The 532,925-nt window shown below is 42.2% G+C and overlaps 10 protein-coding genes, 1 non-coding gene and 5 pseudogenes across 30 annotated transcripts; 8 read left to right on the top strand and 8 right to left on the bottom strand.

Annotated features, from left to right (window-relative positions):
• Positions 1–28,078: 28,078 nt before the first annotated feature.
• Positions 28,079–56,295, top strand: CLSPN (claspin). Its single transcript, XM_070404719.1, has 25 exons — positions 28,079–28,197; positions 31,912–32,020; positions 32,545–32,999; positions 34,994–35,155; positions 35,766–35,843; positions 36,165–36,237; positions 37,144–37,252; positions 37,407–37,981; positions 40,979–41,170; positions 43,388–43,614; positions 44,546–44,724; positions 44,823–44,887; positions 45,653–45,852; positions 46,178–46,332; positions 47,201–47,427; positions 47,978–48,089; positions 49,681–49,756; positions 49,972–50,075; positions 52,324–52,488; positions 52,596–52,717; positions 53,177–53,304; positions 53,639–53,741; positions 54,301–54,383; positions 54,626–54,787; positions 55,113–56,295. The coding sequence occupies exons 1-25, from the start codon at positions 28,174–28,176 to the stop codon at positions 55,221–55,223; spliced, it is 3,996 nt and encodes a 1,331-aa protein (XP_070260820.1). The 5' UTR covers positions 28,079–28,173; the 3' UTR covers positions 55,224–56,295.
• A 12,516-nt stretch (positions 56,296–68,811) lies between these two features.
• CUNH1orf216 (chromosome unknown C1orf216 homolog) lies at positions 68,812–73,748 on the top strand. Its single transcript, XM_070403239.1, has 2 exons — positions 68,812–68,939; positions 71,269–73,748. Exon 2 carries the CDS (start codon positions 71,274–71,276, stop codon positions 71,949–71,951), a length of 678 nt encoding a protein of 225 aa, XP_070259340.1. The 5' UTR covers positions 68,812–68,939; positions 71,269–71,273; the 3' UTR covers positions 71,952–73,748.
• Positions 73,749–122,504: 48,756 nt separating this feature from the next.
• PSMB2 (proteasome 20S subunit beta 2) lies at positions 122,505–159,521 on the top strand. Its single transcript, XM_070404717.1, has 6 exons — positions 122,505–122,712; positions 127,740–127,862; positions 130,178–130,248; positions 155,554–155,716; positions 157,237–157,286; positions 159,288–159,521. Exons 1-6 carry the CDS (start codon positions 122,622–122,624, stop codon positions 159,393–159,395), a joined length of 606 nt encoding a protein of 201 aa, XP_070260818.1. The 5' UTR covers positions 122,505–122,621; the 3' UTR covers positions 159,396–159,521.
• A 2,283-nt stretch (positions 159,522–161,804) lies between these two features.
• TFAP2E (transcription factor AP-2 epsilon) lies at positions 161,805–178,131 on the bottom strand. Its single transcript, XM_070403238.1, has 7 exons — positions 178,105–178,131; positions 177,337–177,819; positions 176,715–176,766; positions 165,999–166,221; positions 164,628–164,746; positions 163,919–164,060; positions 161,805–162,087 (listed from the first exon to the last, which is right to left on the bottom strand). Exons 1-7 carry the CDS (start codon positions 178,129–178,131, stop codon positions 161,805–161,807), a joined length of 1,329 nt encoding a protein of 442 aa, XP_070259339.1.
• Positions 178,132–184,420: 6,289 nt separating this feature from the next.
• On the bottom strand, positions 184,421–192,942 carry NCDN (neurochondrin). Of its 4 annotated transcripts, none has more exons than XM_070404714.1 (7): positions 192,816–192,942; positions 191,452–191,592; positions 189,388–190,356; positions 188,425–188,666; positions 187,688–187,912; positions 187,174–187,316; positions 184,421–185,927 (listed from the first exon to the last, which is right to left on the bottom strand). In XM_070404714.1, exons 2-7 carry the CDS (start codon positions 191,572–191,574, stop codon positions 185,491–185,493), a joined length of 2,139 nt encoding a protein of 712 aa, XP_070260815.1. In that variant the 5' UTR covers positions 191,575–191,592; positions 192,816–192,942; the 3' UTR covers positions 184,421–185,490. The 4 variants fall into 4 exon arrangements, with proteins under 4 accessions (XP_070260815.1, XP_070260814.1, XP_070260816.1 ...); XM_070404713.1 differs by lacking the exon at positions 192,816–192,942 and adding an exon at positions 192,476–192,809; XM_070404715.1 differs by lacking the exon at positions 192,816–192,942 and adding an exon at positions 192,009–192,162.
• A 151-nt stretch (positions 192,943–193,093) lies between these two features.
• Positions 193,094–306,778, top strand: KIAA0319L (KIAA0319 like). Of its 5 annotated transcripts, none has more exons than XM_070404709.1 (22): positions 193,094–193,157; positions 196,403–196,572; positions 229,481–230,001; positions 261,590–261,836; positions 264,918–265,019; positions 267,912–268,009; positions 276,587–276,674; positions 277,881–277,973; positions 279,720–279,852; positions 283,426–283,654; positions 285,592–285,715; positions 286,318–286,450; positions 288,435–288,583; positions 289,882–290,033; positions 290,393–290,531; positions 292,186–292,345; positions 296,791–296,933; positions 297,984–298,106; positions 298,622–298,712; positions 299,748–299,839; positions 304,278–304,382; positions 305,649–306,778. In XM_070404709.1, the coding sequence occupies exons 2-22, from the start codon at positions 196,431–196,433 to the stop codon at positions 305,834–305,836; spliced, it is 3,252 nt and encodes a 1,083-aa protein (XP_070260810.1). In that variant the 5' UTR covers positions 193,094–193,157; positions 196,403–196,430; the 3' UTR covers positions 305,837–306,778. The 5 variants fall into 5 exon arrangements, with proteins under 5 accessions (XP_070260810.1, XP_070260809.1, XP_070260812.1 ...); XM_070404708.1 differs by lacking the exon at positions 193,094–193,157 and adding an exon at positions 193,313–193,495; XM_070404710.1 differs by lacking the exon at positions 193,094–193,157 and adding an exon at positions 193,870–194,060.
• S100G (S100 calcium binding protein G) lies at positions 221,672–222,139 on the bottom strand. The gene is given in 3 exon segments (XM_070407321.1): positions 221,672–221,761; positions 221,763–221,914; positions 222,112–222,139. Coding segments are annotated over 3 exon segments (270 nt in total).
• On the top strand, positions 246,461–248,453 carry LOC139004363 (ubiquilin-1 pseudogene; annotated as a pseudogene).
• On the bottom strand, positions 251,340–252,069 carry LOC139001719 (phosphoglycerate mutase 1-like; annotated as a pseudogene).
• Positions 252,985–255,392, top strand: LOC139004362 (acyl-CoA 6-desaturase-like; annotated as a pseudogene).
• A 6,617-nt stretch (positions 306,779–313,395) lies between the features above and the next one.
• Positions 313,396–433,889, bottom strand: ZMYM4 (zinc finger MYM-type containing 4). Of its 7 annotated transcripts, none has more exons than XM_070404702.1 (31): positions 433,518–433,889; positions 404,001–404,046; positions 367,932–368,453; positions 366,274–366,335; positions 365,761–365,931; positions 358,027–358,111; positions 357,535–357,790; positions 350,537–350,711; positions 350,214–350,426; positions 346,461–346,611; positions 345,837–345,952; positions 345,125–345,400; positions 344,804–344,954; positions 343,163–343,335; positions 342,477–342,627; positions 341,773–341,913; positions 340,903–340,940; positions 339,858–340,002; positions 336,107–336,225; positions 334,936–335,104; positions 331,550–331,810; positions 329,901–329,954; positions 329,304–329,483; positions 328,807–328,901; positions 324,753–324,924; positions 324,477–324,572; positions 323,519–323,670; positions 321,439–321,550; positions 319,043–319,291; positions 316,930–317,059; positions 313,396–316,035 (listed from the first exon to the last, which is right to left on the bottom strand). In XM_070404702.1, exons 1-31 carry the CDS (start codon positions 433,563–433,565, stop codon positions 315,828–315,830), a joined length of 4,917 nt encoding a protein of 1,638 aa, XP_070260803.1. In that variant the 5' UTR covers positions 433,566–433,889; the 3' UTR covers positions 313,396–315,827. The 7 variants fall into 7 exon arrangements, 6 of the variants coding, with proteins under 6 accessions (XP_070260803.1, XP_070260804.1, XP_070260806.1 ...); XM_070404703.1 differs by having other exon boundaries at positions 433,527–433,889; XM_070404705.1 differs by having other exon boundaries at positions 433,523–433,537.
• LOC139004361 (small ribosomal subunit protein eS12-like) lies at positions 418,517–421,188 on the top strand (annotated as a pseudogene).
• Positions 433,890–435,991: 2,102 nt separating the features above from the next.
• On the bottom strand, positions 435,992–438,877 carry LOC139003159 (large ribosomal subunit protein uL11-like; annotated as a pseudogene).
• Positions 438,878–478,241: 39,364 nt separating this feature from the next.
• Positions 478,242–478,432, bottom strand: LOC139004667 (U2 spliceosomal RNA). Its single transcript, XR_011470517.1, has one exon. It is a non-coding gene; the product is annotated as a U2 spliceosomal RNA (small nuclear RNA).
• A 523-nt stretch (positions 478,433–478,955) lies between these two features.
• Positions 478,956–494,189, top strand: SFPQ (splicing factor proline and glutamine rich). Of its 2 annotated transcripts, XM_070404700.1 has the most exons (13): positions 478,956–479,890; positions 480,663–480,851; positions 481,398–481,699; positions 481,799–481,894; positions 482,248–482,444; positions 482,547–482,631; positions 483,071–483,188; positions 483,505–483,553; positions 483,635–483,756; positions 486,435–489,613; positions 492,731–492,778; positions 493,381–493,462; positions 494,101–494,189. In XM_070404700.1, exons 1-10 carry the CDS (start codon positions 479,060–479,062, stop codon positions 486,570–486,572), a joined length of 2,127 nt encoding a protein of 708 aa, XP_070260801.1. In that variant the 5' UTR covers positions 478,956–479,059; the 3' UTR covers positions 486,573–489,613; positions 492,731–492,778; positions 493,381–493,462; positions 494,101–494,189. The 2 variants fall into 2 exon arrangements, with proteins under 2 accessions (XP_070260801.1, XP_070260802.1); XM_070404701.1 differs by lacking the exon at positions 486,435–489,613.
• Positions 494,190–502,746: 8,557 nt separating this feature from the next.
• Positions 502,747–525,815, bottom strand: ZMYM1 (zinc finger MYM-type containing 1). Of its 6 annotated transcripts, none has more exons than XM_070404694.1 (10): positions 525,729–525,815; positions 522,300–522,455; positions 519,811–519,883; positions 519,363–519,612; positions 512,472–512,628; positions 512,172–512,384; positions 508,304–508,457; positions 506,526–506,681; positions 506,325–506,362; positions 502,747–505,530 (listed from the first exon to the last, which is right to left on the bottom strand). In XM_070404694.1, the coding sequence occupies exons 2-10, from the start codon at positions 522,390–522,392 to the stop codon at positions 503,224–503,226; spliced, it is 3,441 nt and encodes a 1,146-aa protein (XP_070260795.1). In that variant the 5' UTR covers positions 522,393–522,455; positions 525,729–525,815; the 3' UTR covers positions 502,747–503,223. The 6 variants fall into 6 exon arrangements, with proteins under 6 accessions (XP_070260795.1, XP_070260799.1, XP_070260797.1 ...); XM_070404698.1 differs by having other exon boundaries at positions 512,172–512,228; XM_070404696.1 differs by having other exon boundaries at positions 525,739–525,800.
• Between the last annotated feature and the right edge of the window lie 7,110 nt (positions 525,816–532,925).

Genomic DNA, 532,925 nt, shown 5'->3' with positions numbered 1-532,925 from the left:
GCGCCCGCCCGCACTGCCCCGCCTGCCCAGGACGGCCATCCCGGGCGCACGGCGTTGAGGGACTAGGTGCGATCCTCCCAGAGCCTGCTGCCACAGTGTCCTCGAAAGATCAGGGTTCCAGACCCCGCTGATGCACAGACACGGCCTCCGCTCTGTCCGTGAAAGTGTCCTGAGATTCACACCGGGCACCTCTCCTTCCTTCCCACCCCAGACCACTTCTTTTTCCTCCCTCAGTCTCCCCCTTCTCCACTGTCCTGGGACAGAGAACACCAGCCACCACAGATGCAGCACCTTCCCGCCATTTCTTCATCCAACACCGCATGCCCAGTTGCCCTTCCCTCCCAGGGCAGCCAGAAAGCACCAGGGAATGGACCATGATGAACGATGCATTCTCTCGTTGGTCCCATGACAAGCGCCCTGGTCAGCAAGTCACTCAAAAGAGAAAAGTCTTGCTTTCGCTGATGACTTCACCTTAGCAGCCAAGAGCTAAAGGAGCAGCGTCCTTGGAGTCATTGTCAGCCATGCAGGCCCAGCCTCTTTGGGGTTTTTAGTTGGAACTTTGAGTTGGAGAACACAGGACTACAGGTCAACAAGCAGTTTCCAGTCAGCAGAATGGGGGAGCTCTCTGTCCACTAGTTTAAAAAATGCAGTGTGCCCAACCCGTGTAGCTCCGTGGTTGAACATCCACCTATGAACCAAGAGTTCAGGGTTCTATTCCCCCAGAGGGGTGAGGCTGGATCCCCAGTAGGGGGCGTGCAGAAGGCAGCCGACCAATGATTCTCCCTCATCATTGATATTTCTATCTCCCTCTCCCTTCCTCTCTGAACTCTATCTATCTATCTATCTATCTATCTATCATCTATCTATCATCTATCAAAGATACAACATGTGTTATATTAGTTTGCTAGGGCTGCCATTATAAAGTACCACAGACTGGGAGGGAGGTGCTTAAACAACAGAAATTTATTTTCTCACAGTTCTGGAGGCTGGAATTTCAAGATCAAGGAGTGGTTTCTTCTGAGATCTCTTCCCCCTGTATGTGTCTGTGTCCACATTTCCTCTTCTTGTGAGGACACAGGTCATAATGGATTAGGGTCTACCTTAACGGAATTGCCTCTTTGTTTTAACTGAATTGCCTCTTTAAAGACCTTATCTCCAAATACAGTCACATTCTGAGGTGCCGAGGGTTAAGATTTCAACCTGTGGATTTTGGGGTTTGTGGGGAGCACACTTCAGTCCATAACGTGTGTAGTGAGATATTCATTTGAGCACCCACATGTGTAGCCATAGAGGCGAATAATATTTGTATGTAATGATAAAAAACGTTAGGGGCACACCATGGTCAGGAACAGTATTATGGGCTTCATAGGTCATTGAATCTTTGTAGTCACCTATAAGGCAGATATTATTAAGGAAAGTGAGGGAACAAGCTCAGGGGAGTTAAGGATGTCAGGCTCTGCATTATATGATATGGCAGTGAAGCATGGAAAAATTGGGAGTTCTATAACCTGCATTCTAATCCTGCTGATTCCACCCCTGCCTGGGTATAGTATTGGGACTTTTAACCCAGTGACTAGATCCTACTCCCAAGTTCTTTCTATAGCATCATGCCACTTCTCTGTGAAACCAGATATTAACTGGAAACAATAAATAGGGGACAGAAAATTTGAAGGGGAGGAACTATGCACTAAACAAGCAAACCAGTTTAGAGCTAAGAGGATAAAAAAACAAAAACAGGTAGAGGTCAAGTTCTGAGTTGAACCTAGTAGCCACCTCCCTTCTTCTGCACTTCAGGCTAAATCCCCCCCCCCCCCCCCCCCGCCCCCACACACACAGTCGAAACAGTGCTGGTTGCTTCCAGCCTGGTTTGAGGCTGCCGTTCCAACTCCCACTTCCTAACAGAGTTTCTCCATATTCTGTCTGGTACCATGAGCAGAGACCGTAGCTTGTTTCCTGTACTGAAAATAGCCTCAGGCCGGGTATGAAATGTACTTACTCCAGTTTTAGTTGGTCTGCAATGCCTCAGTCCCTCACCCTGTCATTCTTGAGCACTCTGATCACCCACATTCTCACTCCAAAACTCACTCCCACTCAGGCACCCACTCCCCACTTCCTGAAGACCCTTCTGACTGAGCCTCCTAAATCGAAGTTCTATGGTCAATAAACCCCCCTAAACCTCAGCCTATTCAGCAAGCCCTCCCTCCACTTCCTGCTGTGGCTGAGAAGAAGCAGTGCCCCAGAATACCACTTCCCCCTCAGCTCCCTCTGATGGTGGCTGCTGGTTGTCTCACACCACACATCTACAGGACAGGGTGGGGGTGGGTGGGTAGAGAATTAGCAACATATTTGGCCCATTGCATCAAACCTTGAGTTCTCAGTCTCCTACAGAAACCACCTGTCTGTCTCTGGATCTGTTTTTGTTCATCAGTTTATGTTGTTCATTATATTCCACAAGTGAGTGAGATCAAGTGATATTTATCTTTCTCTGACTGGCTTATTTCCCTTAGCATAATGCTCTCCAGTTCCATCCAGGCTGTTGCAAATGGAAAGAATTGATCAGATCGTCAAACCTCACAAGGAAGGGAGGGGAGGGTGGGGGTAAGGGGGAGAGATCAACCAAAGGACTTGTATGCATGCATATAAGCCTAACCAATGGACACAGACACCAGGGGAGTGAGGGCAAGAGTGGGGGTGGGGTGGGGGGGCAAGGGGGGAATAAGGGCGCATATGTAATACCTTAAGCAATAAAGAAAAAAAAATCCAGATTAATAAATAAATAAATAAATACAAATAAATAAAAACCACTTGTCATCTGGCTGAACCACCACAGGACCTCGCTTGGTGGAGTAATTAACTCAGCCCCTGGTCTTATGTCTTCATCCAGGCCTGGCTCCTATTACATTATAAATCCTTGAGAGCAGGGCTTATGCCTTGTTCAGGTGTTCAGGCTTGTGTCTCTGTTGCCTACCATATTTCCTGGCACCAAATACCTACCCAGGGAAACTAATTGAATGAATAATGAATGAATGAGCAAGTTGTTTAAACAGTGGGAACTAGAACTGGTCCAGGAGAGGTGAACTTCCAGCTTCTCCAGAGCACAGATTTTATTTTATTTATTTTTTAAATATATTTTTATTGACTTCAGAGAGGAAGGGAGAGGGAGAGAGAGCTAGAAACACTGATGAGAGAGAATCATTGATTGGCTACCTCCTGCACACTCCACACTGGGGATTAAGCCCACAACCCTGACCAGAAATCAAACCGTGGCCTCCTTGTTCATAGGTCAATGCTTAACCACTGAGCCATGATTTTAGAATCAGATGGTCTGGAGTTCAAATCCCAGTTTCACAATATACTAGCTTTAAGTACCTGGGACAAGTCCCTTCACCTACTGCTCAAGAATGTCTTGAGGAGGAAGTTAAATCATATATGTGCATATTCCTTTGTCTCTGACACAAAATAAGTGCGAAATAGTTACTAATCCTCTTCCCTTCCCTCCTTTCCCATAGCTAAAAGCTGCCCACTCTGCTCTTGCTGTCCCTTGAGAAACAGTGAGCTCAAGATCTCAGCTCGGTACAAGAGTAGACCCCAACCCTGACCCTGGTCAGGGTGCGTGCAGGAAGCAATCAATTGATGGGTTTCTCTCACATTGATGTTTCTCATTGTCTTTCCCTCTCTTCTACTTTTCCTAAAAATCAATGGAAAAATATCCTTGGGTGAGGATTAACAAAAAAAGAGAGGGGGAGGGGGACTAGAGCTGTCAAGGACTGAGAATGTTTATACATCCTGTGCCGAAGCCACCTGGGGACAAGGACTTGGCTCACCCCTTAGGGAGTGAGAGCCAGGACATGCTCCTGAAGGCTTATGAATGGAACTGAACTTTTCGAATGCTCCCCAGATGGAGCCAAAAGGAGCCTCGCTAGTGGACACTGTGCCAGAAGGCAGGGCTCCAGCCACCCACACTGCTTGTGACACTCCAATGCTTGTCTGGACTGCTGGTCTATCGATGTTCTGACTCAAGAGTCTCTCCTGATACTAACTTTCCATAAGTCTGGAGCCTGGAAGTTGAGGATGAGCTTCTTTGCAGCTGATCTATCAGGCCAGGGCTTTCTTCTTCGTTAGATGGGGACCCCCTTATTGAAAAGAAATCTTCAGTGGGAGCTGAAGAGGAGCCACTCTGGCTGAGGAGGACAGGGACTTGCATTAAACACGAGTGAACTAAACCAACTTGCCAAGAGACACCACCTGGCATCCAAATGAAATTTCTGTCCACCTGCTCCTACGCAATCACCAGCCTTGCCCTTGTGATTAAGGATATATACCATATTTTGCATACCCATTCATCAGTTCCTGGACATTTGGTTGTTACCACTTTTTGGCTATAGTACTAATGTTATGAACATTCATGTTCAAGTTTTTGTGTGGGTATGTTTTCAATTCTTTTGGGTTTATACCTAGGAGTAGATTTTCTGGGTTATATGGTAACTCTATGTTTAACTTTTTTAGGGAATTTTTTTTCACAGTAGTTACACTATTTTATATTCCCATCAGCAATGTATGAGGGTTCTAATGTCTCCACACTCTTGCCAACACTTGTTATTTTTAGATTTATTATAGCTAACTTCATGGGTATGAAGTGGTATCTCACTGTGAATTTGGTTTACATTTCCCTAAGGACTAATGATGTTGAGCATCTATTTATGTGCCTATTGGCCATCTGTATATCTTTGAAGAAATGTCAATTCAAATTCTCTTTTAAAATTGGATAATCAATATTTTTTATTATTGAGTTGTAGGAGTCTGAGTCCTTTATATCTTTTAGATATTAAGTTCTTTATCAAATATATAATTTGCAAAACCTCTCTCCCATATTGTGGGCTGTCATTTTACTTTTTTTATGGTGTTCTTTGAAGCACAAAAAAATTTAATTTAGAAGTCCAATTTTTCTTTGGTTATTTGTGCCTTTTTTTTGGTTATACTAAGAAACCTAATTCAAAGTCATAAAGATTTATTTCTATGCTGTCTTCTAAGAGTTTTATAGTATTAGCTCTTACATTTAGGTTTTTGATCTACGTTGAGTTAGCTTTTGTAGAAGATGTGAGGGAGAGGTTCAAATTCAGTTTTTTGTGTATAGATACCCAGTTGTCCAAGCACCATTTGTTGAAGACTATTCTCTTCCCCAACAAATGGTCTAGAACCCTTGTCAAAAATCAATCAGCTGTAAATGTAAGGGTTTATTTCTGGACACTCAATTCTATTCTGTCACTCATATCTATTGTTATGTTAGTATCACACTCTTTTTAAAAAAAAATATTTTTATTGATTTCAGAGAGGAAGGGAGAGGGAGAGAGAGTTAGAAACATCAATGATGAAAGAGCGTCATTGGTTGGCCACCTCCTACATGCCCCTTACTGGGAATTGAGCCCACAACCTGGGCATGTGCCCTTGACCAGAATCGAACCTGGGACCCTTCAGTCCATAGGCCAATGCTCTATCCACTGAGTCAAACCGGCCAGGGCAGTATCACACTGTCTTGATTGCTGTAGCTTTGTATTAAGTTTGAAATTAGGAAGTATATTGCCCAGCCAGTGTCGCTCAATGGTTATGAACCAGAAGGTCATGGTTCTATTCCCCGTCAGGGCACATGCCCAGTTGCGGGCTCCATCCCCAATGTGGGGCATGCAGGAGGCAGCTGATCAATGATTCTCTCTCACCATTGATGTTTCTATCTCTCTCTCCTCCCTTCATCTCTGAAATCAATAAAAATACTTTTTTTTTAAAAGAAAAGGAAGTGGGGACACTTTCCTTCTTAAAAAAAGAAATCAGGAAGTATAAGTCCTCCAACTTTGTTCTTCTTTTTTGATATTGTTTTGGTTATTCTGGGTCTCTTGTATTTGCATATGAATGTTAGGATCAGCTTGTCTATTTCTGCCCTCTTACCCCCAAAAGGCAGTTGAATTTTGATAAGCATTGTATTGAATCTACAGATCAGTTTGGGGAGTAGTGCCATCTTAACAATATTAAGTATTCCAATCCATGAACACAGGATATATTCTATTTAGTTAGGTTTTCTTTAATTTTTTTCAACAATGTTTTGTAGTTTTCAGAGAACAAATCTTATACTTTTTTGGTTAAATTTACTCCTAAGTATTTTATTCTTCTTGGTGCTATGTAATTAGAATTGATTTTTAAAAAATATATATATATATTTTTACTTATTTCAGAGAAGAAGGGAGAGGGAGAGATAGAAACAATTATGATGAGAGAGAATCACTGATTGGCTGCCTCCTGCACGCCCCCTACTGGGGATTCAGCCCACAACCCGGGCATGTGCCCTTGGCCGACGCTCTATCCACTGAGCCAAACTGGCTAGGGCGAGACCCTACCTTTTCATGACAGGGATGTCAAAGAATTTATGGCCATACTTTAAAACCACTACAGTTGCTATGGTTAAGAAGCTTGGGAGGAGAGGAAGAAACCTTAAAACTGAAAGCTAGGAGATTTGGAGACGTTCGGTGACTAGCTTCTCTTCTGGACAGCCTGTCTGGTGGAGGAAGATACTCTACTGAAGTGAGAGGGGAACATCAAAAGTTCTGTTGTGACCTGTTTAGTTTTAAATGCCTATTAGCTATCTGAGAATGGCTGTCAAAGAGACAGTAGTATATATAAGTCTGGAGCTGAGAGGGCTTGCCTGGGCTGGACATAGAAAGTTGGAGGCCAAGTTAAAGAGTATTATTCACTGAATATTTGTTAAAGATGCCAGGAAAGACTTTATTCAAGAGTATTGAAACAGCCCTGGCCGGTATGGATTGGTGGTTGGAGTGTCCCCCTGTGCACCAAAAGGTCCGAGATTCGAATCCAGGTCAAGGCACATACCTAGGTTTCGGGTTTGATCCCCGGTCAGGCAACCAATCGATGTTTCCCTCTCACATCCATGTTTTTCTCTCTCTCCCTCTCCCTTCCTCTCTCTCTCTAGAATAAAAAATTTTTTAAAAAAATGTTTTTTTTTACAAAAGATTATTGCAACAGGGGAGAGAGACTAAGCTCCACTCTGACTATAGCAAAGACAGCTGGGGATTTATAGCCAATGAGCAGAGTGAGGGGGTCAATGAATGGACAGTTACTAAGAAGAGACATCAAGGATAGGGAATTCTTGCTAATCTGGCATAAGAGGATTCTTGCTAAAGACAAACCAAGGACTTAGACAACAAAGATAGGAGACAAGAAACTTGATCAGATATCAAGGGTGGAAGGACTCCTGCTAAACTGACTTAGTAGGATTCTTGGTAAAACTGACTAGGCAGGCGGAGGACATGGCCCAGGATGGACCCTGGTCAAAAGAGGGCTCAAAGGAGTCTGTCTAAACTTTGGTCAAGGAGACAGTCTTTGTCAGCCTTCAGGTGTTCAAAACAACTGGAAATAGATGAGATCGCCAAAGGAGTGAGAAGACAAGAGGGTAGAAAATGGAGTCCTGAGTCACTCCAACATTTGGAGGTTGGCTTGACAAGAAGCCAGCAAAGGAGGCTGAGAAGCATCAGCCAGTGAGAGTGGTATATTACTGAAGCAAACAAAAGAAAATATTTCTGCCAGTGTTATATCCGATAAGGGTTTAATCTCCAAAATTTATAGGGAACTCATACAACTTAACAAAAGGAAGATAAACAATCCAATCAAAAAATGGGCAAAGGATCTAAATAGACACTTTTCAAATATGGATATACAAAAGGTCAAGAGACATATGAAAAAAATGCTCGAAGTCACTAATCATCCAAGAGATGCAAATCAATACGACAATGAAGTACCATCTCACACCTGTCAGAATGGCTATAATCAACAAATCAACAAATGACAAGTGCTGGCAAGGACGTGGAGAAAAAGGAACCGTCCTGCACTGCTGGTGGGAATGCAGATTGGTGCAGCCATTGTGGAAAACAGTATGGAATTCCCTCAAAAAATTAAAAATGGAACTCCCATTGACCCAGTAATCCCATTTCTAGGAATATATCCTGAGAAATCAGAAGCACCAATCAGAAAGAATACATGCACCCCTATGTTCATAGCAGCACAATTTACAATAGCTAAGATTTGGAAACAGCCTAAGTGCAGATCAGCAGATGAGTGGATTAAAAAACAGTGGTGCATCTACACAATGGAATACTATGCTGTGGTAAAAAAGAAAGAACTTGTACCATTTGCAACAGCATGGGTGGACCATCATGCTAAGTGAAATAAGCCCATCAGAGAAAGTTAATATCACATGATCTCACTCATCCGTGGAATATAATGAACAACATAAATTGATGAAGTAAAATAGATCCAAAGACATAGAAGCATCTAACAGACAGTCAAGCCTCAGAGGGAAGGCAAGGGAGGGTGTGGGGCAGGGGTAAGAGATCAACCAAAGGACTTGTATGCATGTATGTAAGCATAACCCATGGACACAGACAGTAGGGAGGCGGGGACATGTGCTGGGGTGGGGGTGGGGAGGGAGTGGCCGGGGAGAGGTCAATGGGAGAAAAAGGAGACATATGTAATACTTTCAACAATAAAGAATTTAAATTAAAAAAAAAAAAGAGAGAAAATATTTGAAGAAGGAAGTGGTTAACCATGTTGAAAGCTTCCTAGAGGCCAAATAAGGTGAGAATAGAGAAGTGGCAAGTTAGAGGTCAATGATAGCTTTGACAAGAGCAGTTTCAGTGGAATGAGGAGGTTAAAAGGCTGATTGGAGCATGCTGAGAGGATGGAAGGTTAAGAAGCAGCAAAAGCAAATATAGAAAACCTTTCCATAAGTTTTGCTATGAGTAGGAGTAAGTGGAATGGTAGTCAAAGAGAAATATGGTGTCAAGGGAAGGTTTGCTTGTGTGTATACTAGTATGTGTGTTTTAAGATGAGAGATACTAAGGCATGTGTGTTTGATGGTGGAAATGATCCAGTAGAATAGGAGAAATTGGTGATGCAGCAGAGAGAAGCAATTTGATCCTTGGGAAGGCAGATGGAAATGGGCTATAGTGCAGACCTATGTGAAAAAGCAGAGAATATGGATCCTGAAGCAGATCAGAAAAGTTGGTAGATTAGGTGGGAAGAAGGTGAATCTGAATGCCTCTATTTTCTCAATGAATTATATATTGAGGTCTTATGAAAATGAAGTGGGGGGAGTATGCTGGAGGTTTGAAAGAAGAAGAAAGGGTTATATTGAGTAGTGGAAAACCAAAACTACTAGGAGAGCATAGTAGAATTGCTGGGCAGTATTAAGTGCTCATTTAAAGTTTATAGTCAGAAATTTCATTTAAGAGAGCAGACTCGTGGGCTTCTTCCAGCCATATCCAGCTGCTTAGGTGCAGACATGGACTATTCAGTTCATTGGGTATGACAGGATTTGGAATTTTGTCAGTGAGCATAATGAAGAGAAAATAACAAGAGAATCTATGTATATAAAGAGCCAGGGGCGTCACATCTGAAACAACCGAACAGACATCCGAACAGGCTGCGTGGGGTGACCAGGCCAGCACGGGGGTTAGTGAGGGACGACCAAACGACTGAGCAGCAGGCTGCATGGGGCATTCAGGCCAGCAGGGGGGTTAGTGAGGGACGACCAAATAACTGAGCAGCAGGCTGCGTGGGGTGACTAGGCCGGCAGGGCGGGCAGTGAGGGGCGACCAGGCTGGCAGAGGGGGGCAGTGAGGGGCAACCAGGCTGGCAGAGGGGGGCAGTGAGGGGCAACCAGGCAGGCAGGGGGGGCAGTTGGGGCAACCAGGTTGGCAGGCAGAGGCGGTTAGGGGTGATCAGGCTGGCAGGGGGGCCAGTTAAGGGTGATCAGGCAGGCAGGCAGGTGAGCAGTTAGGAGCCAGCAGTCCTGGATTGTGAGAGGGATGTCCAAGGGGTCCCGGATTGGAGAGGGTGCAGGCTGGGCTGAGGGACCCCCCCCCCCCCCGCATGAATTTCGTGCACTGGGCCTCTAGTCCTATATAATAAAAGAGAAACATGTAAACTGACCATCCCTCTGCTATGCTCACCAGCCAATCAGGAGTGACTATGCAAATTAACCCGACAAAGATAGCGGGTTAATTTGCATACACAGGTGTGAGGGGCCTGGGTCCCCAGAACATCCTCAGGACCCAGGCCGCTCCTAGCCTGTAGGCCTGAGCATAGGCCCTGAGTGGCCGGGATCCCAGAACGCCCCCCGCCACTCTGGGCCTACGGCCGCAGGCGCCAAGTGGATGTTCCCGCCCCGTGGCCACTTGCATGTGTGCCGGCGCCAAGTGGTGGCCTGGGTCCACGCCCCCCAGCCTGGTGCCCACAATGTGGGGCTGGCTGCCGGCCTCAGAGGCGTGTGGAGACCCGGTGGCCGCCATGAACACAGCCCGGGGTCTCTGCATGCCCACAAGCCCGGTGCCCACAATGCGCGGGGCTGGCTGCCGGCCTCGGGGGTGTGCCCCCCCGGCTGCAGGGACACGCCCCTAGCCCAGTGGACACAACGCAGGGGGTCCTCTGCGCATGAGCTGCAGAGAAAACACTTTTTCTTTTCTTTTAAAAAAAATATATTTTATTGATTTTTTACAGAGAAGAGGGGAGAGGGATAGACAGTCGGAAACATTGATGAGAGAGAAACATCGATCAGCTGCCTCCTGCACACTCCCCATTGGGGATGTGCCCTCAACCAAGGTACATGCCCTTAACAGGAATCAAACCTGGGACCCTTCAGTCTGTAGGCCAACGCTCTATCCACTGAGCCAAACCAGTTCGAGCATAAACACCTTTTGTGACCGCTCATTGGCTAAGTTCCATGTATGCCACCACTTGCAGTGTTCTTGGTAACTTGGGTTATAAGAATCCAAGAAAGTAATCTAGGGTTTTTCCACCACACTCCGGGAGGAAAAAATGAAGGTCCGCTGTTAGAGGGGCTAAGAAATGTCATATCGTGCCCTAGCCAGTTTGGCTCAGTGGATAGAGCCTCAGCCTGCCAACCACAGGGTTTGGGTTCGATTATGATCAAGGGCATGTACCTAGGTTGCAGGCTCCTCCCTGGCCGGGGCCCAGGTCAGGGCTCATGCAGGAGGCAACCAATCAAAGTGTCCCTCTCACATTGATGTTTCTCTCTGTCTCTCCCTCTCTCTTCCACACTCTCTAAAAATCAATGGAAACATATCCTCAGGTGAGAATAAAAAAAAAAAGAAAGAAAGAAATGTCATATCCTATGAAAGACACATCTTGAAAATGCCTAAAGAAAGTTGTCATTTTTTCACGGTGAAGGGACTGGAGTCTGTGTTGATGAAAACACCTTGGTTGCTGTGGTGGCTAGCAGTGGCTGCAGCAGTGGGGTGATGGGGCTGGCGCCTTCCCCTGATCAGCCTGGTTGTCTCCCACAGAGGCAGGCCAGACTGCAGCTTAGGCCTGCTTCCCATGGGCCTAAGCCATAGTAGGACATCCCCTGAGGGCTCCCAGTCTGTGAGATGGGGCAGGCTGGGCTGAGGGAACGCCCCCCGCCCCAGTCCACGAATTTCATGCACCGGACCCCTAGTCTATATATATAAAAAGCTAAGTTACTGGCCAACTGGCCGGTAGGTATGATGTGTACTAACCACCAGGGTGCAGACGCTCAACACAGGAGCTGCGGAGCTGCGGTGACTTGGCAGCGAGCGGTTCTCTGATGATGTACCTCGAAACCAGAGAGAAGGGAACCCGATTCCAGGGTGCATCACCCAAGAACCACCCTCTCACAATCTGGGACCCCTCGGGGGATGTCGGAGAGCTGGTTTCTGCCCAATCCCCACAGGCCAGGCCTAGGGACACCACCTGCCAGAGGGACCTCACTCCCTCCACAGATGCCCTTCGAGCCAAGGCACTGCCCCAGGTGCAGCTGGCTGGGGACGGACTGCGGGAGGTTGGCTCCAGGGTGTGTCCGGCCTGTCTTGCCCAGTCCCGCCTTGCTGGCCACCTTCTAATTAATTTCCTTTCAATTTGCATGAATCTGTGCACCCAGGCACTAGTTAAGAATATTTACAATATGGTGATTTTGATGTACAGTGGACTCTAGACTGGGAAAGAAAAAATGAGAACGTGAGGAGCATGAGATAATTGGTGAAAAGTAATGACACTGATGGATTAGAGGACTCCATGAGGCTCTGATTCAACAGTAGGAGATCTATTCATATCGTTCCCTACAGTACCAGAATAAAGGAGAAAAATCATGCAATTATCCTAATAGGTTCTGGAAAAGCATTCAGTAAAATCCCACACTCTTGTTAACACACGCGCACACACACAAACACAACTATTAGTAAACTGCGAAAAGAAGGAAATTTTCTAAATGAGTTATATATAAAGTACTTTTAACAGGAACTAGCACAAAGTAAACATATAACTTTTGCTAACATATAACTTTTGCTAGCATCATCATCATCATCATCATCATCACCGTAAAGTGATAAAAAGCATCCACCAGAAAAAAAAAACAAAAACAGCACACACTGCACATAGTAGAGATTACCTATCAAGGATGCCTATACTATGACTCCCATAAAGGCAATTATCCAGAGCTAAATGAGTACATAAATGTTATATATAGATGTGTTCTATTAAATTAAATGTTTTATGTTAAAATATAGATGTATCCTGTTACATGGAACATGCTACTCTAATATGTACAAGCTGTGCTATCCATGCAAGGAAGGAATATAGAGAGTTACTGAGAAAGTGTTTGGGTGGCTACTTAGTTTCCATGAAACTCACCTTATATAAACTGTTAACATCTTGGTCCCCTGGTCAGGACATATTTATGGGACCAAGGGAGTTCAGCAGCAGCAGATCTTTTTCAGATGTCTTGATGCCTGTTGACCGAAGCAACTCTAAGTAAACAGTTTGTTTAGATAATACATTAATGCTTCTGGTAATTGAGAGTCACTCCATCAAATTACTTGCTACAATAAAAATGGCAAACTGCAAACCCCACTAAAATAAAAAACAAGAAAAGCATGCCAATTATTATTTCTACTGGTCAATGTCATATTGGAGTATTTATTGCTGAGAGACAAGAAAAAGAAGTGATTATAACTATAGGGAAAAAGACACAATACAAGCATTACCTGAAGATGAAAGATATTTCCTAGAAAATCTAAGTGAACCAACTGAAAAATTATAAGAATGAATAAGACAGTTAATAAATTGGTTATATACAAAGTTACCATATAGAAATCAATAGTTTCCATACAGACCAGTGATAACTTACTTAGACTATGTCATGGAAAAGAATCAATTCACAATTGCTACAAAATCTATGAAGAAGCAAGAAATAAACAACAAGAAACATGAAAGTCCTATATGAAGTTTTACTCTAAGATATAAAAGAAAATAAAGACATATGGGAGACCATTTATTTTAAAGATGTCATTTCTAATCCAAATAATTATTTTTTAAATGAAATTTGGCAGGTTGACCAAATAATGTAAGAATAGCCAAGACTACTGATCAAGTAGGAGGAAGGACTTACCCTAGCAGATATCAAAATGTGCTATGAAGCTACAATTCATTCAAATAAAATATTACTGACCAAAATATATGAGCATTTAAAAAAACATAAACAAAATAGAGGTCCAAGACCAGATTCTCTCTTCTCTCTTCTCTTCTCTTCTCTCTCTCTCTCTCTCTCTCTCTCTCTCTCTCTCTCTCTCTCTCTTCTCTCTCTCTCTCCCCCTATATATATATGAATTTAGTTCATTAAAAATATGGCATTTTAAATTAGAGAGGAGAATAATGGCTATAACAAATGTTGTTGAGACTATTGGCTATCCATTTGGGAAAAATAATATATCCCAACCCCACAGTATTTGTCTTTCTCTGTCTGACTTATTTCACTTAGCATAATACTCTCAATGTATTATGAGGTATTAGCATAATACCCTCAACATCCATGTTGTTGCAAATGGCAAAATTTCAGTCTTTTTATGATGAATAGTATTCCATTCTGTATATACATATATTTTTGAATTAGTATTTTCATTTTCTTCAGATAAATAACCAGAAGTAGAATTTCTGGATCATATTTTGAATTTTTGAGGAACCTTCATACTGTTTTCCATAGTGGCTATATCAATTTACAATCCCACCAACAGTGCCCAAGCGTTCCCTTTTCTCTACATCCTTGCCAACACATATTATCTCTTGTCTTTTTTATAATAGCCATTCTAGCAGGTGTGAGGTGGTATCTCATTGTGGTTTTGAGTCTATAGGCTTTTCTCTTGGCATGTTCTGTTTTCCTAGGGAAGATCTTCCAATCTTCAAACTGGGAGAATCTGGCCTTAGTTATCAAATACATACCCTTATGTTGGGAACTCACATCTAACAGCCTCCTAAAAACTTGGCATTTCTAACAGAGCTGATATCTTTTAATAAGATAACAAGGTCACACATCTTTAAATACAAACAAACAAAACCCACAAAAAAACAGAAAACACCCTGGAACAGTAGAAAGAGCACTGGGTGTGGAGTTACAGAGACTAGATTTCAATCCTAGTTCAACTATTATTTAGCTGTGTGATCCTAAATAATAAACACTTTTTCCTTCTCTGGGTCTTAGTTCCCATCTATAAAAATGGGGATAATAATAGTATTGACCTTGTAGGTTTGTTGTGTTATATACTAAATAATATATAAGAAAGGCCTAATCTACTGCCTGGAATATCAGTTCCTTCTAAAAAATAATAGTTGAATCTGATGTCATGAGTTGGGAAAGCTAGAGGTAGCTCAGAGGGGAGAAACGAAAGTATTTTTTTATTCTCTTTTTTTTAAAAATTCTTACAAACCCTTGTGTCAAGGGCTGACTTTCAATGGATCGTAGCGAGGGAGCTGCTCTGCTACGTATGAAATCCCAACCCAGAAGGAGGTCATCTACGAATGGTTTAGCACCAGGTTCCCCATGTGCATTGCGTGAAGGGCGAGGGGACAGCCCCCTTGAAATTAAAGTGTTAAGGTAGAAAAAGAATATTAAGACTGGGAGCTCCTTGACATCTTTATTTATTTTTTTTATCTTCCTCTGTTTTTTGTATAGAACTAAGTGCTCTACTTAGCAAAAGTTTGTTGATTTGAAATGATCTTGCCAGGCAAGAAGAGCAATAAAATTATAGCAATTTGTAGTCCAAATGTTGCTTCTAATGTTTGGTGACAGGAAGAGCTTAAGCCCTTGCTTAGGCTTAGACTAGTCTTTCTGCATTCACTCCGTTATTCCATTTTATGGTTTGAGGGTGATGAAAGGAATTAGCACTTACTTAGTGCCTACTGCATGCCACACAATGAGTTGCCATCTCATTTAATCATTATTTCGATTGGGGGACATGTAATCTTCCCCACAGTTATATGACTGATACATCGATCTCTCTGATGTCGGTGCCCAGACTTGTTCTATGGCACCATGTTGCACCTCTGACTCTGGTCTCACCTGGGCTATAGCAACAATCTGCTCACTGGTGTTCCTGTCTCCAGTGTTTCTCTTCCCAACCCATTCTCCAGACTCCAGTAAGCTAACTTCCTAAAATATTGCATTGTCTACTTTGACTCAACATGGGCTGGCTTCTCTTTTTATTAATGTGGGTGCAAACGATTTGTTTTGCATTTTATGGTGGCAAGAGTCAATTGTTATGTGACCTTAGGAAATTATCTTCTGTTGCAAACTGACCCACGCCAACTTGCTTATTTATTAATTATATTAATAAACATATACTTGCAAATTATTGAGTGGGTTTTTGTTTGGTTGTTATTGCAGGGGTGAGGGGCAGATATCAGCAACCTCCAACAGTGAGAGATGGGTCATATATTCCTTCCCTAAACCTTACTACCAAGTAGTGTGCTACAATGAAAGCAAGTCCCACAATTAAATGTCACATGGTCAAATATTTATGAACAAGCAGGCAAAACCAGTCATACAACTTGCAAGCTCAATAAAGTTCCAGCTCTTGATCTTTTTAGACACTTTGCCAAAAACTTTGCATGAAAGGTTTACTTTAGGTAAATAAGATAATATTCTAGTAACAGGATTCTAGTCAGAATATCTGTACTAGTAATTCACTTGCTAGTTGGAATCAGGTAACAGGATCTTCCACTAAATGGGGAGAAAAAGATTGATTAAATCCTAAGCCCATAACATCACTCACTAGATTCTCATCTCGTGGTCAGGAGTGGAGATGCCTGTACAATACTTCTAGCCAAATTACATATCTTGACACCACTCATTTCATGCATGAAAAATCATATCTAACATTTAGCCATATTTAACAGTCTTGTAGTATTGATTGGAGATAAAGATAGCTGAAGTTCTTGTAGCTGCTACTGGAATATGATCTATTGATTACAATTTCTCAGATACTAACAAACTACCCCTAGAGTGTATAATTCTTTTTTTTGGGGGGCACCCCAGATGGGACACGAACCCACAATCCCTGGCTTAGGATGCCAGGAGTGTATAATTCTTATTAGAGTACCTAAAACATTAACTAATAGCCTCCAAGGTTTACACTAAAATTAATTAACACAGATATATAAAACTTTCTAGCCTGAAATATTTTAATATATATGGTTAACATATATAATGTTATATATTATAATATTTAATATAAGTAAATTACAGATAGCATAACACATTCTCTGTGGATCAGTTTATTTTATGAGGAGATAGGATGAGCTAACTTCTAAAGTTTCTTCCATGATCTTATAAATGGATTTTAATGCCATTATAAAGATATGGGTTAGGATCATGAAAAAATGTACTGATAGTTGCTAGAGCAGCGGTTCTCAACCTGTGGTTCGCGACCCTTTGGGGATCCAACGACCCTTTCACAGGGGTTGCCTAAGACCATCGGAAAACACATATATAATTACATCTTGTTTTTGTGATTAATCACTATGCTTTAATTATGTTCAATTTGTAACAATGAAATTGGGGGTCACCACAACATGAGGAACTGTATTAAAGGGTCGCAGCATTAGGAAGGTTGAGAACCACTGTGCTAGAGGGTCATCTAGCATAAAAACCACCTTTATAAAAAAAACAACAACCCACAAACTAATATTTTCTTCAAAGGATTTATTTTTCTAAAATAGCAGTTCTTCTCCTTAGCTTCTAGTCATTAACTGTTATCTTCTAATCCCTCTTTTTAAATAAATATTTTTAAAATTATTAAGGTATAATGGACATATCCTATCTAATAAAGAGGTGATATGCAAATTGACCATCACCCCAACACACAAGATGGCCACCACAAGACGGCCTGCAGGAGAGGGCAGCTGTGAGCAATCAGGCCAGCAGGGGAGGGCAGTTAGGGGTTACCAGGCTGACAAGGGGGGGGCAGTTTTGGGGGACCAGGCTGGCAGGCCGAAGCAGTTAGGGGCAATCAGGCAGGCAGGCAGGCGAGCAGTTGGGATCCAGCAGTCCTGGATTGTGTGAGGGATGTCCAACTGCCCGTTTAGGCCCGATTCCTAAATGGGCAGTCGGACATCCCTCAAAGGGTCCCAGATTGGAGAGGGTGCAGGCTGGGCTGAGGGACACCCCCCACCTGTGCATGAATTTCATGCACGGGGACTCTGGTAACATTATATTAGTTTCAGGTATACAACAAAATGACTCAATATTTGTAAATATCATGAAATGATCACCACAAGTCTATGTAACATCTGTCACCATACATAGTTACAGAATTTTTTTTCTTGTGATGAGAATTTTTTTAAATCTATTGATTTCAGAGAGGAAGGGAGAGGGAAAGAGAGATAGAAACATCGATGATGAGAATCATTGATAGGCTGACTCCTGCATGCCCCACACTGGGGATCGAGTCCACAACCCAGGCATATGTCCTGACCGGGAATTGAACTGTGACCTCCTGGTTCATAGGTCAATGATCAACCCCTGAGCCACGCCAGCCAGGCATTGTGATGAGAACTTTTAAGATCTACTCTCTTAGCAACTTTTAAATATGCAACACTGTATTATTAATTACAGTCGTCACATTGTATAGTGCTTTCTAATGACTTATTTTATAACTGCAAGTTTATAAAATAAACTTTTTGACCCCCTTCACTCATTTAGCCCATCTTCCACCCTCTGCCTCTGGCAACCACCAATCTGTTGTCTGTGTCTATGAGCTCAGTTTGTTTTTTAGATTTCACATATAAATAAAATCATGCGGTATTTGTCTTTATCTGTCTGACTTATTTCACTTAGCACAGTGCCCTCAAGGTCCATCCCTGTTGTTGCAAATTGCAAGAGTTTATTCTTTTCTATGGCTGAAAAAAACTAAAATTATTTATACACCACAACTTCTTTATTCATTCATCAATTGATGGGTAATTAGATTGTTTTCATATCTTGGCTATTGTAAATAGTGCTGCAGTGATTATGGGTTGCCTATATCTTTTCAAGTTAGTGTTTTCATTTCCTTCTAATAAACACACAGAGGTGAAATTGCTGAATCATACGGTAGTTCTAGTTTTAATTTTTTTAGAAATTTCCATACTGTTTTCCATAGTGGCTGCACCAATTTACAATCCCACCAATGGTACACTAAGGTCACCTTTTCTCCACATCCTCACCAACACTTGTTACTTCTTGTCATTTGATGATAGCCATTCTAACAGGTATGAGGTGATATATCATTGTGGTTTTGATTTGCATTTTCCAGATGATTAGTGAATTTGAGCATCTTTCCAAATTGGCCATCTGTATGTTTTCTTTGGAAAGACTTCTATTCAATTCTTCTGCCCATTTTTTGATTTTATTTTGATATTGAATTGTCTGAGTTCTTTATATATTTTGTTTTTAAAAAAAATATATTTTATTGATTTTAACAGAGAGGAAGGGAGAGGGATAGAGAGTTAGAAACATTGATGAGAGAGAAACATCAATCAGGTGCCTCCTGCACACCTCCCACTGGGGATGTGCCCACAACCAAGGTACATGCCCTTGACCAGAATCGAACCTGGGACCCTTCAGTCCGTAGGCTAACGCTCTATCCACTGAGCCAAACCAGTTAGGGCTATATATTTTGGATATTAACCCCTCATCAGATATATTATTTGAAAATATTTTTCCCTTTAAGTAGCTTGGCTTTTCATTTTGTTGATGGTTTCCTTTGCTATGCAGAAGCTTTTTAGTTTGATATAGACCCACTTATTTATTTTTTCTTTTGTTTCCTTTGCTTTAAATGTCAGATCCAAAAAAGCATCACCAAGACTGATGTCAAGGAACTTACTGCCTGTTTTCTTCTGGGAATTTTATGGTTTCAGGTCTTATGTTCAAGTCTTCAATCCATATCTAGTTAAAAATTTTTTTGTTGATCCTCACTCCAGCATATATTTTTCCATTGATTTTTAGAGAGAGTGGAAAGGAGGAAAGGAAGGAGATAGAGAGACATCAAAGTGAGAGAAACATCGACGTGAGAGAGACACATCAAGTGGTTGCCTTCTGCACATGCCCTCCGTGGGTCAGAATAGAATCTGCAACCCAGGTACATGCCCTTGACCGGAAATCGAACCCGTGACCATTTGGTATGCGGGCTGACACTCTAACCACTGGGAAACACAGGTTGGGGCTATTTGGAGTTAATTTTTTGGTATAGTGCAGTGGTTGGCAAAACGCGGCTCATGAGCCACATGCAGCTCTTTGGCCCCTTGAGTGTGGCTCTTCCACAAAATACCACGCGCGGGCGCACACGTACAGTGCGAAGTTGATTTAAAACTTTAAGTAAAGTTTATTAAGTTAATTTTAGGGAACGTTGTGGAGTGAAAGAAGATGTAGTATCGAGGATTGAGAAAGGTATGTTGAGATGGTCTGGACATATAGAGAGGATGAACGAAAGGAGATAGACGAAACAAGTATACAAGACGAGTGTGGATGGGAGGGTTGGAAGGGGTCGACCTCAGCGAACGTACCTCAATCAGATTGAGGACGTTTTTAGCAAAGGCCAGCTTAGGAGTACCCTAATTAAGTTAATAACAATGTACCTACCTATATAGTTTAAGGTTAAAAAATTTGGCTCTCAAAAGCAATTTCAATCGTTGTACTGTTGATATTTGGCTCTGTTGACTAATGAGTTTGCCAACTACGGGTATAGTGTATAGTGTACACTTCCATTCCTATGCATGTAGCTGTCCAGTTTTCCCAACACCATTTATTGAAGACACTGTTCTTTCCCCATTGTATATTCCTAGCTTTTTTGTTGTAAGTTAAAGGACCCTATGTATATGAGTTTATTTCTGGGCTTTCTATTCTATTCCATTTATCTATGTGTCTGTTTTTATGCTAACATCATACTGGTTTGATTACTATAGCTTTGTAATATGGTTCGAAATCAGGGAGCATGATGCTTCCAGCTTTGTTCTTTCTCAAGATTGCTTTGGCTATTTGAGGTGTACCCTCTAACCCCTTAACATTCTTTATTTTTCTTCAAAACACTATCAATACTTGACATTACATATTTATTTTCTTGCTTATTGTCTATCTTCTGCTACAAGAATATACGAGTAGAAACTTTGTTTGAAACTGTATCTTCACAGACAATAGGGTGGTGAGGCCTTGGTTGGGGTGGGATTCGGGTGGAGGGAGCAATGGGGGGAATATAGAGGGGACATCTGTAATTCAATAATAAAGATTAAAAAATATAAAATAAAATAAAATAAAACTGTATCCTCTATGCCTGATCCATAGTAGGAGCTTGTTTCAGTGGTCTACTGCTGCATAACAAACCATACTAAAATGTAGTGGCTCGTGCATTTGCCCACAATTCTGTAGTTTAGCTAGGCTTAGTTGGACAGTTCTCTGGGGGGGTCTCACCTTTGGTCACTCACATGGCTGCATTCACCTGGAGGCTCAGTGTGGCCGAATAGTCCAAGATGGCACTTAGCTGTTGGCTAAAGTGCCTCGAATCTCCTCTATGTGACCCATCCAACAAGATTCCTTGGGTTTCTTTTTTTTTTTTTTTTTTAAATATATTTTATTGATTTTTTACAGAGAGGAAGGGAGAGAGATAGAGAGTTAGAAACATCAATGAGAGAGAAACATCGACCAGCTGCCTCCTGCACATCTCCCACTGGGGATGTGCCCGCAACCCAGGTACATGCCCTTGACCGGAATCAAACCTGGGACCTTTCAGTCCGCAGGCCGACGCTCTATCCACTGAGCCAAACCGGTTTCGGCTCCTTGGGTTTCTTAAATGGTGGCACCAGTGTTCTCAAAGAATGAAGGTAAAAGCGGCAAAGCTCCTTAAAGCTTAGCTTTGAAGCTATATATACAATGTTACTTCCACTATATTCTGTTGACCAGTGCAAGTAACAAGGACAGCCCACATTTAAGAGATTGAGAATTAGATGGAAAGTGTAGCAAAATCACATTGAAAAAGCAAGAGGAGCCCTAGCCAGTTTGGCTCAGTGGATAGAACGTTGGCCTGCGAACCTAAGGGTCCCAGGTTCAATTCTGGTCAAGGGCACATACCTGGTTGCAGGCTCCTCCTTGGCCTGGGCCCTGGTTGGGGCTTCTGAAGGAGGCAACTAATCGATGTGCTTCTCTCACATCGATATTTCTCACTGTCTTGCCCTCTCTCTTCCACTCTCTCTAAAGAATCAATGGAAAAGTATCCTTGGGTGAGAATCTAAAAAAAAAAAAAAGAGGGGGGGGAGAGGGCACATAATTCTAACAGTCTAACAGAATGCTCAATAAAGGTTTGTAGAGTGAATGAATGATATTACATCGTGTTTAAAAGTCTGATATAGTCTTGCTTCCAGAGCATAGATCTCTTATATTTCCTCTAGCACTCATCAAAATCGGCTTTGTAATTTATTTGTGCACATGTTTTATCCTCAAAGGAGTGTACCTTGCTTTTTCTCTATCTACCTCATTATCTAGCAGTTACTCAGGCTCCAAAAAAACATTCTGTAGATATTTACTGAGTTCAATTTAATTGAACAACTTTGACACTTTACCCCCTACCTCCCATTCCATCATCATAAAGCTATTAGTTGAGCAAGTCCCTGGAAATCTTACCATCACTCATGTCCCCATGCCTTTACCCATTCCAATTCCCCTGCCTAAAATACTCTTCCTCTTCCTTTTTGCTTATTTCAGTGTTTCTCAGATATTTAGCAACCTTGGCCCTACCCACTAAATTCTAGGAGAGGCAGGGTCATTATGACAACCCTGATCTATCCCCTGCATGAATACCACTAGTATAGCCATCTTTTGGGCCTACAGTGGGAACAATATTGTTTTGTCTGCCTACCACCTCCTATCTTAGGAAGTGTTCTTTCCCCTACTCTAACTATATTGTGCTTGGAGGAGTTACTCCTATAAGACTCTGCCCTTCTAGGTACAGTTGAATTATCTGGCATGTCTTGAAGGGGGTCAGGCATTAACATTCAATTAAAAATGTAATACAAAGCAGGTGTGGAACAGAAACCATCTGTCCTATGATAGAATTCCCTGCCCCCCAAATCACATATATGGGCAGAGTCTCCCTAGACTGGTTGAGGCATATGTATGTGATTGAGACGTAATTGACCAGATCCTGAGTATGCAAATGTCCACATAAACACCACTGGCACCACCAAGCCACTCAGTTTCTATAGGGCTTTAGGCAAAGGTTGGTCGTGAAAACACTTGGGTTTTTAGAAAAACTGAATTTAAAAAGCCTGAGGCAAAAAAAATTGAATAAAGCAGGGTAGAGGAATTCCTCTTATACATTTTTCCTGGTAGGTGTCCAGAAAGGAAAAGAGAATTAAAGAGAAAATATATGAATGGAATTAACGTTTTGAGTGCTGCAATGGAATGGAGAGATAAGCCTGTGCCTGGGAAACACCTCTTCAGTCTCCAGAAAAGCTGGGGATGGGGGGAGGGGGAAGGAGGGAGGGTCAGGGGAAAGAGAACTCGAGCTCCAATTTGGACAATTGGTGGACAGGGGTGAGCTAGAAAGGGAAAACCTTTTGTTCCACGTATTAACTTGTACCAAGCTAAAGGAGTCTGAATTTGGAATTCGTGACATATATTCTCAATTTTGATGAATGGCACCATAATCTGTCACTCAACCAATCCAGAAACCTGAGAGTCGCGCAGTCACACTGACTCCACTGTCCCTTGCCCCTCAAGGTTAGTTGTCCAACAAGCCCTGTCAATTTTGCCTCTATTTCCCAATCTGTCTCCTCCTCTCCATTGTTACTATCATTGACCTAGTTCAGGTCCTTATAATCTCCCACCTAGACAACTGGTCTTCCTGCCTCCAATCTAATCGCCTTCCAAATCCATCCTTCAGACGCTACCAGAATAATCTTTCTCAGACATAGATCTAACCATGTTGCTCTCCTTCGTAACAACCCTCCTACCCGCCCCAGCTGCCCAGTTCATAGAGTCTGAAAGCTAAATTCTAAGCACAGCATTCTAGACTTTTTCTCCCCCGTTTTAACTTTCAGCCTTTGTACTGCCATCCTCACCCCTACCACACACACACACCCTGTGCTCCAGTCATACTGACCTACTTTCAGTTCCCCAAACACAACATGCTTTATCAAGCCCCTACACATACCTGGAATGCCTTTTCCTCCTTGTGCCAGCCTGGAGAACTCCAGTCCATTTTGAAACTCAGTTCGGGAGTCGTCACCTACTGACTTACCCCAGGCAAAGTCAGTTGCCCCTCTCTTGGGGCCCCAGAGCTATTGTACATACTTCCACTATTACACAAGCTGGTTTGCTTGCCTGTCTCCAGCCAGCAATGGAAACCTGTCTGAGAATAAGACTGTATTTTATTTATCTTTATATTTTCCGTGTCTAGCGTAGGCTTAAAATGGGTGCTTAAGGTTTGTTGAATGTTGAATGAGTGGATGAATATTTTATAGGTACTTTAGGTTGCCAAAAGTTATACAAGAAGCTGATGGTGTGTGTGTGTGTGTGTGTGTGTGTGTGTGTGCTGTCATGCCTTGGCAAAAGGCCCCGGTGTTGCTTGGTTTTGTTTTTCAGGCCATGGTATTTTAATCATTTATTCCACAATTATCCATTAAACACCCACTATGTGTCAGGTCCTGTAACATTTTTAAAGGTCAGTGGGTACTACATTAAGCAAGGAAAACAGTCCAGGCCTTCAAGCAGCACACTCTCCAAAATAAGCTTCATAATTGTATGGGATTACAGTACGAATTTTTAAAAGCAGATTCTGAGAGATGCGATTATTTCACTGCACCAAAGGAAAGTTTAAACAACTCTTTGAATACCTTTTAAATTTAAAAAAAGGTATTAGGATAGGCGAACTGACATGACAAAATCCTGCCACGAGGTGGCAGTGCTTATCTAAAAATGAAGAAGGAATCTAAAAACTAGACTTTTGAAGACCTACTGACATAGGACTTTAGAAAAGCAAGTGGTTCTCACACCTTATTCCAGAAGAATGCTAGTACTAAAACTTTAATATGGTAGCTGTTCTCCATAAGCTGTTCTCTTTTTTCAGAAAAAATCAACTAAAAGATAAGATTTAATTAATGTTTCCCCTTCAAGCTTTCACAAGATATGATTTAATCAATGTTTTCCCTTCAAACTTTCACAAATCTTTGGAATCTGCTTTTGTTTGCCTTCCAGCAAGCAAATATAAATTTAGAATGGGCTGAGTATGTTAAATTACATGGCTTATTATTTCATAGACATACTAGAGGCCTGGTGCACAAAATTCTTGCACAGGTGGGGTTCCTAGGCCTGGCCAGCAATCAGGGCTGCTCTGTGGGGCAACTGGCGGGGCAATCGGCCTCCCTCCCCCCGCCCCCCGCTCACACCCGCCTTGGCCTGGCACCACCTGCTCACCAGCTCCACTATCCTGCCATGGTCCCATTCTCATCTGGGCCCATTGCCGCCCCCTGGTGGTCAGTGAATGTATAACACCTGGTCGGTTGAACTCCCACCAGTGGGGACAATTTGCATATTAGCATTTTATTCTATAGGATAATTTCAGAATTGATTTTTTATATTAATTTTCGATGATATACTAATAGATCCTACTAGTGAAAATGTTTCCTGACTTATATGACCAGATTAAATGTGTCAGTACTATGAAGCATTTCCTACAGAGGACCTTACTTCTAGGTACTCTACCAATTAAACCCATTTGAGAATCATGATCTCAAATCCAAAGTTTTCTAATTTCAAATGGATAAAACAAGGTTCTGAGAAAGGAAATGTCTTTCCCAAGGTCACAAAGTCATTTGTGGGACAAGTTCAGACTTATCCCTGCAGAGTGAACATTGAGATCTTTCCCTTGTTGCCATCTATCAACTTCAAAAGCAGAGCTTTTGGATAATTAACCTTGAGAGCCAAGACATAGAGAGGAGTCAAGATGACTTTCAGGTTTCTGAATTGGTGAGTGATGGGTTATGGTGCCATTCACCAAAATTGAGAATACAGACTGCTCATTCCAATTACAGACTCCCTTAAGCTTGACACAAGTTAATATATAGAATAAAAGGTTTCCCTTCCTAGCTCACCCCTTTCACCCATTGTCCAAATCAGAGCTCTTTTTCTTAGCTTTTTTGGTGACTGAAGAGGTGCTCTATAAAGAGAGAAAAATGCTAATTTGTTCTGAAAAATGCTAATATCAGTAGTATTACTTCATATATTTACTTCCAGAGGGAGTTCAATCTATAATAATAAAAGCATAATATGCTAATTAGACCAGACATCCTTCTGGATTTCATTCCAGATGAAGCCGGGGCTGCAGCAACCACGCCTGTGAGGGAGGGATCCAGGCAGCCACCTGCGGCTTCGAGGGATCAAGGCTACGGCTGCGAAGACCTACTCTTGCACGAATTTCATGCATCGGGCCTCTAGTAATAATATAACAGTTGGCAAGTGACTGAATTAATTAGCTCAACAAGTATGGATTGACTTTCCTACCATGAGCCAGGTAGGTTCTAAAGCAGTGGTTCTCAACCTTCCTAATGCTGCGACCTGTTAATACAGTTCCTCATGTTGTGGTGACCCCCCAACCATAAAATTATTTTCGTTGCTACTTCATAACTGTAATTTTGCTACTGTTATGAATCGTAATGTAAATATCTGATATGCAGGATGTATTTTCATTGTTACAAATTGAACATAATTAAAGCATAGTGATTAATCACAAAAACAATATGTAATCATATATGTGTTTTCCGATGGTCTTAGGCGACCCCTGTGAAAGGGTCGGTCGACCCCCAAAGGGGTCTCGACCCACAGGTTGAGAACCGCTGTTCTAAAGTGTGGTTCTCAAAGTGTGGTCTTCATATCAGCTGCATTAGCATCACCTGACAACTTGTTAGAAATGCAAATTCTTAGGCCCCACATGAGACATACTGAATCAGAAACTCTGGGAGTGGGGGTCAAACAGTCTGTTTTTACCAGCCCTTCACATCATTCTGACGCATGAGAAGGATTATTCTAGATAGTGAGGATAGGGTGTTCAAGGAAACAAAGTGCTTGTCTTCTTGGAGCCACACTATACAAATAGAAAATTTTAGGCAAAGGTGCGTATTACCAGGGAAACCAAAACAGGGGACAGAGGGAGAATGCAGAGGGCACTCAGGCAAGGTCTTTCTGAGGAGTATGAACCCTGGAGTCAGAATGAACAGGCTGTGCATACTGGCTCCACCAGTTACTAGCATTTTAAAGGTTTAGTTTCCTCATCTACTAAAATGGAGATAGTAACATTACTTACCTTACAAAGTTACTCTGAAGATTAAGTAAAATAACGTTTGCAAAATTCTTGCAAGTGTTTCTGTCACAGGGCAACTCCCCAATAAATGTTAGCCCTCCAAACATGAGGGAGGAGTGCTACAGAGGTACATGTGGGAATCATCAACGTAGGACTTAATAACAGAGTGGGTGAGAAGGTGGGTAGCCTGAGATGTGAGAGAAGAGAATGGGTGATAGGCTCTTGTTGTGGGGGGGGGGGGGGTGGCAGAAGCGGGTGGAGAAGTGGTGAGGAGGTGAAGGAATGAAGATGAGACCTTTTATCTGAACTCAGCTAACGATGGGGACGGGGAAGAGCAGGCCAGTGGGTAGGGTGACCAGCTATCCTGGTTTGCCTGGGATGGAGGAGATTCCTGAGAGGTGAGTCTTTCAGTGCTAAAACCGAGAAAGTCCTGGGAAAATTGGGATGAGCTGGTCAACCGACCAGTGGTTAGGATCCTGGGGGGGTGAAGTGGAAGCGGGAACTGCTGTGAACTTTCCTTTTGGTGCCCGCGGATCGCCTCCTGACAGTAATCTTGTAAAATACCTTCCAGTAGCTTGCCTCCACCTGAAGTCAGAGGGCCAGGGCACTCAGGAATGCAGTGGGGGCGAAGCCAGGCTCGCCTGGATGCAGCAGGATAAGGATCGACAGGGAATGGCTAAAAGATAGTAACCAGCACAGCAACAAGGGGTTAGAATTGTCTGGGATTAGTCTGATTCCACACTTTTTATTTTTCCTGCCTTATCCAAAGAGCCTAGGGGTGGGATGAATGGGTCTTTTCTGCATCCTTGAATTAATCTTAAGTAGAATTATAAAGGTAACCCAAGGATATTCCTTAGTATCTGAGCAGCCGCCCCCCCACCCCCGAAATTTTTCTCTTTTGGTGTTCATTAGTATGCGTGCCGTATACAGGAAGGAGTAGGTAGGATGACCCTGGAGAAAACACTCATGGGCGCTGGACTCCAGTACAGGTTAGGGATGCCCTCTGGTGTCCACAGATCTTCTCCCCACTTCTTACCTGGAGCAGGAACTTACTCCTCAAATCGCTGCCTGATGGAAACTATCGCGCAGTGGCAAGACCAAGGGTCAAAGTCCACCACGCGAACGGTACCATCTTGCAAGGCCAGAGGGCCCGACACCCCGACACCCCCGCAGCCGGACCCCTTCGGCCTCCTCCAGGTTCACTTGACCTGAGGAGCCGCGACCCGCCAACCCAACCCACATTACACTTGTGGGATTGGCCGAAGGCGCTTCGTGATTGGTAGAACGGAATGGGGGCGTGGCCTCAAGTAGAAAGCCGCCTCAGGATTGGTGCAAATCGTCACGGGCGGTACCTCCACGCCGGGTAGGCGCGAAAGTCCCAAGTCGCTGCCGGGTTGAATACGGCGGGAGCAGCTTCGCCGCGGCTGAGGGAGCCGGGGAGCTGTTTCGTCCCGAGTAAAGCGCTGGAGAGGCCGAAGTCATGACGGGCGAAGTGCCTTCCGAGGTGAGTTCATGCAAATGTCTCCTTCCCGGTTGCGGAGGTCGGCGCTGAAGGGGGGCGGGGGGCAGGGGTCGAGTGCGGTGGAATGGGTCGCGGAGGCTGGGAGAACTACAGTTCCCGGCGTGCACCGGGCGGCTCGGCCTCGCAGTCCCAGAGGGAAAACACCCCCACCCCCGGCCCCACCGTCTCCCGGTCCAGTCCCCCCCGTCGGGGTTTCCGCGCCTCCGTCCAGTAGACCGTGTTGCTCCGGGTCTTCGTGGCGCGCGCAGCCGGCCGCCCAGCGCCTCCTCAGTCTGTCCCGCCTTCCCTCCCCTTTGGCGCGTTTCCTGCCGTGGGTGCTTTTCCTCTTGCCGCGTCCGGAAAGAGGAAGGCCCGAGCCGAACCGGGCCGCGGGAATTCGGGGCAGAACTCTGTAAATGGACTGCGGGAGTTCGTAATTGCGTCTGGAAGGGGCCTTTGCGGTCATCGGGAAGGGGCTGTACTCGCTGGTCGCTGGCGGAACTGGACACAGGAACTGCTGTTCACAGTCCTATGTTCTCTGGGGCGGGACTAGGATGAGATGCTCCCCTTCGGAGCAAAATGTAAGGAGACGCCAAAAAACTCAGTAATCAAGATGATATTTTAAAGCAACACTAAAAAAATAAAAATGAATACCAAAAAATCCCATTACTTGATATTGAATAAAATAACAGACTTTTAAAATATATATATATTATTGATTTTTTACAGAGAGGAAGGGAGAGGGATAGAGAGTTGGAAACATCCATGAGAGACATTGATCAGCTGCCTCCTGCACACCCCCCACTGAGGATATGCCCTTGACCAGAATCGAACCTGGGACCCTTGAGTCCGCAGGCCCACGCTCTATCCACTGAGCCAAACCGGTCAGGGCCAGACTTTTAAATAAAGACAATATTTGACCCTGAACTTGCACTGCCCTTGCCGATCCTGCTGCAAACTGCCTAGAATAAAATGGTTACCTAACAGTATCTTGTATTGAGTTGTGTGGTTACCCTTATGCAGTTTTCGGATCCACAAACAGAGCGAATAGACTTAACTGTTTTGTATTGTTGGAAGGACCATCAGCAAATACATGATTCTCCTCGGTGGTTATTCAGTGCATGTTCTCTTTAGCTATTTAATAATTGTACCAACATTGAAATCAATTTAAGAGTTGTTGGAGAAGCATTAACGTGAGGCCTCGTGCCCTATTACATGACAGATGTTAATATCGTCCCCCTTATTAAGTTGGTTCAGAGCCCTAACAATGCCAAGGAGGTTGGAGACCTGGCGTCTAGGGCGACTTGGTCACTAACTGTCCAAATCACCTAAGAGACACCTCTCCTTAGGTTTTTTTTTTTTTTTTTTTTTTACTTGTAACTTTTAAAATAGTTTTGTTTAGAAATTTTCAAACATAAAAATCATGCCAATCTTATTTATATCCCCACCCATTTCCTCCTTACTGGATTATTTAGAAGCAAATTCTAGACATTATTTCATCCACAAATATTTCATTATACATCTCTAAGTGGTAAAGCCTTTCCAAAAAATAACCACAATATTATTACAACACCTAAAACATTTAGAATTTTTGCCTGACTATCTTGTCTGTTCAGATTTCCTTCACACACACACATATGCTCTCTGAATTAGGATCCAAAGAAAGTCTGCACTTGGAATTGTTGATCTGTAAGTGTATGTATATACCTTAACTCTTTATAGGTCTCCCTCCTTCTCTTGTTTTCTTCAAATTATTGTTAAAGAAACAACATAGAGTGGGGGCTGGTAAAAGAGGGCAAAGTGGGGATAAATGGTGAGGGAAGCAGGCTTGACTTTGGGTAGTGAACATGTAATACAATATACAGATGATATTTTATAGAATTGTATACTTGAAATCTATATGATTTTATTAACTAACTAGAGGCCTGGTGCACAAAATTCGTGCATGGGGGAGGGGGGTCCCCTCAGCCCGGCCTGCACCCTCTCGCAATCCAGGACCACTGGCTCCTAAACGCTCGCCTGCCTGCCTCATCGCCCCAACTGCCTCTGCCTGCATGCCTGATCTCCCCTAACCACTCTGCCTGCCTGCCTCATTGCCCCTAACCACCTCTGCCTCAGCTCCCGCTGCCTCGGCTTTGTCCAGAAGGACGTCTGGAATGACGTCTGGAAGGTCGTTCGGCTGTCCAGTCTTATTAGCATATTATGCTTTTATTATAGATGCCACGCCAATAAATTCAATGAAAATAAAAAAGAAACCACACAGTTTGCCTTATAACGAGTCCCATACCTGGATTGCATCTCTCTTTTTTAAAAATATATTTTTATTGATTTCAGAGAAAAAGGGAGAATCATTGATCGGCTGCCTCCTGCACTCCCCCTTAAAGAAAGCACTTTATGGCTCCTCTTTGGCCTATCTGAATTGCCAGCATCAGTACTCCGGTGCTATTATTAAGTAAATAAGGGTTATTTGAACACAAGTACTGTGGTACTGTGACAGTAGATCTGATAACTGAGGTGGCTACTAAGTGTCTAAAAGGTGGATTGTATATACAGCATGAATACATTGGATAAAGGGATGATTCATGTTCTGAGTGGGACAAAATGGGATGTTGTGAGATTCCATCATGCTACTCAGAATGGTATGCAATTTAAAACTTATGAATTGTTTATTTCTGGAATTTCCCATTTAATATTTTCTGACCTCGATTGACCATGGGTAACTAAAATTATGGAAAAGTGAAACTGTTGATAAGGAGGATCTACTGTATTCAATATAAAGAGTTGGTTTTGCCCTGGGTGGTGTGGTTCAGTTGTTTGGAGTATTGTCCCATACACTGAAAGGTTGTGGGTTCAGTTCCCGGTCAGAGCATATACCTAGTTGAGGCGCGTATGAGAGGCAACCAATTGATGTTTTTCACATCAGTGTTTCTCTTCTTCTCTTCTTTTCTAAAATAAAAAGCACACAAACATATCCTTAGATGAGGATTAAAAAAAAGATTTGGTTCTATAGATTGCTTTAAAGGTGAACAATGATTTTTCTTTTGGTTTTTGGTCCAGTAATTCTTTTTTAAAAAATATATTTTTATTGATTTCAGAGAGGAAGAGAGAGGGAGAGAGAGATAGAAACATCAATGATGAGAGAGAATCATTGATTGGCTGCCTCCTGCACGCCCTATACTGGGGATTCAAGCCTGCAACCTGGGCATGTGCCCTTGACCAGAATTGAACCCAGGACCCTTCAAGTCCACAGGCCGACACTCAACCCACTGTGCCAAACCAGCTAGGGCATGTCCGGTAATTCTTAATGTTCTCTCTCTCTCTCTCTTTTTGTTAATCCTTACCCAAAGATATTTTTACCATTGATTTTTAGAGAGAGTGGAAGGGAGAGGAGAGACACAGAGAGAGAAACATCGATGGGAGAGAGATACCCATTGGTTGCCTCCTGCACATGTCCGACCAGGGCTGGGATCAAGCCTTCAACCCAGGTGCGTGCCCTTGACCAGAATTGAACCTGAGGCCCTTCAATCCACACACCTACAATCTGTCCACTTTGCTAAACTGGCTTGGGTTGTCATCTCTTCATTGAACCCCTGAATTGTTTATTTGTTTTTTCCCCTTATTTCAGCCTGATGACCCCATAATGCTTTGTGTATCATAATGTACTTAGAGTTTTTTGTAACCTGTTGGTTAATGCAAAATGTATTCTCATTGATGTAGGTTCACCTAGAAATCAATGATTTAAAACTCATTTCACAAGAAGAAGCAGATAGTCCTTTCGACAGTGGACTGGGCAGCTATGAAACAATTGGACCCTTGAGTGAAGGAGGTTTGTAATAGTACCTTTATATTTAGAAATAGAATGTAGGGGCTTGGATTGGATTAATTTTATTATTCTCTTGACTTATTAAGTTATTAATGCCCAACTTTATCATTTTTTATTATAAAAGCAAAATAGTTGTGTTGTACCCTTTTGAGAATAATAATTTCTGTTATATTACTGAATATATAAAATGTCAAGAAGCTACCACATTGCCTGGTTGAATGCATTTATCCCACAATAAAAGAATTTTTAACACCTTCCAGAATGATTAGAACAACTTTTCCTGTTGTAAAGATATATAGAGTAATTACATTTTTCAGTGAGACATTTTTTTAATGAAAATGTTTTCCAAATGTAACTTTTAGATTTGCTTTGCTACAGTCAGTTCTTAGTGATAGTTACATAATTTTACAAGGTGATATATCACTTGGATAATTGGATATGTTTTTGGATGATTGGATAGGTTTAGTGGAACTAGGAGAAAGCCCAAATGACAGCAGAATGCTAAAAAAAATTTGTGTTTCCTTCAGATTCTGATGAAGAGATATTTGTGAGTAAGAAATTGAAAAGCAGGAAGGTGCTACCAGACAGTGATTCTGAAAGAGAAGAACCAAATGCCTCTCCAGAGAAAGCTACCTATGACATTGTCGAAGAGGAAAATAAAGAGAACTTATATGCTGGAAAAAATGGGAAAGCCAGAAGGAAGTACAAAACTCTGGCGGACAGTGATGAAAGTGACATGGAGGAGGAAGAGTCTTTGTACCAGGAAAATCTTGAAACCCAAGTGACATCTTCCTTAGAGCTGGCCTGTCAATCTGAAAACTCCGTGGACTTTACAGCTAGTAGAAAGATTTCCAAAAAACCCATACGTGATAAAGAAGGAACTGAAGGGAAAGCAAAAGTAAAGTCAAAGAGAAGACTGGAGAAAGAGGAGAGAAAGATGGAAAAAATTAGGCAGCTAAAAAAGAAGGAAACAAAAAATGAGGTACATTTTAAAATATATATTTTTTTATTGCCCTAGCTCAGTGGTCGGCAAACCACGGCTCGAGAGCCACATGTGGCTCTTTGGCCCCTTGAGTGTGGCTCTTCCACAAAATACCACGTGCGGGCACGCATGTACACAGTGTGATTGAAACTTCGTGGCCCATGCGCAGAAGTCTGTTTTCGGCCGGGGCGAGTCTATTTTGAAGAAGTGGCGTTAGAAGAAGTGGGGGGTGTCGGTCCGTTGGGCGACAGGAGACTCCACGCAGGCGGGCTGCGGGATACGCAGCGCGGGGGAGGTGCGCGTGATTCATGTAGGATTTGAGTGAGCCAGTCAGTCAGCAGTCTCATTGCGCAGTGGTTAGTGCTAGTCGTGACCCCAAATCTCGCGGGGGTGACAAAAGTACCTACTCGAAGCATAAAGTTACCTGTATTTTTCCAACCAGCTGCAAATCCTACAGGTATTTTTGTCATCAATTTAAGACTTGTAATTATTTTGTAATGGTGGCTTTATTATTATAAAATGAAACATTTTTTTAGGTATGTTGAGATGGTTTGGACATATAGAGAGGATGAACGAAAGGAGATAGACGAAACAAGTATACAAGACGAGTGTGGATGGGAGGGTTGGAAGGGGTCGACCTCAGCGAACGTACCTCAATCAGATTGAGGACGTTTTTAGCAAAGGCCAGCTTAGGAGTTCCCTAATTAAGTTAATAACAATGTACCTACCTATATAGTTAAGTTTAAAAAATTTGGCTCTCAAAAGAAATTTCAGTCGTTGTACAGTTGATATTTGGCTCTGTTGACTAATTAGTTTGCCGACCACTGCCCTAGCTAGTTTGGCTCAGTGGATAGAGCATTGGCCTATGGACTGAAGGGTCCCAGGTTCGATTCCAGTCAAGGGCACATGCCTGGGTTGTGGGCTTGATCCCCAGTCGGGGGTGTGCAGGAGGCACACCCCCGACTGGGGATAAAAATATATTCAAAAGATATATAAAGATATTTTTTATTGATTTCAGAGAGGAAGAGAGAGAAACATAAATGATGAGAGAGAATCATTGATTGCCTGCCTCCCGCACACCCCCCACCGAGGATCTAGCCTGCAACCCCAGTATGTACCCTGACTGGGAATCGAACCGTGACCCCCTGGTTCATGGGTCGATGCTCAACCACTGAGCCACACCAGCCAGGCAAATTAGGTACCTTTTAAAGAACAATTTGATATTCCTAATGCAGATTAACATTTTGGAAAGGGTTGTTTTTAGTTCTTGAGGTTTTTCTGCATTTAGAATACAGTTTTGAGTTGATTGTTTTTGCATTGTGAATAATGAGGTATGTGATTTAAAACTTGGTGTCATTTTCCATTTCATATGCATGAAGGACACTTCCAAATATATGGATTTGTGATCTCTTAAAGTTAACTTCTTTTTTAAAAAAGTATATTTTATTGATTTTTTACAGAGAGGAAGGGAGAGGGATAGAGAGTTAGAAACATCCATGATAGAGAAACATCAATCAGCTGCATCCTGCACGCCCCCTACTGGGGATGTGCCCGCAACCAAGGTACATGCCCTTGACCAGAATTGAACCTGGGACCCTTCAGTCCGCAGGCCGATGCTCTAGCCACTGAGCCAAACCAGTTAGGGCTGAAAGTTAATTTCAAAAAAGTATTTTTCACGCGTTTGTCAGAAATCTTGCTTGCTAACTAGAAAACACCATCCTCAAGTTTTATAGACTAGTTGCTTAGTAAGTTTTTAATTGACTTTTCAAAAATACTTACTGTTTTGTAAGTTAGTTTTGGACAGTTTGCATAAAATCACAGCCTGGACTTCAAGGGATGACTATGTGTTAGGAACCAGTGAGGATGTTCTAGAACGCCATGTATTTGTCTGTTGGTGAAACATGGGCTTTTTCTGGCTTGATCCAGATTGCCTTGTGTTGTGAAATTGGATTTTGAAATGATTGGATTTTGCTTTTTCTTTATGCATTATCCAGGAAGACGATGTGAAACAGCCATTTACTGATAGTGGCTGTCTTCTTGTGGATGAAGATCTTTTTGAAACTGGGTTGGAGGAGGAAAATAACTCTTCATTGGAAGATGAAGAATCGCTAGAATCCATAAGGGCAGCTGTGAAAAATAAAGTAAAAAAACACAAGGCAAGTAAAAGATTATTGCAGTAAGAGCTACCCTCTTGCTTCTAAGTTTTGCGTTATTTTCTGACTTACTTTTGGAACCTTAGTTTTTTTAAAGTGATAGACATGCTAACTTGTTGGGAAACTAGTATTTTTGATTGCCCTCATAGAAATGTTGAGGGGAGGGCGAATAAGATACTTTATGTTGTGTAAGAGGCAGAGAGATAAGGGGGCAGAGATGTAAATTTCATAACTGTGTGGCCTCTAAGAAATGAACCAATAGAGTTTCAGGAAGGGTATAAAAGAGACGTATCAGTCAAAAACATTGTTATCCTGAGTGATTGGGAGCATGATTGTTTTTCCTAAGGTTATCTCTCGGTGCCTGGGAGTCATTGTCTCTCCTTAGGGAAAGATGTAACACAGAGGTATAAGAAATGAGAGCCCAAACTCCATTTGAGACATCTAATTTGTTTTCTAGGCATTATAGTGTGCTATGTTTAAAATTTTCTATTTGATAATTATTGACATATTACTAATGTAGCATGATGTAATGTTGGAGCATAAAAGCAATCTTTGAGTAAGCTTATTTCAGTTTCATTTTTGTCCATATTATTTAACTTGTCATCTCTTTTAGAAGAAGCAACTATCTTTGGAGAGTGGCATTTCTTCATATGAAGAAGAAAGTGAGTTATCAAAAGGCACCATGAGGAAGGTGAGGTGGTGCCCTGTACTATATAGTTGTCATGTGGTCTCTTTCCCCAGGAGATTGTGAATTTCTCAGGGATAATATTTTATCATGTTTATCATATTTTCCTGGTACCCAAGATAATGCTTTGAACATAGGAGGGACACAAATATGGATTGAATTGAATTCTTTGTGACTTTTGCAAATGAATGAACTCCTTGGTTAATGTTGTATTGAGCTTATTTGTGCTTACCTTTACCTCTCTGTCCTCTTTTCTTGAAAAGAGCGAACTCTTTCTGAATGTCTATGTGTAGCATTAATGTACTCTCACTTTTTGTTTTCTTTAAGGAAAGGAAGGCAGCCAAGTTAAGTAAGGAAGCATTAAAAAAACTACACAGTGAGACTCAGCGCCTTATTCGAGGTAATCCAAATCAGTACAGTCAACTTTGAGGCAAATCACAATATTTCTTTGTAAGCTCAATTTAGAGGGGGATTTTTGCTTGTTTAACACTCCCCCTAATATGAATTGGTTTGTAATATCAAGTTTAGAATGGATCTTGGTGGGCGGCTATTGTTCTGAAGCCCCTGGCTCATTACTACAAACAGAAAATTTTCAGAACTATAGTCGCGGTAAGGAGGAAAGTCTTTTTTGTTTTTGTTCTTTTTTTAGAAGTTTTATGAGTTTATTTCAGTTCATTTGAGCCAAATTGATGACATGCTGGAAAGGAAGATCTTAAATGCTCCTGGGAAGTTTTTTGTTTTTCATGGTTTTCTACGGACCAGCTGCATCAGGATCCCTTTGGGAACTTTACAAATATGTAAATTCTTAGCCTCCACAGAAAGTCTGACTCAATAGGCTTGAAATGGGGTCCAAGAATCTGTATTTTTTAAGAATTTCCTGGACCAGTTTGATTTCACAACTAGGTTAAAAGCCACTGGTCTATCTCGGCGGGCGGGAGGGGGTAGGAGAGGGGAGATGGGAAGAGGTTAACCAAAGAACTTACATGCATATATGCATAACCAATGGACACAGACAATAGTGTGGTGAAGGCCTGGGGTGGGGCAGGGCCTAGGAAGAGGGAAGCTAAGGAAGGGGTTGTTGGGGGACATCTGTAATACTGTCAACAATTAAAAAAAAAAAAAAGAATTTTTTAAAAAGCCACTAGTCTTCAGGGATTTCTATTGTTCTTAGATCCTGTCTTTATTAAAGCCAGGATTGTTTTCTATTTCTGGTGATGGCTTTGGCTTACTGTTTAGTTAACTGAATATAAAGTGACATTTCAGAATATACAGTATATAGATTTACTTGTTTTGTTCCATTTTGTAGAGTCTGCACTTAATCTTCCGTATCATATGCCTGAGAATAAAACCATTCATGATTTCTACAAACGTAAACCCCGGCCCACTTGGCAGGGAAATGCCATGGCCCTACTAAAGTAAGAACCCTCTTTCCTGTGATTATAATTTTCATAAATAGTTCAGATTCCTTATACCCTCCGTACCAGTTTAACTGGTTCATTCTGTGCTAAATGATGAGAATGTTTCACATTTAGGATAATTTTCAACTCCAGCTTATTTTCCCTTCGCTAGGTCATCTAAGTATCAGTCAAGCCATCACAAAGAAATCACAGACACTGCCAACACAACTGAGATGAGCAGTGACCATCATAGCAAAGGTCCTGAGCCAACAGCAGGTGCAGGATATGAAATGGAAGCTAATGCACTCCCTGCAGTTTCCAAGGAACTCCAGATGACTACTGGACCAGATGAGTATTGCAGTAAAGATCTGATAAGTGAAGAGCCAGAAATTCAGGAGAAACAGGAGCAGAGGGATGCTAGACCTTCTCCTGGGGACAGCTCAGTGGCACAGCAGGAATCCAGCTTCCTTGGGAACAAGGTCAATGACGGGTCTGAGACTGCAGGGCATGTGGCCCCTGAACCTGATGCCCTGGAGGGAGAAGGCCTGCAAAAAACAGAAGAAGCAGATGAGAAGGTGGAAGAGCCCAGGCAGCAAACCAAATCAGCGGCAGTCGTGCCGCCTGAGAAAGTGAGGAGGTTCACACTGGATAGACTTAAGCAACTGGGAGTAGATGTTTTCGTTAAACCTCGGCTGGGTGCTGATGAAGATTCCTTTGTGGTACTTGAAGAACCTGAACCCAATAGAGGTAATCCTTTGAATTGTGGGGAGTCTCCCCAGAGTGATTTATTCGGGCAGCATTCAATTACATGCCACTTTGGAGGACAGGGATCCCAGGAGAAGCCAACAACCACACATGATCTTATCCTACAGATGTACAGGCATCCTGTTTTATTGTGCTTCACCTATTGCACTTCACAGATGTTGCATTTTTTTTTACAAATTGAAGGCAGGTCCCTCCACCAGCAAAATGATTATGACTTGCTTTATTGTAATGCTTGCTTTATTGTGGTGGTCTGGAACTGAACCCGCAATATCTCTGAGGTATGCCTGTACCAGATAGGGTAGAATCCCATTTAGATAAATTTGGCAGTGTATCAGAATATTCTAAACCTTGTTTAAAATTGAAGCCTGTTCATAGCTTAATATATAAAAGAGGTACATTGCTATTGTGTTCTGATATGACATTCATAAAAGCATTACTATTCAGTTTTTCACAAAGAAAAATATTTTGGTTCAGGAAATTGCAAAACTGAATTTCTTCTTATTTTTTTTTTTTTTACTCTATTCAGCAAATATTAAACTATCCACTACATGTAAGATGCTATAGGGCATACCAAGGGAAATCTGACATTTATTCTACACTTAAGCTACTTACACTGTAGTAGGGAAGATAAGTATGCAGAAGAGAAAGTGGTGACATCTTTTAAAACGTGTCACTGATTATGAAAAAAAATTAAATAATGTGGAAAAAAGGGAAAAAAAGTTAAAATTTCTTTCTTTGCTGAAAGAAACTTTTAGATTAAAGTGCTTTGGGCCCTGGCTGGGTAACTCAGTTGGTTGGAGCGTCATCCAGCCAAGGTTTCGAGCTCATTTCTCAGGGCACATACCTAGCTAGGTTTGATCCCCAGTTGTGGTGTATACAGGAGGCCAGCTCTCTCACATCAGTGTTTTCTTCTCTCTCTAAAAATCAATAAAAGCATATAATAACAATAAATTAAAAATAAAGTGCTTTTGGAATTCAGAGGAGAATAAGTTTTTTCCAATAGGTGGTTAAAGAAAGGCTTAAAGAATAGGTGGATGTAATTTCTTGTTCACTGCCTTCCCCTACTCTGAGTAGGGTCTTCTGGCTTGTTCCCTACTCTATACGCAGTGCTTCCACAGTGGATGACACATAGTAGGCATTCATATTTATTGAATGAATGAATGATCTTTCAAATAGAACTCAGATATTATTCCCACTTTAGGTAAACTTCCTGACTCAGATAGAATTGGGTGTTGCCTCTGCATTAAAGCAGTATAGCATGACAATTAAGAGCAGGGGTCCTCAAACTTTTTAAACAGGGGGCCAGTTCACTGTCCCTCAGACCGTTGGAGGGCCGGACTATAGTTTAAAAAAAAACTATGAACAAATTCCTATGCACACAGCGGCGGCAAAAACACCCGGCGGGCCGGATAAATGTTTTCGGCGGGCCGCAGTTTGAGGACCTCTGATTAAGAGCTTAGGCTTTATAGCAAGACCAGAGTTTGCATCTTTAACCTTGAGTATGCTCTTTGGCCTCTCTAAGCCATCTTTTAAAAACAAAAATTGAAAAAATAGCACTCTGTTTCACAAGTCTACCGGGAGGATTTGTTAAAATCATGAATACAATTAGATAGCATAAAGAAGCATTCAAATAGTGGCTGCTACTTTTACTAGTGTTATTAGTGAAATTAATACATCAGGGTTCACTAAACAGTTTATGGTTGGCAGGTACTATGTTATCCACAGTATTTGATGTGTAAAATATGCTCAATGAGTCTTTGTTAATTGAATAAATGGGCTTTGTGGAAGTGGAGAGGACATTTTTGGAAGGAACAGAAAGAATGGTACATATTGGGAGGTTCATGTAAGTCAGTTTGACCAGAACAGAAGGTGGAGGGGGAAGAGTTGTATAACAGCCTAGCCGGTGTGGTTCAGTGGTTGAGGGTCAACCTATGAACCAGGATGTCACGGTGAAAGTTTTGTTCTGTTCAACTGGAAATTATCTAAACAGTTCCAGACTAAGAGATAGAGAATAAACATTTTTGGTATTTTTTAATCTTCATTGGAAGTTATTTTTTCCATTGATTTCTAGAGAGAGTGGAAGGGAGGGAGAGTGGAGAGGGAGAGAGAAACATCTATGTGAGAGATACATTGATTGGTTGCCTCCTGCACGCGCCCCTACTGGAGCTATGGAACCAGCAATTGAGGTACTTGCCCTTGACTGGGAATCGAACCTGAGACCCTTCCGTTCTCATGCTGACGCTCTAACCAATGAGAAAACTGGCCAGGGCGAAAACAAACATTTTTTGAGTACTTAGTATACTAGACACTGCTACATTTTGTTGTATGGAACCAGAAGTTACCTAAGCAGTCCTGGACTGAGAGACAGGAAAGGGAAGAAACTTAATTTTGAGTACCTATTCTTTATTAATTGTCTTGTATACAAGTTGGGTGTGGTTCAGCTGCAGCCTTAAGGAGAATTTTCTTTCTGATTTGTACTGACTAAGCTAGCATAACAGTTTCACCAAAAAACTTTTTCAGTTCTGCTGCTGAGTTACATCACTGACTGGATTGTCATTTTCTTTTTTCTGTTTTTGAATTGACCTTGCCCATATTTAGTAAGATTTCCAATAAATAGTGAAATGTTCCAAATAGGGAATTTTTTAAAAGGAGCCCTTAAATAATCAAGAATGATGGCATTTTTCCGATCAGTTTGTACTTTAAAAAAAAGAATTGCACATATTTAGAAACTTCATTTGCAAATTTATACCCTAAATGATTTTTAAGTATGTTGAAGAATTGCAGCAGTTCATTAGTTTGGGTTAAGTTATATGAATTCACAGAGGTGTTAGTAGCAAAGGAGTGTTTGGTGTTCTGCATGTGTTTTTTTCTTACAACGCTAAGTTTCTTAAAAAACTTAGCGTATAATTCCTAACTGGAATTATAAAGGAAAGAGATTGAGCATGGCAAACTGACATACTGGTTGGCACTTGGGTTTAGAACTGGAAGCCTTGAAGCAGCGTTTCTGGAAGCATGCTAATCCAGCAGCCACGCCCAGGGCTGCTCAGAAGGTAAATGTGAACATCGTCGTGAAAGAGGTGGGCACTGACGGTAAGGAAGAGCTCAAGGCCGATGTGGTACCTGTGACGTTGGCAGCTGAGAAGCTGGATGGAGTAAGCCACACAAAACCAGGTATTTGCGTTTACTACTTTTTTTTTCTTTGCGCTTTGTACTCTGACCAGTCTTTATGCCACTGAAGAAACGATAGTGAAAAGTTACAGGCCCTGGCCGAGTAGCTCTGTTGGTTCATTCCCATACTCCAAGGTTGTGGGTCCGATCCCCTGTTAGGGCACATACAAGAATCAGTCAAACAACAAATCGATATTTCTCTTTCTGTCTCTCTGTCTCTGTCTCTGTCTCTGTGTCTGTTGAAAATCAATAAATTAAAAAAAGTTATAGAATCTTTTTTCTTGGAGACTTTGGAGAGTGGACAGCAGTACCTCTAGCATGATTCATGTGTAGCATTGCCTAGAGGTGTGGGGTGGGTAAGATGACTTTATTCCTTAAAATAGCCTTTGTCTTATTTTATTTATTTTTTAATATATTTTATTGATTTTTTACAGAGAGGAAGGGAGAGGGATAGAGAGCCAGAAACACCGATGAGAGAGAAACATCGATCAGCTGCCTCCGGCACGCCCCCCACTGGGGATGTGCCTACATGCCCTTGACCGGAATCGAACCCGGGACCCTCGAGTCCGCAGGCCGACACTCTATCCACTGAGCCAAACCGGTTCTAGATGTCTTATTTTAAAAAACTAAATTATCTATTGTAGAAAATGCATGAAAATAATAAACAAAACTTCTACAGTCCTCTGTGTATCTATCCTTTTAAACTTTCTTTACATGTTTGTTTTAAAAAAACAATGTGATAACACCATTCATTCTGCTTTGTAATCCGCTTTTTTGTTTTCAGTGTGTTAGGGACAGGTCTGTTGTTCCCACTCCCACTTTGAAAATATGAGTAATAGAACAAATTTAGCCCTAACTGGTTTGGCTCAGTGGATAGAGCGTCAGCCTCTGGACTGAAAGGTCCCAGGTTCGATTCCGGTCAAGGGCATGTACCTGGGTTGCGGGCACATCCCCAGTAGGAGGTGTGCAGGAGGCAGCTGATTGATGTTTCTCTCTCATCGATGTTTCTAACTCTCTATCCCTCTCCCTTCCTCTCTGTAAAACATCAATAAAAAAAAGAAAAGAAAAAATTTAAAACACCGAGGAAAAAGTATAAATGAAAAATTAGTCTTCCCAAAGGCAACTGTTAACAATTTTTTGTTCTAGGAAAATTCATATGTATATACCATTGTTTTGTGTGTGTGTGTGTGTGTGTGTGTGTGTGTGTGAGAGAGAGAGACAGAGACAGAGATTGACAGAAACTGAATATTCTGTGCCAGGCATTGCTCTAGGTGCTTTACACAAAATAGCATTAGTATCCTTATTTTATATATGAGGAAATGATATACGAAGCATTTACACAACCTTCTCAAGTGCTAGAACCAGCAGCCTAATCCAGACCCCCTAACTCCAGAGTTCAGATACATATTTTGTTGCTTTTGAGGGTTTTTTTTAACAGCTGCATAAAATTTTATTGTATGAGTATAAGATGATTTGTTTAACCATACTCTTATTAATGGACATATTGTTTGTTCCAGTTTTTGGTATTTCCTATAATGTACTTCCTAGTATGAGATATACGTTGATATATTTGGATGCAAAATTTCTTACAGTGAAAACAAATTTTGATGTATATCATTTCATTGTTTTTCAAAATAGTTGTCCCAATTTATACTCTGAATAATATACAAGTTTCTGTTTCCTCCTGTTAATTCATATTATCAAACCTAAGTTTTGCTAAATATATAAAAAATGGTACCTCTTTATTTTGATTTGTAGCTCTTCAATTAGAAGTGAGGTTAAACATTATTTTTAACTTATTTATTAACAATATATTCATTTTTTGTGAACTCCCAGTCCATATCCTATGCCCATTTTACTCTTGAATTGTTCTCTTTTTCTTCAAAATAGATCAATTTATCAATGTTTTCTTTCATGGCTTCTGAGCCAGAGACTATTTAAATCCCACTCCTCTTCCCTATTTTTGCCTTTTTAATAATAAGTTTATAATCTTTGCATAGTATATTATCCCAGGATGTAGAACATAATTCTGGAAGTTCTCTTTCACACTTGACGTCATAATAATCCCCATTTGTTAAAGTAACAAAAGCCTACCGTACTAAGATCTCTGCCCTTTTGGGATGTGACGAGAACACTTGGGGAGTTGCCTAAAATGCACACTTCCATTATTGTAGTGTGGAGTCAGTCATGTCTAACGCATGCCTTCATATTTCTGTTCAGGTGAAAAGCTTCAGGTGCTGAAAGCTAAACTGCAAGAAGCAATGAAACTCCGAAGGTTAGAGGAGCGCCAAAAGCGCCAGGCATTGTTTAAATTAGATAATGAAGATGGATTTGAAGAAGAGGAGGAGGAGGAGGAGGAGGAAGAAATGACGGATGAGTCTGAGGAAGATGGAGAAGGGGAGGAAGAGGAAAAGTTAGAGGACGAGGAGGAAGAAGGCAGTCACGAGGTTTCTGGCAATTATGTAATTTTGTTACTTGGTCATGATGAATAAGGAAAAGATAAGAGTCCGATTTGAATGAGTATAATAAGCATGTTCAATTGTATAAGAGATTTTAGGGGCAGACACGAATGCAGCTAGCTCAGGTGTACCTCATTCTTAGTGCATTCAGTTTAATTAGCACCATTGAATACCTACAGTTCACAGAGCCATGGTTTGTGTTAGTTTATATTATGTAACACAATGCTAGTATGAAATGGGTTTGAGTGAATAAGCACTTTTGTCTTTGTTGTTTATTTAGATTTCTTTGTTCAGAATAAAAAGCAGTTTTAACCTTGGCCAAGTTGAAGCCTGGAATCAGTTCTCAGGCAGGCCGAGACCTTCCTGTAATAATTGCATTCTCGGTTGAGGAGGGTATTTGTAGAAGGGTCTCTTACCCTTGTTCCATGGTTTTCTGCTGAGGGAACATAGGTGATGACACGATTTTTTTGTATTAGAAATATGAAAGGCTTCCTTGTTTGAACACTGGAGTCACTTGTAAGAGTTGGTTAACAGTTAGCCTGGGGAGAGAAAGAAGAAAGCAATGGCTGAACTGGGTAGCATGTCACAGTCTGTGACTGGTTTGAGGTCAGTAGTTGTCCTACAATCTCAGGCTAATCATTTAACCTCTCATTGCCTCAATTAAATATTAATTCCAGTTTTCTTTCATAATTTTAAAGTAATTTTGGGAGGGTAAAAGGTAAAATAATAAGTATGAAAGAACTCTAAAAGTGTAAGGGAGAATTATATTCTTGATACTGGTGGGACCAGATTTCCTTCAGGTTTACCTTTTCAGATGTAAGATGTGACCAGGCAGTCATATTTCAGGCCAACAGTGTGTTTGCTTTAAACATTTTTTTGACATGTATTATTTTGTTTTGGGGTGGTGTGATTGATAAAGACGGCAGAATTCCTTCTCGGCAATGAAGAAGTAGAAACCAAAGATGAGAAAGAAATGGACAAAGAAAACAATGATGACAGTAGTGAAATTGGCAAGTCAGTTGGCCTTCCGTCTGTTCTGAAGCCTCTCTCATCAGATTCTACCGTTCTCCTATTTAAAGACAACTCTTCCAAGATGGAGTAAGTAATTCTCTCTAAGGAAAGATAAGATTCCCTTGGATTTGCCCCTCTAGTGAGAAGCAGAAACAGATACTCAAACAGTTTATTTTCTTTTGTAGTTACTTTCCTAGTGAAGAAAAATCAGAAACAGATGAAAACTCAAGCAAAAGGCCTAACAAACTGGGTAAGTAGTGACTCTTTCACAGCACTTGACTTCTATTTGATCTTTCAGTTTTGATACTTAAGGACTATGATTCCATAAGGTTCCATTTTTTGAGCCCTAGTGGCATTTTCCCCTTCTTACATGTGGCAATGAAAGCAGTTTATGAATTAGAATATTTTTTTTTTTGGTCCGGTTTTTTAAAACTTATATGCAGTTTCTTTTTTTTTTTTTAATATATTTTATTGATTTTTTACAGAGAGGAAGGGAGAGGGATAGAGAGTTAGAAACATCGATGAGAGAGAAACATCGATCAGCTGCCTCCCGCACATCTCCCGCTGGGGATGTGCCTGCAACCCAGGTACATGCCCTTGACCGGAATCGAACCCAGGACCTTTCAGTCCACAGGCCGATGCTCCATCTACTGAGCCAAACCGGCTTTGGCTATATGCAGTTTCTTTATAGTTGACCGTGGGCATCTAATAGGTCTGTAGTAAGTGTATGGATTGTGTGAACCATGAAACATTTCCATGTAGATCAGAGGGAGATGTGTAAGTGATTGGATAATGGAGAGAGTGATCATAGGCATTAGGTAGGGTGACAGATGGATCTTTCAGGTGTTACTTAGCTCAGAGTGATAAGCCTTGATTAACTTAATGATTTGGAACATATTATTTGAGAAACTTGCCTGTGAATGTTACCTGACAGTTTCATCCTCAATTCTTTTTCCTAAACAAACCCACTTTATTTCTGGAATCACACACCTAAAAGTGACTTCTCTTTCTTTAGATGAAGAGGATTCATGCTCTTTGCTAACAAAGGAGAGCAGCCACAATAGCAGCTTTGAGTTGATTGGCTCCACAATTCCATCCTATCAGCCTTGCAACAGACAAACAGGCCTTGGGACTAGTTTTACCCCTTTAGCAGCAGGATTTAGATCGCCTTCCCCGGGGCTGTTTCGAGCCAGTTTGGTCAGCTCAGCTTCTAAGGTAAGATGGTAATGGTTTTCCGATCTCCTCCCCCTTTTGCTTCCCATGATGCTAAGTAAAATGTGTCCCAGCCAACCAACTCCTACCCCATTATGTATGTTCAGTTTAAAAATCCACCCTGTGTATTAAAAACAAGCTTCATCCAGTGTTCTTACTTTCTTGGAGATATTTTTCTTTATGCTTCTCTTGGCTATTCATTGTCCTCCTCAATTGCAGTTGCCTGAGAGCGAATTAAATATTGCAAATAGCAGCTTCTGTTGTTGTCATGACAGTGAATGATATTTGTAAAATGTTATGTTTTTGTTTGGTTTTATTTTGGTGCCAGAGTTCAGAAAAGCTGTCTGAGCCTTCACTTCCCATAGAGGATTCCCAGGATCTATATAACGCCTCCCCAGAGCCTAAGACACTTTTCCTAGGAGCAGGAGATTTCCAGTTCTCTTTAGAAGATGACACGCAGAGCCAACTGTTGGATGCAGATGGGTTGGTAGTTTTATGTTTTTGTGGGTGGGAAGGTGCTGGGCACTGCTTAAATTTGTTTAAAAATAAAGTGAGCTTCTGTCACTCCATCTGTGCTTTCTCATCTGAGAAAGAGAAGATGTACAGACCATTAGTATTACATTCTGCAAGCTTGAACAAAGTCTCTCCAGAATGTGAAATGTAAATAGCCCTTGCTGGCATCCTTCAATCTCCGCCTCATTTGAAATGCATAGCTCTTGTTTTTTTTTTGTTTGTTTTTTTAAGAAAGCTACCCAAGGGCAAGATTTTTTTTATATAAATTATTTTTAATATATTTTTATTGATTTTTTACAGAGAGGAAGGGAGAGGAATAGAGAGTTAGAAACATCGATGAGAGAGAAACATCCATCAGCTGCCTCCTGCACACTTCCCACTGGGGATGTGCCCGCAACCGAGGTACATGCCCTTGACCGGAATCGAACCTGGGACCCTTCAGTCTGCAGGCTGACGCTCTATCCACTGAGCCAAACCAGTTAAAGCGAAATGCATAGCTCTTGTAAAGGCATCAGAGTTTCATGTATCCATCCTACTATGTTATGATCGTTGGGTGGGATTGAAAATTGACAGGCCTGTGGCGCATTACATGGCCATAACACCAAGCCCTTCTCTAACATCATCTGAAGCCAAAATTATCCCTTTACCCTTTACCTTCTGAATAGCATTTATTCTTTCGTAAAACTTTCCCCTCTTTAGATTATCACAAGGCTGAAGGTTGAATCTTTTGTCTTCTGGTTTGGGATTCAGCTTCTAACTTTGGTAATGGAAATGAGTTGAGTTTTTCTCCCACTACTTTGTTTTTCCCCCTAGAGCATTTCTTACATTGTGCTTGTAGGTTCTTAAATGTTAGAAACCACAGGAATCAGTACCAAGCTTTGAAACCTCGATTGCCATTGGCCAATATGGATGAGAATGCCATGGACGCTAACATGGATGAGCTGCTGGATTTGTGCACTGGAAAATTCACTTCTCAGGTGGAGAAGGCTCTGCCCGGGAAGAGTGACAAGAAAGAGAACATGGAGGAACTTCTGAATCTTTGTTCAGGAAAATTCTCCTCCCAGGGTAAATATCCAACAAAGTGCATCAGGCTTGCGACAGCCGACTACCTTAAGCCAGTATCCTTGAAAAGAAGCCCCTTACTCTTGGGTGAAAGGTTTGCAGAAAAGAGTGTGATGGATTCTTGTATGTAGGTTGAATTCACAGCTTAGCTCCCTGACATTCACCAGAGCCCTTTCCTTAGGGCGGTAAAGAGTCGACTTAAGATTGCTCTTAATATTTGTGCAAAGCTTAGAAAAGTGTCTGGTGTGAGGTAAATTTAATATAAATGTTAATTTGTTGTTCCTACCTGCACACCTTCTCTTCTCCCCGACACTCCTGCTAAAATGTAAGCTCTGTGGAAGTTGGGATCTTTGTTTTGTTCACTATTGTATCCCTGGTGCCTGGCACATGGTAAGCACTAAATAAGGATTTGTTGAATGAATGAATAGCTGGTGAGGTCTTTTTGGCAAGCGTACTTTAGAACTGTATTGAGCTGGCATGTCTCAGATGGCTGGGAAAGGAGGATAAAGCTGTCATTCCTTGGTGACAGATCTTTTTCTTTGTTGTGATGTAGATGACTCCGCTCTGGCTCCATCAGAGTTAAATAAACAGGAGAAGGAGAGCAGCATGGATGATCCGATGGAAGAAGCACTTGCTCTTTGTTCAGGCTCTTTCCCAACAGACAGGTGAGTCTCAGTGATTGGTGGGAACTTGGGAAGGCCTGGTCTTCTGATAAAATTCTGGGGTCAGGTTCTCTGGATTTAGCAACAACCGGCCATCACGAGGGCTTCTTAACTTGTTTGAGAGCATTACAGTGGGTCTGAGTCTCATATTTGTATCTAAGGAAACTATAATGCTTTTATTTAGTTGGTGGAGAATAGAGCAAAAACAAAAAAGGGGGAGGCAAAAATAAGCACATGAAAGTGCTCAAAATCACTAATAATTAGGGAAATGCAAGTCAAAATCACAATAAGATACTACCTCACACCCATTAAAATGGCTACTATTAAAAAACACACACACAAAAACAACAACAACACACACACACACACACACACACACACACACACACAAAAACTGTCCAGAAAATAACAACTATTGGTGGGGATATGGAGAAATTGGAATCCTTGTGCTCTGTTGGTAGGAATGTAAACATAAGCTGCTATGGAAAACAGAATGGCAGTTCCTAAAAAAATATTCAAAATAGAATATGATTCAGCATTTCCACTTTTGGGTTAATGTACAAAAGAAGTGAAAACAGGGACTCAAATATTTGTACCCCCATGTTTATAGCAGCATTATTTTCAATAGTCAAAAGGTGAAATAACCCAAATGGATACAAAATGTGTTGTGTGTATGTTATATACATATACAATGGAATATTATTCAGCCTTAAAAAGGAAAGAAATTCTGATTAATGCTATATCATGGATGAACTGTGAGGATGTTATGCTAACTGAGATAAGCCAATCACAAAAATACAAATACTGTGTGATTCCACTTATTTGAGGCACTTAGAATAGTCAAATTCATTGAGACAGAAAGTAGAAGATGGTTGCTAGGGACTGGGAGGAGGAAAGAATGAGGAGTTGTTTAAAGGGTATAGAGCAGGGGTCCTCAAACTACGGCCCGCGGGCCACATGCAAATACAAATATTATATTTGTTTCCGTTTTGTTTTTTTACTTCAAAATAAGATATGTGCAGTGTGCATAGGAATTTGTTCATAGTTTTTTTTTTTTTAAACTATAGTCCGGCCCTCCAACGGTCTGAGGGACAGTGAACTGGCCCCCTGTTTAAAACGTTTGAGGACCCCTGGTATAGAGTTTTAGTTTTGCAAGATGAAAAGCGTTCTGAAAGTTAATTCACAACATTGTGAATGCACTTAACACTAGTGAACTGTACACTTAAAAATGGGCCCGGCTGGTGTGGCTCAGAGGTATCTGTTCAATTCCTGATCAGGGCACATGCCTGGGTTGCAGGCTCAGTCTCCAGGAGGCATCTGATTGATGATTTTCTCTCATCATTGATGTTTCTATCTCTTTTTCCCTCTTCCTTCCTCTCTCAAATCAATTTAAATAAAAACATAAAAAATGTTGAAAAAAATGGTTAAGGTGGTAAATTTGTTATGTGTTATATCACAATTTTTTAAAAATTAAAGGCAAAATTTCTTGTATCCAGTTTCTTGAAGATATTTTGTCTTAAAATATTTTTAATTCTTAAATTCTTCTAGTTTGCTTTCAACAACTTACTTATTGATTTGTGGATTTGCATTTTAGAGAAGAAGAAGGTGAAGAGGAGGAATTTGGAGACTTTCGGCTTGTCCCAAATGATAATGAGTTCGATAGTGATGAGGTGAGTTTGAAGGGAGCAAAGGAATCATAACTGAACTTCGTGTAGAGCTGCTATATGGGTTTCTTTCCTAGTCTGAGTTCTTGAAAATTCTAGTTTGGCATCTGTCAGGAGCAATTTTGTAGAAGAAGTTTGGGCAGAAGTTTGTAAATCCTATTTTAGTTGAGGACACATTTTTCTCTGCCTGGCCGTGTGTGTGATCCCATATGATTTTGCAGGATGAACACAGTGACTCTGGTAATGAACATGAGGCCCTGGATGACCACGAGGATGACGATGAAGAAGAGCTCCTGAGGCAATCTGAGAAGTTGAAAAGGCAAATGTAGGTGTTATATTCATTCCTTCAGTTGCTAGAAAGTTCTGACGGTTGAGTTGTAGCTTGCCACCTTTTTATCTAAATTTGCTGGTTCTGTTTTTTGTGGTTAGCATAAAATCCATTCACATGTTATCTCTTGAGTATTCAAAGATGGTCATATCTTCCTTAAGTGATTTCTATGCTTAAGGAACTATACTAGGCCCTTCAGCTGTTTCCCACATGACATTGTTTCCATACTCCTCACATACTGGATATTCTCTTTACCTTCAAGTGTGTCTGACCATATTCCTTGTTCTGGATGCATAGCATACTCTTTAGAATGTAACCAAAGGTCATAAGAGCTGAGTCACAGTAGACCCTGAGGATCCAGTAGTCAACTAGATTCCCTGGATCTTTTTCCCTATGAATTACTCTCATTCCAGGTTTTCTTCCTCTTAGTTTGTTGTTGTACTGATCATGAAAGTAAGCCATTTATTTTAAAAGAATATAGAAAGATTAAATAAAAGTCATCTGTGTTCACCATCCAGAATGTTGATGATGGTGGCTATTAACTTTTATTATGCATATATTTTTATATAGTTGGGATCTGTATAATTTTTTATATGTACAATTTTGCTTTCTTTCCCACTTAGTGTATTCATAAGCAATTTCCCATGATGTTACAAGCTTTATTAAGAACATTTTAATAGGCATTGAGTATTATACTTTACTAGAGGCCCGGTACATGAAATTTGTGCACGGGGGTTGTCAGGGGAGGGGTCCCTCAGCCTGGCCTGTGCTCTCTTGCAGTCCAGAATCCCTCGGGGGATGTCTGCCTGCTGGCTTAGGCCCCCTCCATGCAGAAAGCGGGCCTAAGCGGCAGTCAGACATCCTTAGCGCTGTCACAGAGGCGAGAGAGGCTCCCACCACTGCCACTGCGCTCACCAGCTGTGAGCCTGGCTTCTGGCTGAGCGGCACTCCCCCTGTGGGAGTGCACTGATCACCAGAGGGCAGCTCCTGTGTTGAGTGTCTGCCCCCTGGTGGTCAGTGCACATCATAGCGACCAATTGTTCCGCTACTCGGTCGATTTGCATATTAGCCTTTTATTATATAGGATGTGAATTACTTTTGGGATTCACATATAGGATCATATAGATTCCTATTAGATTTATATTATTGTTTTTAGCCTATCATTCCATTCTATTAAAATCAGTTTTGGGTTCTAATTTATCACCTGTTGAATTAACTGTTTTATACAGCTGTGGATCATCTATAGATTTTTCTAAAGCAGTGGATCTTAAACCATATTTAACTGCAGAATCCGAATGAAATCTTATAAAGAATGACAGCTAAAAGTTGAACTCCTCAAAGAATTCTGCAGAAATGCTAGGATTTAGAGAAACTCAACTTTAAAAAAACAAACAAGGCCCTGGCCAGGTAGCTCAGTTGGTTAGAGCATTGTCCCCATGCCAAGGTTGCGGGTTCAATCCCCGGTCAGGGCACATATAAGAGTAAACCAATGAATGCATAAATAAACGAAACAACAAATTGATGCCCCCCTCTCTCTTTCTATCTCTTTCTCCTGCTCCTCCTCTCTCTCTCTCTCAAATCAATTTAAAAACAAGTCTTTGATAAAAATCAGCTTTCAGAAAGCCATCAAACTTCTGCCAGGCATGGGCATGGATAACAGGACTTTGAACTCAGAGTGGCAGCAGATTTGTTCTCAGTGGGAACTGAAGAACTAACTAGCAGTGGTTTTGATCATCAGTAACTCTGAGCCTCAATCATGCCTATAACTTGGGTCTTGGTGGATTGTAAGAGATCCAAGTCTATTTCCTTTCTGTACCATTGTGTCTCCTGGTGAGCTTAAATACAAAACAAGATAGTTTGAACCTCTTAGCAGGTATGTCTCAAATATATAGAGGAGATGGAGAGTTCTGGCTTTAAAGTCACCAACCTGATTAAATCTAGGCTCTGCTACGTCCTAGCTGTGTGACCTTGGATAAGTAGTTTATTCTCTGAGTCTCAGTTCCTTCAACTGTAAATTGAAGGGAATAATAGTACCTCCTAAGATAAGGCAACGGTGTCTGTAAAGCACAGTTACTGGCACACAGTATTATGAAATGATAGACTTTTAAGTGTTATCAAAATGTATTACTATAAAGTTAAATGTAATATTATTTGAGGTGGCTCTATATTCTACTTTTCTCATTGCTTCCATATTCTGTGTGTGTATTCATTGTTGCATTCTCTATTCTTCAAAATTATTTTCCAGGAGATTGAAGAGATACCTGGAGGATGAGGCCGAGGTGTCAGGGAGTGATGTGGGAAGTGAAGACGAGTATGATGGCGAAGAGATTGATGAATATGAAGAGGATGTAATTGATGAAGTACTTCCTTCTGATGAGGAACTACAGAGTCAAATCAAGAAAATACACATGTCAGTATCCCGACAAGCCCTTCCGAGTAATGGGATATGTCTTAAGGCAGCCCTATAGTCAGCCAGAGTGGTGCGCGATTTGAACACCATTACTTCTCCTGTTGTAGGAAAACAATGTTGGATGATGATAAGCGACAGCTCCGTTTATACCAAGAGAGGTACCTTGCTGATGGGGATTTGCACAGTGATGGTCCTGGACGAATGAGGAAATTTCGATGGAAAAACATAGGTATCTTGGTGGTTGTTTTGTTTTGTTTTGTTTTTAATTGATTTTAGAGAGGAAGGGTGAGGGAGAGAGAGAGACAGAAACATCAATGACGACAGAGAATCATTGATTGGCTGCCTCCTGTACTCTCCCCACTGGGATTGAGCCACAACCCGGGCATGTGCCCTGACTGGGAATCAAGCCATCACCTCCTGGTTCATAGATGCTCAACCACTGAGCCACGCTGGCTGGGCTTGGTTGTTGTCTTTAGAAAGCAAATGGTGTAATGTGCATGTTTGTTCAGTTTAAGATGACAACCGTAGCTGGCTGTTGTGGAGGACCTGGTTGTAACCATTATTTTCTATTAGTGGATGGGTAGAGTTTGTGCCAGTATAGTAAATGCTAAGAGTTCATTTGTGTCTGTCTAGGTGTCCTCTCCTATGGGAATTACAGAGTGCTGATAGCCTTACCTCTTTGCTTTAGATGATGCCTCCCAGATGGACTTGTTCCACAGAGACTCTGACGATGAACAGATCGAGGAACAGCTTGATGAGACAGAAGCCAGATGGAGGAAGGAGCGAATTCAACGAGAGCAGTGGCTTCGGGACCAGGTAGGAAGTTTGCAAGAAACTCACCTCTTTTGACCCTAGGGTATGAGAAGAAGACCTAGTCACCTAGCTTGTCACAATAGTTTCAAAGTCTTGGGCAGCATATTGCTGTTCCTTTTAATCCTTGAATTTCCTTTTGTGCTTAGAGGAGGTTCACCATAGGCATTTGTTCATGTTTGTTGGTCCAAAATCTCTTTTTTGGGGGGTCTAAAGTAAGAAAAGGTTGCAAAAAAAAGGAAAACAAATGATATCCCAGGTATCTTAGCTTCACAATCCAGGCTATGCCAATTATTTGGGGGAGTTGTGGATTTCTGTTAATGCTGATTTTTATCTAAAGGCAGAGCAGGGGAAAATTGCACCTGAAGAGGAAGAAATTGGAGAAGACAGTCAGTTTATGATGCTGGCCAAGAAAGTTACAGCCAAAGCATTGCAGAAAAATGGTGAGCTTCTGGTCCTCCTCAGGGTCTGGTCCCCTGGAGCTGACTCCAACCTTTAGCGGCTGCTGTAGCCTAGTCATGGGCCTGTGTCTCATATTGTCTTAAAGCGGGGAGAGACAGTGTTCTTGGATCCTTGTCTGTTGGGCTGTGCATATTGTACTTATGAGTGTAGGTAGCTGGTTTTGCTTTATGTTCTAAGATAGTTCATAGGAATGAATTCTGGAGTTTTTATTTAGTTGCCCAGCATTAAATACCTAAGTGTTTGAGCTGGAATTTGAAGCCAGCTATATCTAACTCCAGAGCTGAAGCTCTTAAACATACTCCACACTTAACCATTCTTGTTTTTTCTTATTACTGTTAGTGATTAGTCAGTAAGTTCAGCTTGGTTGACTGTCTTCTTATAGCCACTTGCTATGGTTTCAAGTCACCATTATAAAGTAATCAGAGTTCCTGTGGCTTTAGTTTATTGGTTTAGTTAAAGGCCTCTTAGCTTGTTTAGATTTAAAAGTAATTCTCCCTAATTTTGCCCAGAACAAGCCTCTCTGTCTTTTTTTCTTTTCAGCCAATCGCGCTGTGGTTATACAAGAATCAACACCTTTACTCAGAAATCCTTTTGAAGCCATCAGACCGGGAAGTGCCCACCAGGTTGGTTGGGGACATTGTTAGCCTGACGTCATGATCTACAGTGTTATAAAGGCCCAGGTCAAGCTAGGGGAATACTCTCATTGTGGGAGGGAGGTGGCTGCAGGAAATAGAAGTCCATGGCAAAGGACCCTGCTATTTCTCTTCTACCGAGTGGGGTAGGAATATGTCCTCAGGGAGACAGCGACTTCTCATTCTTTCTTTGGCACTTGGATTTTGATACCAAATGACTCTTCTTTCCTCAGCCAAAGACAGGCTCATTGCTAAACCAGCCCAAAGCTGTACTTCAGAAACTGGCTGCCCTCTCTGACCTCAACCCCAGTGCTCCCCGAAATTCAAGAAACTTTGTCTTCCATACACTTTCTCCTGTCAAGGCTGAGGCAGCAAAGGAATCATCCAAGCCTCAGGTAGGGAATTTGAGAACTGATTTGATGGCTTCGCAAAGCAGAATTTATTTATTTGTTAATTTAAAAAAATACGTATTTCCGGCATAAAGGCTTATGCTGCGGTGTTAATCTTGCACTCCTCAGTAAGGTACAAGGGGATTGCTACCCTCAATGGGTAATCAGTTTTCAGATTTACATTTCTGGAAAGTTTGTTTGTTTCTTTCTTTTTTCTGTCATTAATCGTTTATGATTTAACTCTGAGTTAAATTAGCTAAAGAGCTGGTTGAAGGTAAGCACCGCCATGAGGGTTTTGAGCTGGCCGTGACTCTCTCTCTCTGCTCTCCAGGTGAGGCGAAAGGGCCCATCCGTAATGAGAACGCCTTCACCTAAGCGCCTCAAAACAGGTGATAGCACTTCAGGATCGAAGCAGAGCATCTTCACATACTTGGAAAGCTAACACCATGGGGGTGCCAGTGCCTACTTTGAGACTGCTTTGAGAAGTTCTGTCATTGAAAGTTGGAATCGATCCTCATGTGGATGGGTCTTCCCTTCCTTCAGAATCGATGCATTAAGATTGCCGACAGAGACTTCAGTTCTTTCCACTGCTTGGCTCTGGACAACTCTTTCCTGTCCCAGTATTATTTCCTGGGTTGGCCACTAATCTTAATTCTGCAAGGTTTACAACATTGACTCATGGGATACTTGGGTGAAGACTTAGTTCCTTCATTAAATATTTGCCATTTTATCCTAGCAGCTTCCTGGGTTGATACCTTTGTGAAAGGAGGGCTTGAGGAAGAGGAGGAGGAGGGAAAAGTGGCATTACAGAAATGTACAGAAAGCAGTGACTGTCAGTACCAGCATGACTCCTTCATGCCCCTCAGATCTGTACCAGGGTAACCAGGACCCAGTGAAAGAGCTACTTCTTAGAGGACCTACGCACCTCTGGGCTGTCCATTAGTCTTGCCCTTTTTCATTTTCCTGTTTCCTCTTCCCAAGACAGCCCCAAGTGTCCATCAAACCTTTGCTTCTTTTATGATGTGGACTCACACTGGTACTCAAGTCAGAAAGATGTTGGCCCCAATTTTCTGATATATGAGGATGAAGATGCAACATGAGATATCCCATGGGACAGAGAGCTCTCTCCTGGGACTAAATTCTCAATTGGAAACACTTGTTCAAGGACATCCCTTCTCATCCTGACAAAAAGAAATATAACCAGAGGCAATTTAATACTTCATTACCTATTTTGAGAGAAGGCCATCATGGAGTTTAATCAAAATATTGTTAAGAGAGTCCTGGCTTGTGTGGCTCAGTTGTGGAGCGTCATCCTGTGCACCAAAAGGCTGGGGGTTTGATTACCGGTCAGAGCACATACCTGGGTTTCAGGTTCAATCTCTGCTCAGGGTGCATGTGGGAGGCAACCAATCAATGTCTCTCTCTTCTCCCCCTTCCTCTCTCTCTAAAATCAATAAGCATGTTGTTGGTTGAGGATTTTATACATACACACACACACACACACACACACACACACACACTAGAGGCCTGGTGCACGGATTCGTGCACTGGTGGGGTCCCTCAGCCTGGCTTGCGCCCTCTTGCGCCCTCTTGCAATCTGTGACCCCTCAGGGGATGTCGGACTGCCCGGTTCAGCCCGATCCCCTGCTGGCCAGGCTGAGGGACCCCATCGGTGCATGAATCCATGCACCAGGCCTCTAGTATGCATATAAGATCTTTGGTTAATCTCTTTCCACCCTCCCCGCTTCCCTGTGAGATTCATCAGTCTGTTCCATGTTTCTATGCCTGTGCATTGAGCGTCTGCCCCCTGGTGATCATTGTGTGTCATAGCTACCAGTTGGGCAGTCACTTAGGCTTTTATATATATTACTAGAGGCCCGTTGCAGGAAGATTCCTGCAAGAATAGGGCTTGCTGTGGCCGGAGTGAAGCAGAGAAGGGAGCGAAACCCGCTGAGGCGGGCTTCACTCCCGCCTTCGCTGCTCCGCTTGCTTCCCTCTTGTCTCCGCTGCCCTGCTTGCTTCCCTCCCGTCTCTGCTGCCCCACTTGCTTCTCCACGGCTTCACTCCCTTCTGCAGCACTTGGCTTCCTTCTACGTTGTCTTCAGTGTTCGCTCCGCGTGCCTGTGTATGCAAATTAACTGCCATCTTTGTTGGGTTAATTTGCATACCCATCTGATTGGCTGGTGGGCGTAGCGGAGTGACACCAACTTGCATGTTTCTCTTTTATTAGTGTAGATATAAGAATTGCCATCACTCTCCTGAGTTTCCCTAAACTACCATGAGGCACTCAGATTTTACGCATTTTTCCCCCCTCAGAACTGACTATCACTGCTGCTTTAGGAAAAACATTCCCTGTGAATAATGTGGTTTCACAATCAGGAGTTGAACTTGGGAAGTTGGATGAATTGTGCCAATTTTTTATTGACAGGTGGGGAACACCAATTTAATTGATGAAATTAGGGAATAGGTTTTCTCCAGTTGTTTCTAATGCACAAGATGTTGACTTTGACAGATTTCATGTTTGTATATTTGTAATCTTGTAATGAGGAAGATGTATGTAAAGAGGTTTTAATATGTATGTAGTTTTTCAATAAATCTCAATGCCTGGAGGGCAGAATTTCCTTCCTGTCCAGATTGAATGCTCCTTCTTAGGTCAGTGCCTGTCTAATGTTGAGAGCACGTTGTTCTCAGGCTGTCTCTGACGGAAGCCCTCTGGGTCTGGAGTGAGAGGCTGCTGCACTTGTCCCCTCACTGGCTTCTCAACTCCAGTGAATGGATCAAATTTACTTGCCAAGTGGTTTGGATTCATTGTGCAGGTCAGGAGAGTTTACATAAATGATAACTATCTTGCCCTAGCCTGTTTGGCTCAGTGGATAGAGCGCTGGCCTGCAGATCAAAGGGTCGGGGGTTCAATTCTGGTACTACATCAGTTGCAGGCTCCTCCCCCATCCCGGCTCTGGTCAGGGCGCGCGCAGGAGGCAACCAGTCGATGTGTTTCTCTCACATTGGTGTTTCTGTCTTTCCCTTTCTCTTCTACTCTCTAAACCAGTGATGGCGAACCTTTTGAGCTCGGCGTGTCAGCATTTTGAAAAACCCTAACTTAACTCTGGTGCTATGTCACATATAGAAATTTTTTGATATTTGCAACCATAGTAAAACAAAGGTTTATATTTTTGATATTTATTTTATATATTTAAATGCCATTTAACAAAGAAAACTCAACCAAAAAAATGAGTTCGCGTGTCACCTCTGACACACATGTCATAGGTTCGCCATCACGGCTCCAAACAATGGGAAAATATCCTCTGGTAAGGATTAAAAACAAAACAAAAATGGTAACTGTCTTTACAGCCCTTTGATTGGCAGCCACAGGTCCAAGCTGAGAGTTATTGCCCCACCCTTTGAGAGCCTCCATTTATACCTATGAAGGGAGGATAGTAATGCATGCTCGTCTCGGAATTACCGTGAAGCTTATGTTGGAAAATGTATGTGACGGCATTGCGTTAAGGGTTACTCTGCAAGCACAAGAAATGGCCCGTGTCACAACGGCAGCATGTGTTGCGGACCAGTTCTTAAAGGCCCGTTGTCTCAAGAGTCTCAGACTTAACATCTTTTAAAATGTTACAGTTTTCCTACAAACCTGCGCTTCCTCCTGTTTCCCATTTCAGTAAAAGCCACCTCCACACACCCCATCACTCAGGCTGAAAATCTGAAGGCCATTCTTTTTTTAAGTTATAAAATTTTTATTTCATTTTATTCCTTCAAATCTGAGTTGGAAGAATTTTCTTTTGTTGGTGGTGGTGTATAATATTAAGTTAGTTTCAGGTGTATACTAGTATTTGATATTTGTATATATTGTGGACTGATTGCCACAAGTCTAGTTAACATCTATAACCATACATAGTTACCAAATACTTTTTCTTGTGATGAGAACTTTGAAGATCTATCCCACGCCCTAGCTGGTTTGGCTCAGTGGATAGAGCGTCAGCCTGTGAACTGAAGGATCCCGGGTTCAATTCCAGTCAAGAGCACATGCCCACGTTGTGGGCTTGATCCCCAGTAGGGGGTGTGCAGGAGGCAGCCAATCAGTAATTCTCTCTCGTCATTGATGTTTCTATCTCTCCTCTGAAATCAATAAAAGTATATTTTTAAAAAATAAAAAAGATCTATCCCTTAGTAACTTTGAAATATGCCGTATAGTAGTAGTAACAATAATCACTATGCTGTGCATTATATCCCCATCACTTTATTTTATAACTGAAAGGGATTCTTGACACCTCCTTCCTTATTCCCATAATCAAACAATCTCTAAGTCCTATTATTTCTACTTTCAAATTACATCCTAAATCAGCTCACTTCTCCCAGCACTATAGCCAATGCCTTTTTCCAAGATTCGATAACTTCTTGCCAGTGTACTACAGTGTGGTCTCCTGATCTCCCCATTCCTATTTGTTTCCCTCTGTCCAGTCTGTGCACAGCAGCAAGAGGGTCATCCTTGTATAAACATAAATTAGAGGATGCCACTTCTCCACTAAAGCCTTCCAATGTCTTCCATTATACTCAAGTTCAAACTCATGACCTACAAGGCCCTCTGTGGTGCAGCTCTGCCTTTCAACCTCCTGTCCACTCTTGCCATTCACATTACACTTGGTTCAGAGCCTTCCACAGTGTCCTTCGTTTCCCCGGAATGTCCTTCCCTCCACCGACCTTTGTCTGGCTAATGTATAATTCTCCAGTTGTTAGCTTAGATCTAAAGATGACTTCTATTACCACCCTTTTCTTAATTAGGCTACCTATGTTAGTTTCTTTTTTTTTTTCTTTTTTTAATTTACTTTTATTTTTTTGGTGGCAGTGGTGGGATACCCATGTTAGTTTCCCATCCCTTTTATTAAAATCACCATTTGCCACCTTAAGGTATGTTTAGGTCTGTCTTCCCCAGACTTAATTCTGTGAAAGCAGAGACCATATCTGCTTTGTTGGAAATGTATGCTTTGGGTAGTGTCATGCCTGGCACATACCCAAGCAAGTATTTATTCAGCATTGGGTGATCTGAAGCCCGGAAGAGCTACTGGTGAAAAGCTTGGAGCTGAATGGCTTACAAAGCTGTCTAATGTGGGATAGAATCAAGGTGGTTGCTATGTGAGACCTTAAGTCTTTGCTCTGTAACTTACAAGTGACATGACCTTGCATAAGTCATTCTCTCTACTTTTCCCCTCAACTGGAAAATGAAGCTACCGTGAAATGGCTTGGTTTAGCTCCCAGGGTTATAGTTAGGATCAAAGGGACAAATTAATGTGAAATGATTGAGGCTGAGCTAATGCTGGCTAGCCCACTGCTTAGGAAGGCTTGGTGCTGATGGCCTCTTATGGTCTGGCTCATTGGGAAAGAGAGGCCAAGCTTTACCAGTCTCCACAACTGCCAGCCCATGGGCCTATCTCAGGACCAGTGATGGCTAGCTGTGTCAGGGTGGAGGTCACCTGTGTGCCTGGACTCTCATAGTGAGCTAGGGAAGTAGCATGGCTTTGTGTATGGCCAATGTCTCCTTGGATTTTACCTTTTGATGCCCAGGTGCCAGATCTCTGTCCCTAGTAGTTGTATTATCTTGGTCTGTATTATCCACGTCCTTTCCATTCCCTTTCTGTCCTCTCTTCTTTCACCTTAAAGGTTTTTCATTTTCAGTTTATTGATCTAGGTTTTCCCTGTGGTGGGATACCTAATGGGAAAGGTGGGGGTTGAAGTAGCTACAGCCTAAGGGTGATTGGCGGAAACTATGGGACTGGATGCCTAGGTTCTTTCCCTTTATTTTAGAAGGAACCACAGTCTCGTATTCTTGATGGCTGGTGGGCTGGAGGTGGGGGTGAAGAGGCAGCTCCCAGCTCTGGGCTGGAGAATCACTAAGGGGTGGGAAGTGCTGGGGCAGGGTTGATTGGGAGTGAGTCGTGATGTAGGCTTCTTATCCCCTGTCTCTTTCTCAGAGGCTGAGGGAAGGGAAAAAGCTGACTGCCCACCCCTCTCTTTGTTTGTCTTGTCTAATTTAACTTATGTTATTTATCAAATAGACAGGTTATTTGGAAAACCAGATGGACCCAGGCAAAAATCATCTGGGTTTTCCAAATGTGAAAAATTAGGTTCTGGGGGCCCAGGAGGAAAGGCGTGTGTGTGTTGTGTGTGTGTGTGTGGTATTGAGGGTACTTTATGTCTCTGTAGTCAGACTTAGAAAGAAATTGCTCCATGACCTCCAAGCTTTCCCCCTCCTTCTTTTTCCTTCAAGTTCTTTATGACTGGAATCTAAATGAGAAAACTACAATCTTTATGTTGGTGGCTGGGAGTGCTGAAAGGTTTAATTGGCCAAGGATGGGAATATGTCAGGGCTATAATAGAGCAGCAGCTGACAGCTTTCTCTCTCTCTCCAGCTCTCGCCTCCGGCAGAACCAGTGAGTTAGCAAAAGGCACAGAAACCTCCACCTCTTGTTCCTTCAGTGTCATCCCCAAATGATCACAGCAGTTGTGGAAGTTAGACATTAGGGGAAGAACTTACCATTTCATAACTTTCTGATGATCAGATGGCCAAGGAACACTGAGGAATAAGGTTGTCTCTCCCTTAAATATCCAGGGAAGGAGCTAGCTGTGTATTACAACAAGGAATGGTTTTGTTTGTTTGTTTTAATCCTCACCTGAGGATATTTTTCCATTGATTTTTAGAGAGTTGGAAGAGAGAGGGAAAGACAAAGAAATATCGATGTGAGAGAAACACATCAATTGGTTGCCTCCTGCACACGCCCTGGCTGGGGAGGAACCTGCAACTGAGGTATGTGCCCTCTACCAGAATTGAACCTGGGACCCGTCGGTCTGCAGGCCGACACTCTGCACTGAGCCAAACCGGCTAGAGCACAACCAGGAATGTTTAAAGACTGGGGTTCTGTTTCCTGTGGGTAGCAACATTAGTAAGAAATTGAAGCAGGAGGCCATGGAGTCACGACTCTTGGCAGCAATAGAAGAAGTGTTCTGGCTGAGAGAGAGAGAGCGCCATCTCTCTGCATACACACATGCACACACAGAACAGAGCCAAGACCCTTTCTGGCCCGAGGAATCTGGCAGTGGCAACAGCACTTGTCCCATTGTGAGTGACATTTTTTTTAAGTGTCATTGGACTGTGAAAGCCACTTAACTTGATCTCATCTGAATAATCTGAGTTAATACTAGCTCCACAGTGGTGAGGATTAAGTAAAAAAGAATTGTAAAGTGTCTGCCTCCCGGCCTCGCATATAGTAAACCTCAATGAGTGCTTGTTGAATGAATGAATCCATGAATCTCAGCATTAGGGCTCCTGTGACCATTTCCAAAGGTCAGTGTGTAACAGCTTGAATAACTGAGACTTATGTGCTGTCCCATTGAGCCTGGAGCCTGAGACATGATCCTACCCTGCCATTCATTTAGCACATGTTGAGTGAGTGTCTGTGGTGTGTGGGGTAGACCCCGAGATGTGCCACCCCACCCCACTTCGATGAAGGCCTTGTTGGCCCAGCTACTGGGAACACTGCCTTCAGCAGTCAGCCCCTTTGGGGATTGCCTCAACTGCAGAGAAAGCCTTGTCCAAGATCATGCCCCTTTACAGCACAGCCTACATCCAATGACAACAGGGGTATTAATGCCTGGCCATCTCAGCTCATTTCCAGATAATTCTGATGGGACATTCTATTTTCAGAGCTCCCCTAGAAATAGGCTGAGGCATGGCAGTTCAGCTTCTGTTCCCTCCCACAGGGGTTGATCCAAAGGCCACTTCTTTAAAAAAAAAAAACACACCAAAAAAACCTTTTTTTTAAATTGATTTCAGAGAAGTAAGGAGAGGGGAAGAGATATAGAAACATCAATGATGAGAGAGAATCATTGATTGGCTGCCTCCTGCACACCCCACATGGGATGGAGCCTGCAACCTGGGCATGTGCCCTGACTGGGAATTGAACCATGACCTCTTGGTTCATAGGTCGATGCTCAACCATGCTGACAGGGCCAAAGGCTACTTCTTCTTTTTCTTTTTTTAATATATTTTTATTGATTTTTTACAGAGAGGAAGGGAGAGGGATAGAGAGTCAGAAACATCGATGAGAGAGAAGCATCGATAAGCTGCCTCCTGCATACCCCTTACTGGGGATGTGCCTGCAACTAAGGTACATGCCCTTGACCGGAATCCAACCTGGGACCCTTCAGTCCCCAGGCCGACGCTCTATCCAAAGGCTACTTCTTAACAAACATTCTTCATGCTAAACTGTCTGAGTCTGCTTCCTGAATCCAGCCTGCGAATGTGCTAGTCCTGGTGGCGGAGGCTTTAGGACAGGAAAGGACAGAGACCCCTCTGCAGTTTCCAGTGTTTCCAGCTTAGGCAGTGTTGGTGCTGTCTTTTTCTGTCCACCAGAGGGCAGCAGCATCAAAGCAACCTGCCCTCCGAGTGTGGGCTGGGCCTTTTCCTGTCCCCTCTGATTTCCTACCACCAGTATCAGTATTAGGCAGGCTCACCTCCCTTAGTGTGTCCACCTTCCTGTCTAAGGGAAGAAAACTTTCTGAAACTGTCTCTAGGCCTTAGTTTTGTCAGTCTCAACCTCCCTCCCCTCCTCCCCCAGCACCGAAGGCCAATCTGTCTTCCTCCTGCAACCCCTCCCCCCTCCTCAGCTGGGCAAACTCCTTGCCCAGAATCCCCAGCCCACCACACTTACCACCCACAGTAGATTTGTTTTCTGTGTGACAAGGTAATTATGAGCTTGGGGCCAGAAGGCCCAGGGGCCAGTCTGAAGATGGTCACTTCAATCTGGTTCTCCCTGTTCTACTAACATTATTGATTTTTAGTTTTATTTATTATGGTGATTTTTTTGTGTGTGATCTGGCCCTGGTGACATGAGGTATGGAGGCGAGAGAGCAAAACACATTTATTCTTGTCACAATTTAGCTTCTTGAAACCACCTACCCACCCAACATTTTTTCCCCCAATCTACAGATTTTAGTACCATTGTTTACCTGTCTTCATTCTCTCCCCTAGTCCCAAAGTTCTCCCAAAGATTCTCCCAGGAAATGGAGCCAGGTGTGGCTGGAGGATGGCAGCTGGGGAGACGTGTGGGGACAGCAAACTTGGCACCTTTGTTAGTGTCCATTAACTCATCCAGCATTCCTGGTACCTGTCAGTTATTTCTAGGCTAAACTCCCCAACTCTCTGCTTCTTTCTCATTCCTTCCCCCTATCCTGAGACAGGCCAAGCTCTGTGCTTTTTTTTTTTTTTTTTTTCTATATCAGTTTCTCTTGCTATGAAATGGGTGAGAGAAAAACCGATCAGGAAGCTTTCAGAGAGTGGGATTGTGACTGGATGGACCCAATTCAAAGTTTGCCTGCCTGACCTTCAGGCTACTAAAGGCCTCCCATAATGTACTCTACTTCCTTATGGGAACCGCAGGCTTTAGGCAACAAATTACAAGTATGAGGGTGCGCTCTCAGACAGAATGATTGCCATGGGAATCAGCAGAGGCCGAAGGCGATTTGTGGGGCCACATTCCCCGGCCTGTGTTCTCTGTGTGTGCCAGGAGAATGAATAAATCATTGTTCAGGGGCGGGATGCAGCTGCCGGGCTCCTCCCCTCGGCACATGCCCCGACTCCTGCTCCTCCATTGAGGGCTGCTGGAGCAGAGCGGTTTATACACCCAGCTCCCCAAATCCTATTGAGGCCTCCCCCTCTGCACGAGCCACCGGCTCCAAGCCCATTCAGGCTAGCCCTTTGTGCTAGAGGTTAAGTGGTTACATGTGGGGGGCACCCAGAAAGGACCTGTCAGGCCCTGAAAGGCTGTGCTGATACTGAGCCCTCCTACTGATGAATGGGGTGGGTGGAGGAGAGGTGGGCGGCCTGAGGATGGGGTGGGGGAGAGGGCATGGGGATTATGGAGCCCACAGAGGCAGCTGCTAGGAAGCGGGTGGAACAGGCACCCCTTCTCTCATTCTTCCTTCAGATCAGATTTTCTATCTAGCTCACTCCCATTGCTGTGGGCTCTGGGGTGTTCAAACAGCCTTAAGACTTTGGATTTGACTTTTCTGGACTCCTGGTGGAAGAGAGGTTTGGGAGAGAACATTTACCACTTAGGTGCCTTGGGGAAAAGGGTCTATTTCATTCGTCCAACAGCTCCAAAACACCCCTCAGTTTGCCCCTTTCCCTCCAGGAGTGGAGGGGAAGGTTGGGGCGGGATTCATCTCCCAAGTTCATGTGGTGCAGTGGACTTGAAACTGTGCCACTGAACTTTAAAAGCTTCCTGGGACATCCCCCACTCAGGAGCTGTTTAGGGTGGGGTTGTTCAGGGGAGAAAGGAGACCTCAAATTGGGTGTATTGCAAATATTTTGCATGAAAATAAAAGATCCCAAGCCTTCAAAAAAAATTTTTTAGCTTCAGATTTGATGTACGTCCCCCCTCATTTTATAGCTGAGAAAACAGCCATATGGGGGGGTGGGAAATTTCTTGATAGACTAGAGTGGCACTTTACCTTTAAGAGGCTGAGGAGAAAACGGATGAACAAAACAACTAGGTCACCAGCTTTGTAGGCCTTTCTTTCCCGAGATGAGCTAATTCTGGGGAATGATTTTCCTTCTAATATGCCTTCAGGGCTCTCTGATACATCAAAGGTTCTCCAAGGCTGTGTGCCTGGTCTTGGGATCCCAACTAACAATGTTCGTATTATAACATTATTTAATAACGTTCAAGGCATATTATCTTTATTTAACCTAAAAAGGTTAAAATGGTTTGATTTGCCTAAGTTCCCAAAGCCATGTGAGGAGGTTGACAGATGATATGAGCTCAGGAAGAAAATAAAGCAGGTGGCTGGTACCCCAGCACTGGGAGCCTGGGCTTTGTTCTGATGAGGAACCTCTGGGGGCTCCCTGTTACTTCCCTGTTGCCCCCAGGAAGAAGCCCCAGCTCCAAGGGATAGCGGTCAAGACCTTTCATCTCTTAGCCTACTTTTATCCTCCAGCTTCATCTCCTACCTCTATTGCCCGACATGTACCAGTCACACTGGCCTTCCCTGTGTTCTCTCAACACACTCAACACACATACCACAGATGGTCTCCTTGGCCTTTTCCTGCTTTCTCTCGGTGAGCTTCTATTCATCCTTCAAAGCCTGGCTCTGCCACATGCAATATAGACTCTAACTCAACAGTCAATCCAGAATTTGTTGTCTTTTGTAGCCAGAACACATATGAAGGGGTAGAAGTAGGTGTGGTTCCTTAGGTGATTGTACCTAATGACTTACTCAAAGGGTTAACTTCCTGTCTCTGACATTGTAGGTTCTGCATGGTCAGGAGGCTTTAGCATCTTGGGAGGAATGTTTCTAACCAGGGAACACAAAGGTTTCATTCCAAGCTCCTCATAATACTAGAGAAATAGAAGAAAGGAGGTCACCATGTAGGTTGGACTGATGATGGCCACCATGGGAAATAGAGTTGCTACTATTTAATGAGGACGGAGAGGTGCATGAGTGGGACCCAGAGATGTTCTAGTAATCATGGTTGTTTTGATTGCGAGCGAAAGAAATCCCACTCAAGTTAGGTTTGGTGAAATAAGGGTCTTATTCAGCTGTGGGCAAACTATGGCCTGCGGGCCGGATCCGGCCCGTTTGAAATGAATAAAACTAAAAAAACAAAAAAGACCGTACCCTTTTATGTAATGATGTTTACTTTGAATTTATATTAGTTCACACAAACACTCCATCCATGCTTTTGTTCCGGCCCTCCGGTCCAGTTTAAGAACCCATTGTGGCCCTTGAGTCAAAAAGTTTGCCCACCCCTGGACTCTTATTGGAAGGTATACAAAGGCCTCAGGAAACAGACTGGATCATCACTAGGACAGTCTTTTGTCTCTGCTTCTGTGTGTCAGCATCATTTTCTCCTATTACACACTGACTTCTACTTGCCAGGAAATGTGATTGCTGCAGCCCTAAGCTCACATCTTCCCTGCTTTGTCCCCCTTTCATTTTATGTCAGCAAGTCCCAGAGAAAGACTGACTGGAGGGGGCAGTCCTATCCTGGGACTCATCAGGCTGCTGTTTAACCCACGTGGTTAGGGCTGGGAGAGACAGAGCTGAAGGAGAAGTGGGGAGGAGCTGTTCTGGGCCCACCAAACAATCAGGTGACTATGGCTGTATGGCATGGGGAGAGCTGCATAATCCCGGCCAACGAAGCCCAGAGCCTTTAGGAGTGAAGATTTGGGTCACCTCACAAGGAAGAAAACTCTGTGGCTGAAGGCAAGGGGAACTTGCAGTGGGTGAAGGAAAAGGGAAACTCAGTTCAGACCTGAGGTCTCCACCTGCATATTCTAAGCTGGGGGAGTATCCAAAGTTTGAGTTACTTTTGCCTCCTCCCTTTTATTTCCTTTTTCCTCTTAAAAATAGGAAATGTCATAATCTAAAATGGTTTTTCTTCCCTCTTCCGTCTCCCTTATTTTTGTATATAGGATTGGTTGGAGTGATTTAATTTGCATTTAATCTTGAGGTAGCAGAATGGTGAGTTGGAATCAAGTTGAAACTGGAAGAGGATGTCCCAGCAGAGATCACAGAGTTGAATTCTTTCTCATAAAAAAAAAAAAAAGCAATAGAAAGGGATGAAGGAAAGACAAGGTATTTTATTTATTTGTTAAATTATATTTTTATTGATTTCAGAGAGGAAGGGAGAGGGAGTGAGAGATAGGAACATCAATGATGAGAGAGAATCATTGATTGGCTGCCTCCTGCATGCCCACACTGGGGATGGAGCCGGCAACCTGGGCAGGTGCTCTGACAGGTAATCAAACCGTGACCTCCTGGTTCATAGGTCGACACTCAACCATTGAGCCACTCAGGCCAGGCAAGACAAAGTATTTTACTTATTTATTTATTTATTTGTTATATTTTTAATAGCCTTGTTGAAACAGGGCCACTAAGAATTTTGGTTACCTCCCAAAAAATTAGGAGAGAGAGAGAGAGATGGGACAAAATATTTTAACTATATTATTCAACAATGAATCCATATTAGTTTAGTTTTGAAATGGGGTGAATGGGGTTGGGGGTGCATGAGGAAAGTGTAGCCAATTGCATAGCTTGTTCAATAAAATGGGGGTGTGGAAGGGACCCCCCCGGAAGCTCATGTGCCCTGAAGGCTAAATTTGTCCCAGTCTTCTTTCCGGAGAACTTATTTTAAGAAGCCTTAACTTACTTCACACCAGCCAGTGCTTTCTGGTTTTACGATTGAAGCCAGAAATTCCTCTGTTCTCTTTGATTGCAAACTGAACCACCAAACCCTACCCGTTTCCCCCAAGGAGGAAGGGAGTGAGGGGGTCAGGCTCCAGTAAATAGAAACAGGAGAGCTCACTGCACTGGCACCCGGCCGGGCAGCAGCCCCATGCCTTTCCCAGAGCAGGTTTTCTTTCTGCTCTTAAAAACGTACCTTTCGTTAAATAAGCACAGAATGAACACATCATTTCCAACGGTGATAGCTGCTGTGAAGAAAAGGAACAAAGTGCTCAAGGACTGTATCAGAGAAGGCTGATCTGAGAAGAGGTCTAAAATATGAGAGGGGGAAGGGGATGTTCAGCAGAAGGAACAGTGTGTGCAACAGCCGCATGGTAGGCAGGACGGAGCCTCAGGCCCGATTGCAGAGATGGAGCTCAAAGGCTGACGCGGGAGAGACGGGTCGGATGCTCAGAGCCCAGAGGATGCTGCCTGAAGGATTTACCCCGCAATGGGGAAGCGATCAGGAGTTTTAGGCAGGAGGGTGTTGGCATGCCCAGATTTTCATTTTTTGAGACTGTCACTCTCTCTGCAGAGAAGGGCCCAGTGAGGGCAGTTAGGAACTAACACCGGACCTGCCAGGCCTCGGTCAAGGCTGCGGAAGGCGCAGGCGGGGAGGCGGTCCAGGGGCTGCGCTTCTCCGCGGGAAACCGAACCGGCCCACGTGGGCCAGGCCGCCCCGCCCCACGCGCTGACGCCGCCGGGCTCCGCAGTCCACGCCTGGAGCTGGGAGCGCAGCCCAGGAGCCCTGCACCCCACGCCCGACCCGCGTGGACGCCCAGGCCAAGGGACCCCGAGCCCGGAGGGGCGATTCCCGCCGCGGGGCCAGTGGAACCAGAGCTGTCCGTGCCGGGGCGGGCGCCTCCAGGCCGTGAGTCGGGGGCCCCAGGGGGAGGGTTGGGGCTCAGCCGCAGGGGTTGGGGGGCCAGGAGGGAAGTCGCAGCGTACGCTCAGCTGCCTCCTATGGGGCAATTAAGGGAAGGATGGTACCTACTCTCTGTCTTGGGGAGTCTCCCTTTCCCGCAAGGCTAGGCAGGGAGGGAGGCTGATCGCCCCCATCCTCACAGAGCGACCTCCCCACCACCCACCCAAACCCCGGCAAATTGCGGATTAGAGAGAGAAACCCGATCCTGGGGTGTCTGGGTTCCCGTTTTACCGTCTCTGAGACCCCCGCGATTCGTAACACCACCAACCAACACATCCCAGCTTCCTTCACGGCCCCGCCCAAGTTTAGGGAAAAAGAAACGTTTGGGTGGGGAAGATCTACAGGCGCCTCGCTCAGCGGGGAGTTTGAAGGTTAGAAAGGATCTGTCCCTACACCATCCCCCCACCCCCACCCCAAGACTTCTCCCCACTACTGGATGTGGGGAGGGTCCCTGTCACTTACCTTATGTCTCACTCTTACTGATACCCGAATTTTCTAATTCTAGTGATAGTGGGCAGTAGAAACCTCTTGTCCATTGAAACCCTAATTTTGGTAGAAGGGGGTTATTGAGGAGGAAAGAATAGTATTGTATGTCCTCCCTCCAGGGCATCAAGATGGAGCAAGTTAGGGGCAGGGACACAGGATAGTAGGTATGGAGGGACGAGGCAAAATCCAAGAGGCTTGTCCACAGGGAGGTGGGGTCCTCCTTGGGCAGAGGAAGGAACTGGACCCAGCGGGGCCAGCCCTGGGCAGCCGGCAGGAGCCTCTTGCTGCTCTTCCTGAGCATAGATATCCCACTGCAGCCCACCCCTCCCCCATTCACTCACCCAGCAAGTATGGACTGACACCTGCTAGTGCCAAGCTCCATGCTGGCTCCTGGGAATATGATGGAGGATATATAGAGGAGTTCCCCATCTAGTCTGGGAGCTGGATTTGTAAGCTGCTTTTACAAGAGAGTTTTTTAAAAAGTGAATAGACATTTACTGATCATCCATTATGTGTTGGGGACAAGAAACAAACATAAATTAGACAGTGTGTACCCAGGGCAGTGGGACCCAGAGAAAGGCAGTTAACTGTGTGTTTGTGTATGTTGGGGCAGTGGGGAGAACATCACGATGGCTTCAGAGACCGGGGGTGGGGTGGGGGGGATATTAGAACTGAGTTTTGTTTTTTTAAAATATATTTTATTGATTTTTTACAGAGAGAAAGGGAGAGGGATTGAGAGTTAGAAACATCGATGAGAGAGAAACATCGATCAGCTGCCTCCTGCACACCTCCTACTGGGGATGTGCCCACAACCGGAATCGAACCTGGGTCCCTTCAGTCCGCAGGCCGACGCTCTATCCACTGAGCCAAACTGGTTAGGGCAGAGCTGAGTTTTGAAGTATAAAAAGCAATTTGTGGGTGGAGAAGGAAGGACCTTAGAGGGGAGGGAAGAGGAAGGGTACCGTGTAGGCCACGGGGATTGCGGGAGGAGAATAATGGGGCATTTCTGAGATCTCTGAGCAGTTTGGTGTGGCAGGAGGGGCAGAGTGGCAAGAGGCAAGTCTGGAGGGATGAGCAGGAGCCAGATGAAGCACAGCCTTGTAGGCCATGCAGAGGTTTAGCAGGAGTTTAGGGAGCTGTGATGAATCAAATTTACATTTGTAACTGGAGGCAGAGAGATCAGAGAAAAGGCTGTGGCAGTCAGTAGTCGAGGTAAGAAATGGCCTAAACCAAGTGAAAGTGAGGAGAGATGCATGTACATACACACACAGAGGGTTTGGTGTTTTTCTCAGAATTTCTTGGCCAATGAGATGGGGAAGGAAGCAGAGTGAGGGGTCCAGGATGCTCTCAAGTGTCTGACTAGAGAGCCGGATGGAGAGTGGGGCCAGTTTGCCGAGGTCACTGAAGAGGAAGAGCTGTTTGGACACGTAGAATTTGAGGAGCCTGTGGTTGGTTGCAGGGTTGGAAAACAGTTGGATCTGAGCTGGAGAGAGATCTGAGTCACCAACACATGATGCTCCTTGAAGCTACAGCAGAGGATGAGGTCATCTGGGGAGAAGTGCATAGAATGAGAAGACACCCTGCCTCAGAGGGCTGAGGGTAAAGCTGTGCAGGAGACTGAGAAGCAGCAGACAGAAAGGGAGGAGGAAAACCAGGAAGGGAGGTGTTACCAGAGTACAGGGAAAGGGACTGGAGGAGGAGCAGCCAGGCTCGCTTGCTGATTGCCTCCACTCTGTCAGGACACCCACCCTGTCCTGCTCTGACTCATTCTTCTGCTTCCCCTCTACAGACCAGATGTTCGCCATCCAGCCAGGGGTAGCTGAGGGGGGCCAGTTGCTGGGGGGCCCACCTCCTGGAGTATGTCAGCCTGAGTTTCATCCAGACAGCAACTCCAACTTCATGGCGAGTGCCAAGGACGCCAATGAGAATTGGCATGGGATGCCAGACCAAGTGGAGCCCATCCTGATGAGGAACTCCTCCGAGTTGCCCTCTGACAACCAGGCCTTCCAGGACCCTGGACTCCCTGAGGGGGAGCTCCGCAGCCCACCAGAGGGAGCAGAGATCCCCAGAGCTGAGCCTGAGAAGATGAGTGGTACCGGCACAATTTGCTCCCCTCTGGAGGACAATGGCTATGCCAGCAGCTCCCTAAGCATTGACAGCCTTAGTAGCAGCCCTGAGCCTTCCTGTGGGACTCCTCACGGCCCTGGGCCTTCAGATCCCCTTCTGCCCTCAGTGGCCCAGGCTGTGCAGAAGCTGCAGGCTCAAGAGCGCTACAAAGAGCAGGAGAAGGAGAAGCACCACATGCACTTGGTGATGTACCGCCGCCTGGCCCTGCTCCAGTGGATCCGAGGCCTGCAGCATCAGTTGGTTGACCAGCAGGCCCGCCTTCAGGAGAGCTTTGACACCATCCTAGACAACCGAAAGGAGCTTATCCGCTGTCTCCAACATAAGGCAGCACCGTCCAGGCCCTAGGACCAGGATTAAGAGTGTGCCTCTCTGGGTATATGTATATATTTGCAGGCATGTGTGAGATTGTGTACAAGTATATGATTAGCTGGTATGAGTGCAGGTAAGCATAAGTGAGTATGTATGTGCTAACATGTGCCAGGCATCAGCTTATGTGTGCTGTATATATACACAGCCTAAATTATGTGCAGGCCTGTGTGAGTGTGTCCATCTATGTATGTATGGTATGTATGTAAGAGAGTAATAACATTTTGGTTAGTTTACTTTATTGTAAGAATACAGTGCATAACTCATATAACATATAAAATAGGTGTTAATCGACTATGTTATCCATAAAGCTTCCGGTCAGCAGCAGACTATTAGTAGTTAAGTTTTTGGAGAGTCAAAAGTTCTACATGGATTTTCGACTGTTTCAGGGATCAACACACTCCTAAAACCTTCGTTGCTCATGGGTCAACTGTACATACAAAAGAAGTGTGTGCCAATGAGTAAGTTTGAATGTTGAGGCTTGTGGTGGGTGTATATGAGTGAGCTCTTGTCTGTGTAGGCCTATATATAGGGGTGCATGTGTGCTGGTGAGGCCTGGGAAGTGTATATTAGGAACATGTATTTGCAGGCAGACTCCTGAGCAAGGGTGTGCAAATATATATTCAATTGCACATGTGGGGCATCCATCCACACCCTATGTTACCCATGACCTGCTGTAGCTTTTTTTCTCCACAGGGCCCCACTGCTCCCTGGAAAGAGGGTCTCTTGGGGTTTCCCAGGCCACCCCTCCTTCACCTTCCCCTCACTCTTCCTAGATTTTGCTCTGCTAAGGCTGTTGTCCCTGACCATAGATTTGCTGTAGATGGTAGCCGCTTTGGCCTATCAAGGCTTTTTGGCTGCAATTTTGCCAGAGCAGTTGGTAGAGAATTAGTATCAGGCAGGGGAGCTGGGGGTGGTGATTGACACCATGGCAGGAATGGGGGTGGCATCAGAGAAGAAGATAGGGACTGTCTCTCTTGAACTCTGCCTCCCAGCATGTGGGAGATGGGGATGTGGAGATGATCATGGTAGAACCCTGTGAAAAATAGGAGTTGGGGAATTCTTAAGTGCCAGTTCCAAACAAACCACAAACCAGCTCCTCTCCACTGCAAAGGAGCTGTTACAGACCATATTGATTTAAGATTCTGATGAAAAGAAATGTGTGCTAATAAGCTTGCAAGGAATGGACAAGGTGTTCCCAGGCTGTTGGGTAAAACCTCGCTTCTGTCTCTGTGCCTCTACTTGCTGTGCCGCTCTGGATTTAGCAGCACTGGATGTTGAATTAGTTTGGTTCTTTTCCCTGAAATCAGACTGCCTGTGCCAGGAGGAGCCACAGTTCTTTCAAGAGTGGGCAGGGGGCAGGGTCAGCCCTACCCCTGTAACCTCTTAGGATGCTGAATCATACCCCCTTTCATCACTGAATGCCCTCTAAATGGGAGTTGACAGGCTCCAGCAGAAGCTCTGTGAGGTGGAGAGCTGGTGAATTCTGGAGAGAGCCAAAGACTAAGGTAGCCAAGCTCTCGGTTTTGCTCCTGGGAGCCAAGAGGTTGCAAGATCCTAATGGGTGAGCAGTGGCATGGAGGTCACTGATCCTACCGCTGGCTCTCAGTCTTCCTATCTGTAAAATGTGGGGGCTCTTTCTATCTCTAGGTGGGTGGGTGGGTGGGTGGTGAAAGCAATGGGAAGTGAGGCTGAGACAGTGACCCTGGGGACTTGTGTCTAGCTCTTGCATGTTGAGTCTGAATCAAGATGAATAAACTGGAGCAGAGAAATGCATTTCTTGAGTTTGTGTTTCTATTCTATTCTTGAGTTTGTGTCGTCTGGTGGCCTCTTTTTCACATCATCTGAGCCCCTTTGTGAGCAGGGTTCTGAGCTGGGGGGTAAGGGTGGGGGAAGACACGGGAGGAGGAATCCAGCCTGCGACAGTTGACAGTCTGATGGTGGGACAGAGAGGTCTCCCCTAAGGGGTTTCTCAGGTTGACAGGGGGGACTTGGCCTATTTGGGTTGTCCTTATCCTAAAGCACCTTTGGGCCTGAAAATGGGGGTGTTGATTGTGAAAGACACCCCCCGCACAAAACACACAAACACTCATATTCTCAACCCTGCTCTAGAGCCACTGCTTCCCTGAAAGGCAGCCTGACTGCAAACGACTGAGGGTCCTTAGATGGTTCTGACGCAGATGTGGTTACAATCCATGTGCATGACTTCAGATATTTGTTGATGCCAATCATATTGGATCTTCTATTTTATGTTAACTTGTATGATGATTTATTGATGTCTCAAAAATCCAATACTTTTATAAAGAAAGTATATTAGTTACCTATTGCTGCATAACAAATTACCCTAAAACTTAGTGGCTTAAAGCAATACACATTTGTCATCTCACCACTCTGTAGGTCAGGAATCTCTCTCAAGGCTGCAGTCAAGGCCGAGTCAGTCCAGGGTGCATGGAGCATTCAGTTCTTTAAGGACTGTTGGCTGAAGGTCACCTTCAGTTCCTTGCCATGTGGGCCCTTCTAACATGGCAGCTTAATTCATCAAAGCATGCAAGTTACTAGTAAGAAAGTCAGAGTACTAGCAAGACAGCAGTCAATTTTCTGCAACGGAATCATAGAAATTCATCCCCTCCATGTTGCCATATCCTGTTGGTTAGAGGTAAGTTTCTCAAAGGGAGGATATTACACAATGGTCTAAGAACCAGGAAGGGGGAGAATCAGAGGGCATCTTAGAGGATGCCTACCATAGAAGGCATATTTTATTGATTAAATCAATCAAATACTGTATTGATTATTTTTAAATTACAAAATAAAAATTATATTCTACTTACAATAATTGAAACATTTTTTTTAAAAATATATTTCTTTATTGATTTCAGAGAGGAAGGGAGAAGGAGAGATGGAAACATCAATGATGAGAGAGAATCATTGATCGGCTGCCTCCTGCACGCCCCCTACTAGGGACAAAGCCCGCAACCCAGACATGTGCCCTTGGCCAGAATCGAACCTGGGACCCCCCAGTCCGCAGGCTGATGCTCTATCCACCTAGCCAAGTCGGCTAGGGCAATAATTGAAACATTTTAGAGAAAGATATATATATTTTAAATCCCAGAAAGTATACTTCTCAGAAATAGTGACCCAAGATATTAATAATTCTTACTATCTCTACATTTGATATTTATACAGAAACAGTATTGAACCAGTTTTGACAAATTCCACTTATTAAGAGATCTTGTTCTAGCAAAGAGCTATAGCTAAATTTGAATAACTTTAACCATGGAGGTTTCTAACAATGAGACATGAAGCCCTCAGAGCACAAGAGGGGGAATTTTCAGGAAGGACCCGCTTTCCCAAACGTGTGAAGCCTCTTCTGAGCACAACCAATGGTGAAGAGCACAGACTGTGAGGCCAGACCCCTGGTTTTGGAAGTTAGCACCATTGTTCTCTGTCTCTATGACCTTGGGCAAGTCAATTAACCCTTTGTGGTCGTATTAAATTTGGACATGGGTGTCATACTGGTCGGAATTAATTTCCATTGAAAGAGCAGTGATACATAACATGCAAGATTATGAAGGATAAACAAGATTTATTAATTCTTTTTTGGAACTACATCACTACTAGTAGAATCACTACAAACGTTATCACTTTCTACGTCAGAGTCAGTATTCAAGGTGCCAAAATAAAACTCTTCATCGTTACTTTCAGATTCGCAGTACACTTCTTTCGGTAACTTTCTTTTTGCCATTTTGGAGTATTATTTTGAAATATCTTAACAAGCGAGAATGCCTAATTACACTTAAATGTAATTTGTAAAGCTTTATTTGAAATTCTGCGAAGTATCTCCGAAGCTTGTCGATTTCTTCACTCTCAAAAGGCGACTGACTCGCCACGGTGGAACAACCGCGTTTGTTTATATTGAGTTTCGATATCTCCGATTTGTCGGGGCAATGTTTTGGTTCGTGACAAGGTCGCTTAGACACTTAAGAGCTTCCAGAGAAATTATGAACTGATACATGAATGAATAGAGTTAAGATTCGTACAGTTCCTTGCTGTGGTGGCTGAGAGCAGACAAACGACCGCAAAGGGTTAACTTCTCTGTACTGTATCTCAATTTCCTCATTTTAAAATGAAAATATAGGGTTGTAACTACTTCATAGGGTTCTCTCAAGGATTAAATTAATATATAGTATGCAAAAATACTGATAGCTGTACATGGCACATAGTAAACTACCTTAATGAGAGTCATGAATATACTGTAATTATAAATAATGCTTTTGGGATGCATATTTCACTTTTCCACAGGAAAAAAAAAATCAAAATTTTCCTTAAGAAATTTGAATCTAGCCCTGACCGGTTTGACTCGGTGGATAGAGCGTCAGCCTGCAGACTGAGGGGTCCCAGGTTCGATTCCGGTCAAGGGCATGTACCTTGGTTGCGGGCACATCCCCAGTAGGGGGTGTGCAGGAGGCAGCTGATCGATGTTTCTCTCTCATCGATGTTTCTAACTCTCTATCCCTCTCCCTTCCTCTCTGTAAAAAATCAATAAAATATATTTTTTTAAAAAAGAAATTTGAATCTAAAATGAAAGGCATCTTTTAAAAAAACTTTTAAAAAATAAAGCTGCCTATTATTTTCCTTTCCATAAAAGAGCTTTCTGAGCTGAGGAAAAGATAAAGGCCAGACAAGGAACCAGTGTGGTGAATTGTAGGTATATAGGACCCCTGCCGATCATCAAGAGTCTAAGGACAGGCCCAGCCCCTGGTGTAATGGTGGGTGAGGGGAGGAGCTGAGCAAGAGCAGGGAGTCAGAGCCACAGCCAGGTCAGCAGAGACCCCAGTGGATGAACCAACCCAGCCAAGAATTGTTGTTTCCCATCAGGTACGCAGGCCATTGGGCCTGATTGTGGGAAGGGCCGAGGTACTGCTATGCTTTTTGTCACGGGCAGACCTGGTCCAGGACTCTATAGACTGTCTCCACCTGTGACAACTGTATGGCTTGAATGAGGAAATGGACCTGAAAATGCTTTGTATGCATTAAAACCGATTGAGCACCTCCATACAAAGTCCTGCAGAGCCCACTCCTGCCCTTGAGCAGGTCTTGCCTGCACTAATAGATGAGACTTTCATCCAAAACATTAGTGCACAGGCCATTCTGAGCTCTGAAGAGGGGAAGCTGGTAAGCTGCTCCCAGCCCTCTGTGCAGATCTTTGCCTGAGACTTGATATATTTAGGAGTTTATTTTAAAGTCATTGGGTGGGGATTTCTTAGTCCCCCAGACAGGGAGCGGGAGTAGGGAAGATTTATTTAGTAGGAGGGGTTAGCCAGGTAGCCACCTTTTCCTTCCCACCAGAATGAAATCTCATGACCAGAAGCAGGGACGTCTAACTCAGGGTTCTAGTGCTACCTGAGGAGTCTCATTTAGTAGGAGGATTGAGGGAGGAGATTGAAGCTGAGACCTAGAGACCCACAGGGGCAAGGGCACACAGCAGGGGCCTGAACACCCCCCAGGGACAGGACCAACGGGGAAGGGATTGGCGGGGAAGTTGTGCAGGGCTGGGTCCTCTTGAGAGAGAAGGGGCTGGGTCCATGGGAAACTCTCTTCAGGGGACTCCAAATAGTTCAGTCCCATCAAGCATGGTCAGAGCCTGGGGTGCGGGGAGTGAACTGGCAACTGGAGAAGGAAGTAAAGAGGGGGATGAGGAAGCCTCAGACTGTGGTGAGTGGGCTCCCCTGGAATATCAGCATTCTGTGTAGATTGAATGATTCCTGGTGGCAGCCCATGACTTGTCTTCCAGCCTGTTTCCTACAAGCTTCATCCAAAATCTAGTGTTAGTGTCTCCTAACCACAGCAGGAACAGGTGACAGGAACAGGAGAGCGAGATCGCCTGATGAAGGAAGGCTTCTTGGAGGAAGAGGAGCCTGGAGAATGGGTAGAAGTTGAGGCAACAGAGAATGGTGATTTCTAGTGCCGACTGAACCCAGAAGTCGTGGATCCTCCATTTAGTAGTAGCGGTGCCTCACTTTTCTCAACTGTGAAATGGGTTATGCGAGAGTTTACATGTGTAAAGGGCTCAGACCTGAGCCTGGCACAGAGGAAATAGTCCATACATGTTATTATTTGATTAAGCGAGGAGTGGGAGGTCATCAGAGGTAGGAGATGCCCCTGGCAATTGTGCTGTATATTAAAAAGTGTTGCTAAAGCACCTAGAGTCCCAGACCCATGAGTTTAATGGATGCTGGTGGTGAGAAGAGGAGCATAACATGGGGATGCTCTGGGGGCTGAACCAGGCCTCAAAGCCACACCCACCAGGCACCCACAAACACAAGGCCACTGGACACCACTCCTACGCATGCACAAGCAAGCTCTCACACTCACAGATGCACGCTCCCGGACACACCTGCATGCCTGCTCCCTGCTCGCCCCGCCCCCCCTCCCGAAATAAGACTGCACCAGCCTGGGGCGGTTTTCACACCCGGCAAACCCCTGAGACTCTCCCAGGCCCCGCATGGCACAGCCATCAGTGTGTCTGCTTCTCTCCAGGCCTGAAGGCTGCTCCAGCCAAACGTTATCCTCGTCCCGCTCCTCCCCTCAGACCCCTCCGCTCAGAGCTCAGAACCGGTGGATCCCCTGGTCGCTCCACTCATTTATCACCAGTAGGTTCCAGGAGAGAGGTGTCTGGTTGTGGGACTGGCGGGAGCGGGGAGGGAGGGGGCACGGGGTCAGAGCCGGGTGGGGCTAGGTCCCCGAGGGCCTGCATCCCCCCCCTACCCGCCGAGAAAGAGGTCTCGGGCCATGAGAGGGGGGCAGTCCGAGGGGCTCGGGCTGCGGGCCGTGACCTTGCCCCGTAAGGGGGTGCAAGGCGGAGCTCCCGTGCTCCGCGCCGGGGAAGGAGAGGGCTGGAGGCGGGCGTTCAGCTGGTGTTCTGTGGTCTCCGGGTCGGGCCCATCCCCCTACCCCCAAAGGCGCAGACAACGGGGCGGTCTCTTCGGAGCCTAGCGGGCCGGGGGTCCCCTCACAAAGCGTGGGTCGGGCGGGACCGAGCCCGCCCCACGCGCCGACGCGCCCCCAACCGCTGATCCGCACGGCTGCCAGCGAGGTTTCCTGCGCTTAATCCCAACAAGCATGAAAACGGCTCAGGGCGGCCGCCAGCAGGCCCTTTGTCCCGGGCCCTCGCGGGACAGCTGCAGCCGGGATCCCTCCCCGCTTCTGTGTCTCCTCCCCCGCGCCCCTGCCGCCCTCCCCACCTCAGCTGCTTGCAAGGCCGGCAGCCTTCCAGGGCTTTCGCCTCAGGCCCCGGGACTCACAAAGGGGGGCGGCGCCCCTAATCTGGGGGAGGGGGAGGGAGAGGGGGAGGATTAACTCTAGGGTCTGTTGGGAGGAGTGAGGCCAAAGAGGGAAGAGCAAGAGAGGACTGTGGGGTGCGCCCTCCGTTGCCAGTGTCCGGTCGAGGTGGGCAGGGGTGTGCAGGGGATGTGAGCCTGCAGGGGAGCGCATAGACGTGGGACTGGACCTGTGGGTGTGCAGGTCTGAGTGTGTGCGAGCTAGTGGGCTGGAGGGGACGGTTCCTGGACTCCTCTAGGAGGCCCCCACTATCCAGTGTTCAGGCAGCTCTCCCTAGACTTGATGCTTCCCTGCACTGGCCTGGACCTCCTCTCTCCCCTTCCTCCTGGGGTCTCCTTTCTGTGCCTTCAGTCCCCACTCATACCCCGGACTTCCAAACCTCTGTCTCCAGCAGGGTCTCTGCCCCCACCCCCACTGCATATCCAACTGCCCCCGTGGGCAGCTCCGCCCGGGTGACTCAATTCAAATTTCCCATGTCCCAGTCTGAGCTCATCTTCTCCTCACCCACAAACTGTATCATTCCACTCGTCCTTTGGGGGGCGAGGTTAGCCCTCCTAGTCGCTCCTCATGGCACCCAATCACCAAGTCCAGTTCCTCCCAACTTCCAAGAACTTCTGCAGCCCGTGCCTTCCTCTCTACTCCAACTTCCCCCACCTTGGCTCAGGCCACCATCATCTCTCACCTGGACATCTAGAAGGGGTCCTGGTCTGGCTCCCTCCCTTCCACTCACCACACTGCTCTAGAGTGGCTCCTATAAGACTCCTCCAACTTAAGATCTTTCCAAGGCTCTCCAGTGGTTCACCTTGCGTAGTTTGGCCTGCAAGGTCTTCTCTGGCTGGTTCCTGCATCCCCGCTGGCCTGATCTTTCCCCAGGGTCCAGTGTTCCACAAGTTTCTCTTTGGTCTGCAAAGAACCTTCCTCAAGATGTCTCATGGAGACTTTTCTGTCTCTAGAAAGGGAATGAAATCAATGGCTACACTTGTTCCTCATAGAACCATCCTTCAGAGCCCCAAGGTCCAGGGAACTACAGGGCAGTGGATGATTCAGGGAAGCCAGACCCACCAAAGATGGTATGTAGTGGCCCAGTCTTGCCCACACTAAGTCTGCCACATGCAGGACAGCTGAGTTCCTCCCAAACTGATGAGGTCCTGCCCTTCCTTCAACTCCCTCAGGCCATTGTGCTTATAGGACCCCCAGGAATGCTGGGTACCCTTGTCTCTGTCCCAAATCCCTCAGGATGGGCCACATCCCCAGAGGGCCCAGAATCACACAGTCTGCAAGCATGTGTGTGGCACTCCCTTGCTGTCACCACTGTCACCAGACACCTCCTCCTAGGCACTGCCAGGAACCTGTCACCAAGATGCTCTTCATATTGTCATCTTAGTCACAGACAGGACTAAGACAGGACTATTTGTTCTTGCATTCAACAAATATTTATTACTAGAGGCATGGTGCATGAAATTCGTGCGGGGGGGGGGGGGGAGTTCCTCAGCCAGGCCTGTGCCCTCTCAAAGTCCTGGAGCCCTCAGGGGATGTCCTTAGCATTGCCAGGGGAGCCTCCCTGCCACCGCCACTGTGCTGACAGCCATGAGCCCGGCTTCTGACTGAGCAGTGCTCCCCCTGTGGTAGCACACTGACCACCAGGGGATCAGCTCCTGCATTGAGCGTCTGCCTCCTGGTGGTCAGTGCATGTCATAGCAACTGGTCGTTCTGTTGTTTGGACGATTTGCATATTAGCCTTTTATTATATAGGATTGTCTACCATGTGCCAGACCCTCTGCTAGGCACTGAGGACACAGCTGGATCAAACACAGTTCCAGCCATGGGGACTTCTCAGTCTATCCATGAAGACAGATCCAGTCCTGGATAATGAGAGTGTGATAAGTGCTAAGAGAAGTACACAGAAGCACGTTTCAATAGGTGGGAAATAAAAGATTTTCGTGATCAAAGGGGCTTGGGAAACATTGGGTTAAATGATATTAATTGGACTTCTTTACTGCAGGACTCCTCAGGGCCTTTACTGTGCAAGTATGTGTTGTGAATTTCTAAGACAGCGGTTCTCTACCAGGGCTTCATTATGGGAGCCAACAAAACTCCCTCAAAAGACCTTTCTTATTTTGTGTCAGCTGAATTTGGTTCTCCAGGAGCTATCAATATAGGCTCAGCCCAGAACATGCAGATGTATACAGGTGTATAAATGTGTCCAGACCCTGTGAAGAAGTCCAAAGCTGCTTTTATTCTGGTGGATCTGGTGGGTTTCAATGCCATGCTCACCCCCATGTGTTAATCCTAACCCTGTAGCCAGCCATCCTCTTCCCATTCTCAACTCCATTTTTTCCAACTCACATATCCATTGTAGCCCACACCATCTCCCTAACAGCCATAGCAACAGATGAGAAGGGAAAAGAAAAGCAGGAGAAGGGAGAAGGAAAGTGGGAGGAGAAGAGTATGACCACAGAGTGCTTGCTTTGTGCCTGGGTGGGCACTGCTCTTGGTGCTCAACACGTGTTAACCCACGAAGGGCAGGTGCTACCTATTCTGCTTCCTACGCCTAGAGTGCCTGAAATCCTCATACAGTCTCCTAGGACTCGCAAACCACCTTATCCCTGAATTCTTTCCTACCCCTCAAACTCACCCAGATAGAAGCAGACCCTTCTAAGTGATTGCCTGACTTCCTTATCCCCCAATTTGTCTCAGTACAATTACCATCTTGGTCTCCCTAATGAAACTTGTTTTATATGACCCACTTAGATACTCCCCTAATTCTAATGAGGTCTTCTAATATGTGTGTGAGCGTGTGTGTACACGTGTACACACCTGCATGCATGGGCACATGAGTTTTGGGGGATGGGGAGTCAGAATGTCTTTGCACTCATCTAACAGAAAGACTGAGGCAGGGAGAGGAGAAGGGAGATCTTTCTGGCTCATCTGGAAATGGCAAATTACCTTATAGTCCTCTAGTGTCTTGCCTCTTCATGATACGTAACATTTTTCAAATCACTTCCAGTTCTGTTATTTGCCTCTATAGTAGGTACAATCAGCCTCATTTTTCAGTGGAAGTTAAGCAGCATTAACGGTGGAAGTTGATTTTGTGCCTCTGAGCCCCTCATCCAGTGAGGCAGGAATGGTCAGGGTCTCCATGGCCTTATAAACCGCACATAAAGAAGGATAACTTTAGAAGTCCCTTACTAAATTAGCAGTCTATGTTCTGTTTCCCATAATAATAATAAAGTGTGTGCTCACCCTTTTTCCCTCTTTTTACCATTGCTTTCTCTGATTACACTGGGAGGTAGACTCTGGTGTGCCTCTTTTTTTTAAATATATATTTTATTGATTTTTTACAGAGAGGAAGGGAGAGGGATAGAAAGTTAGAAACATCGATGAGAGAGAAACATCGATCAGCTGCCTCCTGCACACCTCCTACTGGGGATGTTCCCACAACCCAGGTACATGCCCTTGACTGGAATAGAACCCAGGACCCCTCAGTCCGCAGGCCCGATGCTCTTATGCTCTATCCACTGAGCCAAACTGGATTCGGCTGGTGTGCCTCTTTATGGAAGAGGAAATGGGGCTAAGAGAGGTTAAGCGATTTGTGCTTGGGATGGAGCAAGAACCCGCGCTCTTCAACTAACTACCTAGCAACCACGCAGGTCTCTCCCAAGTCGCTGTTCAATCCCGTGACAGCAGTGTGGCAGGACAGGGCGTAAAGGGAAGGCTTACACCCACATGCAGGGAGGGTTGCTAGCTCAATGGGAGAGCCTTTGGCATTTGGGTAATTCTCTGAGTAGGACTTTCCTAGGCAATGCAGAGTTCCAATTTAGCATCCCTGTCCGCTAGACATGAAATACCAATAGCCCTTTCTACCCAATTACTGAGACAACCAAAAGATCTCTCTCACATTTTAAAAAGCCCACTATAGAGGTGATATCTCCTCAAACTCCCCTCTCCCCCCTGCCACTTAGAACCCCAGGACTAGGGCCTTGCTATGGATTTGGTCCCTTTTCTATTATCCCAGTTTCAGGACCTTTCCCTCTTGGGCTCTCTTAGCAAGAAAGTGTCAGGAGTTATTGAGGCTTGAGCCCCAACCTGCCTCTGAGGCCTGACGAGGCTGTTCCTTTAAGGAGGCTGGTTCCCAGGACTGAGGAAGGGTGATTGGGGGTGGGGGTTGGAAAAAGTGGTAGAAGGAAAGGAGGGAGAGGACCCTCATCCCTGTCCCCTGCAGGCCTCACCTAATCGGCCACACTCTGCATTATTACCCACCTAACGTGGCGTGGGGTGCTTTTAAATAAAATATGCAAAGATTTCCCTCTCAAATTATCTCCCCAGGCAAGCTAGCTCAACTCCAAGCTTGTTAATAGAAAAAATGCAAATAGGGCCTCCCACCTCTCTCCCCCAGCCCCTAGGCTCTGGACTGCTAATGTGATTTCCTTCTTTTGGGGAATTTATCTGTTTTGATTGAAACCATCTTTTTAGGGGGACAGAGGTGGGTGTGTTTCCCAGGTGCCATCCAAAGGGAGAGTTTTGGGAGGGTGGAACTGATAGATCCTCCCTTCCAAGCTCAGGTAGAAGTTTGAAAACGTCATTCTGCTATGGAGCCTGCCCCTTTCTGAGCCTCCTTTCCTTCATCTGAGGTCTCAGTGAGCCCCTCCCAGGACTGTTGTGAGCGAGGCTGAATGGTGGGCCAGGCATGGCGCCAGGCACCAGCAGGTACATCTTTTCAGTTTACACCTGCTACGCTTGGCTTCTGCCGTCATGAAGCTCACAGTCCAGCAGGAAACAAATAAACAAACACAAAACACTCAGATAATTAAAAAATCTTAAAGCAATTATAGGACACCTTAATCCCGCAGTGAAAAGCCACATCATCGTAGTGAGACAAATGGACACCCACTTCCTGATGTGAAGCCCTGAGAACACATCATCCTGCCAAACAGGCAGAGCCTGAGGAATGCAGAACCAGAGGCAGCCACCAGACAAACCTAAACTCAGGGCCAGGCTAGAAAACAGTGGCAGGGGCTCTTTAGAAATATCAAGGTCACTGCCCTGACTGGTTTGGCTCAGTGGATAGAGCATCGGCCTGCGGGCTCAAGGGTCCCAGGTTTGTTTCTGATCAAGGGCATGTGCCTTGGTTGCGGGCACATACACAGTAGGGAGTGTGCAGGAGGCAGCTGATCGATGTTTCTCTCTCATGTTTCTCTCTTATCGATGTTTCTAACTGTCTGTCCTTCTCCCTTCCTCTCTGTAAAAAAATCAATAAAATATATTCTTAAAAAAATACCAAGGTCACAAAAGAAGAGCTTTTCTTCCAGATTAAAGGGGCTAAAGAGGCAAGACAACAAAACGCAGTGTCTGATTCTGAATCAGATACTGGACGGAAACAAATTTCTGTGAAGGACAGCATTGGGACATTTGGCAATGTGACTATGGGCTGTATTACAGATATTTTATTGTATCTATCTTAAATTTCCTGAACATGAGTATCATACCATGGCTAAAAGAATCTCCTTGTTTGAGGGAAATATGTGGAAGTGTTTGGGGGTAAAAGATCATGATATTTGCAATTTATCCTCAGATGGTTCAGAGAACAAAGGTGGCAAATGTGAACAACTGGTAAATTAGGTGAGAAATTTAGGGTGGTTCATTGAATTATTTTTGCAATTTTTCCATAGGTTTAAACATTTTCAAAATAAAAAGTTGAAAAAAAAGAAAATTTTGATTGGCTTTTTAAAGCATGATAATACTATTGTAATTATGATTTTTTTAAAAATATACTTTATTGATTTCTTACAGAGAAGAAGGGAGAGGGATAGAGAGTTAGAAACATCGATGAGAGAGAAACATCGATCAGCTGCCTCCTGCACACCTCCTACTGGGGATGTGCTCACAACCACGGTACATGCCCTTGACCAGAATCGAACCTGGGACCTTTCAGTCCGCAGGCCGATGCTCTATCCACTGAGCCAAACCGGTTACAGCTGTAATTATGATTTTTAAATGTTTTATTAATTTACTTATTTAACTTGGTGCACAATATTATATTAGTTTCAGGTGTACAATTTAGTGATTCAACATTTTTATATTGTTCAATATAACTATTATTTTTTAAAGTCCTTATTTTTTTAGAGACACTTGCTAAATAAAACATTTAAGATGAAATAAAATGATCTGTATTATTTACTTAAAAATAATACAGAAGGAGGGGAGTAGTTGGGAGGTTAGATGAAACCAGATTGGCCGTGAGTTGATAATTGAAATTGTGTGATAAGAATATTCTCTTGTTTTTTCTTATATGTAATTTTTCTATAAGAAAAAAAATTTTTTTCATAAAAGCAGTTACAAGAAATGTAATGAGTGTCAGGAGAGAAGTGCAGGTCTAGCAGGGAACACAACCCAGGTGAAGGGCTTGGAGTGTGTAAGCAGAGGCTTAGAGCGGGGCCAAACTGGGGTGAGGTGGCAAGAGCTCTCCAGGCCAGTGGTCCAACAGGTACCGGAGTGAGAGAGCCTGGTGGGGTTTGTAAGGTCGCATGTAAAGTGGAGAGGAGAGGTCTGGTGCAGAATGGAGAGAGATTGAGCTAGAGAGGTATGGACCTGGGGATTTTGTCCTGAGGGCAACAGAAAGCTGGGAAGTGACAGGATCGGATTTGCATTAGAGAAAGACCACACGGGTGCTGCTTTGGGGCTAACTGGAAGGTGCAGGGCTGGGGACAGTTAGAAGCTTCTGTCCTGTGAGCTGGATCTGAATTGCTTCCTTCCACCCAGGCTTCCCGACTTTCACTCCAAACTAAGAGATGAAGCTTGAGGGATTTCAAACATATGATCAACCCACCCCCAAAGCCCTAATAGCTGTCCTCCCGCCTCCAATTCCCTTTGCCTCCATCATCACAGGGAAGCGATGTGGCTGGTGGTTAAGACTTTCAGGCTCTGGAGCCAGGTTGTCTGGGTTTACTTTCTACCTCTGCCCCGTACTAGCTGATGACCCTGCACAAATTTCTTTTTATTTTATTTTACAGTTTACATTCAATATCATTTTGTATTAGTTTCAGGGTTACAGCATGGTGGTTAGACAATCATATACTTTACAAAGTGTCTCCCCTGTATTTCCAGTAACCACTTGGCACCATGACTATTTTGTAACTACCAATTTGTACTTCTTAATCCTTTTGCCTCTTTCAACTAGTCCTCCACACCCTCTTCTCTTTGGGAACCACCAGTTTAACAAATTTCTTTACTTCAACTTCCTCATCTATGAAATAGGGATAATAATATTACATCACAGGGGAGTTGTGAGGATTAAATTCATTGATAAGCACCATGTGGTCAGAATAGTGCCTGGCCCATCATAAGGACTTAATAAGTCTACTCTGTACCAAGTACTGTCCAGATGGATGGGGAGGGAAGAGAAGGCAGGTCTCCACCCTCAAAGATGTCAGTCTTACTGGATCGATGGAACACAGAGTAAAAAAGAGCAATATCAAAGCACTGTATTACTGCATTACTTACAATATTAAATACAGCTGGAAACAGCCAAGTGTCCACCAAGAGGGGAATGGCTAAGGAAATGGTTACATCCAGCAATGTTTAGAAAGAGGATGGGAAAATTCCCATTTTTTCATATTAGGTGAAAAGGCCAGAAGCAAAATTGCAAGTGTCATACAACTTCAATCATATTTTTGAAAGAATAAAAAGAAAAAAAATTCAAAGGAAACACACTGAAAATTTTAGAGTAGTTACCTCTAGATGGTGCTATTTAGGTGTGGTTTAAAGTATTTTTTTTTTTTAACCTGTTTCTAAAATATCTAATAAACATGAATTACTCTTATAATGGGGACATTTCAACCTTACTTTGTTTACTTTGGGTTACAAACAAATAATAGTGAATATCATTAGCCAGCCATCAGGAAAATACAAATCTAGTCACAATGCAATGCCACTTCAAACCTGCAAGGATGGCTATAACCACAACAGATAATGTGTCAGTGAGGATATGGAGAAATTGGAACCCTTGTGACCTGCTGGTGGGAATGTAAATAATGCAGCTGCTTGGGAAAACAATCTGGCAGTACCTCAAAGGTTAAACGTAGAGCTACCATAATTCCACAAACCAGCAATTTCAATCCTAATGCATATATACCCACGAGAATTGAAAACATATATTCACACAAAAGCTTGTGTGTAAGTGTTCATAGTAGCCAAAAGTGGAAACAACTCAAACATCTATCAAATGATGGATGAATAAACAAAATGTGATATATCCATATAATGAAATATTACTTAAAAATAAATAGCAATGAAGTACTGATGCATTTTAATTTATTTTATTATAATTACTAGTATGCTACGTATCATATATCATATCATATCATATCGTATCATATCATCATCCTATAAAAGTAGCAAGGCTACCAACTACAACTTTGAAAAATACGGTTGTGCGATTATAGAGGCTGGTGGTGACTCCATAATTATTGTGTATGAGGGACTTGAGATAGCAATCTGATGAAGCAGATCTTGAAGTTGCATTTCCATAGCACTTTACATACTAAGGAAAATCAAAGAATGAGGGGGAGGTTATGGTGGAGAGTGAGGGGCTAAAGAGACCTAGGATGACTTTGCTTTTCTCTAATATAAGAACTCTGAGCATGCTGGTGTATTTTCTTTCAGATTGTTTTCCCTAATCAAACTTTTTACTTAGTTGCAATTGTAATGCATAAGCATGATGAATCTGAATGTTTGACTTAATAATCAGTTTCCATGCTGTTACATAGACTTTCTGACTACTTTAAACATTATTTCCTGTTACATAGAACTAACTAAAATTTACTTAACTCTTATTGTTAAATATTTAAGTTACTTCCAATTTTTTACTATAATGAATAATAATATAATTAACATCTTTGTTCATATTTTTCCTCATATTTCAAACTATTGTTTGGGGTAAATTCTGAGTTAGAATCCCTGCATCAAAGGATCTATATGGCTCTTAAGAAATATTGTAGTCATTTTTAAAAGACATCCTTGAAAATTTAATACATACCAAATTAATTGTTAGATATAATTGAATATATAACAATTAACAAAGTATAATATATATTGTTATAGATAATATTACAATTAACTATATATTATTAAATCTGTTATTTTAATTTCCTTCCTTTTTCCCTTCCTTCCTTCCTTCCTTCCTTCCTTCCTTCCTTCCTTCCTTCCTTCCTTCCTTCCTTCCTGATTTCTAGTAAGGCTACATATTTCTCTCTTTCCTTTTTGTATCAGTACCCCAATAGACCTTTATGTAGCACTTATTTTGTGCTAAGTGGCTCTTTCTACTGAACCTGTTGCAAGGTAATTGAAGGACAAGGTTGTGAGGGTCTGAGCCTGGTCAGTGGTGGTGGGAAGGAGGAGATGGGGATGCATTCAAGAGACTTTAGGCAAAGCCTTATATCCTATGGGATGAGGGGTCAGTTGGATGTAGGGTAAAGTAGAGGGAAGATAACTGACTCAGACTTGACAAACCTGGGAGTTTGGTCATAACACTACTGAACCCAGAAAAGGAGCAGTGCAGTCTGAGGCATGTTGAGTTTGAGATACCCAAGGACATCCAAGTGGTGCCTGATGTAGTGGATGCTGTGGCATATCACCCAGATTCCTCTTTCAGGGCCAAACACTCATTCCCCCATTTCTGGAAGAGTTTGTGGCTGAGACCTCTCAGGTGAGCCCTTTCTTGCCCTTAGCTGAAGAGTGGCCCTCGGTCACGCTGCCTTCCTAGGCAGCCAACATCCAAGACCCACCCAAGTGGGCACCTTTGCTCGAGGCAGGACAAATCTGAAGGCCATCCAGATGCCAGAGCTGATTGTGGGATTGGTTGTGGCTTTGGTTTTGACCATTCAGTTTCTTCATCTGCCCAATTCTAGCTCCTTCCCTTCCTCACTGATGTTGACCCCAAGAGCACTCCCCAATAAACTTCCTGCCCACTGATCTCCATTTCAGAGTCTGACTTTAAGGAACCAACTTTAGACCATTGGAAATACATGTCTGGGCTTGGGAGGACAGTGTTTGTGGACAGGGATTCAGGGACCATTTGTTATACAAGGGTGGTACATGGGGTGATATGATGGGATCTGAGGGGCCAGAGAGCAGACACTACATCTTAGGGAAGGAAGGCCTACACTGAGGGGGTGGAAAGAGGAAGAATAGCCAGAGAAGGCAGCTGAGGTTTGACAATGCAGGATTGAGGAGGATGGTTTCAGGAGGGACAGCCAGCCAGTCAAGGCCTCTCAGAGGTAGACAGAGTCCAGGCCACTTTTGTTTATTTGAGGGTCAAGGGTACATTAAAAAAATATCTGATACCATTGCACTGTGCTTTTGAGTGTGGTATAATTTAAACCCTTCCATTAATAAATTATTTTAATCGTGATATAAAAATACCCGCCCCTCCGCCCCCAATCTCATTGGAAATAAAAGTACAAAATTGAGGCTCTTCATGGATAGGAAGCCTGGGCTGAAAGTCTCTCTAGGCCACTGATTGTCCCACCTTCCTCTGCACCAGTCACTGCACCCAGCAGAGGCTGACCTGCTCCAAACGTGGGAAACAAAAACAGAAAATAACAGATGTTGGCAAGGATGTGGAGAAACTGGGACCTGTGTGCGTTGCTGGCAGGAAAGTACAATGGTGCGGCTGCTGTGGAAAACAGCGCGGAGCGGTGGGCAGTGAGTTAGAGGAACATGCGAACACCTCCCAAATCCTCAGAGACACATGGGAGAGGGGTGCACTCGTGGCCACCCAAGGTGACTGTTATTTGAAGATGGCCTCGAGGACACATGGGGGAGTCTCCAGCTTCTGTGTGGGCAGATGCGTGTGTACTGGACACAAAGGCCTCCCCATCGTAAGCAGGTGAGAGCAGAGGGAAGGGCTTTCTTCCTAGTGCCAGGAGCTGGGGGTGATGCCCTTGCCTGTGAACACAGTATTAGTGTAACGCCCACAGATGTGGCACTCTTCTAGAACAGATGGGAATTACTGTGGGCTGTGGGGGCTGAAATTGGGTCCTGAGGTACTGACCTTAGAGGCAACCCAGCCCTTCCTGGCCCAGTGGTTCAGCTCAGCCCTGCTCCTATTGTCCCAATTCTAGGGTCAGGGAAGAAGACCCAGCACAGGAGTTAAGGGCTGTGGGCTTAGTGAGTGGCCTGTGACCCTAGTGTGTTGGGGTCGGGGAGGGGGCACTCAGGAGCCTTCTCAGACGGCAGTTAGGCCTCTTCTGAGGGGCTGAGCTGGGGCTCTGGAGGTTTGGGGTTCTGGCCACATGCCTGCTCCAGTGCTGGGCACCAATTCAGCCTCCTAGCCTTGTCCTTGGTTCTCCAATTCCACTCACCCCTCCCTAGCTCAGCAAAGACTTGGTGGGCTGGGTCTCCCCCAGGCAGGTGTGTGGATAGTGGCAAAGCCCAAGGGAGGTTAACTGGAAGGTGCAGGGCTTCCCCAGGACCCTCTTTACCCCTCTTTACAACCCCTCTCCTAGGGTTCCTTTGTGGAATGGAGTGAGAGCCAGAACAGAGTAACCCTCTGGCTTTTATTAAAGATGTGTGTGTGTGTGTGTGTGTGTAGAGAGAGGGAAAGCTGAAAAATGAACGTGTCCCTTTTCCAATTTCCCCACAGCTCCCAGCTCCCAGCCCCGCTCATCTGTGCAGGTGGACCCCAGGCTTGTCATTAAGTCTCTGTCTCTGACACCTCTGCAGCTTCCATGCCTGGGGCACCGCTGCCTCTCCCTCTCCATCGCCCGCCCCCTCTCAGCTTCAGCTCATACTGCCACCCAGCCTCCCTGAAGCTGCTGCCTCCCACCCCAGCGCCCCACGCACCTGCCATAGATGCAGCAACTAGACAGCTAGAGAAGGAGACAGAGGAAAGAAAAGGAAGAGGAACACAGAGGCCATAACCAAGTCTAGGAAGATCAATTTTAGGGCGGAGTCAGTCAGTCCAGCTATTTTATGCTCTTCTCTTCACTTAGCCACCTGCCTACTGCCTGTTTCTCTCCCCCATTTCTCTCTCTGTTTTCATTTGATCTATTTATCATTCATTCATTCATTCATTCACTCGTTCTCTATTTACTGATCAAGTCCCAGTCAAAGAGAACTACAAAGTAATTTACATATAAGAAAAACTATCCAATCTCCGCTTTTGGAAAAGTTTACTTTTACCCAATACTCCTTGCTTCTACTCTCTGCCCAAGGATGGCTTGTACCTATTGCCCTCCCCACTCCCTATCCCCCACCAAGTCCTTAATCTACCCAGGTGCACTTGTGCCAGCTCTACCTTCTTACTATCACCCATTTTCCCTCATCCTCGGCCTCCTGCAACACTTATCTGGCTGACACCCACTTCAGGGTGGCCCACTGAGGGTTGTGGGAGGTTGGCTTCCCCCCGGCCCCAGAGCTCACTCAGTGATGCCCCGTCTCCTATGCTCATATTATCCTCCTCCTCTCCTACCCCAACCCTCTACCTGTTCTGCTCCTTCTTATCCCCTCAATCAGGGCCAAGCTACCTGACTCCGACCCCAACTCAAATGACCTCTGTGTTCTCTCTATCCTTTTCCCCCCCTCTGGAGTCTGAATTCTCCTTCTGGGTAAGTCCAACAACTTTGGTTTTTCTTTTTTTTTGAATTGAGATATAGTTAACATATTAATTTCAGGTGTACAGAATAATGATTTGATATATGTATACACTGTGAAATGATCGCCACAATAAATCTAGTTATACTCCATCACCATACATAGTTACAATTTTTTTCTTCTGATGAGCACTTTTAATCTTTACTCTCTTCGTAACTTTCAAATAAGCAATACAGTATTATTAACTATAGTCACCACGCTGTACATTACATACCCATGACTTATTCATTTTGTAAGTGGAAGTTTGAACCTTTTGTTCCCCTTCATCCATTTCACCCATACGCCATCCTCCCTCCCCTCTGGCAACCAGCAATCTGTTCTCGGTATCTGTGAGTTTGGCTTTTGTTTGTTTTGGTTTTTAGATTCCACACATAAAGGAGATCATGTGATATTTGTCTTTCTCTGTTTGATTTATTTTACTTAGCATAATGCACTTTGAGGTCCATTCCTGTTGTTGCAAATGGCAAGATTCCACTCTTTTTTATGGCTAAGTAGTATTCCATTGCGTTGTCTGTGTATCACATCTTCTTTATTTATTTTCAATCTAAAATTTTTTTCAATTACAGGTTATGTTCAATATTATTTTGTATTAGTTTCAGGTGTAACACTGCATCTTCTTCATATATTCAGCCACTGATGGACACTTAAGTAGTTTCCATATCTTGATTATCTATACTAATAAAAGGGTAATTTGCTAATTAGATCTGGAGACCTTCTGGGAGACCTTCTGGACATCCTTCCGGACAAAACCATGGTGGCAAGACCAAGGCAGAGGTAGGTTAGGGGTGATCAGGCCGGCAGGGGGCGGGGCAGTTGGGGGTGAGCAGGCTGGCAGGGGGGGCAGTTGGGGGATATCAGGCCGACAGGCAGGGCAGGTGGGGGCGATGAGGCCGGCAGGGGGGGCAGTTAGGGGTGATCAGGCCAGAAGGGGTGGCAGTTGGGGGCAATCAGGCCAGCAGACAGAGTGGTTAGGGGCAATCAGGCAGCAGGCAGGTGAGTGGTTAGGAGCCAGCGGTCCCGGATTGCGAGAGGGATGTCCAACTGCTGGTTTAGGGTGATCCATGTGGGATTGGGCCTAAACTGGAAGTCAGACAACCCCCAAGGGGTCTCAGATTGTAGAGGGTGCAGGCTGGGCTGAGGGACACCCCCCTGCATGAATTTTGTGCACTGGGCCACTAGTCTATATCCTATCTAATAAAAGAGAAACATGGTAATTAGCCGTAACTTCGCTACCCTTCCCATTGGCTAATCAGGGCAATATGCAAATTAACTGCCAGCCAAGATGGTGGCCGACAGCCAGGCAACTGACAAGAACAGGAGGCTTGCTTGCTCCAGTGACAGAGGAAGCCAACGTTCCCCTCCTGCCGCTGCTGGGCTCTGAGCTGCTCTCTAAGAAACAATGTTACAAATATAGAAGCTAAACAAAACCCCAGAAACCTGCTTTCAGTCAGCCGGGATCTCAGAGCTGGAGTCGCAACAAAGTTTCAAAAAAGAAGGTAAACAAAGAGCAGAAACCTGCTTTCAGCAGCCGAGGTCTCACAGCTAAAGCGGGCTCTCAGCTCCAGTAACAGCCATAGAAGGTAAATAAATCCCAGAATTTAAAAAAAAAGGAAAAAAGGAGAGGTTGGGAGGAGCTTCAGTCACCCACCAGCCTGAAAACGGCCCTCAGCCCCTCACCCAGACTGGCCAGGCACCCCAGTGGGTACCCCCACCCTGAAGGGGGTGTGACCAGCTGCAAACAGCCATCATCCCCTCACCCAGGCTGGCCAGGCACCCAAGCGGGACCCCCACCCTGATCCAGGACACCCTCCAGGGCAAACCAGCCGGCCCCCACCCATGCACCAGGCCTCTATCCTATATAGTAAAAGGGTAATATGCCTCCCAGCACCAGGATCAGTGGAGCCACGAGGCCTCCCAGCACCGGGATCAGCATAGCAGCAAGGCCTCCCGGCCTGGGATAGGCGGAGCCACAAGGCCTCCCAGCACTGGGATCAGTGGAGCCATGAAGCCCCCCAGCCTGGGATCAGTGGAGCCACAAGGCCTCCAGAACCTGGGATCAGCAGAGCTGCGAGGCCTCCTGGCACTGGGATCAGCGGAGCCGCAAGGCCTCCTAGCACTGGGATCAGTGGAGCCATGAGGCCTCCTGGCCCCTGGAGCAGCATGACAGGGAGCAGCGCCCAAACCCCCTGATCGCCCTGCGGCTCTGTGTGTGACAGGGGGCGGGGCCACAACCTCCCTATCCACCCTGCTCTGTTCGTGAAAGGGGAAGGTGCCCCAACCCCCTGATCGACCCTGCTCTGTGCATGACAGGGGGTGGCGCCACAACCTCCCCATCAACCCTGCCTTGAGTGTGACAGGGGGCAGCGCCCCAACTCCCCAATTGGCCCTGCTCTGAGCCCGACCAGGAGCTGCGGGGCAGGCACCTAGGGATTGGGCCTCCCCTCTGCCACCCAGGAGTGGGCCTAAGCCAGCAGGTCGTTATCTCCCGAGGGGTCCCAGACTGTGAGAGGGCACAAGTGGGGCTGAGGGACACACCCTCCCCCGCCAGTGCACAAATTTTTGTGCACTGGGCCTCAAGTATATATATAAAAGGCTAATATGCTAAGTGTCTGACCATCTGACCCATCGCTATGATACGCACTGACCACCAGGGGGCAGACGCTCAGCACAGGAGCTGCTGAACTGCAGTGACTTGGCAGCAGCGTTCTCGGGTGATGCACCCTGAAACCAGAGAGGAGGAAGCCCAATTCCTCGTGGAGCCGTGTGATTCCACCTTTGGCTGTGGGTTATGTTGTTGCTGGGGCACTGTCGGCCCCAAATCTGGTTTACTGCACACTTGCATTTGCATGCCACACTCTCTACAACAGCAACTTTGCAGAGTGCCCTCTCGCACTCTGGGACCCCTCGGGGGATGTCAGAGAGTCAGTTTTGGCCCAATCCCAAGGGACCCCACCTGCCGGAGGGACTCCCCTCACTCCACAGACGCTGAGGAGGAACCGCGGGAGGTTGGCTCCAGGGCGTGTTGGGCTAGTCTTGCTCAGTCCCGCCCCGTCAGCCACCTTCTAACTAATTTCCTTTCAATGTGCATGAATCTGTGCACCGGGTCACTAGTTGTAAATAATGCTACAACGAACATGGCAATTCTATTTAATTTTTGATGAATCTCCACATTGTTATCCATAGTGGCTGCACCAATATACATGCCCACCAACAGAGCATGAAGGTTCCCTTTTCTCCATATCCTTGCCAATACTTGTTATTTCTGTGTTGTTGTGTTTTTTGTTGTTGTTGTTGTTTTTAATAATAGCCATCCTAACAGATGTGAGGTAATAGCTCATTGTGGACACTTTTGGGTTTGACCCCTGCCTTCTCTAGCCTTTGTGGGGCACCTTTTCTTCCCTGCATCTTCTGTCTCTTTGCCTCCACTGTTTCCTTCCTTCAGTTCACAGACACCTTTCTCCCACCCTTTCCCCCACTACCACAAGCTGTTTCCTCTCTTGCAAAGTCCTGTTTCAGAAGGAGGACCTCCTATCTTCCTCTCTCCATTGACTCCCTTTCATCTTTAGTTCACTACAATTAGGATTCCCCCACTACTCCATAAAATACCTGGGTAATCAATGACCTCCCTGTCTTCAAATTTAATGGTCCATTCATTCTTATTTCACTTGTCCACAATGCAATCTTTTTTTAAAAAAATATATTTCTTTATTGATTTCAGAGAGGAAGGGAGAAGGAGAGATGGAAACATCAATGATGAGAGGGAATCATTGATCGGCTGCCTCCTGCACTCCCCCTACTGGGGACCAAGCCCACAACCCAGGCATGTGCCCTTGGACGGAATTGAACCTGGGACCCCCCAGTCCGCAGGCTGACGCTCTATCCACTGAGCCAAGTCGGCTAGGGCCACAATGCAATCTTTTATATGAAGCACTTGATCCCTTTCCTTGACATATTTTCCTCTATTTTTTTATATTAGCTTTGTTATCCATTCCAGGACTATATTATTATTTTTATTGATTTTCAGAGAGGAAGGGAAAGGAATAGAGAGATAGAAACATCAATGAAAATAATCAAAATAGGCTCCCTCTTGCCCACCCCACTACTGGGGTTCTTGACCCCAACCAAAGCATGTGACCTGACTGGGGAATTGAACTGGTGACCTCTTGGTTCCTGGGCCAATGCTCAACCACTGAGCCACACTGGCAGGGCCATTTTTCTCTATTGTCTTATGGGACATCATTGTCTCAATGTCAGTATTATACCTTTGTGATTTCTTCCTAGCGTCTCTGCTTAAGATATCAGACTGAGACCCTGGCTCATACGCCAAGGTTGGGGGTTTGATCTCCAATTAGAGCACATACAAGAAGCAACCAATGAATGCATAAATAAGTGGAACAACAAACCAATGTTCCTTTCTCTCTCTCTCTCTCTCCCTCCCTTTCTCTCTTTCTCTCAAATCAATTTTAAAAAAATATATCAGACCAAGCTGACATTTTGATCCAAACACATAGAAATGTGGCATAGGAGGTTTTAGGTTTTTCCCTTCCAGTAAAACAAACAAAAAAAAGTGAAATTGACCTTGAAGCGACAAAGGTAAAATTTCCAATGCCAAAATATACTATGAATTACTTCTGCGGTGAGTGGGAATCAAAGACATGAAGCCCATGAAGGTGTTGAGATCTAAGCCTTGATTCAGGCCACCATCATCCCTAACCTTGACTGTACAGGCAAGTAAGTTGTCACTTGTAAGCCTTGACTTAAGCAAGGCAAGACAACTGGCACAGTGTCTGACAGTAACTACTTAATAAATGATGGATATTGAGTTTTTTAAAAATTAGATGATCATAAAAACATTGTGAAGTAGGTTATTTTAGAGTTGAGAAAACTGATGCTCATGGAAACTAATGTCACTTACCCAAGGTCATGTAGCTTTCTGGTTGAAGACCTTAAGCTCTTAACCATTGTGCAACACTGCTTCACTTGCCACATGCTGTATTAATTATAAACAGAGGTGTCTATTTTCCCCAAAAGATCAGGAACTGCTCAAGGTCAGAGACTAGATTGGATTTGTTTCTGTCTTATTTATAAACTAGAGGCCTGATGCACGAAATTTGTGCAAGGGGCTTGGCCTTCCCAGCCGCAGCACCTGCCTCAGCCCTCGCAGCCCTGGCTTCATCCAGAAGGTTGTCCGGCTGTCCGGTCTAATTAGCATATTATGCTTTTATTATTATAGATATTTGCTGAGTTGAATCTGATTGAGATCTTTAAGGATGAAGTTGATGTTGAGTGGGTGCCCACAGGATTAATGGTAGAGTTGGTGAAGAGGTTAACAGGTGGGGGAGGCGGTGATTGTGAGCAACAGGTACTTTCAGGGGCTTATGGAAAGAGGGGCTTGATAAGTGAAGGACACTACCTGGGAATTTGAGCTCTGGGCCTATCACTATTTCTCCTTGATGGTTCTTCTGGCTTTATCTGGGGGGTTGGGCAAGGTAGGAATGCAGGAGGGCTGTGCTGGTGATGAAGGGGTTACATTGCAAGCATCCAAAGCCTTCATTCATCCTCTGGATGAAGAAGAAAGAAACTTAGGGCTCATCTCCCAGGGAGAAACAAGTGCCTGACTTAAATCCAGGTACAGAATGTTAGTTTTGGCAAATAGGAAATGTTAACAATGGGGAAATTGAGTGAGGGGTATACAGGAACTCTGTACTATCTTGTAACTTTTCTGTAAATCTAAAGTTATTCCAAAATAAAAACTTTATTAGAAACAGAAAAGCAAGTTATAGCTGAACCCATGGCTGGAATCCCAGAAGAGCACAGTCTCTGAACAGAGAAAGGAAGACTTCCGTTGTCCTTAGACAAGCTACTTTGCTGCTGTGAACTTCAGTTTGTTCATCTGTGTCATGGAGGAATATCCTCTTGCAGGAACCTGCTGGGGATATGGTGATAATGAAATGAGCAAAGGGACAGGAAAGAGGTCAGGATCCCAGTGGAGGAGTGAGATTCAGGACCAGGCTGTACCAGTAGGTCCAGCAGGAAAGCAATCCCTAGCCCTGGGCAGAGGCAATGGTGGGGTTGGGTTCAGATCATTCCAATACAGTAGATACTTAGGTCAGCTTATGCAAGACTCCTCTGGCCCTGGTCAGGTAGCTCAACTGGTTGGAGCATTGTCCAGATATGCCTTTTGGTCAGGGCACAAATAAGAATCAACCAATCAATGCATAAATAAGTGGAACAACAAAACTCTCTCTCTCTTTTTTCCTCTCTCTCTCTCTCCCTACCTCTCTTTCTAAAATCAATGAATAGTAATAATAATAAAGATCCCTGCCCTGGGAGATAAAGCAGGGCTCTGCTTGATGGAGCAGGGGCATGCAGAGACTAACACTTCCTCAGAGATAACGTCTCAAAGCCCTGGGTCCTGGATAGCTTATCTCTGGCTCCTCCTGTCCTCCTGAATCTCCTGGGAGAGAGGGACAGCTCAGAGGAGATTGAGGAGGACAGAACCCAGTAAGAGTAGTAGCCCAGGTTCTGGCCCCAGAGGACAGGTCCTGCATCTCCCATCCATGGAGGTAGGCAGGCAGGTAGAAGCTCATGGCCAGAGGGACAGAGTGGCAACTTTGGGGGCAGTGAATGAAGCTGAGCTCTGGCAGGTAGAAGCTGAGCATTCTTGCATGCCCTCCTTTGCATTAATTACCTGCTGACATGGTTTGTGTGCTGTTCTCCCTTCGTGCTATTTTAATTAACAGAGATCTCCTCCGAGCAAACCAGCTGCTGTGTAAATTGTCAAACTGTCAGCACACAGAGGATGGGTGCCATGGGGACTGTAAGTGTGGGGACTACCGATGGGCTCCCCAATCCTTGATGCATTTGAACCTCTCTTTAAACCCACCCCAGTAGTAATAATGGGCAGAAGAATGTCAAGATCAAGAACTTGGCTTGGGGTTCAGATAGACTTAGGTTTGAACTTTGACTCTGTCACTAATTTGCTGTGAGAATTTGGGCAGATCACTTAACCTTTCTGAATTTTATTTTCCTCATCTGCAAAATGGGAATAACACTCACCTTGTCACAAGGATTGTGGTAGATAATATGTATTACATACTTCGCCTAGTATCTGTAGTGCCCAATAAACATGGCTTGTTAAGTTCATTTCTAAAGCTAATATAGAGTTTCCTACAGACCCTTTATAAATTCATAATGGCCAGAGAGAAACTTTTAACTAAAACATACATGAAAGAAATCCCATAGTTCTCATTGTTAACTATTTTACTATGTACTTTCATTCTATGCTCAGAGAAGCCTTGCTTTCCCCGTAGCTTTGCCTTCTAACAAACCATTAGGACCTTGTAATCCTCTTTGCCCAGTTTTCTCCCTTCCCTAGCAGGTCCATGAGTGGACTGAGCATTCTCCTTGAGGCTCTTAAATCTTACATGAGCTACCCTCACTGAATAACTGGACAAATAAATTAATAGATGGATGGGGGTGGGGTCTTTAAGGAGGAGCCATTGTCCAATTTGAGCCCTGAAGGGCAAATTATTTAGGTAAGAGGAGGGATTGAGGGGAGTGGGGGTGTTCTAAGCAGAGATAATACTGTATATTCAAATATCCAAAGGCAAGAGAGAGCATGCTTTGAGGAGGTGAAAAGGGTTTGGCTGAACTGAAAAGGCATGTAGAAGGCAAGGGGGTAGGTGTGAGAGATGAGGCTACAGAGGAAGGTGGGGTCTGAACACAGAGGGCCTTGTTAAGTCCTTCAGAGTTTGGGTTTTATCCCATCGGCAGTGAGAGACCAATGAGGAATTTTGTGCAGCAAAAGGATATAGTCAGATTTGTATTTTAAAAGGATCACTTAGATGAGGTGTAGAGAATAAGTTAGAAAAGACCAAGCAGGAGTGGATTCAGGGACCTAGTTAAGTCGGTGTCATTTGAATTCAGGTTAAAGCTGAGAGTTTCTTTTTTGTTTCAAATATATTTTATTAATTTTTTACAGAGAGGAAGGGAGAGAGATAGAGAGTTAGAAACATCGATGAGAGAGAAACATCGATCAGCTGACTCCCGCACATCTCCCACTGGGGATGTGCCCGCAACCCAGGTACATGCCCCTGACCGGAATCGAACCTGGGACCCTTCAGTCCGCAGGCCGATGCTCTATCCACTGAGCCAAACCGGTTTCGGCTAAGCTGAGAGTTTCTTAGTCAAGCCTAGCACAGTTGAGGGCATGAGAGGTGTATGAGGGTGGACTCAGGTATGAACTACATGTTAGAAAGTGCAATGCCATGTGCGGGGACACACCCAAGTCCAGAGAAGGAGAGGGGAGTTCCAAGCCATATCAGCCAGTGGGCAAGGACTCTGTGTCTGCTCCCACCCGCATCCTGGGCCCCGTGGAAGGAAGGCATCGAGAGGACAGATCACATCACGTCGGAACTCGGGCTGACCTGGTTTGTGGCATCTTTCGGCTTGTCTTGTCCCGGTGTAGGTTGTCACAGAAGCCCCCTGGATGTTGCCTGGTGCCTCATGAATGGCATTGCTGAGCACATTAAACTCATCTTTCTCCTCTCCTCAGTCTCCCAGCTCTGAGCTGTCGCCTCAGTCACCCCCAGCCTGGGGCTGACTTACCCCTTGGTGGCTCCAGCACAGAGAATTCTGCAGAGGTTGGGTTGCAGTTGGTCCCGTGACACAGATTCAGAAAGACTGACCAGCATTCCCTTTGGGGGTAGATGAGGTTGCTAGGGCTACGGTAACAAAGTACCACAAGCTAAGTGGCTTCAACAACGGAATATTCTCTCACGGATCTAGAGGTCAGAAGCCTGAGATCATGGTGTCAGCAGGGTTGGTTCCTTCTGAGGCCTGAGGAGAGAATCTGTCCATGCCTCTCCCTAGCTTCTGGTGAGTTGCTGGCTCTCTTTGGCATTCCCTAATTTATAGGCATTCCCTCTCTCTTCTCCCTTTAGAAAAAGTGTTTTTATTGATTTCAGAGAGAGGAAGGGAGAGGGAAATAGAAACATCAATGATGAGAATCATTGATGGGCTGCCTCCTGCATGCCCCCTACTGGGGATCGAGCCCACAACCCCAGGCTTGTGCCCTGACTGGGAATCGAACAAGTGACCTCCTGGTTCATAGATGCTCAACCACTGAGCCACGCCAGCCAGGCCTAATTTCCCCCCTTTATAAGGAATTAGTCATATTGGATTAGGACTGACCCTAATGACTTCATTCTAACTTGGTTACCTCTGTAAAGACCCTACCTTGAGATAGGTCACATTCTGAGATAATGGTGGCTGGGACTCCAACATATCTTTTATGGAGGACAGAATTCAACCCATAACAGGGGACAGTTTTTTGCCTTCAGTACACCTCTCTGAACACCATAAGCCTTTGCATCCAGAATGGCATAAACTGAAGCTCAGAAATACTAGTAACTTCCTAATATGACATGGCGATAGGGGGAAGAGAAGGCAGAGGAAGAGGAGGAGGCAGAGAAGCAGAGGAATGGAGAAGAAAAGTTACATCCAAACTCGTTTCCAGGACAATGCTATTAAGAAAGGAAATCTTGTCCTAGCTGGTTTGGCTCAGTAAATAGAGCATCAGCCTGTGGACTGAAAAGTTCCAGATTCTGATCAAGGGCACATGCCCAGGTTGCGGCTCGATCTCCAGTGGGGGGCGTGCAGGAGGCAGCCAATCAATGATTCTCTCTCATCATTGATGTTTCCCTCTCTCCCTCTTCCTTCTTCTCTGAAATCAATAAACTTTTTTTTTTTTAAAAGGAAATCTTTCTAAAGACTGGGGTCGAATCTCTCAACTGGACCCCAACCAAAGTCTTGGCCAGGGAATATGATTTATATTAAAGAAACTTTCCTCTCACAGACAAAGTGTTGACCAAAAGAAGTCACACATGAAAGAGGACATGTCACTTACATGAAAGTGAAGACTAGACAAGACAAATCTATGGTGCAGAAATGGTCATCTTTAGCAGGTAATGGTGGGGAGGGGGCACAAGGGAGTCCCTAGGGTACCTTGTTCTGGGTGGGTAACACCACTGAGCTTTATACTTAAGGTGATCTCACATGACTATAAATTACACTATAGACAAATAAGTAAACGAACCCATTCCTTACTTTTCTACTTACTACTGATCACCCCCAGGCCACTCTGTCAGCTCTCAGGCTGTTCCCATATGCTTTGTGCTCACAAATGTGAACTGATGGAAACATCCAGCATGATATCCAGCGCACAATAGGTACTCACAAAATGCAAGTTCAGCCCAGCTGTCATGGCTCAGTGGTTGAGCATCGACCTATGAACCTGGAGGTCATGGTTCGATTCCTGGTCAGGACACATGCCTAGGTTTTGGGCTCAATTCCCAGTGTGCTGCGTGCAGGAGGCAGCCAATCAATGATTCTCTCTCATCATTGATGTTTCTATCTCTCTCTCCCTCTACCATCCTCTCTGGAATCAATAAAAAAATATATATTTTTAAATGCAAGTTCACATCATGCACCCGTGCACATTATGCTCTGGGGATACAGAAGGGACGGTACCCAGAGAAGATCGGGGTGCCTCCTCACTTCCCATCCATGGATCATGGCGCTAGGCCCTGGAGTCGAAGGTGTTCAGGCCTTGGTGGCAGACTAGTAAAAAATCATGTCCGCTGTCCCCAGAAACAGAACACAGCCCAGCAGAAACCCCAAATCATAATTAAAAGATGCCCCGCAACTCTCTTGGCAGCATAAATTTTGAAGATGGAAGTAAATGATTAAAATAATTAAACACTTCAAGCTGACAAGCTGGAGCAGAATCTTGCCAGCGGACGTTTGTCAGTAATTAGCTAATTAATCCTGGCGCAGATTATAAGCCATAACAAACCAGTCAGGCTGAACGGAGCCGGCTGCTCTGAATTAGACTTTTAAAAAAGAGGGGAAGGGTGGGGGAGGATTGGGTGGATAAGAAGGAAGGGGGAAAAATAAGAAAAAGATGTGCATTTGTGGCCACCTGTCCTTACCTTAACAGTGGTGTGGGCCCAGCCTCCAGGGGGCTTCCTGGAAAGTTCTGGGCCTGCATCTAGGCCAGAGACCAGCCTCTGCTGGGACTTCCAGCAGAATGGATATTGGGGAGGAAAGGGAGCGCTCTGGCCTCCAAATTAGAAGGAACAGTGGGAAGAAGTACAGACAGGAGGTGATGTCCACCTCAGGTGGGTACAGCATTATTTCATTCACCAGGGGTCCATTTCTGTGAGGGAAAAAAAAATTACAAGATCCAATTGGGGGATCAGGGTCCAGCCAAGCAGTCTGGGATCAGGATAGGCTGCAGACTAAAAATATAAGGGGAACCACAAATTTAATTAAATAAAATTTTAAAAAGCAGATGGAATTAATTTTAATAATGTATTTTATTTAACCCAGTACATCCAAAGGCTATAATTTCAGCATATATCAGTAAACATCTTTTCAGGAGATATTTTACTTTTTTGGGTACTAAATCTGTAAATTCCGCGATGTATTTTACACTTGCAGCTCATCGCTATTCAGACTAGCCATATTTCAAGCTCTCAATAGCTGCACATGGCTTGTGCTACTGTATTGGATGAAAGTTCTAGACATAAAAAGAAGTTGGGAAGTAGGATCCTAAGACCTGGGACAATCTGAAGCAGGATAGAGGCAGACCAGGTTGACATGACCGTCTCATTGTCTGTCGTTCTCTCTTTAGCTGTTCTCCTCCGTAACTTCTCCTGCTGGCTACTTCCAGCCAAATCAGCCTCAGCTTCCAGGGTCTCCAAGATGAAGGGTCTGGAAAGTACAGAGGAGAATCCAGAGGGACTGGATTTCTGCCCTGGTGCACACACGTGGGACAGGGCCGTGCTACCCCTGCACATGGAGCTGTGCCCTGCAGCCCCGGAGTGTGAGTGTGTCTATTCACCTGTGTGTTCAGAGGCACTCCAGTACATGAGCACTGACCTTCTGAGAGCTCCCTGCAGCCTCAGCCATGGGTTAAAGCTCAGTTTCCTTCATAATAATCACATCAGTCAAGGGACAAGAGGTGACACATTTCTCTCCAGTAGAATGTTCTGTAAAGACTGTCAGATAGAATCTGTCTCTTGAATAATTAACCAGGATCTTTTTTTCCTAACTTTTTTTCTTATTATTTTGGTAAAATGCTCATAACATAAAATTTCCATATTAACCATTATTCTTTTAAAAATGTTTACATTGATTTAAGAGGGAGAGGGGAGGAGAGGGAGGGAGAAACATGGATGTGAGAGAGAAACACCAATCATTTGCCTCCCGCATGCACCCCGACTTGGGACTGAACCCACAACCTGGGCATATGCCATGACCTAGAATTGAACTGGCGACCTTTTGGTGGAGATCTGCTTCTAGCCAGAGACCAGTCCACTTTTCCCACCACCACCTTGGCTGAAGCTCTGTGCAAGTATGAACTGAATCTCTTAAAACCCACATCAGAGCTCTGGTGAGAGTGAGGGAGTAAAAGGACACAGCCTCTGGACCAGTGACACAGACCTGTGGGTACAGCCACGCCACTGCCCCCACCGCCCGGAGGAAAGGTCTGGAGAGGGGAGAGGACGCAGGAGGGAGAAGCTCAGAATGCAGGACAACAGAAGCCCCTTTAACCCCTAAACCTATCACCAAGGAAGCACAACACTCTTTCCCCTCAAACCCCATTCTTGTTTAGACAAATCGGGGTCTCCTGCCTGTAGGAAGGAGGAAAGCTCCGGTATACTGAAAGATCTACATTTGACTATGCATATTAGCCAAGCTCTGTCCTTACAATACAATAAAGCAGCATTGCTTAGGGCCAAGGGAGATAATGCGCAGAGAGTCCTGTGGTGGCTCAGAGCTCAGGAACATCCGAGTTAGTGCGGTTGACCAGGAAAGGCTCCCAGGAGGAGATGAGCTTGAGTTGTACCTTGGAGATGGGGAGGAGTCAGAGAGCAGCGAGGAGGAAGGAGGGCACTCTGGTGGGGAATTTAACTCAGACCCTCTCGTTCACACAGCTCTTTAGAGTTCACAAAGTATGTTCACATGTGTAATCTCATTTCATCCTCATTGGGCTGTAGGACCCCAGAGGTACTGTCTCATTTGAGAGTCAATACAGTATAGTAATTAAGAGTGCAGTCTTCGGATTTCTGCTTTAAAACGGCAGATGGGATGCATGAATTTGTATCGGCTTCCTCAACTAACATCGCTAAAATAAAAGTAAAGGAATATAAAAGAGGCAATGGTGGACCACAGATGTCAACATATTTTTAGATGTCAAGTGAATGGAGGAGTTGGCAAAGCTGGGATCGCTGCCTACCGAGTGCTACAGCAAAGGGTGCCAAAGGGGAGTCAGCCAATTGGAGACTCAGGACCAGGAAAAGAACAGATATTGGAAGCAACAGTGACCGCAGAAGGTGGGAGCAAAGCATGGGGACAGAGCAAGGTGGAAAGTCTGCATAAGAAGCAGGTCCCTTCTCTGTCACACACAGACAGCTGACTCCATCTTCATTAGCCTGGCAAGGACTGAAGGTTTTGTTCCATTGAAAAAGTGAACCAGGAAAAGGCTCCAGCCAGGAATACTGCACACAGTGGAAATCAGAAAGGAGTGGCATTAGGGGCAAGTTTGAACAGTGAGATTCTAGGGCCCATGAGACATGGTTTCTAGATTGCAGGCCCACCTGGCAGACAGACAGACAGAGAGGAGACCTGTGGATCCTTCACCGGAGAAACGGAGCAGAAAAAAGATTTTTAGATATTGAAAGAGATAGCTGATAAACTAGAGAGAAGAGATTCACAGAAATAATAGAATAAAATTACGTTCCCAGAGTGAAAAGGCCTACAAAAGATGTGATGGGTGTAATAAATGAAAATAGGCCCACACCAAATCCCATTAAATTAAGTTTTAGAGGGTCAAGGATACACATAAAACTCTTTTTCCATGTAGCAAGGGCAGGATACATGCAAAGGATAGCACAGAATCAGGAATAGCAAAGGACTCTCAAGAGCCATACTGAAGCAAATACCTTTAACCTTCTAAAGATTCCTATGCTATACATCCCAAGCTATACATTAGCTGGGTAGAATACAAAATTTTCTGAAATTCAAGATTTAAAAATTTTTACTGCTCATATATTCTTTTTTTTTTTTTTTTTTTTTTTAATATATTTTATTGATTTCTCACAGAGAGGAAGGGAGAGGGACAGAGAGCCAGAAACATCGACGAGAGAGAAACATCGACCAGCCGCCCCCTGCACATCCCCCACTGGGGACGCGCCCGCAACCCAGGCACATGCCCCCGACCGGAATCGAACCCGGGACCTCTCAGTCCGCAGGCTGACGCTCTATCCACTGAGCCAAACCGGCTTCGGCATATATATTCTTTCTCAGGAAGTTACTGAAGGATGTGTGCCATCAAAATGAAGCATGAAATCAAGGAAGATAAAGATGTGGGGCCAGGAAAAGAAGATCCACCCAGAAAAATTACACAAGGAATCCCCTGAACAGCTGCTGTGCAGAAGGCCCAGAGGGTCAGCACACACCGAGCAGGGAAATGGGAGCCTAATATGTTTCACCAGGTGGAAATTACTATTCAGAAGATTTTTGCACTGTTAAAGAGTTTGGGGAGAATTCATGATAAGAGTATGGAATACTAAGAAAACAGGAGAAAGAAAAAAAACAAGCAAAGGCAAAAATATCTGTACAAGAAAGGCAATGCAATATTAGTTTCAGCAGCAATCCATGTGTGTAAAATCAATAAAGGAAAACTCTGAATATTGATTTAGTTAAAAAATTGTGATATAATTACAATGGAAGAATGTAAGGGGGAGATATGTGGGGATGGAGTGCCACAGAATATTAAATTATCTTCTTTTATAATAGATTACAAGCAAGTATCCTATATAATAAAAGGCTAATATGCAAATTGTCCCCTCGACTGGGAGTTCTACCAGGGGGTGGGACAGGCCAGCCAACCACCCACTGCCCTTCCCCCCTGGCCGGCCCCACCCCTGATCAGCTTTGATCGGGGCAGGCCAGCCGGACCCCACCCTTGCATGAATTCATGCAGCAGGCCTCTAGTTAAAGTATATTATTCAGAGGTAAATACCAGTAAAATCATTCAGCTAAAATGATTTTAAGTGGTTGCCTTGAGGACTGAGACTTGGGGATGGGGGATGGACTACTGTTTTTTGTGATAAGACTTATAGCAGTAGTTGACTTTTTTAAACCATGTACATGTATTAATTTGCTTATTAAAGGTAAATATGCAATGGAATATTATTCAGTCTTTAAAAAGAAGAAAATTCAGACAATGCGACAAAATGGATGAACCTTGAGGGCCTTATCCTAAGTAAAATGAACCAGTTACAAAATAAACAAACACCATATAATTCCACTTATATGAGGTAATCAAATTTAGAGAGACAGAAAGAAGAATGGTGGTTGCCAGGGGCTGGAGGGAGGGAGAATGGGGAGATGTCATTGAAAGTTCGAAGAGTTTTAGTTTTGCAAGATGAAAAGAGTTCTAGAGATGGATGGTACTGATAGTTACATACCAATGTGAATGTACTTAAGCCACTGAATGCACAGTTAAAAGTGACTAAGATTAATGATTATATTTCATGTTGTGTTTATTTTACTACAATTTTAAAAAATAAATAATTTAAACACTGGTTAATATGGTATATATTTTTTTAAAATATATTTTATTGATTTTTTACAGAGAGGAAGGGAGAGAGATAGAGAGTTAGAAACATCGATGAGAGAGAAACATCGATCAGCTGCCTCCCGCACATCTCCTACTGGGGATGTGCCCACAACCCAGGTACATGCCCTTGACCGGAATCGAACCTGGGACCTTTCAGTCCGCAGGCCGATGCTCTATCCACTGAGCCAAACCGGTTTCGGCAATATGGTATATTTTATGTTATATGTATTTTACCAAAATTTAAACTTTTTAAATTAAAAAAAGGATTCTACCTATGATTCAGATTTCCAGAAGAATAAATATCAAAGTAGAATGTAGAGATTAAATGTAAACTCCAAGAGGGTGAAGAGTTTTGCTATCTGCTCACTGTTATATCCATGAAGCCTTGTATAGTAGTCACTCAATAAATAAGTTTAGTGAGCACTTAGTAAATGTTATCTATTATTATTCTTTGTGTATATCTTCAGGGTACGTTCATTTATGCTTTGGCAGCAGCATGGCTTCTGCCATGCATGTGCACACATGTACACACATGCATGTGCACACATGTACACACATGCACACAAGGATACAGGAAAGCCACAGGGCATATTCCTTCAAGTACATGCTGAATGAATTAAGAATGACTCTGAAAGGTAAGCATTATTACCCCATTTTTCAGATAAAGAAAGTGAGGCCCTATAACCCATAAATGGGATGATAAGCATTTCCAATCTTGGCCTTCGACTGCAAGTCTGGTGTTCTTCTCTCAGTAGCTGACAGCTGAAGGATTGTAGCAGCACAGAGCTGAGAAATCACCTAGATTTAATAGGAATTAGAAATGGACTTGCTTGGCTGGAAAAGAAGATTCGTGCAGGGGAAGAGTGGGCAATGATTCGGAAATGTGCATGCTTGTCAGATGGTGGGGGAGGGTTTGAATGTCAGGTGAATGGGCCTGGAAATTATATGTAGAGCCATTGAAAGTCTCCATATAAAACAGGCCTTTTAGGAAGCTTTATTTGGCAGCAGAATACAGAGTGTACTGGAGTGGGAGGCTGGGGCATACTCTCAGAGGCGGCCACAATGAAATGATCATTTTCTAAATGGGCACAATGGAGGCAGTGGCAGGAATACTGAAAAATCAATGAAATATATAAACCTCTAGTCAGACTAATCAGGAAAAAATGGAGAGAGAAGATACACATTACCAATATCAATATCAGGAACCAGAGAGGGATTATGACTACAGATCCTAGAAAAATTAAAAGAATATTAAGGGAATACCATGAAGAACTTTACACCAATAAACTTGATAATTTTGATAAAAAAGTAAAACTCCCTTGAACTACTCAAGAAGAAATAGATGACTTGAATAGCCTTACATTTGTTAAGGTAAAGTGGGATGCACCTATAATTTCCCATTGCTCATTTCACCAAGTCTTGGTGTTCAGTGACACCAAAGGTCCAATCTCACTCATCTGGTTCATTTAAAGACTAGCTTAGGCTAGTTTGAAATAGGTTTTCATTTCTTGTAGTCAGAAGAATCTTAACTAATCCAGAGTCTTAAAGACTGAATTTCAAGGATAACACAGCCTGTGGTGTCTGTCCGTGGTGCTGACTCTGTGGCCCCATTCTCTGCTTCTGCATGGAGTCAGAGCCGCTGAACGCAGCCTCAACCCTAAGCATCTGGCACCCGGTGAATTCTGTCCATGGTCCTGAACACAATTCTTTTTGTCATTACAACCCTAGGCACCAGAGCTTTGGGACTCAAGTAGAATCTCCCTTCTGGCTATAAAATCAGAGAACTTGAATGGTTCTTCAGTGCCCAGCTCAGGAGAGAACTAACTGAGAAAGCCTGCCATGTAGACGAGGTATAACTGGGGTATTGGAAGAGGTTACAGCCTCACAGGCATAAGAATGTCTAGGGCATCCTTAGAAACCATGTGACAAGCTTAGGATAAAAACTCTAAGTCTAGCCCTAGCCAGTTTGGCTCAGTGGATAGAGCGTGGACCTGTGGACTGAAGGGTCCCAGGTTTGATTCCGGTCAAGGGCACATGCCTGGGTTGCGGGCTTGAACCCCAGTGGGGGGCATGCAGGAGGCAGCCAATCAATGATTCTCTCATCGTTGATGTTTCTATCTCTCTCTCTCCCTCTTCCTTCCTCGATGAAATCAATTAAGAAACAACAACTCTAAGTCTAGATAGACCTTGGGGATCTGATGAATTTGAGCCCGTCTGGTTCCCTTGTTGGAAATTGACAGTTCACTCTCCCAAAGGCAACCCAATACTATGGGCTGAGCTTCCTTGGAGGCAGAACTTCTCCGGATCAGAGGAAACACACGAGGCTCTTGCTATCACTTGTACATGACACTCAAACGATGAAAAGAGATATAGAAACGAGATCGATCTAGAAGAGAGGGCCCCAGAGTTGGGCGCCTCGTGAGGAGAGTGGAGAGTCAATTTTCAATTAACATTTTCAGTTCTTACTGTGTGCCAGGGACTGCAAAAATACTTTTACACACACTTCCTTATTTAATACAAACAATCCAGGGAGAAAGCTATTTTTAATCCCATGTGTATTAATCAGGGTTCTCCAGAGAACAGAACCAATAGGATATATATAGGCATACATAAGAGGAGACTTATTATAGTAATTGGCTCACATGGTTATGGAGGCTGAGAAGTACCACAACACGCCATCTGCAAACTAGAGAACCAGGAAACTGGTGGTACAATTCAGCCTGAGTTCAAAGACCTGAGAACAAGAAGCTATGATGTCCTAAGGTAGGAGAAAATGGATGTCGAAGCTCAAGGAGAGAGAGAGAGAGAGAGAGAGAGAGAGAGAGAGAGAGAGAGGAGACTCATCCTTTCTTTTTTCTTTTTGTTCTATTTGGAGCCATCAACAGATTGAATGACGCCCACCCACACTGGTGAAGGTGGGTCTTCCTTACACAGTTTACTGAGATTCATGTGCCAATCTCTTCCAGAAACACCCTCACAGACACACTCAGCTGTTTTACCAGATATCTGGGTATCCCGTAGCCAAGTCAAGTTGACACATAAAATTAACCATCACACATTCGCCTAGCGAAACTGGAGCCCAGAGGACAAATGATTTGCCCAATGTCACATAGTCAGTATGGGGCAGAATTCTTACGTTTTTCATTGCATGCTATAAACTCCAAGCTAAACCTGCACCCACTCAGTCACCCTGGACCCTACAAGCAGGCAGTGCTTTTCGGAAAAGCCATCTTTCCTTCTACCAGCTGCACCTAGCAGGGCCAAATAAGGATACTCACTATGCCCTCCTCTTTTTTTAAAAAAAATATTTTATTGATTTATTTCTAATTTTTTTTTTACAGAGAGGAAGGGAGAGGGATAGAGAGTTAGAAACATTGTGAGAGAGAAACATCAATCAGCTGCCTCCTGCACACTCCCTACTGGGGATGTGCCCGCTACCAAGGTACATGCCCTTGACTGCAATCAAACCTGGGACCCTTCAGTTCGCAGGCCGACGCTCTATCCACTGAGCCAAACTGGTTAGGGCTGCCCTCCTCTTTGACCCAGGGGCAGCTGGAGGAGTTTTGAGCACCCATTCGGCCTGGAAGTCGGGGGAGGTTTGAAGACTTAAGCTGGCAAGGAGGGGGAGAAAACCTCTGTGGATGGAGGTGGGAGAGGACTGGCTCCCCGCTGCTCCCAGAATGATTCGCACCTGCCAATCGATGGCTGGACACTCACGCAAGTGCTAATCAGCTCCGTTGGCGCACGCAGGCTGGGGCTACAATCCATTTTCACATTGAATGGCAGATCGATTCCTCATTCTCTACAGTCCCCAACCGGCCTCATCTTTGAGGGGCTGAGAAGCTGGTTAACTCTGCACCTCCAGCCACCTGCAAGCTTTGTCCTTCTCTAGATTCTTCCCAGATACAATCTTGCGCCCCAAACCATTGTCAGACAGGGCAGTACGGTAGAACTCTGGGTTGGTAGTCCAATAGGCCTGGGTTCCAGTCTCAGATCAGCAGCTAACTTTGTGAACTTGGAGAAGTCACTTCATCCTTCTAACTTCAATTTTCTCATGTATGTAATGGGGATAAAAATTCTTAGCTGTACAGGGTCTCTGTGAGAATCCCAATTATATCCAGTGAATGTAAAATTGGGAAATGCTGCAAAATGTAACTAATGTAAAGAGCAGGCTGCTGCTTCTAGAAGAATAGGTTCTTTCCCCAAATCTGGTCCTTCCCTTTCACCTTAAGTCCTGTCCTTGAGGTCTGACAATGCTGGGAGGGAAGTTCTGTTGACATAGACCCAGGAGAGGTTTTCTCCTCTCTCTAGTTATGTTAAGTAGCCAAAACAACTCTTGAGTCCTTGTTCTCCTGACATGATCACACTTTTTGGTGAGGGCTTCTGGGTTCTGGAAACTGAGCTTAGAAGCAGCAGAAACTGGACAGACAGAACTGGACTCAGCCAAGCCAGGTGGAGTGCCTGGGAAAAGGGTGTGTCTAGGGCTCTGAGTAAATTTCTAGGCTTATTTCCTATTCTCAAAAATGAAATATCACCCATATTGGTAAATACTTTTACTCATCAGTTTTGTTTAATTTGTTTAGAGATACCCTTCATATTCTACCTATGATTGTCCTCTTTTAAAAGGAGGAGTTCTCGCCTGGCCGGTGTGGCTCAGTGGTTGAGAATCAACCTATAAACATGGAGGTCACGGTTTGATTCCTGATCAGGGCACATGCCTGGGTTGCAGGCTCAATCCTTGCTGGGAGGCATGTAGGAAGCAGCCAATCAATGATTCTCTGTCATCATTGATGTTTCTATCTCTCTCTTCCTCTCCCTTCCTCTCTGAAATCAATCAATATATATTTTAAAAGGAGGAGTCCTCTGTATCCTTCAGTCATGGCCCTTGATCATAGATTATTAGACAGATGTAGGGAATGTTTGTCTTAAGCTGGGCCAATCAGGTATTTCCTTTCCTTTCCTCCCCTTCCCTTCCCTTCCCTTCCCTTCCCATCCTTTCCCTTCCCTTCCCTTCCCTTCCCTCTCCTTTCCTTTTTTATTGGTTTCAGAGAGGAAGGGTGAGAGAGAGAAAAACATCAAAAATGAGAGTGAATCATTGATCGGCTGCCTCCTGGCTGCCTCCCACACACCCCCACACTGGGGATCGAGCCCACAACCCAGGCATGTGCCCTTGACTGCAACGGAACCTGAGACCCTTCAGTCCACAGGCCGATGCTCTATCCACTGAGCCAAACCAGCTAGGGCCAATCAGGTGTTTTCTAACTTCATGTGCACTGGGGAAGCCATAATATGTGGGAACAGAGGAAGCCAGTTTGATGAGAGAAAAATGGACCAGTCATGTAGAAGAATGTAGAAGAATGTAGAGGCAAGAAATAGTGGGTCCCTAAGAAACAACAATGGGGGAAGTTGCTGCAACTGATTTTCTAGTCCCAGAACCTATTGACTGTACTTGTCAAGTGAGGTTCAGTGAGTTTCTCCTGTGTCATTTCAGTATAAATAACTCTTTATTAATTTGGCTTGGGTGCATTACTGTTCCTTGCTGCCAAATAGCCCTCTTCCTAGAACAGATCTCTAGTGCACAACTGCTACTTTAACTTTTAAAAAAAAAACAAAATGCCTAATGTTAAGATTGACACGTTAAGTGGAATAATTACTAAAAACTAAGTTAGAAACTGTTTGGCCATGGAATAGGTCTTTCAAAGTGTTTCCAAATTAGTATCTGCACACTGCACATATCCTTGAGTACAGCACCATTCATTCATTAAAAATATTCAATAAATAACAAGTAACACTATGTCCCAGGTATCATACTCCATACAGGGTTACAAAGAAGCAATATAAACAAAGTCTCTGCTTATAGGAGCTTGTATTCTGTTGAACTCACTTTTTGTATATATACTAGGGGCCTGGTGCATGAAATTCGTGCATGGGGGGGGGGGGCGGTGTGTGTGTCCCTCAGCCTGACCTGCACCCTCTTCAATCTGGGAGCTCTCAGGGGATGTCCTACTGACAGCTTAGGCCCACTCCTTGTGGTTCTCTGCTCTCTGCAGGGTCTGCCTGCTGCACACTGCAGTGGCTGCCAAGCAGACCGTGCTGGGTGCTGCCTGCAGGCCACACTTGCCTGTTCCCCGGTCATCACAGCGATGGCCAAGCAGGCCGTGCTGGGAGCTGCCTCCTACCTACTGTCAGTCTCCACAGAGGCTATGAGGTTAATTTGCATACTCACTCTGATTGGCTGGTGAGTGTAGTGGAGGGATGGTTAATTTACATGTTTCTATTTTATTATATAGGATAAGGTGAACATAATAGTAGTATTAAAGAATTGAAACACATTTGATTTAAACACATTAACCAAACAATTTAAATTTATAAATAAGACCTAATATGTCTTAGGAACTGTTATACACGCTCTTTATCAATCAATTAACTCATTTAATTACTACATCATCCTTCTGAGGCAAACTATTATTATCTCTCTTTTACAAATTAGAAAATTGAGGCACAGAGAAGTTAAGTAACCTGCCTAAGGTCACACAGTTATTAAGTGGTAGAGCTGGAATTTGAAACCAGTCTGCCTGGTGCCATGAATAAAATCCTAAGTCAGGGATGAATCTGCATCAGTTGTCCAGGTCTCATGTGAGCCCATTTCCCCAAATGAAGGCCAGGAAGCTAAGCAGATCTAAACAGTCGCTAAGAATAAAAAGCCTCATCAGACATCTCTGGAGCTAGAGCAGGGCACAGAATGAGGACCCAGGGTACTGGAAAGTAGCCCTGGCCACTGCCTGTCCCATCTCAGGTTCTGCACAGCCATCTGAACACCCCAGACCTGCCAGCCTGCTGAGCTCTGTAGGGAGATTCCTGCCAGGTCACTCACATGGACAGCTGCTTGTCAAATGCCTCAAACAGAGGGCCAGCCAGCCCAGGACCTGCATCTCCTGACTCTCTCTCGGTTCTTTCTTTTCCAGAGCATTCATAGCCAGCTACTCTGGTACAAGGGTGTTCTCACATCCATGCCTTCCTTATCAGCCCCTGACCTGACTGCACCATTCCCCACTGGATGATGTTAACCACCACCCCCCCATCTCCCTAATTCTCCCACCTCACAATGGCTGCAACAACTTTGCTAAAACACATGTCTGATTATGCCATGCTCTTGCCTTAAAAGCAATGGCTCCCTGGAAGGTGTTACCATTAGGGGAAATTGAGTGAAGGATATCTTAAAAGTCTTAGCACTACTTTGCAACTTTTCTGTACATCTGAAATTATTTCAAAAAGTAATGGCTCGTCACACTCCTTATGCTGCTATCCAAGAGCCCCTGGCAAACCCCTGCTTCCCACTGCCTTCCCACCATTCCTTGAGGATGCCATTGTGTTGGAAATCTCAATACCATGCATTACATTGAAGAATGCTCTTCTTCACACCCTTGACTTTCCATCCTGCCAGCCTGGTGAGCTCTTCGCCAATTGTTTTCATTTATCAAACATTTAGGTAGTACTATGTGTTACTATGTATGTAGTGCTAGTGCTATGTTCTAAACATTTTACAGATATTAACTCACGTAATCTTTACAGCAACCTCATAAGAGAAGTACTATTAATAGCTTATTTTATAGATGGGGAACTGAGGCACCGAGAAATTAAGTAACATGCCCCAAATCACACGGAGTTTGTATTTTAACCCAGGCACTCTGGATCCAGACTGCATGCTCTTAGCCAGTACACTCTGCTGCCTTTTCAGCTCTCGGAATTCAGCTCAAATGTCACCTCCTATGGAAGCCTTCCTTGACTCCTTTCCCACAGTTACTCTTTCCCCCACTGTCAGATCCCATAGCTTTTTGTTCATTCATTCATCAAAACATTTATTGAGCACTCACTATAGGTTATCATTTTATAGGCATTGGGAATCTATCCATCTACAACAGTCTGTAGGATCCTATTTTGGAAACTTTCTCTCTCTCTCTCTCTCTCTCTCTCTCTCTCTCTCTTTCTCTCTTTCTCTCTTTCTCTTCCTGTGGAATACTCCTTGAAGGTGTTAAACTTTCTAACTCCTTTACAATCTTGCACAGAATCTGGCATGTACTTTGTCTTCAGTAAATGTGTTTTGCAGAAATAAATGAATCCTTATCAAGAATGGTGATGACAGTAATGATAATGTTCACCATTCAGATGAGTCTGCTGTGTGACTGAGACAGTGTGGGCCAGGGGCCAGGTACATCGTCACAGTCGAGCCCCAGGCCAGGAGGCTCCTCGGGAGATGACAAGTACCTTCTGCATGTAGACCAAGCCGTTGTTGTCACTGTGATTATTTCTACCATTAGTGTTGGTGTTATGCGACAGTGTGGCAGGTGCCAGCAGCAAGCTGGCCCACCACACTTCCTCATGGCAGGAGAAGCATCAGGGAAGCAAATGCTCTTAGAAGATGAGCAGCAGGGAGGATGGGCTTTCAGCCTGGAGTCTCAGCAGTCCGAACATCAGTGGTTGGGCCAGGACCTATTTGCATTGTACTCCTGTCTCTAGGTATATCAGAGAGTGGGAATGTGGCAGAGGAATGCTATGGAGCAGTAATCAGATTAAAGAGTCCCAATCAAGAGGACTTATCAGCTTTCCTTGGATCAAAGCCTGAAGGGTAAAGAGGTAATTAGGGGTGGGCTTCAGATGGAAGTTGAATTTGGAGTGAGAATGGGAGTGGGACAGAGAAGGCAGGTCTTACCATGGTGGTGAATTTCTTTATAGTTCCAAACCCTGGGAGGAGGCACACCAGACTTCCTCCTTCTGTATAATCTCCTAGGGAACCAGAAGTCAGGTGGCACAAATGATACTTGCGATGTTAGTGTAGAATCCTCCTACGTTCTCTATGACTTTTCCTAAAGGACCCTGGAATCACAAACTTAAACGCTCACATGTTTTTTTAGGCCACTAAAATTCTCCAGAAGTTATTAGGTCCATTCCCCTGCCTTTTGGGCAAGAGGTTGAAACAATTCTAGATGGTAAATAGCAATTGTATGCCCGTCAGCAATAGCAATGCGCTTGGTGCAGTCAGTTTCAGACTGTACAAAGCAGCAACAGATCTCTGATCATGAACCACTTCAGTTCTACTGGTGCTGAGTCAGCTCCTGTGGGACCTACAGGCAGAGTTGTGTGTTTGGCCATCAGCAGATGCGACCATCCTGGTCCCTGGGGTAATGAAACTGAGTATCAAAAAAGTTGAGCATCTTGGCTATGGTCTCTCAAGTGATACGTGGTAGAGCCAGGGTTCCAACTCAGGCTTGTTTTGTTTTGAAATACAAGCTTTATTATTATTATTGTTATTATTATTATTATTATTATTATTTTGTCTGATTCCTGTGGCTAGGGCTTCCAATACTATGTTGAATAGAAATCGTGATAGTGGGCATTCTTTTTTTTTTTTTTAATATATTTTATTGATTTTTTACAGAGAGGAAGGGAGAGAGATAGAGAGTCAGAAACATCGATCAGCTGCCTCCTGCACACCTCCCACTGGGGATGTGCCCGCAACCCAGGTACATGCCCTTGGCCGGAATCGAACCTGGGACCTTTCAGTCCGCTGGCTGACGCTCTATCCATATAGTGGGCATTCTTGACTTGCTCCTGATCTTAGAGGAAATGCTTTCAGCTCTTTACCATTGAGTATATTAGGTGTGTGGTTGTCATATATAACCTTTATTATATTGAGGAATATTCTTTATATACCCACTTTGTTGAGAGTTTTTATCATAAAAGGATGTTGAATTTTGTCAAATTTTTCCTCCATCTATTGATATGATCCTATGATTTTTACCCTTTATTTTTTTAATGTGATGTATCACATTGGTTGATTTATGGATGTTGACCCATCCTTGCATGCCTGGAATAAATCCCACTTGGTCATGTGTATAATTCTTTTAATGCATTGTTAAATCCAGTTTGCTAATATTTTGTTGAGAATTTTTGCATCTATGTTTATTATCAATGACATTGCCCTATAATTTTATTTTTTGTAATGTCTTTGTCTGATTTGGGTATTAAGGTAATGCTGGCTTCATAGGATGAGTTTGGAAGTGTCCCTTACTCTTCAAAATTTTGAATTAATTTAAGACAAATAGGTATTGATTCTTCTTTAAATGTTTGGTAGAATTCAACTGTGAAATTGTCTGATCCTGTATGGTTGGGAGGTTTATTATTATTATTATTGTTTCAATTTCATTGCTAGTAATCAGTCTGTTTAGATAATCTATTTCTTCCTGATTCAGCTTTGGACTGCAATATGCATCTAGAAATTTATCCATTTCTTCTTAAATTTGCTGGCATATAATTGTTCATAGTATTCTTTAATGATTCTTTGTATTTCTGTGGTGTCACTTGTAACTTCTTTTTCATTTATACTTTTATTTATGTGAGCTCTCTTTTTCTTGATGAGTTTGGCTAAAGGTTTGTCAACTTTGTTTATCTTTTCAAAGAACCAGCTCTTAGTTTTATTGATATTTTCTATTGTATTTTAACTTCTATTTTGTTTATTTTCACTCGGATCTTTGTTATTTCCCTCCTCTGTTTACTTTGGGTTTTGTTTGTTCTTCTTTTTTTAGTTCCTTTAGGTTTAGAGTGAGATTGTTTATTTGGGATTTTTCTTGTTTCTTGAGGTAGGCCTATATAGCAATGAACTTCCCTCTTAGAACTGCTTTTACTTCATTCCATACATTTCTAGGATCATTTTCGGTACCAATTATTTGAGGTTGAATTTCCTAGAGGCAGAACCAAAATGAGAATGTTTATTCAAGTCATTTGCTTGGGGAGTGTTCTTAGGAGAAAGGGACTAATAGAAGCAAGGGGGTTCTCTCAGAAGCAATGATTCTCTCTCATCATTGATGTTGGGGCGGGGAGGAAAGCTAAGAAAGAATGTGGTCTTGGCTGGAGATTGCTTTAGATTGACCCATAGGGAAACTCTAGAGGACAAACTATCCCATTTTAAGTTAAGGGAATTGACTTTTCATCCTGTGTCAACCAGTCATTGGCTGGGGGTGGGTGTAGGTACATAGCCTCCCAGGCAAGGATGCCTCCCATGTGGTTGAGGAGATGCCTCCCATGTGGTTTATTCTTTGGTGAAATAAGCAATTGTGACTTACTGACCAACATTTATAGCAGCTGAGGGGTAGCAACTACCACAGGTAGGTAACACGGATATGAGCAAGGCATCAACTGTATTCAATACATTAATATCCCTGAATATTTAGGGATGAGCCTCTGATCTCTAGTCTAATAGTGTCCCAACCCTGTTGTTTAAGCTCACAGGGTCTTGTGAGTGTGAGCTGTGCTGATGCTTCCATGTCAAGCTTGACAAAGCCAGTAGCCTCCCATATCATGGCCATGTTCTCTAAATACACTACAAGTCATTCTTCTTTTTTTAAAAAAATTTTTTTTATTGATTTCAGAGAGAGGAAAGAAGAGGGAAAGGGAGATTGAAATATCAATGATGAAAGAATCATTGATCAGCTGCCTCCTGCCTCACCCTACTGGGGATCAAGCCCACAACCTGGGCATGTGCCCTTGACTGGATTTGAACCCGGGACCCTTCAGTCCGTAGGCCAATGCTCTATCCACTGAACGAAACTGGCTAGGGCTAAGTCTTCAAGGTGCTTTCAAACTCTCCAAGGTCATGAAGCATTAAGATATGGTCCTTTTGCTCACAAAACCAGCCAAGAGAAATACAAAGCAAATCTCTTCTGAATGTCCCTTTTATAAATAAAGAAATTGAGGCTTAATGGTTTGTACACCAAGGTTGGAATAAGTAGAACTGGAACCAGAGTTAGGGGTTAATTTGCAGACCTTCTACTACATTAGGTGTCAGCAAATTATAGCTCATGGGCCAAACCCATTTCTTCCCTTCCCCCATACTTGCTTTTGTTTTATTAAAATATAGAAATGGTCACTTGTTTATGTATTGACTATAGTTGCTTTTGCACACAATAGCATCATTGAGTAGCTGTGACAGACACAGTATGGACCGAAAAGCCAAAAGTATTTATTATCAGGCCCTTTATAGAAAAAAAATTGACTGTGCATGCTATTTCTGGAAACTCTACAGACACTTTTTCTAATTCTAAGGGTCAGTTATTCTAAGATTTTAAGTGGAAGGGGAATTCTCCCTGACTCCTAATGAGACAGCACAAATTGAGTGTTGAAAACCCATTTTCTTCTGTATTAACAAGAAGTTAAGAGAATATCTGGTGTAACTTGGTTGAGAGAATTTGAAAAGAGTCCTGGAGAAGAACCAGCTTAAAAGATCCTCAAGCCAGGCTGGTGTGGCTCAGTGGTTTAGCATTGACCTATGAACCAGGAGATCACAGTTTGATTCCCGTTCAGGAATCCTTTCTTAAAAGATTGTAGATCTTCCAATTCAGAATTCTGCAGCCTTAGTGGATGACTGAATGAACACTGATATGTAGGAAGGGGAAAAGGTCTGGAAGGATACAGACACCTGGTGGGTAGTTACCTTTGGTGGAAGGAGAGATATTTAATTCTTCACTTTTGTAATATTTGTGTGTGTGTGTGTAGTATAACTATGTACATTTTGCAGTTAAAAAAGACACAAACACAGAATGACAGAGGAAGAGGGATGGAGGGAGGGGAGAGAGAGAGAAAAAAAAAACTTGAGAGACTTCTTTCCCAGTGGTGTTTAAGAAAAGGATTTCTAAGATGATGGATGCATCTGTGTTCATAGTGGGATGGTTGACTTAATGACCTCCTTGCCCCTGGCATCCATCCTATGATAGATGGGCTGCCCCAAACTCCTCAGGGGTCCATGTTCCTTCATGGGCAGAGAGCTGGAAGAAACATTCAGAATAGAGTAAGGGCTACAAATTTCTACAGAAGCAAATGAACTGCATAGTTGCACTTGAGATATAATTGAAATTGTGTTTCCATTTCTCAGGAAGCTAGTATGGCCAGGATGAAGACTGAATTGTGCATGTCAGAAACTAATCATGGAATATTTCAGCTTTTTCCAGGATGGCTGCAAGATATAAAGGAATGGCTGTGCATTTTCTTATTTTTAAAAAAATGAGTAATACATGAACATTGTAAAACAGACAAACAATACAGATGTATATAAAATAAAAATTGAAAGCCCTCCCTTCTAATCACTCTTACCAGAGGTAACAACTGCATATAATTTGAGGTTGGAGCATCTGTAAATATATCTTTTCCATTCATATTCACATATATGTATGGGGTTTTTTTGTTTTGTTTTGTTAATCCTTACCTGAGGATATTTTTCCAATGATTTTTAGAGAGAGTGGAAGAAGAGGGAAAGACAGAGAGAAATATCAATGTGAGCGAAGCACATTGATTGGCTGCCTCCTGTATGCGCTGACCAGGGCCCAGGCGGGGGAGGAACCTGCAACCAAGGTACATGCCCTTGAACTTGGGACCCTTTGGTCTGCAGGCTTTTTAAAAAATGGCATCATGCTACACATAGGAATGTATTTTAATTTTCACTTAATATATCTGGGCCACATTGAATTTAGATTGATTTTATTCTTTTTAATGGCTCCATAATATTCCATTGCATGAGCGTACAAAATGTATATAACAATTTCTTCCCTTATGGACATTTCAGTTGGTCCTCACCCCTCTTTGCTGTTGCTCTGCTGCAATGACTATCTCTGCATACAAATATTTGGGTATTTGTGCATATATTTGTGTAGGACACTTATAAAAGTTATGTACATTTACCTTTTTAAAAATATCCACTTGGCCCTAGCCAGTTTGGCTCAGTGAATGGAGCGTCGGCCTGCAGACTGAAAGGTCCCGGGTTCGATTCCGGTTAAAGGCATGTACCTTGGTTGCGGGCACATTCCCAGTGGGAGGTGTGCAGGAAGCAGCTGATCGATGTTTCTCTCTCATCGATGTTTCTAACTCTCTATCCCTCTCTCTTCCTCTCTGTAAAAAATCAATAAAATATGTTTTTAAAAATATAAAAAATAAAAATATCCACTTGACCTCTATAAAAAGATCATGACACAATAAAAATAAAGCTTTTTTTAAAAAAGAGGACATGACAATTTATATTCTTACCATCAATTCACAATTTCTCAGTGTTTTTTATGTTTCATATGACTAATTACCAATGAGGTTGCAGATCTTTTCATGTTTCTTGGTTATTTGTGTTGCTTCTTTTGTGAATTGCCACTTAAAAATTGTGCTATCTTTCCCCCATTGATTTGTAAGAATGCCTTCTAAGTTATAAATATTAATTATTTCATATATTGAAACACATTCTGAGTTCATATTTATATTTTAACATATGGGGACTTTTATCAGAGAGACTTTATGTAGCCATATTGCCAATCTTTTCCTGTTCCTGGGTTCCCTGTCATGCTAATAATAAACACATGTCACTTCCAAAGATTATCAAATTATTCTTTCTTCCTCCATTGTTTTTATGATTTTAGTCTTTATTCTTATATCTTTAACTCGACCATATTTTACTTTAGTGGAACACGTAAATAGGGCTACTGTCACGTTTATTTTTCTCCAATCTGATTTGTAGGGAAGGGGTTTGGGGAGATATTTTACCAAGCAACAACCATCTAGGAACACACGCCTTTTTGGCATTCACATGTGCTCGGCACTTTACATATAGTGTGCGACTTCATCTTCAAGCGAATTGTAAGCTCAATTTTATAATTAAAGAAACTGGCCATACGTAACGCAAATGCCTGCCCTGCCGGCACGGCAAAGCCCTCCAAGGCAAAGGTCAGGACGCGAGCACAGAGTTGACTAGCCTGACGCCACGCCCACTTCCAAACTCTCGCGATAGTTGTACGTCATCCGAGAGCGCCGGTAGCCGGGGCAGTCGCGCGGCCTGCGTAAAGTGAAACTGCGATCGGTGGTGCTGTCTCACCGGTGCGGCCGAGAAGCCGGCGAGTCCCGCGTCCTGTTGAGCCTTCAGCCCCCGGCCTCCCGCCACCATGGAGTACCTCATCGGCATACAGGGCCCCGACTACGTCCTTGTCGCCTCCGACCGGGTGGCCGCTAGCAGTATTGTCCAGATGAAGGACGGTGAGCGGAGGCAGGGGAGGCCCGGCCGGGCCTGGGTGTAGGGGCATCCGGGCGAAGTTGGCGGGGTGTTGGGTGAACACCAGGGAGGTCCGGGAGTTGGAGCCCCGCCTGACCTGATCAGCACTTGCTTACTTTTTAGAATTAGGAGACTGGCCGACAAGCTTAGGGCCTGAACATTCGCTCCTCCCAGGCCTCCGTGGTCAGTGCTCTGCTCTGGCCTTCGCTAAAGGCGCTCCAGGCGAGAGTTGCCTAAGGGAATTCCGTTTTTAAATCTTTAAGCACCTGCCATGCACCAGGCTCCCTAGACCCAGAAATTACTGATGTCGCTACTAATGCGGTTGGTTTGCTGGCAGCATGAGGTGGGATCATGGGCAGCGTGAGACTGTGGGACTAGAAACTTGGCATTTCTCTTCCGCTGCCTGTATCCTCCTGTGCCTCAGCTCAGATCCTCCTTTTCCAGTTTTCCAGGACACTAGCTGTCCCGTTTTTCTTATATTTAAGTAGTTGGTGGAGCTCGGAGACTGGAGCCTTGTCACTTATTTTTACTTTGTGAATGCGTGTTACTTCGCAGTCCCCCGATTTCCTCATCTGTTAAATCAGGGAGCATTTGAGATCCTGCTTCCTGGCAACTGTGGTCAGTTTGGCAGAAACAAACTCATAAAAAACTGTTAAATCACAAGCTTGTTGGGGGGATTGATTGAGTGAAAAAGTTTTGTGCAAATCCGTAGCACAATAACAAATACTTAGTGGTAATAGCACTAAGCACTTATGTATCAGGTGCTGTTTTAAGTGATTTCCATTAATTTCATGTAGCCTTTTAAGATAAGCACTATTAGATCGTCACTTTACAGATTTTAGTTTTAAGCTGTTGAGGTTCGGAAACTTGACAAAGACCACAAGCGGCAGAACCCAGGTTTGAACCTACCCAGTTTGACTCCATGTTTTGCACATAACTACTATATGGTACATACTGTCTCCCCATAGTCAGTACTCAGTAATTGTTTAAAGATTTTTTTGGTTGATGATCTGTGAAATCTAAGAATGCGTTTTCATGATTGACCAGAGACACAAAGGTTACTTTTGAAAAAGTATTATACTTTAGCTCAGGTGATTTATTGTTCACTTGAGAAATAGATTTTGGGCCCTTTGCATTACTAGGTACTTAAGGGATACAAAGAAGAATAAGATGTGGCCCTTATCTTAAAAGAAGTTACAGTTGAACAAGAGACTAAGATATGTGTATAAATAATCGTAGCACAAGCTAGAAATGTGTGCGGCATAAGAAGAGTGCAATCAAACTTCTGAGGTAGAGCAGACATAGAAGAGATTATTTTTAGGTAATCCAGAGTAAGAAGGGATCTTTCTGGTTCTAGAGATTAGGGAAAGCTTTGAGGGCAGATAATAGTTCATTTTGGGTTTAAAGAATGAAAAATTACTAAATCTGCGGTTTCCTGAAGTATGTGAAAAAGGGTAGAAAGTGTCCATCACTGCTTTTGTAAGTGACAGGCATTTGATTGTCATCACTTGGGGTGATGGAAAGAACCATGAGGGACTCTGCTTGATTTTTGGTCTTTCTGAAGAAGAGAGAGATCTGAAAGTGGTTTGTTAAACATCTATGTTGTGGATTGTTCCTCAAGTCAAATTACGATATAAAATTGCATAACTAGTTTATAGAAGTTCTATTTGTAAACCATTGTTCCCAAGGGAGTAAATTTGTTTTGAGAGTAAGTCTATCCATTATTTTGACTACTAAGACCTTTGGCATGCAAGTGATGTTAGCATGAAGTAGTGTCTAAATAGAGCAATAACTAAGTACCTTTACAGGTTTCTAGTTTTGTTTTTTAATATATTTTTATTGGTTTCAGAGAAGGAGAGAGAGAGAGAGAAACATCAATGATGAGAGAGAATCATTGATTGGCTGCCTCCTGCGTGCCCCTTACTGGGGATCGAGCCCACAACCTGGGCATATGCCCTTGACTGGAATCATACCTGGGAATCTTCAGTCCACAGGCTGATGCTCTATCCACTGAGCCAAACCAGCCAGGGCTACAGGTTTCTGTTTTATTACAATGTATATTAAATCACATTGAAATGTAGAATGTGCTTTAACCCAATTTACTAGTATATACACAGTACTTCTAGGTGTTATAAGAGATGCAACATATTAGATATAATCCATAGAGTGGTCTAAGACATTAAGAAAACAAGGAAATAGCCCTGGCCGTAGTAGCTCAGTTTAAGCATTGTCCCATGCACCTAGAGGTTCCCAATCTGGGCACATGCCCAGGTGGTAGGCTCGATCCCCAGTAGGGGATGTGCAGGAGGCAGCCGATCAATGATTCTCTGTCATCATTGATGTTTCTATCTCTCTCTTCCCCCTGCCCCTTCTCCCTCTCTCTCTGAAATCAATGAAAACATATTAAAAAAGAAGAAAACAAGGAAATATATACAAGATGATTTTGTATGATAAAAGATATCACTAGTAAATATTAGGTTAGGGGTTTTTTTCCCTTTTAAAAAAATTTATTAAACTTATTGGGATGACATTGGTCAACATGAACATATAGGTTTCAGGTGTGGGTTTCTATGTTACAAGATCTGTATATTGCACTGTATGCCCACTACCCATTAGGTTAGTTTTTAAATTGATGATTTTGGGAATAAGTCCTAGGGGTATTCAGAGAAAAGAAAGATCACTGCAGTGTGGAAGAAAAGTGAATTTGAGTTAGTTTTTTAAAAATATTTAAAAATAATTGCAGTCAAATCAGTGTCTAATTTTTCATATGGTCTTTTCTGATATAACATTTTTTTGTGATAGCCCTGGCCAGTGTGGCTCAGTTGGTTGGAGCATTGTCACATACACAGAAGGGTCTCATAGTCTGGGCACATAGCCAGGGTATAGGTTCCATCTGATCGATGTTTCTCTCACATTGATCATTCTCTCTCTCTTTCTTCCTTTCCCTCTAAAATCAGTGTTTTGGAATTGGCATGTGGACTTTTTCCTATCTTTCATTTCATGAAGGAGTTCTTTCCTTTTTAATCCTTACCCAGGGATATTTTTTCCATTGATTTCTAGAGAGAGTGGAAGGGAGGGAGGAGAGGGGAAAGAGAGAGAAACATTGATGTCTCACATCAATTGGTTGCCTCCTGCATTCATCCCTGCTGGGGCCAGGGAACCTGCAACCAAGGCACAGGCCCTTGACTGGGAATTGAAACTGAGACCCTTCGGTCCTTGGGCTGACACTCTAACCACTGAGCCAAACTGGCCAATCCGGAACCCCTCAGGTAGGGTCCCTAGGCCTGGCCGGTGATCAGGGCCTATGGGGCTTTCCTTCCCCTGGCTGCACCAGCTGGCCCCACCCCTGCCACTGCCACTGCTTGCTGTCTGTGTGGCACTGCCCCCCCCCCCCCCCCCCCCCCCCACACACACACACACCACCATTCGCCTCCCTCTGTGGGCAACAGGCGTGGGGTGCAATTGCTTAGCTGGCCTGGGCCTCCCTCTGCGGGGCGATCGCTGGCCAGCCCTGCACACCCACCAGAGCGTCACTGGCTGGTGGTCTAGGCCTCTCCCTCTTTGGGGTGATCGATCACAGAGCCCCTCCATCGATTGCCCTGCAGAGGGTGGCCTGGGCCTCCCTCTGCAGGGCAGTGGCGGGACCCCCCAACCAATCACACCCACCTTGGCTGGCCTGGCGCCAGTGCCTGTCATAGCGTGGTCGTCTGGAAGATCGTCAGGATGATCGTTCTGCTGTTCGGCTGTTCGGTCATTTGGTCGATTTGCATATTACACTTTTATTATTATAGATGTTTTCTTACAAAAATGACACATATTAAATATAGACAGTTTAGGAAATACTGATAAGCAAATAAGGAAATAAAAATTGACCATACTTTTGCTACTAGCAAGAACTTAGATGCCAGTGGCATCTAATACTTTCCTGGTCCTTTTTCTTTGCATAGATAATACAGCTAAAGGTAAAATTTTATTTTTTTAAGTTTGCAAACTTTAAATCTCCTATAGCCTGTAACAAAAGAAAAATGTGTTTGTTTAGGAGTTTCAAAGCAATTTGATATTGTCTACAAGCACTGGGTGTGAGTGTGTGTGTGTGTGTTTGCAAGGTTTAAGCCATATTACTGGTACCCACAACTCAAACACTTGCAGTAAAATACTGTATGTGACTGTAGCATTTTGTTCTTTAAATCCTATTAAGGGATTTTGACATTTTAGAAGCTTTCAAACAGGAAACATGTCTCCCAGGGAAGATTATTCAGCACTATTTGAAAAATGAAAAGTGAAAGTGAGCGTTAAGATAGGCAGATTTAAGCTTTTTCTGAAGCTACGGACTCAATATGGAGTTTTCTTCCTTAGGCACTAATTGCTATCTGAATATTTATCTATCTAATCAGAATGAGTCTGGTTCACCTAGATAAGATTAGAGTATTGGGATTTTTGAGGTGTTTTAAAATAGCTTAGTGTTGCAATATTTGTTAGAATTTTTCTTTGTCAATCATTTTAATTGTCTCTTTGCATTGGAAATGGAGGTGGTTTACTTTTTAAGGTGATTTATTTTTTTCTTTAAGTGGCTCCCTAATTTTAATTGTATTACCAGTTCTTTTCATATATGCTTTTGTATGTGTGTAAATATAATAACTAATAACTATTTGTAGAGACATTTTAAGGCTTTGTAATCATGAGCCTAAAAATACTGGCCCTTGGCTTGATTCCTTCAGTTTCTTTGATTGATTCTGTTCTTTGCATTTCAAATGCCTTTAAATGTTTTTAACTATATTTTTAATTGACAGCTTTTATATATAGTCACCAACTGAAATTGACAATTAATAAAATATGCTGGTAGTTGTAACATGGAGAGGGAAAGTGATTAATACGGTTGCCCATTAAAGTCTTCTGAAACCAGTGATTAGTCAAATTATTCAATATAGTAATTGATAAATGTTTATATATTGCTCTATAATAGCAAATTTCTGATGAGGTAATTTCTAATACTGTGGTTTTCTTTGAGCAGATCATGACAAGATGTTTAAGATGAGTGAAAAAATCTTACTCCTATGTGTTGGAGAGGCTGGAGACACTGTACAGTTTGCAGAATATATTCAGAAAAATGTGCAACTTTATAAGATGCGAAATGGTGGGTAACACTTAGAAAGTAGCTTTGGTTGGTTTGTTTTTAACTTTGAACTGAATTTTCTCTACTGGCAGTTCTACACATGAGCAGACGAATGTGGTCATAGGTTCATTTGAGTCTTCCTATTTTTGAAACCTTACTTAGACTCTTCTTCAGATTGTAAAGATTTTTCTATAAAAATTCAGAAAAGGGAAGCATTATAATTATTTTCCTTATCTCTAAAATAGAATTGTAATATTAATGAATAGTATGTATGAAAATGCTTTGTAAATTTAAAGCTCTATGTCAGGGGTCCTCAAACTTTTTAAACAGGGGGCCAGTTCACTGTCCCTCAGACCGTTGGAGGGCCGGACTATAGTTTAAAAAAAAACTATGAACAAATTCCTATGCACACTGCACATATCTTATTTTGAAGTAAAAAAAGAAGTGTTTTCGGCAGGCCGCATGTGGCCCGCAGGCTGTAGTTTGAGGACCCCTGCTCTATGTAATTGTAGGAGTTTTACTATGTCATAAAAGAGTCCTGCCTTGCCTCTTCAGCATGTTTGTCTAGGAAGATAATTACGTTTTTTGTGAGATGTTTCGTGAGTTCTCTTTGGGGCTAGTAAACTTTTATCCACTGGGAAAGCCCCCCTATCAAATAGTATTAGCCACTAGTCCTTTGATCCAGGAGCATTTATAGTGACACTTTAGCAGAAAGAACCTTACTTCCAGTTACTTACTTCACAGTTGAATAACACTTTGTACACAGCACTGGTATAATGTGGATCTGTGAAAGGACTTAATTTGACTATAATTGTATGACTAGATACCCATTCGTGTAGTTTTTTAGGCAGCAAATTTAGCATCATGTATTCAATTCATAAATTTTTTTGAGGGCCTCATCTATGTTAAGCATTCTGCCTAGTACCACAGAGAATTCAAAGATGAATAAGGCTCAGTCCCCACTAGTCAGGAACCTAAAGCATGTGTACTTAGGTTTAAGCAAGTAGAATCTTTTAAGAATTATTTTTTAGTGGTTCTACTTTATGCCTACATGGCAGGTGAAGGATGCCAATAATGTTTCTGAACTACAGTAGTTACAACAGTATTAAACTGTCTATCCTGGGAAAGGGAGGAACAGTAAACAAGAGTTGAGAGAGTTGTTTGTTACATAAGTTTTAGGATCTGAAGTCTGAATAATACAAAAATCACATGTGGTTAAAATTTAAACTCTTTAAACCCTTAAATTTCCTATCAAGCATAGTTTTGGGTATGTCACCTTACATAGTAATTCTTATGCATATTAAAGTTTAAGAACTGAGCTAAAATAAGGGAAAGAGAAAAATCTATATGCTGTGGTCAGGCATCAGACTTTTCTGCCTTTAAGATAACTATCAAATCCTTAATTGTGTTTAGGAGATTTGGTGGAGAATTGGAAAGTATTCCTGCTTGTCCAGAGTTGCTTCCATTATGATTTAATATGAACTAATAGATTTGTGAAGATGAAATTTATTAATATATGTGAAAGCTCCTAGCATAGACCCTGAAACATAAGTGGTCAGTAAATATTTGTTAAAATTTTAATCTAAATCTTCCTGATATGACATTGTTGTTTAAAATGTTGTGGGGAATAATCTAATCACATGCTGGAATCGAATCCAGGACCCTTCAGTCCGAGGGTAGATGCTTTATCCACTGAGCTGCCTAGCTGGTTTGGTTCAGTGGGTAGAGCGTTGACCCCCAGACTGAAGGGTCCTGGGTTTGATTCCAGTCAAGGGCACTTCAGTTGTAGGCTTGATCCCCTGCCCTGGTTATAGAGCATGTGGGAGACAACCAATCAATGTGTCTCTCTCACATCGATGTTTCTCTCTCTCTGTCTCACCCCTTTTCTTCTAGTCTCTCTAAAAATCAATGGAAAAATATCCTCCAGTGAGGATATTTTTTAACAACAACAAAAAATTTGGCATCTCAAGACCTTTTTCCTGTTTTTTTTCAACACCTATGTATTTGTATTTTTTTCCCTTCTACAGAGGAAACCACAATCTGTTGATAAATAAATAGCTTAAGCAAGGCTGTTAATTTGATCTCACATAGAATAGTTAAATGTCACCTTGGTTCTGTTTTGTATCCAAGAATCACTGTCAGCACTAATCAGCTATTTCACAACTGTTAGATGGGGAAAGGGACAAGAAGTAAGATTGTACTCCTTATTCTGTGTACTTTATATATTCTCGAGTGTACAAAGGGTGGTAGACTATAAGAAAAGGAGTAGTGGAATGATTTGGGGTACTGTTATTCCTTCTGCTTTACTTTAAGTATGACTTTATCTCTTGTACCAGGTTATGAATTATCTCCCACAGCAGCAGCTAATTTCACACGCCGAAACCTGGCTGACTGTCTTCGGAGTCGGGTAAGCAATATAGCAGACAGCCTGGGATAAGACAGAAAAATCTGTGCTTCTTTTATATTCCATTATATATGAGTAGTACTTTTGGCATTTTTTGGCTTTCCTGAGCCCTTCCCATTGCTACTCATTCATTATTTAGTCTTTTTAGATTTGTTTTCTCTTTCTATGTGGTTGCTAATTAAAGCCTAGAGAGCAAAGATAGCCCAGAGAATTTGGATGGTGCACACTGACATGAAGTCCTGTGATAGCTTTTTAAAATTCTTCTCTTTTTTTAAAATATGGTTTTATTGGCTTTAGAAAGAGAGAAACATCATTTGGCTGCCTCCTACATGCGCTCTACTGGGGGTCGAGCCCAAAATCCAGGCACACCCTGGGCTTGTGCCCTGGCCAGGAATTGAACCAGCAACCTCTTGATGTATGGGACAATGTCCAATTCATTGAGCCACATGAACTGGGCTTAAAATTTTCAAAGTATTTTTATAGCAAACCATGTTGCTTAATTCCTGTGGTTGAAGATCCCCACATGTTAGTGGAGTTGAAATCTTGAAAATAATAATGGAAATTTTATCTTGAGGTTGTCTGTGTCTTTCTGTGACTGTTCTTGCCAAAGCACACAGAATTGTTTCTCCTCGCTTATTGTGGCCTTGTCGCTATCTCATAGTTATCTTTGTTCCATCGATAGCATGTTAAAAGATGCAACATTGCCGAAACCGGTTTGGCTCAGTGGATAGAGCGTCGGCCTGCGGACTGAAGGGTCCCGGGTTCGATTCCGGTCAAGGGCATGTACCTAGGTTGCGGGCACATCCCCAGTAGGAGATGTGCAGGAGGCAGCTGATTGATATTTCTCTCTCATCGATGTTTCTAGCTCTCTATCTCTCTCCCTTCCTCTCTGTAAAGAATCAATAAAATATATTAAAAAAAAAAAAAAGATGCAACATTAAGTTAGGGATTGAATGCATTAAAGTTTGTGCAGCATGTGCCAGGAAAGTTCATATGATTGCTAAAGGTGTATGTTATTTCCTTCCCACAGGGACTAAGTGAATGGAGCCTTACCATGTGACCTTACCCCTTGTGCCTATTTACTCAGCTATGAAATCTAGATAACTTCCTAACCCCACAGGAGTGTTAGGAAAATGAATGCTTGTAAATCATAATATTTAACATTCATATGACTTTTGCCCAAAGCAATTTGCTTAATAATTTAATCTGCTCAATATTCCACTGAGATATATAGTGGTTAATTCTCTATCACTGATACGGAATGGAAGGTACAAAGTGGCAAAGGGACTAGCTCCAAGTCACATAGTGTTGGCAAAGCTACACTAATGGTGCCATAATTACTTGACTGTTCTGCTTTAATCAGCTCCTTGGTTTTTCAGTACTGTTTCTAAAAAATTGGTGCTGTTCATATTTTTTATTAACGGTTTCAGTTATCTGCACTTGCTTAAGCTGAGTTATGACAGAAATCTAAACAAGTACACATGTTATTTTTTTTTATGTTAACTTATTAAACCAGTTTAAGTTAACTTATCTGTAAACCAATTTATTTTCTAGTGCCTAATAATACTGGATTGAGAACTTCTCAATAATAGAACTTTTTCTCAGTGCTAGCTTTGATTGAGGGATTTGTGCAATATGAAGGATCATAAAATTTAAAGAGAAGCCAGAGACATGATGGATTGGGAGGAGGAGACAATTTTATATACTTTGTTTTATCTGGGTGAAAGGTCGATGGCCTTTTCTTAGTCACTCCTTCATGAGAAAGGAAAGTGGGTCAGATCTGATTTCTTTTGCTACCCAGAAGTTCCTATAAAATTCATTAGGGTATGCTGTGGGTTTCTGTGTAAAATATTCCTTTAACTTGTCAGGCAGAACTGGAATTAGAATTCCAGCTTTGGGCACAATAAATACTTTTTCATAAATGCTGCACATTAAGTGAATTAAGCTTCTTTTAGAATTAAGATAAGAGTGGCGATGTGCTTCATGCAAATGTAGTGAATCCAGTTAATCTCCTAGCAGAAATGTTTGATGTCTTAACAAACAAATATTCTTTATAGGCAGTGACATAGGGCTCTAGTAAATATTGACTACCTCTGCTTTGCGTTTCTAGGTCCAATCCCTGCTCCCCCACACTATTATCAAAATAGGTTATTCTAAAATACGAATTTACTAGTGGCCTGGTGCACGAAATTTGTGTACATTAAAAGGGAATTAGAGGAAATATTTTAATATTATTATTTGCCCTTTCTCTATAATAGAAGTGTCAGTGATGAAAGAAAATTAGTAAAATGTATATGAAAATCTTCCTCCTGTCAGAGTCTGGGGTGCACCACGGGACCCAGAGTCAAGTCCCCACTTACCTGCATGTACCTCGAAATCATGCAAGACCCAGACCCGGCCGGCCCCACCCCCTTTGGGCGAGATCCAGACCCAGCCGTCCCCACCCCCCTTTAGGTCCCCCGGCCTGGTGCCAGGCAGGGGGCACTGCCTCAGGTCCCCTGCCCTGGCCTGGCGCCACGCAGCCTCAGGTCCTTGCTGACCGCTCATTACAGCTGATTACGGGAACCCCGCCTCCTCTGTGGGCGCAGCCATCTTGTGACGGAGTGATGGAGTGAGGGTCAATTTGCACATTACCTCTTTATTGTATAGGATGGTTTAGTAATTTTATTCTGGGGAGAAAGGCAAATGATAGTTTTTCAGTCTTCCTGATAAGTGCAAAATCATTAGATTTGGAACATTTACACAGTCACACCAGTTAGGACATGAGATTTATTTATTTATTTATTTATTTTTAATATATTTTATTGATTTTTTACAGAGAGGAAGGGAGAGAGATAGAGAGTTAGAAACATCGATGAGAGAGAAACATCGATCAGCTGCCTCCTGCACATCTCCCACTGGGGATGTGCCCGCAACCCAGGTACATGCCCTTGACCGGAATTGAACCTGGGACCTTTCAGTCCGCAGGCCGACGCTCTATCCACTGAGCCAAACCGGTTTCGGCGACATGAGATTTATTTAACATTCATAACTTTGCCTCTATAGCTGAAATTGTTAGATTTCCGGTTAGTCATGTGTGTGTTTCCTATGGTAGGACATTTATTTATCATAGAGTACATAATCTTATATAAACTGGTTCCTGAAGAGGAAGGCAGGTTAGCATGGTAGTTAAGTATAGTCTCTAGAATTAGACTGCCTGAGATTAAATGTTTGCTCACTGACTTGCTGGCTGTGTGTCCTTGGACCAATGCCAAGCTTAATTTTCCTACTTAGAAAATAATAGCACTACTTCATAGAGTTATTATAAATATTAAGTGGGGCCCTAGCCAGTTTGGCTTGGTGGATAGAGCGTCGGCCTGCGGACTGAAGGGTCCCAGGTTCGATTCCGGTCAAGGGAACATGCCCGGGTTGCGGGCTCGACCCCCAGTGGGGGGTGTGCAGGAGGCAGCCAATCAATGATTCTCTCTCATCATTGATGTTTCTATCTCTCCCTCTTCCTTCCTCTCTGAATAAATAAAAATATATTTTAAAAAAATAAATATTTAGTGGGATAATCATGCAAAGCTGTTAGCATAGTGTATAGCATATACATCTAATTAATAAATCACTTGCTTTTTTGTTGCTGCTGTTGTTTGGCTGAAGAAGCAATTTAATAGCTGTAAGTTAGTTTCCTATGGGAGGTTCTTTGTTGTGCTATTTTAGTTGAACTGATCTGCTAGTAAAGAGAGGGCTATAAAAAAATTACTGATGCCCTGGCCAGTTTGGCTCAGTGGATAGAGCGTCAGCCTGCAGACTGAAGGGTCCAGGGTTCGATTCCGGTCAAGGGCATATGCCCGGGTTGCAGGCTCAGTCCCCAGTGGGGGAGCCTGCAGGAGGCAGCCGATCGATAATTCTCTCTCATCTTTAATATTTCTATCTCTCTCTCTCTCTCTCTTCCTCTCTGAAATCAATAAAATATATTTAGAGAAAATAGAAATAAACCAACATTGATAATCTATTATGTGCTAGACTTTGTTTTAGATCTACTCAGTCCAGTGTAGTCATATGTGGTTATTTATATTTAAAACAATTAAAGTTAAATAATATTTTAAAAGTATTTGTTCCTCAGTTACATTCGCCACTTTTCAAGTACGCAATAACCATATGTGGCTAATGGCTACCATATTAGACATTGAAGATAGAGAGCATTTTTATCATCATTCTCTTGGACAGTGCTATTCTAAATAGTTATATTTGTGATCTTATGTAATGCTTATTATGACACCGTAAAATGAGTATAATTCTCATTTTACTTACAAGAATACTAAGGCTGGTTAGTAAAGAGGTTAAATATTTCTCTTATGTATCCAGATATATCAAGGCACAAAAGACTGAGAGGTAAGATTTTAAGTTCAAATACTATACTCTTTTATACTCTCTTCTATATTAGTTATTGAACTAATGTTTGTGCATTTGGGAAAACATAAAATGTTCAGTTCTATTAAAATGCCACTCTCTCCATATAGGATTATGTGGATAAGGTATAGATATGTACCCATTGTAGGTATTCAATAAATTTACCAAATAAATGTCATCCAATTAGGTTCCCATATACCACTGAAAGTTTTATTGTGCATTCATACACTGGAAGGGAATTTTATTAACGTGTTTTTAATGAATGGATGTTACTTCATGAAATAATTAAAGATCTGAGATCAGCAGGAAGAGATAAAAAAACACAGGTTCAGGGAAATATAAAGAGTCTTCAATTTAGTTTTTATTTAAGTGCATGTGTACATTTAAGTTGGTCTGTTCCTGGTTAGACCCTAAAGAGCAGGAAAAAGCGCTAATTAGGCTTTTGCTGTGGGTTTGACTCCCCAATTTTGAATACTTATGAGGCTTTTTTGAGCATAGGTTTTAAAGGCAAATATACCAGATTCCAGTCTCGTCTCTGATTCATACTATTTGTATGATCTTGAATAATTATGTTTGCTGAGTTTCACTTTTTTCATCTGTTAAGAAGGAAGGGGTGATCAAGTGTGGCAAATTAGGAGAACTGAGAATTAACCATATATATATAGAGAGAGAGAGACAGAGAGAGACAGAGAGAGAGAGAGAGAGAGACAGACACTATGCAAATTAGGCCAGGACGCCGTAATGGGTCACAACCAGACAGGAGGAGGTTGCACGAACAGGTGAGGCCCAGAGCGAAGAAGGAGACAGACACAGGAGGGGCTGCCTGAGCTGGTGCAGCGGCTCCAGCGGCCCAGAGCGGACTCAGGCAGGAGGCCAGGGGGTGTCTAAGGCGGAAGTCAGGCGCCGTCCCGGCTGCTCCTGGCGCCAGTCAGGCCTGACTCCTGCCGCAGCCGGTGGGGTGCTTCCTCGCGCAATTTCAATTGTGCGCTGGTCCTCTAATTGGTTTAATATAATATATTTGGAATGAGTGAATGATGCCTCCTTGGAAAAATAGTAGATATTTAATAAGTGACTCCATCATTTAAGAACTGCTGTTTGGGTTTTTAATAGGATTGATTATTTTGAGAATTTTGTGATGACTTTTAGGGATAGTTCACACGAGGCTTGTTTAAATTCTCATGATTTGATTATTTGGCTATAAAAGGGAGAATGATAAGCAATGGGGCCATTTATTGCTTGAAATGAATTATGTGGCATATTTGGTATAGCCCATCTTAATGCCTTAAAATTTTTCTGTTATTATCTACCAAGATCTCTATTTTAACATATGTGGAGACTGGGATATGAACCAGTGAAATCTAATATCCTTGGAGAATGTCATGTTTGTGGCAAGGCTTAGAGCAGCGATTTTCAACCTTTTTCATCTCATGGCACACACAAACTAATTATTGAAATTTTGCGGCACACCAAAAAAAAATATTTTTTGCTGATCGGATAAAAATAGGTATACTTTTGATTCTTTCACACTGAGCGGTTATTATTGTGTTGACTGTTGTCATTCTTTAATTTGACAGCCTAAGGGAAAAGATGTCAGTGCCTCTGACAAAATAGCTAGTTAGTGCATGTTGTACAACTTCTTTCGGCACGCAGTGTGCCTCTTGGGGCACACTGGTTGAAAATTGCTGGCTTAGAGCAGAATGCTGGCCTCCATTGTGTGTAATCTTCAGGGCTTTCCTACTGCTACTCACTGGCCAAAGTATTTTCATAGCACTTTTTCTGAAGTGCGAGGTGAGCCTTTAGTAATTTGTCTTTTTATAGGGCTAGACTTGTAAATGATTAGTAAGTAAACAATAGAAATAGTAAGTTGGAAAAACATATCCAGCCTCGTATAGTGGTTTTTAAATTTTATTCAATGAAGCTGCCTCAGGAATCTCACCAAGGAAGGCCAGTGTGGAAAACTTTAGTTCTGCTTCATATAGATCAACTCAACTTGTATCTATTTTATGTATTGGGATTCCGTTCATAATTTTATTTGAAAAAGTGGCTTCACTATCCCCTTCCCATCAAAGGTTATAAACTAGAAGTATAACTGAAAGAGCCCTGCTCCAGGAGGTTAGCACTAGCTCTCCGGCAAACTAGTGGAACATCTTAGGAGAAAGAAATAATTTGATTGGATAATTTTTTATGGTTTCTTCTGCCCCTCCAAATAGTACGACTTAAAGATCTGCTGTCAAGACCATAATTAGACTTGAATTTGTTTTGTTTTGTTTTTCAGTGAAAGGGAAAGAATATGTAGGAAAGAATTTCAGGTATAATTTATTTCCAGAGTGACCATGACTTGTCCCAGGACTCTGGCCTGAATTTAAGTGTGTTTGGTCTAGTTAATAGGCATGTATAGTGTGCTCCTATCCTGGAAGAATCCTTTTGTTTTGAACCTTCTATTCTGACCACTAGAGTTATTGTCCTCTTGCCTTTGGTGGCTGGCACAAAGACATCACCTGTTTATATTGGTATAGTGAGGTCATGTGACCTTATGAACAGATGGCCCAGGTGAAACCTTGACTTTTTAGGTCTTGTCCCCTAAATGCGGCCAGCTTTTGTTACATGTGATTAAAATGTCACTAACAAGGCTAATTTCACATGCTGTTCGGCAAATGTGGTTAGCAGGATGTGACATGACACAGCACTGCCTTCTTCCTCCATGTGCCATCTCCCTTGAGGCCTTATCTCCCCTACTCGCCCCTGTCTCACCCATACCCAAGCTTGCCTTCCAGCTCACCTGCTCCAGATGGGCGGCACAGTGGGAGGACACTGGCAAAGGCAGATGTGTTTATTTTCCGGAGACAAAATGTTGTGCTGCCGCAGATGGCAGTGCCTTGAAGCAAATGGCAGCCTTTGACACTGCTGCCACATAGCCTGGGCATCTTGACAGACAGAGCTGGCTTACTTTTGGTGATGGGGAAATTAAAAAAAGAAAATCAAGATGCTCATCATAAAACTCATGGAATTTAGTACAAATAGCAATTCTATTAGTCCTGGAGAGCAATTTTCTTTTCCATGAGACTGCAGTTAGTATTTTCACAATGGGCCAAAAGTTATATGTCTGTTAATTATTTTTGTCTCGTAGCCCTAATAGGACATAAAGAAAAAACCGAAAACATATGGCGATGTTTAGGTGGGTATTCAATGATATTGCAAAACACTTGTGCATCCCAGGTCATATCTCACAGGAGTCTCTTAGGATTGGTGGTAGGTCATGTCTGCCCCATTGGAGACACTGTTCTATTATCCAAAGGCCCAGGGACAAATGTGCCTTGAAATTGAGATGCCTTAATTAATATGACAGTACTTTATGCTTATAGTGTTTTTCTACCAAGAAGAATAAGAATTCTGATAGCTGCCCTTTTAAGCAGTTTGCTTATACTGTCATTAGGGCTTGACATAAGATATTTAGGAAGATAAAGACTTAGATGTTGAATCATTATACTTACTTGTCTCTCTCCTAAGAAAAATGGCTTAAGAAGATTCTTCTTTGAAAGTTACTGGCTTTATCAGGAAACCTTTTATTTCCTTCTTTTTAAAAAATATGTGCTGTTTTTCCCAGCCCTAGTGCTGATAGAGTTAGGAGTTTGCAGGTGTAAAGTCCTCCCCCTCCCCTTCCCCATCTCTCTCCAGGGGGTTATATGTGAGAAGGTGTTGCTTTCTCACTCAGAGAGCATATATGTGCTACCCTGTTGGATGCCTGCTGTGAGCAGAGAGAACCCCTGTTCTGGTTGAATGGAATGATGCTATTGGGTGGCTGGGATTATGCAACCCCATAATGCCAAGTATCCACTTAAAGCATCTTTCCTATCCACAATGGAGGTAGAGCAATATAGGTAGTCGGTCTAAATTTGTATTCTTTTGAAACTTGTGTCTTGAAAATTATATGATTTCCTATCATGGTATGGGTTAAGCCAGGAGCAGCAAAGTACTGTGTCTGCTTAGTAAAAACATACTGTTATTTTATTCATTCATTCATCACCCAAGGATATGTTCTTAATTGATTTTTAGAGAGAGAGAAAGAGAGAGAAACATCAATGTGAGAGAGAGAAACATCTATCGGTTGCCTCCCATATGTGCCCTGACTGGGTTAGGTTTGTGCCCTGACTGGGATTCATCCTGAAACCTTTCAGTATACGGGATGACACTCTTAACCAGCTGAGCCACCTGGCCAGGTAACATGCTTGTAGTTTTTAAATGTTTGCCATTGGAAGTTCCAGTTTACCTGAACTTTTAAGATTGCTTTAAACCAGTATCCTGGCCTGTGTAGGCATGCCCTTACACCAGCCGTGGGCAAACTACGGCCTGCGGGCCGGATTCGGCCCGTTTGAAATGAATAAAACTAAAAAAAAAAAAGACCGTACCCTTTTATGTAATGATGTTTACTTTGAATTTATATTAGTTCACACAAACACTCCATCCATGCTTTTGTTCCGGCCCTCCGGTCCAGTTTAAGAACCCATTGTGGCCCTCGAGTCAAAAAGTTTGCCCACCCCTGCCTTACACACTCACAGATACCAATATACATATACCCTGGCATCTTGGTGCCTCTTTATCTGCCCTGGCCCAGAACCATGCAAGGATATGAACCCAAGGGCTGATTCCAAAAACTCTGTGAGATGTTCTTTATTCTCTCCTAAAAAATAAGTCTCTAAAATGGAAGACAGTGGGGTCTTGGATGGGGAAAGAGTTGACTGTTTTGTTTCTTGACCTGGGAAGTAGTTACATGCATATTCACTTTATTCCTTAAACTGTATATGTGTATTTTATGCATTTTTATATGTATGTATTATTTCATTTAAAAAGTTTAAGAAAATAAAAAGGAAGGATTAAAGGGCATGAAAGCACAACATATTTTTTGAAAAAGTTAAAAATGAATAAAGTAAGTTCATGGAGTACTACTTGGCTATAAAAAAAAGAAAATCTTAACTTTTAGTGACACCATGGATGGATGTGGAAATTATGCTAAGTGAAAGAAGCGAGTTAAAGACATACCTTAGGATCTTACTTATATAAGGAATCTAATCAACAAAATAACAAACAAAATAGAAACAGCGCATAGTTACATAGAACACACTGGCAGCTGTTAGAGGGTTGGGGGATTGAGGGGCTGGGTGAAAAAAGGTGAAGGAATTAACCAAAAAATATACATGTATGACACATAGACACGGACTACAGTATAATGATAGCCAGAGGGAAAGGAGGATGGTAGGAGGTGGAAGTGGACAAAGGGAGGATAAGTGGGGATGGAAAAGAGACTTGCCCTAGGTGCTTTGGCTCGGTGGATAGAGCATTGGCCTGCAGACTGAAGGATCTCGGGTTTGATTCCGGTCAGGGGCACATGCCTGGGTTGCGGGCTCAATCCCCAGTGGAGGGTGTGCGGGAGGTGGCCATTCAATGGTTCTCTCTCATCATTGATGTTTCTCTCTCTCTCTCCCCCTCTTCTTTCCTCTCTAAAATCAATAAGAAATGTTTTGGGGAAAAAAAAGGGAAGAGACTTGACATTGGGTGGTAAGCACATGATAAGTGTGCAAATGATGTTTTATTGAGTTGTACACTTGAAACCTGTATGGTTTTATTAACCAGTGTCTCTATAATAAATTCAATAACATAAAAATAATTAAATTAAAAAAAGTTAAAACTTAAAAATAAGTTTAGATTTACCTTTATTTTTGAGTATAGACAGTAGAGCAAATAGGATTAGCTAGACCAGAAAGAAAAGGAAGAGGAAATAGTAATTATCTGTGATTCTTTCTAAACTAAAATAACCTGCCAGAATTTCACATTTCCTTTTCTCATCCTAATGTGTGCCATTCCCTATAATTGAGAAGTTCCATCGGTGCTGATATTCATTCATTCAGCAAATCTACAGCCTGCATTGTCCTTAGGGCTATAGGAAGCAGAGGTGCAAAGCTCAGTGTGTGCCTTCAGGATGGGCAAGTAGAGAAATAAACAGTCATTGCAGAGTGACAACTGCTATAATAGCCATACAGATGGATAGGTGCTCTGAGAACAGAGTCTAACCTGAACCTTGAAGGACCAGCTGTCAGTAAGGCAAAGATGAAACAAAAGGGAAAACTGAAAGGGTAGACCAAGGAGGTGTATAAGAGAATGTGTTAGGGTTAGGCACAGTGGTTTTCTAATGATGTTTGGGGCAGGGTCAAATAGTCCTTCTCTGAGACTCCTACTCCTAATTTTTAATCTGTTTTAACTAGCAGGGTACTATATACAAATCAGGACTCTACTGATTGAATAACAGACATAAATAAATGTCTTTATATAGTTTTTATTACATAGCTAACATCCAAAATAAAGTAGTTTGTTAAATGCAGCTGAGGTTTTTAGGGGAATGGTAAAAGATTGAAACTAGAGAGATAGTCCACGTTATGAAAATTTTAATGAAAAAGCTTTATGCTAACCCTGGCCGATTGCTCAGTGGTTAGAGCGTTGGCCCATGGACTGAAGGTTCGTAGGTTCTATTTCAGTTCATGGTCCGTACCTTAGTTGCAGGCACAATCCTTGGCCGGGTTGGGTTGCATGCAGGAGGCAACCAATCAATGTAAGATCAGTGTTTCTCTCTTTTTGTCTCTCCCCCTCCTTTCCATTCTCTCTAAAATAGAATCAATGGAATAGAAATGCCTGGATGAGGATTAATAAAAAAGATAAAGTTTTATGCTAAAAGCAGTGGGGCTCTCTGGAAACTTGTTGGCTATGAGAGGGTTCACATCAAACGAAATTTAGTTAGACCATTGGCTGCTCTTTGGTAGAGCTTTTGGGGAAAGAAGCAAGGAGACCAACGAGAAGCTTCCATCCATCGAAGAAGCAGGAGTAACTTGTGTTGAACCTACGTTGCTGATGGCGAGCACTGTGTTCTAATAGAAGGGGTCCTAAATAGCCTTCTTCCCAAAATTTCCTTAATAATCTTCATCTAGTTGCTATGGACATCTGAAACATATACAAATATATATTGTCTTTTTTCCCCCAATGAATTTATTTGTTTGCTTATTTTTATCCTCACCTGAGGGTATGTTTTTATTGCTTTTAGAGAGAGAGGAAGGGAGGGAGAAATATTGATCGATTGTTTCCCCTTATGTGCCCCAACAGGGACTGAACCCGCAACTTAGGTATGTGTCCTGCCCAGGAATTGAATCCGCAACCTTTTAGGTGCCTGAGACCATGCTCTAACCCAGCGGTCGCCAATCTTTCAGACCTCACGGATCACCAGTGGTCTGTGGACCACCAGTTGGCGACCGCTGCTCTAACCAATTGAGCCAACTAGCCAGGGCAGCAGATTTATTTATTAACTCAGGGAGATGTGTCAGCGCTGATGTTCAACATAAATAAATACTCATGGGCATGTTTAGGATGTATAATTTAATATATGCCTTGTGTAGAAAGCATATCTTCTGCACTTGAATTTTTGAGAACTTCCTTAAAGGTATATGGAATCTTAAAATTTTCCCTGGAAACTGTCAGCTCATTAAAAAGAAGAATTCAAGTGGCCTTGTTGCAGACATGGTGTTGTTGGTTTTGCCATTGCACAATCAGCAATTTTATTTTGATGTTATTTGGAGAAAACAGTATTTTTGATTAGCAAGTAAAATTAATGTAGAAAACAAATACTGTGTTAACTAGTTGGTATAATAAGGCATCTGTGCCATGTTGCATTTCAACTCATTAAATTTCTAAACTTCTAATTACAATAAGATTACAACTTTAATAGGAGAACGTTCAAACTTGGGGTTAGTCATGGCTTTAGAGAAGTAAAATTTACAGAAATTTTGGAATTATTGAAGGGAAACTCTAAAATATAGTTTTGCTAAAAATTGAAATATGTACAATATTTATTTATTTATTTATTTATGCTCCTATAATTCAGAGTCAGTTAACATTTATTGATCACTTACTACTTAGTAGGCCATCTTCCAGGAACTTTAACACAGGGAGCACTTTTCATTTTTCACAGCTGTCAGGCAAGCAGTATTATCTCTTACATTCAGGTGGGCACTTGAGGCTCCAAGGCCAGGTGACTACCGTAGGTAACATAAATATAAAGTGATAAAAGGCCTAGCTGGTTTGGCTCAATGGATAGAGCATCGGCCTGTGGACTGAAGGGTCCCAGGTTCAATTCTGCTTAAGGGCACATACCCAGGTTGTGGGATCGATCCCCAGTGGGGGTTGTGCAGGAGGCACCTGATCGATGATTCTCTTTCATCATTGATGTTTCTGTCTCTCTCTTCCTCTCCCTTCCTCTCTGAAATCAATAAAAATATATTTTTTTAAAAAGTGATAAAGACACATTTGATCTCAGAGCTTCATTGCTTTTTTTCACAAAACACATGCCCTATCTTATATCTTACGGCATCTAAAAATCATAGGTTATTCAAATAATTTAAAGGGTGTTTTTCAAATTTTTAAAAATGTTTTTATTGATTTCAGAGAGGGAGGGAGAGGGAGAGAGAAATAGAAACATCAATAATGAGAATCATCAATCACCTACCTCATGAACGCCCCTGCAGGGGATCGATTCTGAAACTCCGGACATGTGCCCTGACCAGGAATTGAACCATGACCTCCTGGTTCATGGGTTGATGGTCATCCACTGAGCTACACTGGCCAGGCTAAAAGGTATTTTAACTTTAAAGTTTAAAATGTTGATTGTAAATGCAGGAACATTCCTGAGCTTAAGTTCAAGAACTCAACCATTATAAGAATTTTTGCCAGTGTGTTAAGCAAAAACATTTGAACATAAGTTAATCATTATTAAAGAAAAATGAAGACTATTTTACATTACGATTTTTGTATCTGCCAACATCAAACAGATATACTAAATATACTTTCAGAGAATGACCTAAGGCAGAGAAAAGAAAAGGGAAACCTTGGTTAGACAGTCTCACTTTCTAAGTAATGTTTCTTTTATTTTCTTTTGGGCTTTTGAAAATGAAAGGTTTACTTCGTTTGAGACACATTTGCTCCCTCTTTTTCTCAATTTAGTGTGAAAATGTATAAACATGGGCCAGTTTGGTTTTTAGTGCTACAAAAGATAAATGTATCTGAAACAGGAGAGAGGAAAAAAAGCCAGACAGTTAGTTTAACTTCCTTGTCGTGAAGTTCAGTATAGTTTTCCAATCCTGATCAGTCACAGAATTAATAGGACACTGGTTTTTTTTTCTGTTTTAAATTAAATCTTTATTGTTCAGATTATTACAGTTGTTCCTCTTTTTTCCCCCCATAGCTCCCCTCCACCCGGTTCCCACCCCACCCTTTGCCCTGACCCTCCCCCGCCACTGTCCTCATCCATAGGTGTATGATTTTTGTCCAGTCTCTTCCCCCACCTCCCACATCCCTTCCCCCCCTTAGAATAGTCAGTCCACTCCCTTTCTATGCCCCTGATTCTATTATATTCACCAGTTTACTCTGTTCATCAGACTATTTATTCACTTGATTTTTAGATTCACTTATTGATAGATGTGTATTTGTTCATAATTTATATCTTTACCTTTTTCTTCTTCTTCCTCTTCTTAAAGGATACCTTTCAGCATTTCATATAATGCTGGTTTGGTGGTGGTGAACTCCTTTAGCTTTTTCTTATCAGTGAAGCTCTTTATCTGACCTTCAATTCTGAATGATAGCTTTGCTGGGTAAAGTAATCTTAGTTGTAGGTTCTTGCTATTCATCACTTTGAATATTTCTTGCCCACTCTCTTCTGGCCTGCATAGTTTCTGTTGAGAAATCAGCTGACAATCCTATGGGTACTCCCTTGTAAGTAACTGACTTTCTTTCTCTTGCTGCTTTTAAGATTCTCTCTTTGTCTTTTGCTCTTGGCATTTTAATTATGATGTGTCTTGGTGTGGTCCTCTTTGGATTCCTTTTGTTTGGGATTCTCTGTGCTTTCTGAACTTGTAAGTCTATTCCTTTCACCAGGTAGGGGAAGTTTTCTATCATTATTTCTTCAAATAGGTTTTCAATATCTTGCTCTCTCTCTTCTTCTGGCACCCCCATAATTCGGATGTTGGTACGCTTGAAGTTGTCCCAGAGGCTCCTTACACTATCTTCATATTTTTGAATTCTTTTTGCTTTTCTGATTGGGTGTTTTTTGCTTCTTCGTATTTCAAATCTTTGACTTGATTCTTGCAATCCTCTAGTCTGCTGTTGGAACTCTGTATAATATTCTTTATTTCAGTCAGTGTGTGCTTAATTTCTAGTTGGTTCTTTTTCATATCCTCAAGGGTCTCACTAAATTTATCGGCGGTTTCTAGAAAATTCTTGAAAAACCTTATAACCGTGGTTTTGAACTCTATATCCAGGAGTTTGCTTTCCTCCATTTCTGTCATTTGTGACCTGTTTCTTTGTCTCCGCATTTTTTATGCTTCCCTGTTTTGATAGAGTGGCTTTGTGTGCTAGGTGTCCTGTAGGGCCCAGTGGCTCAGCCTCCCCAATTACCTGAGGTGGACACTCCTGGTGCACCCCTTTGTGGGCTTTGTGCACAGTCTTGTTGTAATTAAGCCTTGATTGTTGTAGGTATCACTGGGAGGAATTGACCTCCAGGCCAATTGGCTGTGAGAATCAGGTGTGTCTGCAGTGGGAGAACTTCTGTGCTGGAGACACCCTTCTGGGGCAAGACTTGCTTCAGTGGGGCTTTGGTGCTCACTGAGTCTGCCCCCTGAGTGTGTGCCTTATGGATCTGAGGAGTTGTAATCTGGATGGTCCCAATCTGACCACTGGGTACACTGGCTCTTGGATCTCTAAGGAGGTGCTAATTTAGCCTCTGCCTGAGACTACCCAGCAGGAGCAATGGAGAGATCTGCAGATTCCTCTTCTTTGGGGTTTGGAGGTGCCCAGATGAGGCCCAGCTGTGAAGCAATGCAAGCTGCTGTGGGGCCTTGGGCCTTCTTTTGGAAGTTCTGGGTCTCTCTGACCCAGCTGCAGTTTGTTAGGTACTTTTCAGATTGCAAAGGGCCAGGCCTTTCATATGCAAAAGCCTCTTTCCACGTGTGCCTCCGTACCTCTGCACTTTACTTCCACACCTCCTCTGAGTCTCGGTATGCTTTTCTCTTTCCTTCTAGTTGTGGAATTTCCACTCAGCCAGCCTTCCTGTGGTTCTGGATGATGTTTGTTTTGTCTTTTAGTTGTATTTTTGAAGTGGTTGTGCGAGGCAGCAATTTCTGGTGTTTACCTATGCCGCCATCTTGGTTTCTCCATCTGTCTTCTTTCACTTCTTCACCTGCTCTCTCTCCAGTCCTACCTCTCACCTTTCTCACTCACAATCTCCTCTTCATACCAGATCACTTGCATTTCCCCTAACCTGCTCTGGCTTTCTCTAGTATTTGTGCCTTTGTCCATTCCACCACTTTGCTGATCATTCTCCCCTAAATATACTTCCACATTTCCAAATTGCATTCTTCAGGGACACTTTCTCTGAACTTTCCCACACACATGCATCACCCACCGTCAGCTTTGTGTTCTCAAGGCAATCTAGGAATACCTCTGCCAGTGTCCCTTTGTATTTGTTTTCTTCATTGCCTTCCACATGTAAACATAGGAATGTGTGTTTGTGTAAATGAAACTTTTATTTTTTTCATTAACATTTATTATTTATTAAATTATTATCTTCTGAAAGAGATATTTTTATCAGCCCCATTTTCCTGATGAGGAGATGGAGGCACAGACAAAACAACAAAGTTCCCAGCTGGTAAGTGGAAGGGCTAGGATTTGAACCTTGCAGGCTGAGTCCAGAGCCAGAGATCTCTGCTGCACAAGTCTCTGCCAGAAACAGGGAGCTTTGGGAGGGGCACAACAGGGCATGGTGGGAACTGTCACAGATAGTGACTGGATTCTGCTTTCCTTAGCTGATGGCCCTCCCTCTTCCCTCAGGGTAAAAGCCCAGCAGGCCACAAGGCCCTGCATGACCCCTCCCTGCCCTCACCTCCTCCCTGCCTTCACCTCCTCCCTGTCTCCACCTCACTCACTCAGTTTCAGCCACATAGGGCCCGCTGTTTCTCCAACACCCGAGATACAGTCCAATCTCAAGGTCTTTGCACTGGCTGTTCCCTCCACCTGAAATAGTTTTTTAAATAATCCAGCAGGAAAACAAAACACTTCTGTGGGCTGATTGCTGTCTGAGGGAGGGCAGTTTGTGAGCCCACAGAGGGCTTGGTAGTAGATGACAAATGAAACTTTTTAATTGGCTGACTCTTCATTCAGTCTATGATTGCGGCTGTACACCGTTTTCTCCTTTCAGCTACCTCTGGACAGCTCAACTTAAGCTCATTGGGGCCACTAGAGTTTTTTCATTTGTTCTACCACCTTTCCCCTTATTGAGATTTCTTTTAGCAACTCTTTCTCCCTCATCCTCTAGTCTACTAGTTAGTAATTTCTATCAGTTCTATCTTCTGATATTTCATGTCTTCTCTATCCTTACTGCTTCTGCAGTGTTCTAAGACATGAAAAAGGCTTGGATTGGCAGGAGGGTGGGAATAGTTTTCACTGGCTCCCCTCCATGGATTATAGACTGAAGTTCATCTTCTTTAGGAAGCCAATGCCAGTATTCATCAGTTCCTCTTATTACATTTCCTCTCTGCTTGCTGCTAAAATTCACTAGGTACACATGTCCCATATTCATCACTACCCAGATAGTCCATGTTTCTCTGTTTATTGGCCTTCACATACGCTGTTTCTTCCATCTGGAATCCTTTGTACCCTGTCTACCTTTCAGATTCAGGCTTCCATCTTCATCACCTGGCATAATGCTTCTCAGATTAAATGCCAAATAACATTTATTGAATCTATAATATATTCACATTCCAAATGCAAACTGAAATTGACTGGGGCATCTGTCCATTTCATAGTCTCAAATCTTACAGGACTTGGTTGAAGTCTTAAGGCATAGTCATTGTTATTAGAAAAAAAAAAAAGGATTGATGATTTCCTTTAAAAAGGCTGTGTCAGAGAGGATACAAACAATTCTGTATTGCTTAGGCATTCGGAATAGATAGTTCTTCCCCAGCCCCATCTCCATCCAGAGAACCATAATCTTTTAGTGCTAGAAAAGGTACTTGTTAAATCAAGTTAGATGTTGCTGAAATCTTTTGAGATCTTTTTGTTTGAAATGGTGAACATTGCAAGTTATACCATCAAACCCACCTAAAGCAAATAGCTAGTAAATTCTTCTTATCATTGGAAACTAGGGGCCCAGTGCACAAATTCGTGCACCTTGAAAGAAACTGTGGGCCACGAGGCTGTGGTGGGCACAGGGGCAGGTCTCAGCCCATCCTCCGCACCCCAGCCTGGCCCCTCCTGCCATGGCCCCCGGTCCCCTGTCTGCCGGCAGCCCCACTCACGCTGCCTTTGCTCCCACACGCTGATGGCACCAGCCCCACTTGCACCCACTGACAGCGTGGAGTGATTGGGGCTGGTGCCAGCAGCAGGTGCAAGCAGGTGGCTGCCGGCCCTGATCGCCCCTCAGGAGCAGGGGGAGGTAGAGAAGGCCTGAGGGGTGATTGGGGCCCGTAGCCACCACTCACACCCGCTGATGGCACCAGGCGCTAGCAGCACCTGTGAGTGCTGGGCAGGACCGCAGTACGTGGGAGCAAAGAAGCCCCGTCTTGATCTGGCACCCCCACTCATCTGCTCCACCATTCTGCCGAGGCCGACGTCTGGTATGTTCCACGCACCCCCTGGTGGTCAGCACATGTCATAGCAACTGGTTGTTCCGCCATTCAGTCTATTTGTCTATTAGGGTTTTATATATATAGATAAGCTCTTGATTTAGAGTTCAGAGCACCAGTATAAGAAAAATAATTCATCATCTTATTTGTTAATGAAGTTGAAATTTGGGGCATTGCAAAGCAGTTAAGGGGTTGGTATCTATTTATCATCACATGTATTTATTGAGTACCTACTATATATCTTACATAGTTTTAAACCCTTTAGAGCAGTGGTCACCAACCTTTCGTACCTCATGGACCACCAGTGGTCCATGGACCACTGGTTGGTGACCGCTGCTTTAGAGGAGTCATAATGGTTGGGTGTTAAACCTGCCCTTTTTAAACTTAAAATATTATTGGTCACATAAGATGTAATGCATGAAATAGAGAACAATAGATGCTGGTATGCAAAGTAGTACATTCTGAAATATTTGAGTGTGAAACTGACATTTACATATTGAATCATATTTTCACACTAATTTCCATTTTGTAGAGGCAGCATGGTTTCCTAGAAAAGACACAAGACTTGGAATCAAGAAGTCTGAATTCTGGAACTGACTCTAACACTAATTAGCTGTGTAGTTTAGGGCAAGTCACTGTCTCTTCTTTGAGCCGAGTCTCCACGTTTGTGAAAGAGATGTTAGATAAACTAATTGAGCTTTTAGGTCCCTTCTAACTATGAACTGCATTTTTGTGAAATATTCTCAGTGGCAAAGATCGAATTTTAGGCAGCTTTGACAGTTGGCTGCACTAAAAGAAATAGCAGGCACTTCCCTTCAAAGCTCAGTCTTTGTGTAGTGTATTTAGAAGTCTATTTATTAAGACACTGTTAACACTAGACAAGTCCTTTGTCCCACTAATAGTTCTGCATCTCCTTCCAAATTACTGTCCCTCCAGGAATGGAAGTATACTTCACACACTGCTTAATGTTCCAAGGTGCAGCACATAGCAAAAGAAGCTGCACTGTTTTCCAAGGCGCCTCTCAGCAATGTCGTTCTATTCAATTAGAGGTGGCAAAGGCTGGCCCGGCTCCAAAGGAAGACTGTCAATTCCTCTCTTTTTCTGTGTCCACGCTCGGCAGGATGCTTCCTCACGCCCACCTCTCTCCCCCTTGCTGTGACTTTGGCTTCCGCCAGATGTCACACTGCTGCTTGTCACCACCCAGACTCTCATCACTGATTTTGTTGTTTCAGTGTATTTATCACAACTGTTTTCTTTAGCTGTAAAATTTATGGAATTTCACACTCTTCTTAATCACTACAGTGTTTCTTTTTCATGAAAGAGGAAATATGCAAGGAGTTGTATGCACAAGAGTTGGAGGGAGGGAAATGTTTCATTTAACTTAAGGAAAGTTTACTTGTGTTTGCATATTAGTATATATTCAATATATTTTGTATTAATTTCAGGTGTATAGCATAGTGATTAGGCAATCATATCTTTTACAAAGTGTTCCCCCTGATATTTCCAATATCCACCTGGCAGCATATATAGTTATTACAATATTATTGGCTATATTCCCTATGCTGTACTTTACATCCCTGTGACTATTTTGTAACTACCAATTTGTACTTCTTAATCCCTTCACTTTTTTCACCCATCCCCCAACCCCCTCCTCCTGGCAACTATCTGATGTACCTTGTTTTTATCCTGTTGTATAGATGAAGAAGATCTTAAAATGGCTTAAAGTTCTCCACTTTAAAAATAAGTTTATGTTGTATATTTTTTTAAGGGAGGAAAAGATACAACGTTTGTCTAGGTTATTTTTTTCCCACTTGTAAAGAGGCAAAATTGGGTGGTACCTTATTTTAGAAGCTAAAGTTCATTTTGAATACTCAGGATGGTCCATTTAAAATTTTTTTTTCTTTTTTTAGTATATCAGATACAACTTTAAGCACGTTGGTATTTGTACTGTGAACTGTTGCATGTTTTCAATGAAAACACTAAAAATAAGAGATTAGGTTAAGTGACTAACTTTTCTAAAGCCACACATCTGGTAATAGAGCCAAATTTCAAATTCAGGGTCTATTTTGCAGTTAGCCCAGCTGTTTCATCTGGGGCATTTATGTTCTTATTTAATTCTAAATGCTTGACCTGTATCCTAAATTTTTTTTTACTTAGCAGCCCATGTCTAAAGGGAGGTAGAAAGAGAAGAATGCAAGAGTCTAGCAAAAAGCAACAATATTTGTGCATTCAGAGAGAGGATGGCAATTGATTTAAACTTGAACCAGTTCTCAAAACTAGGACTTGTCACTTTCTGACATTTGTTTAGTGGTTTTCTTAATCTTTCCACTTGTGATACTAGGCATTAACCATATATATATAATTAAAACATATATAATGCATTCTGGTATGATTATTATTCATTCAACAAATATTTATTGAGCATACACTATAGGCTTATACATCCTTGAACAAGCCAGACAGTCCTGCCTTCATGGAGCTTATAATTAGTATAAATATTTGAATAGATGGGTTGTGTCTTAAACATACTAAGTATTTCCCTAAACATTCCCCAAGCAGTCATATGTGTTGTATGTTGTAAGACTAGCACAAAATTGAATGGCTTGGAATTTGTCTAATTCCAAGAAAACATTAATGAATCAGGAGTATAACAATCAAGAAATCCATAACTGTGGGTTAATCACTTGGAATGTCATGATTCTTAGAAGAGCAAGAGAATGACAGTACACAAGACTTTATTTGAAATTTTAAAAAACTAGTGTGAACCAGAGATCTTTGATGGAGCATTGTCAGAAGGATTTCAGAAACTGCAAGTTGTTACACAGATGTATTGATTTAATTAGTCTAGATAACACCATTTATTTATGCTTAAGCATCTCACACATGCAAGAGTTGGTAATTCGAAGTCACACAATAATTTGTGAGTTATCTTCTGTACCACGTGTTGTAGCTTCTGAATACCAACTTTGACAAGTGTGTGTGTCAGATACTTAAGCATAAATAAATATCATATAGAACAATTAAGCAATAGAGTTTACTTTATGAATTCTGTTGACATAATCTATATATATAAAAGCCTAACCAACTGTTATGGCTGGAATGACCGGTCGACCAGTCACTTTGACATGCACTGACCACCAGGGGGCGGACGCTCAATGCAGGAGCTGCTCCCTGGTGGTCAGTGCATTCCCACAGCAGAAGTGCTGCTCAAGCCGGGCTCACGGCTGGCAAGCAGAGTGGTGGCACCCAGCCCCAGCTCAAGCTTCGTCCTGGCCACCTGCCGCTTAGCGCACTGCTACATCCCTCATGCCCCATAAGCCTGCAGTTACAATCTCCAGAGACCGGTTGAAGCGCAGATACTTGGAGTAACCAGGACGAGCCTGATAATGCCGCCCTCTGCCTCAGGCATCAAGATCTCATCCCTTACCAATTGCCCCGGAGCTACAGAGGAAGACAGCAATATAACAAGGTGGAAACTGACAGTCGGGGTAAAAGTCAAAGAGAGATGGATCTGAAAGGTGGAGGCATGGGCAACAGAGCATCCCTGCCCCCCAAGATCCCAAACTTAATATTGTTCACCTTGGAGCGTCTCTTATCTGGCTCCGAGCGGTGGAAAGCATCCAGCATGGCCCAAGGCATCCACCGAGGACCTCCTCCCTGGCTGCAGAAGGGACATTTGGAAATACTTTTTCAGGAAGCTGTGGGGAGGAAGACAAACTCCCCATGCAACTTCCCGATGGCTCACAGGGACATGGAAACTTCCCGGGCACACAAGCATGGGCTCCCAGTTTCCTTTCAGTGTGCATGAATCCGTGCACCAGGCCAGTAGTTTCATATAAAATCATTAATTGTTTTAAATACAATGTAATCTAATAGTATGGGCAAGATCCTCATTGGAGACAGAACATATCTGGGTTCTGCTAGTTAGGCCTCTTTGGATATCTGGGTGGATCCTTAATATGCCATTGCATCTTGATAAAATTATTTTGGTTAAGCATACAATGGATGTTCTGGCCAGTGAATGAAGAAGAGTAGAGTTATTCTTTTAGCAAAAAGATGAACTTATTTTGTGATAGTTATATTGTGATGGTATTATTAAATCTCTTAGGGGAGAGACACCCGTTAGAATCCTCTCTCTCTCTCTCTCTCTCTCTCTCTCTCTCTCTCTATCTCTCCCCCCGCCTCCTTCTCCCTCTCTCTCTTCCTCTCTCTGTCTCTTCCTCAGTGCCTCCCTCTCCCCTTTGCTATTCTAATTTTTAACTATAAGAATACCAAGGGCCGAAACCGGTTTGGCTCAGTGGATAGAGCGTCGGCCTGCGGACTGAAAGGTCCCGGGTTCGATTCCGGTCAAGGGCATGTACCTGGCTTGCGGGCACATCCCCAGTAGGAGATGTGCAGGAGGCAGCTAATCGATGTTTCTCTCTCATCGATGTTTCTAACTCTCTATCTCTCTCCCTTCCTCTCTGAAAAAAATCAATAAAATATATTAAAAAAAAAAAAAAAAAAGAATACCAAGGTATTTTGTTTGCCTCATTTTGTAGTACTGTTTTCACACTTTAAAAATGCTATTAATTATACTGTATATATTTCTTATCTTTAATTTAAACAGTTTTGCTGTTGTTTAAAGTGGTAAGCTGGTCCTAGCCGATTTGGCTCAGTGGATAGAGCATCGGCCTTCGAACTCAAGGGTCCCAGGTTCGATTCTGGTGAAGGGCATGTACCTTGGTTGCGGGCACATACCCAGTGGGGAGTGTGCAGGAGGCAGCTGATGGATGTTTCTCTCTCATCGATGTTTCTAACTCTCTATCCCTCTCCCTTCCTCTCTGTAAAAAATCAATAAAATACATTTAAAAAATATAAAAATAAATAAAGTGGTAAGCTGTCAAAAGGAAATAGCTAATATACTAGGAATTTAGGTAGCATCTTTTCTTCCAAAGTTTGGGATAGTTCACTTCTATTATTTTTTTCTCACCATACTCCCTAGAAGATAGAAAGGGGAAAGATTAATTAACCCAGTTTTACACATAAGGAAACAGAAGCTCATAGGGGTTAAGTGTACTCAACACATAGTCACAGAATGCAGCAGAGAATTCCAGAGCCTGGCACACTACCCACTGGGACATGTGATAGGCAGGTAATTATTTTCTCAGAAGACTTGCCTACTGCTGGTCAATTCTTACTCCTTGGAGCCTATCAGCCATCTTATCCTCAAGGCAGAAACTTGTTTGCAGGTTAGATCTACTCTATAATCAGAGAGATGTTACTTAGCACAACTGGATTGGAATTTCAAGTAAAAAAATATATTTTCATGTGTTCTAACATGGGTTTCTTCAGGCTGCCAAGTGCCCATGTTAACCAGTGTTCAAAGAATGTAAGACAGCTGTGGGCAAACTACGGCCCGCGGGCCGGATCCGGCCCGTTTGAAATGAATAAAACTAAAAAAAAAAAAAGACCGTACCCTTTTATGTAATGATGTTTACTTTGAATTTATATTAGTTCACACAAACACTCCATCCATGCTTTTGTTCCGGCCCTCCAGTCCAGTTTAAGAACCCATTGTGGCCCTCGAGTCAAAAAGTTTGCCCACCCCTGATGTAATATGTCAGTTTTATGACCATTAGCTGTTATTAATTTACTAGAGGCCCAGTGCACAAAATTTGTGCATGGGTAGAGTCCCTAAGCCTGGCCAGCAATCAGGGCCAATCTGTGAGGCGACTGGCGGGATGGTTGGGGGGTCCCCACTGGCACCCGCCTTGGCAGGCCTGGCGCTGCCCGTTCGCCGGCCCCGCCCCCCGATCACCCCGCCACTTCTGGCACCCACCCTGGCTGGCCTGTGGGCTGGGGGGAGCTCCTGCGTTGAGTGCTTGCCCCCTGGTGGTCAGTGCATGTCATAGCTACTGGTCATTCTGCCGTTTGGTCGATTTGCATATTAGGCTTTTATTGTATAGGATGCTGTATCATAGGGCATAAAGGTATTCAGTTTCATTTAATGTGCTCTTAATTGAATACATAAGTTTAAGGAGGAGTACATAACCTTGGGCAAGGCCTGCCCACTACCTGCTCACTGAGGCAAATGCAAGAGGGAAAACCCATTTTGCAGAAAAAAAGGAAGCCATATAAGAGTCATGCTGCTAATGCCTGGGGGCATAGGCAGACTGAATTTAACATGGAAAATGGCCCAGCTGGTGTAGAAAAGAAATAATCCACTTGGACATGAAGAACAAAGCAGACTTAGTCAAGGTTCTCTGTAGGAACTTGCATTCTTAGACTTGCAGGTAAAACAAAGAAAGATACCTAAAAAAACAAAAAAAGGAGACCTATAAATCCAAGTTATAATTACTTTTTATTTGTCTCATTGAAAAAATTACTTTTATCTTAGGGCAGTGATGGCGAACCTATGACACGCGTGTCAGAGGTGATACGCGAACTCATTTTTTTGGTTTATTTTTCTTTGTTAAATGGCATTTAAATATATAAAATAAATATCAAAAATATAAGTCTTTGTTTTACTATGGTTGCAAATATCAAAAAATTTCTACATGTGATACGGCACCAGAGTTAAGTTAGGGTTTTTCAAAATGCTGACACGCCGAGCTCAAAGGTTCGCCATCACTGTCTTAGGGGAATGTTATTATATTAGAAAAATGTTAGCATTTCATCTAAATCTACAGTTCTTCTATGTTTTTTTAAATTATTATTTATGGACTTTCATTATTATTGTCTGCATTAAAAGTTTAGTGATTTAACCTAAACATTTGAGACCTACTATCCTTCCCCCTCCCAATAATTGTTTCTAATAGAGGGGCATACAGTTAACCACTTAAGATTTTGGTTCAGGTGCTTGGCCTGAGCCTGTTTATTTAGGATGATGTGGTTTGACACTCAGAATTGTGTTTGTTGTTTCAGCCATTAGGAGAGACACGAGAGCACCCATGCTTTGCCTTTGAAATGCTTTTGTAACAGGTTCTGGTCCATAGGCTTTAAGAAAGCAGCTTTTTCAAGTGTTCTTCTGTTCAAAGAAGACAAGTGGACCTTTCTTAAGCTCTTACCACTTTCTGTGTCCTTTAGGGTCCTCTAAATTTTACGATTTACTTAGTTGCTGCTATTTTTTATTCATCAAGACTTGGAATGTTCCCATTTGTCATAGAAAGCAATGTTGGTGTTACTCCTTTGACGATCACTTTGCCACGTCTTTCTTTTGCAGACCCCGTATCACGTAAACCTCCTCCTGGCTGGCTACGATGAGCATGAGGGTCCAGCACTCTACTACATGGACTACCTGGCAGCCTTGGCCAAGGCCCCTTTCGCAGCCCACGGATATGGTGCCTTCCTGACTCTCAGTATCCTGGACCGATACTACACACCAAGTAAGTTCCAGCAACCTAGGTGGGGAAAAGTAGCAGAGCTCTGCCCTCAGCTGCTTCCTGATTTTGTGCACTACCCCATGGAGTTGGGTGGCCAGGGCTTAAATAGAGGAGAGATCCTAAGAAGTAAATTCAGGTGCCCTCTCGAAGCTCCTTTCTCCTGTGGGCCAGTACAGTTATTGAAAAGCTGATAAAAGTCCCTCTTGAGCTTATGAGGATGAACAAGTTCCCCAGCATGACAGCTGAGGGTATCTTTGTTTAAATGTCAGAGCTTTTGAAGGCCATAAGTCTAGGCCAGTGATGGCGAACCTTTTGAGCTCGGCGTGTCAGCATTTTGAAAAACCCTAACTTAACTCTGGTGCCGTGTCACATATTTAAATTTTTTTGATATTTGCAACCAGAGTAAAACAAAGATTTATGTTTTTGATATTTATTTTATATATTTAAATGCCATTTAACAAAGAAAAATCAACCAAAAAAATGAGTTCGTGTGTCACCTCTGACACACGTGTCATTGGTTCGCCATCACTGGTCTAGGCCCTTCCCTTGGTTCCTGTTACTTAATGGCTGCCCCCATCCTGCAAGATAAAGCTTGCTCTTTACTTGTCAATAAATTGTCATCTTGGCAAAGCCTCTGACATAGAGATGCTTTTGCCCTAAGTTCTAACTTCTGACCCCAATCCCAACTTTGACTTTAGCCACTGTGAGCAATAGACATTTGGGAATCTTAGCGTTTACAGGCTGTAGATGCAGTGTAAATAACCACCTCTCTCCTTACATTCTGTTCTTCCCTGTCAGTAGAATAAAAATCCGGCTTTTTCATTCCTTTTTGGTGCTGCCCCCTCACTCAACCTCAGCCTTGCCAGAGCTCACATCCTGAAAAGAATTAGCCTGGCCTCCTAGTGACTGTTTCTTGATTTGGCAGCTGTCAGAAATACAGCTGATTTACCCACCAATATAACCATCAACCACCCTGAAGCCTAACTGCGTAATAGGTCATCCCAGTTTGACATGCCCATGGGTAGTTCCTTTGGCTCCTATTTTATGAGAGTCTCAGCCCCATCCTATGAATTCTCTTTCCATTGTTAAACTGAGAACCAGCTGGGAAAGTGAGGCTGAAACTCTGGCCCTGTCCTGCCATTTCCTGATTTGCAGCTGGCTTGGGCAGATGGAACTGGTTTAAGCCCTGGTCTAAAGGGGGTTTGGGGTGAAGTGGGGGGGGAGGGGGGCTATAAAAAAGAGGCAGACTGCTGGACTTCTCTAGAGGCAGGCCCCAGCCATGGGAGGCAGAATTCCGTCATGCTTACCCTTCTCTATAGCAAATCAATTTGCAATGGCTTGTGGCTGCCAGAGCATTGGGTCTGGGGCACCCTCAACTGCATATGGAATAAGTTTGTTGCAAGCTAGAAGGCTAGGCATTTTCCCCCTTTTCTGTTTGTGTGACATGCTGACCTGAGGAAGTTTGAAACTTAATCAAAAGTTAATGGCAGAACCTTGAGTGCTTGGCCTCTGTATTCTTTCAGATCTCTCACGTGAGCGGGCATTGGAGCTTCTCAAGAAATGTCTAGAGGAGGTGAGTAGCTCCCGTGGGATTCTGAAAGGACTGAAAGAATGCTTTGTCTCTCGCTTTGCCAATGTTGTTCCCATTCCTCCGTTACATTTTTTCTGATCCTTGCCAGAAGCTGTAATAAATACCCACTAGCCAGATGTGAAGTTGCTGCCAGGGATAGAGTTTGGTGGGTAATAAGGTTATATTTTCCTCTCATGGGTCATCTCCTCATCGATGTCAATGTTTTACAATTTAATTACTTTTCTTTTTGGTTCATCCAGACCAGTGATTCTCAAATTTTAGCATTGTAATAATCATCTGAGGAACTTGTTTTTAAAAATCAAATAGATTCAGCCTTCCAGCCCCCTTCTGACACGTTTGTCCTGGTGTAGAGCCTGAGAATAGTTTAACTAGCAGGCCCAGGTGATTTTGCTGCAGGTGGTAACGGGGCCATACTGGAACAACTGCTGCCCTTTATACCTGCTTTATTCTTGTTCCATCTGGAGTTGCTATAGTGTTTGCTCCCCTTAACGGTGCATGAGTCCTGGAGAGGAAGCCTCTCCTGAGAATTCCAAAGGCCATAGAAAGCAACTAGAAAGCTTTGGGCAGAAGGGGAGAGTAGCCTTTACTTTATGAGGCCACAGACCCCACCCAGTCTAGTACTACTACGAGTCAGAGGCTTTGGGGTGTGAATGGAGGATGAGAAAGAAAAGAAAGCAGCTCCCTGAGGCTTTTTCATTCTTTTACTGTTCTTGTGGCCTAAGGATTAACTTGAATTCATAGTCTAGTGAGAGTGGGAGGATGAGAGCAGGTGGGTGGGGGGGATGCTTTGAACATAATGTCAGTTTGCCTCTTACACAAGCCTGTCCTTTTCAGCCCACAGTACCCCCTTCTTCCTCTTGTTTGTGAATCCCCTTTCCAAAGCCGATGCTGAGAATAAACTCATGTGTTTTTCTTAACCATTCAGCTGAGAGGTCATATTAGCCTAGCCCGCCAACCCCAAGTGTTCAAGGAGCTGCCAGGAAGAAGCCACTGAATATTAAATGCTTTGAGGCTTTATTCCTCATAAATCCTAAACGTGATCATATTAGAAACCCACATTTCCTTATTGTTACCTTTTCTTAATCTTGAGTCGTGTTTCTGGATAATAAGAGTCATCAGAAAGAGAGGATCTGGAAGTGAACTGGCTGTTGCTGCCCAGTTCTCAGTAGTGAAGGAGATGGGAAGCATCCAGGGAGGGATTGTAGGCCTGGGGAGGGGGATATTTCTGGGATAGGCTCTTCAGGAAATAGGTAGAGAATTTTGTGCCTTTTCTCTGGAGACTATTAAGTGAGGTGTCCAGGACCGGTAGCCACAGGAGCAAAAATTTCCTCCAGCTTGTCCCTCAGTAATTTCCAGCCAGGTTAGTGGGCTGTCTGCTTCCATGCACACAAGACCATGCAGCTCCTTGGAAGTCTCTAAAGCAGAGTCTTAAGAGATGCAGAAATGTTACTTTAATGACAGGTCAGCTTGGATTAGAGGAGACAGAAGCAAAGTTTGTCCCAAAAGCAGTTCTGCCAACATCCTTCCTACCACCCCTCCTGCTACACACTCACACACACCAGGTCCTGAGAGTATGGGTGGGTGACTGGAGAAAACTGTTAGGACCTAGGGGTACATTGCTTTGGTCCAAAGCTTATTGCTAGGGCGATCACTCCTCTGTTGGCTTATCACCTTGGAACGTTTTAAAAGAGAAGTGTGTGTTTACCAGGCTGATTGGTAGAAGACTGTGGGGTACAGATCATCAGACTGTCTCATTCTTTCATCAGCTGACTGGCCAGAGACAGGCTCCCAGCTGCAGCTCCCAGTTCTTGCTCACCACCTTCCAGTCAGCTTTCAGCTGTAGTTTGGGCTTTCTTCAGTGTCCTAGTCCCAGCAGAATATAAGCTTCACAAAAGCTTGTGTGCCCAGTGCCTCAGTCAGAGCCTGGCCTATCAGTGGTGCTCAGTGAATGTTTGTTGACTGATTTCCTTTGTGTCTCTGCAGCTCCAGAAGCGCTTCATCCTGAACCTGCCAGCCTTCAGTGTTCGAATCATTGACAAAAATGGCATCCATGACCTGGCCACCATTTCCTTCTCTAAACGCAGCTCCTAACAAAATGCCCTCTCCCCACTTGCCAGGGAACTTTTTTTGACGAGCTCGTTTATTTTTTTCTACTCTCCTGACGTGCACTCTTGATAGATGGTTAATTCAGAATAAAGCTGACTATGGATAAATTGAGCTGGTTTGAATCTCAGTTTACCTGACATCACTCAGGAAGGAGATGGAGAAAGGGTCATCTGCTTGGATTTTTGGCCGAGACTGTCTTTCCTCCTGTTACTTCCCTCTGTTCGTGCTCCGATTGCCCCTTAGCAGCCCAACACCCCCACGTTCTATTTTACTGCCTGACTTCTTTCCCATCTAGCTCATTCGTATATCTTGCTGGCTAATGTCTCATTCCTTCTAAAGCAGTGATTCTTCCCCCTAAGCTAAAAAAAATTTAAAATAATTAATATAAATAGGTATTACGTGCACTTAGTAAAAAAATGCACAGAGTATAAAGACACATAGTAAAAAATGTTTCTCTTGTCCCTAAAATTCGATCACCTGCTTCCCCTCCCAGAGGAAACTTCAGATATGCTGTTCCAGTATAAAATGTGCACATGTACACACACACACACACCCTCCTTTAAAAATAAGGCTGCACTCACTCCCAGGTTTCAACTAAGTAGGTTTGGGGCTAGGAATACTTAAAGCTTCCCAAATAATTCTTATCCTCAGTCCTGACAGAGAACTCCTGGATTGAAGTTTCTTTGAGGCAGTGATCCTCAAACAGCACACATCCTAGTCCTCTGGCAGGCTTAATTGAAACATAGCTTTCTGGGTCCTACCCCTATAGCTTCGCATGTTTGGGGTGTGGCCTGCGATTTTGCATTTCTAACATTTATGAAGTGAAATATCATCTCTAAGATACTACCTGCAGATCAGAACATGTGTGTTAACAGTGTTACCATCAGATTTAAATGTCATACACTTTAGTACACCGATGATAAATGCTTTATACCATAAGAAGAAAGTTAATTATTGTATGAATGAGGGAAAAGATGATTCGTATGACCATAGCTAGTTCAACCTTTAATACCACTGTTTGAAGTGGGTTGAAGAGTGAAGTGGGGTTAGGGGTATAACAAACTTTCAAAAACTTTACTGCCAGGGAAATATATGGGGAAAGGATTAATGTTTTGTAAGGTAAGAGGTCCTAGAACATGTGTGCTTTGGGGAATGATATAGTAAACTAGTTAGAGGGAGGGACTGATGATGCAGGAAAGAAATGATGCCTAAAGAGTGAAATCCTCAAGTAGATGAGAGAGCTGGGTTAGTATTGGCTTAAAACACACACACACACACAGTCACCAGCATTCACACAGACACACAGACCCACCACCCATGACTGACACATTCGCACAGGCCCACCAAGTCTCAATAATGTACATACAGACCCAGGAGTCACTTCACACACACAACTAAAAGCCACACTGACAAGCCAAATAGACCCACCACCTGTACCCCATCTCACAGTCCCCTCCTAGGACTCTCCCTTGGGAGGCAAGTCCAGACCTGGGCTGAAGGGGGAGAGAGGGGCTTCACATTCAATGGAAAGGTTTTATTAAGAGATGAGAAAGCATTCTGAGAGTTGGGGAGGTGCATCGACCGGCAGAGTCAAAGGAAACAAGCAAATACAAAATCCCAGCGACAACCTCAGGGTCCCTAACACGTCTTTCTTCCCTCTGGCTCCCTGTCCCCCAACACTCCTTTGAACCGAAACACCCTCTCCATCCTGGTCTAGCTGGACATCTCGGAGCATGAGCAGAAAATAGTGAAACGAATCTTCAACTTGGGATAAATCAGTTGCGCTGGACATTTTAAAACTTTCAAATTTAATTTCAACACACAAATAAATAGGGCAGACAATGACAGGGCTGTGAAGTGCAGCCTGGATTCAAGTTCTACAGTTTGTGCTTTGTCTTCTTTGATCCTGCCCACTTCTTTCCAAGAGTGGGAGGGGTCCAAAGAACCCATTGGAGTTTTCTTGCCAGCACCCCTTTTTTGAGGGTCAAGATTCTGGGATGAAGGGTGCCAACTCCTCAGTAGCACCTCTGGTTTGTCAACAGTTTTCCTCCTGCCATCAGTAAAAACAGCAAGGCCTTGGACCCTAAGAGTACCCACCACTGCCCAAGCACCCTAATGGGAGGGCTCAGCTCCAAGAACCATGCCAATTTCCTGTTCAAGCACTTAGCAATCCAGGGTCAGAAAATTGCAAACAACAGGGCCCTTATCAAACCACCACAGAGAGGCCATCCCCACCTTTTCCAGCCCAGGTCTCTAACTCGGGGGTCTCTGGGTGAATGCTCTCTTTCTGGCCTTACTCTAACCCCTCCTTTTAATCCTTTCAGGCCCACCCCCAAGAGCTAAGACCTTATTTCAGACCTTGGGAGCCCCTTAGGGATGGGGCCTGGGAAGCGGTTATTTCCGATGCTTGGCATCCTTCTCTGAAGTTTTAGTGTCACCATGCCCACTGCCCGCACTGCTTAGAAACATCTTGTCCAGCCCCTTGAGTGACTCCAGCAAGTAGTTCTGGAAGGCGGTGAGGGCAGCACAGATGGCTGGCCCACCGAAACCATGGGTGATGAGGCTAAAGTGTGTCAGGCAACTCTGCACTCCGGGCTCCAGGATGAGAGCAGGGCGGCTGTTGCCCAGTGGCGAGCGGTCCTGAGCCATCAGGTCTGCAAACTCCTTACAGATCTGCCTGGTGAGGGGAAAAGGGTCAGAGGTTAGAGGTCAGAGGTCTGAGCCCAGAGAAGGACCTACCATGTTCTGGGTACTTTATTTATATTATTTTTGTGATCGATCATACCCATTTTACAGAAAAGGAAACTAAGGTTCAGAGACATTAATTGATTTGTCTCACAGCTAGTGAACAGCACATGCCAATACCCTAGGATCCTTCTTCTTGTGGACATCCTGCCCATATTCAAAGTCTAGCTCTACCACCTTATCCAGGAAACTTTCCTTGATCCACTCTCCCAATCCTACCCCCACTCCAAATACCAGTGCCTCACAGAGCTTTGAAATTATTAGGGAATAATCTAGAATCTGCCTTGAATAATTGAAATATTAGCTCATAGTGAACATGAGTTGAGGCCTACCATAGATGCTGTGCCAAGTGTATCATCTCACTTAGTCCTCACAACAAATCTATACTCTTATTATTATCCCATCGTATGATGAGGAAACTGGTTTCAAATGGGTTAGATCAGCGGTCGCCAACCTTTCGGACCCCACAGACCACTGGTGGGCGGGCCACCGGTTGGTGACCACTAGGTTAGATGACCTGCCCAAGTGGCTAAGCTGGGATTTGAATCCAGCTCTAGTTTGCAGCCATTATTTGTTTCTTTGTGCATCTTGTGTGTGGCTCAGGCAGAAGAATCACCCCTGTCTCACCTTTGTGTCACCATGGAACCCAGTCAGCATCTTAGACATGAGTGGGACCTGGAAGTGCTTAATGAGTTGGCTGGTTAATGGGTGAGGTGAGCCCTGCCCTAGATGTGTTTCTTCAGCTACAATATGAGCAGTCTCAAAGGTCTCATGAGTCATGGAAGTCCCTTGAGTCTGTGATTCCATTTCTGCCTAGGGGACTTGAGGAAGCCTCAAAGAGGGGAGGGGAGAGTTGCCATTTGAAAGACTGCATTAGGTGGGGGTACTGGCTGGTGTTCTAAGCAGGAGAGCAAGCCCAAGGATGAGAGGGCAGGAGGGATCAATTGGAGTGGGTAGGGTTTGTGTGGGTTGGATTGTGGGGTCCTCAAAGGAGTCTGGACTTTACCCAATGGATTGGTGGTTTTCAAATTTTTTTATCCCTTTCCTCTCTATGTCTCACTCTGTCTCTTCTTGCACTGGGATTCTTTCTAAAAACTAAACCTTAATGGAATAGCAGTTCATTAAACAGACCCCGAAGCATCCCCACAGAACCTAGTTTGAAAATCAGTGCAGTAGCAGTGGGAGCTATTGAAGGTTCTTGGGCAGGGGGGCAGTGCTTGTGCAGGGAATCTGAAGGAATAGTGGGGTGCTGGAGTGAAGATCCAGGAAAGAGATTAGAAGACTAGAGTTGAGGTGGCAGCATGTGAAGGGTGGTGAGGGAGGCAACAACGAGAGTTGCAGAGAGGTTAAATGTGAAGTAAGGACAAGGGGTGATCAACCTGGGGCCTGGGTGGGCATGGGTGCCCTCATGGAAATCACTGGAACAGAAGGGCTGATGGGTAAGGATCAAGCAGAGGGAGCAAGACCATGGAACCTCAGAGCCATGATGGGACTAGGGCTGGTGGTGTCATGAGGCCGTGTATGGGAACGTGGCACAGACTATGTAAGCCTGTCTATGATACCATTTTTGCTGATTCACAGAACCCAGATATATTCATATATGTCCATGTAGCATGCACAGCATTGAGTGTAGGTGTGCTGTGTGTGGTGCCACTTGTGCCCATGCATGGGGTCTGTGCATTGCACCTACATGTGCCTGTTCATGGCACCCACGACAGCCTGCGCATAGTGTCCAAAAGTGTCCACATTGCACCCTCACTCACTTGGCGGCCAGCAGCATGTTCTTGCGGCTGTGCAGTTCCCCAGGGTCAGCATGCTGTCGGCACAGGTACTCGGCAGCTGCCTTGGCTGGGAACTCGGTCTCACAGATGTAGCCGAAGTCTCGGGCCAGGTGTATGGCCTCTCCTGGGAGGAGGAGAGGCAAAGAGGTGAGCTCTCACTACAGCCAGGTGTACCTTTGAGACTGGAGCACCACCTTGAACCTTGACCTCCTGGCCAGGGCCCATCCTACCCCATCTTGCTTCTATAGATACCTTCCTCTGATTTCCCACTCCAGCAATCCCATTGCCATCCTTTGGGGCCACCAGGGATGGGCTCTGAGTTCAGGGATGGGAGCTGAGCCCACTCTGTATCCCAAAGCTTGAGCTCTATATAATCACACCCAGAGTCACCAACCTCCAGGGAAAGTACTCTAACCCCCTTATCCCTTTCCCTCATCCAATCACTGGCCACTTCTCCCCACCATACACACACATGCTCTCTATTGATTGCATGGGCACATGCATACACACACACACACACACACACACACAAAGGCTGTACATACATATCATACACAGCACTTCCTCATACATGACAGAGAACAAACATGTGACTAAACACACCTTCCTGCATTGGAGACAGTCACATACAGTCACACTGGATGACACAGGACCCCGTGTGCCTCAGTGCCCACCCTCAGGCCTCACTCACCCTCCACCAGTGAAGTGAGCAGCGTCACGTTGGCGGCCTTGCGTCGGCCAGCTGGCAAGTTGAGCCCAATCTTCTCCAGCCGTTCCCGCAGGCAGCGGCCTCCATTCTTGGACTTGGCCCTTCACGTGCACAAAGAGAGACAGACACACACTATGAAGACAAGAGAGAAGGATGCAGGCTAAGTGACCTTGCTGCTTCCACCAACCCCTGCTGAGGCTTGGGTCTGGCCCTGGGGACTGTCGGGGGCCTTTTTCAGTCTGGCCCCAACCTCTTTCTAACCTCACTGGCTTTGTAGCCAAGATGGAGGGTAGGGGGCCTAGCTCCAGGAGCCCCTCATTTCTCCCTAATCCTCTCAATAGCAGGATATCCCAGGGTGTGGCAAGATAGGCCTTTTTCCCACCTTCGCATGCCAGCCAGGCCATACACAGCTACCCAGGGACACATAGACCTTTATACAGATACACTGGGACAAGCAGACACGCACAGATACATATAGATACATACACAGATGAGCGCACACCGAGGGCCAAGAATAAACACACCCCAATAGAGACAGACACACAGAGAGAGACTCAGACACCAGGCACACATAGGGACACAGAGACAAATGTTCACACGAAGTCAGGACCTCAGGGACATGTACAGACACTCACACATTCACACGAGCCCCTCTGGGCTGCTGGAAGAGACCAGGAATAAGGAGATACTCCCATACCTGCACACATGCAGCCCCCACACGGAGGTACATGCACAAGTCTAGCTTCAGATGTACATGTGATCACATACACACAGGGTAGGACACACTCCATCCAACACATCCCACTGAAAGTAACACAGGAAACTCACATTCATGGAACATATCTTCCTAGCCACCCCCTATACCACGCACACACAAACATGCACTCATGCATGCACACACCATCCTCAGGCACACCAAGACTCAGCCCTATCTAGGCACAAAGATATGCACAAAGGGAGACAGACACACAACTAGAAGATAACTATGGACCCCAAAACGCACACACCAGAGAGGCCTTTGCTCCACAGGGGATGGACTTTGGGGTCCCTTTTCTGGAGGAGGGGGTGAAGAGGGCACTCTTCTTTCCAGACCCAGCCTTGTCCATCTGCCCAAGACGGGTGGGTCCTCCAACCCTCCTCTATGCCCAGGCTTCTTCCTCCACACCCCACCCTCAAGGCCTCAGACCTGTAGTGGCTGCTGGGGACCTGGACCTCCCCTCCAGGAGACTGAGGCATAGGTGGCCCTGTGGCTTGGGGCGAGGCTGGACCCTCCTTGATCCCCTGAGGAGGTCTGAGATGGCCACGGATTTTGGCCCAAGCACTGTGCAGGGAGCTGTGGGTTGGCCTTCCTACCTGCGAAGGACACCACCCAGGAGTGAGGCGTTGAGGCACTCGGGAGGCGAGAGTCGCCGCTGGACCTCCCCCACTGTCACCTTGTACTTGGATGTCGAGCTGAGCAGCGACAGCCGGCCTGGCACGGAGCAGAAGACCTCACTGGGGTTCGTGATGCCGCCAACCAGGCTGTCTCTGGCCAGTGAGAGGGCCGAGAGGCTGCTGGCTTTGGAGGGGATGGGGACTGTGGAGCAGAAGCAAGAGCAAAGGAGAAAGACAACACTGAGCCAGGGACTTCAGGACACTAGCAGCTGTGGAGGGAGCACGTTGATGGAGCACTCGCTCTGAGCCGGGCACCATGCTACATGCTGTGCACACAGGCACAGTTAAAAATGTCCCAGCATCTTTCAGAGGAAGGTTCTACGATCCCTGATCTACCAAGGAAGAAACTGAGGCACATTGACCTCAGTTAATGTGACTCACCCAAGTTCACTCAACTAATGGGTGGTGGAAACTGGACCTAGAACTGTCTGGTTCTTGAACCTGTGTTCCCTTCACCAAGCCAGGCTGGTGCCCTGTTAAAACTCAAACAGCCCCAGCAGACTCTTGGGGTTTTGGCATGTGTGACCACAGAGGGAGTTGGAGACGAGGAGATGGGGTCTGAGCTGCAGGCAGGATTCCTGGGTCACTGTGGCAGGGCCCAGCCCGATCTGAGCAATCACAAGGAGTCCCCAACTCCCCGCTGCCCACTTGTGATCCTATGTTTTCACCTCCCCCAAAGTAGTGAGAGGACAGGGAGGTTACAGCCCCATTAGGCCTCCAGCCCTGGCCCCTTCCTGCCAAGTCACTCTGGGATGTTCAAGGAGACCAGGAAGAAAGAGACACCCTCTGGCCCCCTCCCCCAAATGCTCTTTAATTATCCACCAACAGCTACAAAGGGCAGAGAAGGGAATCTGAGAAGTTGATTTGCTAAAACCCACTTGGACATCCTTGCCTCTAAAAGAAAGTTCTTCCTGCAGTCTAACCTCCATCTTCCTGCTCAGCTTCAGAGGGAAGAGAGAACACTTGAGACGCGTATTTCCCCTGAGGCTTAGCTTCTTTCAAGGAAGTGAGAGCCTTGGTGTTAAAAAAAAAAAAAAAGAAAGAAAGATAGCCCTGACTGGTTTGGCTTGGTGGATAGAGTGTCGGCCTGCGGACTGAAGGGTCCCAGGCTCGATTCCGGTCAGGGACGTGTACCTTGGTTGCGGGCACATTCCCGGTTGCGGGTGTGCAGGAGGCAGCTGATCGATGTTTCTCTCTCGTCGATGTTTCTAACTCTCTGTTCCTCTCCCTTCCTCTCTGTAAAAAATCAATAAAATATATTTTTTTAAAAAAGGATGTCTTATGTGTGTGTTGGTGGGGGGGGGGGGGTCATGTGGGGAGTCATGTGAGCACTCACTATGCTATGAGCTTACACAAACAACCTCACTGAATCCTCAGAACTCACAAGGTGGCTACATTCATTATTCTCATTTTGCAGATGAGAAAATTGAAGCCCACAGAGGTGAAGTAGTGTGCCTGAGCTCACACTGCTGGTAGACTTAGAACCAGCAGCAAGCCCTGGACTGTGGTCTCAAAGACCACGCTCTTAGCCCTCCAGCCATACGGCAAGTATTTGCTGAGGAGCTGTGCTGGGCCTTGGGAATGCAGAGGCAGACAAGGATGACCAGGACCTAGCCTGGCAGAGCCCCTCCAGCTTTTCCCTCTCTGGGTGTGCATTTCCCCTTCCCCTGTCCCCCAGCCAGAAACCTCAGTGATGCCTCTCCCACCACATCCCATCCGTCACCACGTCCTAGGTTTTCATTTCTCCACGTGCCCTGAATGTTGCCCCTTCTCCATGTATGCACAGACTCTCACTTCCTGCCTGAATTTCAGCACAATCCCTGCTCTGGTGTCCCTGCCCTGCTGCAGAGGGAACTTTCTTAAACACACATCACTCTCCAGCCTAAAGCTGGTCAGTGTCCAGTCAGTTCCCTGAGAGACAAAGTCCAGCTCCATAGCTGGGCAAAATGATGTCCCCTGTCCTTCAGGAAGTACCGACTCTATACCCAGTGCTTTACATGAACAGCTCTGGGGAGTGGATGCCATTATCCATCCCCATTTTAAAATGAAAAAACTCAGTTGGTCACAGCAATCAGGAGCACAGCCTCTGATCATGGACTCCAGAGCTCACATCCTAACCATCATCAGACCCTGCTTCACCCTCCTTTATAGCCTGGCCATGCCTACCCCTCTTGCCTGGTCCCCGGCTTACCCTTTAGCCTCTTGACCCAGACCGACCAACAGAAGTATACTGTGAGCCATGTATGTAAATTGACAGTTTCTCAGAGCCCTATTTTAAAAAATAAAAAGAAACTTGCAAGGTTAATATATTTTATTTACCCCACTATATCAAACATATTATCACTGAAACATAATCAATATATTAAAAATTACTACTGGGCTACTAAACATGCTTTTCTTTTCTTTTTTTTAAATATATTTTATTGATTTTTTTACAGAGAGGGATAGAGAGCCAGAAACATTGATGAGAGAGAAACATCGATCAGCTGCCTCCTGCACGCCCCTCACTGGGGATGTGCCCGCAACCAAGGTACATGCCCTTGACCGGAGTCGAACCTGGGACCCTTGAGTCCGCAGGCAGACGCTCTATCCACTGAGCAAAACTGGTTCTGACAACATTCTTTTCTTATACTTAGTCTTCAAAATTCAATGCATATTTTACCCTTACAACCTATCTTAATGCAGACTAGCCACATTTCAAGTGCCCACTAGCCCCATGTGGCTAGCGGCTCCCACAGTAGATAGCACAGCTCTAGACTTCAAAGGGGAAGCACAATAGGTAACCTATGTCAGCGAGATGTGGGCAACTGGTGACTGGCGCTGCCCTGTGCAAAGCCGCCACTGGGCTCTTACCATGCTGGACATACCGACATTGCCGGATATCCTGGTTTGTTTGTTTGTTTGTTTTTGCTGGTGAGATCAGGACTCTGGATTTCTATGAGAAATCTCTGTGTTTTTAAACATGAAAAAGTGCTCAACGTCATTAATCACTGGGGAAATGAAAATTAAAACTATACTGAGATACTACTGGGATGGCTATAATAAAAACAATAGACAATATCAAGTGTAGGTGAGAATGTGGAGCAACTGGAACCCTTACATTGCTAGTGGGAATGTAAAATAGAACAGCCACTTTAGAAAACAGCTTGGCATTTTCTTAAAAAATTAAACACAGCCCTAGCCGGTTTGGCTCAGTGGATAGAGCGTCGGCCTGAGGACTGAAGGGTCCCGGGTTCGATTCCAGTGAAGGGCATGTACCTTGGTTGCAGGCACATCCCCAGTAGGGGGCGTGCAGGAGACAGCTGATCGATGTTTCTCTCTCATCTATGTTTCTAACTCTCTATCCCTCTCCCTTCCTCTCTGTAAAAAATCAATAAAATATATTTTTTAAAAAATTAGGGAGAAACCAAGATGGCGGCATAGGTAAACACGGGAGTTTGCTGCCTCGAACAACCACTTCAAAAATACAACTAAAAGACGGAACGGACATCATCCAGAACCACAGGAAAGCTGGCTGAGTGGAAGTTCTACAACTAGGAGGAAAGAGAAAAGGATACCGAGGCTCAGAGGAGGCGCAGTGCTGAAGTAAAATACTAAGGTTAGGAGTGCATGCGGAGCCGGCTGGAGGCTGAGGGCGCGGTTGTCGTTTTCAATCGGGAGGGAGTCTCAGGCTCTGAGCTCCAGTTCCGGGCGAGTCTCTAAGGACCCACACTCATACGGGAGAAGCGGGACTGTCTGCCATCGCTCAGAACCCTAGGGCAGCCTTCTCTCCGTGGTGCTTGCTGCGACTACTGGGACACTGAGAAGCAGAGCCTCTGAGGGCAAGACTGAGAGCAGCCATAATTGCTAACCCCGCCCTGTTGATCCCGTGGTACCCGCCCCGCCCAAGCCCTGCAGGGAGGCTTTTGCTGGATAGCCTCAGGCAAAGGCTAGATTAGCACCTCCCTAGAGATCCAGGAGCCAGAAAGCCCAGAGGTCAGAGTGGGACCATCCAGCTTGCAGCTCCATGGAACCATAAAAGACACACTCAGGGGGCAGACTCAGTGAGCACCAAAGCCCCATCGAAGCAAGTCTAGCCCCAGAGGGGTGTCTCCAGCACAGAAGTTCTCCCACCGCAGACACAGCTGATTCTCACAGCCAATTGGCCTGGAGGTCAATTCCTCACAGTGATAACTACAACAATCAAGGCTTAACCACAACAAGACTGTGCACAAAGTCCACAAGGGGGTGCACCAAGAGTGTCTACCTCAGGTAATTGGGACACTTAGCACAGAAAGGCACTCTATCGACACAGCAAAAATGCCAAGACAAAGAAACAGGACACAAACGACAGAATTGGAGGAAAGCAAACTGTTGGATATAGAGTTCAAAACCACACTTTTAAGGTCTTTAAAGAACTGTTTAGAAGCCGCTGATAAATTGAGTAAGGCCCTCGAAAAGACTGGTGAGACCACCGATAAATGTAGTGAGATCCTCAAGAAATCTAATGAGACCCTCGATGTTGTGATAAAGGACCAACTAGAAATTAAGCATACACTGACTGAAATAAAGAATATTATACAGACTCCCAACAGCAGACCAGAGGGTCGCAAGGATCAAGTCAAAGATTTGAAATACGAAGAAGCAAAAAACACCCAACCGGAAAAGCAAAATGAAAAAAGAATCCGAAAATATGAAGATAGTGTAAGGAGCCTCTGGGACAGCTTCAAGCGTACCAACATCCGAATTATAGGGGTGCCAGAAGATGAGAGAGAGCAAGATATTGAAAACCTATTTGAAGAAATAATGACAGAAAACTTCCCCTACCTGGTGAAAGGAATAGACTTCCAAGTCCAGGAAGCGCAGAGAACCCCAAACAAAAGGAATCCAAAGAGGACCACACCAAGACACATCATAATTAAAATGCCAAGAGCAAAAGACAAAGAGAGAATCCTAAAAGCAGCAAGAGAAAGAAAGTCAGTTACCTACAAGGGAGTACCCATACGACTGTCAGCTGATTTCTCAAAGGAAACTTTGCAGGCCAGAAGGGAATGGCAAGAAATATTCAAAGTGATGAATACCAAGAACCTACAACCAAGACTACTTTATCCAGCAAAGCTATCATTCAGAATTGAAGGCCAGATAAAGAGCTTCACAGATAAGAAAAAGCTAAAGGAGTTCATCACCACCAAACCAGTATTATATGAAATGCTGAAAGGTATCCTGTAAGAAGAGGAAGAACAAGAAAAAGGTAAAGATACAAATTATGAACAACAAATACACATCTATCAACAAGTGAATCTAAAAATCAAGTGAATAAATAATCTGATGAACTGGTGATTGTAATAGAATCAGGGACATAGAAAGGGAATGGACTGACTATTCTTGGGGGGGGGGAGGAAGGGGTGTGGGGGTGAGTGAAGAGATTAGACAACAATCGTGCACCTATGGATGAGGACAGTGGGTGGGGAGTGAGAGCAGAGGATGGGGTTGGAACTGGGTGGAGGGGAGTTATGGTGGGAAAAAAGAGTAACTAATGTAATAATTTGAACAATAAAGATTTAATAAATAAATAAATAAATAAAAATAAAAATAAAAAAAAATTAAACACAAACTGCCCTGGCCAGTGTGGGTAAGTGGTTAGAGTGTCGGCCTGTGCACCAAAGTTTCGAGGGTTCGATTCCCAGTCAAGGGCACGTGCCTGGGTTGCAGGTTCGATTCTCAGCCCCGGTCAGGACTCATGTGAGAGGCAACCAATTGATGTGTTTCTCTCACATTGATATTTCTCTCTGTCTTTCCCTCTCTCTTCCACTCTCCCTAAAAATCAATGGAAAAATACCCTCAGGTGAGGATTAACAACAACAACAACAAAAATTTAAACACAAATTTACCATAAAATCCAGCATTTCCACTTTTAGGAATTTAGCTAAAAGCAATGAAAACGTATATCCACACAAAGACATGTATGTGAGTGACTATAGCAGCATTATTCATCATAGCCAAAAAGCGAAAACACCAAGTAATCAACTGATGAATGAATAAACAAAATGTGTTGCATCCATACAATCGAATACTTGCTCAGCAATTTTGAAAAAAGAAGTACTTATACATGCTACAATGTGAATGAACCTCAAAATATTATGCTAAGTAAAAGAAGCTAGATGCAAAAGTCTGTATATTTATATACTCCATTTATATAATATATCTAAAACATGCAAATTTGTAGACAGAAAGCTGATAGTGGTTGCCTAAAGCTTGGGGTGAGAATGGGGATTAACCACAAATAAAGGAATTTTGGGGGTGATGGAAATGTCTAAAAATGGATGTGGGTATGCCCTGGCTGGTTGGCTCAGTTGTTTGTAGTGTCATCCATACACCAAAAGGTGGCGGGTTGGAGTCCTGGTCAGGGCCCACACCTAGGTTTTGGGTTTGATCCCCAGTTGGGTGCGTATGGGAGGTAACTAATTGATGTCTCTCTCTCTCTCTCTCTCTCTCTCTCTCTCAAAAAAAAAAAAAAAAAATCAATGAAACATATCCTCAGGTAAGGATTTAAAAAATGGATGTAGTTATGACTATGCAAATAGAAATTTACTAAAAAAATCATCTTGATATAGTCTAACAATGGATGAATTTTAGGTATGTAAGCTTTATTTCAATAAATGGGTAAAAAAATGCAAGTTCCAGGGATTCTCATTCAGTAGATGTGAGGTGGTATCCCAGAAGTCCGCATTTTTTAACAAGTATCCCCAAGGGATCTGACACAGTGGTCCCTTAGACCACACTTAGAGTATCACTGCCCAAAGCCTGAGGGGGAGGGAGAGCAGGAGGAAGACAGACAGGAGAGGTAGTGACCCTCCTCCCAGCCCACCTGCCTTTCCTCATCTCCCCCAGTGGAGCCTGCTGGTTAAGTTTACCTTCTCACCAACTGCCAGAGGGGTTCTTTTACTTATTTACTTTACATATTTTTATTGATTTCAGAGAGGAAGGGAGAGGGAAAGATAGAAACATCAATGATGAGAGAGAATCATTGATCAGCTGCCTTTTGCACACCCCACACTGGGGATCGAGCCCACAACCTAGGCATGAGCCCTTGACTGGAATCGAACCTGGGACCCTTCAGTCCACAGGTCGATGCTTTATCCACTGAGCCAAACGGGCTAGGGCCAGAGGGGTTCTTTTAAATATAGCTCCTACCCTTCACTCCCATGCTCTACACTGTCCTCACATACCGTCCAAACTCTCTGCACGGACACTGGTTCTTCAGCCTCTCTTTGGGGCAGACAGTGGCCTGTCTGGGAGGCAAATGAAGCAGGGTTGTGCAAGTGCAGGGTCCGATTCTGTTTTTACGTAGTAAAAGTTTGATATTTTGTTTATCATGGATTTTTGGCATTATTTTTATTTTAAAATATCGCATAAAAATATATTATGTATCTAAATCTTGCCTCAGAGTGACTACCTCACCCTAGGCCTGGCCCTGCTTGGATCCTCATTTGGAAGCCCACACCCTCGCCATCTCCCTTTCCTTCCCCAGAGCCAAGAGGAGCTGAGGGGAGGTGACTGTTTACATCAGCCCAGGTTTGCCCCGGAGATCCCCCTGAGATTGGAAGATGGAGCCCAGCAGAGAGGGATTCCCCACCCCCAAGGAGGCAACCCACTCTCCTCAGAGGGAAGGAGGAATATCTCAGTTCTCATCTCCAAACCACTCCCCTCCAACTTTGACTATATAAACTGAAACCCATGGAGATTTTTATTCTTTATAACCTGTCTGGCTTTTCCACAGACAGGGCCTTTGCACACGCTGTGCCTAGTGCAGTGAAAGCAGCAGGATCCTTTCTACACCCCTCTCTCAATGCACTCAGACTTCAAAACCCATCAAGCATTCATTCAACAAACACCCATTGGGCGCCTAGGGACCCGCTTCCTAGTGCCTCCTCCAGGAAGCCTCCCAACCTCAGGCCCTCGCTGCTCCTTCTGAGCTCTCACCACCACCTGCACAGGCCCTCTCACTGCCTTTCTCAGCCAGAAAATATTCCTGTCCAGGTCTGTCTTCCTCTCCAGGCCCGCCTGCTCTCGGTGCCCCTAGGACAGGTCGCAAAACTGGAGGAAACAAATGTGGGCAGAAAATGGAGGGCTCCCCGCTTCCCCTGGGGTCGGCTGGAACCCCACCTGCCATTCTCTAACCCACATCGGGGCTTCAAGGGGCTGCTCATCTGGAAGGGCGTGGGGAGCTTCGCCTCCCGGGGCCCCTCCGGGACAAGTGCTGGAGACTCAAGATTTTACAACCAAGGGCTGGGCCCCGACAACTTCCAGGCTCTCCTTCCCCCAGGAGCCCATGGTAGGAAGATCGCGTCGCTTTGGGGATAGGCCCGAGCTGCCTGCCTCCCTTTCGCATCCAGAACTCCAATCGTCCTGTACACACAGTCGCCCCTGCCGTCGAAGCCGGGAGATGCTGGAGGAATCGGATGCTTCAGCTAGCCAAGACTGATTTTCCATAAATGCAGGACCGGGTCGGAAGGAGGTGCCCACAGCTGCCGGCAGGTGCTAGCCGACTTCAGGACTCCCCTGGGGTTCCCAATGCCTGAGGGCGAGGCAGGGCGCTAATTCACCGCCCTCAAGGAGCTAGTGAGTCCCTCAGTGCCAGCGGAGAACCCCGGCGAAAATTGTTCGCTGCGAGCAGGGCTCTAGCCGGACCAACTGTTTAGCCAAAGAGCACATCCCCAGGTCCGGGCCCCGGGGACCAGCCTCCGTATTTGCAAAGCCTGACCCCACCGGCCTTGTGCTCCGGGCTTTGACGTCCAGGATGGGGTGCCCAGGGCGCCGGTTACCCAGCTCATTCAGCCACTGACCCGCTGCTGCTGCGGTCCAGTGGGTGTGTGCGCCTGTTCCCGCAACACCCGAGGGGCACCGACAACCACATCTGCCTCCCCGCCTACCCCACCCCACCCCACCCCACCCACCGCCCCCAGCCAGCACAGCAGGACTCTGGGCAGTCCTGGCCACACTCACCGTGTTCTTGGGACCGCCTGTGGGGACCGGCACACATCTTGGGCCTGGGATTTATGGAAACTGATGTTCCTTGAGAGAAACCAACTCCCTCCTCACAGCCAGTCCTCCCACCCTTGCTCTGGTCTGGGGGTTGGGGTTTAAAGTACCCAGAGAACGGGCTGATTTTCTACTCTTCCCCAGGCAGAGGTCCCCAAGCCCGTTCCCAAAATGCAGGGGGCTAGTCTCCCCCTGCCCCCCACCTTAGGTCTCCCAACCCCTCAGCCATGGCACTGGACACTAAGACCATGATCATATCTCTGGGTTGACAGAGCTTTTCCTTCCTAGGGCTTAAAAAAACAAAACAAAACAAAAAAACAAAGCCATCGCAGTGCCTGCCCCAAAGAGCTAGGTCCCGCATTCAGGCAGCCAGGTTCCCAGAATCCTCCCAAACCCCAGCTCCAGGTCACAGCCCCAAAACCAGGTCTGTCCTCTTAGCTTGTCAACACACACTTCAGGCAGTCCAACTAATCCTCAGTCCCTGGTAACGCAGTCCTAGCTCCTCGAAGTCCATCCCCCACCTCCCACCCCCACCTCCACTTCCACCTCCACCCCCAGCCTCTGCTGGGAACAGGTGGAGGGCAAACAGAGCCCGTGCTTGAATTCACCACCTCAGATTTGTCTGAGCCTCTGGATTCTTGCCCTGCACCAGCCCCAAATCTAAAGGGCCTGCCCAAGGCCTAGACCCACTTGAGGGCAAGTCTCAAACCCTTGCCTTTTTCTAGTCCATCCCTTCTCCCTCCACCCCCCCCCCCCCCCCCCCCAAAGCACAGAAGTGACCCTCACAAGCTTAGAGATCCTCAGTACTAAAGATCAAATTCCGGGACACAATGGAGACCATGATACACATATAGAAACCCCCAAACACATGGAAATGTACACCAACATGAGAGAAATGCACCACACACTCAACAACAGAAACACATATACCAAGAAATACCAGAACGACGCCTAGGAAAGGGACATACAGGACCTGAACTCACGCTGACACCCAGGAGCAGGCAGGCCCTCCCCCTCGTGCACACACCAGCTCCTCTAACCTTAATGCCAAAAAGGCTCCCGCTTGGAGAGAAAATTCCCCAGGGAAACGCAAGAATACCACCGCCTCCCATCCCGGCAACTCCCCATCACCCGTCAAGATCCTGCAGGGAAGGGGGCAGAAAGCCCTTGCCAGGCTAGCAAGTGGTAAGGTTCTGTAAGGTGGGAACAGCACCTCCATTCTCACCTCTAAGGAAACAGGGAAGTGGTTTAACTCGTTCTGCAAATTAAGTCCAGATCCGCAAAAGCGCCCTCCCCTCCGTAGGGAGAGACCAGGCCCCTGTGAGGCTGGAGTGGCGGGCAAGTTGGGTGAGCGCTGATGGACTGGGCTCACCCCAGGCCGCAGGCTCTAGGGCCAACACCCACCTGCGCAGTTGCCCACGCTCTGGCCAGCCCCCTACCCCAGCCCCCCTCCGCCTCTACTGCCCCTCTACTGGGCCGAGGAGTGCCCCGTGGCCACCACGTGGGGCGGTGACGCACAGGAGGCAGCTCCAAGGGGGAAGAAAGTGGGTCTGTGCGCCCAGGGCCTGCACCATCTCGCCCGATTCTGCCCTGCAGATGCACGCCATTCCTTACCTTTCTTGATCACAGACTGGTCCAGTAGGCTCACTCCCGAATCATCCATGGCCTGCAAATAGGAGAGGCGGTGGTAAGAGTGCGTGTGGACCTAGTGTCCTTTCGCTTCCCAAGCCCCCGCTGTCCCTGGTCCCTGACCTGTCTGCTCCGGCCAACAACGTGCACTACGGTCGGGTCGCCTGGGGTGGGGCCAGGATTCGCCGAGGCTCCGCACCATCTGTGCAGCCGATCGGGGCCCTGGGTACCTCACCGTGCCGTGCTTGCCGTAAGGGAATTGTGAACCTTGGGGAATTTTGAATCTCTGCCTCTCTTCGCTCCAGGCTCAGGCTGCCTCAGCGGACCCGACTCGGCATAGATGCCCTACGTGGCCCAGCCGAGAGGGAGAGAAGTGGCGCAGCCCCTTCCCATTTACTCGGCGGAGGGTTGCTGCCACCCAGGCACGGCGAAGAGGCTGTCCCCGCCGCCGTAAGGGCCAGGCAGCGTCTAAGCCAGGACCCCGACGCATCCTAGGAGTCATGGGTGAGAAGCGGCAGGCTGGGGGGAAAGTTGGTTTCCCTTTTTCGGCGCCTTCCCTCCAGCCAGGGCCCTCCATCTGGCCCTTCCTGGACAATTCCGGCCTCACCTGCAAGTCCTCCAGGCCGGGCGGCGCCGCCAGCCCGGGAAGGCCGAGGGGCGCGTCCGCCAGGCCGTGCGCGCCGTCGGCCAGGCTGTGCAGGAGCCGGGGCACCGCGGCGGCGTAGTCGCGGCGCGGGTCCAGCCCCAGGGCGCGGGCGGGCGGCGCCAGCAGGCCCGGCGGCTCGTTGTGGGCGCGGGCGGCGGCGCGGGGCGCGGTCCAGGCGGCCGGTGGAGGCTGCGGCTGTGCCAGGGGCGCCAGGCCGCCGTACGGGTCGCCGGCCAGGTGGGGAAAGGCGGCGGTGGCGTCGGGCGCCTGGCCGTAGGGCAGGGGCGGCTGCGGGTAGGGCGGCGGGAAGTAGGGCGGCTGGAAGTCGGCGGCCGCGGCCGCGGCGGGCGTGTGGCAGAGCGGGGGCGCCGGGCCGTAGGCCGCCGGAGGCAGGGACGACAGGCGGGCCCCTCCGGCCGCTGCGCCCAGCCCGTCGGGGCGCTCCTGGAGAAGGAGAAGGGTGCGTTAGGCGATCGCCCGCAGCCGACAGGGGTCCGGCCCAGAAGGACCCTCCTCCTGGACAGCTCGCAAGGGTCCAGCGGCCGTCCTGCCCGCTTCTACCCGCTTCCCGGGGCCCGAGGTTTATCCTTGGAGACCTGCGCTCACCGTCCTCGGCGGGCGGGGCCCCTGCGGTCCCCTCCCGCTGAGACTTCGTTGTGGGAGGGGGTTCGGAAGGTCCCGCACTCAGGCCTCCTGCTGTCCCCGCGCCCCCGGGCCCCGACTACTCACCATGGGGGAGTAAGTGTGCACCAGCATGGGGCAGCTAGCCGGGGTGCGAGGCGCGGCGGCGGCGGAGCCCTCGCCCGACGGCCAGCGGGCGGGACGCGGGACGGGAGCCTGCACAGCCCGAGGGGGTCACTTGGTGGCGGGAGTGGAGGTCAACCCAACCTGGAACCCAGCGGGCATCGGGTCCTCAAGTGTGGACGACCCCGGGCGAGTCCATGGGGGCCCGGGAGGCGGGCCAAACGGGCTCCGATCGCACTTGGGAAAGTCGGCCAGCGGGTGCCCAGCGCCCGCCCTGCTCCCTCTGAGCGCAGCCTGCTCCATGCACTCCAGTTATAGTGGCGGGGGCGCGCCGGGCCTCGGGGGCGCGCATTAAAGAGACACGCGGTGGCCGCTTTCTCCCTTCTTACTAGCGAAGGCTCGGGGGAGGCGTGGCTTCGGCGCGACCCCGTAGGGTGAGTACCGCCTCGTGAACCCAATCCCCGCGGGTCACCCAGCTGCTGTGAAGCAGAGAAGGATTCAGGGCTGGGACGTAGTGGCTTTATTGCTTCTTTGCCTTGGAGCAAAGCACCACTGTTCCTCAGCCTCAGCTTCCTTGTCTGTAAAATGGGTATCCGCCTTTTCTCTAACCATCTCACCTCGCCGTGGGTGAGGTGGGCGATCGTGAATGTGGAAGAAGTTTGTGAGCTGTAGACTCAAGCCCACTGGCTCATGTGTATGCGTGTGTGCCTGTGCGTGTGTGTGTCTCTCTGAATGTTTCCAGATCAAAGGGCCTCTGAGGGTGCCCACTTACTCCAGGAGGCTTCCCAGTGCCACGCCAGCGTCTGAGTAAGCTGGGGATGATCTCTCCAGACAAAGAGTTTCCTGGGACTGGGGTTGAGCATGAGTTCCATCTGAGGAGGGCCTGGCTGGCTGAATGTGGGTCTGTTGAGTGAATCTGTGTGTAACGGACACTGTGTGGATGGTATGTGATCCTTACACTAGCACCCACAGGCTGTGTTACCATGGCAGACACTGGGTAGCTCTCAAGCATGTTCCAGTCTCTGCGGTCACTCTATCTTTCTTTTTCTCAAAACCCAACCCTGCCCTCCTGAGAGAAACCGGGACAGAGATTAAAGAAAGGGAAACGAGAGGATTGCTAAGGGGAATGAGAATTAAGAAAGCAGAAGGAAGATGTTTTTTAAAAGCCAGAAGGTGCTCAAACCAGGGTATAACAGAAATCGTCCCAGCAAACATGTATTACAGAGAGTGCCAGACTCTGCTAAGTACTTAATGAATAGTGAGCTCTTGAACCCTCACAACAGCCCTATGAGACAGATAGCCTTATCACCCCCATTCTCAGGTGAGGAGAATGAGGCAGAGAGGTGAACTGACTTGCCCAAGGTCAAGCAGCTGGTTAAGTGCCAGAGCCGGGATAGCCCCCTTCTAGCCTCTCTCTGTGCTCAGAATTCCTAGTCTGTGTTGTCTGATACTCAGGTGCCTAGAATTTAGTCCTGACTTCAACTGACCTGTGATGCTGGGCAAATCCCTCTTGCTCTCTGGTCTGAGTTTCTGCAACTTCAAAAACAACAATAAAGTAGGGGAGGACAGAGAGGACTGGATGTGGGAGACAGAACATAAAGGTAAAAAATTTGAGATAGATTAGAGGAGAAGGAGCTAGAGGAGACACCATTAACCCATGAAATGTAGGTGGAGGAGACTTGAAAGGGGTATCCCAGGAGGTACAGGTCTGGGTCATCTCAGCCTAGGGGTCTGTGGGGTGTGAGGAGGCTAATAACAGCTAAAGAGTCACCACTAAGAACTTTCCAGAGGCTGGACCACCAGCTAGAGTGGAGGATGAGACAGAACTGGGCAGCTCTGCAGCCTTCGTGCCCAGGACAGATCAGTGGACAGGAGTATGCTTGCATGTGTGTCTATATATGTGGGTGTGTGAGTCTGTGGTGAGGCCACCCTCAAGTTCAGCAAAGGACCTCAGAAGTCAGGCTCCAGGACAGGTGTATGTGTGCTGATGCATGGCATGCAGGTAGGTAGACCTCTTTGGGAGAAGTCCAGTGAGGCAAGGCTGTCATGCCTGTGCCCAGCTGTGGGGTCCCCTGCTTTCTCCAGCAGGCATGGGGAGGCCAGAATGACAGGATGAGCTGTCTGTCCAGTGGCCTCCTTGGGTTTCCTCACCCTACTTCCCTGCAGCTAAGACAACCCCCCCTTTTTTTAAACCTTATTTTCCCTTCTTTTCTGGCCACTTCTCAGTCTTCTATTTCCGCCCTTTCCTTCCTCATCTTTAGTGTCAGTTATTCATCCTCAGAATTGCAGCTGCTGCCTTTTCTTCCTATCTACAATCTTCATGAGCCAGTTCATCCCCTCTCAAAACTTTAATGACTACCTGCCCCGTCTGCTGTTATCTCCCAGCTCTGTTATCTCCAGTCTGTATCTCTCACTAGAAATCCAGACCCTTAGATGCAATTGCCAGTAGGATACTTCCTCCAGACATCTTGTTGCGACCATCTGAAACTTGCCAAGTCCAAAACTGAACCTCAACACCTCCTTCACCTCACCAGCAACCCCAACCTCTTTATCCTCCTGAGTTCTGTATTTCCATAAATGGCACCACCAACCTTCAAATTAAAAATAGAGTCATCCCAGACTCTGACTCTGACCTCCCCCACCCATAAGCTGCTCCTCATGGAATGTTGTCATTTCTAACCCTTAAATGTATCTCTCCACTCCTCTGTCTGCACCTTAAGCTACATTCTTTCTCATAGACCAGTGGTCGGCAAACTGCGGCTTGCAAGCCACATGCGGCTCTTTGGCCCCTTGAATGTGGCTCTTCCACAAAATACTGACTTCTGCACATGGGCCACGAAGTTTCAATCGCACTGTACATGCGCGCCCGCACGTGGTATTTTGTGGAAGAGCCATACTCAAGGGGCCAAAGAACCGCATGTGGCTCACGAGCCACAGTTTGCCGACCACTGTCATAGACCACTAATTCTCAAAGTGTTGTCCCTGGACCAGCATCGCCTACATCATCTAGGAATGTGTTAGAGGTGCCAGGTCTTGGACCCCACCCCAAATTTGGTGAATCAGTATCTTGGTGGGGGGGGGGGGGGGACACTGGTAATCTGTGTTTTAATAAGCCCATATAAGGTAGATTCAAGCATAGTATAGTCTGCACACTACTGCCACCATCACAAACCTGCTAACTGGTCTCCTGCCTTCATCCACATCTCTTCTGATCTAATTCCAATTTCATTCAACAACAGTGACTAGACCATGTAACCTTCCTACTGAAAACTCTGCTGGGGCTCCCCAAGACCCATCTTCATGGGGAAGCTTAAACATTCTAACCAGCATTCCAGGCTTTTCGTAGCTGCAACTAATTTTCCTTTCCTGCCTCGTGAACTACTTCACAAGATAAAAGGAGAAAGAGAAAACGTGTCCTGCACTGGGGTTGATGCATGGCAGGTGCTCAGTGAATGCATATTAAGTAAATGATAAATGAATCCATGGATGAGTTTATGAACCCCTCTGTCTGTTGGGCATTCCTATAGGAAGCTTCCCTGCAAGCATGGCCCTGGGTAGCTAGAACCCAGGTATAATCGAGAAAGTCATCTGAGAAAGAAGTGATTTTGCTTATGACTACTGGGGAGAGGGATGTTATCCATGGTCTGCTGCTGATTTGGGGAACTCCTAAAAATTTAAGGGTCCTAAGGGACCTAAGGGTCCTCTGTTGCTCTTCTCTTTCAGGCCCAAGGGACTCTTCATTCTCTCAGGCATGGAGGTGGACCATGCTGGTTTCTCTGGGACACATGCACACATGTGGAGGCATGAGATATGCATGGGACATGCAACATGCACAGAGACACTCATGGGAAACACACATACCACATGGGAACACAGGACATATATTGACACATAGGTGTATATGTTCAAACATACATACATCCCCATTGGCATATTTGGCATATTGCTCTTCCCCCAGGCTCAGAATTTTCCCTCTCTTTTCAAAAAGTGAGTTTGCATTTGGACTTTTATGTAAAGAAAAAACTCCTTTATTGTTGACATCGCCACCCTCCTCCCATCCTTTGATAACCTCCTGCTCTGGGCCTGGCTGAGCACAGGGTCGGGGAAATCTGGCACAAGGAGATGCTTAGGCTCCACCGTGTGGTTAGATCTCACAACTGCAGCTGGGGTCTCCCTATTTCCCTGGAGGCTGAATTACCTGTCTTCTCCTAGTTAGCCTACCCCCCTCCCTATTCCAGAGGCCAGAATTCTCTGACTGTCCCTCACTAAAGTACAGACAGAACTCAATCGGCCTTGTATTGTGAGGCTTTCCTCAGCGTTTGGCTCCCTCGCTGCATGAGAACAGTACTTTGAGGGCAGGGACCGCGAGTGGTTGCCACTTGCTTTGGGGCTCTTCTCTTTGAAGTTCCCCAGATGATCTCAATCACTCCCATGACTTTAAGGACCCTCTACAACAACTTACAAATCTGTTGCTCATCCAGACCTGTCTCAACTCCAGAGCTCAGAAAGCAACTGCCCCCTGGATATTCCACAACTAGCACAAATGCACCCTTTACATTTAGAGCTTATATTTTGTACCATCCTGTTTCCTAGTGTTCCTCATGGCCTTATCCACTCAGTGGCCTAGATCAAGAATCTGGAAGTCATCCTTGTCTCTTCATCTATCTTCACTTCCAATTACTCACCACGCCCTATTAAATAACTCCTACCTATATTTCCTCCATCCTCACTGCAACTGGCTTAGTTCAGACTTACTACCTCCTCTCAAGCTCTGTGCTTCAGTTGTCCCCCTTACAGCCCAAATCATCTTGCTTAAATGCAAACTGGATCACATTCAATGTGCTCAAAAGTCTGCAGTCTCAGCATGATCCCACATCTAAGCTTCTTAGCACAGCACAGCAGGACTTAAGATCTGGTTCATGTCCACGCATCTTCCACACTCCCACTCACTCTCCACTAGAGCATTAATGACCTACTTGTAGTTCCCAAGTTTATGTGCCTTAGCTGCTGTTCCTCTGCTTGTCTACCTGGCAAGCCCCCCTCATCCTCAGGTCTCAGAGCAAATACTTTTCCTGGACTTATTCAGCCAGGCCGAGGGGCTCTCAGGCTCCAGCCACACTTTGTTCAAACCCCCATAGGAGCAACTGTTTATACCTTTAGGAACTGTTTGTTGCCTTGTCTGTTTCCCCTCTAGATTTTAAGCTGCTTGAGAGCAGGGTTTGTCTTTTCATATTTTTCAGATTTCAGGGAATCCATGCTAAGAACATGACTTTCTGTACATCTAATAAGTAAATAAATATCCCTCTCTGTCTATGCATAGCCAACCATGAGGAGGCATTTAGGACATACTTAGAGAATGCTAGACTTAAGGGCCTAGATGGGCAAGTCTGCAGAATGTGTAGGCCCTGGGCTGGGCTAGCTCCAATCTGACGGCTTTGGCTCAGGCCTGGTGAGGCAGTGGGTGGTCTGCTCATCTGCTGAAGTCTTAGGCCCTTCCTCTTTTCACTTGCATAGAACAGAGGTGAATAGCTGGTTACTTGAAAGCCACATTTGGCCTGCAGATGTGTGTTGGGGTAGTAGTGATTGAATTTTAAAAATTATCAACATTTGAAAGTCAGATTCCATATAAAGATGAGGATTTCTGAACTCTCTTTAATAATTGGAGGATGTGGCCCTGGCCAGCTTGACTCAGTGGTTAGTGTCCACTGTCAGACTGAAGGGTTGCAGGTCTGATTCCCAGTCAAGGGCATGTACCTCAGTTGTAGGTTTGATCCCTGGCCTGTCAGGCGCATTCAGGAGGCAACCAATTGATGTAACTTTCTCACATCAATGTTTCTCTCTCTCCCCGCCATCTACTCTCTCTAAAAATCAATGAAAAAAAATATCCTCAGGTAAGGATTAAAAAAAAAATTAGAGAACGTGGCATTGCCACTTGGCAACAACCTGCTTACATGAAGGGGCAGCATTTCATCTGTACAGGTCACCAGGACCCCCACTAGACCTGCTCATATCAACTAGAGTTTGCAACCCTACACTAGCAATGAAGCGTGTGGGCTAAGTCAGATGGCCTGCATGAAGTCCTGGCTCTGGCACTTAGTAGCTGTAACTTAAGCAAATCACCTACCTATGCCTAAGTTTCTTCACCTGTAAAATCAGGGCAATGCCTGCTTCGTAGGGTTCTTGGGTGGGCTGAATAACACTGTGAAGTATGCTTAGTAGGGCTTGTGTTCAGCAAATGGTAGTTGTGATCTGCTGGGACCTGAGAGAGAGAAGATGCAGGATAGACCACAAAGGAGGCATCTTGTCACCAATGAACATTTATTGTGTCCACATGTGCACAGCTTTGAACTTGGCGATCACAGAACGCACTGGGGATAGGGGGGGTGCGGGAAGGAGGGAAGCAAGGAATCAGGTGTGTGTGTTGGGGTCCCCTTGGGTTCCTAAGAATGGTAGTCCCTGCTGGAGCCGCCAGTCGCGTCTCTCTGCAGAAAGGAGTCATAAGCAGGGGTGGGATTTAAAGCCAGGCACCACGATGGCGATGGGGTGCAATCACTAGGGAAACATGCGGTTTCTGGGGAAGTGTCCCTCCCAGCCAGGCCAGACGGCACCAGCGGGACAGAAATCAGATGCTCAGGTGTCCAAGCAGATAAGGACAAGCAAAATAAATAACCCCCCAACCCTCATCATCACTCTGCTGCAACATGACACAAAAGCTTAGAGACCAGGACCCAAGAGCTTCTGGGTCCCCTCAAGGAAGCTCAGGTGGAAGGTTTGCCCCCTCCAGGCCTGTCTGCCCAGGTTTCCTTAGACGGATGGGGCATTTCAGACCCTGGGTCACTGAAGTTGATAGGAAGAACTGCAATGTCAATGGCCTGAACCTGCTCTCTGCCCAACAGGGCCAAGGGCAAGAAGAAAATGGCCAATTTAAAGGATATGGACCTGGGAGGCCAGAGGGGCACCACAGCTTAGGGGAGCCCACACCCTGGCCGGCAGGGCATATGGGTTGAAGCAGCCAGCTCCTGCCAGCCCTGACACACCCTGGGGCCTCCCTCCTATGGGGGAGCCAGACATTGGGCACAATGATACCTAGTGCCCCCTCCCTGGGGGCTACTCCAATCTTCCCCGTCCTGGCGGGGACAGCCACGTTGATTTCCAAGATAACCCCTGCCCCTGAGCGGCCCCAGGGGGCGGGACGCAGTTCCTTACACTTGAAGGGTGGGCACCATGCCCTTGCCCTTGAAAAAGCCAGAAAGCTGGGGTGTTTGGGGGGGGAGTTTGGGAAGGGGATTCCAGTTTGGGGGCTTCAGGGAAGAGGCCTCCTCCCACCTTCCCTCACTGCCCACCCCCAGGTCTGTCCCCAGTGGAAACCCCTCATGGCTCTGACAGGCATTGCTCCAGGGCAGCCATGCGGTAGTGGCTGGCCGTCTCCTCACCCGCCTGCAGCCTCATGGCCTCCCGGCACAGCCGGTTGGCCCGTGCCAACTCCACCAGGACACCCTGATAGGCGGCAACCATCTCAGGCTTGACGGAGGTGGGGCTAACGCTGCCGAGCAGCTGGAGCAGCTCCTGTGGCCAGCGGGAGCGCAGGGCAGCAGGGGCCAGCCAGGGCAGCAGTGGCACGCAGCCAGTGAAGGCCTGCATGCCCAGGAACCAGAGCTCCTGCAGATCGGCCCAGATGCCCTCATAGTCAGGGGACAGGGCCAGCACTGCCTGGTCTGAGCCAGGTGTGGCCCGCGCCACGTGGGACTGGGATAGAAAGAGGATGGCGGCCGCGAAGAAACCTCTGGATGCTGGTGTTCCCTGAAGAGCTGGAAGGCAAGGAGTGGGGGCATTAACCAGAGGGGCCAGCTGCTTTGCCAGACCCTTACTTTCCCTTTCTATGTGGGCACTCAGGGAGCAAAGCATAGCCTGGAATGAGCCTTCCTGGGTTCAAGCCCCGCCTTTGATTTCACTGTGTGACCTGGGGTAATTCACTTTTCTGGGTCTTGCTTCTTCACTTGTAAAATGGGACCTACAGTAGTACTATAATCTTAAATACCTGCTGTGAGAATTAAATGTAATAATCTTGGTGCACTCAACCTCATGGTCAGACCTTCCTATAGCCTGAGTAGTGACAAGAGCCCTGCTGGGCTGGGCCTAGGCTCCTCAACAGGCTGAGGAAGTTGCACCAATTTGATTCTTAGGCCAGAAGAGGGCGCCAAAGGGGACCGGGAGCTCGTGACCTAGCTTTGCTTACCTGCTGGGCTGAGGGTCACCCCTGTACTGCAGTCTCTCTCCCAGAGGCTGTTAGTCTAACCTGGTGGCATTTGTGGGTGAACCAGCATTGGGGCTCTGCTCAGGGCCTGTGGTGGTGATGCCTGGGACGGAGGGAGTTCGGGGCTAGAGAGCAGGGGGGGGGGTCCTTGTCCTACTGCTGGGTACCCCCTTGGGATCCTTATAGGGAACAGAGGCAGCTGAGGGTACAGGCTCAGTACACCCTGTTTCCAGGCATCTGCTCAGCTCTTCCAACCTGACAGATGGGGCACAGGGAACAGGCAGGGACAGAGGGACCTAAGCAGACACCCACAGCCCAAGTGGGAGACACAAAGGGCTGGCAGGGGCTGGAGGGGCTGCCCCTCCCCCCGCACACAGCCAGAGTAAAGCAGGGTTGGGGAGAGGGAATGTGCAGAGGAGCACCAAGCACTGAAGCTTGTCACAAGGGAGGTGAGGTGCCAAGCAGAGAAAAACCTCAATGGAGAGAAGTCAGGTTTCTGACTCAAGGCTGGGGGTGGCTCCACCTTGAAAACACTGGATTCAGATTCCTTGGGCTGCTGGATTTTCTGAGTAGGCCTGTACTTAACACCCACCAGACCTTGCCTTAAAAGTCTTCAGAAGGAAGAGAATATGATCATTTTGCAAAGGGTAGGGTGGGGTTGGGGATGGAGACAGAGAGAGTTCCTCTGGATTGGAAAATTCTGTAAAACCATTTTCTGAAAATGGTGACATGCCCAGTGGGCCAGCAGGTCCACCTAGCCGTCTGCCTCCATCCATTAGGACTGGGTCCCCAGGACTTACCTGGAGAGGTGCTAAGGAGCCGGGCCATGAGGAGGCCCAGGGTGGCCACGTTGGCAGCGAGAAGCAGCCTCCCCTGCTGCTGCACTAGTGCAGGTAGCGACGTCATCAGGGTGTTCATAAGAGAAGTGAAGCAGGCATCTCGCCTGGGAAGAAAGGGCAGTAAAGATGGGGGATAGGGGAGAGTTGCTAGAGTCAGGCCAAACCCTGGGAAAACTTGGGATCCTGGGGTCCTGGCTTCACCAGGCCAGGATTTGGCAAAAAAAATTAGGCAGCAGGGTGGAGAGTTAATTTGGGCTCCATTCATGGCATCTGGGTTATGATTAGAATGGGCAGATGTGCCCAGAGGGATTCCAGAGATGTCACATCATTGTATGGGGTGATTCAGTGTATTCTGAGACCCTTTCATGCTAACACTAACAGGAACACATGGTCCCAGGGAAGCAAAGTAGATGGAAGTTTGGGCAAGTCTGAGCCGTAGCCCCCTTGCTTCCTCTGACCTCCTCCCCAGCCTCACTTGATCAATCCTGGTGCAGTGACCACGAGGTTGAGGAAGATGTGGCAGCAGGTCTGCAGGCCGATCTCCACGCTGTCGGGCAGCACTGAGGTGTCATGGCCGGGGGACGTGAGCTCCCACTGCTGCAGGAAATACTTGCACAGAAGCGAGGGTGCCCCCTCCTTGATCAGGATCTCCCGTGGCCCATCTTCAACGGTCAGGTGGCACCAGCCGGGCAGAAGGAGCCTGGGGGTATGGAAGGGACAGATGTGTGAGGAGTGGGGAGAGATTCCCTTTTTGGGGGCACCCCACTTAAGAGAAATGGAAGTAGGGGAGGAGGACACATCCTCATAGGTATCGCAGAAAAAGTACAAGCTTTGGAGATGCACAGGCCTAGGCTCAGACTTGGGCTCTGCCACATGGTGTGAGTGTGTGACTTTAACCTCCTTAAGTCTCACTTTTCTCATCCTGAAGATGCAGATGAGACTGACGTCACAGATTTGCTCTGTGGATGTAATGAGATCATTTTGGTAGCGGGTATAGAAAAATGTCTGGCATGATATTCAATAAGCATGAGTTCTCTCCTAATAGAGCAATCTGGGGTTGACAAGTGAGACTTGGCAGTCCAGGAGTCCTGTGGGAACAAGCCTTCTCAGAAAAACAGAGACAATCCTCAAGGCAATCTCCAGTCAGGAAGTTATGACTGGAGACTTTTCTTTAAAACAGTCTGGCTGGACAAACTGCAACTACAAACTCACCGGAGAGCATCCCCTGGCCAGGTGGGCCCTGGAGTGGTGGGGGAGATGGCCAGGTTGGCCACCTGCTGAGAGAGGTCATTGGCTTCCTCAGCCTCCTCATAGAGGGTCTTGGCATAGCGAACGAGGAAGGGCAGCAGTTGGCAGACCTCCTTGCGCAGGGATGAGGTCTCCTCGGCCAGCCAGGCACCCAGGATCCGCACCGAAGCAAACACAAAGGGCTCCTTCTGCTTCTCCGGCCCCACCTGTAGCCACAGGACCCCCTTGAGATGGAGCAGGATCCCTGCCTGGACAGCATGCCAGCCAGCTTTGCAACAACAACTAGAAGGGAATTCTAGTCTGGGCCATCTAAGGCAGGCCCTCAATGCATGTCTGCCAACTGGACTATAGATGTCATGCCCTTGTATTTGCTGGGACTCAACTAGTATTCCCCTTGTCCTGCCACCTCTAAAGTATTTCAGGGCTAGAAGGAAACTTGGAGGTCCAGAGCTAAGTAAACACTGCCTCTTCAGAAGCTCTGAACCGGGCGGAGTTAGCTGAACTTCTACAGAGAGCAGGAACCAGGCAGCCTCGCTCCTTTTCCCTACAGGGTTTCAAGTTTGTATGTGCATGTGTGTAAAACAATGCTACGGATTGAGCAGAACAGACTGCTTCAATTGTATGTGTGTGTGTGTGTGTACTGGGGGGAGAGTTGTGAGTGGGAGGTTACTGTGTTATGTGCGCGTGTGTGTACTGTGATGTGAGTGCACATATGGTGTGTGGTATGGTGCTTGTGTGGGGGCACAAGGAGGGAGAGAGAGGAAGGCTCGGTCACACACTACATCCAGGAGTGCTGCAGGATCAGCCCTCGGTAAGACCATCTTCACTGTCTCCCCATGACATGGAGGGGCAGGAGTTTTACTTTCCCCTTCCCCGAGCCTACTGGCTCCCCCCACAGTGCACCCTCTGGGGTCACTGCACCCTCACCTGCTGCAGGTAGTGGATGACAGCCCCGATGGCCTCCTTCATGATGCTCACAAGCTGCACCTTCTGTGGCTCCTTGAGCAGTGACTGCTCACAGCGGGTGCATTCCTGGATCCCCAACTCCATGAGGGCATAGCAGGCAGTCACCACATCCTCTTTTACCTCTGTGCCTGTCTCCTCCAGTGCCAGCCGTACCTCCACGCATGCCAGATTCACCAGCAGGGCCAGGAACTTGCTCCCGGAGCTGCCCGCCGGGATCCAAGTGGAGCCACAGGCGTGCGCCAGACGGGCTGCCAGCTTTAGTGCAGGGTTGCGCTGCCAGGAGCTCAGCTTGCTGCCGAGGATACGTGCCAGCCCGGCCTGCAGATCCCGGAGGCATTCAGAGGGCACGGTTGTCGGGGGCAGAAAGAGAGGCAGCAGTTGGCAGAGCTCAAACTTGCTGGCATCTTCAGCTTTCTGGAAATCTTCACTGAGGCCCCGCAACACCGCCAGCAGGTCGGGCTCCGCCTCCTTCCAGCACTGTGTCTCAGCAGCAGCCAGCAGCCCCACCAGAAGTGCCAGGGCTTGGTCAAAGCCATAGCCATGCCCCAGGTATGCCTGACACAGGGCAGACACGGTGCCACCAGCAATGAGGTGCCGGGGCCCACGGGGTGTACCTGCCACAGCTGTCAGGCATTGGTAGGTGTCATCGATCATGGAACGGCGGGCAGCATCATCAGGGTCGCCCCTAGCTGTGAGGAAGGTGCCAAGGATGGGGATCTTGTTTAGGACCTGGGGATGGGCAGCCAGTTCAGGATCACTGCAAAAGCAGGCCAGCAGGGCCACACCCAGGGCTCGGAGAACGTGGTCAGGGCAGCCATCCGGTGCCTCCTTGGTGGTCAGGAGACGATTGGGGAAGGTGAAGCCCACGGCATCAAAAATCCGCCGCCGGGTTTTGGCATCGATGTCACCTGCTTTGACTGCCTTGGTCACCTGAAGGGGGAGTATGTGCGATCAGCAGGATGAAAGAGGTGGCAAAGACTGTCCCCTTGTACCCTGGGGTGTTGACTCTAGCAGGATTAGGTTAAGTAATGGGACTCACTCTGGGATCAGGAAGCCTCCCAGAGATCATTTCATCCAGCTCCTTCCTTCTCCCTGGAGACAGATAGGTGTGACTTCTAGGATCCCTCATCTATGATTATCTCCGTGGAAGGGAGGTCCAGGCCTCCTCAACAAACCGTTCTTCCATTTCATCACCTGGTCAGTTAGGAAGTTCTTCCTGATGTCTAATCTAGATGCCTACAACCTGAGTTGGAAGGGGCTTAGAACTCAGGATTTAAGATCCTCCAAGGATTTAGAGTCCCTTCCTAATTGCTCCCTCCAGCGAAGTCTCTGATCCATTCCCGCCACATTCTCAGGGGAAATGGCTCCTGTGTCTCGCCACTCTGCCTGTCAAAACATTTCCCCTTACATTTCACCTAAACACCTCCTCTGCTGCAGTGTGAGCCCTTGACTCCAGAGCCTTCTCCTTGTTGCCATGGCAAACAAGCAGCGGGCTGTACTCCCTCCTCCCTTCACCCCCCACACACCAACCCCCCTCTTCCCAGCACTGCAGCTTCTGCTCTGCTGTCCCCACCTTGGGTTTCTCCAATGGGGTTAAGCCCAGAGCCAGTTCCCTTATCCTCAACCTCCCTCCTGCCATCCTGGCCATCCCCTTGGGACCCCTTCCCGGTCACTTCCAGTCCTGCTATCCTTCCCACCCCCAGAACAACCATCCCCAGCCCTCAAATACTCTGCACTTGTTACTACCTGCTGCTGTTACCCTATGAGTCAGCTCCCATCTGCTCTGGGACACCCCAGAGAGCAGACCCAGGCAGCCTCCTCCAAAGCTCCTAGGGCCACAAGCATTATTCACCCCCATTCTCCCCTTTGCCCCTCTATTCAGTCCCAAGAGGCATCTTGAGTCTACTTTGGTGACTCCAGGGTTGCCAGCACCACCTATATATCCTTGGGGATTTGCTGACCCCATTCCTAGGGGGCCCAACCATCCAGCCCTTCCCACCTCCCCATTTTCAGTTAGCTCCTTACTAGCAGCAGGGCTGCAAACTGCTCGCTGTCATTCTTGGCCTCACGGAGGGCTCCTAGGTAGCGCTCCAGGGTGGGGTTTCGGCCCTCTGCCTGGTTCAGAGCTGGCTCACAATCCGAGGCCATGATGCCCGTCTTGCCCAACTGTGAACACAAGAGGGACTGAGCATCCCTCTGCAGAGGAGGGGCCGGGGCGGGGGCGGGGGCAGGGGTGGGAGTGGAAGATGGAAGGAGGGATTAGCACAGAGGGAGGGATGGGCTCCTCAGGAGTGACCTCCCTTTAAGGGGCTGGACCTGCAAATCTTTAGGGATGAAGGGACCCTGGTCCAAGGTCACCTCCAGAAAGCGGGAATGAAAGGACCATGCATCCTGCTGCTCAGCTGGACAGCTCTCCTCACCAACCTCCTGGGAGTGCGAGCGGACTGGCCCCCCCAGTCCAGCTGTCCCCTGGCACCAGCAGCCTAGTTTTATCTCCCTCCGCTAAGCCACACAGGGAGGGAGTGGTGAGGACAGACAGGTAGGAATGGAGACATGTAAGGGTGAAGTTCGATTATCCGTACTCAGACTGACATGAGGGAAAAGGGCATCCTAGGTTTCCTTTCCCCTCCCTTCTTCAGAAAAGACAGGTCACAAGCCTCAGCTGAATGAGGATGCAGGGCGCAGAGTAGGGGAGGCTTGGAGGCCCCTCTGGGGACCCCACCCCTCCAGCCAGGGCTCTCGGTCGCCCCCGCAGGCTCCTTGCCTCCTCTCCTTTCCCTCCCTCGGGCAGCAGCAGCGGCAGCGGCGGCGGCGGCGGCTGCAGCAGCAGCAGCAGCAGCAGCAGCAGCAGCAGAATTAACCCCTTGCTCTCCTTCTCCTCGCCCTCCCCGCCTCGCTACCAGCCTGTGGGTGCCGGCAGGGGCTGGAGAAGCAAGAAAGGGTCCCGGGTAGCTCCCAGGACAACGGAGAATCCAAAAGCCGGATAATCGAAGAGGGGCTGCAGAGATGGGGGGATGAGAAGGGGAGAGGGGTTCCTGGCAGTCACCACCTGTCCGGCCGCAGCCAGGTCACAACACGACATTGATGAAGTCACGACAGGGCGGCGATGAGATCACACTTCACGATGGTGCGGTGATGTCACGGAGAGATCACGGCAATATCACAAGGGACAGCCCCCAAAGATGAGAGGGCAAATTAAAAAAAAAAGAAAAAAGCTATCTATTGAAAAGAGCTGTGACAAAATGGAGTCTCGACAGGGCACGAAGATGTCGCGATATGGCGCGATGGAGTCACGATAGGGTCTCCGGGGTGTGTCGGCGTCGATCAGCGCCGGCTCGGAGAGGCCCCGGCTGGGAGGCAGGGGAGGGCCTGAAGGGGGCTGAGCTCACCAGGCTGCGGCCCCGAGCGGCGAAGTCCTCTCCGAGCGAGCGCGATGCTCCGGGAGCCTGGGGCCGCTGCTCACACCGCGTTGCCCACTCCCAGCTCCCGGCGGCTGTAGCTCCGCCCCCACCCCCGCAGCGCTCTCGACCAATCAGAGGCGGCTTCACTCCGGGCGCTGACCAATAGCACGGAGGGGCGCTAAGCCGTCGAAGGTGCTGCCGCTGCCGCCATCTTGCTTGTGGGTATTGCCCGAGTCCGGGGCCCGGGCGCGCGCAGGGCAGGTGGAGGTGCAGACCGCCTCTGGAGTGCGGGAGGCGACAGCCCGGAGGCTCTGGTTCCTCAGCCCGTAGGTAGTTCTGCCTTCCAGCCCTGCCCCTCCTCCCGTCGGTCTCGCGGCTGGAGTTGAGTTTCCTTGGGGGGCGGGGGGGTAGGGCGGGAGGGCTAGCTAAGCATGAAGAGTGTATTTCCGGGTTGCGCCCGGAGGTGGGAGGAGGCGGCGTTTCCGGCCGCCGTCGCTGTCCGGCAAGGCTGAGGCGAGAGGGAGCTGCTGGGTGGGAAGTCCGTGCTACTTTCTTCCTCTTCCTCCCACTCCGGGTGAGGGGAGTGGAGGTGGGGTCCCGACCCCATGGACCGGGAGGCGGCGGAGGCGCCCGATAGCCGGGGCCCCGCTGTGTGGCCCTGAGCCCTGGTAGGTGGCCCGAGGCGGCCGGCTGCCCGGCCGAGGACCACGAGCTCAGGGGAGGGGCAGGCGGAACGGGCTATTTCTGGGGTGCGCTGCGGGGTGCTGGGACCCGGAGGTGGCGCTCCGGCCCGGCTAGGACTGCCAGCTGCTTCTGGCTTGATGGGTGCGGAGGTCGGGTTCCAGGCTGCACTCCTCTTCTCAGGCCGGGCCGGGCCTGGCAGCTCCCTCCATCCCTGAAGGACAGACCGGCTTGGGGCGCCGCGGTCTCAGCCCCTCGGCTTCTGCAGCCTCGCCCTTAGCTGCTGTCTCAGGTGTTTGGCGTTTGCACCTGGATAGAGAGTTGATGCAGATTAAGGAGGGCGGGGCTGAGCACGACGTGTAAATTACTCTGCGGAAACCTGCCTTTTCCAAGACTTGGACAATTCTGCGCCACGGAGGGGTCCCGTGGGGGCTTGCAGGGAGCACAAAGGTGACATGAAGGAAATCAAAAGAGAACCAGGCAGGATTCCAGGCAAGCTTTGCCTTCTCTCACCTCAGGGTGGTTGTGCCCAACCGACATTAGATGCAGCAGGTGAAGAGAATTAGCTGACTCGTGTGCTTTCTTATATGATTAACAGGCTGGAAGCTAGGAACAAATTGGATAGACGACCCCCCTCCCCCCCGGCCCCCCAGAACAATCTGTTCATTTCCCCAGCTATTTGGAAAACAATGTCTGCAAATATAAGCAAAGCTATTTATTCATGACAGTCTGTTCTGTAACTTTCTCAAATATCTGAGACTTTTTTTTTTTTAAAGGGAGCTTTATTCTTGATTACTCACACCAACTGAATAGGCTGTTCAAACATATCTTATCGCTGTGTACATAAATGGAGTTCCACGTATGTAGCTGACAGACTGAACTAGGATACGTTCCCCATCAACCTGAAGTATTAAGTAAACATTACCCCCTGCTCTGTCTGAACAGCTGCTGCAACAGAGAGTGCTTTTATTTCGGGTGTGCGTACTTGTAACGCCCCAAATGCCAGAACTGTCGCAGGCTTTTCTGGAGTTTCATTTGTCAAGTATTGTGGGGGTGTGCGTTGTCTCCCTGGGCTGTTACCGTTGACTCTGTAACCAACCATTTGGATCTTGGTGATGTGTTATTCCTGCCCCGGTCAGCAAGCCTTTTTGTGCCCTTTGGCAATTGTAGGTTTCATAGGAGTGATTGGGTGGGAGTTCATAGCATAGCTCTGCCTCTCTCTTATGCATGATTTGTAAGACATTGTACTTCTAATCAGCTTGCTAATTCAATAGTGTTTATTACTCCCACTTTCAAAACCTATTCATTTAATGCTTCTATCGCCCACCTGTCACGCTATTATTGATAACAGGTGCTGAGTCACCTTGAGTTTAAAATCCTTTTGTGGAAGACAGAAAGATACATGCTCCCTCCCTCTCTCCCTCTCTCCCATTACATCTTAGGAGGCTAGAGAAGTTGCTGGATATACTAATACTTTCTAACTTAGGCTCCGTTTATTAATCTCTTGAGCATGTGTCTGGTGCACACACCTTTCTGCCCCCTTTACCCTAACACAATTACAAAACAACTAAAAACAGGAATGGATGGAAGTAAATGAGAAAGATGAAGTCCTTTGTATGCTTAAGGCTCAGTGAGAGCCTTTTCTTGGTTGGGCTCTATCTTTTGTAGCAGTGTGTGTGTGTGTGTGTGTGTGTGTGTTTCCTGATATTAGTATTCATATCCCACCCATGCAATGCCATTCTCCCTGTATGTTGGCTGGCAGCGGGGGTTGTCAGTCTGTGCCATTTGCCAGATGTAGATGACAGGTGCACATTTAAGACAGAAGCTTCTTTTAAAAAATTGATCTAAGAGAGGTGACTCAGGCCAAACCCTAACACTAACAGAAAGGAAAGGAGGGAGATAGAGGGAAGGAGGGGGAGAGGGAGAGGAACATCAATATAAGAGAGAAACATTTTACAGTTGCCTCCCACACATGCCCGACTGGGGATCAAACCTGAATCCTGGGTATGTGCCCTGACCGGGAATCAAACACCAACTTCTGGTGTAGGGGATGACTCTCCAACCAACTGAGCTATATAGGCCAGGGCTTGGACAGAAAGTTTTTGAGTGGCTTCTTCAGAACTTGATCAACTCTAATAATGTTGCCAGGATTTATATAATTATATGATATAGGGAAGTTGTGTAAGACAGAAGAAATTGATGGAAAATTATGTTTTCCTCCTGAAAGGGCCATAAATCAAATAGCCCCTAGATTCTAGAGTAGCCAGCAGAATATCTAGCACACAGTAGGGGCTCGGTAAATATTTGTTGAATGTATGAATTCAAGTCAGGAATTGCAAATGATTCTAGGGGTCAGGGAGGTGACATTGAAGTATAAATTGGATAAAATTTTAAGATAATAGTGGTGGGGCAGTAGCAAATTGAAAAGTGTATGCCCTTCCTAAAAACCATCACATGAAATTTAAAAAACAAAAACATGACTACATAAAACCTTCAGGTCCAACCTCATCTTTTCATAGGTAAGAAAGTGTATTGGTCAGAGCCACAAAGCTGTTAGCAGAACTGGTACTGAAACTCAGATCTTTTTTTCAGGCTGGTATTCTTTCCATTCTTCCACTTAGATGATTTACTGTTAGACTAGAAAATAATGGAATACAAGGTGTTTCCGTTTTACAGTAGATTCATTTCACATCCCTTGCTATGTTTTTATCCTGATAATTATAGGCTATGTCAAAGCTTAGGTTTAAAATTTATGGGCAGAGATGAGCAGTGAAAGACAAACTTGAAATTTTTCTTCCCCCTAATTTATCATGTTCTCTATCTAGCATGCCACATTTCTAGGAATCAATTATTAATTACTTGGCATATTATTTCTTCTCTTTCTCTCTTTCCAGTGGACTGGTTCTGCCTATCTGTAAGGCAATGGAGAAGAAGCTGGGAGTCAAGCCAAGTTCTGCTTCCTGGATTTTATCAGGATTTTGTTGGCAGACATCTGTGAAGTGGTTGAGAAGCCTGCATCTGTTTTATATTTGCTTCTGCTTCAGTGTGCTGTGGCTGTCAACAGGTACCATTTTCTTTATAGATTTATTAAGGTTTTTAAAAAAAGGGCATTTTGTGTGAGTCCTTCAGTTCATTTTAAAGACTATATAGGGAAGTTGGTAAAACAGAAGGAGGCAGAAAAGCAGTGTGCTAATTGACAGAAACAGACTATTGGTGGACACTTAGTTGGAATTATTTGTTTTGTTTTGGTACTAACAATTAAATTGGGTTTTTTCTCATATGAAGGAATTGGCATAGTCATTTGGAGATTTGCTGATGTGTAATGAAAAGAAAAGTTTCAAAGTTGGACAGACCTGGCAGCTGGACTTGGAGCTGGATATTTCCATTTAATAATAATAAAACTTTGAGCAAATTACCTGTTGTCCTTAAAGGAAGGCAAGACCTACCTCATTTGATTTGAGAGATAACATAATTAAATAGTATAGTACAGCATCTGAACATTGCTTAGTAAATGATACTTTGCTTCCTTTCCTTTCCTAAAAGAATCAGTGTTACAGGGAGAATGTGTTCCTTGCTTTTCCCATAGAAAGGGGTTATGCTGATAGATTTCATAAAGTATGTTTTTCTCCTAGAGATTATTTCACCAGCTTAGAGCCTCTTGCCAGAAAAGAGTGCCAAGAAGGCTAGATTTCAAAGGATATCCTTTTTTTCTTCCCTTCCCCTTCAGTTCATTTGTTGACATTGTTTCTTTTCAGAGTATGAAATGTGAGAAAACAGCAATTTGAGAAAGACTTCTGAGTATGCTGCCATTCTGGGCAGTGACCAGAAGAGGCTTCTGTTGTAGAGACCACTGTCTGGGATAACTAATCAGCCTTTTGCTCCTATAATTACAAAGGTTTCTATTGCTTTCCTAAAGGAATTGGTGGTCATGATCTTGAGACTCAAGTAATTGCTGTATTTAGCAATTTCAGTAACATCAACTTTGTGGTTTTTGTTGTCTTGCAGAGGTGGTTGATGATTGCATAATTATAGCACTGGAAATTGCAGTTGACAGAAAGCTGACCTAAATGTTTTTTACCTAGATGATGCTTTCCTGGGACAGCTATTTCAGGCTAACATTTTATGTAATATCATTTGAATTAAATAAGTTACTGATTTGGCACCATAAGAGTGGGAAAACCATGTTTTTTGGAATGCACCTACAGTATTCAAAACCCCTGGTTACAAACGTTACATATATTATCTCATTTAATTCTCAGGATAAACCTAAAACCAATAGTTTTATTCTCATTTTATAGATAAGGAAATTGAAGCAGAATGACTTGATTAGGATCACATAGCAAGAACATGATAGAGCCAGGATCCTAAACCCAGGTTTGTCCGCTCTAAAGCTCACGTTCTTTTTCGATGCTACTGTACCTCCTAACTACAGATGATTTTTTGGAGGACCAAGACAATTTTTTTTACCCTGAACCGTGATATTTGAAGGATTCCAAGTACAGGGGAGGAAGAAGCATTTCCTAGTTTTTCTGTCTTTTTTGGGCTAATACTTGATTTGATATAGTGCTGTGGGCTCCTTGGGTTAGTCTTCATATTTCTGAGCTGGGTGCTTAAAAGCAGCACCCTAGTGAGCAGACTGAGTATTGAGGTGCAAAGTTGGTATTGTTAGGAGTAGTTCTGGTGGGGATTAGATTGTACTACTTATGTTTTAGGAAAGTTTGGAGCTTTTACCATGAAAGAACCAAGAATCAGGTGTTCAAACTGAGTGAACATGCAAGCAACACATGACAGATTTGTTATATATTTTAATTTATCAGATCGCTTTCTCATCATTTTTTTAAAAAAAACACAATATCCTAGTAGAAAAAAATTAATAAAGGACATAAACAGAGAGTAACATAAGAAATTAAAATGACTTATAAACATTTAAAAAAATGTTCATTTCATTACTAACCAAAGAACCACAGATTAAAATGACATAATTTTTAATCCATCCTATTGATGAAAATGAATGAAAAATATCTAGTGCTGCTGAGGGGTTATGTAGTTGCCCTCATATTGTGCTTGGGAATTTGAACAGAGAGTTTTTTGGCATAGATATCAAGATCTTCAAAAGGTTTATGTTCTTTGACTTAGTAATTCCCCTTCTAGGAGTTTATCCCACGGACACATTTAGAAGGAGAACATTCATCAACACCCACTTATTCTATGTTGCAAAACATTGCTATAACTTCCCTACAATTGAAAGTTGTGCTTGTTGGGCAGTTGTATTCCCTGGCAATGGGAATGCAAGAACAAAGACACAAAAGTGTGAAACAGCCTGGTATATAGTGGAAACTCTACTAGTATAAGCAGTTTAGTGTTGCTGGTATATAAAGAGCAAAGCTGGAATGGCAGCTCCTAAAGAGGTAGATGGTGGCCAGGTCATGAAGGATCTTGTATGCCATGCAAAGAAGCTTTGATTTTAATCTTTTTAGGTAGGTGGTCTACAAATTTTCTTGATTATGCACTCTAATCCATAAAAAAGTTGAGGATGTACCCCAATATGTGTTTGTTCATATGTTATAACAAGTACCATTGTACTGCCAAAAACAAAAATTTAAAGTGATCAACTAAAAATCATATAAATAGCACTATTATTTTCATACTCCAGTGATTTGTCTTGTGCACCCCTTGTAAGCAAGCATTCTACCTAAGAGATCATTGCTTTAAGGAATTAGGAGCTATTGAAAAATTTAAGCAGAGGAATAATACTGGTAAATTTCTAGATCATTTTGCTGGGATATAGAAGAATGATAATAGTGAGGATTCAAGTAAGATGAAAAGGGGAGGGATGTCAGGACTAGAGTAGGATATCTACTAGTATTAGGAAGTGAATGAAGTAAGCCAGGAGAAAATTGATGAGGTTGTTTTTCAAGGAATCTCTCACTGAAGAGAGTAATTTCACTCAATATGAAGTAGTGCTAAATAGATGGGTAGAATTAGGAGTTCTTTAGTAAGAAATTAGAGGAGGATGTTTTTTTTCAATTGAGATATAATTCCAGAACATTTTTTTAAACCTCCCTCCCCTAAAAGAAACCCAGTACTAATTAGCAGTCACTTTCTATTCCTCCCTCTCCTTAGCTTCTGGAAACCACTTATCTATTTTCTGACTCTGGATTTGCCTATTCTGGATATTTCATATAAATGAATTCATACACTATGTGATCTTTTCTGTCTGGCTTCTTTCACTTAGCATGATGTTTTCAAGGTTCATTCATGTTGTAGCATATATCAGTACTTCATCCCTTTTCATGGCTGAATAATATTCCATTGTATGGACATACCACATTCTGTTTATATACCCAGGAGTGAAATTGCTGGATCATATGGGAACTCTTTAACTTTTTGTTTTCTACAGCAGCTGCACCATTTTACATTTACACCAGCAATATATGAGGGTTCCAATTTCCCTCTGTCCCCACTAACACTTGTTATTGTCTGTCTTTTTTATTATAGTACAGGATGTTACTGAAGTTTAGAAAAATCAGGAAGGGCTTCATGGAGGAAATAGAACTTGGCTTATGTATAATACATATCCAATTTGCAGATAGACAGACAGACAGACACAGTAAGAAACAAGGACTGGTAAAATAACCAGATGGGTACAAATCATTCTTTTGTTCACTTTTTTAAAGTTACATATTCGTTCAACAAATATTTATTGCGCTAGACATGTTCTTTGTGAGGAATCTCTAGCCAGTTCCCTGTTTAGTCTTTCTTCCCAGTCAGTGAAGCTTTCTGAATGGGGATAGACCACATCTGCTGTCCCCATTCTCTCACCTCTGTCCTCCTCTGAATCTAGTGAGGTCTGGCTTCTGTCCAAACCTTGGTTTTTGCCAAGGTAACCAGTGACCTTCCTAGTTGGAGACCTTTAGTTTTTATTGTAGTTAACATCTCTGCTGCATTGCATACTTCTTTCTTGTGACTCTCCTTGGTTACCTTAAGTTACACCAGACTTTACTTTGTTCTCCTTCCTGCTGATGCATTAAGCTTTCTAATTATTCTTCCCTCACTTCCTTCTTAGCTTGTCCCTTAAATGTTTTGTTCTTTGTGGTTCTGTTTCTACCCTTTTTTGTCTCACTCTTGTGTGCTCAGTCTGGGCAATCTAATTTTCCCCCATAATTATCTATGTGCCCACTACTCCCATATCTATAACTGTTCATTCACTTCTATCTGGGTTACAAACCATGTAGCCACTTCTGTTATACATCTCCAATTGGATGTTTCAGCTATCTCTAACTTTTTTTTTTTAAAGATTTTTATTTTTATTTTTACTGATTTCAGAAAGGAAGGGAGAGGAAGATAGAAACATCAATGCTGAGAGAGAATCATTAATTGGCTGCCTCCTGCATGCCCCCTGCTGGGGATCAAGCCCTGTACCCAGGCATGTGCCTGACTTGGAATTGAACAATGTGACTTCCTAGTTCATAGGTCAATGTTCAGCCACTGAGCCACACTGACTGGGCACCTCTAACTTAATATATAAAAACTGAACCCATGATCTTTTAGCCCTCTTCCTCCTTTTTTAGCCCCTACAACCATGAAAAGATCACCTTCACTCATATTCTGAGGTAGAAATCCCTGAATCATTCTATAGTCCTTTCTCTCCTCCACATTCAAATCACTGTTTGAGGAGTACCATCTCACGTTTCCAGGCAGAGTGCTCCATCCCTCTGCATGTGCTGTTATCATTCTGCCTGATGTACTCTGATTCAGGTAAACATAAGCTCCTTTGTACTAGTACTGCTTTCCCTGGATACCCTCAGTTGAACTGTTCTTTAATGTTCTCATATAGTGTCTATACATCTCTGCCACATTATACCGTGGGGTTTTAGACTTTTGAAGAGAGGTCTGAGTAGGTCTTGCTCTGGAGTGTGACCTACTCTAAGGTGAAGCCTTCCTGGTGTTTGCTGATCTACAGCGTTAATGTGATTTCTTTGCACTTGCAGAACTGGAATTCCAAAATGCTTCTACCTCCTTCCCCCAGCTCTGCATGACTTCTGGTGATTCTGTTTCCCTCTCAGCTCTGTACCATCTACATCTAATAAACCTCAGTGGTCTTGCCCTCTGCCTTTACATCCCACTCCTCAGCCTGGTAGTGGACCCTCCCAATGGACTTCTGGGGCCCTGCCCCCACTTTTCACAGCTCCTTTCTCTTCATTGTCTTACCACTCAGATTCTAGGCAAACTCAGACTTCTGCTTCTTGGTCTCAGTGAAGCCCCTGCTTTGTTTGGGTTCTAGCTTTCTGTGCCCTGGTTGGGAAGTTGTCCCTAACAGAGAACGGGGCAATTGTAGGGCTCACTTCAAGTGTCCCTTATTTCGAGGGTTATTGCCTTGCAGTGCCTCTTATCTCCTGAAAACAGTTGTCTTGTATATTCTGCCCAGCTTTATAATAGGCTAGTAGCCCGGTGCACGAAATTCGTGCACATTGTAAGGGAATTAATTAGAGGAATGTAATTTAGACTCACTATCTAATATCAATAATATGTGAGTGTGAGGCAGTCCACGTTTCTGAAATTCAATGACATGAATTTTAGCTATTACTTTGTCAAATAAATGGAATTTACAGATATCATTTAAAAGAGCATTCAGCTTAATATTAAAAACTCTGGCTACTAAATCAGGTCTGTTTTCAACTTTTTGCCAGCGTTGTAAATTGTTTGCAATATCTGCCCATTTGGGGTTGCATGTCATGGTTATGAATACATTGGGCTTGCCATACTTCGTTACAATTGCCATAGCATCCTGATATCACTGCTGCATATTTCTGGGACTACCCTCAAAAGATGATGGAAGTATTATCATTTTACCAATCGGCACATTGTCATTTTCAGATCTAGATTTGAGATAACCCATCAAACCACTATATTTTTCAGCTCTCAACTTAGATTGGTTTGCTTTGATGAAATTTATCTGATTGGCCTCCATTTTTTAATATGAATCCATGATAAACTGTTGAGTTAATTTTCCTGCATTTAAAATAGGATTGAACATGTCCCGCACAGAGAGATGAAATCCATAATACTGCATTTGTGTGACTCTTGTCCTTACATTTTGTCTAGTATTATTGTCGATTACACTGTTGTCTCTGAGTCTTAATGCAATATTTGTTCCCCAGCCTTTTTCACCATGTGGAAAAAGAATAGGACATGTCATTGCATCTAATGTAGGAAATAGGATATTGATTTGTTTCATTTTAGTGGCGTTTGGATTATTGGGATCTGGTTTACAATGAATGAGCAAGTCCCTTTCAAAAGGAGGTTCTCCATCTTCGTTTCTGAATATGACAGCAACCTTGGTTACATGGGGAGAATTATATCTACCTGGGTCACTGTTACGATCATATTTAATTGCCATTGTTACTTCTGTGGGAGCAATGCCTTTTGCTGCTGCTTCAGATTGGGCTTCCTTTTCTACCTCATGTAGCATCTTGTATGATTTTGTTAATTCATTTATTTCATGCATGAGGTTGTTGGTGTTGATCATGAGTCTGAGCAGCCCTGGTTTTTTGGCATTGCTAATCTTTTACTTGTAGCTTTGGCTGTATCCAAAATATAGAGTTGAGCAAACTTCCGAGAAACACCATCCGAAGGATGTAAAGTTCCAGTACAGTGATAAACTGGTCCATGTATTCTAAAACAATATGGCCCATATCCTGATGGCGATGCAATATTTGCACCCATGGAAACAAAAGCAAAAGGACTATTTATGGAACGAATATTTTCCATGAAATTTTTATTGTTAGAATCTTCGTTTGTCATGAATCTTTTTAAATATGCTGGGTAATCTGCAAAATGTATTATCATTTGGACAGACTTTCCCTTTGCTACAACATTGAGTAAATTTCCCATCAAATGGTTTTCCTTCAGAGAAATTTAGTGATAGGCAAAATTCACATTGAACACTCATTCCACCACAACTATGTTCGAGAATTGCATCCTTATGTACTCCATTTTCGCTGAGAAGGCAGTTCCTACCAGTATTGGTAGTACTTGTTGATGACTGTTCTCTAGACATATTCTGTCATCGCCATGCCTTCTTTCAACTTCAAAGGCACGTTGGTCTTTAGACATTTTCTGTCGATAATGCCGGTGTTTTTTGGCATCAGGGCGACGTTTTTCCAGTAGCTGGTGTTCAAATACATTCTGTCGCAGGCGCCGCCTTCTTTCAAGATCAGATGCACGCTGCTCTGCAGACATTTTCTGTCGATAATGCCGGCATCTTTCGGCTGCAGAGTTACGTTGTATCAACAGTTGTTCTTTAGACATAGTCCCATCTCTCTACTGTCATGGTCTGAGATGCAGGTGAATGAGAGTCCTGGCTGTCAGGCCGCTGAGAGCTGTCTGACCAAAGGCTGATTCTGGCTGATTCTGTGGGGGTGGGACTTCCTTCTGCCTGCTGTCAGTTTCCACAGCTGTGATGAGGAAGCTGTGGTAACAGAGGGAGCCGAGCCCTCTAAGCCGCCCTCTCTCTCACTCTGCTCTATGTCCAGCGGTCTCCTGCTCTGCCAAGTCCTCCAAGCCTCCCGCTCTCCACCCGCTCCTCTCCCGCTCTGCTCTTCACTGGCAAGATCCCGGGAGCCTGCGGGTGTGGCTAGGCACGCCTGGCCTCGCCTCCCTGGCTGCAATGATCCCGGGAGCCTGCGGCCGCAGTCACCTCCTGAGGCGCTTGCCACCTGCGTATGCAAACTAACTGCCATCTTTGTCAGGTTAATTTGCATACTCACTCTGATTGGCTGGTGAGTGTAGCGGAGGGATGGTTAATTTGCATGTTTCTCTTTTTATTATATAGGACTAGAGGCCCGGTGCACAAAAATTTGTGCACTCGGGGGCGGGGGTCCCTCAGCCTGGCCTGTGCCCTCTCGCAGTCTGGGACCTCTTGGGGGATGACCACCTGCTGGTTTAGGCCCACTCCCTGGGGAATTGGGCCTAAGCTGGCAGTCAGACATCACTCTGGCAGCCCGGGAGCCCTCGGGGGATATCCACTTGCCAGCAGGGACCAGGCCTAAGATGCAGTCGGACATCCTTAGCGCTGCTGAGGAGGCGGGAGAGGCTCCCACCACCACCGCTGTACTGGCAGCCGTCAGCCTGGCTTGTGGCTGAGCAGAGCTCCTCCTGTGGGAGCGCACTGACCACCAGGGGGCAGCTCCTGCATTGAGTGTCTGCCCCCTGGTGGTCAGTGTGTGTCATAGTGACCAGTCATTCCTAGTCTTTCTGCTATTAGGGTCAGTTTGCATATTACCCTTTTATTATATAGGATAGAGGCCTGGTGCACGGGTGGGGGCCGGCTGGTTTGCCCTGAAGGGTGTCCCGGATCAGGGTGGGGGTCCTGCTGGGGTGCCTGGCCAGCCTGGGTGAGGGGATGATGGATGTTTGCAGGCTGGTCACACCCCCTTCAGGATGGGGGTCCCCATTGGGGTCCCTGGCCAGCCTGGGTGAGGGGCTGATGGCTGTTTGCAGCTGGTCACACCCCCTTCAGGGTGGGGGTCCCCACTGGGGTGCCTGGCCAGCCTGGGTGAGGGGCTGATGGCTGTTTGCAGGCTGGTCAAGCCCCCCGCCCCCCAGTGGGGACCCTCACCCCATGGAGGTTTGGCCAGCCTGGGTGAGGGGCTGATGGCTGTTTTCAGGCTGGCCACCCCCCTTTAGGGTGGGGGGTCCCCACTGGGGTGCCTGGCCAGTCTGGGTGAGGGGCTGAGGGCCGTTTTCAGGCTGGCCAAGCCCCCCAGCTACGGAAGCTCCCAGCCTCTCCTTTTTTTTTTTTTAACCTGGGATTTATTTACCTTCTATAATTGAAACTTTGTTGCCTTCAGTGGAGCTCAGAGCTGGCTCCTGCTCGCTCCAGCTCCGTGGCCAGGGCTGGCTGAAAGCAGGTATCTGGGGTTTATTTATCTTCTGTAATTGAAACTTTGTTGCCTTCAGTGGAGCTCAGAGCCGGCCAGGAAGCTTGGCTTCCTCCATCACTGGAGCACCCAAGCCCCTGCTCGCTTTAGCTCCATGGCTGCCGGCTGCCATCTTGGTTGGGTTAATTTACATATAGTCACTCTGATTGGCTGGTGGGCGTGGCTTAAGTCATAGTAAGGTATGGTCAATTTGCATGTTTGTCTTTTATTAGATTAGACGGTGAGTCTCGTACCAGTTACTCTGTCATGGCTGTGAGTAGAAGTCTACTGTGATTACCTGCTTATGTATCTGCTTCATGAAACAGTCTTATTCATGAAACATACCAAGCATCTGGCACATAGTAGATAATAAAGGTTTGCTGGTTTAGCTTAAAGATCATGCTGGGAATAGCACCATGTTGGAATACACTTGTTAAGGAGAATCTTTCTTTCCTATTCTGGTTTTCAGTGTTAGCCCATTAATTAAGGACACTTCACTTCCCAGGAGGGAATAATATTTGGAAGGAATGTCTTCTTTTTCCTACCCTTTCTCTGGCTGTCTTCATGAATGGAAGACTGATTTTTCTGATTGGTGCATTTGAAAAAGAATCCTGTTGTATGAAATGACCAATCTTCAGGATTTGTATGTGTTCTCTCCTTGCCATGTTCTAACTGGTCTGTCCATGGTAGGACAGCCTGCATTTGTCCAATTAGGTAAATTTCATTCTTCATAGGAAAGTATTAGAAAGCTCATTGTGATTGTACATCTAAGCTGTGTTCTCCAGTCACCTTATCGCTTCTTATAATGATGATATTTTGATCTCTATCTCTCACTGCCATGTTTTATTTTTTAATTAGTCCCAATCTCTGAGTGGAAGAGAATAATTATCACCCTCAAACCGCACAGAGACTGCAGATGGGACAAAAACAGCTCCTGGTTGGGCAAGAGGTCTTTTCTCCACTAATTCGAGTTTTGATCTCATTACTGCTTATATTTGCCCCTGGCAGACAGAAGGCACCTTCTTTGTACCTACCCTTTGATTGTACTCTGAGGGCTGTAGCCCCTGTTGTACCAGTCAGACCAAGTGGTATCATTTTCTTTTAAGAGAATAATATATTTTGAACATGCATCGGTCTTATCTTCAAGAGGAAAGCATTTTCAGGAGACTTTTTAGGTAGCATTATATCCTTGCTCTTGTATCTGCTGGGCACCTAATTTAAGGTGGATGACTAATGGAATATGTCTCATAGCAATGAGCCTTCAGCAGAAACTTTCTCTTGCCAAACCGTCCTATATTCTTAACTACATTGCAGTATAGGGAGGTAATAAATTATTAATCCTAAATCTGTCTCCTCAGATTGTAGGATAATGACTTGAGTACATGGCAGCTGGGGGAAGGTAGAGTGTTCTGGTTGTTAACACAAACTATGCAAGCTTTTTTATTCTAAAATTTAGCTAGCATTGAGTAAGTCAGTGGTATCTTGTTATATCCCAATTTAATTGCACTAAGACCAGTCAGAATCCTCTAAAGTTAGCCTCTCTCAGTGAAATGAAGTAATTGTCTCTTGTTTGAATACTTTTTAGTAAAAGGTAATCATCTTAAGTCCTCTCTATCTTGGAAAACTATAATTTTGGTGAGTTCTTTATGCTGTTTAGAAACATGCAAACACGTTTCCTAACAAAGTAAAGAGGGATAAGAAAATGGCATAATTGGGCCAGTAAATCCAATTTAACTTAAAATTTTTCTTAAGTTGACTTTCAGGAAATCCTCAAGGGAGAAAATAATAATATAGTTAAGGAGCTTACAACAACAAAATAACAATTACAGGGCCAAAGCAAGGCCTTTTGGCTTATTTTGGAGATTGTATAAAAATCTTACTAACTGGAACAACTTCCAATTCAAGGCATTATTATGTGGAATTGGCAGGAACATGACCAAGAACTATGTGTCTGGTTAGTGTTTGGACATTTTTTTCTCAGCTGAGTAGTATTGAAGAAATCGGGTCAAAATGCATAGCTCTTGGTTTAAGGGCCTACATTTTGAACTTTCTTTCTGATCTTTTATCCAAGAGCTTCTTTTAAAAAAGTCAGCCCATGTGGTCAGCATCCTTTAGAGCAGTGGTTCTCAACCTTGGCTGCACATTAGAATCACCTGGGAATCTTTTTAAAATCCTGATTTCTGGGCCTCACAGTGGTTCTCAACCTTGGCTGCACATTAGAATCACCTGGGAATCTTTTTAAAATCCATGAGGCCCAGAAATCAGGATTTTAAGAAGATTCCCAGGTGATTCTAATACGAAGCCAAGGTTGAGAACCACTGTTCTAGGGCAATAGGCTGTGAGGACCAGCTGCAGCTACAGTGGGAGAGCTGCTGTGCAGGAGACACCCTGATGGAGCGGGAGTTGCTTCAGTGGGGCTTTGGTGCTCACTGAGTCTATCCCTTGAGTGTGTCGCTTATGGATGAGTGGAGTTGTAATCTGGTATGGTCTAACGCTGTCCACCGGGTACACTGGCTCCTGGATCTCCAGGGAGGTGCAAACGGGCCACTCTGTAGGAGATACAGAGGTCTGCAGATTTCTCCTATTTGTATTGTGTTTATAAATGCCTAGGCAAGGCCCAGCTGTGAAAGAAGGAAGGCTGGTGCCAGTGCCAGGTCTTGGGCCTTTTATTGATAGGTTTAGGGCACCCTGACCCAGTTGCTGCTTGTTTGAGACATTTAGCAAAGTCTGATGCAGGAGCAAGGACAGGCCATTCATATGCAAAAGTCACTGCACACAGGTTGGGTGGGGCTGCATATTGGATCCGGTGGGGTCTCAGGGAATCACCAGGGCAAACAAAAATGGCTGCCAGTCAGCCCTGTGACCTGGGAGGTCCCAGAACAGGAACAATGACCCCTGCCAGCACCTCCATCTGCAAGAAAGCTGCCCCCGAGTTCCTGCCCTGGTGCCAAACAATCCATTTCCTCCTTGTATGTGTCTGTGTCCCCCAGAGCCTCACCTTGGTGCTGGAGCTCAGAGGAAGCAGGATCTTGTAAGTTTAGTTCATATGCCAGCTCTTTAAGAGGAAAAGCTGGGTCTCCAGCAGCTTCCATGTCACTGAGCCCCAATCCCCGCTGGTTTTTACAGCCCGTAGTTATGGGAACTTATTTTCCCAGCTCTAGAAGTCTGGGCTAGGGGTCTGGTGTGAGGCTGGGACCCTTTGCTCCTCATGGGGGCCCTCTGCAGAGCCTATTGTCCCCCCCACCCCACCCCCGATTTAAAAAGCGGCACACTTGGGTGCTGGTCCAGCCCGTTCCATGCCTCTGCCCCTCCTATCTGTCTCACCGTGCTTTCTTCTTTACTTCTCTAGTTGTAGGACTTCCATTCATCCAGCTTTCAGGCAGTTCTGGGTGATGATTGTTCTGTATTTTAGTTGTAATATTTTAAAAATATATTTTTATTTCAGAGAGGAAAGGAGAGGGAGAGAGAGATAGAAACATCAATGATGAGAGAGAATCATTGCTCTGCTGCCTCCTGCATGTCCCCTACTGGGGATCCAGCCTACAACCTGGGCATATGCCCTTGACTGGAATCGAACCCGGGACCCTTCAGGCCAACACTCTGTCCACTGAGCCAAACCAGCCAGGGCTTAGTTGTAATTTTTTAAAAAAATATATTTTATTGATTTCTTACGGAGAGGAAGGGAGAGAGATAGAGTTAGAAACATCAACCAGCTGCCTCCTGCACATCTCCCACTGGGGATGTGCCCGCAACCCAGGTACATGCCCTTGACCGGAATCGAACCTGGGATCTTTCAGCCTGCAGGCCGACGCTCTATCCACTGAGCCAAACCGATTTCGGCTTAGTTGTAATTTTGATGTGGTTGTGGGAGGCGGCGAGTACAGGTGTTTACCTACACTACCATCTTGGTTCTCCTCTGGCCTTTCTTCATTGTCAGGAAAAGTAGACCTCCATTCATACAGCTTTACAGGTCTGAGGTTGGTTGAAGCCCATGACAGGGTGTGCTGTATTGTGCATTTTCCATAACTGTAACATGTCACTAAGGAGCATGACTGCTACTTATTTCCTCCTTCAGCCAAGGATACTTTCCCTCTGGAAGAGGACTCTTCTGCTGCGATGACACCACATGGCCTGCAGCCCTGGTTTATTTCCTGCAGCACTGATGATGTGCCTATGCTTGGCAATGCCTCGTGCTAGGCCAGGTTAGCTCTGTCTTTTGGTCAGAACAGTGTTTTGACTGGAGCTGATTCAATAGCACTTTGGATTTTGTTTCAGAAGTAGCTTGCAGAGTTAGTCCCTTCCTTCAAAATGTATTTACTGGATGCTTACAATCCTAGGCATTAGAAATGCAGTGATAAGACAGACATGGTCTTTGTACTCACGGACCTGGCAGTCTTTTGATTCCTTTGTCATTTCTAGGGAACAGAAATTCTTTTTGAGAGGTTAGATGTTACTGATATCAAGATTTCCTCCAGCCCTGGCCGGTTTGGCTCACTGGATAGAGCGTCTGCCTGGGGACTGAAGAGTTCCAGGTTCGATTCTGGTCAAGGGCATGTACCAGTAGGGAGTGTGCAGGAGGCAGCTGATCGATGCTTCTCTGTCATCGATGTTTCTAACTCTTTATCCCTCTCCCTTCCTCTCTGTAAAAAATCAATAAAATATATATATATAAAAAAAAGATTTCCTCCAAAAAGGCTGAGGCCTTCCTAGGGTCCCAGGGTAATTCAGTGACAGAAACCCATTCTTCTTTGCAGAATCCTAGGAATGTAAGAGAGTAAGCAATCGATATCCCAAGCTGGTCTCAATAGAATAACCTTCTGCTAAGAATTATGTAGGTGAAGCCCCTGTCTACAGTGTAGTAGGTCTCCAGCTTTCAATCCAGCCCATCCTCTCCACCACTAATAACCCACATTCCTGAATAAGCAGTGAGGGTGACTATCTGGAGATTTAGAAAAAGTGTGGAAGTATCCCCAGTGTGGAAGTATGTGTTCTCTGTTGATTTCATGGGTGTTAGATGTATTCAGCCAGTCAGGTCTTTAAAATCTCTGCATCAGGGTGCTCCTGCCTTTTTGGCATCAGGTTTGTTACTCAGGCCCTCAGGTGAACAGTTCCAATGCTTAGCATATGGCAAGCACCAAGTTATATAAATCCTGAACTTCTCTGGTCAGTCACGAAAGGAAATTGTAAAATACCCTAAAATAAGAAGGAATTATAATGTCCCAGAATGGTGCATTAACCATCAGAGATGCTGGCTAGGAGAAACAAAAGCAGAGAAGAATGCTGGCCAAGGCCTCTCTCAAACTCCAACTACAGATTCTGCCCCTAAAGATAAGTGCCCAGTGTGACTCACTCCAATACCCCTTTTAAACTCTCCCAGCAAATGGCAGGATTTTAAAGAATGCTCTTTTTCTTCCAACTGGCTTAACATCATGCTTCGATTCTAAACCAAGTAGCACATTTGAGTTTGAAATAAATATGTGCTCATGGATTCTCTCTTTTAGGTAATAAAGGGAATGACTAGCATTATCAGACCTGGGAGATGGGGAGGTTTTACTTCTGTAGCTCTAATTTGAGATTCAAGCTTAAAATCTTAAAGGACTGCCATTCTGAGTGTTAAGAAATGCCCCCCCCCCCCCCCCCGCCATTTCTTTTTTCTTTTTCTTTTTTTGATAATAATGTTTATTGTCCTTAACTGAGGGCAACTTGAGTCATCTGGAGGCTTATGGAAGTAGGCCTGGTAGAATGAGTGAGTCTTAATCAGAACAAATGAAGCAGCCTTGTAGAGAGAAGCTGAAGAGTCATATTCCATTTCAGAAAGCTGAGTAATCTGTATCCTCCTGGGTCAGTCTGTGGCTTTTGGCCTGAAGCAAAACAGCCCCCGGTGCTGAAGCAGTGCAAGCTTTTCTTCTACCTGTGCATTCCACTTCATTAGTCTCTTAACAGCTTGGTTTCAAAATCGTTCTCAGCTCTGCTCTCCAGAGTATGCTTCTAAGCCAGCGGTTCTCAACCTGTGGGTTGAGACTCCTTTGGGGGTCGAACGACCCTTTCACAGAGGTCGCTTAAGACCATCGGAAAACACATATATAATTACATATTGTTTTTGTGATTAATCACCATGCTTTAATTATGTTCAATTTGTAACAATGAAAATACATCCTGCATATCAGATATTTACATTACGATTCATAACAGTAGCAAAATTACAGTTATGAAGTAGCAACGAAAATAATTTTATGGTTGGGGGTCACCACAACATGAGGAACTGTCTTAAAGGGTTGCGGCATTAGGAAGGTTGAGAACCACTGTTCTAAGCTAAACCCTGACATTTCTCACAGTGCACTTTTCAAAAAACGGCGCATTTTCATATTCCTCTCTGTGAAAGGTTAAAGGTTTGTGTTTGGCCTCTAAGCTCAGGTAAGCAGACCTCAAGCAGGATTATTTGCCCAGAATGTCAAGGCAGAGTCAAAAGTTCTCTGGCCTTTTCATGGAGAATTTCGCTGCCAAGCATACACTCCTTTCCTTTCCTAAGCTGTTTTGATTGAGCTGTTTCACCTCCACTCTCATATTTCATGTGGGGGTTGCTGTCTTGGCAGCATAGCTGCTTCTGTCAGTGGGGAAGAAGAGGTAAAGAGTAAAGGCCCTCTGTGCATTGATGTGTTTTCAGGGTTTTTCCTGTGTGCTTATGGGGTGTGTGTGTGTGTGTGTGTGTGTTCTGGGCAGAATATAAGGCTATCCAAGACACATTTGGATAGCCATAAGGCTTTATGTTCTGCCTAGAATTAATGTCACTTTTGAAGCAGTAGAGAAATATTGCCATTTACAGATGAGGATAAGGAAAAATCAGTTTCTCTGTGGTTAGAAAGAGTCTATACTAGGTAATTTGATAGTTAGAAGTATTGACCATTTGCCCAAATTTTTATTCCTGTCAGTAGAATGTGTGAATTACAATCAACTTGAAAATGGAGCTATAATAGGAATATAGATACCTGTCATAAGAATGAAGTATATTAAAAGCCACACATCTGCAGTAAATAAATAAAAAAATATCAAATTATCTGAATGTTAGTGCTGCATTATTATTTTTTTTTTGTTAATCCTACCTGAGGATGTTTTTTCCATTGATATATATATATATATATATATATATATATATATATATATTTTTAGAGGGAGTGAAAGGGAGGGCGAGACACACAGAGAGAGAAACATCTATGTGAGAGAGACACATTGATTGGTTGCCTCCCGTACATGGGGCCGCAGATTGAGCCTGCAACTGAAGTATGTGCCCTTGACTGGAATTGAACCTGCAACCCTTCAGTCTGCGGGCCAACGCTCTAATCACTGAGCAGCTGGCTAGGGCTGCATTATCTCTCTATATAAAAGCCTAAGTGACCAGCCGACCCTCAGACTGGTAGCTATGACGTGCACTGGCCATGAGGGGGCAGACGCTCGATGCAGGAGCAGAAACCATAGGCATGGAAAGATGGAACAGACTGATGAATCACAGAGGGGAGGGAGAAGGGAGGAAGGCGGGAAAAGATTAACCAAAGATCTTATATGCATACTAGAGGCCCGGTGCATGGACTCATGCACTGGTGGGGTCCCTTGGCCTGGCCTGTGTCCTCTCGAAATCCGGTACCCCTCGGGGGATGGCGGAGAGCTGGTTTCAGCCCGATCCCACGGGCCAGGCTGAGGGACCCCACTGGTGCATGAATCTGTGCACTGGGCCTCTAGTTTTTTTATATATGTTTTTATTGATTTGACAGAGAGAGGAAGGGGGAGAGAGAGAGAGAGAGAGAAGAAAAATGTGGATCATTGATCAGTTTCCTCCTGCATACCCCCTACTGGGGATCAAGCCCACGACCCAGGTGTATTTCCTGACCTGGAATCGAACTGACAACCTCTTGTTGCATAGGATGATGCTCACCCAACTGAGCCACACTGGCCAGGCCTGCATTATATTGATGACTTTAACTTGATTATACATTTCTAATGTTTGTGACTCCTGGTTCTTTATATGTGTTGTCTTACATTCAGTGTTAAGATATGCATACTGAATTTTTTTTTTAAAATATATTTTATTGATTTTTTACAGAAAGGAAGGGAGAGAGATAGAGAGTCAGAAACATCGATGAGAGAGAAACATCGATCAGCTGCCTCCTGCACATCTCCTACTGGGGATGTGCCCGCAACCCAGGTACATGCCCTTGACCGGAATCGAACCTGGGACCCTTCAGTCTGCAGGCCGATGCTCTATCCACTGAGCCAAACCGGTTTCGGCAGAATTTTCATACCTTCTTTAGGATGCTTAATTCAGATCAATGATAATTAATATTTATGTGTTATGTGCACACTATACATATATTCAGTTCAGGTCCACAAATACTGTCCCCATCTAAATAAAACCCAGTTCCTGCCATCAGAGAGTTCACACTATGGAAGCAGAGATAGATGTAGAAACTTAAAATAGCACGATAAATTCCAAGATGCACTATGGGAGCACAAAGAGTGGGACAGGGATGAGCTGAACCCTGTTCTGCAGCAACCTTCTGAGACAACTAATATTCTAATCCCTTTGAACTTTCTTCTACCAGATTTATTTGAAGTGTTTTTTAACCTGCAGAGCTCTTTTTACTTCTTTATTTCATAAGGAGGGAAGAATATGTACAGCTCTGTAAAGTCTAGAGAATAAGAGCCCTAAGAAAATTATTTCTGTACAGACACAGATTGGCTTTGATTTCATTTAAATAAACCGGCTCCCAAAAATTCTAAGAATACTAACTACTCACACAATTTCGCTTTCATTTACACACAGATGATAAAGCATCTGTAGCTCTGCGTTTTATTTTCTATAAGCAAAAAGTGGTTTGAGATATTTAAGTATTTGAAGCTTGGTTGTATTGAGTCTTTACATGTCCCAGTTCAGCCCACTGCAGGTTTTTTTTTTTTTTTTTTTTTTTTTACACTTACATAATGCTCCAAAACCAGAGATTTTTTAATGGATAAATTGACATAAACTTTTCCTCTATTGGCCATATCTGCTAAAATAACACATCATGGTTTGCTGTATTATTTCCTCCAAAGCTTACTGCTATTTTATTTAATTTACATATCTCTGCCACAACCCTCTAAACCAGCGGTTGCCAACCAGTGGTCTGCGAGGTCCAAAAGGTTGGCGACTGCTGCTCTAAATGGCCTTCTCTTTAGAAACAACAAAATCAATCAGCACAAAAAAAGAAAAGAAAGAAAAGCCTTCCCATAAACAAAAGTGCTCTGATTCAAGGTTCACTGTGTGGGTTTGAAAAGAAGGTTGTATGATTGTGGTGAATGCAAGCAATTTATTAGCTCTGCAGTGGGAGACAGCAATCAACTGCAGGTTCATAACAATCACATCTACAGTGGGCTGTACAGGTAACTGCTAGATCCTTGTCATCAATCATATCTAAGTACTTTTCTCTTTAGAAAAAACATTTTCTTTCTTTTTAGAACCATTTTTATGTACAGGCCAAAATTTATCTGTTATCATTTGATACCTGTGATTTTTAAAGTACAAAGACTATTACACAGAGAGGTGTGGGTTCCTTCATGCTGTGGCTTGGAGGCGTGCTCTCCTTGCTGACAGCATTCTCTAAAGACTTTTAGTCATAAGATGGTGGGAGAAATAACGAAGCAGGAAATTCTGAGTATGTCACATGTAGCAATGTAACCCCCTATTTAGTTTTTTGTTGTTGTTTTTTAAGTACATGGTTAAGTCATTTGCCTTCAATCTGCTTTTATAATGCCCTTGATGACTGTATAATTTCTAAGCAGGTGACTTTATGGTAGGAGAGTTATTTTCAGCTATACCAGTGTTTTTATTAATACTCTTACTTATAACTTGGTTGTGAAAATGGCTCTGGACTCACCTTAACAGATAGGTCTTTTGAAACTTAATAGCAACTGTATCCAGTTAATGCAAACTTTTGATTAGTAAAGTATCAATCAGATAGACACTAAGGCATTAAGATTATGACAGACTGGTTTTCATTTTGTCAATTAGGTGACTAGAACTTTGAGGTTTTTTTGTGTTGCTCCCCCCCCCCCCCCCCCCCTTCCCTTCTCATCATTACTCAGGAGAAGGGAAATTAAATGGATCTAGATGTCATCAGTAATGGATGGTTCTCTGCTTAGGTGAACTGGGAAGCCATTCTCCATTATTGCTGTGTTCCATGCTGAAAGCCCATCTTGATTGTGAGTGAAATGGAGTGGTCTGAAATAGATAGCTCAGGGAACTGAAATTTGGTTGGTCCTTTCATGAGGAAAGATTGCTTTGAGATTTGAAAGGATTTTTCAGTTTAGTGTTTAGGCAGGAAAGGCTGTTTCCTAGCTGGTTATGTTAGATTCAGTTATCTTTTTTTTAACCCTCTTAGATTCTCTTCAGTTTCTCTCTGCACATCTCTCATCATACCTCCCTTTCATTGCTCTCCCCAATTTAATTTGAAAGCTCTTTCTAGCCTGGCCAGTATGGCTCAATTGGTTGAGCATTGTCCCATGCACCAAGAAGTGGTCGGTTTGATTCCTGGTCAGGGCACATGCTCAATCCCCAGTAGGGGACATGCAGGAGACAGCCCATGGATGTTTCTCATCGATGTTTCTCCCTTTATCTCTAAAAAAGTCAATAAAAACATTTTTTTTAAAAAGGAAAGAAGAGCTCTTTCTAATTTTTCAGTGAACTGGGAACTTTTGCTTTGTTCTCCTGTAGCTCTTCTTTTATTCAAAGAAATTAATTAACATTAAGGATCTGACTCAAATGACTGAAATTCAAGTAACTCCATATTGGAACTGACATCTTTTGCTAGATTTTGTTAGTTTAAAAAAATAACAAATTTATTTAAATATTGGAGGAATTTAAAATTAACAAATAATTACTTGTATGCCTGCTAGTGTTTTGCTGGGCCTACAAATACAGAGATGCAAGATACAACCTCAGCATTTAAAGAGGACAGAGTGTGTGAGGTAGACAAACAAATATGAGCCAATGAGAGAAATACTATGATAGAAGTATATGTAAAATATACAGAAGAGAGGTGGGATGAAGGTTTCATCAAGGAAAACTTTCTGGAAGAAGTGGTGCCTGAGCTGAAATGAAGTGTAATAACAACAAAAGTAATGGCACCAATATTTACTGAGCTTTTACTACATGCCTGGGATTGTGTTAATACTTTGCATGGCTTATCTCCTTTAATATCTATAATAGCCCTATGAGTTAGGTATTTTTTTTCTTTCTTTCTTTCTTTCTTTCTTTCTTTCTTTCTTTCTTTCTTTTTTTCTTTCTTCCTTCCTTCCTTCCTTCCTTTCTCTCTCTCTCTCTCTCTCTCTCTCTCTCTCTCTCTCTCTCTCTCTCTTTCTTTCTTTCTTTCCATGAAGAAACCTGGAATTTTGACCCAAGATGATACAGTAAATTGACTGGATTGAGGTTCAAATCCAGGCAGTCTTACTTCAGAGGCCAAAGCCTTACCCAGACTTGTGGGGTAGAGGCTAGAAGATAGAATGAGATGGAATCATGGTATTGATCATCATATGTGATTTCTTTTCAAACAAAATTTTAAGCTCAGTCTTCTGAGGGTTCTCTATGAATCTCAACTTGGAGACTGGATATATTTTCTCATTAAACCAAGATTAAGTGAGTGTTGTTTTCATAGTTCTTTTAACCTGGTAAGTATAGTTATTCTGCCTTAAGAAGGTAGATAACATTTCTCTCCTCTTTGGCCTGTAAATTTGGCCCTCTTTCTTTTTTTATAAATATATTTTTATTGATTTCAGAGAGGAAGGGAGAGGGAGAGAGAGAGCTAGAAACATCAATGATGAGGGAGAATCATTGATTGGATGCCTCTTGCATGTCCCACACTGGGGATTGAGCCTGCAGCCGGGCATGTGCTCTGATCGGGAATCAAACTGTGACCTCCTGGTTCATAGGTTGATGCTCAACCACTGAGCTATGCCGGCCAGGCTGACCCTCTTTTAAGGAGATGTTGTATACTATTTTTCTCTTCGGCAATTTGCCACAATTCATTCAGTACCTTTGAGGTGTCTTTAGCGACAGTCTTATAGGAGAGGACTTAATCTTCTAAGTGTTCTTAACTAGAGAAGTGCTGCAAGGCCCAGGTTTTGTGATCAGTCATTGGAAGCCATTCCCCCCCGCCCCACATCTAGCAGATGAGAGTTAATGTGAAGAGTGTCTGAGAGGTATCTGTTGGGCAGCTAGTTCAATAGGGAGTTTGTCTTTGGGAAAAATGGAAACAGTAAAGGGAAGGGAGTCAGACTATGGATACAAAGCCTACTCATTCTTGTTTAGCAGTTAGTTTAATTACAGCAAATCACTTACTTACACCATAACATTTAACAAACTGTGCTCTTAAAGCTAGGCACACAGCAAAGGCAATGAGTAGTAATTACTTTCTTTTCAAAGGACTGCTTTGTGAGGCTACTGCCACCTTTCACTCTAACCTGTGTACAGTTGAGGAAAAAAGTGTTGTCCTTTTGAAAAGGAGAGAGGGCAGTGATTATTACCTTGGTTTTTTCCAAACTTCATAAATACCTGATTGTCCATTTTAAAGGATTTAATTACCTCCTCTGCCTGGCTTTCTGAATATGCTAACCTCTGCAGAAGAGAATTAGTCTTGGGAGTAATGTGAAACCATTTTTGTATTTGTTTGTTAGTGGGTGTGCAGGTGACAGACACGCTGACAGTCAAAAGGAAGGTGAAAGGTGCCCCCTGGGGTGGTTTGTTTTTTGAACAGTTCCTGTGAGTTGTTTTTGAGATTAATAATATGCCTGCTTAGGCTTCTTGGCTGAGACCTGCTGCTTCTGAGAGAATGCATACTTTATTTTACTTTAATTTTTCCATCACCATTGCATACTTTTGATGATAACTACAGGAAGACAGATTATATGGAGCCATAGTTCAGTCACTGACTTCACCAAATTTAAGGCTTCTGCTCTACTGTTTGATAATAGTTTATTAAAGGAAAGCTTTGAATGTATTCTTGATCATATTTTAAAATTGTGAGAGTTCAAGAAAAGAATTTTAGTTCCAATGAAAGTTCAAAGTAAGTACACCTTTTACCTATAAAATATCCTAACTATGTATTGTTTTCCACAGCAACTTGGTTCCCCTTGCTGCCCATTCCCACCATCTCAGCCCTTCCATTGGGATGCAATTTGATGAATTTGGTTAAAGAGTGAATTCTTAAGGACCTTATCAATATCGCTCCTAAAATAGGGGACATTCTGTCTCTGCTTTCCTCTTGGTTGCCAGCCAGCAGTTTCCAAGTTAGCTAGAGAAGTCAAGCTTGTTACCTGAGATATAAGAATGCTAGAGGCAACAGCACTATCTCTAAATAATTCCAGTTTTTCACAGCTTCCTAAAAGTATTTGGTGAATTTTCTTCTGGCAATAATTTATATATTCTATAGACTTTTCCACCCTGGAACTTGGAATTAGGAAACCTGGTCTAGACTTTGTGCCAGATTTATTAGAATTCTGTCTTTTGAGAAGTGGTAATAAGTAAGCATTGCTAGTTCCACAGCCTTCTGTTTTGGGAATCCTCCAAGTAATGCATATGGGAGTCCTACAGTCTCTGCTTTGCTATGGTTTTGAAAAGAAAAGGATTGGCTCTGCCCCCTGTTCTCAACTTGGTAAGCTTTCTACATGCTCCTACAAACAGTGAGTTCCAGACTTTCCCAAAGGGTTTTTTAGTCTAAGGTTCCACCTATTGTAAGCCAGGGCCCCCTCCCGCCCCCCCTCCCCTTTTTATTTAAAATAAGAATTTAGTATTGCTTTTGCTTAGGCCCTGGGAGCAGAGCCAGGCTATGGAGGCGTGGGCAGGAGAGGAACTGATCTAAAATTGGAGCTTATTTTCATCTTACCTTTTATCCAAGTTACATCTAGAATCCAATATTGACTCTACAAATGATTCCCTGCTTCCTCCCCTGGTGAACTCTTTCTCTTAAGAGTAACAACAATGAAAATTGAATCTTGGAGAGGTTAAATTGTTTTTCAAAGGTAAATTACTAGTAAATGATGGACCTAGAGCTGAAACCACAATCCATGCCTTTTAACCATTTAAGGTGGTTAACTATCTTTTAATCATCTAAAAGGAAGAATTATCCACTGAATGGATGAAAAAGAATTGTGTATCTCCTATATTTTTATTATTGAACATGTAGTGGAACAACATTAAATAAAAAATAACCCAGTAAAGCCCTAGCCAGTTTGGCTCAGTAGATAGATCATCAGTCTGCAGACTGAAGGGTCCCAGGTTCGATTCTGGTCAAGGGTACATGCCCAGGTTGCAGCTCAATCCCCAGTAGGGGGCATGCAGGAGACAGCCGATCAATGATTCTCTCTCATCATTGATGTTTCTCTCTCTCTCTCCCTCTCCCTTCCTCTCTGAAATCAATACAAATATAGTTTAAAAAAATAACTTAGCCAAATCCCACTAAACCTGGAAAGCCAAGAGTTCATAGTACCTACTTCCCTTATTGGGAACTATTGGGATTAATTTTCTTAGCAACACTGTAGCTATCTAACCTCCCCAGAACTCATTTCTTTTACTCCTGGTCACTAAATGCTTCTGACCATTTGTCCTCTCTTGGGCTCTATTCCCTTGAGCTAAGACAAAGGATCAAATTGTCAGATAAGATTCACATGAATTAGCTTACCATAATTAAACTTTAGTAATAATTGTAACAATACAACAATCAAATGGTACAAGTGAGAAAATAAGAAAAATAAAAGGTACAAGTGAAGTAGGGAGTCTGGAACATCGTGTATTAACCCCTGGTTTCCTATCCCTCATTGAATGTGTTCTCTCCAGCCAGAGTAATGGATGAGATCTCTAACTGAGGCTTCCAGGTCACCTTATAAAGCAGGGAGTTTTTGGTTTTTGAAACATTTCTTTGATATTACCAGATAATTATACAGCTTATGTGACATTCTTCAGGGAGCCATGGAAGCAAAAGAAGGCTTTTCCAGGACAAACGAAGCTTGTAGCTTTCCCCAACCCTGCTTTTATCTGCTTCTCTTTCAAAGAAAGAGATTTAGCCAGAGCTGTTAGCAAGAGCCAGGGAATTATAATTTTTTGCTATCTACCCTTTGATGGGAAATCCTCATAATCCCATTGACCATTTTCCCTGATTGTAAATCTGTTTCCTCCAAATTCCATTGTTAAGACATCCACCATGATTTGCCTCAAAGCTTTCACCATTTTATACCAAAGATGGATAGGCAGTAATCATGTCATCAGTTTCTCATCATATTTTTCCATCCTTCCCTTTTTTCTCCTTATGAAGTGCCTTAATCATTATGAGTCAGATTTGATATTCCTGTATAACTTTGTGCTTTTCAACTCACTCGTACTTATCACCTCTCCCTTCCCAACTTTTTCAGTGACAGGAATCTGTTGAGCTATTAAATCCCATTTATACTAAGACTTGTTAATTAAGACATGAGAAAAGGCCCTGCTGGTGTGGCTCAGTGGTTGAGCATCGACCTATGAACCAGGAGGTCACGGTTCAATTCCTGGTCAGAGCACATGCCTGGGTTGTGGGCTCCATCCCCAGTGTGGGGCATGCAGGACTCAGCCGATCACTGATTCTCTCTCATCATTGATGTTTCTATCTCTCTCTCCCTCTCCCTTCCTCTCTAAAATCAATAAAAATATACACATATTTTAAAAAAAGATATGAGAGAAGGGCAATGTTCTGAGACCTGGCTTTTTCTTGGAGGAAGATACTGTTTTCCCTCTAGCCTGTAGGCAGTGGTTGCTCATTCTCCCATATTCCATGTACCCATGAGTTCGGAGGTGGATCTGATGTCCTTATCATTCCTCACTGTCACTTCTTGAACATTACTCCTCCACTTTCAGGTAAAAACTCCTGCTCTTTGAGGTTTATATCACTTCCTACCACTAATCATTACTCATCTACCAACAATCATTCGTCATGCCTCTGATTTATTGTGTCAAATGGGTCTCATCTCTTTAAAGTCTTGTCATCAGTCTGGATGTCTTCAGTATGACCTATGTGATACCTGGCCGCCTGGTTTCCTGACTGTTCATTCTTTTTGTTGTTATTGTATTAATTAGCAATAATTGGATATCACTGTGAGATCATTATAATCTGAAAGAATTAAATGGAGACATTGGGGACTGCAAATAGAATATGGCCACTTACCAGGTGCTCTTCTCTTACCAGAATTATGTCATTTTGCCTTTTCTCTGATGGGTTGTTGTTGTTGGTTTTTTTTCAGTAACCTCTGGAATTCTTTGAAACTAACTTCTCTGTCTCCATTTCTTGTCCAGTTCTTTAAAGAGGTTCTTTAGGGTGCTTGGACCTTTAAGTAAACTGGGAAATTCATTCTGAATCAATAGCATCAGCTTTTGCTTCTATTGCTGGTTTGGATCACCTTCTCTGGCTGTGTATTTTTCAAAACTGCTCTTCTGGTCTTTTTTGTTGTTGTTTGTTTTTACGCTTGCATTATTATTTAATTATAGTAGTATTTTCCATGTGAACAACTTGAAACCTAGTTTTGCCCAGTCATGTATTATGCAAACATAAATCAAATAATTTTATAGTAATGTGCAGTAAACTTGAAGACAAAAACATTACTAGAAATGAAGTACCTCAATAAGTTCAATTTACCAGGAATCTTCTGTTCTTTAGAAGACATACTTTACGCTCGTTTTGGTGCTCTCAGATTCCTAGTTTCCCCTCCTAAAGACAGCAATGACAATTTCTTGAATATTCTTCCAAAAATAGTCTATGCATAATATATATACATAAACATTATGTTCTTTTTCCTCCCAACACAAATTGTAACACACTATACATACCATGCTGCACCTTTCTTTCTCATCATAGTGTATCCTGGATATCATTCCATATCAGGATGATATAGAGTGTCTTATTCATTCCTGTAACTACGTGGATCTTCCTTAATTTATTTAGCCAGTTCTCTATTGATGGATAAGTTATTCCCAATATTTTTTGGTCTCAAACAACATACAGTGAATATCTTTGATATTATGTGTGATACTATAACTGTTCAATAAATTCCAAATTTAGCTATCTTTATTCTATAAGGCCGAATTTCTTTCCTTCAGAGCACTCCCATTAGTTTGCAATCCTACATTTATTATTATGTCTATTTAATCTCTGTCTCCCTTTTTCCAAGTAATGAGTTCCATCAAAACAATGCCTAGCATGAAACAGATACTTAGTAATATTTGTTGAATGGCTGAATGAATAAGGAGATAAGGATAATTAATATCTAGGTGGGAAATAACGGCACCTTATTAATTAAACCTTAGCGGTTATGTTTTATACCAGAAATTTGCACCTCTATAAAAATCAAAGTAATTTGCAATGTATCCATCTTCTATACGTTAACATGTAAATTGAGGCTCTACTCAATAGTAAATAGTAAGTCAAATGAAAGTACGTTTTCTTAGACAGGGTTTGGCAAACTTTTTTTTTCTTTTTAAAAAAATATATATATTTTATTGATTTTTTACAGAGAGGAAGGGAGAGGGATAGAGAGTTAGAAACATCGATAAGAGCGAAACATCGATCAGCTGCCTCCTGCACACCTCCTACTGGGGATGTGCCCTCAACCAAGGTACATGCCCTTGGCCGGAATCGAACCTGGGACCTTTCAGTCCACAGGTCGACGCTCTATCCACTGAGCCAAACTGGTTAGGGCAGCAAACTTTCTTAAAAGGGTCAAATAATAAGTATTTTAGGCTTTACCAGTCTTAGGATAACTCTGTTACAGTTACTTAACTCTGCCATCTTAGAGCAAAAACAGCCACAGACAATACATAAATAAATTAGTGTGACAATGTTCCAATAAAACTTCATTTACAATAGTAGGCAGCATCTGGAATTGGCCCTTGGGCCATAGTTTGCTGCCCTTAGTTTACTGAATGAGTAGGATATCCCTTTTTCCATTCCTGATACAGTTAATTTGTGAGTACCCTCTTTTTTTCTGTCATCAGTCTGACTAGAGCTTTTATCAGTTTCATCAACCTTTCAAACAACCAACTTTTGGTTTCTTTCATTTTCTGCATTGTTTTTTGTTTGCTTTCTGTTTCATTAGTTACTCTTTTTTTTGTTGTTGTTGTTGATTTTTTTACAGAGAGCAAGGGAGAGGGACAGAGAGTTAGAAACATTGATGAGTGAAACATCGACCAGCTGCCTCCTGCACACCCCAAACTGGGGATGTGCCTGCAACCAAGGTACATGCCCTTGACCAGAATCAAACCCGGGACCCTTCATGCCGCAGGCCGACACTCCATCCACTGAGCCAAACCGGCCAGGGCTCATTAGTTACTCTTATCTCTGTCATTTTCTTTCTCTCCTTTTTTGGGTATAATTTACTCTTCCTTTTCTAGCTTTTATAATGAAAGCATAGATCATTGGGGTTTTTTTAATTTTTGCTGTTAAAATTTAGTTTTTATTTTTCTAGATCTTTGTGAATGCATTGAAAGGAAATTAATTAGAAGAAATATTTTAATATCGCTGTTCACCCTTTCTCTATAATAGAAGTGTCAACCAGATTCATGATCGACAATTACAGATCAAAACACACACATGCAATTGTCACCAGCGAGAGCTTTATATGTATCGCACTTGCGCAAGTCAACTTAGCCTTTTATCCTATATAATAAAAGCCCAATACACAAATTGTTCGACTGGGAGTTCGACCGCTCACTATGATGTGCACTGACTGCCAGGGGGCAGTGCGGAACATGGCAGGCGTCAGCAATGTGGTGCTGGCAGCGAGCGGCAGTGGAGGCACTGCTGGCCCCGATGGGGCCTGATGAGAGTGGGACTGCGGCGGGATGGTGGAGCAGATGAGGGGTGGTGCCAGGCCAAGGTGGGTGTGAGCCAGGGCCTGATTGCTCTGCTGATCGCCCTGCAGACAGCGACCAGTGGTGGGGGCGGGCCACCGCCCAGCTCCCAGGCGCTGAGGGAGCCAGGCGGGGGGCCCAGCCCTGGTAGATCGCCTGCAGGTGGGATGGTGGAGCAGGTGAGGGACAGGCATCAGGCCACGGCGGGGTGCCAGGTGGGGCTGCGGGGCTGTGGGGCTGTGAGACTGGGGGTGTGAGCTGGGGCCCGATCCCTGTAGGCTACCCCGGGGGACCCCATCCATGCATGAATTCGTGCACTGGGCTTCTAGTATATATATATAATAAACTTGTTTAATTAGACCTGCTTTCTGATTTAGCTAAACTTTTTCCAGCCCAGTGAAGCACCCCAACTTCTCTTTCAGGTAATTGTCAGCAGCACAGCAGTAAATACCAACACAAAGCAGATTATTATTGTAGATCATGCAGGGAGAACAAAGGGTAAAATATTTAACTGTAGCAGTGTTTGACTATATTTTACACAGTGAGAAAACCTGAAGTAATTTTCAAGGTCCACCATTTCTTACTTCTTTTTAGTCGGGTCAAGTTTCTAAGCTTTCTAAATCTCTGTTTTCCAGCTAATAAAAAGAAAATAGGATTCTACCGAGTCTACTATCTATCTACTCCAGGACCTCTGTGAGGATCAAATGAGATGAGGCACAGGAAAACGCTTCACAAACATTTGGTTAAACTGTAAAATGTTTGCACCTGGCTATAAAGCAAGTTGTGTTCCTGGGCTGCAGAAACTACAGAGGCTAGTCGCTAGGGAAAGGAAGCTGGGCGTTGCTATGTGATGTCATTACCTGGAGCCCACAGTGAACGTTTCTGGGCTGGGCAGGGCTGCTCCATGGGGTCTTGGCAGCGATTTGGTGGGGTGTCACTCTGGGGTGGTGGTGGGGCCTGTGTCCCACTTGGGGGAAGTTGAGTGTTGGTTTGGTTTGTCGGCGCCAGGTCTGTGGTGCTGTTTATTTTTAAATGGCGAGTGCACATCATGGCTACTCCTGCATTGAGTGTCTGCCTCCTGGTGGTCAGTGTGTGTCATAGCTACCGGTCAGACAGATGGACACTTAGCCAAATATATATATATATATATATATATATATATATATAGATAGATAGATATGTAGAAACAAAAAGCTTCATTTAAAAATATAAGTAAGATCATAATATATAGATTTTCTGCAGCTTGCTTTTTAAAAAAATGTATTTTATTGATTTTTTTACAGAGAGGAAGGGAGAGGGATAGAGAGTTAGGAACATCGATGAGAGAGAAACATCAATCAGCTGCCTTTTGCACACCCCCTACTGGGGATGTGCCCACAACCAAGGTACATGCCCTTGACTGGAATTGAACCTGGACCCTTCAGTCCGCAGGCCGACGCTCTATCCACTGAGCAAAACCTCTATCCACTGAGCCAAACCAGTTAGGGCATGCAGCTTGCTTTTTTAACTTAAGGTATTGTGGGGATGTTTCTATGGCTGTACAGGGTGGTGCAAAAGTAGGTTTACAGTTGTTTGTATGGAAAATAATATAATAATTAATAAATGATAATACAAGAATAAACTCTGTTTTGCGTACTCACAACTGAAACCTACTTTTGCCCCATCCTGAATATAGAACTCTACCTCATTGCTTTTAATTATTTTTAAAAATTATTGATTGCTTGATTGATTTTTAGGGAGAGAAAGACATCGATTTGTTGTTCCACTTATTTATGCATTCATTGGTTGATTCTTGTACCGTATGTGTCCTGATCAGAGCTCAAACCCACAACCTTGGCATATAAGGACAACACTCTAACCAACTGAGCTGCCCGGCTAGGACTCTACCTCATTGTTTTTAATTGCAACAATATCCTTTTTTTTTTTTTTAAATCCTCACCCATTGATATTTTCCCATTGATTTTTTGAGAGAGTGGACGAGAGAGGGACAGATAGAGAGAAATATCGATGTGAGAGAAACACATCGATTGGTTGCCTTCTGCACATGCCCCAGCCAGAGCCTGGGCAGGGGAGGAGCCTGCAATCGAGGTACATGCCCTTGACCGGAATCAAAGCCAGGACCCTAAATCTACAGGCCGATGCTCTATCCACTGAGTCAAACCAACTAGGGCTGCACATAATATTCTTCCAAAAATAGTCTATGCATAATATACATAAACATTATGTTCCCCTCCCCCCAACACATTGTAGCACACTATATACACCATATTCTTTAGTAACTACTTCCATATTGATAGACATTTAGAGTCTTCAAATATCTCACCAGTATGGACTATATTACAATGAAATCCTAACAACTGAGAAGTTCTCCAGGATAGAGATAAACAGATTTTTTTAAAAGGTGAAAATACTTTAAAGATTTTTTTTTAATTTTTTGAGAGATAGAGGAGAGAAAGAAAGAAACATCAATGTGAGAGCATGACATCGATTAACTGTCTCCTGCACATCTCTTACTGGGCTGGATCCTGCAACCTGGGCATGTATCTTGACTGGGAATCAAACCTAAGGGCAAAACTTTGGGGAAAAGTCTTCCCACATTAATTACATTCATCAGATTTTTCTTTAGTATGGATTCTTTGATATTCAACAAGGCTTGAGCTGTAACTGAAGACTTTCCCACATTTCTTACAGTGATAGGGTTTTTGTCTAGTATGAATTATCTGATGTCTAATAAGAATTGAGCTCTTCGTAAAGGCTTTCATTACACCATTAAGGTTTATTTCCACCATGAGTTTTCTTATGTTCAGCAAAGGATGTATACCTGAAAGATTTTCCACATTTATTACAATGATAGGGTTTCTTTCACGTATGCGTTCTTTAGTGCCTATTAAGAGTTGCTATCAGGAGTTCGTGCTAAGAGGCCTGATGAAAGAGCTCCTGCCTCCTCCTCTCCCTCCTGCCTGCCTGTTCTTTTGGGTATGGGGGTCGTGATATTTTGAATCAGTCCTGCTTGTGTCCCATTAATCACTTATTTTTTTCCTCAGGAGGATCTGTATCAGAATCTTGAGATCTGAGCTCCTGTATATTAGTGCTACATCCTTAGCCCATTCCTCACAATTTATAAATTCCTTTTCTTACATTTTCAATGCCATTAGAGGCCAGCTGGCTTCAATTAAATAAATAAAAACACTTTTGAAGTAATTTATCACTGAAAGACTGATTAAACCCATGCTATCTTAAAATAAAATTAAAAAAGTTGAGCTCTTCCTAAAGCCTTTTCCACATTCATTATATTAATACTAGAGGCCCAGTGCATGAAAATTCATGGACACAGGGGTCCCTCAGCCCAGCCTGTGCCCTTTCACAGTCTGGGACCCTTGGAGGATGCCCACTTGCTGGCTTAGGCCTGCTCCCCGAGAACAGATGATCTAAAAGGAATAATCATATCCTTGGGTAAGGATTTTTTAAAAAGGTAGTGGTCGCATGAAAATTCATTGCCAGTGGGGCTGAGGGTACTGGGGGACTCTGCTGGCAGGTGTGCGGAGCAGCCGGACCCACCTGGGGGCAGACCTGACTGTGCCACCTGCCTGCTGCCCCTGGCAGGGCTGAGGGAACTGGGTGCCATCATCTTGTGGCTGTGGGCACCGCCATTTGTGAGGGCATGACGGTCAATTAGCATGTTACCTCTATTATATAGGACTAGTGGCCCAGTGCATGAAAGTCGTGCACATTAAAAGGGAATTAATTAGAGGAAATATTTTAATATTGCTATTTGCCCTTTCTCTCTAATAGAAGTGTCAGAGATTGAGCGAGACCCAGACCCAGCCAGCTCCCCCCCCCCCCCCCCCCCCCCCCAATTGAGCGAGACCCAGACCTGGACGGCCCCACCCCTGTCAAGCCCTGCTGGGCAGGGGACGCAGTGATTCAGAAGCCTGCCTTTATTTTCTCAGTTGCCTGGTGTGCACATTTAGTCTCTTGGACATTTAGTAGGTATTTTCTGGGAGTTAGGTTGGCTTTGGATGATTATCAGTTTGTTACTTTAGCTAGACATAGCCTTTTTTCAGTTATGTGTACAAGCAGACATATGATTATCCATTTCTTTAATACTTTGATTCTTCTGCATATTTCCTATATTACTTCTAAAATATACTTTATGTTATAATCACAGAGCCAGGGCTAGGGTGAAGAAAGAGGCACATAGGACATAAAATTTAAGGAGACACTTACTCTCAAGGGTTGGGTAAGCCAACCTTGCACTTGAATGATTCTGAGAGTAAGTGCCTCCTTAAATTTTGTGCCCCAGGCACCTCTCTTGCCTCATCCTGGTTCTGGCCCTATATAACCCTGACCAAGGTTGGTTATAGACACCTATATAACAAGACCTTAAAGTGAACTCTTTCTAACAACTTTCATTTAGAGAATGCTTTGACTTTACTTCATCTACGAATATAGAAGTGAAAATCAATGCTATGTCTTCAGTAATTCAGCAGCCCAAAAGTTCCTCCATAAGTAGCATTAGCAGAATTTTGGACCATTTATCTAGGTTAACCACAGTAGGTCATTGTTTTACCTATCATGACATAGCTTGACATGATTAAAATTTTGGTATGCTTGACTACTACTGGTCTGACTGATACCATGATATGCAAAACCACCTGACTCTGGAAACAATTGGTTAGGACATGATAAACCTGTAACCTGCAAAAGGTCAAGCATCTCTTTGTATTGCTGCCAGTTCAGTGGGGGACATATTCCAGCTTGTTTAGCTATCTGCTCTTGTGGTCTCTTAGTCTTCACATTGTTCCTGAGAAACATCTTGGTGCGCGCCCCCTCTCTCCCCTTCCTCCATACACTCCCACCAGAATAGCTCTTTTGATTTGTTTGTTTTAAGAACTAGATGGAATTCTCTGTAAAAGGTCTACTTGGAAGGGATTTATTTAGAGAGGAACCAGCAATGCATGTGGAGCAGTACTCTACAAGCTAAAATATCCTGAGCCAAAAACACTCTTTTTTGCATTTTCTGTTCCTCTTACTAGATAGCTTTCCCACCCTCTTAAAAACAAGTTTTCACAATAGCCAAATGTTGGTGTTCAGGATTCTTTACAGAGTAGTAGTCTGTTTTTATTTCATCTTTAAATATTTTCATTCTTTGTTTTTAGATGCCAGTGAGAGCAGGTGTAAGCAGGTGAAGACACAATTTGGAGTTGGCCTGAGATCTGGGGGAGAAAATTACCTCCGCCTTCTTGAAGGAACCTCCTCTCTCCAGTCATGTTGGGCTGCCTGCTGCCAGGACTCTGCATGTCATGCCCTTTGGTGGTTAGAAGGGATGTGCATTCAGGCAGACTGCAACAGTCCCCAGAGCTGCCAAACTTTTAGGACAGACTCTTCCAATTCTGTGCTGGTGTTTTTAAAGAAATTCCAAGCTGCAGATGACTTTCTACCTGAAGATGTTGCAACTCATATTCTGGGGCTAGGTTGGAGCAGGGCATCTCAGAGGAGGCAGAGCCTTCCCAGAGCTCTACTCAGACCTGCTGTATCTTCCAGTGACCAGCAGAACTTAATCAGGAAGCTTCAGAAGAGAGAGAGTCCCAGTGAAGAAGTTATACCTATAGTGACACAGCGTTCTGAAGTGAATGACTCCAAGGAACTAGGTGATCTGAAAACCAATGGCTCCGAAGAGGTAAGCATATTATGAATAAGGAGCAGAGAATCTGTTAAATCTGTTTTTACATTTGGCACCCATAGGTTATGAGGCTTGGTGCTTGTGGCCAGTGCTCCTAGGCTGAGGAGTGTATGTATAAAGCTGCTTAGTGCCATCTTTGTGGGTGCTTCCCAGATGAACAAGGGTAATTTGACCTTAGAGATATTCACTCCATGCAAGTCTGACATTGTTTTGATAAAAGCAGAAAGTTGCTCATTATCTAGTCTAAACTGGTTGTTGGCTGCAGATAAGTGCCATTGTGTGGGTGTTAGTCTCCACCAACGATTCTGCAGTGATTTCTGCCAGATTGCAAAACACTTGATTGATGTGGTTGCAGTCAAGTTCTCCTCCTCCTTTCCCCCCATCTCCTGCCTGTAAATATATTCCTTATGAGGTCGTTTCTATTCCAGTCTAAAGTAACCAGGGCTGGTAGTGCAGATTAAGACCTGACCTGCTGGGCTAGGGAGCTGGATGTGGCCGTTAGCCAAGAGGTTTCTGCAGTGAATGCTCACAAGCTTTGTATGCCAAAGGAGATAATACCACCAGTAGAGTTAATTCCGCTTATTATGTTTCTTCATTGTTGATCTTCCTGGGCAAATTATTAAAAGGAATGACTCACTTCATGCTCAGTCTCCTTTGATTCCTGTGACTTATTTTTGTATTTGTTTTGTCCTAGTTGTCTCTATCAAGTTGAAGCCCGAGTGGGGAGGCAGTACTGCATGCCTGGCACTGTGTGCTAATCATTTTACCATGTCATTTTATTTAATTTTCATAGCAATATTTCCAAATAGGTGTTACTAACCCTACTTTAGTGTTTCAAAGTTTGTCAGGTGAGGAAACTGAGGCCTAAAGTTAAACAGTTTGATCATGCAGCTAATGAATAGCAAACATAGAATTGGAACCCAGATTTAATATTAAGAAAAGAACTTTCAGTGCAGTATTAGAGATATAGACTTAGGCTTAATATGCCCATAAACATTTATAGACACTTATCAATGTCAGGCACTTTTCTAAGCTCTGGAGATGTATAGGTAAACAAGATATGATCTGTTCCCTCAGGAAGTTTACAGTCTAGTGGAGACTCAGACATGAAAATAGATATTTACAATAGTGTATAATTATTGCATTAGTAGAGTTATATACACAATACAATAGGATCACAAAAGAGGAAGTGACCTACTTGAGCAGGGAGGTGGTGTGTATGTTCAGAGAACACTTTATAGAGATGTTTAACTTATTTCTCAAAGCAAAGTAGGCTTTCACTAAGGGATTAAAGATATTACAAGTATTCTGGACAGAGGCACCGTGTATGCAAGGCTCAGTCTATCAGCAAATATTTATTGCACATTTACTAGAACAGGGTACTATACTAAGCTAGGCACTAGGAATATTATAGTAAATAAGATAAATGTGATTTCTGCCCGAATAGAGCTTACACTCTGGCAAGGAAGACAGACATTACATCTATAATAATTAGATAATTATAAGTTTGATGTAGGTTGTGAAAGGATAAGTGCAGATTCTTTAAGAGCATCTAGTAGGGACCTAATCAAGACTAAGGGGTAAGGTTAGGCCACTTTAAGAAAGGAAAGTTTAATCTGAGACTTGAAGTAGAAGTAGGAGCTAAGGAAAGAAACAGGCCAAAGGTATTTCAGGCAGAGGGGATAACAATTTCAAAGTTTGTCATGTGGCAAGATTAAGAAGTTGAGAGACACTGGTCTTGTTTGTCAAACAGAGCAAGAAAGCTAGTGGTGCAAGAAAAGACTTGAGAGGTGTGCAGAGCCTTAAGGCCTTCTTAAAATATTGATCTTTATTTAAGGAGGGAATGGCATGATCAGATAAGTTTTTGTGTGTTGAATAGATTGGAGAAGGGCAAGAATGTACATGGACCTCTTCAAGCAAAGGAACCATTGCATTAAAAAAGGAGGTTGAAGATACAGGAAAGGGGATAAGCAACAAATAATCCCTCAGAGCCATGGTCCTCAGACTTCAGTGTGCATCAGAATCACCTAAAGGCTTGTTAAACATTGCTGGGCCCCACTTGAGAGTTTGTGATTTAGTAGGTCTAGAGCGAGGCCTGAGAATTTGCATTTGTAAAATGCTGGAGAATGCTGAAACTACTGGTCTGAGAACCATATTTCAGGAACCATTGCCTTCTAGGACAGGGGGGTTAGAATCCAGAGAATGGAACACAAGATTAGCTTTAAGTAGGAGAAGAGACATCCCCTTCATTGTGATAGGAAGGAAGAAATGTATGGATATAAATGCAGCTAAGGTAGATTTTGAGGTTTGGTAGAGAACATTGTGGTAGTTTTAATCTTGTTCCTGCTTTTTTCTGAAGTGGGATAGTAACTGAGAGCAGAAGCAGATAGCTGAGGTGGGGATAGGTGAGTAGAGGCAGGAATATCAGAAGTTTAGAGAGAGTGGTAAAGGTCTGAAATAGCCATTGTGAAGCATTGGAGATGGCAGAATAGGTAAGGAAATAGAAAGATTGCTGGGCAGCATTGAAGATGGAGACCATGAATTTGCAAGAGTGGTACTGATAGTTTGATTCATCCAAGATTGGAACTTTGCCAGTCTTGTGTAAAAGGAAACTGGGGCATGGAAATTGAGGTTATTGTCAAGAGAGTGAATGAAGAGAGAGTGTAAGAAGATAGGAAAAGAAGCAAATATAGGTGCTGACAGAGATATGATAGAAGAGATATACCTGATATTTAAAGGTTTTGCTGATAAAAAGCAGACATATGGGGCACAGGTAAATGTGAGTCCTGTAAGGATAGGAGGTAGTAGTCAGGGATATTTGAAGTTAAGATTTAGGACGTGGAGAAGCGCTTACAGGATCTAGGGTGTAGCTGTGGAAGGTTGCTGGGGTAGAGTGGAGAAGAAATTTATTGACAGGGAGCTCAAAAGAACATACTAAATGAGCTATCCATGTAGACACAACTAGACTTCACCAATGATGATGATAATAGCAATAGCTAATGTTTACTGAGTGAGCACTTAATATATGCCAGGTACCATTCTGCACCCTTTACATGTATTAACTCTTTTAATCCATACAACAAATCCTATGAAATACTATTATCATCTCTATTTTATAAATGAGGAAGCTCAAGAAAAGAAAGGTTAAGGAGCATGGCCAAGGCAACATAGCTAATATACTAGTATGGTAGTATCAAAACTTGAACCCAGGCACGCTGCTTCTATCCAGAGTCTGTTCTCTTAATAGGCAAGGACTTGGGGTGAAGAGGAATTTTGAGAGCCAGGTACCAAAGCCATCAGTAAAGTAGGAGGAGTAACTAGTTTGTTGGGAGATGACAGCTATGATGAGAGTTGAAGTGTAGTGCAGCAAGATGGCAGAGGAGAAGAGGTTTTTACAAAGAAGATAGAAGAGTAATTGTTTGCAAAGAGATTTGGGAAGGAGAGTCAATAACATAGCAACCCACCTTCAATCTTAAAGTATGGGAGAATAAGTAGCCATCATACATGGAAACAGTATCCTCAGGGGAGGGCAGGCTTACAGTTAAGAATAGCTGGTCACTAACTAGTTTATGGGCACTTGACCTGTGTGGTTATACAAGTCTCCACACTTAGAAAGGCCCTGTTTTTGGTTTAATGCTCTACTGTTGTTGTCGTCTTAAAATTCTTAATAATTTTAATAGATTTTGAACAAAGGATCCTGCATTTTCATTTTGCACCAGATCCGGCAAATTATGTAGCCTGTCCTGCAGGAGGTATAGGGAACAAAACATGAAACGACTGAGCATACAAGTGACTTATTAATCATGGAGTAGTAATTCCAAGACAATTCAATGGAATATTTGGGTGAAAGAAAAGGAGGTTGGGTCTCACAGGAGAGGAAGTATAGATGATTATAGGGATAACAGTTTAGTATGGTAAATGTTTAACAACTGGGTTTCCTAGAAAACAAAAACAAGCCCTGAATTGTAGACTGCGTCAATTTCATAGTGTAAATACTACCACCATAACCAATTTCAAACTACCAACATGAACTCACTGAACACAGAGTTAGGAGAGATGGGTACAGTCATCACACTACAGGATAATTGTGATCAATAAAATTAGAAGTATGCTGGGGCTGGCTGGCAGACCCTGAAAGATGGATGAATAATTACTGTAACACGTTTCTGTGAAAGAGAGGGCTAAGGCACTACTTGACTATGGTTTCCGTGTAGTCCCATTCACCTGCCTCCTTAGGTTTTTATTGTCATGACAGCTTGAACTCAAATTAACTTCTAGATACAATTAGTAGGGTAAGTATCCTTGAGAAAGTATATGCTTCTACAAGGTCGGGTCTTTAACCCTTTGCGGTCCAATATTATTTTTGGAATTCAAACAGTCTGGTCCAAATTAATTGACGGGATTGAATGTTGAACTTTTTAATGTTCTTATTGCTCGACGGTGGACCTGCTCCTAGTGCCTGGTCTGTCGAGTCAGCCTCGAGGTTGGACCGAAAAGGGTTAAAGACTAAACATAGAGATTCTAGCAAAAAGGTAGGGGCTGCCACCTTCGGCAAGGTCCCCTCAAAGGCCGCCGACCTTTCAGAGATTCCTCCTTACAGACATTCCAACCAAGTCCCGTGCTTCCCACAGAAGGAGACCACAAAAAAGAAAATATGGCAGATTTAGACCTGATAATCTCCTGGAAGATGGTGAAAGCTCAAATTCAATCCTTACAGATTTCATCTGTATGCTTGAAGGAAGATCCTGTGTTGGCTGGGGAGTTCTTTTTCTTCTTGTTCACTAGCTGTGGGCAGTGGCAGTAAATTGCTGCCAGTGAACAGGATCTCAAATTTAATGGTCTAACATGGAGAATGGGTGGGGGGGGAGGAATATTGAATTTGAATTATGAGCCCCAAAGGTGGAAGTGAGCCTTTGTGCACAGAGGCATCATATAGTTTGGCATCTGTTGAGAGCTGCAAGCATTGCTAAAAAATGGGGCAAAGTGAAGTCTTCAGATCCAGACAAGTTATGTTTGACCTTACATACTATGCTTAGGAAGGCCATGGATAGCTTTGGAAGGGTGATGAGATCATCTTTCTTGTACATTCAGAACAGTTAACTGGTAGGCATTTCTTTTAGGAGAGGACTTGGTGTTCCAACTTCTGTTTATGCACTAGGGAATGGAAGAGAAATGTATACACGGCAGATCTCCTCCTCCTAATTAGGGATGACTGGCTAGCAGCACTAGTTTCTAGTTTGTACTGTTTTCACTGAGGTAGGTCAGGCAACTCTGCATCCAAAATGGGAAGAAATTGTATCATAAATTGTTCTTGTCTTGCTCGAAATGCCTGCAGAGCTCTAGAGGCCCTGTGTTGTCAGTAGCATTTTTCATTCTTTTGGAAATATACATGTTGTATCCAAGAGCAGGTATTGTGGATCTTTTGCAATTCCCAAAGTGGAAAGGAATATCACCAATTTATTTCCCTTTCTCAACTTAAAGAAGGAGAAGCTGATAATGCTTGGTTTAATTACTGCATCGGCTCTATGCCATGAACCTCTAAATTACTAGGAAGAGGAGCCTGCAAGTTTGTTGATTTGGTGCTGGAACATTTGCAGTATAAGCATTTCAGTTTCTGGCAATTAATTGCTGCCTTTGTGAAAGAAGAAGGCGCATTCTCTTTGAGCCCAGGAAATGCAGATCCTATTAGGTTATCCGTACACATAGGTCTGACTTTAGGAGACTGAGATCCTCCTCTCTCTACCATCCATCTCCCTGTTTCCAGTCAATAATCACAGCATGTCAACCCCGACAAGCCAGGGGCTTTCTGAGGAACAAATGACTGAGTGGGTAAATGAGCCAAGCCCTTGGAAACCTCTCTGCTGCCTTTTTTTTTTCACTGAGGAAAACTCTTGTCCTGACTCTACATAAGGCCAGAGCATACCTCTTACCAGGAGATATTGGTGTTGAGTGTAGGCAGTGACACAAAAGAGCCTCATATTCAAGGACAGAAGCCCCAGCAGTTCTCTTTCTTCCCTTCCTCTCTGCTTTTGTTTTGGTTTGGTTTGTTTATCGGGGTTTTTTGCTTGGTTGCTTTCTTTTGGTTTTTGTTTTTAAATCTTTCCTTTAATCCTTTGGGCTTGTAAAATTTTTGCCAAGGGTTCATTTATTATTCCGGCCATTATTTCCTGACAAATTTGGAATTACTTAGGACCTAGTTTTTCCCAAATTCTCATCCTTAGTTATCTGAGCAGCAGACACCAAAAATTTTTTTAGCCCCAGGCCCCCCTCAGCTCTCTGGCCTGTGTAATTTGTATGGGCTTCTAAGCCCTGAGTAACCTAGGCTTTTGCAATACTGTCTGTGTGCATATATTCACTTCCCCAGCCCCACATCCCCACCCTTCTAATCTTACATGTGTGGCTTATTGCATGAAGAGAAAACCTGGGCAGCTCATTTCCTTGTGTGGGGTGTGCAGAAATTCCTACTATTGTACTTTTCCTTTTTCTAAAGTTTTAGTGCTTGAACCACAATGCCCTTTCTTTATTTTTTCTCACAACAGCTGCTTACTTTCTCCTGTTACTCTCTTAGTATTCTGGTTCTTTAGTCTGCTTATCTGATTTTACTATGTGAAATGAATTGATAATGTTTTTGTTGGCTACATTGTAAGTTAATTAATAAGGCAAGAGTTGATTTTAATGTGAATTTAACAGATCCTTGCTAATTGGCCAAACTTGAGCCACAGTAAAAAAGCCTCAAAAGCTGCTAAGACTTAGTTAACAAAACATCCCTCCCCCTTTCTCCTTTCTGTGATGGTCTTAGTTTCTCCAGGGAGGTCTGAGAAGATATAACTTTGAACAAACTACTGCAAACTTAAACCCTGCCATATTCACCAGTCTCATCTTTAGTTGCTAAGAATTGGCTTGGGATGTCTTTCATACCCCACTGGCTTACACTGGCTAGTGTAGGAAGACACTGTCTTTCATCTAGTAGGATTTTTGTGACAATAGTAGTTTTTATTTTAATACAGTTGTGTCTCAAATCAAAATATTTTAAAAGCTGAATTTTTGCAAATCATCCTATATAATAAAAGCCTAATATGCAAATTGTCCGACTGGGAGTTCGACCGCACTCTATGATGTGTGCTGACCCACCAGGGGGCAGTGTGGCATATGGCAGGCGTCAGCGACGTGGTGCTGGCAGTGGGCAGCAGTGGAGGCACTGCCGGCCCCAACGGGCCCCAATGAGAGCAGGACCATGGCAGGATGGTGGAGCAGGTGAGCAGGTGGTGCCAGGCCAGGGCGGGTGCAAGCGGGAGCCCGACCCGCAGATGGCAACCAGTGGCAGCAGCAGGGGGTGGGGCTGCTGCCCGGCTCCCAGGAGCTGAGGGGACCGGGCGGGGGCCTGACCCTGATTGATTGCCCCGTAGGCAGGATGATTGGAGCAGGTGAGTGGGCAGCACTAGGCCATGGCGGGGTGCCAGGTGGGGCTGCAGGGCTGCAAGGCTGGGGGCGTGAGTTGGGGCCTGATCCCCACAGGCCACCCCGAAGGACTCCACTGGACCTCTAGTTCTTTAATATTAAGTAAACACCAGGGTAGCATGTGTCTTACCAAGGAGGGCCTCTACCTGGACCGGGAAGTTATGACCCAGATAAATATCAGCATCCTGTGTGTACCCTGAAATCTACTACTCAAAACAGAATAGCTCACGATGGAGGTTTTTGTTTTTCTTTTTTGGTCATCTTGAATTATGATATTAATCATAACCAGTGGGGCTTGCTTGCTTGATTTGGAGAGGGTAGCTCCCAGACTGAGAGTGAGGAGGAAGGAGGAAGGAGCAAGAGGGAAAAAGAGGGAGAAATGAGAGATGGAGAAAGGGAACATGAATAGAAACCTTTCATCATTCTGAATAAAGCTTCTTTGAAGAAGAAATAGATGTATTCCTGGGGCATTATTATATGACTTAGAGTTTGTTCAGAATTGGGTTTGTTTTTATGATTTCTGTCAAATACCAGAAAAAATTGCCTAAGAAAATTCACCCAAGTGTTCCAATCCTATATCATCCCCTAAAATGTCACTATTATTTCATAGTTTCTGAAGTAAGATAATTTGCTTCATATCTCCTTTTCCTGTTTCTTTAAAAATCATAATCTTATATAATAAAAGGCTAATATACAAATGGTGGAACAAATGAACAGCCGAACAAATGGTTGCTATGACGTGCGCTATGACATCCACCAGGGGGCGTGTGTGGAACATGGTGGGCATTGGCTGTGGTGGGAGGGTGGAGCAGGTGAGTGGGGTGCCAGACCAAGGCAGGCTAGTCGCTGTCATTGGGGCGAGCCTCTGGTGGTTACTGAAAATTCTTTGCTCCTGTGCACCGTGGTCCCACCCAGCGCTCGCACCTGCTGCTGGTGCCAAAGCTGCCATTCGCACTCGCTACTGGTGCCAAAGCCGCCACTCACACCTAATGCCAGTGCCGGCCCCGCTCACACCTGCTGCCCGTGCCCGGCGCCGGTCCCAATCACTTGGTGCCATCAGCGGGTGTGAGTGTCAGGCAGACAGGACCACAGCGCATAGGAGCAAAGAATTTTCAGTAACCATCAGAGGCTCGCCCCGATGACAGCGACCGGCACCCCGCCTTGGTCTGGCACCCCTGCTTACCTGCTCTACCATCTTGCCGCGGCCAGTGCCAGTCGTGTTCTGCACATGCTCCCTGGTGGTCAGCACACATCATAGTGACCGGTTGTTCAGTTGTTCTGGTTGTTCCACTGTTCAGTCTATTTGCATATTAGCCTTTTATTATATAGGATAATAGACATATAAACAGCTCATGTTTATAGTATACAATTTGATTAACTTTTATATATGTACTAGAGGCCTGGTGCATGAAATTCATGCACGGGTAGGGTCCCTAGGCCTGGCCGTTGATCAGGGCCCACCGGGGATTTCCTTCCCCAGGCTGCCGGCTGCTGGCCAGGGCCTTCCTTTCCCAGGCTGCCGGATGGGGCCTTCATTCCACGCTGCCCCCTGGTGGTTAGCACACGTCATAGCGAGCGGTCAAACTCCCGAGGGGACAATTTGCATATTAGCCTTTTATTATATAGGATATATCCATAAAACCATAACCACAAAAAAAGATATTCATTACCCCAAAAGTTTCCTCCTGTCCCTTTGTAATATGTCTTTATCCCTAGACAACTACTGATATGCTTTAGATTATTATAGATTTTCTAGAATTTAAAAATAAATGGAATTATACATTATGTACTCTTCTTTTTAACAACATTATTGAGGAACAACTCACATACAAAACTCACTCCTTTTAAGCATACAGTTCAATGATTTTAGTAAATATGTAGAGTTGTATATCATCACTATAATCCAGTTTATTAACATTTCTGTCACTCAGAAACTTCCCTTGTGCTAGTTTGCTTAAAAGTTCTCATGACCAGCTGGTGTAGCTGAGCATTGATCCATGCACCAAGAGGTCCCTAGTTCTATTCCCCGTCAGGGCACATGCCCCGGTTGTGGGCTTGATCCCAGTGCAGGGTGTGTAGAAAGCAGTCGATCAATGTGTCTCTCTCATCAATGTTTCTATCTCTCTATCCCTCTCCCTTCCTTTCTCTCTAAAATAAATAACATCTAAAAAAAAAGTTCCCTTGTACATCCACTAATTTGATGTCTCTATAAATTTGCCTTTTCTGGATTTTTTATAAACGGAACCAAAACTATGTAGTCTTTTGTCTCTGGCTTCTTTCACTTAACATAATGTTCTGATGTTCATTCTTGTATTACTAGAGGCCCAGTCCACAAAATTCGTGCACTTGGGGGGTGGTCCCTCAGCCTGGCCTGTGCCTCTCACAGTCCGAGAGCCCTTGGGGGATGTCCGACTGATGACTTAGGCCCACTCCCTGGGGAGCGGGCCTAAGCTGTCAGTGAGACATTCTTAGCGCTGCCGCGGAGGCGGGAGAGGCTCTCCCTCCACTGCCGCTAGGCTCGCCAGCAGTGAGCCCAGTTCAGGGCTTCTGGCTGAGCAGTGCTCCCCCTGTGGGAGCACACTGACCACCAGGGGGCAGCTCCTGCATTGAGTGTCTGCCCCCTGGTGGTCAGTGTACGTCATAGCAACCAGTTGTTCTGCCGTTGGTGGATTTGCATATTAGCCTTTTATTATATAGGACGATGTGTCAGTAGTTGGTTCCTTTTAATGGCTGGATAGTATTTCATTATATGGACATCTCATAATTTGTTTATCTACTCAATTGTTGATGGATTTTTGGATTGTTTCCATATTTTGGCTACAGATAAAGCTGCTAGGAATATTTGTGTACCAGTTTTAATTTCTCTTGGATATATGCCTGGTGGTAGAATGACTGGATCATATTGTAAGTGTGTATTTACTATTTTAAGAAACTGCCAAACGGTTTTCCAAACAGTTGTACCATTTTACATCCCATTAGTAATATATGAAAGTTCCATTTGCTCTACATTCTCACCAACACTTGGTATGGTGAATCTTTTTCATTTTAGACATTGTAATAGATGTGTAATAAGATCACATTGTGGTTTTGATTTGCATTTCCTTAATGACTGATAATATTGAATATCTTTTCATGTGCTTATTTGCTGTCCATATTTTTTGGGTAAAGTGTTTGTTCATATTTCCCCTGACTTTAAAAGTTGGGTTGTTTTCTTACATATATCTTATGCATATAAATCATTTATTAGATATGTGATTTACAAATATTCTCAGTCTGTCTTGTCTTTTCATTCTCTTAGCAGTATCTTTTGAAGAGAAGATATAAATTTTGTTGATGTCCAATTTATCAGCTTTTTTAATGGATCACACTTTTGATATTGTATCTAAGAGAGATTTTCTCTTAAGTTTTCTTCTAAAAGTTTTATAGTTTTATTTATTTACTTTTAAATGTATTTTTATTGTTGATAGTATTACAGATATCTCCTGTTTTCTCCCCCTTACTCCCTCCTCCCAACCCCTACCACTGCCCTCACCAGGTCTTCACTACCCTATTGTCTGTGTCCATGGGCTATGCACTCAGTGTACCAGTTAATAATAGCGGATTTTGTAATCAAAGAAAACATGGTAATTTCAAGAGAAACATCAAAAGTGCTTTATTCAGCCCTAACCGGTTTAGCTCAGTGGATAGAGCATCAGTCTGTGGACTGAAGGGTCCCAGGTTCGATTCCGGTCAAGGGCATGTACTTTGGTTGCGGGCACATCCCCAGTGGGAGGTGTGCAGGAGGCAGCTGATCGATGTTTCTCTCTCATCGATGTTTCTAACTCTCTATCCCTCTCCCTTCCTCTCTGTAAAAAAAATCAATAAAATATATTTTTTTTAAAAAGTGCTTTATTCAAAGTAATGTCCATCGCTAGCTACACATTTCCCCATCTTTCAGGTAATTTGTGTATACGGTCCCAATAGAACTTTTCTTGTTTTGAGGCAAACCATTCAGAGACCCAATTTTCCACTTCTTCGTACTTTTTGAAGTACTGCTCAGAAAGTGTGTGTAATCTGAAGGAGCAAGGTCTGGTGAAAACAGCGGGTGGGTTAATACTTCCCCGGCAAGATCTTTTAACATGTCTTTAATTGGTTTTGAAGTGTGTGATGGTGTGGTATCATGAAGCAAAATTACTTTGCCGTGTCTTCTGGAACATTTTTGTCATTTCACGATCAAAGCATGGTTCAAATTGATTATTTGTTGTCGGTAGTGATCAGTATTAATGGTTTCACTTGATTTTAGAAGCTCATAATATACCACATCTTCCTGATCCCACCAAATGCAGAGCATTGTCTTCTTTCCGAAGCTGTTTGGCCTTGCAGTCGATGTTGATGGTTGACCTGGATCAACCCATGATTTTGTGCATTTTAGATTCTCAAAATAAGTCCACTTTTCATCACCAGTCACAATTCGATGCAAAAAAAGACTTTCTTTCGTGCCGTTGAAGCAACATTTTACTGACAACTTTTTGGTTTTCCATTTGTCTCTCGTTCATTTGATGTGGCACCCATTTTCCTTGCTTTAAAATCTTTCCCATTGCTTGTAAATGATCGGAAATTGTTTGCTGAGCAACTTTTAAACTTTCTGCAAGTTGTTTTTGAGTTTGACATGCATCGTCATCCAATAATGCTTGTAATTGTTGGTCTTCAAACTTTTTTGGTTGACCTGGACATTCTTTGTCTTTCACAACGAAATCATCACTTTTAAAGCGTTTAAACCAGCTTTCACAAGTATCTTGAGATGGAGCATGTTCACCATAAGCTTCCCGAAGTATACGATAACTTTCAGCAGCACTTTTCTTCAAAATAAAGTAATGAATTAAAACTTCCCGCAAATGCTTTTTTTTGGCACAAAATTCGACATTTTTAAGCGTAAAAATATCTATGATGTTAATACCTTCAGAAAACTTGACATATGAAGTTTTGAAGCTTGTTGTTAATACAATAAAATAGAATACATACCAAATCGCATATATATCAACATATGTGTAACTCCATCTATTGAAATAAATCCTCATTATTAACCAGTACACCTAGTATATCCTATCTAATGAAGAGGGAATGTGCTAATTGACCCTCACACCATCACCCTCTAGGATTTTGATTAAGATTACTTAGGGCTGTAAATCAATTGGGGAAGAATTGATAGCCTAATAATAATAGTGAGTCTACTGATCCATGAACACAGTATACTTTCCCTTTTATTTGAGTCATCTCTAATTTCTGTCAGCGATATGTTGTAATTTTTAGGGAACAGATTTCTCTTTTGTCAGATTTGTCCCTAAGTATTTCATCTTTTTGATGTATTGGTATTTTTAAAAATTTAGTTTCCATTTATTTAGTTCCAATTATATATAGAAATATAATTACTTTTTAGTATATTGATTTTGTATCCTGAAACCTAACTTATTTGCAAAACTAACTTATTCATTCTGGTAACTTTTTTTGTAGATTCCATAGGATTTTCTATATGTGTAATCATGTTTTATGTTGTCTATGAATAAAGACCATTTTACTTCTTTTCCAATCTGGATGCCTTTCCTTTTTCTTGCCTATTACATTGGCTAGAACCTTCAATATATGTTTAATAGAAGTGATGAAAGTGTACATACTTGCCGTGTTCTTGATCTTAGGAGAAATCATTCAGTCTTTACCATTAAGTATGATGTTAGCTGTAGGTTTTTTAAAGATATCTTTTACCTGTTGGAGAAAGTTCCTTTTTATTCCTAGTTTTATGGGAATTTGTATCAGGAATAAATGTTGGATTTTGTCAAATACTTTTTCTACATCTATTGAGATTTATATCGTTTTTTGGTTTTAGTGTGTTAATGATGGTGAATAACTTGATTGATTTTGAATGTTAATCCAACCTTGCATTTCTGGGATAAATTCCATTTAGTCATGGTGTATTATCCTTTGTATAAATTGTCATATTTATTTAATAAAATTTTGTTATTAATTTTTACATCTGTGTTCATGAGGGATATGTAGTTTTCTTGTAATGTCTTTGTTGGGTTTTAATATCAGAGTAATGCTGGCCTTATAGAGAGTCAGTTGAGAAATTTTCACTGTGCTTTAATTTTCTGGAAGGGTTTGTGTAGAATTGGTACTATTTATTACTTAACTGCTCAATATAATTTTCTAGTGAAGTCATCTGGGCCTGGAGTTCTTTGTAGGAACATTTTAAACTCCAAATTCAATTTATGTAATAGCTATATAACTATTTTGATTATCAATAATAGCCCTTTTTGAGTGAGCTTTGACAGATTGTGTCTTTCAAGAAATTTATGCATTTTATCCCAGTAGTCAAATTTATTGGCATAAAGTTGTTCACAATATTCTCTTATTGCCCTTTTAATATCTTACCTCTCTTATTCCTGATATTAATAATTTGTGTTCTTCCTTTTTCCTTCACTCTCCTCTCTTCTCCTAATCAGACTAGCTAGATTTTCTCCAAAACAATCTCTGGTTTCATCTGTTTTTCTCTATTGCTTTTCTGTTTTCTATTTCATTGATTTATGCTCTAATCTTTATTATTTCATTTCTTCTGATTAATTTGGATCTCATTTGCTCTTTTCTAGTTTCTTAAATTATAATCTGAGGTAATTGATTTGAGACTTCCTTCCTTCCTAACATAGGCATTTTAGTGCTATAAATTTCCCTCTGAATACTGCTTTAGCCACATCCTACAAATTTTGAGATTTTTGTTTACAGTTTCATTCAGTTCAGAATGCTTTAAAATTTCCCTTGTTACTACTCCTTTAACCCTTGAGTTGCTTAGAAGTACATTATGTAGTTTTAAACTATTGGAGGGGACTTTCTAGATATTATTGTATTATGGATTGATAATTTAATGCCATTGTAGCCAGTGAACATTGTATGGCTTGAATCCTTTTAAATTTATTGAGACCTGTTTTATGGCTCAGAATATGGTTTATCCTGTTAAATATTTCATGTACAGTTGAAAAGAATATGTACCTTGCTATTTGTTGGGCACATGTTCTATAAATGTCAATTAGTTCAAATTGTTCAGATTCGGTATTGTTCAGATCTTCTATATCCTTACATCTTTTCTATTAATTTCTATCAGTTATTAGAGAGATAATGAAATGTCATACTGTATTTATAGATATATATGTTTCTCTTTACTGTTAGATCAGCTTTTAGGACTCGTCTTATTATTTATTTATTTTCATTTATTTATTTTATTTATCTTTATTGTTGAATGTATTACAGATGTCCCCTTTGTTTTTTTCCCTTTGGCTCCCTCTACCCCGCACCCACCCCTCCCAGGCCTATGCATATGTGCATATAAGTTCCCATGTTAATCACTCCCCACTATTTTCATTTCTTAGGAATTGCTTTTCATTGCTTAATGTCAGTGTCTTGACTGCTATTGTTTCAAATATTTTGTCTGGCTTTCGAATTGTTGCAGATGGGATGATAAATCTAGTCCCAGTTACTCCCATCTTTTTATTTTTTTTAATATATTTTTATTGATTTCAGAGAGGAAGGGAGAGGGAGAGATAGAAACATCAGTGATGAGAGAGAATCATTGATCAGCTGCCTCCTGCATGCCCCCTACTGGGGATCGAGCCTACTGCCTGGGCATATGCCCTGACCTGGAATCAACTCTGATCTCCTGGTTCATAGGTTGATGCTCAACCACTGGGCTGAGCTGTTACTCCATCTTGACTAGAAGCAGAATTCCACTATATTTTTGTCTCTTTAAAGTTTATTTTTTTATCGAATTCATTGGGATGATGTTGGTTAATAAAATTATATAGGTTTCAGGTGCATCATACTATCTTTTTTTTTTTTTTTGGTTATTCACCTGATAATTACTACTCATTCTTCAAGACTCACCCCAGGCTTTACTTCTTCTAGGAAGCCTTCTCTGATACTCACTTTCCCAATTGGGCTCATATGCTCTCCTAAATGTTTGTGCAATAGCCCAAACTCTATCATTGTCTTTTCAGTCTGAGAACATGGCACTTATTGTTCAGATTCAGTCCTTCCAAATATATCCTTGATCTTGTCCCCTTGCATCTTGTTAATCTTATATTGTTCTCTTTTCATTTAAAATTTTGAAGGGTAGTCTGCACTTGCTTTCCCTTTTTCATTCGCTTGTATTTAATCCTCAGCCCTGTAGAATTTGGTTTCTAAGCTGCTCTTGCTGGGGTCACTGGTAACTTCACAATTGCCAAGTGTATTATTTCGAGTTCTTATCTGATTGAATCTCTCTGAATTGTTTCATATAGGTTGCAGTTGTCCCTATTTTCTTGTTATAACACTTTCCTGTTTTTTCCCTTCTCTCTGATTATTCCTTTTTAGTCAGATTTGTAGGTCATTTTGTGTGCTCACGTCTTAAACATTGATATTCCCACATACTCTATTTTTAATCCTGTTTCCTTTACTTACATGCTCTTCTTGGGAAAGCTCATTTATTCCCATGGCTTTAGCTACTATCTTTGGGAACTTGATTCCAACTCTGGGGTCTCTGTTTGAATTTTCCAGAGGTACTTCAGATTCAGTATGTCTAAAACATAACCTGCCTGTTATTTTCTTAGAGCCAGTCTATCTTAGTTTTTGACACTGCTATAGTTAGTCCCTCACTCAAGCTAAAAACATAGAAGTCATCTTAAATTTTTTTCACCGAACTGTGCATTTATGTTTCACAAATATAGAAACTTAATATTTTAAAATCTCCATCCCTCAGGGGGAATTTTCAGTAATGATGGCAGAGTAAAGTGGTCTCCAGAACCATCCCACATATAATAATTGTAAAAATTGTATTTAAAGAAGCTGGAAAGGGTCCAGAAGCAGACAGAAGCTAGAGGAGTTTACTCTTGAAAAACAGTAATTGGGTCCTGCGTTCTCCATTGTCTGGGTCAGCCAGCTCTGGTGTCTGCTGGCTCCCCCTTGCTCGTCTGTTTCTTCCTGAGTCACCACTGCCACCATGGCCTAGAGTGGTGAAAGCGGTGACCCTCCGAGCTCCCAGGACAGAAGGGACCAGGCCGTGGCCTCTGCTTCCGCGGAGCCCAAGATCATGAAGGTCACTGTGAAGACCCGGAAGGAGAAGGAGGAGTTTGCTGTGCCAGAGGATAACTCTGTCCAGCAGTTCAAGGAAGAAATCTCTAAATGGTTCAAATCACATACCGACCAACTTGTGTTGATATTTGCTGGAAAAATTTTAAAAGATCAAGATACATTGAATCAGCATGGAATTCATGATGGACTTACTGTTCACCTTGTCATCAAAACGCAAAACAGGCCTCAGGGTCATTCAGCCCAGCAAACAAATACTAGTGGAAGCAATGTTACCACATCTTCAGTTCCTAGCCCTTTGAGTGCCAACCAATATCCTAGGAATTATGCTAAAATTGCCAAGGCATTTTTGCTGATTTTACAACAGTTTAGGAAAAAAATTATGAATCGCAAGTAAATGAAGTTACATATTCAGTATCTTCCACAAAATTGTCATCATCACAGCAAGAATTGACGTATTTAGCAATATCATCATCACTAATAAAAGCAGGCTTAGAACTGGACACTGCAGGAGGAGCGCGATAGTGCTCCCGGCACTCTAGGGGCTAATAGTAACTCTACATCTGGTTCTGCCCCTAGCAACCCTTTTGGTTTAGGTGCTCTTGGAGGACTTGTCAGTCTAAGTAGCTTGGGTTTGAATTCTACCAACTTCTCTGAACTACAAAGCCAGATGCAGCGGCAACTAATGTCCAATCGTGAAATGATGGTCCAGATCATGGAGAATCCCTTTGCCCAGAACATGCTTTCAAATCCTGACCTGATGAGGCAGTTAATTATGACCAATCCACAAATGCAGCAGTTGATACAGAGAAATCCAGAAATTAGTCTGAATAACCCAGATATTATGAGACAAACATTGGAACTTGCCAGGAATCTAGCAATGATGCAGGAAATGATGAGAAACCAGGACCGAGCCTTGAGTAATCTGGAAAGCATTCCAGGGGGATACAATGCTTTACGGCACACGTACACAGATATTCAGGAACCATTGCTGAGTGCTGCGCAAGAACAGTTTAGTGGTAATCCATTTGCTTCCTTAGTGAGCAATACATCCTCAGGTGAAGGTAGTCAACCTTCCCTTACAGAAAATAGAGATCCATTACCCAATCCATGGGCTCACAGGTCAGTTTTAAAGCAATTTCTTGGTAAAGATAAGGAAATACTTTAAAGTTAGGTATTTCCTAATTGTGTAGAATCTTACAGCATCTTTGATAAACATCTTTCAGCAAAAGTGCCAGTTAGTCAGGTTTGTTGCCTATACTAATATAGTAGAAAAGCTGATTCTCGTTATCTCTTTAAGGACATTTAATTGTACAGACAACATAATGTAACATTGTCTCAACATTCACTGATTAATTGTAAATTACCTTAATTTTTGTGCAGACTGAAGGAGCACTGTAATATAACCCAAAAGTGCATTTGCCCAGGACTTTTCAGCTTCTATAGGTAGTTTAACAGCCATTAGTTTGTAATTGAAATGTTGCTTTCACTGAAAGTGTCTTGATGTTGCAGTTATTTTTAATCGCCGTATAAAAATAGATCTATCTTTTGGGTTTATCAGATTTCTCATGCATAAGGCAATACATGAACTTAAAATGAGTTGTGAGCTACTTGTTTCTGAAGTGTTTCGGTAGTTTATCAAGAAATAGGTAAATATTGTGTTTTTCAGAGCCTCAGAGAGGGGAACTTGGGGGAGGGGGTGGGGATCTATCCTGGAATGGGCCAGCCTAAATAATACTGGTAACCAAGGTTCTGTTAGGATTTCTGTGCATATAATGTAGTAAACATAAATGATAAGTTTATCATTCAGGGGTGATAAACAAGAGCCATTTTAACAATGTTGAGTACATTTGGCTGTTCTACAGCCTTTTTCTTTCCTCCTCAGAGAAGTTCTGTTTGCCTAAATCTCAAATTGTTGGTGTGGTACATTCCTTTAGGACCAATTAAACATAACTTTGGGTCAGTAATATATTTGGCTGACTCTGGTTCAGTATTCTCTTAGGTCATTATAGTTTCATGTACAGGAAATTAAAATTTTAAAGTTACCTAAAATGAGTTCAGACCAATAAAATTCAAAGGAAATACGAGTTGAATTGCATTACTTCTGTAAGTTGCTTGCTATTAAAAAGGGTCAAAAGCCATGCACTGTTCTGACACTTTCCCGAGGAGGAAAACTTGTATGAAGGTCAAGGTGAAGGCATGGCTAGAGGAAGTTGTTCAGGATTACTCATGTGTCTTTGCCCTCTCTGCCTTATGCCTCAGTCTGGTTTAAAAACTTGTACTGGTGAATGGTGGTATACAGTGTGGGATAGTGTCATAACCAATTTGACAGTTATTAATCGCAAAATAACAATAAATCTCTAGCTTTTAAAAAAACAGTAATTGGAAATGATAAGTATTATGAGTTTGCAGCTTTTTAAGTTTTTTGCCTGAGGGCATTTACCAGCCCCCACAGCTGAGGAAAGTGGCAGTGGAAATCCTCAGTCTTACTTTCTTATGGTGGCAAAGAACAGAGTTCAGTGTAGATAAATTACCTGGAAATATAAGGGGAGGTACCCTTGAAAGTAAGGAAAACCATAGAAGAGGGTGAAAGCCATAACCTGACTGTAAATACTACTAAAAGCCCTGGGGAAACCTCTAAACGTGGGAAGGTTCCAGAGGCCTGGTGAAAAAGCAGGCAGAAATCAGAGTCAGAATTCTGTCTTAGACTGAACCTACACCAGGTAAGCTCTATTGAGTTTCCTGCTTTTTTAACTGAATGCATTTCCCAATCATGTGTAGCTCAGATGGCAGAAATCTGAAGTCTTACTGACTCGAGGTGTGAGAAGACAGAGTCTAAGACTGAAAAATTAGGGAGTAATCTCCAGAATAAAGAAAGCACAGTGAGAGCAGGCCCCACCAAATCTGAGATCATCTATGGCCAAATTTTTGGCCAATCATCAGATTACTCAAGAAGATCTGCAGGGGGTCAGGCTAATAAAGGAGCTGAAAAAATTCCACAGTGTCTCAGTTGCTGCACATTGCAGGGGAAGCAAAGTCTACAGTTTAAGTCCAGATAAGTTACTTACCTACTAGAAAAAACACACCCCAAACAATCCCAAAGAAAAACAAGTAGAATCTAGAAGTCAGTACATGTATGCGATAGAATGTCCAAAATATTCAAAAAATTCTCAGACATGCAAAGGAACAGGAAAAGTGACCTGTACTCGGGGGGAAAGGCAGTCTATAGAAATGGACTCTCTAAGTTATTCAGATGTTCAAGTTAGTTGTCAAAGACTTCAAAGTGTGTTCAGAGAACCAAAGGAAATGTCCTAGATAGTGGTGTTCAGTGGTTAGAGTGTCAGCCTGAGCATCAAGGTTTTGATTCCCAGTCAAGGGCATGTACCTGGGTTGCGGTTTGTTCCTCGCCCTGACAGGAGGCATCCAATCCATGTGTCTATCTCACATAGATGTTCCTCTCTCTCTCTCTCTCTCTCTCTGTTCTCCCTTTCTCTCCCCCACGCTCCCTCCCTTCCACTCTCTTTGAAAAGCAATGGGAAAAATATCCTCAGATGAGGATTAACCCCCCAAAAAAGGAGGGAGAATGGTTTTAGTTCGTGAACAGTTAAGGAATTTCAATAGAAATAAATGTAAACAATTTTTTAAAATATATTTTTATTGATTTCAGAGAGGAAGGGAGAGGGGGAGAGATAGAAACATCAATGATGAAAGAGAATCATTGATTGGCTGCCTCCTGCACGCCCCCTACTGAGGATCGAACCTGCAACCCAGGCATGTTCCCTGACGGGGAATCAAATCTGGGACCCTTCAGTCCGTAGGCCGACGCTCTACTGAGCCAAACCAGCTAGGGCGAGAAATGTTTAATCTTGAGAAAGTTTATTCTTTTTTTTTTTTTTTTATTGCACATCACTCCTTTATTATACTGATCTGAAAAAGATTTAGTAGTTATGCTAAAAATGCGTACTGGGCCCAAGTGGCAGGGCCAAGCAACTGTAACATGATTCAGAACTCAGACACAGTGAAAGACACACCTGCACATGATCAAGAGACATTTCACTGCCATGAGACAATAAGGCAGGGGAGGAATTCTAAAAGAAGCTTATCTTACCTTGGTGTGAGAAATGGCTTATTTTGTGATGACCACATGTGGGAATAGTTCAACCGCCACTAAAAACCCCAGAAGGGTTTTTGTTTTGTATCATTTTATATAGATACACTTTTTTTGGTAAAAGTAAATGCAATACGTAAACATTCAGGATTGATCCCAATCTTCTGGAGCCAGCTTTTCTGGGGTCAAGGAGGAAATGTTTGAATCACCATGCATTCATCTTCCACTGGAATGACGTAGAGCCCCTGTCAGTTCACCCGACTTACAGAATAGCCCAGTACTGCTTTGGGGAACACAAACAGGCTCTCTTGCCTCTCCTCATTGGTGATGCCTTAACATGGCTCCTCCCTATCCCCCTACTCTCAAGCAGGTCTTTAGTAATAAAACACTAGCAAAAAAAAAAAAAAAAAGGAGTTATTCCTCTGGACTCTCTTAGATAAGAGTCTCCCTCGACTTGGACTGAGGACCCATGCCCCACAGGTGCCATCAACTAGATTGCATGAAGGGAGTGGGTGCAGGAGACAAAATGGCTAAAACAAAATTGGGAGCCACCTGTCCCCATCTGCAGGTACAAGCTAAGATGCCTATAGATGTGGTCAGTGTGACATGTGCACCGAAGAGATGCAGAGGAAGTGGGATGGGAGGGAGGGTGTCCTTGGGAAAGTCATCTGCCTGCTCGCCTTCACTTGGCCTTGCCCTGGGCAGCCACAGCTTCCATAGCTTTATGCACTATCTCTTCATCCCCAGGAACTGCATGGGCTTGATGGGCGTCAAGTTCTTGTCCAGTTCATAGACAATGGGAATACCAGTTGGCAGGTACAGCTCCATGATAGCCTCTTCAGAAAGACCCTCCAGATGTTTAACAATGCCCCGAAGGCTGTTGCCATGGGCTGCAATCAGTACCCATTTCCCCTCCTTGACCTGGGGCAAAAGGACAGAGCTCTGGCAGTAGCGTCCTTCAGATTCTCATAGGAGGGTAGCTGATCTTCAGTGAGGTCTACATAACTGCAATCCTTACTGATATTGCTGTAAAAGGGATGATCGGGCTCCATTGGTGATGGTGGGATATCATAAGAGTGCCTCCAGGTCTTTACCTGGGCCTTCCCATGCTTGGCAGCAGTTTCTGCTTTATTAAGGCCTGTGAGACCCCCATAGTGCCACTCATTGAGACTCCAAGTCCTCACTACAGGCAGCCACATGTGGTCAATGGCATCCAGTACTCTCCAGAGGGTCCTAATTGCTTTCTTTTGCACTGAGGTGAAGCAGATGTCAAACTCATAGCCGGCATCTCACAGCACCTGCCCGGCCACACTTCACCTCCTCGTGCCCTACCAGGTTCAGCCACTGAAGCAGTGCTCTAGGTTCCATGTGCTCTCCCCATGCCGGATCAGCACCAGCTTGTAGGCGGCCATAGTGGCAGTTTTGAGTGCAGTGCAGACTGAGGCTCGCTGAGACGGGCTGGCCCCCGCCCACCAAAAGTGTTTATTCTTTAATCTTGGTAATGCTTTGAGCAAGTACAGTGGGAGTCTTGTAGCCTTCTTCCTGGGGTTTCTTCCATCTGTCTCTACCTCCATCACTCCAGCTCACGTGACAAGAAATTTCCTTTTGGCTGTGTGAGCAGTATCATGGTGGTCAGTGAAAGCACCAGGTCTCCAGGAGAACTCAAGGAAACCAAAATCGCATCTAATGGTGTCATGGATTGTGGGTTTATTTGTTTGTTTGTTTTAATGTACAGTGGGGCCTTGACTTACGAGTGTCCCGACTAACAAGTTTTTTGAGATACCAGCTGTCTCTCGGCCGATTTTTTGCATTGAGTTGATAGAGTAATTTGAGTTAATGAGCTCCTTAACAAGCTTGGTCTCGGAACGAATTAAACTCGTAAGTCAAGGCCCCACTGTATATGTTTTATTGATTTCAGAGAGGGAGAGAGAGATAGAAACATCAATGATGAGAGAGAATCATTGATTGGCTGCTTCCTGCATGCCCCCACTGGGGATCGAGCCTGCAACCCAGGCATGTGCCTTTTACCGGAATCAAACCTGGGACCCTTCAGTCTGCAGGCTGATGCTCTATCCACTGAGCCAAACTGGCTAGGGCAGTGGTTCTCAACCTTCTGGCCCTTTAAATACAGTTCCTCATGTTGTGACCCAACCATAAAATAATTTTCGTTGCTACTTCATAATTGTAATGTTGCTACTGTTATGAATCATAATGTAAATATCTGATATGCAGGGTGGTCTTAGGTGACCCCTGTGAAAGGGTCATTCGACCGCCAAAGGGGTCACGACCCACAGTTTGAGAGCTGCTGGGCTAGGGATTATGGATTGTGTTTTTGAAGTGAGCCTACCTAATCTGCAGAATGATGAATTTGCATTTAGAAAATTCAAGCTAATTACTAAGGATATTCATGGCAAAAACGGCCTGACTAATTTCCTGTGGATGGCTCTTACCTGTTACAAAATGTACTTGCCTCACCCTAGAGTGCTGGGGAGCGCGATGGTGCTCCTCCTGTCTTTCGCCAAAAGTGCCGGGAGCGCTATCAAAGCTTCGAAATGGCGTCCAGTTCTAAGTCTACTTTTATTAGTGATGATGATATTGCTAAATATGTCAATGTGGTAAAGGTTTCCTTAAGTTTTTGAATATGTAACTTCATTTACTTGCGATTCATAATTTTTTTCCTAAACTGCTGTAAAATCAGCAAAAAAGCCTTGGCACTTTTAGCATAGTTCCTAGGATATTGGTTGGCACTCAAAGGGTTCATGGGCAAAAAATGGCAGACCATGATTGAAGCTCATGTTGATGTCAAGACTACCGATGGTTATTTCCTTCTTCTATTCTGTGTGGGTTTTACTAAAAAAAAGCAGCAATCAGATTTGGAAGACCTCCTGTGCTCAGCATCAACAGGTCCACCAAATCTAGAAGATGATGGAAATCATGACCCAGGAGGTTGCAGACAAGGACTTTGAAAGAAGTGGTCAATAAATTGATTCTAGATAGTATTGGAAAAGACATAGAAAACACTTGCCAATCTAATTATCTGTTCCGTGATGTTTTTGTTAGAAAAATTAAGAACTTGGGCAACTGAGGCCTCAGTACATGAGGGATCCTGGTCAATAAGCAACATGGGGAAGGAGAGGAACCAGGGTGAGGGGGCCACCAAGCACAAGGCACTGGTGCCCACCTTCAGCTGGGAGGAAATTCAGAAGCACAATCTTCTGCACCAAGTGACTCATCATTGACCACAAGGTCTACATCACCAAATGGTCTGGCTGGCACCCGGGGAGGCTACCAGGTCATTGGGCACTACACAGGGGAAGATGCTACAGATGCCTTCTGCACCTTCACTGTGACCTTGATTTTGTGTGCAAGTTCATGAAGCCCCTGCTGATTGGTGAGCTGGCCCCAGAGGAACCCAGCCAGGACCGGGGCAAGAACTCCCAGATCACTGAGGACTTCCAGGCCCCGAAGAAGACTGCTGAGGACATGACCTGTTCAAGAGCAACCATCTTTTCTTCCTCCTCCTCCTGGCCCACCATCATCATGGAGAGCATCGCTTGGTTCATCATCTTTTACTTCGGCAATGGCTGGATCCCAACCGTCATCACACCCTTTGTCCTTGCTACCTCTCAGACCCAAGCTGGCTGGCTACAACACGATTACAGCCACCTCTCTGTCTGAAAGAAGTCCATGTAGAACCACATCATCGATAAGTTCATCATTGGCCACTTAAAGGGTGCCTCTCCCAACTGGTGAGGCATCACGCCAAATCCAACATTTTTCAGAAGGATCCAGATGTGAACATGCTGCACATGTTCGTCCTGGGTGAATGGCAGCCCATTGAATATGACAAGAAGAAGCTGAAATACCTGCCCTACAACCACTAGCATGAGTACTTCTTTCTGATTGGGCCGGGCCTTAGCCAGTTTGGCTCAGTGGATAGAGCATTGGCCTGTGGACTGAAGGGTCCCGAGTTCGATTCTAGTCAAGAGCACATGCCCGGGTTGTGGGCTTGATCCCCAGTAGGGGGCATGCAGAAGGCAGCTGATCAATGATTCTCTCTCATCACTGATGTTTCTATCTCTCCCTCTCCCTTCCTCTTTGAAATCAATAAAAAAATCCTATCTAATAAAAGCGTAATATGCAAATAGACCCATGAACCAGGAGGTCCCGGTTCAGTTCCTGGTGAGGGCACATGCCTGGGTTTCAGGCTCGATCCCCAGTGGGGAGCATGCAGGAGGCATCTGATCAGTGATTCTCTCTCATCATTGATGTTTCTACTTCTCTTCCTCTCCCTTCTTCTCTGAAATAAAAAATATATTTAAAAAGAGAGTCACGGAAGGGCCAAGATAAGCTCTCTACATATCTCTAGCTGACTGAGAAACTATCTGCATGTTCAAGAGAGACCCAAGAGAGCCTGATAAAAATCAAAAATCAAGGGAGAGCCCTAACTGGTTTGGCTCAGTGGATAGAGTGTCAGCCTGTGGACTGAAGGGTCCCAGGTTCGATTCCGGTCAAGGGCATGTACCTTGGTTGCGGGCACATCCCCAGTAGAGGTGTGCAGGAGGCAGCTGATCGATATTTCTAGCTCTCTACCCTCTTCCTTCCTTCTCCCTTCCTCTCTGTAAAAAAATAAAAATAAAAAAATCAATAAAATATATTAAAAAAACAACTAGGGAGATTTAAGAATTGGCTGAAATTTTGAATGCATGCCTCTTGCAGTACACAGATGGATTAGTTAGAGTAGTGGTTTGCAACCTTGGCTGCACATTAGAATCACCTGGAAATCTTTTTAAAATCTCGATTTCTGGGCCTCATCCTCCAGAAATTCTGTTTCTTTGTTATGGGGTGAGGCCACAACATTAGTAACAAAGAAACAGAATTTCCAGAGGATGAGGCCCAGAAATCAGGATTTTAAAAAGATTCCCAGGTGATTCAAATGTGCAGCCAAGATTGAGAACCACTGAGTTAGAGGGTGAAGCTTTATAAGCCTCAGGTGTTTGACCTCTACCAAAACCATTGGCTGACTGCTAAACTATGCAGATACTTAAGGTGATATCTAGAAACCCAGGCTAAAGTAAAAATAAGAATAAAAAAGAAAACTGAGCAGAGACATCAATGGAATCATACCGTGTGTGTGTAAGAGAGAGAGAGAGGAGAGAGAGAGAGAGAGATAGTTTAAGTACAGGGAAGTTACTAAAAATAACAGCCCTTCAGAAAAATAAAACAGAATCCAGAGTTGCTTCAATATGTTATCTAAAATTTCTAGTTTGTAACCAGATGTTATAAGACATGCAAAAAAGTATCAAGAAAGTGTAACCCATGCTCAGGGGAAAAATAATAATCAACATAAATGAATTCTGAGTGGACTCACCTGTTAGACTTAGCAAACACTTCAAAGGAACTGTTAAAATATGTTTAAAAATTAAAAGAATCTGTGTTCAAAGATTTAAAGGAAAATGAGATAATAATTACACAACAAAGAATGGTTCTAACCACTTTTTTTTTCTAACCACTTTTATTCAGCATTGTACTGGAGGTCCTAGCCAATGTGATAATGCAAGAAAGTGAAAGAAATACAATTTGGAAATGAAGAAAAAAAACTGCCTTTATTCACAGATGAAATAATCATGTACCTAGAAAAATTCCAGTGGATGTACATAAAAGCTACTAGAATTAAGTGAATTTGGCAAGGTTGCAGGAATATAAGATCAATATACAAAAATCAATTGTGTTTATATATTAGCAATGAATAATTGAGAATTAAAGTTTTAAAATGTATTATGACATCCAAAAAACATGAAATAGTTTTATAGAAAACTATAAAGCATTGCTGAAAGAAAAGAATTAAATAAATGGAGAGAGATATACCATTGTAATGGGTTAAATAGTGTTCCTCCCAAAATCATGTATACCTGAAACCTCAGTATATGTCTTTATTTGGAACTAGGTTTTTTGCAGGTATAATTTGTTAAGGATCTTGAGATGAAATCATCTTGTATTTAGAGTGCGCCCTAAATCCAGTGACTGGCATCTTTATAAGAAAAAGGAGAGGGAAATTTGGACCCACAGAGACACAAGAAAGAAGGCCAGGTGAAAATGGAGACAGAGATTGGAATTATGTTGCCAGAAGCCAAAGAATGCTAAGAGCCTCTGGGAGCTGGAAGAGGCACAGAGGGAGATTTCAGAGGAAATGTGGCCATGCTTTTTGTACTTCTAGCCTTTGTACTTCTAGCCTTTACCAGTATGAGAGAATTAATTTCTGTTGTTTTAACTCACCAAGTTTGTGGTAACTTGTTCTGGCAGCCCTAGGAAACTAATACAATCATGTTCATGTTCATGGGTTGGGACTTAGAATGATTAAAATTATTTGAAAGTGAACAATAAAATTGGAGGGCTTAAATTATCTAACATTAAGACTTACTATAAAGCTACAGTAATCAAAACAGTGGTATTAGTATAAACTAAATCAATGAAACAGAATAGAATCCAGAAATAGACTCACACAAATAAGGTCAGTTGATGTGCCAAGGCAATTCAGTGGGGAAAGAATACTGTTTTCAGTACATGGTATTGGAATAATTGGATAATGGTAAGGAAAAACATGAACCTTGACATCACACATAAAAAATAAGCTTAAAATGGAACATAGACCTAAATTTAAGAGCGAAAACCATAAAACTTGTAGAAGAAAACACAGGAGAACGTTTTTGTGATCTTGAATGAATGAATGAGTCACTAAAAGCATGAAACAAAAAAGAAAAAATGATAAACTGGAGCTCATCAAGATTATAAACGTTTGTTATTTAAAAGATGCTACCAAGATATATGAAAAGTCAAGCTACAATCTGGGAAAACAAATTTACAAATTAATTGCCGAACAATTGTGGGATATATAAAGAGTTCTTTATAACTCAGTTAGAAAACTAATATTATGAACAGATTGTCCAAAGAAGTTATACAGATACCCAACAAATACATGAAAAGATGCTCAACATCATTAATCATTAGGAAAATGCAAATTAAAACCACAATAAGATGCTACTATATACCTTAGTAATGGCTAAAATTAAAAAGACTTCCTGCCCTGCCGAGTGCTAGGTTGGTGGAGCATTCTATGAACCAAGGGGTTGCCAGTTCCATTCCCAATCAGGGCATGTGCCTAGGTCAGTGATGGCGAACCTATGACACACGTGTCAGAGGTGACACGTGAACCCATTTTTTGGGTTGATTTTTCTTTGTTAAGTGGCATTTAAATATATAAAATAAATATCAAAAATATAAGTCTTTGTTTTACTATGGTTGCAAATATCAAAAAATTTCTATATGTGACACGGCACCAGAGTTAAGTTAGGGTTTTTCAAAATGCTGACACGCCGAGCTAAAAAGGTTTGCCATCACTGGCCTCGGTTGTGGATTTGATCCCTGGTCAGGGTACATGCAGAGGACGGCCGATCAGTGTTTCTCTCTCACATTGATGTTTCTCTTTCTCTCTCTCTTTCTTCCTCTTTCTAAGCATGTCCTCTGGTGAGGATTACAATTTTAAAAAGACTTCCTACACCAAATTTTGGCAAGGTTGTAGAAAACTGGAATGCTCACACAGGTGGCAGGACTATATAATGATACAAAACTTTGGAAAATTGTTTGGCAGTTGTGTTTTTTTTTTTTTAATCGAAAGGTATATCTTCCATATGACCAGGCAGTCTACTCATAGATATTTATCCAAGAGAAAATAAAGGATATGTTCACACAAAGCCTTGTAGAGGAATATTTATAACAGTTCAATTTGTAGTAGCCAAAAACTGGAATCAAATCCATTGTTCATCTGTTGGTGAATGAATCAGACAGAATGCTACTCAGCAGTCATAAGAAAAGAATTATTAATACACATAGCAACATGGGTAAAGAGCAAAATAATTTTGCTGAGTGAAAGAAGCTATACTGTGTGATTCCATTTATATAAAAATCTAGGAAATGCAAACTAATCTATAGTGACAGGAAGCAGATCAGTGGTTGTTTGGGGAAGAGGGAGGGAAGAGAAGGGGTTACAAAGGAGCATAAGGAATCTTTGGATGTGATGGATATGTTCATTATCCTGTGGTGATGGCCTCAGGTGTACACACATGTCAAAATTTACCTAATTGTAGACTTTAAATATGTTCAGTTTATTGTGTTTCAGTTATACCTTACTAAAGTTGTAAAAAATTGAACAAAGATTTAAATAAACTTAACCAAAGAAAATATATGACTGGCCAATAAGCCCATGAAAATATGTTCAACCTCATTAGTCATTAGGAAAGTGCAAAATAAGTCACAGTGAGATACCATTGGAGTAACAAGAAATAAAAAGATGAATTCCAAATATTGGTGAAGTTGTAGAGCAACTGGAACTCTCATACATTTTTGGGTGGAAATGCAAAATGGTACAGCCACTTTGTATAACAGTTCACTGTTTTTTATAAAGTTAAACATAACACTTATATGTAACTAGCAATACATACTTCTAAATATTCACCCAAAATAAATCAAAACATGTTTACAGAATCATTTGTATTGAAATATTAATATCACCTTTGTTTATAAGAACTGAAAACAACTTTAATCTATGAATAGATGAATGGATAAGGACATTTTGATATCTCTATAATAGTATATTACTTAGTAATAAAAAGGAATGAACTACTGATATGCACAATTATTGCTGAATCTTTAAAACATGTTGCATGAGCCGAAACCGGTTTGGCTCAGTGGATAGAGCGTCGGCCTGCGGACTGGAGGGTCCCGGGTTCGATTCCGGTCAAGGGCATGTGCCTGGGTTGCGGGCGCATCCCCAGTGGGGGATGTGCAGGAGGCGGCTGATCGATGTTTCTCTCTCATCGATGTTTCTGACTCTCTGTCTCTCTCCCTTCCTCTCTGTAAAAAAAAATATATTTAAAAAAATAAAATATATTTAAAAAAATAAAATAAAATAAAAACATGTTGCATGAGCCCTAACCGGTTTGGCTCAGTGGATAGAGCATTGGCCTGTGGACTCAAGGGTCCCGGGTTCGATTCCGGTCAAGGGCATGTACCTTGGTTACGGGCACATCCCCAGTGGGGAGTGTGCAGGAGGCAGCTGATCAATGTTTCGCTCTCATCGATGTTTCTAGCTCTCTATCCCTCTCCCTTCCTCTCTGTAAAAAATCAATAAAATATATTTAAAAAAAAATAAAACATGTTGCATGAAAACAGCCAAAAACAAAAATAGTATTTATAAGATTTTTTAAAAATATGAAATATAAGAAAGCCAAACTAGTAAAAGGTGACAGAAAACAAATCAGTGGCTGCCTGAGCCTAAGGATTGTGGCTGCAGAGAGGCAAAAAACAACTTTTGGGGCTGATAGAAATGTTCTCTCTTGATTACAGTTACATGGGTGTATACACTTTTCAAAACTCATTGACATATACACTTTAAATGTGTGGTGTTAATTTTATGTAAATTATACTTCAGTTAAGTTGATTTTAAAAAAAATCCATACCACCACTTTTGTTTAGGCACTCATCATTTCTCATTTGGATGAATACGGCACTCTGCTAAGTAGTATTCCTGCAGTCGTCTTCTTTAAACTCATATACTGGGCAGCAACCTGAATGATCCATTTAAAACAAAGCTGAACTTGTCACTTCCCTGCATACAACCCTTTAATTGCTCACCCTTAACTGGCTCATTAAAATAGCATAGTCTGTCTTTTTTTTTTTTTTTTTTTTTTTAAATATATTTTATTGACTTTTTACAGAGAGGAAGGGAGAGAGATAGAGAGCTAGAAACATCGATGAGAGAGAAATATCGATCAGCCGCCTCCTGCACATCCCCTACTGGGAATGTGCCCGCAACCCAGGTACATGCCCTTGACCGGAACCGAACCTGGGACCCTTCAGTCCGCAGGCCGACGCTCTATCCACTGAGCCAAACCGGTTTTGGCAATAGTCTGTCTTCTTTAGTCTGGCCCTTGACTATCTTTTTTGACTCATTTTCCATTACTTCCTGCCTTTCTTTTTGCTTATGATTCTCAGTTCCCAATACACACCATGTTAACCTCATTTCTTGTACCTGTACTCATCTCTCACCTCAGATTTTTGTCTAGTTTTACCTTTTAAAACTCAGCTCAGGACTCTTCTCCTCCAGATAGTATGTATGTATGTATGTATGTATGTATTTATAATTTTTTTATTTTTTATTTCAGAGAGGAAGGGAGGGGAAGAGATAGATAGAAACATCATTGATGAGAAAGAATCATTGATCAGTTGCCTCCTGCACATCCCACACTGGGGATCGAGCCCTCAATCTGGGCATGTGTCCTGACTGGAGAATTGAATTGTGACTTCCTGGTTCGTAGGTCAACGCTCAACCACTGAGCCATACCAGCTGAGCCAGAGAGCCTTTATTTTAAACATCCTTCTTTACATGTTCCCTTTCAGAGTTAAATGCTCTCAGATTATGTTTCTTTGGTTCATCATAACTTTTATAAATATATTTACCATTTTGGCTTACTATGTTTTAAGTTCTCTCTCCCCCCGTTAGATTGTGCACTTTTGACTGCAGTGATTATGTTATATTTATATTTTGGATCCAGAAGGTGTGTTTCATAATAGGTACTTAATAAGTATATGTAGAAAGATTGAGTATAAATGTTAAGTGAGAAAAGAAGATAAAAGTACTATACATAGTATGATTATTACTATTTTGTTGTAAGCAAAACTCTTTGCATAGAAAAAAGACTAGGAAGATTTATATCATCATTTTAACACTTTAGTTTGGATGGTGAGATTAGTTTCTTTAATATTTTTGACAGCTTTGCATTAAAAACATTTAATGTGCAATTATTTTATGAGACATAACCTAAAACACAGGCTGTATAACTTTGCCTACTCAACTAAATTTTTGCATTTCTTTAGGTCCACAAGACAGTTACAATTTCCAATCCCTTAACCACAGATCTGGCTGGGGAGATTCCTGTTTGGTCAAAGACTGTATCAGTCCAACTTGAGACGTCAGAGGATCTGGGTACTACGTCTAGCACTCAGCAAGTAAAAAACCCTGGGATAACCCAGATTGCTATCCCTCTGCCAGTGACTCCCTCCTACAGTTATGCTACCCCTACCCCACACACCTCTTTCCAGAGCACCTCTGCACCATTTCCAGGTGAGGCCCTTTGCTTCTGCCCATGGAGATAGGATGGGAAAGTAAAACATTTGATCAAAATGTTCCCTTTTAGTGGAAAGAAAGAAGGGAAGCATGCCTTTTAATTCTGTAGGTTAGAGAAAAAATAATCCTGTAAGTATCCCTGTAATCATAGGATTGGGGGCTCTCGGTCCTTTTCTCAACAGGCCCCAACCTATGGGAGTTTATGAAGCTAATTTTCTCAGAGCCAGATTCCACTGTGCCTGGGACTTAAAGGCATAAAATTCAATTAAGTAATGTTCAAGGAATCAAGCAAGCAGAGGCCACTGGGAAGAAACAGTTGGATCTGTGCACCTATTTGCCTTCTGTATAGCTGAGTGTAGGCCAGATATTTATCTCTGATTTTGACAGCATCTTTATTTTTTTAAAGCAACCCATAGGAAGATTTATACTTAGAATATTGCCTGAACAAGTCTTTGCTTCATAAATGCTGCTCTAAGGTATTAGCAGGAAATGGTTAATCAAGGAAACCAAGTTGATCTTCAACTCCCAAAAAAGTCAAAAGGGTGAAGCAAAGCCAGTAAAAATGATTCTTTGCCAAATTTTAATTTCCAAGGGTCTTTTTAAATTGTAAATAATGTAAAAATTTGGGTTTTAATCTTGTGGCACTAAAGTAACCTTTTTATTCAGACAAAATGCCTGTAAGTTTTGGTATAATTGTGAAAGGTTTGGGCTGTATTGCATTTTTGTCCATTATACTTTCTCTGAGCATAGCGATTTCTTTCTTTCCTTTTTTTGAGAGTCACTTCAGAGAATTTTATTTCCACTTCCTGGGGTGTCTAAATGGTGAAGCTTCCATATTGCAGGTTTTATTTCTCCCAATGCATGCAGTGTTCCCCAGCAGACAGATAAATTTCAAATTTCATATTTGTCTAGGACGCTTTCTCACGTTTAGTCTTGAAATGTAGGTGGACTAGCCAGTTATTTGATTTAAGCTCTCTAGTTCTAAGGTCCCATACCAAATGAACAATTATTGGCAGAGAAATAAGATTAATATAATCAGTGTTTCTCAACAGCCTGTAAATATTTTGGGCTGTTACAACTATGGAGAAGGGGGTGCTGCTGACATCTGGTGGGTAGAGGCCAGCGATCCTGCTAGACATCTTAGAATACACAGGATACAGTTTTCCCCACAACAAAGAATTATCTGGTCCAAAGTGTCAAAGTTGAGAAATCCTAACATGTATGAAATAGCTGGTGAAGAGTATAAAAGACAGTATATAGCTATTAACTGATGTGGTGTTCAAAAAATGCTAAAGTAGTTCAAGAAGTAGATCAGTTTGAACTGAAATGGTCTGGGAAAATTTCTTGGAGAGAAGAGTGGCTTTGAACTAAAAGCAAAGTACTGTATTTAGAATAAAGAAAACTCACACCCCAGTTGAATTCCCGAAGAGTAGACTTCAATACCCTGACTGTGTGGCTCAGTTGTTTGACTGTTGTCCCGTGCACAGAAAGGTCACTAGTTTGATTCCTGTTCGGGGCACATACCCAGGTTGTGGGTTCAACCCCAGTTGGAGTGCAACCAATCCATGTTTCTCTCTGACATTGATGTTTCTCTCCCTCTCCCTCACCCTTCCTCTCTCTCTAAAATAAATACATACTTTTTTTTTTTAAAGAGTAGACTTCAATGGGAACACAAGACGGAAAATGAATATAACTAGAGACAGAATTGGGTAGAAAGCATGAGATGGTATAATTAGAGGATAATGATTCTCTAGCACCAGGTTATGAATTTGGCCTTAAACATGGTGGGGTGGCATCTTGAGTAGGAGAGTAACATGGTGGGTGAATATTTTAGAAAAACTAATGATGGTGGGTGTTTTAGGAAAACAGAATGGATTAGAGTGGGGAGACCTAACAGAAGGAAGAATAGTGAAGATTCTTGCAAGTTGGAATGGAAATAAATCTGGCTTTGTGATTGACACATGCTTTTCTTCTAGAAATTTCATATCTATTTTTTAATTGACTTGAGAGAGAGAAAGAAACGTTGATTTGTTGTCCCACTTATTTATGCATTCATTGATTGATTCTTGCATGTGCCCTGACTGGGGATTGAACCCACAAGCTTGGAGTATCAGGATGATGTGCCAACCAACTGAGCTACCTGGCCAGGGCCTTCATATATGTATTTTTTTTATATATATATTTTATTGATTTTCCACAGAGAGGAAGGGAGAGGGATAGAGAGTTAGAAACATCAATGAGAGAGAAACATTGATCAGCTGCCTCCTGCACACCCCCTACTGGGGACGTGCTTGCAACCAAGGTACATGCCCTTGACTGGAATCGAACCTGGGACCCTTCAGTCCGCAGGCCGATGCTCTATCCATTGACCCAAACCGGTTAGGGCCATATATGTATTTTATTTAGAAAATTATTTATCAGCATGAAGATAATTCTTGAAACAGTTAAGCTCTGTTTATTGAGCTCTATACAAACAGAGCTTAAAGGTAGACCACAGTTAAAATACAGTGTAGGAAAACTTAGAGAAAAGAAGAAAAGTAGAATAATATGGTGTCGTGATAGCAAAGTTTTAATATATAGAGGCAGTCAGCAGTATTAGATGCCACGGAAGTGAAGGATGAGGGTGGAGAAAGCTGTTTGATCTGCCAGGAAGCAGTTTGTTAATGGCCTCAGAAGATCCTGTTTAGTGGAAAAGTGGAGGCAGAATCAAATTTCAGGCAATTAGAGTGGATAAATAATGAAGATATGAAGGCAGTTGCTGAATATTGTTTATCAAAGAAATTTGGCCACAAAAGGAAGGATAGAAATGAGATAGCTTGGGTCTGATTTCTTTTTTTTTTAATATATATTTTTATTGATTTCAGAGAGGAAGGGAGAGGGAGAGGGAGATGAGAGAGAATCATTGATTGGCTGCCTCCTACACGCTCCCCACTGGGGACCGAGCCGGTAACTGGGGCATGTGCCCTGACCAGGAATCGAACCATGACCTCCTGGTTCATAGGTCGATGCTCAACCACTGAGCCACACTGGCTGAGCGAGTCTAATTTCTTATCTCTTGTATATTTTCTTTGTTTGCAGTTATAAAGAAACTGGTCATATCTGCTGGAGAGAATGTCCAGATGACCCTGCCTAAGAATGCAGTCCAGTTAAATGCATATGTTCTCCAAGAGCCACTTGAAGGTAGTAAAACATCCCCTTACATTTGGGTAATGTTTTAATTTATAATGAAATGTTTTAATTTATAATGTAATTTATAATCTACATATCTTAACTCATTTACTCACTGCATCAATCCTATGAGAATAGGATATAGCATGCATGTGCACAAATATATATGTGATACGTGAGGCGATATAACAATGTCTGAGATCATAGGCTTTAATGTCAGGCTTGGATTCAAATCCCAACTCAGCCGATCATTAGCTGAATGATTTTAAGCAAGTTATTTAGTTTCTCTAATTTCTATTTCTTTCTCAGTAAAATCAGATGATTTCTACATCATTGGTTACTTTAAGGGCAAAATTAAATGGTATATAAGACATCCACTTCCGTGCCTAGCATATAGCTGATGCTCATTAAAGGTGGTATTATACCAAAAGAGGAAGAAACTGAAGCTTAGGTTGATCTCTTTATTTTGGCCAAACCACTAGAAAATAGCAGGTATAAAACTTACAGAGAAGTTATTCAAGACTACTGCTACTGTAAATTTGTTACTTAAAAAAAAAAAAAGACAGGTCCAATATAATATATAAAACTCAAATTTATAAAATACATAAATTAAGGGATGATTAATTCATTGTTTAAGGAAACTTTTATATGAACATCACTTTCACCTTTGAAATATACATTAATATTCCAAGGTTTGACTTATAAACACATACATATTCTCTTAAAACTGTCTATGACATGAAGTGAACACATTGTGATGGAAAATGATTGCATTGGGTCTATATTACTGTCATTTATAAGATTAGTCAAGTAGAATGCCATACTCGATTCAGGAAGGGGTACTTCCATTTTAGGTATACACATTTCCAGTACAGTATTTCTACTTTCTGGGCCTCATATCAAATCCAGAACCTAAATGCCCTTCCTCTCTGTTGTATATTTCTGTCCTCAAATTGAGTTTTTCTTGTCAAGTCATTCCACCTTCCTCTAGAGAAGTTTTTTGTATTTTTTTATCCTCACCCAAGGTTATACTTACTGACTTTAGAGAGAGGGGAAAGGAGGGAGTGAGGGAGGAGAGAGAGAAACATCAATGTGAGCGTGAACATCTATCGGTTGCCTTCCCACAACCTTTCAGTGCACAGGAGCATGCTCCAACCAAATGAGCCACACCAGCCAGAGTAAAGCAGCTTTTTTCTCTCCTCCTCTGGTGCTAAGATGAATGGGTTTGATGGTCTTTGAAGGTGATGGTGAGGAAAGAACTGCCTTGAGCTGCCATTGCTTCCACTCTTTGGTGAAAGATATGCTAGGCTGTACTGTATTTTCTTTTCTGACCTGTTTGCATGTACATTTCTGTGGGTTAATATTGCCTTGTATTTCAGTATTCTAAAGCACATCAGTTCAGAAAGAGATTCTTTTCAACTCTCCATTCCCCAGGTTCTTCAGCCTTTAATCAGATACATAAAGTGGATGTTTCAAACTTTCAAAGGGTGGGGACAGTGAGGGTAAGACCAGCTATGCCTGCTCGTCATCCCCCTTCTGTGTCAGCCCCTGACGCACCTCTAAAGATCCCTCCAGGGTTTGGAGGCACAGTTTTGAAAACCACTGCCCTAAATTATTAAAACCAGCAATCTGTCTAACAGACCTATACTTAGTCATTCCTACCCTTGGATAAATTTCTGGCTGTAAGGCATAATTCATCCCCTGAGCTTTTCTGTCCTAGGATTATTGTCCTTTTTGGAAATTTGTATTGTTAGCCACATATATTATAAAATTGTCAGTTCCCAAACTAGTGTGGGTCTAGTTTCTGTGTGGAAAAATATGTTCAACTACAGTTGAAAGAAATGTCATCTCCTACACCAATTCTAGTTCTACTGCTTCCTCCCTGCTCCTTATCTAGCCCAGCTTCTCCATGCACATTTGTGTGGGCTGACAGCTGGCCAAAAGTAAAGTAGTGTTTTGGAGAGGAAGGTGGAGTAATAGATCTTGTATCTCGGGCTTATAAAAGAATATCTGGTCTTAAGATGAAGGCTATCTTAGAATTAAGTTCTATGTGTTAACTTTAACTTTTGAACTTGTGAAATAAGAAAAAGATGAGCATTCTCTGCTAAGCATTTGAGATTTCTTATGTTTCCTTTTATTTTTTACTTTGGGGTGTAACTTAAACTAAACCTTCCTACCAAATCCCACTCTTTCCTAGCCAGACATGCATTTTGTTCCCCAAAATTTAAGACCACTTTAACTGGGGATGGATTCCATTTAGATAATGGCATTCTATCTTTGCCTCACCCAGTCATATAGTCTGAGCTACAAATGAGGACCATTTAATGCTTCATTTGATCTTAATTAACTTCAGTGGGGCTGTTTAAGTGGGCCATCCTCTGCCATCTTCTGCAGTGTTATTTCGCTCAGCTGGAATGAAGCAGCTCTTTTAACTCACCAGGGTGTGATGACCTCAGTGAGTCGAGCATTGTTAGCATTCTGTAAAAAGCTATTTTTGAAACATGTTATTTAGAAGTTATTGCTTTTCTTTGTTGCAAAAGAAATTTTACAAGAAAATGGCCTTTGTTTCCAATGAGTTCATCTATAGTGGCTGGTAGGGCATGCATTTTCTTTGGCATGCCACACCAAGAGAAACCTGGTATTTTGGGGGAGGGTTGGTACTGATATGAGGCAGTATTGAGCATTGCTGGGAGAAAGTGGAAGAATCCCTGACTATGGCTGAGTTAGCAGAACATACCCTTTCTTTCAAAAGAATGTTTGGTTTCCCTATAGGTTTTGGAGTGAAATCTTAAAAACTAAGGTCTTGTCAAGGTTTAGAAGAGATTTGTTATTGGCAGGCTATGTGGCTGCCCTCTTTGTGTGTAGGTGTGTGTTTTGATGATTTTTGTAACTGTCCTTCCATAGGAGAAACTTACACCTACGACTGGCAGCTGATTACTCATCCTAAAGACTACAGTGGAGAAATGGAAGGGAAACATTCTCAGATCCTCAAACTATCCAAGGTGAATTCATATCCTGTTATTTGCAGAACCGGGTTAGAGGTGTTGACCATTTAAAACAGTTTATAATATAGAATTTTTTTCTGTCAACACTCAAGTTGGAAATAATGTTTCAGAAGTGAATCCTTCAAAAATCTTGACTGACTGACATCCAGTATTTGTTAGTATGTGATTCTCAAATTTTCATTTATGATGAAAAGACTGTATAAGCATGGTGGTGATAGCTTTTGAGTGCAAATATATGCTCAACTGCTTTTAAGGGTAACATAAGAATTTTAGAATTTGGGAAATAAGGTAAGCTATTTGTGGCCACGTGACTGTAAATTGGCTCAGTCATTTTTTTTAGACTCTGTAGTTATTAAGAGCCATAAAATTTACATATTCTTTAGTTAAGCAATTAACTTCCTTCCTTCCTTACTCCCTTCCTTCTTTTCTTTCTTCCTTCCTTAACAACTGTTTATTGTACACTAGTTATGTGGCAGGCATTGTTACCAGTGAGTTAATTTACCAGAGATACTGACTGAAGACAAGTAATTATAACATGGGATTCACTAGGTCAGTGTAGGGGATGTTGAAACCCTGGAGAGTCAAAGTAGATTTTTTAGAGTTTGTCTAGTTGGGTCATGAAAGGTTTCTAACTTAACTGGATAAAGGGTAGAGTGATAATACTATAAGCAGGGGAGGTAATATGTCCACTGGGCCAAATATTAGACAGAAAATGTGGGAAAAAGATATGTGGTTCAGCCTTACTAGACCCTGTGGCACAAGTAAGTTGGGGAGATACAGAGCCAGATTGCACAGAGCCTTTGTAAGGACTTTGAATCTTGTCCAGAGGGAACATGGAGCCTTTGAAAGATTTCAAGCAAGAGAAAGACATGTTCATATTTTCAGTTTGGAAAGATCACCCTGACCACAGATTGGAGGAGATAAGACTCAAACCAGGGAGACCATTGAGGAATCTGTTGACAAATGTAGGTGTGAAATGATAATAGCTTGAGTAAAAAAAACCTAAATAAATAAAAATTTAAAACCACCTATTGAGTTCATACTGTTATGCCCAGATTTCAGGATCCCCAAGAGACCACACCAGGGAGCCAGCCGTGTCCGATGCAAAAGCATAAGAATCTTTATTCAAGCTAGCTTGAGCTCCCCCCACACTCGCCGACGCAGTGGCAAGCGGCAGAGAGAGAACTCTGTGGAGAGGGCTTTTATAGGGGGGTTGGAGTAAGGGGAGGAGAAAGGACTGTGGGCCCTGCCGATTGGCCAGGCACAAGTCGGTGTCTTGTTACACAGGATGTGGTCATATCTATGGTGCCCACTTCCCTTGATTGTCATTGGTTAGTTTAAAGAAATCCTGGATGTGGCTAGCAGAAGCTTGGGCTTCCGGGAAGAAGCTCCTTGCTGAGCACATGGCTGCCCAAAAATGGAGGATCCAGGGTAAGATGGAGGGCGTAGCCCTCGCCCTTTCATTCCCCCCTTGTCTTGAGACTTCCGGCTCAATCATGAGACGGACTGCTGTTAATAATGCAAGGGCCGAAAGTCAACAGCATTAGGAGGATTACAAGGAGTCCGGCGAGGTCCGCTGTCCTCCCGAGGGTGATCTGCAGCGGGTGTGTCTGGTTAGAGGTCATCTTCCACTCAGGCTCCCTGCTGTCCTGGGCACAAAAGGAGCTGGGCTTGTGACCTGGCAGAGACAAACTATAACAAATGGTCCGGTGGAAGGGAAAGAAAACATTTCACTTTTAACAACTTAAACACAACAAGAATGGTAACTGACCACCTTCCAGGACAGCTAATACATAGCTATAACAATGTCCCTCAGTATGCGAGACTGGACACTTGCCAGTTATTCCCAAAGACTACCAAGGACTGTAGACTATCACCGGTCCACAGCTATAGCTACATTTAAACCTGTAAGAGAATTGAAGGTTAATATAACATATTCTGTTACTAAACATGAGATATGGTAGGGCTATACAAGACCTTCCTATATAAGGTAAAATTGTCCTTGTCTCTTTGGAGCTATGTCCATGAAGATGTATACAGTTTTCTGCAGGTCACTGTCAGGGCTGTGCACTGTGGCCAGATCTTCTTTCTAGCAGCAAACACAGTCTGTCCAATTTCCTTAAAATGTATTCTGGCATGGGAGAAAGTTGTTTTGCTGCACACAGGTAGCTCAACCCCTATACAACTGGGCTTGGATCTCTGCCCAGCAAACTGCAGTCTACAAGCTCAACATTCAGCCTCCAGTTCTCCTAACCCAATGAGGTTTCAGCCAGTCTCTGAGTCAGACTCCTCCTCTCTTGGAGAACTTCAAAGTCCCGATGGCTTCCATGTCCAGGGAGAGTGTCCCTTTGTTAACCCTGCCCATCAGCCACAGTGCTCCGCTCTCCTGCCTTTCCACCAGTTCCCTTTGTGGCAGAGCAGCAACCAGGCCTCCTCCAAGGGAGCTCACCGGAAGGGGACATCAGCCAGCTGCTTCGCCTAGGGTCTCCCGGGGGCCCAGCCAGAGCATCCCCCGGAAGCCGCTGCCCTCTCACAGTGGCATGGACTCAAGCAGGTGGTTCAGGAGCTGGGTGGTGTTGTGACTTCAGCTTTGTTCCTCCTCCGCTTTTCTAGCGGTCTTCAGCTGGTAACATAACTGCTAATACCCCCGCCCTCCTTGTCTCAGCCCAGGCCGGTTGCTTGTCTCCCTTTAAGCAATGGGAGTTTCAAAGAAAACTACAGACTGCTCCCATAGAGTCCTCCCTCCCGGAGGCTGGGGTCCGACCTGTGGGGAAATGACTCCTAGTCAGCCTGGAAAGACAATGGGTACATAGGGAGGTCTCCTGCAGACAGAAAGCCTGGAGGTCACCCGAAATCCAGCTATAGACGCTCTCAGAATCAGGAGGAGGGAGGAAGGGAAAGACCAGGCCAGGTCCTCCATGAGGATTCCAACAAACAATTGAAAATAGCAAGTCAAACAAAACACAGTCACAGGCAGGGTTAGGAATGATAGGGGCTGGCCTGCCAAACATGATTTCATAGGGAGTAAAGCCCAGGGTGTAAGGGGAGTTCCTTAGCCGGTAAAGGGCATACGGTGGGAGAGCCACCCAGTCCCCGCCAGTCTCCATGGTTAATTTGGTAAGGGTCTCCTTTAGAGTTCTGTTCATCCTTTCTACGTGCCCTGAACTCTGGGGCCTATAAGAATTTCCAATTTGCCCCAATAGCCCTGGCTACTACCTGCGCTACCTGTGAAATAAAGGCTGGTTCGTTGTCGGATCCTATCATAGCAGGAAAACCATACCTGGGTAAGATGTCTTCCAGCAGCTTACCACGAAATGAAAATTTTGGTTAATACCTTTTGAATAATTACCTACTTCAAGTTAGCCAAATTTAATTAATTTGAGAACTTGACAACTATTTTACTGTCAAATTTAACACTCTAACAATAATTTTAATTTACATCCTTGTGAAGGTTCTGAGCATTCCTGTTGTTAGGCTAGATTTAGACATAGGGTCTGTTAGCCAAACCTCTGTTTATCTGGATTCTGATTTCAGCTGGACCAAATCTCTTTCTGTTATTTGGTTCCTGATCTGGGCTGGGCATGGGAAGCAAGAAGCATTCATGGGGACAGGAGACCTTCCTCAGAAGGGGCGAGTGTTCAAGCCCCTGCACAATTGGGGGGGTGAGGATCTGCGCCCCACCTGTTGAACCCCAAGTTCTCTCCCACTGCCCCCCCCCGACTGTGCCTGTCTTAGGTCGCCCCTCCCTGAAGGGTCTTACCCGTCATTGACTACCAGCCATCCTCTGGGCCAAGTAGGGTGATGTGAGGTTCAGTTCTGTCTCCTTGTTAACCTATGTCCCTCTGGCCTCCATGCCCAGCAACTGCCTTTGGATCCCCTTGCCTGCTGGCGGGGCCCCGGTATTGATCATGGAGAACCCAGGTTTCTTCTCCAGAGAGGGCCCAGCTTACACCATTGGGCAAGAGACAGATCCATGGTACCAGCTTTTCATGATCTTAGCTTGAACAGAGAGCTCAGATAACAGCTGTAGACAATTGGAATCCTCTTGGCAAAAAAAAAGTCAAGAGAGGTCAGTACAGAATGCTTAAGTGCCTTCCCAGGGGGCCTTCCACACAGTGGAAGGGAATAAATCCTTTCATGTTTTATCTGAAATAATTGTTATCATATTACTGCTATCAGTCCCTTTTAAAGACTTTGACATAAGCTACTTAACTTCTGTTTAGGGAGGGAACATATAACCTTTAATTGTCCTTAGTTTAAGGAAAGCAGGGTTTTCTAGATTTACTATTGTCGGCCCTTATAAAGCAAACTGCTCAGAAACATTGGTCTATCATATCACTGAAATTATATTAAGACCGTGATTGCTAATTAATTATTTAAAATATCTTTTTAAAAATAGTACTAAATAAATCCGTGAGGCAAGCACACTTTCTGCCCCATCCACATTTCTGTAGTAAAACTTTGCCTTAAAGCTCCACCCCTGAAATTCCATCCTGCCTCAGTGAGCAGACATTCCTTTTGTGATTGGCTAAGTCAGAGGGAGAGGCCTTTGCTGTTTCAAGATGGCGGCCCCCAGGGGCACGGCAAGCCATGCGGCCAACATGGCGGCTGCCAAATCATGCAGCCCAAAATGGTGGCTGTCTAAACTGTTCTCTGACAGAAAAGATGATTTCCTCATTCTCACAATAAACAAGGGAAGAGCAAACCAAAATCCCTAAAAGACAGATGGCCAATATTATATTGCAGACAAACAGAAATCTCATTAGCTGTTTATACCTTTTATAATTATCTTAAAGAATATCAATTAAATTTAAACTGGTTTTTGTCAGACCAATAAGCAAAGGCATTTAGCTACCACCACTACACAATTTTTCCTAATTCAATCCGAACCTTAAACTTTTAGCTAGCAAGTCAAATACTCAGCATTTCTTAATCAGTAACATTTTTAAGAATAAATTTCAAAAATGCAAGACATAATCAACCAACAGATTCAATTCTGTCCTCTAGATTTTTCATGAGGCAAATTAGATTATTGAGCAATTTTTATAATTTGATTTAGTAAAGTTTACTTTTTACTTTCAATCGGCTCTGGAAAACCACATTTGAGCCTTGCAAAACAGGTTCTGGCCTACCTGGTCTTTTCAGATGTAAATTGACCACATTCTTTAAGATTTTGCTACAGGCGGGAGGCGACTATCCCCTTCCTCCATTAAGAAAAGCTTTCTTAATTAACAAAGGACCAGTTTTTTGTTTTTTTTACCTTGTAACAACCTTTAAAAACTGTTCTTTATTATGGAAATGCCAATCCTGCTGCTAAATCTAGCCAGCATCTTTTTTCCTTTGGGTAAAATTTGCCATCTTTCCTAGGAAATAATCGGTCTTGGGGTTTTATTTTGTACATTTGTAAAGAGATTCCAGCTCAAAACTCTATCTAATCCGAAATCGGACAATGCGCGCATTAGTTTCAAGCCACTTTTCTCTTTACACATGCACAGAAATCCCAGATGCATTTTTAAATTTTGTAAAACTTTTCGATTACAAGAAGGACTTTAAATTATTTGCTACTACCACCAAGATCTTCACTTGCGGCGGCTCCACCCGCACCCACCCCCGCGCCCTAGGCTTCAAGGCTCACCGCAGCGGCCCTGGAAAACCACACTTGAGGCTGGCAAGCAGGTTTGGCCCAGCCCTTGACTTTAAAACGACCATAATGCTTAAAGAGGTAGTTTGAGTCTGTTCCATAATGTCCGTCCAGTAAGTCCACAGAATAAAACAGAAAAAAACAACACAAACACAGACAACTAAAGGGCCCCAAAAGAGTACAGCCTTCCATCTCCATGGAAGCAAACTCGAAAGCTAGACGATGGCCTTACGCCAAACCGGCGGGAGCGACCCACCTCGTCTCAAATCCGTGAGGGGAAACCACATCCCTCATGAGGGGAATACGCATCCCTCCTGGGGAGCGGAACGTCTTCCAACTCTCCCCGCCCGTGGCCCTTCGGCAGTGCATCCACCTAGACCGCTTCGGGCACTACAGAATTTCATAAGTGAGCTCATTCAGGACAGAACATATAACACACAGAACAGAATACACAACACACAGACATCGTGGTCAGTCAGACTCTCCCGATCGAGGGTCTTGGGGATCCCGGATGAGCCCCCAAATGTTATGCCCAGATTTCTGGATCCCCAAGAGACCACACCAGGGAGCCAGCCGTGTCCGATGCAAAAGCATAAGAATCTTTATTCAAGCTAGCTTGAGCTCCCCCCACACTCGCCGACGCAGTGGCAAGTGGCAGAGAGAGAACTCTGTGGAGAGGGCTTTTATAGGGGGGTTGGAGTAAAGGGAGGAGAAAGGACTGTGGGTCCTGCCGATAGGCCAGGCACAAGTCGGTGTCTTGTTACACAGGATGTGATCATATCTATGGTGCCCACTTCCCTTGATTGTCATTGGTTAGTTTAAAGAAATCCTGGGTGTGGCTAGCAGAAGCTTGGGCTTCCGGGAAGAAGCTCCTTGCTGAGCACATGGCTGCCCAAAAATGGAGGATCCAGGGTAAGATGGAGGGCGTAGCCCTCACCCTTTCACATACCATATGCTAGAAACAGTACTTTTATGCAATTATTTTAATATTCATAACACCCCCAAGATGTAGATATTAATATATGTTTTATAAATTGTAAAATGAAAAATTGGAAAAATAAAGTGGTTTGGTCAAAGTTTACAAAACTATTAAATGGTACTTTTGAACAGGAACTTTCTGTCTCTAAAGCCCTCCCCCCAGTGCCTTTAACAACTGTGCTATGATGAATGATTAACAACTAAGGTGATGGCAGTGTGAATGGAGAAGTGATTGGATTGGAGAAATATGAGGTTGACTTGATGATAAGACTTGATGATCAATTAATTGGGTGAAGGTGTTGAAGAGAAATCTAGGATCATTCTAGCCTTTGACTTAGGCACGTTGGTGGATATTGGTGTGAATATGGTGATATTCACTGAAATGAGCACAGAAAGAGGAACAGGTTTATAAGAGATTTGTAGATGATTAATTCATTTTTGAACAGAGTAAGTTTGAGATACCTGTGAAACATTTGAGTGCAGGTGTCCAACAAAGGGTAAGGGATTGGAGATCTGGGCTAGAGAGATAAATTTACACACCAACTTCAAATAGATGACAATTGAAGCCATGGTAATAGATGAGATCATCCAGAGAGTGTAGAATGAAGAAATAAATGGTCTGTGATTGGAATGTTAGGGAACACCGTCATTAAGGGAAAGAGGAAATTGAAGAAAATGAGGAGTGGGCAGGGAAGTGAAAGCCAGGGAAGGGAGAGCATTACAAAAAGAAGGAAGTGGTCAAAAAAGGTATATGCAGTCAGTTAGCATTTACCTAAAGAAGGTAATTCAAAAGAAAGAAAACCTATTTGCCCAAAGGATGTCATAATAATCCTGTATAAGAGAGGAATATGCTAATTAGCCATTATACCCTGAGGCATAACGACCAACCGAGTCACAGCCACATCATGGATCAGCAGGAGGGTGGACCAGTGAGGTACAAGCGGGCTGCAGAGAGCTACAGGAGGGGGCAGGGCAGCAAGCTATGAGGCAGGGAGGGGGGAGGGGGGAAGGGGAGGGAGGCGGGGGCAGCACGCGGAGAGCTACAGGAGGGCGGCAAGCACACGGATTCATGCGCAGGGCTACTAGTAGATTATAATAGTGAAAATTTGGAAACAATTAAAATAGCCAGCAATGTGGAATGCTTATGTGAATTATGGCACATTTATTCATATACTTCTTTGCAGCCATTAAAGTGACTATTAAAAAGACTATTATAATGGGAAAAGTATTTATGCTAAATGAATGGAAGAAAGAACAATAAAACGTTTGATTCACACTTTGATTTTTAGCTAGACTCTGAATACCATTGATATATAAGCTCCTTGAAGGCAGGGATCTTATCTTATTTATCTCCAAATCCCAGGCCTAGGACCATAACTGGTACATAATTTGTTCTCAATAAATGTTTGTTGAATTGGATGGACTGTTTAAAACTATTGTTTTGTGCGGTTAAGGATTGGGAGGAAATAAGAGATATAGGATTAATTGATGTGTTAGGACAGTGGGATTTGGGTGATTATTTTTTCTTTTATATTATGTTTATACAGTTAGCGGAAGTCAGTAGGGAAAAATAGTTAGATATTTGGGAGCTATTTGGTATTTTCACAAAATGTTTTTCTTTGCAGAGATGATTGTTTTAATTTCATAACGCTGAGAAGTGGGATGGTAGGGCCCTTAATGTTTTTCTTAAAAGAAAATGGGAGTACAGAGATATTGAAATCCCTTCTGTTGTTCCAGAGGCAGCTAGTAATAAGATTCACATTAAAAGCTATGGTTTTTTAGTTTATAATTCATTTAGTTTAGTTTCATCTCTTTGGTTAGTTCACTTTCTCCATTTTGAAAACAGTGCAAGAAGAGAGTGCAAAAATCACCAGGGGAAAGTTCACGTATGTGTGATTTTAAGTATAATTGCTCCTCTTTATGGTTGACTATAAGATTTTCTGTCCTTTTTGCAGCTCACTCAAGGCCTATATGAATTCAAAGTGATTGTAGATGGTCAGAATTCCCATGGGGAAGGCTGTGTGAATGTGACGGTAAAGCCAGGTATGTTTCTCAGCCCTGACTGTGCCTCCATTGCTCCCTCTGAGGATTCCCAAGGAGAGGGAGATTTGATTTTAGGGGTTTTTAATTTCCATTCTTTTTAAAAAATACATTTATTGGGCAATTCCTAATTCAATGTAGAAAAAGGTATAGGGTGGCAAAGTATATACTTTGGTTTTAGTTGGAACACTTCGCTGGGCAGGGAAATGTCAGCCACATGACCTACAGTGCAGTATGGCACTGAGCAGTAGCCTGTCTGCCTGAGAACTACTTCTCCAATGGGTCATGCTGAGAGAGGTCCATGTGTGGTAATTAAGAGATACAAGAAAGCCAGGAGCCTAGGAAAAGTATGTAGGAGAACCAGCCAAGTCGCTGGCCCTTTCTGATCTCTTTCCAGAAATGTGGGTCTTTGTACACAGTCTTCCTCACAGAATCCCTGCCATTTCTCCTTCACGTTGGACACCAAATTCCATTATTATTTTTAAGTGATCAGTAGATTACAGTGTGATAGCAAGGTATCTTGTTTTGCATTTTCAGAGATATTTGGGGGAAATTGGCGAAGTGGTCCAGACATTGGCACAAATTCTTAATACTATTCTCTGTCTTTGTTAATAATAGATTTTCTTTTAATTCCTTTGATTTTATAGCCAAGGTAATACTTTCTCTTTCTTAAAAATGTGTTTAGCATAAAGACCATTTGATCATTCTCAATGAAAAAGCCACTGGGCTCGCAGTCATTCAGGTGGACTAGAGTGAGTGGTTTGTGACCTTTCTAACACTCCAGCCTAGACACCTCCCACATAGTCAGCTCCCAGGTGGTTGAGAAATTACTCATCTTTTCAGCACAGTTGTGGCAAGGGATAGTTTGCTTTCCAACGCCTTTATTGCACACATTTTATTTGTTGTCCACCTCTGGTCAGCTTGCCTGAAAGCAATCACTTGCTACTTTAGTACTTTTCACAAACTAGATAGCACATGAGCATTGAAAGAATGCACAGGGTGTGGTCTTAAGACAAGTCAGGCTTGCAAGAGGCTTAAAAACTCCTGGGTGTCTTATGTTAGAATGCCAACCTTGTGACTTATACATTTGATGATGCTTCAGATGCTGATTAGGTATTGGAAACATTCATAATCCACCCAGAGGTGGCCTGCTCTTCTTATAATTTACAAAGCCCCTCTTTTAATTTCTTCTGGGTCATTTTCTTGCAGAGCCCCGTAAAAATCAGCCTCCTGTTGCCATTGTGTCACCACAGTTCCAGGAGATTTCTCTGCCAACCACTTCTACAGTCATTGATGGCAGCCGTGAGTATTTACTGGGCACGATGTTTTAGAACAGCATTCACTGGATACTCTGGTCAAAGATTTGGACCAGCATTCTGCTTAGGCTTCTTGACCACATTATGGGAAGACCAACCATCTGAAGCAACTGATAAGGAAGTAAAAACCAGACAGACCCTATTTAAAACCCCCATGTGGCTTCTTTGAAGTAACATTTCTATTCTGAGATGGTAAGAAAGTGGGATTATGCATGCATTTAGCATTATTTTAGTTGAAACTTTCTGGTTTTCAAATTTTTTTAGATGGAGTTGCCATTCTCAGTTATGGAAACAAAACTCTTTCCTATCATGGCAAGATGAGTAACTGAGAGTCTTAACTAAGGAGCTCTCATCTAGCCATCACTGCCTAACAAGATTGTCAGCCTTCTCCTGGAGAGACTCTCAGAATGTGCTCCACAACCCTGCTTGGCTCACTAACACTGTCTCTTCAGAGGACAGGAGAGGATCTCTGGGTCTTTGCCATTGATCCTGGCTATGTGTGTGTAGGAGGTTTCAGGCCTATCATCTCACCAATATTTGCTTGGCTTCTCTTGAGACCCATTAAGGCCCTGTTACCCTGACTATCTTGGCAGAGGTAGCCACTGCTTTAGCAGAGGAATCTCTAGCAGTGTTAGACATTTCATGTAGATAGTTCTGACAAGTGGAGGCTAGAAGAATCGCAGGCCAAGAGGTAAGAGACAGGACAGGAAGAGGCACTTGGGAGAGTGGTAGAAAGATTCATATAGTACCAATCATTTTATATTTTTGAATAGGTCAAAGTTAAATAATATGTAAAGGTACAGGGCAAAAGAATCTCTACCATCCCTGTCTCCCAACTATCCAGTTTTTCTGCAGACAAGCAATGGTATTATTTTATGTATCTTTCCAAAGATATCTTATGCATAGATAAGAAGATGCATATACAGTCTTTATGATAAAATAGTATGTACACTGTTATGTACAATGCCTGTTTCTATATGTTGGATAATTTTTCTGAATCAATATGTGAAATACTTTATTCTTTTTTTCTTTTAACGATTACATAGCCTTCCATTATATGGATGTACAGTTTCATTGTTTGAATATATACTTGTTTTCAGTCAATCTCTACTGATGACCATTTAGATTATTTCTGGTCTTTCACTATTACAAATAATGTTACTGTGAATAATCTTGTAAGTATGATGATGAACACATATGTAAGGATATCTGTAGGATAAATTCCTAGAAGAGGAATTGCAGGGAAAAGGGTAAATTTTGCCAAATTGCTCTTTACAGTGGTTGTAACAATTTATGCTTCCACCATGACTTAAGAAAGTTCCTCTTTCTCCACACCTTTACCCATTTATGTGTCATGAAACTTTGGTCTTTACCAATCTGATAGGTTTAAAAATGGTATCTCAAGTGAAATTTAAATTTGCATTTCTTTTAAGTGAGATTGAGTATCTTTTCATGCATTTAAGAATTTTTTATTTTCCTTTTCTTATTCAGTAACTTTTTAACCAGAGTTGCCTGTGTTGGAGTCCTTGGAAAACTATGCAGTGGAATAGTCATAGAGAGGCAGAATGACCCAATATTCATAGGGAAGAAATAATCTGGAGAGATAGCCTGTAATTTCATGAAGTTTCCCTGGCCTCAAATCTCTATAGGTAGTTGCCCTGATTTGTGTAAACTGAGTAAGTGCTGAGACCAGGCGCTCTCATGTTGTAACCGATGTTTCTTTATGATCAAGAAAGCACTGATGATGATAAAATCGTCAGGTACCATTGGGAAGAACTAAAGGGACCTCTGAGAGAAGAGAAGATTTCTGAAGATACGGCCATATTAAAACTAAGTAAGCTCGTCCCTGGGAACTACACTTTCAGGTAAATTTAGGATCCTTCAAGTTTACCATTGGCCTTTATTTTCCTTATATGGGTTCTACATTCTTATAGGAGTAACTCTGACAGATACCAGTTTAATTGTAGAGTGGTTGAAAATATAGCCTGTGGTTCCATTGATTCTTTGAGCCCTAAAGTAATTGTGGTCACAACACAAATAACTTTTTAGGGCAAAAGCCCTTGCATAATAGATTAGGATCCACCACAGTTAGTCCTATTCAAAGTCTTATCTGGCAGTTCTCCAGACATTTTTAGGATTTCTGTCATTAAGTGAAAGGACCTGTCTTTCTTTGCCTTTTCTCAGGAATAATCTAGCATGAACCTACTATCATCTTGTCTCTTCCCTATGGGAAATGCTTCTTCAATTTATATCTCAAAACCTTTACTTTTAAAAAAATATTTTTTTATTGATTTCAGAGAGGAAGAGCGAGGGAGATAGAAACATCAATGATGTGAGAGGATCATTGATTGACTGCCTCCTACAGGCCCCACACGGGATGGAGCCTGCAACCTGAGCATGTGCCCTGACCAGGAATCGAACCGTGACCTCCTGGTTAATAGGTCGATACTTTTGACACTTTTTGTGGTTTATCTGAATATGAGTTGTAGGATCTTTCTCTATTAGGGCTTTTTGGAGAATTTTATTCAGAGACAGTCCTTTTGGGAACTAGTTTCAACATTCTAGAATATGATTAATAAGAGTGTGAGGCTGACTCTAGAGTAATCCTCCTTATATCTGCACAATTCCTTGTATGTTACAAAGTACTGTATCATCCAAACATCATATGTACATGATACTGTCCTCATTTTATATCTGAGAAAAATGAGGCTCAGTGTATTTACTAAACTGCACTGAATTGCAGAGTTTCTAACCCCCATGTCAGGGCTCATTCTACTCTGTTCCTTGACTTGACCCATATGTATTTTGTTTGCTTCCTAGAATGCTCTTCTCAGTCTGTTGGAGTTCTGCCTATCCTTAGGGACCTACAGTTTTCTGTGAGGCTCTCTTAGATCCCTCCAGAGAGGGGAGAAGGTTGCACTCAGTGCCCTTATGTGGTGCCTACCACGGTGCAACAGCTTATTCTTGGGTGTCTGTGTCCCCCACCAGATCTGATATTAATCAAGTTTTAGACACTACCAGAGACATAGTGATGAATGTCGTAGCACAACACCTACGATACAAATACATATGCAGGTTCTGACTTAGCATCACTGTCACTGACTCAAGACTTCAGGAGAATGAAAGGTAGTTGCCATTTTACAAGGTTGAAGCCTTTTCATTGACTTAAAATGGAAAAGTGAATTGATTTTTCTTAGATTTCTAATGTAGGAATTTTAACATTTATGGGATTTAATCTGGGCTAGGTTGATGTTTTGAAAAATAACCACTGGTTTTTGAACATTTACTATGTGTTTAGTACTGTTCTGAGCTCTTTGCAAGTAGAAGGCCATTTAAACCTTATAAAGTAATATAATTACTCTTATTTTATAGATTAGAAAATTTAGGTACCAAGAGGTTAAGTAACTTGCCCAAGGTCACAAAAGCAGTCTGAGCTTTTAACCAAGGTTAAAAACAGCGTTTCAGATGGGTAGAGTATTAGGAATCTATTCTTTTTTTCTAAGCCTCAATCTATGAACTGACGGGGTTGAGTTTGATTAGCATTAAGGTCCAATCTGATTCCACTCATTTTTCCTCTACCGTGCTTCTACATGGCAGTACATGGCAGTATCCTTTTTCCCAGCCCTGTGGTCAGCTGCTATTTGTTTCCAGGATTCTTGCATGTAAGCCAGGGACCACGGTGAAAGTCAGTAATGGGCAGCTTCTATTTTGCCACCTATCTATAACTTGCTTTTATTCTGAAACTAGAGGCCTGGTGCACAAAAACTTGTGCACTTGGGCGGGGGGGATCCCTCAGCCCAGCCTGTTTCCTCTTGCAGTCTGGGAACCCTTGGGGGATGACCACCTGCTGGCTTAGGCCTGCTCCCTGGGGGATTGGGCCTAAGCTGGCAATCAGACATCCCTCTGGCAGCCTGGGAGCCCTCGGGGGATGTCCACTTGCCAGCAGGGAGCAAGCCTAAACTGCAGTCTGACATCCCTAGTGCTGCTGAGGAGGTGGGAGAGGCTCCCACCACCACCGCTGTACTGGCAGCCATCAGCCTGGCTTGTAGCTGAGCAGAGCTCCCCCTGTGGGAGCACACTGACCACCATGGGGGTGCTCCTGCATTGATCGTCTGCCCCCTGGTGGTCAGTGTATGTCATAGTGACCAGTCATTCCCAGTTGTTCTGCTGTTAGGGTCAGTTTGCATATTACCCTTTTATTATTTATTCTGAAATAGGAGACAAATAGTGTATGTAAAAAACTGAAAATAGGAAAACTGGAAAAAAAAGGAAACTTCTGTGGATTTTTCTTCTGATGTTTGTTGATTTGCATGTCTACTAGTATGTATCTGATGTTTTTGTGCTCTTTCTCAAGGCTGTAATACCAAAATCCCCTTCAGACCATAGGAAAAGGTGAGGCTGTGGGAAAAAAACCCACAGGTGCCTGGCTCTGTCTGTGGCTGCTGGTGAGATTTAAACAAATGACATGTCTTTTTTATGCTTTTTATCTTTCTGTCAGCAAAATCGAAGGAGCCCAACCTCCTTGCTTGCTTATGCTCACATTTTGAGGTGGTAAGAGCAGCTTTAGGCTGTTCAGCTGGAAGGCATCATTTTGGGAAATGCCCCGTTCTTATAAATGAACATTATTTTTCTCTTTCAAATCCTGTTTCACACTGGCACAAACTATGAGACTGTTGCATAGGAGAATTCATTTCCATCTTGAGCTCCTGTCTTACCACAGCCAGCCCTCTTAGTCCATCCCAGAGGCTGTCTGCTCAGGATGTCCATTCCTGTGAGTGTACATAGCCAAAAAGGATGGTGGGGAGGAGAGCCTGTTGTAGTCAGAGCACTAGTTAATGTAGTGTCTCTGTGCCCCATAGGAATAGGGACCAGGGACTCTCTCTTAAGACTTGGTTTCTAGGCTTGGGAGTCAGAGAACTGGGCTTGCATTTTGGCTCAGAATGGGATGCTGGGCAGGTTACTTAGCCTCTCTAAGACACTTGTAAATTGAGATTGGTAAATGCTGTGAGGGCCAGATCAGACAATGCTTTTACGGTCCCAGCACACAGATACATGCAGGCAGCAGAGCGAAACAGCGCTGGAGACACACTGCCTGGACTCAGGTCCTAACTCCACTACTTTCAAGCGTGGGCGAGTTACTTGACCTCTCTCTGCCTTAGACCTTCATATGTGTAAGGAGTAAAATGAAGATAGGACTTTATAGAGCTGTTGTTTATTGAGTTGTAAACCACTTGGAACAGTGCCTGGTACACAGTGAACCCTTAGTCAGTGTTAGCTTCTAGTATTACTCTACCTTTCTGAGAGGAATGGTAAGAATTGGTTACTTATTAGTAACCCTTGCACTTTGGTATTTCTTATTCTTGATTTTCAGTCCTCTTATGTTTCTTCTTCTTTACTGAAAACCATTCCTGATTGCACTCCTCTCTCTGCCCTAATAGTTTGACTGTAGTAGACTCAGATGGAGCTACCAACTCGACCACTGCAAGCCTGACAGTGAACAAAGCTGTGGATTACCCCCCTGTGGCCAATGCAGGCCCCAACCAAGTAATCACCCTGCCCCAAAACTCCATCACGCTCTTTGGGAACCAGAGCACTGATGACCATGGCATCACCAGCTATGAGTGGTCACTCAGCCCCAGCAGCAAAGGGAAAGTGGTGGAGATGCAGGTAGGAGGGAAGAGTTTCTGTCTTTTCTTGCCCAGGGGAATTGGAGCTACTGGACTGGTTCACCTATCCAAGGCTTGTACTTGCTGTATTTTAATGACCAAAGTCAGATTTGTGCATAGAATATTTGAATTTCTTTTTAAATCCAGAAAGTTTAAGGAGCCTTTAATTAACATACTATCAAAAACCTATATCTTAAATGTTTATCAGGGGAAAAGACTGGATGAGAAATGGTAGCTGCTCTAGGATGATTCTAGAGCAGGGGTCTTCAAACTTTTTAAACAGGGGGCCAGTTCACTGTCCCTCAGACCGTTGGAGGGCCGGACTATAGTTTAAAAAATAACTATGAACAAATTCCTATGCACACTGCACATATCTTATTTTGAAGTAAAAAAACAAAACGGGAACAAATACAATATTTGTATTTGCATGTGGCCCGCGGGCCGTAGTTTGAGGACCCCTGTTCTAGAGAGTCAAACTATTTAGAAGCTGCATGGGTGTGAATCTTATAAATTGGAGTAGATTGCCCAACTAGGTGGTGAGCTCTTCTCTGCAGATATTTAATAAGAGACTAGATCTGTCACCACACAGGTAACATAAGTAAGTAAAGAAAACTGGATGGGGCTGTGGTGAACCAGAGAACTTAATCCCTGACTAAAGGGGCCAGCTGCTTCTCAGGCCCAGCTGGCTGTGGCCAGATGGAAGTATGGTCCCATTATTATCAGGAAAATATAAATACAGACCTTTATGTGAAAGTTTACAACTTTTAAGACATATAGGCCAAACAAACTGTCTGCAAGAGGCTGTCAGGTTTTCCCACTGTTCTAAAGTTCCTGCACTGGAGTTTGTTCTAAGTTATATGTAGTGTTCCTTGTGACACTCAGGAGTCTATGTTTCTAGATTTGAGGCATGACTTAAAGCTCACATTTCACCTGGGTTTAGTTTAAGTATTGTGTTGGGTTTCTCTGTTGCTGCAGAATCTGCACAAATCTGTAAGGGTCAGCGTAGCGTTACATAGCATCTGGAATTGCTGCCATGTTTTATTGAGCGCTTCATTAGGATCACTGTGCAGCCTTCGTAGGAAGAACACTTTTAAGAATTGTGTTATTATATATTCACTAGAGGCCCTGTGCACGAAATTCGTGCACGGGGGCGGAGGGGTGTCCCTTAGCCTGGCCTGCACCCTCTCCAATCCGGGACCCCTTGGAAGATGTTCTAAACCAGCAGTTGGACATCCCTCTCACAATCTGGGACTGCTGGCTCCTAATCACTTGCCTGCCTGCCAGCCTGATCGCCCCCTAATTGCTCCCCTGCTGGGCTGATTGATGCCTAACTGCTCCCCTGCTGGTTCAGTCGCCCCCCAACTGCCCTCCCCTGCAGGTCTGATCGCCCCCAACTGCCCTCCCCTGCTGGCCTGATCTCACCCCCAACTGCCCTCCTGCTGGCCTGGTCACCCCCAACTGCCCCCCCCTGCTGGCCTGGTCGCCCCACGCAGCCTGCTATTCAGTCATTTGGTCATCCCTCACTAACCCGCTGCTGGCCTGCTGTTTGGTCGTTACTGTCACTGTGATGGCATCCTGGACAATTTACATATTCCTCTATTATTAGTATAGATGGTCTTCTTTCTGCCTTGGGTCTTAGAGGGTGATCTTGGTTATCTTTGTACATTTCCCTATACTCCCCTCCCTTGTGAGAGCTCTGATTTTATTTGAAACTGCTTCTGTGTCAGGGAGGGTTGTTCCCTTTAGGGGAGAAACTTTTTAACAAGATGTCCCACAGCGTCTGATCCAGCATTCACTAATTTTGCTGAATTCTAGGAGGTAGTAGCCTAGTACCAATAGGTTTAGAAAACTGGGTAAGTCTCTTAGACCCAAGCAGGACTTAGCGTATAATGTGATTCTGGGAGGCTGCTTTTCCATGGTCTGTATTTCTATATCCAGGGTGTTAGAACACCAATCCTGCAGCTCTCTGCCATGCAAGAAGGAGACTACACGTACCAGCTAACAGTGACTGACACAATAGGACAGCAGGCCACCGCTCAAGTGACTGTTATTGTGCAGCCTGGTAAGTTCCAACCTTGAGGTGCAGGCTCTTGCTGGTCCCTTTAACCTTGGGGAGAAGAGGGTTTGGATTCTGAGGTGCATGAGGGAGCAGTAGGAGGCACCAATCCACGGAGCCCCTGGCAGCTTCTATTGTCCTAGTAACTTCTGTTGTTTATTCCCCTAGCTAGAGAGAAAGAGTACTTTACAGCCTCAGCTTATCCCTTGCCCTGGGCTAGTTAATTGCCTTCAAGGGGACGTAAAAGGTTGAGTCTCTGCCATCCCAAATCCTATCATGTGTCTTTTAAGGACCAGCTTCAAGCCTACTTCCTTAAGAAAGCCCTGTTGTATCACTCAGACCCTTTCCTTTGAACTCCTAAAGCATTATATTTCCCATTTAGCATGGCATTGTAACTTCATTAGGTTCTGCCACGTTCTTTCAGAAGTGTTCTATTCTGCATTGTGAGTTTCCCGATCATACCCCAGTAAATATCTGTCCCACAATCTCTGACCATTCTCTGGGCAGAGAGGCAGAGTCCTCATGGCTTCCCAAATATATGTCCCAATGGATCCTCCCCTCTCCCAACTGGACTGCCTGCTTTTGACCTGTATGTCTCTGTCTTCTAGAAAACAACAAGCCGCCACGGGCAGATGCAGGCCCAGATAAAGAGCTGACCCTTCCCATGGATAGCACAACCTTGGATGGTAGCAAAAGCTCAGATGATCAGAAAATTATCTCGTATCTCTGGGAAAAAACACAGTGAGTATTGACACAAAGCCTTACTTATGCAAAGACTCCAGACATTTGCAGAGCAAGATTTTACTTATTTTTTTTTTTAGTGTACTTGCTGTGCCCTGACCTGGTGGCTCAGTTGGTTGTAGCATCATCCCATACACCAAAAGGTTGCAGGTTTGATCCCCATTATGTATAGAGGTCACTGGTCGATGTTTTTCTCCCCCCCCCCCCCTCCCTTCTTCAGTCTCTAAAAATGAATAGAAATAAACAAATTTAAAAATCAATTAAAATATTCTCAGGCAAGGATTAAAAAAAATTTTTTTTAAGTACTTACTTGCTCTTGTTGGCTTATTCTAGGGGGCTGTGACTGAGAAAGAAAGGTTTGCAATGCCAACTTCAACACTAAGAAAATTATATAAGATAATTTTTGTAAGAAATAAAGAATGCTTACCATCACCTAGTCCCCAGGTAGTATTTTGCAGTCCTGGTGCTTTTACAGGTGTAATCCATCTGCTGAAATGTATAGTTTAATTACACTTGAGAGGCAGGATGGAAGGGGTAATGGAGCAGAAAAATACTGTTTCTCAAAATTAACTGGGTAAGGCTGGCAGGGGGACGGGGCAGAGCAGCTATCAAGGAGAATTGAAAATTCATCTACAAAATGAAAGCATTGCTCTATTACAATATCCTTGAAGACCACACTTACCAACTACATTAGCCAGAGGAGAAAGGCAGTGACCAAATAATACTAACCAAAATGGAATCACCTAATTGAACCATTCCTGGCTCTCACAGTTTCTTTCAGCTCCTTTAAACCATAACAACTGGAACTCAAAAGTAGTGAAAGAATTCCAAGGAAGAATGAAAAGTTAAAAAGGAGTTAATTTCTCTGTTTCCAAAGGTAGCAATCATAGAACAGACTGGGTGTTTTGTTTTTGTTTTTGGTCAGGGGCATTAGAGGTGGATGGGAAAGGGCTGTAATTGGACTACAGAAACTACTTACTGTTGGTGAGTTGGATTCTAGAAATTATTTTTCTCAGCTCTTGTTTCTATCTTTTGGAGAACCTAATCTTTCTTCTTCAGCCCCATGTGTTTTAATTATAAGTATTGAAGATACTAATGATGAATCTTTTGGTTGAGTTTTATTCGTGTTTACAGCAGAAATAATGCTTATTAGCAAGCTTCATTGGGGAGAATCTGTTTCAGGAGGGGCTATTAGAGTCAGAGGTCATAAGTTTAAATAGCAAAACAAAACAGAAAAGTCTACAGATTTCTCTGGTTGTCCTGTAGTTTTAAGGAAAGCTCTGGGGCGTTTTGACCCTTGAGCAGGACTCAAGAGTGTGTGCAGCGTTGTGCCTGGGTGTCAGCACACAGCTCACTCGCCTGCTGCAGGCTGCTGAGTGAGGCCTCAGGGGAGAAGGAAGGATGCCCCGAGTGCCAGGTCCCCTGTGGTCCCTGTCTGGGAGCTGGCGGGAGCTTTGCTTTCAGAGCTACTAGGAAGAGGATGCTTTTGCCCTGAGAATTCCTCTGCAGCTTTGGCCCACTTCCTTTGTCTGACTTTTCAGCAAGAGTGAGTTTGGCATATGATTAAGAAATGTGTTTTGCTTCTTTGCTGGCAAGAGCTGGACCAACTACTGGGCCAGAAATACTTTTCAGAAACATCACTATGAAATCATTCTTTTGATCAGAGACCTGCTTAGAACACTTTCTTCCTTTTACAAACTGGAACAGCAAAGAGTTCAATGTTCTATCTAGAAGCTCATATAAAGGATAAAGTTAAATCTGTTTGAAAACTGGTGAATGGAATTTTCTGATCAGCAGGTAGCCTGTATTGTGGGGCCAAATGACACTCTGTCCAAATGGAATATTTTAAAATTTGTCCTCTCAAGGTCTGGGAAACAATAGTTCATGTCTCATCTGAGGCAATAATTGTCTGCACCTGCTGAGTCAGGGACAAGAGAGCAGCAAACGGGTACAACTCCAGCCTCTGGTTTCTCTCTTTGTCCAGGGGACCTGATGGGGTGCAGCTCGAGAAGGCTAACAGCAGTGTCGCCACTGTGACCGGGCTGCAAGCGGGAACCTACGTGTTCACCTTGACTGTCAAAGATGAGAGGAACCTGCAAAGCCAGAGCTCTGTGAATGTCATTGTCAAAGAAGGTACCTCCCTACCTCGGGTTGGTGCAGCAGCCTCAGGATTAGATAACTGAGGAATTCATCATCTCTTGTTTGGCTGCAGAAATTGATTTAGAGACAGGGTGTGGGGAGGAAAGTTGGGGTAAGGGCAGCTGATACTTGCTTTTTTAAAACAGTCTTCATTGAGAGTGGTTGTAAGGTGATTTTTCATTTCTTGCATTCCCCTCTCTCCCTTTCTCCTTTCCTTCGTTCTCTATTGAATAGGAAAAGAATTAAGTTTTTTTCCCTTTGCATTTTTATTTTGCCTCTGCTGCTAAGTCCTGGGGTTTCTGTGACTCTCCCACAAGCTACAGTGACACCTGCTGTCAGACTTCAGAATGACTGTCCTGCACTGTAGCTTTCTGTGCTTTTCCTGTGAACCTGCACGCTGAAGCCAACGTGAGACAAGAGTTGATTTGCCTCGCTCTGGTTTGCAGGCTCATGATCAGTAATGGCCTCGAGAGAGGGCTCTAAGCTGACAGTAGGAAAAACCATCAGATATACAGATGCCCTTCATTTGCAATATCCTGAGCTCAGTAAACACTAGAGAGTACACACCTAAGTAAACAAAGCTGCAGGTGGGGCCCAGGTTGAGAGGCCTCTCTCTCCTTTTTCTCTATTAAAGTACTAAAGAAGGAATCAAAGTAGATGCTCAGAGAATAACATTTTAACCCATATTTTAAAGAGAATTTGTGGTATCAGCTGGATGAAACCTAAACTCCAAGGCTCTAATCCAGCTGTGGGCCTTTGTTTCCAGTTATCATAAACCTCCAGAGGACAGAAATGGGTTCCTGAAGGGAGGCTGCCGTGGGAATGTAGGAGGAAACTACCCTTGTCCCCTCTGTTGTATGGTGTCAGAGAGCATTTCTCTCTCCGTGGCTTTAAATCTACACCTTTAGCCCTGGCCGGTTTTCTCGGTGGTTAGTGTCAGCCTGTGGACTGAAGGGGCCTGGGTTCAATTCCTGCCAAGGGCACACACCTCAGTTGCAGGCTCGATCCCTGGTCTGGTCAGGATGCGTGTGGGAGGCAACCAACCAGTGTGTCTCTCACATCTATGTTTCTCTCTGTCTCTATCCCTCCTTTTTACTCTCTAAAAATCAATGGGAAAAATATCCTTGGGTGAGGATTTACAAAAAAATAAAAAAAAAATCTATGCTGTGAGTTCCTGGCATGGATAGACTCCTGAAACAGTTCTCCATTTAACTCCCCATAAACATTATAAAGAAGCATTTCTTTTTCCCCCCTAGAATATTATATGATGTCAATGATTTCTCTTTGCTTAGAAACGAACAAACCACCTATAGCCAAGATAACTGGGAATGTGGTGATAACCTTGCCCATGGACACAGCCGAGCTGGATGGCTCCAAGTCCTCAGATGACAAGGGAATAGTCAGCTACCTTTGGACTCGAGATGAGGGGAGCCCAGCAGCAGGGGTAAGTGTGCCAGGGGCTGGAGAGCAACACATGTTCCAAGGGGTGAGATGGGAGAGGAGGCTGAGCCAGATAGTCTACTGTTTTAACCAAGTGGTTCCTTATATCAAACCTGATTGCTCTCTGAAATCCAGGGAGGTTAAATGACTTGCCTAGGGTCACTCTGCAAGCTAGCGTGGCACAGGGTGAGTTTCTCTTCCCTAATCTGAGCAGCCTTGGGCTGCAGTGCTATTACAGAGCAGAAGCTGCCAGAGGTGAAGCAGTCTAGCTCAGAGGGGGCTTAGTGGTGACAGAGCAGCAACGGAGTCCACAGAAGGAGTTGTTTTGTTTTGCAAACATAGCCATGTTATTCAACCCCACAGGAGGTGTTAAATCACTCTGACCACCACCCCATCCTCTTTCTTTCCAACCTGGTCGAGGGAACCTACACATTTCATCTGAAAGTGACTGATGCGAAGGGTGAGAGTAACACAGACCAGACCACTGTGGAGGTGAAACCTGGTGAGTTCATTTAGTGATGAGACTGAGTGGAATTGCTGGATAAGCCAAGCAGGGCCTCCATCCTGAGATACCTTCTCCCCAGCATGGACAGAGCCAGATTTTTTAAAAAATCTAGAAACCCCAAGCTGAAAAATCCTTAGAGTCTGTCTGTTCCCACATTACCTCTCCTACCCACACAGGAATATGGACCTCCTCCTACTCATCTCAGATGGAGAAACAGAAACTCAGGGTGGTTGTGTCAGAGCCAGGCCTTTGTGCCCAAGTCCAGCACTTCCTGCTCTCCATGTGACTGATGGGAGAGGGTACCCTGGGGATCTGAGCACAGGAATAACTTGAGTCATGATGTCTCATCAACACCCAAATGCAGAAAACATTTATTTTTATAAGTTGAGCCTCAGGCTTTTTCTGACAATCCAGGGAAGGTAAAGTAACTGGTGTCCTTTACATTTTTCAGGTTTGCAGAAATAAAATTTCTTTCTTAAATAGAACCATGTTTTTATTTTGCTTTGAGGCTAATTTGGTTTTAGAGAGGAAGTGAGTGTGGAGTGGGGTAGAGCTTGATAAATTTCTGAGCATCTGATGAGGAGGGATTAACTTTAAACCCGCTCTTTATTATCTAGGCCAAACCTGTGTATCAGTATCTTAGATGGGAAGAATCTTGGCAGGTCTTCCAGTCCTTGTCCCATATCTCTGAAGGACGACAGCCAAGTCACTATAAAGTCTCTATCCTCAGTGGATAGAGCATTGGCCTGGGGACCAAAGGGTCCCGGATTCGATTCTGGTTGGGGGCACATACCTCGGTTGCAGTCTCTTCCCTGGCCAGGGCCGTGGTCAGGGCACAAGCAGGAGGCAACCAGTCGATGTGTTTCTCTCACATTGATGTTTCTCTCTGTCTTTCCCTCTCTGCTCCAATCTCTTTAAAAGATCAATGGAAAAAATTTCCTTGGGTGAGGATTAAAACCAACAAAAAATCTCTTCTGTATTTAAAATCAGATCACATTGTCCACTAATTGTGTAAATTATACATCAGAACAGGCAAATGTTACATTCAAGTGTGTGAGTAAAGTATTCTGAATAATCACTGAACTTCCAAGTGTAGAACAGTCTTTAGGACATAATCGAAAGGAAAGCACAATGGTTTCCCAGTTCTCAGTTGTAAAAACACCATGTAGCTGTGTGAGGTGGCTCTAAGGAAATCCTTGATTCTGGGATCCTTGTGCCGGATTTCTTTTGTGTTGACTGTTTTCAAACCTACAGGGCAGATGCATTGCCATTATTGATAAGAAGGTTTAGATGGGCATTTTCCCTCCCATTGTTGTAGACAAGTCCCTGAAAATCAGATGTGGATCAGGAGAGGTTGCTAGATAAGCCTACCCACCCTGAAGAGTTCAGCAAAGCCAGTTGAGGCTTTCAAAACAAGTGTATCTCTCTCTCTCCCACTCCCTTCACTAAACCCTGTTGCCTCCTTGATCACCCCAGCACCACATGGTGGTAATTCTCAGGTTGACATAGGGACCAAGAGTCCTTTCGAAGCTCCAACACCATTTCTGAACGCTCTCATTCCTTCCTCTCCTGTGCCAAAGCACATGCACAGTGGTGGGTCTGTGTTACCTCTCCTGCTTCTAAAGCCATGACTGATCCACATGCTTTCCAGATCCCAGGAAAAACAACCTGGTGGAGATCATCTTGGATGTCAACGTCAGTCAGCTGACTGAGAGGCTGAAGGGGATGTTCATCCGCCAGATTGGGGTCCTCCTGGGGGTGCTGGATTCCGACATCATTGTGCAAAAGATTCAGCCGTACACGGAACAGAGGTAGCTGGGCAATGAATGGGGGGAGAAAAGACAGACCAACGCCTCCTCCCTCTCCCCGGGCTTTGTGACTGAGCTGAGAGATAGTGTGGGTAGATAGAGAAGAGTGGGCTCTCTGACCAGGAACCACTCGTGTCCATTTCTTTAATGAACTCCTCTCTTCTGATATGTGTCACATGCTCTGTGCTAGACACTGCTGTAGGGTGCCAGGGCACCAGGTCAGAAGAAGTCCGTTATGTTTGAAGGCCAGTCTAGTAGGGGAAATAAGTAAACATCAGTACAGAGTGGGTTTGACAGAATGTGTGGTATCGTGGAGGCACAGAGGCAAGGGTAACTAATTCTTCCGGAGGTTGGGGTAGGGGATAGTCCAAAGATTTTTCCAGAAGTAAAACTTGCATTGGTCAAGCTTAGGGAAATCAGGAGGGAATTCAGAATGGGGGAACAGCATGAGCTGTGGTCCTATGGTGTGAAAGCACAACAATCCCTCTGGAAGAAATCACAGGTTCAGAGAGCTTACTGGGCCCCAGCATGTGGTGGAAGAGAAGACTGCTGTGTAGACTGAGAATAGTCATGTGCAAGTCAAGAAGTTTAAGTTTTGGGCTGGAGAACTCAAGTTAGTTTGTTTTATGTACCTGAAGTTTTTGTTTTGTTATTAAAGCAAGGAGATTGGTTGTTGTTTCATAAGGGAGTTCAGTAGTGTGGAGGCTAGACTGAAATACAGAGACCAAAGACTGGGAGACCAATCAGGAAGCTTTGGAGTAGTCTAGTAAAAAGGTAATAAAACCTGAATTAAGGTAGTTGCAGTGGAAGCAGCAGAAGAGGAGAAGAAACTAAAAAGAAATTAAGGGGTAAATCAACAGGACTTGGGAGACCCTGTGAGGTATCAAACACGAGACTTTGGGTTTGGATGCCTGAATAGATGTGAATGCCATTAATTGAGATCAGGGATACAGAAAGAATCAGTTTCAAAGAAAAGATACCAAGTTCAGTTTTGACTGTTTAACTTGGTGTGTCTTATGGGTTGCATGGGGAGATGTTTCATCAGATAGTAGCAAGTATAGGCAGGAACTTGGGTGGAGGAATAGCCAGAGAGAGGGAGTCTGCATCCGAGCAGGAGTCAAAGCCATGAGGACAGAGACACAGGGGGAGTGTCAAGAGGGCTAAGGACAGAGCTCAGGAGAACCCATATTTAACGAGGAAACAGAAAGAAGAGGCAGCAAAGGAAAGTAAGAAATAGCAGTCAGTGGGGTGGGAGGAAAGCCAGGTGGGGCTGGTCTGCTGTAAGTTAGGGAGGGGGAGGGTGGCTGCCAAAGGATTCAGATGCTTACAGAGACGCAGGTGTGGTAAGAACACATTTTACTCAGATGTTGGGGGACAGAGGACAAATTCATTTTATGGTTTGAGGATACAGAGATGGGAAGTATAACAACTCTTTGAAGAGGTTGGTGCTGAAAATAACATGGGGGATAAGATCAAAAGAACACCTTTAAAGACAGGAAATACTTGAACATTTTTACAGGCTGAGGCGCAGGTGCAGGGAAAGTAGACGGTGATGTTTAGAGGGTTGTAAAGGGACGTAGGTCTTGGGGACTGGCCCCCGTCGAGCAGGAACACCACTGTGGAGATAGAGGAAAGGAGGGAAAATGTGCTATTAGGGTGAATTTATAGGTAGAGAGGATAAGGCTTGAGACCATTGGTGCCAACACCGTGTGTGTCTTCTCTGAAACTGGAGACAAGGCATTCTGCTTGAGGAGGTGGGAATGAGATGGGCAGCATGAGGAAAGTGCTAAAGGTTGGGGGTAGCGGCTCCAGGAATGGGTGCTGGCTTGAGCAATGTTGGTGTCTCAGCCAAGGTGAGAGACAGGTGAGAGCAGTGGTTCCCAGAATCACCTGGAGCTTTGATGAACATCATCACCTGAGCCTCACCCACAGATGATTTCACTTGGTCTAGAGCAGTGGTTGCCAGCCGGCGGTCCGTGAGGTCCGAAAGGTTGGCGATTGCTAGTCCAGAGCAATGGTTCCCAGCGTGGGTGGGGCACACGCCCCACAGGGGGGCAATTTGACTTTTAAGGGAGACAATTTGAGAATGAGTTATTAACAGTGAATTTTTTGCATTTCTTATGGTTCCAGGGGCCTCATATACAGCATATAAATATATATTGTGACATATTTATGTATTTCACTTCTATTATATGATTTGAAACTTTATTTGCTATTTTTTCATATCACTTCATATTCTTAATGTTGTTTTTAACAATTTCTTAGTGATTTCTTCCTCAGTACTTCAACTGTCCTTTTATTCTTTTATTTTTCTCTTTCATGGATGCCATGTTCTTTGGAAGCTTGTTTAGACCAAGTTAATGGCCTTTTAGGCTTCCTCTACGTCAGTGGTTCTCAACCTTGGCTGCACATTAGAATCACCTGGGAATCTTTTTAAAATCCTGATTTCTGGGCCTCATCCTCCGGAAATTCTGTTTCTTTGTTATGGGGTGGGGCCACAACATTAGTAACAAAGAAACAGAATTTCTGGAGGATGAGGCCCAGAAATCAGGATTTTTAAAAAGATTCCCAGGTGATTCTAATGTGCAGCCAAGGTTGAGAACCACTGCTCTACGTGAATAGGAGTTCACTTTTTGAATAATAAGAATTACATGCCACAGCGGGGGAGGGGGGACATCAGGATTTTAGAGATGCTTAGGTGAGGCATAGCCAAAAAAGGTTGGGAACCACTGGTCTAGAGTGAGGTCTGGGCACCTAACATCTAAAAGCTCCCCAGGTGAACCTAACATGCGGCCAGGGTTCACTGGGTCAGACAGCATAGTGATTTAGGACTTGGGTTGTCAGCTCTGATCAGCAGTCTGGGAGCAGGCAGGGATCGATCTAGCTGATGGTGTCGGCTGGATACAGGCAGTGGAAACAACGAGAGTGCTGGTCAGAGCATTGTGGAAGGGTTTGCTCACAGACTTGCTGCCCCCGCATCAGGTGTGAGGGAAGAGAGGAGCATCACAGTGGCTGGGTTTCTGTCTCGGGTTTGGTTGGCTTAGTTGAGGAATGTTGGAGGGATTGGATACTGGGCGGGAGATAGTTAATATAGTGGGAAAGAGCACGGTCCTTCCACCAGACAGGTTACCTCCCCTCCCCAAACCTGTTCTAGCAGTAAAAATGCTCATACCCATTTTATAGGATTGTTATTGAGGATCCAATACAGTAATGTTTGCATAGTCCCTAATGCACAGTAAGTGCCCAATTAATGGTTGTTAAAAGTTTATTTTAAGACATGTTGGATTTGAGGTGCCTGTGAATATCTAGGGCAGATATTCTAGCAAGAATTTAAAGATAAAGATTTGGTTACTCAGGAGAGATGGGGAGAGGAGTTAAAAGATTTAAGAGTTACTGGTATATAGACAGAAATTGAAACTATCCATGGTTTAGGTCACTATAAGAAAATGAGAAAAGGGCCACAGATCTTTTATGGTAAAGATTTGTTTCGTGATTCTAGAATTTGTGTTACCCATTGTTAGCCTTCTTGTGCAGCAAGCTTTTAGAAAGACTTCTATGCCAGTGCTTCCCAAACTTTTACGTCATACCACATAGGAAATTAGGCCATTTACATGGCACTTTGGGGTAAACAGTTACACTGTAAGCAACTGGTCCCACCCAGCTACACTGTGTGTGGAGGGCATCAGCATCTTAGGCACACCTATAAACCAGTGTGACCCACTGCTTGGGAAGGCTCGGTCTGTGAGACTAACACGAAGTAAAAAAGCAGGCTTCCAAAAATGGAGGCCAAGCCATAGGGAACAGATTTGGTGCCACCCAGGTGTGACTTCAAACATGGTCTGCCTTGGACAGAAATTGACAGTCAGAAAGCAAACAGATCCTGGGCCTGGAGTAACAGAATCTCGTTCCAGCCACACCATTGTGTAGTCTTGTTACTGTCGCAGTAACGATTGTTTTGGCCTGTGGATAATTATTGGATGCCATCTAATAATTTACGTTTTACAAAGCATTGTGACTTGTCATACAAGTAACGCAGGCACAAATCTAACAGCACCACAGTCTTAGCTGTTAAAAGGCTGACAGCAGGGATGTGGTCATAACCAAATCCCCATCTTTCTGGCCTCCAGTTACCTGTTTGGTATGGGTCCTCTTGTTAGCTGGGACAGCTTAGGGCATTTCTAAAAGCATAGGCTTTGGGATCAGACATATCAGGGTTGGTATCTGGCTCTGCTGGAATTAACTGTGTGACCTTGGGCAAGTTACTTAACCCCTCTGAGCCCCAGTGTTGTCCTTTGTAAAATGGAGCTGACACCGATCAGGCCTTTCTCCCTGGCTTGCTGTAAGAGGATGCATATAATACTTAGCAGAGGTGCTTGGCAAATGGTAGCTGCTGCTGCTGTTGTTGACAGCTTCAGCTTATTCATATATACTGTTGCCTGTCTCTGCAGCACCAAGATGGTATTTTTTGTTCAAAACGAGCCTCCGCACCAGATCTTCAAAGGCCATGAGGTGGCAGCGAAGCTCAAGAATGAGCTGCGGAAACAAAAGGCAGACTTTCTAGTATTCAGAGCCCTGGAAGTCTACACTGTCAGTGAGTAATTCTGGGGTGTTGGGAACAAGAGCCTACCCAGCGCCCCCTCTCACCTGTCAGCCCCCACTGTCCTCAGGCCTCATCCCCTTTTCTCCAGGAACATGGAGATAATTTCTTTCCTCCACTACTGTTACTGTGAGGGTCCCGATTCATAGAGGTTCTTAACCAGGGATCTGTGGGCCCCTGAGATAGCGTTCAGAGGGCTGTACATTTCGGGGAAAAAATTACATCTTTCTTTTCATTAACCTCTAACTGAAATTTATTATTTCCCTCAGTTATGAAAGTAGGCAACAAACTACACTTAATAGAACCCATGACTTTGAGGCAATAGCAATCAGAGGTAATTTCTATCACACATGATGACATATTTTTACTCATCACTATTTCAAAGTTAACAGTTGTGAGACTCACTTCTAGATCTTGCTACTTCATTTTTAAATAAAAGCACACATATTATTATTTTTAAAAATTATATTTTTAGATATTTTAAAAACACATTCAATGTATTGCTTTCCTTTATAATACTGTGCATTTTATTTTGCCAATTAAATTATTCAGAGAAGGGTATCTGCAGGACATGGAATATTAAGAACTGATGATATACAGAAACAACAAGTAAAAACAATCTGGAACTGCCCTGGCCTGTGTGGCTCAATTGGTTGGTGGTGGGTTCCATTTCTGGTCAGGGGACAAACCCAGGTTAGGAGTTCAATCTCCGGTTGGGGCGAGTGTAGGAGGCAACCGATTGATGTTTCTCGCTCACATCAACCTCTCTCCTTCCTTCCGGCCTCCCTCCCTCTCTCTAAAAAAATAAAAAACAAACAGTTTGGAACCATGTTCCAGTGGCCTTTCTAACTGCTCCAGTTGTATCCAACCATGATGATAATTACGGGCAATGTGCCCAAGCTGTAGAAGCTCTTGGAGCAGGTCTTCAAGAAACGTCTCCCAGGCCTCTGAATGGGGGTGCCTTCCTGCTTTACAGGCACTGGAAGCTGCTGTCTCCCCAGCTCTGACTCCTGTTGTCTGTTCTCCCTTTTCTGCTACTTTCAGCATGCCAGCTGAACTGTTCTGACCATGGCCACTGTGATTCCTTTACCAAACGCTGCATCTGTGACCCTTTCTGGATGGAGAATTTCATCAAGGTGCAGCTGAGGGATGGAGACAGCAACTGTGGTGAGTTTTCTGCTTGGCATTGTGCCAGCTGGTTTAGCACTGACTGGTTCTGAGTTGTGAGTGGGTGGGTTTTGGTGTTTCTGAGGCAGATGAGCAAGCAAGAACTTTGTGTATTTTCTGTTTGCAGAGGATTTTTACTTCTTTCCTCTGCACTTGCTCAAGGTTAGAGGAAAGCTCTGAAGCAGTTGTGTAAGAACCAAGCTGAAATCACACCAACTGCTCACTGCAGCCTACATCAAACCAGCTGCAAGGCCTGTCTTTCTGCTCCCCCGTCCCTCCGTTAAAGCTCCTTACAGCTGCCCCACTGTCCCAGGGTCTCGGAGAAGAGACTGGAAAGTGGGACAATTCTGAAGGTTTAAAACTTCAGCTGTCTTCAACTCTGATGTCTCACCTTCCCTGGGGAGCCCTGGGTCATTCTTATCTACAGAGTGAAGCCATCTCTCGCCCGGGGCGGGCAGCCCGGACCTCCCTCTAGCCTCTCTCTACAACCCTGACCATTTTGTTTTTCTTGGCAGAGTGGAGCGTGTTATATGTTATCATTGCTTGCTTTGTCATTGTCGTTGCCTTTGGAACCCTGTCCTGGACTGTGATCTGTTGTTGTAAGAGGTAAGTTGGATTTTCCTTGGAAATTCATTCAGGCTTCTAGTCATTGTCACTCATCAGAGAGGTATCTGGCCCTTTCCACATGGAAGGCACTGAGTCCTGGGCTCCTCCCTTCCTGTCAGTGTTACAGTGCTCTGGCCCACCCAAGACTTGCGCTGAGGGCAGAAGCACATTCTTCAGCCAGTGCTGTCAGCGCAGTGATATGCAAGGGTAGCTAAGGTGGGAGTGGGAGGGCCTGGGTATGGAACTCGATCACATCTCTAGGGTGTATGTCTTTTAACACTCCATACCTCAGCCCCACGACCTTAGATCATTTTTTTCGGCCTTCCTCTCTCGTTGGGATTCACGCGTACACAAGTTTTCACATAGTTATAGACGTAGGTTAGTCATGGTTAAGGGTAACGGGTTTTTTCATTTGGTCTTCCTATCTAGTCTTATAATACTTAATAGTAATGCTTATTATGTTTTTCATTATTAATAAGTATGATTTCTACATTTACTGTGTGTCAAGCACCATGATAAATTTTATAGATAATATCTGTTTTAATGCGCATGACAATCTTTCCTCGTCTACAGACAGGAAAATGACGTCGCCTGTCCATGGTCACACAGTAAATAAGTGGCAGAGCTGAGATTCAACCTGCAGTATAACCACACATAAGACAGAAAATTAAAAGAACTTTTAAAAATTCCCACCAGCCAAAGATGATCACCATTAACAACTTTCTTGGTTTAATGCTTTCCTCTCTACCCACACCTCCTCAAGCATACAGTTTTCATTTTCTTTAGATTTTTAACCAATCTGCCCTCAGTACCATTGTGGACTAGTGAGTCCACGCTAAGATATCCATGTCCCCCTTGCCCTTTCCTGGAATTGGTGAGGATTATTTGAACAAATTACAGTTGCCAACTTTCGTGGCTGAAAAGCAGGAGAAACAGCTCTCCCACCAGCATGCGCATGGCTGGCATCCTGTGGGGTCTGCCTGAACCTCGCGCACAGCCTCCTTCCTAAGCAGAGGAGGGGATTGTATTTTTCAGGCAAAAAGGAAAACCCAAGAGAAAAAGCAAGTACAAAATCCTAGATGCTACGGATCAGGAAAGCCTGGAGCTGAAGCCAACCTCCCGAGCAGGTAGTAGCCCTGGGGCTGGGGTGTCTAGGTTTGTGCACTCACCCTGTGAGGAGCCACTGTCACTAGTTCCCGCCTAAACCTGTCACTCACAGCTGTTTTTGCTGGAAAGCATTTTGTGTCCTGCCTGATGAAGGCCAAGGGTGGACTTGGCCCTGTGCTGGCAGAAGCTGCCTGCTGGACCAGCTCTGATGCCACGGCTCTCTCAGCAGTCCTTTCACTTTGCAGACAGGCAAGGCCTCCTGCTGTCCTTTGCCTGCTTATTCCCTGGAGTTTCGCTTTTCAGGCTGCCCTGTGTAGTCAGGCTCAGGGACTGTGGCCCTCCCTTTGTGCAGACAAGGTGAGGCAGCGATGAGATTAAAGGCATGTCTGCCAGCTGACCTCCTTTCAGCTTCTCTCCAGTGGTTACAGGTAGACCCACAGGCTCTGTCCTTGTCTTAGCGCCAGAGGAGGGCAGGTTACCAGCTGGTTCCAGGGGTGGGGCCGGGAGAGTCGGGACTGTAGAGGGGGCCTCCCTTCCTCACTGGTCTGTCATGGGTGGTTTCCATCCATCATGGATGCCACAGGACAGGCAGCATCTGTATCTTACTCATCGGTGAACATGGATTGAGACCACTGTGTACCAGGCCCTGTGCTAGACACCACTTGTGTTATAGCAAACCAGACAAACTCATAAATACACACAAAGGTGATAATGAAAGGTCTTTATAAAGATTAACAGTCAAGCTGAGCCCTGAGGGACGAGTAGAAGTTAGTCATGTAAAGACTGGGCAATAGCATTTCAGGCAGAGTAGTCAGTGAAGGTCATCTGCTGGAAGGAGCAGAGGACATTTGAGGAAGTGGAAGGAGGCGACATGATGAGCATGGGGCAAGTGGCATGAAGCTGGACAAGGAGTAGGGAACTTGCTGTAGGTTCCTTCTAAGAGCAGTAGGGAGCCACAGATAGTTTTTAAGGGTGAATGGTGCAATACGATTGACATTTTAAGAAGACAGCTGTGGCTACTGTGTGAAGGAATTGGAGAGGGGCAAGAGTAAGTGAAAGGAGATTAACTAGAATGTCCTTATGGTAGAGATGATGGGACAGAGAGACAAATACACTTTGGGGGAGACTTAATGAGGTTTGTGGTATGTTGTCAGAGGGGTGTCCTCCCACCAAGCTGCTGCTTTGAGCACCTCTGGGTTGGGTGATGTTACTGCTCGAGATGAGAACACCTGGAAAAAATGAAGAGTTTGTTTCAGGACAGTTATGGATTGGGATGAGGAAATGAGGCTAGAAGATTAACAAGGACCAAACTGAAAAGATTTGTACGTCAGCCTAAGGCAGCCGTGGGCAAACTACAGCCCGCGGGCCGGATCTGGCCCGTTTGAAATGAATAAAACTAAAAAAAAAAAAAAAAAAAAAGACCGTACCCTTTTATGTAATGATGTTTACTTTGAATTTATATTAGTTCACACAAACACTCCATCCATGCTTTTGTTCCAGCCCTCCGGTCCAGTTTAAGAACCCATTGTGGCCCTCGAGTCAAAAAGTTTGCCCACCCCTGGCCTAAGGAATTAAGCATTTATTTTGGTGTGATGAGAAGTGACATCTTCAAAGTGCTGGCTTTGGGAAAATTAGTCTAATATTTCATCGATTGAAGGAGAGAGACAACAGGAAAGGCCAGGGTTGGCTTCTGACCTGAGACAGAGAATGATAGCACTGTTGACAGAATATGGACATCTAGTGCAGTGATGGTTTGGGTGAGAGAAGATTAGTTAAATTGAAGACAACAGGACAGTTAAGAGGAGAAGTGTCAATATGTAGGGATCTTCTATATGCTGGTGTCAGTCAGCACCACATCAGTGGGTCAGGTCCCTTTGGGGAGAATGTTGAGGGATGAGAGAAGAGCCCAGGGCTGAGCAGGTAAGGGTAGTCGCCAAGAAGGGAGGAGGGGCATCATGAAAGAGTGGTCAACAGTGTTTGCTGCTGCAGGAAGACAATCTAGGAGGATGACAACACACAGTAGTTTCTGGTCACCTAAAAAGCTAGAGGGGGTAGTAAGAGATCAACCAGAGGACTTGTATGCATGCATATTAGCATAACCAATGGACACGGACACTGGGGTGGTGGGGACTTGTCCTGGGGGTGGGCGTGGCAGGGAGGGGTCATTTGGGGGGAAAAAGGAGACAGTTTAAAAAAAGAGCTAGAGTAGTGGTGGATGACAGCAGAAAGTGCAGGTTGGTGTTTTTTTGGTTGTTAATATTCGCCCGAGGATATTTTCCCATTGCTTTTTAAGGAGAATGGAAGAGAGAGGGAAAGACAGAGAGAAACACTGATGTGAGAGAAATACATTGATTGGTTGCCTCCTGCATGAACCCCAACCAAGGAGGAGCCTGCAACCAAGCTATGTACTCTTGACCAGAATCGAACCTAGGACCCTTTGTTCTGCAGGCCGATGCTCTATCCACTGAGCATACTGGCTAGGGCAAAATTACAGGTTACTTAGGAAGTAGGTGGTGTAGAATTGGAGGCCCAGCTATTTGAAAGTCATTGTAGGAGCTGAGCAATGAAAAGTGGAGAAGCAGCAGGACAGGGCTTAGAAGGCAGTTTCCTCGGATGGGGTTCACAAGATGTAGATGGTACTGGTGCGGTTTCTGAGAAGGATGGAGGGAGTAGGGCAAAAAGGAGAGGGGTATAAATGGAACTACAACATCTCTTCTGAGGAAGGGAGGGAAAAGCTGGCTGGCCAAACTAAATGCTGGGTTGAAAAGGCAAAATGGGAAGGTGGATTGCAGTATGGCAGGCTTCTTGTGAAAGGGGAGGGTGGTGAGGAAGAGTCCGAGAGACCAGTGTGATCAGTTGCATCTATGTAACCACGTTGAGACTAGGTAAGGCTCAGCAGGCCCTTCTCTTAAGAGCAATGTCTAACTAAGCGGGTGGTGAGAACACCCTTGGATTTGGGGTGGCTAACCAGGCCACGAGCCCTGGCTCTTGTTCTGGGCTCTGGATTAGTGGGAGCAGCCCAGAGCAGGCTCACTAGCAGGATGAGGGGATTGGGATTCGAGACTATATTGTATGAGGTATGGGCTTGAAGTTCAGCTTGAAGAAGGGAATTAGTGGGGCATGTTGTGGAGGAAGACGTGTTGTATAGAAGTTTGCTGGGAGCCAGGGTAAGCCTGGGTGAGGGGTGACTGGAGACAGAACGGTCCCACCTGAGGGAACTCTTGGGGACAAAGACCGCCAGGTGGAGCATGGGGCATGCCCCCTCCGGAGATATGATTCACATTTAGCAGCTTTTCTTTTGGATTTTGTTATGCTAGTCTATCAATTTAAAACAAAACAAAACATTTTATTGAAGTATATTAGGTCGAACCATGTGAAATTACTATTTAGCTTCTAAAAATGGCATTTTTATGGTTCGACAGTTTAATGGCTTTTCACTACTGAACAGGCACATGTAATCAGCTCCCAGACGTGCCTCCTTTGTGCTTCTTTCCTGCCCCTGCCCCCCCCCCCCCCCCCCCACTTCTAATATCTTGGGAAGTTATATAAATGAAATCAGTGTATTTGGCTCCTTTCACTCAACATTCTATTTATGACATTCACCCATAATTAGGCAGAGCAATAGTTGATTCTTATTGCTGTACTACAGGCCTGGTACACGAAATGTTGTGCACAGATAGGGTCCCTAGGCCTGGCTGGCGATCAGGGCCAATCTGTGAGGTGACCAGCAGGGCAACTTGGGGGGTGAGGGGGTTCTTCCCTGCTGACACCCGCCTTGGCCAGCCTGGGGCCTGCAGGCAGATCCTGCATTGAGCATCTGCCCCCTGGAGGTCAGTGTGCGTTATAGCTACCGGTTCCGCCGTTTGGTCAATTTGCATATTAGGCTTTTATTATATAGGATAGTTTCCAGTCTGAATATTTTTATTCGTCAGGCATATTGTTAATGGGCAATTGCTTTCTATTTTTGGCTGTTAAGAGGAGTGGCATTATAGGGTGCCAAGAACTCTGCCATGTCCTCAGTGGACATATGTATGGGTTTCTGTTAGGTGTAGACCAGCCGTGGGCAAACTACGGCCCGCGGGCCGGATCTGGCCCGTTTGAAATGAATGAAACTAAAAAAAAAAAAAAGACCGTACCCTTTTATGTAATGTTTACTTTGAATTTATATTAGTTCACACAAACACTCCATCCATGCTTTTGTTCCAGCCCTCCGGTCCAGTTTAAGAACCCATTGTGGCCCTCGAGTCAAAAAGTTTGCCCACCCCTGGTGTAGACCTAGGAATGGAATTGCTGAGTCATAGATGTCTGTTCAGCTCCCATTGATGTTACCTGTTTCCCAGCTTGTGCTGTGTAGTGAGTGAAGGCCACTCACTTCTTTAAGCAGAGCAGAAGCCCACAATGGGAGGACCCTGGGTAGTGCTATGTACTGTGGAGCCAGGAGCATTTGTCTCCCCTCAGGCTCCTGTCCTCTGCAGCTATGGACCGGAAGGGCTGTGGGGAAGAAGGGAAGCTTCGAGTGGGGACTGGTTGGAGAAAGCCCCCAGAGGGCACAGAGAGGCAGGGGTGAGTATTTCATCTACAGGGGCAAAGTAGGGGTATTGAGGACCTTGAGCCTCACCTGGGCTTGGTTCTTATGTTGGCCAATCCCACCACATTGGAGAAGCCCAAGATGCTGAGGGTTCTTCTTTGGCCCTGCTGCTCTGCAGTCATGTCCCAGAACTGTACCCAAGATGGTCCCCAGATGCAGTCCGAGTCTGGCTGCCCTCAGCATTCAAAGACTTCAGGCATGTCTGGCAGGGAAGGGGCACAACGGTTCTGAATCATCTTAGGACATTCAGTGTTTTCTGAGTGTGACCGGGGGAGGAAAAGTGATTGTTGGATGATGAGGGTTCAGATACCTCATCTGACTACTCACCTTTTAAAGAAAGGGGATAGGTTAGCTCTTGGGGGTGGGCAGTGCCTGGACTCAGAGCACTGCCAAGCTGGATTCTCGCTGTTGGAAAAAAGTCCCATTTCTAATCCTGCTATGCTATCTCAGCCTACCTTTTGCTTTCTCTGGAATATTATTTGTACCAGTCAGAGCCCAAGCCGTCTTGCTGTTAGACAGGAACTGCCCTAAAGCCATTGCCAGACCACATTGTACAGTGTGGCCTCTCTGCAGCCACAGGGACAGTAGTAAAGGTGACCTCCACTATGGCTTGGAGAATCTCAGACATCTTTTCTGACTTCAGGCGCTTCTCATGGGCCCTTGTTTGCGTACTCTGATGAGCTGATCTCTAGGAAAACTCTGAGTCCCTATTTAGTCAGACTCTCCCATCAGGAGAGCCCTCCCAAGCCATGTGCCCGGTCCCGCTCATTGAAGCCATGCAAACATCTCTGTAGAGTGAAGTCCAGGCTGACTCGGTGTCTGAAACTGGCAAGCACTTCATACCATGCTGAGCCAGGACACCGAGAAAGCGTTAGAGCTTGCATTTTTGTTTGTTGTGCTTTCCTGCCTCCCAAGAACTCCACCCTATTCATAAAGGGAGATAAAACATTGCACATTTAAGAGAAAGAGAGTATCATTGGGTAGCACTAACCAAAACTACTGGAGATAAACCATCAGCATTGGAACTGTTGGTCTCATTTACTCTGACTTCCCTTATAGGGCTGTTCCAGCTAGCCAGCACTGGGAGGACTCAGGAAGCCACCTCCTTCCCTCTGCCCCTCCCAGCAGGGAGAGAGGACCATGACTCCCTGTCCCTCTGCTCTTCAGGCTGGGAGGAGGGTGTGGCTCAAGCTGGGGAAGGTTGGTGCTCCTGATGCTGGAGTCCCTTATCTCCCTTGCAGGCATCAAACAGAAAGGCCCAATGCTGAGCAGCAGCCTGATGCACTCTGAGTCGGAGCTGGACAGCGATGATGCCATCTTCACGTGGCCAGACAGAGAGAAGGGCAAACTCCTGCATGGTCAGAATGGCTCCGTGCCCAACGGACAGACGCCACTTAAGGCCAAGAGCCCACGGGAGGAGCTCTTATAGCCAGTCACCTGGTCTGTCTCCTCAGGGTAGGGGTTGGCAGTGCTGGGGTCCAGAGCATTGCCAGGCTGGTTCTCAAACCTCCCATTTCAGTGGGCAGCTGTTCTGCCAGCATCTGCTGGTCAACTCCCCCCGTATCATCCACAACCAGAGCTGCTGATACCTGGATCCAGAGACATTCTCCAGGAACTCTGAGCAAAGCTGTGAATGAAGAGGTTTCCTCTTTAAACCCGTCTGGTAGTCTCCCCTCCCCCTCTTAACTCCCCTTCCCCCCGCATATCCTCACCTCAGGGCCTCCTTTTTTGCAGACCTCTCCCCTGCTCTAAGGGTGGACACAGCCAGCTCCCTGTTGGCAGTGTTGCACTCCCAGAGCACCTGCACAGGGAGGACTAGCTGTGCCCCCCACGCCTGGGTACAGGACCAAGCACTATCAGTCTACAAGAGCCTGCCCTACATTCTTTTCTTTGGGATCACTGGATCCAGAGGACGTGGCGCCCCCTTCTCCTCACCACAGATGCTGGGCTGGTGGTGCAGATACGGTGTCTGGCCCAAGGGTAAAAGAGAGCTGGCTGCAGTGTCAGAACAGCGAGGCTGGACACAGACCGCCTCCCCATCTCCTTCTGACCAGCGCTGGCTGAGAGCAGAGAGCCACAGCTGACTGGAATGTTATGGCATGAGAGCGCATGTGTGCGATTGCCCCATCGTGTTCTTCTTTGTGTCCCTTGCGTGTGTCTGTGTGCGCGCGCGTGTGTGTATTGGCTACTCACAAGGTGACCCTGACCTGGAAAGATTTTCAGCTCCTTGGAAGAGAGACTTCCTACGATGTCTGGGTGTTGAGGAATGGGAGCTTTGGGGGGGTGACTTTTTAAAAAGAAGCTTACAGTTTATACTACTGTCTGTTGTGAGATGATTAAACATGCTATTTAATTGTACATGTGCCCGCTGACTCTCCTGCTGTGCTCCATCACTGACCTGTACTGTCCAGCCACCGGTGCATCCCTGAGAGGTGATGACCTCCAGCAGGGAAGTTGTGGGACTGGCATCAACACTGTGGCCAATGGTGCTGGGGTTGTGCCTCGACAGCTGCCTGGCTGCTGGTGGAGGAGTGCGTCCCTCCCAGCCCCTGCTGGCCAGCTGCCCTGGCTTTTAGGGAGGCAGCTCCCCCTTGTCCCAGGGCCTAATGCCCAGGGTGTGGGGCCCTTTCTAGAACAGCCGGAAGGAACACCAAATAGAAGGCATCCTTGCATTTCTGGAACCCCACTAGGTACTGTGCACAGAGAGGAAACTTACCAGGAAGCAAAACTCAAAGAAAACTCCTAGGGCTGGAAGGCTGCAGCCTTGGCTTTCCTGCTTGGGGAGAGACTGATCCTTGTCCTTACAACTTCCCTTTGGCCCATCTGATAAGTGGAAGGAGCTGAAGAGGTGGCCACATACATTGAGAGTTACTCTCTGAAAATGGGATGGAAAGAAGGTGCATGCAGTCGGGCCATCAGTCCCTGGAAAAGAGAGTTTCAGGAGCATGGAGGAGGCCCTTGACATTTGTGGAATCTGTGTTGATCGGTTTAAGGGGCCTATACATTCTTTCGTTATGCCCAAACCATGACTATAACCCCTTCCGTCTACTTACCTCAGTTTGGGGGTGGAGTTGGTGGTGGCTACCTAGTTTCCAGTATTTCCAGCATTGGGGCTGTGGCTGTCTACTGTTGTGCCTCCCGCTGTTAGGGGGTAAAGGGACTCTCAAGAGTTGCTCGGGTTTGACATCGAAGCATATTGATCAGGCTTTTTTTATCTCATGCAAAGGACAGGTCTTGGCCAGTTTTCTATCCAATTCTCAGTGCAGATTCAAATCTGCCCAAGTCTAACCTTTCCTCTCCCACCCCTTCTCACTTCTAAGCTAATCACATTCTGGCACCAATAGCTGTGGGTCCTATGCTGACTGCCTATTAGAATCACCTGAGCGCCTTTTAAAACACACTGATACCTGGAACCCACACACAGGAGGTTTTGACTTTTGAATATTTAGCTGAACTTTTATTAAGTCCTCTTATAATTTGTGAAGCCATACCAAGTCCTGGACTAGAGGGAAATAGCAAGTTGGGTTTGGTAGACAAAGAAGTAAAGTACCCAGAGACCCGGTACCTCTTAACCACTGCAGGGAGAGACCCCTGAAGTTGGGTGTGGCAGAGACCAACCGTTCACCAAACCAAGGTCCTTTCCCAAGACACAGCTCATCTACATTTCCAGACTTGTGCACAATATGGGCAGAAGAGATTTCCATCTTCAGCCCTGGCCCATTAAAGCTTTCTGTGACTCCCGCTCCCTTCCTCTATCTGCTGGCCAGAGCAGAGGCGCACTTGGGGAACAACCTTCCTGTGAACCACCATCTGGAAGAGAGCTGCCCTACAAGAATAGCCTTTGGATTGTTATGAGAGAAATAAAAATATATTAAAAACAAAAACTCATGTTAAGATTATGGGCCTAAACCTACCAGTTTGGCTCAGTGGATAGAGGGTTGGCCTGCGGACCTAAAGAGTCCCTGGTTTGATTCCAGTCAAGGGCACATACGTTGGTTGCATACGCTGCTCCTCACCCGGGCTCTGGTCGGGGTGCATGCAGGAGGCAACCAATCGATGTGTTTCTCTCACATCGATGTTTTTCTTTGCCTTTCCCTCTCTCTTCCACTCTATAAAAAGATCAATGGAAAAATATCCTTGGGTGAGGATTAACATAAAAATAAATAAAGACCCAAAATAAAAAGATTATGGGTCTAAGCTTGCTTCTGTCACAGGTCTCCCTGGGCCCAAGTAAATTACTAGGGTGACAATGATGCCTCAGATCAGGCTGCCACAACAGTTACTCAGGATTTAGGCTGCCCTAAAAAGCATAGCAGTACTGACAGCCACTGCAGGCAGGGGTAGAACCGTGAAATTACAAACCTACCTCCATTGTCCCACACATCCCAGCACAGCCTAGTAGAGGCAGTTGAGACACCCTTCCCTTCCCACCCACCCCCCAAAAAAACACCCAGCAGTGACAGTAGCCATTAGTGAAAAGTAGGTAATTCTGGGAGCTCAGAAAATCAATTCTCTACCATCCACCATATTCCTATGGGTGCCCCTTAACTCACATAGGTACATGGCATTTTTCTTAACAAAAGCAGTGCTGCTCTATTGTGATTATAGAGGCTCAAATACTGCAGGTAAGAAAACAAAAACTTGTGCTATACCACTATCTAGTGGAAAATAAAGTGCCCTACCTATCAACCTGCTCAACTGTTGAAAGCAAAACAGTAAACAGAAAAGTTCACTACCTCAAATGCACAGACAGAGAAACAATCCATCAAATAACATGACCATCCAAGGTAACGGGAACGCACAAAATGAAATGTCCAGAAATCAAACTCAAAGTCATGGAAGATGGTGGCTTAAATGTCAGAATTCAAGATTGCAGTTATGAAGAAACTCGATGATATACAAGAAAACTCAGAAAGGCAGTTCAATGAGCTAATGAACAACAGGAGTACTTTACTAAAGAGAATGGAACTATAAAAAGAACCAAACAAATTCTGGAACTGAAGAACTCAATAAATGAGTTAAGGAATGCATTAAAGAGCAATGAAAATAGAGCAGACCAGATGGCAGAGAGAAACAGCTCGAAGATGGAAATCTAGAAATGACCCAGGAGGGAGAAGAGAACCGAGAGTTTAAAATGAAAGAACTCTATGTCCTGGCCTATGTCAGTGGTTAGAGCATTAGCCCATGCAGTGAAGAGTCTCAGGTTTGATTCCCAGTCAAGGGCACATGCTTAGGTTGCAGGTTTGATCCCTGCCCTCGTTGGGGCATGTGCAGGAGGCAACCAATCAATGTGTCTCTCTCACATCGATAGTTCTTCCCCTCCCTTTTTCTCTTCTATGATGTTAACACCATCAGCAAATTTGACATATAAAGTTTTGAAGCTTGATGTCAATACAACAAAATAGCATACATATCAAATCGCATATATCTCAACATATGTGTAACTCCATCTATTGAAAAAATTCCATATTAACCGGTACACCTGGTATGTGGAGATTAAACATGCTACTGAACAACTGACTAATCAAATCAAATCAAATCAAAGAATGAGAAGTTACCACAGACACCACAGAAATGCAAAGGAGTATACAAGAATACTATGAAAGTCTATATGGCACTAAATTTGATAACGTAGAAGTAATGGACAAATTCTTAGAAGCATACAACCTTTCTAGACTGAATTATGAGGAACTGTAAAACCTAAATAGACCAATCATTATATTAAGAAAATAGAAAGAGTAATCAAAACCTCCCACAACACGCTGGTGAATTTTACCGGACTTCCTCAATCTCTTCTAGAAATACTCAAGAGGAGAAATACTTCCCAACTCATTTTTTCAAGGCCAACATTACCCAGATACTAACATCAGACAATACAATACAAAAAAAGTTACAGGCCAATATCTCTGATGAACAAGATGCAAAAATCCTAAGTAAAATACTAACAAGTCAAATCAATATATTAAAAGGATCATACATTATGATCAAATAGGGTTCATGCCAAGGATGCAAAGATGATTCATTATCCACAAATCAATGTGATATACCACATTAACAAAATAAAACTCGTATGATCATATTAACAGATGCCAAAAAAAGCATTTGAAAACATACAACACCCATTTATGATAAAAACACTCAATAAAATGGTATAGAAGTAAAGTACCTCAACATAATAAAGGCCATATATGATAGTCTTCTTTTCCATTTTTTCTGATTTTATTACTATTTTCTTCTTTTTTCCCCCTGTTGTTCATTCTTTAAATTATTGAATGATTGCTTTATTCATTCTTAATCTTTGTTCCCTGAAAATGATTTCATGAAAAGGAAACATGATTTTAAATCTAATTTTTCCCTCTCAGTTCTGCTTCAGCTGTGTTCCCAGATTCAGACATAATAATTTTATCATTCATTAGTCCACTGTAGGTGCTTTCTCATTTCCCTTTTTATCCCAAGGGTTATCCATCCTTCCTTTTACCCAAACTTTTGTTAGTTTTCAGGCTATTTATGAAGTATAGTAATATCCATATTTATAATTTTTTATTAATTCTATCAGTATGTAATCCCCCACCTTTTTTCTTTGTTGCATTAAATCTTTTTTATCAGATACCTCTTAATATTTGTCTAATGTTTTTGCATCACTTTTACCCTTGTTAGATTTTTTTAATTTATCCAGTCTTTTAAATTTTTTACTCATTTATATCAATATCAACTCATGAATTCCTATTTTATTCATTAGTTTGTACTCTGATACACAAATCGTCCAATGGAAACCTCTTCTGGCTGCCTCCTATTTCCTTCTGACACATCCCTACCTTTTTTTTTTCTTTTTAGCATTTACATACTCAAAAGATATTCCAGGATTATCTTTTTCGTTCCCCAGTCTTGGAATCAGTCATTGAGCCCTCATGCCTTAGCTCTTGGTATGCTTATTGCTACCAAGGTAAAATTGTTTCTATACCATGTCAGTGGATAGAATCAAGCAATCCATAATACACACACACACACACACACACTAGTGACCCGGTCAACGGATTCGTGCACATTGAAAGGAAATTAATTAGACGGTGGCCAGTGGGGCAGGACTGGGGGAGATGGGCCGGACACGCCCTGGATCCAACCTACCGTGGTCCCTCCCCAGCTGGCCACACCTGGGGTGACACCGCGGCGGAGTGAGTGGGGTCCCTCCAGCAGGTGGGGTCCTTTGGCCTGGCCTGCAGGGACTGGGCCGAAACTGGCCGACATCCCCTGAGGGGTCCCGGAGTGCAAGAGGGCACTCTGCAAAGTTGCTGTCATAAAGGGTGTGCAATGCAAACACAAGTGTGCAGTAAACCAGATTCGGGGCTGACAGTGCCCCAGCAACAACATAATCCATGGCCAAAGGTGAAATCGCGCGGCCCCACCAGTGTCACCCAAGAACCACCGCTGCCAAGTCACTGCAGCTCGGCAGCTCCTGCATTGAGCATTTGCCCCCTGGTGGTCAGTGCATGTCATACCTACCAGCCAGTAAGACAGATGGTCACTTAGCCTTTTATATATAGAGATACTCATATCACTATAAACAACTATATCTATCTGTCTATCTAAACCTATGAGTTCATACCAACTCTTCCAATTTCATTCAACATCTCAGGGTTCTTCCTAGCCTTCTCCCTTTCCACGTTCATTAATCCTTTCTCAAACAGTGAGAGAGCTCCCATTATGCTCGATATATGTACTTATTTCTTAATTGTTTAACTTATTTGCACAATGTAATCAGTCTCCTAACCATTCCAGCCACTCACTGCCTCATTTGCTCTGATGCTGCGCTGCTTCACTGTGGCACCTCTCACCAGCGGGCTTCCATGGGCTCCAGGCACACACCAATTCCTCCATGCCTTTACTTCCTCAAACACTAATGTCTATGCAGAGAAGGGCAAGTAAATAAAGATGGGAAAACAAGGGTGAGAATCTGTCTTCAGTTAAATTTAAGATGTTTACATTCACTGTAATTTAGAACTTATTTCTGCTGTTATTTCACAATTTCTACCTACTGTACTCCGCTCCCCACGTCCCTACTGCTTTCCACTAAGTAGCAATGGACAATTTTCTTCTAACTGTTTAAAAGGTAACACATTCTACTTTTTTATATAGCTGAGTTGTATTTCATTGTATATATGTATCACAGCTTTAATTGTACATTGAAAGACAATTAGGTTGTTTCCATATCTTGGCTATGGTGAATAATGCTGCAGTGAATACAGGGGTACATATATCTTTACTTAACATTTGAAAGCCAGGCATAAATGATAAGTTATTATTATTCCACTTTGTGAGAAAAACTGAGGCACAGGGAGATTAAATAATTTATAAGCTATACAACCAGTAAGTGAAAGGACTAGCATCCAAAACCTTGGATCTTCCATTCTGTAACAATACTTCTTCTATTTTTTCAATGATAGTAACATATGATGATGATAGACAAGAGGAATTGGGGGTATTATTGCTTAATTCTTTCCTAAAATTTCAACTCAGCACCACAGGGAACCTTTCCAACATGGAAAATTAAAGTCTGAATTTAACAGAAAACTGGGATTCATTAGCAAAAATTCATTTTACTTTAGACTTTTTAGAAAAGTTCTATTTTACAAAATTAGGAATGCCACAAGGGCAGTTTGATAGAAAGTTTATATGGAATTGAAGGTATACTTATACAGCATAAAGATAGCTCTAAAATCTAAGAAAAATACCATTTAGCCCCACATTCCCAAATTAAATACGTAAATATTCTTAAAAATTGACATATTCTTTATTCTAATCCCACAATTTCAAAATTGTATGAGCTGAATGGATGCAAGCTTTGTAAATCTCAAAAAAGTTTGCCTGAAATGAAATATATACAATATACCTGATATTTCTAGCTTTTAGGGTTTTGAATATAAGTTAATAAATTAACTAAAAATGGGAACAAGTCTTTTGATGCAAGAAAGAAAACAACCGAAAAGACTGTAATGAAACAATATGTTTACTGGACGGAGTAAATACCAAATAATTTATTTTATGAAAACTGCTTTCTTTGTTATATACCATCTGTTGGTCATACCAATATGGTCAAACAGAAAAAAATATTTAAATTTATTTCAAGAAAATTATAAAGAAAAAGAATAACTCACCCATCAAATACAAATATACTATTTTATTCTAAGGGAATATTTCTGTAGTTTCTGCAAGGGGAAAACCCAAAAGTGGTTAAAAAAAAAAGAACAGAAAGGATAACTTAGTTGTTTCTCTGTGTTTGATATTTTTTTTTTCCTTTCCTGGAAAAAAATGTAATTTTACATAATTTTAATAAATTTTTAAAAGCAAATAATTGGACACGTATCAACAGCTATGCTTATGAGGAATGACCAATATTTTCTTGTATGAATTAATTTAGGGTCTGAACAACTCTGTGATTTAATATGCAATTTAAATCCCAATATAGTCATTTACGTGGGGTATTGGCTGTTCTCAGTTAAAAAATACAGATTTCTTTTTCCTCTCTGGTGTTTTATAACAATTTCTCTACTGTGCCAAGAATAATTGTTTTTCATACAACAATAGAAAGGGAAATGTTAGTGTTTATACAAAACAGAAAATGAATATATTGGGGACTATTACACCTGAAGTTTCTGGACAGTTTATTGGCAGACTTATGAGACAATTCAATTGTTTTTTCCTCCATATTAAACAAGGTCTGGAAGTAAGAAGTTTTCCAATCAGAGATGACAAACACAGATGGAATTAAATCATACAGAACTGGGGCGGATTTACTTCTTTACACAGTTCTCATAACAAAAATGAAATTTGTCACAGGCTGAGGGACAGAACCATCAAGTACACAATGTCAAAAGGCCTAGTTTTAAATTTTTATTGTAGTTAAATGACTTTCATTTACTTATTTAAAAAAAAACAAACCTGCCACTCCCACCTAAAAAATGGGACATATTTAAACTTATTTCAAGGTTAAAATTTCTGAGAGACTTTGGACTTCTCTCATTTCTATTAGGGTTAAGTTAATCTCTGCTAAAGTTTTGTGATTAGCCAACATCATAAAAGCTTTGATTCAAAATTTTGTGGGGAAGAAACTGAGAATGGAGATGAGGGAGATGGGTCGATATGTCAAACACACTATGACTTGCAATCCTCAGAAAACCACTAAAACAGCTAGAGTTTGGAATAATGCTATAAGAAGACCTGCTTATGACTATGAAAGACAGTCAGTGTCTTTGCATCCTAGCCCCATTTTCAAGTTCCTTAGGACAACAAGGTCATCTTCCAAATGCTTTGTATAGGAATACACTAAGATCTTTTCTATCATAATTCCGATAGCTAAATAATACTGTGTCTTTGTGGAATCATCCACAGGTTTGCCAGTTAGGAGAGAGACTATCCTTTTTGAAATGACACAGGCCTCCAGAAACTGGTGCTAAAGACAAAATAAGAGGAATTATTTAGAAAATAGGAAGATAAAACAATGAAAGGAAAGCTGCCATTTGGGGATAAAATGAAAACAAAAGGATAACCCCCATTTCTGTGCACCACAGCTCATGCCATGAGACAGCAGCAATAAAGGCTGACACCCAGAGAAGTGGGCATTTTAGTGGGTTTTCTAGAAACATTTCAAGACACCCGGGGTCTAATGGCTCCACAGTACTTCTCTGTGTGTAACTGGACTGCAGAGTTTCCACCTCTTTACCTTAATTTACCCACATCGACCCACAGCTGAGACGGCTAGACCCAGGAAGTAAAAGGACACAGTATTCTGGGAACAGCAGGGAAGGCCTTGCTTCCTGATGCGAGGGCCAACGGCAAAGCACAGAGGCTTTGATCCTTCACAGAAATGGCTTGGCAGTGAAAATCAAAATCAAGACCCCTTCACTCTCTACCTTATAATAAAAGTTCAGTATTTTTATTGGGTCTTCAAGTCTGGGTCCCACGGTCCTCATCTGATGTCACTCTTAGCTCTGTACTATTGCTCCCCTGACTTTGACATAGGGCTCCTCCAAGTAGCCTATTGCAGCCAAGGTTTCACTCCAAAGTTACCTCTCTAAGGTCTAAGGTTACTATGGTAGAGTTTTATAGAACTGTTTTCCTTAAAAATATTCCACAATTTGTTATTCCAAAACAAAATAAGACTATGCACCACTCAGAGAAATTGGTTAGTCATTCTGAAGATGTCTAAGAACTATGTCACTGCCAAAGAACAACATTTCTCAGTTCACATTCTTTCCTTCAATTTTCATTTGTACATCCACACTGTGGTTCACGAGTTATCTGTTTTCCATTATGTTATAATCAAGTCAAGGGGACTTGGACTTATACATCGTTTTCCAAAGCTTGGATGCATTCACAGTTTGGTGCATACCAATGTGTATGAAAATTGGAACCCCACTTCTGCTTTAATCTGACAATTCAACATCAGAGTCTTCAGATTTGGCTTTGGCAAGTTCTTCGTGTACCTCCCTCACCATGAGAATACGTGTTAACATGGTGTCCAGGGTCCCAGGGTCTATCGGGAATGTGGAGTACCACATGGGGCTATTCGGGACACAGGAACGCTCGGGTTGAAGGTAAAACACATCATTCCTCTGCTTCACACTTTCAGAACTATCCACAGGAAAAAGAGAAAAAAAAAAGAAAATTGGGGATCAGAGAGCAGAGGTCATACATAACTACTCTTTAATGTAATGGCTCTCAACTTTGCTTTGCTGTGACTTATATCACAGATCAGCAACATACCCACAGTTTATAAACACTTCCCCCCAGGAGCAACCTGTAACTCCACATCTTTTCTCCCACACTCAATAAATCATTTTTGTTTTGGAAGTGAGTCTAATGTTAGTAGAAGTCACAGTGTAAACCCTTCACAAACTTTAGTACTTATAACATTTTTAGGAGCAACAAATTTAACTCACATGCGACACTATGCTGAGAACCACATTTCCTCAGCACCCACTTTCCTGGAATGAACCCTATGAGCACTCAATACACATATCAAAGGGCAAATACAGTCATCGTATTTCTTTGAAAGAAAAGTGCGTTGGTGTGATCTTACAACTCTAAAGTCATAAAGTTTCTGTAAGAAAAAGACCACTCAAAAATTTTCAAGACCTTAAAAACAAATTGTTTTTGTATTTATAGTTTTAGCAGTTTAAAAGCTCCTCTAAATATCTTTTCTATATAAATAATAAAATAAAAGTTTAGCTATCACATAAATGTTGAGTAACAGTTGTAAAGATCAAACAATGGCAGGGATTCTTATTTTTGCTTTTGAAGAGGTTTTTGGGAAAAAGATTATAAAGATAATGCATTTTGTTTCTTGGTTCAAAATCCAGGCAGATACAAGAATGGGGAAATAATGAAATAGGAGGTAAATCCATCTTTAGACTTTGACTTTAATCACAGGCGAGCTACATTTCTGATATTCAAGCATCTGAAATCCAGAATATGTTAACTCCTTTTTGAAGAGAACTATATCTAGTTCAGGGGAAGAGCACTTACCATTTTGACAGGTAAAACTCATAAAGTCTGACGGGGCATCTTAGTGGATTGTCTGTATTCTCTGCCATTTCTACACCCACTGGAACCTCATCATCTTCATTTCGTTTCCTCTTGCCAACAGTTAGTTTATCTTGAGGCAGGAAATAATAAAAAGATTATATTTTTTAAGTATCAAGACACCCAACAAGCTTTGCTTCCACTCAAAACTGTCACTCCCTCCCCTTTCCTTTCCCTTAATCATTCAACAAATATGTACTGAGCACTTATGGAGGTACTTGATATAATTTTAAGTGCAGGGTCAATAGCACTGAACAAAACAAAGTCCCTGTCCTGTAAAAGTTATGTTCCCCTGCTCACCAAAGTAGGGCGAACACGGTGAAAAGCACAGTGCAAGAGAGTATGTCTCACTTCTGAGCCTGACTTGAAGAGATTTTAATAGGCACAGGGTTCTTAAGGGTTTCAGGTGCTCTTCTCCTACGGCAGACATTAAGATAGAAGTTTTCTCCTCTTTATCTAAAAATATTTATACTCTCCTGGCCGGGTGGCCCAGTTGACTGAAGCATCACCCCACACACCGAAAGCTGTGGGTTCGATTCCCAGTCATGGCACATACCTAGGTTGTGGGTTCCATCCCTGGTCAAGGTGCATACTGGAAGGAGGCAACTTGATCGATGTTACTCTCTCACATTGATGTCTCTCTCTCTCTCTCTCCCTTTCTCAAATCAATAAAAACATGCCCTCAAGTGAGGATTAAAATAAATAAATAAATAAATAAGTAAGTAAGTAAACAAAGTATTTCCACAATGGGACATCAGTGCCCTTTGGGCATTTGTTCAAGTTTCTTTTATTTGTCATAGTATTATGAGAAATGGAACCTTTGTTGGGAAAAGAAATTCTCAATAAAGTGAGCATTTGCTAAGAAAAGAGCAAATCCTTTTCCCCTAACAGAATACTGCAGAGGCCAAGGGTGAAGACAAGGCAAGTGGGCTCTTTCTTTTACACTTTCCCATTCAATCTTCAAGGGAATAACAGGCGGACCTGAGAACCTGAGGAAAAAGGCTTTCTTTTTCTTTTCTTATAGTTGCTCTTACCAGCACACAACTTCCCCCAGCTTCCTGCATTAATTATTATTTAAACAACAATTCACCCCAGTTTTCTACTTAGAGGCTACCTAAATAAGGAAGACTTTGTTAGTTTTTCATTCAGAAAAGCTGAACTTATTACAAATCTTATTAGGCACCTAAGATCAGAAAATAGGAAAATTTTACCTGACTGTCTCTCCTCCCCAATTAATATCAATTAAGAACACAAAGTGGGCCATATATGAACAAATAGAAGGAAATAGGACAGACATGTGGTGAACAAGCAAATAAATCTTAGTATTTTCTAAAGTAAAGGAGAAAAAAGTTAACATAAAGATGAACATCAGAATTATTCTTTAAGATTTTACTTTCAGTAATTTAAAATTTTCACATTCAAACTATATATTTCACTCTTATCCCAAGAAAGTAACAACTGGATTTTTGGAATTTTAGAACTTACAACTTTGGTCAAAATAAATTTAATTTCCAGTTTCATAATAATAATGTTGATTTTTTAATCTTTAAGACAAACTATTATTTAACAGGCTACTACTGGAATGAAAAACCATAACTCTTCTAATAAAATTGTCATCACTGCTATTATTCTACTGTGTATAAAAGCAGTAGACTCTAGGCCAGCTTTCAAGTTTCTTTAAAATTTGACATCTTATTGTCAACTAAACAGAGGTGCTCTGGTCAATAAAAAGATTTAGAAACAGGAGGTTTAAAAGTTAAACAGATTCCTTTAACTAGCAATTGACCCATCTGTTGCCCCTAAATCAGCTATATATTTAAATTCCCTGGGAGGTTTTAAACTCAGGATTATTTGGGCTCTACCAATGATATCAGGATTTCTAACTTAAAGGCCAATGAAAGTAGGCGATTCCTCTCATTCTGAGAAAAAGCCTTGAACCTAACCGTGACATAAAGCATTTAAATGTTAAACAAAAGCTACACAGTTACCCCTCTGCAATGAGTTTCTATTTGAATACTGAGACTTCAATGGAAATCTTCCAAACTCCACCACACACCTGGTTCTGACTCTGGCTTCTGTAAAGGCGGAAAGAATCTCAGATATGTCATCTTGGTACTGTGCTTCAAAATTCTGGTCCGTCTCACCACACGGGCAAAGGAAAGCTTCAAGTGCTCAGTAACATTCTTTAGTTGAAAGTATTTGGTATTGAAGAAAAGAAGGGTGTTCAAGAGGACAATTGGTGAATAAGCGCCCAGCTGTTTGCACTCCCACAAATGTTCTTCTTCAATGCGAGAGAACATGTAACCTGGACCGAAGAAGGGGGGGCGGGGGGGGGGGGAGAAACAGCATTGAGCTCCTGATAAATAAGACTAGTTTCTCAAATTCTCAGACAAGACATGGGGGCGGGGGAGGGGGACTGATTGTTCCTCTCCTTCCCCCTCTCATACAGAAAAACAGGGAAGGCACTACAAGCAAAAAGTCAGATGATTGCACACTGAGCATCCTGAAACAGCTTTAATCTACTGCTACTGTAGACCAGGGGCTGGCAAACTTTTTCTGTAAAGAACCAGGCAGTTGCCGTAGCCAGTTTGGCTCAGTGGGTAGAGCGTCGGCCTGCGGACTGAAAGGTCCCGGGTTCGATTCCGGTCAAGGGCATGTACCTTGGTTGCAGGCACATCCCCAGTAGGAGGTGTGCAGGAGGCAGCTGACCGATGTTTCTCTCTCATCGATGTTTCTAACTCTCTCTAAAATCAATAAAATATATTAAAAAAAAAAAAAAAAGAACCAGGCAGTAAATATTTTAAGCATTTTGGGCCATATAGGCTCTGAACAACTTTGTTGTTGTAGAAGACAAGGAGCTGCGGACAAAACATATAGATATGGCTATAATATACCATAAAGTTTATTTATAGACACAAATTTGAGTTTCATATAATTTTCACATGCCTCACAATATTATTATTCATGGAGTCCCCCTGCCCCAAAACCGTTTAAAATGTAAAAACCATTTTTTAGCTGATGGACCACATCCAGAAACAGGCAGCAGGCCAGATCTGGCCCATGGGCCACAGACTGCAGACTCCTGTTCCAGTTCAATACGCTTCCTGTTAACTCGTTTAATTTTATTTAGGTAAGATTATAAGAAGGCAGATAGTGCCCCCACTTCTTCCCACCCCCTCTTATTTTACTCTTGATTTTAGCCAAAAGGACAAGAAGTGATCCTCCTCTTAAATTTATACTGAGTGATAAAGTTATGATGACTTATTTGAGATTTTTCTTGAAAAGCAGAGGTCTTGCAGAAGAACTAAAATAAGTATACCTTTAAAGGCACCTTCCCCAGGATACCCCTTAAGTGCAGGCCTTTCCCCATGTTCTCTACCCAACCTCTCTGTTGCTGATTCTGCATTCTATTTTAGAAGACTGACTATCCACAAACATGAATTATTACTTCCATATATCTTTGTCCCTAAGCCTCCTCTTTGAATGCTAAATGCATCAAACCACGATGCTGCTCTTCAAAAGCGCTCTTTAACCCAACAGAAAGGGAGACAAATTCCAGAGCATCGCATTCAACTCTCCATTCCCAGCCAAGGAGCCTAAGACCAGGCGTGAATTAAGGGTTTGTCCAATGACCTATGGTCAAAGACAATTTGAAGATGAAGATTTAAGTCTCAATAACCAGTTCAGGGTACTTTATAAACAATTAAAGAAGGTCCACTGCTAACAGGTAGAGTCTGGAAGTAGAATATGTGGCAGTTACCACTACAGCATGCAACAATACCAGCATTACCAGAACAAAAACAGTTTCTACAACTGTAAATGGAACCTCCAGTAATTTTTTAAAATTTTTCAACAGTTAGTATGTATACACACACTGTTTAGAAGCTATAGTTTTACTAAAATTCTATATAATAAAAAGCTAATATGCAAATCGACCAAACAGAGGAACGACCAGTGGCTATGACACGCACTGACCATCAGGGGGAAGATGCACAATGCAGGAGCTGCCCCTGGTGGTCAATGTACTTCCAAAGGGGGAGCACCGCTCAGCCATAAACCGAGCTCATGGCTGGTGAGCGCAGCGGCAGTGGTGGGAGCCTCTCCGACCTCTGCGGCAGTGCTAAGGATGTCCAACTGATGGCTTAGGCCTACTGACTGAGCGGGCCTAAGCGGGCAGTCGGACATCCCCCGAGGGCACCCAGAGTGCGCGAGTGTGTAGGCCAGGATGAGGGATCCCCGCCCGCCCGCCCGCCCCCCCCAAGTGACGAATTTCGTGCAATGGGCCTCTAGTAATCAATAATAAAACCAAGACTTTCTCCTCAGGAGTCCAAATACATTACAAATCAGGACAGAAATAGAAAATGAACAATTTATAAAAAGATAATCTTACAACTTAAGCAATTTAAGGAAGTGTACCATGAAAAAAATCAAAATAAAAAATAATCATCCTACCATTAGGAAGTATTGTAGGTTCCCATATTTTCAAGAGTTTGGTAAGTTCAATCATAAATCTGGAATAGGGCTCTGTAAAAATGTTATCTATTCTACCATTTTCAAACAGGTACTAAAAGAGAAAAAAAGTGAAAACACATGTTGATACAAAGAAAAAACTTTTTTAAAGATTATTTTAAGTAAAACTTATGTTATAAACCAATGACACCCCAATAAAATTTTTTAATACTAACATTTTTTTTTAAAAATTATTTTAAAGAACATAGGTTACTCTTTAGCTTTACCCTTACAAAATTATTAACCATTTTAAGGATATATGTTAAAATACCAGGATTCCAGCTAAAGGCCCTTTCACATGGAATGACATCTTCTCGAACACTGTGCGGGAGGCAGCCAGGAGACAATTGATCAATGATTCGCTCTTATCAGTGATGTTTCTATCTCTCTCTCTCCCTCTCCCTACCTCTCTCTGAAATCAATAAAAATAAAACAAAATAAAATAAAAATAAAAAATAGAATGAATGCTTAAATAAAATACCCCCGACCCCTATATAAGTGGAAGCAAATTTGGCAAAGTAAGAAAAGAAAAAATCAATGACATCCAGAGTTCTACCACCCCCAGAAGATAACCACTATAAACATTTTTGATGCATTGCATTTTATGTGTTTATTATGACTAGTTTTTAAACCACTACATGTTAACATACAGTGATATGCATAAAATGTGTACTCTGGTTCATTTCAATGCTTTAATATTACTATTTTTACATGCCGTAACCGGTCTGGCTCAGTGGATAGAGCGTCAGCCTATGGACTGAAAGGTCCCAGGTTTGATTCCGGTCAAGGGCATGTACCTTGGTTGCGGGCACGTCCCCAGTAGGGGGTGTGCAGGAGGCAGCTGATCGATGTTTCTCTCTCATGGATATTTCTAACGCTCTATCCCTCTTCCTGCCTCTCTGTAAAAAATCAATAAAAATATATTTTTAAAAAATATATTTTTACCTATTATTAGAAGTCACTTTAAACAATTTTTATTGGCTACATAATATACAACTTTATAAATATAATTTGCTTAACTATTACACTTTGGTGGACACTGAAGTTACTTCTAATTTTGTGCAATGCTGTCAGATTATTAGCTTTGACAGATTCCCAAAAGTGAACTACTTGCAAAGAGTATGAACAGCCCGCCAGTGTGGCTCAGTGGTTAAGCATCAACCTATGAACCAGGAGGTCACGGTTCTATTCCTATTCATGGTACATGCCCAGGTTGTGGGCTCCATTCCTAGTGTGCGGCGTGCAGGAGGCAGCTAATCAATGATTCTCTCTCATCATTGATAGTTCTATTTCTCTCTCCCTCTCCCTTCCTCTCTGAAATCAATAAAAATACATTTTTAAAAGAGTATTAATATTTACTTATATTCCTGAAACATATGCTCAAAACTGCTTTCTAGAAACTATGTACTAATTCCCACCCACTCTAAAGGTGAACTCAACTCACAGAACTTATATCAACAAGTGTTATATAATTTTTTATTTTTGCTAATGTGAAAGACAAATAATGGTGTAACTATTATTTTAATTAGTATTTTTTTAAATGTAAATGAGACCATATGATTTATACAAATACACAAATACATTCACCAGTCTCCTGTGTCACTTCTTTTGTGAATTGCTATTTTTGTGTTGTTGTTTTTTTGTTCATTTAACAATATAATGCACCATCCTCAATTTCTGTTATTCTACTAATACTCTCAATTCAGTATACAAAAGACTATATGATCAAGATTTTTTAAATCAAGGTAAGTGCTTCATGAACAAGAGAGCATAAAAAATTATCAAGGGGAAGACTTTGTAAAGTGTTCTAACCATAACACTGCACACCTGAAACTATTACAAAATAATATTATAATGTTAAATGTAAACTGTCATTGAAAAAAAAAATTTAGTAAAAAAAAAAGGGAATAAGAGATTATAGGAACAATACCAAGCAATGAATATACACTATAATTTTCAACTTATTCACAAGTCCTATCAGATTAAAAATGTAATATTTTATAACAATTATTGAATTTGATACCTGCTGAATTCCAAGGCACAAGTATAAGATACTGTCTGGATCATATTTTTCACCATTTGGTCTCCGCACCTCTTGGATAAATTGGCATAAGCCCACACTCAACTCAGCAAAAGTGCATGACAAAATATCTTCCTTCAGCTTGACAGAGCGGACTGTGGAAAGGTAGAAGACATCTGAAATATTAACTTATAAAAAATATAATGCCCGCTGGTATGGGTCAGTGGCTGAGTGTCGATCTATGAACCAGGAGGTCACAGTCCAATTCCCAGTCAAGACACATGCCCGGGTTGTGGGCTCGATCCCCAGTGTGGGGCGTAAAGGAGGCAGCCGATCAATGATTCTCTTTCATCGCTGGTGTTTTTATCTCTCTCTCCTTTTCCCTTCCTCTCTGAAATTAAAAAAAAATTACTAAACAACAAATAAAAGGAAATACAGTACCATTTACTTGATTCATTGAATAAACACTGAGTACAGTGCTATGGTATACACTAGTGAATACATGGGTTACAGACAGATCCTGATCTCAAGGTCTTTTTAGTTAAAGAAATAAATACAATGCAGTATGTATGGTGTAACGGGTGCTATAACAGAGGTTTATTTAAATGAGATTCTATGAAAGGAAATGAAGGAAATCTAATAAACGAGAAGGGTCAGGTCAGATTCTAGAGAATATGACGCTAATGCTAAACCTTGAAAGGTGAAGAAGAGTTAAACAGGTAAAATCTGAGCTAGTTGTAAAATTTAAGAAAAATAAACAAAATCCTTTATATTTACATAATAAACTGATGATCAAAAGATACAATTTTACCTTTATAACAAACCCTTAAAATTGGAAGTAGTATATCAATTTTTCTTTTTAACAAGACTTCAATTTCTAAATAATTTTAAACATTCCATTTATAATCTGAAATTGACAATGATATTACAAGTGACCACAAGGAAACAAAATGAGTTTTACCTCTACAGCCTGGCTCTGAGGATTCTTGGGAGAGTGGATGGTCTTGAGCACTTCCTAAGGGGTCAGAACATGGGCTAGACGAGGCATGTTCAATTCCTGAAAGGGAAAATAAATGAGAAGTTTAAATAAAAATGGAAAAAATTAAGTAAAGCCAAAACTAGAGTTTTATGGGATTTTTGACCTAGTATTTATCCTTTTAGAGTAGATTCATTAATTTATTTATTCATATTCCCTTTATCCCCTAAGTCAAAACACAAATTCATGGTGTGTATTTACCGCCACATTTCAGATCCCCCTGCTCTTCCTTGGCATTTTTCCACTGAACCCAGTTCTTCCAGGCATTTACCCCATACATGTATTTCAGTGTCATCCCAGACACTGAGCACCCTTGAAAGGCTCCTTGAATAAGACTCCTGGGCTCCACGGGTACTATAGACTTCTTTCGTCCCTGTCAGAAGTCCAAAAATACAGAATATAAAATTTAGTCTTGGATCTTTAAGAATCAGCATTCTCAAAGCTGATCTGAAAGATTCAGAGTACTTAGAGCTGAAATGACCTTTGGAGAAAAAAAAGAAAGTTGAAATATAGAAGACCGTATGTGATTATTACTAGGATTTGAGTATTTACCATGGGCCAGTATCTGGACCTACCAATGAGGTCGAATAACATTTACTATCAGGTCTGTTTAATGAACACATGAACAGAACATATTTTGCGTATAAAAAAGCCTCAGTAAGTTCTCTAACTATAATGTAATTAAACTAGAAACCAATAATGGAATGATGCTAAGAAAATACTCAAAAACTGGAAATTAAACAGCACATTTATTAACACCCCATGGGTCAAGGAAGAAACCACAAATGCAATTAAAAACTATTTTGAACCTAAGTGAAAATATAAACAAAACCTATCAAAATATTTGTGATGATGCTAAAACAGTGCTTACAAGCAAATAGGATTCTACTGAGCCTCCTATCTATCTACTCCAGGACTTCTGTGAGGATCAAATGAGATGAGGCACGTGAAAACGCTTCACAAACATTTGGTTAAACTGTAAAATGTTTGGATATAAAGCAAGTTGGGTTCCTGGGCTGAAGAAACTGCAAGGAGGCTAGTCGCTAGGGAGAGGAAGCCGGGTGTTGCTACATCATTACCCAGTAACTGTTTCCAGGCTTGGCTGTGGACAGCATTTTGTGCCATAGGCTCTTGGCAGCATGGGCTGCGATTTGGTGGGGTGGTCGCTCTGGGGTGGTGGCGGGGCCTGTGTCCCACTTGGGGGATGCCAAGTGTTGGTTTGTCAGGGCCAGGTCCGTGGTGCCGCTTATTTTTAAACTAGAGGCCCAGTGCACAGATTCGTGCACCAGTGAAGTCCCTTGACCTGGCCTGCACCCTCTTGCAATCCAGGACCCTTTGGGGATGTCGGACTGCCAGTTGCAACCCGATCCCCACAGGCCAGGCCGAGAACCCCACCAGTGCACAAATCCATGCACTGGGCCTCTGTATGCATATAAGATCTTTCATTAATCTCTTCATGCCCTCTCCCCCCTCCCCTTTTCTCTCTGAGATCCATCATTCTGTTCCATTTTTACATGCCTGTGTGTTGATCGTCTGCCCCCTGGTGGTGAGTGTGCATCATAGCTATGGGTCGAAGGGACGCTTGGGCTTTTATACTAGTACTAGTAGCCCAGTGTACGAAATTCGTGCACTGGGGTGGGGGGGGACCCTCAGTCTGGCCTTCACCCTCTCTAATCTGAGACCCCTCAGGGAATGTTCAACTACCTGTTTGTGCCCACACTTTTAACAGATAACAGCTCCATTGTTTCTTTTTTATGCTTAAAACCATTGGAATTAGTAGGTATTCAAAGTGTGTATACATTTTGGGGGGACACCCTGTATATCTCTAGTCAGCGGTGAAAGAAACCAACAGCAGATTTGGAACCCCCAGACAGGGAACCTCACTTACTCCCCACATGTCTCCCCACTTCACTTTCCACCTTCATGGGCAGCAGGAGAATCAACGTTTTCTCTCATTAATTCGGAAAAGCACGTCCTGTCACCCGCTGCCTGGCAGGAGTGAGCTAGGCCCCAAGCAAGCAAGGCTCAGTCAGGGCAGCCTTCGCTCATGGGTGCTGGCACCCAAAGTGCACATTCCTCCTCTACAGTAACCCCAACTATCCCACTGTTTCACTGAGAGGACGGAATTCCTCTCTGCCTCTGGGCTCTTGATCTTGAACACTGACCGAAGGGACCTCAGAGAGGGCCGCCCGTGCCCACCAGGTGTGTCTATCTGCACCTGCTCCTGCCTCAGCACCTGCATTAACCCCCCAGAGGTGATCTCGTAGCTGCACTGGCCTCCGTGGGAACAGGGCATCACCACTCTGCCCTCTCACTGTCATCTCACAGGCGCCCACCCTCAGCACCCAGAAGACCCAGACACTCTCCAAAGGATGTGAGTGCATCAGAGGGGATGTGTGCACATCCTGTGGGGGTGTTAGGCATGCTGAGTTGATGGAAGTGCGGTGGAGAGGCGGGGGAACTTGTGCACGCCTTGGTTTGCAACTGTTGCAGGCGAGGGAGGGTGACAGTGTGCTGGGGGATGTTCGCACGCCGGGGGGGAATGTGCACACCAGAGGCCTCTGGCTTTGCAGATCCGCAAACCCCCGTGGTGCGGCCAGGAGGATGTCAGTTTGGCCCGCCATGGTGGCTGTCCCTGCGATCCTGCACCTTCTGGGCCAGGAGGCGGGACTTGCGCAGCCACTCCTGGGCGCTGATGGACTGCAGGCACTACTTCAGCTCAGCCTGCAGGCTCCGCTTGGCGCGCTCACAGCTGTCACCACCGCCATGTGGGGAGTACAGGCCACCCTCCGCTGGCCTGCCTCCCCTGTCCAGAGGCTCTCTGCGCTGCTCACCTGCCCAAAGTGACTGGGGCTGGGCGGAAGCCAGGCATCCTGCCCTGCCCAACCCTGGACGATCCGCCCCTGTGCGAGCTGCCGCCCCGCCGGGAAGGGTCACGGATCCAGGTCCCGGGACCGCGGACAGCCTCAAGCGCTGCCCCCCGCCCGCCAGGACATGGATCCGGGTCCCAGGCCGCGGACAGCCTCAAGCACTGCCCCCCGCCCGGCAGGGTCACAGATCCGGTCTCGGACTGTGGACAGCCTCAAGCACTGCCCCCCACCCGGAAGGGTCACAGATCTGGGTCCCGGACCGTGAACAGCCTTGCCCGCTGCCGCCTGCCTTCAGTATGCAAATTAGCCGCCATTTTGTTGCTTCAGGGTGGGGGTCCCGCTTGGGTGCCTAGCCAGCCTGGATGAGGAGATGATGGCTGTTTGCAGCTGGTCACACCCCCTTCAGGGTGGGGGTCCCCACTGGGGTGCCTGGCCAGTCTGGGTGAGGGGCTGAGGGCCGTTTTCAGGCTAGCGGGCGACTGAAGCTCCCAACCTCTCCTTTTTTTTTATTCTGGGATTTATTTACCTTCTATGGCTGTCACTGGAGCTGAGAGCCGGCTTTAGCTCTGAGGCTCGGCTCCAGCTCTGAGACCTCGGCTGCTGAAAGCAGGTAGTGGGTTTGTTTGGGTTCTATAATTGAAACACTGTTGCAGTCCTGCTGGCTGAAGCCAGGTTTCTGGAATTTGTTTAGCTTCTATAATTGCAACATAGTTTCTTAGACTGCAGCTCAGAGGCCGGCAGCGGCAGGCGGGGAACATTGGCTTCCTCCATCACTGGAGCAAGCAAGCCTCCTGTTCGCTTCAGCTGCCTGGCTGCCGGCCGCCATCTTGGTTTGCAGTTAATTTGCATATCCTGCTGATTAGCCGATGAGAAGGGTGTCGGGGTTATGGTCAATTTGCAAGTTTCTCTTTTATTAGATAGGATATATAGATGGCCAGTGCATGTGATGGCAGCTCCTGCGTTGTGTGTGTGACCCCTGGTGGTCAGTGCACATCATAGCTACCAGTCAGAAGGACAGACACTTACCCTTTTATATATATAGATTATATAAACTAGTGAGCCTCATTATAGTATTTTTTAAAGCTAAATTTAGACTTTAAAAAATAAAAATTTTATAACAAAGATTATAAAAAGTTTTTTAAACTAAACAAAACAAAACAAAAAACCTCAATTATAAAAACAAAATTAAAAAATCCCTGCTGAGAAATGTAAAATATAAGATATAGTTGACTTTAAGAAACAAACACACACACACACACCCTCCACGAGGTTGTAAAACAACGTATGGAAGTTCCTGATCCTGGCAATACAGTTTTGTAAACTACTGGAATTAATCAAGACTTATAGAATAAAGGAACAAAAAGAAAAGTTAATCTACTGCTTACTCTTCGTCTGGGCTGGGGGAAGCCATCTCTGTGTCGTCGTCTTGTTCGGGAACGTGCCTGGATTCCCTGCACTTTATTCAATGGGTCAAAGGAGTCTATAAGAATCAGCAGAAAGCATAATGTAAGATAAATAACTCACAGACTTAAAGACTAAGACTAAGAAAGAAAATAGCAGATAATAATCACTATATTCATTATTTTATTTGTGATAACATAAAAATTTGACATATATACTTAAGAGAAATAAAGGATATTGCATTTAAATTAGGAGTTCATAGACAATCAAGAAAACCACCTTTATGGTTACTGTGGGAAAGCTTAAAAACACACACAAATTAACTTCTTGTAAGAACATGGTACAAATTAACACCTTCAAAGGCAATGACCACGTGTGCGCTAGATTATTATCACACATAATTGCTTCATAATGTCAATTTGGTGTTGTACCAATCTTCTAAAATAAAAGACTTTCAGGGGAAAAGTTACATTGCACAAACCTGATGGAAAGTCTGCTTCCAGATCCTGTTCAGTTTCCCCTTTTGAGAACTGCTTCAATTCTGAATCAGCCTCTTGCACGGCATTTGACTTTAAGGCATAATGATTCAACTCTTCCTCCCAGCTATGTGGAGTAGATACTGCCTCTGATTCCAGGTCACCACTGTATGTGCTTCCTTGGTCTGAGATAGATAGAAAGCACAGCTTCAAAATAAGATACACTGTTAACATAGCCAGAAACCTTCCTGAAACCCCTAAATACCAAAAACAGATATGGTTGAGGAACAATTACCCAGGTACATTTAACAATGAAGTAACTTATTTACCAGTCTCACAGAACTGGATTCATATTCTTGGTATATAGTTTAAAGCTTTATCTTAATCCTCAAAATCAGTATTTGAGGGGGAAAAACAAAACAATATTTGAGGTAGCTTTTATTATTCTCATTACAAATTAGCACACAATCATAGATACCCAGTACCCCTAAAATAGCAAAAATTTCAAATATTTAATCTGAGGATGCTAATATTTTATGGTTTGTATTATTAACAGGACAGTACATAATTCTAAGATCCAAAATATATTTACAATTACAAACCTTTTTCAAATATCTTAGTATCTAGAAAGAGTTCTTGTTCAGAAGTTTGGGATCCTAAAGAAAAGAAAAGCACATAATAAATAATTTATATGTACACACGAATCAAACTGCATCAAAATAAAATGACGGTACTACATACATGAATCACAAGACAGAGTTCTAAGGAAATAGCCTTCATATGCAGAAAATGTTTCATTAATAAAAGTAGGCATGAGTAGTAAATGAAGTTAAATTATGACTTATAACAGCAGTTAAACGTTTAGGTAGCAGTATGAAAGAAGTCATGACAAGAGACACCTTTATTTTGCATTTTGCTCTAGTGTGCCACCTGAAATTCTTCCCCACCACGACACACACACACACACACACACACACACACACACACACACACACAGATTGACAAATCTGTTTAAATTCCTTTCTACCTCTAAAATATATGCTATAACACTGCATTGGAAAACCAACAGAATTAGAACATAAGTTACATGAGCAGCCTACACATGGAACTAAACAGAACACAGTTCTATCAATTATAAACTACTTTAAAAGTAAGAAGCTAGCCCTGGCCGGTGTGGTTCAGTTGGTAGAATATCATCTCATGCACCAAAAGGTTGGTAGTTTGATTCCAAGTCAAAGCACATGCCCAGGTTTCAGGCTTGATCCCCGGTAGGGGCATACAGGAGGCAGCCAATCAATATTTCTCTTTCACATTGATGTTTCTTTCCCTTCCTCTCCCTTCCTCTCTCTCTAAAATCAATAAAACATATTTTTTTAAAAATAAAAGGAGCTTAAGGATTCATAGTAGTAAAAACTATTTTTTTAAAGACCCAGGAAAATTACTTCTTTTCCTGAAATCAAAGATAAGTTATCCAGATCCCTTCAGTTGAAATTCATTTTTCCCTCCTTTATGTTTTTAAACTATTTTATTTTACTGACACTATAGTGATTACAACTATCTGTCTTGAAGCTTAGTTTTGAAAGTTCTTCTGTCTCACTCCAATTGTAGGCTAAGGCAAAGTCACTATATTTGTACAGAGGAAGCACTTGATAAATGTTAACTGTTAACATGAATGTAGAAGCCAATTTAAATTGAGGTTTACCATCAGGAATTGCTTGAACTTCAAAAGTAAATATAATATCAGAAAGTTACAAGATAAGCATAGGGACAATATTCTCAGACATTAAAATTCATATATAAATGGGTCAGAATTATGAGACCACACACTAAAGAACAAAATGAGACCAGAAACACTGGAATTAACAAATATGCTTTTTACTCATCACTCAGAACATATATGCCTTAAAAACTTACTGGCAACACAACAGAAAACTTAACAGTTTTTCAAATGCTACAGTGTTCAAAAATTATCTAGCATTTGTTATGTAAAATCAAATCCCAGTTAGCTTTGTAAAAACTGTCACTGGAAAAAAAAAACTTGTCAGGAAAGAATGATTTTTTGGCTCATCAGTGATATATTAAAAGGCCTTTGTGAAAATTCACTGATATATTTCAAATATCTTATACACCATTTTATCTCTCTCTTCTTATCACTATACTAGTGGCTAGTGCACAGATTCGTGCACATTGAAAGGAAATTAATTAGAATAAATATTTTAATATCTTAATAAATATTTTAATAAATAAGTACTTGTCGATGACTGTTCTTCAGACATTTTCTGTCGACAACGCCGGCTTCTTTCAGCTTCAGCAGTACGTTGTGCCAATAGTTGTTCTTCAGACATATTCTGTCGATGACGTCGCTTTCTTTCAGCATCAGGGATACGTTGTGCCAATTGTTGTTCTTCAGACATATTCTGTCGACGACGCCGGCTTCTTTCAGCTTCAGAGGTACGTTGTGGCAATAGTTGGTCTTCAGACATATACTGTTGACGATGCCGTTTTCTTTCGGCTTCAGAATGTCAACAAAAACAACCAAATTTACGATCGACAATGACAGATCAAAACACACGTGTGCGATTGGTGCCAGCGAGAGCTTATATGTATCGTGTATGCGTGAGTTAACTTAGCCTTTTATATCAAACTAGAGGCCCAGTGCACAGATTCGTGCACTGGTGGGGTACTTCAGCCTGGTCTGTGGAGATCGGGCGGAAACCAGCTCTCCGACACCCCCCGAGGGGTCCCAGATTGCGAGAGGGCCCAGGCCAGCCCGAGTGACCCCACTGGTGCACAATAGGGGCAGGGGAGAGACCATGGGAGGTTGTCCAGCCGGGAGGAACCAAGGGAGGGCTCCAGGGAGTGTCCAGCCCATCTCACCCAGTCCTGAATGGCCAGACCCCAGCAGCAGACTAAGCTACCAGTTGAAGGTTAATGTGCATCATAGAAATGGGTCGAACAGTCGGAGAGACAATTAGCATATTAGGCTTTTATATATTAAAGGCTAATATGCTAAGTGTCCGTCCAGGTAATGTCATTTAGCAACGCCCGACTTCCTCTCCCTAGCAACGACTAGCCTCCTTGCAGTTTATTCAGCCCAGGTACCCGACTTGCTTTATAGCCAGGTGCAAACATTTCACACTTTAACCAAATGTCTGTGAAGCGTTTTCACGTGCCTCATCTCATCTGATCCTCACAGAAGTCCCTGGAGTAGGTAGATAGGAGACTCAGTGGAATCCCATTTTCTTTTCATTAGCTGGAAAACAGAGATTTAGAAAGCTTAGAAACTTGACCCAACTGAAAAGAAGGAAGAAATGCTGGACCTGGAAAATAACTTCAGGTTTTCTCCCTGCGCAGTATATCGTCAAACACTGCTGCAGTTAAATATTTTACCCTTTGTTCTCCCTGTGTGATGTACAATAATAATCTCCTTCATGTTGATATTCACTGCTGTGTTGCTGACAATTACCTGAAAGAGAAGTTGGGGTGCTTCACTGGGCTGGTAAAAGTTTAGCTAAATCAGAAAGCAGGTCTAATTATGCAAGTTTATTCTATATCTATAAAAGGCTAAGTTTACTTGTGCATGCGCGATACATATAAAGCTCTTGCTGGTGGAAATTGTACGTGTGTATTTTGATCTTGTTACTGTCGATCATAAATTTGGTTGACACTTCTATTATAGAGAAAGGGTGAATAGAGATATTAAAATATTTCTTCTAATTAATTTCCTTTCAATGTGCATTAATCCGTGCACAGGCCATTAGTATATAGATAAAACTGTTATTGTAGATTATGCAGATCTACAATAGAGGGCAAAATATTTAACCGTAGCAGTGTTTGACTATATTCTGTGCAGTGAGAAAACCTGAAGTCAGTTTCAGGTTCTACCATTTCTTACTTCTTCTCAGGTCAAGTTTCTAAACTTTCTAAATCTCCTTTTTCTGGCTAATGAAAAGAAACTAGGATTCTACCGAGTCTCCTATCTACCTACTCCAGGAATTCTGTGAGGATCAGATGAGATGAGGCACGGGAAAACGCTTCACAAACATTTGGTTAAAATGTGAAATGTTTGCACCTGGCTATAAAGCAAGTCGGGTTCCTGGGCTGAAGAAACTGCAAAGAGGCTAGTCATTGCTAGGGAAAGGAAGCCGGGCGTTATACATGATGTCATTACCCAACGTCCACAGCGACCGTTTCTGGACTGGGCTGAGCTGGACTGTGGGCCGTATTTTACACCATGGGGTCTTGGCAGCGTTGGCTGCGATTCGGTGGGGTGTCGCTCCGGAGTGGTGGCAGAGCCTGTGTCCCACTTGGGGAAAGCAGAGTGTTGGTCTGTCGGTGCCAGGTCCGTGGTGTCATTTATTTTTATTTATTTTTTTAAATATATTTTTATTGATTTCAGAGAGCAAGGGAGAGGAAGAGAGAGATAGAAACATCAATAATGAGAGGAAATCATTAACTGGATGCCTCCTGCACATTGCACCGAGCCCGCAACCAAGGCATGTGCTCTTGACTGGAATCGAACCTGGGACTCTTCGGTCCGCAGGCTGATGCTCTATCCACTGAGCCAAACCAGCTAGGGATCCGTTTATTTTTAATTGGCCAGTGCACATCATGGCAGCTCCTGCGTTGATCGTCTGCCCCTTATTTTTAAGTGGTCAGTGCGCATCATAGCTACTGGTTGGAGGGAAGGATGGACACTTAGCCTTTTTTATATATAGATCACTTCTTATATCCAAAACCCAGGAGCTGCTAATTAAGGCTAAAAACTTTTCAGGAGTCTATATTACTGAGTTCTGGTTAATATCACATATCATTTGCTTTGGAGTCAGATCTGGATTCAACTTTTGTTTCATTTACTTCCTGACTGTGTAACCTGGGCAAGTAAAATATCCTATTTTCAACTAAGGAATCTGAAGTAAACAGCAACTCCCCAATAGGGCTGTTGTGACATTAAACGGGGTGACGTACATAGTGAATGTGGGACAATGCCTAGACTATGGTAAGCATATAAATGTTAACTATTGTTATCATTATTCTACACCCAGAATGAGATTTATCAATCAATTACTTGAGCCCATAGTTTTCCATTCTGCTACTAATATGCTAGTTATTACACAACTAGAGGCCTGGTGCACGAATTCCTGCACAGGTAGGGTCCGGCTGGCTGCCCTGGCCTTGATTGGGGCGGGCCGCGGGGGGAGGGAGGGAAGAAGGGAGAGGGGACACGGGAGGAAAGCCACCGGCCTCACTCTCATCGGGCTGGTTGGCCGGCCACAGTGCATGTCATAGGGACCGGTCATTCCAGTCGCTTGGCTTTTATACATATAGGTAGGAATTCTTATCTGAGGACCATGATTTCAATACAGGGCTAAAATCAGAAAATGATCATGAAACTCAGATTTATGGTTTTCTGGAATCATTAACACTAAAAACTGCATTGAATATCAGCACTTAGTTTCCTTCATTAAAAAGTGAGAACTTTCAGAGATATCAACAAGGTTAACAAACCCACAGACTTGGTATTTAAACACAATAAAGCGTTTAGAAACACCTTGACTGCCGCATCCCTAAAATTACTTGTTACAGGAAAATGTGTAGGGGTATTTTTTTCTTTCTTTACTTTAAAATTATACCAACCTCCCTGAGATAGAGTCTTCTTCTCTTCATCTTCTACAATCATTTCTGCCATCTCAAGGAGATCGGCTTCAAATGGATGTGAAGGAAGCTTTTCATTAAGGTCTTCAATACTCTCAGTGGCTTTATCTTCATTATCCGTCGAGGATGGAATAAGCATAGGGACAGGCATCTAAAAGACCAAGGATGGACTGAAGAGTTTCTTGAGCAACAGGTTCATCATCAAAGCTATTATTTGTGAGATCATATAAGTATTAAAATAATAAACAAATTCAAGATATTTTTCTATTGCTGATAATTAAAGTACTATTGCTGGGTGTGTTTTTTTTTTATAAGAATACAGCCATTTGCCGAGACCGGTTTGGCTCAGTGAATAGAGCGTCGGCCTGCGGACTGAAGGGTCCCGGGTTCAATTCCGGTCAAGGGCATGTACCTGGGTTGCGGGCACATCCCCAGTGGGAGATGTACAGGAGGCAGCTGGTCGATGTTTCTCTCTCATCGATGTTTCTAACTCTCTATCTCTCTCCCTTCCTCTCTGTAAAAAATCAATAAAATATATTTAAAAAAAAAAAAAAAAGAATACAGCCATTTAAATCAAAATTTAGTAAGACCTTTTCTGCAAACTCAACAAAATGTGTGTCTGAATACTCCAAATGGATAATTATCTAACACACCTTTGTTTTGCTTTTGATTATATTTCTTGCTTAATATTCTCACACAACTGTTTCCCTTAAAAATTCAATACTGAGAAAAACTACATTTCTAGTAACAAAATTAATTCCTTTTTCTTTAATAAAAAGTAAGAATCATATAAATCACATTCATCTTTTCAACCTTTCTAGAATCTAGTGTTCTGACACACACACAATTTCTGATCTTTTTCTGAGATTTATGGCTTTGTCGAATCATTAACACTAAAAACTGTATTAAATACCAGTATTTTGTTGTATGAAACAATATAAAAAAGCTACCTTATAGCTTTCTCTGACACGGTAAGGTACAAATAGAAGCAGTCCTTTATATACTCCACATTAAATAATATGGCCATACAGTATTAGCTAACCAGAGTCAGCTGTGTTTTACCAACAAGTGAAAAGCTTTTTATGGAATTGTTAAAATTTTATTAGAGGAAAATGTGTACTAACTTAATCGTAGCATCTATATGATTACTCACTGGAACTGGAATTCCAAATGGGACTGGTGCATACTGAGTATACAGATGAAGAGGTATGGGCACAAACACTGGTACAGGAACTGGCACCATAATGACCTGGGACGGGCTTAGCGTGTCTTCTGATGAAAAAAAGGACAAAAACAAAAAGGGTTAGAAACAACATTTTAATAAATATTTAATAAATCTTTTTTTAAAGCATATAGAGATTTATAGTTCAAGAGAAATATAATCTGTAATACTAAGAGTTCATAAAAAGGAGAAATGCCCTAGCTGGTTTGGCTCAATGGATAGAGTGTTGGCATGCAGACTGAAGGGTCCCAGGTTCAATTCCAGTCAAGGGCACATGCCCAGATTGTGGGTTCGATACCCAGTGTGGAGAGAGCAGGTGAAGCACAGTAACCTCAATCTTGGGTAGAAACTGCTATTTAAATTTTAACCCAGCTATTCTGGCTTCTGTAAACATTTGCTTGCTTAAATAACAGGGTAGTTACCTCAGTTTTCAGATTGAGACCTGGAAACTCACATAAATCACCCCATTATGTTGCCAGCCCACATCACAAAGGTTATTCTTCTGTGCCTGAGGACCAGAACCACAAAAGATTGCTTCCCGTTGCCTCAGTGGCTCCAGGAATTGGGACTGTAGATGACGTTTAGAGATTATTAACTTTGCTCAATTCTGCTTCTGTACAATGTGCTTCCGCAAGATAGCTCCACATTCCAACATCTAGCAGGATGTGGCTTTTGTCTTTATAAGCTTGCTACTGTAGTCACTCGGGGCTGCAAGATTTGGAGAGCTAATGCCCCCTCGTAGCTGCTGGCTTTTGAATAAATGACTCCTTAATTCGACTTCTTGAGTGGGGAGTCCTTTGTGTGATTCGCGGGTACATTACAACACAGGAGGCAGCTGATAAATGAATCACTCTCATTATTGATATTTCTATCTTTCTCCCTCTCCCTTCCTCTCCGAAATCAATAAAAATATATTCTAAAAAAAAAAAAGGAGAAATAACTAAAGTAGCAAAGAAAAGTTTGAGTATAGCACTAACAAAAAAGTGAGCAATACAATGATTATCAAGGATACAAAGATAAAATTAATGAAAGATATAATGTGGATGAATAAAGGGAAGAATGGGAACAGTGATCACAGATGATGGGTATGGAAAGCTGTTAACACGAGTAAGTAGATTATGTTACAGAGCAGATTGAATAAGTAGAATGACCATTTTTGTGAAATCATTTCTAGTAGTAGTGGGGAGCAATTACAGATCCTTTAATACAAAGTAATGTGACAAAAATAGCATTAAAGAGATTAATTTGGCTGCCAGCAATGCACAGAATAAAATTACATAAAGTGTAAATGTAGGAGACAATTATAATATGTACAGCTAACATGATGAAGGCCTGAATTAGGGTGACAATACCACCTACAAAAAACATATATATCTATACCTATATCTATACCTAGATATCTATACCTAGATATACCTAGATATACCTAGATATCTATACCTAGATATCTATAGGTATAGATATAGGTATAGATATAGATATAGATATATGACTAGAGGCCCTGTGCACCTTTTGTGCACAAGTCGATCCCTAGGCCTGGCCGGTGATCAGGGCCAATCAGGGCCTTCCAGCTGCTGGCCAGGGCCTTTCTTCCAGCTGCCGGCTGCCAACTGGGGCCTTCCTTTGTTCCGCACCACCCCCTCATGGTCAGTGCATGTCATAGTGAGCGATCGAACTCCTGGTCTCCCGAACTCTTGTGGGGACACTTTCTATGTTAGCCTTTTATATGTATACATATGCTAAAGTATTACAAAATGAAACAGACCTTGGAAACTAACTTAAATATGAGCAGGGAAAAGTGGGAAGAATGGAGGATTCATTCAATTATTTGATAAGTATTTAAAGAGTCCTTTCTTTGTGCCAGAAAAATATTCTAGATAACTATAAAATCATTAATGTAGGATAAAAATCATGCTATTCACAAAAAGTGAAAAGCTGACAATTCAACTAGGGTTAGAAGTAGGAAATAATACAGTATCAGCTTTATCATGGTGCAGTGGATGTAAAAAGAGTTACCAGAATAGAGATGTCTGATAACCAAGGTACATAATACAAAATAAGTATCCTATATAATAAAGAGATAATATGCAAATTAACCCTCACACCCTCACAAGATGGCTGCCTACGACCAGGTCGGCAAGAGGGTTAGTGAGGGGCAACCAAACGACTGAACAAGCAGGCTGCTTGGGGCAACCAGGCCGGCAGGGGAGTTAGTGAGGGACGACCAAGCGACTGAACAGTAGGCTGCGTGGGGCAACCAGGCTGGGGGGCGCTGTGAGGGCTGACCAGGTTGGCAGGGGGGGAGGGGCAGTTGGGGGCGACCAGGCAGGTGAGCGATTAGGAGCCAGCGGTCCAGGATTGTGAGAGGGATGTCCGACGGCCTAAATCAGCAGTCAGACATCCACCAAGGGGTCCCAGATTGGAGAGGGTGCAGGCTGGGCTGAGGGGGACCCCCTCCCCATGCACAAATTTCATGCACAGGGCCTCTAGTCGATATAAAATATAGGACTAAGTCACTTACAGCCTGCTATGCAATGTGGTCCATGGACCAGTAGCACTGACATTATATAGGAGCTTGTGAGAAATGTAAAGCCTTAGGACCCACTGAATCAGAATCTACATAAGATCCCAAAGTAATTCATATGCATATTAATGTTTGAGAACACTGGCCTACAGGATAATCTTCCAGATCTAGGAATATAGGATTCCTTTCCAGTTTAAAAATTCTGGGGCTTTCATTTGGCAACAGGAGGAGCTCCACAGACCCATTCCCTAGTGAAACAAGCAAAACTGGTGAAAACAACCATTTACATTATTTGGAAACTGTCCTTAGGGCATACAGCAAATGGAGAAATATTTATTCAGGAAAATCTACTGAAATTCAGTAATAACAGTTGACCCACCACCTGCTTCATATTCCCATTCAATGGACTGAAGCAGCATTCTGGGTGGATATAATCAGGAAGAACGGCTTCTCTTCAGGCAGCTCCCAATCAAGGATTACTGTATCTCACCAGGAGGAGCAGGCCACCATTACTTCTCATCTCTTGCAACTACAAGTTTAAGAGGTTAATTTCCTTCCTCCACCCAACTCCCACTCACAAGCTAGAAGCCCTACTACAGGAATGGCAGGCTAAGAATAGTGGGGTCCAATCATCCTCACTCCAGATGACTTATAGGGCAAAGATTCCATGCTGGGACAAGCAAGCTGAGAAAATCAGAGGCTAGAAGTAGCTCAGAGATTATGCTTGGGGAGGGGGTACAGGGGGAAGAAAGGTAGTTCATAAGGAAAGAAGCCCTGAAGCTCTCCTCAAAGAAATTGGTGTTATTTGAAAAAGAGTATGAAAAAAGTTCAAGCCTAAGGGGAAAACAATAGTTACTCTTAATTAAGATCCTGTCTATATAATTCCAAAGTCTGTAATTACTCCATGATATTAAGGAAATTAAATGAAATGTTCACAGTATGGTATAATCAATTAACTACTTTCTCTCTGTCATAACTTGTTAAATTTCAGATGGTGAAAATACCTAACTTACAAGGATGCTGTAAGAATTAAATTGAACAATGTATATTAGCAACTAAATATATTACCTAGGAAATAGCAGGCACTCAATTAATAGAGGCAGACCCCACATTCCTTTCCCTTTAAAAAATTAAATGAAGAAAGTATAAGAAATATACCTGTCTGGCATTCTTTGTTTTGGGTATGTGGTTTGCATGAGGTGGCTTTAGTCTGTGTGATGGGTTTGCACAATAAAGCTTTATTCTTCAAAAGTCTTGGAGGCTGGGAAGGTGGCAGTTTCAGGGCATCTGTTTGTGTACTTGCCTAGTTTAAAACAAAATCAAAAGATATAAAAAATTAATCAAAGAAACTAAAGACGTTTTCAAAAGCTTACCTTTAATTACAAAAAAAAAAAAGATTATAATTTCTAAAGGAATATTATATTAGAATTACATGGAAAACACAACACACATTCTTGAAATAGCAATATAGCAATATTTTAATAACTACATATTGATTCTAAATATATCTATTTACCAATTCTGTTTACCAAGAAAAATGTTATTTCTATTATTGTAAGCCATTGTTAAGCACAAAGCTGGTAGAGTTTAAAATGGAAACTATTTTTCTTGACTAAATCTTAGAAGCCTTAGTTTCAAGATAACTAGAAATAACAGAATCACTTATGATCACTTCAGGGACTTGAAAATAAGATGATACCAATGGTATCCCAGAGACCAGGAAACACTTAAGAAATGCCACTGTTTCAGTATAAGATTTTCTCATTATTTATTTTTTCTTATTTTAAGAGAAAAGCAAAAAATATTGAGTTAAAAAAAAAAGTAATGCTTGTTTACCACATACTCTACACTGGGTAGAAAACAAAACTACATTTTATAGACATCTTATTTACAATCTGACTACATTACCAATGCTCCCAAAACCTTTTATGCCTAACTTCTATATAATTAACTTTAAGTCTGTAGAACAATAAAAAAAAAACTTCAGTAATTACAAAGATAGCAAACATAAAAAGAAATTAAAGTGTATAAAATACATAATTAAGTAACCAAAAATCCTATTCCTGAACAAATGTTAAATGAGCTCACAAAATTTATTTTATATAATAAATAAATAATAAAGGGCAAAGTAGTTTAGACATATTTATCCGACATCAAAATGGAAAATAAATACAGTGGCAATACCAATAAAAATAAAACTTACATCCCCAATGATTTTCGCTGTTACTGTTGGAACTGCACCTGATATAAATTAAAATATATATTTAGGATCTTACACAATTAAACATTAGCATTAAAAGCTGATTATTAGACAATTAGAGGTCCAGTGCACGAAATCTGTGCACTGGTAGGGTCCCTAGCAGCTGCCGGCTGCCAGCCAGGGCCTCCCTCCCTTTCCCCAGCCGGCCGCGTCCCCTGGTCAAACCCCTGGACATAATTTGCATACTACGCTTATATTACATAGGATAAACACAAAGTCTCTCATAATAAAAATATTCACTACCTTAGTTTAATTCATGGAAAGACTAGCATCTAAAGTATAATATGAGAAAAAAATATCTGGAAATCATGAAAACACTAATGCCTACCAGCCCACAGTGAGCCACCATTCCTAATATGAATACATCCAACATCCAATATAATAAAAGGCTAATATGCAAATTGTCCCCTAGATTGGGTGTTCGACCAGAGGGCAGGGCCAGCCCGCCAACTGCCTGCGGCCACTCCCCCCCATTGGCCCCATTCCCGATCGGCCTCCCTAACCCCAATCGGGGCTGGCCAACCAGACTCCAGCCATGCAGGAATTCGTGCACCAGGCCTCTAGTATGATAATGACCACTGATGGCAAAAAAATAGAGAACCACTATATTCACCTCAAAAAGGCTACATCAGTGGTCAGCAAACTGCGGCTCGCAAGCCACATGCAGCTCTTTGGCCCCTTGAGTGTGGCCACAAAGTTTCAATCGCACTGTTCGTGCACGCCCACACATGGTATTTTGTGGAAGAGCCACACTCAAGGGGCCACAGTTTGCCGACCACTGGGCTAGAAAAATGCTTTCAAATTAGGTCATACCTTGTAAAACGCTGTTAGAATTGACTGTGGGCTGAGCAGCAGGAGCACTTGCTAATGACACTACATTAGCTATAACTGGAGTTGAGTCTTTTCTTAACGATGGGGGCCCTGCTGAAGCAGCCGACACCATGGAAATACTTGCTGATTAAAATAAAAACAATTTTAAAACTTAATGTAATTTATATGCACATACATAAAAACCAACATCTCAAGGAGGTAAAACAATGCTTTTTAAGTTAGCGTAAATTCTATTGAAGCAGAGTCACCTCAGGACTAACAAGTTGTTTTTTAATTTTTTAATTAGTGAAACTTAATATTCTGTGTACTTTATCTTGCATAACTACGCAGATGATACATTTAAGAGGCCATTTGATTTAGATTGTATCTTCTTTTTATAGTCTGAAATCCTTTTTTAAGGAAGTCAAGGTGTACATACCCAATTATAATACATCAATTGCCATTCTTTCCCATAAAGTTCTTAAAAGTTTATTTGATTCATTATGTTTAGAGAAAAGTAAAAAAATAAATAAATCATTTTTACTGGGCTTTAATCTCAAGGGTTAAACAAAAAATTATCTAAATGTTAACATCATGTGAATAGAATGAAATTTATGTTTCATGAAATTACTGACAATTATTTAATGTTCCAATCTGTAGACATAGTTAGTCCCCTACACCAGTGAAAGACTAAAGTTTAATTTTACCTGCATTGTTTTGTGAAGGTGGGTCACACATACTTTGCTGATTACAGAACATCAAGATACAAAGCAGGTTACAGAAATGTTTCATTTCTCCCCGCCATTTCAAGGACTCGCTGAGTTTACCCTGTCGCTTACAACCATCACATTTGGCCATCTGAAAAAGAAACAAAAGATGGTAAAAGAGTAAGAAATAAATGAGCTGTGGTCTGACAGAATAAATGTAACAAGTGAGAAAAATAACTTAGAATTTAAGTCAAAAAAATGAAGTTTAATTATCCTAAAGTGGTAAATATTTATCTATCAATGGTTTTATACTAAGTGTTAAAAAGTCATATTATAGAGATGCAAATAAATTGTAATTAAAAAACATAGTGAAATAAGATCTATCTTCCTCAAAGACTTCAGAAAACAAAATCATTTTAGTTGAATGATAAATGAATAAAATTTTAATTTTAAGTATTTAATGTCTTAAGACTGTTAGGTCTTCTCCATGGAAATTACAAACAAAATAAATATAACTTCAGTGACATTAAAGTCTTCCAAAATCTTAATTTAATCCTAAAGAACATAATACATTTAATCTTAAAAGTTTAAATACTTAAATTTTCCTTCATACTTGGTCAACAAATAAAATAAGGGAATAAAGTATGCCCTAGTTTGAAAAACCCATAAATGTGAATTATACTTACCTGGTAAAACAGAACTGTATATTTGGACATACATTCTTCACAACAGAACTCTTCCACTTTCCCCCCCAAATTACTCTGCACCAATTTGGGAGATGTCTGTAAACAATAACTGCACATTTTACAGTGATTTCCCCAGAGCTTGGCCAAGTCATGTTTATAAAGCAATTTGCAACCTAAAAAAAAATCAGGAAAGATGAAATTAAAATTAGGCAGAAATATTAAGTATCTCCATCTTTAATTTAAATGCCCCATAGTAAAGATACCACACCTGGGTCTCCACCAATTAGATAAAGAGATCAATATACAGGACCAATACTATCATTTAAAAAATATTATAGTGCCCGGCCGGTGTGGCTCAGTAGTTGAGCATTGACCTATGAATCAGGAGGTAATACACTTCAATTCCTGGTCAGGGCATATGCCTGGGTTGCAGGCTCAATCTTCAGTGTGGGACGTGTAGAAGGTAGCTGACCAATGATTCATCATTGCTTTTTCTATCTCCCTCTCCCTATCCCTTCCTCTCTGAAATCAATAAAATAAAATAAAAACATTACAAAATATATTATAGTGCATCTCATATAGTAAAAGTCAATTTTTTAAAATATTTTTTATTGGTACTAGAGAGAGGAAGGAAGAGGGAGAGAGAGAAACATCAATAAGAGCGACACATCGCCGAAACCGGTTTGGCTCAGTGGATAGAGCGTCGGCCTGCGGACTGAAAGGTCCCAGGTTCGATTCAGGTCAAGGGCATGTACCTGGGTTGCGGGCACATCCCCAGTAGCCGGTGTGCAGGAGGCAGCTGATCGATGTTTCTCTCCCATCGATGTTTCTGACTATCTATCTCTCTCCCTTCCTCTCTGTGAAAAATCAATAAAATATATTTAAAAAAAAAAAAAAAAAAAGAGAGAGACACATCAACATTGATTGGCTTTCTCCAGCACACTCCACAATGGGGATCAAGCGTGCCACCCAGGCACTTGCCCTGACCAGGAATCACAAAGGCAACCTCTTGGTGCACAGGTCGACACCCAGCCACTGAGCCACACCGGCTGAGCTAAACGTCAATTTGTTTAATGAAACTTTTGTTTTATCTGGGTATGTGATATCACAGTGTAAAATGTATTTTTGTGTGTATGTTGTGGTCAAAAGGTTTGGAATCCACTAATCTAGTAGGCTAATCCTATAGAGTTTTAGAATAACACAAAACATTCTAAACATTTAAGATAGTCATTTAAATAAAGAAGAAAGTCTATCTCATACTGATGTGCAAATTCAGATTATTTATGTTCATAAATATAATGGCTGTTTAGAACAATGAAGTATAATCTTAGGATGTTACCAAATTTAAGGAGTTCCCTTTAGAAGCACCAGAACTGAAAAAACCCTATCAACCTAATATCGATAAATGTTTGTCACATTACCATCTTCTGCTATATACTTGGAGGATCATTTCCTTCATTTTAACATTTAAATGATATGAAGAATTAGATCAGAAAAAAATTGAAACAAGCATAAACGAAAGAAAAGGGTTTGGTGTTATACACAGAGGATAAAATAAACCCACATAGTAACAGCTTAAATCATCAACTACTGTTAAAAGAACCAACATGCATAGTAGGTAAGATAATTTTCCGTCTTTACCTTCACTACAGAATGACTTGTCAGCACCTGAGAATCTCACAGTCTCCTTTAAAATTTTCTCAATTTTACAATATTCACACACTGCCATTACATGATTTATTTTTTTATATTCATCAGAACAATTCTTGCCACAGAACTGAAACATTTTACCCTGCAAATAAATAATCATCAAGTACTAATTAAACATTTATCTTACAGAAATCCTTATCCCTCTTATTTACAAAAAACAAATAGTGCAATTTTGAGAAATAAAAAGCGAGAAACAATTTTACAGATAGATCAGTTTATATTCAAAACCTTTGTCATGATCCTACACTTTACCTTATAGTCAAGAAGTTCTGGTTTTGTGCCAAAAAGACGGGTGCAGTGCTGACACTTAAGTTTTACAACATTTCGTGCAAACCCAACATGTTGAGACTGGGCAGCAAGACGCTGGAGACCAGCTGCAGCAGAGCTATTGATGGAGGTGGGAGAAACAGCAGAGGTGTTACCTCCTCCTGCTGACACTGTTGAACCTCTGGGGATGCTTACAATTACTTGGCCCTGAGACAAGGGCACTACTGAAGAATTCACTCCTGTTGGTTTGTTAAACAAATTCTGGAAAAAAGAGAAAAAACAAGAGCAATCTCATAGTTTGTTCAAACAAGGCAGTACTGACTGTCTAAGTATACCAAGCACAGTTCTAAGCACCTAAAATACATTTGACAATAGGCAAAAATTCCTGCCTGTGAGCAGCTTATACTTGAAAGGGGGGAGTGTCACTTATAAACAAAAATAAAATAAAATAATTCAAAAATAATATATTCCCAAAAGATAATCTAAGAGATAATAATACCATTAATTTTACAGAACGCAGTTAAATGACATGCCTCCTAATACAGGATAGGATGAACCAAAGAATGCAAGTTTAATAGGACTTAAATAGTAGAAATTTAGGCAATCCAGGCACTAGCAAACACCTAATAAGTTCACATTACTATATAGTTGTAGGCAACTCACTCACTGGAGAAGAGAAAGGTTCCTGAAGCCATACCTGGAAAGCTACCACACAACTGTAGCTGCAGAAGTTGCGTATACTTCCATCTGACATGGCTAGGTGATACTGAGGGATTGCTGAAGTCTTACAACTGTTACACTGAACTTGTACACCTTAGCAAATCAAAATAAAACTAATGAGTAATATATATATGTGTGTGTATATATATATATATATAAAAATTTACAAAAATGTATGAGAAAATAAGTAAATATTGCATAAGATATAAAAATTCAAGAGCCAGGTCAAGGTGCAGGAACTGAAACTAAACTTAATCACAGCACATACAGATAAAAACTAACTTAACATAAAAAATATTTATTTTAAAGTTATCAGTCTATCTGGAAACTATAAGATAAATCAGGTGTGGAAAAGAAAATACAATACAAAAGCCACATGAAATTCTTTTGCTAAGGACAAATGCACTAATAAACAAGCCAATAAACAAACATAAAAAAAGCAATCAGGTAATAGGTGATATTTTATAACACAAATCTGAAATATTTTAAATTGGCCTTAAAAGACAACCAAATTTGAACAAAAACCGGTACTATATAAACAAAGCAATAACTATAACTTTTCCAATGATTATATAAATATAGTTTACAAAACCAATATTACCTGCAGAAGTAACCATTTTAACTCTGTAAGCAGATAAGCAATTAACAGAACAGAACAGCTCTGTCTTTCCCAAGCTATTGGTATTTTCAATCATTTCTGCTGAGGATCTCAATGATTTGCAAAGCGAACATGGTGTAATTTTGGCTGATTTCTATTAAGAGAATAAAATAACATTCATTTTAACCAATTACAAGTAAAAGCATAATTCTTTGAAATGTTTATACTTAACACTGTTAAAATATTTTAAATTAGTGGCTTTCAAACTTTTATAATTACAATCCTCAGTAAGAAATAAATTTTATATAGAGGCCCAGTACACACATATTTCTGAGTTTCTGTGTTTGCATTTTATAAAATATGTCAGGTTCTATACTAGGTGCTATCTCAATCTTACTTCATATGTAACCTAAGAATATCTCAGTGACATAGGTATTTTACTACCCATTTACAGACAAGAAAATGGATTCAAGCAATTTAATTGCTTTTCCCAAAGTAAAACTCTATTTGAATATAATGTCTGGGAATCAAACTAAGACCTGCTTTACTTCTAAATCCAAGTTCTTTCTCTACACCAAAGTACATATTAATATGTCAAAATTTTAACAGATATTGGCTAAATTATAATGAAATAATTTAGCCCTATAACCGGTTTGGCTCAGTGGATAGAACGTCGGCCTGCGGACTGAAAGGTCCCAGATTCGATTCTGGTCAAGGGTATGTACCTTGCATGCAGGCACATCCCCAGAAGGGGGTGTGCAAGAGGCAGCTGATCGATGTTTCTCTCTCATCGATGTTTCTAACTTTCTATCCCTCTCCCTCCTCTCTGTAAGAAATCAATAAAATATATTTTTTAAAAAAATAAAAAATAGGGGAAGAGGTCAATCAAAGGACTTGTATGCATGCATATAAGCCAAACCAATGGACATGGACAACAGGGGGATGAGAGCATAAGTGTGGGGGGGCGGGGGAGGATGGGGATTTAATGGGGGGGATGAGGACACATTTGTAATACCTTAACTAATAAAGAGTTTAAAAAAATAAAATAAAATAAAAAATAAAAAAATAAAATAATTTAAAATTAAAATGTTTCAACCGATTGTTCCTTCTATTGTGGAACCAAAGAATCAAGCGTGCCACCCAGGCACTTGCCCTGACCAGCATCTTTCAATTGACTGAATCCAAGCAACTTTTATTACTTGATACAAGAAAACATTTGAACAAAGATAAAACACATGAAAATACTGTTGGGGATTTTCCTTGAGAGCAAAAACAAGATTTCCTAAAGGAAGCTAACCCCGCCCCAACCTCTTTTTTTTTAATCCTCACCCAAGGATACTTTTTCCATTGATTTTTAGAGAGAGTGGAAGGGAGAGAAGGAGATAAAGAGACACACCAAACTGAGAGAGACACACCAATTGGTTCCCGCCCACATGCCCCGGACAGGGCCAGGAGACTGCACCCGAGGTACATGCCCTTGACCGAATCAAACCTGGGACTCTTCAGTCCGCAGGCAACACTCTATCCACTGAGCCAAACTAGCTAGGGCAGGAAGCTAACCCATTTTAATATGTTTGTATATTAATCAGAAATAAATGGGAACACTGTATAATGTTTAAAATTTCAGAATCATAAAGTTTTTGTTTTGTTTTATAAGAATACAGCTACTATTTTTTTATTAACACTCCGGTGTGGGGTGAATTTCCCGCCAAAATATAAGATGGCGCGGGCAATTATTTAGGTTTCCCGCGCAAAATCAGAGATTTTTATGATACCTATTACCCCAATGGGTATGAAACGGTTCGCATACGCAGGTAGGTATCTTTGTGAACGGCAAACAAACAAATATTTGGTAATACGCAGTTACAATCGGCCCGAGTTTACACGTTTCCCGCACTCCACCGCAAATCTATGAACCGAGTTAAGACGGCTCCCGCAGAGTACGCGCAATTCACGCGAGCCGACTTAACTCGTTTCCCCCACTCCAAGTGTTAATATATTTTTTTATTGATTTCAGAGAGGAAGGAAGAGAGAGAGATAGAAACATCCAGGATGAGAGACAATCATTGATTGGCTGCCTCCTGCAAGTCCCCCACTGGGGATCGAGCCTACAACCTGGGCATGTGCCCTTGACCAGAATCAAACCTAGAACCTTTCAGTTCACAGGCCGACGCTCTACCCACTGAGCCAAACCGGCTAGGGCCATTATAAAGTTTTAAGAACAATTTAAGCCTGGCCAGTGTGGCTCAGTTGGTTGAGCCTTATCCCATGCACCAGGAGGTCGCCAGTTCGATTCCCACTCAGAGGCACATGCCCAGGTCGTGGGCTCAATCTCCGGTAGAGGCCTTGCAGGAAGCAGCAGATTTATGTTTCTATCTCTCTCTCCCTCTCCCTTCCTCTCTCTAAAACCAATTAAAAAAAAAAAAAAGGCCCCACCAGAGTGGCTCAGTGGTTGAGCATCCACCTATGAACCAGGAAGTCACGGTTTGATTCCCAGTAGGGGAACATGCCAGTGTTGCGGGCTCAATTCACTGTGTGGGGCGTGCAGGAGGCAGCAAACGGTAGTTCTCTCTCATCATTGATGTTTCTATCTCTCTCTTCCTCTCAGAAATCAAGAAAAAAAATAGAGAGAGAGAGAGAGATAGATAGATATATTTAAAAAACAATTTAAATAAAGTTCCCAATCAACATTATTAAATATACAAATTTTAGTTGACTGTATAAAAATTCACTTTCCGAAGAAAACAAATGATCAGCAAATGCACTGAAACAGAAAGCTATTGTAAAATTTTAAATGTAAAAAGTTTGTACTATTCTTTTGTGCTTATAATTTTAAAATCTAATTTTTGATCAAAACTTACTAACAAAATATAAATCAAGTACAAAATTGCATTAGACATTTGCCATACTAGAATTCATCCAATTCATTCTCTACAACCCTTAATTCACAAAATAATATATAACCCACATTTATTTTTTCTTATTTCATGAAGAGAATAAAAAAACTCTTAAACAATTAATGGTAAGTTTTTATTTTCTGAATTGCAATTTTAACCATAAGGATTTGAATTCAAGATTATATATGCAACTTGAACATTACCCTAGCAAGTAAAATGTGTGCGTGTGTGTGTGTAAAGCAAACTATATTTAAAAAAACAGAAGGCTAACACCAAATAGATGGTGCATTATTTTTCTTCTTTGCACTCTTCTGCATTTTCAAAATGTTCTTCAAAAACACAAATCATATGTGAAATAAAAGTCATACCTAAAAACATGTATTTCAAATGCATGAACAGAAATATATGCCACTTCTGACTGGCATGTTCAGTGGTTAGAGCACGGGCCTACACACCAAAGGAACTAGGATAAATTCCCAGTCAAGGAATTGTAGGTTCAATCCCTGCCTTAGTTCCCAAGTTGGGGTACATGTGGGAGGCAGCCAACTGATGTTTCTCTCTCACATTGAAGTTTTTCTTTCTTTCTCTCTCCTGCCTTCGACTCTAAAAAAATAAAATCAATGGAAAAGATACCCTTGGGTAAAGATTAACCAAAGAAAGAAATATATACTACTTATAAAACTCTTGTTATAAAGTTTTTAACAGGCATTCATTTGACAACTACTACTTACATGTAAAAATACTAATTAAGGTAATAATATCTTAATATTTTTGTGACATTTTCATAAATAATTTCCACCAAAAAATTTAAATACCCCTAAAATAAACAAAGTCATCAGGATTAAATATGGTCATGTACCTGCTTAAATGCTGTAACACATGTTGAGCTACAAAACTTCTTAGACTGTCCCTCTATCTGAAGCATGTGGCATTGTCCAGAGCCACTGTAACAGTAACCCCCACAGTTCTCACAACAGTTCATGGTGAGGTTGTTAGCAGAGCGAAACTTAGAGAAGCAGGCATCACTGCAAAGTTTATGTACCACATTTTGGTAATTAACTTCATGTCGAATCTAGGAATTAAGAAATAACAAAATACAAACAATAAGCAGAGACCATCAAAACTTTTCTTTAAGCACAAGCATTAGACCCTTCGCCCCAATAAAATAAAAAGATAACTTACAACAGCATTCTTCTGACACATGCTGCATTTGGTTGAAATGCTATTCGTATTTATGGTAACAACAGGTTTTCTTTTCAGTTCATATGTTGATAAACATGACTGGCTGCAAAAATCTTTACTACTGGTTGTATTTTCAAACTGGGCACTGATCACATCCTTTGGATTTAAAATGTCTCTAAAGATAAAATAAGCCACAGTATAATTAATTTTTTCCCTTTTTGTGAGCTAAATAAAATAAAAGAGGCAATTACAGTATAAGAAAAGGTAACTGATATTTAAATCAGAAAACCTGGGTTTTCTTGGATAAACTGATAAATTGCTTTGATCTTAAGTTCTGTTCTATAAAATAGACCTAAGCCGGCCTGCATGGCTCAGTGGTTGAGCATCGACATATGAACCAGGAGGTCACAGTTCGATTCCTCGTTAGGGCACATGCCCAGTTGCAGGCTCCATCCCTAGTAGGGGGTATACAGGAGGCAGCCGATCAATGATTCTCTCTCATCATTAATGTCTGTCTCTCTCTCTCTCTCTCTCTCCCCTTCTCCCTTCCTCTCTGAAATCAATAAAAATATATTTAAAATTTAAAAATAAAATAAAATGGACCTAATAGAGATTTACTCCATAGAAATGGTGAATTACTACTATACATTGTTTCCAGATTTTAAAAAATATATACATGAGTTATCATTCATTACCTCTAATCGGTAAAAATATAGGAGATTTTTAATTTTCTTCTTCAGGCTCTTCTATATTTTCAAAATATCCTTTAAAAATATTAATACTTAAAATTTTTGTAAAGAACTGACTTTTAAAAGTAAGAACACCTTTCAACCTACAATGTATATTCTAGCATGATTATATAATATTGAACCATTTCTATATCTAAATAATTTAATTTGTAGGCATCACTTACAAAGGGAATAGAGATTAAAATCCTAGGGATTAAGGTTCCTCTAGCTGTCCCTCTATCTGAAGCATCTACCACTCCACCCATCCCCCCGAAACCAGTCTTCCTATAATAATAGTTTAAGTGTAAAGCATTTTAAAAACCAATTTTTTAAAAAAGAATGGTTGTTTATTGATTTTTTTAAGGAGACAGGAAAAGAGAGGGAGAGAGAAACATGCATGTGAGAGCAACACATCCATTGGCTGCCTCCTGCATGCCCCCCACAAGTGATCGAGCCCATAACCCAGGCATGTACCCTGACTGGGAATCAAATCAGCAACCCTTTGGTACACCAGATGATCCCAACGAACTGAGCAACACCAGCCAGGGCAAAAAATAAATTGTTAAAAATACTTTGATAAATTTTCTAAAGAGTATCTTTTTCCTATGAGTACACACCCACATAATAGTGAATAAGCTGTGTTCTATTAATTCCTGCATCTTTAATAGATTATACTAATAAAGTACTTTTTAGAAAAGATTACAAATATCTCTGCATCAATAAAAGATAACAGTAAACATGAGAATCATGATAAAAAACACCTGATATCACACTACTGCAATACACAACTTCATACCTCATCTTCTATAGTTAAAAGCTCCATACTACTCTGCATTTTTTTTGCCTTTATAGTTGTTGCATTTTTAATTAAGTTTTACTGTATTTCATTTACAAGGGTATTTACTGAGCAGTTGTATTGAGCCAGGCATTAGCTAACTCCTATGTCAAGATACAGTGCAAGCATGCACTCAAGGAGCTCCTAGTATATTAGGACAAATAGACAAATGATATATCAAATAGCATAAAAGAAGCATCCTTAAAATATAAGAGTAATGTAATACTTTTGAAAAAGATACATATAAGTGCTATGTAGAAACAGAAATGAGGAACAATTATTTCAGACACTATGTGACATGAAAGGCTACCCAAAAGAAGATGACATTTGAACTGGACCTTAATAAGAATTTTCTAAAAGTTAAGGAGATAAAGAATTGGGAAATAGTACGAATCAAGGTAACGGAAGTATAAAACATAACAAAAATGTAGGTATTTCTCACTGCTCTCAAGTATGCTTAGTGTCCAATTACATTATATCTTATTGTAGCAGAGTACATGTTATTCCAGAAGAAGCAATCTCATTCAGATAGTAAAAATTCAGAAATGGTACAGAGAACACTGAAACAGTTATTTCCTTGAGTGCTACTATATTAAGAAATCTGCCGAACCGGTTTGGCTCAGTGGATAGAGCGTCGGCCTGCGGACTCAAGGGTCCCAGGTTCGATTCCGGTCAAGGGCATGTACCAGGGTTGCGGGCACATCCCTACTGGGGGCTGTGCAGGAGGCAGCTGATCGATCTCTCTCATCGATGTTTCTAACTCTCTGTCCCTCTCCCTTCTTCTCTGTGAAGATTCAATAAAATATATTAAAAAAAAAAAAAAGAAAGAAAAGAAATCTGCCCTAACTGGTTTGGCTCAGTGGCTAGAGCGTCGGCCTGCGGACTGAAGGGTCCCGGGTTCGATTCCGGTCAAGGGCATGTACCTTGGTTGTGGGCACATCCCCAGTAGGGGGTGTGCAGGAGGCAGCTGATTGAGGTTTCTCTCTCTTTGATGTTTCTAATTCTCTATCCCTCTTCCTTCCACTCTGTAAAAAAAATCAATAAAATATATTAAAAAAAAAAAAAGAAATCTAATTTTTCTAATAGTACTAACAAAATTATACTAAAAATTACCTCTTTTATGTAGGATTTGAAATACATACATATATTTATATATTTTTTTAAAGAAATTTTTACTGATTTTAGAAAGACAGAGCAAGGGAGAAGAATGGGGAGATAGAAACATCAATGAGAGAGAAACATCGATCAGCTGCCTCCTGCATGCCCCCTACGGGGATCAAGTCCCAAATCCCCGGGCATGTGCCCTGACTGGGAAATGAGCCTATGACCTCTTGATTCATGAGTGGACACTCAATCATTGAGCACACTGGCTGGGCAGAAATATACTTTTTAAAAAACAAATGGTTAGGTACCTATGACTAAGGAAACTAAAAATTAAATGATGATTAGCCAAAATATATTCAGTTTTAGTTAAATCCAAGATACTAAAAGATATCCTATACAATAAAGAGGTGATATGCAAATTGACCATCACTCCAACACACAAGATGGCCGCCCCCATGTGGTCAAAGATGGCCACCACAAGATGGCCTGCAGGGGAGGGCAGTTGTGGGCGATCAGACAGCAGGGGAGGGCAGTTGGGAGGGGCCAGGCCTGCAAGGGAAGGCAGTTGGGGGCAACCAGGCCTGCAGGGGAGGACAGTTGGGGGCAAACCCAGGCCTGCAGGGGAGGGCAGTTGGGGGCGACCAGGCCAGCAAGAGAGGACAGTTGGGGGCGACCAGGCTGGCAAGGGAGGGTAATTAAGGGTGACCAGGCCGGCAGGGGAGAGCAATTAGGGGCAATCAGGTCGGCAGGGGAGTGGTTAGGGGGTGATCAGGCCGGCAGGCAGAAGCGGTTAGGGGCAATCAGTCAGGCAGGCAGGCGAGCGGTTGGGAGCAAGCAGTCCTGGATTGTGAGAGGGATGTCCCAGATTGAAGAGGGTGCAGGTGGGCTGAGGAACAGACAGACAAACACACAGACACACACAGACACAGACACACACACACACACACACACACACACACACGAATTTGAATTTCGTGCACCGGGCCTGTAGTGGTAAATAAAAGATTAAGAAAAATAAAACTGTTATTCCAAACTAATCAGTTTCTTTCAACCTAAATGCTGCTGCTATAAAAGCAGCAGTAACTATCAGAAAGAAAATCTTTTCTAGCTCCACCTATTCAAACTAAATTGAAATCCTTCTTATGGGGATTGACTTACAAATTAAACCTGTTTAACTATATCAATTATGGGAGAAAGGGAGGCTAGTGCATGTGCCAAAATTAACCAGTTATGTGCCACTGAACAAATCTTTAAACTTCTTTGAATATAATTTCCTTTTAAGGTACAATCCAATTCAATAATTTGATAATCAGATAGCCAGATTATCCCAGACTGTTGTAATGACTGTGTTAATAAAAGGGGAGAAAGGTAAAGTGGTGAAAAGGAGATGAAAAAGTAGTAGTTCAGGAATAGAAATTATATATAAAGAAAACCAAGACTGATCAGGGGCTGGGGACTGAGCCTTAGAAAGGGGTATTCTGTAAAATGAGAAGGGGGAAAAATAAGAAAGAAAATGAAGAAAGGGCTGAGGTGATAGGTAGGTAAGAATACCTGAAAGAGGCAAATGAAAAAGAACAAGGGATAAATAAATAAAAAGCATAACAGAGTAAGTGAATGAAGTAAGTAGAACAATTAAGAGTCGAGGAATGAGCCCTGGTCAGGTGGCTCAACTGGTTTGGGCATCATCCTGTACACCAAAAGGTGGTGGACTCAATTCCAAATCAGGGCACATGCCTAGGTTGCAGGTTTGATCCCAGGTCAAGGTGTGTCCAGGCAGCAACCAAAAGATGTTTTCTCTCTCACATCGATGATTCTCTTTTTCTTTCTTTCTCTCTATCTCTCTTTTTCTCTTTCTCTCTCTCTCTCTTTCTCTCTCTCCCTCCCTCCCTCCGTCCCTCCCTCTCTCTCTCCCACTATTCCTCCTCTCTTTAAAAATCAATAAACATATCCTTAGGTGATGATTTAAAGAAAAAAAAAAAGTCAATGAATGACAGGTTGAAAAAAAGAGAAAATGTATGGATAAGACTAAACAGCAATAAAAAATGTAATGTTAGCCCTAGCTGGTTTGGCTCAGTGGATAGAGCGTCAGCCTGTGGACTGAAGGGTCCCAGGTTCTATTCCAGTCAAGGGCACTTGCCTGGGTTGTGGGCTCGATCCCCAGTAGGGGGCATGCAGGAGGCAGCCAACCAATGATTCTCTTTCATTATTAATGTTTCTATCTCTCTCTCCCTCTCCCTCTCTGAATCAATAAAAATATATATATAAAAAATGCAATCTTAAAAAATAATTACATCACATAAGATCAAGATAGATAAGATATGACATGTAGGTAAAAATGACCTATCACCAGATAACACTAGGCAAACACCACAAACTAAATGAATATAATAAATTTAGATGAAAATCATAACATACAAGGTGAGGCAAAAATAGGTTTACAGTCATGATGAGAAGCACAGTTTATTCTTATATAATTATTTCTTAATTATTGTATTACTATCCAAAAGAACAACTGTAAACCTACTTTTCACCTACCTTGTATGTAGACAAGAATTAGAAAGTACAGAAAGAGGGTATACATTTTAAATTTATCTGAGCCCAGATGGTTTGGCTCAGTGGTTGAGTGTCGACCTACAAACCAGGAGGTCATGGTTCGATTCACGGTCAGGGCATATGCCTGGCTTGCAGGCTCCATCCCCAGTTGGGAATCGTGCAGGAGGCAGCCGAACAACGATTCTCTCTCATCACTGATGTTTCTATATCTCTATCCCTCTCTCTTCCTCTCTAAAATCAATTAAAAAAATATTTAAAACTTATTTGAGTTTTCTATGGTCATTCTGAAACCCACTCATTCTTTTAAAGAAGTATCCATGATTATTATGAAAAGAGAAATATTGTTGAAATTTTAAAAGGGGCTGATCCCCAAAGTAAGAATCAAGAAAGAAACATAATAGAAAGTTATGTGAAATTATTTCATTGCAAAATAAGAAACTACAAAAATTATAACATTAAGTTGATTTAATCTTTGAATCTGATGATTAATATACCAGAATATAGACATTAGCCATGTGGTATATTAAGTACTCATTTCTAAAAGCACGTTTTACATTTCAAACAGTATAAAGAAAGAAATCTATCTCTGCTAATTAAACTTTAAACATAAAGAGATGTGCTTATGACTAACTTCCAGAAAAATATCTAACCATATTCAAACTTCTTTTTTTTTTTTTTTTTGTCTATATGCCTTTTTCCAACTGAACCACAAGAGGGAGTATCTTTTTCAACAGAGAGAGCTGCATCCACGTGAGGAACTTTAACACAAATATCTAAACTACGAAAGCATGGTTTGCATAGGTTAATAATAGAAGCCAACGTGATTCTATTATTAGAACAAGGCATCATTCATCTTTTTCTGACATATTTAAAATTTCTATCAATCGCCTTACAAAATTAGTACATATGCCCTGACCGGTTTGGCTCGGTGGATGGAGTGTTAGCCTGCGGACTGAGGGGTCCCAGGTTCGATTCCAGTCAGGGGCATGTGCCTTGGTTGCGGGCACATCCCCAGTAGGGGCTGTGCAGGAGGCAGCTGATCAATGTTTCTCTCTCATCGATGTTTCTGACTCTATCCCTCTCCCTTCCTCTCTGTCAAAGATCAATAAAATATATTTTAAAAAAAAAAAATTAGTACATATTATTCAAATATATCAGGATGTCCTTATAAGGTCTAAGGGCACACACACTTTTTTGTTGTTAAACACTGAAATGGGACCTCTGAAGTAATTCAGATATTGAATAAATATATATATATATATATATATATACACACACACACACACACACACACACACATATACATATATATGTGCATATATATATATATATATTTGAATCCATGTAAAGAAGAAAGTATTAAATGAATTCTAATTATATAGTAGGAAATATAACTTCAAATATTTGTTGGATTTAAGTATCTATTACCTACAGTTGCAACCAAAATATTTTGGCCATATAATACCCCTAAAATGGTATAGTTTTTGTTTCATAAAGTATCTCAACTAACAAGGATGAAAAGATTGGTTTCAAACACATCTCTAATATAGAAAAGGTGCATTATTTAAAGTTTTACTTTGACCATGAATTTAAAGTTAAAAAGAAAGCTGAGCACTTGCCATCCAGAAAAAAGAAAAACAACAACTTATCTGTTGGCACTAAATAATGTGATATTTCTCAAAAACCATGAAAATGTAAAAAATTAAACAATACACGGATAAGAACAAAGTATCTCAAAAGAAAGAAAACAAAGAAGATAATTTAGAATTCTGCTATACTTAGAGCAACTTGAACAAGTTTTCTTGGTGGGAGGAGGTGGTGGGCGGGCAGGTGGAACTGTATATCCAGTGAGGCACAGTGTAGAGCAGAAAAGCTGCGTAGACCCTTTCCTCTGATAAGCAGTTTGCCCCTTCTGTAGAACTTTTTTACAACCAGAACAGGAAACTCGAATAGCTGTGGCTGGAACTGAAGGTAGCATTTTATTCATGCCAGATGACGCCAGAGGAGGCTGGAAGCCAGTAGTCAACTGTGGAGCTTTAAAAAAAAAATTTTTTTTGAAAGAAAATGTTTTACTTTGACCATGAATTTTAAGTATGACTCTTCCTTTCTCTTCTAGAATTGGTCTTGAAACTCAATACTAATTATGCAATACGCAGTTAAAGCCATTCTAACTGGACAGAGAGAACTGCTTAGTTTACTAATACAAGTAGATACTTCTCACTCATATTGGTCAGAATAAATAAATATAATCATTCAGTTCTGTATCTTACCAAGAGGACTGCCACTGACTGAAAACACAGCACTAATTTTCAGTTCCCCCTCTTGAGTTTTTTGCTGTTGGCCATGATTAAACTCCTTTAAAAACAAAACAAAATGAAATGAATACATAGAGGAAAGAATAAATACAATGTATCTAAATAAATCCAAACATTGAAGACATTTTACAATAGCTATATAGGGGTGGAAAATGTTTATTTACTACATTAATAAAAAAAAAACAAAAAACACAGCAGCAACATATATTTACGATAAGGGAGTAAATTTGTATATGCTGAGAGAATAAAAGGCCAAATATGAAAGCAGTTACCTAATTAGCTTATAGTATGTACTACCAGATAATTACAAATCATTTTTTAAAATTTTAATATTATAGTATTTTAAGTTGCTGTTTACCTATTATAAAATACACACCCATTATACAAAATTTAGACAAATAGGAATAAGAAAAACATTCTAATCATATTTCTATCACCTCAAAACAATCACTGTTATTCTTTAGGTATATTTTTTTCTAGTCTTCTTTCCCCTCCTGCATTCAGAGGTTTTATTTCTTTGCGATTATACTAAATACACCATTCTCATAAAATGATTTTTTTGACCACTTGAATCAACTGAACATCTGCATATTAAATATTACTCCACGTCTAAGTGGTTAAGCATCAGTGTTTTTTAATTTGGAGTCCAAGAGTCCTTGAGGTCTATAGATATAATCTGGGGAGTCTGAGAATTCTAAAATAATTTTTTAAAACTGTGTTTTTATTTGAATGACATTTTTAGTGAATGTAAACATATTTAAAGTCATAAATAACCACATATAACTGAGTTATACTACCAGTTTATATTGCTATTGTTTACTTTTACAATTATATTATTGCATTGCGAAACTGCAAAGTGGTAGATTAATTCATTGTTTATCACACTGGACTTGCAAAAATCCCGCAAGACTTCTTATTCTTGGAATTCTCAGGTAACTCCAACAATACTCCCTTTCTTTGTGGTGAGGGGTATCTGTATATTACTCCTCAAGTTTGAGAAATACTGATATATTTTAACAGATGTGACAGATTATACAGGAAAGAGATTGGGTTGAAGTGAGAGAGGCACTTGCCTCGGGCATAAAATTAAAGCACCAAAAATATCAGTAATCAAGATAAAAAATTATGTTAATGCAATATTTTTTAAAATAAAAAATGCAAAATCCATGATGAATATAGTATCAAAACTTGAAATAAATAAGGACAGAATCAGTATTACTGATTTTTCCTTTGGACCGAGGCTCCGTTTTCATGGCCCAGCATGACATAGAGTTACATAACCCCAACCAAGTGTCATTCCATTTTTCACACAATCCATGAAGAACATCTTTGTGAATACTCAAATTCTCATTTTTAGGATTAACTCCTAAAAGAAATGATCCTTATAGTGGAATTACTAAGTAAACAAATACATAGTAAAAGTTCCTGATACGCAATGACATTGTTTAAAAAACAAACAAACAAGTATCACTTAATTATATTTGTTCTAATAATTTGTGAAAAAAGCCATTTAAAAGTCTTTTCCCGCCGAAACCAGTTTGGCTCAGTGGATTGAGCGTTGGCCTGCGGACTGAAAGGTCCCGGGTTCGATTCCAGTCAAGGGCATGTACCTTGGTTGTGGGCACATTCCCAGTGGGAGATGTGCAGGAGGCAGCTGATGGATGTTTCTCTCTCATCGATGTTTCTAACTCTCTATCTCTCTCCCTTCCTCTCTGTAAAAAAATCAATAAAATATATATTTTTTAAAAAAAAGTCTTTCCCCATTGGTGTTTCAATTTGCAATTCTTTTGTAATATCTATTTATAAAAAAGTATACTGTAATAGTATTAGCCCTCTGTAACATCTGGTATCAACATTTTCTCATTATGTACTTTGAGATAAAATTTTATGTACTGAAGTTTCCATTTTTATGCCAAAATGCTGACACTTTTTACCTTTGTGATTCCTTCTATTTCTTACAAAGTTCTACTTCTGCAACAAACTCTAAGAATGTGGTTTCATTGTCTATAATACAGTTCTTTAATCCAGATGTCCACAAACTTTATCTGCAAAGGGTCAGATATTAAGTATTTTAAACTTTGCACGCCATACTATCAGAACCACTCAACTTTGCCATAGTACAGCAAAAGCATCTAGAAATCATATGAAAATAAATGAATGTGGCAATACTCCAATAAAACTTTTTACAAAAAAATGTGTGAAATAAAAAAAAAGCAAAACAAGACAGAAACACAGAGGATAAGCTGGGTTTAGCCCATTACTGATATTTTCCCAGCCCCTACTTTAAATCCACCTGGTATTTATTTATTTTTATGTATAACTAGAGGCCCGATGCACGAAAATTGTGCAAGAGTAGGCCTTCCTTCCCCTGGCTGCTGGCACTGGCTTCTTTCTGGCACCCGGGACCCAGGCTGGCTTCCCTCCCAGCCCCGGCTTTGTCCGGAAGGACGTCTGGTCTAATTGGCATATACGCTCTTATTATTATAGATAGGCATTATTCTTTTTCTTTCTCTGGATAGCTGGTGAATTCATTCCATTCATCATTCATATATCTAATTCCTTTAGATATAATATCTTTTTTGTGGCAATCCATTCTGTATCATTATTAGCCTCACTAACCTTATAAAATCACACTATTCTAATGAAAATAATTGTGGAATGTTTAACCAATTATTAGAGTTTGTCACTATCTATCTATCTTTAGAACATATATGTAACGTGGTGTGTGCATGCCTGTTTACTCCTTCAAAACATCAGAACCTATTGATATTTTCATCAGAATTATATCAAACCTATACCTTAATTAGAAATAACTGATATCTTACTTTTTTAAAAAAAAATTCTCACCATTTATTCAAGTTTCATCTAACATAGTACATTTTAGTTGCTTTGCTATAGAAAATAGTGTATCTTCTTATCATATTACCTAACTGAGGAAATATGATTTATAGAATATTGCTATCTTTTATTTAACTAATATTCAACTAGCTAGTCCATTAAACTTTCATGAGTTCTACTAATTTTCTAATAAAGATCCTTACCAGCAAATGATGATAATTCTGTCTCCCCTTTTCCATTATTTCTAATTTCTTTAACATACTATATTGGGGCGAAATCCAACAAGAGTTAAATAACAATGATGAATCAGTAATTTGTGTTCTTTTAGTAATTAACAAGTTTCCATCACTTTAGTTTTAAATTCAATGACTGTTATTGATCTGAAGAAGGTATTTCCTTACCATGATCAAGAGAGTATTACAAGAAATGCATAGTGAATTACATGAGATGTCTTCTGGCATCTATATATCTCTATCTATATAGTCTTACTTGACCTGTTGGTAAAGTTATATATTAAAAGATTTTCTAACATTGACCAATCTTGACATTCCAATGTTATATACCACAATGTAAATTTTAAGTAAAAACAACTTTTTTTATCTCAGAAAACTCCAGATAAAAATCAATATTTATTGGCATATTTTAATGGTCTCCCATCAGCTGTCAGTAACAATTATTCCAAATTTCTGATACATTCTGTAAGCCTCAAATATACGTTACTCATGTAATACAATAAAATAAGTATATATCTTAAGTACTCTGTTTCTTCACCTCACAATGCCTTCAAGGCAGGATCATGTTATTTTAAGATTCCCCCAATAATAACTAAATTTACAAATTTAATAACAAACCAATGACTAATAACTTCAGAAGTGAAAATCTGATGACCCAAAAGCTTTCAGAGCAGAAAAACAGGTTCAAAACAAAACACAAAAAAAGATCCTTTACCAATACCTTTAACTTCCCTTTGTTTACCAAAAAGGAAGATACATATCACTATCCCAAGAAAGTATTTTAGAAATGAAGAACCCACTTCCTCCTATAGCAAGTTAACTTGATATGACTAAAAAAAGGCCCCAACATTTAATTACTGAATTCTGACTTCCAAGACTATGTGACTCACTATTGTGACAAATAATTTGCCTTCTCATTCTAATTCATTTATTTCAATGAAAGTTTATAGATTAGCTCTCCTTTTATTATGTGCAAAAAGAAAAGGTAAAAAATTGATTTTAATGTAACATTTACCGATTTTCCAACTTTTAGAACTTATAAAAAAAATGGAGTTCTCTGGCTCTTTAAAGTTTCTATTTTAAAACCTTCTGTAGGCTTTCTTTTTTAATTAAACAATTTTTATTTACCAAAAGATTGTAGACTAATAAAAGTAAGAACTTGATTGTGGTGCTAGATTTGCTCCTTGTATAATTAACTTATCCTCTAGAACCTGTTTCCTCATTTACAAATAGAGTTAGTATCATCTACTCTGGCCTTATGAAATAAGAAGATGAAACAACACAGCACACATAAAAATATCTTGTAACTGTAAAAATACCACAGAAAATACTATAGTGACATGCAATGGGATTTGAATTAAGAAATGTGACATGCAATGGGATTTGAATGGAAATGAAACTGGGAGGCCAAATGATGTTTTACCAGTAACAGAAACAGAATAACTGACAAATCCAGAAAATTGTAACAGAAAAAATAATCAAGAGCAAATAAGTAGAAGCAGTGAAATTTATAAGAACACATTTTAGCACTTTAGTGGTTTATATGGGAAAGAAGTTAAAACCAAATGAATCATACAAGGAAAATTATAGAGTGAGCTGAAAGCAAAACTACAAGTTAAGCCAAGAGAAAAGCCAAGGGAGGTTTTGACAAGGTGCCATGAGCTAAAGCTATGATCTTATTAAATCATGAGAAAAGCTACTACTAGTAATTAATGGTCAAAAATAAAACCTACCAGCATTTTATGAAACTCAGGTTAATAGTTATAATAATACATTTGAACTCCCTTTTCCAGTCTATGGGAAATGAGTAAGAGTGATAAAGCTGATCCCACTTCTAGTAATATAGTCTAAGAAGCCTGAAACACCAAAGAATATATGCACCCTGCACCCCTATGTTCATCACAGCCTTATTTGTAATAGCTAAGATCTGGAAACAGCCCAAGGGCCCATCAATAGATTGATGGGTTTAAAAACTGTGGTACACTTACACAAGGGAATACTATGCAGCTATATAAAAAGGATCTCTTACCCTTTGAGACAGGATGGAGGGACCTGGAGAGTATTATGCTAAGCGAAATAAGCCAGTCAGAAAAAGACAAGTATAACATGATCTCACTTATATGTGGAATCTAATGAAAATAAACTGATGAACAAAATAGATCCAGAGACATTGAAATATGCAACAAACTGATGTATTTCAGAAGGGGGAGGGGGTGTTAATAAAAGAACTTATATGCATATATGCATAGCCCAAGGACAAATAATAGTGCAGGAAAGGCCTGGGGAGGGAGCAGAAGCGGGGTAGAGGGGGTCAACAGAAGAAAAAAGGGGATATCTGTAATACTTTCAACAATAAAGTGGGGTTTTTTTAAGTGATAAAGCATTAGCAGTAGTGAACAGCAGAAATACAGGTTTCTAATGGTCGCGGGGAAGAAAGACCTGAAAGAACAGAACAATGAAGAAGGGAGAGGCGGGAGGAAAACAGAGGTGAGGGAACAGAGGGAAAGTAGAAGGAAAGAAAAGGGGAGGAAAAAGAAAAGGAAGAACCAGTTTAACATGAGGTCCCCTGAGGGATTTCTGGAAGAATTATCAAAGATCTGTTCCTACAGGATTGGTACAACTTCTTAGAGAAAAGTAGCTTTACCCACTCACATACTGGGATACCTTATTGAAGGGTCAGGGCAAAGAATGCTTCAGGACCTTATGCCTAGGACCTACACACATCCCTGCTTGGTTCTCAAGAGTCCAATCAAACAGGTGGTGAGCCTTTGAGGAAGTTCTTCCCCATAATCATGATGAAACTTCACATTCAGCATTTTATAACACATCTTTACAATCTGAATAGAATATAAAAATGTAGATGTTTCTTTGTCTTATGGAATTCTCCAGCCACTAGGACCTCTGATTATTTTCAGAACAGTAGTACCAATAACTCCTCCTCCTCAATGTATTTGTTTTTTGCTGTAATTGACTTTTTGTCCAAGGAAAGTGTCACTGGATCATGTACAGTAAGAATGGGATGCCTTTGGTAATCCACCATCATGGATTCTTATGGATTTCCCATATCCACACTGGGATATGTAAAGAGATAAGAGACGGGCCCTATATACATACATGGTGTAGTTTTCTGAGGCATACACTGCCACATAAATTTTCCCTAGATGTCAAGACATTTCTTTATCCCTAATTCAGATATCCATGATCTCCATTTTGCCTGCTTTTATTAAATATGCTTTCACAATCTACCTTCTATTCAAATATTTTCATGTTCCTTCTCTACCATCTTCTTTGTAGCCATTACACTCATACCCATCCAACTCCTACAGCTTTATCATCACTATATAGCTACCTTCCACTACACACCATGAAATTCTAGCTTAACTGAGCAACAATCTGACCGTACCGATCACCTATTATCTATAGATTATCTATTCTTCTATCTCCTTACTCTAAAACAGTGGTTCTCAATAATAGACAATTTTGTCCCCCAGAAGACATTTGGTAACATCTGGAAACACTTGGGCAGGGGGCAGCATTGTTATAGCCATCTAGTAGGCCAAAAATACTGCTGAATATCCTACAATACACAGGACAGCCCCTCACAACAAAGAATTATCTGGCCCAAAATGTCACAGTGCTGAAGTTGAGAAACCCTGCTCAAAGACATCTGAATGAAAAAATCTCTTACACAGAAGTCTCACATTCTCAAAACCCCTAGTATAACAGGAAGATTTGGAAAAGCAAGCTTTCCTCCAGATTAACTGTCATTTCAGAGAAAGAGCTAATTCATACTATCTTTGCTTTCTCAGCCTCTGAATTAATGTGATCTGTATAAACCACAGACAACCCTCAAATAATTGCTACTATTGTGTATTCATCCCTTGTTCTTCTTCCCATATTCCAGTATGATTACGGTGCCTGGTATAACTTCTTCCTTTCATCCTAACCACTGCAATGTCATTAACTGCATGAATAACTTCACTGGCTTATAGGATAGCTCTTATGACTTTTACCTTCAGAGATAAACTGAAATAGCAGAGCTCTATCCCTACCTTTATTATTCACAGTTCTCAAATTTAGTATCCCCTATTACCCTTCTTTACCTTCTATCCACTAATCCAATGACCTGGTTCTTCAATCAATTAATCCTTCCAAAGATAACCTGTCTATTATTCCCTCCTAAAAACATTTAAATCTATACATAGCCTGTACTCCACTAGCAGTAACTGCAAAGATTTATTCATATAAGCTCAATCAAACCATAAACTAATAAACCACCATAAACCTTCAGCCCTATCTTCTGTATCAATCTCTAATCCTTGAAGACTCACACTTTCCCTAATTCTGCACTAAACTGTAAAAATCAGAGTACAATGGTATTTAGGAACAAACGGGATTAAAAAGCCTAATTACTAGTCAGGAAACATTTCATATAACTCCTGTTGGTTACTTAGCATTATTCTCACAAGATAATTCAAATTGTCTCAACTTTCATTAAGAGTCTCCTCTCACCCTGTCAACAAACTACTTCACTTTTTTAATCAAGAACATCTGCTCTCAAATGAATAATTCATGTGCAAAACAAAAAGAAGGGGAAAAAAAAAGGTGAAATGTTTACTTGAGCATTGTCAGGTTCGTCTTTAATTTTGTCTAGTAGTCCCTGCTGTGGTGCCATTGCTTTGTCATACTCATCATCCAAAGGTTCTTCTTTAATTCTAATATTTGATGCAAAGGAATTCCCCAGTTCCGAACCAATGGGTTCTTTATTGGCAAATGGATAGCTGGAATCCTAAAACACAATATAAAGGATTAATAAATATTCAGGTTTTAGATTTATTCCTCTTCAGGTTCAACACCCAAAGAAAAACTTATCGGAAATGAAGAACTCTATGGACATTCATTAGAATCCCTACACCTAAAAGTAAATGTCTAAATATCAAGTACAAATAATCTAAGAGCTGAGACTTTATTTCCAAAGATGTCCTTTCCAAAATAATAAAGCAAATAAAATAAAATAAAATAAAAATCAGCGCTCTACCTACTACATATAGTTACAGTTTAGAAAGTAACATAAAGAAAACTTTGACACTTGCCACAGTTACAGCATTCTACATACACACTGAAAACTTACCCTAAAGTTTGTTTCTGGGGTTTGTGGTAAATGAGTATGTAATGTTTCTTCAACTTGATTAGCTATTGAAAGAAAAACAAAACAAAAACAAACACATGTATATGAATAACAAATCTTACATAAAAAGTAACCTAAAAAGCTATCATTTGATAATCACCTCTCGTTTCCAACTAAGATGCTCATTAGCATGAGATGGGTCCCCCAAGAACACCCAAAAGGTAGTTTCATTCACAGTAAACAATCTCACACCATCTAACTTTTAGCCTCATCTCACACTTTTCCTTCTCAAATCGAAACAGTGGTTACTTTATTCACTATGCTCTGTAAATTACTTGTTTGTTATTCCCCATTTCTGCTTATATCATTCCAAGTCCCCTTTATCTATCCTAATCTTTATACAGTCTTCTAGACTCAGCTCAGGTCAAAATTCACCTCTCCTCTATAAAACCTTTTCTGGCCAATAAGTTAAAAATCATCTCTAGGAATATCCAAAACCCTGTTTCAATAATTTGAAAATCTTCATGTACTGCCTGCCTTATGACAAACTCTTCCACCACTGTCTTTAACAATAAATTAAATCTATGCTATTCAACTGGTCACTGACACTTCTAATACTTGTCTTGTCCCTTCTACTACCAGACATTATGTTACTTGAGGATAAGTAGCCTCATAATGTTCAATATCACTACAGGGGATACTGAAAATGTATACTGATTTGTTCTTTCTACCGTATTTCTCCTATCATTGTCAGAAGAAATTTAAGGTTGATAAATTATACCTTTCTTTCCCTCAGATCTACTGAATATTTATTGAAACATTACTATTTTCACTATAACCAAGAATACAAAGATGAATAAGATACAATCTGACCCTCCATAAACACCTACACTAGTATGTAAGGCAAAAATAAATACAAAACTATAATACTGTGTGAGAAGGACTAGAAATAATGAAGCATGAACAAAATGCTATGAAAATATAGATAAGAAAACAATTCATTCTTGATACAGGAAGGTTAGTGGTGACTAGAGAGTAGTAGAGGTTTATGAGGTAGGCATTGTGAATAAAAAGTACTTTTACAGACATATGTACAAAGAGAGAAAATGGCATGCAGGCAAATAGAACAGTAATAGAAAAAGGATGCATGAGGAAAATATATGATGTACTCAAGAATGGAACTAGAGTTAAAGTATAGGATACACTGAGCAAAGAGGCTCAAGAAGAGCCTCATGAAACTTCTAAAACATAAAACAGAAATGTTATCAAAAAGAAAAACCCTCCCTAATTTGGTGGGACAGCAGTTTGAATTAGTGCTTACAGCACAAAGAAGTTAAATCCAACTTCAGGTTCCAATGTTCAACCAAAGAAAATGAACAGGTGATTCGAGTATCTTGCCTTCTCATCAAAATATTGCAACCAGGGGAGGGAGAAATGAGGTTTAGAGCTATTTTTCAACCATTTATACCATTACCAAAAGTTACGGGGAGAAATTCAGTCACTCTGCAAAGAACAAGGATAAAAAAAAAAAAAAAATGACAAGCTTACAAGGAATTTAACTGTTCATATACTTCACTTAGCATCAGAAGTAATAAAAGCTATATTATTATAAGTATGTTGTTACTGATTGTGGCTTATGGCTCTATTCCAACAATTATTACCTGCTTTATCAAAAAAACTGCTTTTCAACCTTGAATCCACCTCTTTATGGGATTTGTCCAACTGTTTTTCATGTTCATAAGTTAGGTCTCTATTTTTCTCCTTTCCAGAAAATGTGTCTTTGCTGTTTTCTCTTACTAGACTAAAATCTTTCCGTATTGATTTAAAGACAGAAACCTGATCAAACTGTTTAGGAAAGTCTTTTTTAAATTTATTTTGAATCTGTATTTCATTTTCATGGTCTGATTCATGCTGTGTGACTCTTCTCTCTACTTCCAAGCTATCATCAGTATGAACTGAAGAAACAAGATTGTCTTTTGAACTAAAATCCTGTTCATCCTCATTGTCACTACCAACGACTGGAATTCCTGCAAGATCCCCAGAGTTCAAAAAATAATCATCTTCATCCAGCAATGAATTTTCAGATCCTGTTTGATTCGGCATTCCATAAGGCATGCTGTCAAGGGTAGGAGTTAAGTTGTGGTCTATATCTTCAGACATTTCTGTATCCATGATACCACCACCTTAAAAAGTAAAATACTGTTTAGACAAACGATAATGCTAAAGTTGACCACATTTATAAGGTCTGTCTGGTATTTAATCAAATATTTTTTCTTTCCAAACAAAATATAGGTAATATCACAGTATTCCATTAACACTTTAAGACAGGAGTGACAGATAAGACTATCCCTGTTTGACAGATAAGGAAACAGGACCCTAATCTTGAAAAACTATTTTTAGTTAGGAAGAAAGGCAATGTGAGTTAGATAAATGTACCAACTTCAGAATCAGACATACCTGTGTTGGAATCATAGCATGATCACAGAAAATCTATATTATCTTGAAAAGCAAACTTTCAGGTTTATCTATCTATAAAGAGATGTAATACTGACGTTGGAAATTAATTTATGGTGGGGATTAATGGTAGTGTGTATAAAGGATCTACTAACAGAGTATAAAAGTGATAATTATAATTAGTATAGTGATTATTCTGGGGACCTAATATTAGAACCCAGGTCTCTGGTCTCAGAGTCCCAATTTCTCTGCACTAATTCTAATAAACACAGCAGTTAATGTTTATAATAATAAAAATGAAATGTATCCAAGCTAAAATAAATTTTAAAAGTGTTTACTATTTTAAACTATATGCTCAAGTCTCTCTTATTCCAAAATAAAACAACAACAAAAAATTTCCAGCTTTGTAGTTCTTCTCCTTCATTCACCGTTATTTCACAGTCAAACTTGTAGGAAAAAGTCTACAGTGGTTTATTCCTACTTCACCTTAATCCTTTAGATGAAAGCAATCTGGTTCCCAATTTTGCATTGGAAATGCTCTCATTAAGATCATCAACGATCTCCTAATGGTCAAATCCATTAGGATTTATGTGGCGTACCCCTTATGTGGCATATCCCTCCTGGATAAAATTCCTTTGGTTTTTCTGACTCTATATTTCTTCCTCCCTTTTAAACTGGTCTATACACCTCTTCCTCTATGCACTCAATATCAGCTTTCCTCCAAGATTCCAGTTCTCTTCTCATTTCATATTCTTGGACTACTTTTTACACCACCATAGCCTTGGCTTTGCAGTAGACTTCCTAAGCACTTCAGCTTAAACCCAAGAGTCAGATATTTATATTATTCTAGCTTCTCTAAGGACTCCAATTTAGTACCTCTAAAATCAAACTCATCCTGCTCCCATTCCAAGCATATTCTTCTAGTATTTCTTTCACTTGATTAATAGTATCACCAAACCAGCCGTTTGCTCAAGATAGAAAAGAGAGAGATACTCCAATTCCCCTTCCCCTGGACTAATTCTCCAAATCTATTTCCTCCACTTGGCACCATTCCAACATCCTATATCTCTTCCTGTTGACAGTGTACTAACTCAATCCACATAGGCATTTAAGAAGCAACCATATTCTTACAAATCCTAACCCCAAAACACATTTAATTGGTCCATGAGCAGCCAAGTTAGAACTGACAAAACCATATAGTGAAGCAAACATTAAAAATAGAGATACCAACAACAGCCTTGCTTTTATTTGAAGACCAGATGAAACCTTCAGTGTGGTTGGTTCTTCAAATCATTCCCTGGGTATGATCCAGAATAAATTCCTCATTATAATCAAGTCCTAACTGATACAGAGTCCAAATGAAAGTTTTCTTCAAGTTGCCCTCCTCCATAAAGACTACAGAATTCTCTTTTTAAACCATAAATCACTCCATATTATACTTTCTCCTGAAATCATTTAATAGCAACCCACGGCCTAAAGTACTCATTCATTCAGCACATACAGGGAGGAGCAAAAGTATGTTTACAGTTGTTCATACAGAAAATAAATAATTAATAACCAATACAAGAATAACCAACCATGTTTTGGTTACACACAACTATAAACCTACTTTTGCCCCAACCTGTATTTATTAGAAAACCACTATGTGATAAGGACTGTGATAACACCCCTCTTCACAAAACTAGAAAAACAGACAGAGGAAATAATTACCAATTTTACTTAACTAAGAAATAATAAATGCAAACAACAGATGCTAAAATCTTAGGAATGTGTATAATTTATTTTCACATAGTATGTCACAGAGAGAAGCAGGGGGGGATAACAGCATGCACAGTGTTACAGATATTCATGGTACTATTCTTTCCATGTTCTATTTATTTTTAAATTCTCATAATAATAGAAAGTTAGGGAGAAAATATAAATAAAAAGGCAAGATGTTAACATAAATATATACTTACTAGAGGCCCCTAACTGCTCTCCCCTGCCAGCCTCATCGGCCCTAACCACTTCTGCCTCAGCCCTGCCACCATGGCTTTGTCCAAAAGGATGACCGGTCTAATTAGCATATTACCCTTTTATTAGTATAGATAGTGTGATAAATCTACCAGACTATAAGAAACTAAAGGTCAAGGTTAGAGCCTTCTCTATACAACAATTTATTCCTAATATCTGACTACACTGCATGTGCTCAGTAGCTGTTTAATGAATGAAAAGGATACGTATTTCATATGGTCAGCAATTTAAGCTCCATAGCAAATGAGAAAATACTAAAAAGTAATATTGCAATCAACTTTCAAATTTTCTACATTTAAATTCAAACTATGGTACTGGGAGAAAAGGGTAACCACCTGGAAAAAACTGAATCCCTAACTCATACCAAAATAATTGCCAGATTGTATTTAAAGTTTAGACATAAAACTTAAAAGAGTTGGGAAACCATGGAACAATTATTTTTAAGTCTTAAAGTGGAGAAAAGCCTTTATGATGACACAAAATCCAGAATAAATTTAATAAAATAATAACAGATCAAATGTGACCAGAGAAGAAAACACAAACTAAACCAAAAGATTAAGGATAAACTCATTAAAAAATTATTTCACTGCCCTTTATATGGAAAAAGGTCATTTCCCTACTGTATAAAGACTCTTACAGTTCAATAAAGATACAAGCAACGAAATACATAAAAGCAAAGGATTTGGGACAGCCAGTGTGGCTCAGTAGTTGAGCACTGACGTATGAACCAGGAGGTCAGGGTTTAATTTCCCAGTTAAGGCACATACCCAAGTTGCAGGTTCAATCCTCAGTAGGGGGTGTGGAGAGGCAGCTGATCAATGATTCTCATCATTAATGTTTCTATCTCTATCTCCCTCTCCCTTTTTCTTTGAAATCAATAAAAAGGTATTTTTTTCAAAAAGCAAAGGATTTAAACAAATATTTCACAGGAAACGAAACACTAAGGTTGAACTTTGCTCATAAGTGAAATGTAAATTAATGATGCAATGAGAGACAAAAACCAAAATGGCGGCCTAGGTAAACACCAAAAATTGCTGCCTCGCACAACCACTTCAAAAATACAACTAAAAGACAAAATGGACATCATCCAGAACCACAGGAAGGCTGGCTGAGTGGAAATTCTACAACTAGAGGGAAAGAGAAAAGCACACTGAGACTCAGAGGAGGTGCGGAAGTAAAGTGCAGAGGTACGGAGGCTCGCATGCGGAAAGGGCTGGCAACAGAGGACACCTGTGTCTTTTTCAATCGGGAGGGAGTCTCAAGCTCCCGACTGCTCTGAACTCCAGTTCCGGGTGAGTCTCTGGGGACCCAGACTCATACGGGGAGAAACTGGACTGTATGTCATTGGGCAAAACTCGAGGGCGGCTTTCTCTCAGAGGTGCTTGCAGCGATTACCGCGGGACACTGAGACCCGGGGTCTGTTGGGCAGCACTGAGGATCAGCCATAGCTATTTGCTCCGCCCTGTTGATTCCCTGAGACCCAGCCCCAACCAAGCTACAAGCAGAGACTTCTGCATATGAATGGGCTGGCCCTTTGAGGTCTAAAATTACCTAACAAACTGCAGCTGGGTCAGAGAGACCCAGAACATCCAAAAGAAGGCTCAAGGCTCCACAGCAGCTTACATTGCTTCACAGCTGGGCCTCTTCTGGGCACCTCCAAACCCCAAACAAAGAAGAGGACTCTGCAGATCTCTCCATAGCTCCTGCTGGGTAGCCTCAGGCAGAGGCTAAATTAGCACCTCCTTAGAGATCCAAGAGCCCGTATACCTAGTGATCAGAGTGGGACCATCCAGATTACAACTCCTCAGATCCACAAGGGACACACTCAGGGGGCAGACTCAGGGAGCACCAAAGCCCCCCTGAAGCAAGTCTTGCCCCAGAAGGGTGTCTCCAGCACAGAAGTTCTCCCACTGCAGACACACCTGATTCTCACAGCCAATTGGCCTAGAGGTCAATTCCTCCCAGTGATACCTACATCAATCAAGGCTTAACTACAACAAGACTGTGCACAAAGCCCACAAAGGGGTGCACCAAGAGTGTCCACCTCAGGTAATTGGGGAGGCGGAGCCACTGGGCCCTATAGGACACCTAGCACACAAAGCCACTCTATCAACACGGGAAAGCATAAAAAATGCGGAGACAAAGAAACAGATCACAAATGACAGAAATGGAGGAAAGCAAACTACTGGATATAGAGTTCAAAACCACGGTTATAAGGTTTTTCAAGAATTTTCTAGAAACCGCCGATAAATTTAGTGAGACCCTCGAGGATATGAAAAGGACCAATTAGAAATTAAGCATACACTGACTGAAATAAAGAATAACATACAGAGATCCAACAGCAGACAAGAGGATCCCAAGAATCAAGTCAAAGATTTGAAATACGAAGAAGCAAAAAATACCCAACCAGAAAAGCAAAAAGAATCCAAAAATATGAAGATAGTGTAAGGAGCCTCTGGGACAGCTTCAAGCGTACCAACATCCGAATTATAGGGGTGCCAGAAGAAGAGAGAGAGCAAGATATTGAAAACCTATTTGAAGAAATAATGACAGAAAACTTCCCCTACCTGGTGAAAGAAATAGACTTACAAGTCCAGGAAGCGCAGAGAACCCCAAACAAAAGGAATCCAAAAAGGACCACACCAAGACACATCATAATTAAAATGCCAAGAGCAAAAGACAAAGAGAGAATCTTAAAAGCAGCAAGAGAAAAACAGTCAGTTACCTACAAGGGAGTACCCATACGACTGTCAGCTGATTTCTCAACAGAAACTATGCAGGCCAGAAGGGAGTGGCAAGAAATATTCAAAATGATGAATAGCAAGAACCTACAACCAAGATTACTTTATCCAGCAAAGCTATCATTCAGAAGTGAACGTCAGATAAAGAGCTTCACAGATAAGAAAAAGCTAAAGGAGTTCATCACTACCAATCCAGTATTATATGAAATGCTGAAAGGTATTCTTTAAGAAGAGGAAGAAGAAGAAAAAGGTAAAGATAAAAATTATGAACAACAAATACATATCTATCAACAAGTAAATCTAAAAATCAAGTGAATAAAAAATCTGATGAACAGAGTAAACTGGTGAATATAATAGAATCAGGGGCATAGAAAGGGCATGGACTGACAATTCTTGGGGGGGAAAGGGGTGTGGGGGGTGTGGGAAGAGACTGGACAAAAACCGTACACCTATGGATGAGGACGGGGGGTGGGGGGTTTAAGGGCAGAGGGTGGGGTGGGAACTGGGTGGAGGGGAGCTATCGGGGGAAAAAAGAGGAACAACTGTAATAATCTGAACATCTGAACAATAAAGATTTATTAAAAAATATAATGCAATGAGATATACCATGAGGTTGGTAATGACAAAGGTTTTGATAACAGCCTGGCAGCTATGTTACTGGTCAGTTTGTGACAAGACCATATGTGAATTGCAAAGCCTAAAATATTTACAATCTGGCCCTTAACAGAAAGAATGTATAAACTGGTACAATCCAAATAAAGAGCAGCTAGCAATATTTATAATACTTTAAATACACATACCACTTGAGCCAGCAATTCTACTTCTAAAAATTTACCCTACATATATACTCTCATAAGAGATCTATGAAATACAACATTTTTGGCAGCAGCAGACTGAAAACAATCTGTTTATCAATGAGGCTAAATTAATCCTATGACATACCTACAATGGAATCTACACTAATAAAAGAGAAACATGCAAATTGATGTCACTCCACTACGCCCACTAGACAATCAGAGCGACTATGAAAATTAACCCAAAAAAGATGGCGGTTAATTTACATACGTAGGCACAGAGCGAAGACTGAAGGCTCTGGCCAGAGTGAAGACTGAAGACTGAAGAGGCTTGGCTTCTCCGCTGAGGCTGCAGCGGAGAAACCAAGCCTCTTTGCGGCCGGAGGGGAGAAGCCAAGCCTCGCTGTGGCCGGACCAAAGGCCTGGGTCCCAGGTTCCGGAGGAAAACCAGTGCCAGCAGCCAGGGGAAGGACAGCCTATTGCGCAAATCTTCATGCTACGGGCTTTTAGTATTATATAGTTGTTAAAAAATAATGAGGCCAGTGGATAGAGCGTCGGCCTGTGGACGGAAGGGTCTCAGGTTCCATTCCGGTCAAGGGCATGTACCTGGGTTGCGGGTATATCCCCAGTAGGGGGTGTGCAGGAGGCAGCTGATCGATGTTTCTCTCTCATCGATGTTTCTAACTCTCTATCCCTCTCCCTTCCTCTCTGTAAAAAATTCAATAAAATATATATTAAAAAAAATAATAATGAGGCAAAAATAATTAAAAAGAAAAAGAATGAGGCAGCTTTGTAGAAAGCAGCTATAGGGTTAAGCCTCGGACTGACCTGTTGGCAAAGCCACAAACAAGTCCCAGCTTAGAGGGCAAAGCCCTCTTAGCATAATTAGGCTTGACCTTATGACACTCCCTAGATCTTATCTGGTAGCTAATGGGCTGTGGGAGGTGCAGCAAGTGCTGCCAAAACAAGTGAAACTCACAAGAACATTGTAACTATGGTGACCACTACCTTATTTACCTCTGGCTATACAATAAAGGCTCAGCTTGCTGTCTGGATCTCTCTCTGGGGCCTCAGCCAGGCACAGGAAGATGCACCTAGACCCAGCTTATTCTCTCTGTCTATCTTTTCTACTTCCTTCGCCACACCCCCCTCAGGCTCACCGAACCCTTGGCTGTGCTGGCACGGCACACAGCTTTATATGAGTTCCCAAGGTAAAGTAAAAATTTTAAAGTTAGTAAGAATATACATATATAGAGTTAGGGCACAAGTAGATTTTCATAGTTGTTCATATAGAAAATACAATAATTGATAAATAATAATAAAAGAATAACTGTGTTTCATGTACTCATGTTGTAAACCAGACTTTACCCACTCTGTAATATAGTATCACTACTATATTTTTTAAAAATCTATGTGTATGTGTATTTATGCATTAAAAATATATTCTACTGATTTTCTATGAGAAAAAGAATTGGGTGACTGGAAGACAGAAAATACACCTGGTAAAGAGAAAGAGAGAAAAGCCAAAGGATAGCTCTATTAAGAATTTGATGAACCGCCGAAACTGGTTTGGCTCAATGGATAGAGCGTCGGCCTGCGGACTGAAGGGTCCCGGGTTCGATTCCGGTCGAGGGCATGTACCTGGGTTGCGGGCACATCCCCAGTGGGGGGTGTGCAGGAGGCAGCTAGTCGATGTGTCTCTCTCATCGATGTTTCTGACTCTCTATCTCTCTCCCTTCCTCTCTGTGAAAAATCAATAAAATATATTTAAAAAAAAAAAAAAGAATTTGATGAACCATAGGAAAAAAATGCAATATATTTTTAAGTGTGAAAAAAGTCATTAAAAGATTCTAAAGAGGCATTAACATGATTTATTTTACAAGGATTGTCCTAGCTTCTGCAGGAGTACTTGAAAATTTTAAATGTTACAGGTAATAAAGAACAGAAGCAGGAAGACCAGTTAAGAAGCTACTATAATAATCCAAGGGAAAAAACTAGTGGCTAAGACCAGGAGGATAATGGTAGATATGAGAAGTAGTAGTCAAATTTGGGTATATTTCAAAGGTAGAGGCACTTCCTGATCCTCATATATGAGAAGCTGGATATGAAAGAAGTCAAGGATAATACAACAGGGTGCGATTTCTTGAGATGGGAACACTAAAAGAGGAACAGACTGAAAGGAGTAGAATGAATGATTTGGTTTGGACCTGTTCATTTTGAGAACCTTATTAAATCTTCAAATGGAGATATCAACAAGGCAATTAGATTTATTAAAAAGGAGTTAAAGAGGAGACTCTTGCCAAGAAATGGCATATTAATGTGTGACTCATATATGGTACTTAAAATTAATGGGAATAGTAAGATCACCTAGTGAGTTTATTTACCATAGATGGAAGAGAGCTTAAAGTGCTGAAATACCTCAACATTTAGAAATCTGGTAGAAAGGGAGGACTCAGAAAAAGAGAGTAAGATAGAAAAGCCAAAGAGGTAGAAGAAAAACAAGGTGATGAATGTCATAGAAGCTACTAAGTGAAAGAAATACTTCCATAAAGAAGTGACCAACCATCATGAATGCTACTGAGATAACATTAAAATGAAATTGAAAATTGATTATTAATATTGGCAAAGCTAAAATGAACTTCTAACTTGACAAGAGCTGTATCAGTGGAAAATTGTGGGCACAAACTGGAATGAGGTACTCCCAATAGAGACTGAGAGGAGAGAACTTGGGAACAGTAAGTACAGACAACTCTTTAGAGAAATTTTGCTCTAAAAAAATTGAGCACATACTAGACTAAAACCTGGAGTCAAGAATTTTTCTTACTTGGTATTTTTGCTGTTTTCTTTGATTGTTTGTTTGATTTGGTGAGTTGGTGGGGGGGGGTTGTTTTTAATTTTATCAATATATTTTTTATATCAGAGAGAAAGGAAGAGAGAGAAATATCAAAGGTGAGAGAGAATCATTGATCAACTGCCTTCTACACACCCCCCTACTGGGGATCGCCCACAACACAGGCATGTGCCCTGACCAGGAATTAAACTGTGACCTCCTGGTTCACAGGTCAACACTCAACCACTGAGCCAAGCCAGCCAGGCGGTGCTTTTTTAAAAAAGATGAACAATAGCCCTGGTTGGCATGGCTCAGTTGGTGGGCATGTTCCTGTGCACCAAAAGATTGCTGATTCGATTCCCAGTTAAAGCACAAGCTTGGGTTTTGAACACAATCCCCAGTAGGGAGAGAGAAGGAGGCAGTCCAAGCAATGTTTCTCTCTCACACTCTGCTTCTCTCTCTCTCTCTCTAAAAAGACAATAAAAACTTTTTTTAAAAAAGATGAATATGACAACTTGTAGTATGCTCATAGAAATGATCTAATAAAGAGGGAACACTAATAAGGAGTTCAGAAGGAGCATCTATGTATAACAGGGGACATGATCCTATATAATAAAAGAGAAACATGTAAATTGACCATCCCTCCACTACACTCACCAGCCAATCAGGAGTGAGTATGCAAATTAACCCAACAAAGATGCATGCACAAGCACCGGACAGAGAGCAGAGCGGGAGAGCTGGCAGAGAGTGGAGAGGCTTGGGAAAATTGGCTCCCCAAGCCGCCAGACGGAGAGCAGAGAGGGAGAGCTGGCAATTTGGAGAGTGGGAGACCATGGGACGGAGACAGAGCAGGAAGGGAAAACCAAGATCGCGGGGAGCACCAGGAATTCTGGGAATAGTAGTTTTGGTGGCAGCCCCAGAACTGGAAGCGGAAGCCCAGAGCGCGGGGAGCACCAGGAATGCTGGGAATCATAGTTCTGGTGGCAGACAGATCTCCTAGACCAGTGATGGTGAACCTATGACACGCGTGTCAGAGGTGACACCCGAACTCATTTTTTTGGTTGATTTTTCTTTGTCAAATGGCATTTAAATATATAAAATAAATATCAAAAATATAAATCTTTGTTTTACTATGGTTGCAAATATCAAAAAATTTCTATATGTGACATGATACCAGAGTTAAGTTAGGGTTTTTCAAAATGCTGATATGCTGAGCTCAAAAGGTTAGCCATCACTGTCCTAGACCAACGGTTCTCAACCTCTGTTTCGCAACCCCTTTGGGGGTCGAATGACCCTTTCACAGGCATCACCTAAGACCATCGGAAAACACATATATATAATTACATATTGTTTTTGTGATTAATCACTATGCTTTAATTATGTTCAATTTGTAACAATGAAATTGGGGGTCACTACAACATGAGGAACTGTATTAAAGGGTCGCGGCATTAGGAAGGTTGAGAACCACTGCACTAGAGCAAAGTGAGCCTGAAGCAAGTTACTGTTGCAGTGGGGGATGGAGGGAAAGCAAAGGTGAGAGACATAAGTAAAATCAGAGTGTCTAGGAAAAATTAAAAGGAAGCTATCCTAAAACTTCCAGGAAATCTCCACCAATGAAGCAAAGGAAAAAAAAATGCCTCTATTATTCTGTAAGCAACAAACCAAACTGAGTTGAGGTCTCAGACAATTCGCTCATATGATTGCAAAGACAGACAGAAACTCCCAGATTGGAGAGGGCTGCCCTGAGGGCTCCCAGATTGGAGAGGGTGCAGGTCAGGCTGAGGTACCTTCACATCTCCCAGTGCATGAATGTCATGCACCGGGCCTCTAGTCAGTATATAAAGAATGAAAAGAGTATACGAATTAAAAGCAGGTAGGTTGTTAGATTTTGTGAAAGGAAAATGAAAGTTATTGTAAGCAATTTGTGTTTGCTAATGAAAGTAAATTTCATGATGTCAAATTAATTTGTACTTTGTGTCCTTCTTCTGCTTAGTCCTTGCTTGAATGGAATATTGATATTTCTATCTGGTACCCAAGAGTCGTTTCATTTTAAAGTACAACCAACTATGGAACCCAATTACTGCATAAATGAACATTGTGAGAAAGGGCTGTCAGTTACTTTCACTGTTAATACAGCATTTAACTCCTTTCATATATTTTAGTTTTTCATCAAAACAAAATTTTCAGAAATAAGGTAATATCAATTATAACTTTAGAAGTCATATTTCTCTAACAATTCTCTGCAGTTGCTTTTCTCTTATATAAAGGAACAAAGAATCAAAAGAAAAGAAAGCACGAACTCCAAAGAATGCAAAACCAAACAAAAAACATAAAAATGAGATAATCTTGGTTCATTTTTAATAAAAACTTAACTTAGCAGTTTGTCACTTAAATATTTCTAGGAGATGGTTTATTGTTATTCAAGAAAATGTGCCCTAGCTGGTTTGACTCAATGGATAGAGCGTCAGCCTGCGGACTGAAGGGCCCCAGGTTCGATTCCGGCCAAGGGCACATGCCTGGGTTGCGGGCTTGATCCCCAGTAGGGGGTGTGCAGGAGGCAGCCAATCAATGATTCTCTCTCATCATTGATGTTTCTATCTCTCTCTCCCTCTTCCTTCCTCCCTAAAAATCAATAAAATATATTTTTTTTAAAAATGTAATTTCCTAAATAATAAAGCCGTTTTAAACTATAAAATCAGAAATGTAGTTCAACTGTTAAGAGTCCCATAAAGCCAAGAGTCATTAAAAAAACAAAATGTACATGCCTTAAACATTTATTTTTACTTGGAATATATAAAAGCACATTACGCAATCATGTGATAATCGGGCAAGACTTTAAGTGTACGTATCCTATTTGACTTCTTTCTTGAACAAATCAGAACCATAATACAGTATTCATTACTGCAATTTTGGTTTCTTTAGAGTGAAAATGAGAAAATGAAGACACTTGCACTTCCATAGTTTTACCGACATACTTAGTAAGTCTTTCTTTCTAAAGCATTCAAATTATACACAGAAACAAGTAAATTTCACTAGTGTAAAAATGGTACAATTAAAATATTATAATTACAATGACTAGAATAAAGAGGTTTGGAAATAACTGGCTCTTGATAAGCTTGCAATTCATCAACAGCTGAATCATGTGGCTTTGTCTGAAATGACTAGATGGTTCCTCAACAGCCATTCTAGCTTCCTTCCTTAATGAGAGACCCTGATTCTTATCAGGGCACACTTACAGTAATAGGAAGAATTTTAATTCTTACTTATGATCCTAAACTGAAAAAGTACCTTAGCTATTAATAGGCCAGTGACCAGCAGGAAACTTTTCATGGAAATGGGATAATAACTAGAATACAACAATTCACTCTTCTTTCAAACTGCAGGTACCAACCCATTAGTGAGCCAGGGCCAGGATTTGTTTAAATAGGCTAGAACAGAAAACAAAGCGCATCATTCAGAGTGATAATAATACTACAAAAAAATTTTGTGTATACACGTAGGTCTCAGCATAAAATATATTTCTAATAGTGTTTCAAAGTTTAAAAAACTAGCAATGGATGTTAACTAAACTTACTGTAATCATTTCACAGTATACATATAGCAAAACATTATGTTGTACACCTAAAACTAATTCAATGTTTTATGTCAATTTTATCTCAATTAAAACAAATTTAAACAAAATAAAAACAAGTGCCCCCTAGATAATTTTGCTCATGATGTCCAATAATGCTTGAGAATCATTTAACAATAATTTAGAAATTATTTGGAGATTTAAAGAAGACCAAAATAAAAAGAATACCATTTTTGTGGTTATGAAGACTCAATACATTTAAGATGCTAATTCTCCCCCAAAAATTGATCTATAGATTTAATCATTTCCAATCAAAGTCTCAGTGGCTTGACTGTATAATTTACATGTTGATTCTAAGTTGTATATGTGAATGCAAAAGACTTGAATAGACAAAACAACTTTCAAGAATAACAGAGTTGGATGACTTACACTAAATTCATTTTACAAGTATGTTTTTCGAGGAACTTCCCATTTTACTAAAGTGGTCTTTTGAATTAGTTATTTTATTGGGAAGGATAATGGCATCTTGTTGTGGTTTTAACTTGTATTTTTATACTAATGATGTCAAAAAAATGTGTGTATTGGTCATTCCTTTTCTTTTATGAAGTGTCTTCAAATATTTGCCCATTGGAAAAATTTCATTGTTTGTCTTTTCATTATTAAGTTGTAAGGATTCTTTATATATTCTGGATACAAGTCTTCTATTGTTTAGATCAATAGATAGAAATAGATGGGAGTCTATATTTCCACTATCTATACCTCTCTCTACATATCCACCCATCCATCCTTTAATATACCCATCCATTTATCTATTCTATAGGTTGCCTTTTCATTACCTCAGTGATGTCCTTTGAAAGGCTCAAGTTTTTAATTTTTATAAAATCACATTTTATTATTATTATATCTTTGTGGTCTACATTCTTACTGTTCTAAGAAACTTATCCCAAAATCATGAGTATTTTCACTTGTTTATTTCATAAAAACTTTATAGTTTTAGCCTTAGCTTTATGATTAGGTTTATCATCCATCTCAAGTTAATTTTTGGATGTAGTATAAGAGTTAAAATAAAAAAATTTTGGATATCTAGTTGTATCAGTAACATTTATTGAAAATAAAAGTGATTTTTAAATATGGTAAAGTCTTATCTATCCATTATACCTCACAAATTTAACTTTTAAAAGCATAAAAATTTAAAACATAGAAATAACAAAATATGTACAAGACCAATGTTTTGAAAACTACAAAATATTGCCGAGAAATAAAAGAAGACCTAAATAAATTGAAAGACATTTCTAATTATAATATATACAAGTAAAATAAGTGATACTGGTATAGAAGTAAATATTAATATTCAGTACTATTTACAATATAAATACATATAAATAAATAGAATGTAACAGAAATTCCAAAAGGAGATTTCCACATCTACAGAACTTAAACATATTTCAGCAGTGCCAATTCAGTGATGAAAACATTATTTATTTAGGCCCTAACTGGTTTGGCTCAGTGGATAGAGCATCGGCCTGCGGACTCAAGGGTCCCAGGTTCGATTCCGGTCAAGGGCATGTACCTTGGTTGCGGACACATCCCCAGTGGGGAGTGTGCAGGGGGCAGCTGATCGATGTTTCTCTCTCATCGATGTTTCTAACTCTCTATCCCTCTCCCTTCCTCTCTGTAAAAAATCAATAAAAAATATTAAAAAAAAAAACAAAAACATTATTTAGGTGAAAAGATAAATTATTTAACATATGGTAGCACAAACAGCTACTCATCTAAAAATAATGTAGAACCCAGTCTTAATCCGAACTCTAAAAATAGATTTCAAATTAAATAACACTTAAATGTTAAAATCTAAAATAAAAAGCTTTATAGATTATAAAATTTTATTGAAAGGCATTAAAGATTTTAATGAATGTGAAGACATACCAAGTTCATAGATAGGAAGACTCAGTATCATAAACATGCCAATTCTCTCTCTTGATTTATAAATTCAAGACAATTCCAATCAAATTCCCAAACTGTTGTTTAATTTTGTTTTGTCAGGAACTTGGTGAGGTATTTCTAAAATGAACAATGCAAGAATAGGCAAAACATTCCTGAAGAACAATTTCAGGGTTCTGAACCATAAGATTATCAAGATTTATTATATAACTGAATTAACTAAGACAACACGGTACTGGCACAGTAATAAAGAAATAGTCCACTGGAATATTAACTGAGAACATAGGGAAAAAAGCCCACAGATATACATTATAGAATAACTTTGTAGATCACTGGGAAAAGGAAGTAGTTTTTGATAAATGGCGGTGAAACAATGTAAGCATTATGAAAAGAAATAATATTAGTTCCCTAACCCAAGCCATTAAATAAATTAAATCTAGGATAATTCAAGAGCTATAGGTAAAAGATACAACTAATGAACAAGTTAGGATTTAATATCAGAGATCTTTCTAATTGGCCTCAGCCTATGAAAAATGTTCCTAAATATAATGGAGGGAAAAAGCAATCCACAAAGAAAGAGACAGATACAATTGTTATCATTCAACTACATTAAAATTAATATCTGCTTATGCAAAGAATTTCTAAAAACCAGTCATGAATTAAGAAAAGTTATCTGTAATATCTACAACTGACAAGTTTATTCTTCATAATATTTAGAGAACTACACTTTAAGAAAATACCAACAACCCAATAGTAAATAGACAATAGATTTACCTGAACAGTCATCTTACAAAAGAGGAATCTGAAATGACCAGCAAATATGAAAATGTATTCAACTAAATTATTAATCAGGGAAATCCAATTTTATAAAAATATGAATTTCATGTTATACCTACCATATTCACAAGGTTTAAAAGTCTGATAATATCAATTGTTGGACATATGCACAGTGACCAAAACTCTAACCAATAGCACAAGTATAAATGTATAAAACTATGTAGGAAAAAAGTTTTATATTTCTATTAAGTTGAGAGTGAACACAGCTAAGTCCTAAGCAATCATCTCCCCATATACCAGGTGTACCAGTTAATAATGCAGATTTTTTTCAATAGATGGAGTTACACATATGTTGAGATATATGCGATTTGATATGTATGCTATTTTGTTGTATTGACATCAAGCTTCAAAACTTCTTATGTCAAATTTGCTGAAGGTGTTAACATCATAGATATTTTTACGCTTAAAAATGTCGAATTTGCCGAAACCGGTTTGGCTCAGTGGATAGAGCGTCGGCCTGCGGACTGAAAGGTCCCAGGTTCGATTCCGGTCAAGGGCATGTACCTGGGTTGCGGGCACATCCCCAGTGGGAGATGTGCAGGAGGCAGCTGGTCGATGTTTCTCTCTCATCGATGTTTCTCACTTTCTATCCCTCTCCCTTCCTCTCTGTAAAAAATCAATAAAATACATTTAAAAAAAAAAAAAAAAGTGATGATTCCCATGTGAAAGACAAAGAACGTCCAGGTCAACTGAAAAAGTTTGAAGACCAACAATTACAAGCATTATTGGATGAAGATGCGTGTCAAACTCAAAAACAACTTGCAGAAAGTTTAAAAGTTGCTCAGCAAACAATTTCCGATCATTTACAAGCAATGGGAAAGATTTTAAGCAAGGAAAATGGGTGTCACATCAACTGAACGGAAGACAAATGGAAAACCGTAAAGTTGTCAGTAAAATGTTGCTTCAACGGCACGAAAGGAAGTCTTTTTTGCATTGAATTGTGACTGGTGATGAAAAGTGGACTTATTTTGAGAATCCCAAATGCACAAAATCATGGGTTGATTCAGGTCAACTATCAACATCGACTGCAAAGCCAAATCGCTTCGGGAAGAAGACAAAACTCTGCGTTTGGTAGGATCAGGAAGGTGTGGTGTATTATGAGCTTCTAAAACCAGGTGAAACCGTTAATACTGATCGATACTGACAACAAATAATCAATTTGAACCACGCTTTGATTGTAAAATGACCAGAATGGGCCAGAAGATACGGTAAAGTAATTTTGCTTCATGCTACCGCACCATCACACACTCCAAAACCAGTTAAAAACACGTTAGCCGGAACCGGTTTGGCTCAGTGGATAGAGCGTCGGCCTGCGGACTGAAGGGTCCCAGGTTCGATTCCGGTCAAGGGCATGTACCTTGGTTGCGGGCACATCCCCAGTGGGAGGTGTGCAGGAGGCAGCTGATCGATGTTTCTCTCTCATCGATGTTTCTAGCTCTCTATCTCTCTCCCTTCCTCTCTGTAAAAAATCAATAAAATATATTTTTAAAAAAAATGCTATTCCTCTAAAAAAAAAAAAAAAAAAAAAAAAAAAAAACACGTTAAAAGATCTTGCCTGGGAAGTATTAACCCACCCACCGTATTCACCAGACCTTGCTCCTTCAGATTACCACTTGTTCCGATCGATGGCACATGCACTTTCTCAGCAGCACTTCAAAATGTACGAAGAAGTGGAAAATTGGGTCTCTGAATGGTTTGCCTCAAAACAAGAAAAGTTCTATTGGGACGGTATCCACAAATTACCCAAAAGATGGGGGAAATGTGTAGCTAGCGATGGACATTACTTTGAATAAAGCACTTTTGATGTTTCTCTTAAAATTATCGTGTTTTTTTATTACAAAATCCGCATTATTAACCGGTACAACTGGTATACCCTACAGCAAGAAGAGATAAACTATCCCTGCATGCCAAATCTAGATGCCACCTGTTTTTTTTAATAACCCTAAAGCAACAAATAATTTTCAGTTAAGAGATTTAAAAAATCAAAAGAAATTGTTTCTGACTCATGAAAATTGTTAAATTCAAAATTTAGCCTCCTTTTTATATTGTCTATGGCTGCTTTCACACTACAAAAGCAGAGTCAAATGATTGCAACAGAGACAGTATGATCTATAAAGCCTAAAATAATATTACTATCTGGCCAGAAAAAGGTTGTCAATCACTGTCCTAAAGCAACACACTTTAAACTTGTTTTTGACAAAGACCCACCTTAAGAAATAGATTTTACATGGAATTACATACATGATAGTTTCTTGTATGTATCAAAAAACATAATCAAGAATGTTCATAGAGGAAAGATTTGTAATCAGAAAGTATATAAACAGTAAAATAATGTTAAATTGTGATATATTTTTTAAATAAGACCTACCTAAACTATAAAACTCATAGAAGAAAACATAGTGGAAAAGTTTCATGACACTGGATTTGGCAATGATTTCTTGGATATGACATCAAAAGTACAATAAGCACAAAAATGCAACAAGCCCTGGCCTGGTGGCTCAGTTGGTTAAAGAGTCACCCCATACACCAAAAGGTTGCAGATTCAAAACTCAGGGCGGCATACGGGAGGCAACCAATCGATGTTCATTTCTCTCTCTCCCTCTCCCTCCCTTCCTTTGTCTCTAAAATCAATAAACATATCCTTGGATGAGGATTTTAAAAAATACACACAGGCAACAAAAGCAAAAATAAACAAATGGGACTACATCAAAAGAAATCATCCAGCCAAAACCGGTTTGGCTCAGTGGATAGAGCGTCGGCCTGCGGACTGAAAGGTCCCAGGTTCGATTGCGGTCTAGGGCATGTACCTGGGTTGCGGGCACATCCCCAGTGGGAGATGTGCAGGAGGCAGCTGATCGATGTTTCTCTTTCATCGATGTTTCTAGCTCTCTATCTCTCTCCCTTCCTCTCTGTAAAATATCAATAAAATAAATTTTTTAAAAAAAGAAGAAAGAAATCATCCACATAATGAAAAGGCAATGTACAAAAATGGAGAAAGTATTTGCAAATCACGTTATCACATAGGGGTTACTATCCGGAATAAATAAAGAACTCCTACAAATCAACAACAACAAAAAACACAATTCAAAAGTGGACAAAGGACGTGAATATACATTTCTCTAAAGAAGATATACAAATGTGAAAAGATGCTCAACATCAGTAATCATTAGAAAAAAGGAAATCAAAACTACAATGAAATATCACCCCCCACCCATTAAAATAACTATTATCAAAAATACAAAGTAACGAGCTGGCAAGGATGTGGAGAAATTGGAATCCTTGTGCACTGCTGGTATGATGTAAAATGATGCAACCACTACTGAAACATTATGGCAGTTCCTCACATTCCTCAAAATGGTTAAAATAGAATTATTATATGAAGCCCAGACAACGTGGCTCAGTGGTTGAACATTGACCTATGAACCAGGAGGTCATGGGTAGATTCCCGGTCAGGGCACACGCCTGGGCTGCGAGCTCAATCCCCAGTGTGGAGCGTGCAAGAGGCAGCTGATAAATGGTTCTCTCTCATCACTGATGTTTCTATCTCTCTCTCCCTCTCCCTTCCTTTCTGAAATAAAAATATATTTAAAAATAAAGAAATATATAAAGTTCATAAAGAAGCAAAACTAAACTATATATTGATTAATAATGTTAATGTGGTATAAACTATAAAGAAAAGCAAAACATAAGCGAAGTTCAGGAAATGGCTATTTGGAGGGGAAAACAAAATTGGACTGAGGAACTGCCATCAAAGGCATGACAATAATGTACATTTTTTTAAAGCTGGGTGGTCAATCCAAGGTTTTTTTGTTGCCATTTTTTAAATATCTCATGTTTTAGTATTTTGTGTTTATTTACCACTTTATGAAAACAGCTTTCTAATATTCCAAGAAACTCCAGAATAGCATATAATCAAGGTGTAAGGAAAACTTTTTTAACCAAGACTGAAAACCCTGATGTTAAAATGTCAAGTTTATGTTAAAAACATTTGTTTCAGAAAAGTTGACGCAAAGAAAAGAAAATAAACCATGAGAAATCAAACCCCCCTACACTACATTATCAAAAGAACTTTAGATGATACATTCTAAAAGTTAAATTTTCTGAATGATCAAGTGATTGTCTATCTTTTCAAATGTATACCTGAATCTCGTTTCAGAATTATCCTTTACCATGCTTACTGTGACTCACCTTAAACAACTCCTATTACAATATAAAAGAAGGATACAACTTGGCATTAAAAAACACTTTAAAAATTGGGAAAAGGAAAATTTTTAAAGTATTTTTATGTGTTTTTATTGATTTCAGAGAGAAGTAGAGAGAGGGAGAGAGAGATAGAAACATCAATGATAAGAGAGAATCATCAACTGGCTGCCCCCTGCAGAGCCTCTACTGAGGATGGAGTCCACACCCAGACATGTGCCCTGACTGGGAATCGAATCAGTGACCTCTTGGTGCATGGGTCGATGCTCAACCACTAAGCAATACCAGCCAGGCCGATATTTATTTAACAAATATTTATGACTACACAATACAGAAGCCAGTACAAATGTTAAACTTATTAAAAGTTGCTTAAATTCAGAGCAAAAGGGGTAGGGGAGTGGGGGAAGAACTCATAGATAAAAGACAATAGTGTGGTGATTGCCTCGGGGAGGGGACTTGGGGTGAGATGGGTAAGGGTATAGGGGAGATAAGTGGTGATGGGTAAAGACTTGTCCTGAGGTGGTAAACATACAATACAGTGTACAGATGATGTTTTATAGAATTGTGCACCTGAAACCTGTATCATTTTGTTAAGTAGTGTCACCCCAATATATTCTATTTTTAAAAAAATAAAAACAAATACATTTTAAGAAGCTCTTTAAGTTCAAATTCAATAGGAATTTAACAAAATGCAAACTAAAGTTAACACTGATATTTAAGACCCATCAGATTGCCAAATATACAGAGCTATAATATACACTGAGTATATTGTCCTCATGCATTTCTGGTGGGAATGGGAAGCATTAAAGATTTTTTGAAAAGCAGGCTAGCAACACATTAAAATTACACATACCCTTTACTCCACAATTTCCACTTTTTAAAATCTATCCACAGATATAAAACTACTAATATATAAAGACAGAATAAAAAAATTTAATGCATCATTGTTTATCATGGCAAAAAAAAAAAAAACCTAAACTAAAACAACATGGATTCCTAAAAATAAGGCAAAAGTGACTTACTATATATCTCAATCATGATACACTATAAGAGTTGGAGCTGTCCTTGCTGAGGTAGAGGGATATCACGAACTCTTAAATGACAGAAGAGAGGCAGAGAAATTTATGTATATAATCCCATTTGTTAAACAAATATAAAATAAAGACCCTCAAAATCCTTATGTATATAATCATTTTATGAGCATTAGAGAAAAACATGGAAGGCTAACTACAAAGCTGTTGACATGGGTTTTGAGGGGGGATAGAGACAATGATATGGGAAGGAGAGGCTAAGCCACAAGAAAAGTTTAAAAGTTACTCTTTAAAAAATCATACATGTCAGATTCATGCAGCTGTGTTTAGGGAAGATACAAATACATTTTCTTTTAAACCATCTTCTGGTTTAGAATAAAATATCCTATGAAAGGATTTATGCTGTCATAGCTGATTACATTTTCCAAATATGGCTGCACCAGTATCTCTCATCTACATGCTTTTCTACTATGTGACCTTGATCCTTCTATAAAGAAGTGAGGTCTATATCTTCGCCTGAAACTAGGCAGACTTGGGACTTGTTTGTAGCCAAAAGAATGTGGTGGAAGTGATGCTGTGTGGCTTCTAAAGCTACCTAGGTCAGAAAAGATGCAGCTTCTACCTTATTCACCAAATTACTCTTTTGCTTTTGGAGTCCTGGGCCAACATAAAAAAAAAAAGTATGGCTACTCTGAGTTCGCTATGCTATGAGGAAGGGAAGGCAATAGGAAGACCTTGTCTCCTAAACCAGGTTAGACATGGATGAATGAACTTCCAGATTATTCCAACACCAAGTCATTGAACTTTTCAAATCTTTTCTGGAAAGACCCAAGACACTGTGAGGCAAGAACAAGGCATCTCCAACATACCCTTTGTAAATATATGAGTCACAGAATCCAAAAACATAGTAAAATGGTTGTTGTGCCCTGGCCAGTGCTGCTCATCGATTAGAGCGTCAACCCACACATCGAAGGGTCCTGGATTTGATTCCTGGTCAAGACATGTACCTGAGTTGCAGGTTTGATCCCAAGCCCTAGTCAGGGTGCCTGTAGGAGGCAACCAATCAATGTGTCTCTCTCACATCAATGTTTCTGTTTCTTTCTTTCTCTCTCTCTCTCCCTCCCGCTCTCCCTCCCTCCTTCCCTCCCTTCTACTCTCTAAAAACCAATGGGAAAAAAATCAGCGAGTAAGGATTAACAAACAAAATTTATTGTTGTTTTACACCACTAGGTTTCAGGTGGTTACTAGTTAAGCAGAACATACCAGTTATTATAATGCAAATTTAAACTATGTTCCATCTTAAACAATTCAGACAGTAGGCTCTAGAAAACTATGTTAATTGATTTAAAAAGTGACAATGGTGATGACAAGATCAAATTTCTAAAATATGCCCTTAGGTACTTAAAATTTTTTCATAAAATAGTTGGGAGAAAAGCAATATTTCCTAAGTTAATATGACTTCACATAATTAGGTTTAACTATGTATATAATTAAATTAACAAATGATCAGTAGAAATCTTCCTTTATCCCTATACCTAAGAGAACATGTATTCTAGAAGGGAACAATTTTAGCTTTTAGATCTTTTCATTGGAAAATGGGTGAGCACCCTATATGTGGAATCACCTTATGTCCAAATATTTACAATGTATTTTCATTCTTTTTTAAAAAATATATTTTTATTGATTTCAGAAAGGGAGAGAGAGACAGAAACATCAATGATGTGAGAGAATCACTGATCGGCTTCCTCCTGCACACCCGCCACTGGGGATCAAGCCTGCAACGCCGGCCTGTGCCCTGACCGGAAATCAAACCGTGACCTCCTGGTTCACAGATCAACACTCAACCACTGAGCAACGCCGGCTTGGCTGCACTTTCATTCTTTACCAGTCTCTTATACTACTGATCAACCTAAACTAAAATACACACACAACAACTTGTATCTTCTTTTCAGTGACAAAATTTCCCTGCAACCACTCATTTTAAAGATAATAATCTTAAAATATAGCTGCAAATTGTTTGCATAAACTATATACCTTTAAACAATATAGGGATAAAGAAAAATTAGTTTTGTCCATTTTATTCATTCAAAACATAATATAATTTGTTTAATTCAAAAAGATTCTATCTTTAGTAAACAAAAAACTTCTTGGGAATGGTGAGGATCTACACCAGGGGTGGGCAACTTTATGACTCGAGGGCCACAATGGGTTCTTAAACTGGACCGGAGGGCCGGAACAAAAGCATGGATGGAGTGTTTGTGTGAACTAATATAAATTCAAAGTAAACATCATAAAAGGGTATGGTCTTTTTTTTTTTTTTTAGTTTTATTCATTTCAAACGGGCCGGATCTGGCCCTCAGGCCAAAGTTTGCCCACGGCTGACCTACACTAATAAAAGACAAAGATGCTAAATGACCATAACTTCGCCATGCCCAAGCCACGCCCGGCAGCCAATCAGAGCAACTATATGCAAATTAACCCAACCAAGATGGCAGCCGGCAGCCACAGAGCTGGAGCAAGCAGGAGGCTTGGTTGCCCCAGCGATGGAGGAAGCCAAGCTTCCCCCCTGCTCTGGATGGCTGTGGCCTCCACAAAAGACAACAAAGTTTCAATTATAGAAGCTAAATAAATCACAGATACCTGCTTCCAGCAAGCCTCCACTGGAGCTTGGGTGGCTGGGGGCTGTGGCCAGCCTGCAAACAGCCATCAGCCCCTCACCCAGGATGGCCACACCCTCATGGGGTGAGGGTCCCTGCTGGGGGGCTTGGCCGGCCTGCAAACAGCCATCAGCACCTCACCCAGGCTGGCCAGGCACCCCAGTGGGGACCCCTACCCTAAAGGGGCTGTGGCCCTAACCAGTTTGGCTCAGTGGATAGAGCGTCGGCCTGTGGACTCAAGGGTCCCGGGTTCAATTCCGGTCAAGGGCATGTACCTTGGTTGCTAGCTCATTCCCAGTAGTGGGTGAGCAGGGGGCAGCTGATCGATGTTTCTCTCTCATCGATGTTTCTAACTCTCTATCCCTCTCCCTTCCTCTCTGTAAAAAATCAATAAAATATATAAAGGGACTGTGGCCAGCCTGCAAACAGCCATCAGCCCCTCATCCAGGCTAGCCAGGAACCCCAGCGGGGACCCCTATCCTGAAGGGGCTGTGGCCAGCCTGCAAACAGCCATCAGCCCCTCACCTAGGATGGCCACACCCTCATGGGGTGAGGGTCCCCACTGAGGGCCTTGGCCAGCCTGCAAACAGCCATCAGCCCCTCACCCAGGCTGGCCATGCACCCCAGGGAGGACCCCCACCCTGATCCGGGACACCCTTCAGGGCAAACCAGCCAGCCTCCACTCATGCACCAGGCCTCTATCCTATGTAATAAAAGGGTAATATGCAAATTGACCCTAACAGCAGAGCGACTGGGAATCACTGGTCACGATGATCCACACTGACCACTAGGGGGCAGACGTTCAATGCAAAAGCTGCCCCCTGGTGGTCAGTGTGCTCCCACAGGGGGAGCTCTGCTCAGCAACAAGCCAGGCTGACGGCTGCCAGTACAGCGGTGGTGGTGGGAGCCTCTCCCACCTCCTCAGCAGCGCTAAGGATGTCCGACTGCAGCTAGGCCTGCGCTTCGCTGGCAAGTGGACATCCCCCGAGGGCTCCCAGGCTGCCAGAGGGATGTCTAATTGCCAGCTTAGGCCCAATCCCCCCAGGGAGCGGGCCTAAAGCAGCAGGTGGTCATTCCCCAAGGGGTCCCAGACTGCGAGAGGGCACAGGCCAGGATGAGGGACCCTCCCAAGTGCACAAATTTTTGTGCACTGGGCCTCTAGTTATTCTATAAGGTCATATCAATTTTGTACCCATGTTTACACCCTAAACAAAACGTTAGGCTTTGGTTTCAATATTTTCATAAAGATATTCCTTTACAATGTTGGAAGGACCCAGAGTGATTCCTGCAACCACTCAATTTTGGTGTGACCAGGAATCACACACCAGGAATCACTCTGGGTGTGACCAGGAATCACACCCAGAGTGATTCCTGCAACCACTCAGCAATAGATCATGTAAACAGAAATATGTAGTTCTGGGGGAAAAACAAAATAACTGCTCAAGTTGTTTTCAAAATTGAGCTGCATTGATATATTACAATTAAAACAAAATGCCATTGACACTGCATAGGCAGCCACAAAAACTTGTCATGGTTACTACTCATTAAAATATTTCTACATGGGCAATAGGGTAGTGAAGAGCTGGGGGGCAGGGAGGTAAGGTGGGGAAAGGGGAGGTATCTGTAATACTATCAACAATAAAAAATATATTTTACAAATATATATATTTCTAAGTTACATTACAAAGTGTTCCTTTATTTCTAGCAAATAATTCTTCTTAAAAACTTATGATTCCAGTGGAAGCCAGTTTGACTCAGTGGATAGAGCGTCAGCCTGCGGACTGAAGGGCCCCGGGTTCGATTCCAGTCGAGGGCATGTGCCTGGGTTGCAGGCACATCCCCAGTAGATGTGCAGGAGGCAGCTGATCGATGTTTCCCTCTCATCGATGTTTCTGACTCTCTGTCTCTCTCCCTTCCTCTCTGTGAAGAACCAATAAAATATATTTTTAAAAAAACAAACTTGTGATTCCAGTGAAGTAGGGAGGCAGTTCCGAAAGAAGTAACAAAAGATTAATAAGGAGGAGCTTTGCAATTAGGTAAACCTGCATTAAAATCCTGATTGTGGAGGCAGGCAATCAATGATTCTCTCTCATCATTGATGTTTCTCTTATCTCTCCCTCTCCCTTCCTCTCTGAAAACAATAAAAATATATTTTTTAAAAAAGGAAAAAATCCTGGTTGCTGCCCAACCAGTAAGGCTCAGTGGCTGAGCACTGACCTATAAACCAGGAGGTCACAGTTCAATTCCCAGTTAAGGCACATGCCTGGGTTGCGGCTCCATACCCAGTAAGGGGCTTGCAGGAGGCAGCCAATTAATGATTCTCTCTCATCACTGATGTTTCTCTCCCTCTCCCTTCCTCTCTGAAATCAATGTAAATATACATATTTTTAAGTAAAAGTCCTGATTGCAACACTTAAAAGTTAAATAATGTCTCTAAGCCTTACTTTCTCCCTTAATAAAAGAGACAGTTGTAGTATTTGTCTGGAGCAGGGGTCCTCAAACTTTTTAAACAGGGGGCCAGTTCACTGTTCCTCAGACCGTTGGAGGGCGGGACTATAGTTTCAAAAATAACTATGAACAAATTCCTATACACACTGCACATATCTTATTTTGAAGTAAAAAAACAAAACGGGAACAAATACAATATTTGTATTTGCATGTGGCCCAAGGGCCGTAGTTTGAGGACCCCTGGTCTGGAGGGTTGTTATGGAAGAGACTGCATACCTAGTAACAATTCTCTCCTGTTCCCTTACTAAGATATCCTTGATTTTATTACTGGCAACAATAGACTCAGCTAAAGGACTACAATTCTCAGTTTTCTTTGAAGTTAGGGTAGCTAATAAGATGTAAACCGAAGTACAGAGGTATAATTTCTAGGAAAGTTCTTTTAGAAGCTGATTCTGTAGAGAAGTGATCCTTTTTGCCCTCCTCCCTACCCCACAGCAGGCTGAAGATACAGCAAACACCTTAGAACACTAGGGGATGGAAGCCATATGCTAAGGTTGTGACACAGAAAACCAGAGGCCCATGTGTTCCAGAAAACCAGAGCTACCTCATGATCTAGAATTCTTCCATATAAAAAATTTATTTCTATCATGCTTCTATTATATATAGTTGAATCTAATCTACTAGTTAATATAATTTATTATTAGAATTTTAAAAGATAATACATGGAGCCCTAGCTGGTGTTGCTAAATAGAGTATCTGCTCACACACCAAAGGGTCTCAAGTTCGATTCCAGGTGAAGGGCACATACCTGGGTTGCAGATTTGATGCCTGGTCCCGGTTGGGGCACGTGGCTTCCGCAAGCAACCAATCGATGTGTCTCTCTCACACCTGTATCTCTCTCTCTCTCTTCATGTCTGTATGTTTGGCTGTCTCTGTCTCTATCACTGTCTCTCTACCTCTCCCTCTCTCTTCCCTCACCCCTTTCTCCCTCTCTCCCTTCCACTGTATCTAAAATCAATTGAAAAATATCCTCTGGTGAGGATTAACAAAAACAAAAGATAATGCATGCAAAATTTTCCACAAATAAACTTATACATTACAAGTAATCAAAATAATGAGTAATTTTTTTGAATTCATATAACTATACTTCAACAACTCAGCAATGGTATTATTTTTCCCTTGAAGTTGTAAAATCTGTTATGTTCGATGACAGTAAGAAATTATCCATAGGTGAATGACCAGGTAGTTCTTTTAGAACCACTAAATAAATGTCCTTGATAAAAAGAAGCAACTATCGGAATGCACTTTTTAAAAATTTCTCTATTCTATCTGAATTTCTTCCAAAGTTCACATTAACTGGCAAGAGTGAAGGGAACATGAGTTAAGGTAATCCTCAGTATCAGTCATTTCCTGTATCACCATGTATCTTATAAAATCCACAGCACAAATTCTCCTAAGAGATGATGAACTAGATACAGCGGTTCTCAACCTGTGGGTCACGACCCCTTTGGGGGTCAAACGACCCTTTCACAGGAGTCGCCTAAGACCATCGGAAAACACGTATATAATTACGTATTGTTTTTGTGATTAATCGCAATGCTTTAACTATGTTCAATTTGTAACAATGAAATTGGGGGTCACCACAACATGAGGAACTGTACTAAAGGGTCACGGCATTAGGAAGGTTGAGAACCACTGAACTAGAAGTTGAAAAACCCTACTTTCTCTTTCACTTGCATGAAATGTTGAAGCCTTTTTTCTTTTAAATCCTTTTCACTAAAAACTCTACATCTTTGAAGGTCAATGCAACTTCATGTTTAAACCAAATTTCCCAAATTCCTCACTGATGGTGTTAAGCTCTATCAGTTTATGTGTACCAACAATTAGCAGATACTATATTTTGTTGAAAGTTTCAAAATGGTTGAATTTGATCTACAAAACAAATATCTAAAGCCCCATGTCCTGATAATCTTGGCCAATGAATACATGGTAGGTATGGTATTATTCTTGACTAGTGGCCCAGTGCACGAATTTGTGAACATTGGAAGGAAATTAATTAGAAGAAATATTTTAATATCACTATTTGCCCTTTATCTATAATAGAAGTGTCAACCAAATTCACAATTGACAATGACAGATGGAAACACATGCATGTGACTGGCGCCAGCGAGAGCTTTATATGTATTGTGCATACGCAAGTCAGCTTAGCCTTTTATAGGTATAGAATAAACTTGCTTAATTAAACCTGCTTTCTGATTTTGCTAAACTTTTTCCAGCCCAGTGAAGCACCCCAACTTCTCTTTCATGTTATTGTCAGCAACACAGCAGAAAATATCAACATGAAGCAGATTATTATTGTAGATCAAGCAGGGAGAACAAAGGATAAAATATTTAACTGCAGCAGTGTTTGACTATATTCTGTGCAGCGAGAAAACCTGAAATCATTTTCAAGGTCCACCATTTCTTCCTTCTTTTCAGTCAGATCAAGTTTCTAAGCTTTCAAAATCTCCGTTTTCTGACTAAGGAAAAGAAACAAGGATTCTACTGAGTATCCTGTCTACCTATTCCCGGACTTCTGTGAGGATCAAATGAGGTGAGGCAAGGGAAAATGCTTCACAAACATTTGGTTAAAGTGTGAAATGTTTGCACCAGGCTATAAAGCAAGTTGCGTTCCTGGGGTGAAGAAACTGCAAGGATACTAGTCGTCGCAAAGGATTGGAAGCCAGGCTTACTACGTGACATTATTACTCGGTGCCCACAGCAACCATTCCGGGGTCTAGGCAGCTTCAGCTGCGATTTGGTGAGCTGTTGCTCTGGGGTGGTGGCAGGGCCTGTGTCCCACTTGGGGGAAGCCGAGTGTTGCTTCGTGGGTGCCAAGTCCACAGTGCCTTTTCTCTGTGTGTGTGACAGCAGCTCCTGCATTGAGTGTCTGCCCCCTGGTGGTAAGTGCACGTCATAGCGACTGGTTGGACAGTTGGAGAGACACTTAGCATATTAGGATTTTATATAAATAGACTACTGGGGAAAAACCAACATGACAGCATAGGTAAACACCGGAAATTGCTGCCTTTCACAACCACTTCAAAAATACAACTAAAAGACAAAACGGACATCATCCAGAAGCACAGGAAGGCTGGCTGAGTGGAAATTCTACAACTAGAAGGAAAGAGAAAGGCACACTGAGACTCAAAGGAGGTGCGGAAGTAAAGGGCAGACATACGGAGGCGCACTCGGAAAGGGCTGGCAACTGAGGACACAGCACAAGTGGAAAGGGCTGGCAACTGAGGACACGGCGCACGTGGAAAGGGCTGACACGGTTGTTTTTTTCAATCGGGAGGGAGTCTCAAGCTCCCGACTGCTCTGAACTCCAGTTTCGGGTGAGTCTCTGGGAACCCAGACTCATATGGGGAGAAACTGGACTGTCTGGCATCGGTCGGAGCTCAAGAGCAGCTTTCTCTCATAGGTGCTTGCAGCAATTACCGTGGGACACTGAGACACGGGGCCTCTTAGGGTAGGACTGAAGAGCAGCCATAGCTGTTTGCTCCGCCCTGTTGATCCCCTGAGACCCTGCCCCACCCAAGCTGTGTGCAGAGGCTTTTGCATAAGAAAGGTCTGGCCCTTTGCAATCTGAAAAGTACCTAACAAACAGATGGGTCAGAGAGACCCAGAACTTCCAAAAGAAGGCCCAAGGCCCCACAGCAGCTTGCATTGCTTCACAGCTTGGCCTCATCTGGGCACCTCCAAACCCCAAACAAAGAAGAAGACTCTGCAGATCTCTCCATAGCTCCTGCTGGGTAGCCTCAGGCAGAGGCTAAATTAGCACCTCCTTAGAGATCCAAGAGCCCGTATACCCAGTGGTCAGAGTGGGACCGTCCAAATTACAACTCAGATCCACAAGGGACACACTCAGGGGGCAGACTCAGTGAGCACCAAAGCCCCACTGAAGCAAGTCTTGCCCCAGAAGGGTGTCTCCAGCACAGAAGTTCTCCCACTGCAGACACACCTGATTCTCACAGCCAATTGGCTTGGAGGTCAATTTCTCCCAGTGATACCTACAACAATCAAGGCTTAACTACAACAAGACTGTGCACAAAGCCCACAAAGGGGTGCACCAAGAGTGTCCACCTCAGGTAATTGGGGAAGCTGAGCCACTGGGCCCTATAGGACACCTAGCACACAAAGCCACTCTATCAACACAGGAAAGCATTAAAAATGCAGAGACAAAGAAACAAATCACAAATGACAGAAATGGAGGAAAGCAAACTACTGGATATAAAGTTCAAAACCATGGTTATAATGTTTTTCAAGAATTTTCTAGAAACCGCCGATAAATTTAGTGAGACCCTCAAAAAATCTAGTGAGACCCTTGAAGTTATGAAAAAGGACCAACTAAAAATTAAGTATACACTGACTAAAATAAACAATATTACACAGAGTTCCAAGAGCAGACTAGAGGATCACAAGAATCAAGTCAAAGATTTGAAATACGAAGAAGCAAAAAATACCCAACTGGAAAAACAAAAATAAAAAAGAATCCAAAAATATGAAGATAGTGTAAGGAGCCTCTGGGAAAACTTCAAGTGTACCAACATCCGAATTATAGGGGTGCCAGAAGAAGAGAGATAGCAAGATATTGAAAACCTATTTGAAGAAATAATGACAGAAAACTTCCCTACCTAGTGAAAGAAATAGACTTACAAGTCCAGGAAGCACAGAGAACCCCAAACAAAAGGAATCCAAAGAGGACCACACCAAGACACATCGTAATTAAAATGCCAAGGGCAAAAGACAAAGAGAGAATCTTAAAAGCAGCAAGAGAAAAACAGTCAGTTACCTACAAGGGAGTACCCGTATGACTGTCAGCTGATTTCTAAACAGAAACTTTGCAGGCCAGAAGGGAGTGGCAAGAAATATTCAAAGTGATAAATACCAAGAACCTACAACCAAGATTATTTTACCCAGCAAAGCTATCATTCAGAAGTGAAGGTCAGATAAAGAGCTTCACAGATAAGAAAAAACTAAAGGGGTTCATCACCACCAAACCAGTATTATATGAAATGCTGAAAGGTATCCTTTAAAAAGACGAAGAAGAAGAAAAAGGTAAAGATACAAATTATGAACAACAAATACACATCTATCAACAAGTGAATATAAAAATCAAGTGAATAAATAATCTGATGAACAGAATAAACTGGTAAATATAATAGAATCAGGGACATAGAAAGGGAGTGGACTGACTATTCTCGGGGGGGAAAGGGGTGTGGGGGTTGGGGGAAGAGACTGGACAAAAATCATACACCTATGGATGAGGACAGATTTGTGCACATTGAAAGGAAAATAATTAGAAAAGAAATATTTTAATACTAGAGGCCCAATGCATGATATTTGTGCATGGGTAGAGTCACTAGGCCTGGCCAGCGATCAGGGCCTATCTGTGGGGCAATATGTAGGGCGATCGGGGGACCCCTGCTGGCACTCACCTGACAGGCCTCACACAGCCCCGCCCCCCACAGCCACTGCTGGTCACCTCCCTCAGCTGGAGTCCACCAGTGGGGCAATCAGGGGCCTCCACTGGCACCTGCCTTGGCTGGCCTGGGGCCTGTGGGCTGGGGACAGCTCCTGCGTTAAGCGTCTGCCCCCTGGTGGTCAGTGCACATCATAGTGACCTGTCATTCCACTGTTTGGTCGATTTGCATATTAGGCTTTTATTATATAGGACTGCTATTTGCCCCTTCTCCCTCAGTGCCTGGGAGCCAGGTGGTGGCCCCACCCCTCGCCGCCGCTGCTGCTTGCCATCTGCAGGGCGATCAGTGGGGTGATCAGGCCCCTGCGCTCACCCGCCTTGGCCTGGCGCTGCCTGCTCACCTACTCCACAATCCCACCGTGGTCCTGCTCTCATCAGGGCCCATCGGGGCTGGCAGCACCTCCACTGCCGCCTGCTGCCAGCATCATGTCACCAACGCCCGCCATGTTGGCACCACCCTCTGGTGGTCAGCGCACACCATAGCAAGCAGTCAAACTCCCGGTCCCCAGTCAAAATCCCAGTCCAATGACTGCCCAAGAGGACAATTTGCATATTAGGTTTTTATTACATTGGACTAGAGGCCTGGTACAAAAAATTTGTGCACGGGTGTGGGAGGGTCCCTCAGCCCGGCCTGCACCCTCTCCAATCCAGAACCCCTCGGGGGATGTCCAACTGCCTCTCGCAATCTGGGTCCACTGGCTCCTAAGCGCTCGCCTATCTACCTGCCTGCCTGCCTGATCACCCCTAACCCCTCTGCCTGCCTGCCTCATCGCCCCTAACCACCCCTGCCTGACTGCCTGATCACCCCTAACTGCTCCCCTATTGGCCTGATCGACCCTAACTGCTCCCCTGATGGCATGATCGCCCCTAATAGCCTCTGCCTCGCCCCACACCCGGAACCCAAAATTCCCTCCTCCGGCCGGTCGCAGGCACCCAGGACCCAGGCTTCCCTCCCTCTAGCTGGCTGCAGGCAACTAAGACCCAGGCCGGCTTTACCCAGGCCGGCCGCAGCCACAGGGGACAGTGGGTGGGAGACTTCACACAGGCCGCAGGCGCTGGTGCCCGAGAACACAGGGCGGGAGGCTTGTCCCTCTCCTGGGCCACAGGCGCAGCTGCTGGTGCCTGGGACTGCAGGGCGTGCAGCTTGTCCCTTTCCAGGGCTGCAGGCGCAGCCACTGGCACCTGGGATCGCAGGGTGTGTGGCTCATCCCTCTCCCGGGCCACAGGCACAGCTGCAGTCGCTGGCGCCCAGGACCGTGGGGCAGGTGGCTTGTCCCTGTCCCGGGACGGAGGTGCAGCCGCTGGCGCCCGCGACCACTGGGCAGGCAGCTTGTCCCTCTGCCGGGGCACAGACTGGCTGGTCCCCATTCCTCTCTCACGAATCATCTGTGCCTGGCTGGTCCCCATTCCTCTCTCAGGAACTCATTTGTGCCTGGCTGGTCCCAATTCCTCTCTCCTCAGTGTTGAGTGTATGAGCCCTTACAGTGTGACTGCATGAGGGTGTGATGATGTGCGAGCGCAACACCATTTACGTATTAGCTCTTTATTATATAGGGCTAGTGGCCCAGTTCACGAAATTTGTGCCTATTAAAAGGGAATTAATTAGAGGAAATATTTTATTATTTTTATTTTTAAAATATATTTTATTGATTTTAGAGAGGAAGGGAGAAGGAGAGAGAGATAGAAACATCAATGATGAGAGAAAATCATTGATTGGCTGCCTCCTGCACGCCCCCAACTGGGGATCGAGCCCACAACCCAGGCATGTGCCCTTGGCTGGAATCGAACCTGGGACCCTTCAGTCCACAGGCCGACGCTCTATCCACTGAGACAAACCAGCTAGGGCTAGAGGAAATATTTTAATATTGCTATTTGCCCTTTCTCTATAATAGAAGTGTCAGAGATAAAAGAAAATTAGTAAAATGTATATGAAAATCTCCCTCCTGTCAGAGTCTGGGACACATTGCAGGACCCAGAGTCAAGTCCCCACCCATCTGCGCACTCCTTGAAATCAAGCAAGACCCAGACCCGGCCGGCCCAACTCCCGCAGGGTGGGGGGGCGCAGCCTCAGGTCCCCTGTCAAGCCCCACCGGGCAGGGAGCATGGCCTCAGGTCCCCTGGCCCCAGCGCCAGGGGGCGGAGCTTCAGGTACTCTGGCCCTGGCGCGAAGGCACGAGGGCGTGATGACCATTTGCATATTAGCTCTTTATTAGGTAGGATAGTTAACACATTATTTGCCTGAGAAACAGTGAATCTCCTTTTTTCTAGATGTGCGCTCCAAGATAAAGTGGTATACCTTGAATGACCATCTCGGGAATTAGATGCTTCCTAAACACCATCTATGTAGCAGTCTGCCTTTATTTACTTATTTTTTTTTTTAAATATATTTTATTGATTTTTTACAGAGAGGAAGGGAGAGAGATAGAGAGTCAGAAACATCGATGAGAGAGAAACATCGACCAGCTGCCTCCTGCACATCTCCTACTGGGGATGTGCTCGCAACCCAGTTACATGCCCTTGACCGGAATCGAACCCAGGACCTTTCAATCCGCAGGCCGACGCTCTATCCACTGAGCCAAACCGGTTTTGGCAGCAGTCTGCCTTTATATCTATTAGATAGGTAGCTATGTTCCTGAATCCCCTTCATGGAGAGAGGCCACTTTCCCCTTCCAAGCAACTCACTTCTCTGCCTCCAGAACCTTTAACAACCCCTTAATGATAATCTTCCAGAAAGGAGATATAGGGCAATCTCTACCACACCATTTGCACTCAATATTTGGTATAAAGTTCCCTGCTTTTAAACCTCCACCCTAAAAGTGGGGTTGGAACAGAAAAGCACCAGGCATCAGAAACATAAACTCCAAATACTTGGTATAGCAACCCAAGTACAGCAGCTTGGTTAATGCATTAAGATTCCTGCTACCACTTTAAGATAGTTGTTATTCAACATCTTTAACAAACAAAGCATCAGATTCAAACCTTCATTAGAAACCTATTTGATTAATTTCTATCACTACCAGTATATAGACTTGAGCAAAGGCATGTCGAGAAAAAGGTAATCAAAAATTATTTGATGAAAGTGAGTAGTAGAGACTGAGGGATACCTCCTAACAGCCATGTTTTACTTTGTAACCTTACTTTTCCTGACCACAGATGATTGGGTCAAAGATAAACATCAAATCTAAGCTGGCACAATCATAATTTTTTTCCTAGGAACTTGAAATTTAAAATGGGCATACAGAAGAAATAAGTCACTGGAACATAACTGTTTTTAGCAGCATAGACAGAACAGGCACATGGTCTCCTCTCATTGAGTTCCCTGGAGGAAATTTGTTCTCTACCGTCCCTAAATTCTGTGAAGTACTCCAATACACTTCTGAGGTTTCTTCTGGATAAGCTAGCTGAAGCCTAATTTACTTTCATGCATGCAAGAAAAAGACAACTAAATCTAGTAAAGATCAGGAAAGCTAGTTACCTCTCAATATGTAGTATAAAAACTGTTATCACCAATATTACCTAATTTCAAAGAGAAAGATGGTACTCACAATATCTTATTGGATGAAATAAACTTAAAAAACAAAAGAAATACACATTTCCCAACTTAGGAATTATAGGTGACAAAATTTACCCTTCATAAACAAGTGCATGAATATCCTACGATGATTCATCAATTACTTCAACAAGTACACAAAGATGTATATAGGAATACATATTGCATATTACTTATAATAGAGAAAAAATTAAAAATAATATATATATGTATAAAAGAGGACAGTAATTAAATTATAGTACAGCCATACAAAAAAAAAATACTGAGTTAGAAAACAATACTGTTAGAAAGGATGCAGTAGGTAGATCCAATCCACTGACATAGAACGATATCTAGGCAGTTGAGTTAAAAAATAAGAAAAAATCATATAATTCCCTGCATACATACATAAACCGCACCTACCATATATAGAAACACATACATTCACAGAAAAAATATTGGGAAAGATATATATTAAACTTTTAAAACTGTTTATCTTTGGAGAGTGGTAAAAACAAAGGCTTGGGTTTTCAGCTTTATTCATTTTTGTATTGTAAAATTGAATGTATTAGTTTTATAATTATAAGAAACAGATTTTTTTAAAGAAAACCATGTACCATGGAAAAAATATAAAGAGCCCTAGCTGGTTTGGCTCAATGGATAGAGCGCCAGCCTGTGGACTGAAGGGTCCCAGGTTCAATTCCGGCCAAGGGCACATGCCTGGGTTGTGGGCTCGATCCCCAGCAGGGGATGTGCAGGAGGCAGCCAATCAATGATTCTCTCATTGATGTTTCTCTCTCTCTCTCTCTCTCTCTCTCTCTCTCTCCCTTTCCCTTCCTCTCTAAAATCAATAAAATATATTAAAGAAAAAATATAAAGAGAAAATTAAGATACCCTGTAAATACTAAGTTTATATACTAAGAGGTATATAAACTTTTATATACGTCACACATACACAAAGTGTGGCTATATGTCAACCTTAAAAATTAAGGTTTACAATTCAGATTAACTTGCTCAATATACTAAGAAAGTGTGATGAGATCTCAAATAAATCAAACTGATTTAGATAAATCTGTTATAGATAAATGTTCTATCTAGGCTTATATATTATCTGTATTATGTATATAAATACATGATTTTTTTTCTAAAATGGTACTTACAGTTCTCTACAATTTCATCAAAAACTGCACCAGTTTTCTGCTCAAACTGAAAAAGCAAAAAGAGAAAAATAACATTACCATCATATTCTTCTAGCATTTTTTTAGTATCCCTCCCAACTCCCCCAAAAGCTATAATTTTCAACCCAGAATACTCCAATTTACAAAAGCAGAAATACCATCAAATAGAGTAAAATAAAATTTAGAATAAGCAAAACCTACAAACCAAAAATAAAGAGATAAATGCATGCCCTCACTATTAAAAAAAAAAAAACAACCTTAGTTTTTTAAAATCACTTTTATGTCACAAAATAGAGAATCACATATATTTATAATAATAAATGTAGCCAATACATGCTCTCAATAAACAATTGCTGAGAACTTACTAACATCTCTTGAGAACTATGCAAAACTCCAAATCAACACTAAACAGAACAATCAACATCCTGGGATACCCATACGCCCAAGCATATTTTACAGTAAGATTTCACTTAACATCATTGATAGGTTCTGCAACTTTAAGTGAAATGATGTATAATGAGACCAATTTTACCATAGGCGGGTTGATGTATAAACAAGTTAAGTTCTTATGGCATCTGAAAGTTATAAGGAAATGATCTTGAATAAAATGAAGTCATTTGAGGATGTGTTTATACTGTATAATCTCTCAATCTTTTTTATTAACCATATGCTATACTTTGCATTTCTCAGCATTTGTTATGCAAACCTGCAAGATGTTCTGAGAAAAGTTCTGTCATCAAATTAATATAGGAAATACAAAACAACTTTTTAGTAATTTATAATGGTTGTTAATTAACTAAACACTAAAAAGTCAAACTAAAGAAACTGTAGTATTTTGTTTCACACAGCATTTCCCAAACATACCTCACCCCGATACTGCTTTGTTTCACACAAAATTTCCCAAACATATTTGACCACAGAACCCTTTTGGAGGATAACATTTATTAACATACTACAGAAATACTATGAGAAATGATGCTAAATGACAGTAGCAGTTGTATCTATACATTTTAATACAAGAAGGTCATTTTTAATTTAGTAATATACTCCAAAGTCATGTTTTTTTCAGCTTTTCTTAATAATCATGTCATTTGACCATGTGGGGTTTTCACAAGTATTGTATAAGGGCTTTCCCACTTGATAGTTTCACAAATACATAGAAAAAAGTGTAATTACTCAACATGCTAAAGAGTATTTCCTTCAAATTATTAATCAAATTAAGAAGGAAATCCTATATAATAAAAGCATAATATGCTAAGTGTCCAACCAATTGGTCCTAAACTGGCAATTGGACATCCCTCTCACAACCCAGGACCTCTGGGTCCTAACTGCTCACCTGTCTGCCTCCCCTAACCACTCTGCTTGCCTGCCTGGTCCCCCTAACTGCCCTGCCCTGCTGGCCTGATCCCCCTAACTGCCCTCCCCTGCCGGCCTAGTTGCCCCTATTTACTTTTTTTTTTTAATCTTATCCCCTTCACACACAACTGTATTTAAATTCCTTATTGGCTTCTCCCTCTTACACAATTTTTCTCTCTCCTTTATGTAACACTTTTTCCTACTGACTCATCATTTATAAACTTTTCTTTCCTCCTTATTTCCTACTTCTGTTCCATCATCCTTCTTCCCATCTTTCTCCTACCCTCGCTTCCTCCCCACATCCCTTCTTTCCTTTATCTTTACCCCTACCCTACCTTCCCTTTTCCTTCCCACCTTAATTTTTTTCTTCACTTCCTCCCTCCCCTATTTCTTCCTTCTTCCCATTCTCCTTTTAAGCTCCACCAGCTCCCCTTTAAAACTTTTCTTCCCTCCCTCTTTCTCTTTCATCCTACCTTTCTCATACATTCTTATCTACTTCCACTATTTTAATATCTATCTACCTGCCTAATTATTATCATTTATCTTTTTTCTTTTCTGACTCCTACTTTTAAAATCTGTCCCTAGTACACAAATACTTGATTTTCATTATAGCTCCTACAGTTCACTCATACATCTTCTTTCCTTCTTTAACTTTGCTGTCTGCTGACTCCTTTATAAAGTTCTTCTCTCCCTCCTTCCCTTCTTAAAGCTTCTTTTCAGAGGGGCATTAATCCCCAGCCCAGGGCTCAGCCCCTGCCAGGTGTTCACGGCCTCCACTTCCCCAGCCTCCCTGCCACCATCCTACTCCCATTCCCTGTCCAGGACACCCGGCCCAGCGAGGATGCTGTGAAGCAGGAGCGCCTCCATCCAGAAGGCCTCAGCCCACACCCGGGGACACCGCCCTCCTCCCATGTCTGGGTAGGGCTCCTGCCCCGCCCCTCACCAGGCGCACCTGCTTCCCCCCTCCGCGCCCCCTCACCCCACCCCCCCACCCCCCGCGGTCATCACCCCCTCCCACATGCAGCCCGCATTTCCTTCCCTTTTCCATTCCTGCGTCTTTTTCATGTTCCCTTTCTGTATTTGTTTCTCCTCTTGGCCTGTTTGCATGCAGGGCTGCCCTCCTCTCCCTCTCCTTTCTTATCGCCTCCTATCGTATCCTATCCTACCCCAGACCGTGCAGCTGCCTGACCAGAGGGCGGGGACGCAGCCTGCTGATACAGTCGTGACATGACACTGTAATGGATAATTTGCATATTTCTCTATTATTAGTATAGATATAAATGGGCACTTAGGTTGTTTCAAGCTTTTTTCCAAATATTGTAATTGTTATCATTGTATATACACTGAGTGGCCAGACTATTATGACCACCTGATGTTTGTAGGCAAATTAGCTATAATTTCCTGCTGAAGTTGCTAGAGGGCCAGACCATTATAAAGAGGGAAGCAGGTGCCCTAGCTGCCTTGGCTCAGTGGATAGAGCGTCGGCCTACAGACTCAAGGGTCCCGGGTTCAATTCCGGCCAAGGGCATGTACCTTGGTTGCGGGCACACACCCAGTAGGGAGTATGCAGGAGGCAGCTGATCGATGTTTCTCTCTCATCAATGTTTCTAACTCTCTATCCCTCTCCCTTCCTCTCTGTGAAAAATCAATAAAATATATATTTTTTTAAAAAAAGAGGGAAGCAGGTTATTTACCACAACAGCAGAAGTGATTTTTTTTCTGAAGATATGGGTAAACAACGCAATTTAACAGCCTCTGAACGTGGGATACATATATAGCATAAGTTGGCTTATATATGTCAGTGTGTGTGTTTATGTGACTGTATGTTTGATCATATGTCTATTATCAATTCCAAGAAGTAGAGTCATGAAATTAAAGAGCATAGGCACTTAATTTTTTAATGTGCTTTTATTGGTTTTAGAGAGAGGGGGGAGAGAAAAACATTGAGTAGCCCCGCCCCCCGCCACCACTGCTGCCTCTTGCTCACCCCGCACTGGGGATCAAGCCAGCAACCTGGTCATGTGCCCTGACAGAGAATCAACTGTGGATCTCTTGGTCCATGGGATGCCACTCAATTGAGCCACACCAGCCAGAAAGCACTTAAATTTTTGATAGATGTTACCAAACTGCCCATTAAAAGCACTATATATATATATATATAGATAGATAGATAGATAGATAGATAGATATATCAATAAGGTGAGTTCAGCTGTTTCAAGAACTTCTCTACCATCTTCCTCAATTTGATAGGCAAGAAAAAAAAGTTATCTCATTGTTAAATTTGCATTTTGCTGTTTTATTTTACATTTGTTTTCATTTATTTTAATATATTTTATTGATTTTTTACAGAGAGGAAGGGAAAGAGATAGAGAGTTAGAAACATCGATGAGAGAGAAACATCGATCAGCTGCCTCCTGCACACCTCCTACTGGGGATGTGCCCGCAACCAAAGTACATGCCCTTGACCGGAATCGAACCTGGGACCTTTCAGTCCGCAGGCCGACGCTCTATCCCTGAGCCAAACCGGTTACGACTTGTTTTCATTTTTAAATTTTGATTAATCTTTGTAAGTAGTTACTAACCACCTGTGATTCTAGTATCTATCAAGTGCCCAACCATGGAACTTTTTAGGTGACCTGAGGCAATGGTTCCTAAATCATTCTAACTAGTGATTAACAGTTATCAGGACCCTCACACTGTGCCTGGCACTGCTTTCACCTTTTAAATTTACTTAATTCATTTAGCATCCTTAAAGTCTCATTAAATAAGTACTATTTACACCTCTATTTTATAAAATAAATGGAGGTTGGGGGACAAACACACACACATCTCTGAATAAGGCTCCCCAGGAAAAAGCCCAAACATCTGATTCTCCAAAATCTGGCCTTCATCATTTCCTGCCTTCATGTTCCAATTAAATCCCCATCCCCAATGCAAATGCTCTAGCTCAGTGGTCGGCAAACTGCAGGTTGAGAGCCACATGTGGCTCTTTGGCCCCTTGAGTGTGGCTCTTCCACAAAATACCATGTGCGGGTGCACACATACAGTGCGACTGAAACTTCGTGGCCCATGAGCAGAAGTCGGTTTTCGGCCTGGGCGAGTCTATTTAGAAGTACTGTTGATATTTGGCTCTGTTGACTAATGAGTTTGCCGACCACTGCTCTAGCTATTATTGTTATAAACTAGAGGCCCAGTGCACAAAATTTGTGCACGGGTGCGGTCCCAAAGCCTGGCCAACAATCGAAACACGAGCGTCTGGCATGGAAGGGCAGGTCCCAGCTGACCTCTAGGCCCTGGGCAGCACCTGGGTCCCCGGGCCCCCACACATCCCCCTCCACCTGAGTCATCAGGCCCCTACACCCCGCCGCTGCCGCTGGTTGCTATCTGCAGGTCAATCGTCGGGGCGATCAAGCCCCGCTCGCACCCGCCTTAGCCTGGCGCCAACTGCTCACCTGCTCCACCATCCCACCATGGTCCAGCTCTTGTTGGGGCCCATTGGGGCCGGCAGCACCTCCACTGCCGCCCGCTGCCAGCACTGTGTCACCGACGCCCACCATGTTCCGCACCCCCCGCCCCCGGTGGTAGGCGTATGTCATAGCAAGCAGTCGAATTCCCAGTAGAGGGGACAATCTGCATTTTAGGCTTTTATTGTATAGGATGATCTGTAGCTCACCCAATCTTTCAGGTAGTTTTATGCCTCTGGATCACTGTGCACTGTGCTCAAGCATTTCCAGTCTTAATCCAATAGTAAACACCTACTCAGATTTCATAAGTAAGCTAGTTACAATTCTTTAATGATGCCATCTCACACAACCCACACACACAACTTCCTAAACAAGGGAGAATTCACAACTCTCTTTCCTAGCACTAGTACATCAGATGTGTCTACATCTGCTGACAATTAACTGGGGCTATAAAAAAGTGAAGTTTTAACTCCATTCTAAAGACTATCTAAAAAAGAAACTCATAAAAAAAAATGAACACTTTTTAAACAAAAGCGTTTAGAGATATACAAAAATTAAAAATAATCTAGTTTCTTTCAACAGAACCCTAATGAAATTAAGACTCTGTAAAGGATTAGAGAATCCACATTTCTCAAAGCAGAAGGGGCAGATTAGAGTGTATCCTAGTTTACAGAAATTTTGTTGTAACCTTAGCACCTACAACAATGCCCAACACAGAACAGAAGTTCAACTAATGTTTGCTGAATAAAAGAATTACTATTATTAAGTAACTTAAAACTTGTCTGTATTAAAAACGTAAACATCCTAGAGTGCACTTTAAAATTAGCAAGAATCTCAAAGATTAAGCAGAAGCTTCAAATCGTTTTAATGCCCGCAACAGAACATCACAAATTAAACATCCATTCCTCTTCTTCATTCCCATAATGGTAATGTCTTTGTATTCACACATCCCCTACTTATACTTTCAAGCTTATTCATAATATTGATCTTGATCATCATTTATCATTGTAAAATATAAAAAGTTGTTGTGGAAAAAAACATTTTTCATACAGACAATACTCACTTTGCACTAAAGTGCAAGACCATAAAATGACCTTGAAAACTGAAACCAAAAGAGCAAAGCAATCTTAATAATCAAAGGGGAAAAAATTACAATTGTTCTGTGACCTTTAATATTTTTGTCAAAACATTTTAAAAGTCTTAACTATCACTTGTAAATATATAGGGAAATTTTTTAAAACTGTGTAATAGTTATTCTATAATTTAAAACATAAGAAAGTTTGAGAATCAAAATGTCTTATTGCTTTGTAAAATAGCTTTATCATGAGTACATAGTGCTGGCCATCTTCTTTCTCTCAGATAACTATGACACAAAATAAGCATCTTTTCTATGCCTTTGCAAACTGTCATAATCCTTTCCAAATTTGATTCAAATTCCAACAATTACATGCCCCATCTGTGTGCATTTATTTAATCATGGTGACTGGTGAATATACGCATTTACTAGACCTATTCAGTATAAATTTAAAATCACAGTAATATATAGGAAACTTTTCTGTGAAATTAAACTTTTCATACATACTTGATTTTAATTACACAAATGTGTTTACATAAGTAAAAACGGGTAAACTAATTTGTCAATTTTTTAAACATATGCATTTGGAAAACCTATTTTATTATATAACAGACTCTCAGCTTTAATGGACACCCCCCTCGCCCGAATTAGTCCATTTTAGTGAGGTTTTACTGTATTATGTGAAGTAAAATAAGCTAGTCAAGACAAAGACAAATAACATAGATTTTACTTTTATGTACAATCTCATGGACAAAACACAAAAAAAAACTAAGCAAAATAAAAAGAGACACATAGAAACAGAAAAAAGACTAATAGCTGTTAGAGGGGAGGAGATTTGGGGAGGGCTGGGTGAAAAAGGTGAAGAGATTAAGAAAAAAATAAAAAAAACTCTCATAGACACAGACAACAGTATGGTGATTACCAGAGGTAAAAGGGGGTGGGGGAAGGTAGAAGAGGGTAAAGAGAGCATAAATGGTGACAGAAGACCTGATTTTGGGTGGTGAACACACAATATAATACAATATACAGATGATGTATTATAGAATTGTACACCTGAAACCTATATAATTTTATTAACCAATGTCACCCCAATAAATTCAATTTAAAAAAAAAATTCTTAACCACTGCCCAGTGTAGCTCAGTTGGTTGGAGCATTGCACACCAAAAGGCTGCAGGTTCCATTCCCAGAGCACATACCTAAGTTGTGGGTTTGATCCCCATTCAGGACATGTACAGGAAACAACTGATTGATGTTTTCTGTCCTAATGTGATCTATCCTAGAAAAAGGTTCCATGTGCACTTGAAAAGAATTTATATTCTGTGACATTGGGATGAAATGTTCTGAAGACATCACTAAACCCATCTGATCTAGCATGTCAATTAAGGCCCTTGCTTCCTTTTTAATTTTCTGTCTGGAAGATCTGCTGATGTCAATGGGGTCTTAAAATCCCCTACTATGGCCCTAGCGGGTTTGGTTCAATGGATAAAGCGTCAGTCCAGGGTCCCGGGTTCGATTCCAGTCAAGAACACATACCTCGGTTGCAGACGCGTTCCCTTGCTGAGAATTAACAATAAATAAATCCCCTACTATTGACTACATTACTGTCAATCTCTCCCATTGAGATAGGCATTATATATTTAGGTGCTCCGATGTTGGGTATATAAATGTTTACAAGGGGTATAGACTCTTGTTGGATTAATTCCTTTAGCATTATGTAATATCCTTTCTTGTCTTGTTATTTCCTTTGTTTTGAAGTCTATTTTGTCTGATACAAGTATTGCTAACCCAAGTTTTATTTTTTCCATTTCTATTTGCATGAAATATCTTTTTCCCTTGACTTTTAACGTATTTTTTCATTCTGAGGTAGGTCTCTTGTAGACAGCATATACATGGGTCTTGTTTTCTTTTTTAAATTTTTTTTCTTCTTTTAAATTTTATTTTCTTGTTTAAAGTATTACAAATAGTAGTACATATGTCTCCTTTTGGGTCTTGTTTTCTTATCCATTCTGCTATTCTATATTTTTTTAAAATATATTTTTATTGATTTCAGAGAGAAAGGGAGAGGGAGAGATAGAAACATCAGTGATGAGAATCACTGATCGGCCGCCTCCTGCACACCCCCTACTGGGGATTGAGCCCGCAACTTGGACACGTGCTCTTGGCAGGAATCAAATCCGGGACCCCTCAGTCCGCAGGCTGACGCTCTATCCACTGAGACAAACCAGTGAGGGCCCTATGTCTTTTGATTGGAGTAGTTCAGCCATTTACATTTAAAGTGATTATTTACAGTTACGTATTTATTGTCATTTTATTCTTTATAACTGTTCTTTGCTTTTTCTTTCTTTTCTTTTTCTTCTTCATAAAGAAAACCCTTTAACATTTCTTATAATACTGGTTTGGTAGTGATGAAATCCTTTAGCTTTTTTCTTGTCTTGAAGCTCTTTATTTCACCTTTAATTTTAAATTATAGTTTTCTTGAACAAATAGTTATAGTTTTAGATCCTTCCTTTTCATCACTTTGAATATTTCATGGCAATTCCTTCTGGTCATATGCAATTGGCGCCAGGAAGAGCTTTATATGTATTCTGCATGCGCCAGTCAACATTTATTTTTATTTATTTTTTTTTAATGTATTTTATTGATTTTTTTACAGAAAGGAAGAGAGAGGGATAGAGAGTTAGAAACATCGATCAGCTGCCTCCTGCACACTCCCTACTGGGGATGTGCCCGCAACGAAGGTACATGTCCTTGACCGGACTCAAACCTGGGACCCTTGAGTCCACAGGCTGATGCTCTATCCACTGAGCCAAACCGGTTTGGGCAACGTTTATTTTTAAACTAAAGGCCCAGTGCACGAATTCGTGCATGGGTGGGGACCCTTGGCCTGGTATGTGATAGGAGCGGATCGGGGCCATGGGAGGTTGGCCGGGGTAGGGGCCGTGAGAGATTGGCCAGCCAGGGGGAGGGATCGCGGGAGGTTGACTGGCCGTGGGGAGTTAGCTATGGGAGTGCACTGACCACCAGGGGGCAGCTCCTGCGTTAAGCGTCTGCCCCGAGTGGTCAGTGCACATCGTAGTGACCAGTGGACCGGTCATAGGCTTTTATATATATACAGATTTCCTCTAATCTCCAAATCTACTCTGTGATGGAGCTGGCACCTGTGAACACTTCTCCTTTGCCAACTGGCACAATGTTAACAACCTTTGTCAGCAGATGCACTGGAAAAGAGTACTCCAGAAGGAAAGGGGTTTTCTTCTCATTAAACTGTGCTCTGAACTGCTTGCTCCAGTGGAGGCTAGTAGCATGCAAGACACCCAATGACCCTCTCCCAGGTGCCAACTTCCCATCAAGTCTCCAGTGACACACACACACACAACCATATGATTGGTTTCCCAGAAAGTTCTGTCAGCACCCCAGAGGGCAAGAAGCTTCCCAGAGAATTTTACCAATGCTCCAGCTGTCTTCTTAACCAGATTCAGCAAGGGCCTTCCTAGTGACTTTTGTCAGCACCCCAGAGGGAGGTTTCCTGTTTGCCAACAAAAAGCTGCAGCACTTCAAACCTGTCCAGCATTCAGTGGAACACACCCTCTCCAACAAGATTTGAATCTCAGCCTTCAAGCTGAGAGATGGGGCATCTTTCAAATTAATTCCATCCCTGCTACTCTGACTCTGCCCTAAAGTTAGTGGTTGCTCCCTCTACCTGCTATCCTGCATATCTTAAAGTTCTCTTTCCCCCCTAGGGTCAATTCTTTGTAACTAGTTAATAATTCTTTTTTTTTTTTTTTTTTTTAAAGACAAAGAGAATCTTTTTTTTTTTTTTTTTTATTGATTTTTTACAGAGAGGAAGGGAGAGAGATAGAGAGTCAGAAACATCAATGAGAGAGAAACATCGATCAGCTGCCTCCTGCACATCCCCCACTGGGGACGTGCTCGCAACCAAGGTACATGCCCTTGACCGGAATCGAACCCGGGACCCTTCAGTCCGCAGGCCGACGCTCTATCCACTGAGCCAAACCGGTTTCGGCAATAATTCTTTATATTGAACTTTCCCTATTCAAACTACTCTGAGGTTTCTGTCCTCTGACTATTAAAAGATAGGTACCACCAGGGGTAAAGTCCAGGAGACACTATATTAGTTAGGGAAGCTCTGCATACTTGAAAAGCTGTGTGGCTGCTCTCTTTTGGTATTACTATTGGGAATGTTATCATTGAGATGGGCTCTTTTGATTTCACTGAGGATTGTGGGATCCCAAAGTAATAAAGGCCAAGTGACAGCATTAACCCCATAGGTAAGGGCAGCAGGGACACACCAGTAATCAGAATGCTTTGGCCCACAGGGATCTTTGGCAGTGGCTAATTGATCACGATGTTCCTAGGAATGAAATAGATGGGCAGTTTAATCTGTATAACACGAAAATGCCTAAATCTGGTGGCCAATCCGACTTGAATCATCACAGTGGAAGTCACATACATTTGCCGTTTCCAGACCTAGTCGATTCAAAGACCCATAGCCACTTGACGGAGGAGAGATTGGGTCGCCCTTACGAACTCTGCACTGTTACCACAAGTACACACCATAAATCTTCCTCCAAGCCTTGTCCAGAAGGACTGACAGTGATTTAGAAAAGCAGTGCTTTTCAATCAGGGGCAATGCTCCCAAATCTAGAATTTGATCATGTCTGGAAGCATTTTTGGTTACCACAACTGGGGATTTCTACTGACATCTAGTGGGTAGAGGCCAGGGATGCTGTGAAACATGCGACAATGTACACAACAGTCACCACAGCAAAGGACAATCCTGACTTAAATGCCCTTAAAGGATTTAGACAGTTATTTCCCTTACCGCATCTCCTACTACTCACCACCATCTTGCTCACTCCCCTTCAAGCTACCACAACTTTGCTGTTCCCAACATGCACAGCACTCTCCCTCACAGCCTTTGCCTTTTTTCCCTCTACCTGGAATATTTTTCCTCTCAGGTGCCGACATGGATCGTTTTCTCACCTCCTTCAGGTTTTTGCTTAAATGTCACTATTTAAAATTGCAATGGCCTTTCCACCATAGCATATTGCATTTCCTTTTTCTGTTTTGTTTCTCTACAGAAACACTCCATTTTAAATCCTCTACGTTATTTAATTACCATTTATCTCTCCTATCACAGAATGTAAACTCTGAAGAGCAGAGATTTTCTCCATTTTATTATTCATTACTATATCCTCAGTACCTACAATGGTTCCTTGTATAGACACTCAAGCATTTTAATGAAAGAATGAATAATGACTGGATGTGGAACACTGAGGAATTATAAGATGACTTTTAAAGTGGTTATCCGCTTTTATCTGTCCAGTACTCCGTAGTCACTTCCATTTGTCACTCATTTCAAACACTTTTCCTTTTTAAAAATGTGAGATTTTTTGTCCTGGCCAGGTGGCTCAGTTGATTGGAGCGTCATCCCATGCAACAAAAGGTTGCAGGTTTGATTCCTGGTCCGGGCACACAACTAGATTACAGGTTCAAGCCCCATTCAGAGCAAGTACGGCAGACAACCAATCCATGTTTCTCCCTCACATTGATGACTGTCTGTCTCTCTCTCTCCCTCCCCTCCAACACACACACTACTTCTCTCTCTAAAAATAAAAAAGAAATCAAAAATCTATCCTTGGGCCAAAACCGGTTTGGCTCAGTGGATGGAGCGTCGGCCTGTGGACTGAAAGGTCCCGGGTTCGATTCCGGTCAAGGGCATGTACCTGGGTTGCAGGCACATCCCCAGTGGGAGATGTGCAGGAGGCAGCTGATCGATGTTTCTAACTCTCTATCTCTCTCCCTTCCTCTCTGTTAAAAATCAATAAAATATATTAAAAAAAAAAAATCTATCCTTGGGTCAGAATGGGAAAAAAAAATTTTTATGTGATAATTTTTTCAATGTAGTCAAATCTATCATAGTTTTGAATTGCATTATCATTATTATTATTACATATGCTTAGAAATAAATACCCTATATCAATATCTAATATTTATCTAATTTTCCTTAGGTACCTTTATACTTTTGTTTTATTATATTTATATATTCAATCCCTCTCAAATTTGTTTTGGCATGTGGAGTAAGAAAAAGATCTGGAGAGAATAACCAAGATGGTGGCATAGGTAAACACCGGAGACTGCTGCCGCAAAGAACCACTTCAAAAATACAACTAAAAGACGGAACGGACATCACCCAGAACCACAGGAAAGCTGGCTGAGGAGAGACTCTTCAACTAGAAGGAAAGAGAACAGCATACCGAAGCTCAGAAGAGGCGCAGTGTGGAAAATATAAAGGTACCGAGGTGCGTGCGCAAAGCGGGCTGGTGGCTGAGGGCGCGGTTGTCGTTTTCAATCAGGAGGGAGTCTCAGACTCTGGGCTCCGGATCCGGGCGAGTCTCTAGGGACTCAGACTCAGACGGGAGAAGCGGGATAGTCCGGCATCAGTTGGAATCTGAGGGCAGCTTTCTCTCCGAGGTTTGCAGCGGAGGCCGGAGTTCTGAGAAGCAGAGCCTCTAGGACCGGGACTGAGAGCAGCCATAACTGCTCCCTCCACCCACCCTGTTGATCCCGCCCCGCCCAAGCCCTGCGCAGAGCCATTTGATGGATCGCCTCGGGCAAAGGCTAGATTAGCACCTCCCCAGAGGACAGAAGTTTTCCACACAGCTGATTCTCACAGCCGGTCAGCCTGGTGGTCAAATCCCTCTAGTATTAACTACAACAATCAGGGCTTACCTACAACAAGACTGCCCACAAAGACTACTAGGGGGTGTACCAAGAAAGCGTAAAAAATGCGGAGACAAAGAAACAGGACAAAACTATCAAGGGAGGATATTGAGTTCAGAACCACACTTTTGAGGTCTCTCAAGAGGCTTCTAGAGTCTGTCGATAAACTTGATGAGATGTACAGGAAATCTAATGAGACCCTCGATGGTGTGATAAAGGACCATCTAGAAAGTAAGCATACACTGACTGAAATAAAGAATATTATACACACTCCCAACAGCAGACCAGAGGAGGGCAAGAATCAACTCAAAGATTTGAAATTCGAAGAAGCAAGAAACACCCAACCAGAAAAGCAAAATGAAAAAAGAACCCAAAAATACGAAGATAGTGTAAGGAGCCTCTGGGACAGCTTCAAACGTACCAACATCAGAATTATAGGGGTACCAGAAGATGAGAGAGAGCAAGATACTGAAAACCTATTTGAAGAAATAATGACAGAAAACTTCCCCCACCTGGTAAAAGAAATAGACTTACAGGTCCAAGAAGCGCAGAGAACCCCAAACAAAAGGAATCCAAAGAGGACCACACCAAGACACATCATCATTAAAATGCCAAGAGCAAAAGACAAAGAGAGAATCTTAAAAGCAGCAACAGAAAGAAACTCAGTTACCTACAAGGGAATACCCATACGACTGTCAGCTGATTTCTCAACAGAAACTTTGCAGGCCAGAAGGGAGTGGTAAGAAATATTCAAAGTGATGAATACCACCAAGATTACTTTATCCAGCAAAGCTATCATTCAGAATTGAAGGTCAGATAAAGAGCTTCACAGATAAGGAAAAGCTAAAGGAGTTCATCACCACTAAACCAGTATTATATGAAATGCTGAAAGGTATTCTTTAAGAAGAGGAAGAAGAAAAAGGTAAAGATACAAATTATGAACAACAAACATGCATCTATCAACAAGTGAATCTAAGAATCAAGTGAATAAATAATCTGATGTACAGAATGAACTGGTGATTATAATGAATCAGGGACATAGAAAGGGAATGGACAGACTATTCTTGGGGGGGAAAGGGGAATGGGAGATGGGGGAAGAGACTGGACAAAAATCGTGCACCTATGGATGAGGACAGTGGGTGGGGAGTGAGGGCGGAGGGTGGGGCGGGAACTGGGAGGAGGGGAGTTATGGGAGGGAAAAAAGAGGAACAAATGTAATCTGAACAATAAAGATTTTAAAAAAAAAAAAAGAAAAAGATCTAACTTTATTTTTGCCCAAATGACTGACAGACTGTCCAAACACCATTTAATGAATAATTAATAATTATGTTCTTATGTATGGATATGATTCTATTTCTTTATTTGTAATAATTTGTCTGAACATTTCTATACCAGTATCATATTCAAGATTATGTAGAACAAGGTACCCACACAATCCCCTACTCCTGCATTCTCCCATTATTCTTCAATTAAAAATTACTTTGGCAATCTTTCACATATTTATAATTCCAAATGAATTTGATCATTGTTTTGTCAAATTCTACCCTCTTCACCATCAAAAGAAAAAAGAAAAAAACTCCCTTGTACTACTGACTGAGATAATACTTAGTAGTGGGACGTCCTATATAATAAAAGCCCAGCAACCATAACAGTGTAACAACCAGAAAGACCGCTAGAGTCGTTATGAGGTGCATTGACCACCTCTCAGTCCCTCCCTCCTGGCCCGCAGGCTCTGATTGCCAGACGGCGAACGGGGAGCCACGGGGAACCTGGGTGGGTAGCGGCAGGGCGGACCTGGGGACTGGCAAGCGGGCAGAAGGCAGACCTCTTGGTCCCTCCCCCGGGCCCACAGGCTCCGATGGATCGCTGGATGAGGAACCGGGATGGGTGGCAGCAGCGGAGTAGGACTGGTGACTGGCGAGGGGAACCGGAGTGGGTGGCGGCTGCAGGGCGGGACTGGGGACTGGTGAGTGGGCAGAAGATTGCCCTGATCACAGGCTTGGCCTAGGGACCCTACCCATGTGCGATTTTGTTCACTAAGCCTCTAGTATTTTTATAATATTGGCGTTTCCCATCCAGGAACATAGCATATCAGCCTTTTTTTCCCCAAGAATCATCAAAGCTTAGTTGCTACAGATCCTCATTTACACAGCCTGAATGGGTAACAATCCCATTCTTCCTCATTCTACTCAGCTAAATAACCTTGACATGACACTTTTCCTGTTATCCCAGACTTAACACTACATTATGGGGTCATTTTGAGGATTAAATGAGTTAAGACATATGCTTAAAGCAAGACTCAATAAAAATTAGTTGTTGTTGTGACTACTGTTATTTTATTATCATGTCCTTAGGGAAAAGTCTTATCATTTTCTTTAAATCTCACATATTTCTTTTTTTTTTTTTTTTTTTTTTTTTTAATATATTTTATTGATTTTTTACAGAGAGGAAGGGAGAGAGATAGAGAGTCAGAAACATCGATGAGAGAGAAACATCGACCAGCTGCCTCCTGCACATCTCCTACTGGGGATGTGCCCGCAACCCAGGTACATGCCCTTGACCGGAATCGAACCCGGGACCCTTCAGTCCGCAGGCCGACGCTCTATCCACTGAGCCAAACCGGTTTCGGCAAATCTCACATATTTCTTATTAGGTTTATCTCAAGGAATTTTATTTTTTGATTACTTTGTGAATCAACTTCTTTTAAAAACAAGTCCAGGAAGCCCAGAGAACCCCAAACAAAAGGAATCCAAAGAGGACCACACCAAGACACATCATGATTAAAATGCCAAGAGTAAAAGACAAAGAGAGAATCTTAAGAGCAGCAAGAGAAAAACAGTTAGTTACCTACAAGGGAGTACCCATACAATTGTCGGCTGATTTCTCAACAGAAACCATGCAGGCCAGAAGGGAGTTACAAGAAATATACAAAATGATGAATAGCAAGAACCTACAACCAAGATTACTTTACCCAGCAAAGCTATCATTCAGAATTGAAGGTCAGATAAAGAGCTTCACAGATAAGAAAAAGCTAAAGGAGTTCATCACAACCAAACCAGTATTATATAAAATGCTGAAAGGTATTCTTTAAGAAGAGGAAGAAGAAGAAAAAGGTAAAGATAAAAACTATGAACAACAAATACATATCTATCAACAAATGAATCTAAAAATCAAGTGAATAAAAAATCTGATGAACAGAATAAACTGGTGATTATAATAGAATCAGGGGCATAGAAAGGGAGTGGACTGACAATTCTCAGGGGGGAAGGGGTGGGGGGGGGTACGGGAAGAGACTGGACAAAAATCGTACATCTATGGATGAGGACGGGGTGCGGGGGGTAAGGGCAGAGGGTGGGGTGGGAACCGGGTGGAGGGGAGCTATGGGGGAAAAAAAGAGGAATAACTGTAATAATCTGAACAATAAAGATTTAATTTTAAAAAATAAAAAATAAAAATAAATAAAAGTCACAGCCTGGTCTGGGTGGAATTAAGCAAAGATTTTGTCTTTACATTTGGGCTATAGGGCCAAAGTAGAACCCCTAGTAAGGCTAGCATGATAACAGAGAAAATCAGAAAGAAACTCTCCCTGAAGGAAAAGTGAATTTCTAGGAGAAGAGTGAAAGCTGTGAAAACAACCTGTCTCTTGACAAAGAAAAAGAATACAAATAGGAACTATCTTTGGGAATTGGAATAGTATTAAGGGACCCAACTTTTTACCTTATAGATGAACAGATTTTCATTTTCAAATATAAAGCAGTCTCCAAGTGTATAAAATGGATGGGGTAGAGGAAACAACAGAGAAGGGAGAGGGAAAAGAAGAGTTGTAAAGGCATGAAAAGTAAGAACACAAAGCAAGCAAAATGAGAACCAGAACTAGGGTGGTGGCAGTAGAAATAAAGATTTGTTTGTACTCTTTCCCTGCCACCTCGGAGTTACGTGGAAGCAGAGGCTTCGGTGTATTCAAGATTGGCTCTACCCATAACCCACTGCCACGGCCGAGGAAGGCATTGCTGCTGGAGGCGTAAATGGATGTTAATACTGCTTTACAAGGGGTGCTGAAGACCACCCTCATCCCCGATGGCCTAGCGTGCGGATTTCTCAAAGCTGCCAAAGCCTTAGACAACAACTACGTGTATCAATCTCAATACTGTGGATTTGAACTGGAACAAAACTGCAGCCGTGGGAAGAAAGTGTGAAGTTCAAGCTGTTAGCACAAAAGTTCTGAATGGCATCCGTTCTACAGGAAACCTAGGAAAAGGCGCCAAGCCCGCCTTTGTGTACTGGTACTTGCATCCAACTGTGATAAGCCTATGTACATCAAGTTGGTGGAGGCTCTTTGAGCTGAACACCAAATAAACCTAGTTAAGATTAACGACAACAAGAAACTAGGGGAATGGGCAGGCCTCTGTAAAATCGACAGAGAGAAAACCCCTTAAAGCAGTGGGTTGCAGTTGCGTGGTGGTTAAGCACTATGGCAAAGAGTCTCAGGCAAAGGATGTCATTGAGGAGTACTTCAAATGCAAGAAATGAACAATAAACTTGGCGTTTGTTTATCAAAAAAAAAAAAAAAGATTTGTTTCTTTTTTAATATGTATTTTTATTGACTTCAGAGAGGAAGTAAGAGGGAGAGAGACAGAAACATCCATGATGAGAGAGATCATTGATCTGCTGCCTTCTGCATGCCCCCTATTGGGGATAGAGCCAGCAACGCCAACCCGGGCTTGTGCCCTGATGGAGAATCTAGTCATGACCTCTTGGTTCATAGGTCAATGCTCAACCACTGAGCGACACCAGCCAGGCGAAATAAAGTTTTTAAAATCCTATCTGAAGTAATCGCCATAAGACTTAACTAAAACTAGATCCATAAGGGAAAGGGAAGAAGCTAGATGACTCAGGTTTCCAATTTGGGTGACTAGAAGACAATAATTAAAAGAGACTACAGGAAGAAAAACAGGTAGAGAATGGGGTACTATGAGAAGCAAGTATTAGCCAGGTAAAAAGAGAATTCAGTCAAAAAAAAAAAAAAAATGGAGCCCTGGACACTGTGGCTCAGTTGATTGGGTGCCTTTCTGTGCACCGAGGGGTTGCTGGTTTGATTCCCCGTCAGGGCACATGCCTGGTTGTGGCTCGATCCCGGTGGGGCATGCGGGAAGCAGCTGATTGAAATTCCACTCTCACATTGATGTTTTTCTCTCTGTCCCTCTCCTTCTTCTCTCTAAAAACAATCAACAAAAATAGCCCTAACCAGTTTGGCTCAGTGGATAGAGAGTCGGCCTGCGGACTGAAAGGTCCCAGGTTCGATTCCCGTCACGGGCATGTACCTTGGTTGCAGGCACATCCCCAGTAGGAGGTGTGCAGGAGGCAGCTGATCGATTTCTCTCTCTCATCGATGTTTCTAACTCTCTATCCCTCTTTCTTCCTCTCTGTAAAAAATCAATAATATACATATATGTTTTTTAAATCAACAAAAATTTTTTTTTTTTAAAAAGGAGTTCCACCCTGGCTGGTGTTGCTCACTGGTTAGTGTTGGCCCTCACACCAAAGGGTCACAAGGGTTTGATTCCCAGTGCACCTGGGTAGCAGGTTTCATCCTTCGGGAGGCACTCAATAAATTTAAATATAACGAATATATTAAAATCCACGCGTTCAGCCCTGAATGGGTAGCTCAGTAGCTCAGTTTGTTCATCCTGATACACCAAAATTGCAGGTTTGATCCCACGTCAGGGCATCAACTAATGGCCCTGGCTGGTTTGGCTCAGTGGATAGAGTGTCGGCCTGTGGACTGAGGGGCCCAGGTTCGATTCCCGCCAAAGGCACATGCCTGGGTTGCGGGCTCGATTCCCCCCAGGAGGTGGTGTGCAGGAGGCGGCCAATCAATGATTCTCTCTCATTGATCTTTCTATCTCTCTATCCTTCTCCCTACCTCTCTGAAATCAATAAAAATATATTTTAAAAAAAGAATCAGGAGAAACCAAGATGGCGGCATAGGTAAACCCCAAAAATTGCTGCCTCGCACAACCACTTCAAAAATACAACTAAAAGACAAAACGGACATCATCCAGAAGCACAGGAAGGCTGGCTGAGTGGAAATTCTACAACTAGAAGGAAAGAGAAAAGCATACCGAGACTCAGAGGAGGTGCAGTGCGGAAGTAAAATACAAAGGTCCAGAGGTGCATGCGGAGAGGGCTGGCGGCTGAGGACACGGTTGTCTTTTTTAATCGGGAGGGAGTCTCAAGCTCTGAGCTCCAGTTCCGGGCGAGTCTCTGGGGACCCAGACTCATACGGGAGAAACGGGACTGTCTGGCATCGGTTGGAACTCGAAGGCAGCTTTCTCTAAGAGGTGCTCGCAGCGATTGCCGGGACACTGAGAAGTGGGGCCTTTGAGGGCAGGACTGAGAGCAGCCATAATTGTTCAATCCGCCCTGTTGAGCCCCTGGGACCCCAACCCACCCAAGCCTTGCACGAAGGCTTTTGCATATGAAAGGCCTGGCTCTTTGCAATCTGAAAATTACTTAACAAACTGCAGCTGGCCCAAGGCCCCATGGCAACTTGCATTGCTTCACAGCTGGCTTCTGCTGGGTAGCCTCAGGCAGAGGCTAGATTAGCACCTCCTTAGAGATCCAGGAGCCAGTGTGCCCGGTGGTCAGAGTGGGACCATCCAGATTGCAGCTCCTCGGATCCATAAAGGACACACTCAGGGGGCAGACTCAGTGAGTACCAAAGCCCCACTGAAGCAAGTCTTGTCCCGGAGGGGTGTCTCTAGCACAGAAGTTCTCCCACTGCAGAAACAGCTGATTCTCACTCCCAACAGCAGACCAGAGGATCGCAAGAATCAAGTCGAAGATTTGAAATACCTTGAAGAAGCAAAAAACACCCAACCGGAAATGAAAAATGAAAAAAGAATCCAAAAGTGTGAAGATAGTGTAAGGAGCCTCTGGGACAACTTCAAGCATACCAACATCCGAATTATAGGGGTGCCAGAAGAAGAGAGAGAGCAAGATATTGAAAACCTATTTGAAGAAATAATGACAGAAAACTCCCCCTACCTGGTGAAAGAAATAGACTTACAAGTCCAGGAAGCACAGAGAACCCCAAACAAAAGGAATCCAAAGAGGACCACACCAAGACACATCATAATTAAAATGCCAAGAGCAAAAGACAGAGAGAATCTTAAAAGCAGCAAGAAAAAGACAGTCAATTACCTACAAGGGAGTACCCATACGACTGTCAGCTGATTTCTCAACAGAAACCATGCAGGCCAGAAGGGAGTGGCAAGAAATATTCAAAGTGATGAATAGCAAGAACCTACAACCAAGATTACTTTATCCAGCAAAGCTATCATTCAGAATTGAAGGTCAGATAAAGAGCTTCACAGATAAGGAAAAGCTAAAGGGGTTCATCACCACTAAACCAGTATTATATGAAATGCTGAAAGGTATCCTTTAAGAAGAGGAAGAAGAAGAAAAAGGTAAAGATACAAATTAGGAACAAATACACATCCATCAACAAGTGAATCTAAAAATCAAGTGAATAAATAATCTGATGAACAGAATAAACTGGTGATTATAATAGAATCAAGGGCATAGAAAGGGAGTGGACTGACTATTCTTGGCGGGGAAAGGGGTGTGGGGGATGCAGAAAGAGACTGGAAAAAAATCGTGCACCTATGAATGAGGACAGTGTGGGGGGGTGAGGGCAGAGGGTGGGAGGGGAACCAGGTGGAGGGGAGCTATGGGGGGAAAAAAGAGGAACAACTGTAATAATCTGAACAATGAAGATTCAATTTTTTAAAAAAAAGAATCAACCAATCAATGTATAAATAAGTGGAACAAGAAATCAATGTTTCTCTCTCTCTAAAATCAATAAAAATATTTTAAAAATCAACTAATGAATGCATAGAGTGGAACAACAAATCAAAGTTTCTCTCCCCACCCATCTTCCTCTCTCTAAAATCAATTTAAAAAAATCCATGAGTTCATAATGATGATATCCCCACCCAAACATTACCTTTAGAATTTGTTAAGTCATCATTCATTCTTCTAAAAATTGGTAAAATAGCCCAGCAGGTGTGGCTCAGTTGAGCGTCAAACCATGAAGTCACTGGTTCAATTCCTGGGCAGGGCATATGCCCAGGTTGCAGGCTTGATCCCCAGTATGGGGCGTGCAGAAGGCAGCCAATGGATGTTTCTCTCTAATCGATGTTTCCACCTCTTTCTCCCTCACCTTTCCTCTCTAAAATCTATAGGAACATATTTTCAAAAAAATAAATAAAATTCAAAAAAATAAAAGTTGGTAAATAAAGGAAAAAAAATAAATATTCACTCTGCTTTTCCTGTACAAATGATTATTACAGGGTAAACAAATAAGTGAGGAGGAAAGAAATTTTTGAGAGACAGAGAAACATCGATTATTGTTGTTCCATTCATTTATATATTTATGGACTGACTCTTGTTTGTGCCCTGATTGGGTATCAAATCCTCAAGCTTGGCACATCAGGACAATGCTCCAACCGTATCTAACTACTAATGCTCTAGCCCTATATATAACTATTAATTTGTGGGAAATATGAAGAGCAATATGAGCAACCTGACAAGGCCTGATGAAGGAAATTTTTATGGAAGAATTCCAATGAATATAGAATAGACAGCAAAATTATTCTTCTAATGAAATAACAAATGTAGGCAACAATCATCAATAGCTGATAAATTCAAAAAGTTAAAAGTTAAGAAACTACAATATTTGGTTCCCACTGACAGAACATAAACTGATCAAAATTAGCATCACTAAAATTATGTGCCTCCTAGAGTAATGAAAAAAATTCACATCATCATTAATAGAATAACTATACTGCTCAGCTGGCATGGATGGCCCAGTGGCTGAGTGTCGACCTATGAACCAGGAGGTTCGAGTCCTGGTCAGGGCACATGCCTGGGTTGTAGCTCGATCCCCAGGGCGGGGGGGGGGAGGGGGGGCAAGAGACAGCCGATCAATGATTCTCTCCCATCATTGATGTTTCTATCTCTCCCTTTCCCCTCCAATCCAAAATCAATAAAAATATAGTAAAAGCATATACATTAAATATATTTCTAAATAATTATAGAAATTATAACTTTACATTTATGTTTTCTTTAGTAAATAAAAAAATAATTCTATTTTCAAATGAATCACAAATATTACCTTTAAAATCACTCATAGATTTAAAATATTTAGTGTATATTTCCTTAAAAATAAACCTGAGTTGTGAAGATATATTTTAAGATTATATCAAAAAAGGATGTATTTTTTAGGCAAAATAATTTGATACGTCCTGAGAAGTAATTTACATCTATTTGATTTAAATATAATTCAATTTATTTTAACAACCAAAAATTCCAGATAATGAATTCTGGACCTATACCATTATTATATATACTAGAGGCCCGGTGCACAAAAATTTGTGCACTGGTGGGGGGGTCCCTCAGCCTGGCCTGTGCCCTCTCGCAGTCTGGGACCCCTCGGGGGATGACCAACTGCTGGCTTAGGCCTGCTCCCCAGGGTATTGGGCCTAAGCTGGCACTCAGACATCCCTCTGGCAGCCCGGCAGCCCTCGGGGGATGTCCATTTGCCAGCGGGGAGCAGGCCTAAACTGCAGTCAGACATCCTTAGCGCTGCTGAGGAGGCGGGAGAGGCTCCCACCACCACCGCTGTCCTGGCAGCCGTCAGCCTGGCTTGTGGCTGAGCAGAGCTCCCCCTGTGGGAGCGCACTGACCACCAGAGGGCAACTCCTGCATTGAGCGTCTGCCCCCTGGTGGTCAGTGTGTGTCATAGTGACCAGTCATTCCCAGTCTTTCTGCTGTTAGGGTCAGTTTGCATATTACCCTTTTACTATATAGGATAGAGGCCTAGTGCATGGATGGGAGCTGGCTGGTTTGCCCTGAAGGGTGTCCCGGATCAGGGTGGGGGTCCCGCTGGGGTGCCTGGCCAGTCTGGGTGAGGGACTGAGGGCCGTTTTCAGGCTGGCCGGCGACTGAAGCTCCCTGCCTCTCCTTTTTTTCTGTGTTTTTTTTATTCTGAGATTTATTTACCTTCTATAATTGAAACTTTGTTGCCGTCACTGGAGCTGAGAGCTGGGCTCCTGCTCACTCCAGCTCTATGGCCACGGCCTGCTGAAAGCAGGCATCTGGGGTTTGTTTAGCTTATATAATTGAAACTTTGTTGCTTTCGGAGCTCAGAGCCGGGCCGCAGCATGTGGGGAACCTTGGCTTCCTCCATCCCTGGAGCAAGCAAGCCTCCTGCTCGCTTCAGCTGCGTGGCTGCCGGCCGCCATCTTGGTTGGGTTAATTTGCATATCTCGCTGATTAGCCTATGTGAGGCGTAGCAAAGGTACGGTCAATTACCATGTTTGTCTATTATTAGATGGGATTATACATTATATATAGTTATTAGATATTTATTACATAATTATACAACATACCATACATACATATAAATACATTATATATATTGTAATTATATGAAATTAATTATATATTAATTATTGTGGTATATTTTAGTATAGTGAATTCTAACCCATACTAGTTATCAAACAGTAAATTTTTCAAGTAGTACTTGTTCCTGGTTTATCCTATTATACTATGACCTTTTGGAAAAAAATCTCTGTACCACAGTTTCCTCTTTTATAAAATAGGACAGTAATAGTGGCTACTGTTCATGGAATTAATAAAGATTGAAGGATATGTTACATATAAAATACTTAGAATAATGACTGAACATAAATGTTTACAGATACCAAATATCATTTTATAGAAACCTCTGCTAGCTATAACATGAACACTGTGAAAATACAGGATCACTGCCAGTACTAGAATGGTCTCTTCAAATGGCTCTCTGTACAAAGAGCCAATGCATTCTTAAAGCAGATGATTTATACTGTGTACACATGACCTGAAAATATTTTTAATATGTACTACCATGTTTTTAAGTAACACATTTAGCAAAAAGGCAAAAGATAAAAAAAATAATTAAAGAATAAAGAAGGATCAACCTTTGCAATTATTTTATTATAAAATCCTATATAATAAAAGCCTAATATGCTAAGTGTCCGGTCGTCTGTTCAACTAAAGTGCAATATGCTAAGGATATGCTATGGCCACTCAACCACTCGCTATGACATGCACTGACCACCAGGGGGAAGACAGCTGAACCATCAACCAGTCACTATGATGTGCACTGACCACCAGGGGGCAGATGCTCCGATCGGTAGGTTAGCTTGCTGCTGGGGTCCGGCTGATTCGCACTGAGCAAGACGGGCTGGACACGCCCTGGAGCCCTCCTAAGGTCCCTCCCCGGCCCCAATTGTGCACCAGTGGGGTCCCTCGGCCTGGCCTATGCCCTCTGGCAATCCAGGACCCCTTGTGGGATGTTGGACAGCCGGTTTTGGACCAATCCTGCAGGCCAAGCCAAGGGATCCCACTGGTGCATGAATTCGTGCACCGGGCCTCTAGTATTAAGTACAAGCAATTCAAAACAATACTTCTCCATTAATCCCATCACATAATAAAATCAATGCTTTCATTTTTTCCATATTCTATTCTACCAGAGACCCAGGGGGCCCAAGTCAGGCTGAAGGACCCCACCAGTGCACGATGAGGCTGGGGAGTAGTTAGGGGAGGGTTCCAGGGCGTGTCCGGCCCATCTCGCTCAGTCCCGATTGGCTGAACCCCAGCAGCAAGCTAAACTACTGGTAGGAGCATCTGCCTCCTAGTGGTCAGTGCACCTGATACCGACTGGTCAAATGGTCAAATGAACTGTCGGACACTTAGTATGTTAGGCTTTTATTATATAGGATTTCTTATCTACATGCATGTTGCAATTTTTAAACATTTACAATATAGTTAACATTTTATAGTCTACATTGTTACTATTTTTTTTAAATATATTTTTATTGATTTTTTACAGAGAGGAAGGGAGAGGGACAGAGAGCCAGAAACATCGACCAGCCGCCTCCCGCACACCCCCCACTGGGGATGCGCCCGCAACCAAGGCACATGCCCCCGACCGGAATCGAACCCGGGACCCCCCAGTCCGCAGGCCGACACTCCATCCACCGAGCCAAACCGGCTTCGGTTACATTGTTACTATTATACCACAAATATTTTTCCATTTTGCAAAATTTTCCCTCTTATTCTCCATTTCCTTTTTCATCCTCGACCCCTGAGGGTGATCAATAGTAATAGCCTGACCTGTATCCTCCACAACTTTCTCAAAGTTCATACAAATACAAATATAGACACATATATGGGGAAGCAAGAAAGGACCATTTGTTTTTACAAAAATGGAAGCATACTACTTTAAATATACTTTCTCTTTCTTTTAAGCATACCAAATCAAATTTAATATACAGAGAAGTTCAAATATGTAACGGATACAACTTACTGGACCAGGTAAAATACATACATTTACAAAAGTTATTTTCTATGTAAACTTTTAAAAGACATAGACTTTTGCCCTAGCCAGTTCTGCTCAGTGGATAGAGCCTTGGCTGCAGACTGAAGGGTCCTGGGTTCGATTCCCGACAAGGGCACATGCCCGGGCTGTGGGCTCAATCCCCATTAGGGGGCGTGCCGGAGGCAGCCGATCAAGGATTCTCTCTCATCATTGATGTTTCTTTCTCTCCCTCTCCCTCCCTCTCTGAAATCAATAAAAATATGTATTTTAAAAAAATAAAATAAAAAATAAAAGACATAGGAATTTCATGCAAAAATATGGACACCAGATTTCATTAGATACCATGCTTTATGATAGTTTGTTATAATATCCAAGCATAAAATAATTTCACTACTTAGAACAAGCCTACCTAATAAATTTTAAAACATATTTTAGAAAATAAAATTTTACAATCTTAAAAATTCACTCAAAAATATACTGACTTTAAAGTAAGAGAGAGGATGTGTGTGTTTAATACTAGCTTTCATGTGAACTTGGTGCTTTCTATAGCAGAGATGATAGATGGATAGACTATGATGCACTTGCTTCCTCAAAAGTTCACAGAGAGACTAGCATTAGATATGGTCTGAATACAATAATATTAATCTTATCTAACCCTGGCTGACGTGGTTCAGTTAGTCAAGCGTGGTTTTATGCACCAAAAAGTCACCTGTTCAATTCCCGGTCAGGGCACATGCCCAGGTTGCAGGTTCAGAGCCCCGTCAGGATACAGGAGGCAACCGATACGATCCATGTTTCTCTCTCACACATGGATGTTTCTCTTTCTCTCTCCCTCTCCCTCCCTTCCTCCTTTCCCCCCTTAATCTCTCTACCAAAAAAAAAAAAAAAAATCAACAAAAGCTTATTTTTTTGTAAAAAAATCTTGGCCAATTAATACCTATTATTCTAACAGCCCACAAGCAGGAAAATATGACTTCAGAAAGGCCTACAAAGAACTTTAAGGTTGTTAACCCAATGATCTTAAAATACACTTTCCCACACTCTCCCACCTTACCATAACCCAGAAAAATCAGAAGATCCCTAAATCTGGATCCACAGGAGAGAAATTTGGGATATAGAGGATGATAAGAAAGATTTACAGAAGCTCCCAAAAATACAAAGCAGATAACTTAGTACTAAAGCCACAGAGCCTCTACTGTAACAGATAAACTTCTCTTATCAAAAATCAATGTTTTCTGAGTTCCCATTACGTGAATATCACAGGTGTCAGAGATGCAAAAAAGCAATGAAATGGGCTCTACCGGAAAGGAGTGCACAATTTAGAGAGAGCCAAAATATATTACCTTAATAATCACAAATACCGTAACACAATGCCTAGCATACAGCTCATCAATTAACATATGTGCTTAACTTTTTGTGAGTTATGATTATAAAAAGGCAGTAAGCATCATAAATACAATGCAAATTCAGATTAAATAACTGAAAGTTATTATCTAGGCCTATTTCGTTTGTTTAAACTTTCCTCAAGGCAAAGAGTCAAGTTATTTTAAAAGATACTGTGCTGTATAGTCCCTACTAATCTCCTTTGAGTATACATATGGAATCGACGAGGAGTTTATCTCCCACGCAAGCGATGGAATCCACGTTTATTGTGCACGCGGGCGATAGAATCCAGGTGGAGTTTATCACGCACACAGGCACTGATGGAATCACATGGCATTCATTGCGAGTGCGTGCGCACACAGAAAAAAAGCACACATGTACATGTACCATTTAGAACTGAACATTATAACCAAATATCAAAACCAAAATGGATTAGGGAGCCCAAAAGATACTGAATATAACTCTCCACCACAAGGAAACTGGTAAAATTAAAGGGAAACCTGTACAAGTGCTATGTATTTTACATGTTGTTAAAAGTTTAGACAGCTAAAAGGTTTGGACAGTTAAAAGTTTTAAGTGTATTATAAGAGAAAGAAGAATATGTTTAAAATCTAGTTGAATTTGTTACCAAAGCGCATAGATGTTTTCTAGAACATTCTATTTTATAAGGTAAATAACAACAGCTTTCGTAGACGAATTCAGAAATCTCCTTGAATGACATTAAATATCTAAAGTAATTTACCCCCATTATTTTAATTGATGGTCATATGCCATATGGTCAAGCCTAATGAGGAAGAATCCAGTTTAAAACTCAAAAGCTTGGAGCACACCTAGGCTGGCGGACTAAACTCTCGGCGTGCGCTGGAATAGCTTTCCATGCAGGTAAAACCCCAAACATACTTTTCCAAAAATGCACCTTGACGGCATCTACTCTCAGTACCATGGGGAAGAGAGGGAAATTCTTTGTATATATTTGTATAAAAGTTATTGACTTTCCTTTGGGGGGTTTATTCTTTTTTTTAAGAAAAAACAAATTCAGTAGATTTAGAGCTCTGAATTTTTTTTTTTTTAAGGTTCACTCTCCACAGTTTTATGTGAGAAAAATGTATAGAGACATTGGGAGATTTTAAAAATAGAAGAATTCTCAAAAGGCAAAAAAAAAAAAAAAAAAAAAAAAAAAAAGATAAATAAAACTCAAAGCTTGAAGAAAAATTTTAAATTTAAAAACACATGCATTCCACACCCAATATTTATATTAAACGAACCACTTGGACCTATTTCATTCAGCTTAACCTGTTCTATCTATGACAAGTTATTGCATAAGGAGGATCTAAAATTTTATAAAACTAAGACTATAAACATTGAATTTAAATTGCTCAAAATACAATGAAATGCCTAAACAACTGGTGACGGATAAAGTATAGCTAAACATGTGATTAAAACAAGTACAGTAAAATGTTAATGGTTAATCTAGGTTGTGGGTATGCGGATGTTCCCTGTACACTTTTCAATTTTGCTGTGTAGCTGAAAATATTTTCCTAATAAATTGTTGTAAAAAATACTAGACACTTCTTTGGTTCTTTATAATTCAGGCTTTTAAGGAGAGAAACACAGATTAAAGAAACGCGTATGTGGCGTCCGACACAACCACTGTAGTTGAGACAAACCTGGATTGAAACCCCAGCTCAATGTCTTAACTAGATATCTGATCTTCATTACTTAACCCCGCTATGCCTACATTCCTTCTCATCTGAAAAATGGGTTTTACACAGAATTAATGTGAAGTTAAATTTTCCCTAGAAACCACAGTGCCAGGCATATAATAAGCACTTACTCAAAATGTTATATGTAATATCATGAGATTGCTAATTTTGTGCTAAGAACGGTCATTCTCAATAAAGATGAAGTAGTGCCCGGCTGGTGTGGTTGGGCGTGCACCCATGAACCAAGAGGTCACCGGCTGGATTCCTGGTCGGGGCACAGGCCCTGACTGCCGGTGCGAACCCCGAAAGCGGGTACAGAGGAGGCAGCCAATTCTCAGATTCTCATCGAAGCCCCTCTCCCCTCCTCTCTCTCTAAAATCAATAAAAACACATTTTTAAAAAGGTTAATAATTTTTTTCCGCGGTTGGTTTAGCGCTCATTTGATCATTTTGAGACCATTTCCAAAAGGAAGATTCCTGACAGCGAACTCACGGCTTCACATGCTAGGGCCGAGGGAGGGAGTGGGGGGTGGAGCTGTAAAAGTCTGAAAAATATTGCTCAATCGATAGCACAATGTTGTTCTCCATCTGAAAAAAAGTCATTTGGAATTAAATTCTAAAAGTTTCAAGACAAACTTTATAAGTCACTTAACAACTACAGAACTGGCTTCCCCTCTGCAGATGGGTTAGGTACATCCTTGTGTTGACAAAACTTGCCATACTCATCCACGTTCTGAATTGTTGGTAACGAAACTAGCCTAGAACACGGCATGTATAGCTGCCAAAAATCTTCCTCCTAAATCAGGACATGCCAACGACCCCACTTGTTCACAGGTAAGAGCACGACCTCTACCCCGGTCTATAACGGTTACGGGGAGAGGAGGTAAGAGAGGCAGGAAAATGACTTCGCGACGGTGTTACCAAGGAACCCTCCGGGTCTCCCTCGCGAGACCCCCTCACGACTTTATTCCCGCCACCGCCACCCGCACCGGTCCTCGCCCCGGTTCAACTTCCAGACTGATTTGTTAAAGATGCACTTAAGATCATGACACGCTCCCTCCCCAGGCCCAAGTAACCGACCCCCAATGCTGGAAAAGAATTTTAGAAGCAAACAGCCCCCGCCCCTCCCCCTCCCCACCAGCAGGAAATCTTTGTCCCACCTGCCGAGGGACCACTCTCCAGCGCGCTCCAGACCCAAGCTTGCCTCAGTCCTGCCCGCAACCTTCCCCCAACCGGGACTCGGCGACCCCCAACGAGCCTGCGCTTGGCCATTCCCGGCCCCGGCCCCGGCCCGGGACGCAGCTCCCGCCCCGCCCCCCGCCGCCCGCCACCCGAGTTCAGCCTCACCTCACCTACCCTCCTTCGGGGGCCGGACTCCACCTCTCTCTCCGCCATGTTGGGCCCCGCTTGGAACCGCTGCGGCTCCCGGCGCGGTGGCGGTGGAACCTCTCGGGCCCCCGGCCCCCGCCCACACTGCAGGCACGGCCGCCTCAAGGCAGCTTCCCGGGATCCGGCCGAACCTGGTGCTGAAAGTGGGGAGGTGGCGGGTGCCGCGCGCTGGGTGGGATATCTTGAGATCCCACGGGTGTGCGCGTGGGCGGTAGGGCCTGCCCAGGAAAGGGGGTGGGGGCTGGGACTCGGGGGGTTAATGGCCTCCAAGGGGCCCCGTGAGTAGGATTATTTTCTCTCAGAGAAATTCCTCCGCCTGCGGTTTCTTAAAGGGATCACTAAACCAGCCCCTTGCGCGCGCCCCTGATGCGCAGGCGCACCTTAAGCCCCTCCTTCCTTTCCCATCAAGCCCCGGGTCCTGAGCCTGCGCGGTGAGTGGCCCAGGGTAGGCCAGATCCTGCAAGTCTCTTTGCTTGCCAACAGCTACTCCCACCACTCAACTATGGCCGCTGTCTTAAAGGGACCGTGACACAGTGATGAAGGAGGGATGAAAGAAATTAGTGAAAGGGCTATCTGGAGAATTGGGTGAAATGTGGTTGGGGGTGGTCCAGATCACCATCTTACACCTGATTGCAGAAATACCATTGTATAGAGAAAAAGATGGTGAACTGAAGTTCTCAGTGGACCTCTGAAGGTGAAGAATTCCAATCAATGAGAGAACAGCCAGTCATTTCAAGGAGACACAGCCTTCCTGCCTTGAGACAGCCTGGTCTGAAGCACAGAGCGTAGAACATTCAGGGCCAACTCTGACTGCCTAACCTCAAATTAGATCCTTTGGTGATTCTGAAGACTGAACAAACAACTGGTGACAGTTTCCTCAATAACTTGTCCTTAGAATATCTAAATCAGGAGGATTTTAGGAACCATCTACTCCAATGGTAAAATCGCAGCCTGGTCAAGGGAAGTAATTTGTCCCAAGGCACCTAGAGGCTAGTGCGAATAGACTGAAGATTTCAGTCACCTTCATCCAGGCTTTTCAACGCACCAAGCTGTCTTCAAAGCAAGAGGTAATTTTTTTTAACCTAGAAGATTAAAGTTCTACAATACTTTAAGAAATTTGTAATTCTTCTCTGAAGATGTGCCATGATTTGCAGATATTATGTGTCCTCACTCACCTCCATTGTAGCTGCTTTGAGAATTTGACTTAAAGGATAAGCAACTTAATCTCTAATCAGAAAACTGGGAAATAGATTTGGGTTTATCTTGCCCTGAAACCGAAGCTGAGGATGCCTGAAGAGAATGGGGCCTTGATTCATTCCTCTTTATCCATTCCAGTCCCCTACCTTAAGGTGGAGAAAATTGCCCTAATGGTTTTCATGATGATAGCTTAGGGAGATCATATGTAAGAACTGCAAAGAAGTTGCCTCTGAAGATCATTCCCCATGACGACAAAAAAAAAAAATTTTTTTTTCAAAAGCAACTCCTAAAATCACAGGATAATGAGATGTAAACTTCTGTTTGTCACTTTAGCTTTTGTGTATCACTTAGTGGCTCTTTTGAAACTGAGAACTTTCCTAATTTTCCTGGAAACTATCTGCGAAATTGCTGGAAGTTTCCATGCTGATTCTTGCTTAGGCCTGTTCATCTTTAATTTCACTTCTGCATAGGGAAAAAGGGAGAAGAGCCAAAAGAAAGAAAAATGTATATTTCATCCAGAATTTTACAATGTATATTTCAGTCAGAATCTTTCATTCCATGTTCAGAGCAAGAAGAAGGAAATAAAAAGAAAAGCCAAGAAAAAGTAGTTCCAGGGAAAGTGGGTACATGAAAGGTCTAGTAGTTTCCACCTATTTTTATTTTTATTAATAGTGGAATATTCCCTTCTAATAAGATCTGATGACTTAAAATGAAGTTACTAAATTTGAAGTGGAAATAGGGAATCCATAAACCTGCTCACCAAACCTCCCTTTGCCCCCTCTCTTCTTTTCATGCGACCTCCCACTATTACAGACATGTTGCATTTTTCAGAAGACAGTTTAAAGCCAGATTTCACCCAACTCCACATTTTAGAGATGGAGTTACAGAGGCCCAGAAAGATGTGACTTGCTTGAAACTACCCAAAGGGTTAGTAACAACAGGGCTAAACCAGTTATCTTGACCCCCAGCCTAAGGCTGTTTCCTATATCAAACTGTTTCTAGATTATCATTGTCAAATTTTTTGTTGCTTTTTATATCTTTAATATTTATATCTAACATTTTTCACTTGATGTAGCATAAACATATTATCATGCTGATAAATAATAGCCTACAACCTTTTTATGGCTTCATATATTTCATTGTATAACTAGAGCATATATTTTTCTGGGTCCCCGCATTTTTTGTTGTTGTTGTTGTCAAAAGATCTTTAATTGAAATATTTTCCTTTGTGGCTCTTAATTAACTGGACATTCCAATGCACCACTGTTGATGTCATCTATGATGTCATGAGGGTGGCAGCCATCAACATTGAGGACCACAGACTGGGCAGTCCCCAGGATCTCTTTAATGGTTCCAGAGAGTCTCTAGCTAAAGATCGGTGCTGTATCTGTTGGGCAATTTTAACAATCTCACCAAAAGTGTTATTCCCAGCCCTGGCCAGTGTGGCTCAGTTGGTTGAGCATCATCCCATGCACTGAAAGTTTGCCGGTTCCATTCCAGGTCAGCGCACATACCCAGGTTTCTGGTTCAATCTAATGTGCCCAAGAATGTTTCTCTCCTCTCCCTTCCTCTCTCTCTCTCTAAAAAAGGAAAAGAAAAAAAATCAATTAAAAAAGTGATATTTCCCTGTGCTTAACGTTTTCTTGCTTCATTCTGTCTCTTGGCAGTTCTCTGAGGACTTTGCTGATCAGGGCAGAGGCAGAAAGTACTATCTCAATCTGGCTTATTTGTACTGAATGGTCAGTTTCATTGTAATCTTTTTTTTATTTTTAATTTATTAATTTTTTAAATATATCTTTATTGATTCCAGAGAGAAAGGGAGAGGGAGAGAGATAGAAACATCAATGATGAGAGAGAATCATCAATCGGCCACCACCCACATGCCCCCCCACTGGGGACAGAGCCCACAACCCTGGCATGTGCCCTTGACTGGAATCGAACTTGGGACCCCTCAGTCCGCAGGTTGATGCTCTATCCACTGACCCAAACCAGCCAGGGCAATTTATTAACTTTTTAAAGAGAGAGAGAGAAACATTGATTTGTTGTCCCACTTATGTATGCCTTCATTGGTTGATTCTTGTATGTGCCCTGACCAGGGATCGAACCTGCAACCTTAGAATTTCCAACAACACTCTAACCAACTGAGCTACCTGGCCAGGGCTCACTGTAATCTTTAGATCAAGCATATCAAACTCAAAGGCTAACACGGTTAACCAAATAAACAAGGTTTACATTTATGTGGGCCACACAAAAAAAAGCTTCAATTTTCATAGAAACGTAGGTTTATTTCCATAAAGACATGCTGAATACAAAGGGCTGAAATAAATGAATCATCGTCAACATAAAATAATAGAACCTTATAATAAAAATTAATATTTTTTCTTGAACATTAACTTACCAGACACTGAATAACTGCACAGTTTAATAAGTGTAATGCAAATAAACCTATTTTTCTTGTTCTCTGAAAGTGAAATACTTCCTGTTGCACACACCAAACAAGTCAATACAAGACTAATGACTTGGCAGTCTGCTGCTAAAATATTCACTGCTAGTATTAGTGGAGAAAAATGGTGTGCCTGTGTGTAAAGCACATAAGGGAAATGAATGCAACATGATTATAGTAATCAGTCATTAGCGAACATTGTAGTTCATTATTAATAACTAGTGACCTGGTGTATGAATTTATGCATATTGAAAGGAAATTAATTAGAAGAGCGGTCGCCAACCAGTAGACTGAGGACCACTGGTGGTCCGTGAGGTCTGAAAGGTTAGCGACCACTGAATTAGAAGGTGGCCAGCAAGACTGGCCAAGATGGGCAGGACACACCCTGGAACCAACCTCCCACAGTCCCTCCCCGGCCGGCTGCACGTGGGGTGGCACAGTGGCTCAAAGGTCTTCTGCAGAATGAGCGGGGTCCCTCCAGCAGGTTGGGTCCCTCAGCCTGGCCTGCAGGGATCAGGCCAAAACTGGCTCTCTGACATCCCCCAAGGGGTCCCAGAGTGGGAGAGGGCACTCTGCAAAGTTGCTGTCATACAGAGTGTAGAACACAAACTCAGGTGTGCAGTAAACCAGATTCAGGCCAACAGTGCCCCAGCAACAACATAACCCACAGCTGAAGGTGGAATCACGTGGCCCCACAGGAAATCGGGCTCCCTCCTCTCTGGTTTTGGGGTGTGTCACCCGAGAACCGCCGCTGCCAAGTCACTGCAGCTCAGCAGCTCCTGCATTGAGCATCTGCCCCCTGGTGGTCAGTGTGAGTCATAGCAACTGGTTGGACAGTCGGACACTTAACATATTAGCCTTTTTTTTTTTTTTTTTTTTTTTTTTTTTTTTTTTTATACATTCAAACCTGCAAGAGAATTAAAGGTTAATGTAACATATTAACACAATGAAACATAACACTGGCATCATGGCCGCTTTCAGGCAGCCAAATCTTCCGCTATTAAACATGTGATACTAAAGTCTATCCCCGATTTTTCTATAAATTGTCCTTGTCTCTTTGGAGCCATGTCCATGCAGATGCAGGCATCATCTAAGTCTATTGTGGGGGCTCCTGGCGACAGGAGTGATCGCGAGTTATGTCACCAGCATCAGGCAGGTGGAGCACGCCGTAGCTTGAGCTTCAGTGGGTTGCGTTGATCTCTTTCGACGCTCCATTTGGTGATGAAGTCTTTTTGGACCGTGGACGGGTCCGCTGACCGGACGTGAGTGTGATGGATCCAGGTCGCAACGCCGTCTACCTTGAGAGCAGTGGGGGTCGTCAGCACCACAGTGTAGGGACCCTTCCAACGTTAGCCTTTTATATATATAGATTATGTATAACAGGATACTGTAAAAATAAAGTTACAAAATTCTTATTAAAATGTTTCTTACCATTATATTGGCTGGGCCGCAAAAATATTCGTTGTGGGCCACATGTGGCCTGTGGGCCGAGAGTTTAACATACTTGCTTTAGACCCTTCCAATCACTGGTTGCTTTGGCAATGCCATCACCAACCTTTTTTGGAGACAGACCCAGGGGGCCAATCATGGGAGCCAGGGCAGACATGGCACCAGATTCCCCACTGGTGCAACTCAAGTGTATGACTTTGATCTTGTTGGGATAGAACTTTGGCAGCATGGTGGATGTGGCTGGTGTCAGATGAACCTACACTGAAGACAACTGAAGGAAGTTGCACCTAGGCCTCCTCTAAGATGAAATCCAGAAAGCCCTGGTCCCCTTTTATAGGACACTAGAGGCCCAGTGCACAAAATGTGTGCACTCAGGGGGGCCCTCAACCCGGCCTGCACCCTCTTGCAGTCCAGGAGCTCTTGGGGGATGTCCGACTACTGGCTTAGGCCCACTCCCAAGGGGAAGTGGGCCTAAGCCGGCAGGCCAATATCCTTAGCGCTGCTGGGGAGGCAGGAGAGGCTCCCACCACCGCAGCTGTGCTCTCCAGCCGTGAGCCCAACTCAGGGATTCTTGCTGAGCAGCACTTCCCCTGTGGGAGCACACTGACCACCAGGGAGCAGCTACTGCATTGAGTGTCTGCCCCGTGGTGGTCAGTGTGTGTCATAGCAACCAGTCATTCTGCCGTTCGGTCGATTTGCATATTAGCCTTTTATTATATAGGATTAAGTGTTTTCTATATTATTTATTTTTTTTCTGTTAACAACATTATAATAAACAACATTACAGTAAATGTCCTTTTACACACATCTTTGCAAACATCTTAAATATTTCCTTAGGATAAATTCCTAAATGTAGAATTGCCTAGTCAAAATTTATGGCTTTTGATACAGATTGCCTTCCAGAAAGATATCAGTTACACTTGCACCAGCAGTGTCAGCTTACTACAAGCTCCCAAACTAGGTACTACATTTTTTAAATAATTAAACTATAACTTACATACAGGGAAGTGTACAAATTATAAGTGTAAAACAATGTTTTAAAAAAAATTTTGTCCCGGCCAAGGTGGCTCAGTAGTTGAGCATCAACCTATGAACCCAGGAGGTCAGGGTTCAATTCCAGTCAGGGCATATGCCCGGGATCCCAAGGGTGAGGTGTGCAGGAGGCAGCCGATCCATGATCCATGAAAAAAATATGTTTACAAAAAAAAAAATGTTTGTGAAATACATATAAAGTTTACTATTTTACCATTTTTAAGTGTACAATTCATTGGCATTAAATAAAACATTTACATTGTTCTACAACCATCACCAGCATCCAATTCAGGAATTCTTTTCGTCATGTAAAACTATAAGTCTACACCAAGTAAATGATAACTCCCCATTGCTTGATGAATTTTTAAAACATATAATCAGCTCCCAGATCAATAAATAAAATATTACCAGTCTCCCTAAGCTCCCCTAAGAATCTCCTTCTAGTAACTAAGCCCACACACAAGAGGATGAATTCCAGCTGGGTTTTGTTAATAACAATGCCAATTGGGTAAAATAATGGTATCTTACTATTAACTTAATTTCTTTGAATTATTTAAGGAAATAATTAAAATATAACTTTTGGTCCTGCCCGGTTTGGCTCAGTGGATAGAGCGTTGGCCTATGGACTGAAGGGTCCCAGGTTCGATTCCGGTTAAGGGCATGTACCTGGGTTGTGGGCACATCCCCAGTAGGGGACTTGCAGGAGGCAGCTGATTGATGTTTCTAATTCTCTATCCCTCTCCCTTCTTCTCTGTAAAAAATCAATAAAATATATTAAAATATATATGTAACTTTTGACCATTTGTATTTCTTCTTTTTTAAAAAATATATTTCTTTATTGATTTCAGAGAGGAAGAGAGAAGAAGAGAAAGATAGAAACATCAATGATGAGAGAGAATCACTGATCGGCTGTCTCCTGCACGCCCCCCACTGGGGATCAAGCCCACAACCCAGGCATGTGCCCTTGGCCGGAATCGAATCTGGGACCCTTCAGTCCCCAGGCTGACGCTCTATCCACTGAGCCAACCCGGCTAGGGCATATTTCTTCCTTAGGAATGTTAAATGTTACTTAACCCTCAAAAACCCAGTGAGAAGAAATTCAATAGAATTGACAAAACTTTAGCTAGATTGACTAAGGAAAAAAGAGAGACGTTCAAATAAGTAAAATCATAAATAAAATGGGGCCATTACTGCCAATTCTATAAAAACAAAAAGGATCACCCAGACAGCATGGCTCAGTGGTTGAGTGTTGCCCTATGACCCAGGAGATCACGGTTCATTTCCCGGTCAGGGCACATGCCCAGGTTGTGGGCTCCCTTCCCAGTGGAGCGTGCAGGAGGCAGCCGATTAATGATTCTCTCTCAGCACTGATGTTTCATCTCTCTCTCCCTCTCCCTTCCACCCTGAAAGCAATAAAAATATGTATTAAAAAAATCAAAAGTTGTCATTTAAAAAATAAATAAACAAGGGAATATTGACACAGGTTACAGCATGGATTAACCTTGAAGAATTTGGCTATGTGAAATAAGCCAGTCACAAAAAAGACAAATATTGTATGATTCCACTTATATAAAGTATCTAGAGTAGTCCAGTTCACAGAAACAGGAAGCAGAAGCATGGGTGTCAGGGGCTGAGGGGAGAAGGGAATAGAGATTTAGTGTTTAATAGGTACAGTTTCATTTGGTAAAGTGAAAAAGTTACAGATAGGAATAATGATAATGTGGACTAAATGTACCTAGTCCAGCCGGCGTGGCTCAGTGGTTGAGCATCGACCTATGAACCAGGAGGTCATGACTCAATTCCCAATCAGAACATATGCCCGGATTGCGGGCTCAAACTCCAGTGTGGGGCACGCAGGAGGTGGCCGATCAGTGATTCTCTCTCATCATTGATGTTCTATCTCGGTCTCCCTCTCCTTACCCTCTGAAATCAATAAAAACATATTTTTTAAAAAATAAATGTATTTAATGCTATAGAACTGTACACTTAAAATGGTTAAATAGTAAATTTATGTTATATATATTTTACCACAATAAACTGAAATGAGGTAAACAACTTTCCCATTTTATAGATAAAAATATTAAAGTCTATCAAGATTATGGGACTTTACACACCTAGGAATAGAAATAGTTTTCAAATTCAAAGATTTTTAACACCAACACTTACGTTATTTCCACTACATCAGGTTTTGTTTATTTATTTAAAGAAAAATTTTTATTGATTTGAGAGAGAGGGAAGGAGAGAGAGAGAGACATCAATTTGTTGTTCCACTTATTTATGCATTCATTGTTTGATTCTTGCATGCGCCCCTAATTGGGGATTGTACCTACAATATTGGTGTATCAGAAAGACATTCTAACCAACTGAGCTACCTGACCAGGCTGTTTATTTGTGTGTTGTTCTTTAGGTAAAAAAATAATAATTTTTGTTAATCCTCACCAGAGGATATTTTTTCCATCGATTCTTTAGAGAGAATGGAAGGAAAGGGGAGAGACAGAGTGAGAGAAACCTTGATGTGAGAGAGACAGATGGACCGGTTGCCTCCCACACACCCTGACGGGGGACCAGGAATCGAGCCTGCCACTGAGGTACGTGCCCTTGACTGGAATTGAACCCGAGACCCTTCAGTCCACAGGCTGATGCTCTAATCACTGAGTCAAACTGGTCAGGGCTTTATTCAGGTAAAATTAGATACAGTGAAATACATGGATCTAAAGTGTATAATTTAATATTTTGGTAAATTTATATGCTCATGTAACCACCACCCCAATCAAGATAGAAAGTACCTTCATGCCCCCTTCCGCTCAATCCCCAGTACCCTTTAAGCAACCATTATCCTGATTCTATTACTATAGCTTAGCTTTACCTGTTCTTCAATTTCATATAAATGGAGTCATTCAATTGTACTCTTTTGTGTCTGAAGTCTTTGTCTCAACAGAATGTCTTTGGTGTTCATTCACATTGTTGCTTATATCAGTAGTTCACTCTTTTATTGCTGAGTAATATTCCATTTTGTGAGTATGCCACAATTTGTTTATTCTTTCTTTTATTGGTGGACATTTGGGTTGTTTTCAGTTGTTGGTTCTTATGAATAAGACCAATCAGTTCCACCTTTGCAATGTCTGTCATATCAGTCTCTAGCTGTCAACTTCACTGCATCAACCATAGATAAGACCCTCACCAACTGTTGTGGGAACTATTTTCTTTTTCTTAATTATTTATGTAAAAAATTGAATATAATATATATACCTGATGTGAAATTTCAAAAAGATATAAAAGACCCTGGCATGGTAGCTCAGTTGGTTAGGGGATGGTCTTGATATGCCAAGACTGTGGGTTCAACCCCCGGTCAGAGCACATACAAGAATGAACCAATCCTATATAATAAAGGTTAATATGCAAATTGTCCCCTTGGGAGTTCGACCGCTCACTATGACGTGCACTGACCACCAAGGGGTGGTGCAGAATGAGGGAAGGCCCCAGGCTGGCAGCTGGCAGCCAGGGGGAGGAAGGCCCCAATTGGCCCTGATTGCCGGCCAGGCCTAGGGACCCTACCCATTCACGAATTTCATGCACCGGGCCTCTAGTAAATGCATAAATAGCGCAGCTGCATGGCTCAGTGGTTGAGCATTGACCTATGAACCCGGAGGTCACAATTTGATTCCCAGTCAGGGCACATGCCCAGGTTTCAGGCTTAATCCCCAGTGTGGGACTTGCAGGAGGCAGCCGATCAATTATTCTCTCTCATCATTGATGTTTCTCCCTTCCCTTTCTCTCCCTTCCTCTCTGAAATCAATAAAAATATATATTTTTTAAATGAATGTATAAATAAGTGGAAAAGCAAATTGATGTTTCTCTCTCTCTAAGAATAAAAAAGATATGAAAGGTTATATAGTAACAAGTATATCTCCCTTCCATTATTATCTTGCAGCCATCTAATTCTCCACTTCAGAGGCAGCCACATCTACAACACACACACACACACACACACACACACACACACACACACACACACTCATATATTTTTCATAGAGGCTGGCACCTTATACCTTGTTTTTTCACTAACAAAAGTTTTTGGAGCCCTAACTGGTTCGGTTCAGTGGATAGAGCGTCAGCCTGTGGACCAAAAGGTCCCAGGTTCGATTCCGGTCAAGAGCATGTACCTTGGTTGCAAGCACATCCCCAGTAGGGGTGTGCAGGAAGCAGCTGATTGATGTTTCTAACTCTCTATCCCTCTCCCTCCTCTCTATAAAAAAATCAATAAAATACATTTTTTAAAAAGTTTTTGGAGATAATGCTATATTAGTCCCATAAAACGAACTCATTCTTTTCAAATGCTTCATCTTATGCCATTGTATGAATACTTAACTTATTTAACCATCCTCTATGTACATTTAGAGTCCATTTTTTACACATATGTGCAATTTTTTGCTGTATATATGTAATTTTAAACAAATATGCATACATTTGTAGTATAAATTCCTAAAAGTTGAATTTCTGGGTCAATACATATGTATATTTTAAATATTGATAGATGTTAATGTTTAGTAAAGGTCTGTTTATCCAACATCTATGTATGAAAACTACTGTTTCCCTGCACCTTCACCAACTAAATCTATTACCAGAATTCTTGAGCATTGTCAGTCAGATTAAAAATGGTACTTTCTTGTAGTTTTGAGTATTCTTAAAGTTTTTTACTGAGTTGAAACATTTTCCCTGTACGTTGGCTACTTCTTTGCATTGAGATGTTAGAATGTTCATTACATTCTGACTTTCCCTCTCTCATTCTATCAATGGAAAAATATCCTCAGGTGAGGATTAAAAAAAAGAAAACTGCTCTGATCATATTGCACTCAGCCTCTAAATCACCAGTTCTCAAGCTCTTTGTGTCAGGAACCCCCTCACACTCTTAAAAATGATTGAGCTTTATACATATCCTATATAATAAAAGTGTAATATGCAAATTGACCGAACAGCGGAACGACTGGTCACTATGGCACACACTGACCACCAGGGGGAAGACGCTCAATGCAGGAGCTGCCCTCTGGTGGTCAGTGTGCTCCCACAGGGGGAGCACCTCTCAGCCACAAGCCAGGCTGATGGCTGGCAAGCGCAGTGGCCCGCCTCCACGGCAGTGCTAAGGATGTCTGATTGAGACAGGGAGCAGGCCTAAGCCATCAGTTGGACATCTCCCCCCAGGGCTCTGAGACTGTGAAAGGGCGCAGGCCAGGCTGAGGGACCGCACCCCCTCCCGAGTGCATGAATGCCGTGCACTGGGCCTCTAGTGTTTATGTAACTATTTACCATATTTAAAGTTAAAACAGAAAGTTTTAAAATATTTATCAGGCCCTGGCCAGTTTGGCTCAGTGGATAAAGCGTCGGCCTGCGGACTGAAGGGTCCCGGGTTTGATTCTGGTCAAGGGCACATGCCTGGGTCGCAGGTTTTATCCCCACTAGGGGGCGTGCAGGAGGCGGCTGATCCATAATTCTCTCATCAATGATGTTTCTATCTCTCTCCCTCCCCTTTCCTCTCTGAAATCAATAAAAAGATATTTAAAATATATATATTTATCAGTGTATTTAAAATTATAGGAATGAACCCATTGTGTGCTAATATAAATAATATATTTTCCAAATCAAAAAAGTTAGTAAGAAAAATGGAATGTTTTACATTTTTGCAAACCTCTTTTGTGTCTGGCTTACTAGAAAACAGCTGGATTCTCACATATGCATTCAGTCTATTGTGATATGCTGTTTTGATCGAAATCTATGGACAAAATCTGGCCTCACACAGATTTTGTAATTGGAAAAGAGAAGTATTTTATTTTATTTTTTAAATATATTTTTATTGATTTCAAGAGGAAAGGAGAGGGAGAGAGAGATAGAAACATCAATGATGAGAGAGAATCACTGATCAACTGCCTCCTGCATGCCCATACTGGGAACTAAGCCCGAAACCCGGGCATGTGCTCTTAACCGGAATTGAACCCGGGACCCTTCAGTCTGAAGGCTGACACTGTATCCACTGAGCAAAACCAGCTAGGGCAAGAGAAGTATCTTAAAAGCCTGTGGATATGGACATTTTTCTTTGGTATTACACCAATAATCAACATAGAGTAGTGAATAAAAGGTTAGTATCAATTAATCTGAAGTCATGTTTATGAATTCTGCATTATCTTACATTAAAATACATTTGTCTCCTATCTTGAGTGGATGTTCTACCTATGATTAATTTTATAGCAACATGCGTGAATCATTTGGAAAATATTGGTTTAGTACATTATGCTGATCTTCCAAATGCTGATACATTTTGTTTATAAAATATCAAAAATCTCATTATTAATGTCACCACGAATCTTATCATAAAATTCTTCAGGTTATAGCAGTCTCCTATTACTGCATTTTACTTTCCATGTCTTAGGTAACCTGAGGTCAACTGTGGTATGAAAATATTGAATGGAAAATGACAGAAATAAACAATTCATACGTTTTAAAGTATGTGCCCTTCTGAGTATTGTGATGAAATCTCATGTCATCCCACTCCATCCCACCTGGAATGTGAATCATTCTTTTGTGCAGCCACTTTATCTCATGACGTATGTATCGAATCATCTCATATCATCACAGGAAGAAGAAGAGTGAGTACAGCACAATAAGATTTTGAGAGAAAAAGAAAGAGGGAGAAACCACATTTACATGACTTTCATTATAAAATATATATATATAAAAGAGGTAATATGCAAATTAGCCATGATGCCATGACAGTCATGACCATCTCAGGAGGGAGCTGTGCATTCAGGGGGCCCACCCCTGGCCCCAGCGGCTGCAGCACGGTGGCCGCTGGGGCTGGGTGCGGGCCCGGAGTGGAGACACAACACACAGGGGGGCCCACCCGCTCTGGGAGACAGTGCACCAGCAGTCCTGCCTCTGCACGTGAGCTGCAGAGGAAACACCTTTTCTTACTGCTCATTGGCTAAGCTTCCTGTATGCCACTGGCAGTGTTCTTGGTAACTTGGGTAATAAGAGTCAAAGAAGATGATCTAGGGTTTTTCCACCTCACCTCACTCCTGGAGGAAAAAATGAAGGTCCACTGCTGGAGGGGCTAAGAAATGTCATATCCTGCCCTAGCTGGTTTGGCTCAGAGGTTAGAGCCTCAGCCTGTGGACCAATTCTGATCAAGGGCATGTACCTAGGTTGCAGGCTCCTTCCTGGCCGGGGCCCAGGTCAGGGCTCATGCAGAAGGCAACCAATTGAAGTGTCCCTCTCACATTGATGTTTCTCTCTGTCTTTTCCTCTCTCTTCCACACTCTAAAAATCAATGGAAAAATATCCTCAGGTGAGGATAAAAAAACAAACAAAAAGAAAGCAATGTCATATCCTATGACAGAGACATCTTGAAAATGCCTAAAGAAAGTTGTCATTTTTTTGCAGTGAAGGGACTGGAGTCCATGTTGATGAAAACACCTTAGTGGCTGCAGTGGCCGGCAGTGGCAGCAGCAGTGGGATGATGGGGCTGGCACCTTCCCCTGATCGACCAGTGGCCTCCCACAGAGGGAGGCCAGACTGCGGCTTAGGCCTGCTCCCCACTCCCCAGTAGGACATCCCCTGAGGACTCCCAGACTGTGAGAGGGGGAAGGCTGGGCTGAGGGTCCCCAAGGAATTTTGTGCAGGGATAATGACACCCATCTTGCAAGTTCCTGGGAAGATCCAAGAAGGTCATGTCTGCGGATGGCTAGCCTAATGCCAGGCACATGCTAGGCCCTTGATAAATGGAAAGACCCTTTTTTCTCTTAGTGGATGTTGAATTAACAGATGAGTCAACATTTTTTTTTCTTTGTTTTTGTTTATCCTCACCTAAGGATATTTTTCTATTGATTTTTAGGGAAAAGGAAAGAGAGAGGGAAAAACAGAGAGAAACAAATTGATTGGTTGCCTCCTGCACAATTCCTGATCAGGGCCCAGGCCGGAGAGGAGCCTGCAACCAAAGTATATGCCCTTGACTGGAATCAAACCTGGGACCATTTGGTCCGCAGGCTGATGTTCTATCCACTAAGCCAAACCAGCTAGGGCGAGTCAACAAATTTGAATAAGGAAGTATTGTAAAATTCACAAAAAAGGAATTTGGAGAAACATTTGTGATCTTGGTTATGGTTATTAGCGAATAACACTAGAATTATGAAGTTCTACCAGTTGTTAGAACACCTGACTACCGAGTCAGCTCTGAAGAAGATAGAAGACAATAATACACTAGTGTTCATTGTGGATGTCAAGGCCAACAAGCACCAGATCAAACAGGCTGTGAAGAAGCTCTATGACATTGATGTGGCCAAGGTCAACACCCTGATCAGATGACAGACAAACCACTGTTGGCAAAAGAAAGACATGAACAAAGGAACTCCTGGTGCCCCAAAGACTGGGTGGAGGGTATGGGGCCAGTGAGGACAGCAGGGACTGAGGCTGCCCTTTCTGCCCTAGGCCTGATGGCGAGAAGAAGGCATATATGTTCGACTGGCTCCTGACTATGATGCTTTGGATGTTGCCAACAAAATTGGAATCATCTAAACTGAGTCCAGCTGCCTAATTCTAAATATAAAAATTTTACACTGAAAAAAAAAAGTGAAGCAATGATTAGAAAAGACAAGAGGATAAAAACTAAGTGCAATCATAGTATACTTCACATAACGAGTGAATAATTCTTATGAAATCATAATGATGCAAATACTGATTACTGATTTAACAAACAATTGTGATACTGGGAGAATGAAGAGAGGAAGTGGGAACAGTGAGTATAAGGAGCTAAATCCTCACTTACCATAATAGGAAATCAATGAATAATGTCTGAACTTAAAAAATCAAGAAATAGCAGTATGAGCATATGATTAAGGGCATGAAAGTACAGGCATACTTCAGAGATATTGTGGGTTCAGTTTAAGACCATCACAATAAAGCAAGTATCACAATAAAACGAGTTGTATTCTTTTTGTTGGTAGAGGGCCTTGCCTTCAATTTGGAAAAAATTCAGCATCTGTGACGCACAATAAAGCAAAGCACAATAAAATAATACAGGTAGCATAGTGGACAGTCTGGACAGTGGAACTGATGGGTGGGGACTGGTAGGAAAAGGATCACTAGGTTTCACAATAAGCCTGCTGATATTTTAAGTATATATTTTATTGATTTTTTAGAGAGGAAGGGAGAGGGATAGAGAGTTAGAAACATTGGTGAGAGAGAAACATGGATCAGCTGCCTCCTGCACACCCCCTACTGGGGATGTGCCCGCAACTGAGGTACATGCCCTTGACCGGAATCAAACCTGGGACTCTTCAGTCCACAGGCCGACGCTCTAGCCACTGAGCCAAACCGGTCAGGGCAAGCCTGCTGATATTTTAGTTACATGTACGCATAAAATTTGTATGTTAATGGTTCTGCAATAAATATATGTATGTTTGTAAATACATACATCTATACATACGTATATGTATATACCTTTGCACTCACTTCTGAGTATATCTTTACAATCAATTCCAAGAAGTGGAATTTCAAGGTCAGAAGTATACATATATTCAAGACTTTTTAAAAGTTTTTATTTACTGAATCTGAGAGAGAGGAAGAGAGACAGAGAGAGAGAGAAAAACAAAACAAAACAAAACATCAATTTGTTGTTCCACTTATTTATACATTCATTGGATTCTTCTTAAATGTGCCCTAACCGGGAGTGAACCCACAACCTTGGTGTATTGGGATGATACTCTAACCAACTGAGCTACCCACCAGGACATATTCCAGGCTTTTGGTACAGACTACCAACTAACTCTCCCACAGTACTAGGCTGATTGTCACTCTTCTCAGCAGAGAACTAGCCTGGTCCATCACCTCCTTAGCAGGTTGCCAGAAACTCTGAATCCAATTTAACAGGAGGTTATTGTGTGCTTCCTGAGTCATTCCTATGCCATCTATTGGAAACCAAGATTTTAAGCTGGAAAAGTTGTCTGGTCAAAGAAAAGCCTGAACCAAAAGTTCTGTTTTGGCTCTGCTATTGCCTGCCTATGTGGTTTTGAACACATCTTTTTCTCTGGCCTCAGTTTTAGCATCTGGGAAGTAAGGAACTTTGGACCAGAACAGCACTTCTCAACATTTTTACTGCTAAGGCCCCTGTCTTGGATACCAGTTTTTATCTACTAAACAAATTGCATTTACTAAGAAATTATTTATTCTCTTACCTAATGTGTATTCTCTTATACAAGGTGATATTTTCTCAATAGTAGGAGAATTTCTCAATAATAGGAGAGAATTTCTCAATAGTAGGAAAGAAATACCTCTGATAAGATAAATGAATTAATAAATTCAAGCCGAAAGAATTTTATTTCCCAGCTTGCACTGCCAGAATGAAGCAAATACATAAACATGTTGGAATACTCCCAAGCTCCTTGCTGTTTCCAGATTCACTAGGGTAAATGGGGTGGGATAACTCTCTCAGGTCCAAAAATCCATTTTCTCTTCCAATATCAGAAGTTTATTCTGCCAGGATTGTTCCCCAGCTAAATCCGTTTAACAGCTGACCTTGAGTGTATTTACTGGAGCTAGGTTAAAGCAAAGGCCACTGGAGGGAAGATTGGTACTTTGTCCTATGAGGAAAGTAGGAGGAAGGAGGATTTATTGTAAAGTTAATGAAGTTCATGTTTCAGGGCCCTCATTTGCAGGGGCCCCTGTGAGAGGTGGGAGCTGCTGGGAGTTAAAGAGAGGAAGCAGTTTGTGATCAAGAAGCATTTTTGTGTATGCATTTCTGGAAACCTGCCTCAAGATCCCAGAAAAGAGAGATCTGAATCTCTGAGTCTTCAATAATTTGTCCTAATTTCTTTTTCTCATTCTAAACAAAAATTCACGCTCATAGTCATATTGCACTCATATTCTTGGAGAGGGCCTCTAGAATTGTGAAAGCTCAGGTCCTACAAAATCTAGATTTGCTAAGTATATAGATATAAGTGCTCCTAGCAATATAAAAGCTAGTGATCTGGCTTCTGCACTGGAAGCGCAGGAGAAATGGTTCTCACACTTCTCCATGTTTAACCAGCTCTATCCACGGAGCCAAACCAACTAGGGCTTGCAGTGTTCTTTTTTTTTTTTTTTTTTTGTAAGAGAACATTTATTGGGTAAATCACAGAGGTCGAAAAAATAATTCCTAGAAGAAATGGGCTTAGAAAACAAGCTATGGAAGTAAAGGAGGTGCCTATGGAGCTTGGGAGTGAGGAAGCTAATGGAAATGTGCCCAGTTAGGGGGTAGGTGATGAGAGGGGAAAAGGAAAGAAAGAAAAGGCACAGGCATGCTCCTGGGAGGGAGGTTCTCCTTCTTGCAGTGTTCTTTTGCTCCTGTTTCCTTGCATTTGCCTACATGGCCCACATACACAATAGAGAATAGACTAATGGACTGCAGCTAGCTTAATGCTGAACTGGACGGGGCTCCAACATGGAAAGGAAACTCTGGACTCTGGCTCTGATTTTTAATCTGCTGAAACCCCAGCTACACTTCTTCTATGACTGGACCAAGGGAAACGGGCCTTTGGAATCCCAGGGATGTAATTCCATGAAAATAAAGCTTTCTACTATATTGCATCCTCCTGTGCGAGTCTTAGAAAACTCCTTTTCTTGGGTCAGTGGTCGGCAAACTACGGCTCACGAGCCACATGCGGTTCTTTGGTCCCTTGAGCATGGCTCTTCCACAAAATATCACGTGCGGGCGTGCACGTACATTGCGATTGAAACTTCATGGCCCATGCGCAGAAGTCAGTATTTTGTGGAAGAGCCACACTCAAGGGGCCAAAGAGCCGCATGAGGCTCTAGAGCCGCAGTTTGCCGACCACTGTCTTGGGTTATTGCAAGAACTTCACCCAGCAGCATCCAGAGGATACAAGCCACACTCCTCTCTGATAACAGCAGGAATGAATAAACCACTGGTTTATTCATTAAAATTTCAGGTTCCCCAGAGTAAATGCTTTAGAACAGTGGTTTTCAACCTTCCTAATGCCACGACCCTTTAATACAGTTCCTCATGTTGTGGTGACGCCCAACCATAAAATTATTTTCGTTGCTACTTCCTAACTATAATTTTGCTACTGTTATGAATCGTAATGTAAATATCTGACATGCAGGATGTATTTAGGCGACCCCTGTGAAAGGGTCGTTCGACCCCTAAAGGGGTCGCGACCCACAGGTTGAGAACCGCTGCTTTAGAAAGTCTTATTTAAAATGCAGATTCCAGGGCGGTGTCCCTGGAGGTTGCAATTAGTAATTTGGGAAGGAATTCAGGAGGCCACATTTTGAGTAAGGCTCCTGATGATTCTGATGTACACCACTTCTTGTGAAACATCATAAAAGGGACTGGGTCTGGCCCATCTCTTGCAACCACTCCCTATCTTGCTAATACTCATCCAAGATCTGTCTAGGGGTAGCTCTTGAGAAGATGTGGCCCCTTGAGACTGAGGCAATCCTTACATTTCTTTTCTTCAGTAAAAGATATTCACAGCTGCTATTGTGGAAGCAGTGCAGACTTGGGAAATCAGACAGATCTGGATTCAAATTGTTGCATCTCCCTGAGCCTCAATTTATCCACAAAATAAGGGTTATAATGCCACTTAAAATTAATGTGAGGATGATATACACTGTCTTATGTGCAAGAGTTGTAAGCAATGCACCCAGGATGAAGAGTTTTCCCTGAAAAGGATAAGATACTTGAAATTCTCCCATTTAGACATTCACCTCTTAGGCCTTTAGTCCCTGTTAAAATGTAATGGAGCTGTAGCTGATGTGGCTCAATTGATTGGGCATCGTCCATCCACCAAAAAGTTGCCGGTTCAATTCCCGGTAAGAGCACATGCCTAGGTTTCAGGCTCAATCCCTGGTATGGGGTGTGCAAGAAGTAGCTGATCGATGTGCTGCCCTCATATCTATGTTTTTTTCCCTCTCCCTTGCTTTCTCTCTAAAAATCAATTAAAATATATTTTTTAAATGTAATGCAGTAACTAGATGCCCCACTGTTATTTATGTCGTAGTCAAATGTGGTTCATGGAGCCATAACCAGTTTGGCTCAGTGGATAGAGCATCGGCCTGCGGACTGAAAGGTCCCGGGTTTGATTCCGGTCAAGGGCATGTGCCTTGGTTGTGGGCACATCCCCAGTGGGGAGTGTGCAGGAGGCAGCTGGTCGATGTCTCTCTCTCATCAATGTTTCTAACTCTCTATCCCTCTCCCTTCCTCTCTGTAAAAAATCAATAAAATATATATTTTTTAAAAAATGTGGTTCATGGATTGTTTAGAGAATGCAAAGGCAGGAGGATGGCTTGGGAGTGCCACAAAGGGAAAGAAAGAAGGAGAGGCTGAGGAAGAAGGGCAGAGTATAGGGGAAAACCAAAGGCACCTGAGAACAAACTTTTCCAAAGTTATTGTCTTACATGGGGCCAGCGAGCCTGATATATACCATGGCTTTCAGCTTATACTCCCGGTTCCCATGTGAAGAAATGTTCAAGGAGTGCCAGACCAAAAAATTTTACCTCCTCTGTTCATGGCAAGGTTGTTCTTACTGTAAAAGGTGCTGAAATTTTTAACAATTTTTGTAAGGGAAGGTTTGTCTTTGGGAGAATCTATATATATAAAAGACTAATATGCTAAGTGTCCTTCCCACTGTCCGACCGGTCATTATGATGCACACTGACCACCAGGGGGCAGAGGCTCAATGCAGGAGCTGCCATAAGGCATACTTGCCATTTACAGAGAAACTGCAGTGCAGACCTGGCCGACAAAGCACCACTCGGCTTCCCCCAAATGGGACACAGGCCCCACCGCCACCCTGAGCAACAGCCACCGAATTTCAGCCAATGCAGCCAAGACCCCATGGCGCAAAATGCAGCTCACAGCCCAGCCCAGCCTGCAAATGGTGGCTGTGGGCGCCGGGTAACGACGTCATGTTTTTGTTGACATTCTGAAGCCAAAATTGTCTACAGAATATGTCTGAAGACCAACTATTGCCACAATGTACCTCTGAAACCTAAAGAAGCTGGCGTCATCGACAGAATATGTCTGAAGAGCAGTCATCAACAAGTACTACCAATACTGGTAGGAACTGCCTTCATAGCGAAAATGAGGTAAATGAGGATGCAGTTATCGAACACAGTTGTGGTGGAATGACTGGTACATGTCAATGTTGCCTATCCCTAAATTTCCCCGATGAAAAACCATCTAATGGGAAATTTACTCGATGTTGTAGCAAAGGCGAAGTTTCTCCAAATGATATAAATTTTCCAGAATACCCGGCATATTTTTAAAAATTAATGATAAATGGCCCTAGCCGGCTTGGCTCAGTGGATAGAGCGTCAACCTGCGGACCGATGGGTCCCAGGTTCGATTCTGGCCAAGGGCACATGCCTGCATTGTGGGCTCGATCCCCAGTAGGGGATGTGCAAGAGGCAGCCAATCAATGATTCTCTCTCATCATTGATGTTTCTATCTCTCTCTCCTTCTCCCTTCCTCTCTGAAATCAATAAAGAAATATATTTTTAAAAAATTAATGATAAATGAAGATTATGACAGTAAAAATTTCATGGAAAATATTCATTCAATAAATAGTTCCTTTGCTTTTGCTTCAATGATTTATTATCATAAGATTGTGACCTAATATGATCAAGGCTGAACTAACAGGATCTGTAGAAGGAAAGGTTGTTCTGAGTCCAAGAATTGATTTGTCCCCCTCTGACACTGGCCTCCCATTTAAATTTATTTGAAGACAGTTTCCTGTGATGCCAGCATTTGTGGTGACTATTAATAAATCACAAGGACAAACTCTAGACAGAGTAGGAATATTCCTACCTGAATCCGTTTTCGGACATGGTCAGTTATATGTTGCTTTCTCTCAAGTTCAAAGAGCACGTGACATTAAAGTAAAAGTTGTAAATACTTCATCACAAGGAAAATTAGTCAAGCATTCTGAAAGTGTTTTTACTCTTAATGTAGTATACAGGGAGATATTAGAATAAGTTTAATCAATTTATCAGTCATTGTATCAATGTTGTTTTTATATCATGTTTTTGTTGTTTTCATATCAGGTCTTTGTTGTAGTTATATCATGTTATTATTGTTTATTTATTAATTAATTTATATATTATTTTCATGTACATTTTACTAATTTTCTTTCACTCTGACACTTTTTTTATAGAGAAAGGGCGAATAACAATATTAAAATATTTCTTCTAATTAATTTTCTTTCAATGTGCACGAATTCATGCACCAAACCACTAGCAACTTGATAATCCTCTTTAAATAGAAGGTAAAACCCTAGGGGCATGACTTTGGCTTGATAAACCACTTCACGTGAATTGAGAAGTTTGGGACAGAAAAGGAGGATGGGATGGGATAGAGAGAGGTGGCAATGGCATGAGATTGAGGACTATGTGGAGGAAAAGTGGGGTAGCCAAAAAAACATTAGAAGAAGAAAAAAATTCTGGTGTTCACATTGACATTTTTGGTGGTAATGTAATGAAGGTAATGATTAATAGCCAGTAAATTAGATTTTCCTTCCCCCTCTGGATCTTCCACATGTATCTTTCACTCTTAGGATGCTTACATTCCAGCTTTGGCTAAGATTCCTAACTGTCTCCCCAAAATTCAGCCTCCCCTTCTTCAATTGTTATAGAAGTTTTAGCTGAGCATAGAGTTGCCTACACTTCCCAGCCTTCCTTGCAGCTAGGTATGGCCATATGACTAGTGTCTAGCCAATGGAATATGAGCAGAATGAATAAAATGTGCAACTTCCAGATGTATCTTTAAAAGGAAAAAGTATATCATCTCTTTTCCACTGGATGTAGATGTGATGGCAGACTCTAGAGCACCCTTCTTAGCCAGGCAACCACAAAAGTTTTTGTTGTAGCCATGAAGCCACTTGTTAAGAAAGATAGACCCATAAGACAGAAGGAACCTGGGTCTTTTACCAACTTTGTGAAACACATTGCCCTACCAGCTCTGAACTGCTTTCTCTCTCTTTTTTTTAAAATATATTTTATTGATTTTTTACAGAGAGGAAGGGAGAGGGATAGAGAGTTAGAAACATTGATGAGCGAGAAACATCGATCAGCTGCCTCCTGCACGCCCCCCACTGGGGATGTGCCCGCAGCCAAGGTACATGCCCTTGACTGGAATCGAACCTGGGACCCTTGAGTCCGAAGACCGATGCTCTATCCACTAAGCCAAACCGGTTAAGGCATGCTTTCTCTTTTGAGAGAAAGAAATTGACTTCTATCATGTTTTAATATTTTTGTTCCTTTTTGGTATAGCAACCAAACTTACATCTTAAAATCTATATATAAAAAAAGCAAATATGCAAAGTGTCCCCTCGGGAGTTCAACCAGGAGACCAGGAGTTTGATTGATTGCTACGATGTATACTGACCACCAGTGGGTGGTGTGGAACAAAGGAAGACCCCAGCTGGCAGCTGGAAGACCCTGAACGGCCCTGATTGCTGGCCAGGCCTAGGGAAACTAACTGTGCACGAATTTTGTGCACTGGGCCTCTACTACCATATAAGAAAATGTATCACATATGTTCTGAGGCAGAACTTTAAAAAAGCACATTTATTTTTTTATTATAAAAACAACATTCCAACAAGTGAGATCCATACCCTTGATATGATGTGATGAAAATGGTACTTTACTTCTGTGGTCTTCCTCCCCAAAACCTGTAACTCCCAACCAATTATGAGAAAAACATCAGACAAATCCCAGTTGAGGGGCATCCTACAATACCTGACCATGCTCCCCAAAACTTCCAAGGTCATCAAAAGCAAGGAAAGTCTGAGAAACTGTCACAACCAAGAGGAGCCTAAGGAGAAATAGTGGCTAAATGTATGTGGCATCCTGGATGGGATCCTGAAGCAGAAATAAGACATTAGGCAAAAACTAAGGAACTCTGAACAAAGCATAGAGTTTCATTTATAATGACATATTAATATTGGTCCATTAATTGTGACAAAAGATGTTAACAATGAGGTAAACAGTGTGTGATATAAGAGAACTCTCTGTTCTATGTTTACAAATTTTTGTAACTAAATCTACTCTAAAATAGAAAGTTTATTGAAAAAGTAATAAAAAATAACATGCCTCATTTCAGAGAATTTAGAATACAAGTTGAATTTTTTTTTAAATCACTACAAATGCCATAATTCAGCCCTTTGCTGTATCTATCAGTGTGTATATGTGTGTGTGTGTTTAATGAAAACTAAATTTTCTGTCTGGGTTATTTACCAGTAGTTGTGTTCTCAGCTGCAGTCCATTGTGTGTGGGGTCTGCATGGCCATGGGCAATGAGGCTGCTTAAGGCCACATGGTTATGGAGGCACATGGGGGAGTGTGGGTCACAGAGCAAGAGAGTGCCAGGGAGAAAGCAAGAGGCTAGAGAGAGAGAGAATTCTTTGGGGATTTTAATCTTCTAAGATTTCCGGGCTTGCATTGGGTTCCACTCTTTTAGCCAATGATCTTTTCCCCCAAGCTAGACTGATAGACAAGCATCTTCCCCAAATCACCCCCACTTCACTGCCTATGATCCCTTCTCCCAGTGGTCTGCAGGGAATGGACTGGTGGTTCCCTGGTGAGTGTGAAGTTGCAGCTTCCTGGTGAAGCTGCCCAGATGACCATGCTTATGTCCGGCCTCCCCTTTGCTCTCTTTCTATTATTAATATAAATTAACTAATTATGCTGTAGTATGGTAAATCAGCGAATGAGATACAAGACTCCTTAATGAACCAATTGCACAAGGCCCGGAGGGAGGTGTCTCTTCCAAATCTCTGAGCAACAAATAGAGGAAGTTCTCTCTATTTATACCTTTCAGGCTCTTTGTCTGCAGATTTTACAAATGGCTCTGTGTGAGTTAATGTTACAGACAATTTGTAATCTTGGATACATAAAGAATAAACATTTGGCATAAGAATATGGGAATTAGCCCTAACCGGTTTGGCTCAGTGGATGGAGCGTCAGCCTGCAGACTGAAAGGTCCCAGGTTCGATTCTGATCAGGGGCATGTACCTTGGTTGCGGGCACGTCCCCAGTGGGGGGTGTGCAGGAGGCAGCTGATCAATGTTTCTCTCCAATTTATGTTTCTAACTCTCTATCCCTCTCCCCTCCTCTCTGTAAAAAATCAATAAAATATATTTTTTTAAAAAGAATATGGGAATTATTATCAGTATTAGTCCATTATGTTAGATGGCTAGCTTGCAAGGTCAGACAGTTAAGTTTTTATCTTTTCTATTATTCAAACTAAAACAATTATTTTATAGAATAAGAGACTGTCTAAAAATGACAGAGTTCGCAGAACAAGGGACTATCTAACAATAGAGAATTCAAACAGCAGTTTTATATAAGATGGAGGTTACTATGCTTCAATGCCAATAACACTAGGACAGTGATGGCGAACCTTATGAGCTCGGTGTGTCAGCATTTTGAAAAACCCTAACTTAACTCTGGTGCCGTGTCACATATAGAAATTTTTTGATATTTGCAAACATAGTAAAACAAAGATTTATATTTTTGATATTTATTTTATATATTTAAATGCCATTTAACAAAGAAAAATCAACCAAAAAATGAGTTCGCATGTCACCTCTGACACGTGTGTCATAGGTTCACCATCACTGCAGTAGGATATAAGTTCCAGTTGCAATCTATATATTGGGATTCAAATCTATATTCTAGTAAAATAATAGCATATGAGGGGGGAGGTAAACGGGGACAATGGGGGGAAAAGGGGCATATGTAATATTTTCAACAATAAAGAATTATTTAAAATAAATAAATAAAATAGCATATGTTTTATAGCACGTCTCATGTGCTAGGTGCTGTACTACATGCTTTAAATACTCATTTAATCTTCCTAATGCTAAAAGAAAGTACTGTTATTATTATCTCCATATTAGGAATTAAGTAACCTCTCTTAAGGTCCAGAGAGAATAAGGGACTTGGACAAAGCCACATAACTAGTAAGTGGTAGACCCAGGATTCTGGCCCTAGAGTCTGTGCCCTTTCTAAAGCTACACTTACTTGCCTCTCAAGAGTAACTTTCAGAGAACCAAGATGGCGGCGTAAGGTACAGACCTGTGCGTGCTGCCTCCCACAACAACATTGAAAATACCAACTAGAAGACAAAACAGCTATCATTCAGAACCATGGGAAAGCTGGCCCAGTGGAAGTTCTACAACTGGAAGGAAAGAAAGAAGAGCATTGAGACTGAGTAGGATATGCAGAGGCGCCAAGAACAGAGGTACGGAGTCGCGAACCAGGCAGGCTGCAACTGGATGCGCGGTTTTTTCAATTGAAAGGGGTTACAAACTCTCGAATCCACTGAGCTTGTTTGGGGCAGGATTCTGAGGTCCCAGACCCCTATGGGGAGAGGCGGGACGGCCTTGCAGTGGGTTGGAAATCGAGAGTGGCTTTCTCACAGAGCTGCTCGCCGGCACTCGGGGACACGGAGATGCGGAGTCGCAGAGTGGCGAGGAGTCTCGGAGACACCATTGCTGTTTGCTCCACCCTGGTGACTCCCTGAGACCCCGCCCTACTCAATTTACATCCCCGCCCAAGCTGTGCCAGTGGCACAAAAGGAACCAACTGCACTTTTGCAGCTTAACCCAACAAACTGCAGATTTCAACTCCTCACACCCATAAGGGACACACTCAAGAAGCAGAATCAGGTTCAGGGGGAGCCGGAACCAGACCCGGCTGGGCCAGCAACATGGAACAGCTGCACCAGCAAATGCACAAACAGGTCCACCAGATCCAGTCTCACATGGGACGCCGGGAGACAGCAGACAAGCAGTCTGTGCACTTAGTAGAAAACCAAGCAAGCATACCAGATATTCAGCCAGCAAGAACGCCTGGAGATTTGGTCCAGCAAGAAGCCGCCCAAAAAAGACAGAATGCCAAACTTCGTGTTGACCAGTTAAAGTATGATGTCCAGCACCTGCAGACTGCTCTCAGAAACTTCCAGCATTGGCAATACACAAGGGAGCAGCAAGAGAGACAGCGAGAGGAGCTTCTGTCTTGCACCTTCACCCCCAACGTGGGATGTGGCGCCCCCTGCGAGGCTGAGACGGCCCCTGTGAGGCTGAGATGGCCCCTGTGAGGCTGAGACGGCCCCTGTGAGGCTGCGACAGCCCCTGAGAGGCCGAGATGGTCCCTGGGAGGCTGAGACAGTCCCTGGGAGGCTGAGACAGTCCCTGGGAGGCTGCGACGGCCCCTGTGAGGCTGAGATGGTCCCTGTGAGGCTGAACACAGGGACATGTCGCGGATGGAAGTAGCTACATTTTCCATGTGTATGACCCGGCAACAAAAAGTGTACACCTATGGATGAGGACAGTGGGGGGGGGGGGGGTAAGGGCAGAGGGTGGGGTGGGAACTGGGTGGAGGGGAGCTATGGGGGGAAAAAGGGGGAACAACTGTAATAATCTGAACAATAAAGATTTATTTTTAAAACATTTTGAAAAGGAATAATAATAACAAAAAGAGTAACTTTCACTCTATTTCTTGAAACATTTTTGGTTTTTTTTTTTTTTTTTTTTTTTTTTTTTTTTTTTTTAAATATATTTTATTGATTTTTTACAGAGAGGAAGGGAGAGAGATAGAGAGTTAGAAACATCGATGAGAGAGAAACATCGACCAGCCGCCTCCTGCACATCTCCCACTGGGGATGTGCCCGCAACCCAGGTACATGCCCTTGACCGGAATCGAACCCGGGACCCTTCAGTCCGCAGGCCGACGCTCTATTCACTGAGCCAAACCAGTCTCGGCGAAACATTTTTGGTTTGTTGTTGCTGCTTTCCTTTTATTAAAAAAAGGGGGGGGGACTGACTTAAAGCATCTAGGGGTAGATTAGGTAATTACTTAGAATTTTGAGAAGATAAGAAACATAGCATAGGGCAATTTTCATATGGAGTTGGATAAAACATCCCAAGAAAAGAGGTTGGAGATACTAATGTTTATGAATTAAAGAGTTTAAGCTTTTCAAAATCATGTTTTTAGCCGTGTGAAGTTGAAAATTTTTTAACCAAGGGAAAACAGTAGGGGCAGAAAAGATCATTCCTCACTGAGTGGGCCCCAGTTGGAAGGCACTGGGAAGGGGGAAGGAGGCAGTGGAAAGTGGTGGACGAGTGCTGAAAGAACTCAAAGGGGCTGGGCGTGGGCGATGGATTTAATCCAGTTCTGTGAATATGCAGTTCAGAATTGTAGGCCATTGACTCCTAGAGTCATCTCTTGTGTGATTGCATCTTTTCCTCCAGAATAACTGGGGCCAAGTGTGGAGCACAGCAGGAGCGGGAGGCCTGACTTTGTGCGGTGGATCACCGGGCTGCTTCAGAAGCATCAGATTCTCATTCCCAGGAGGGCTCTGAAAAGGCAGCAGGCACGTGGTTCGTGGTCTAAATTCAGCAAGCAGTGAAAAGGCAGTGGGGGAAGGATGGAGGTGGGTACAGGATTTGAGGGAGGAGCTACCACGCAACCTCGGAATCTGACTTATGTGGGCGTTGGTTGGAAAATCTCTCCATTTACCCCTGGGGTTTACCTCCCCTTCTCATCATCTTTTACCCTCTGTCCAATCGGATTTGTGTTACTTAAAATGTAACACCCTCTGTCAGACTCAGTTCCTGCTGTCAGCCATCCACCAGGCCTGATGAATTCCGAGCCCTGTTTCTAGCCTTGGGCTGGTTGGGGTGATTTACAAAGAAGCCCCAGGGGAGGAGGAGGATGCACTCGGCAGATCTGTTAGTGTCTGTGAAGAGAAGAGGGCTGGGAATATATGCTGCTGCCTGAGGGGGGGGGGGGGGCTGGGGGGGCGGGGGGAGGAGTGGAGGTAGGTCTCCCTGATGCCTTCTGCCCCAGACGTTCCCTCTTGTGAGTAGTGTTCCTTGAATTAACCCCAAGGAGAATGGATTTTCTTCCAGTATAATAGAATATCAAAGAAGACTTAATTAAGCTCACTAATAACACATTAGACTTTTTCCTTCAGTTAACACAGTCATTGCTTAGCCAAAGACATCATAGTGTTTTTTATATTTATCCCATGTATTCCTACTCTATGAGAATTTTACAAATGAAGAAAACTCAAGAGTCCATGAGACTTGTATTATTGGTATGAATTTCTTAAGGGTGAAGGGAATTCACTGAGCACCAAATTGGACAGGTCCAGGGACTATATCCTTTCTAACACTGTCCTATTTACTGGTAATCCTCACAGATGTCAGGAGGGAGTTATCATCCTTGTTTTCAGTGAAGACAAAGATCACATCCTTCGTCTGTGAATTCATATCTTAGGTGCCTAATGAATGTTTCATGACTGTTAAATAAAGCAAACTACATTGAAAAAATATGCATTTGGGAATCTTTATAGACCTGTACTTGAGTCCCAACCTCAGCACTGAAAACAGTGTGTCCCTAAGATTTCCGCGATTGCATTGGGTTCCACCCTTCTAGCCAATGATATTTTCCCCAGGCTAGACTGAGAGGCAAGCATATTCCCTAAGTCACCCCCTCTTCACTGCGTATGATCACCTCCCTAGGAACCAGGAGGTCATGGGTTTGATCCCAGTCAGGGCACATGCCCGGGTTTTCGCAGGATCCCCATAGGGGGCATGCAGGATATTTATATCCTAAAAAAAAAAAAAGATGGCAAAGGGATTTCAAGATATACTGCCTCCCATGTGATGCCCTATTTCTATGGTACTATATTCATGGAACCTCTAGGCCTGTTATGTGATAATGAGAGACGAATAGAAGCACTTATCCTGGAGCGTAGGCCCTATCTGGGCCTGTGCAGGGGAGACAGATGAGACAGGCTCTTTTGCTGCTCTTGCTGATTATTAGGAGGGACGGCCAGTGCCCAGTCTTTCACAGCAGTGTTCGGAGTACAGGAAGCCTATCCCTTTTGTGGTCTGAAGGATATTAAAATTCAATCCAGTTTGCCCCAGGTACTCCCCTGAAGGACCTAGCATGCTTGCCCAAAAGCAAACAGCCTTGATGATCTTGCCTGCTTTGCCCTGCTTGTCCAGGTTGTTCCCTTATGCCCTCTCTCATAAGGGTCACTCTAGCTGTGCTTCCATTGTGTACTTCCTTGCTCAAGCCAGAGAGGTTCTTTCTTTCTTTCTCTTTTAAATACATACATTTTTTCATTGATTTCAGTGAGAAAGGGGGAAGGAGAGAGAGATAGAAACATCAATGATGAGAATCATTGATAGGCTGCCTCCTGCATACCCCCTACTGGGGATTGAGCCAGCAATCCCGGGCATGTGCCCTTGACAGGAATCGAACCCGGGACCCTTCAGTTCGAAGGCTAACGCTCTATCCATTGAGCCAAACTGGCTAGGGCCAGTGAGGTTATTTTCAAGCCTAACTGGAGTCACCACATAAGAGCTCCAGCTGGGTTCACAGAAATTAGATTTCACAATTATAATAACAAAGTTTAATTGAAAATTTACTAGCCCAGCCAGTGTTGCTCAGTGGTTGAGTGTCGACCTATGAAGCAGGAGTTCTCGGGAATTCTCGGTCAGGGTACATACTAGTACTCCGATTTTGGGCTTGATCCTCAGTGTAGAGGCAGCCGATCAATGATTCTCACTCATCATTGATGCTCTCTCTCTCCTCCCTTCCCCTCTCTGAAATCAATAAAAACATGAAAAAAAAGAAAAGAAAATTTACTAGAAACCTGACTATGCTAGGTGCTCAATGTGACCCATTTCACTTAATTCTGAAGCCAACACCAGAAAGTGTTATTATTTTACTATTTTACAAATGAGGAACATGAAATTCACGGAGGTTCAGAGACTTGCCAAGGGACAAATGGCCTGAGATGGAACTGGGATGGGAACCTGAATCTTTTTCATTTCATAGCCACCTAAGCTGCTTCCAATGTCTGACAGTGAAACTAGGAAATGTCAACACATAATGGATGAGACATCTATTTCTAATTTTCAACATGATCTGTGAATCTATAGCCTAGGAGACTTGGGAGCACTCAAGCCCATTAAAGAGAATTTAATTGATTGGTACCAGCATAGTATGATTCAGATTGATGAGAGAGATACTTGAATATAACAGGGTCCCATTAAAGGAGATAATTTAAATTTGTCCGTCTGTAGTATATGATAAAAAGGTGATTTTAAGTTAATTTGTATTAGGTTACCATAATTAAAGGTAACATTTTATAGTTGTTTCTATAAATTTTAGTAATACTCATAAAATATACATAGTTTTTATATTTCTTCATTTAAATAGTAAGCATATTGTTTAATTTACTTTACATCAATCATGTAAGACCTGGCCAGGTATATCAGTTGCTTAGAACATCATTCTGATATGCCAAGGTCTTGGGTTCAATCCCCAGTCAGGGCCCATACAAGAATCAACCAATGAATGCATACCAGTAAATAAGTGGAATAACAAATTGATGTTTCTCTCTCTCCCTTTCTCTTTCTCTAAAATCAATCAATCAATAATAATAATAATAATTTTAAAAAGAGACATTTATAATTTGATGTTTAGGATTCTTATAGTTTACTTCTAAATCTTATTTATAAATCTTTGCAATTTTTTTTTATAAATCAACTCTTTATATTGTTAATGCATTTAGAATTAGTGGACTAAAAAGAAAAGGCTTTATTTCTAAGAAATAAAGAGAAATCTTTTTGAGCTATTATTTGTAACCATTTTTCAAATAACATTCATAAGCATAGGTAATCTTTATATATATATGTTTAATTGATTTCAGAGAAGAAGGGAGAGGGAGAGAGATAAAAACATCAATGATGAGAGAGAATCACTGATTGGCTTCCTCCTGCACACCCCCGACTGGGGATAGAGCACACAACAGAGGAGGCGTGTGCCCTAATTGGGAATGTAACCTAACCGTGACCTCCTGGTTCATAGGTCAATGCTCAACCACTGAGCCACTCTAGCCGGGCAGCATAGGTAATCTTTATTCCCCATAAATGAATAATAAACCTAATTGGAAATAAATGTTACTATGGGTAGACTACCTTAGTGTGTAAAGGTCTGGAGGTAGACTGCCTGGGTATAAATCTTGGTTCCACCACTTAATGTGTGACTCTAGGTAAGTAACATAATCTCTCAGTACTTCAATTTCCTTATCTTTCAAAAACAGTGAAATACGAAAAAAGAAATAATTATAGCGTTATGAAACTGAAATGAGTTCATCCATGTAAAGCCCATATGCATATAAAGTCCATTTTAGAAAATCTGGAAATTATTTAAAAAATAGAGACAAAACCAGAAATCACCCAACCTCAGTAACTCTATGGACAGTGGCTAATCCCAAGGTGCTTTTGTACAAATTAGAAAATCTGGCCCTAACTCAAGGCACTTGACTGCCATCAGCCAGAAAGTTGTCTTAATAGTATGCAAATTGTCCCCTCGACTGGGAGTTGTTCGTGAGTTCAGCCAGGCCAGGGGGTGGGGATGGCCAGGGGAAGGGAGGGAGTACCCGGCCAGCAGCCAGCGGCCAGCAGTTGGCTGCCGGCAACCGCTAGGGACCCTACGAGTGCATGAATTTCATGCACTGGGCCTCTAGTCATTTAATAATTACAATAGGACATCAGGCATAAACCAAGATTGTCTTGAGCAAAATAGTACATTTGTCACATTGTTTATGGTGACAATGTAGGAGATGTTCAATTTGAAGCTATTACTGATCATATTGAGATGAACAAATTGGGATAATTTTTTTTCTGTTATTAGCATTTAGGCTAGATTCCAGCACCTAGCAGGCACACAGAGAGTATTTGTTGAATAAAAATGAATGAATGAAAGAGAGGGGGGAGGGAGCTGGAGGGAGAAGGAGTCTAAGGAGAGAGAAAGAAGAAAGAGAGAATGAGAATGCTAAAGGCTATGTTAAATTATTTTCCAAGAGGTTTATATCAGTAGTGGTTCTTTCAATTCGTGTTAACTTAGATGAAAAATGGTTACCCCATTTACTTTGAATTCCTCAATTTATCAATCAAGACAAATATTTTCCATATGTTTGTTCATTTATTTTGGCTGTTTATTGGGATCTTAGTGATTTTTCTTATAAAACTGTATAAATTCTTTATATATTAAAGGTATTAACCACTTATAATTTTTCTTTGCAATTGTTTTTTCAGTTTGACTTTTAATTCTTGTTATTGTCTCATTTTTTCACGTGGTAATTTCTAATCTTCATGCAGGGAAATTTACTGATATTTTGTAATTTATCAGAATATTAAATCTTAGAAATTTCTCTTTCTGACAAAGATCTGATGCTCACTTTTTTTCCTCATTCTTTCAGGATTTGATTTTTAAATATATTTATATTTTTAATCCTTCTGGAATTACTTTGGTAATTTTTTTGGTAAGCTAGTTATTCTACTATCATTTGTTTGTTTTTTTTTTTAATATATTTTATTGATTTTTTTACAGAGAGGAAGGGAGAGGGAGAGGGATAGCGAGTTAGAAACATTGATGAGAGAGAAACATCGATTCAGCCGCCTCCTGCACGCCCCCCACTGGGGATGTGCCTGCAACCAAGGTACATGCCCTTGACCGGAATCGAACCTGGGACCCTTGAGTCTGCAGGCCGATGCTCTATCCACTGAGCCAAACCAGCTAGGGCTACTATCATTTGTTGACTATTTCTTTCCTATCTCATTGATTTCTGAAGTCCCCTTATGATATAAATGCATATGAATGGGGGGCAGGGAGGGCTGGAGGATCAATGGGGGAAGAAAGAGGGCATGTATTGTTGGTAATACTTCCAACAATAAATATTTTAAAATAAATAAATAAATACCCATATATGGAATCTGTCTCTGTGCTATCTTCTTCCTCCATTGGTGATTCTTTAAGTTCTAACTCTTTTTTGACCTTTAAAAATCAGCCTAAGTGGTTAGTTTAGCAACAAAGAGTTATAAATGCCTTTAAGTCTATTGTACCTGTGAGAAGAGAGCTTGGGAGGACATTTAGCTTACTGTCAGGGTGAGAGGTGGTCAAGATCGGATAGAACATCCTAATCGCTTCAGGCCTCCCCTCTTCTATAAATAAATAGATGGAGAAATAATTAAATAAATGTACTACCAACACAGCATGTTATCTCTAAACAAAGGAAAGCAATAGCTGAATGAGAGATTATGTTTAAGCTAATGTTTCTGTTATTGAGAGGGGCGCTCTAGATGCCGAATAGATCTGCTGGGAAATTTGAAATCGACCCTCCGGAAAGCTTATTTGTTTGGAGGCTCAGGAACAATGGAGTAATGGAGTGTGTGCAACTAGCTGTTTTCCAAGGAGATGGGGGACGTGGCATGGTCCTGAGACACCTAGTGGTGCGGATCTTTACTGCACCCTAATAGTTTGCCAGTTGGGTGGGTCTAGGAACCACTTATTACAGGGGCTTGTGCATTTGGGGAGCTTGGGTACTCTCTTTTCTGCTCCCAAACAAAATATGTTGAGGTCTCTATTGTGTGCATGAAGCTATAGAGACAAGTGCTGATAGACCTGGAAACTGAATAGCCTCTGTAAAGTTGGAACTATGAAGCTAAATTAATACAAATTAAATGAACCAACATGGTTTCTCAGGCCCTGGAATACAGTTGAAGACATAAATTTAGTCAATTCAATTAATATTCATTGAGAAGTAGCAATGTGTTTCATCAAGCATATTGTCTCCACTCTTTACCCTTTTAGGCCTTATAAAAAGTCAAACCAGAGGATAATTGTACTTTTTATTTATTGTAATTATAGTTTTGAATCGTAAGTTCATCCACATTCAGAGTATTCAAGGTAAAGATTGTCCTACATACTATCCAGCATAATTTATACACATTTGAATTATGGAGTTGTTTAATATCTGAAATTAGTCATTTATGACTAGGGGCATTCTTCAATGGTTCAGAAAATGAAAGATAATGGGTTTATTCGTTCACTCATTTATGCACTCATTCAAATACATATTGAGTATCCCAGCACCAGGCTCTAGGGTTAAAAGAGCATCTTTGTCATTGCCCTTATGATCTTCCAGTTTCAAGGGAACACTTTAGAAAGTCTCTACAATAAAGTGGGATGAATATTATGGGAGTAAAAGTACAGGGTACCAATCAAATAAAGCAACGGGATCCTGGGGATCACAGAAGGCCTTCAGAAGTATAAGTCAAGTCCTGAAAGATGGACAGGAGCTAACCAAAAAATGGGAAGAGGGTGTCCAGGGAGAGATTATTTCAGGTGAGAGTAAAGTAAGTTAAAAGAACTAAAAGGCAGCCCTAGCCTCCTTGCAGGAGGCAACCAAAAAATGATTCTCTCTCATCATTGATGTTTCTATCTTTCTCTCCCTCTCCCTTTCTCTCAGAAATCAATAAAAAATATATATTTTTTTAAAAAAAGAAGAACTAAAAGGCAGTCAGTGTGATTGCAGCAAAGAATGCAAGAGGGGGAGGTGACTGGAGAGGAAATGATAGCCAGGGAATGGAGGGCAATCATTGTATTTTTCTCCTAAGGGTAATGTGAAGACAATAAGGGACTTGAAAGAAGAGATTAAGAGCATCAGATTTGCTTTTTAAAAAGATATTTTTGGTTGCTGCCTGGAAAATAGAAAGTAGGGCAATTGTGACACCATTCGGGAAGCTTTTGCAAAGGTTTAGGTGAGAAATCACGTTGCTTGTTAGGTTGGATTATAGTTGTTAGGTTTGATGGAGCAATTGAGTTGATACTCTTCCCTGGGAACTGGCTTTTCAGCTCATTGCACTATGGAGTTTCCCTTTGCTAAAGACCACATTTCACTTGCGGTGACCACATTCCATTCTCTCCCCTCTGAATGGATAAAGAAGTCAAAGAAGTCTCCGCCCAGAAAAATCCGGCCAAAATTCCTTTAAAAGCTGCTGATTCCCCTCACTGGGTGTTAGAGCCATCCAGGCTCAGCCAGCTGGTGTGCAGATGATTGAATAAATTCGTAATCCCTCACCACTCTGGCCTCATGCTTTCCTCCTTAGGCAACTTAACAATAGGGGTGGTAGTTTTTTAATTTGTAAAATGGAGCAAATGACAATACTATCAATCTCAGAGTTGTAATGAGAATTCAATATTAAGTACTTACTAGCATATAGTAAATGAACAATTAACTTTGGCTATTGTTATGATATTGGTTATTATTTGAGGCAGCTAATATTATATTAAAGGATTTTCCTTTTGGTTCACATTTCAAACTTTAAAAAAATATTTATTGATTTGAGAGAGAGAGAGAGAGAGAGAGAGAGAGGCTCTCACATGTTTCTCTCTCTCTCTTTCCCTTCCTCTCTCTCTCAAAGTCAATTTTAAAATCTTAGAAAAAAAAATTTGAGAAACCAAGATGGCAGCATAGGAAAACACCGGAAATTGCTGCCTCCGACAACAACTTCAAAAATACAACTAAAAGACAGAACGGTCATCATCCAGAACCACAGGAAGGCTGGCTGAGTGGAAAGTCTACAACTAGAAGGAAAGAGAAGAGCAGACAGACTCAGAGGAGCTACGAAAGTAAAGTGCAGAGGTACAGAGGCTCCGGCGTGCGCGGAAAGGGGCGGGCACCTGAGGACATGGCTGTCTTTTTGAATCGGGAGGGAGTCACAAGCTCCTGACTGCTCTGAACTCAGGTTCCGGGAAATCTCTGGGGTCCCAGGGCTCATACGGGGAGAAACTGGACGGTCTGGCAGCAGGCAGAACTCGGAACTTGAGGGCGGCTTTCCCTCAGAGGTGCTGGCAGCAATTACCGGGACACTGAGACGCGAGGCCCTTTAGGGCAGGGCTGAGAATCAGCCATAGCTGCTTGCTCCTCCCTGTTGATTTCGAGACCCCGCCCCATCCAGGCTGCTGCAAAGCCTTTTGCATATGAATGCCCGGGTCCTTTGCAATCTGACAACTACCTAACAAATCGCAGCTGGGCCAGACAGACCCAGAACTTCCAAGAGAAGGCCCAAGGCCCCACAGCAGCTTGCATTGCTTCACAGCTGGGCCTCATCTGGGCACCCCCAAACCCCCCAAAAAAGGAAGGGGAATCTGCATATCTCTTCGTAGCTCCTGCTGGGTAACCTCAGGAAGAGACTTAATTAGCACCTCCTTAGATCCAAGAGCCAGTGTACCCAGTGGTCAGAGTGGGACCATCCAGATTACAACTCCTCAGATTCATAAGGAACACACTCAGGGGGCAGACTCTGTGAGCACCAGAGCCCCACTGAAACAAGTCTTGCCCCAGAAGGGTGTCTCCAGCACAGAAGTTCTCCCACTGCAGACACAGCTGATTCTCACTGCCAGTTGGCCTGGAGGTCAATTCCTCCCAGTGACACCTAAAACAATCAAGGCATAACTACAACAAGACTGTGCACAAAGCCCACAAGGGGGTGCACCAAGAGTGTCCACCTCAGGTAACTGGGGAGGCTGAGCCACTGGGCCCTGTAGGACACCTAGCACACAAAACCACTCTACCAACACAGGGAAGCAGACAAAATGCGAAGACAAAGAAACAGGTCACAAATGACAGAAATGGAGGACAGCAAACGACTGGATATAGAGTTCAAAACCACGGTTCTAAGATTTTTCAAGAATTTTATGGAAACCGCCGATAAATGTAGTGAGATCCTCAAGAAATCTAGTGAGACCCTCGATGTTGTGATAAAGGACCAACTAGAAATTAAGCATACACTGACTGAAATAAAGAATATTATACAGACTCCCAACAGCAGACCAGAGGATCGCAAGAATCAAGTCAAAGATTTGAAATACGAAGAAGCAAAAAACACCCAACCAGAAAAGCAAAATGAAAAAAGAATCCAAAAATACGAAGATAGTGTAAGGAGCCTCTGGGACAACTTCAAGCATACCAACATCAGAATTATAGGGGTACCAGAAGAATAGAGAGGGCAAGATATTGAAAACCTTTTTGAAGAAATAATGACAGAAAATTTCCCCTAGCTGGTGAAAGAAATAGACTTCCAAGTCCAGGAAGCGCAGAGAACCCCAAACAAAAGGAATCCAAAGAGGACCACACCAAGACACATCATAATTAAAATGCCAAGAGCAAAAGACAAAGAGAGAATCTTAAAAGCAGCAAGAGAAAAAAAGTCAGTTACCTATAAGGGAGTACCCATACGACTGTCAGCTGATTTCTCAACAGAAACCATGCAGGCCAGAAGAGAGTGGCAAGAAATATTCAAAGTGATGAATAGCAAGAACCTACAACCAAGATTACTTTATCCAGCAAAGCTATCATTCAGAATTGAAGGTCAGATAAAGAGCTTCACAGATAAGAAAAAGCTAAAGGAGTTCATCACCACCAAACCAGAATTATATGAAATGCTGAAAGATATTCTTTAAGAAGAGGAAGAAGAAAAAGGAACTCTTACCATTTGCCACACCATGGATGGAACCAGAAAGCATTATGCTAAGTGAAATAAGCCAGTCAGAGAAGGATAAATACCACATGATCTCACTCATTTGTGGAATATAATGAACATCATAAACTGATGAACAAGGACTGATCCAGAGATGGAGAGGCATTGATTGGACTGTCGGGCCTTGGAGGGAAGGTAGGGGAGGGTGGGTGTAAGGGGGAAAGATCAACCAAAGGACTTACATGCAAGCATATAGGTCTAACCAATGGACACAGACAACGGGGGGGGGGGGGGGGGGGAGGAGGGGTGAGGGCATGAGGGGGGGTAGGGGGGTAACGTGGGCATAAGGACACATATGTAATATCTTAATAAATAAAAAAATATATTTAAAAAAAATTTTTTTAGAGGAATTATTCTGTTCCAAACTTTAAAAAATTTTAAAACTCAATCAGTGGTGAACTTTATCAAATGCCTTTTGAGCTCCCATATGTTTTTTCTAATTTTATTTATTTACTAGAGGCCCTGTTGATTGCTCGTTAAAACTTGTTACAGGAACTTAGCCTCTGCTGTGGGTGCAGCCATCTTGTTATGGCATGACAGTCCATTTGCATATTCCCCTTTTATTAGCTAGGATTATTTCCTTATTTGATTTATTGATGGGGTGTATTAGCTTGATACTTTTCTTCTAATATCATAACCTCCCTAATATTATAGACATTCCTACTTAGTTGTGGTGGATCGTTCTTTTTTTAAAAATATTTTTTATTGATTTCCGAACGGAGGGGAGAGGGAGAGAGAGAAACATCAATGATGAGAGAGAATCATTGATTGGCTGCTTCCTGCAGGCCCCATACTGGGGTCAAGCACACAACCCAGGCATGTGCCCTGACCAGGAATTGAACCGTGACCTCTTGATTCATGGGTTGCTGCTCAACCACTGAGTCATACTGGTGGGAGGGATCATTCTTTTACTCTGCAGTCAAACCTCCCATCTTGAACAATTGATTTCAACCAAGTTGTTGAAGAAAAAATGTCTTTTGTCAACCAAAACTTCAGTTTTTAACCTGACAACTCTTTCATGCTGATACCAAAAAAGTGTCTCTCAAGCAACAAACAAAGGAAAGAATGTTTTTGTTGCTGGCAAAATCTATGATTAGCACAGTTTTAAAACATAAAGAGTGCCCTAGCTGGTTTTGCTCAGTGGATAGAGTGCCAGCCTGTGGACTGAAGGATCCCAGGTTTGATTCCAGTCAAGGGCACATGTCCGAGTTGTGGACTCAATCCCCAGTGGGGGTTGTGCAGGAGGCAGCCAATCAATGATTCTCTCTTATCATTGATGTTTCTATCGCTCCCTCTCCCTTCCTCCCTGAAATTAATAAAAATATATTAAAGCAAAATAAAACAAAGAACATAAAGAATGCTAATGTTGCTAAGGGTGTGGAAATGCTCACAAAATAAGAATTACAGGCAATTGAATAGATAGAAAAACTGTTGATTGGATAAAGGAAAAGCAGTTAACCAGTGATAGTGTTTTGGAGGCAGTGATATATGAAAAATTCCTTTAAGGCTAGTAAGGGCTAGTTTGATAAATTTAAGAAAAGAAGTGTTGCCCTAGCCGGTTTTGCTCAGTGGATAGAGCATCGGCCTGCAGACTGAAGGGTCCCAGGTTCGATTCAGGTCAAGGGCATGTACCTTGGTTGCAGGCACATTCCCAGTAGGGAGTGTGCAGGAGGCACCTGATCGATGTTTCTCTCTCATCGATGTTTCTAACTCTCTATCCCTCTCCCTTCCTCTCTATAAAAAAAAAAAAAAATCAATAAAATATATATTTTTTAAAAAAGAAAAGAAGTGTTTATTTATGGATTAAACAGTATATTAAACATCCTATATAATCAAACCCTAATATGCAAATGACCGAAGGGCAGAATGACCGGTTGCTAAGATGCTCACTGACCACCAGGAGGCAGACACTCAACGTAGGAGCTGCCCTCAGTCGGGGGCAGCTTCTACGTTGAGTGTCTGTCCCCTAAGAGGGAGGTGCCCGGCAGCAGCAGCAGCAATCAGGGTTTGGGGCCAACCAGTGGGCGGCGCCAGGCCACCAGCCAAGGCCAGTGCCAGGAGGGCCCCCCCCCAATCACCCCACCCACCGGTCACCCCACTGATGGCCCTGATCGCCGGCCAGGCCTAGGGACCCTACCCTATATATTGGGAACAGTCTCTTAGATTTAAAAATTAAAGCCTGGCAAGGCTACTATAACACTGAAAAAACAGCAATGACATGCATGGACTCTGGCTTGCACATTTTGTGGTCAGCCCTGATTCTGACACTTATAACTGTAAGACAAAGCCAATTACTTAACTTCTCTCTGCTTCAGTTTTTCCACCCATAAGAAGGGGAAAATGGTACTACTGCCTCAGAAGGATCATGTTATGTACTACTTTTTATAACTAGGGCAAAAAAATGTAGCCGCCCATACAATAGCAAGATGCCTTTCACCTGTATGAAAAGTATGATCACTGCTGCATGCAGCTCCTGGATTGCCAGGGGGATGTCCGACTGCTGGTTTAGGCCTGACATTCCCTGAGGGGTCCCAGATTCTGAGAGGATGCAGGCCGGGCCGAGGGATCCCCACCCGCCCCTCCGTTCATGAATTTCATGCACCAGGCCTCTGGTGTACTATATAAGAGAGGTTAAAAAAAAGTAAGGTTACAACAGGGAATCAGTTGAGGTCTGGAACAGATTAATTGAATTTATATTACATTTTTAAAAATATTTTTTTATTGATTTCAGAGGGGAAGGGAGAGGGAGAGAGAGTCTGCAACCCATGCATGTGCCTTTGACAAGAACTGAACCCAGGACCTTTCAGTTCTCAGGTCGACGCTCTGGCCACTGAGCCAAATGCTAGGGCTAGACTTTTTTTTTTTTTTTTTTTTTTTTTTTTAGTGCATTATAAACTTCCTTGCTTCTTCAAGAAGAATACACTAACCAAACTTTTATTACTCATCTCCATTTGTCTTTTTTATTTTTCAATATATTTTTGTTGATTTCAGACAGGAAGGGAGAGGGAGAGAGAGGTCAAAATATCAATGATGAGAGAGAATCATTGATTGGCTGCCTCCTGCACGCTCCACACTGTGGATTGAGCCAGCAACCCAGGCATGTGCCCTGACCGGGAATCGAACCGTGACCTCCTGGTTCATAGGTCACATTCAACCAATGAGCCAGGCCAAAGGGCTCTATTTGTCTTATAGTCTCTAACACTCAAGTGCCTTTAGAAGTCTCTGATTTTTTTGTATCAATAACTAGTATTTACTGAGCACTTAGTACTAAACACTTCACACATCATGACTTACCTAAGGTAGTGTGTCAGAAATTTGAAGGACCTTGGGACAAGGTCCTGTAGATAGGACTAAAGGTTGTTCTTCATTGTTATGTTTTCATTCATTCATTTATTCATTCAACACATACTTATTAAGCATCTCTGGGTTAGTTGTATCACCTTAAAGAACCCAGACAGAATCCTAGTCAGACAATAAACAAGTGAATGAGTAAATAAACAAGATAAATACAAATTGCAAAGAGAGCTATCATACTGAGAGAGGAGGCTTACTTTGGATGTTGTGGTGATTGGCAGGGAAGGCTTTTTTGAGGTGACAGTCAAGGTGAGATAGAAAAATAGAGATGCCATAATGGCAGAAGGCTGAATAAGTAGCAAGTTCAAGTCGACCCGGGCAAAAAGCATGCAAAATAACTTGATAAATCCTAAAACCAGACAGGGCTCCCTGTAGATAGGATTAGGGAACCTAAGAGAAAAGATGCTAAAGCAGAGAGAGGTCAGATTGAGTCAGGTCATGTTGATCTTGCTAAGGTGTTTGGATTTTATTCTAAGATAAATGAAAATCACTTTAAATATGGAAGGAAAAGGACAACTGAATTGTTATTTTTAATTTTTTATGAATTATTTTTTTCTTAAAAGGTCACTCAAGCTGCCATATGGAAAATAGATTAGAGTGGACCCAGAAAGAGAGCAAGGAGACAAGTTAAATAGTAGTTGCAGTAATTTAGGTAAGAGATGGAGGTAAAAAATATTAGATTGCAGTGACAGAGATGGAGAGAAGTAAATGGAATCGAGATATACTTTGGAGGTAGTACTAATGTTTGGAGTTTATGAAGAGGATGAATCCTTGCTATTTTAACAATGAGATGATGCTATTTACTATGCTGGGGAAAATTAGGGAAAGGAAGAGATTAGATTAATAAAATAGAGAGCTCTAGTTTGGATATATTAATTGACATGCCAGCTAAAACTCCCAAGTGGAAATGTCTAATAAATAATTGGATATGAGTTGGGAGTTCAAAGGAGAGATCTACGCTATCATGGAAACATACATTTGAAGATTATTAAATTTAGGTGGTATTTGAAGTCTTGAAAAGGGTCCATAAATGAGCCCTGAGAAATCCCAAAATTTAGAGGTCTAAGAGGAAGGAGTCAGAGAAGAAGACAGATTTCTGATGCAGGAGAGAAGTTATGAGAATGTGGTTTCACAGAGGCCAGCAAGAAAAGTGTTTCATGAAAGAAAGTGCCATCTTTATTGAATGTTGCTAACAGGTAAAAAGAGATGAGCATAGAGAAGTGTTTGTTGGATTGGCAATATGTAAATCATTGGTATCCTTGGCTAGTTTAAGAACAGGTTAAGCAGATTTGGGGTGGAAATGGAGACTTCTAGTGTAAATGACTTGTTTTAGTTTTGTTGTAAAGAGGAGTGAATAAATGAAATAATAGGATAAAGGGAAAGTTCTGTTTATTTTTAAGATTATAATGATCCAGTAGAAGTCATTGATGATCCAAGGAAAAGTCCTAGAAAAGGCATGTCTGTCTTTCCCCCTCCCTTTCACTCTCTCTAAAAATCAATGGACCCTAGAACTGGAGGGGAGGTGCCCTTTCAAAGGAGCAAAGACACATCTTTCATGATATCAGGAAGATGGAAAAGAAGATGGGTATTGAGGGGAACCAAAGTATTGCCACCTCAAAATGTGTCTTTCAGAATATTAATTTTAAGCTGGTTATTAAGAAATGAAAGACTCAGGATGAGTCTTTGCTCTTCCCTCTTTCTGCCTAAAGGAATTAAAATAGAAAAACCTGTTAAAGGACCTTAGCATCATAATATAAACTAAACCCTAGCTGGTTTGGCTCAGTGGATGGAGTGTAGGCCCAGGGACAGATTGATTCCCTGGTCAAAGGCACTACCTCGATTGCAGGCTCCATCCTGGCCCCAGTTTAGGTGCTTGCAGGAAGCAAGCAATTAATATGTCTTGCTCTCTCATCTCTCTCTCCCCCTCCTTTCCACTATCTCTAAAAATCATGGGAAAATATCCTCAGATAAGGATTAATAAAAATAATAACAATAATAGTAATTCAAATGTGGCCAAGGAGAAATCTAGTAATGCCTGTTAGTTGCATTTCCTTTGTGTCCCGTTGTTTCCGGGTGGCCCAACAAGAATTTTACATGTTTGATCTTTTTATATGAATTGCCTACTTTTTCTTTGAAATCCCAGACCCCTGCCCCCTTCTCTTTTGTCCAAAATAGCACATCAACCTCAACTGCCTAATGCATCTTTGGGTCTTATATCTTATGGCACCCCAAAATATACACCAGTAATAAATTTTGGATCTTTTCTTCTGTTATTCTGTCTCATGTCAATTGGATTATTAGCCCAGCTAGAAGAATTTAGAAGGTGGGAGAAAAGTTATTTTTTTGTGCTCCCACAGTACAAATCAAGTTGGCTCATGGTTTTCCAGTTGAATGACAATATTCCTCCTTGATGATTTTTATTTTCTCAAATATGAAAAGGCATTGGTTATATATGGTGAAGTGATAGACGTGTAGGAGTTTGAACAGAGAAGGCATGAAATACACTACCTCTGGAAGTGGGAAAGTGAACTTACTAGGGGAATTCAGTAAGAGTGCCAGGGAGAGTCTAACGTCCTTTTGAGACTTGTGGTCACAACTTTAAAGTGAAAGCCGCAGCCTTTGTTAAGGAAGGTAAATTGTTGGGTCCAACTAGAATGGGGTTTTACCAGGTGAGTATAATGGAGGAGGAAAACAAAAGTTGCTTGTGTTTGTAGGCAATCTTTAAAAAAAAAAAAAATATATATATATATATATATATATATATATATATACATATATATATATATATATTATTGATTTTTTACAGAGAGAAAGGAAGAGAGGTAGAGAGTTAGAAACATCGATGAGAGAGAAACATGGATCAGCTGCCTCCTGCACACCTCCTACTGGGGATGTGCCCACAACCAAGGTACATGCCCTTGACAAGAATCGAACCTGGGACCTTTCAGTCCGCAGGCCGACTCTCTATCCACTGAGCCAAACCGGTTAGGGCTGTAGGCAATCTTAACATCTAAACTGTGCAACACAAGTTATGAATAGGAGAATGTGAGAGCCCTGGATGGTGTGGCTCAGTTGGTTGGAGTGTCCTTCCATGCACCAGGAGGTTGCAGGTTTGATTCCGGTTGTAGCAGGAGACAACCCGTCAATGTTTCGCTTCGATCTCTCTCTCTCTTTCTCAAATCAATATTAATAATGATAATAAAAAGTTTAAAATGTGAGAGAGAGTGAAAAAGTAATACATTTAATGGTCTTTTGATGAAGTCAAAGAATCAGTTATTATGATCAAACAGTAGAGATTCTTTTTTTTATACATATTTTATTGATTTCTCTACAGAGAGGAAGGGAGAAGGATAGAGAGTTAGAAACATCGATCAGCTGCCTCCTGCACACCCCCCACTGGGGCTGTGCCCGCAACCAATGTACATGCCCCGACCGGAATCGAACCTGGGACCCCTGAGTCCGCAGGCCGACGCTCTATCCACTGAGCCAAACCGGCCAGGGAGAGACAGTAGAGATTCTTGAAATAGAGATTTTAAAGATGGAATACTTACTGGCATTAACAAACACAACGGTGACCTTTAGAACAGTTGTGGGGTTGGAGCGGCTGATAAAGGATGGAAGGAAAGGTTGTTGGAGGTGAGGAGATAAAGAATTGACAGAGTATTGGGTGGTCATCCACATAGACGTTGGATGATGAACAGAGAGGTGGAAAGGAGACAATAAGCCATGAGCTAAAGAGCTAAATTTTTTTGTGTGTGTGTGCACCGTTCCCGGAGGTACTGCAATACCGGGTCAATGCGTGGAGTGGACGGAGCAAGCTCCTATTCCATCTCCCTTCTCCAAAAATCCGTTTAATATATTGTCCTCGGATAGAGGACGGATCAGATATTAAACTGACAAGAACAGATACTACACTTGATCTTAGCCAAAAGGCTGGTAAGCGATAAGAGCGAACACTGAGGGAGGAATGACCCACCAAAAGCTCCTTAGATGACAGTAAGATCGCGTGTGAAATCGGTAAGATTTGATTTTTCTTATTTCACTGGCCCAACACAAGGTAGATTGCAGGTACTTAATTTATGCCTTTGAACCAGAGAACGTTCTTTCAGGGAAAGGATAACAATAGACCGCTTCCGGGGCAATCGAGAAAGAAAAGGGCCCTTATCTTTCCCCTGGAGCAGATAGAGCCCTTACTATTTACTTTCCTGAGAAAATTGGTCTGGCGAACCCATTCAAATTTCTCCCAGCAAATCACAGTGGCCTACAGCCAACTCCTTTTCCGCTCATTGGCCAGCTGGAAACTTCAGCTACGCATTCCTCCCGCCTCTCACCAAGAAGCCAATAGAAGAGACTAGCACTCGGTAAAATAGCGTCATCAAACACGGCACTTACAATTGGCTACCGGAGCTACCGATCAAGGGGTGGGCGGGGCCCTCTCAGCCGGCCTATATAAGACGAGGACAAAGGCGGCACGCAGCCTGTGTCATCCGCCATTTTGTGCGAAGCAAGGTGGCATCCACATTCCCTGAGCGACTTCTTCGCTTCTGCCTCGACCGCCCCTTGACCACAGACATGTCTCGAGATCGGTTCCGGAGTCGCGGCGGTGGCGGCGGCGGCTTCCACCGGCGCGGAGGAGGCGGCGGCCGCGGCGGCCTTCACGACTTCCGCTCGCCGCCGCCCGGCATGGGCCTCAATCAGAACCGCGGACCCCTGGGTCCCGGCCCGGTCCAGGGCGGCCCCAAACCCCCGATCCCGCCGCCGCCTCCACACCAACAGCAGCAGCAGCAGCCGCCGCCGCAGCAGCCGCCCCCACAGCAGCCGCCGCCGCTTCAGCCGCCACATCAGCAGCCGCCGCCGCTTCAGCAGCCGCCTGCACATCAGCAGCCGCCGCCGCCACAGGACTCAGCCAAGCCCGTGGTTCCTCCGGGACCCGGCCCGGCTCCCGGGGTAGGCACCGCCCCGCCGGCCTCGGGCCCGGCGCCGCCCGCCACTCCCCCGACTTCTGGGGCCAGCACGGGGACAGGCCCTATCCCGACCCCGCCGCCCGCTGTCACCTCGGCGCCCTCCGGGGCGGCCCCGCCAGCGCCTCCGAGCAGCGTGGTCTCCACCCCGCCACCTCAGGCTGGCGGTCCGCCGCCTCCACCCGCCGGGGGCCCGGTGCCCGGGCCTAAGCCGGGCCCAGGACCCGGCGGCCCCAAAGGCGGTAAAATGCCGGGCGGGCCGAAGCCGGGTGGTGGCCCGGGCCTCAGCACTCCAGGCGGCCATCCGAAGCCGCCACACCGAGGAGGCGTCGAGCCCCGCGGGGGACGGCAGCACCACCCGCCCTACCACCAGCAGCACCACCAGGGTCCCCCTCCCGGCGGGCCCGGCGGCCGCACCGAGGAGAAGATCTCCGACTCGGAGGTGAGTGTCTCCGGACCTACGCGTCCGTTCCCCTAAGATGGCCGCTGCCCCCTTTTCGCCCCCCTCCCTCCCCGCCGGCCTCCATTTTGTCGGAGACCGGAAGGGCGCCTGCGCGCTGCCGGCGGGGGCGGGGCTCTCCGGCGACCGCGGGGTGGGCCGCGTGGGCCGCCAGCCCGCCCGACCCGGCGGCCGGAGCTCGCGGGAGGGGGCCGGCGAGGCGAGGAGCCGCCGTGATGGGATGGGCCGGCCCGGCTACAGCCAGGAAGTCCTGGAGCCGGAGTAGAGCAGACCGTGAGATGCAGGCTCGCAGAGGTCGTGTCGCTGCTAACGGGATTTTGCTCTTTTTCTTTTTTCATTTACCATTTGACCATTTTAATTTATGTCCGCTACATTTTAGCCAGGGACGCTCAGCATATGGAAAGGACGAGGTTGTGGATACAGATGTGGAACGATGAACAGCAGTAGAGGCGGAGAGGGAGACAGTAAGCCATAAGCTAATATTAATTGAGGAAGGAATGACCCACCAAAAGGACCTATGTAGCGAGGGCCCAATGCCCGTTCTCGAGTATTCTGAATGAATTTGGCTGTTTGGTGTTAGGATAGCGGTGACATTGGAAATCCCACGAGTATAGTAGGACCTCGCTTTGACTTTAAACGAAAACAGAAGAGCAACCCCGTTGGTAAAATCCAGTTTGGTAAAAGCAAAAATTAGCGGGTTTCCCCTGCAGGCAGAGGTCACTGGTGTCTGAAAAATTCCTTTCTTTTCCACTAGGGCTTTAAAGCCAACTTGTCTCTCCTGCGAAGACCCGGGGAGAAAACTTACACTCAGCGTTGTCGGTTGTTTGTTGGGAACCTACCTGCTGATATTACAGAGGAGGAATTCAAAAGACTGTTTGCTAAATATGGAGAACCAGGAGAAGTTTTTATCAACAAAGGCAAAGGATTCGGATTTATTAAGCTCGTGAGTTTGTTGGGTTTTTATGTATAATTAATTAAAGGGTCCTTTTTTTTTTTGCTACTACAGATGTACTGGTTTTCAGACGAACATGAATCAATTGGTCTTTAAATTTCTTGTCATTCTTGCTGTGGCCGGGTTGCTCAATTGGTTGGAGTGTGGTCCTGTACACCAAAAGGTTGTGGGTTCGATCCTAGAGGGGGTGGCATACACAGACAACTGATTGATGCTTCTTTCACATCAGTGTTTTATGCTCTCTTTAACTCCCTCAAAAACAAAAACACACACACACACAAAAACCGTATCTACAGATGAGGATGAAAGGATAACAATGTTTTCATCATTCTTGCAGAAAAGATGAAATGTTGTATAGTGTGTAATTGTTGGTATCTGAGAATCAAGGGGAGTGGGTGGGCAAGACATTTTAACTACTGAGAACCGTGTCAGGGTGGGAGCTGGAGGAAGAATAGGAATGGGAATTAGGCTTATGACTTTCAGAGGCATTAGGCAATTTTTTAGGTCATTAACATGAGTATGTCTGATAACTTTCAGGAGTCCAGGGCATTGGCTGAAATTGCCAAAGCTGAACTTGATGATACTCCCATGAGAGGTAGACAGCTTCGGGTTCGCTTTGCCACACATGCTGCTGCCCTTTCTGTTAGAAATCTTTCACCTTATGTTTCCAATGAACTGTTGGAAGAAGCCTTTAGCCAGTTTGGTCCTATTGAAAGGGCTGTTGTAATTGTGGATGATCGTGGAAGATCTACAGGGAAAGGCATTGTTGAATTTGCTTCTAAACCAGCAGCAAGAAAAGCATTTGAAAGATGCAGTGAAGGCGTTTTCTTACTGACAACGTAAGTTCTTGTGCCTATTTTAATAATTTTTGTTTATTAACTTGTATGAGGAAGTTGTGATACGACTGGAAAATAAGATGCAGCCTTCTTTTGTATTAGAACTCCTCGTCCAGTCATTGTGGAACCACTTGAACAATTGGATGATGAAGATGGGCTTCCTGAAAAACTTGCACAGAAGAATCCAATGTATCAGAAGTAAGATGGATTAAACTTTTGGCAGTTTTTTAAATTTAAGGGAGAACTTGTTCTAGTAATTTTTCAGTTTTGTTTAAAATGTGCAAAATTCTCCTAAATGAATATGCTTAATAAAAGCATTGGGCTCAGAAAGTTTGAGGTTTTGTAGCAGTTATTCAAATGCCTAGTTTTTGTTTCTGAAGTATGTATATTTCACAATTTATTCTTGTTCTTACAATATGAACCAAAGTGGTCTTTGCCCCTCGGTGTTCCTTACAAGTGGAGAGGGCAGGGGGAGAGACCAGTGTTTTTAGGGGAGTCAGGTAGTGTTTCTTACATGCATCCCAACTTGATTCTCCTTTAAATACTGTCAGGGAGAGAGAAACCCCTCCTCGTTTTGCCCAGCATGGCACATTTGAGTATGAATATTCTCAGCGATGGAAGTCCTTGGATGAAATGGAGAAACAGCAAAGGGAACAAGTTGAAAAAAACATGAAAGATGCAAAAGACAAACTGGAAAGTGAAATGGAAGATGCCTATCATGAACATCAGGCAAATCTCTTGCGTCAAGGTAAAAGACTCTGAAGTTTGCTGATGGGATCAATTGTCTTTTTTTAAAAAAAACTTCCTGTAATCTCAATGTGAATCTAAAACAAAATTTTCCAATGTTCAGATCTGATGCGACGCCAGGAAGAATTAAGACGCATGGAAGAACTTCACAATCAAGAAATGCAGAAACGTAAAGAAATGCAGTTAAGGTAAAGTTTTGTTAAACTAAGCCTTTTGTTTTTTTAAAAAATGTTTTTATTGATTTTAGAGAGAGGGAAGGGAGGGGAGACTTTGCTCAACCAACTGATCCACACCGTCCAGGGCCTTTGCTTCTGCATTAACATTTAGACAAAAGGTGAACCTAAATTTTGCAGTATAGTCAAATGAAATAGAGTCACTGTTGGTATAACATTTAAATTGAAATTGTATGTACAATTGTCAGTAAGTACTGTAATACTTATTTTCTTAGCCAGAATGCCCCTAGGGCTATTCTACACTCACTCTCCTGGTCTTTTATGTGTTGCCCCAACCTGGTCTTTGTAAAGCTGTGAGGCAAACTATTCTCTCTGTCGCTCTTTTTTTTTTTCAAATTGAGTTTGAAAAGATGTGGATAACACTTTGATTTATATACTTAATGAACATTTCCAGACAAGAAGAGGAACGACGTAGAAGGGAAGAAGAGATGATGATTCGTCAACGTGAGATGGAAGAACAAATGAGACGACAAAGAGAGGAAAGTTATAGCCGAATGGGCTACATGGATCCAGTAAGTAAACTTTTGTTGTAATCTAATTAGAGTAAAATAACGTATCATATCCACTTATTTTAAACATGTATTATGGTGATATGTCTTTTATCATTTTTTTTTTTGGTAGGCCAAAGATTCTTTGGGAAGAAGCTTTTAGGTTTTTGAAAATTAAGTCAACGGGTAAATTTAAAAAATTTTTTTCAGAGTCTAGTTTTTTAAATTGCCTTAAATGAACCTTTTTTATTGGTTAGACTTTCAGTTTGGGGATCTTTTTGTACTTTCAAAAATGGTATGGGTATACTACAGATACATGAAAGTTTTTTTTTTCTTTTAGAGAGAAAGAGACATGAGAATGGGTGGTGGAGGAGCAATGAACATGGGAGGTAAGCATGAAAATAAATTAGCAGTGCCATTAGAGAGCAATATTCTGGTTTAGTTATAACAGGCATTTTTGTTTCCTCTAGATCCCTATGGTTCAGGAGGCCAGAAATTTCCACCATTAGGTGGTGCTGGTGGCATAGGTTATGAAGCTAATCCTGGAGTTCCACCAGCAACCATGACTGGTTCCATGATGGGAAGCGACATGGTAATGTATCCTATGGGACGTAGTACAAAGGAAATTCTCATTTTCACAACTTGTGTGTGTGTTTTATTTTCTTGTGTTTTTTTTTTAAGTAGGTGACTGGACTTCTTTTAGTTTCCCTATCATGTAAATCGTAATATTGAGGGATACTTTGGCAACATAGAAGAACTCAGTGTGTGGTAACCTAAACAGATATGGTTGCCAACGCGAAGTCAGTGCTGTTAGTATGTTGGAGTTATCTTTGGCAATAAGTAGACTTAGGTGCTTTCCATTATATTGCTTGTGTACTTTTGCACTCCATCGCATGGCAAATCCAAATTCTAAACGTTAGATAATGTACCTAATTATTCTACATCTAAGTGAGCGTAATCAAATGGCAAACTGTTGTTCACTCAGCTGGCATTTGCCATAACTATATGAATTAGACTTGTAGTTTGCAGCTCCTAGGCATGTTTTACTGATGTGTAGAACTCTGACCTATATTTGGTGTGGCTTCTATCCATGAAAAGGGAATTGTTTAAAGTTTTGACTCGTCGTTTCCCACCTGTTGGGCTGTCTATAGGTACACCTTCTAAAACAAACTGACATCTGTTTTGCTACAGAGTAGCAACAAAACCAATGATAATTTTAAGCATACTAGTTGTGTGCATTTGATCTGAACCTTCTTGATGCTATCATATTTTAACTGCAGATAGCCTATCCGGATGCTTTAGAACAAGCATGTGAATTGGTCTGAGTGGCTGTGTTTAGGGCTTTACAAATCCTTAGGAGAATTGAATATTGACTTTAGAAATGGGTTTAAGGAAGAATACATTTTCACAACTGAATTAAGTCTGATTAGTTCACCTATAGGATTTTGGCAAAGGAAGGAAGCTGCAGCATGTAACTCACTAATTTCACTTTACAAATAAGGAACATAAGAATTTAGTATGGGACCTCACCTAGTTTAAAACCCATTTATGGCTTTTGGGGAATTAGAACCGTAAATGACTGGTTACATTAAATGTAGTGCTATAAGCTTTCGTCAAATTAAATTTTAAAAATAGTGTGGGTAACATTTTCACTTATGTGCTTCCTAAAAGGCATATTGTAGGTATGTAAAAAAATTTGTTAAAAATGTAACTTCACATGATGTTCCCACAGTTAAAATTCTGTATTCCATATAACAGGTTTAAAAAAACCTGTGTGTTTAAGATGTAATGATATAATTGTGAAATCCCCAAATTTTCCTTTATAGCCTTCATGAAATATATAGTACAGTGTGCTAAAACCCTAAAATTTTTAGGTTTTTGAAAAATAGTTTAAAGGATTGAGATTTAGTCTTTTTTAAAAATATGTTTTAATTGATTTCAGAGAAGAAGGGAGAGGGAGCGAGATACCAGTAGAAACATCAATGATGAGAGAGAATCATCAATCAGCTGCCTCCTTGCATGCAAACCCGGGCATGTGCCCTTGACTGGAATTGAACCTGGGACCCTTCTGTCTGCAGGCTGATGCTCTATCCACTGAGCCAAACCAGCCAGGGCGAGATTTAGTCTTTTCAAGTAGCCCTGTAGTATTTTGTAAGAGACATGTTGAAATGACAACATATAGGAACAGTTAAACCCTGATGCCATTTTTGTATTTTGTTTAAATTTTGGGGGGTTGGGGGGGTGTGGTAATACTTAGTAACATCTATTTTAAATGGAATTTGAAAGATAGTTCAGGCTGCTGTGCTTCCATATCTCTAGGGTTTTTCTTTTTGGATACATAGCTTTCTAAGACTGAGAAGTACCTGAAACTAGATGGAATAATAAACTCCTGCTTTATTGCAGTCACTTAAGCATGGTGCTAGGCTGTTTGGGAGATACCCAGACCATGGAATCATAGCTAAGTGCCAGTGGACTTTTCAAAGACCTAAGGGAAAAGTTGGACTGTTAATGGGGGTGGGCTGTATATCCAGTCAATTTGCAATAATACAGAATAGTACTGTAAACATAAGTGTCTCTTGTCAGATAGTGATGGCTCCTAAAGGTGGTACACCTGTGAGAATATGGCAACACATTTTTTTTTTAATCAAGTTACTGTGCCGGTAAAATGACTAAATCTATTAGTCTTTTATGCTTTTTTTTGTAGTCTGGTAGCATTTTATTAAAACTTTGAACCTTTTAAGATTTCTGCAACTTAGCAGATGTGTCTTGAGATCTTGAAAAGCACAAGGTTTCTTATGCAGCACATGCCACTAACTGGTGAGTAGGTCCTTTGTCACTTCTTTGAGTGAATTGAATCTGTCTGTTTGGGCTTGTTAGGCTTACTTGGAAATTAATTTTCCTGTTCAGACCTTGAAAGTAAGAAGTTTGCAAGCTTTTCAGTGGTTTATTCTGATGTGAAATTTCTTTAACTCATTTTGGAATGGGTTTTCACATCTACACTAATTCTTAAATTTTTTAGCACTACAGGGAAGATCTATTCTTTGAAACAGGTGTATGAGAATGGCTCAAGTGGGAACATACCACAAGGCATGTATTATCGTAAACTAATTTTCAAATTACCCTTTTTTCCTTTCTATGTTCCCGGTACCTGTGGATCGACTCATTGGTGATTGTATCGACGAACGTTGACTACGGAACCTTCTAAAATATTTACTTAACACACATGGACATCAACTACATATAATGAACTGTTAATTACTGTTCCAATAGCGTACTGAGCGCTTTGGGCAGGGAGGCGCGGGACCTGTGGGTGGACAGGGTCCTAGAGGAATGGGGCCTGGAACTCCAGCAGGATATGGTAGAGGGAGAGAAGAGTATGAAGGCCCAAACAAAAAGCCCCGATTTTAGATGTGATATCTAGGCTCTTATTCTAGTTTGTTTTTGTCTTTTCTTGTTTAGATACCAGTCTTTTAAATTCTTGCATTTTAGTAAGAAAGCTACCTTTTTATGGATGTTAGCAGTTTATTGACCTAATATTTGTAAATGGTCTGTTTGGGCAGGTAAAATTATGTAATAGTGTTTTGAAACAGGATTTTTTTCCTTTTTATTTCCTTTTTTTTTAACTGTATAATGTCCCACAAGTTATGGCATTGTACCTTGTGCCATCGAATTTCCAAAGTGTACCTTTTTTTTTTTTTTTTTTTTTTTTTTACTGTGCTTCAAATAAATAGTTAAAATATTGATCTTCAGTTTTGCCATTCATGCTTCCATGCACATTAGGCTAGGTATTCCACTTTGAAAGCATGAGAGTGTTGAGACCTTCAAATGGCATGTGCCATTTCTGGGAAATGTATTTGTAGGCTAAGTATTGCTTTTTACAAATAAGTACCCCTTTGTTTTAAAAAGAAGAAATACATATTGAAGTAGATTCGTGATTTGATTTGTTTGGCATTATAGGAAGCAAGCGGTGCTAAGTACTTTTAAATGGTTATATAAGTAAGACAACTGTAAATCTTCATTCAGGAATATGTATTAAGATTATGGAATTGGGTGTATGACTATTGGTAGGGGGAGAAAGTGGGCATGACTAAATGGATCTTTTATGGCCCTATGAGTTATCCTTTTCTTGAAAGCTTCTGGAGAAAAAGTGGAAAGATCATTTTGTTGCATTCCTCCGTTCTTGTTTTTAAAAGAATAAGTCCCAAGCCCTACAACTGGCTTGTATTGAACTTTCACATTTGAATTAAAGATTATTAAACATGAAGTCTTTTCATGTATTACTTTAAGCGATTTATAAAGATGGGGTTTAGTCTGAAAATTTCATCTTGAAAGTAAGAAGTATAGTAACCATAAACGAGGTATAGCTATATATACATTTGTACTCTGAACCTTTTATGTCTCCTTTTGTTACTTCATTGGGCAAAAACTATAGGACCGTAAATCTACTTGCTCTCTTTTCAAAGAATTAGTGGTGACTGTTGACATGTAGGGTTGCAGATAGCCATTCATTCTTAATTGTAAAATATTTGTTAATCTGTTTTTCCATAGTTTCCTTTTGATGCAGCACTAAATCTGGAGAGAGTTGCTTATGCTACACAGTGCAAATATAAATGTCCCTCCCACCATAAAGCTTTGGAGTGTTTCGATGATGTTGTCAGTTTATTGTCAACTTCATTGAATCTCCTTCCATTAGAATGAGATATTTTGACTTAATATTAAAGCACATCGTTACTGTTGTCTGTTAGTACAACAGTGGGAATCTGTTTTCCCAGTGTATCTATGTTAGCAGAGGGAACAGCTTCCTAAAAGTAGGTAAAATAATTCAATGGCTTGGCTTTGTTCTTAGTTATGGTTCCATTCAAATTTGTACATTATAGAACTCTTTACTATGGAATGTGTCTTCCTCCTTTTCACCTCTGTTCTTGGTGCTAATTGGCAAAAGTAAAATTTTAACAAATGCTGAAGTTTAGTATTGTGCCTGAGTACAAAGGGAAACCTATTGTTGAAATAATTGAGCACCTTCTGCCTGGGAAACTGGATAATACTAAAAGTAAAACACTAGTGGAGTATAAAGGCATGTCACCCAATTCTGGTTGTGTGACTGACAGGTACATGATGTGCTAATTAAGGAAACCTCATTAGAAAATGTTCATTATTTCTATTCACCAAGACACCTGGAAATGGGTGGTAGTTCTACCATAATTATATTAATGAGGAAGTTTTGTCCCCGGTTAAGGTATGAATTGGTGCTATATATGAGATTTTTCTGTACGGAAACAAGGATCTTGATTTGAAAGAAGTCCATTATAATTTGATTGGATTGTGTAGTAGGGACTCGACTAATGATAAAATAAGGGGTGTTCATGGGACACCCGTGGAGGGTGAACTTGTATGTGTGTGGGCGGGGGCTGGTGGGGAAATGGGATAATCTGCCTATAAAATTAATGTTTCAGTTTATTTTTCAGATTACATGCCTTTCTTTATAAGGGATGCTGGCACAGACCCCTAAAATAAGCTTTTGGTAGTACTGTACCTTTGAAGAGTGGTGAAGGATGCTCATGGATAATCTGCTGAAAGTTGTGGTTTTGATAGCCTTACTGAGGGGCTGTAGAATTGCTAAATGTTGTTTAGCAAATAATCTTGCTCAGTTTCAACTAAGTTTTTTTACTTTTATCACTGAAATAGCAGTGTACCAAGGGTTGTAAGGTACTCAAATAGACTTTCTGTAAGTCTTGTATATGATAGTTTTTAGCCTAATGGGAATTTAAGTCATCTTAAAAAAAAACAGTTGCCTAAAAGCTGATAAGAAACTTGGGATGGGAGAGGGAAGGTAGTAGTTTCAAAGTATTTAGCCATTTTTCTCATTTGAAGAAATCACCTGCCCCCATTTTCCCCTTCTCCATTCTCATAATTTTGTTTTTAGGAGGAACACTGATCATTTTAAAACTTAGTAGTCCAAATCTTTAAGAACCGCATTCTCTAAGAGACCCCAGTATATTTTAATAGGTATCTCATAAGCTTTTAACCCATTGGCTCACATTTAGTGAAATCACAATCCTTCTTTCTTTAGAACACTAATTGAACTCATTAACAAGTTCTATAAACCCTACCACTCCTTATGTAGATATACCACTATTATAAACATTATAATTTGGGAAATTGTAATGTTACGCCTGTGCAATTTTTATAAGTGGCATATTATGGCAGATAAAAACTTAGATACTTGGCTTTTCTTGGGCAAGCCACTAAGTTTTGGTGGAATGTTTTCTGGTGTTCTTGGACTGCAATTATGCACTATTAAAGTAGTGGCCTGCTACATAACTGCATTTAGCCAGCATTTCTGCAGTGCGTAACTGTGAGGAACGTAGTACCGCAAATGGCAATGGACATTAGGACCCGGATGTAGTATTCCTGCTTGCTCCAAGATTCTCATTGCCGACTGCATACAGGTAGGTAACAAGCAATATAATCTAACTTGGTGACTTGCTATGTACTTTTATTCCGTGGGCATTCTGACATCACACTTCTGACAATGAAATAACAGTGCAGCACCTAACACTTGTATGGTAAAGCTAGCTTATCAAAAGTGCGTGGGTTTGGGCTTAGAGCTGTAATTTGTCAGGCAGAATTCAGTGCTGTTGCAGTTCTCAGATAAAAAGTGCAAACTTGATTCCTTGGTATATCTGATTCAGTTGTGTGGTTTCCTTTAGTTGCATTGTAACTGAAGATAACATGGAACATATCAGTGGTGTGGGGGAAAGGGAACCAAACCATACTTGGGAGGTAGAGTGCTTTTTTAGCCTCTTGATATGGACTGTATAGCATGTGATAATTAGTCGCTGTTGTAGCAACTGACCTGCTCATAGGTCAGCAATATCAATAATTCAGAATGCAATCTTGGTAATTATTCTGCAGGTTGAGTGAATTAACACTATAAGTACAGGGTGGTTTTTTTTTGTAATGTGACAATAAATTTTTTTAAATGAGCTCCATGGAAACATCTTTGTTACTAACTTGGGCTTAGATGGGAATCTAATGTGAACAGTTCAAATTACATGATTTTACTAAGTATGTCTATATTCTAAACCTGGGGAAAATTGGTGTGGCACATTGACTTGCCTACAGTTGGATACATGGTGGGAATCATTTCCCAAACATAAGACTTCGTCGTATTCTGTAGGATAACTGCAAATATTCAGAGTAGGTTTTTGAATTTGGTTACCTTAGCTTTAGGGATATGATGTTATAATTCAAGATTTTAATTACCAAAAAAAGGTCTTAACCACCTTATTTTGTTGCTTAGTACTTAAGCTTTGCATCGACTATTATTCCAGATCTCAACTTAACTTTGTTCTCTGAACTGGTTTTTAGCTAGTGTGCATGAGAAACATCTTTCATATATAATGCTTTCTGCTCTGTAACTGGAAGGTTTGAGGTTTATTTTGCATAAATGTGTGAAAACTCTTTGTGAATATGAGAATTTTCTTCCATTATATCAAGAAAAATGGCTTGCTCTTTAGCAAGCAATTCACAAGGTGGGGACAAATTTGTACTGTAAGTGCATAGACCATTCAAGCAAATAACTTTTGACTCTGCTGCTAGATGAAAGAACAAATGGTGATTAGTGTAGCTCTCTACATGAATAATATAATGCAAAGCAAACACAGTGCTTAGGTATTAGTGACAAGAGTGTCACTAAGTTGGCATATAACCCTGATGGAGTTTTCCTGTGGCATGATCCATTAAATCGGTGGCCAGCACTTGCTGCCGTGATTTTAGGGATTGAGTGTTTAGAAGCTCAGGTTTATTTCTTAAACAACCAATAACAATTTTGAGAGAATGTGCTTGTTGTAATAATGGACTTCAGGAACATCATTGGGGTGGGGGGTTAACTTTGCTTCATTCTGCTTCTTTTAAGACGAATAGGTTTTTGCACTTTCAAATGAGAAACTTGTGACTTAAGTCGATTCTTATTAGTTTGGATTTGTACATAGCTATAATTTGTAAATCTTAGTGCAGAGGGTCTTAAAAAAACCACTCAGTCAAAAATCTGGGAATAAATGGGTTTCAGTAATAACACTACTGAGGTGCTTGCATTGTATTTCATAAGCCTTGTTACAAACCAAAATTACTCTTTTTAATCAGAATGGTCTGATGTTCAGAGGTGTGATGCCAGAATGCATTTTCGTACTGTTAGGCCCTTGGAACAGATACAGGTGCTTTCTGAAAGATGAAAGAAATGCAATGGGTGCTTTTCACGCAAGGTTGCAAAACCTACAAAGACTGTATAATAGTCTCACCCCCAGTAGAGATAGATGCGTGTGACTAGTTTTGGACTTTTAACCTTAATGGGGGTTGCATGTCTCCTATTGTTAATCATTGTCAGCTGCAGTGACACGATCCCCAGTCCTGCATTTACTGTCCTTCCCTTAATGATTTGTGGACAGGTTTTAGAGAGCCAGGATGTTTGTTCTGGGCCTTTATTTGGTTTGGGCTTTAGCTGATAATGTTTCAGTGCTCTTGTCAGCTAGTGCAGTTTTCAAATGGCCTATTAGGGAAAGAACTCCGAGGATTTGACTGCTCCTAATAATCATCTGTCATTGCTGCTAGATAATGATTGGCAATTTTTAAGACTCAACTGTGGAAATCTCACAGTTGTTGGTAAACCATCAACCATAAAAATGTTGCTTTTGAACACCAGTGCTGAAAAGATTTTATTCAGAGGGTGAAAAGGGTGGGCTGGTTGCAGCATAGGGTAATCTGGAGAATGGGAAGAATGCAAAACGATATAGTATCCCTTATGGATGGTAAATGTGCAACAGGGAACTATCAAATGCCCTTGGCAGTAACTGATACTCAGGGAAGAAGAAAAACCTAGAATTTGAATTAAGGCTGATCTGTCCGGTTTTTGTGCAGTGGCCCTGCAGGTATATATAATGAAGGTGAATGTCTTCTCCCTCAGAAAAAAAAAATCTCAGGTTCCTTGCTGTCCCAATAAGGCAAGCTCTTCCCTGCCCTAACTTAAAACTCAGTGAGGACTTAGGGGAAACAACGAGGCAAATACATAGGATTGCAGGATAACAACTGCAGTGTGTACTGTGGAATGGGGAGGGTACTCTTGGAGGACTTCTGCTGAAGGTGGTCAGTCCACCTGAGAATGGAAAACATACTTGAATGGGGAGCAGGGTATGTGCTTTTATGAAAAGAGAACCGATGTTAAAATTAATTTGGTAAGGTAGACGTTGTCACATACCTTCACATAAGGGATAGTATATTTTGGATTGCAGTCAAACTTGTGCTCAGACTGGTGAAAATAAATAGTAGTTAGGCTTTTGTATTTTAAAGAAGATACAGTTTTCATTCTGATTCAGGTGTCTATTTTATTTATGTGAGAATAATTTTAGATTCCCCCTTCTACCCCCCATGAAGTTTCTTCCTATTTTTTTATGCTGTAACTTGCCCCCAATCTTGGTCTCTGGAATTTTACTCTAAATTTTGACATTAACTAGCATTTTCAAACCTTATGCCCTTGTCTTTTATATGAACTTTTTCTTATTATTCTTTAGGTACGAATGATTGATGTTGGCTGATATTGGAGTGCTCATTCGCCTGAAGTAAGTATCCTTAGAAATCTTAACTTTAGCAGTAGAGGTCTTTTGGATTAGATTTAATGGTTAAATTTGATTTAGCCAGATGTGGTTAAACATGTTTGATTTTTAAGATGTTTGTCTCACCTAAGATAATATTTCTCTTTCTGTTTTTGAAAATAGGTATGTATGTGAGAGAGTTGAAAGATGGGGAATATTACCAAAGTATTAAATAGTAGAATTGAGAAGGTACATGGTTATGTAGAGAAAACAATCAAGAGCAGAAAAGAGGGCTTGAATTTAGTAGAGAAATGCTGTATTTTCAGTACTCTAAATTCACCTTAGGATCCACTTTAAATCTCCTTAAGGTTCTTTTTTACTTATCTAGTAAATAGTAGAGTAACAACTGTCTATCTAGTCCTTGATAATAGGCAAAATTTCATATGTACAGGTGAAAAAAATTTAGAGTATGACTGTGGTGTAGACCAGATCTTTTCTAAGCAATAACATAGTTAAATAAAACAACCATTGATTGGAACCCAAACATAAAAACACACAGTTTATATATTAAGAATGTAATATGCTGAGCATGTTACTTTATTTTAATAAAATTCCATTTTTAATAATAGGTGGATAATTGTTCTCAAGATGTCAAAGCATAAGCCAACCAAGAGAGAAAGCCAAAACTTGCAAGACAGAGGAAGTATCAAGGTACCTTAAGCAATCTTACTCTGTTAACTGCCTTCAGAAAAAAGGACTCTTGGGTTGTACAAAAATAATTGTGTGTGAATATGTCATTTTAATTTCTAATACATTAAAATTTTCTAATAGGAAATACTGTTTTTACAATACTTAAATATTTACTTAAACAGCTTTCTGAGGTTGTAAGCTTTCTTGGTTTGGCTCAAGCCTCAGAAAAATGGACTTCAGTTTTCAATGAAAAAGTATATATATATATGTATAGTATGTATGTATGTATTTACCTAACTCAATTCTGCTGTCTAGCTAGAAAGCAGTCATAGTGTATAAACAAATGGACATGGCTGTGTCCAATAAAATTATTTTATAAAAAGGTGGCTGTGGACAGTGGCTTACTAACTTCTCATCTCATAAATTGCATGTATAGATAGATATCACTCAGTTTTAAAAGGCCCTTATAATCAGTATGAAATCTAAACAATCTACATCTTAAATAAGCTTTATATATTAGATAGACTATTAAATACTATTGATACCACATTCCATTATTAATATTTCCTTGTTATTAGGACGTTTACTTGGTTGGTGCTAACAAACTTGATAACTGATTTTTACATCTTTGGGAAGTAATTGTTTCCTTTTATTGGCAGGATTCGGTGAACTGTGTCCAGGAAACCAGTGAAGAAGAGGGCAAAGAGGAATGAACAACCTAATTGTTAATAAAGACATCTTAAAATCAGATTGTCCTTTTTTTCTGTTTTTAAGTGGGACTCTTTAATTTTCTAGAATTTTCCTATGTCATCAACTTGTTTCTAGGTGATGTAAAGAGGTTCCATATTCTAGACCAGTGATGGCGAACCTGTGACACGCAAACTCAGTTTTTTGGTTGATTTTTCTTTGTTAAATGGCATTTAAATACATAAACTAAATATAAAAAATATGTCTTTGTTTTACTATGGTTGCAAATATCAAAAAAATTTCTATATGTGACATGGCACCAGAGTTAAGTTAGGGTTTTTCAAAATGCTGACATGCCAAGCTCAACAGGTTCGCCATCACTGTTATAGACATAGAACAGATTATATATAATTCAGGACTGTTTCTTGAGATTTTTTTTGGCAGAAGCTCCTTCAACCTTTTAATTAATCAATTAGATGGTACTTATGTCCTAACCAACTTGATTTGGACATCAGGATATTTTACTTTTTAATACTCACCCAAGGACGTGCTGAGAGAGAACATCAATTGGTTGCCCTCTGTGCCCTGACCAGAATTGAACCGCAGCCTTTTGGTGGACATGACAATCCTCCAACCAACTACATATTTTAATTTTGGTGTGTGTGTGTGTGTTTGCTTTTTGTTTTGTTTTTAGTGAGAAATGATTGTTTCTTGTATGTTCCCTGACCCTGGTTCCATCCTGCAACGTTGGTGTACTGGGGCGAGATTAACCACCTATCAGATGTTTTTTTGGACCATATTTTCAAATCGGTCAATCAGGGTTCAAAGTCAACAAAATTGAGAACTCTTCCTAGTTATACCATGTAATTAGAAGATCTGAAAGACAGTTACATATTTCATAGTATAGAGACATGTTAATTTTGGTAAGCTTTTAGACATAACGAGTCTTCAGGAGAAAATTAGTAATAGATCCTTAGTACTGAAGGGATTGGGAGACCATTTAGCTTTAACAAATTACTTAACCTCAGGTATTAAATCCCTGCCCTAGCAGGGTTATAGTTTGATTAGTAGTTAGTATTTTAAATACTTGGCACAATGTCTGACATAAGTATGAAAACATGGTGGAGGGAAACCAAGATTAAAGCACAGAACTTCTAACATGGTAAAGCCCATAAGATTTTAACACATGATATATGGGGTCATGTCTTGCACCAAAATGGGTTGAATTCTAAATGCATGAGCTAAGAGGGAATATGGCAATTAAAAGTGGATGACTTGGAAGAAATTGTGAAGATTCGTGGATTGAAAGAACGGGCAGTATTCTGAACATTTACAGATTCAACATGATCCTAGCTGATATGAAATTGATAAACTGATCCTAAGATTCCTATAGCCTCTACCACACTGAAAAAAAGTGGTTCAAATATCCAAATGTAGCAATGAAAACAGGTACTTGGTGGGGGTGGGTGTGTACATCATGATCCTGAGTTTGGCAAAGGATTCTTAGTTAAGATACCATTTCTGGAGACTTCTATCAGTAAAGAACAATTAAAACCCCAATTAAAAAATAGGTCAAGGGTTTGAATAGAAGTATTTTAAAAAGATGCGTGACATCAGTCAATAGGGAAATGCAAATCATGAGATGGCAATTCAAAAAACTAAGGTTAAAGGTCGGAGGATCTAACATAACTACAGTTAATAGTGCATTATAGAATTGAAATTTGCCAAGAGAAATTGAATGTTCTCAGAAGTGAGGTGGTGGAAGCTTTCGCAATTTATATATACAGTGGGCCTTGACTTACGAGTGTCCGACTAACGAGTTTTTCAAGATACCGGATTTTTTGCTTTGAGTTGCAAGCTAAAGTTCAGGTTACGAGCCAGCTTCAGATACCCCACCCCTAGTTGGCGCGGCGAATGTCAGTGAACGCCACAACATCAGCCCAGCATCATGTGTCTCACTCGTTCACTTTAAGATTTGACATACGAGTATCCGTCACGGAGCGTAAGTCAAAGCCCCACTGTACAGTCGTGATTTGATTTCAGCCAATAGGTTGCATACACAATGGTCTCAAGATTAATGGAGCTGGCCCTGACTGGTTTGGCTCAGTGGATAGAGTGTGGGCCTGCGGACTGAGGGGTCCTGGGTTCGATTCCAGTCAAGGGCATGTACCTTGGTTGTGGGCACATTCCCAGTGGGGGGTGTGCAGAAGGCAACTGATCGATGTTTCTTTCTATCCCTCTCCCTTCCTCTCTGTAAAAAATCAATAAAATATATTTAATAAAAAAGATTAATGGAGCTGAAAAATTCCTTATTTAGTGACAAAGGTGTGCCACATATTACCTCTGGTGATGTTGCTATAAGCAAACCTGTGCTGCAATTTGTGTAATAGTATAGCACATACAATTAGGTACATTACATAATACTTGGTAAAAGTATTTACTTTTGTTAGAGTGTACTCTTTCTAAAAAAAAAAAAAAAGCTTGCTGTCAAACATGCGACGTTATACCAGGAGCAACCTCATCTTGTGTTTACTGCATCTTAAATGCATTCTTTTTTTCTTGTGCTTGGTTTAATCTCATTTTGTAGTTATATGCTATGTAAGCTTATAGTACATTGATGTTTGCACAACCATGGAATCACCTAATGACACATTTCTAAGAATGTGTCCCTGTCATTAAACAGCACATGGCAATCAAATCACAATGTACACTTTAAATATCTTAACAGTTTTGTCAATTAAACTTAAGTAAATCTGGGTAGGGGGAGAAGATATCCCTTCAACACCCACTATCATGTCTAGAATAAAGTCAAGTGGTGGGAAGGGTGTGGAGAAACGAATCCTCACACTACTGATGGCAATTTAAAATGGTGTCAGCAAGCTTGAAAAACAGTCTGGTAGTTGCTCAAACCATTACCCTATACCCTATGTATGACTCAGCAATTCTAACACCTGAAAAAAAACATGCTCACACAAAAATATGTGAATGTTTAGCATAATAGTGAAAAGGTGGGAACAACTCAAATGTCCATGAACTGATAAATGGGTAAGCAAATTACCGGTACATATCCAAGCAATGGAATATTAGCTATAAAAAGGGATGAAATGGTGATATATGCTACAACATAGATGAATCCAGTCACAAAAGATCACATAGATGACTCTACTTATAAAATGGTCAAAACGGGATCAGAGTTGAAGAAGGGGAGTGTAATGGAGTGTAATGGAGAATAGGGCTGTGATTGCTGAAGGATACAGGTTCTTTCTGAGGTAATGAAAATAAAATTAGTGGTGACATATACATATCCGAATATACTAAAAACATTGTATATTTTGGATGAATTGTATGTTATGTGAATTTCATTTTTTTTAAAAAAGATCTTGGGAGTTGTATAATTACGAGGCCAGAACAGAAGTCAGATCATGGAAACCCTTCTAGGCCATGTTAGGATTCTGATTTTTATCCGAAGAGCTCTTCATTGTTCTCATTAACCGCTTGAACAAGATATATTGAAATCAATTAGATGAAAATTGCCTCCTAATTTGTCTTATTCCTTGCTCACTGTGATCTATTTTCAGCACAGCCAGTTATCTAATGCTTGCTGGCTCGGGACAACTAAGGGTGTTGACAGGGCTCAGCCAGTCAGATGGAGGCTGGAGCTAGAGACTTTCTGAAGACTGTTGAGGTGGATGGCTATTGTCTAATATGGCTGCTTTGCTCATATATCTGATGCCTCAACTGAGATGGTTCGAACATCTGTATTGTTTCCATAAAATGATTAGATATGTCTCAGTTCCTAAAAGGAAAAGGGACCAGTGACTCTTTGAGACCAGTGACAAAGAGGGACTTTGGAGAATGACTTAGCCTGTGGTAAGGAGAGGGAGAAGACACCTAAATGACAAATGCTGGAGTAGTAATCTCAACAGATTGGAAAGCAGCCTTGCCTTGAAAAAAGAACAGGGGAAGCCAGTGTGTGTCTAAGAAAAGGGTTTTGGACTGAGCAGTAGAAAAAACTTTGCCCTTGGCAATAAAAGACCTAAGGAGGAATAATTTTTGTATTTAGTAATTTATTGATATTTTATTTTGTGCCTTAGGGAGACTGGCTCTCAATTTACCTATTAGCTTGGAACCAGGGATTTCTTTTCATCAAATATTAAGATAAAAAGAAAAAAAATATGTGCATGAACTTAACAGAGCAGTGCTGGTAACACAAGGACTGCTATGTAGTGTTCAGTATTTTCCATTGCTTTGGACTTGAGGAGTCATTTTATATACAGACTAGAGGCCCGGTGCACAAATATTTGTGCACTCGGGGGTGGGGGGGCCTCAGCCCGGCCTGTGCCCTCTTGCAGTCTGGGACCCCTCGAGGGATGACCAGCTGCTGGCTAAGGCCCACTTCCCGGGGATTGGGCCTAAGCTGGCAATCAGACATCCATCTGGCAGCCTGGGAGCCCTTGGGGGATGTCCACTTGCCAGCAGGGAGCAGGCCTAAGCTGCAGTCTGACATCCTTAGTGCTGCTGAGGAGGCGGGAGAGGCTCCCACCACCACCACCGCTGTACTGGCAGCCATTAGCCTGTACTGGCTTGTGGCTGAGCAGAGCTCCCCCTGTGGGAGCGCACTGACCACCAGGGGGCAGTTCCTGCATTGAGCGTCTGCCCCCTAGTGGTCAGTGTGTGTCATAGTGACCAGTCATTCCCAGTAGTTCTGCTGTTAGGGTCAATTTGCATCTTACCCTTTTAGGATAAGGATAGAGGCCTGGTGCATGGGTGGGGGCCGGCTGGTTTGCCCTGAAGGGTGTCCTGGATCAGGGTGGGGGTCCCGCTGGGGTGCCTGGGCAGCCTGGGTGAGGGGCTGATGGCTGTTCTCAGGCTTCCCGCACCCCCTTCAGGGTGGGGGTCCCCACTGGTGTGACTGGGCAGCCTGGGTGAGGGGCTGATGGCTGTTTGCAGGCTCGTCACACCCTCTTCAGGGTGGGGGTCCCCACTGGGGTGCCTGGCCAGCCTGGGTGAGGGGCTGATGGATGTTTGCAGACTGGTCAAGCCCCCCCAAGTGGGGACCCTCACCCCATGGAGGTTTGGCCAGCCTGGGTGAGGGGCTGATGGCTGTTTGCAGGCTCGTCACACCCTCTTCAGGGTGGGGGTCCCCACTGGGGTGCCTGGCCAGCCTGGGTGAGGGGCTGATGGCTGTTTGCAGGCTGGTCAAGCCCCCCCAAGTGGGAACCCTCACCCCATGGAGGTTTGGCCAGCCTGGGTGAGGGGCTGATGGCTGTTTGCAGGCTCGTCACACCCTCTTCAGGGTGGGGGTCCCCACTGGGGTGCCTGGCCAGCCTGGGTGAGGGGCTGATGGCTGTTTGCAGGCTCGTCACACCCTCTTCAGGGTGGGGGTCCCCACTGGGGTGCCTGGCCAGCCTGGGTGAGGGGCTGATGGCTGTTTGCAGGCTGGTCAAGCCCCCCCCCCCCCCCCCCCAGTGGGAATTCTCTCCCCATGGAGGTTTGGCCAGCCTGGATGAGGGGCTGATGGCTGTTTGCAGGCTTGCCACACCCCCTTTAGGGTGGGGGTTCTCCACTGGGGTGCCTGGCCAGGCTGGGTGAGGGTCTGAGGGATGTTTTCAGGCTGGCCAACCCCCCCGGCGACGGAAGCTCCCAGCCTCTCCTTTTTTTCTTTTTTCTTTTTATTCTGGGATTTATTTACCTTCTATAATAGAAACTTTGTTGCCTTCAGTGGAACTCAGAGCCAGCTGGGAAACTTGGCTTCCTCCATCACTGGAGCAACCAAGCCTCCTGCTCACTCCAGCTCCGTGGCCACCGTCTGCCATATTGGTTGGGTTAATTTGCATATAGTCGCTCTGATCGGCTGATGGGCGTGGCTTAAGGAGTAGCAAAGGTACGGTCAATTTGCATGTTTGTAGTTTATTAGATATCCAGGTGTTTTATACTCAGAATAGCTTTGTATTGAATCTTTTTTTTTTTTTTGCTGTATTTTTGTGTATATATTTCAGGTGTACAGTTCTAGAATACATAATCTGTTTATTGTATTTTGTGTTCACCACCCCAGGTCTCTTCTTCCATCACTATTTCCCCCATACCCTCGTCTACCTTCTCTCACCCCCTTTCCCTCTAGTAATCACCATACCATGTCTTTGAGTTTATTTTGTTCATTAGATTCCACGACTGAAATCATATGCTACTTGCCTTTCTCTGATTGGCTTATTTCACTTAGCATAATGCTCTCCAGGTCCATCCATGCTATCTCAAAAGATAAGATTTCCTTACTTTTTATAGCCAAGGAATATTCTATACAAATCTGATTTAAAACATTTTCATCCCTTCCATCTCTATTTTTCTAGGAATTATCAATTGTTTATTCACTTTTCAGTTCCTTCTATTTTTCAATTACTTTTCATTCCTAATGCTTCCTGAATTGTCATTTATCTTCTCAAATCTTTTATCTATTCATCTGAGTCTGATTTACATTGTTTTATAGCTTTTTAAAAAATATATACTTTATTGATTTCAGAGAGGAAGGGAGTGGGAAAGATAGAAACATCAATGATAAGAAAGAACCATTGATTGGCTGCCTCCTGCACACCCCCTACTGGGGTTGAGCCCACAAGCCAGGAATATGCCCTTGGCCAGAATGGAACTTGGGACCTTTCAGTCCACAGGCTGATGCTCTAGCCACTGAGCCAAACCAGCTAGGGCTGTTTTATAGCTTTTTTAGAGAGAAGGAACATCAATTGGTTGTCTCCACACGAAGCCCAACTGGGGACTGAACCTGCAACTCGGGCATGTGCCCCAAATGGGAATAAAGGAGGATGCTCAATCAACTGAGCCACACTGGCCAGGGCCATTTTATAATTTTTATCATTAATTTTTTAAAGAATATACCTTTATTGATTTCACAGGGGGAGACAGAAACATCAATAATGAGAATCATTTTTTGGCTGCCTCCTACACACCTACAGTGGGGATTTGAGCCTGCAACTCGGGCATGGGCCCTGATTGGGAATTGAACCATGACCCAGATCTGGGTTCATAGGTCAATGCTCAACCACTGAGCCACATCAGTCAGGCAGTCTTTTTTTTTTTTTTTTAACTTTATTATTTTAAAAATATATTTTTATTTCATAAAAGGATATAAACATTAATGAGAATCATTGACTGGCTGCCTCCTGCCTGCCCCCTACTGGGGATTGAGCCGTAACCAGGCATGTGCCCTTGACAGGAATTGAACTGGGACCTTTCAGTCCACAGGCCGATGCTCTATCCAGAGCCAAACTGGTTGGGGCTTTTTTTTTTGTTTGTTTTAGTTGATGTTTTAGAGAGGAAGGGAGAGGGATAGGGAGGCAGAAATATTGATTGGCTGCCTCCTGCAAGCCAACCCAGGCATGTGCCCTGACCAGAAATCGAACCATGACCTTCTGGTTCATAGGTCAATGTTTAACCACTGAACCATACCGGCTGGGCCACAATTCTTTTCTTAAAAAAATTTTGTTTTATTACTTAAAGTATTACAAAGAGTATTACATATGTCTCCTTTTTTTTTTCCTCCCCTTGACCTTCCCCTGCCTCCCCAGTGTCTTGTGTCCATTGGTTATGCTTATATGCATGCATACAAGTCCTTCGGTTGATCTCTTACCCCCCCTGGGCCACAGTTCTTTTCTGTTGTTCACTTTTATGTGAAATCCATTTTCCTTTTAGAAGAGAGGGAAAGGGACAGATTAATTTTTCTAGCTTCAAGCTTCATGAAATCCTATTACTAGTATTTTAAAAAAAATTATTTTTATTGATTTCAGAGAGGAAGGGAGATAGAAACATCATTGATGAGAGAAGATCATTGATTGGTTGCCTCCTGCCTGCCCCCTACTGGGGGTCAAGCCTGAAACCCAGGCATGTGCCCTTGGCCAGAATGGAACCTGGGACCCTTCAGTCCGCAGGCCGATGCTCTACCTGAGCCAAACCAGTAGGGCCTATTACTAGTATTTTTACTGAGATCTGCTTCCTTGTCTTCTCTCCCTCACTTAATATGTACCTTGTCTTTCCTCTGCCCCTACTGTCTTCCTGTCCTGCTCAACTTGGTATTACAGCCAGTAGTTTCTCCTTAAATGGATTTTGTTTTGGAATGAAGCTTAGGTTTATTAGTTTCAAGAGTTCATAAGGACCTAGCCTATTTCAACATCTTCAGTCCCCTTAAATTCACCTGCAAATGGGCATCTTCAGGATCCTTTCCTGTTTTGGCTGTTTTCAAATTGGCCTGCATGCTTTCCAATGGAAAGCTGATTGGGGGGATCTATTCTTAAGGCCATCAGACATCCCACTGCTTTTCCTCCATGACCAATACAGACAGCCAATACCATTCAGGTCTTATACTTGCTTTTGAGTTTTTTCACTACCTAGTCTTATTTTGGGACTGTGCAGACTACTTTGTCAGGGTTTCATGCAAAAACACAGCAACATTTTAATATTTAAACATTAAACTTAATATTTAAATATTAATATTTAATATTTAAATGTTTTAATATTTAAATGTTAACAGTTCACAGAAAAGGATATACAAATGGCTCAAGCACATACCCAACCTTATTCTTAAGTGACAGTACAAAATTCCACTCATTAAATCTCCAGAGATTAATATACCTTTATTCAACTAATGAATTGGCAAAAATAAAATATTTGACTCACATATTGTTGGCAGGTCTGTAAACTGGCATAATCCTTACAGAAAGCAATGTGCCAATCAAAAATAAAGAATGCACAAATCTTTTGACCTAGTAATTCTAACTTAAAATTTTATCTTATAGTAACTTACTAATATGCAATGACTTATGTGCAGTTATTAAATGAAGCATTATTTATACTAAGAAAACAATTAAAATGTCTGTTCCCAATATATCATGGTACATTCATACAATTCTGTGCAGCTGTACAAAAAGAATCAGGAAATTCTTTATGTGTTGACATGGAACAATCTCAAAAATACCATGTAAAGTGAAAAAGGCCAGTTGAAAATACATTTTTCTTAGACAAACATTTGAAATAAAAACTGTTATATTCCAATAGAAATATGAAACTCAGGTAAATTCAGTGAGCAAATACTATATTTTATTCATCTGATGTATAAACTTTTCCACAATTCCATTGAGTCTTTCAGGCTCCAGCAGTTTATTTACTAATTCCTGTTCAACAGCCATTAGGGCCAAGCCACTAAGCTTCTCTTGTCCCATGGAATTACATAAATATGTTTTAAGACGAGGCAGTATAGAAAATGAGTTTTCAACACTTGCTGAAGTGACTGGCCAAGACAAAGCAATATATAATAGCTTTGATAAGCAAGGAATATTGTTATGAAGACCATGCTGAATAAATAAGTAGCCAAGGTTGCTGAAATTGATATGATCATTATCTATGACAAAGTTGAGCTTTGCATATTGCCGATAAAATCGAAGTTCTGGGATGATGTCTGCATCAAGTTTATAAAATTCTTGGACATGTTTGGCTGTTGCTTCATTTAATGGTTCATTCCATTTTAATAACAGTTCTGAAATTTGCTTCACTTTGCAATAATCAAATTCTGAAAAATATATTTTTAAATTCTGTAATATAGTATCTAATCCTTGGTAATAAATGCCAATTTTATATTGTTCTTCTGTGGAGGTAGGAAAAAACATATTGTCTGAATTATTAAGAGCTCTTGTTTCCTGAATTTTTCTTCTTTTATGAAAAGAAGGTCTTTCAACTTCAAAACCTTTACAGGTTATTTTTTGACATATTTCTTCTGCTTCCTCCCAGAAAATTTTGAAACAGACATCATTTCTTTCAGATGATAAACATTCCAAAATTGCTTCTATTTTTGAAGACAAAGAAAAAATGTCTATGGTTTCACTTCGAAGCTCTTTGGAAAGAATTCCTATAACACTTAATACTCGATAAAGAAACTTTAAACAAAAGATAAATTCAAATTTGGAAACCATTGTCAACAAATCACTCAATTCATCAGCCAGACTTGTGTTAGAATGGCTTGATACAACTTCCAATGTTTCAATAATGTCTGGAAGGCCCTCAATCACAGATAGTAATGTATGATCATGGAGTGTCCAACATGATTGTGATATATGTTTCTTGCATGTTTTGTTTTGACTTAGCTTTCGTATCTTTTGAAAATTTGCAGACATTTCCCTAGACATAGGAATAACGTTGAACAAAGAACTCAGCGTATTTAGAGCTCTTCGGAGTTCTTTTACTTCTTTACAAAACCTAATTACTGCTAAATCCAAAAAATGGGCATAACAATGTACGTATAAAGCTCTTGGCTCTTCTTTCTTGAATTGTGCTGCACTTTTATTGAATTTTTCCCTCAAATTAGTAGTACTATCATAGGCCTGGCCTCTTATTTTATTTATATCAACTCCAATTTGCTGCAGGTAAGTTGTGATAGTCCTGTGTAAACTGGTTCCAGTCATCTCTTCAACATCTATGAAACCCAAGAATCTCTCTTTAATTATGACAGCCTTTGATGTTTTTTCTGGGTATCTTACACAAATTGAAAGCTGTTCTTTAGTGGCACTATCAGTTACCTCATCGCATATTATTGAAAAAGCTGAGGAGACATTGATCTCATTCACAATATCTTGTAACATTTCAGTCTTTATTATATCAATAATATCGTTTTGAATTTGTGTGCTATTATAGAAATCAACTTGTGAATTCATAAGTCTAAATATTTCTTCTCCTTTATCTTTTGCTCTGATTTCTAACAATTCTAAAAAATGGCCTTTATTCACAGATGAAATAGACTGGTCCTTTCCTCTTAAGGGTAAACACTGCTTTCCAAGAAATAAAATATTTTCGATGATAAGCTTTAGGTACTTTTTATTTCCTTCCATCTGTTTTGAATGAATAGATAAATTGTCACTGACAGCTTCATCACAAAACTGGTATTCCCTCCAAAACTGCAATGACTTCAAATGCATTATACTTTTTTCATGCTTTGTGAAATTTTTCAGAGTTTTTTTCCAATTAGAAATTCCTTGGTTTGCTAATGACTCTCCTCCAAAGCTATATTTTTTCTGGCAGAACAACTGGCATGAATAACAGAATGTTAAATCCTTTTTAATAGTGGTTCCTAACTTCTGAAAATTTGAACACCAAGATTTTTTAATACTTTGGGATTTACTTTTAACTTTTTGTACTTTAGATGTAAACTTTGGGTAACATAGTCTATTACTTATTTTCATAGATTTCTTACTGAGTGAAGCATCTTGGTTGGAGACTTGATCCTTTTGTACTTCTATATGGGATGAATGCTGACTGAGTACTGATGAAGATGGCAAAAGGCTTAGCTGTTGTTCCATACTACTATTAGTGATACCACTGCTTGACTCACTGGGTGAACTCTTAGAAAGCTTTAGGAGGAAAATGATAACATTTGTTTTAACTGTTTACAAATAATGAAAATATCAAAAACATCTATGCTAATAACACAATAAGTGAATGAATAAGTTACAGTATGAATTCCACTAGGGGAAAACAGTAATTATTTATAACATCTATTTGCAATCTAGAATCAATATCATTTGTTCAAAGGACTTTGGTATGTAATAAAAATTTTTATTGCTTAGGTGAGTAGAATTACTTAATAAATATTAAGAAAATTAATAAAGAACCTAAAGGAAAAACGATGACTAAGAATACTTCTCTTTGCCCCAGCCGGCTTGGCTCAGTGGATAGAGCATCGGCCTGTGGACTGAAGTGTCCCGGGTTCGATTCCAGTCAAGGGAACATGCCCAGGTTGTGGGCTTGATCCTCAGCGAGGGGCGTGTAGGAGGCACCCAATCCATGATTCTCTCTCATCATGGATGTTTTTCTCTCCCTCTCCCTTACTCTGTCTGAAATCAATAAATATATTTAAAAAGAAATAAAGAATACTTCTCTTTATTCTGGGGCTAGAGCCTCCACCCTTAGCCACTATGCTGAGTTAAGAATACTTCTCTTTAAATATTCTTATTAATAATTTAAATTCAAATTTGAGAATTGGGAAACTGAATATAAATACCAAAAGGTGTTTATTGCTCTACTTTTTTGAGCTCTAGCATCAAAATAGGAATTAAATGCTCAGATAGATACACACACACACACACACGGATTTAAAAAGCTTAAGAAAAGACAGTAGCCAAAAAAGAAACAAACCCCAACTTACATCCAATAGGACATTTCCTCTTACTGAAGAAACTGTACCTGTTAAAGCATAAATTCAAGATCTTATACCATAATCTATAAAACAGCATCATAAACAATAATTGCTTCTTTTATATCAAGCAACATACAGAAAACTTAGACTATAGAAAAATCATCAAGCAGGGCAAAACTATATTATGTCAAATAGCACATCAATTTTTACCTTGTAAGATATCAGAGTTCATGATGGGCAGGGCAGCATGAGTATCTGCCAATGACATTATATTGCTTATAACTGGAGTTGTATCTTTCTTTGGAGAAAGGTGCTTCTCTGGAGAAAGGAGCTCTGTTGAAGTATTGTGCACCATGGAAACATTTACTAATAAAAATAAAGAGATTTCTTATAAACTAGGCAGAATCAATTAGCATTGTTTAATAACAAGTGTTTCAAAGAACAATGCAAATATCTAATAGCTTTAGGTATTGCTATGTATTGGGGTAATTTTTAGTAGGGCTTAGGGATAGCCAGGTTCTTTAGGATAATATCAATAACAACATTAATACAATAATTTACATTTCCTATCATTTTATATCTTTTACCTTTGCAAACAATTCCTCAGTCTTTCTGCTATTTGTTTGAAATTTCAAAGCAACTTTTTCTGTGAAATTACACATGAAGAACAGAAAAGAGCCCTAGTAAGTTTGGCTCCATGGATAGAGTGTCGGCCCATGAACTGGAGGTCCCGGGTTCAATTCTGGCCAAAGGGCATGTACCTTGATTGCAGGCTCCATCCCTGGTCAGGTTCGTGCAGGAGGCAACCAATCGATGTGTCTCTCTTCTGTCACTTCCTCCCTTCTACTCTCTCTAAAAATCAATGGAAAAATATACTTGGATGAGGATTAAAAAAAAAAAAAATGCCCTAACCAGTCTGGCTCAGTGGCTAGAGCATTGGCCTATGGACTGAAGGATCCCAGGTTCGATTCTGGTCAAGGGCACATGCCCAGGTTGTGGGCTAGATCCCCAGGACCATGCAGGAGGCAGCTGGTCAATGATTCTCTCTCTTCATTCATGTTTGTATCTCTCTCTCCCTCTCCCTTCTTATCTGAAATCAATAAAAAAAAAATATTTTTTTTTTTTTAAAAAAGGAAGAAAAAAGAAGAAAAAAAAAAGAACAGAAAAGAGACTCCTACAGAATCTACTAATGGGTATCACTTCTAACTCTTCTAGGATTCACAAACCTTAATACGAATGGAGCTGGATTGCTAGCCAAGCTGGTATTTTTTAATTCTCACTTTTTTTTTTAATCCTCATCCAAAGAAATTTTTCCATTGATTTTTAGGGAGAATAGGGTAGGGAAAGACAGAAACATCCGATGTAAGAGAAACACATCGATTGGTTGCCTCCTGCACGCACTCTGACCAGGGCATGGGCTGGGGAGGCGCCTGCAACCGAGGTACATGCCCTTGACCAGAATCAAACCCGGGGCCCTTTGGTCTGCAGGCCGACCTTCTATCCACTGAGCAAAACTGGCTAGGGCTAAGCTAGTATTGTAGATATTTCAATAATAAGCCATTTTGCAAGATGTACAAGCCCCAGGAGCATCACTCATGCCACGGACGATGTAAATAGCACCACTGGTGCTATATGTGGCTCTCTGATGGTATTACATAGTTGGCCCTGGATTATCTGTGCTTTTCTCTTAGTGAAGTTCAAAGTAGTTCCAATTGGCTCCACTTTCATGTGAAAATTCTAATAGCCTTGTTTTTACAAAGCAGGGCTAAGTACAGGATTCTATTCTAACACAACAATCTTTACAAATATTAAATCTCTGGTGGTAGTCTTCCTTTTATACAAAAATACTGGAAACCATTTCTTTGCAACAAGTTTTGAATGGTTCCGACTTTTAAATCTAATTTGGAAATGAATCAAGGTTATAAATTAAATGAAGCAGTAATATTCTTCAGTAATTACTAAACCTCTGATTACTAAGCAAATATTACCTGTAGAAGATTCCATCTTAGCTTTACTGTAAGCAGAAAAACAATTAACAGAGCAGAAAAGCTCTGTCTTCCCCAAGTCATTGGTAATCTCAATCATTTCATCTGAGGGCTTCAATGATTTGCAAAGACCAGATATAAGTGTTCGGGCTGGTTTCTGTTAAGAGATTAAAATAATATGTTCCTGGTATATGACAAATTTTTAACATACCATCATAAAAATATACCCAATACCACTGCTCTACAAATTAATGACAGTGAACCCACATTTTCACCTTATTAAAGACCAGAAAAGGCATCATAAGTTACAATGATTGAAATGCAGGAAATTGATCAATCTATTAGATAACTATTTGTATTTTTTATCCGATATGTTAATAGCAATTATAACACATGTGCAAGCAATGAAAAAAGTGATCATAGAAGATGTTCACCATCCCAGGCAATCAAAGCCAATTTTATGAATAAAAAAAAAGTCTTACAACTATAGCTTTTTCCTCAAAACCTGTTTGAGCATCAATTCAGGAAAACCTATTGGTGCTAAGGAGGAGCTAGAAAAGGTCTTAACACACTTTACAAGATGTTGTGGGAAGTCACTTTTTCTAGTCCAACTTACATGGTAAAAATTGCAAGCATATTCAAAGAAAGCATCGAAGCAGTAAGAGGTATAGAATAAAGTGTGTTCAATAAGCAGTACGTGTGCAAAGGAAAAAGAGAGAAACTGTGAGGTTCATCACCTAATAGTATTCTTTTTAGTGAAACAGGAACCATCTACTCTTGAGTTTAAGAAGTTAATACTGATGGCAATGATGAAACAGAACTGCTTTTGTGGGCACAAAGTACAAAGACAAATTAAAATACCTTGTACAATTTTTTTTCTGTGAAAGAATATTGGCAAAGAAACAATGAAACAAAAAGCAGAGTATAATTTTGAAAATTTGTATTTTTATCCTTTATTAGTATGATTATATTTTCAGAAACTCCTAAAAATCCACTGGTATTTAACATTAACCAACAATAGTGGTATAATTTATTATTAATCATTCATATGGGAAAGATAATACTTATAATAATATACTCTACTGAGATGTAGCCAAAATAATTACATTTCTACCAAACAACCCACTTTTTAAGTCACTCCATTTTTAGACAGATATGAACACTTTCTAATTCTTAATTATAGTTCACTAATAATTTAGATTTTCTCTATTAACACTGTCACACAATATCTTGAATGCTTTACAGTGTTAGGTGGTGCTTAAAAAAACAAAACAAATATGTTTTTATTGATTTTTTTATTTTTTAAAAATATATTTTATTGATTTTTTTTTTTTTTTTTTTTTTTTAGAGAGAGAGAGAGAAAAACATCAATGATGAGAAACATCATCAATCAGCTGCCTCCTGCACACCCCCCACAGGGGATCGAGCCCACAAGCGGGGCATGTGCCCTGATGAGGAATCGAACCAGTGGCCTCTTGGTTCCTGGCTCGATGCTCAATCGCTGAGCTACACCAGCTGGGCTGTTTATATTGATTTTTTAGAGAGAGAGGAAGAGAGAAGGAAAGAGAAACATTAATGATATAGAAACGATAGTCTGCCTCCTGCATGCCCCATTACTGGGGATCAAGCCTGCAACCTGGGCATGTGCTCTGACCGGGAATCGAACCAGTGACCTCTTGTGAATAGGTGATGCTCAAACCACTGAGCAACACTGGCCGGGCTAGGTGGTGCTTTTAAACTCCTTTACCCAAATCAGCCCTACCCCATCACATACGTTGGATAAGTAAGTACTCAATATAGGTTCTTAAAACCAGGACAAGGCCTATTAAGTGTGAGGGATAAAGAAGGAAAATAAGGAATGGCATTTCTTGCCTTTGGAAGATTTCCCTGACTTCCATTGTCCCATTTCTGTTCCCAAGACATTATATTCTCTGGTGTGGGCAGTCTGCCATAAAAAAAAGATGTGGCTTGCCCTAGCTGGTTTGGCTCAGTGGATAGAGCGTTGGCCTGTGGACTGAAGGCTCCCAGGTTCAATTCCTGTGAAGGGCACATGCCAGGGTTGCAGCCTCCATTCCCAATGTGGGGCGTGCAGGAGGTAGCCAATGATTCTCTCTCACCATTGATGTTTCTATCTCTCTCTCCCTCTCCCTTCCTCTCTGAAATCAATACAAAAAAAATATGTATATGTATATGTATATCTATCTATACCTATCTATATCTATATATATATAAAAAGAGACGTGGCTTACAAATGACCTATTTGAATTGTGGTTTGTTAAGATTCCCATCTTCAGTAACTTTTTTTTTTAAATTACATTCCATTGAGTTTTTACAGAGAGGAAGGGAGAGAGATAGAGAGTTAGAAACATCAATGAGAGAGAAACATCGATCAGCTGCCTCCTGCACATCCCCCACTGGGGATGTGCCCGCAACCCAGGTACATGCCCTTGACCGGAATCGAACCCGGGACCCCTCAGTCCGCAGGCCGACACTCCATCCACTGAGCCAAACCGGTTTCGGCTTCAGTAACTATTTTTTTTTTTTATAGATTTTTATTGATTTTCCACAGAGAGAAAGGGAGAGAGATAGAGAGTCAGAAACATTGATGAGAGAGAAACATCGACCAGCTGCCTCCTGCACACCTCCCACTGGGGATGTGCCCGCAACCAAGGTACATGTCCTTGACCGGAATCGAACCTGGGACCCTTCAGTCCGCAGGCCGACGCTCTATCCACTGAGCCAAACCGGTCCTGGCTTCAGTAACTTTTAAAAAAAATATGTATTTTGTTGATTTTTTACAGAGAGGAAGGGAGAGAGATAGAAAGTTAGAAACATTGATGAGAGAGAAACATCGATCAGCCGCCTCCTGCACACCCCCCACTGGGGATGTGCCCACAACCAAGGTACATGCCCTTGACTGGAATCGAACCTGGGACCTTTCAGTCCGCAGGCTGACACTTTATCCACTGAGCCAAACCAGTTAGGGCCAATAACTTTTTTTAAAGAAAGAATTATATAAGGATAGAGTTGGGTCTCAAAGCATCATATAAACAAGATATGTGATAATCGCACGCCATGAAAGGGGCTCAGACTGTGTTCACTGCATCTACCAAAGCTTCTCTGCTCAGACCACCCACCCAAGACTCTCCTATCAACAGTAGGGGGGTATTTCTCATTGGTTTATTTCCTCCTATGATTCACTCAGAAAAAGCACGACATTCTTGATTCACCTTAACCTTGCTTAGGTGTAAAGAAACACATGGGCCCTAGCCGGTTTGACTCAGTGGATAGAGTGTTGGCCTGCAGACTGAAAGGTCCTAGGTTGGATTCCGGTCAAGGACACATGCTCAGGTTGCGGGCTCGATCCCCAGTAGGGGGTGATTCTCTCTCATCATTGATGCTTCTATCTCTCTCTCCCTCTCCCTTCCCTCTCTGAAATCAATAAAAATGTGTTAAAAAAAAAAATACATGGAACTAAAAACAAAAACACTTTTGTGGCTGAGTCTTACCAGTACACTGTTATTTATGTTAGCTTTATTTGTAGTTTATAAATGAGCTTCCATCTGCTTGCCTTTCCTCAAGGTAAGATGATCACCTGAGGTTCTTTAGGAAAATCTCCACCTAGCACTTATCATGAATTATTTTCAAGAAGGAATTATCAGAAGCCTTTTATTTCATCTCCATCATTTTACCAACTGAAACTGTTCCCAATGGTATTAAAATCTATTACCCACACATTTTCCTAAAGTGAAACCATTCATTCACAAGCCAACTAATAGAAGGGACTCAATCTTCAATTTTTCATTGAGTCCTATGCAGTCAAATTCAAATGGAGTAGTCCTCCCTTTAGGCAACACATCTTTATTCATACCTGCTGGCATGCTGTAATATTCTTTGAACTGTTTAAGTAATGGGACTGTCCTTCCACCTGAAGTATATGGAACAGATCAGAACTAGTGTAACAGTAAACTCCACAGTTCTCACAACAGTTTATGGTGAGGTTGTTAGCAGAGTGAAACTTTGAAAAACAGGCATTACTGCAAAGCATATTTTTCATATTCTGATATTCTACTTCATACTGAATCTAGGGTAAAAAAAAAAGATTCAGTAAAAATTCTATTATTTAAGCGGATCAATCAGAGTCCCTAAAGATGAAAAAACTGCAACTTACGAGAGTAGTCTTCTGACACATGCTGCATTTGGTTGAAATCCTGTCAGTATATAGCTTAACAGATAGTTTTCTTAGACAAGATTGGCTGCAAAAAATTTTGCTAAAGGTAGTATCTTTCGGCTGGACACTGATGACATCCTTTAGATTTGAAATGTCTCTGAAAATAAATAACAAGGGTATCATTAAACAGTTTTGTCATAATTATAATTTTTCTCTATAAGCTAAATCACTGCCTTAAACAACCTTCTCCCTTGTTTCTTTTTTTTTTTTTTAAATGTATTTTATTGATTTTTTACAGAGAGGAAGGGAGAGGGATAGAGAGTTAGAAACATTGATGAGAGAGAAACATCGATCAGCTGCCTCCTGCACACACCCTACTGGGGATGTGCCTGCAACCAAGGTACATGCCCTTGACCGGAATCGAACCTGGGACCTTTGAGTCCGCAGGCTGACGCTCTGTCCACTGAGCCAAACCGGTTAGGGCCCTTGTTTCTTTTTTAAAAATATTTTTATTGATTTCAGAGAGGAAAGGAGAGTGAGAGAAAGAAACATCAATAATGAGAGAGAATCATTGATCAACTGCCTCCTGCACGCCCCTTACTGGGGATCGAGTCCACAACCCGGGCATGTGCCCTTGACTGGAATCGAACCTGGGACCCTTCAGTCCGCAGGCCGATGCTCTATCCACTGAGCCAAACCAGCTAGGGCATCCTTTATTGTTTCATTTACCTGAAGAATAGGGCATCATTAAACAGTTTTACCATAATTATAATTTCTCTCTATAAGCTAAATCACACCCTCAAACAACTTTCTCCCTTGTTTCATTTACCTGTAGAACTGTGAAACAGTAAGAATATCAGCTTTGATATAAGAAAACCCAAATTTAATATCTAGTTCTTTTACTTATAGGTCATTTTTATTCCCTACATGTTAATTTACTCATCTATAAAGTAGGGATTATAAAACACATCTGACAGTGCAGTTTTAAGGATTACCTAACCTGTGTCAGCTGGTGCTAGAAATAATAAATGATGTCACATATTCATACCTGACCAACTTTGGAATCTACAGGACAGAAGATTTCAAAGTATGGTCTGTAAATCCCTGGGGATCCCCCAGATGCTGAGGGAATCCACAAAATCAAAACTATTTCCACATTAAGATGTTATTTGCTGCCCTAGCCCAGTGGTCGGCAAACTGCGGCTCGTGAGCCACATGCAGCTCTTTGGCCCCTTGAGTGTGGCCACGAAGTTTCAATCGCACTGTATGTGCGCGCCTGCACGTGGTATTTTGTGCAAGAGCCACACTCAAGGGGCTGCAGTTTGCCGATCACTGCCCTAGCCGGTTTGGCTCAGTGGGTAGAGTGCTGGCCTGCAGACTGAAGGGTCCCAGGTTAGATTCTGGTCAAGGGCACATGCCCGGGTTGCAGGCTTGATCCCCAGTAGGGGGCATACAGGAGGCAGCCAATCAATGATTCTCGCTCATCACTGATGTTTCTATCTCTTCCTCTCCTTTCCTCTCTGAAATTAATTAAGAAATATATGTATGTATATATATATATATATTTTAAAAAGATGTTATTTGCTTTTTTAACTGTACATCTGAAAAGCAATGGTGGCCCCTTTAATTCTACACCTAGGTTTACACCCCAAAGAATTGAAAATAAGTACTTAAAAAAGAACATGTACATGCATGTTCATAACAGCACTAGTCACAATAGTTAAAACAGCCTAAATGTTCATCAATGAATGAAAGGATAAAGAAATTGTGGTAGCCGAAACCGGTTTGGCTCAGTGGATAGAGCGTCGGCCTGCGGACTGAGAGGTCCCGGGTTCGATTCCGGTCAAGGGCATGTGCCTGGGTTGCGGGCATATCCCCGGTGGGGGATGTGCAAGAGGCAGCTGATTGATGTTTCTCACTCATCAATGTTTCTAACTCTATCTCTCTCCCTTCCTCTCTGTGAAAAATCAATAAAATATATTTAAAAAAAAAAAAAAAAAAAAAAAAAAAAAAAAAAAAAAGATGCCAAAACCGGTTTGGCTCAGTGGATAGAGCGTCGGCCTGCGGACTGAAGGGTCCCGGGTTCGATTCCGGTCAAGGGCATGTGCCTGGGTTGCGGGCACATCCCCGGTGGGAGATGTGCAGGAGGCAGCTGATCGATGTTTCTCTCTCATCGATGTTTCTGACTCTCTATCTCTCTCCCTTCCTCTCTGTAAAAAAATCAATAAAATAAAAAAAAAAAAAAAAAAAAAAAGAAATTGTGGTATATTCATGCAGTGGAGTATTATTCAGCTATAAAAAAGAATGAAGTACTGATATACAAGCTACAACATGGATGAAGCTCAAACACATGCTAAGGGAAAGAAGCCAGGAACAAAAGATCACCTGTAGGATTCCATTTATATGAAATATCCAGAATAGATAAATACATAGAACACAGGCTGGTGGTTGCCAGGGGCTGAGGGGACAGGAGAGGGAAACTAAATAAAGCATTTTACTTTGGAGTGACAGAAATGTTTTAGAACTAGATAGAGGTGGTAGTTGTACAACACTGCCAATGTATGAATGTTACTGAAATGGTTTTTTGTTATGTGAATTTCACCTCAATAAGTTGTGAGGGGGGAAAAAAAGCAATGGTTGGGTAAAACTGCCAGAACCTTACCATAAATCAAGGTAGTAGCACCAAAATGTACCAATACTAGTGTTATTCACAGCCAAGCATTCGCTGTAAAAATTACTCACTTTATTTAAACTTGATCCTTGAGTACATCACATCTTTTCTGTGTGGTAAAATAGGATATAGGCAGCCGAAACCGGTTTGGCTCAGTGGATAGAGCATCGGCCTGCGGACTGAAGGGTCCCAGGTTCGATTCCGGTCAAGGGCATGTACCTGGGTTGCGGGCACATCCCCAGTGGGAGATGTGCAGGAGGCAGCTGATCGATGTTTCTCTCTCATCGATGTTTCTAACTCTCTATCTCTCTCCCTTCCTCTCTGTAAAAAATCAATAAAATATATTAAAAAAAAAAATAGGATAAGGCATAAAGAATTACCCATGTGCACTCAAGAATGACGGTTGTCTCAAGGAAAACCACGTGTGGGAATGTTAAGACTTATAACCTAGGTAAGCCACTTTTTCTATGAAATACATTTTTACCTGAAAGAACAACTATTACCCAGAAGTAGATACCTGGAAGATATTTTTTCTCAAAAATAAATTAAGTAAGACTGTTACTTCAAAGAACACAATTGGCAGTATTCATTGCCAATGATAAAATTTGAGCTTCATTGAAAATAAGAATTTTTGAATTCTTGTATATGCTACTTCCAGCTTAATCGCTCCCTATCACTTAGACATTCCTGATGACATTAGTGATTTAAAAAAAAAAAGTGATTTTAAAAATATTGTGTAATGAAATACATCAACATCGGCATAACTCACTGAACCAATATTTTCCATTGATTGCACGTAACAGAAATCATTTATGGGGAAAATAACCCAAGTACAAATAGACCAATGAATTTTAATTTAGCAGTACAAAAAGTTCATTGATATGGTTTCAGATTACATATTACAACCAACCTTTAAAAACCTACCACTTGTTTTCTGATGTTGTATCAAAGAGCATCCATAATGATCTAAATGCTAGTAGAGGAAGTGCCCGGCTAGCTCAGTCGGTAGAGCATGAGACTCTTAAATGCTAGTAGAACACTCCTCCCTTTTTCAATTACACATTTTGTAAGGCCAGATTTCTTTAGACTTCTACCAAAACAGTATTTTGCAAGAAACTGGATATAGAAGCAGATATGCAAACCCAGCCTGCCATTAAAGTAAAACTGATAAAAACAATGCCCACTAAAATTTTCTTCTCACAAAATTTTTTTAAAAAGGCTATTTTTTATAATATTCATGTCAACATGCACTGAGTGTATTATTTTCAATCAGCTAATAGTTTTTAAATTCCTCAGTTTTAACTGCTAAAACAGTATATATTGGCAGACATAACCTATCTAAAACTAAAACTCTTCAGGTCTTCAATAATTTTCAAGAGTGTAAAGGGGCCTGGAGAACAGAAAATTTGAGAATTGCCACTACAGGAAATGACAACATACCTGGCTACCTAGAACCTTCAGAATATCAATATTTCAGAATAATAGTTTTTCAGATTAAATACTCTTTTTTTTTTTCTTGATTAAGGTATTACATGTGTCCTTATCCCCCATTGATCCCCTACCCTGGGATTAAATACTCTTGAAATAAACACTATTTTAACAGTTCAACATTTACAAAGTTTTAGTGTATTATGCATGATTTTTCTACCCTTTTAAACAGATGATACCCAAAATAACATGTTCATTTCATTATCACATCATCAATCATTTTATTGGTTTAAATCACAGCTCTAAATGCAGTCTGAGTTGTGTTATCCTTGTACTTCATGACAAAAATTCTAGGATCCACTGGTGCCAGGCAGTGTTTACATGATGGGGATATAAAGATGACTGTAATCTAGTTTCTAATGTTAAGAAGTTCATTGTAGCCTGGCAGGTGTGGCTCAGAGGTTGAGCACTGACCCATGAACCAGGAGGTCACAGTTAGATTCCAGGTCATGACACATGCCCAGGTTGGGTGCTTGATCCCCAGTAAGGGTCATGCAGGAGGCAGTCTATCAATGACTCTCTCTCATCATTGATGTTTCTATCTCTCTCTCCCTCTTCCTTCCTCTCTCAAATTAATAAAAACATTTAAAAAAAAAATGAAGAAGATGAAGCTCATTATCTAAACTAGGCAATATCAATTCTTTAAAACATTAATTTTATGATCAATGTTTTGGGAGTTGTGAACACTATAAAAACAGAGCATGGACAATCAATATGGGTGGGTGGATGGTAGTAAAAGAGGAAGGAATAGTGTGGGAATAGATAAGAGGTAAAGATATTTGAGGCAGACCTTTAAGACACAAAATTAGCCAGTTGGGAAGAGAGGCAGAAGATATTGCATTGACAGAAGCATGGAACTCTGAAAATGCTCACTGGCTTATACTGTTAGTATATTAGATTGCTGCTTCTAGCCGACGAGGTGGCCGAGTGGTTAAGGCGATGGACTGCTAGATTGCTGCTTCTAATCTACTAAAGCCTTATAAATAAAAACTCAAAAGGGGAATTTTGTTACAAGTGCCTAAAATTAGCTTAAACAAACTCTCAGCATAGATCTGAACAACTTTCCTACAAATAAGTGTTCAACATTAGTACATGGACCTATTTTGAACTCTACTGATTGCTCTCAGGATCTCCAGTTGGTTCCAACTGGGATACTAAAGGACAGAAATGATACTTCTTAAATACATAGCTCTCAAAAAAAGTCATCTAACCTGATTTAAAATGTCATTTTTCCAAGCTATTTTTTATCTCATTCATGAAATATATTAAGAATTTCATTAACTAAAAACAGATTAAAAATCATTGCTATAAAAACTCAACAGTGACCAGGAGGTGTGGCTCAGTGGTTAAGCATCAACCTATGAACCAGGAGGTCACAGTTGGATTCTTGGTGAGGGCACATGCCCAGGTTGTGGACTCGATCCCCAGTGTGGGGTGTGCAGGAGGCAGCTGATCAATGATTCTCTCTCATCATTGATGTTTCCTTCTCTCTTTCCCTCTCTGAAATCAATAAAAATATATTTAAAAATATATAAAATAAATAAAAAATCAATTTAAAAAAAGAAGATTCAAATTATGGTAATCTGATTCCCAAATAAGACATCATTTGAAAGGAATTTGTGTTCTGAAACAAAGATATTTAAAACTTAGCATTATCATTTAATGAGTATTAATAAACCAGGATTATACTAGATACAGTAAGACTCTCAAAGCACTGATGCTTTACACATCTCAGGGCATAGTTCAAAGTTTTGGACATTTTTCATGAATTTATTACAAAATGACTACTACCTTCTTTCTCTATATCAGAAATGACTTACATATGTAAAAAAGTAAACTAAGACCAAAACAATAGCTCACAGAAATCTTGAAAAGATTATATCTATCCATCTATGTTTACCTATGGCTATTCAATTTTTCAAGAAAATTAAATAACTTCATTTATACCTTGGAAGATTCAAAATAACTGTCATATGATTAATTTTTTTTGAAAGGTTGCTCCCTACACAGTTAATCAGATAAAATGGGCATACCATAAAAGCTTTGGAAATCACATTGTTTAAAGTTAAAGAGAAACAGAACTCACATTTTAAATTCTGCAAATCTCTCAATAAATAACATAAAAAGATTTTTAAAAAAATCTTTTTATTTATTTCAGAGAGGAAGGGAGAGGGAGAGAGAGATAGAAACATCAATGATGAGAATCATTGATCGGCTGCCTCCTGCATACCCCCTACTGGGGATTGAGCCCAAAACCCAGGCATGTGCCCTTGACCGAAATCGAACCCAGGACCCTCCAGTCCATAGGCCGATGCTCTATCCACTGAGCCAAACCGGCTAGGGCTAAAAAGATTTCTAAAGACTCTATTAGGGGAACTGAAAACAGAAGCAGCTTTTCCCTAAACCAGTGGTCGGCAAACTGCGGCTCGTGAGCCACACATGGCTCTTTGGCCCCTTGAGTGTGGCTCTTCCACAAAATACCATGTGCGGGCGCGCATGTACAGTGCAATTGAAACTTCGTGGTCCATGTGCAGAAGTCGGTATTTTGTGGAAGAGCCACACTCAAGGGGCCAAAGAGCCGCATGTGGCTTGCAAGCAGCAGTTTGCCGACCACTGCCCTAAACCAAGGTGATATTTCTTCAGAAAAAATGAAAATGTAGAAAACTACAGCCAAGACTCTAATCAAGATCTTGGTAGAGAAGTAAAAAGTGGCATAATTTAGAATTAGATACCTTGAGCAGTTTGCACAAGTTTTCTTGGGAAGAGCTGATGAACTGCCAGATGAAATGTATTCAGTGATGCACGGTGTGGAGCAGAAAAGCTGAGTAGATCCTTTTCTGTGATAAGCAGTTTGCCCCTTCAGAAGGACTTTTTTACAACCAGAACAGGAAACCTGAATAGCTGCGGTTGAAAGTGAAGGAAGCATTTTATTCACGCCAGATGATGCCAGAGGAGGCTGAATGCTTGTAATCATCTGTGAAGCTATAAACACAAAACAGGAAAGAACACATTCAGTATTTAAATAAATTAAGTATGCTTCCCCCCCCCCCCAATTTATTTTAGAAGCTACTTCTGGATTTAAAACTCAAAAAATGCACTATTCAATGACATTCTAAAAAAGAATAAATTGGCTCTCATATTGGTCAGAATAAATAGGGTTAATTTAAATAATTCCATTACCACTGTCTGTAAACGTAGTGCTTATTTTCTGTTCATTCTCCTCAGTTTTGGACTGTTGGGCTTGACAATACTCCTAAAGAAAATAATGAACACAATGTATTTTAAACAACCACTTAATTGAACAAAATGATAAATTATGCTAAAGTCTATTCAGTAAATTTATACAATTGAATTGAACCATGGCACATAGATAAACACTCCCCTCTTGGTGACCTTTGGCTAATAACACCAATCAAATACTACATTATTTTCTACTAGAGCACTGGGTGTGGGTGGTGGTGGAGGTGGGGAGTGAGTGTGTGTGTGTGTGTGTGTGTGTCCCTCAGCCTGTCCGGGACTCTTTGGGGGATGTCCACCTGCTAGCTTAGGCCCACTCCCCAGGGGATCGGGCCTAAGCTGACAGCCGGACATCCCTCTGGCAGCCCAGGAGCCCTCAGAGGACATCCTTAGCTCTGTCACAGAGGCAGGACACTGGCCAGCCATGAGCCAGTTCTGGCTGAGTGGTGCTCCCCCTGTGGAGGTGCAATGACCACTAGGGGATAGCTCCTGCATTAAGCGCCTGCCCCCTGGTGGTCAGTGTGCATCATAGTGACCAGTCGTTCCACCGTTAGGGCCAATTTGCATATTACCCTTTTATTATATAGAATTGTACCTAAATGTGACTTCACCTAATCTATACTATTAAAAGCCTAGGTGGTCCTCGCACCCTCACACGACGCCCTCACGTCACTGCAAGATGGCCACAAGATGGCCACCAGGGGAGGGCAGTTGTGGGTGACCAGGCTGGCAGGGAAGGGCAGTTAGGGGCGATTGGGCCAGCAGGGGAGGGCAGTTGGGGGTGACCAGGCTGGCAGGGGAGGGCAGTTGGGGGTGACCAGGCCGGCAGGGGAAGGCAGTTGGGGGCCATTAGGCTGGCAGGGGAGGTCAGTTGGGGGTGATTGGTCCGGCAGGGGAGGATGGTTGGGGGCGATTGGCCGGTAGGGGAGCAGTTAGGCATCAATCAGGCTGGCAGGGAAGCAGTTAGGGGCGATCAGGCTGGCAGGCAGAAGTGGTTAGGGGCAATCAGGCAGGCGAGTGGTTAGAAGCCAGCAGTCCCGGATTGTGAGAGGGATGTCCCAGATTGGAGAGGGTGCTGACCAGGCTGAGGGACACCCTACCCCACCCCCGTGCATGATTTTTGTGCACCGGGCCTCTAGTTGTCTTTATAAAGACCTTGAACACAAAAACTGTTAGATTGGGTTGAATGAGTTTTACAAAGGAGGTTTTGAGTGTGTGTTTTTTTCACAGCAACAGGCAATCTGTCTAAACTTGATCTATTCTTTAATGTGTATGGGTTAAAAAAGCAACAGAAACTTCCTAGGTGGACAACATTCTGCACTGTCACCAACCCAATGGGAGTCCTATCCTTACTTGACACTGATTTACTTTAGGGTCTCTCTAAGCAAAATACAAGAAATAAATTAAAACTGAATTTACTTTTTGCTTCATTAGAAATTTCACTTAGATCATATGCAAATATTCCAAGGAAAGTTGGTCCTACTTAAAGAATAATCATAGCCTGAACCAGTTAATCCTTTATAAGTTCTATAGCATGCAATATCTTAAAAAGTTTAGGAATAAAAACACAAAACTGTGGTTGAGTGTCAACCTATGAACCAGAAGGTCATGGTTCGATTCAAGGTTTAGGGCTCAACACCCAGTGGGGGGCATGCAGGAGGCAGCTGATCAATGATTCTCATCTTTGATGTTTCTATCTCTCTCTCCCTCTTTATATATGTAAAAATATATTAAAAAACAAAAACCCCCAAAATTATAAAGATTAAAAAATTATAAAGAAAATAAGTCTAAGAATTTAAAATGTATTCTACAACTTGATATAGGCAGTAGCATCAAAACATAATAGTTATTTGAATTGTTTCAAGTTAAGAAAAACAAAAACAGCCCTAACTGGTTTGGCTCAGTGGATAGAGCGTCAGTCTGTGGACTGAAGGGTCCCAGGTTCAATTCCAGTCAAGGGCATGTACCTTGGTTGCGGGCACATCCCCAGTAGGGGCTGTGCAAGAGGCAGCTTATTGATGTTTCTTTCTCATTGATGTTTCTAACTCTCTATCCCTCTCCCTTCCTCTCTGTAAAAAAAATAAAAAAAAAAACCAAAACATATATATATATATATATATATATATATATATATATATATATATATATTTTGGTTTTTTTTTTAAAGAAAGAAAAACAAAAACAAAAATGTGTTAACCTTAGGCCCATAATATCATCCTTTTATCAATCCAAACACTCAGTTCGAAACAGCTCATTCTACTCTCAAATCACATTCTTGTACATACTTGTTTTGGCACTGAACACCACATACCTTATATTATTTGATCCACTGCTTTGGGATTTAAAAATTTCAACCAATAAACCAGAATCTAAATAACTAAAATTTATAATTTGATGCTGCTCTAGAAAAAAGAAAACAAGTACCATTTTACCTGAGCATTGTCGGGTTCTGTCTTAATTTCATCCAGCTGCAGTAGTGGTGGTGCCACTGCCTTGTCACCACCCTCTGTTGGTGATTCTTTCATTTGAGTATCTGATGTAAAGGAATTCTCCACTTCCTTTCTTCTTGGGGAACAGTTTCCGGATACCTAAAATGAAAAATGAGTTGATGAAGAGTTCTGAGATAAGAACTCCCCCAACTCCCTATAGCCCACTTCTACCTCCGTGACTTTCTAAATAAACTTTCTTTTATAATTTGAGACTTGGCTCTGAATTCTTCCTTTAGCCAGAACTCAAGAACTGAGTTTGCTGAACCAAGGTTCACACCGGGTGCCATTTTCCTGCTGCTAATACAAGCAACAAAAGGGTCTTCAGATAGCTTGGTCTCGAGGTTCTCACAATACCAACACTTACTTTCCTCCCTTCATCCACTTTTCCCCAATACAGCTTTGCTTTCCACTTCTCAACTTTCTTCTGGGACTAGTCTTCTTCACTTCTATTCTCCTTGGTCTGAGTACAGCATAATGCCACCAAATCCAAAAATAATCTGATTATTTAATTTATCAGATAGTCTTAGAAAACGTAAATCTTTCTATCTAACATTAATCCAATCACCTGTACGCACTACCTCTCCCCACCACTGCCCTCCTATTGAGCCAGTTATCATCTGAATCAACCCCTCTTCCCCTCCTAGATTCCTCTCATATGTAAGTATTTAAACACATTCAAGGATCCAACCTCTAAACCTATTGCCCCTCTCATAACTACTTTCCCTTCTTGAAATTCTCTCCTTTCCTGAGTCCTATGATTCCAAGACCTATTTATTCTCCTGTCTTTTTTTTTTTTTATTGAATTTATACCCCTCCCGTTTTTGTTTTTTTTCTCCTATGTCTTTTCAAACATTTTCCCCACCTGCTTCTAAAGTTACTTGTGTTCCCTCATGCATAATTCCCCATGTGGACAAAAGAAGAGGTTCTATGGAAAGTAACCTCACAGGGTGATCAGATCATAAATTCCTAACTGGGCAGATCATGGTGGGTAGTCATGCCCCTGGCCTATAACTTTTTTTTTTTTTTTTTAAGCCTCACCAGAAGATATTTTTTCCATTGATTTTCAGAAAGAGTGGAAGTGGGGAGGAGAGAAATACGACTGAGCCATGCCAGCTGGGCTTGAGCCAGGTTTTAAAGTAGGTTTCTAAGCCCTAACCGGTTTGGCTCAGTGGATAGAGCATCGGCCTGCGGACTGAAAGGTCCCAGGTTTGATTCCGGTCAAGGGCATGTACCTTGGTTGCGGGCACATCCCCAGTAGGAGGTGTTCAGGAGGCAGCTGATCGATGTTTCTCTCTCACTGATGTTTCTAACTCTCTATCCCTCTCCCTTCCTCTCTGTAAAAAAATCAATAAAATATATTAAAGTACATTTCTCTGAAGCAATAATAAGGGATATTCCAGGTATAGGGGTAGCATGTGCAAAAGCATATTGGAACTATACCAGTAAGGAGTGGAGTTACCATTAAAGATAAAATACAAGAGTGGTAGTGGAAGGAAATGAAGTTGGAAAAGCAGAAAGGGATATCAGGAAGGTCTTTGAAAACCAAAAACTTTGAAATTAATCCTGTAAATAAGTAGCCTTTGAGGTTCAGCAAACATTTCATTCACATCTCTTTTTTAAATTCTTACCCGAGGATATTTTTCCCCATTGATTTTTAGAGAGAGTGGAAGGTTGTGGGGGGTTGGGGGAGAAAGAGAGAGAAAAGAGGAGGAGGGAGGGAGGGAGGGAGAAAACATGAATGGGAGATACACATCCATTGGTTGTCTCCCCCTCGACCCCCCACATGCCCTGACCCAGGACGGGATCAAACCTACAACCCAGGTACATACCCTTGACCATGAATTGAACCTGTGACCCTCCAGTGTGCCGCCAAAGCTCTAACCACTGAATAATGCCGGCCAGGGCTGCATATCATTTTAAAAATAAAAATTTACTTCAAATCTTCAGAAAATAGCTTTTCCTGCCATTTGGGTAAATGTAGTTCAATTCCTTGTAGCTATGTCACTGACGAGGAAGGTTACAGTTTACAGCTATCCTTTTTCATGCACAGAAAACCCTAGAAGCAAATTCACTAATTTAGCAAAGGCATCCACTCCTCTAATATTCTTTTTTAAAAAATACATTTTATTGATTTTTTAGAGAGCAAGGGAGATAGAGAGTCAGAAAACATCGATCAGCTGCCTCCTGCACACCTCCTACTGGGGAGGTGCCCTTGACCAGAATGGAACCTGGGACCCTTCAGTCCGCAGGCCGACGCTCTATCCACTGAGCCAAACCGGTCAGGGTTCTAATATTCTTGCCAAAACCTAGGAGTTAAATGGGCAAGGTGTTGTAATTTAGTTCTTGTTATGTTAAGGGCTTCTTGTCTTACAAAATTTGGGATGAGATGTTATTATCTGGGATGAGATGTTATAAGACAAGTAATTGTCAGATGTTATTGGGGAATTCAACTCCTGAGAAGAAATTCTCCACTCATCTACTTTCAAGCTTTTGGTTGAGTTTAACTGAAAAGTTTGCCGATATGGCATCCTGAGAAAGCTGAAAAAATATCCGTTGCAAACACTAGTCCATGCAAACCACGATACTCTCCATCCTGCATACTAAAGCAAAACACACATATAGTGATAAAAATTGCCCCTTCATCTGATCCCAGAGCGAATCCTAATTCATCAAAGGTCAAACTTTTAAACCCGGCCGGTGTAGGGCCTCAGTGACTGAGCGTGGACCCAGGAACTCAGGGGTCGGTAGGACCCCGAAAGCGGGCTTGATCCCCAGCTGGGAGCGTGCAGCCCATGGGTGATGTTCCTCTCTCACTGATGTTTCTTTCTATCCCTCTCCCTTATCTCTCTAAAAATAAAAACATATTAAAAAAAAAAAAAAAAGAAAAATTTTATTAACTTTACCTAAAAACAATTTTTTAAAAAAAATTCAAACTCTTAAATAATTACTTCATCTTTTTTAGCTGAGATCCCGTGTACAATTCAACTTGCAAAAGGAGTTCCAGGTTTCCAAGGTTGAAACCAATGACCACTGAACGAAGGAGACGCCACTAATGGTATCAGACGAACGTTTTAGAAACGGAAGCCGCAGAGAAACCAAAGGCTGGAAGCCCGAGTGCGACACGGAAGCCGCAGACGACGAGAAACGCCGCAAGTAACCCTCGGGCTCAGTGAGCATCGGTTTACAGGAGACCGCGAACGCAAACCGGGGGCCTCCTCTCCGAATTCCCGACGCCCCTTCGGCGGAAACCGCACGCACGGCCGTGTCTCCAGAAACTCTACCCAACAAGACGCTTCCTCCTCCCGTCCACACGCGAAACTCTCTGCCCATCCGCCAGGCACAGACGTAAAGACCGGCACCGGGGCCACGTACGGAGGCTTACGAGTTCCTCTCCAGGCCGCTCGCCAGGGGAGGATTCTCACGGCCGCTTCCCAGGCACCGAAAGGTCGCGTAGGCCCAGCCCTCTTCCCGCGGTGCTTTGCGGCCGAGCATGCGCAGCGCAGCGCAGCCGACCGCCGGGGCTCCGGCTCCCTGGGTGGGAGAGGGCGACGCCGGAAGGGGCCTGAGGCGGGGGCGGGGCGGGGAGAGCCCGCGGGCCTCCTGGGACCGTAACCCTTGCGGCCTCATGGAGATGGCAGCCAAGTCTGGACCCCGAAAGGCTGAGGCAGCGTGTATTGACCCAGACAAGAGCTCAGGCGGGGCCATTAGATTTCCTGAGTTTGAGAGACGACTCTATTGGCGACTTTTTTTTTTAATCCCCATTTCTTCATCTTTGAAATGAGGATAATTATACTGCCTACCTCATGGGCTTGTGAAGATTAGGAAGGGATGTTAGTCAAGTGCTGGGTGCAGGCTAAATTGCCAGTAAAAGGAATTATTCGCAGAGAGAGAGGGGGCGGTTCAGGCTTCTTTTGTTTTGGGGAGCTCTGAGTATTTTAAAAATTAAAATAATTCCAAAACAGCGTGGCAAAAATTATGGTAGATTTTACTTTTTAAAAATGAATCTTTATTGTTGAAAGTATTATAAATGTGCCCCGTTTTCCTCTATTGACCCCCCTCCACCCTGCTTCCGCCGACCCCCTTCACTGCACTGTTGTCTGTGTCCAGGGATTATGCATATACTAGAGGCCCAGTGCACCACATTCTGGCACAGGTAGGGTCCCTAGCGGCTGCCAGCTGCCTGCTGGAGACTTCCTTCCTTCCTTCCTTCCTTCCTTCCTTCCTTCCTTCCTTCCGCGTCGCCCCCTGGTGGTCAGAGCCCATCATAGTGAGCAATTGAACTCCGGTTGGTCGAACTCCCGAGGGGACACTTTGTATATTAGGCTTTTATATTTATAGATGCCAAAAGTTCTCCCCCCTTCCCTCTGAGATGCCTCAGTATTTGCCGTGCTTCCATGTCTCTCTATTTTGTTCGTCAGTTTATTTTGTTGATTAGATTCCACACATAAGTGAGATTATGGTAGATTTTAAATGCTATTTAAGGAGTTAAACACCATCAATACATAAAAAAAGTATAGGGTCAAAAAATGTGCTATTCCTTAAGTCATAATAGGACTATACAATATATAAAGTTGAGTGGATTTATTGCAATCCTGTCTTTGACCATACTATTTGAGTTATTATGAAGTCTAAATATGAGGCCCCTTGTGAATGGGATGTCCACGCCAAAAGGGCCTCCTGATCCCTGCTGCTGTAGTCCCTAAACATCTTCTGCAGTTAATTAACCTCAAATTCAGACCCTTTGGTGATGTTGAATACAGTTAGTCCTCAATATCATTGAAGTATAATGAACTCAATTTTACCTTAGGCTAATTGGCACAAACAAGTGTTAAGTTCCTAAGGCTTCATCAACTTTTAATTAAATGTCATTCAAGGACCTGCTGTATTAGACTGGTAACTGAAGTTAATTTCTCGAACAGCTATTCTTACCTTCATAATATGGTATATAGAAATTAGGTATAACATTTTGTTATCTGTTCTCTGTTCCCTTTTCTTGTCCTCTTTTGGCTAATTTGAACACCTTTTTAGTATTTGGTTTTAATTTATTGTGTTTATGACCATATCTCTTTGTATATTATTTTTAGTGGTTGTTCTAGGGATTACAATAAACATAAGTAACTTTTCATAGTTCACTTAGAATCAAAATTTGGCCACTTCAAGTGGAATTTTTACCCTCATATAAGTCCCTTTTTCTTCCCTACCTTTTATGTTATAGTTGTCATATATATTAGAATCATAAAATTCTAACAGTTTTTGCTATAAACTATCAAATATTTTAAAAAGAACTCAAGAGGAGCCTTAGCTGGTTTGGCTCAGTGGATAGAGCGTCGGCCTGTGGACTGAAGGGTCCCAGGTTTAATTCCGGTCAAGGGCACATGCCCTGGTTGTGGGCTAGATCCCCAGTAGGGGATAATTCTCTCTCATCATTGATGTTTCTATCTCTCTCTCCCTCTCCCTTCCTCTCTAAAATTAATACAATATTTTTTAAAAAGAACTCAAGAGGAGAATAGTTTATTATGTTTACCCAGATATTTACCATTTCTGCCCTTGATGCTCCAGGTTCCTTCAGGTATCATTTGCCTTCTATCTGATGAACTTCATTTAGTAAATCTTTTAGAGCAGGTCTTTTGGCAAAAAATTATTTTGGTTTTCCTCTTCTAACAATGTCTTTATTTTACCTCCATTCCTGAAGGATATTTTTACTGGATGTAGAAGTATATTTCCTGGTGTTTTTTGGGTGGGAAGTCCCAGCAGGGTGCTGACTCCATCAAATGACCTTCACTGACCTAACCACAATACCTGGGAGATCGAGTAGTGCCTTCCAACTCTGAAGTCTAAGATTGTGGGAGAGCATGAGGCTGGTCCCAGAAAGGTACAGCACACAGAAAACTGCCTATCTAAATGTCTTGTCATGGTCAAGGTTGCCCAAGGCCACTCAGGATAATGTCCCAATCTAATTCCTTCTATCCCTTCCATGTACATGGACACCTATATTTAGTTATTTAAGTCACAAACAAAATCAATGATTCTCTCTCATCATTGATGTTTCTATCTCTCTCTCCCTTTCTGAAACCAACAAAAAACAAAAAGTCCTAGCTGGTTTGGCTCAGTTGGATAGAGCATTGGACTGTGGACTGAAGGGTCCCAGATTCAATTCTGGTCAAGGGCACATGCCCAGGTTGCAGGCTTGATCCCCAGCAGGGGGCATGCAGGAGGCAGCTAATCAATGATTCTCATCATTAATGTATCTCTCTCCCTCTCCCTTCCTCTCTGAAATCAATTTAAAAAAAAAAGTTACAAATAACAGAAACACCTGCCTGTATATACATGCTGCTATGAATGTTTATCTTCATATATTCTTTGCAGATAAACATGTTAAAACATAAATGCATCATTAAATAAATACTCACTAGCCCCAATTTATAAATACTGCTTCACTCTAATTAAAACTTCTTCCATTACCCCCAGACCCAGGTAAAAGCTATGGAGTTCCTTCTTCTTGGGATTGGCCAGGTAGTCCCAAGACAGCAAAAGGTATAGAGAAGTTTGGGCCTGTCTGTGATGGATGGAGAAACTAAATAATTAAATTCATAATCACTCCCAAGTCAGCCAGGCCAATACAGCTGGAGGGGACTCTGAAGCCCAGACCAATATCTAGAGGCAGAGGTGGTGATGCTTGGGCAGGGAAGCACAGTCAGAACCCTCTAGACCAGGGAGGAACACTGACAGGCAGTCAGGCAGGTAAACAGAGAGAGAGGCAGACAGACAGACATGCCTTTCCAGTACTACAGACTCTCCCTTTCCAAAAGAATTGGAACAGCTTTGGAAAGAAAGTCAAAGGGTGAGAAGAGGACCTGGGGTCCTCCCACCCTCCCCAGAGCCCTTCTTGCTCCCCCATGGAAAATGTCCTGGGCATATGTGAGTGGTAAACAGGACTCACAGACTGCCTGGAACCTTGGCTTCCTTCAGCCATAGGATGAACCTTGGCCTCCTGGAATCTCCACCACTTCCCACTCATGACAGCCCATTTCCTGGCATGGGGCAGAATGGCAGGACATGATCCCTTCACACATGTCCCCGTGCTTCCTTCAAAGAGCAAAACAGTGAAATATATTTGGGAGTAGTATTGACAGAATTAAATTCTGATTAAAAATATTTTCTTCCTAAAACTCAAACTGACATTAAAGGAATAAAAAGGATACATACAAAAGGCAAAAAGAATGGGAGAGGAGATAATTAAAGAACTGAAGAGTTCACCACATGTTAGAGGACTGGAAACTTATGGAAGAGTGGTAACTTACATGAGGAGGAAACTACTGTGTACCTGCAGAGGTGAGGTATCCCTAGAATGAAGTCAACCCACTCCATTGAACTCCAGAAAGGCTCAGGATGCAGAAGCATCAGGTTATCTCAGATGGTATGTGGTGGCATACGAATTGGTAGAAACTCTTAACTTAGAACAGTTAGATTCCCCAGAACCTTCCCCAGCATCTATTGCAGCCAGCCAACTACCCATCATGTTTCCCCTGCTCATAGTACTTCACTGCCTGGGCACCTGTTGTTAGATTCTCAAACTCTAAAGACAGGGATGTTCTTTGTTTCGTTCTGTGGGAATGATTTAATAATCCATTTAAATTTTAAAAAATTTATTGATTTTAGAGAGGTAGGGGGAGGGAGAGAAGGATAGATTTGTTTTCCCACTTATTTATGCATTCATTGGTTGATTCTTGTATGTGCCCTGACTACGGATTGAAGCCACAACCTTGGCATGTCGGGATGATACTCTAACCAACTGAGCTACCCAGCCAGGGACAAATGTCACATTTTAAGTTTTTGTTATGGCAATACTCCGCTTTTAGATAACAATTCTATAAGTTATATATTGCTAAGTAACCAAGCACTCCAAAATTACTGGCTTACAACAAGAACCATTTATTTATTCATTCTTCTACAATTTGGACTCAGTTGGGCAATTCTGTTGATCTTGTGTGGGCTCACTCATGAGGCTAGAGCAGGGGTGGGCAAACTTTTTGACTCGAGGGCCACAATGGTTTCTTAAACTGGACCGGAGGGCCGGAACAAAAGCATGGATGGAGTGTTTGTGTGAACTAATATAAATTCAAAGTAAACATCATTACATAAAAGGGTACGGTCTTTTTTTTTTTTTAGTTTTATTCATTTCAAACGGGCCGGATCCGGCCCGCGGGCCGTAGTTTGCCCACGGCTGGGCTAGAGTCATCTAACAACCTGGAGGGTCTAAGATGGTTCCACTTGTATGAATGGGGCCTTGGTGTTGGCCATGGGGTTTACTTTCTGTATGTAATTTTTCATCACTCAAGTTTAACCCATTTAACCTTGACATGGTGGTGGGAATGTTTCATGAAAGTAAAAACAGAAGCTGCAAGGACTATTGAGGCCCGTGCTTGGGAATTCACATGATATCACATCTGTCACATTCTAGTAGTTAAAATAATTCAAAAGCCAACCCAGAAACAATGGGTAGAGAAATAGAATTTCTCATTTGATGGGTGGAGTTACAAAGAAATGACCATATGTAATCCTCAACAGGTTAATGCAAAAATTCTAAAGCAAATAAAGGGGTGGGCAATAGCAGGTTTACAGTGTGAGTACATAAAATAGAGTTTATTCTTATATTATTATTTATTTATTTATCTTTGTATTATTATTAACCTACTTTTGCCCAACCCTGTATAATATTTAATGATTTTATGTTGAAAACAATATAGCCTAAAGAAGATATAGGTGCCAATATCACCATTTTCATTTAACATATTACTAGAAGTTTAAGCCAATGCAATAAGATAAGAAAATGAAATAAAAGTTACATGCTTGGAAAGGAAGGGATAAATTTGTTATTATTCTCTATATACTTGAAACCTTCAAAAATTATAAAATATATGGATAAAATTTCATACATACACACACACACACACACACACACACACACTAGAGGCCTGGTGCACAAATTCATGCACGGGTGGAGTCTCTCGGCCTGGTTGGTGACCAAGGCCTTTTAGGGCGGCCGGCCAGGGGGAGGAACCACTGGAGGTTGGCTGGCTGCGGGAGGTTGGCTGTGGGAACGCACTGACCACCAGGGGGATGCTCCTGCATTGAGCATCTGCCCCCTGCTGGTCAGTGCATGTCATAGCGACCCGTCGTTTGGTTGACTGGTCGTAAAGGTCGCTTATGCTTTTATATATATATATAGATATCTATAATAATAAAAGGGTAATATGCTAATTAGACTGGATGTCTTTGGACATCATTCCGGACATCCTTCCTGATGAAGCCGGGACTGGAGGGAAGCCAGCCTGGGTCCTGGGTGCTGGAGGGAAGCTGGTGCCGGCAGCCAGGGGAAGAAAGGCCTACTCTTGCACGAGTTTTTATGTATATGGCTAAACTATTAGTATTAATAAGTGAACTTAGCAAGAGTGCTAGATTCAAGCCCAGCCAGCATGGCTCAGTGGTTGAGTGTTGACCTATGAACCATGAGATCATGGTTCGATTCCCAGTCAGGGCACATGCCCAGGTGCGGGCTCAATCCCCAGTAGGGGATATGTTGAAGGCAGCTGATCAATGATTCTCTCTCATCAATGATGTTTCTCATCGTTGATCTCTCTCTCCTTCTCCCTTCCTCTCTGAAATCAATAAAAAAATATATTTTTAAAAAAGAGTTCTGGCTTTAAGACCAATATACAAAGGATAATTGTAATTCTATATTTATACTGAAAATAACTAATAAAAATTAAATTTTACCATTTAAAAATACCATGAAATATCAAAGGTCTAAAATAAGCCTAAAAAAGATGTGAGATCCCTACACTTAAAAAACTATAAAACATTAAGAGAAATTACAGACACATTAAGTGGAGAGGTATACCCTATATAATGCTATCTTATTTTCCTAGGCCTGCTGTAACAAAGTGCTACAAACAGAAATTTATTGTCTCATAGTTCTGGAGGCTAGACGTTCACAATCAAGGTATCAGTGGAGCCTTAGTCTTTCTGAAATCTGTATGGGAGAATCCTTCCTTGCCTCTTTTAGCTTCTGGTGTTTATTACCAATCCTTGGAATTCTTTGGCTTGAGGCTGCAGCACTTCAATCTGTGCCTCGATTGTCGCCTGGTGTTCTCCCACCATATGTCTGTCTCTATATCTTCTCTTTTTATAAGGACATGTCATATTGGATTAAGGGCCAACCTTACACCCATATGACCTCATCTTAACTAATTACACCTGCAACAACCCTATCCTATATAATAAAAGCCTAATATGAAAATTGTCCCCTTGCGTGGTTGTTCGACCAGGAGACGGGAGGAGAGTTTGACCGCTTGCTGTGATGTGTGCTGACCACCAGGAAGCAGGCCCGGAACATGGCGGGTGTCAGCAATGCGTTGCAACCTCTTGCTGGCTACCTGGGGGTGGGGGTGACGGGGACGGAGGTGCAGTGAGAATGCGGGATGTCTCCCGAGCTTGCTCTCACTCCTCTTGCTACCCTCCCCTGGGATGCGAGGGCTCGCTCACTGGGGAACCCCCTGGACCACCCCC

The sequence above is a fragment of the Myotis yumanensis genome, unplaced genomic scaffold, assembly GCF_028538775.1.
Source record: "Myotis yumanensis isolate MYYU_CA2020_CCGP unplaced genomic scaffold, mMyoYum1.0.hap1 SCAF_2, whole genome shotgun sequence".
Classification (NCBI taxonomy): Eukaryota; Metazoa; Chordata; class Mammalia; order Chiroptera; family Vespertilionidae; genus Myotis; species Myotis yumanensis.
This window is presented reverse-complemented; position numbering and strand designations above follow the sequence as displayed.

Bases quoted from the DNA above. Each gene is read 5' to 3' on its own strand.
- SFPQ (XM_070404700.1), top strand. From the start codon at position 479,060: ATGTCTCGAGATCGGTTCCGGAGTCGCGGCGGTGGCGGCGGCGGCTTC. The intron at 479,891-480,662 runs GTGAGTGTCTCC...CTTTTCCACTAG, and splicing joins AGAAGATCTCCGACTCGGAG to GGCTTTAAAGCCAACTTGTC. The intron at 483,757-486,434 runs GTAATGTATCCT...CTGTTCCAATAG, and splicing joins CCATGATGGGAAGCGACATG to CGTACTGAGCGCTTTGGGCA.
- ZMYM4 (XM_070404702.1), bottom strand. From the start codon at position 433,565: ATGGCGGAGAGAGAGGTGGAGTCCGGCCCCCGAAGGAGGGTAGGTGAG. The intron at 368,454-404,000 runs GTAAGTACCATT...TTACTTTTTAAG, and splicing joins TGATGAAATTGTAGAGAACT to GTGGTGGTATCATGGATACA. The intron at 341,914-342,476 runs GTAAAATTAAAC...TATTTTAATCAG, and splicing joins ACCTTCACAAAACAATGCAG to CAAGTATTTCCATGGTGTCG.
- CLSPN (XM_070404719.1), top strand. From the start codon at position 28,174: ATGACGGGCGAAGTGCCTTCCGAG. The intron at 37,253-37,406 runs GTAAGAACCCTC...TCCCTTCGCTAG, and splicing joins AATGCCATGGCCCTACTAAA to GTCATCTAAGTATCAGTCAA. The intron at 48,090-49,680 runs GTGAGTCTCAGT...TTTGCATTTTAG, and splicing joins GGCTCTTTCCCAACAGACAG to AGAAGAAGAAGGTGAAGAGG.
- ZMYM1 (XM_070404694.1), bottom strand. From the start codon at position 522,392: ATGAAAGAATCACCAACAGAGGGTGGTGACAAGGCAGTGGCACCACCA. The intron at 506,682-508,303 runs GTAATATTTGCT...TATTTTTATTAG, and splicing joins TAAGATGGAATCTTCTACAG to TAAATGTTTCCATGGTGCAC. The intron at 506,363-506,525 runs GTAAAAATTGAT...ATGCTTTAACAG, and splicing joins GAACTCTGATATCTTACAAG to GTACAGTTTCTTCAGTAAGA.
- CUNH1orf216 (XM_070403239.1), top strand. From the start codon at position 71,274: ATGTTCGCCATCCAGCCAGGGGTAGCTGAGGGGGGCCAGTTGCTGGGG.
- NCDN (XM_070404713.1), bottom strand. From the start codon at position 192,508: ATGTCGTGTTGTGACCTGGCTGCGGCCGGACAG. The intron at 187,913-188,424 runs GTGAGTTTGTAG...CCATACCCCCAG, and splicing joins TGGCCAGGGGATGCTCTCCG to GCTCCTTCTGCCCGGCTGGT. The intron at 185,928-187,173 runs GTAAGTCCTGGG...CTTGCCTTCCAG, and splicing joins GCTCCTTAGCACCTCTCCAG to CTCTTCAGGGAACACCAGCA.
- PSMB2 (XM_070404717.1), top strand. From the start codon at position 122,622: ATGGAGTACCTCATCGGCATACAGGGCCCCGACTACGTCCTTGTCGCC. The intron at 127,863-130,177 runs GTGGGTAACACT...CTCTTGTACCAG, and splicing joins ACTTTATAAGATGCGAAATG to GTTATGAATTATCTCCCACA. The intron at 130,249-155,553 runs GTAAGCAATATA...TTTCTTTTGCAG, and splicing joins CTGACTGTCTTCGGAGTCGG to ACCCCGTATCACGTAAACCT.
- KIAA0319L (XM_070404709.1), top strand. From the start codon at position 196,431: ATGGAGAAGAAGCTGGGAGTCAAGCCAAGTTCTGCTTCCTGGATTTTA. The intron at 230,002-261,589 runs GTAAGCATATTA...GCATTTCTTTAG, and splicing joins AAACCAATGGCTCCGAAGAG to GTCCACAAGACAGTTACAAT. The intron at 265,020-267,911 runs GTAGTAAAACAT...GTCCTTCCATAG, and splicing joins TCTCCAAGAGCCACTTGAAG to GAGAAACTTACACCTACGAC.
- TFAP2E (XM_070403238.1), bottom strand. From the start codon at position 178,131: ATGCTGGTGCACACTTACTCCCCCATG. The intron at 164,747-165,998 runs GTAGGAAGGCCA...GTGCACGTGAAG, and splicing joins CTGGGTGGTGTCCTTCGCAG to GGCCAAGTCCAAGAATGGAG. The intron at 162,088-163,918 runs GTGAGTGAGGGT...TCCCCTCACCAG, and splicing joins AACATGCTGCTGGCCGCCAA to GCAGATCTGTAAGGAGTTTG.